Source organism: Dipodomys spectabilis, unplaced genomic scaffold, assembly GCF_019054845.1.
Source record: "Dipodomys spectabilis isolate Male_0828 unplaced genomic scaffold, ASM1905484v1 ptg000051l, whole genome shotgun sequence".
Lineage (NCBI taxonomy): Eukaryota > Metazoa > Chordata > Mammalia > Rodentia > Heteromyidae > Dipodomys > Dipodomys spectabilis.
Window position 1 is genome coordinate 7,642,293 of NW_024870728.1, and position 576,716 is coordinate 8,219,008.

The 576,716-nt window shown below is 39.4% G+C and overlaps 3 protein-coding genes and 2 long non-coding RNA genes across 6 annotated transcripts; 4 read left to right on the forward strand and 1 right to left on the reverse strand.

The window, feature by feature from the left end:
* The first annotated feature begins 9,561 nt into the window (after positions 1–9,561).
* Positions 9,562–54,755, forward strand: Wdfy1 (WD repeat and FYVE domain containing 1). Its single transcript, XM_042679287.1, has 12 exons — positions 9,562–9,746; positions 27,100–27,167; positions 32,043–32,116; positions 32,644–32,698; positions 36,240–36,390; positions 38,305–38,417; positions 40,203–40,329; positions 42,366–42,471; positions 49,028–49,129; positions 51,407–51,537; positions 52,687–52,795; positions 53,437–54,755. The coding sequence occupies exons 1-12, from the start codon at positions 9,610–9,612 to the stop codon at positions 53,494–53,496; spliced, it is 1,233 nt and encodes a 410-aa protein (XP_042535221.1). The 5' UTR covers positions 9,562–9,609; the 3' UTR covers positions 53,497–54,755.
* Positions 54,756–81,447: 26,692 nt separating this feature from the next.
* Positions 81,448–84,407, forward strand: LOC122107575. Its single transcript, XR_006147368.1, has 4 exons — positions 81,448–81,664; positions 82,318–82,704; positions 83,824–84,004; positions 84,354–84,407. It is a non-coding gene; the product is annotated as an uncharacterized LOC122107575 (long non-coding RNA).
* A 3,707-nt stretch (positions 84,408–88,114) lies between these two features.
* On the forward strand, positions 88,115–139,904 carry Ap1s3 (adaptor related protein complex 1 subunit sigma 3). Of its 2 annotated transcripts, none has more exons than XM_042679257.1 (5): positions 88,115–88,215; positions 121,532–121,710; positions 124,069–124,177; positions 134,426–134,563; positions 139,460–139,904. In XM_042679257.1, the coding sequence occupies exons 1-5, from the start codon at positions 88,213–88,215 to the stop codon at positions 139,493–139,495; spliced, it is 465 nt and encodes a 154-aa protein (XP_042535191.1). In that variant the 5' UTR covers positions 88,115–88,212; the 3' UTR covers positions 139,496–139,904. The 2 variants fall into 2 exon arrangements, with proteins under 2 accessions (XP_042535191.1, XP_042535192.1); XM_042679258.1 differs by lacking the exon at positions 88,115–88,215 and adding an exon at positions 104,303–104,308.
* On the reverse strand, positions 104,547–442,065 carry LOC122107494. Its single transcript, XR_006147358.1, has 3 exons — positions 442,050–442,065; positions 420,206–420,209; positions 104,547–104,617 (listed from the first exon to the last, which is right to left on the reverse strand). It is a non-coding gene; the product is annotated as an uncharacterized LOC122107494 (long non-coding RNA).
* On the forward strand, positions 255,699–257,905 carry Scg2 (secretogranin II). Its single transcript, XM_042679256.1, has one exon. The coding sequence runs from the start codon at positions 255,699–255,701 to the stop codon at positions 257,550–257,552; it is 1,854 nt and encodes a 617-aa protein (XP_042535190.1). The 3' UTR covers positions 257,553–257,905.
* Positions 442,066–576,716: the final 134,651 nt, after the last annotated feature.

The window sequence follows — 576,716 nt, forward strand, 5'->3', positions numbered from 1 at the left end:
TGATTGGCACTGTTTTATAATTATGCATACCTTTTCCCGTTGCCCCCAGTTCTTCCTCTATTTAAACCTAAGGCAACCGACTGTACAAAGATGGGCTGAAATACACACTTTCCCTCTTCCTGAAGCTTGTCATGGTGAGTTAATTAAATCTGCTTCCTCTGACCACAAACATTACTTGTCTTTTTGGTATATTGAGCAAGTAATCATAAGATGTTATCTCTGGGACTCAAATGTTTCGGCCTTGAACCTTAAATTCTCATAAGACTGCTTATCAACCAAGCATGATTTAATTTTTTTAGAAGATGCAATGTCAAGTCACAAAGGGAGGCTTGTTCAGCTTCCCAGTGCTGAGTGTCTGCTGACTATCTAGGCCCTGACAGGGGTACCTGTGTCTGCTCCCTATTGAGAGGCAGTGATACCCCTGCTGCCACTCAGCTTGAACCCCTACATAACTGATGGTTCTTACTTTCACAAACACCTTTTGTCTAGTTATGAAATCTTTTGTTCAGTTCATTTCCCTAGAAGATAGCTAGCTGGTAACTCTCCTTACCACTTCCTCTGGTTACCGGTCATCAACCATGCCTTGTATCTGTCTCTCCCTGCCCAAGACAGAGTTCACCTACATTCATTTTCCTGAAACACAAACAAAAGCACCTTGCTACTGAGCTAAATAATCTTCAACTCCAGAACTGTGTAGCTCAGTTTGAGTTTCTTAGCTCAACTCTTCAAGATAGAAAGTATAAATGGCCTCATCTTAACCCATGAAGGAGTTTCCACTGAGGAAGAGAGAGAATAATGCTGTTTAGAATCTATCATAAAATGAGCCAATGGATTACTCACCTTTGTATTATACTATTTGTAAAGTCTCAGAAGTTCACAGAACATTTGCTGGAAAACTGATTTCTTTTTTTGCCAGTAAGTTCTAGGGTTTGAACTCAGCTCCTGGACATTGTCCCTGAGCTTCTTTTGCTCAAGGCTAGCACTGTACCATTTGGGCCATCGTGCTACTTCTGGCTTTTTCTGCTTATGTGGTACTAAGGAATCAAATCCAGGGCTTCAAGCATGCTAGGCAAGCACTCTACCACTGAGTCACATTCCTAACCCTAGGTTATTTATTTTTATTTATTTTTTTTGTTCATTGAACTCAGGACCTGTGTGCTATCCCTGAGCCTCTTTGTGCTCAAGGCTACCACTCTACTACTTGAACCACAGCATCACTTCCTGTTTTTGAGTGGTTAGTTGGAAATAAGAGTCTCACAGAGACATTTCTGCCAGGCTGGCTTTGAACTGCAATCAGATCTCAGCCTCCTGAGTAGGTAGGATTACAGGCATGAGCCACTGGTGCACAGCTCAGAAAACTGGATTTTTAAAAGGCACAGCGAATGTTTATTTCTGCAATATTCCATTTATTGGGAGAAATCAAAACTTGCTAAAGATCAATTATATTAACTTAAAATCAGGTACTTCTGTAGTGATAGTATTTCTCATTACTACAATGAGAGTGAATACTATGTGCAAATAAAAAATATAGGGTTCTCTAATGTACCTCACAGAGATCAGAAATTAACCTATTAGCTTTATTACCATTATAGAAAATGAGGAAATATTTATTCTGGCTCATAGTTTGAGAAGTTTCAATCCATGGTCAGATCCTTTGGTTTTAGGCCTGTGAAGCTGATGATGCTTACATCATGTCCAGGAGGATAGCAGAACATGGCTGACATATGAAAAGACAGTGAATGGCCTAGGAGCCCACAATCCCTTTAGAGGACATGATCCCAATGACGTCCCTAAAGACCATCCATTCATCTCATAAGGGATCTGCCCTCTCCTAATAGTGCCACAGGCTAGGAACTAAAGCTTAATATGTGGACATACTAGATATAATAAACTTGCTTTCAAAAGTTCTTTCAGTAGGATGAAAGTAAAACACTACATGGTTCCAGGACCCTCTTGGCTCAAAAAACTTTAAGGGCGGACAAAGGCCAATGTGATTGTTTTCTCCTGGAGTACCCTATTTTCCTTCAACCTACCATTAGCCCTAATTTGATCAGAGTTAACAAATATCAACAATCTTTCTGGGTTTTAGAGAGTCAAGGTCAGATGAAGGGTAGACAGGGTCACATTTAAGAAGAAGAGGAGAAGAGTGGGTGAGAGTTTACTTTAGCCCTTTGTTATTTTGACCCCAGGGATATCAATTGCATAGTCCCTAAGCAATCGTGTGGGCAGTTGGCACACATTCATTAGGAACACAAAGAATGACAAAGCTAGTGGGGTCAATAAGGGATTCTGCCTGGACCATCAGTGGCAAAACCTTTTTATGCCATTTGAGTATCTATAAAATAATTGACAGGCCATGCAAAATTATGAAATACAGCTAGTCAGACCACAAGCAAGTGAGAAGCGTGCAAAAGCGTACATGTCTGTGATGTCATGAACCAAATGAGTTTGGGAGTGTTCCCTAGCACGTGGACAATCGAGTGATTCAGACCCATTTGATGTTCCTGACAACTATTTCATGTTATCTAAGAAGCAGATGTAGAATAGTGGTCACTGACTCAACTCATAAGGAAAATTATGGTAGAAATAAGTCATATAAAACTGGCTAAAGTTAAAACTGTTAATTTAAAAACTAAGCTAATTGTTATTGAGGGAGTTTTAAGACTCCTATATTCAAGTTACATCTGTAGAGTCTAGCCTTAGGATATTTAATGAGGTAGATATAATAGCCAAGAAAGAGAACTTATGACAATAAAAAAAATTAGCAAAAATCCTTGGTAAGTCTAGACAATGAATAAAATCTTGTTATAGGTGAGAACAAGACTAATGAAAATGTATTATATAAGCAATGTAAAAATGAAAATACAGTTAGAAATAGGTTTTATCTGTGCTATGTAGAATATTGGTCAAGACGTTAAATTGGTGCGATGAGCTTCATTCCATAAAACAATTCCTCAAAAAAATATGTATGAAGCTGGGCACCGGTGTCTCATGTCTGTAATCCTAACTACTCAGGACTGAGATCTGCGGATTCCAGTTCAACAGCAGCCCAGGCAGCAAAGTCCATGAGACTCTTATCTCTAATAAATGACTAGAAAACCAGAAGTGGTGCTGTGGCTCAAGTGCTAGAGTGCTAGCCTTGAGCTAAAGAGCTGAGGTACAGCACCCAGGCCCAGAGTTCAAGTTCAAAACAAAACAAAACAAATACATATCAATGTGAATATAATTCTGATATAAATAACAACTTTCCCTTCTGATATAAATAAGCAAATTTCCCTTGTGTAGTAGAGAGAAATATGGTTCCCTCCTCCTGGGATTTACATCTTTTCTAGTCCCCATCTAATTTGGTTTTACATTTGGTTTATGTCAACAGTGGACTACAGCAGATGCTATCTTACTTCTGAGGTTCAGTAATCAAGTTCATTATCGTGTCCATTTTGGTCTTGTATTTCTTGGAGCATATTCCCATAGGAAAGTCAGCTGCTGTGTTTTGATGATGCAGAAGAAAGCATGTGGAAAGGCTCAGATGGTGAGTATCTCAGGCCATCTGCCATCAACCACGTGAGAGAACCATGAGGAAAGTGAATTCTCCAGCCCGTCCTGGCCAACACCTTACCTACAACCTCATCAGAGACCTTGAGGCAGCATAACCAGCTATTCTACTCCTAAATTCCTGCCCTTTGGGAACTATGTGAGTTAAGAAGTATTGGTTGCTTCAAGCTGAGTTGGAAGTCATTTGTCACATAGCCACAAATAATATATCTGCATGGTGTTAAACCAAGGGTGTCATACACAAATATAGTGGGTATTCCTGAGACTTAGTGAAAGGTTTCTGAGTATTGGGTCTAGATGGATGCAGCATATGGAAGAGATAGAGATGCAAAGCCACTTAGGTCACAACTATTGTGACATTGTAGGAATGAAATGAAAAGCTTCCCCTGCTCTCTGAAGGTGTACTGGAATGAGCTCAAAATAGATATATCAGCCTGGGCTCTGCTGGCTCATGCCTGTAAGCTGAGATCTAAGAATCATGGTTCCAAGCCAGCCTGGGCAGGTAAGTCTTTGAAACTCCTATCTCCAGTTAACCAACAAGAACCAGAAATGGAGCTGTGGCTCAGGTCATAGAGTGTTAAGCTAAAAGAAGTGTTGAACTAAAAGAAGCTTAGGGACAGTGCTCAGACCAGTGCATACACACACACACACACACACACACACACACACACACACACACACAGAAATTATAATGATACTTATCATTATTACAACAAAACTATAAAATACTCCCTTAAAGAATCAAGTATAAGACACAGGTATTTAGAGTAAAGAACAAAAATGGTGGCAGCTGTTTAGAAATCAGATGCCCACCCTACATCATTACTATTGTCACTCTAGAGATAAAATATCATTAAAGACTAACAAGCTTACCAATAAGTTCTCTGCTAATTAACAGCTGAGCTTTCTGATTCTAAAGACCATGCTCTTTGCCCTGGTACGAGTTAAAATCAGAGAGCTGGCAGTTAATAGGAGAGCATTGTTAATAGATTCTGCCTTAACTCAAAGGGACAGCTCAGAAATCCATTCTCTTTGTGTATCTAGAGGCTGTGAATTCCAAAAGACTTTGTTAATGATCTTCTACTACAACAACTTTGCCTATCAAGTTTGCCCTACAATTCCATGGAGAGTTCCAGTTTCCTTATTGAACAAATATTATGTAACACAATTGGTCACTATCTCTCCCTAGAACACTTTCTTCCTTGGGCTTTAGAACAATACACAGTCTATCTATTTTTCTCCTAATGCTTGGAGCCTCTTCCTCCATCTCCTTTCTGGTTCTACTTTTCTTTTCAGACCTCTAAATATTGATGTGTCTAAGGGCTCTCGTTTGGAACCTCTTTTTTTTAAATTGATATGCTTTCTCCCTCCTGGACTTTTCATGCCTGTAAGAACTACATATAAACTTTAAAAACATTTTTGTATTAAACACTAATGTTATGAAATATGATATAAAGGAGAACAAAGTTTAGAACTTAATCTGTGTATGGAAATTGTCCTCAAGATAATGTTACAGCCAAGATGTTTTAGATGAACTTTGAAAGAAATCACACAGAAGTACCAGCAGTTTCAGTGATCTGAATCAGCTTTTTTTTTTAACCTCTTCTTGGACAATTCAGTACAATGCCACAAAGTAAGTAGCTTGGACCTTGTACATATTGACCCATTCTGGTTGATATTTCTGTGCTTGTAAAATGACTTGGAAAAAGGCTTCTTAAAGATTCAAACTGAGAAACATTAAAAATGTTGAGTTCAGCCAGGCATTAGTGACTCACACCTGTGATCCTAATTATTCAGGACACTGAGATTCAGAGGATTCAATTCAAAACTAGCCTAGACTGAATAGTTTGACTATCTTCATTTTCAAGTAACCAGCAAAAAGTAAGGCTGGAGGCATGGCTCAAGTAATACAGGGCCAGCTGAGGAAGCAAGCTGAGCAAGCACGAGGCTCTGGTTGAAAAACCCTAGGACTGGTTAAAAACAAAACTAAAAGAATATTTTGAACAAGTAACAATTTATGAATCAGAAGTGGTATGGGGCTCCCCATTGAAGAAGTGTAAAGGGCAAGCATATATGGGATAAATGCAGAATGCTTACCAAGAAAATATTTGATTGGTTATTATTGAAACATGGCCTGATTTGATCTATCCACGTGGAAGTTTCTATTTCTATAATTAAGATTTTAAGCGGGGCAATAGTGGTTTACCCGGGTAATCCTAACTATTCAGAAGGCTGAGATCTGAGTATTGCAGTTTGAAGCCAGGTCGGGCAAGAAGGTTCTTATCTCCAACCAACCACCAAAAAGCTGGAACTGGAGGTATGGTTCAAGTGGTAGAGCACCAGCCTTGAGTTAAAAAGCTAGGGGAGAGTGTGTGGCCCTGAGTTCAAGCTCCAGGAACAGCACATATACACACACCTGTATACCAAAAGAAATATTTTTTGTTCAGTTACCTCACTAGTCATTATATTGCACAAGTCTTACATGAGCATGACTCAGTCATTTTGTCAATATATGGTACACAGTGGGAACACAATATACATTTGTTGGCTAGATAAAGAAATCTATATTTGTTATTAAAGCTCAGCATGAGAAAGTTTTAGAGCAGTGTTGCCCAATACATAGAACAAGTGAATCATATCTGTGGTTTAAACTTATTAGTCATATCAAAATAAGAAGAAGCAGTCCAGATCATGTTACTTCTTTTTAGGGCTTTTCCTGGGGCTTGAATTCAGGGTCAGGGGGACTGTCCCTGAGCTTTTTTGCTCAAGACTAACACTCTAACACTTGAACCACACCTCCACTTGGGGGAGGGGGTGTAGTTTATTGAAGAATCTCATGGACTTTCCTTCCTGGGATGGCTTTGAACTGCTATCCTCAGATCCCAGCCTCCTAAGTATTAGGCTTACTAAGGGAGCCACAAGTGCCTGGCTAACTTTTATTTATTTTTTTCCCAGGTATCTGCTTTTTATTTATTTATTTATTTTTTATTTTTTTTATTGTAAAGATACTATACAGAGGGTTACAGTTACATGAGTGAGGTAATGAGTACACTTCCTCTTGAACATTGTTACCCCTCCATTGTTTTCCCCCTACCATCCCCCTCCCTCCCTCCCTTCCCCGAGGTTCTTTTTTTTTTTTTTGATTGTGATTAAGTGATTACATAATTTCCGGAAATTCACAATATTGTGGAATAATGATGCTCATTTAAAGTCACAAGTTCATTCTAACTTTCCTGGAGCAAATTGTCTATCACAGTCTGTAATATATAACGGTGTTCACATGTTATATACCATATATGTGATCAGCAGCATGGGGATATTTAGTAGTGGTTCAACCAGATGAGCGGGAGTTCTTTGTTTCTAAAGTCCTGTTAGTTTTGTCATATCACCTAACATTTTGGATTTAGCATCCACTTATCAGGGAGACCATGTACCGTTTGTCTCTTCGTTCTTGGCTTACCTCGCTCAACATGATTCCTTCTAGCTCCATCCATTTCCCTGCAAATGCCATTATTTTGTCATTTCTAATGGCTGCATAATATTCCATTGTGTATAGATACCACAATTTTTGGATCCATTCATCTGTGGTGGGGCATCTAGGTTGTTTCCATATCCTAGCTATTGCGAACAGTGCTGCAATAAACATGGAGGTGCACATGTCCTTGTATATTGGTTCCTGTTGTTCAGGGTAGATGCCTAGAAGTGGTATGGATGGGTCGTAAGGGAGGTCAATCTTTAGCTTTCTAAGGACCCTCCAGACTGCTTTCCAAAGTGGTTGTATAAGTGTACATTCCCACCAGCAGTGTAATAGGGTTCCTCTTTCTCCACATCCCCTCCAGCATTTGTCGTTGGCTGATTTGTGGATGTGGGACATTCTGACTGGGGTAAGGTGGTATCTCAGGGTTGTCTTTATTTGCATTTCCTTCACCACCAGGGATGATGAACATTTCCTGGCTAACTTTTAAACGGTCTTACTTAACTCAGTGTATTCAGATTTGAGGATCATGGTTTGAAGCCAGCACAGGCAGAAAAGTCCTTGAGCTCTTACCTCCAAAATTGGAAGTAGAGATATGGTCAAGTAAGTGATACAATCCCAGCCTTGACCAGAAAAAGCCAAGCGAGATCTCAAGGCCCCACGTTCAAGCCTCTGTGCTAGCATATTCACACGTAAAATCTAGTAGGTATTTTGTGCTTGTGTCATATCTGATTTGGACAGTCAAATTTCTAGGGCTCAGTTGTCATATAGATCGTATACAACCTAGTTCTAGTGCATTTCAGGTATCATAGAGGAGGTGGAGAAGGTGGGTTGAATGGGGAGCTGTCTGGAGTCATTGGCTTCCTAGATCCCAATCATGGTTTTTTAACTTACTGGCTGTCCTGCTTCACCTAATACCACCAGGAGCACACCTGCATGTAGATGGACAAATGAGGTTGGTAGCTTCTTGGAAGGAAAAGGTATATCATGGGGAACCAGGGCACCATAGTAACAGGAAGTCAGAAAGAACTTAGTATGGGATTTGGGTTTATGTTAGGTGTTCGAGGATGGTTGAAAGAACGAACATTGGATGTTAACCTGTTAACCAGAGGTGGGGTAATGATAAGACTAGTAGGTGTCTTAGCAAATCCTGTTTGCATGGGACAAGATGAGATAGAGGGTCTCATAAATAGGAATCACCCACCTCAGCCAGGTAGGAGGATGTTTGCACAGCATTCATGTATAAGATGTTTAGACAGGTTTAGACATGATGAGAATGGTCTGGTGTGATGCTATGCACATGAAGCCATCAGCAAGCACCACCAAAGCCACTTAAGGCACCAGGCCAGCTCTCCATTTCTTGAGGGTTAACAGTATGGAGATATGTATGTAACAACATAATGATTAGTTAGCTCTGTGTGGTTGCTTATACCTATAAGGCAAACTACGTAGGAAGCAGATATTAGGGGGAATCACCATTAAAGGCCATCCTGGACATGAAGGTCACATGACCTCACCTCAATAAGAACTAGGTAAGGTGGCACCTGTCATCCCAGAAGAACTAGGTAAGGTGGCACCTGTCATCCCAGCTTCACAGGAAGCATAAACAGCAGGATTATAGTCTAGACAGGCCTGGCCGTGAGTATTGGAAAAATAAAATGAAAAAGTCTTGGGGCATGGCTCAAGCACCTGCCGAGCAAGCATGAAATCCTGAGTTCAAATACTAGTGCCTTCAAAAAAAAAGAAATGACAAAGATATTTCCTGCAATAATCACCACTCCAAAGTCATCTACCACGCGCGCCCCATCCTCTGCCCCTGCCAGTTTCATATTCCTGAAATTGGGGGAATGGATGCAGTGTTGTGTTATTTAAGAAAACTCTGGTTAGAGGGCCTGTAAGCACCAGCCCAGAAAACCACGTGGACACACGGACACACAGGAAGATAGAACAAAGAAAGAAAGGTTTACTGCCAGCCAAGGAGCTGAGGAGGCCAGTTCTTACAGGGAGAAGCAACGCTTGTCTTTGAGGAGTCTCCTTATAATCTAGAGGGAGGCTGGAAGTCTGGTGCCCGAGTAGTGGACAGGCAGCCTGCTTATCTCTGCCACATGGCTGCAGCTGGCCAGGTGGAAGGTCACTTTGGAGTGGTCCTGCTATTACCTTTTCTGGTTGTAACGGACCCAGTGCCCTGCCATCCCAAGGTGAAGGGGAAGGAGGCTGATTAGATACTACCTGCACCAAAAGGGCCTAATGTTGCCTCTCTAGGAGAGGTGCCTGCCAGGTCATGGGAAAGGAGTATGTTAAGCTACGGGGACAGTTCTTTGTCCTCTCCAGCCGCTCAATCCACAATTTTCCTTTTCAACCTTCATTACTGTCCTCACTCTGGGGGCCACAGAAGCTCCTCTGCGCGGCTTCTACAGGTTATACGGCCCGGCGGCGGCAGCGCTCCCGAGTTTACGGCGGCGCGCCGCCCACGCTCCCTGGTTGCCCCGGGCAACCTGCGCGCGCCCGCCCGCGCGCCCGCCGTGCCGTGCCGTGCCGTCAGCTGATGGGCCGCCGGCGGGGAAGGCTGCGGCCGCGCGAACATGGCGGCCGAGATCCACTCCAGGCCGCAGAGCAGCCGCCCGGTGCTGCTGAGCAAGATCGAGGGCCACCAGGACGCCGTCACGGCCGCGCTGCTCATCCCCAAGGAGGACGGCGTGATCACGGCCAGCGAGGACCGGTAGGGCCGGTGGGCGCGGGGCCCGCGCGCGGCGGCCGCGGGGCGTCTGGAGTCCGCGGCCTCGGCCTCCCGGAGCCGGGCCCCTAGGACGCGGGGTCTCCTCAGCACTCGGGGTCCCCTGTGGACGCGGGGTCTCCTCAGCACTCGGGGTCCCTCAGCACTCGGGGTCCCTCAGCACTCGGGGTCTCCTCAGGACTCGGGGTCCCCTCCGCACTCGGGGTCCCCTTCGCACTCGGGGTCTCCTCAGCACTCGGGGTCCCCTCAGCACTCGGGGTCTCCTCAGGACTCGGGGTCCCCTCAGCACTCGGGGTCCCCTCAGCACTCGGGGTCTCCGGGTCTCCTCAGCACTCGGGGTCTCCTCAGCACTCGGGGTCCCCTCAGCACTCGGGGCCTCCTCAGGACTCGGGGTCCCCTCAGGACTCGGGGTCCCCTCAGGACTCGGGGTCCCCTCAGGACTCGGGGTCCTCTCAGCACTCGGGGTCTCCTCAGCACTCGGGGTCCCCTCAGCACTCGGGGTCTCCTCAGGACTCGGGGTCCCCTCAGGACTCGGGGTCCCCTCAGCACTCGGGGTCTCCTCAGCACTCGGGGTCCCCTCAGCACTCGGGGTCCCCTCAGCACTCGGGGTCTCCTCAGGACTCGGGGTCCCCTCAGCACTCGGGGTCCCCTCAGCACTCGGGGTCTCCTCAGCACTCGGGGTCCCCTCCTCACTCGGGGTCTCCTCAGGACTCGGGGTCCCCTCAGCACTCGGGGTCTCCTCAGGACTCGGGGTCCCCTCCTCACTCGGGGTCTCCTCAGGACTCGGGGTCCCCCCAGGAGCGCCCCCCAGGCACAGGGCCCTCAGAATGTGGGGTCCCCCAGAGCGCATGGTCCCCTCAGCACTCGGGGTCCCCCCGGACACCCATGCTCCGCGTCGCCCCTCTGCCCCCCCATGACTTCCCGCCCCTCCCGCGGCTCCTCGGGGCTCCACCCCGCAGCTTGGCGTTCCTCTGCCGCGCTGGGACCCTGGCTCCGGAGCCCGGCCACGCTCGGCCAGCTCGGTGCTCGGCCAGCTCGGGGCTCGGCCAGCTCGGTGCTCGGCCAGCTCGGGGCTCGGGCCTCGCGCCCTGGCCGGGTAACTCCCAACGCCCCACTCCAGCCCGGACCCTGGCCACCTCCGCGCCCCTCTACTCCTCCCTTTCCAGATCCCATCCCACCGCACCCCCTCTCTCCCTTTGCGGGGTTCGCAGCCCTCAGGCGTTTGGCGACCCCCTGGTCGGTCTCCGGTCATTCCCCCCCCCCCCTCCCGGGAGTCCCTAGGACTGGTGCCTGGTCACGGTGGGTTCTGGCGTTCCCCTTTCCTTCTCCTTGGCTCTGGTGTGTAGACCTCTGTTCTACAGCAGCCAGGTGTCAAACATCAGTTACTTTGCTCACAGCTGGGACGCCCTGAGCTGGTCTCTTCCCCTCCTTTCCTGACTCTTGTGCCTCTCTCCTCTTCTCCCTTTCCTCCCATCTTCTATTAAAATGTCGGTAGGTTTTGGGGCTTGAATTCAGGGCCTGCGAACTTTCCCTTAGCTGGAGTTTACGACTTTGGAGCCAAACCTCCACCATCAGTGTGTTGCTGGTTAATTGGAGATTAGAGTCCTATGGATTTTTCTACCCTGGCTGGCTTTGAACTGTGATCCTCATATTTCAGCCTTGTGAGTAGGTAAGATTACAGGCTTGAGCACCTTTTCCTTTCCTTTCCTTTCCTTTTCTTTCCGTTTCTTCTTTTAGAAAAGCCAGGGGCATGTACTTTAAAATGAGCCGTTTTTTTTCCTTTTGTGGTTCTGTACTTTGAACACAGGGCCTTGAACTTGCTAGGCAGATACTTGTACCTCTTAGCCACATCTCCAGCTAAAAAGACATTTTACCATCATTAAGAAAATTTAACCATCATTTATCCACAAAGAACAAACCAAGACATGTCATACAATGTAGATACAAACTATCTTGTACAGAGACATCCTGCCTTGGACCTGGGAAACATGAATTTGGTCCAGTTTGTTCAGTTTCCTAGAGGAAACTCAAGTCTATGAAGTGAAATGGGTTCCTCTGAGTCACAGACACTTAAGGAAGTAAAAAATGCAATCAGATCCCTCCTACAATGGTCTTCAGGGCAATATAACGCATTGGAGCAATATAACTTGTTTTGATGGAAACTTCCCTTTAAAACTCTGAAGCTGTAAAACTCAAGTGGTTTTCTGGTAGGAATACCAAGGAAATGACTAATGTTTATTGACTGAAACTATGTTTCCTTGATATAGTGAGTGGTCTTGAATAGTGAGACCCCAAAGGAGGAAGGTTTTGTGGAGAGAATGCCAGGCTCTGTTGGTTGTCTCAGAATTGAATGGAGTCCAGCCTTTTGTCATTATGCTTGTTTTAAAAAAGCAACATGAGGACCTGTCCTGAGTGGGAAGAGAAAACCTGATGGATGTATTTTGGTTTTGAGTGAGTTCAACTAGGTAGTAGGTTATTATGAGCAAGCAGTGCCTATCTCTGCAGTTGACATGTAGCTGACTTCAGAGTAGGTGACTGGTAGGGCCTGGGCATGAGAAGGTGGAAGGAGTGGGGGAAGAGAAGGGTGGATGACACATATGGACATGGGAAGTCAACAAAGGCAAAGAGCAGAATAATGTTATTTGCCTGACAGGGACCTAGACACAGATAACACTATAAAAACAGCAGTCTTGATTCAGTAAAAAATATTTTATTCATGACTCATGTTTGTTGGGTAAATTGCTGAATATTTGAGATTACTGAGCAGGAGGAGTGCTGATAAATGTTTTATGGGAAGTGATTACTAAGCTGCTCTGGGACTGAAATGTTCTGGGGAGCTTGGATCAGCTCATCTTTACACTGGCACATCATTGTACTGCAGGGCCCTGGTACATGACCCTGAGCTGATTGATTGGCAATCTTGTTTCTAATTTCTATTTCTGGGAACTTTCATAGAGGGAGGGAGGACTTTCAGTGGATGTTACATTTTAGATGACATAATGGGCAAACTTAGCTGTGTCAGCCTACAGCTTGAACTCAGGGCCTGTGAACATTCCCTGAGTGTTTTTGCTCAAGGTTAGTGCTCTACCACTTGGGCCACATCTCTACTTAAGGGTGGTGATTAATTGGTTAATTGGACATGAGAGGCTCACAGACTTTCCTGCGCAGGTTGTCTTCTACCTGAGGTGCTTTTTCTATTCAAGGCCGGTGCTCTACCACTTGAGCAACACCTCTACTCTTGTCTTTTTGATGGTTAATTAGAGATACCAACTTGCCTAGACTGGCTTAAAACTTCTATCCTCAGATCTCAACCTCCTGAGTAGCTAGGATTACAGGTGTGAGCCACCAGCACCTGGCGATGGTTTCGCTGCTGTTGTTGGCCATGTTTTTTTCTAAATTGTCATAATATGTGCCATAATTGTCATTCGCTCATTTATTTGTTCAATCGTATATTCAGAAATAGAGTATTTATTGAGAGCCAGGTCCTGGGAAAGCCACATAGGATTTCTGGTTCCTTGATTTTTATGGTCCCTGTATTGAGAAAGTAGAACACAGCTTAATTCTTCATCCAAGAATTTGCTGGACGCTTACAAAGTGTTGAGGCAGAAAGATAGCTGTTGCCCAAATCACTCTTCCAAGAGCTGGTCAGTCTGGTGAAGACTTAGCCCTGTGTACTCAAGTCCGAACATACTGGCCAAACACAGAGGAAGAGGAGGCTCCCTAGGCTGGGACCAGAGTTCAAATCTAGCCTCTATCAGGAGATCCTCAGAGTGGAACTGGTGGAGAGATGAGTGTCTTTTGTAAGGAGAGATGAAAATGTGTCTTCTGGGAAGAAAGGACAGGACAGAAGATGAATTTTAATAATAAAAACCCCAAACCACAGCTTTTCTTCCTCAGAGCAAGAGTGACAATAGCAGAAAAGAAGACTTAAGAGCTAGAAAGGCCAGCATCTGGTTTTGAAAGGGTCTTTTTTGTGTGACTCTCTTAGGAATCTGGACTTCATTTTGTAGGCAATAAAGAACCATCTAGGAGTTTAACACAGCCAGATGACATGATTGGAATTTGTACTTTAGAAATCACAAGAGCTAGCACTTTGAAGTCCAGTGCTCTGCCAGTACAGAATTGGACATTGTGTGCGTTACTGTACCAGTGCTCATACTCCTCTGTGAAGTTCCCAGCAGATGTGTTTGTTGTTTCTGCCGGCCAGAGATAGCACTTTGAGAATTACAGTTCTCTGGGAAAGGGAGCTTTCCCTAAGGATGTACTTTGATATGTAGACTTATTGGGGGAAAGTACTGTTTACATTTTTTCCTTTCTTCCACCTTTAACTGTGTATTTGCCTTGAGTCATTCACACCCACCCACAGTGCTAGTCAGCTTTCGGCCATGAGACAAAATTCCAAGACAGTGACTTAAACTACATGTTGCCATGTAGTTGTGGAGGGTTCAGTCCATGGTCTCTTGGCCTTTGGGTCTGTGGTGAGGCAGCACCTGGGGGATATGGAGCATGTGGAGGAGATTGCTCATGTTGAGCAATTTTCTCAACTAGGCCCCACCTCTAAAAATGGTACCCATCAACTGGAGAACAAGACTTGAACTTCTGAGCTTTCAGACAACATTCAAGATCTAAACAATGACACTGCCTTATTTCCCATTATACCCAAACTACCAAAGGCAGAGATAAATAACAACCCTCCACAGAATGTGAAACCCTTGGTAGATCAAGGCTTAATCATACCAAGGAAATTAGTGGTTGGGGCAGTGAATTTAGAGGTCTAGATAGGAACTTTCATGAGTTAATGTGTTGTGAACAGCTACCAGAGTGATATAACTGCTTGTACAAATACATTCTTTTTTGGTGAAGTAATAAATAACTTAAGGCGCTATATTTAAACTTCAGTCTTCTACTAAAATGAAACTAGTATTTTCTTTTTAACTGTAGTTAAAGTTGCCTAAAGTTTGGTACTATGCATTTTAGTTTTGGAATTTGAGTACAGTATAAGAATGATAAATTCAGTGTTTTTTTTTTTTTTTAAATCATTGTTAAATCAATAGCAATATCTTTCTAGTCAGGAAATTAAAAAAACACCATCCAAATACCTTGAGTAATAAGCTTAAGAACTGAAACTAAAGAACACCCTCCAAATACAGGGCAAACTGAAAATGCAACTCTGCTTTCCGGACAGAAGTGAGATGTATGAGAAAGGAGGAACAAATTCCCTAGGGAAATGTCAACTGTTTGGATTTCATGTCTGGAGATGTGCAAACTTTTTCAGTCAGCTAGTTGAATGACATTTTAAAGATAAGAGTCTGTATTATAAGTTAAGACTATAGACCTGCTGTCTTTATTTTTGAAAATCAAGAGTTTGAAAGTGAGTCTGCTCCCTAGGAGATGTAGGCCAAAATGCCTTGCTGTAGGAGTCTCGATTTTCTTTGGTTCAAGCCTTTTACAGACAGGTCTCATATGTTCTCAAATGTTTATGATGTACATAGGCTAATAAAGAAAATAGAATACTTGCATGACACTTTTTTGTTCTACCAGATATTTTAATACATTTGTTTTTTTTAGACATTTCTAAGCATATTAACATGCTTTTGGGAAAATTTGCATGCTTCTTACTAATTGGTCATTGAAACAATCCTAAGTAAACAACTCGATTTTTAAATGTTATGCTTAAGAGGAAATCTGGCTTAGCAGGAAATTGTTAGTTTATACAGAAAATAAGGGAGCTAAGTGCTGTGTTTTAGTTGCCAGGCAGGGCCTAAATGTAGATTCTTTTGTTTGTATTAGAAAATGAACTGAAGAGGTGGGAAGGCAGGAAGCCTGGCTGGAAATGCATTTATTCCTCTGGTATTATAGTAATTCTTCATTGTTAGAATCTTTTTATAGCTTAGTTAAAAATACAAAATCCAGGGCCAGGTGGCCTTGAGTTTGAATCCCAGCCATATGACCTTGAGCAAGCCTGCTTAACCTCTTCACATCAGACTTCTCTGCAAAATGAGGATAATGATAGTGCCCACCTCATACGGCTTTCTGCAGAGTTGATGAGTTAATAAAATGGATTTAAGCACATACAACAATGGCAGATACCTCAAAAGCACAATAAAACCTTATAGGCTAAACTTGAACTCAAAATGCATGTATTCAAGCCATGCACTGGTGACTAATGCCTATAATTCTAGCTGCTCAGGAGGCTGAGTTCACAGGATCATGTTTGAAGCCAGCCCAGACAGGAATGTCCATATGACTCCTATCGCCAGTTAACCACCAGAAAGCTGGAAGTAGAGTTTTGGTTTAAGTCCTAGAGTGCTAATCTGGGGCAAAAAAGCTCAGGGGACAGCACATAGACCCTGAGTTCAAGCCCCACGACTACTACACAGAAAAATAAAGTACCATAGAACAGTGTCCAGCATAAAGTGTTAGCTGTTATTATTTCTCAGACATTTTGTTGTTACTATAAAGGTAATGTCCAGACAGGTTACGGTCACATAAGTCAAGTACAGAGTACATTTCTTTTTGGACAGTGTCATTTCTTCCCTTGCTGTCGCTCCTTCCCTGGCTGTCTCTCAAATGGTTATTCTCATTGTGTTTTTGTAATTACCTTGATGGCTGTCATTCAATGCTAAAAATATTTCTGCTTATTCTGTATGTATGTATTTCTTGTCTGAAAAAGAATGTCATGTATTTGAGTCAAGCCTTTATTTCCTTATTTGTTCACTTACAGATCATGTCAGTTATGCTAATTTCCCTTATTTCTCTTTTCCTGATGTGTTAGAGATTCCTCAAGACTGGACTCATTAATTCACTGAAAGACTTACATCCTCAGAGCTGTGAGTTATTATAGTTTAAGAGCACAAAATTCACCTGGGGTGAAGATGTGAGGAAATGGGGCACAAGCCTGTAAGAGACCTCTCTGTGCAGAGTCACACAGGTTGTGTTGACTTCCTCCAGCATCAAGTCATGACAGCATGTGTGAAATGTTGTTTATCAGGGAAGTGCCTCAGAGACCCATGATGCCAAGTTTTTGTCGGGCCTGATCATATAACGACCCTTTTCCTAGCATTGTACCAAATGTTCAGACTTCTGGAAATAAAGCCAGTGTTCAACATAACCCATATATTTTGTACAAACATTAGACATGGTGACCACTCTTTCAATTAGGGAATGAGAACCATCTAAAAATCCAGGGTACTTCACACCTGCCAACCTTGCAAGCAGGCCTTCTTAAGGTCAGCAGTGTTGAATCTGATGCATTCACTGTGTCCCACATACCTGCCTATATGTAACCTAGCCCTGTCTCATCATCTTTGAACTGTCTCTCTTAAAAAAAACATATATGTATATTTATTTTAATATATATGTTTATATATATATTTAAAATAAATACAAAGGAAGTGCCATATAACAAAGCAGTTAATAAATATACTGCATCTTGGTTAGTGTCAACCCGTCAGCAATTCTCATCCCTTTTCCACCTACCCTTCCCTTTTGTTAGTTTTGTGGTACGTTCAATGAATTTTTTTGGGGGGGGGCGTCTGGTCGTGGGGCCTGAACTCTGGGCCTGGGTGCTGTCCCTCAGCTCTTCAGCTCAAGGCTAGCGCTCTACCACTTGAGCCACAGCACTACTTCCGGCTTTTTTCTTTTTTCTTATATGGTGCTGAGGAATTGAACCCAGGGCCTCTGGCTTGCAAGGCAAGCACTCTACCACTGAGCCACCTTCCCAGCCCCCGTTCAATGAATTTTTGACTGCATTCTCCTGCCTTTCCTCCCTTCATTCCTTGGCCTCATCCCCCCCTTGAATGTACCCATTTCCTGGTGTTGATTTTGTTGGCCTTTGACCTAGTCTTTTCTGTTTGGTCACTATAGCAGCCTTTATGTGGCTTCACTGAGTCAAGCGTGTCCTACTTCTTATGTCCTGCGAAGTGGATTCTTCCAACATGGCTTTTATGATGTCTTCTCTCTGCTCATGACCTTTCATTAACTGTATGGAGCATCCCCCATAACTCATTCTTACCTAGCTTCATTTCCACTTGGTTCTTTTGTGTCCAGGAAGGGGAATTATGTGCTCTGTCTCATTAACATCTGGTACATTTCCCCACATGGATGCCTTGGTGCAGTGTCTCTCTTCCTCTCTCCCAGATTCTACCCCTGCTGTGCGCTCTAGCCCCCCCTTCAGGTTCCACATCTCTCACTTAGTGATCCTCCTTCATCTTTAGTCTTTCTGAGCTTCCTTCAGCTTCCAACAAGGTATTAGTCATTAGTCACTGTTGCTTTGGAGTTAGTCATTTTCCCCTGTGACCTGTGTCTGTACAGACATGGTCATTCATCTAGTACTTTCTCTACTCCCAGTACTTGGTTGGTTGATAGAGACTCAGCCCTTGCTGTCCAGTAGCTCTTTCCCCTCTGTGGTAGCTTTACCAGCTATTTCCTTTGTAAGAAGCACAGTGTAATGGATAATGTGGGTTTCTGGACTTGAGGTATTCAACATATTCTTATATATTTCTGAGAGCTGTCAGGATATCACCAACACATACATACTCATTTAATGATATTTTTGCTACTTCAATATGAAGTGGTCTTTTGAACTAGTTGCCTTTCTTCACCTACCACACGCTGTGTGCTGTGCAAATCCTGTACTCAGAACAGCTTGCTTGATGATCAAAGTGAGCCCAGAGCAGATGCCCAGAGAAACTGCCTTGTGAAAAAGAAAGTGGTTTGACTGCATTGGAAATGCCTCTGAGCCTCGAGTGGGTGCTCTGACTTTGTTTTTCCTCCTCAGCCTTGTGGTAATGTTGACAGGCACACTTTTAAGGAAGGTAACATTTTTATAGTTAGGATTTCAGATAGGCAAAGAGGTCCCTGAGTGCTTTGGGGCTCTTTGCAGAGTGGGTGATTGAAGGCTTCCTGGGAGGTCAGGTGACCCATCCTCAGTCTCCTCATAAGGAACTAGAGAAAGTACCTACCTCACTCGTCAACTTCTTCTCTCACCTCCTGCCCCTAGGAGACCTCCATTGTCTGTGGAGCCATACACAGCATGCGAAAACAGTATTTCATCAACATTTTCCCACCTCTAGCTTTTCATAATGTATGTGTGTGTGTTGACAGTACTGGGCTTGAACTCAGGGCCTGGGCACTGTCCCTGAGCTTTTTCACTCAAGGCTGGAGCTCTATAACTTGAGACACACTTCTTCTTCTGGCTTTTGGTGGTTAATTGGAGAGAAGAGTTTCACAGACTTTCCTAACTTTCGACCATGGTCCTAGGATCTTAGCTTTCTGAATAGCTAGGATTACAGACATGAGCCACCAAGTACCCAGCTATCAAGTCTTCATAACATGTAAATGACTAAATCAACTTGACTTATTTATCACTGACCCATTTCAGTATATAATCGTTTCTCCCAATTCCCACTATATGGAGCAAAATTCTTATAAAAATTTCTAATTTAGCATGCTTGCCCCCTCCCCAATCCAAAGGTCCCCTTACATCTTATTACAGTTTTGAGGTGTTCTTTCATGTATACCTGCATAACAATATATTGTAAAGCATTTTACTTCAAAATATTTAAAATAATTATGGGCCAGATGTGGGAGCTCATGCCTGTAATCTCAACTTCATGAGAAACATACCTCCTACCTATGTTTGAGGCTGGTTTGTGTGAGAAATGTGAGCTATCTGAAAACAAAAGCAGGAAGGGCTGGAGGCTAGGCAAGTGCAAGACCTCGAGTCCCACTACTGGTACTACCAATAAAAAGAATTTTCTTTAAAGGAGACTGATCAAACCTTGACATTTCATTTATCTGGAAAGTATATAGATAAGCTGCATCACAGATTTATGGAAAAATGAGGTGATTGACACATAGTGCTTATTATGTGGGTCACTATATCACGTTATGTGGAGATAGAAGGTATAGGGGTGTGATGCCCTCACCTCTCTCTAGAAGGGCAGAGGATATTGATGGAACCCTCCATTGGAGAGAGAGCAGCATTGTGAAATTTGGAAGGCAATTACTATAATGACACATTTCCTTTTCAAGTGCCTTTTGGAAAAACATCAGACTATTGTTCTAAAACAGCTTGAAAATGGAACTTGGAAAAGAAAGATGTGTTTGTAAGGGTGTGGATTTATGCAAAGTTTTCAGACTAACACAGAGTATCAAAGAAGATCCAGTCAGTAGAAAAATGGGTAGAATAGAACTGGGAATGTAGCTCAGTGGTAAAGTATTTGCCCAGCATGCATATATCATCACAAAAAGAAAAAACATGAATAGAATAAGTGACAGGAAAAACAGGGGAAAAGTTTAGGTATGTGGGAGTAAAGTTGTCAAAATATTAAAGGAAACATTCAGCTGCTTTATTTTCAGGGAAAGAGCAGCTTAGATATTCATCTGGCAGAAGACTTTGGAGCTTATGTAAAAATACAGCTATTTGATATAGATGCTCTTATAATTAGATGGTTTATTAATATTGTAGAGTTTAGTAATTTGTATTTAGCAAAACGTCACTAAGCTGTAGTCGTGTGCTGCTTTCAATTTATTAATACTACTCTATTTCTAATTGACTAAACAGTACTTTTTTTTAGCCTGGATTTTCTTGATTTTTTTAAATGAGTAGTGCAACTTCTGGCCCCCCCCCCTCTTTTTTTTTTTGGGTCCGGTTGTGGGGCCTGAACTCTGGGCCTAGGCACTGTCCCTCAGCTCTTCAGCTCAAGGCTAGCACTCTACCACTTGAGCCACAGCGCCAATTCTGGCTTTTTTTTTCCTGCTTATGTGGTGCTGAGGAATCGAACCCAGGGCCTCGAGCATGCAAGGCAAGCGCTCTACCACTGAGCCACCTTCCTAGCCCCTGCCCATTTTTTTTTATAAACCTTGTTAACCAATTAGAAATACTCTGATCATAAGATAAGCATTATCATATAATTTTTAGCAATTAGGCAACTTAGATACATAGGTTCTTGTTAGTGCTAGTGTGTGGTTAAACTTTAAATTGATTTGGGGTTTGTGTGTGTGTGCGTGTGTGGGTGCGCGCGCATGTGTGCATGCACGTGCACGTGCCAGTACTGGATACTGAACGTCAGAGCCTTGTGCTTTTGCTCTTTGGCTGATGCCTCTAGTCCAGCATTGTGTTGGTTAATTGGAGAAGGAGTTACATTGACTTTTCTGCCTGGACTAACCTTCAACTTTGATTCTCTAGGTCTTAGCTTCCTGATTGGTTAGGATCACAGACTTGAGACACTGGTCCCCAGCTAAATTGGTTTGCTTTAATCTTGGAAATGGAAAATTTCAACAGTCTAAGGAAGGAAAAGGGTCTAGTTTGAAGAGGGTGGAAGAGCATTCTAGTTGTAATGCTGATTGTCAAAATGAAGTGTCTGATTTGGACCATAATCCCATACAAGGATAATCTCTGTCAATCTGGATATGATAGATATATAAAACTCGAGATCATGTCAATCTTGCCAATTCTCTCACTTACTAATTGGGTCTTAGTCTGGATCCACATTGTCCTCCAAAGGAAATAAAAGTAGACTCATGCTACCTGCAGGTATATGGTTCCCAGGAGGCCACCACTGGAAAATCTGTGAATGCTTAGGATGCGTGGAGTTCAATGCTTGCAAGTGATGCAGTTTACCTATATTGTACTGCACATACAGTGCCTCTGTGCATCCATAATGCTTACCTGCAGGTGCTCTACTACTTGAGCCACACTTGCAGCTTTTTTTTGGGGGGGGGGGGGTCCTGTCATGGGCCTGGGCGCTGTCCCTCGGCTCTTCAGCTCAAGGCTAGCGCTCTACTGCTTGAGCCACAGTGCCACTTACAGCTTTTTTCTTTTTGCTTATGTGGTGCTGAGGAATTGAACCCAGGGCCTCATGCATGCAAGGCAAGCGCTCTACCACTAAGCCACCTTCCCAGCCCCACACACTTACAGCTTTTTATGCCTTATTTTTCATGTAGAGTTTTATATGGGGAGGTGAGAAAGCCATGGTGTGCAATCCTTCTACCTGCACCTCTTGTGTAACTGTAACCATGGAAGCCTGTGTATTGGTTGAGATGGAAGACTCCTTAGGTGAACCTCAAACTAAGATCCTCCTAATTTCTGCTTCCAAATAGCTGGAGTTACATGTGTTGCCCTTTGGTTTTTAAAATTTTTACTTACTTGACCATGCTTGGTCAAAATCTCATGCAATATATCTGTAGGCTTAACTGCAATACTGTATTTTCAAAATTCTGGAGTATAGGCAGATTTTGTTATATCCTTGGGCTAGTTTAAATATCAGTCGGAAGGTGTATGAAGTTTGACTCTGAAGTTAAGTGATTTCGTAGAAGAGATGACCTTTCAATTAACAGTATTCTGATACTGAATGTTGTACTGCCAAAGAGGAGGGCATATATCACTAAATTCTTTAAGAGGCCCTCACTTTTATGACCCAGACTTTTGGGATTGAAGAGTTTTAGAATGTGTCAGCATTTTCTTTTTCCTTTGACTTAAAACACCTACGAGGTAGGTAGCTTTCAGGTTTAACCCTTGGGTGATCCTGGTACAAACGAAGCCAGTGAGCTTGAGGGCACTGCATGGAGGGAGTCTTAATCTTTTAGGACTTTGGACCCTGTTCCTGTAGATTGGGAAGTGCAGGAGAATCCTTGAGCAGATCTAATGCTTACATGGAGCTGGCCTTTCACTTGCAACATCTCTTTTGGCTTCCTCCCCTGTCTGGAAATATGCCCATAAGCATTCTGGTTGAAGTGGCATAGACTGTGGTTAAGATCCTTGTAGTAGATAGATCATGTTTAGAAGCTTACAGTGGATTCTTTCACATGAAGTAGTGGTGGTAAAATAGCATCTGTCCTGCTGTCTGTCTAGAGAAGCAGCTGGAGAGGAGCTCTTGGTAGAATTTTAAAGGAGACTTGAGATGATGTTTGGTGTGTGTGTGTGTGGGGGGAGGTTGTAAGGATGACAGGTCAATGGGATGCAGAAGTCACAGGGATCAAATTTGCCAGTGAATCGTGGATCTAATATAACCCCTGGTTGATCCTGAGGCACAGGAGCAGGGTGCTGGGTGTGACTCCATGGGAGATGAGCTGCAGGATAAACTGCAGGTGGGTTGGTGTGGGGCAAGTGGCTAGAAGATAACTCAAGAGCAGGAAGCCCAGGATGTGAGGGCTCACTTGTGGTGGTAATGCTGCAGATAACTGTATGCTATTTAGGAATTATTGTTTCTTAAAAAAACCAAGCAGCAGCTAATCCAGGCACTGGTGGCTCCCACCTGTAATCCTAGCTACTCAGGAGGCTGAGATCTGAGGATCATGGTTCAAAGCTAGCTCTGGCAAGGAAAGTCCATGAGACTGTTATTTCCAGTAAACCATTAGAAAACTGGAAGTGGTGCTGTGGCTGAAATGGTAGAGCACTTGCCTTGAGCTGAAGAGCTAAGGAGACAGCGCCCAGGCCCAGAGTTTAAGCCCCACAACCAACAGAAACAACAACAGCAACAAAAGCAGAAACACCACTATTACACTCAAAGAAATGAGCAATGATTTTCAGTATGACAGATGTTTGTATTACTGGTAGTTTCATATTAAGATCTATTACATACAATAATATTAGTTATATAATATATTGTATATATAGTATAGAATATTACATAGTATAATAAAACTACATGTATCAATATATGTATATATGTATATATATTACCACTTGTTTGAATCAAGGTATAAATAAACCTGCACATTGTGAGGAAGTGTTGCTTAACCTATTGAATCATAGGCTTGTTCTCCATCTCTCTTTTTAATTTCTGTCCAAATTATCTGTAGAAGAAAATAATATGTCATTTGATTGTAGAGCATCTGCAGTTACTCTAGTTGTGGTGTTAACAGGTTCCCTGTCCTCTGGTCACATGACATGGCCCCTAAGGCGGTTAGCTAACTTGTATAGAATAGCATGCAGACACTGTGGTACCCTGGATCACTGAGGTCACCTTCAGTAGCCTGTTCAGGTCTTGCGTGTAGTTGGACAGGTCAGAGGTGTCAACTCTGTAAGCACCAGCCCAGAAAACCACATGGACACAGTCATGCAGAACAAAGAAAGAAAGGTTTATTGCCAGCAGGGACTGACAAGACTAGTTCTCACAGGGAGAGGAAGTGCCTGTCTTTGTCTGAGGTGACTACATATAGTCTAGAGGGCCTAGGAGGTAGGAACCTAGATGTGGGCCCAGGACTTCATCATGGTAGGCCAGGATTTATAGCAGCTGCCCAATTAGTAGATAAGAGGCCTGCAGCTGGGCAGTCTGAAGGTCACTTTAAGAGGTCCTATTACCTTTATGGTTGTAACTCACCCAATGGAGGGGGAAAGGGGAAAGGAGAAGGAAAGCGATTATTTATTGTCTGCAGTAAATAGGCCTAGTGTTGGTCACTCTGGGAATAATGCCTGCTGGGAAGGAAAGGAACATGGGAAAGATGCCTATTAGTCTAAAAAACTCAGAGCCTCTCTGTTCCCCTTTAGGTTCCCTCTGGCTCTTTGTCTGTCCTACTCTCCCCAGAATAAGCTTCTATTCTGATTTTCATCCCTACAGACATGTTTTACTTGTCTTGAACTAAGAATAAAAATCCCCAAAGATGGAACATGTATATCATCACTTAGTGTTGATGGATTTTAGTTCACAACTGTAATCATTTTGTGTGTGTGTGTGTGTGTGTGTGTGTGTATGTGTATGTGTGTACACCAGTGCTGGGGCTCAAACTTGGGGTCTAGGCACAGTCCCTTAGTTTTTTCACTCAAAGTGCTCTACTACTTGAGCCACAGCTCTACTTTAGATGTTAATTGGAAATAATAAGATTCTCACAGACTTTCCTGCTTAGGCTGGCTTCAATCCTCAGTCCTCAGATTTCAGTCTCCTGAGTAACCAGCTTCTGGCTTTAACCATCACTACCTACTGTGGCCAAAGCTGAGTTTCTATTAGAAATAAAGACATGCTTGTGCAGTGTTGACTTGGGGAAGAATAAGACAGAGGCAGAGGCTGAGGCAGAGCAGGGGAGCAGTATCAGAATTGGAATGTCCTGGGTAGACAGAGGAGGAAGCATGGGCTACGGGATGTGGACTGCATAGTGCCTGGCTGTGCCATCTTTGTTCTCTTCTTTTGCAATGAAGCCACATGTTAAACGCTGGCTGTTTCTTGGTTTGTCATTTTCCTGCACATGTACAGGATTTCCTCATGGTACTGTGGGAGTGCTGGTAAAGAGGGGCCAGAGACGCAGTGTGGGGTGATTTCCTCCCAGGACTGCAGGCTGAGGACTGTGGGGAGAGGAGCTATGTTGCAGGACATGTCTCTCTTCTTTTCTGATGCTTAATGGACTCTTTATGAGTGTTTTCTTTTTGTGTATACTGCTCAGTTGGCTGAGTTCACACATTTTACCAAGGAAAAGTAGTTGATTGGTTCCAATTTTCTTTGTGTATCATTAGATTATAAACATTTTTATATATTAAAATTATTTGAAGGTAGACATTGGTGGTTCACACCTGTAATTCTGGCTACTCAAGAGACTGAGATTTTTTGTTGTTGTTGTTGGAAACCAGGACTCCAACCAGGACTTGACACTTTTGCTCGTTGGCTAGTGCTTTAATACCTAAGCCATACCTCAAAACCCAGGGAAGCTGAGATCTGAGGATCACAGTTCAAAGCTAGTCCATGCAGCAAAGTCTGTGAGACTCTTACCTCCAATTAAATAGCAAAAAACTCACAGTAGAGGTATGGCCTAAGTGGTAGAGCACCAGCCTTGAGTAAAAAAGCTCAAGTAAGAGCTTTGAACCCTGAATTCAAGCCCCAGTACTGGCACCCCTCTCCCTCAATTATTTGACTTCTAGGTGTCACTGGATGCAGATGAGGGTTAGTGAAGTTCCCTTTAGATATGAGGACTCTTCACTTAGGGTCCTTGACTTCTACTGCAGAATAAGAATTTCTGGACAAGGCACTGGTGATAAGAAAACTTGGCAGAGCTTTATTTGATTAAGCAAGCAAGCAAGCAAACAAAAAGGCAGAGACACACTAACAAGAATGTGGGTGTTATAAAGGAGAGAGAGACAGCTTTTTCACTTCAGGGGTATTTCTATGGTAAAGACAGGGGGTCTGGCTTCAAAGTTGCGCAAAGGTAGGTGTTATGTCTTTGCTTTAATCACACCTGGTATTATCCACAAATGGATCCTTACCCTTGAGATATGGGGCACCCTTTTATCTGCGTTTGGGGCAGGAGGTTGCTTAAGTTTGGGGGAAGTCATTGTTTCAGGAAGGTATACATCCTGTCAGACAAGTATTAATTCTTTTTTTTTTTTTGGGGGGGGGGGTCTGATCGTGGGGCCTGAACTCTGGGCCTGGGCGCTGTCCCTCAGCTCTTCAGCTCAAGGCTAGTGCTCTACCACTTGAGCCACAGCGCCACTTCCGGCTTTTTTCTTTTTGCTTATGTGGCGCTGAAGAATCGAACCCAGGGCCTCGAGCATGCAAGGCAAGTGCTCTACCACTGAGCCACCTTCCCAGCCCCAAGTATTAATTCTTGGGATGAGGGGATGCAGTCTCTTTGAAGCAAAGATTGCACTTCTGTGTTTCTAACATACCTTATTCCTGAGTTGCCTTCACCGGGTCTCAGTTTCCTTAAATTATCCAGTTTCATTTTCTCCTTAAATGACTTTGGTCCTTTAAACTTCAGGGAATATATTTGCTGTGAGCTTATCTTACCTCATTTTCTCTTTGTCTGTCTGCTTCATTTTCCCCTAAAATGACTTTATTCCCTTAATCTTTTTTTTTCCCCCATCCCCCCGTAGCCTATTCCCTTAATCTTAAGGGAAGTATATGAAGAGATATCTCCTGTATTTGCTGTAGGCTGATCATACTTCATTTTCCCCTAGTCTGTCTGGCTTCAAGGGTACTACATAGGGCTGGGAAGGTGGCTCAGTGGTAGAGTGCTTGCCTTGCATGCATGAGGCCCTGGGTTCATGTCCTCAGCATCACATAAGCAGAAGAAGCCGGATTGCTGTGGCTCAAGTGGTAGAGTGCTAGCCTTGAACAGAAGAGCTCAGGGACAGCCTCCAGGCCCAGAGTTCAGGCCCACAACCGACAATTAAAAAAAAAAAAAAAAAGGTACTACATAGCTTACCATTGCATGAGATATAACTATGTATAATCTGTGTAGATACTGTACTTATTCAATATGCTATAAATATGTATTTATCAATTTTGCTCAATTGATTAACTTTATGAAATCAATTAGGAAAATGTACTGAAAATGTTTTTAAAAGTGAAAAATGGAAGTTTTCCTGGAACACAAATTACTAAGTACTTTTTCCTTTTCTCCACAGTACCATCCGAGTATGGCTGAAGAGAGACAGTGGCCAGTACTGGCCCAGTATTTATCACACAATGGCCTGTAAGTTGTGCATCTTGCCACACTGTTGCTGAAGCCTTTTAAAAAACTAGCTAAAAATGGCTACTGGGTTTCACATTGAGTTGTTGCTTAATACCTCTGGCAGGCTACGCTAAACCATGGGAAAACTCCTTTTCTTTTGTAAAGGATTTTGGGTCTAACAGCTTAACTGAAGCAGACTTAAGTGAAGCAGAACTAGAGTGGGGGAGGAGGAGGAAAATGAGCCTGTTCCCCAGGTTGCTCTTTGTCTTCCCCTGACATTAGTGGTAACTTTGTCTGAGAAGATAATAACACATCAGCATTTAAAAAGCTCTCTGTACTCTCTCATAACGAGGTTCAGTCTTTGAAGATATTGTCACCACTCTGATTCAGGGTCTACTTTCTTTATTTTTATTTGTATTAAAATTTTTTTTGTACCGGTCCTGGGGTTTGCACTCAGAGCCTTGGGCACTGTCCCAGAACATTTTTGTGTAAGGCTAATTAATTCTCTACTTCTTGAATCACAGCTCTACTTCCATCTTTGTGTGTGTGCATGCGCGTGCAGTGTGTGTGTGTGTGTGTGTGTGTGGTGTGTGCGCGCGCGCATGCTTAATTGAATATAAACATCTCACAGACTTTCTTGCCTGGGTTGGCTTCAAACTGTAGTCTTCAGATGTCAGCCTCCTAAGTGGCTAGGATTACAGGTATGAGCCACCAGCCCCAGGCTTCATGGTCTACTTTCTAAGTGGAGAATTTTTTTTTTTTTAACTGTTGGCTGTGTTCTAAAAGCAAATTCAGAGGGTACAGCTTCTGTATGAAAATAGCCAGAACATCTTGACCTAAACTTCCATTTAGTAAATCCAATTGGCATTGCATTGCCATCCTTCTCTCATTTCTTCAGCCCTGAAGAGAGAATGCCCAGATGTCACCCAAGGCCAGAGAGAGTGAGAGGTGAAAGAGAATGAGAGAAAGAGAGAAAGAGAGAGAGAGAGAGAGAAAGAGAGAGAGTCTAATTCTGCTAAAATAAATAGCCACACAGAAGACATAGGTCCCATGGTTTCCCTTATTTGCAATATCTAGTATTTGTCTGAGTCAAGCAGAAAAGGTCAGATAAGGTGATGTCAGGGAAATGAACCCTAAGATATGTATTCAAATGTTTTTTTTTCTTTCATGCGATTGTTTCTAACACATTTATAAGATTATTTCTTTGTTGCTTTGTATGTCCCTCCCCCACAGTATAACCCCTGCTTTCACTGTATTTGATATCGGTATAATTTGTGGAGGGGAAGGGGAAAAACAAAACGTTTAAATAGGGATACAGGTGGACCCATTGCAACAATGAGATATACAAGTCCTTATGTTGAAAACTGAACTTCACAAGTTTGGTGGGGGGGGGGGGGCGGGCCGGGGGAGCGGGGAGGATTGGGTGGGAGAGGGGGGAGGGGAGGGAGGATGGGAAGGGATGGGAGGAGGCCACAATGCTTGATAAGAAATGTACTCATTATCTTGCCCATGTAATTGTAACCCCTCTGTACAGTATTTTCACAATTAAAAAAAAAAAAAGAAGGCAGTTCTAGCTGCATTAAGACTGAGTCCTTAGTGAGGAGTTTTCCTCAGTTAAGGGTTTTTGTTTTCAGACGACCCCCTAGGAGAAGTGAAAACAATTTGGTGTATGCTGGGTAGTTTGTTACTAAATTCCCCAGAGGACAATTGTCCAGATACTGCTGACATCCTGCATAGCTTACCAATAGCTTTCAAGAACTGGTTAACATCTCTGCCCTTAAAAAAATTCAAAGAACATGAAATAGGCTTGGAATTGTATATAACAAGTATCAGAGGTGTGATAAAACCTTGCAATATATAGCCTTGCAATATATAGGAATGAGGAGCACCTTGGAAGATTACCAACCATAATTTATTGTGCCAAGCAGAAGTGCCTTCACATTACCTACATCTGCGCATAGTGACGTCTGACCCTGTTTCTGAAATATGCAGTGACTGCTGTCTTAGTAAGGTGCTTATGGAGTCTGACTGATGACATGACAGGGCAGAGGGTAGTCTGGGCCTCTGAGCCCACCTCATAGCCACAACCACAAAGTAGGCTTCTGTTGGACTGCTGACTCCTTATTTCCTACTGGCCCTGTGATGGATCTTGCTAGAAGTAGCATCAGCTAGAAGAACTGCCCATTTATGTGCAGAAATGTTACCTTACTTAATGGAAATCATTTGCAGAATCTGCGGTAGCTGAAGAAATATGGTAACTGTTAGTTTTTGCATTACTGTGTATCTCATATCCTTTTTTGTAATATGACATAATTTTATAAAAATCATTGCCATACCTTTATAAGGTAGATTTTTTTTTTGTAGACAAGAAAATTTCAGTCAGGAGCATGAAGTTGATTGCTTGTGTCTGGAATTCCAAGTCATGCCCATTTATGACTCAAAAACTGTGTTGTCCCACTAGAGACAGAAAGGGGTCCACACATTTTTGTCCAGTGAGCTAGACAGTAAATATTTAGACTTGATGGAGCAAACAGTCTGTGACAACTACTCAGCTCTGCCACTGTACCACAAAAGTGATCATAAATTGTTGGAGAATAAAAGGGCCCTGGCTGGATTCCAATTATAAAAACAAAACACTTTATATTAACCAGACAATCAATAGACTGAATTTGGCTTTGGTCCATGTTTCAAGCATATAATTTTGGCCTTTTTAAAAGTCCACTGATTTGAAAAATCTGTGTTTTTGTTTTCTTGTTTGTAAAACTTATTTAGCTTCCCCCTTTTAAAATGTAAGTTGCTTATCTTAGGAGAAATCTCTACTTCTAAGGAAAAAAGCCAGGACACAATTTTGTAAACAAAACTAACGGGAAGCTTTTTACTTTTTATAAACATACAACTTGGAGGTGAGGGTGGGAGGGTGGTAGTTGTGGAGGTGGGAAGGAAGGGATGGTAGGGGGAAAACAAAGGAGGAGGCAGCAATGCTCAATAGGAAATGTACTGATTACCTTGCTCATGTAACTGTAACCCCTCTGTACAGCATTTTTACAATTAAAAAAACATACAAAAAATTCTCTGGCCTCTCTTTGAGCATGTTGAAGTTCTAATACAGAAGAAGGGTTTTGCCTATTTATGTAGTTTGTTAACCAGGTATGAGAAGACTTGAAAGGCTTAGAACAGATGCATCAAGATTAATTACCAACCGAAGAACAAGCAAAAATAATGGCAACGAATATCTGAAATTATCAAAGCATGATGTGATTTGTCAATTAAACTTTTATGCCTGCTAACCAAAGAACAAAGTTTTCATTGTATGAAGATATATATTTTTGTGATTATAATTCTTAAAAATGATTTTTAAAATAATCTCAAACCTGGGTTTGAGAGTAGAGAGATAAAGGTGTACAGGTCTTTTGCCAGTCCTATTTGATATTCAGTTTCATTGCTGGCCTTGACTTAATGTGGTTCTTGGCTGCCTCTGAAACAGCTTTGCTCTGCAGTTGTGGTTTTGTCTTTGGGTACCACCTAGTGTTACATAGTTTACTTGCTTCCCTTGTAAAAAGAGAATTTTAAGCTATTTTCAAGTGCTGACTTCATATAGATTTTTTTCCTGTAATTTTTTTTATGAGTTTGTTTCAAAGCTAAGTCAAATTCATTTGTTTTGTTTCACTTTTGTTACTGGCTTGTCTTACCTTCTTGTGGTTCTTCTATTGTTGATTAAAATTATTTAGGTCAGAATAAATTCAAGTTTTACTAATTTTTTTTTGTTGTTATTGGTGGTGCCAGGACTTGAACTCAGGGCTTCACACTTGCTTTCCTTTCTTACTCATGGTGGGTACTCTACCACTTGAGCAATGTTTTCAGTTTATCATTTTTCTGGTTGGTTGGAGATGGAATCTCACATTTCTGCCTGGGCTGCCTTTGAACCTCTGTCCCCCAGAGCCCAGCCTCCTGAGTAGCTAGGATTATAGGCATGAGCCCCTGGTGCCACAAAATGTTGTATTTTGTAAATCCATTTTATTCTGATTTTTAGCAGGAGACAATTTAGAAGTTCTCCTTTCCGAGAAAAAAAAACTGATTCTGGCTCTTGACTTGTAGAAAAAGGGTAGATGGGTCCTGGGAAGCATGAACACACAGGAAGAGGGAGGTGGCATCCCAGGGCACCCCTTGTGTGAGCAACGACCCTGCCGTGTGTCGCCACTCTGCTTACTGCAGACAGTGTGTTGTGTTTGTCATTGCATAATGAGTGTTTTCTGTTTTTTAAAAAATTAACTTGCAAGTAGTTGTACAAAGAGGTTTCAATTCAAAATGTCAGTTTTTTAGTACAATTCATCCTGATTATCGTCACCACCACTTCCATCATTCTTATACATCTTTCCCAACCTTACCCATCACCTCTAACTACTTGGTTCTAAAGCGCATTTTTTGGCCACTGGGGAAGAGCGTAGCCTGAGGCGGCAGGGTGACTTCCCCAGCTTGCTCACACCCAGCATGCATGGAAATTGTAATACTGGGAACCCCTCTGTCTACAGATTCCAGCTAATCTTTGACCTCTGGGGAAGAATGGCAGGGGCCAGATGACCTAATGGACATTTGGAGTCAGATCACACATAAGCTGTGGTCTATAAACTTCCTTGCTGTCCATAGGAATTTCAACCATATGAGACCTCGTGCCAACTCACTTCCTGAAAATTATAAAAATAGTTGAGCAGGCTTACAGAATTTTAATCTGAAGCAACAGAGAGAACTTGGTTTACCTTTGAATTTCATAATCATTTTTCTTAACACTTTTGTCCCCTTTTCTTTGTATCCTAAATTATATAGCTCTTTGATGATATACTTTAGAGAGTGACTTAAGATGCTTAGCTGTGTTCTGATGTGCTCTTTGTCTTCTGGCAGCTCCTTGTTCTGCTATGGCTTACCATCATGATAGCAGGAGGATATTTGTTGGCCAGGATAATGGAGCTGTAATGGTAGGTACTGTTCATGATCTCTATATCAACAGCTTTGTGTTGGGCAGTTTATAATAAAGTTATTGCGATAAATGCCTGATTGTTTGACAAGAGAAGTGTTTCAGTATAAATTAAACACTCCTGGTGACCACCAATCCCAGTACTTAAAAAAAAAAAGACAAGTTAATGTTTTTAGCCTTGGTCAATAGAATTCTTAGCTTCTTTATAGTTTTGTTTTGTCTTAAAGCTTTTTAAAATTAAAGCATGTACTTTTTTCCTGGTTACAAAGCATAGTGTCTTTAGAACATTTAACAAGAAAGCAAAATCAACAAAACTTGCAATTGAGGAGGGAGAAGCTCACAAATGCGGTGCCAGTCACAGGAGTGTCTTTGATCCACTCTGTGGTGGCCCAAGGACTTGGTGCGATGAAAGAAAAAATAGCTCATTTTGAGCCCTGGATCTTGTGACAAGCGTTTTTGGACTTCACTCATTTTGAAAGTTGTTCTAAAAATCATAACTGTTTTCTTACTACATATGCTTACTTTTAGGAGTTTCATGTTTCTGAAGATTTTAATAAAATGAACTTTATCAAGACCTACCCAGGTAATTATGACACACACAACACTCTTACACATGCCAACATATATACACACACACAAGGAAAACCTAGAACATCTCTCATGATTTGAATTGAGTTTTCATGATAACACTTTAGTTTCCTTACCCCAGAGACTAAAATTAGAGTTACCATTTTTTCCTGCTCATTAACACTTAATGGGTATGTGTTTGAGAATTAATTAAACCATTCTTCTATCCTGAACATGTGTACTTCTTCCATGTATTTTGATAACACATGCACTACTATATTAATCATGTATGTGTGCTGGCATATATGTACATGTGTTTTTATATACATGTATCTTTGTGTGAGTATAATGTAAAATGATGTGTGTAAATGTGTGTGTATGTATGCTTAACTATTCTTGAACTCCGTTCTATAATTCTGATTACTTATTTTTTTTTAAGACAAATGCCTCCCAGTAGAATAATTGGACCAACATTAAAAGAGTTTTAATTCTCTTGATCTGTTTTGCAAATTTCTTCCCCAAAATAGTGTAAATTATCACTCTCTGAAGAATAGGGCTGAATGTACCTGCTCTTTACATTTTTTGGCTACTTTTAGGTTTTTTTTTTTGCCAGTTTGATAAGCTAAGTTCTTCATTTAAGCATTACATTGGCTATTTGTTGCCTTTCAGCCTTCTCAGCCTGTGCCCTAATTTCCAAAGAGTTGTCATTTCCTAATTGAATTTCCTTTGCTTTGCAACATCTGTTGCATATGCATTTATTTACCCCTCTTTTTTTCTCTGCCTTTTAAATTGAACAAAAACTAGGTCTGATTGAAAACGGCAGAGGCTTAGCCTCAGACTTTGTGTTTCAGGCCTGTGATTAAAGGTGAAATTAGAGTCTAGATATTTAAATGTATGCTTGTCTTAGCAAATTGTAGTCTAACAATGACTCAATATTGTTTCACCTGTTTGGAATTTCAGTAGGATAAGAGTTACAAATAAAGACTGTATATTTAAGCTTGGTATTTTGGTTGTAGAAACTGCTTTGTGATAGTGAGTGGCAACCTTGCATTTTTGAATATTGTGCCACACTGCAGAGTTACACAACACAGATTACACTGGATTCTCAGCTGTCACCAGCAGGCTTACCTATAACAAGATCAAGTCTCTTAAGTCTTTTATGAAATTCATACTGTGGAATTTGGAGAGTTCTTATGAGCTTAATCAGTGTTTTTGCCAAGAAACAAATTCTTTTTTTTTTTTGGGTCTGGTTGTGGGGCCTGAACTCTGGGCCTGGGCGCTGTCCCTCAGCTCTTCAGCTCAAGGCTAGTGCTCTACCACTTGAGCCACAGCGCCACTTCGGCTTTTTTCTTTTTGCTTATGTGGTGCTGAGGAATCGAACCCAGGGCCTCAGACATGCAAGGCAAGTGCTCTACCACTGAGCCACCTTCCCAGCCCCCCAAGAAGCAAATTCTTTAATAAGGTATTTCATCTGTCATTAAGTTTTTTTTTTTTATCCAATTCTTCCTTACATGTCTTATATTATTAGATCTATAGATTGGTTGTTAGAATGTTTTATGAGCTGAAGGGCAGTGTGATTTTTTTGTAGTGGTTTCTTGACCAAAGAACATTTTAAAAATCATATTGAAGACTAATAGAAGCATTGCCAAATGTTTTTATTTTGTTGACTAAGACTTCAAAAAAGAAAATGTAGGAAAATATGCATTACTAAATTTCCCCGTAATTTCATGAAAGAAATAACATTGATAGAATAACAGTGTAAGCAGCCAAAGGATTTAATCTCAGGGCAGTGTTTCCTGAGAACTGTAATTGAGTGTTCCCTCTAGGATCTTTACCGCCAACAGGTGTAGACTTGTCACTGTTTATCTTGACTTTGACAGTTCAAATTTAGTGGGAAAGTGATTGGGGTCAGACAAACCCAAACTAGTCCATTACGTATAGGACTTTAGGCAAAGACTTGATAATCCTCTCTGGAAATGGGCATAATAATGGTGGTGGACATTAGAAACATTATTACAGTAGAAAAACCCATGGAGGTCCACATAAGCCACTAAGTCATTAGCTGGGACTTGGTGTTAGGAAAGTGGAAGAGAAAGGAAGGAACAGGCCAGACTCCATCACAATAGGCTGGGACTGTTTATTGCCAGCAAGGGACACAGACCTTCCCTCAGACATGGAAGTTTGTGTAAAGAGATGGGCTCAAGAATGGGGTTTTATCAGGGAGGCAGAGGTTAGTGAAAAAGCCACTAGGTCAAGGGAGGTGGAAGGCTTTTTGGTTGGGCCCATGATGAAATATTTACAGCCAGGCTTAGATGGCATTAGGTAGTCTGCACTTACTGCCTGTCTGGTGTCTATATGCACCTAGGAAAAAAGGATGGGTGTTAATCCTTCACTTGGTATTTGAGCATAAGATCACTAGCTATGGGAATACCCTTTACCTTTGAGGGGCCTTTGGGGGTATTGTTTAGCATGACCTCTTAGCTGTGAATAGACTTGACTTGCCACACAGGTATTTGGAGGAGGGTCCCTTAGTTCTTCCAAAGCAAATTGTACACCTGAGCACAAAGTCAGCATCTTCTCTGTGTAGTCTCAGACTTCATGCATTTATTAAACATCTGTTACATGCAAAGCCTTCTACCAGATGAAGTAGAAGTCAAGCCCTTGCCCTGGTGTGGCTCATAATAACCCGGAAATACTTCACAAGTTAGAATAACTTTTTCTTCAGCTGACTTTCTCTTCAGCTGGTACTTTGGATTAGCAAAACATCACAAATACTTTGTATAAATAACAAAATGTTACATATAAGCTGGTAACTAACTGTGCCTAAAATCCTAACTACTCAGAAGGATGAGTAAGAGGATCGTGGTTTAAAACTAGCCCAGGCAGACAAATCCAAGAGACTCTTATCTCCAATTACCTAGCAAAAAGCTGGAGGTGGAGGCATGGCTCAAGTGATGAGTACCAGGCTTGATTGTAAAAGTTAAGCAAGAGTGTGAGACCCTGAGTTCAAGCCTAAATACCGGCAGGTGGGGATACATACAAACAAAAAATATTCAAGAAATCAAGTAAAGCCCCGTTTTAAATTTTAAATAGTTCAGTTATTCTTCTTTACCATGGTAATGTTTTCTAAAGGATCAAAACACTGAAGTAATACAATAAAAATTGCTGTGTTAAAACTGCTGCTTTCCACATGAAACTAAACAGTAAAGTGTTTCCAGCAAAGTAAAAATGTGCTCTTGAGCACAGCAACAAAATAAATCTGTTTTCTGTTATTCAGCTCCCTCCTGAGCATTGCTTTTTAATAATCATGTGGCTTTTGATGGCCTTTCCTGTGGGACCACAGTGGGCAGGCCTTGGGAAGAGACTGCCCTAGTGCATTGGGGGTGGGTCAGATTGTCTGAAATCTGCTGGGGGAGTGGGGAAACAGCATTTCCCTGAGGTGCTGTTGAGACTCGCACAGGTAGAGAAGTTGGGCCTTAGTCCTTACCCCTTTGAGAAGTGTTTCTGAAAATCACTGTTGTTCCTGAAGGGCACAGCCTCTCTTCTGTCTTCTGCAGCTCATCAGAACCGGGTGTCTGCTATCATCTTCAGCTTGGCTGCAGAGTGGGTGATCAGCACCGGCCATGACAAGTGCGTCAGCTGGATGTGCACGCGGAGCGGGAACATGCTGGGGCGGCATTTCTTCAGCTCCTGGGCTTCGTGTCTACAGTATCCTGCAACATACCCTCATTTCCACAGTATTTAGTTTGAGATGATCTCTTGTTGAAATTCAAAAAGCAAAGGATTGCTACATAATTCCATTTAAAATCGAAGAATTTCTATATTCACCTTCAGTGTAAGATAGCTGTATTAAAAATAATAATTGAAGGTCAGTCAGTAGCTCATGCCTTAATCTTAGCTACTCAGGAGGCTGAGATATAAAAATTGCAGTTCAAAGCCGTGAGACTCATACCTCCAGTTAACCACCAAAAAGCCAAAAGTAGCTCTGTGGTAGAGCCTAGCTTTGAGCAGAAAAGTTCAGAGATGGTGCATAGGCCTGAGTTCAAGCCCCAGGGCAGATAAACAAAAAATTATAATAATTAGGAAAGCCTGGGAGGTGGAGGTAAAAAAATAGTTCATGGAAGGGATGGGTGGGATTTAAATAGGAGAACGATGGATGGGGTGACATTGATCACATTGCATTGTACTCATAAATTGATATGTTGCACTACTTGAAGATAATAAACATTAAGAAAATAATGTAGTTCTGAGGCCAGCCTATATGTAAAACTAAACCAAACATCTATGCCAAAGGACTGCTTGTGGCTCAGTGGTAGAGTTTTGCCTAGAAAGCTGGAGGCATGTGCTAACCCACATCTGCAATCCTAGTATTCAGGAAACAGGAGGATCACCAACTTGAGGCCAGCCTGGGACTATATAACCAGATTCTTGTCTCAAAAAAGAAAAATATGCTATACAGTTTAGATTCACAGGAGGAGAAATACTCACATGTTGTGTTTTAGATGAGCATTTCTGTCCTTCATGTGGTCTTTCACTAGTGATCTCTAGGACATGGCACAGAATCACAGCAGTGGCCTTGCTTGGTGCTCCTCTGCCCTGTGATTTGTAGCAATGGCTGTTATCTGACTGAACACAGAGGTTGCCCTACTGTGTTCATCTGTAAGCAGGAAGTAATGAGTTGCTACCAACAGTATAGATAGATAGGTAGATGGATGGACATACATACAGACAGACAGATTAGATAGATAGATAGATAGATAGATAGATAGATAGATAGATAGATAGATAGATAGAGAGATAGAGAGATAGATCGGTAGATAGGTAGATAGGTAGATAGATAGATGAGTCCTGGGGCTTGAACCTGAGGCTTGGGCTCTGTTCTTGAGCTGCTTTGTGCTCAAGGCTAGCACTCTACCACTTGAGTCACAGTGTCATTTTTGGCCTTTTCTGAGTAGTTCATTGAGATAAGAATCTCGACAACTTTCCTGCCCAAAGCTGGCTTTCAACCGTGGTCCTCAGATCTCAGCCTCCTGAGTAATTAGGATTACAGGTGTAAGCCACTGGCTCAGTTAATGTATTTTAAATTGAAATTTACAATGACTCCTACAAAGAATTGCCTTTTGGAATGTTAAATAAATTAAATCATTGTCTTATTTAAAACTGAATCATCCAGGCCAACAGAAAGATGGACTCATCCTATATCTGCTGTCGGTTTAGCATTGTTCTCAGAGATGTCTGATGAAAAGCTGTTTGACCCAGTGTTTCCTTGCTAATCTCAATATTTAGCAATTTATTACGTTTTATTGTAACTTGATTATATCTACCTGTCTTTCTAGCAGCTCTTGTTTTTCCATTGCCATTTTGAAGATATTATTACTTGATATATTAATGAGTTCTGAATGAAGGAATGTGAACTTTCCCTGTAATTTTGGCTGGTTTAGTTTTTTCTTTCTGTATTTTGTGTGGTTTTTATCTGAATATTTTTTTCATGCTATGGTGTTAGGTTTGTGTTTATTCTCTTTCAGATGCACTATTTTCTCTATTACAATATTGGTAATGGAGGTATCTGTTTTTGTGAGGAGTTTGAGATGGAATTTGTGTATAGCCTTAACTGTTTCTCAGATTTGATTTTGATACTCAGTATGCTTTTGTTGGAGATTATTCTGGACAGATCACACTCCTGAAGCTTGAACAGAACACGTGTTCTGTTATCACAACCCTCAAAGGACATGAAGGTAGGCACTGTGGTCACCCACCAGTTTCTCATCTAACATAAGCCACTGCATTAGGTGAGAGCCATAGTTCTCAGCTCCTCACGATCCGTCCGTTTTCAGTTTGACTTTAGTTTGGTGGGATAGAAGAAACTAAGTAAAAGTAAGCAGGGTGTTGGCTTCAAATTCATGTTGACAAAAAGTCCTTAAATTGATTGAATGAATAATGTTTTCTGTATTATCTTCCTAAATTAATTTACTATTTTTATTAGAACATCCAAGTTTCTTGTAATGATAAGACTTCTATTGATACTATTATTATTGCTGTGTTTCAAATTGGTCAGTATCTAGAGCCTTTAGCAAGCCTGTTAAGTGATTACAATTAGAAGATATATGTGGCTGGTTCAGGCTTATACTTAGGAAACTTATTCTAAGTAGGGACTTGGGGTAATGAATTAGCATGTAAACTTCCCTTATCTCTACAGTGCAGTGAGTTAGCAATGTTGTGTGAAAGGATTGTGGCTGGATTGGATAACTTGCGTGCACATGTGTGCAATAAATCGTTTTCATAGTACACTAAGACATTTGCAAGTCAGTTTTTTTTTAAATTTTTGAGATCACAAGATCACATTATTAAACGAGGCACAAATTAGAAGCTTTGGGCTTTAGACTGAAGAAGCAAAGACCTGTAGCTACTATTTTAAGTGTAACAAATGTATCTTGTCTATTTTAGCTAATCTCTGTAAGTAAAATAGGCTGCATCAGATCAGGGGCTTTTAGGGGAAGATGAAGAAGAACAGAAGTAGAATAGATTTTGTGAGGAAGCAGAGGCTGGAGAAAAAAAAAAACAACACTTTTTTTTTTTTTTTAGCAGTTTTCCCATGACCTCCAGACCCTTATGTGTTCTCCGGGCTCTGGGACAGATTAGTTGTGTTCATATTGGATGACTGTGGATGCTGCCAACCTCTAGTTGAAGGAGGATGGAAGCATAGGATTAAACAATGTAATATTCATGCAAAATTGGCCCCAGAAGCTTGATTTGAAGGGTTCTTCATTCTCTTCCCTTTGATATTTTGGGAAAGTTTTTAAGAAACTAGTTCTATCATTTATTAATATTCTGTATACCTACAGAATTACTATTAGCTGATATATCAATTCAGCTTTATTAACTTTGTTAATAATGCTTTCCTAGTTAAATGGTAGTCAATGAACAGTGAAGAGATTCATTGAAAGAGAAAACTACAGATATCCTTAGAGTGTCAAATTTGATATGCTAACCAATGAAGTAGGAAATGTAAGGTTTAGGTTTTTTGTTTTGTTTTTAATCAAAGTTTATTAACAGCAGACATTATGTTCTGAGTTAATTCATTTAATTTTCAAAAAACATAGCATTGTGTTTGGAATAGCCTAGGTTGACATCTCACTGACTACTGTAAGCTATACTGAATTTTTTGATGACGTATTTGTTGGGATTTTTTTTTAATCTCCAAAAGTTTTTTCCCCCAAAAAATACTGTTTCCTGGGATAATTTATTGGTAATTTATTTACTTGATAATTTATTGGTACAGAACAAGGAAAAACTTCTTTAAAAAATCTTTGTATTTAAAGCTGATGCTCCATCGAAAATCCGGGTGGATAATGGGTATGCCATGTCCTGTCTCTTGACCCATGAGGTCATGGTTGAAGGACCCTTTGTGTGACAAAAATAGCCTTACTCAATGGCTCAGCTGATCCTAGCTCAGTCTGTTACTGTCAGTGTGCACATCCTGATGCAGTTCTACATTTCTCTTTCCCCTTTGCCCCACACAGGGAGCATTGCCTGCCTCTGGTGGGACCCCATTCAGCGGTTACTCTTCTCAGGAGCATCAGACAACAGCATCATCATGTGGGACATTGGAGGCAGGAAAGGCCGGACACTCTTGCTTCAGGGCCACCAGTATGTGACCATTCATGGAGGGACAGGGAAAGAATCTGAGGATGCAAGGAGCCAAAGGAAGCATTAGAGCTCTGTACCAACCCTAATTTTATTTATTTTTATTTTTGAGATTGAGTCTTGGCATTCAGTGTAGGCTGGCCTTGAACTTGAAATCTGTCTGCGACCTGAGCCGTTGAGTGCTAAAAGTAAAGGTGTTTAGCACCATATTCAGTACACCCTGTCTTAAGACAGTAATTTGATAAGCCCAAGTCTACTTTTACCTGCCTTTGTCAGGCTTAAATATCTGGTTTAAAAAAAAAAGTTCATGGGGCTGGGAAGGTGGCTCAGTGGTAGAGCGCTTGCCTTGCATGCCTGAGGCCCTGGGTTCGATTCCTTAACACCACATAAGCAAAAAGAAAAAAAAGCCGGAAGTGGCGCTGTGGCTCAAGTGGTAGAGCGCTAGCCTTGAGCTGAAGAGCTGAGGGACAGTGCCCAGGCCCAGAGTTCAGGCCCCACGACCGGACCCAAAAAAAAATAAAAAAAAAAGTTCAGGATTTCTTAGTCTAAAGGGCACTTGCTACTTTCCTTCCCTAAGGAGTTATCACCCTGTTAAAATATCTGCTGAAGGGGCTGGGAAGGTGGTTCAGTGGTAGAGCACTTGCCTTGCATGCATGAGGCCCTGGGTTCGATTCCCCAGCACCACATAAGCAAAAAGAAAAAAAAAAAGCCAGAAGTGGCGCTGTGGCTCAAGTGGTAGAGCGCTAGCCTTGAGCTGAAGAGCTGAGGGACAGCGCCCAGACCTAGAGTTCAGGCCCCACGACCGGACCCCCAAAAAAAAAAAAAAATCTGGGCTGGGAAGGTGGCTCAGTGGTAGAGCGCTTGCCTTGCATGCCTGAGGCCCTGGGTTCGATTCCTCAGCACCACATAAGCAAAAAGAAAAAAAAAAAAGCCGGAAGTGGCGCTGTGGCTCAAGTGGTAGAGCGCTAGACTTGAGCTGAAGAGCTGAGGGACAGCGCCCAGGCCCGAGTTCAGGCCCCACGACCGGACCCAAAAAAAAAAAAAAAAAAAATCTGCTGAAGGCAGGTGCTGCTGAGAGTTGCCAGTGAAGACTTTGACCTTGGCAGGTTGCATGCATTTCATTAGGAGGTAATATATTCAGCTGGGCATCAGTGGCTCATGCCTGTAGTCCTACCTACTTAGAAGGCTGAGGTCTGAGGATCCAGGCTCAGTGTCAGCTTGGGCAGGAAAGTCTGTGGGAATCTTATTTCCATTTAACTAGCAAAAAGCCACAAGTGGAGCTGTAGTTAAAGTAATAGACTTATGCCATGAGCAGAAAAGTAAGGGACAGTGCTCAATCCCTGAGTTCAAGCCCCAGAACCAGCATAGAACGAACAAACAAACAAAAAAAAAGAAGAAGAGAGGCATACCTTCACTCAGCATTCATCCTCCCCTAAGTTCTGACAATATAATAGTTGAGGTCTTGTCTTCTAGTAAGTGAAAAGTGTTCCCTTCTTCCTGCAGTCAGTCAGCTGTAGTCACAGTCAAGTTTGAAATTTAGCCAAGGAAATATTAGGTACAAAGTTGACAGGTCAGGAGATCATTTCCCTGGCTTGTGGTGGACAAGTGTGATAAGTCTGCAGGAAGAGAGCAGATTTCTTTTACTTGTGTTTGTGTATGTACATGTGTGTGTGGAGTGTGTGTGTGTGTGTGTGTGTGTGTGTGTGTGTGTGTGACAGAGAGAGAGAGAGAGAGAGAGAGTGAGCGCATGATATCCATGCTGTCTGATTACTTGTTCCTGAAACGGTGTTCCAGGAAGCAAGTTAAACTGTGTCAGGAGCTTCCTTGACCTTTTCCAACTGGCCATTCTAAATGATAGACTTGAAAGTAGTTTACAAAAACTATGACTCTGTAAGTTCTAGGATGCCAAGTATAGTTTATTATACAGTTCTCATTGACATGCCAAATGGTGATAAAATGCTCCTTGAATGTGGAGCTGAACTGATGCGCCTGACCATCATTTATCCATCAAGACATGTGACTCTGTGTGACGTTGACAGTGACAGGGTGCAGTCGCTGTGCTACCTGCAGCTCACGAGGCAGCTGGTGTCCTGTTCGTCGGATGGTGGAATTGCTGTGTGGAACATGGACGTTAGCCGAGAAGAGGTGAGAGGCTCTGGTCACTAGTGAGCCCCCCACACCCTGCCCCTTCACACTTCTGCCCATTAAGTGCAAGGCTGGCAGTGCTGCCATGGGGGTGACACTGTTCTGTCTCTGGCTTCTGGTCGCACAGGGTCCTGGGTGGCATTCTGCATTGCATTCTCCATGCATGTGAGAATGTCCACCAGTGACAAGCGGTGTGTGTTCAGATGGCTCAGAAGCTGGCACATGGAGACAGTCTCCTGCACTTGCAGGGATCTGGGCTATGGCAGACTCCCCATCCACTCAAAGCATTGGCTGGCCCCACAGCAGTCTTCTTGGAAGCCCCAGAAAGCACGTCTCAATGACATGCTAGATACTTGTCATTTTCCTGAGAAAGTGGATCCCTCCATCTCTGCTTTTTCAAGTGAGCTCTGCTCCCTTAAGTCCATGTCAACAAAACATTCTTTTATTTTGGGGGGGGGGGTGGTCTGGTTGTGGGGCCTGAACTCTGGGCCTGGGCACTGTCCTCAGCTCTTCAGCTCAAGGCTAGCGCTCTACCACTTGAGCCACAATGCCACTTCTGGCTTTTTTCTGCTTATGTGGTGCTGAGGAATGGAACCCAGGGCCTCAGGCATGCAAGGCAAGTGCTCTACCGCTGAGCTAACTTCCCAGCCCCTAAGGAAGCATTCTGCTACTTGAACCATTCTTCCAGATCTTTCTATTTTCTTTTTCAAGCAAGACTTGTAGGGTTTTGTTTTGTGTTATTCATGATTGGTGGGGCTACTGCTACAATCTTGGTACTTATGCTTCCTATGTAGTTGGGATGAGATAACAGGTAAGCACCACCATGCCTAGCTTTTTTTTGGGTCCGGTCGTGGGGCCTGAACTCTGGGCCTGGGCGCTGTCCTCAGCTCTTCAGCTCAAGGCTAGCACTCTACCACTTGAGCCACAGCACCACTTCCAGCTTTTTTTTTTTCTGCTTATGTGGTGTTGAGGAATCAAACCCTCAAGCATGCAAGGCAAGCGCTCTACCACTGAGCCACCTTCCCAGCCCCAACAGAACATTTCTTTTCAAAGTCAGCAGTAGATCTAGAATGCAGGGCCTCAAGTTCTTGGCTTTTGTACTCAAGGCTGGTACTCTACCACTTGACCCATGTCTCCACTAATGGCATTTTGTTGGTTAGTTGGAGATAAGAGTCTCACAAGACTTTCCTGCCCTGGTTGGCTTTGAGCCATGGTCCTCAGATCTTAGCTTCCTGCCTAGCTAGAATTATAGACATGAGCCACTGGCACTTGGCTAGCAACACAATTTTTAATGTAGCTGGGCCTCTAGTGGGACCTTGTTCAATAGATGTTTTACTTTCTTCTGAGCATCTGTTCACTCTTCCATAAAGAAAAACCATTGGATGAGATGTCTGCTAAGATATCAACTGTTTTTGACTGTCTACAACCTCTTGGTCTTCTCTATTTTACTTATTTACTTTTTGTTTACTTTTGTGGTACTGGGGATTGTACTCAAGGCTTTGTACTTGTTATAGAAGCATTCTACCACATGAGCCACAGCCCCTGCCCTGTATGATTTTCAGCTTCTCAGATTGAGTCTCATGCTTTTGCCTAGGCTACACTCCTTGGACCACACTCCTACCTCTGCCTCCCAAGAACTGAGACAACAGGCCTGCACCATTGTACAAGCTTGTTTTTCAGATAGGGTCTTAGTAACTTTTGACTATAGTTAATGATCATCCTGTTTCTACTTCCTAAGTAACTGGGATTACAGGAATGCTCTACCACACCCATCTTTTTCTATTTTGAGTAATGCTGCAGTGAATATACTTGACCTTGTCATTGTGTGATTATTTAGTTATTCCCTACAGGCAAATTTCTAAAGATAGACCTTCTGGTATAAGGATATATACATTCTTAAAGCTTTTTATAGCTGTCATCAGGTTTCCAGCAGGATTTCCATTTTCATCCTCGTCAGCACTTGGACTATCTTGTCTTTCTCAGCAACATTTATAGCCTGAGATGTCAATAACAAGAGGATTGATTCCCAGAGAAGATTTTGGAGGATGTCAATAATGTATTAAAACCAGAAGCATTTATGGAGCCACCTACATGGTGGCCACTGGAAATGTAGGTGGCAGTGCATGATAAATGGTGCATTGACACTACATTACTATTTATCATCTGTTACATGGCATCCCTCGATGGGTGCAGCGTGGCTTCCTCTGCATCAGTGTGGAGTACGGAGCCCTTCGCAGTGGACACCACATGGTAACCCAGAATGCTGCCAACCCTTGCACAGGGTCAGCTCTATTTTGTCTCTGATCATTTTTGAGTCAGATTCTCACTAAATAAACCTTGGTTGTTAGCATGCACCATAAGAAATAATGAAAGGATACAATGTTCAATGTTTTGAACAATAGTGGCATTACTCATTTCCAGATGTTATGGCTATCCTTTATGCTCTCTCTGTACAGAGATTCTTGCTTACCACCAGCTTCAATGTAGTGAAAGAAATAGACTACCCTATACATAACAAGATTCACTCAGTATTGTTAAGATATGCTGATTGCTGGTTTTTCTAGTACCTTTGTGAGACAAGTCAGATAGGAAATTCTGATTATATGTCTGCTGATTAACTTCTCTTTTTGGATATTCTAAAAAGTCTTGGGAAAGCTTAAAGTAACATCAGCTTAGTATTGTAGAATTGCAATACTTTGCTTGTGAAGATCTATTTGAGCTATGCTTTATAGCTCTCATCTAGAACAGCTAATTGATTGTTCTGTTCATAGGTTGGTCTGTCAGTTTTCAGTCTTCAGAAAGAGAAAGAGGAGGGCAAGATCCCTGGAGGCTTAGGGAAGGAGATTGCTGGAGCTCTGTTATAGATTTAACCACATGGGTGTCAGTACAAGTTATTATCCTTGGTAAATTCTTTTTAGAAAGTACTCAGAAAGTAGGAGCAGGAGCCTTTCTTTAAGTTACATAATTATAGACTGTGTTGGTACATGTATGGAAAGAAAACACAGTCCTATCTTTCAAAGTGCTTCCTGTGTGGGCAGTTGATTTCCTTTTTAGAACAGATAAGGAAGCAGACAGTATCCAAAAAAAAAAAAGAAAAAGAAAAAGGAAAAAAAAGAGACATGATCCAGTAGGTTTGGTTTCCAGTTGAGTATAGTATAGAAGTAGCAGCTTTTGATCTATAAATTCTGACCCTGAGTTTTTGTTTTTGTTTGTTTTTTTCTTGCTGGTACCGGGTCTTGAACTCAGGGCCTGAACACTCTCCCTAGCTTTTTCATTCAAGGCTAGTGCTCAGCCACTTTGAGCCACAGCACCATTTGCAGCATTTTAGTGGCTAATTGGAGGTAAGAGTCTTATATTTTTTATCTGCTTAGGCTCCCTTCAAACCATATCCTCAGATTTTAGGCTCCTGAATAGCTAGGATCTGAGTCTGGGTTTATGTGATTTATAGGACTCCCAGAACTATGGCAGAGGGGAAGAGCCCAGGCTCTCCAGCTCCACACACTTGCCTGGAATAGCCTTCCAAGTCACCAGTGAGCGATGGCTGGAGAGTTTCCAGACCACTGGGGATGCCATTGTCCTCCTCACTGTCAGAATGCACGAAGGCCTGCTCTCTCACCAGATTACAGTTATAGAGGATTCTTCTTCCGGAAGTAGGCAGAAAATACACATAAGCAAGTAACAAGAGCTTAGAGTATGAGACCTTTTTTAAAAAAAAAAGAAGTTTTAACTAGCAGATTACAGAATGAATACTATTTTATATATAGCAATTAGAGTGGATTATTCTTGTTCTGTGTTCTTTGCTGAGGATCAAGATGTGAAAAAGAGCTGGTCATCTTTTTTTTTTTCCTCTTTTTCCTTCTCTCCTTTTCCTTCCTTTCCTGCTGAGTTTGGAAGTGGTTAATTCCTCTTCTGTTTCAGTTGAGAGCCATACTTCTGATTTTTCGGTGATTAAAGTTTGCTTTTGAAGATACTTGTTTTGTAAGGTAATTCTTAAATGACAGTGTATGGCCAGGCAAAGTAGAAAATTGAGCAAATTAACTGTATTTGAAAGAAAATTTGTTTTAGAGCCTTGCTTTATTATAGCTAGCATTTTGGGTACAATAAGCATGGGAAATACAGAGTGGGCAATTTTTTGTTGGTTATTCCCATTAAAGCCACCATGGTGTCCCTATTAGACTCCCTGGTCCCCACAGAAGATAGTTTAACAAGAACCTTTTCTGCTGATTTTCACTGGACCTGACTGGTTTGCAGGACTACATTCAAGCCTGTCCCAGACATAAGATGAAAAAATCTGTGTCCCTCCCCTGCAACCAGATGTTTGTGCTGTTCCCAGCACAACCTGCTGTGCTTCCTCAAGGGATGTGGTTGCCAGGCAGTGTTCCAAATCATGCTAGCCTTCATCACCAGCTCTGTTTAGTTGCTTAGGGAGACAGGAGTAGCTCTATACCAGGGTGAGCATCTTCCTCCGTGGTTGCCCATTCTCTATCACTCTTCCTTTCTCCCTGCTCATTTCCAACAGTGTTTCCCCCCCCCCCCGCCCCCCCTGCCCCCCCCCGCCCCCCCTGCCCCCCCCGTTTCAGCCTGTTTCAGTCTACTTGGGAGTGCCTTGCTTTTCCCACTCCTAAAAGACATTTCTAATGGATGTCTTATGCCAGGGATTTCCAGTGACATAACCAAAATGAAAACTATGATAGCCCCAAATTTTGATACAATAGGAGACAAGATAAAGAACCATTCCTCCTTTTAAGCCCTCACTCCTGTGAAATTTGTAGAAAGCCTATCTTCACTAATTCTTCTAAATGTCAGTTTGCTGATTCTGGAGTTTGAACTCGGCCTTGCCCTTTCTCTTTTGCTTTTTTACTCAAAATGGTGTTCTACTCAGCACTTGAGCCACACTGCCACTTTTGAGTTTTACTGGTTAATTGGGGATAAAAGTCTCATGGACTGTTCTTCTTGGGCTGGTTTTGAACTGTGATTCTCAGATCTCAGCCTCCTGAGTAGATAAGATTACAAATGTGAGCTAAGATTCAACTTTTTAAAAATGTTTTTTATTGTGAAAATACTGTACAAAAGGGTTACAGTTACATGAGCAAGGTAATGAGTTCATTTCTTATCAAGCATTGTTGCCTTCTCCTTCGTTTTTCCCCTACCATCCCTTCCCTCCCACCTTCACAACACAACTACACTTTCTTCCCCCCCCCCCCCCCCGCTTAAATTGTAAAGTTCGTTTTTCAACTTTTTAAAATGAAGAAAAAATTACTTCCTATACCATGGTCTATGGATTAATTTATGGGAACTGTTATTTACTATTTGATTATACTCATTTAACAATTGTTAGTAATTAGTTAGACCATCTTTTTAAAGTTTTAGTATTATAATCAAGTACAATTGATAATTTTCTGGTTTAGAGAAATATTTTCTAAGTTCCTGATAAAGTCTTGGAACTTTAAATCCTGTTTCACCAAAAATGCACAGAACATCAGCCACAGTGGCTAAAGCTAGTACTCCTAGCTTCTTGGGAAGTAGAGATGGGGGATGATGATTCACAGCCCTTCTGGACATTAAGAAGAAAAAGGTCATGAGACTCCATCTTGGTCAATGGCTGGGCATGGTAGTGTATGCCTGTCTTCCTCAGCAACATGCAGAAAAACAAGATGGGAAATTACAGCCCATACTGGCCTAGGCTTAAAGTGAGATCTTACTTCAAAAAAGACCAGTAAGATGGGCTGGGAAGGTGGCTCAGTGGTAGAATGCTTGCCTTGCATGCCTGAGGCCCTAGGTTTGATTTCTCAGCACCACATGAACAAAAAGAAAAAAAGCCAGAAGTGGCGCTGTGGCTCAAGTGGTAGAGTGCTAGTCTTAAGCTGAAGAGCTGAGGGACAGCGCCTAGGCCCAGAGTTCAGGCCCCACGACCAGACCAAAAAAAAAAAAAGACGAGTAGGAGAAAAGAGTCTGGAGGTGTTGCTCAAATAGTAGCAATAAATATTCATTTCTTAGTGTGGGGAAAGAAATATAAAGCTTATGGCTCAGTCGAGGCTGTAGAATTGTGGTGCCAATCAGGAGGAAGGGAGACTGCTCCTCAGAGACCTGAGATTTGGGGGTAGGGAAGTAGTGAAGGGAAGGGCCAGCTAGCCTAGCCTGATGCTCATTCCAGAGGCCTAGCATATAGTTACATCTTGTTGGCTTTCTCTTCTCAGTTACCTGTGACCCTAAAGCCTTTCTCAGGAAGTGGTAGTTTATCAGATTCTGCAAGAAACAAAATTGTTTTACTCAACTGGATGTAGATCACAAATGATTTAGCTTTAAATAGAAATATATAGACAGCCTTTAATAGTTTACAATAAAAAGTAACTAATTGCTCACTTTTACCTGTAGATTACAGATTGAACAACACTGTAAACAGTACATTTGTAGTCACTCTTGGAAATTCAGATAGGATGTTGATTATGGTAGCCAGCTAAAAATTAATAAGAAGCATGAACCCTAGCATGTTCTAGACGCTCCCGTGTTTAAATGTGCAGACGTGTTGATGTTGTCTTCGACTCTGCTCCCACAGGCTCCTCAGTGGCTAGAGAGTGATTCCTGTCAGAAGTGTGAGCAGCCCTTTTTCTGGAACCTAAAGCAGATGTGGGACACGAAGACATTGGGTTTGAGGCAGGTGAGTAGCCATGGTGAATGGTCTCTCTGTGGATCGTGTTTGCAGTATTTGTATCATTAAGCTGTTATTCCTTTTAGAATCCTATGTTCTGGCAAATGCTGTTAATTGTTATTCTCTAAAACAATTTTTCTTTGTTGATACTGGGGTTTGAACTCTGGGCCTCACATTTGCTGGGTAAGCACTCTGCCTCACTAGCCCTTATATATAACAATTTGCTGGGGCCAGTGATATATTACCATATGTTACCATTCCATTGCCTGTCCTGCACTGGAAAAACAGGGATATATAAAAGCCCCTGATAATCCAATTTTAAATTAGTGAAAGATCTTTCAACTTTGGACTGTTACTTACTGAAGTCAGTATTTCATCCAGTCAGATAAAATTAGGCTAAATAGGGCATGTAAATGTATGCCTTATGCTGTCACAAATAGGTAAGGGACGGCAGTTGAGTTTTCTTTCATTGGGTTACTCTCTGAACCGATGAATTTTTTTCCATGTAAGTATATCTGGAGCATTCTTATTATAAATATTTTGAATAGAACATTTTTTAACTCATTTATTTTTGTGTTCGTACTAGGGCTTAAACTCGGCCTCAGGCTCTCCCTCACTTTATTTTGCTTTAGGGCTGATTCTCTGCCACTGAGCCATGCCTCTGTTAGAGGCTTTTGGCTGGTTAATTGGAGATAAGAATCCTATGGATTTGTCTGCTCAGGCTAGCTTCAAACCTTTATCCTCAGATTTCTGCCTCCTTGAAATAACTAGGGTTATAGGCATTAGAGATCAGCACCTGTTGTATGTTTTTTTTTAATTTTTAAATTAAATGTGTTCCAATATGCCTGTTGCACAAGGTCTTCATGTAATACTAAAGTTCTCCCACAAAATATATTTCTACCGCAGCTTGAAGGTAGCCACTAACTCAGGGTGACATGAATGTATGCAGGTAAGTAAAAGGAGTGGTGTTATTCCTTTAATACTGGTTGTATTCCTATGAAGGATTAACCTGAAGTCTACGTGTTAATAAGCACTCTTTATAATTTCCCTCCCACAGCTGCTCTCTACAAAGTCTGCTGTGAGACTGGCAGCTTGTAATGGCCTAATGCTCTGAAATGGCCCCTAAATTCTGTCATTAGCCAAGTTCTCACAATGCATGTCCAGTTTGTAAGTTGTGCATTGTAACTAATGAGTGAGGTATTCTTCATTACTTGTAATGGAAATACAAAAGAATAAGTTTTATTCTTATGCCTTAACAAGTAATAGAAGGGAGAGAAGAGGTATTGGTTGCTAGGCATTTAGTGATGATGCATCTAAATCAGTAATAATAGATTGCTTGGAATGTTCTTGAGACTTAATCACAATCTGAGAAGTTGAAATAGCAAATATATGATTATATATACTCATTTCCTAATGAGTGTGTCACATTAAAACTTGGAAGTTAGAGATAAGAATACATTTTCCTTCTAACAATCTTCAGTGATTAGATTCCTGAATGAACCTTTAAAATTTTTATTTTTTGTTATTAGAAAGGTAATATACAAAAGGGTTACAGTTATATGTCAGGTAATGCATACATTTCTTTTTGAATAATGTTACCTTTGACCTCACTCTCTCCCAGTTTTTCCCTCCTATTCCCACCCACAAGTTGTGTCGTTCATTTTCAACATAATGTCTAATTAGGGAACTTGCGCTCTGGCTCAAGTGGTAGAGTGCTTGCCTTGAGCTGAAGAGCTGAGGGAGAGCGCCCAGGCCTAGAGTTCAAGCCCTGTGACTACCACCACCACCAACAACAAAAAAGCAAACGTAATATCTAGTTAGTACCACTGCTGTATTTGTTCATCCTTTGTCCCTCCATTTCTGTGTTTCTTCTTACCCTCCTCAAAACAGATAAATGAACAAACAAGACAAAAGAAAAAACAAAAACAACCACAAAGAAAAGACCTGGTTTTCATTTCCTGAAGTTCATTTTGATAAATATTATTTTATATGATCAAAGACACATAGGCATTATACCTTTGTCTTCCTTCCCTAAGAGTGTCTTCCTTTGGCTGAACTTTTAATGTTTGCTGCCTGGAGCAACATTTGACCCAACAAAGAGATCCTGAATATGTTGAAATTGTCAGGCTTTTGAGTATCAGTTGATACACTGGGTGGTGATTAGAACTCAAGGCCATCCTTCCCTGTTCCCATTTCCCAACTTGAAAGGGAAGCCTGGTGTACTGAGGAAAGGTTGTCTTGTGCACTAGGGCAAGGCTGACTCCATTTTCTCTGTCTCTTGGGAAGCATCACTGCAGGAAATGTGGGCAAGCCGTCTGTGGCAAGTGCAGCAGCAAGCGTTCCAGTTACCCGGTCATGGGCTTTGAGTTCCAGGTCCGAGTTTGTGATTCCTGTTACAACTCGATCAAAGAGGAAGAGTGAGTATGCATAGATCTTTCTCTCCCTGCCTACTTCTCCTTCTGATGAATGTCTGAACACAGACAGCCTGAGAAATGATGCAAAAGTCTATCTACTATCCCTCTGTCTCTTCAGAGCTTTCCAAGACATTTCTAATGACAAATTTCTGTCCTAGCTTTTTGACTTTGTGTTGCTACTCGTTATTTCAAGCTATCCCATGGGCTGAGACAGATGTCTTCTTGAACACTTGTAAGGCCTCCTTGACCACTCCAGCAGCTGCCTAGATATTCCTGAGCGCTGAGGCCCACAAGGCTCTAGGCAGGGACCAGTTATGTATGGATAGCCAGGTGTTGGTGGCTCATACCTGCAATCCTAATTACATGGAGGCTGAGACTGGGAGCATTGTGGTACCAGGCCTGCCCAGGCAAACACATCTGAGAGACTCTATCTCCACGAGGGAAAGCTATATGCAGTAATGTGTGCCTGTGATCCCAGTGATGATGAGAAGCCTAAAATAGGTAGATCGCAGCTCAGGTATACATGTGGATAGAAAATGGAGTTGGTCCTATTCTAAAAAATAACCAGTGAAAAACAGGGCTGGAGCCATGGCTTAACAGTTTTGTACCAGCCCAGTCTGAGTTCAAACCCCTAGCCCTACAAAAGTCATTAAAAGTTACTTTGAATGTTTTATAAAGCTCCCCCCACCCCGCCTGAAGTATTGGTATTGAATCCAGAGCCTGATGCATACAGTATCACTGAGATATACTCAGTCCTTATCAAATCTTTTATAAACCTGTGGTTTATTTTGCTGAGCTTGAACTTGCATGACTTTTTTTTTTTTTTTTGGTCTACCACTTGAGCCATTCCTTCAGTCTTGTGCTTTTTGCTGGCTCACGGAAGATGGAGTTCCATGGACTTTCCTGCTCAAGCCAGCTTCGAACTGTTATACATACTGAAGGTCTTAGCTTTCTGGTAGTTAAGATTACAGATGTGAGCAACCAGTAACAGACACTGTCATTCTTTAAGTATAAAGTTGTTTTTCAAAACCACAGCCACATTTAAGAATCTGATTTTATCACTGTTAACTGTATTTGTACAACTTACATTACTTTCAAAAAAATTCCTTAACTCCAGGCACAAACAGGTAAGTTTCTCCTTTCTCTTGTTAGTCGGACTTCTCTAGCAACTTTTCATGAAGGAAAGCATAACATTTCCCACATGTCCATGGACATTGCCAGGGGACTGATGGTGACCTGTGGCACAGACCGCATCGTCAAGGTAAGCTTGCCTAATGGTTAGTGTCTTGAGTTTAGATACCTCCATTGTCAGCCTGTGGTTTCTGACTGGCAAGATTGCCTTCATTTCTTATCAGCAACCTATTGCCAATGGGTCTTCGTGGTGTCTCCCTTTGTCCTGGTAGTCTAGCCCAGAGAGCTTGTAAGGGCATGCTGTCACTTTCTGTGTATGCTAAGCTTGCCCAGGCTTCTCTTCCCAGATGGCTGAGGCTTTGCTGGCTGTGTATTTTCCTTCCCAGTTAGTGCCACCTGGGTCCTGGACAGAAGGCAGCTTCCCTGAAAGAAATAACTGCTCCGTTTTTTTATGTCATCTCTAGGTTACTGACAGAAATTGAAAAAAGAAGTTAGATGCTGTGTACACCACTCAAGTTAGGAAACTATTAAATAGTTCATATTCCCCATGGGCTTTTGAATTAAACACTCAGATTTACAGTAATGCATTATTATGATCTTTTTGTAGGAAGAGAGAGAAGTGTACATTTAGTTTATGCTTTGTTGAACTGCTTTGTTTATCCCTGTGTATGTAGTCAGGTTTTGTTTTCACGGTTAGCAGAAGTTGGGCGGAGTCTTGGTGTTTGACCCCACAATGAGAAGGCACTCTCCACATATCTCATCTTCTTGTAGATCTGGGACATGACGCCTGTGGTGGGCTGCAGTCTGGCAGCGGGGTTTGCGCCACACTGATCCAGGTGCTGGGTGATGGCGACACCTCAGGAACAGCTGCCTCCGCCAGATGAAACCCTTCCCATGTAGCTCGACAGCCGCTGTCACAGGAAAGGATAGTGGCTACCGAGAAACAAATCGGCATTTTTTAAAAGGAATAAAATGTAAAGGTGTGTGTGGGGCATCTGTGGAACTCACCTGCGGGGACTAATGTGGAAATGATCTGTGTAGGAACCCCTTCCTGAGAAAGGGGGAAAGCTTGCTCGTGAACAGTGAGCTCGGGCATGAGGAAAGAGGAGCGTGTACTGAGTGAGTTTTAGAAGGGAAACAATTGGAAGGGAAGTGGATGCTTAGAACTTTACAAAAACAGTCCCAAGTCCAAACCCACATCTGTCAGAGTGCTGGCCTCCCCTGGGCCCAGGCTTTCTGTTGTCAGAGCAGGAGCTAGGGAGGAGGGCTATCCTCTCTTTGTCAAGGGGGGGCGGGCACCACTTGTATGTGATTGTCTACTCTTAGTTGTTGATAAACTTCTTAAAAGGCATTTGTTCTCTTCAGAGAGTGCCATCACCTGGTCTCAGCCTTGGATTTGCTTTAGTCATTTCTGTTGCAGCCAGTGTGTGTCATGTAACCAGGAAAGTCCCCTACTCTTTCCCCCCACATGTGTTCTGAGGACAAAGCTTCCTTATGGTGCTGTTAACATGAGTCATGTGGTCACCAGACATTTTCTTACTGTAGCTAGTAACAAGTAATAGAAAACCCAGTGACCAGGCAATGGTGATGGGATAGAGTCAGTTCCATAGAATGGGAGCTATCTGTTCCTACTAAAGACACCTTTTATGTAGTCCCAACATGACCCCCTGCGATGTGGTGGAAGTTTATTGTGTCCCTCAGAAAAATGCTCCAAAGCTTTGTTGGCTTTTAATCATAACTAATGTAATTTATTTTTCATAGGAGAATATGGATGGCTCAGAACTGTAATCGTTAATCAGGTCCTATCAGTAATTCCTTACTTACAAATCACTTCCATCATAGCTAGTGAAAGTTGTTTCAAACATATTCTTAAAGTGCTTGGCAACAAAGTTTAGGTTAAGGAGGAGATGGAGGAGAACGAGTCTGCCTTTAATAATACAGATGGCTACGTGTGTGTGTTTTGATAGTAACACATGTATCCATTCTTGTAGAGCTATGAAAGCAAGGAGAGAAGGTCCTACTTTTCTTTTTTGGTGCCAGTACTCGGGCTTGAACTCAGCTCAAGGCTCTTGCTCTATCACTTGAGGCACAGGTCTACATTCTGGCTTTTTGATAATTTATTAAGTGTCTCACAGACTTTCCTGCCCAGGTTAGCTTTGAAAGGATCCTCAGATCTCAGCCTCCTGAATAGCTAGGATTAGAGGCTTGAACTACTGGCACCTGACAGGCCTACTTTTTTAAAGGACAGATATAAACATAGATTAGCAACAGTATTTTTGTGAATCTTACTAATAGATATTGAGTTTTTCTTTTTTTTTTCAAAGACTATTGCATCATTGTACAAGAATCATTGCAAGACAATGCGATAATTGAAAAACTAAGGGACTAGATCTGCTTTATTAATACAGCTTACAGGGATGAAAAGGTTTAAGACAGGAAATCAAACAGGGCTTAATGGCCATGGCCATGTAATACACATAAAACACAATAAAGCACACCATATTTTGTAATGCTCTACATAAAAGTACGCTTGTCTTTGGAAATAAGGCTGAGTGAAGGATTTGGTTGCTCCTTATAATTTTATGTTACATCACTTGGAAAAGCTGTTTGCTTTAAAAATCTCTTCCATGACTGTACAATGTGTGTCAGTAACATAGTTTGGAAGTAAAACTGAGCGATGATTACTCGAAAACTACAGTGTTAGATACTGGATATTTTGTAGAGCTGCTCTTCTGGGCTTCCATTAAGTCCTGAGAGGAAACCAGGAGATGATTGAGTCCTTGCCCTGTGGAAGAGCACTGAGCTGTGGTTTTGTTTTTCTTTATCTTCTGTTAAATGTGACTTTTCCATGTCTGTGTTAAACTGAAAGGAGTAGAAAAGCTGTTGAGAATGCTTCATAGCCAACAAGCTTTTGTTTTGTTTTAAAAACTGTTGATATTGAAAAAAGAAATCAGATTTTCTTAGAAAATGGAAAGTTGTTTTAGATCTTCTAGAGGGAATATAAGTCAAGGAGAACATTTATATTTAAGGAAGAATTGGAGTGGGGTTCATTAGGGAAGGGTATGTTTTCCTCCTTATCCGAGTCTAATGAGTTACTATTTATTTGTCAGCTGATCTTGTCTCTATCGTGTATTACATAGCATAATGGGGTAATATTTTTTATAGAGGTGGGCAAAACTTATTTTCGCAATTTTACAACTAGGCACACAAGGAAAGGTACCAATAGGTTTATGGTTACTGCCTTACATTGACCGTGTTTCTCTTAAACGGGTCATTTAAGATAGTTCTCGAGTAACATGTCACTGTCTTTTCATTCCTGAGTTCTCAAGTTCATTTGTACAAATAGATAGGGATTGGGAAGTATAGGAAGTCAGAGAAGACCCTTCTATTAGAGCTAGTTCATGTAATAAGGAAATGTTAGTTCTTCATTATCAACATGCTTTTAAGTTAGCCTTTGCTAGTCCAAATGATAGAATTAACACTTGAGCATTAGATAGAAATCACTACTGAAATCATTATTCATTACATTATAAACCTCCCTATATTATATCCTATTTCCATTGCTACTTAGAGGAAACAAACAAAAAGCTTTGTTTTATCCCCAGCAATTCGATTTATTAGCATCTGTATTTTTTAACTGTTGAAAATAATCCAAATATGTTAATAAATGCACACAGCAACTCCAACCCAAGAAAATATTTTCTAAAATCAATTTACAGTCAAATACTTTTTACTTGCATTACTAAATCTGGTGTTCTACTAAAAAGTAAGAAACCAGTTCCTATTAATGGTAAACCATCTGCTCATTATAAATGTGAGAGATTTAACAAATAAGTAATACATGCTGTATTTATCCAAGTGTCTATTGCTTAGTTGTTAATTGTGGGCAGGTTATTGAGTGTCTTGTCTATTTTCTGCAGTTTACAATACTTCTTTGAGTATGTTGAAGTTTAATTGTGCAGCAAATTTATATTAGAGTACAGTTTAAAGGTTTTCTCTACAGCCTTTTTTGACTGGGGAAGCAAAAAGTGGTGTCAATTAGTAAACTTTGTTCCTGTACTAGCTATGTTTCTAGAAGATATGGTGCCCTGTATATTCCCAGAGAGCCTAGAAAACCATTGTTCATTGCTCCTCTTTGTGAGTTCTGTTTTTGTGGGTTTTTTTTTGAGAATACACATAAATAAAATATTCCTTGCTTGTTACTGTGCTGCCTAATTTAGCTTTTGTTATGTTTGATATGAATATAGGTGAATAACAGTGTCATTCTTCTATACGCTTCTGCAAGTGTTTTTCTCCCAGGTCTATTTTACAGATGAGAAAACTAAGAAAATTCTGGCTGTCATCCAGTCTCACTTGAAAGCCCATGCATACTCCACATGCCCCATCTACTGTGGCATGGCATGAAGCTACATGTGCAGGAGGTAGGTAGTGTGACCTTTGTCACAGTCTTGCAAGGAAGTCTTGATTTCCCAGCCAAGGCTTAGGATATGTAGCTCTCCATGTACCAAGCTCAGGATCTGTAGGCTATCCATGCACCATGCTGCACAGAGAGATCACAATCCAAGCTCTGCTGCTCCACTAGGGCAGTTCAGGAGAGCTGAGTCCTCAACTAAGGCAATGAGAGATTGACTTCGCCAGTCAGGTTACTGTGTACTTCTCAAAAATAAGTAGGGCTTTTTCTTTTTTCTTTCAGCATTGAAGGACTTTTTTTTTTTTACTTGTTTTTTATTGTGAGAATACTGTACAGAGGGGTTACAGTTACATGAGCAAGGTAATGAGTACATTTCTTATCCAGCATTGTTGGCTCCTCCTTTGTGTTTCCCCTACATTCCCTTTCCTCCCACCTCCTCAGCTACAGCCCCCTCAACACCCCCCATCTCCCCAACCCCCCACCTAAATTGTAAAGCTTGTTTTTTGACATAGCGTCTTGTACATCTCATTGTTGCAATGGGTCAATCTGTATCCCTATTTAAACAATTTGTTTTTTCCCTTCCCCTCCCCAAATTATACCAACATCAAATACAGTGAAAACAGGGTTTATACCGTAGGGGTATAAAACAACAAAAAAATCACATGATACTTTATAAATACGTTAGAAACAATAGCAAGGAAGAAAAAACCACTTGTGTCCCTATATTGGGGTTCATTGAGAACAAATAAGAAGATACATAAAGCAAAATTTTGTAAGGAGGTTTTGTTGGTTTTTCTTTTACTGGGATTTTGAACCCAGGAGCTTAACCAGAATGGAACTTTACCACTTGAGTCATGCCTCCAGTCCTTTTTTGCTCCTGATTTTTCAGATAAGGTTTCCAGTTTTTTTCCTGGGCTCACCTTGGACCAAGATCCTCGCACCTCCACCTCCACCTCCATAGTTGCTGGGATTATAGGTGTGAACTACCATACCTAGCCCTGAAATAAGAGACTTTCCCTTTTCTTTTTTCCTTTTCTTGACAGTCTTGGAGCTTGAACTCAGGTCCTGGGTGCTGTCCCTGAGTTTCTTTGTTCAAAACTAATATAGTGGCACGTGAACCACAGCTCCACAGCTTCTGGCTTCTTTGATAGTTAATTGGAGATAGGAGTCTCATGGACTTCCCTGCCCAGGCTGGCTTTGAACTACAATCCTCAGATCTCAGCCTCCCAGTTGTTATGATTACAGGCATGAACCACAAGCACCTAGCTTCACTGGCTATTTTTATGATGGGGTCTCCTTACCCATGCTGGAGTCACAGTTACACTTTCATGCTTCCCATTGTTCAAGGTATCACAGGTATATAACATTGCACCAAGCTTTCTCTATGGACCCAGGGTCTTCCAGATATTTTCACCTGGCTAGTCTGATAGTGACCAGTCTCTTGTTACATGTGCATACCATTACCTAGATGTGGTTGAGATGGGGGTCTCACACACTTTCCTTCCTGATTTGACCCCAGACCAAGACTCTGCTATTCTTAGCCTCTCAAGTAGCTAGGATTACAGGTGTGTGAGTCACCAGCACTGGCTAGGGAATATTATTCTTATTGGCAATACTTGGGTTTTAATTCAGTGCCTTGCACTTGCTCAGCTTGCTTGTTTTGTTGATGCTGTACCATTTGAGCCATGCCTCGAGCACTATTTTTTGCTTATTATTTTGGAGATAATCTCTTGTAGACTTTTCTGTCCAGACTGACTTTGAACCACAGTCCTCCAGGTCTCAACCTCCCCAGTAACTGGGATTACAGGTGTTAGGCACCTACCCCTAGTGAAAGTATTTTTTTTTTTTTTGAGCAATTGCAAGTTGGCTTAAATACTTTTTATTGACTTACCACATGTTTTTCTGTATGTTTGTGTTTTGATTCTGGAGATGCACGGTATTTTGGAGCATTTTTTCCCATCTCACCTAAAATCCTGAAGGATTTCCTTTCAGTAAGAGTCTGTCTTGTTTGTATTCAATGCCCATCACACAAAATCTACTGTATCCTTGAAATCTTGAACCCTCTGCTTTTTCTACATCTTTTCTGTTCATTGGTTTAACAGATAGCAAAACAAGGTAACTTCCCACTGTTTGAAAACGCTACATTGGACTGAAAGTGTAGAAATCTCTGCTGTGTTCTTTTTTTTTCTTTTTGAATTAAGTGATTTTATTAAAAAAGCAAACCAGTTGTCTAGTTACATTTCTCTCCCCTCCAAAACCCAAATGAATTCGATAGTAACTGAATCTCTAGGCAATGTATTTAAAGTTGAGAAGATTAAAAATTAGTTGAAATAGAGTCCTCAGGTCCAATTAAGTTGTTCTTTTCCAGTTGTTGGAGTTAGAGAAATTAGCAACTTTAGTAAGTGGGGACATCTGGTTGAGTTAGCCCAGGTGATAGGAAATGAAATATCTGATAATGAAAAGAGGAAGAATGAGAGAAGAGGGCACATAGACAACACATTTTGGTCCTTTCTGGATTTACTTGTGCGAAAACAATATTTTTTTGAAGGTGCTGGGTTTTGCACATGTGAGCAAGTGCTCCACCACTGGGCTATCCTTCAATCCCTAGAAAACAATTCTGCTGGTTGCATGGCTTAGCAGTAAAGCCACCTATCTGGCAAGCGTGAACCCCCAAGTTCAAACTCCAGTACTCCAAAAATAAGTTAAAAAACAGAATAAAAAGTAATTCTTTATTCTGGAAACTTGGAGATTGTTCATGTACCTTCGTATTTATTGCATCTTATAGTCAGGTAGGGCATCTGATGTCTTTTGCTATAGGAGCCCTGTTTAACTTCAAATGTGTGCTGAAGGCAAGTTTGAGGATATAAACCTCAACATAAACTTGCCTCTGCCTTCAAAATATATTCCAGAAACAATCACTTCTTACCATTCAGTGCTGCTACCACAGTCCAGTCCACCATCATCTCAATTACCTGGTAGCCTACCTAGTCTCTTCCTGTCCCCTTATCTATCAGTGTGTTCTCAATGCACCTGTTAGAACATGACTCTGGTTCTCTACACAGAGCTCTCACCTCTGCCATTACAGTTGCAGAACAAGTTCAGGTTCTAAAACCCCTCATCACCTCTCCAGTGTCTACATAGTCTCTTTCATACTCTTCTGGCCACATCAAAATCCTCTTTCCGTCCTCTAACTTGTATTAACATGGATGTGCATATATGACGTCCACAGTGTCAGGCAGAGAGAAGGCATGTAAATAATGATGATTCTCTATATTTTTGAGTCTCTGAAAAAAGAAATTATGTGAATTTTCTTGGAAAGGAATTTTCCTGAAATTAAGCAGTCTGTTTCACCACAACCATCATTCCTCCTCTGTTCATTTTACTTTCCCAGTGCTGACAGCAGCAGTAGAGATAAACCTAAGGAAGAGCATAACTACATGAGGATTGTAATGGGTCTTCTTGAGCTCTTGTTTTAAGGGTCTGATCATCCTTAGAGTATAAGAACTCTACTTTGAACAAGGTACAGTGGCCTACATCTGTAATCTTAGCAACTTGGTAGGCTGTCATTGGTTTAATTCCAGCCTGGAAAAAAAAGGTTGCAAAACCCTATCTTCCACAGAAAAAGCTGAGCTTAGTGGTTTATAGCTTCATTTCATTTACAATGGCCAGCATAAACAGGAGTATGGTAGTTCAGACTTGCCCCCAGCAAAATCAGAATAACAAATGATCAGTTAAATTAATCTTGAATTGAAGTCATGTTTTAAGTTTTATATACTTTTAGTTTAGATTTTTCCCCCTAGGTAAATATTGTTTGATTTTTACAGATTAAATCAGTAAAACATATATTTTCCTTATATTGTGTGAAACATATTGCTTAATTGATAAAAACCACTTGTATATGAATAAAGCCCAAATATATCAGTAAAAAGAAAATTATGAATAAGTAGGTAGATACCAGAGCAAAGAGGGTTTTGGGGTATGTGGCTCAAGTTGGTAGACTGCCTAAGCACAGAGCTCAAGTATAAACCCTAGTAGCATCAATGAAACATGCAGACAAACACAACCAAATCAAAAAGAAAAAAAAAACATTCTTGTCGTTTCATTCTTGTTTTAAAGTGTTTTACATTTTTGGAGATTTCTCATACAGAATGGTGGAATCTGTGTTTCCTCCTCTTGATTCTTGGCCAGCCCTTAGTGAACCTAGAGACTCCCTAACAGGTATAAGTGACTGCAGTGAATGAGACTGCACAGGTGTCCTGTAGTTTATATCTGGTTTTCTGTTGGAGCCAGTTGTTTGAGACCACTAGGTGTCAAGCTAAGCTGAGTTCTCAACAGAGCACCACCACCCCGCCTTGTGACTATACCATCATGGGCCCCGCCCAGTCTTATGACTGCACAATCTATGACATCGTCCAGCTTGGGAGTGTACCATCAGTGACACTGCCTAGCCTGGTGGGTGTACCATCTCAGATATCCAGCCTTGCAGTATATCATCATGGACACTGGCCAGACTTGAGTGGTACCATTGAGGACACCGACCAGCCTTGTGAGTATATCATCATGGACGCTGACCAGCCTTGTGAGTGTACCATCTTGGAGACTGAGCAGTATTGTGAGTGTACCATCGACACCCTCCAACCTTGTGAGTCTGCCATTGTGTACTCCAGTAATTCTTGTGAGTCTGCGTCTCTGTACTCCAGCCGCTCTTGTGAATCTAACATTTTGTATACCAGTCGCTCTTGTGAGTCTGCTATTGTGGATACCACCCAGCCGTATGGCTGTACCATCTGCAGTATCACCCAGCCTTGTGCGTGTACCATTGTGGACCAGCCTTGTGAGTGTACCCTTGTGAAAACCACAAAGTCTTGTGAGTACGCTGCTAGGGATACCTCCCAGCCTCGTGAGTATACCATTGTGAAATCCAGCAAGTCTTCTGAGTCTACTATTGATGATATCTCCCAGCCTTGTGAGTGCCCCTTCTGTTTTACTAGCCAACCTTGTAAGTGTAGTTCTAAGTATTCTTCCCAGACTCGTGAATGTACCATCTTGACACCTATCAAGCCTCCTGAGTGTACCATTGGGGATACCTCCCAGCCTTGTGAGTGTCCTGTCTGTTTGACCACCCAGCCTTGTAAGTGCACCTCTAAGTATGCCTCTGAGACTCGTGAGTGTACCATCGTGAAACCCATCACGGTTTCTAAAGATACCTCCCAGCCTTGTGAGTGTCCCGTCTGTTTGACCACCCAGCCTTGTAAGTGCACCTCTAAGTATGCCTCTGAGACTCGTGAGTATACCATGGTGACACCCATCTCGCTTTCAACGTGTGCCACTAAGGATGCCTCCCAGCCTTGTGAGTGTCCCGTCTGTTTGACCACCCAGCCTTGTAAGTGCACCTCTAAGTATGCCTCTGAGACTAGTGAGTATACCATGGTGACACCCATCCCGCTTTCTACGTGTGCCACTAAGGATGCCTCCCAGCCTTGTGAGTGTCCTGTCTGTTTGACCACCCAGCCTTGTAAGTGCACCTCTAAGTATGCCTCTGAGACTAGTGAGTATACCATGGTGACACCCATCCCGCTTTCAACGTGTGCCACTAAGGATGCCTCCCAGCCTTGTGAGTGTCCCGTCTGTTTGACCACCCAGCCTTGTAAGTGCACCTCTAAGTATGCCTCTGAGACTAGTGAGTATACCATGGTGACACCCATCCCGCTTTCAACGTGTGCCACTAAGGATGCCTCCCAGCCTTGTGAGTGTCCTGTCTGTTTGACCACCCAGCCTTGTAAGTGCACCTCTAAGTATGCCTCTGAGACTAGTGAATATACCATTGTGACACCCATCACGCTTTCTGAGTGTACTAAAGAAACCTCCCAGCTTTGTGAGTGTCCTGTCTGTTTGACCACACTGCCTTGTAAGTGCACCTCTAAGTATGCCTCAGAGACTCGTGAGTATACCATGGTGACACCCATCACACTTTCTACATGTGCCACTAAGGATGCCTCCCAGCCTTGTGAGTGTCCCGTCTGTTTGACCACCCAGCCTTGTAAGTGCACCTCTAAGTATACCACTGAGACTAGTGAATATACCATCGTGACACCCATCTCATTTTCTACACGTACCACTAAAGAAACCACCCAGTCTTGTGAGTGTCCTGTCTGTTTCACCACCTTGCCTTGTAAATGTACTTCTAAGTATACCTCTGAGACTCGTGAGTTTACCATCGTGAAACCCATTGCATTTTCTGAGTGTACCACCGAAGATATCGCCCAGCTTCGTGAGTGTCCCTACTGTTTCACATCCCAGCCTTGTGAGTGTAGCATCATGAAACTTATCAAGCCTTGTGAGTATAGCCTTAAGGATCACTGCCAGTCTTGTGAATGTACCGTCATGAGACCCATTAAGCCTTGTGCGTGTACCATTAAGGATCCCTCCCAGCCTTGTAAGTGTTCTGTCGTGAAACTCACCAAGCCTTGTGAATGTACTATTAAGGATCCTTCTCAGACTTGTAAGTGTGGCGTCACGAAACCCTGTGAGTGCAGCACTAAGGATCCCTCCCAGCCTTGTAAGTGTACCTTCTGTAACATCGTGAAACTCATCAAGGATTCTGAGTGTGCCACTAAGGATTCCTCCCAACCTTCTAAGTGCACCGTCTGTGACACCATTCAGCCTTGCGTGTGTACCACTACGGATCCCTCCCAGCCTTGTAAGTGCACCATCTGTGGTGCCATTCAGCCTTGTAAGTGTGTCATTAAGGATCCCTGCCAGCCTTGTAAGTGCACTATCTGTGACACCGTTCAGCCTTGTAAGTGTGTCATTAAGGATCCCTGCCAACCTTGTAAGTGCACCATCTGTGACACCGTTCAGCCTTGTAAGTGTGTCATTAAGGATCCCTGCCAACCTTGTAAGTGCACCATCTGTGACACCATTCAGCCTTGTAAGTGTGTCATTAAGGATCCCTGCCAGCCTTGTAAGTGCACCATCTGTGACACCGTTCAGCCTTGTAAGTGTGTCATTAAGGATCCCTGCCAGCCTTGTAAGTGCACCATCTGTGACACCGTTCAGCCTTGTAAGTGTGTCATTAAGGATCCCTGCCAACCTTGTAAGTGCACCATCTGTGACACCGTTCAGCCTTGTAAGTGTGTCATTAAGGATCCCTGCCAACCTTGTAAGTGCACCGTCTGTGACACCGTTCAGCCTTGTAAATGTGTCATTAAGGATCCCTGCCAGCCTTGTAAGTGCACCATCTGTGACACCGTTCAGCCTTGTAAGTGTGTCATTAAGGATCCCTGCCAGCCTTGTAAGTGCACCATCTGTGAGTCTTGTAAGTGTACCATTAAGGATCCCTCTCACCCTTGTAAGTGTAACATTGTAAATATCACTAAGACTTGTAAGTGTACCACTAAGGATCCCTCCAAGCCTTGTAAGTGTACCATTGTGAAATCAACGAAGCTTTGTGATTGTACCACTGAGGATACCTCTGAGCTGCGTGAGTGTATCATCTGTGACACTACCCAGCCTTGTGAGTGTACTGTCATGAACATCACCCAGCCTTGTCCCTGATAGTACATCATGGTACAGCCCAGTTGAGCTCTAGGTGGTTGCAGATCCATCCAGCAACTAACTTTATGGACTATATATCCCAACCATGGAATACTCAGGCGAGCTCTTCTCACATTCTGCATCCAAGAAGTTGTGCGCAAAATAAAGTGATTGCTTTAAGTCACAAAGTTTTGGAGTGATTTGTTAGGTATAGCAAAATGGTCTTGGACACTCTACCACCTGTCTCTGAATCCCTTCTCTAGGGATCAAAATACAGAACTGTTTACAGGCAAAGGAAGCAATGTAGACATGGAACTACAGGGCAGAGTAGCAGCAGCTTGAGAAACATGGTGGTTTCCCCTAAGGGCATGGAAGGGTCTATATAGCTAATCAGAGCCTCATTAATGTCTCCTTCAGACTTCTTCCTTGTTGCTGTCCACCTAGTCCATAACCCTACTGCTCACAGTGATAAAGATCCGAGATTCTTGGTGTCTCAAATAATTGAATGAAGACTCCCACACACCAAAGTCAAGTGGCAAAGCAAGTTTAACAGAGAAGATAAGAGAAGATAAACACGAATTGGAGCTAGGTAGCTCAAGAGTAAGCACATGAAAATGTTTACTTCTGTAGGGCTCAGGGAGAATGAGAGGGGTTTATTGCAATGATGACTGATCTTAGGGAAAGGAGGGGTCATGACTACCAAGATTTTTGGAAGGAAGCTGCGTGTACAAGGTAGTCATAGTTTTAAGTATATGTGTGACATGGAGCCCAAGTGCATGAAGCTTTGTGGGAATTGTACAAAGGTCATTCTGAGGACACATTCAATTTTTTATATTGGTCAAATTAAAAGTACTTAAAATTTTTTCTTGTTTTTGCTGATCTTGGGGCGTGAACTCATGGCCTGGCCCTAGCCCTCAGCTTTTTGTGCTCAAGGCACGTGCTCTACCACTTGAGCCACAGCATCACTTCCAATTTTTAAAATTTTTTTGGTCATTATGCAAGGCAAATTGTGCATCATGATTAGAAAATTTAGAGATGTTCTGAGGTTTTTTTTTTTTTGCTGGTCCTGGGCTTTAATTCAAGGGCACTAACACTGAGCTTTTGTTCAAGGCTTACACTCTACCATTTGAGCTACAGCTCTCCTCCCAACTTTGTTTTTTATTGATTTAGTGGAAATGAGAGTCTCACAGACTTTCCTGCTGGTGCTGGCTTCAAACTCCAGTCCTCAGATGTCAGCCTCCTAAGTAGCTAGGATTACAGATGTGAGGCACTGGTGCCCAGCTTCTGAGTGTAAACTTTCAGTTGTCCAAGTAGAGGCACTAAAATGACTTATTTATGTGTATCCTCTCCATGTTATATGCTTTTCTTGATGTAACATGGTTCATTTACTGTTGAAAAAAGTTAGCAAATCAATAAAAGCAAAGATCCCTTATCTCCTGAAGTTTACATTCTTGAAGAAGACACAGAAGGGATAAACCTAATAGGTATTTCATACAGAATGGTAGAAAGTAACACATGCTGTTGAGAAAGAGTGCAGGTGATGGAGAGATAAAAAATTTAGAATGGGAACTGAGGGAGACAGCTAAGGTGAAATCAAGGAAGAAGGTTCCAGGCAGAGAAAATAGCTGGAACAAAAGGGGTCCCTGCCCTCAGAGGGCTTGATATGTATGGGAAGGATCAAGGGCATCACAGTGGCTGCAGTGCCCTGAGAAATGGGGAGCATTTTAGCAGAGATGTTGAAGTTCAGTGGGGAAAGGACCCCTGGTGAGCCATGATAAGGATGGCTTTTACTAAGAAGGGCTGCCTTCAGGCCTCCGTACAGGAGTAACAGGTTTCGACTCTCCTGTCAGTACATCCCAATCTGTCAAGGTAAGTGTGTGAACAGCCGCTGAAGAAGCTGAGATGTATCCCAGATTAGTCAAGGGCAAGGGTGGCTGAGGGCATGAAAGGGGGGAGGCATAGGCTGGGTGTATTTGGGTGGGAGAGTCAGCAAAAATTCTGCATGACCTGGATGCAAGATGGGGCAAAATAAGACACTCAGCAACTATAAAGTCGGAGCTGTCACCGAGGTCAGAATTATGATGATCAGTGGCTGACTTCAATGAAGAATAGATGTGAAGCCTTCATCTATATATCTGTGCTAGAAAAAGAATTAAACTTGCTCAGAATTAACCAAATTCCTAGCTTGATTTTCCTATGCATGGTTATTCAAGAATATACTCCCTTATAAAGCCAAGGCATCTGCAAAGTTAAACTTGTACAACCTAAATGGAGAGCCAGGGTTTGATTCTCAGCCCTGGTTAGTCCCTATGTCTGTTTATCTTTTCCACAACTTTTTAAACTGGAAGAATATAAGCTGGCATTATCTGCTTTCTCTACATAATGTCACTGTTTCGTAAGACAAAAATATTAAGGAAAGAATGCCATGGCCTTCTGATTGTTTTTTCCCTTCTGGTACATTGATGATGGTTCACACCTAATAATCCTAGCTACTTAGGAGACTGAGATCTGAGGATCGCAGTTCAAAGCCAGCCCAGGCAGAAAAGTCTTTGACACTCTTATCTCTGACTAGCCAGCAAAAAGGCCAGTATGGCTCAAGTGGTAGAGCTCCACCCTAAACTAAAAAAGCTGAAAGAGTGAGGCCCTGAGTTCAAGCTCTAGTACCAAAGCTTGTGCACACATACACACACACGGGACTAGAAGTATAGAAGCCTCTCCCCTCATAGCTTAACATACTCTTTCCCTAGGCAACACTAGGCCTTTGTATTGTAGTAAAGGCAGCAAATGATTAGCCACCCCCACCCCTTTTCCCTGAGAGATCACCCCTGTGGTATAGCTATGACATATAAGGCAGAGAGATTTCCCCTAAATCCTGTAGGTTATAAAAGGTCACCTGAGACAATAGCTGGAACTTCTCACTTCCTCTCACCAGGTAAGAAGGGATCTTGCCCAATAAACCTTTATGTCCACATGGTTTTCTGGCAGAGTCTAATTTACTCTTAACAAGTAGGGCTCATCCTGTATTGTAACTTCCTGACTATACTTATCTATTTATCCATATGAAGTTTTTCTGTTTTTTGAGCTGCTTCAACAATGTCTTAGTATTTTGGTATCTTTATATTGTTGAACAATTTTATATAACAATTTATTTCCCTTTGTTCAATTATACTTTATGAGGTTTTGGAATTTTCAGGAATGCACTGCTCTCAATTTTTTACATTTCATATGAAATTTCCCCCAAAATTCTCATGTTGTTATTGTCATCTTTGTTGGTAAATGGTTTTGCCTTTTGCTAGGATAGCTTCTGTGTGATTGTGTACATGAAGGTTGTTGATTTGTGTGTGTGCTAGTATTAGGGTCTGAACTCTAGGCCTTGGTTTCTCACTTAGCTTTTTTTTCCCCCAAGGATGGTGCTCTACCACTTGCCACAGCTTTTTCTGTGTACTTGAAAATAAGAGTTTCTCAAATTTACCTGGGCTGACTTCAAACAGGATCTTCAGAAAAGTATATATACAAGATGCAGGGCATTGGAATCAAATACAGTGAAAATGGGGGTTATACCATGGGGGAAGAACATACAAAACAAACAAGCAAAAATCACATAGTACATTATAAGTATGTTAAAAAAATAGCAAAGAAGAAAAAAAATCACTTGTGTCCCTGTCTTGGGGTTCATTTCACTTAACAACATCTTATAGATGAATAAGACACTATGTTGAAAATGAACTTTACAATTTGGCGAGTGGGGGGGAGGGAGGGCAGAGCTGGGAGGTGGGGAGGGAATGTGATAGTAGGGGAAAAACAAAGTAACAATGCTCGATAGGAAATATACTCAGTACCTGACTCATGTAACTGTAACCCCTCTGTACACTATTTTTACAATAAAAAACATTTTAAAAAACTGGGATCTTCAGATCTCAGTCTTCTGAGTAACAAGGATTACAGGCATGGGACATCAATGCCCAGCTCTGCTTTTTGTTTTATGATAATTATGCCTGCTTCTGAATGGAATTCTTTATTGAGTTTTAGGTACTTTTAAATAATCCTATTTATCCAAAATGAAACATGAATCCTATTTATCCTAAATGAGACATGTCTTTATCTCCACATCCCTGGAATGGTTGTCATGAATCATTCATTGTAAGATTTTTTTTTTCCTGCCATATTTCAAAACTTGCAAATGTGAAGAAATGAAAAGGAAATGTGTGTTTTAGCTAGATGTGGTAGTACACACCTGTAATTCTAGCACTCCAAAGTTGAGGTAGAAAGATCTAGGGTCTAAGGCCAGCCTTGGGAGCTATATAATTAGACTTTTGTTGTTGGTGGTTGTGGGGCATGAACTCTGGGCCGAACTCTGGGCCTAGGCACTGTCCCCTCAACATTTTAGCTCAAGGCTAGTGCTCTACCACTTGAGCCACAGTGCCACTTCCGGCTTTTTTCTGCTTATGTGGTGCTGAGGAATTGAACCCAGGACCTTATGCATGCAAGGCAAACACTCTACCACTGAGCCACCTTCCCAGCCCTAGACTGTCTTTTTAAAAGGAAATTTATATTTCAACTTAGTGTCCTTTCAAATTGTTAGGACAATGAAACAAAATTGCCAATTTTAATTTGATATAATTTTAATTTCCAATAATATTTTACCGGTAATAATGAGGGGTAAAATGACCCAAGGGTGTTAAATACCTGTACAGAAATAATCACCATGAAATCTCCACATTATACAATTACTATGTATTAAGAAAATGCAAGAAGAGGAAAATTATGTCATAGCTAGGAATGTGAGACATATTTTAAGCATGGATTGCTTTAATGTCCTTTTTTGAAAAAAAAGACATTGTTTACTAATAAGCAGATTTTATTTGTATGAATTTGAACCATTCAAAACCTTTGTATGATAAGAGGGTAAGAGGGAGCTTTATATATTTTTCATATTTTCAAATGGCAATAGACAAAAAGTCTTTTTTAAGCCTAATGTCTGTAATGTATTAATAAAATAATAGTATACAATTAAGTACCTAATTGTGTTGAAAATGCAATTGCACTTTTAGGTCAATTCTCATGTTTGAAAAGTGGTTTTTGTGTTTCTACAATCATTGCAATTACAACTCCTGCATCCTAATGAATGTATTAGAAGGTCCTAATTAAAGTGTGCAGTGCTAAATTTCTTTACAGTAAGGCCCAGCTGAACCCAGTGTGGAGTTACAGAACAAAAAGCACCATTAACCCTTTGCCTTCTTCTATCTGCCTCCAGCCTCTGATAATTAACAGCTGAAAAGAACATAAATGATAATGTGTGAGTGCTCAGTAAGTTTCAAGCCTACATCCAGTTTCCTTTTTTTTTTTCTAGTACCAAAGGCTTCATTAGAATTAATCCCATGAAAATGAACATGTCTTATTGTATTCTTCTTAGGCAGATCTTGTGAAGTAGAGGAAAACTGGTGATTTCATCAAAGACATGACAGTGAAGAGAAAGTATCAAAGAGGGTAAATACTTATTTCTATTGTTCCTTCATTTAGTCTTTCAGATATTCCTCTTTGCAGTTCTGGGTAATGGGTTACAGCAGTGAAGATGCAGGCAGTTCACTTCCTTCTTGGATATCACACCACAGTGTGAAGGAATGGAGCAGAGGAATGATCAACTGAACCTTTCGTGTCAAGTGAGGACCAATAATTTAAGATATGGAGGTATGTCTAAAATGGGAGCGCACACTAGCCTTGGGCCCAGTGACAATGTAAAACCCTGAATTCAAGTCCCAGTACCAGTGTGTGTGTGTGTGTGTGTGTGTGTGTGTGTGTGTGTGTATGTGAACACACACAGGCACTCATGTGCAATCTATTGGGAGATCTTTTAATAAAAATTGGGAGATCTTTTAATAAAAATTGGGAGATCTTTTGAACAACATATGGAGTCAATGTAAAAGCTAGTTAATTTGGTTGGTGAAAAGCATAGAGTCAGGAGCTCTGGCATTCTTCAAGATGATCCAATCAGAGTGGTAGAACTTGCCCACTGCTGAGTTTAGGGTTGCCCTACAGGTCTAAAGAAGTAAAAAGTTTGAAAAGGAAGTAGTCATGTTGATGAGAATGAGACCATCCCGCTGTGATCTCATGGGTGGCTGTTGAGGGTGGGATTGTCTGTTTTCTGGATCTTTCCTTTTTTCTGTCTCTCCTCTCCCTTTCTCTCCCTTTTTCTTTCTTTTTTTCTTTTTGGAACAACTTTTCTTTAAACTCTTAAGAAAGAATTCATGGAAAGAGTGTTTTGTGGGTCAGGATTATTTCTCATGCATGTTATCAAATATCCAACTAACAGCAACTGAAATAGAGATCCCCTTCCTGCCCACTCCCCATGACCTAAAGCTTCCCTGAGAGGCCTTTGCACTTTTCCCAGATACTGGTACAACCAAGGAACCAGCTTCTTTTTGTCCTTGCTCCTCACCCACTGCAATGTATTAGATTTTTGCCCTCATTTGCGCTTGATTGCAGGAAGCCAAGCACTGTATTTGATATGATACTGTAATGTTTTAACATGGGAGAAAAGGTCCAGGTACAAAAAGCTCTTGCTTCTGCATTTCCTAGCTAAGGGAGAAAAGATGCCTATCTGGAATTGCCAGAATAGCATTTTACTCAGAGCACTTTGATCAGAATTGCTCATATGTCTGTCCTCAGCCACCACTGGACAGGACAAGCTTCCTTTCCTGAAATCCAAGGGTTTTCTTTCACCTACCTAAGCACAACCTGGGATCCTGTTAGAAGGAAGAAAGGAGTAGAATGACTTCTCAGGGGTGCAAAAGATAGTTCCAGTCATAACTTGAACAAAAGAAAAGGCCTGATTCTGGCCTAATGTCTGAATAGTTCTTTGGTTGAGAATATCTTTCTGTGTGTGTGTGTGTGTGTGTGTGTGTGTGTGTGTGTGTGTGTGTGTGTGTGTGTGTGTGCGTGCGCACGCGCGCGCGCGCGCGCGCGCGTGTGCGTGCGTGCATGCATGTGTGCGTGCTAGGCATGGGGCTTGAACTTAGGGCTTAGGCACTATCCTGGAGCTTTATTGCTCAAGGCTAGCATTCCACTTCCAGCACTGATAGTTAATTGGAGATAAAAATCTCATGGACTTTCCTGGGATTCTCAGATCTCAGCCTCTTGAGTAGCTAGGATTACAGGGGTGATCCACTGGTGCATATACTTTTTAACATGGAATTTTTTTTTAATTCTAGATTTTTATATCACAAGAAGAAAAGTTATCCTTCCTTCTCTTCTACCTCTTTCTCTGACACCTCCTTTTTTAAAAAAGATTACCCTCCCCCCATATAATCTTATAAGCCTATAATCCTTTAAACCTATAAACATAGCTACTCTTGAGGCTGAGATCTGAGGATCATGGTTTGAAACCAGCTCAGCCAGGAAAATGCATACAACTCTTATCTCCAAGAAACATGACAGTTGAATTATGACAAAGTGGTAGAGCACTAGCCTTGAGCACAAAACCTCAGGGATAGCACCAAGGCCCTGAGTTCAAGCCCCATTGGGGGAAAATATTTTAGCATTGTCTCTTTTTCTTCAATATTCTAAAGCTTTCAAATTAGTTAATTTTTCCCCTCCTTGGGGTTCCTGTGACATGACAATGTGGCTTTTCAATTCTGGGATGTTTTTCTGGATTATTGCCCTCATAATTCCTCCAAGAATTTTCTGTGTTGTTGTTGTTGTTGTTTGTTTTTGCTGCTGTTGGTGTTGGTGTTTGTTGTTTGTGCAGGACTTCTATGAGATTAGAATGTCTTGGCTGGTTCCTCTTGTGTTCTTGTCCTCCCCGTTTTTCTTCTTTGGCACTGTTTTTACTTTCTGGATAATTTCCTCAATTTTACTTTACAACTTTTCTATTCGCTTTTTTTTCTATTGGCTTTCTTTTTGGCTTTGAGATGTATAGTTTTCAAGAGCTCTATGTTCCCTGAATTTCCAAAATGCTTCCTATTTCTCTGAGTAAAAATGCAGTATCTTCTGCTGTCTTCTTGCAGAGTTGTGTGTGCATGGTTATTAGAGATCATATTCAGGACTATGCACTTGCTAGGCAAGCAGCTCTACCACTGAGCAACTTCTCAGCCCTAAATATGACCTATTTCCATTCCCACCCCTACTCCATTTCTTCTCCTTATATTGCTGGGGCCTCAGAATACTAGACCAGAGTTCTGGCAGTGAGTTATGCCTCAGTCCTTTTCTGTAAACTGTGATGCCAATTTCTGACTGCTTTACCTCTCTAATCTCCCTACACAGTTTATTCTGGGTGTTTTCCACCTGTCATTCATGGCAGAGTCTTTCCTTGAATGACTGGGGATCACTGGCTGGCTACTTATTCTTACAGTCATTAAGAAACTCATGGTCTCCATGAGAATACTTGCTGGCTAGTTCTTTGGGAAACTCCCAGTGGTCAGCCTCTGCCTTTCTCTGAACATTGCCAGTTGATTTCTGGTGATAAAAGACCAAGCTTTCTGGTACTGAGTTAGGCAAGTATGGATGGATAGGTGATGCTCACATTTTATAACATAGAGTCCCAATTTTCAGGGTCCTGAGACAGAAAAAGGGGTTGGTAGGGGCTGACTGCTTCACATCCAATCCCTAGCCAGCCCTATTGTAGCTCTTGTTCTGGGATTGGTGGCTGATAATAGTTTAGAAAGAGGCCTCTGTCTGTTCCTTGGGTCCTGAGTTCTTGATGTTGTAGCAGAAAAGAATTTGAGGACACAGAAAGTTTATTAGTAAGGCAATGTGAAGAAAAGATAAAAAGATAGTACATGGTATGGACATATCTGATGGAACAGAGTGCATTAACATCATGAGTATGTATGGTGAAACATCCTAGGAAAAGGTTTTTCTTTCCATCTGACACCTGCTACATTTAAGTATTCTTTGCTGTTACTCTGTTACCAACTGGGCTCAGAGACTGGCCTGTTTATCAAACTCTGTCCATTGATGTCTAGGCCTCCCTTAAAAGACAGGATGAATTTTGCCAGATACTCTCTACAAGACAGGTGTCCATCCTTGACATAAATAAAACTTCAACACATTTTGTGTTTAGAGGACTCATTTTCCTGAATGTTCATATTTCCTGGAAAAAATATTTTTCTTTAAGTTATCCTTGCTTGGTTTCCAGGTCGCACTAATTTTTTTTCACTAATACTACAGTTTATGGGGGGGAATGAGTGCAAGGCTTAATTGATCATGTTTCGGTGTTTGTAATAAAGCTACTCACAAATACCATGTTTGTCTCTGAATTTCTGGCTGCTGGTTCCAATGCCTCATTTCTTCTGATGTCCCCTGCCTCAGTCTCCTTTGTACCCCCCTCCTTCAAAAAGAACTGTGCCTTGGTCTCCAGGGTCAGCCAGGGATTTTGGGTACAGACCTAACCAATCTGACTTCTCTCTAGGACCAGCTTAACTGCAGCCTTCTCTGGTCTGTAGCTGGATCTCTTACAGCCTCCTAAGTTTGCTGCCATCATCAGCTCTATTTCCTTCGCATAGCTTTGGGTTTAGGCCTTATTTTTTTTTTCTGTCCAGTGTTTGAAAGTTTAGGAACCACGAGGAAGTGAAGGAGAATTTACAACTACTTCAGCATATTCAGCTGAGAAACTTCATTCTTTTTTTTTTTTTTTTCTCTGTGACTTTTTTATTTGATCGGTCATGGGGCTTGAGCTCTGGGCCTGGGCGCCAGGCTCTCTGTCACTTTTGTGCTTTAAGAATTTCATGAGAGCTGGGTGCCAGTAGCTCACGCCTGTAATCCTAGCTACTCAGGAGGCTGAGATCTGAGGATCACAGTTGAAAGCCAGCTGGGGCAGGAAAGTCCATAAAACTCTTTTTTTAAAAAAAAAATTTTTTAATTTAATTTTTTTTTGTGAACATACTGAACAGAGGGGTTACAATTACATGGGCAGGATAATGCATACATTTCTTATCAAGCATTGCAGCCTCCTCCTTTGTTTACCCTTCACATCCCTTCCCTACCTCCCCCCTACCCCCCCACCCAATCCCCCCCACCCCCCCCACCCCCACACCAGCGTTATAAAGCTCGTTTTCGACATGACCTTGTACTTCTCATTGTTGCAACAGGTCCACCTGTAAGAAACTTCATTCTTTACACACACACTCACACATACTGTATGTGCACTAATTTATTGAAGATGTACAGGTAGGAGACTGAATAGGAAGTTGTGCACACAACACTGCAAACTATATTTTTTGGAAATGCAAAGGTAAACAAGACTTCATCTTTTTTCTTAATTGTGATGGTAAAGGTAATGTGTAGAGTGGTTACAGTTACATAAGTCAGGTAATGAGTATATTTCTTTTTGAACGCCTCTTTTTGTAAATTTTAAGTTGTAATTTTCCCACACTGGTTTTATCTAAATATAATCTTTTATTAAAAAAAAGTAAACCTCACTAAGAATATTCCTTTCCAATTTTTGTTTAGTACAATAAACTTGAAAATGTCTGCTTTTCACAGAATAGCCTATTGCATCTGAGGGAGAAGGCAAGAGGAGGAAAAAGGCCCAGAATCTATATCTTATTACATTTTGATTTTGAACCCAATGCTTGCATCTCAGCATGTGATGAGTCAGGAGTTAGACTATTTACTTTGGGTAATGTCTTCATGTTCTGATATGGTTTTTTTTTTGGGTCCGGTCGTGGGGCCTGAACTCTGGGCCTGGGCACTGTCCCTCAGCTCTTCAGCTCAAGGCTAGTGCTCTACCACTTGAGCCACAGCGCCACTTCCGGCTTTTTTCTTTTTGCTTATGTGGTGCTGAGGAATCGAACCCAGGGCCTTGAGCATGCAAGGCAAGCGCTCTACCACTGAGCCACCTTCCCAGCCTGTCTTCATGTTCTATATTTTATATTTTTACTTTTTCTTTACAGTGTCTTTTTTGATTGTAGGAGTTCCTTTAAAAGTCTGAATCAGAGTTGAATTACTCTCCCTCTTCAAAGTAGATTTGCTGTCAGCTGGTGATTTTAGATTTTTGTCCCTTTGAGTCCAAGCCTATCAAAGTGCAAATTAACAAATTTGCACAAAAAAATCACTGTCGCCATATGGTTTTAGTTTGTGTTCGTGTGAGGCTATGTCTGTCTGTATAGACATGAGTTATGTATCTTTGCTACCACGCTATGCCTGCCATACAATTTTCTGAATTGCTGCTTCTCTTGTGGGAGACCCAGTGATCACCTGAGCCCAGAAAGGGCCATAATAGAGAAGGAAGAAGAAGAGGAAGAGGGCGAGAAGACTTCCTGTTGAGCATTATTATTCTTTCAATCCCAGTGCTAAGTTTTTTACCTGGATTATTTTAATTCCTTTTAGACTGCCCTGAAGCTGGGTGTCAGTGACTCACAACTATAATCCTACCTAGCTGCTCAGGAGATAAAGATCTATGGATTAAGATTCCTATGAGCCTGGTAGACAAATCTCAGACTGTTTGCTTCCATTAAAGAGCAAAAAGCTGGAAATGATAGCATGGCTCAAGTGGTCGAGAGCAGCCTTGAAACAGAAAGTTTCACTTGAGGTAGCAATTATGTTTATTCCCATTTTATAAATAAATGGTCCTCAAATTCTACTTTGTCTCCCTCCAAAATATATCCTCTTGCTCATTCAAAAGTACTCTATGCAAATAATGCCAGAAAGCTTGGACTAGATGCCAGGCTGGCTTTAAATTCCAGTGCTCCTTCTCACTGGCCATGTACACATCTGCACTGTGTGCAAACACTGTAGGCATTGGTTGTTCTTGTTACCTCACTGTGTGTACAGTAGTATCATGTGTGAAACAGGTAAGGCATGAAAAGTAGTTAGACTAGAATCTATAGTAGAGAATCCATAGGGGTTGCTTTCCTCTCCCTTCCTTCACTTGGAAATAATGGAAATGAGTTGGCACTTGAGGCTGCTTTGGGGAGGGAAGAGTGAAGGGCAGTGTGTGGGGAGGGGACTGTGGGAGGAGAGTCTAGGGAGCTGTAGGTGGAGATGTGTGGCCTGGCCCCATCCTGACTTCCAGTTCATGGAGTAGGAAGAACACAGGGTTCTTTCCCATACTGACTCATACCAATGAGGCATCTCTGACTCAGCCCCTTGGGCATTTGTTACCTGATTTCTGAGAGTAGACAAGTGATCTGTGAGCGAGAAAGCCTCAAAAGGCAAGAGTTGGAGCTCCAGGGCTGAGAACCTTGAGGGCTCAGAAAAGGGGAGATCGTGAGAGGAGCTGGAGTCCTGGGACACTGCTCAGTAGGGTGTTGACATGCGTCATTCAGCATGTGCCACTTGAACACACAAGTGAGGTGCTGAGTTTGGGGGGTGCAGGGTGATTTGCTGGGTTGGAACCACAGTAGCAGCCATGTGCCCTCTGGCCATTCACCTGTGTCCTCCCATTGGGGTGTCTGTCATGTGGGGAGGATAATCACCTTCTGAGAGCATTGCTGCCAAGACTGGATGGGTTACCCAGGGTCTTGCAGTCTCATTCAGCTTCTTCCTTCAAGCCTGGCCCTCTGCCAATTGAGCCACTGCTCCACTAATGGCTTTTTGGTGGTTAACTGGACATAAGAGTCTCCTGGACTTTTCTGCTTGGGCTGGCTATCAACCATGTTCCTCAGATCTCATCTCCTGAGTAGCTAGGATTACAGGTGTGAGCCACCGGTGGCACTAGACTTACATGGTGTTTGCAGCAGTCAGTGCCTTCCACACAGCACTCCGTTCGTTTCAGCTGCTTTTATGTACCAGACCGGGCCATCAGGTCGGCTATGTAAACCCAAGTGTCACTCTGTGGTGTTCTGAAGCTCAACCCCAAAGAATTAGGACAAGGCTCAGCCTGTCAAAGCTCATATTGAGGTGAGCCCAGACCTTCTTATCCTGTCTTGTGGGGCACAATTTGTGTCTTCCTTCTGGGGTTCCTGATAGCCTTTTTTTTAGTCCTTTCTTTTGGTGACAAGGACTACAGAGCAATAGGAAAGGTCCAGTCTGAGTCAGGTGTGTGACTTGCCATGGGCTGGACAGGCTGAGTGGTGAAGTCAGCTGGGAATTGAGAAAATTACAAATTTTGAGTTGCAGCCAAAGGACCCAAGAGAACACTTCATTGAGCTCCTCCTCCCCCAACCTCTTCCATTTGAGAATACTGACAGTTGGAAGGGTCAGTGACCTGACTACCAAGTCAGAACTTCTGAAGTAAACACTCCTTTGGACAGCCCTGGGTCTAAAATGTGCTGATGTTACAGATGATAGCACTGAAGCCCAGTGTGCTGACTTCCTGTGCATTAGTTATACTTGGAAAAGATGTCAACTAAATATAGTCATTCAGTAAATGAACAAATAAAATGCCTTCTTAAGAATGGTGCTAGTTCATGTAGAATATGTTCCCACATTAAAATGTTAACTTTTTTCAGATGTGGGGTGGGGGATAAAGAGATGAGGAGTTGGGGAGGGGAGAGGACCGAAGAGTGGAATGCTTACTAATAGCTGTTACTCAAAATGAACACAAGAGGTCACTGCTGTACCTTGACTGACCTTAAAAGCCACAAACACTCAATTCTATGGACACTATTCGAATCTAGACTATAAAGGCCAAGAAAGTAAAAAAAAAAAAAATTCTTTACTGCTCTGGGAGCCTCATTTTACCAAATATCCAACTGTGAGATACCAGAGTCCCATTTTTCTTGAAAGTATAGGTTTGATGCAAGAACATCAATTATCCACATTATTGATCAAAGATGACAAAGAACAATGAAAATAGGGCAAACGCCTAATAACCGTGTCCAAGAAAATGTTTTCCTGAGTTGCATAGAAAAAGGCTCACGGAAGTGAATTTCCAGCTGCCAAGGGCTGGGATGGGTGACCTCGTTTGAAAAATGAGAAGTAGGGTAGTATAGCTGGGCATCAGTGGTTCACACCTGCAGTAATTCTAGTTACTTTAGAGGCTGAGGGCAAGAGGATTGTGATTCAAGGTCAGCCTGGCTAGGCAGTAAAGTTGGACACAGTGGCACACAGCTTTGTAAGAGGGTGCTATTTGGAGAATTACAGTTCTAGATCAGAAAGGTCCCAATACTGTCTCAATAGAAGATGGATATGGTGACATGCCTGTCATGTTAGCTATGATGCAGGACTAAATACAGTTTCCTGTCCAGGAGCTTGTCCAAGTAGGAGGCCAAGACCCTATATCAAACAAAGCAAAACAAAACAATGCAGACGTTGATCTGATTGTATACATATGTAGAAATGTTACAATAAACGTCCCCTTGTACAACTAATGTATGCTAATTAAAAATAGCAAAAAAATACACATCTGACAAGTCGTTATGTCGAAAATGAACTTTACAACTTTGGTGGGGGGGGGGGTAGGGGGAGGAAGGGAAGGGATGGGAAGGGGAAACAAAGGAGGAGGCTACAATGCTTGATAAGAAATGTACTCATTATCTTGCCCATGTAATAGTAACCCCTCTGTACAGTATTTTCACAATAAAAATAAATAAATAAATAAAAAGAAAAAAATACACATCTGGAAGTTGGCTCAGTGGTAAAGCACAAACTTAGCAAATATAATACCGTGAGTTCAAAGCCACAGTGCCACAAAAGAAGCCAAGGTAGGTGAGTGTGGAACCAGGATTTTGTCCATGGATTGTTTTTGCAGTGCTTAGAATTGAAGACAGGGCCTTGCATATGCTAGATAAGTGCTCTCCCTCTGAGCTACATCCCTGCACTGTTTATTTTTTTTCCTTGTGAGGACTAATGACTATTAGTTGCCATTTGCCATTAGCACAGAGAGCTAAAGAAAAAGAATCTTTTGCTAATAAAATCCTAGCTCTTTATCAGTGGCTATAGGCCTACTTTGGGCTAGATCTTCTATCACCTACTCCCTGCTTATTTTAGCATAGTCCCTTGGCTTCTCCCCCCGCCCCCCACCCTTCATGTAGCTGATTTTTTTCAGGCTTCAGGTCCTTTCTCAAAGAGTCCCTTTCTGAATTCCCTAGCTAAGCACACCACCCACTATCCCCTGTCACTGTACCCAAGTTTTATCCTCCACATACGCTATCACAATTTCCAACTGCATGTTGTTCTCCAGTTAGTTCTGAACACTTCGTGGCCCCATGCATGGAAACAGTCTTGGCCAAGTAGGGAGATTTCAATTAGGCTTGCTGAGTTGGGCATGCCAAGGAAATAACTAATACTTGACAGACATGGTACTTGTGAATAGAAGAAGCAGATCTAGGAATCACAAATCATAATGATTATTAATAAATAATGCTAGTTCTCTTCTTGTTTATGTTTAAAAGTGTAGTATATTAACATAAATTCAGTATAATTATTGGTATGAAAAAAATAATGCATGCCCTTTGCCACGACTAAGACATTCTGTTCCCTGCAGCCAGTAGGGCTTCAGGAAACTGACCGTAAAGCAGATCTCTGAGGAGTTGGGACAAACTGAACTGCAAAAGAACTCATTTTTGGAGCCTGCTGAGCGTGGTTGTCACTGGCAGAGAAGAGAATGGGAGTTATAGCTCCTCCCCTATCCCCAGGATGGACGCTGCCCTAGTGAGATCTTCCTGTCTGCCTGAGACAGTGGTGCACACACTTTCCAATTGGTCAGATCTGCTCATTCATTTTTTAAAATTACAGGGAGCATGCTAAATAATTTCAGGTATGAGTGTCATTAATTCTTACAATGAAACTGCAAATCAGGTACTACCACCATGTCATTTACAGACAGGAAAACCCAGGCACTAAGAGGTTAGGTTGTAGGCGAATCTGAGCTCTCCACCGAGGCCTTGGGGCACATGTGAACTAAACTGTGCTGGAGCAGGTTCCCTCTAGGATAATGTGTGATGCCAAGCCCAAGCACGCTGGCTCTCAGGGCTCTTCCACAGTCTCAGGGGAACTTTCCCCCCAGGAAGTTTGAGTGGTCCTCTGGCCTGTGTCCATACCTCAAGGTGGAAAAGCATGTGTTAGGTTCAAAATTTTGCCCACAGATGTGAAAGATGTGCTGTATTTCAGGGTTAAATGTCCCCTTGAAATCTATGTGTTAAATGTTCCATCTCCAAGTTGGTGTTATTGGGAGATGGTGAAACTTTTAGGAGACAGGACCTAGTGTAAGCTCCTTATGTCATTGGGCTGCCCCCCCTCCCCGCTCCTTTGTCTTCCTGATCAAGAGGTGAGCAGTTTGCTCTGGGGTACACTGCTACCTCAGTAGAGGTGCAGAACAATGAGACCCACAACTACGGACAGTGAGCCACAAGCAACCTTTTCTCTTTAGAAGTTAATTGCCTCTGGTATTTTGTTAGAGTGACAGGAGTCTGACTAGTACAGTTTGGCTAGAAAAAGTACAGCCAAGTGAACTGGGAATGAAAAGCACAAGAAGGAAGGAAAGCTCAAAGTCTTGATGTGCACATGGTGGAAGCTGCAGAATAACAACAGGAAAGATGACTGGCTCTGACACCAGGAGAACCAGAATCCGAATCTCAGCACTGTCTCCATCTTCCTAGTGAGAGGATTTTGAAATTTTTATTTTTCTAAATAGTTGTACAAAGGGGCTTTAATTCAACATGTCATTTTACAAGTACAATGCATCTTGATCAACGCTGCCTCTTCCATCATCCCTTCCCCACACCCCATCCCTTCAAACTACCTGCTTCCATTTTGGCAAATGCACATTGAGCATTATGACTATATTCACTTACCAGATAATTTTTTAAGTTTAGTTTTTGAGGAAACATGTCACCATGCAGACCAGGCTGGTTTTGAACTCACTATCCTCCTGCTTCTACCTCCTAAGTACTGGGATTACAGGCAGGAACAACCATGCTAGGCTTTATATAACCTTTCCATGTTGTTTAACCATTCTGAGTCTCAATTTTATCAACTATAGGAGTGGAATAATCATGTACACAGAACTTGTGGAAAAATCTCAATGTCTTCCAAAATGCAGGAGAGAAATTAACATGATTTATGGACACAGATAAGGAAGGATCTACAGAGAAAAACCTACATTGCTAAGTGAGTTCCTGGCAGCTATTCAATTCATCCAGTGATTAAAACATGGCATCAAAAGAGCAGAAGGTTTGTAAACTTTGCCTAAGCAGAACTTGAACTTATGATTCTCCTGCCTCCATTTCCTGGCTTGGTGGGATTATAGGTGTATGCCATCTCACATATACTCCTATCTTAATATTGTCTTCACATGCTACGCTATCTTTAAGTAGTTGTACAAAGGAGCTTCAAGTCAATGTATCGATTTCTGAGTACTCCCATCTCTCCTAACCCCACACATCCTCTCAAGTTGCCTGGTACCATTTTTGCATGTGTACATTGAATATTATGATTGTGTTCACCCACACTGTCTGTCTCTCTTGTGTCTTGGGAGACTTGTCAAAGTCATCCACAGCTCACAGGTGTGTGTCACTGCACCAGTTCCACAGCCACAAGAACTTTCCTGAGAGGGACAAGAGTTTAGGCATTCTGAATCCTGAAGTTGGATGGCTATGGGGAGGGAGCAAATGGTAGCAAAAGTCAGACCAGGGCTGCCTGCAGCAGGTAAGGATTCCAACTCTTTGAATCTGAGACCCGGAGTGGGGAGGCCAGATCACCACTGCCACCTGTAGAACCACATCAAGGACCAACATCTGAACATGCACCTGTGTGCTTTTCAACTGGGCTGAAGTTGCCAGCCCACCTCTAACGTGCACCTGCATGCCATTTCTTTTCTCTTTCAGATGTGGCTGTGAGAAGCTTGGGAATGCATTGTTGAAGTAGCACATACTCCTCCAGACTAAGAGATGAGAAGCCCAGAAGCTGTAGTCCCAGGCTTGCTTCTCTTTGATTTATTAGTCTTTAACCTGATTCTGGGTCCCCTGAGGATGAAGCCCTATTCTAAAGGAAAAAGGAGACCTGTTTGCTTCCTGATGGGTCTTGTGTGATGAAGCCAAGTAAGTCCTGTCTATTTTCAGATTCCAGAGATGCCTGGTAAGAATTCAATAGGCATCTGAAGAGCTTTGAATGAGCACACAGATGAAAGATCCCCCCTGGCCTTTGGCCACACACCCTGTTTACTTTCCAGAGACAATGGGGGGTTTGAAGTGTGCTAAAGTAACATCTGTGTGGTCTTAATCAGTATTGAGAGAGGTCAACTGGATTAAGCTAACATTAAGACTCTGATTAGGAGGGGAAGGGATGGGGGGCGGGTATTTGTCTTACCCTGTAGTCATGGCACATGCTCACTGTGTCTTACAAATTCCTCAGGAGCCAGGAAGAGATGGTAGACCAAAGAATTCTCCATGGTATGTGTATGGAGCATATAGACCTGTGGGTTTGTTGTTGTTTATTTGCTTTTTTTTTTTTTTTTAGCAAATATTTGGTCTCTAGAGATAATGGACAGAATTAAATTATGTATGAACCAACAAGTTTAGCATTCCATGCCTTTTCCTAACAAAGAGATCCATCCAGTGGGCCTACTGCAGGGAACATGCTAGGTGATGCAGCTTGTAGCATCTGACTGGCTGGCTTCTCCTCACCCTCAAGGGTCTATCTTGCTCTCACCATGGCTCTTGAGTCTGGAGCTTTGCATTCCTCCATTTTTGTGCTGGTAATGGGGTTTGAACTCAGTGCCTTGAGCTCTTTTCTCTTTTCTGCTCTAGGTTGGAGCTCTACCAATTGAGCCACACCTCCAGTTCTAACTTTTTGTTGGTTAATCAGAGATGAACCTCTCAGGCTCTTGTCCCTGGCCTAGCTTTGAACCACAATCCTTAGATATCTGCCTCTTGATTACCTAGGATGACAGGCTTGAGCCAACAGCAAAAGAGCCACCTCTTCCTCTAAATCCTGGCTGGTTTGCAGTGACTGGTGACTGAAATGAACCTGTGTGTGCATACGTGTGCATGTGCACTTCCACACACAGGTGAAAAGTCACACACATACACACTGAATCTCTGGGACAGATTGCCCATTACTTCTGTAAGCTCAAAGCACCACACAGTTGAGCACTTTATTGTTTGAACAATTACTTCTAGTCTAGATGTCTTGATATAGGGCAGACAGCCAAATACCTTCTCCAGTTAATCTCCTTTAATCCAGCTGTGCACTGGCCCCTTGCCCAATTCTTCCATCCTCCAATCTTGAAACTCTTCAGTGGCTTCTCCTCCTCTATACTGACTGGCAAAAAGCTCCTTTAAAGATTGGTTTATACCACACCAGTGGCTTTGAAAAACTCATTGTTTGTTTAGGTCCAAGACTGGAACTCAAATTTAGTACCTGACACTTTGGCTCATTGGTTAGTGCTCTACCAACTGAGCCATGCCTTCAACCCCTATGCCCACTGTTCTAAGAGTAGGATAGACAGAAATCCTAAAACCAAGCCAAGTATGACAATGGATAGAAGCTTGGCTCACATGGGACTGAGCAAAGGTAAGAGGATAGGAACAGGAAGGAGAGGAAGTGCCAGAGAATGGTGTTTCCTGGGATTGGGGGTGAGGGAGAGAAGTTCTGTTAAGTGAGGGTTGTAGTGCAGTGAAGACTCATGGCAGGCCCGCTGCGTGGGCAGTAAAAGCTTAGTGCTGATCTTGGAAGGGCAGTTTGGTGAAGTGGTAGTGGCAGACGTTTCCTGGAGTGTGTTTAAGGATTGCAGATGAGGGAGGATACAGATGAGTCAGGTGACTGAGGCATCACTCTATATGGAGAGCAAAGAGAGAGGAAAGATGAGGCCAAGCAAGTTTGTGTTTGGTTTCAAGCACTGGGGATGGTACTGACTGTCTAGGCAAGGATAAAATGGCTGAGTGAGAGCAGCCATTGCCAAACATGACGTTTGTGTGGGAGGGTGTGGCCTGTAACCAGCAAAGGACCCGCCCAGATGACCCTACATCATCCTTACGAGGTAGGGGAAAGTGGAAAGCCTGGGACCATAGGTAGTATAGCAGTGGGAAAATTCTTTCTCTTTCTCTCTCTGTCTCTCTCTGTCTCTGTCTTTCTGTCTCTGTCTCTCTGTCTCTGCTCTGTCTCTGTCTCTGTCTCTCTCCCTCTCCCTCTCCCCCTCCTCTTTGTTCTCTTTCCTTTTGGTGGCATTAGGGTTTGAACTCAGGACCATGCACCTGCTAGGCAGGTGCTATACCACTGGAACCAAGCCCCTCGTGGAAGAAAGCCCTCTTTTGACTGCTTGTGTTTTCTCAGGGAAGACAGAAGGGAAGGTACAGAACCAGACCATTGAAAGGGGGGCACCTTTGAGGGGAGTGCTGCAGTGAGGTTTCTAGGGAGCCACAGACCATTTAGATTAGTGTGAGAATTCGTTCAGACAGCAGTCTTGTCAATTTTGCTCAGTTAAAATCAAGTGGGAATTGCTTGTTCTGGGGTGTGAATTCAGGGCTTCACACTTGCTCAGATGGGAGTCTGTCACTGGAACAATGTCTCCAGCCCTGCATTTTGCTGGCCATTCTGCAGGTGTAGTCCAGGAGACTTTTCAGCAAGGCTGGCTTTGAACTGTGATCTTCCTGATTTCAGTCTCAGGTGTAGCAAGTGTGAGACACCTGTACCTAGCCAAGGTGAAGCCTTGAATGATGAATTCTCCCAAGGGGCCAATATTTTCTTCATGTGGTATACAGGATAAAGGCCTGAAACATATTTGATATTTAGGCCTGAAAACATTATAATTTTATAATTCCTTATGTGGGCTAAATGCATCTTCACCAGCCCCTTTATAAGGCACTAAGCATGAAGACCCTCCACATCTTAGAATTCTTGCAAGGGGACTTGCTTGTGATTCTAGAAGGCACATTCAGATCATAAACAGGATTACATTTTTATTTAAAAAATGAAATCCCCTCCTCATAAAGAATGCACATCTGAAAGAAAATATAGCAAACAAAGCATTGGCTTTTTTTTTGTCGGTTGTGGGGCTTGAACTCTGGGCCTGAGGGCTGTCCCTCAGCTCTTCAGCTCAAGGCTAGTGCTCTACCACTTGAGCCACAACGCCACTTCCCTGTCCTTTTCTCTTTATCTTTACATATTATTTATTTTTTGTGGTGGTGGTGGTGTTGGGGTTTGAACTGAGAGCCCAGTGGCTTGCTTGCTTAGCACCAGGTCCATTTTTTTTTTTTTTTTTTGAGAAAAGGTCTCTATGTATGTACTGGGTGCCCTGGCCCTCAGTTCTCTTGTTGTGCTTCAGTGCAGCTGGAATAACAGGTGTGTACCACTGTGTCTGGCTAATAGTTGACAAGGAATCTTACAAACTTTTTGTCTAGGTTGGCCTACAACAGTGATCTCTCTCTCTGATCTCCACCTCCCAAGTAGCTAGGATTACAGGAGTGAGTTACCTTACCCAGCTCCAGTGGTTTGTTCATTCTTCCCTCCCTCCCTCCCTTCTTCCCTCCCTCCCTCTCTTCCTCCCTCCCTCTTGACCTCAGGGCCTAAGTGCTGGAAGTTGATCCACAGCTCCACTTCTGGCTTGTTTTTGCTGGTTTATTGTAGATAAGAGTCTCATGGACTTTCTTGCCCAAGCTGACTTCAAACTGGTATCCTCAGATCTCAGTAACTAGGATTAGAGGTCTGAGCCACCACTTTATGAGTACAATGCATCTGGATCAATATCACCCCTTTAAGAATGAAGTTCCAACACAGCACAGTAAGGGAACTTTCTCCTTTTTTAATGTGTGACTTAACAGGCATGTCAAGAGCATCGGCATTTCTTTAGCTTTAAAATTCCCCATAATCCTAGCTACTCAGGCTAGACCTGAGGATTGAGGTTTGAAGTCAGCCTGGGCAGAAGTCTGAAGTCTCCAGTTAGCCAGCAAAACGTATAGGATGTAACACCACTCAGAGGGAAACGCCAAGGGAGAATAGGAGGCCCTGAGTTAAAGTACACACACACACACACACACACACACACACACACACCCTCTCTCTCTCTCTCTCTCTCTCTCTCTCTCTCACAGCAAAGGCTCTGGGTGCTTTTTCCAGGCTCACCATAGGAGGCCCTGAGTTAAAGTACACACACACACACACACACACACACACACACACACACACACACACACACACACACACACACACACACACACACACACACACACACACACACACACACACACACACACACACACACACACACACACACACCCTCTCTCTCTCTCTCTCTCTCTCTCTCACAGCAAAGGCTCTGGGTGCTTTTTCCAGGCTCACCAAGGTGAATGCACAGAACTGGGTCCTGACATTAAGTTAGCTATAGAAGAAAAAGAAAGGTAAGGGTGTGTGTGTGCCCAAGGCTGGGGAGCCTGGGCCAGGGTGGGGAATGCCAGGATTTAGAAAGCAGCTTTCCCAGGGAGGGTCCCTTTTCTTCCAGACAAAACCAATCCACACCTCTTGAGGTTTCCCAGCATCAAGTTATCTTCCTCCCCTGTCCAGGAAGAGGCTACACCACCATGCTGAAAAGGATCACCTGGCTATAGGGGACCTGGAAGCCTCGGGTTCTGGGGAAACTGAGGCTGTGGAACCCCAGGGCTTTTGGGGTGGGTTGTAGCAGGCTTTTGGTGTCTGTCCATTACAACTCTCCCCAGAGGTGCAGCCTTCCCTAGCCTCCCATTATCAAATCTTTGTTAGCCCCCTCTACCAGCTTAGTATTAAAATTTTGTGCCCCCCCCACGGTGGGATCCCTGGGGGGTTAATAGTAAATACTTGTGGCCCTAATCTGGCCTGCTGTCTGTGGCCTCCGTTTACTTTGCTGCACTCTGAGGTGGCTCGCAGGACAGAATAAAGTTCACAATAAATCCTGGCCAGGATGTTCTCCTTTTTGGAGATGGGGGAAGTGGCGGGGAGGGGGGGTGGTCAGTCAAAGGCCAAAAGGGTCATATGACCTTTTGGGGGTATTTGATAAAACCTATTCATTCCTTTTCTACGAAAGAACACAAATCAGTACCCTGCTTACAACTCAAGGGGGTGGAGAGTCCTAATACGCCCCAGATAAAAACCTAGCCTTAAAACTCAGGAAGAGCCAGGCACCTGCGGCGCCTTCCTGTAATCCCAGCTACTCAGGAGGCTGAGATCCGGAGGATCCCGTTAGAAGCCAGCCCGAGGAGGAAGAAGTCAGCGAGACCCCATCTCCAAGGAACCAGCGCACCCTGTACGGCGACCTTTAGAAAGAAGGGACGAGGAGAAGGATCTGCGATCCTGGACAGACGTGGAGCCGGGAAGGGGAGGCCCAGCTTCCGACCTCAGCGCTGCGGACCGGCCGCCGCCTCCAGACCAGGTTCAGGACCAGACAGTGGCGCCAGGCTCAGCGGGACCTTGGCCGGGCTGCCACGTGCAGGCTGCGGAACCCGCGCCCGTCCGCCCGGAGTTCCGGGCCCGGGAGAGGCGGGTCAGTCACACCTGTGCCACCGGCACCGGGCGGGGCAGGGGTCCGGGGACGGGGGGGACGGGGGAAGGTGAGGAAGATGAGGGATCAGGGGAGGGAGGAGAGGAAGAGAAGGATGGGGGGGGGAGGCGGGAGGGGGAGGAGTCTGTAACTTTCAGTTCAAGGGCATTGTGGGAAGCAGCCATGGTCTGAGGCGCCCGCCTCACCTGTCAGCCGCGCGGGCCGGGGCGCTGGCGGATCTCCGGGCGCAGGTGGCGGCGGGGTCCGGGTCACCATGGTGAGTCCCGGCGGGCGGCGCGGCGGCGGCGGCGGCGACCCAGGGACACCTGCGGCGCCAGGGGCCTGGCGCGCGGCCGGAAGGGGTGCGGGGTGGGGGTGGCGCCCCGGGGCCCTGCAGCTCGCGACCCCGCAGGCTCCAGGGGTGGCCGCCCCCCCCCCCAACCATACACACACCAGCGCGGCAGCCGCGTTCGTCCTGTTCGGCTTGCCGGGCGCCCCGTCGGCGCCAGGCACGGTGCCAAGCGCCGGGCACGGCGCGGGGGACCTGTGGAGCCCTGCGCCCACGGAGCTTCCCGGCTCGGGCGGGAAGGAGACGCGGTTGACAAGTAAAGAAGGATAGGGGACCCCCCCCCCCCCCCCGCGTGGCGATCGCTGAGACGCGGCGGGTCCCGGGGGCGCTCTGCGGGCGGGAAGAGCGGGGAGGCGGCGGGGCCGGGGGCGCTCTGCGGGGCGGGAAGAGCGGGGAGGCGGCGGGGCCGGGGCGCTCTGCGGGCGGGAAGAGCGGGGAGGCGGCGGGGCCGGGGCGCTCTGCGGGGCGGGAAGACGGGGAGGCGGCGGGTCCGGGGGCGCTCTGCGGGCGGGAAGAGCGGGGAGGCTGCGGGGCCAGGAGCGCTCTGCGGGCGGGAAGAGCAGGGAGGCGGCGGGTCCCGGGGGCGCTCTGCGGGGCGGGAAGAGCGGGGAGGCGGCGGGGCCGGGGGCGCTCTGCGGGCGGGAAGAGCGGGGAGGCTGCGGGTCCGGGGGCGCTCTGCGGGCGGGAAGAGCGGGGAGGCGGCGGGGCCGGGGGCGCTCTGCGGGCGGGAAGAGCGGGGAGGCTGCGGGTCCGGGGGCGCTCTGCGGGCGGGAAGAGCAGGGAGGCGGCGGGGCCGGGGGCGCTCTGCGGGGCGGGAAGAGCAGGGAGGCGGCGGGTCCCGGGGGCGCTCTGCGGGCGGGAAGACGGGGAGGCGGCGGGTCCGGGGGCGCTCTGCGGGCGGGGAGGCTGCGGGTCCGGGGGCGCTCTGCGGGCGGGAAGATGGAGAGGCGGCGGGGCCGGGGCGCTCTGCGGGCGGGAAGAGCGGGGAGGCGGCGGGGCCGGAGGAGCCAGGTTTTTCTGAACCCGTGAGGAGTTTTGGTTTTGGTTCCAGCTGAACAAACTTGGAGGTGGGGGGATAGGGGGTGTCTGAGCGACTGTGCGGGCTTGGTGCGGGAGGTGGGAGGCGCCCCGGAGCCGCGCCCGTCCCGCGCCGCCCCACGTGCGCTCACTTCGCAAATCCGTGGGGGGAAGCGGTGGGCGGGCGCTCCGTGGGCCAAGAAAACGGATGGACGCGGCCGCTGCCCGGGACGGTCCACGGGTGGAGCTCCTAGGCGAGGCCCCACGGCCCGCGGCAGGCCCACTTTGCTTGTGCGCGGAGGGTCCCCTGTCCATGCAGCCCCGTGCGCAAGGGACGCGGTAAATAATGGAGCAGCTCGGTTGGCCTGCTCAAGTTTCCAAGGAAGGAGCGCGCCGACGCCGCGCGCAGGTGATGCTATTCCCAGGCCGCCAGCTCATTTGCCTAATGGAGGGTGGAGTAGCGGCCCGCGTTCGTTGGCGGTGCCGCTCTGCCCGCTCCCGGAGGCTCCGGGAGGAAGGGACGCCCTGTCGTCTGACCCCAGCCACCTGAGGAGAGTCTTCGCTGCTGTTCCCGCTGTTTCCACCAGGCTGCTCCTCAAGGATATGTTGTAGCCCATTTTAAGGCCGGCCGTCCGGCAGGCCAGCCCCGTACCCTCGGCGTCTCATCCCTTCGTGGCACAGCCAGACACGGTGGTCACGACTGCACTTGCCCTGCCCGGAGCCGCTCCAACAGCCCCTCCTGCTGAGATGACTCCTTGGCCCCCTTTCTCTGCACTTGCTCCTAACCTGTAAGGCAAGTGTTCTTAAAGTGCAGCCCTGGTACCCCTAGGGGTCCTCCAGGATCTCTTTGGGGAGATTTGCAAGGTCAAAACAGCACTAAGATGGAACTTGCCCTTGTAATTCTCATTCTCCTAAGACTGCAGTGAAGTTTCCCTGAGTCCCTGTGATGGGAAACTGAATAGCAGACCAAAGGCAGACCAAAGGGGAGTCCAGTTCTGCCTTCTGTCAGGCCAAACGTTAAGGAGAATTGCAAAATCAACACAAGGCCATTTTTCACTGACTTCTTTGCCTTTGGGAAACAGTGTTAATAGTGAAAATGCTGATGCATAGATGGAATAGGTATAATATTATCACTTATTTTTTATTTCATTTTTAAAGCTGTCTTTAATCGGCACGAAGGGGTTTCAATTCAACAAGTAAGTGTATGAATGCAATGTATTTTGATCAGTGACACCCTCTCCATGCATCTCACCCATGTATCCCAACCACACCCAAGATAATTTGAGGACAAGTTACCTGGGTCCAGTGGAATCCTCCCCTGTGTATGCCATACTTTATAGTCAGTTGGTCTGTGTACAGATGCATATGGCCCAGGTACTCTATTTTTAAATGAATTAGTAATGCTGCTGTCAATGGTATTAATGGATATAACCCATGTAAGCAAAAAGAACTTTGGCATTCTTAGTATGTAGGAGGGTCAAAATATTTCAAACTCATGGTCATGGGGATATGCCACAGACTCGGGTTGAGTGTACCTAAAAGTGCTTTGGTGGAGCCCTGCCCCTTGTAGGTTTAGCATTGTACCATTACCTCTGACTGTAGTCCCAAGCAGGAAAGCCTTTGCATCCTTAGTAGCTCTAGCACTCAGCCCTCTTGGTTGGACAGCCAGTTTGTGAGTTTTTTCCTTCCTTCCTGGTTCTTGTCTCTTGCTGACTCATTTGCTAGGGAACTAGAAAATGCTTATCTCATGTCACCTGGTACTCTACCCAGAAAGGGACTTTCGCTTCCTTGGTGCCCTGGTGTCCTACTGCATGTTGGGCCCAGTGTCCTGTTTGTTAACTGGATTGTTCTGTTTGAGTTAACTATGTATATGTTTTATCTTGCCTTTTTGTTTAGAAATCTCTGCCTTTGAAACAATGCTAGGCCTATTGTTCTGGAGGAATCCCACAGGTTTTTACTCTGATCTGTAAGGACTTACTGTTGAATGATTGACAGTGCCAATGGATGAAGGACTCCTTTATTTATTTTTCCTTTAAGAAGAAGACTGATAGGGTTGTAACATTTGTGAAGATCGATAGGGTGGTAACAGAAAGGCTCTGGTGCTACCTTTAATAACAGTGTAAGTGGACTTTTGATTTATGATGCTCCTTCTGTTTCTGAAAAGCTAATGTGGCTTTTCCTCATTGTGAACAAAACAGAGGAATCTCCCATTGAGAGAAACTCAAACATGACCCCTTGGCAAAGCCAAATAAGCATTCTTTGTGTTGTAAATCCAGTTCTCATAATCTTTGTCATTATTATAAAGCAATATGGAATTATGGTAAAGTTCAAGGATTTGTATGTCTATGATTTGTAAATCTGAAGAGGGGAGATGGGAGGATGGGAGTGGAGTGGGGGAGGAATTTGTCAACTGAATTGTGAAGCCGTTTCCAGATTTATATTCGTTTGGAAAAAAAAAATGAGTGCACCTTTTTCTTAGATCAGATTTAAAAAGCAGTTTTGCAGCCCAGCCTAGTGGCTCAGGCCTCTAATCTTAGCTATATGGAAGGCAGAGATTGAGAAGATTTGTATAGTTCTAGGCTAGCCCTAGCATAGAGCAAGCAAGACCTTATCTCAAAAATCACCAGCACAAAAAAGGCGAAAGGTATGATTCAGGTGGTAGAGAGCCTGCCTAACAAATGCAAACCCCTGAGTTCAGAACTCAGTACTACCCCCTCCCCCCCAAAACCCCAAAACAAATTGAACTCCCCTCTCCCTCCCTCTCCCCCAAACCCAACTCTAATAAGGAATTTCCCCTGTTGATACAAGGGAGCTGCAGAAGAGCCAAGGCAAAGAATGGAAACTATAAACTTGTAGATCCCACCATGCTCCATCCTCCACTATAGCAGCCGTATTATTAGAGAATAAATAAGACTGTAGTTATTTTTGACAGTTTAAATTCCAGTGTGAGGGTGAAGAGTCTGTTAGGCAATGAGTGTGTTCTTTGTCTGGAACTTGGCCTGGGCAGCGGTAATAGTGGGGCTCAGGTGTGCCAAGAGCTCACTTCTGCCAAGCCCTCCCCACCACCACAGAGGATTGGTACTTCTGAGCCACACTTCTTCTCTACTGCTTCTTTCCCCATACTGTGAAAAGCTCACAGTTTTCCTATGGTGTTATATTAATACGCATTGGGATGGAAGCCCTTAGTGTGGTATTGTACTATGTTGTCAGTGTCCTTTGAGATTCCATTAATTATTTCACTATGCCTTAAGATGTAATAAGTAAAAGTAATCTCTCATTCTCTTTTTCTCCTTCCGTTACTCCCTCCTCCTCTCCCTTTTACTTACACATATGCATTCTCTCTTTCTCCTACTCTCTTTCTCTCTTTCTCTCTCTCTCTCTCTCATACACATACAAATACAGAACATTCATGTAAGAGCCTGTGGGAATGAACATTCCTTTTTTATGTGTTGGTTAATCGTTTGTTCAATTTTGTCTTTTTTGTTGCTACGTCCAGACCCTCCCTCAGGAGACTTGAGACCCTCACTGTGATTTCTTTCTCCCCTTGGACTTGCTGCCTCTCCTTGCTCTCCCATCTGGCACCTCTAATTCTCCTGATACTCTTCCTGATAGGACTGTCCATTTCCCCTGAAGCCTTGGATCCCCTTACTCAGAAGATGGCCTTTGAACACTGAGATGCTCCCAGATCCTGTGCCTGAAACAAATGCACATTAATTACACAGTTCTCCAGTACCACACTGCCTGGAGAAATCTGCTAGTATCAGGGTAAAGTAAGAGCTTGAGTAGTGCACAGTTTGAAATGGGATGCCCTTGACCTCTAGGAGGAAGCTGGCCTTGGAAAAATACTGCCAGTCTCAGATCTGTAAGCTTCTGACAGGTAGAGCTGAGTTTGGAACTCACTCTCCTCTCAAAGTGAGAGTGACTTTCTAAGATGGCCTGGGGGTGGGGTGTGGGGGCTGGAAATATGATGATCACACTTTAGTCTCTCAGTGCCACAAGGCATGAACCTAAGAAAGTACATCTAGTCAAGAATTAAGGCATCAGGGATTCCAAGATAATGACCTTGCAGATGGCCTCTACCCAGATTACTACACTGTCACCTGGAAGTTCAACAGACTCTTTAAAGGGTAGGACCCAAGAGCAGGAGCTGCAAACTAGGGTGCCCGAATTCTTTGTGTGCTCACTGTTTTAGAGGAGAGAAGTCAACAGGTACACACAGGGTCAGCTCACAGCTTGCTTTAGATCTGCAAGAAAATACACATTTTTTTTTTGGTATTAAAATGCAAGCGTGCAAAATGGATGCATATTTTAAAGACAATGCCCTTAGACAGCTTGTTTCTCACTGGCTGCTTACGGCTAGCACTCCGGATTTCACGAGGTTACCTGCCCTGGAGCATCTGGACAGAAAAATGTGAGAGACAGAACTCTATCACACAGGATGGTCAGTTTTCTCTGGAAAAGGCCAGTTGGGAATAATTTTAGGCTTTTCAGCAGTCCCTATGGTGTTCTGTCACTGACTTCACTCTTACGGAATAAAGTGGATGGACAGGGCTGCACTTCTGGTTTTACTTTCTGTTTTTGCACGAACACTTTGGTGTGTGTGTATGTGTATGTGGTACTATGCTTTGGATTCAGGGCCTTATGCTTGTTAGACAAGCTCCTTGTCCTTGAACCACATCCCTATTTATTATTTTTGTGGGAGGGACTTGAATTTTTGCCTGGGGCCAGTCCAGGACTATTATCCTCCAGCTTTTGCCTCCCAGATAGCTAGCACTGCAGATGGGAACCATATCACCTAGCATATTTTTTCTTTTATTATCCTTTTTAAATGATTTTTTAAATTAGCAGGGTTTCATCGCAACATTACCATACATACATATACCGCATCCCATCAACCTCATCCCTCGATCACTCTTATCTGTCCGCCATCTCCACTTCTTAAAACAACGTCAGCAGATGTCATGGTTATATTTTCATAAGTATATCTAAAGTGTTTTGTTCCTATTCACCCTCATTCACCCTTCCCATTCACTCTCCCCACTACCCAGAAGTGACTGTCTTACTCTCCTGTCATTCATGCTTTTCTATATATTGATTGTAATACTGTACTATAGTAACTGGTATGTGCATATATTATATTTTAATCAGAATATTCCCCTTTATCACTCTCTTTCTCTGTTTCCTAACCTTCTATTGCGGGTACTTCCTGTACCAACAACAGGTTGAAGGACCAGATTTGATCTTCATGTTGTAGTTCCTTGACCCATATTTGAAGGTGGCTTTTACTAATTGATTCATCTGCATCTTAGACAAATAAGTTTGTGATGGGCCAGAGTGTCGACACAGTTTATGGCGCCCAGTGCAAAATGAAAGCATAAGGTCTCTTGATTAAAAAATACTGAGAATTTCTAGATAACGGGAGTGGAGCTTTAAGCCAACTGCCAGGCCCTCCTGAATGCTGGCCCTGTGCAGTGATGTTGCGCCCACAAAAAGGCCCTGGAGTGAGGCCTTGGAGATTGCCCCAAACAAGCCAGGAGTCACTGCACTCAGATAGATCATGCTTTCAATAGGATGACCTCTAAGCTCTGTGAATCCCATGGATCAATCTCACAGACAGGATTTACTATGAATACTTGTCAGAGTATTATGTGGCTTTTACTCAGTGGGAATAATGTCTTAGGCTTGGATTGTGTGTGAGGTCAAAATGAAACACCACACACATGCACACACACTCACATGTGTATACACACAGCACACATGAACACACATCTCTACACATGTATGTCACATATATGCACACACATGAACGTCTGTGCACATACACAATTTCTGTCATCTACCTACTTACCTACACTGAGCTTTTGCCCAGATTCTTGGGACTCCTGAATGAACTTGCCTCAGTATGAGAACTGAGAACTGGAGAATGAAAAGAGAGAGAATGATGTGATCCATTTTTTTCAGTGACACAGAAAAGAGATTTTTGGGTAATGAAATAAAATCAACCTCTTATCATTGCATTGGATTGAATCAGTACAATAGGGAGAGGCTTGTCAGATCCTCTAGGGTGGGCTTTTGTGTGTCCAGTAGACACTGAATGTTCCTGTAAGATTAAGAAGTCATGTTTATAAGTGCACCACAGGAGTGGTGGTGCACTCCTGTAATCCCGCCACTGAGACTAAGGCTGGGGATTTTTATATATGCATTCAGGGAGACCCTGTATCAAGAACAATAACAACAGCAAAAAGAGTTACATAGCTGATGGTCAGGAAGGACCTGTCAAGCCTGGGAATAGACACAGATCATCACTGACCTGTGTGACCTCAGGTTTCTGTGTCTCTTGTGCATTGCCAACTCTTTTCCCTTCCTCTGTCCCCTAAAAATCTCCATTGTACAGGTGAAGTTATGAGAGACTTGAAGAGGATTAGTAGTTCTTTTAAGAAAGTGTCAGATTGCGTTGTCACAGAGGTGCTGTTAGAAGAGGCATTTCTGCTGTGTTCATATCACATGTGTTATGTGTTCTCTATGGAAGTGTCACTTAGGGCTGCTTGAATGGCCCTTACCCCCTACCCCTGGCTCCTGTGTCTAAGCCCAGAGTTCAAGCTCCTGTGTCCATTTCAAAAAGAAGGTGTGAATGCTCAGGTGGAGAGGTGACAGGTAGGCAGCTGTGGGCTGCTGGGGGAGGGGGGGAGTTACCCCCTGCCCCCCTCTCTGCCAGTCGCCAGTGGCCAGTCCTTGCTCACCTCTGCCTAACTTACCTGAGCATTGCATGAGATCATTCAGTAGCACAGGGCTGGCACCCAGAACTCATTCCATAAGTGTTAACTACAGTTGTTATTTTTGTTGTTGAGGACAAAAGATTTTTGTTTTTATTAATCACCTTGGCTATTTTCAACCTCAGGCTTACTGTTATCCCTTGAAACAAAAGAATCAAGCTTGTAATAGTTGAAAAACAAGTACTTGCTAGAGTTGTTTTTCATCTGATTCAAGGATAGCATCCAACCTCTTAGCCACAGTTGCACTTCCAGCTTTCTGATGGTTAATTGGAGCTTAATCGTCTTTTGGATTTGTCTGCCTGGGCTAGCTTTGAATCATGATCCTCAGATTTCAACCTCCTAAGTAGCTGTGAGCCACTGGCGCCCAGCTCCAGGGAGATTTTGAATGACTGCTTAGTTGGCTGAAGTAGAAAGAACAAGAAAGTTCTTAATAACCATTTAAGTGGCCATTACCATACAGAGTGTTGAGTTTAGCATCTTAAACACAGTGTCTTGAACAAAGTTCAAAAACTTAGAAAGATCAAATAAGCATCATCACTAAGTCATTAATGTTTTATTTGACTTCAAGGCATACTGAAAATTGCCTGGAAATTCTACTTTCTATCACCAGCATCATTTTTCTTATCTCTCAGATAATTTGTACTTCCAACAAAAGTCTTGTGTGCTTTCAGTGAAAACAAAAAGAGCATGGTTCACTACAGGAAAAAAAGGAAGAGAAACAAAAGGTGACCCTGATAAGTTCCAGGTAACTTAGTCTGTCTTGGGGAAATGATATAAAAGGAGTAGCCTCTCATCTATTGCATGTTGGGGTGTTTTTCACTTGTCCTTTTATTCAATACTGGGACTTGAAGTCAGGGTCTTGTGCTTGCTTGGCTAGTGCTCTACTACTTAAGCCACACTTCCAGTTCAGCATTTTGCTGATTATTAGGGAATGTAGTCTGACGGATTTTCTGCCTAAACTAGCCTGGAATGCCGGTCCTTTAGATCTCAGCCTCTGAATAGCTAGGATTATAGATATGTGCCACTGGCATCTGGTTGACATTGTCTTGTCTATTTTGTTCTGGTATTGGCACTTGAACGAGCCTGTGTGCTGCTCTTAAGCTTTTTTGCGCAAGGCTGGCATGCTACAACTTCTGGCATTTTGGTGGCTAATTGGAGAGATAAGTCTCACAAACTTCCCTGCTCAGGTTTGCTTCAAATCAGGATCCTCAGATCTCTCAGGCTCCTGAGTAGCTTTGATTACAGGGGGAGCCCAGCTTTCCATTCTTTAGTTGTCAGGAAAGAAAACCATCATGTAGGATCTGAATCTCTCTTGATTATGAGAAGCTCTTCAGGAAATGGTTACTATTTACTGCAAAGCTAGCCTTGGACAGGAATGGCAAATTAAACTGATGTGTGTGGTTTAGCTTATATCATTACTGACGTTCAGGGGAGAAAGATGGGAGGGATGCAGGGTAGAGATTTTGGAGTTCATCCAAAATCAAACCTGGCAGGTCGAGGTGGCCCTGCCTCCAGCTTTCCCAAAAGAACGTGTGTATGAGGATGAGGTATGCATGTGAGGGGGGGCAGTAGGTGAGCAGGATATAAAGAAAAAGGTTTTTTTTTGTTTTTGTTTTTGTTTTTGTTTTTTTTTTTTGCCAGTTCTGGGGCAAACTGAACTCGGATCTGGGCACTGTCCCTGAGCTTCATTTGCTCAAGGCTAGCACTCTACCACTTGAGTCACAGTGCCACTTCCTGCTTTTTCTGGTAGGGCTTCGTGAATACTAAGCAAGTACTCTACCACTAAGCCACATTCCCAGTCTGAAAAAAAAAGTAATTATTAAGAAAATGTAAATTCTGGAGGAGAGCTGGGTGAAAGTTGACCACATTGAACTGTTTCTCTATGGATTTTCTCATCTTCCTCTGCTTCCTCCACTAACCCTGCTTCCCCAGACAACCCCTTGGGAAATTATTTATACAGAACTTTCAAGAATAAAATTTGTCACAAGTGGGTTTTCCACTTAACAAACAAGAGCAACTTCTTTAAAAATTGAGAGTATTTAAAAAAAGAAGTCTGTGGGACTGGATCAAAAGTAGCTTTAGGTTTGTTCAGAGTCAGGAGGGGACTGACTTCACTCAGTGGCATGGTTTGGGTAGAACATCTCTGCAGGCAAGGTTCAATGTGATTGAAGTTTCAAGTGTACTTTGCTGTCTTTGAATCTGTGAGTACTTTGTCTCTGGGTGAATCAGATTAATGTTCATGTGTCCAAAAAACATCTGCTCTCTGACCCTTTGTATCTGTGCTTAGTACTCTTCTTCTGCCACTTTATTATATGTCTGTCTATTATCTAATTTGTTATGTATAGTTAGTAGTAGGGTTTGAACTCAGGACTTTCACACTTGCAACCTACATTTGTATGCATTTATTTTTCCATAAATAAAACATTTCCATAATAAGAAGTGTATTCACTGAACTAAGAATAAAAGCATAGCCTTATTTTGCTGTGGAGTTAACACATTTCACTTCTTAGGAAATGAGAGCATGTCACCTTAGTTTTTCCTTAGAGCTCACATTTACCATCTGTGAGCATGTTCTTTTTAAGTTAGTTACTTCCACAGTGCTCAGGAATCTGAAGATGGTTCACAAGTTTAGGAGGGAAATGGGGTCAGACCCTAAAGATTTATTACTTAGGTCTGCCTGGAATTAATTAACTCAGTCCCTCTGTTTTCCTTGGAGTTCATCCAAGTATCAACCCTGGGTGGCTTCTCCCAGAATAACACTCCTGGACTCTTCCTCCAAAACATATATTATGGGCCTATCAAGCCCAAGAGTAAATTTACTAGGTGAGGAGAATGGATGGTTGTATCCTTAAGCTCTATAGCAAAAATTACTCAAAGGGTATTTATTTTCTGAGTCAGTTGTATTGTTCTGTGAACTCAATGAACTGTATTGATGAAATGAGTTAAAAGTTTTAAGTCAAACCCAGGTGGGTGGCTCATGCCTATGATCTTAGCTATTCAAGAGGCTGAGATCTGAGAATCAAGGTTCAAAGCCAGCTGGGCAGACAAATCCATGAGACTCTTTATCTTCAGTTAGCTAGCAAAAAGCAGAAGTGGAGCTGTGCAAGTGACAGAGTTCCAGTCTTAGGTGAAAAAAAGAAGCAAGAGGGAAAGGCCCTAAGTTCAAGCTCCAGTACCAGCACTCATACAAAAAAATACAAATTGAAGTCAAATAACCCATGATAGTCATTTTAAAATGGATTTTTTTTGTTCTTATGGTCAGCCTGAAATCTCTTGTCCAGGCTTAAAATACTTCTGATGCTGATCTTACTTTAACAAGTGTGTGTGTGTGCGTGCGTGTGTGTGTGTGTGTGTGTGTGTGTGTGTGTGTGTGTGTGTGTGTGTGTGTGTGTGTGTGTGTGTGTGTGTGTTGGTTCTGGGTCTTGAACGAACTCAGAGTCTGGGTGCTGTCCCTTGCTCAAGGTTAGTGCTCTACTTAAGCCACAGCTCCAATTCTGGCTTTTTTTTGGTGTGTTTAATTGGAGATAAGAGTCTCTCAGACTGCCCTGCCCAGGCTGCCTTTGAGTCAGGATCCTCTGATCTCAGTTCCTGAGCAGTAAAGATTACAAGCATGAGCCACAGGTGTGAGCCACAGGTGTGAGCCACAGGCGTTCAACTCTATAAATGCCTTCTTTTGATTGAAGTACAAATAAGAGGTTCAAAACGGGAGTGTTTTGCAAATGAGACACTGAGAATTCTTGTGATGGTGACAATTTCATTTGTAAAGTTCACTAGAGTTTTTAGAAGACCAGTCTCAGGTACATGAGCATGATGATTCCGGCCTATAGGGCTTATGATGGTTTGAATATTATCCTTCAAGTACATGTGCTTTCAGAATTGCGTGATATCTGAAGAAGAGGAGGGCTGCCAAGGCTTGGTGTCATGGGCCTCTGATCTGGAGAGGATAAAACAGAACAGCCACTTCCCATTCATGACAGACAAAGCAAAGAGCAGAAAGTGTGACACCCCACATTGTATACCTCTGCTGCCTCCTTGTTCAGTGACTTCTTTCTCTAAGAGTTCTAGAAGGAGGTCAGGTCCTCTACAGCTTGAACATCTCAGGCTGCTTCTATTTCTTGAAGCCTCTGGTATATAAAAAAGAGAAATGAAGTGTTCAAATAGTGCTATAAATATTATGGTGCATTATAAAGCTTTATGCCAAAGACATTGAGGCATGTGTCATACATCCAAAATAGTGGACTTTCATTTCACCTTTTATAAATGTTGTAAGGCATCATAAAAATGTGAGGACCCATTGCGCATGCTGGGAGCTTGGCTTGGTTGTGGACATGTGCTGATAGACTCATGGAGAACATTGCAGTCTTGGCATTGTTGGCTTTTCTCTGACAAATTGAATAATGCCACAGTTGGAAGCCTGCCACCTTTTGTGGACTTAGTGGATGGAGGGACCACCTCTTCTTCTTACTCTTTTTACTCAACAGGGCTCTGAATTCTGAATGTGCTTGTTCAAATTTGTGTTGCATACATTGGCCCTCACAAGGCTCATATTTGGAAAATGGCTCACAGAAGAAAAATGGAGGATATACCCAGCTGTATCTTTCAGATGGGGTCATAGTTGGTATAGATTCAGAGTTGGGGATCCCCTAGAGCCTGCCTGGCCCCCAAGTCCAGGTCTGCCATCTAGCTGCATGACCTTGAGCTCATCCATTATGTGACCTACCTGATACTCAGCTAACTCATTTCTTTTCAGTGTTGGGAATGGAACTCAGGGTCTTTGCATGTTGGACAAGAGCTCTACCACTGAGCAACATTTCCAGCCCAGATCCCTCATCTTAAAAGATGGAAAATAATTGTTATCCTCCTTATATATTTGTTGTGACGATTAACTAAAATTGCACATCACAAAGCCTGACCTATTATAGTAAGTGATTTTCTAAATACTGTACAATAGTAACCCATTGTTGTTTGTTGTATTATACATTTCTTCTACCATATCTTGACTTTTTTCTTTTCAGTAAAAGACAAATGTGTGTCTTATATGTTCATAATTAAATACAAATAATTGCCTGAACATTTTAGAACATTCCAAGGAAAGCAAGGGAACTTCTGACTCCAATACCCATTCAGTGAAGACCTATCGACTTGTTCTTTAGTTGTGAAGACAATTAAAATGCATGCATGGCCTGCATACTTTAGCTCTAGGCACAAGTTTCTGAAGACAGACTTGGGAAGCATAGTTCTCAGTGAAGTGTAGTGATTGGTATTATGAGGGCAAGCTCCATGGAAACCCCTGAACTCCTCTAAACTCTCTTCAACAAGAACTGTTCAGATTGTATATTTCACTCTTTAAAATTATCTTTTATTTCAGTCTAGAATTCCATGCTTAACAAACATCAACCAGTCTTGAAAACTGCTTCTGGAAGTACAATGGGTAGGAAATAGATCAGGCACTTGCTCCCACTTTACCAAGGTTCACAGGCCCACACACCTAAGTAGGGGAAGATTTTGGTTTCATAAATGTGATATTCAAGTTAGTCTGTAATACTTGGTTTCTGAGAAGTGTGTAAAGGTGATTTTTGACTGTTGGTTCAAGAGACCCTTTTTGTCCCATCCCATTCTTTTTATAAAAGAATATAGAGTGGGGGGAGGTGGGTGAGCAAGGGTGCTGTGGTGAGTCTCATGGAGATGCACTGGATGCATCCCTATATATGGAACCCCTTGTACAACTAAGTGAAGTGATTCAAAATATGTCTGCAAGAGAGAGGAAGAGAGAAAACATGGCTGTTGTTGCCTTGTGGAGAGAGAGAAGTCTGGCATTAGGTGGTGAAGAGCTGGAGGGGACCCTGCGTAGCCTCTCAGATTCAGTTCCCCAGACACATTGTGACATCAGCTTATGTGATCACAGAGATGCTACTTGGCAAAGCCTGAGCTTTTAAGCACTTTCTATGCCACAATTCCATATCACTAAGGCTATTATTTTACTGGAGCAGTGGTAATAGGCAAAGAATAAGTAGGCCTCAAAACACTTAAAAGGTATTTAAAATTATCCAGTTCTTGTGGTACATACCTGTAATCTCAGCTACTTAGGAATCAAGAGACAGAAGGATCACTGCTTCAGGGCCAGTTGGGAAAACAGAGAGACCTTGTCTCAAAACAAAATATTAAAGGGTGCATAGAGTATGAGTAAAGAAGATGAGATAGACTAGAGTTCATTGGAAATGTGTAGAAATAGGATAATCCCCTCTGTAAACTAGTAAGACCAGCAACAACAACAACAAAACAACATCCAAAGGGCTGGGAAGGTAGGTCACATAAAGGCCTTGGGTTTAATTCCCAGTAATTCCTACACTGATTTAGGAAGAATTTTTGTTCATTTTGATTAAGGGAATGCTAACAAACCCTGGATGGTTTCTTGATTGTACCCCGAAATTAGCAAAGCCATAATCCTGGGATGAATTGCCAGGCTGTCCTAGCTGTCCAACAGCCACCTAGTACACTTCTTTTTTTTCTGCGTTGGAAAGATAACTATGTTCTGTACTGTGTTCTGTCTTTTCTTTGTTAGGTCCAAGACTGTGACTTGAATTTGGTATCTGATGCTTTCTCTCATTGGCTAGTGCTCTAACCAACTGAGCCATGTGCCTCTCCCCTTCCTCCCCATAACCCCTAGCAGTAATACCAAATTATTACAGAAATTCTGGAAAACACAGATATGTAAAGATGACAATATGCACCACTTGAAATTATGTCTTGAGAGAACCCTGCAGGGATGGTTCTATTGAATATTCTCAAATACTTTCTTGAATTTTCTATTTTCTTTAATATTTTCTTAGAGGCAATAAAAACAAACATCAAGATATTGGAGCCTCATAAAGAATCTTTACCATCTGAACTACACACACACACACACACACACACACACACACACACACACAAACACACACACACGTATAATAATCTCACATATATACACTGTTGAAAGCTTAAAGGCAACTTCTGGCATTAAGAAAAGTAAAAGAAAGGAAATCTTGTTTATTTTATATATATTGTTAGGTAGATTATGTATATTGTTTGTAGAAAATAAATGAAGCCATAACTTTCCCATTTTGTATTTACTGGCAGATTATGGGATATGTTACTGGTACTTAGAACTTTGAATACTGGAAGCATGTGGTCATCTGCTCATCCAGAACCGGTCTAGTTTCTTTTTAACCTGCGGACAAGCCTGCTGAACAACTATGCAGTTTCTCCAAAGTTTGATGCAAGTCTCTCCTTCCTTCTCCTCCTCTCCTTTCTCTTATCCCTTATTCTATCCACTTCCCCCTTCCCTTCTGCTCCCTTCCCTTCTCTCCTCCTATCCTTTCTTTTCCTAACCCTTCTCCTCTCCTCCCCCCTCTCTACTCTTTCTCTCCTTTCTTTTTGGAGACAGAGTCTTTTGAGGTAGCCCAGACTGGCTTCAACTTGCAGTTCTCTAGGCTTGGCCTCCTAAGTGCCAGGATTACAGTTGAATGTGCACCTCCAAGTACTGTTATCTTTCAGGTATTAAACTGAAAGTCATGTACTTGCTTATGGGCTTCCTCATCCTTAAACAAGGAAATCAAGGAGAGAAGCTAAAACTGAACTCACTCTTAATAAGAAGAGTAGTTCACTGGCAGCCATTGTACCTACTTGTCCTCCTTTCCTGTCCTCACACCCCATTTCTGTTGGAGACAGCACCCTACTACCCATATAGAATCTGTTTAGTTATCATATCATCTCAAAGGAAGTACTGGCTTTTCCTTTCTAACTAGACCCTTGGTAGAGATAACCAAGTAAATTTTCTCAAGTTCAAGTTCCTCTTTGTTCCTTTGTATGAGAAAAGATAAGGGGCCACTTTGATCTAGTTAGATGACTTCATTGTTTTTCTGTGAGCAAAAGTTGCCTGTTCAACGAACCTGGCCTAGAGTTTTCCCTACCCATCTTATTGCCACACAGTACATGTAATAGTGGTGACCTAGTGCCATTATTGTCTTCAGTTGAGTTTTTGGTTCTGTTATATGGCAAGGAAACAGAAGGCACATTTTTAGAGGACAAATTGGGAGTCTTTATTGGAAAGCCGGAGAATGCAGGTAGCCTCTTGTCACACAGACCTACTTTCAGAAAATGGAGCCATGAGAGCAGGAGAGGAAAGAAAGAGCAAAACAATACCAACAAACCAGATCAACTTCAATGGAGAGCTGAAGTGGGACACCATGGTAACTGAAGAGCCAGGAGCCAGGACAGGAAGCATGGCGTATGGGTGCTGAGCTGGCCCAGGCCTAAATAGAGTCAAGTCAAGGGGAAGGTCCCAGGGAGCTTGAGAGTTTGAAACCCAAGACTGGCAGGTCCAGTAACCTATTATCTTGTCCCAGCCCCTGCCTCTAGGAATTCAGGCAGCCCATCATCTGGGCGGTAGGACTTCCTTGCCTCTACCATGAAGACAAGATGTCACCAGTCAAACTCAATACCCTATCATCCACCATGTGGCTAAGATGGCGCTGGTTAGATTCAGCATCCCTATTTCACTTCTATCTTAATCTCTTATAAGTCTAGAACTTTAGGGCTTTTCTGCTTATTTTTATGTTTGGCAAGGAAACCTTTGGTACTGGATGGGGTAAAGTTTGAGAACTATCTTTCTTTGGGGAGGGGAAGGAGAAGCAGGAAACTATGGGACAAAGGATGAGCTAATTCAGCAGTGATAATCACTAGACACGGTGTTGGAAATGAATTATACCTTGCAAGGCAGTGGGGCAGAGGGAAAAAGCTGGAAGAAAATGAGGGAGGTGGTGACTCTATTCAAAAAGCAATGTACTCATTCATTACCTGACTTATTGTAACACCTCTACATCACCTGTATATCACCTTTACAATAAAAATTTTAAAAAAGAAAACTACCAAGTTAAAAAAAAAGCTATCTTCATGTTATAAAGATGGCTCAGTATCATAATGACTTTAAAAGTTGGTGAGTTCTGTTTAACTGTTGCCAATGGATGTGTTTTTACTTTCTCCTTAGGGAGGCAACCAACAATGCACAACTATTTAGCCCAGCTCTAGAACCATCTAACTGAGATTGAGCTGGAGTTAGCTGCTCAGATGTTTGGGTTCCAGTTTCTTTAGTATTGATCAGAATCACATATGATCATGTCTTTCTGTTTTCTTTGGCAAATTGATATATTACATTACTTGACTGAAAACTTTCTAACAAGCCTTGTATAATACAGATTAATTCTACTTGTATATTATTAGATTTAATTTTATAATATTTAATTTGCTAATATTTTGTTGAGGAATTTTGCTTCTGTGTTTATGAGAATTCTTCAGATTTTTTGTCTTTTCTAATGCAAATCCTTTCATTCTGTGAGTCTAGGTAATACATGATTGTTTCATTTGTAATTACTGTGTTAGACACTGAATAAATATTTGCAAAGTTGAATGGAATCAACTAGCTGTCCTAAGTGTAGATAATTTAAAATATTCAGTAGATTGACTTGCAATGATAATTGGAATGACATTTAAAAAAACAACACAATGAAATCTTTAATTTTTTAAAAAGATTTGGGCTTGAACTCAGGACTCCAGTGCCGTCACTGAGCTTTTTTTTTTTTTTTTTGGTCGGTCGTGGGGCTTGAACTCTGGGCCTGAGCACTGTCCCTGTGCTCTTCAGCTCAAGGCGAGTGCTCTACCACCTGAGTCACAGCACCACTTCCTCACTGAGCTTTTTTGCTTCAGGATAGTGCTCTACGTATTGACCCACAACTCTGCTTCCAGACTTTTGTTGGTTAATTGGACTTTCCTGTCCTGACTGGCTTCAAACCACAGTCATCTTGAGTAATTGGGATTAGAGACATAAGCCATCAGGGTCCAGCTGAAGACAGTTTTTAAGACTGAAAAGAAATATGTACACTTCAAGGCCAGTTGTAGGTTGTTCTAACAAAGGGCCATGAACCAGGTGATAATAACAAGGCTGTTCTCAGCTCTCTAGGTAGAAGCCCAAGATCAAGGTGTCCTAAGTTGTAAAAGTTGGCTGGCAACTTTGGTGCACTTTGCCCCCTGTTCCACCCCAATTTCTGCCTTCATTTTATATGGCATTGTGGGGTGTGTGTCTGGTTTTGAATTTTCTATTTTTAAAAGCACACCAGTCATTGGATTAGCTCAGTTGATCTCATTGTAACTGATTTTTCTGTAGTGACTCTGTTTCCAAAGGTCAAAATTTGATATTCTGGGGTTTAGGACTTTAACACATGAATATATGTGGTGAGAAAGCTGGTATGCCTGCCTGCCTGCCTTCCTTCCTTCCTTCCTTCCCTCCCTCCCTCCCTCCCTCCCACCCTCCCTTCCTCCCTTCCTCCCTCCCTTCCTCCTTTCCTTCCTTCCTTCCTTCCTTCCTTCCTTCCTTCCTTCCTTCCTTCCTTCCTTCCTTCCTTGTCTTTTTTTTCCAGGAAATGTTATTATGTAATATGGACATAAGGATAATACTTTTGTCTTTTGTCAAGGAATTTTCCTGACAAAAGGGGTTTTAAAGTTTTACATATGGCTACTAGCTAATTCTGAACAGTCAGACTTTTAAGTTGCAGATTGCTCCGAGGTGGCATGTGTTCTTTGGGCCATTCATTCTATTTTTTGTGTCCTCTTACTATTTCTCTTTATTTGATTTCAGCTGAGCTCTGAAAGTTACTTATTTCACCTGCTTCTCAGAGAATTCCTGATGCTACAAGTAGATAGTTCTGCCACCAGATGGTGTACCAGGACTGGGAGAAAACTTGAAATACATCAGCCAATGTGGTAATCTCTCCACATTTTATTTCATGATACAGGTTGTTTTTAATAAGACAAAGATGAAATTCTGAGGTTCTGTAGATTTAATTAAATGTATAGATTTTCTTTTCCTTTACATGATAACTTCTTGAGGAAGTAAAAGAACCATATAAAATCAGTGAAAAAACACTGAGAGAACTTGATCTCAGACTAGATTTGATGGTAATCTTGGTTTGAGATGAGGAGGAAAGGTTTCGAGACCAGAAGACTCTTCCTCAAACAAAAGTAGCCAAAAGAAATCTTTACTAGTAATAAAGTGATAGACTGTTGGGGCAGAAAGAATATTTAGCCATCAGTTAACTCAGCAGCCATATTAATGGCCAACATTAAAACATTTCCAGTGTTTCCCATAACCAGTCAGATTCCAGAGTTCCTGAAGGCTTGGCAAAAGCGACTGTGTCCCCACCTCACTCCTGCTCCTTTGGCAACACTGTGGCTGACTTTCCACTGTTGCCTTCACTGGGATTTGCAATTTTGAGTTGACTATTTTATCTTCCATCCCTTATTTTATTACACTGAACCTTTACTCACATTTAATAAGGAACCTGCCCTGCCCAGCCCATGGAAGGTATTTGGACACATGACCCGCTCTTCTAGTTCATGGAACTTGATCTGAGGTCTGGGCAGGGGGGCTGACATGATACTTTGTTCAATCCCTCACCTGTCTGCCTCCCACTATTCCAGCTGTTTTGTAGGAAAGGGCACTTGGTTTGCCATAAAAGAGTGAGGCGATTCCAGTAAAAAGTTAGCAGGGAAGGTGACTAAACCCTAAAAGAAAACCACAATCCACCAAACCAGCTTCTGTTAATGAATAGAAAACATCTTGGAAGTACATCCAAACAGAGGGAGAAATTCTAAATGGACTCTACCTTACAGAGACTATGGAGAGAATGAATAAACGCATGATTAGAAGACTAGTAGTTAACAGGCAGAAGAAAGAAAGGAAACAAAATGACTCATCTGCAGGTCTGAGCAGTTTCTGGGGTAAACATTATTTAAGCATTGGACAGGTGGTTAAGGAGACTGAGTGAGAAGACAAGGTAGCAAGTCAGCTAGCAATTGAATAGTTTGTTAATAAACAAAGAACAGCGGGATACTTTGCTGAATACCCAAGAAAAGGTGGAAATCTGTTTTTGAAAAGAAAAACAAAAGAGGGGTAAGTAATGCCATCATTCCAAAAGGGACAGAGAAGGCTCTTCCTTTCCTCAATGAAAACAAAAGGGAGGGAAGAAGGGGCCGATTTGCTAGTGATACCTAACTGCTTACTGTGTACCCAACTCAGCAATAAGAGAGTCACATTACTGATTATATAGATGAAGAGGCAGAGGACTAGAAAGATGAGATAACATCCACATTTACTTAGCCCATTTCCTCCAACAGAAGTAGAATTCATTGGCCAGTTCTCAAGCTATGATTCTCAAAGCTTCCCACTGACCAACCCAGTTACTCCAAGGCCCTGCTGCCCTTGGCCAAAAGTGTGGCTTGGCCTGTTAGTAAGTGCCTAGGATGCCCCAAGCCAAATAGATTGGTCCTTCGATAAGTTCACAGCACATTCTGGGCCAGATCTAGATGAACTGATTGACAAATATACTGCATGTCTTGGAACAAACTAGAAAAAAGTGGTTTTGTTATATCATTTTGCCCAATGGCATATAAAATATTAATATTGATATTAATTTGTTCCATGTAACAAATTTGTTTCAAAAATTCCTCAGAACAGGTAGACTGTCAGCAGACATCCTAAGAGCATGCATAAATGGCACCTGAAATCTTCAGTCTGCTCAGCCTGATTTCACCCAGAGTATGCTGGGTAAAATGTCTAGTAATGTAAGGCTTATACACATGATGTATCTTGGGAGAAGGCAACATGGCTTGTGAAGAGGGAACTGTATGTGGCTGGAGCTTTTAGAGGAGATGAGTGTAGCATGTTGGTGGAGTAGATGACCCTCCTTCCACTTGCAAGCATCGCTGTGTTGGAGATGCAGAGTGAAAGACAATACGTGAGAGGTAGCAGGCCTGTGGTTCTCAGTGGGTCCTTGTTGCCTGCAGATAGAAACTGTGTACTCCTGGAGGCATGACTGCTCAGACCAGTCCTGCAAAACAGCTTCATGACTGGTTAGAAAAATAATTTGAAGAGAATTGTTATCCCTTTGAGTTTGCAGATACCATTAAGCTCTTCAAGCCAGAGAATTGTTAAACTAGTCAGGAGAACATGCCAGGAGGACTGGTGAAGACACATGCCTCTGGACATGGACCATTTTCTATTTTGTCATTTTGAGTTTCATTCTCTCTTCTTTCCTCCTCCTCTTCTCTTCTTCTTCTCTTCCCCTTCTTCCTCCACCACCTCCTTCCCCGCCCCCCCCCCCCCCATATCTCTTTCTCTCTCTCTCTTCTCTCTAAGATTACCAGAGATGGATCCCAGGATCTCACACATGGTAGACAAGCATTCTGCTACTTAAGCCACACCCCTACTTGTGTTTGTATTTTGTTTTTGAGATAGTTTTACCAATTTTTACCCAGGTTGCCCACAAACTCAAGATCCTCCGGCTTCTGTCTTTTGAGTAAGTAGAATTACAGGTGCAAACATTGTAATTTTCAAGCTTCAGCTTTTATTAGTGTACTAAATCAACCACATTTCTCCTTTCCAGTGACCAGTTGGAGCCTCCTGCTTTTAGCTCCCCTCCAAATGTTTTGGTTTTGGGGGCTTAATACAGTTTAGAAAAGTCTGCTCTTGTCACTTAGTGGCATTATTTTTGGGGAGGGTGAGGGAAGAGATAAAAGATACATTCAGTATATCTGCCTTGAAATTTCTTTTGATTTTTTTTTCTACCACAATTATAAGTGGAGGTCCAAATGTTAAATTTGTATGTTTCATAGTATACTAATAACCATTTGTTAGATGAATAAATGAATAGGTCTGTCTGAAATATGATGACCTGGCATGGTTGTGAGCTTTGAGATTATCTGTGGTGAATCTTGAAATGATGGAAGAGTACTGAGCAAGGGGAGGCTTTTCAGGCTAACTTCATGACTGAAGCAGCTATTTTCCTCCATTTTATGCATGTTATTGATCAGCATTAAGTAAAAGAAATTTGAGTTAATTCCTGCTTCAAAGACTATACTTCTCTGTGCTTTGTAAGGAGAGACTTAGCTATTTGGTCTCTTATTGACCTTCTTGAAGGTCAGTCTTCTGACTGTTTAAAATGCAGTGGTTTTACCCATCCTGTGTCCCACCCAAGTAATTCCTTTCTATACTTAGAAAAAATATATATACAAGTTTTCTTCCTGGTACCCACATTCTTTGAGAGTTAAAGATTAACACTGCATAAAAGTTTGCCTTTTGGTTAGCATTTCCTTACTGAGTAGCCTTCTGTTTATACATTGGTTTTGCTTTTGCATCTCTGTGCAAATGACCTCATGCTGGGTTTTGCCCTTGCATCTTTCTCCTATTCTTTCTTCCTTTAACCACAGCCCCTACTAGAAATTCATTTTATACTACCACCTTGGGCAAGAAGTATCTGAAGACAATATTTACTGTTAGTGGGAATAATTGCCCTGAAGTGTGACATTCTGTTCTGCTCTTTCTATATATATGTTGATTGATTGGGACTGTGTTTTACAACCCATAGGATTGCAGCCTGTTGTTGGAAGCACAGTGCTCTCGTTAATATGGGAAATTTTTAAAGTAAGTTCATATTCCTACTTCCTTTATTTCTTTGGCAAAATCAAATAACATTGCCTCGAAATTAGAAACAATTGGTGGAGGTTTCTCATGCTAAAGAGGTTGGGATGACAATTCCTGTATCTTCCTTACTAGCTCTCTTTGTCCTTGTGTATACCCTGCTGGCATCTTATTTGTATGGCTAGAAGACATTTTGTTTTTGTCTGGTTACGCATTCTATATTTTTTATTTGTGTGTGTGTGTGTGTGTGTGTGTGGAGAGAGAGAGAGAGAGAGAGAGAGAGAGAGAGAGAGAGAGAGAGAGAGAGAGATTTTGCTTTATCATTCTTTTTGTCCTTTGAATAGTTGTGTCCAAAGGGGTTATAATTCAGCCATTATGAGTATAAGACATCCTGATAAACTCATCCCTTCCATCATGCTCCCCCTTCTCACCTTACTCCTCCTCCCTCCCCCCCACCACCCCAGCCCTTCAAGTTAACTGGATCCTTAGTGGTTGCACCAGTTAAACCTTCCCATCAACCCTTTAATAGGTGTTCTTTCCTTCCCCACATGCCTGGCAATCTGTATTTTTAAAGCAGCTTTAGTTTCACAACAAAATAGAGCAAAAGGTGTAGAGACAGCCCATATAGCCATATACTCATATACCCTTTCCCCTCCACACATAGCTTCCCTTATCATCAGTGTCCTGTACTGGAGAGTGAATCCATTATAACCAAAGAGCCTTCAGTCATTAATTTTTGTTACCCAAAGCCCACAGTTTACATTAACATTCATTTTTTTTGGATTGGACATTGTGTTTGTATTGGACATTGTATCAGTTTGGACAAATATATTTGGTATGCATCTCCCATTATGGGGGTGTCACAGATGATTTGTGTTAACAATCCTTAGTACTCTCTGCCTATTCACCCTCCCTCCTCACCCCTCCTCCCCACAGTCTTTATTATTTTCCCCATACTTCAGATTCTCAATCCTGTGGCATCTCTTTCAGGTAAAGTTTAATATGTTGAAAGGAAGAAACTTGGCATTTACTTAGTATTGTGCTTTCAGATAGAATGCTGACTGATTTTTTTTTTTATTAAACCCGGTTAAAGTCCTTTCCATTACACAGTTTTCTAATCTGCAGGATTATGTGTATGAATTTTGGGAAATCTAGTGATGAACAAAGAAGAAAATATCATTTATAATTCAACTATTCCAAGAAAACCCCTTAAAATTTTAGTACATCTCTTTTTAAAAATTATCTTTTAGTTGTACAAAAGGGTTTCGATTCAGCATTTCTGGTTTGAATACAGTTGCATCTTCTCATTCACTTTATAAGTAGTTGTACACAGGAGTTGCCACTTAACAAAGCAGCTTTTGAATACAATGCATCTTTTTCAGTGTCATCCCAATCCCTCCCATACGCAGTCCTTCCCTCACCGTCTTTTGGTAGGATATGCATTGGATTCTTGTCTGCATCTTCTTCCTCCTCTCTTCTTCATTCATCTACCCCTTCCTCTTGACCCCCTGGATCTTGATCGGTGTCCCCTCATTATTCTCTTCCATCTGTTCCAAATGTACCCATCTCCTCCAGTTCCTTGGTTCCATGTTTACATACATACATTGAATATTATGACTGTTTTCACCCATTTTTCCTCTCTCCATTTGTCTGCCCCACTCCTAAAACCTGTTTCAGCTTTCTAGTATTCATTTTGTTCAAATGTAATGTAGTTGTTCAGAGGAGTTACACTGTTGGTCTCCTCCACCCAAGCGTACCTTACTTCAGTCAATTTGTTCGTATATGTATCTATCCATATAGATACATATAGATATGTTCTCATATATGTTTATAATTTAATCTGACTTCCCCATCGGAGAGAAAACACATGCCCTTTGTCTCTCTGAGTCTGACGTGCATCATTTAACATCATTCTGCCAAAGGCCATCTTATTTCCTTGAAATGACATAATAGATTTCTTCCTGATGGCTGAGTAAAATTCCACTGTATATATCTACATACCACATTTCCTTGATCCATCCATCTGTTGCAGGGCACTCTGCAATGGTGAATAGTGAATGGGTGAATGGATGAATAGTGTGCAGCAATGATCATGAGTGTGAAAGTGTCTTTATTGTATCTTGATTTTTAATCTTTTTGATAAAGGCCCAAAAGTGCTGTGGCTGGATCATAAGGTATTTTTATTTTTTAGTGTTTTGAAGAATCTCCATATTGCCTTTCATTGTGTTTATATTCCCACCAATGGTATAACAGGATTCTTCATATAATTCCTTTGAAAATATAACATGGCTTTGCTACAGCATTACACACAGACACATAATTTTATGATTATAACAGTATATCACTGTTATTTCACTGAAGTCATTTAGCAAATATCACTTAAAAAACCTTATTTGGAAATTCTATCACTTTGCACAAATATATTTAACATATATTCTCCATTATAGTATCATGGATTATTTTCATTACTCAACAATCCCTTGTGTTTTGTGTGTGTGTGTGTGTGTGTGTGTGTGTGTGTGTGTGTGTGTGTGTGTGTGTGTGTGTGTGTGTGTGTGTAATTGAGAGCTGCCATGAACATCTAATACCTGAACATTTATCTGCTTTTTTTTAAAAAAATTCAGACAGGGTTCCACTATATAGCACAGGATTTTGGACTCAAGATCTTCCTACCTCAGCTGTCTGAGTACTGAGATTATAGGCATGCTCATGACAGTTAGCTTTATTCATCTGTATCTTAAAGATAGATTAAAAAATGGACTTACAGCCAGGCTCTGATGGCTTACACTTGTAATTCTAGCTATGCAGGAGGCTGAGATCTGAAGATCACGGTTTAAAACCAGCCTGGACAGGAAGGTCTATGAGACTCTTTATTTCCAATAAACTACCTTAAAAAAAAAAGCCAAAGGGCTGAGAAGGTGGCTCAGTGGTAGAGTGCTTGCCTTGCATGCCTGAGGCCCTGGGTTCGATTCCTCAGCACCACATAAGCAAAAAGAAAAAAGCCGGAAGTGGTGCTATGGCTCAAGGGGTAGAGCACTAGCCTTGAGCTGAAGAGCTGAGGGACAGCTCCCAGGCCCAGAGTTCAGGCCCCACAACCGGACCCCCCCCCCAAAAAAAAAAGCCAGAAGTAGAGTTGTGGCTCAAGTGGTAGGGTGCTAGTCTTGAACTGAAGAAGCTCAAGTACCGTGTGTTGGCCCTGAGTTCAAGCCCCAAGAGCAGCACACACACAATGAAAGGCAGGGTCCTTTGGAGTTTATCACCAAGTCACTTTTCCAGAAGGTTGCAGTTTGAGAGAAGGCCTTTGTGTTTGAAAGAAGAGAGAGAGACTCAGAATTATTTAACATCTTCATTTAGGGAGGGAGCTGCAGATTATGGGACGTGAATGGGCAGCATAGGAATGAAGAAGTGGGCAGCTGAGAAAGGCAAGCCCGGGCCTAAGAAGGTGTGTTACCTCAGCACGGGGATGATGTAGGTTGGGGACAGACGTACTGATGTCTGTACTGAGGAAATCCCAAGTGACTGTTATCCCCTCCTCCTTGTTCGGGAGTGAGGATGGAAGTAGGGACTGAGGGCCACGGTTGTGACTTGGAGTAACTGACTTGAGGTTCTTGAAGGTGCTGTACATTCAATGTTGGATTGCCTGGAACGTTTCTGAGCAGCTCTGGAGGTGCAGCTCTGCTGTGCCGTCATCCAGGTTGAGAAGTGTCTTTAGGATTTTCCTCCAGAGGGTCTGACATCTGCATTTGGAAGGAAGATGAGAATGGATGAGCTGATCTGGGCTAGGAGTGTGCAGAAGTTGCTGCAGACATTGGCAAGGATGGGAAAGAGCAGTGCTGAGTGACATAGCATGCTACCCTGGCCGCCACAGGAGGGCGCTGGTCAGACTGATCCACTTAGAGGACAGAAATGTGTTTGGTGTATTATTTCTTAAAGATTTCTTTTTCTTTTTTTTTTTTTGTTAGCATACATTAGTTGCATAAGGGACTCTTTGTGATGTGAATCTCCTTTACTTTCTTCTCTCCTTTTCAAAACAATTTTGACTGATTAAAAAAAATTTACACGTGAGGGCTGGGATGTAGCTCAGTGGCAAAGCGCTTGCCTAGCAAGTGCAACGTCCTGGGTTCGATCCCCAGTACCAAAAAAGAAAAGACAAAAAAAAAAAATTTACACGTGAATATAATGGACCTAGACCATATGCATCCTCATTTCACTTCTGCTGAAGCCTCTCTTGAATGCACCCTGTTTGACTCTTTAGTATCCTTCCTTCCTCCCTCTCTGCCTGCCTGCCTCCCCTCCCTGCCTGCCTGCCTGCCTCCCTGCCTCCCTCCCTGCCTGCCTTCCCTGCCTGCCTTCCCTGCCTGCCTGCCTCCCCTCCCTGCCTGCCTCCCCTTCCTGCCTGCCTCCCCTCCCTCCCTCCCTCCCTCCCTCCCTCCCTCTCTTCCTTCCTTCCTTCCTTCCTTCCTTCCTTCCTTCCTTCCTTCCTTCCTTCCTTGGACGCAGGACCTGGGTGCTGTCCCTGAGCTTTTTTAGCTCAAGGCTAGCACTCTACCAAACAAGTCACAGTTCTATCAATTGGCGATAGAGTCTCAAGAACTTTCCTGTCTGGGCGGGCTTTGAACTTTGATCCTCAGATCTCAGCTTCCTGAGTAGTTAGGGTTATAGGCATGAACCACTTGTGTCCAGCCAATCATTCACTTTTTTTTTTTGTTAGTGAATGGGGTATGAACTCTGGGCCTGTGCACTGTCCCTCCACTCTTCAGCTCAAGGCTAGCACTCTACCATGGAACCACAGTGCTACTTCCAGTTTTCTGGTACCTTATTGGAGATAAGAGTCTCATGAACTTTCCTGCCTGGGCTGGCTTTGAACCGTGATTCTCAGATCTCAGCCTCTTGAATAGCTAGGATTACATGGCATGAGCCACTGCCGGCTGGCTCTATCGTTCACTTTAAAGTAGACACTTTAATTTGATTGTAATAAGGAGTTTTGCTATGATATTCTGCATGTGCTTTAGAATTTTAATCAGAATGAATTCCTTATTGCTTTCTTTTCCCCAGTCCCTTGCCCATTGTTTAACATTGTTTAATGATTTTTAGTAAGATCTTCCCTTTCTTCCTTCCTTCCTTCCTTCCTTCCTTCCTACCTTTCTTCCTCTCTCTCCCTCTCTCCCTCTCTCTTTCTCTCTCATGTGCATGTGTGTGTGCACGCTTTCTTACTTTCTTCTTCTTTTATTTTTGTTTTTGTGCTGGTTCTGGGGCTTGAACTCAGAACCTGGACAATGTCCCTGATTTTTTTTGCTCAAGGTTAGCACTCTAGCATTTGACCCACAGCTCGACTTCTGGCTCTTATGGCGATTAATTGGAGATAAGAGTCTCATAGACTTTCTTGGCTGGCTTTAAACCATGATTCTTAGATCTCAACCTCCTGATTATCTAGGATTACAGGTATGAGCCACTGGCACCTAGCTCAGTAAGATGTCTTATGCCAGTTTCATACTTAGATATCATATATTTCAATATTATTCACTCTTCTTAATTCTCTTTCCCTCTCCCTTCATCCCCCAAACAACCCCATATTTACAGTCAACTTGTATATATTTACACACACACACACACACACACACACACACACACACACACACACACACACACACACACATACATTCAGTTTCTGAGCTTGGTTTATTTTGCTCAATGTGATAAGTTCCAGCTCCATTCACTTTCCTGAAAATGATATAATATTTTTTAAGGCTGAGTAATATTCCATGGTATATGTGTACCACATTGTCTTTATTCATTCATCAGTTATTGGGCACTGCTCGGCCACTGAGAACAAAGCTATAGTAAGCATGGGTTTGCAGGTTTCATTTTTGTGTATTGATTTAGACTCTAATAAATGCCCAAGAATGTATACTAGGGTGTTTTGGTTTTTTTTTTGAGGAACTTCCATGCTGATTTCCATAGTGTTCTTAGTAGTTTACATTCCCTGCCAGCAGTGTAGGAGGGCTTTCCCCTTTCTGGCCCACATGTTGTCATTTGTTTTCTAGATGATTGCCATTCTCACTGGGATGAGATGAAATCTCGGTGTGGTTTTGATTTTCATTTCCTTTATGATCAAGGATATTGAACATTTCCTTATATATCTGCTAGTCATTTGTATTTCTTCTTGTGAGAACTGCCTAATTAAAATCACTTGCCCATGGATTAGGAAGGTGGCTTAGTGGCAGAGTGCTTTGCCTAGCATGCATGAAGCCCTGGGTTCGATTCCTCACCACCACATAAACAGAAAAAGCCAGAAGTGGCACTGAGACTCAAGTGGTAGAGTGCTAGCCTTGAGCAAAAGAGGCTCAGGGACAGTGCCCAGGCCCTGAGTTCAAGTCCCAGGACTGGCAAAAAAAAAAAGAAAAAAGAAAAAAAAATAAAATCACTTGCCTATTTATTAATTAGGCTTTTTTTTTTTTTTTGGTCATGGGGGCTGAACTCTGGGCCTGGGCGCTGTCCCTCAGCTCTTCAGCTCCATGCTAGTGCCCTACCACTTGAGCCACAGCAATACTTCTGGATTTTTTCTGCTTATGTGGTGCTGAGGAACCAAACTCAGGACCTCATGCATGCGAGGCAAGCACTGTACCACTGAGCCAACATCCCAGCCCTAATTAGGCTATTTTTGTTTGCTGTTTGATTTCCTTGCGCTCTTTGAAATTTCTGGATATGAATCCTTCATCTGTTGAATAGCTAGTGAAGATTTGCTCCCATATTGCGTCTTTGTTCTAGTAATTGTTCTTTTGCTGTAGAGAAGGCTTTTGATTTAGTGAAGACCCATTTTTATTCTCTATGTTGTATATTCATGGCTCAGATCCCCAAAACAAGCCTGCCTTGTCACAATGGTGCTTGTGATGTTACCAGTGGTGGGGATAGAGAGAGACTCTTGGATGCTTCTCTTCCTGAAAGCTGGGAGGAGGTCCATATCATGGATCCTGGTGAGGAGCGGGTGGATTTGCAAACATTGAGGACCGTAGTTGCTATTCAGAGGCATTACTATACATATTGACATAAAGGAACGTGAAACACTGGTTCAGAGCAACAGACTAGACAAGTTAGTATTGGTCTGCCCAGTGCTTCCCTCAGAAGGCACCTGGTGCCTACTGGATATGCTTCAGAAGTCCATATTAAGACGGAAGTGGCACTGTGGCTCAAGCAGTAGAGCGCTAGCCTTGAGCTGAAGAGCTGAGGGACAGCACCCAGGCCCAGAGTTCAGGCCCCACGACTGACCAAAAAAAAAAAAAATGGGCAGAAGTCCATATTAAGAAAACCCTGTTTCGGGCTGGGAAGGTGGCTCAGTGGTAGATCGCTTGCCTTGCATGCATGAGGCCCTGGGTTCGATTCCACAGCACCACATAAGCAAAAAGAAAAAACGCCGGAAGTGGCGCTGTGGCTCAAGTGGTAGAGCCCTAGCCTTGAACTGAAGAGCTGAGGGACAGCTCCCAGGCCCAGAGTTCACGCCCCACGACCGGACCCAAAAAAAAAAAGAAAACCCTGTTTCAAGTTCTAGGTCAAAGTAAGAATTTGGGTCTCTCTGAAATGTGATCAGGGATTGCCCTAGTAGACCCTCTGAGAATAAGGAATTCATCTGGCATCTTTGGATTAAGGGATCATCCAGCCTGAGGTAGACCATGCTCATGGCAGCTGGTAGAGCTCTTTCCTCCTGAGGTGAAGATCAGAAGTCTTGGTGAACTCTAGAGCTGACCTGAGCGAAGCATTTGAGCTGAATATAATCCCTAACCCCACTCAATGTATCATGCTGGTTTTTATGGGAGAATGTTACCAGACTTCCTGTTGTTCCTTTCACCCCAGCATCATTATTATTACTATTATTTAATTTTATTATAATGTATGTACAGAGGGGTTGCAGTTACAAAAGTTAGGTAATGAGAACATTCCTTTATGAACAGTGTCATCTCTTCCCTCATTTTCTCCCAGTTTTTTTTGTTACCTCCTAGCCCTGCTCCCCAGTAAGTTGCAGAGGTTGTTTTCAACATAGTGACTAGTGACTGTTACTGCTGAATTAGTTCACCCTTTGTCCCACCATTTCTGTTTCCCCTTAACCTCCCCAAATCAGATAAATTTACTTACAAGACAAAAGGGAAAAACAAAACAAAAAAATCTCACAAAACGTAAAGTGAAAAACCTGTTTCCATTTCTTTGAGTTCATTTCGATAAATTGAAATGAGCTGTCCTTTCTTTGTTCATTTCGATTGATCACAGTGAACACCCCAGCAGTATTATTGAAGAGAGTGTGTTTTATGACACCTACTTGTTGAAGTTACTACTGCAAATATTGGAAAACCTTCCACTTGACTTTTTTTTCCTACTCTTAACAAATGCTAATCAAAGATGGCATTTGATTAACCTCTTAAAATGTATTAGTCAAATATGCTCTGAATGACTAAACAGATAAATTAAATAAAATTAATTTCAGGACGTGATGATACATGCACAAGCTACACTGCTAAGTCTGGTGACAGGTCCCAAGCTCACTTCTCCCTCAGAGCAGAACTTGAAAGGCTATATCTTCCAGAAAATGCATTTGTTAGATTAATTTAGTTTCTTTTGCACCCAGAGCACATTAATATATTTCACATGGGTGCTATGGATGTGTATACTGTGTCTCGATCAATCATCCTCTCTTATTGCTAGGATGAGATGTTGCTCTCTTCATTGTTCTCTTCATTGTGGTATTGTCCACATTCACATTGGCAGACCTCCTGTTCTTGACCTGCTTTGCTGTATAGAAGAACTAGGGAGGAAATGGCTATTGAACAGCAGATTCTCAGTGGAATTCTGAGCATCAATGGTAATTTTAGTAACATGTAGCCTATGGAAAATCCCAGAGCATTCTCAACAGTGATAATTATGAGGTCTGAGAAAAAGGAAAAAGTATATACCTTGGATTATTTCTTCCAGGACAAAGGGAGCTTAAACCTTTAAAATCCATCATTATGTATGTGAAGAGTTAATCTTATTCCAAGGGTAGTGAGGATGTTCTGTTTGTTCTATGGTGGAGAAAGTGGTTTAAATGGTAACAGAAGAGCTTTAGATCAAATGGGAAGAAAACTGTGTATATCTATCTATATCTATCTATCTATGTGTAAAACACACACACACACACACACACACACACACACACACACACACACACACACGAATTAATAGGAAAGGAAAGTCAACACCTACCAATTGTGTGCCTTTCATTTCTCTGGTAAAAATCTGACCATTCACTAGACCTTGGGTTAAAGAGTATCATCTGTTGGTAGTAATAAACTGTAGGGGCTTATTCTCAAGGTCCTGATTTTTAAAATCTCATTCAATTCTATACTTTGAGAATGATAATCATTTTTGTGGTATCTCTTCTTGAAATAAGTACCCATCTCAATATGATTCTAGGAAGTTAGCAACTGTGTTACATTATGTAATTATTCATACCTCTACCAATAGGGAAGTGGTGTTTAATAAAATGCAGTGACCTAAGCAGATGTTTGAAATTCCAGACTGAGGGTGATTTTTCTAAAGGCAGCTGAATGAGTAGAACTTTTAAACTTGGCTTCTTTCTCATCTTCTGTCATATCTTGGTCTTCAGATTATTGCTATAACATGTTTCTTTCTAAAACCTAAGATTAGTTATCAAGGATACCTCAAATTCTATAAGTTGGGGAAACTTCTGAATGAACGTCCAGGTTCTGTTTTGTTATAGTAAGTTATGAGGGCCTGTGCAATGTTAAACCTCTTCAATAACAAGTTGAATAGTTAGTTAAAAACTTTCAGAAAATAATGCAGTTAATCTTGTTTTATAATACATATTGTTCTCCCTTCAACATAACTGAAAGAATGTATTTATTTTTAAAATCAAATCCAAGCTGAGTATGGTGGCATATGTCTGAAATCCTATCATTTGAGGAGAGGCAGAAAGATTGTGAATTCAAAGACATCTTTTGCAATATAGCTAGTTCCAAGCTGGCATGCACTTTATAGACAGACCTTGTCTCTAAAATAAACAAAACCTCACAATAAAAGCTGGGTAAGATAAATTGAGATTTTAAGCTTGCCCTTCTAATGCTATGTGTTGAGAAAATTTAATATTTCATAAAATAAAGATTGAGCCATTTAACAGTGTCTGAAAATAAGAACACTATATTCCAAGATTTTGAAGCAAATGTCCAGATTTAAACTTTCTCCTCACTTAAAACTTTCAAAAATTTTAAAGATGTGAACCTGCATTTTTGAATACACATTTCAAAACTTACTTTAAAATAAAATCAGGTTGCTTCCTAGCATCGTCAACAACTATTGAAGTTGTTAAAAATCGACCAGATGTCAAGGCAGTTGTAATTTGAGATGATCGATTGATTCTAAAGCTCTCAGCCAAGCAAACCACAAAATGGAGAAGAGCTAACAAAGATATGGTAGTCTCCTCTCCCTTTTTGGCTCTTTCTCTCTTGGCTTAATTTCTATTTTCTTTTTTTTTTCCCTTTATTTCTGTATCATCATTTTGTTTGTTTAGTTGGGATATGCAGCTTGGATATGATTTTTAAAGTAAATCAATTTTTCTTAACATTGTCTTTTCTTGTTTGTGAAGGAAGATTATTTTCTTTATGGATTACCATGACTGCCTTGTTACAGTTTTCTCCTTTTGATGGTTTTCAACTCTTGAAAGAAATTAAGTCATCTTTCCCTATAATAAGAGTATGCTAAGGTGGTGATACATACACTTACTTGTTTTCTCTGATGAAGTAAATGTACTTCATCTGTTGAGATGATTCTCATGTTGGTAAATATTTTCTCATCTGATCAGACTTGCATTCTTTGTAAACACTGCCACAGAACCTCCATGTCTATAGAGAATAACTTGATTGATCAAGTTCTGGCTTTCCCTGTCCTTTCTTTGTTCTAGATACATTTCATCTTGCTGTTCAGTCGACAAGGGAAATTACGGCTGCAGAAATGGTACACCACTCTCCCTGACAAAGAGAGGAAAAAAATCACCCGGGAAATTGTTCAGCTTGTTCTGTCTCGAGGTCATCGGACAAGCAGTTTCATTGACTGGAAGGAGCTGAAACTTGTTTATAAAAGGTGTGAGTACCTTTATGAGAACTGACTTTCTCAATATCGCGTTCGTTTGTATTCATCTTGAACATTTTAGACTGCAATACAACCATTTTCTGAAATCCATCCTTTCCTGAAATCCTTAAAAGCCAGGGCTTAAAATTTGTACTAACAGACTAACAAGCAAAGAACCCTCATTGATTGAAATGGTTTTCACGTGTTAGGGTGGATTCTACGTACTTAAACTATATATTAATAATGTATGTATTATTACCATTATATTCAAGACATGTCTCATGAGCACATGTATTCCTGGCTTATCAGTTATATTTGCAGACAGTCAAACTAGGACCTAGAGTTTAAGTAACTAGTATCCAGGTATAGTAATTGAAGTGGTGGTAATTAGCAGAGCCAGGGCTTACGTCCAGATCTGTCTGGCTTTAAAACCTATCATTACTCCTTTTCTTTGTATGTGTATACCAATTCTAGGGTTTGAACTCAGGGCCTAACACTCTCACTTAGTTTTCTCTTTGCATATGGCTGGTGTATTACCAATTGAGTCACAATTTTACTTAAGGCCTTTTGTGTATGTGTCCCAGTCCTGTGGCTTGAACTCAGGGCCTGGGCACTGACTGAACTTTTTTGCTCTATCACTTGAGCCACAGCTTCACTTCTGGTTTTTTTCAGTGGTTAATTGTAGATGAAAGTTTTACAGACTTTTTACTTTGAACCATGATCCTCAGATCATGGATTATAAGCATGAGCCATTGGTGCCTGGCCACTTCTGGCCTTTTCCTGGTTAATTGGAGATAAGCGTCTCATGGATTTTCCTGCCAGGGCTGGATTTGAACCATCATCCATAGATCTCAGCCTCCTGAATAGCTAGGACTACAGGCTTGTCTAGTCTTTTTTTTTTTAAATCACATCTGCTTAAAATGACATGAACATATTAGAAAGAAATCTTTATTAATGAGAAAACAGGCCCAAGATGTAAATGAAGACCCAGGACATTGATGCCCTGGGCAGAGTCTGAATGTAGCTGCACCTGATACCATACCACAGCTTTCAGGAACAAAGCACACATTGGAAATGCCTGGCAGAGAGTGTTTATAAGAGCTGATGGGTTGAATGGCAACTTCTTTGTATGACTACTTAAAGATAATAAAAAATAAGTAAATAAAAAGAAGAATGAAGAAAGAGCTTGGTAGGGGAGGGATGGATGAGAATGTTGAAAGGGGTGACATTGATAAAGATGTATTCTATTCATAACCTGCTTTATGAAATGGAAACTCCCTTGATGACTACTTAAAGATTATATAAAATGTGTATGTATATACAAAAATGTATGGGGCTGGGAAGGTGGTTCAGCGGTACAGTGCTTGCCTTGCATGCATGAGACCCTGGGTTCGATTCTCAGCACCACATAAGCAGAAAAAACTGGAAGTGGCACTGTGGTTCAAGTGGTAGAGCACTAGCCTTGAACTGAAGAGCCGAGGGATAACACCCAGACCCAGAGTTCAGGCTCCGCTCCATGACTGACAAAAATAAATAAATAAATAATATATACATATATATGTAAATAGGTTCAGGACTAAGATAAAATAACATGGAAATTTTTTTTTAAAGCTGATGGAGAGGAGAGGGTCTCTGAAGATTTTTACTTAATAAAATAAATTACTAGCAGGAGGTGGACAAAGCTTCTTCTGCTGGTGCATTCTCATAGCTTGATAAGAGACTGGGAAACAGACACAGAATGACAGAAACACTTCATGAAGTAAGAGAGTAAGGGCAGGGCCCCTGGGAGGACTGGGCAAGAGTTTAGTATTGTTTTTGTGTGTGTATGCCAATACTGGGGCTTGAACTCAGGACCTGGGCACTGTCCTTTGGCTTTTTTTTTCCCCCTCAGGACTGACACTCTACCACTTGAGTCACTGCTCTGCTTCTGGTTTTCTGGTGGATAGACTTTCCTGCCCTGGCTGGCCTTGAACTATGTCTCAGCTCTCAGCCTCATGAGTAGCTAGGATTTCAGATGTGAACCACTGAGACCTGGTACGGATTTGGATTTTACAAAGGCAATTTCCAAGCTGGAGAGGGGCATGAACAGACACTGTGGTTGCCCCGGACCAAGGACACTGTTCCCAAATCCTACCCCTTCAAGGTAGAATTTTGTGGAGAGCCATATAATGATGAGAAATGTAAATCTCCCACAATATTTTACATATTCCCTCTAGTATTTTGGGTGATGCGTGGATGCTTTCATTCTTGGATGGAGAACATCTCTGTCAGTAAGGAAGTAACTCTACTTAATATTCTTTGGGAAAATCCATCTTTATTTAGGTTGTCAGTGTCTCATCCTGTTTTTCCTTTATTTTTTTTCTTTTCAAGGTATGCTAGCTTATATTTTTGCTGTGCAGTAGAGAATCAAGATAATGAGCTCTTGACACTAGAGATTGTACATCGTTATGTGGAGTTGCTGGACAAGTACTTTGGAAATGTAAGTGTGGTTCTGGGCAGTTAGTATTGGCCATAGTCTCTCTTCCAGCTCTTGCTTCCTTTTGTTTCTCTTGCATTTTTTCTCTCTCTCTCAAGTCTAAAATGTGACTTGCATTTGTACCCAAAATTGTTTTAACTCACTTTGGGTCATAATCCATGGTTTATCTCCCTACCTATAGTTCGGAGACTTATTGTTAGACCATAGATGCGTTGGAGTACTTGTTACAGATAACCAGAGTTGGAGTGTCAAGAATTCCTTGATGTCTTCTTTATTCCTCATTAGCTTTATCCTCTCTCTCTGTTTCTTGTTTTGACCCTTATGCCTTCTCTGCAGGTATTCTGTATAGCAAACAAAGCAAACAAACAAAAGCACCAAAGCCTTTTGCTTCCTATTGTTACTCCATTACCTTCTGTCATTTACTCCTAAGTAACAGTATCTTACTGACTCCATCTTGAAGAACTTGTCCACTTTGCCAGATTAGAAAGCTCCACTGAACCCTCTCTGCTAGTCAGCACCAATAAGTGACAATTCTTAAATCTTCGTGTTTCGTCCTGTCTCCTTCACTGAATCCTGCTCATCACAATACTACTTCTTCTTTTTTTCTTTTTCTTCTTCTTTTTCTTCTTCTTCTTCTTCTCCTCCTCCTCCTCCTCCTCCTCCTCCTCCTCCTCCTCCTCCTCCCCCCCTTCCCCTCCTCCCCCTCTCCCTCCTCCCCCTCCCCCTCCCCCTCCTCCTCCTCCTCCTCCTCCTCCTCCTCCTTCTTCTTCTTCTTCTTTCCTTTCCTCCTCTTGAACTCTGCTGCTTCTTGATCTGGAGGCCTTACTTGTGCTGCTGGGTTCTGGTCTGCTGAATGCTGTCTTTTCTTCCCATCCTCAAAGTGTCTGCAATCCCTGTTTTCTGGGAATTCACTACCCCATTGCTGTTCCTTTCCTTGGTGATGGTTTTCACTGAGCTTCTCACTGCCAAGAACCAAACTCATCTTTTTAGAACTGTTGTGTCTTGTAGCAGGAATTCATTACATTCTAGGGTCCTTTAATGCTGGAAGATCTTTGTTTGTTTTTGTGTGTGTGTGTATGTGTGTTGGTTTTTTTCATTATGTCAATTGTCTTATAATACTCTGCTATGTAACAATATGGCTCTACATACAAAGAAAGAACTCACATGACAATTTATATTCCAGTATGTACCTAGTGAGAGCATAATAAATAAATACATACATACATAAATAAAATAAAAAAAATAAATAAAAAAGCAATCGATGATATTACAAGAATGCTCATCCACCAGCAGAATGGAAGGCTTTACTTTGCCCTCATCAGAAGTTAAAGGTTGAAGTAAAAAACTCCAGGCATCTAAACTGTGCCGTCACAATGAGATTGCGTGTATGTGAAGAGTATGCATTCGCTTCCTGGCACACACTGATTGCAGAGCATATCTGAGAAGCTAAGGGGTTTGCCAGTTAGATCCCTTGTTTAGATGGAATGCAGGGCATGTACTCAGAAGCAAAACACATGGTTCTGGCTTCAACCAGTTAGGGCTTACCTTTACCTACCTGCCATGCAAGAGGATCTCTACCCTTTGCTAGAATCCGCCTCTGCTTGTTCAAATTAGACTAAAGCTCATCCTCCTCATTCCATCTCTTTCACTAGTTTAGTTTTCTTGGAATTTGATTTTTGCTTTTCTTTGAGACTTTTTACATTTGATCCTTTCTGCTCAATTCTTCTCTTCTTGGTTTTGTGGCTACCATATTTCCTACAAAGCACAGGTCTAACATGTGACTTTTCTTTGCAGTCACTTTTCATCTTCTGTCATGAGTAAAATTTACACCTCAAAATCATTGGTTCCAGAATGTTGAAAGGGGTGACACTGATGAAGATAAATTGTATTCATAAACTGTGTCATTGAATGGCACTTCCTTGCTATTACTATCCAAAGATAATAAAAGTATTTTTCAACCATCATTGGTCCTAGATTGTTCCTTCAACCCCTGTATTCCTACCTTTGTATACCTAACATAGCCTCTGCTTCAGAGTGTGCAACAGCACATTACCTGGGACAAGAGTTTTCTGACTACAAAGTTGCTGATCTCTGCAATGATGACTTGTGGCTTATTTCTATAAACCAGCTCAGGGCCTGATTTCAGCAAATGCTGCTGATGCATTTAATCCCATTCATGACTTCACAAAATATACCAGTGGAAATATTTTCTTTTGGTAGACATTCTCTGCTCCATTACCTTGTTCACTGAAGACTTTTTATTCTTATCACCTGATTTTAGAAGACTTTGATTAGAGTAGATTCCTCCTGTGTTCTCTGTAATGGAATATACAGTATTTGCAGTATTGATCAGGAATTTTTTAAAAATCAGATTTGTTTTCAACAGCCTTTATAATGAGGAGCACTAAAAGAATTTTCTCTCTTTCCATCTTTTCTCCTTATAAATGATGTTGCAAGGTCTAAACTGCTGCTTCAGGAATTTTGAGTGTTAGTAAATAGAAATAAGACAGTAATGTCATCTTGTCTTTCTCTTCCTGCCTCCCTAAGATAATAAGTCGAATGTTTCCAAATGTGAGTTCATTTAACTTCATGCTGTCTTTTATTCCAAGGAATGGTGACATTTTGGTGCCTCTTTCTTTTGAAATGAACTGCAGACCTGGGCTTCTGAAGGGCCTGGAGGAGACTCCTGATGCCCAAACTTACTCATAACCTGCCTTCTCTTCTTCGTTTCTCAACTATGGTTTGCCTTTTTCTGTTTTCCTAGAGTAGACCAGTTATGGCCATACGAATTGAGAGTGAATTTTGATCTCCTTATGTTGAGCCAGAATTCAGCCAAGATATCCCAGAGTACCTTATTTCTTGAGAATCTGGATGACCTGCGCTAATGATCAGTCCCGAGAAAGTATGAAGAGACTCAGAATAAATCCCAGTACCTATAGCATTAATTTTCCATCCTATTCTGGTCTACCTTTTGAAGCTCTGTCGTGAATCAAAATTTAATTCACTAAAAAATTCAATGAATCTTTCATTAAGCTAAGAGCAGCTAAGAGCACTTCAAGGCTAGATGCCCAGTAGGTGTTCAATCCTTATTAATTAACAGTGAAGAGCAAAGGCTTCCAGGACTGATTCTTATTGACATTGTCTCAGCAATATTACCTCTCTTTGGTTTTCGTTTCTTCTTGTGCTAATACCAAAGGCTTTGAGTTCTGTCCTGATAATAACCAAGTAAAAACTTTGTGCTGAGCTTCTCTTAGAACATGGGAAAATATCATCTTCCAAAGATAGATAAGTCAAAATGCCTGGCAACTAATTTATGTATTTTTCCACACTTTTCAATTCCCAGGAGATTTATAAGGATTAACTAGTTAATCTCTCAATATTCAGTGAGTAGCATCAACCTCAGTTTATAGAGGCTGAGAAGAAAAGTCTCTGAGTCTCTCAGAAGGTAATGGTCTATCTGAGGGTTTAGACATAGGTTATATTTGCCATTACAGACTGTAGATATTTTTTATTACTATTTTGTTTTTTTGTTTTTTAACTGATGCACTGAGAATGTATGGATGTTGGTATCTTCAGGAGCTTTAGAACTTGACATAGGGGAGGTTTCTCTTCTAAGAGTGGTTCTGAGGATCCCGCTGAATTTTGATGTCTACTTGCTCACTATTCAAACATAAGACTCCCATTTTACAAATGTGAAAAATGATACTTCAAAATGAGAATAGAGGTGTTGGCTTTTCCAACCACATGGTACTGCAGTAAGGGTCACAGAGGGTAGAGAGAATAGTTGAATTTATAAATGACTTATAAATAGCAAAACTTACAAGCCATATTTTGCACTACACTGATTCACTTTATACATAGCTTTCTTATATTTATGTAGTTTCATGTTAATCTGAATAATTTCCTGTCTATAACTTTGAAACTGTATTTACTTTAGAACAGAATTTGACAAGGATTCTTAAGATTCTAGAGGCTTTGGCTGATGAAATGTCAGAAGTAATCTTACTGTACTCTACTACAAGAGAATACCTCAATATCCAGTATATTAAAACATAAGACTAGGAAGTTGAAAACAAACAAGCAGAACCTGTTGGAATTTAGGTCCATGGGGAAAAGTAAGTAGAAAGTTTCCTGTGTTCGTTTACATAGTTTATGGAGAAGGAAACCACACATATGTGATACAATTCTCAAGCATCAAGGTCATATGTATAATGTACTAGTACTGAACCTTAAGATGGAATTTTTACATATCTGAGTAACTAAGTACAACCTTAAATGTTGCCAAGGTTTTGGAACATTATTCTTCATAGTTTCAGATGAAGTCAGACTCAAAGAATAACCAGAGTATTTTTTTGGAGTCACTGTATATGAAATAGTTGCTAATTTATAGCATTCTCTATAATGCTAATGCACTGGGGATAATTTCTCTTAATGTTCTAGAGTCTAGTACAACAAGTTTGAATGAGTATTTTATGTCTGTCTGATGATACGTTCCACTTTACCTTATTCTCATCCCTTGGAACTAGGTATGGGCAATTGATGGCCTCATAGCTACCAGAAGATTCTACAGGCCTGGGGACAGTTGCTGCTCTGAGTGGGGCACAAGAAGTTCCTAGAGAACTTGTGTTAGTGTTTGCCGGTCAGGTGCACTTGGCAGGATTGTAATTGCTAGTCTATCCTAATAGGCTGCTGTCTGCCTTGGATTCCTGGTCTACACCTGCCTTGAACTCTGAGAGTCCTCAGCTGTCGCTGCTGTAATTCCTGACCTCTGCTTTTCCTGACATCTGGTAACTGCTTTCTTCTCTTATCTTTTCTGTCTATGGATGTCTAATCTACTGTGATTTCTTTTTTCTTAGTTATATTACTTAAAATTGTAAAACATTTTTCAAATCCTTCTAGACCTAGAATTTTTTTTATAAACAGGGAGGCAATATGTGTATTATTCCACAATTGTGTGTTCCATTTCTAATCACTTAGAAATTCCTGTAAGTAGTTGTACAAATTACCTTCACATTCTACTTCATTCTGTCTAATGTCTAATTTCCACAGAGTCCCCATGCCATTGGAGAGGTCTACATACTTTTTTTAAATTGGAGAGGTATACATACTTTTTTTAAAGACTGTTTTGTGGATAAACTTTTGAGTTCTTTCCAATTATCATATAAATGATACTACCACAATCTTTGTTTATATATACATGTATATGTATATATTATTGTGCACTGATTTGAGTATAGCATGGGATTAGATTCCTTGTGGAATTGTCAGGTCAAAGAATTTGTACATTTAATTAATTTATTTATGCCAGTCTTGGGGCTTGAACTTAGGGCCTGGGCACTGTTCCAGAGCTTCTTTTGCTCAAGGCTAGTGCTCTACCACTTAAGGCACAGCACCACTTCCAGCTTTTTCTGTTTATGTGGTACTGAGGAATTAAACATAGGGCTTCATGCATGTTAGGCAGGTATTCTACCACTAAGCCAATTTCCCAGACCGAATTTGTACATATTAAATCGACGGCTCCTGAACTGGGCTCAGGTGGTTCATGCTAGTAATATAGCTGTAGGAGGATTAAGGTTCAAGGCTAGTCCAGCAAGAAGTTCTTGAGACCCTCATCTCCATCAATAGCTAGGTGAATGGTATATGCTTGTTATCCCAGTTATGGAAGGAAATGCAAGCAGGAAGATCAAGGGACAGTTCAGCCTGGACAAAGGATGATACCCTATTTCAAAGGTAACAAGGCAAAACAAGCTAGAGGCATGGCTTAAATGTTGCGCAACATTGCCTAGCAAGCATTAAAGCCTTGAAGTTCAAACTCCAGTTTGAATTTGAATAAAAAGTAGATACTAAAACAAGGCTGCTAAAACAGTCCGTGAAATATTTCCAACACATTCATAACAATGTTTTTTAAGGCAGAATTTGACTCTTCTACCATCACTATTTTGCTCTAATTTGATATGTTTGGCACAGAACATTCCAGTCACTGTTGGAGGAGTACCAGGCGAGACAAAGTTCGTGTGCACTTGGAGGGTCCCCAGCTGCAGTGGAGTGGGAGAACTTGACTTTAGGTCTTTGATTTGGATACTGTATTGTGCATGATTATCCGTTTAATTACTGTGAACTAACTGAGCCCTTGCTATATATTGCTCTTGTCATGCCACACAAAAGAAAACTGAAAGTAAACACCTGCACACAGGCACACAGACTCACACACATACCTACAAGCTGTTACTGCCCCATTATCATTACCACCTTTTATTTTTTCCCCATAGCATTTATTACATTATCTAATTATCTTGTTTATTTAGACATTGTCCATCCTTTCCTAAAGAAATGCAGAGACTCTGTCTCTCTGTTTTCACTGCTATAAATCCATCATTGAACACATTGTTTGTAACCCAGAAAGGCTTAAAATATAGTTGACATCTGATGTGAAAAAAATGGATGCTTATATTTCCTAGTTAAGAAGGATCTTCTTTCTTTAAATCTTCTCCATCCCCTAAGCTTTCCACTGTGTATCACTCTGGCCCTAGACAGTCCCTCCCATTTTTGTCTGAGACTGGGACTTGAACCTCAGTATCACCTGAGCCACACCTGACCCACTGACTTTCCAGTGATGGCTGCTGCTACCAGTCATTGTCATACATACCTCTCGGCATTCTCTTCTTTGTTTTTATTTAGAGTATGCTTTACTTATTTATATGCATCTGTAAAATTTATAAATCCTACTAACTGTATGAATACCTTTGTCTGTACCATTTCCAGCCATACTTTCCAGATGAGGATTAATTTGTGTTTTTATAATTATGAGTGAGGCTATATATTATTAGATGTATGTGGGTCCTTTTCTTGTTTTGACTTGTCCATGAATTGTTTCTTGGTAGCCTATATTATTATTATTATTATTTTGTGATGTTTAACTTTGGGATTTGTGAGACTTCTTTCTCTATTAGGGACATTATCTCACTCTCACTGTGAATATCACACACTGTTTCTTGCCATAAACGTTATGTCTTAATATTCTTTGATATTTGATTGGACAATTATGTTCCACTGTCATTCAAACTCTTGAATGAAAGGTTAAAGAAAAGTTCATTAACTGAGGATTTGATTGCCTCAAATCATTTTTTCACTGATGGTAGTTTTTAGGAAGTCTGGTTATTTAGCAAATATCCTGTGAACAGATACTAAAAAATTACAATTTGCCATGTATGTATGTGTGTACATGTTTATTTATGCATATTCACTATATAGAGAGATATTGAGAGAGACAGAAATAGAGTCTTTTAAGGGAGAAAGAGAAATCTATCCATTCATCCACCATCTTCTTCAATCTTTCTATTGTTCATCTTCTATTTGTCTATCTCTATATCATACATCCATATATCTGTGTTCCATCTATCTTTTAATCTACCTGTCATCCATCTATCTATCTGCTTCTTGATAATTTACTGTTGTTAGAATTCTAGCAAATGAAGAGGCTATAACCTTTGTGGATGAGTTAGCTGTTTTTCTGAGCTGGTCATTTATCACTGTGAGATTGTATACATTTGTTCATATACTTCTACATTCATTTGAATCTGTCAACATAAATCATGTTCTATGCCTACAGTTTGAAAGTGAATCCTAAATATATAGAGCAACTTGCTAAACTATTAGCACTCATTTTGCATACAGTTATAACACTCAGAAGAATCAGAGTTATTTATCCCCATCATAATGAAGACACAGAAATCCCATGGTTGTTGACTTGTTCACTTTCTCTATAATCTTTGTATCCCCCTATTGTGCCCCACAGTGTGCCAGATAGGAGGGATATGAAGGTAATAAAGAAATGTCTTTGCTTTGGCCTGGATCTCAGAGGAGTGCTTAGTGATTGACATCTAGCTAGGCATGTACCAGTACAGGCAAGATGTGAATGAGGAATCATTTTTGTGGAATCAGAATGGGAAGAGGATTTGAAAATCTGGTGTCCTTGGCCTTTGAATTTGGTCTTGAAACAGGAGCCTGATTTCACTATCAGGAGAATAAAGAAAAGGGCATTTGGGGGAACATTCCAGGAATTGCTGGAATGTGTCCGGGCAAAGGCCTGAAAGCACACTGCAAGTTGACAAGAGCAACTGTAATGAAGAGTGGATGCTGGCACAGGAAGGGAGAGACAGGGTCTGGGCTAGGTGGTTCTTGTATGCCATGCTGAGAATTAAAACTTCCTTCTGAACATTAGATCTCCTCTAGGGGAGGAAAACAATAGCATTTTAGCACAGTGTGAATGATAGATGGCTTTGAACAGCCATAGACTCCATGTGGAAGGTGATTGCAAGAGTCCAAAGAAGTGTTGCAGGCCTGAGCAGCTTTGAGGTGGACAGCAATGGGCAAGGTTAGAGGTTTACTCAGTGAGGAGTTGGTGACTAAACAGAGTGCAAGGCCAGGAAGTGAAAGGAACGAAAGAAGAGGGAAAATAAGAACTCTACTCTCATATGAATGAAACAGAAAGAGGCTGCAGCTGCTAAGCAAAATAGGGACTAAAGAAAAAGGGGGTGCTTTTCCAGTATTTAACGAGAAGGTGGAGACTCTGGCCAGAATGTAGCAACACGCAGCAGAGGTACTTACGTCTATTGGTCTGATGGCTATGTTTTAGACACTCCATAAACACTGGTTAAAACAAATGCGAGGTGTGAGGGAAGGGTTAGGTAAAGGATCCAAGAAGCCTTCTGAGAAACAGTTGTCAGAGATGCTGGAGGAGGAGAAAGACAGGGGGACCAGCAGTGGGTGGCATTGGCAAGATCAAGGGAGCAAAGGGAGAAGAGACTTCCAGGAAACTAAGGAGCAGCAGGTGCTGCTGAGCCCTGGCTGTAGAGAACTGGAAACTTTCAGTGAGAACACTGGAAGAGAGCAGGCAAATGTAGATGGAAAGGCAATGCCAGGTGTCAGTGAGTTGCAGCATAGGAATGGAGGAAGTGAGCAAGGGAAGTGACTGCTTCACTGCTTTCTGGTGGACTCAGTGGAAAAGGAGTTCTACTTGAATTGGAGGAATGAATGCCCTTCTTACCGTATTCACACACCAAGATCTGTGTCTCTGTTGATTGGTCACAGTGGATTTCTATGTGAAGTCCCCCCATACCCAGGGACACACACACACACACACACACACCCAGAAAACACACATACACACACACCCCGAAAACACACATACACACACACCCAGAAAACACACACATACACACACACACACACACACAAGCATCAAAGTGTCAGCAACAGAAGGGAATCTGCTGACCCATTCTACTAGCTCAGAAGCCCAGGGTCTAGGCCTACACAGAGTATTCTAAGTAGTCTTTCAGAAGACTGTAATACACTCTAATGTTGGAAAGCTACTGATATATGGCATAATAAAGTAAGCTTCTGAGCGTTCTACAGCCAAGAGGTGAGATTTCTAGCCCAGGAGGAGGAGGAGGTGGGAGGAGTTACCTTCTTCTGAATGGAGGCTCAGCTTTCACTGGACACAGGGGCTGAGTGGCCACATTCCTCTACCCAGTCTCCAATTGCCTATCCCTGTGTAAAACATTTTTACTTTTTTTTTTAGGTCTCCTCCTTCATTTTTATTTATATATTTTTGTAAGCATATTATTATATTTAATTACAATTATAAATATATTAAGATATTTATATTTTATTTTTTATATTTTAGAGGTGATATACAGCGGGTTACCTTTACATACATATCCAGAAATAACTACACTTCTTTTGCGTAGTGACATCTATTCCCTCACTCTCTCCCATTCCTTCTCTCCCAGCTCCACCCACAAGCTGCATAATTTACTTTCACCAGTGTCTGGTGCAGCCAGTGCACTCCTCTGCTGCACTTTTCCACCCTTTTCCCTCTGATTCTGTACCCTCCTCCCACCCTCTCATCGATGTGGATGTGAATCCTCCTTATATACGGTAAAGAATACAGAGTCAACAAGAAAAGAAACAAGAAGAGTCCTTTGTTTCATATCTTTGGGGTTTGTTTCAGCATGTATATTATTTTATATACACAGGAGGAAGTGCTTGGGTATTGCACCATTGTGCTTCTCTCCTAAGACTATAAGGGCATTTACTTTTATGAAAGGCCTCAGATTCATTGGCCTTACTTTTCAGTCATTAAAATGCCATTTTGTCTCTTGGCTGCTGTTGGAGAAGCTGGGGACCATGGTGATTGCTGCTGCTGATTCTATTGCAAATTTATCCGAACATTTGTTTCTGTCCCGCCAGGTCTGCGAGCTGGATATCATCTTTAATTTTGAAAAGGCGTATTTTATCCTTGATGAGTTTATAATAGGTGGAGAAATTCAGGAAACATCCAAGAAAACAGCTGTCAAAGCCATTGAAGAATGTGACATGTTACAGGAGGTTAGTACTTTGGGGAAGAAGAAGAAAATGATGATGATATTTTTAATGTGAGTCAATACTGGGTACTAACCTGTGTATTTTCTTCTAATACATGACAACTGTATTAGCTAAGTTACTTAATTCTACTGCTCTAACACGTAGGTAGTATTGCTTTCCCACTTTTCAAATGAGTAAACTGAGACATAAAGAGGTTCAATAGCCTTCCCAGTTTCAGTAAGTATGAAATCAAGATTGGAACCCAGGCATTTATATTCCTGGGCCTTTGCTTGTCCTGTTTGGCTGAATTTTTGATGTGAGGCTAATGCATCTTCTTTGAAAAAATAATTTTATGAGACGTTAAAAAAGGGATTTTATTAAAATATCTGTGTGGCTCTGTGAAGAATAGCAACATGTAGTTATTTCATTGCCAGGAATATTATAGAAGGTGGCATTTCTCATTTTAATTAAAATTTTTTATACCTCCTGGAAAGGCCTTATGTGTGCTGCTGGTGGCATAAGGAAATGGGAGACTCTGTGGCTTGCTTGCCCAGTGTAAATGGGCGCTGAACACCCATTTGGTATAGCTCTGCATTGCGATTCATATAAAATCTCCTGGGGCTTTTCATTTTCTCTTCCTTTTTTGGTAGTACTGAGATTTGAACTCATACCTTGTGCTTGCTAGGCAGGCACTCCTCCACTTGAATGATGCCCTTCCCCCCCTCACTTTTTTTTTTTTTTTGCTTTTTAAAAAAAACTAGAATCTCATATTTTCACCTACGGCAGGCCTCAAAGCATGATCTTCCTACATATGCCCCTTTTCTCAAGTAGCTGGATACCAAGTGCAAACAACCACATAGGGCTTGTTTAGTTGAGATGAGGTCTGTACCCACACTGGCCTCCAATCAAGATCCTCTGATCTCTGCCTCCATAATACCTGGAATTGTACCATGTCAAACCTGGGACTTTTCTTGTAGCCCCTTTAGCCCTCCAAGAACATAATGAGGAAGAACACTTCACTGCCCATTGCCCACCAGTTGACATGATTGTGTTTGGGGCCCGGATTCTGTTCCAGTTCTGCCACCAGTGTGTGTCCCACATCAGTGAGTCTTTCATGTCCCTGTTTTCATAACAGCTGGTCAGAGGGGGGATTCTGAGCATTGTCATGAGCCTCTTTAAGATTGGTAAAGAAGCCATTCTTCCCACTATTAGAAATACATTTCCCAGCAGATGTGTTGGCATTGGTCAGAGCTGACAGAGAGGGAACAGTCATGGGGGGTGGATATGAAGAAGGACAGCAGCGTCAGTGGGCACTGTGAGGGCTCCAGTGTGGGTTAAGGGGCCAAAGCAATCACTGCTGGTGTTCTCACCGCTAAGATTGCATTAAACACCTTGATGTTTACTCGCTTCTTCCCCAAGATACTAGAGAAATCAGTGATCTGGAAATTCCATAGAACAGCATTTCTTAAAATGCTGGAGGGGGGAGTAGGAGATGGAGGTTATTTACAGTGTTGTCTTCAGGGTTCTTCAGGTGGAATCTCCTTTCAGAAGAAATGGACTTTTCACAGAGTCTTTGGTGCTTTTGTAATTAAAGCTTCCTAAAATAGACCTGACCTGGGTTATTTTGAAATCACCCCTCACCCATTAGAAACAGGTTTAACGAGCTTTCAGTGAATCAGATATTTCTAGTTCTGTTTAAATTGGGGAAGCAGGTGTTTCAAGACCCAGTGTTTTCACAATTAAGCATCAATTGGTGTTTTGTTTCCCTGGTGATGGAGTGGACATTCTTGGTAGGTAGGTAGGTCACAGGAACCTTGCCCTTAGCCCTGTGTCCTCTGTGATTAGGCAGTAAATGCCATGTCTGCCCTCAAGTTGCTCTTGTTACCAACACCTGCCAAATAAAGCAGGTTTTCCTTGTGACCTTTTGGGCTCTGGTACTCAATTTGGGGGAACATATCGAACAACTGAATTTGCCTCTCTGCTTCAGAAAGTTTAGGATGCGTAGGAGAAAACAATGTAATTGCATAAAGGAAGAAAGAATGGCTTCTTGGTTCCCTGTCCTTCGGACCGTGGAGTTACTGTAGGCATGGGAAGGCATCAGGGACTTACCTTCACTTCTAGAACAACTGTAAATCTTTAAGTGGCCCCTGGGATTTTTGCCTAGTCTCTGTTAGGGTGGGTGATTGTCTTCACAGTTTTAGTAAGAAGCCACACAGTCTCAAATTGCCAAATGCTCAATACTTAAGGCTTATTCTGAGATTATAAGGGCTAGAAATTGGTAACCAGTGAATAAGTAGTTTAATTTGGGGGTTGATTTATTGTAATGACAATGTGGGTAACAGAAAGTTTTAGAAGGAAAAGAAAAAGAGACGGAGGCAGGTACCAGTTTATCCTATAATCCTAGCTATTCCCAAGACTGAGATCTGAAAATTGTGTTTCTAAGTCAGCTTGGGCAGTAAAGACTATGAAACTATCTCTAATTAACCCACCAGTAAGTGAGGAGTTGAGCTGTGGCTGAAGTGGTAGAGAGTGCTAGCCTTCAGCCAGATGTGTACAGAGACTCTTGTGTGTGTGTGTGTGTGTGTGTGTGTGTGTGTGAGAGAGAGAGAGAGAGAGACAGACAGACAGACAGACACACACACACACAGAGGCACAGGCAGAGACAGGAACAGAAACAGAAAGTGTCGAGGCTGCAATTCCTATGGTTGCCACTGGGGACAGCAGCGGGTTAAGAAGGGAATCTCAGATGGTAGGTCAAGGTCAAAAAACAGGATACCAAAGCCAGGCACTGGTGGCTCACGCCTGTAGTCCTGGCTACTCAGGAGGCTGAGATCTGAGGATCTTAGTTCAAAGCCAGCCTGGGCAAGAAAGTCTGAGAGACTCCTATCTCCAGTTAACCAGAAAACTGGAAGTGGTGGTGTGGCACAAGTGGTCGAACTCTGGCCTTGAGCTGAAGAGTTGAGGGACAGTGCCCAGGTCCAGAGTTCAAGCCCCACAACTGACCAAAAAAAAGAAAAGAAAAAAAGAAAAAAGAAAGAAAAATAAGATACTACCCATGTAAGTGTGGATGCATGAGCACCTGCTTGCTGTACCCCAGCACGGCACCCTTCAAAGCAGAAAACCCAATCACAATGCAGTAGAAAGTCACAGCATGTTCCAGACAGAATGTACAAGAAACACAGAACGCTAGCTAAAAAGATGCAGAAACGGGTGGGGATACTAACTGCAGTGTGCTTTTTGGGAAGGCAAAGGTAGAGGCATCTTTTAAGGTTTTAAGTCTAGTATGGACAGTTCAGGTGGAAGGCTCAAGAAAATACCAACTCTTACATGTCTGTTCCGTGTGCTCTGAGTGACAGCTGGCTCAGTCAGGGCATGATCACCCCATCTGAGCACAGATGTGCTCTGAGTATTGATGATAACCAGACACCAAGAACAGAGAAGCCAGTGAAGTGCCTACCCTATGGTTTTTGATTGGCAAAAGCTCCTTTAAGTCTGCAAAAGAAGCCTGGTGATGTATTCATGGAACCGTTTATTCTAGTCAGGTTTGCAAAATCAAGATATTTTAATCGCAAAGACTTATGTAGCTGTACAGTAAATATAAGATAGAGAGGAGTGTCAAGCAGTTTCTTAGTGAAAGTAACATAAAATTGTGGAGTTTTTTCTGATCATCTGTCATCTTTTTAATATTAGCAATGTGCTGTAACTTTTCTAATTCTCAATACAAATTTTTACCTAATTTGTAACTGTATTCCTTTAAAAATGAACTCCAGGATCTACAAAATCAGCTCATGCTTTGTCCAGGATGATGCCCCCTATCCAAGTTAAAAGACATGGGTGACATCTTTCAGAGAAAGTCAGGGAGGGCCAACAGGCCAGTACTCATTTTAGGAGATCTAAGCTTTAGAAGAGCATGTGGGTGACTGAGTACAACTATTTCCAGCAGAGAAGCACTGGGATTCAGAAGAGAACAGGTGAACACAGGAGTGGAAAAAGCCTATTTTCTAACCCTGGTATCCCTGACAATCTTGCTTGGCCAGTGGCCTGATCTCTTCGGCTCGTGCTTGTAGTGTCTTTCCCAGCAAGTTGAAAGGAGTTGCATGGACTGAGGTGTAAACTTTAAAAAAAAATACCCTCAAGCATTGGTTGCTAAGTGAGGCTAACAGGAAAGAGGCAGGGGATTCCCTAAGGGTAACTCGCTGCCCTTAGAGCTCACGTGTTGATTCAACCTGGCACCGTGGTACTACACAGATGCCTGTGTTTGTAATAGGAGGCTGTGTAAGAGAAAGTCTATCCATCTTGTATGGTACAGGCTTTGTGACATCATGGTATAACTTCAGCTGTAATTAAAGCTTTTCAAACATTTAAAAAGTGCTGGGGAAAACTAATTACGGCCTTGGGCCAGGGCTTGTTAGCAAATTTGTTCACTAATGAGGAGTAAGATGGAGAAAGGTAATTTGTGTACTTTGGAGGAAGGCCTCTTCAAAACATATGGCAAGAATTCTTCAGAATCCTGGTATGTTTATGTTTCTTGAGTTGGCAGAAAGTATGATAAAGATACTCCACCCATGTTATACAAATCATTTCAGGCTTTCGTAGTATAAGTGCCTGGATGTGGTCCCTATGATCCATTTATCTTAAATCAACAATGATGTTCTTGTCAGCTGGTGAGCTAGCATTCCTTTGTCTCATTTTGTGAGCAGGCTTAACTTCTCAGTTGAAATATAAGTAGCTTCAGCCAAATGGTTGTATATGCATAGGATCCTCAAACATTGAATTACCTTTCTTGATAGAATGCAGTGTCACATGTGTCTCTGAAAAGCTTGTTTTCCATAGCAAAAAAAATAGAAAAAGAATTTGCAGTCCTCTAGAGGAGATAGTTTAATAAAGGGAAAATGGTTCTCATTCATTGTTCTCTTTCAGACAATGGAAGAATACATGAACAAACCTACATTTTAACTGTGCATCTACTTGAAGACTCCAAATGCTGCAAGTTGTGAATTTTTAAAAACTCAATGTTTTGTATCCAGTCCAGACAGAGCTTCTGGAATCATGCCGCAAATAACTTAAAGGGATTCTTGGTTAACTAGCAAAGATTCATGTTGTTTAGCATAATACTTTTGAAATGTCTGTGTCTATAGTATACTGTATATGAGTCCTTAATCTGCCTCTGTGTTGGAAATCACTGCTGTATAACTCAGCAGATTGAATAGTTTGTAATGTTTTAACTCCATGAGATTATTTGTAAGCTCATCAAAAGAAATAACTGCAATATATATTTTTGGGATTTGATTTTCTAAGGGATGAAAGTTAAACTATATTGTAATATCTCATGCTTATGAATATAAAGTAAACCTAATGTCATTAGTGCCTTTCCTAAGTGTTTGGTTTGTACAACCTGGATGCTAATTCAAAATAATATTGACAGTTAAGAGTTCCTGTATATTGCTGGACTTAAAAAAATATACAGAGAGAGACCAGATACAATGTATTTGGTATGGATGTCCTAAATTCATTTTTGTGTTTGGGACTGGAATTACAGAGAATAACCAAGGATCATAGAGGAGCTATTCAGTAGGTTTTGATGTCTTAAAAGCTGCTATCTAAGCTGGAGTTGTAATTTTTCTATTTTTAAAAAAAGACCTTTGATTATAAAGGACATAGCATTATATTTTCTCTTTCTTTCTTTCTTTCTTTTTTTTTTTTTTGGGTCCGGTCGTGGGGCCTGAACTCTGGGCCTGGGCACTGTCCCTCAGCTCTTCAGTCAAGGCTAGCACTCTACCACTTGAGTCACAGCGCCACTTCCGGCTTTTTTCTTTTTGCTTATGTGGTTCTGAGGAATCGAACCCAGGGCCTCATGCATGCAAGGCAAGCGCTCTACCACTGAGCCACCTTCCCAGTCCTAGCATTATATTTTCTATAAGCTATTTATTCAGGTTTTAAGACCTCAGAAATAATAATGTCTATGACATGTCTTACAGTTCAGTGATAGGGATTCATAACAATGGCAATAAATATTATTGCTACTACTATTTTAAAAACACCTCTTACATTCCAAGCAGTCTTAGTTGCTTGAGAAAGCTTCGCATGCTTTCGAATGCTAAACCTAGTATATTTGAGGTCAGTGTTTCTTGGGCTCACTTTGGGCATTGATTACTATGGCAGCGTAGATAGGAGGTGCATTTCTCCTTTCTCTTCCTCCTTCCCCTCCCCAAAGAAGTTATTTGCTGCTAGATGTTATTATTGTGAATCTGTCACCTTGATACTCCTGCAGATTCTGCCTAACCAGGCACTAAATGGGATCAGATACTATGAGGAAGCAGTCGTGGTCGCTGTCCTGGTGTCTCATCATGTCTTACTTGTGCTCCTTGAACGTGAATTTTGAGGTATGGTGTCACTCAAAGTAGCCTGGGCAGGAACCTTCTAGTGCTTCCCAGGACAAGAGCATACATGCTTACTTGTGGGGGCTATGGGAGAACCTGTATGGCAGATCCTCAGAGGATACAGTGGAAAATGATAGCTTTGATCCATCTCAGAAGAATGTAGAAGGAAAATGACCAATTGCTCATCAAAAGCATTTATTTGAAGGAAATAATTCAGATAGTATATGACATAATCAGTAGGCTTTTAGTTTCTAATAATTCCTCAGATTAATGAACTAGAGGTATAATTATGGCCTCAGAAATTTAATTAACCTTGTTTTTATTTTTTTATTTAACGTTCGTGTGTGTGTATGTGTATATGACTCTGAGGTTTAAACTCAAGGCCTCATACCTGCTAGGCAGGTGTTCTACCACTGAGCCACACCTCCAGTTCCTTCAACTTAAAAAATCTGGTAGAACTTGTTATTTTGCATAATAATTCATGTTATGTAAGTGTAAATTCATCAACATTTTTGTGATTCTGTTTTTGGATGAAGGTATCTCTCAAACCTCATCAGATGCTTTACAAATATTCTGGATAATTCCATATTTGGCACTTTCTTGTGATGCACAGGGGTTCTCATATTTGCTGAGAATCGCACACAGAAGACGATCATATTTATGTGGCACATTGGAGTAAATTTGAGGGATTTGGGGGGACATCTTATATGGGCCTAGGTGAAAATAATCATCATGCTTTCTTTATATTATATAATTATAAGAAAATTGCCAAGAGAAAAGAGATAATATTCAATTTGTGTAAAATTTTCAAATAAAATATTTTTAAAAAATTTCATGTCCCTTTAGCCGTAGTTTTTTGTTTGTTTTTGGTGGTAGGATTTGAATTCAGAAACTCAATTCACTTTAGCCATGCTAGAATTTTGCTGGTTTCTTTTTTGTTTGTTTGTTTTTGGAAATGGAGTCTGGCTAACTTTTCTTCCTAGGCTAGCTTTGATCCTTGATCCAACAGATCTTAGCTTCCTGAGAAGCTAGGACTATATACCTGAGCCAGCAATGCCTAGCTTAGATTGGGTTCATTTGTTTTTTTTTGTTTTGTCAGAAGGTCTCACTTTGGCCTTAGACCCTCATGATCTTGGACTGTGATCCTCTTAACTCTGTGTCTGGGGTTACAGTTGTGAGCTATCATGCCTAATTTGTGTTTTGAGTTGCTCTAACAGTGATCTTCCCAAGCTCCACCTCCCAAGTAGCTGAAATTACCATTATTCCTGGCCTCTAATAATTCTTTGGAATCATATTATTATAATACCTATAAAACATCATTAATGAACTGTGTTTGCATTCACTTTACTAATGTGACTAATCCATAAATTATATTGGTAAATGCTAATATATTTTTCCACATGTTCCCTGCAATTTTTGGTGAAGTTCACTCAGATGCTCTGGAAAACAAGGAAACTGAGCCAAAGGCTTTTTCTGAACAATTTATAAAGTAAAGGCCAGTTTTTTACCCTTAAGAAAAAAACCTCTTAACAGAAAGTTCAGTCTATTGACAATGTACTTGAATATTAAGCAGCAGTGATCAATTTTGTCATGTGAAGCTAAAACCAGAAAGGTCTAAAACTTGTAGGGATTTCTTTATTAAATTCACCTTTTGATAGTTCTATCAAAAGTGATGTGGAAATCCAACTTGAAGATGAACCTTCATGAAGGAACTCACACATCACCTGAATCTCAAGATCTTTGTGCATCTGGGCTATTAGTACATAAGGGATCTCTTTTCATTAATTCAGTTCAAAATGTTCTTTTACTCTTGATTTCTAGTTTATAGACTAATTCATGTTCTGAACATTTCTCTATAATGTTCAACATCTAGTCTCTGAACACGAACAAGTAAGTGATAGCACATTTGTTGGGATGTTTTCTGTCATTAGCTTCTCTTAGTTTGTTTAGTTAGAATAACAGTAGACTAGAACTTGAGTAGTTTCAGGCTGTCTCAGCTGCCACTGAAAAGACCTGTGAACTCGTTCTTGCTGCGAGTAGATTGTGCAAGTCATATGGAATCAGGGAAGCGAGCTACACCAAATCACTCATTATACAGAAGAGAAAAGAAAATCAGCACACCAACGCACGCTTTGATCGGGTCCCAGTGCTAATTGTTTGTCTAATTAAACCTTGTCTTGATCAAAGGTGCTACCCTATGAAAGTATTTGATGAGCTTGTTTTCCTGGAATGAAATACAAGCTAATAACATTCAAAACATGTGTTTCACCCTTTTAAATGATACAAGTGAAATATATTGAGTGTAATTTAAATGAACAATTTCATTGCAGAAGAAGAGAAAAAAAAATCAAACTACTGGAATCCAGTTCAAAGTTGAGTTGCCAGATTTTTGTTGCTGGATTTTGCAGGTGGGCATTTCCCCTGTGTTTCATAGGGGAGGAAGGAACAGGAAGACATGATTTGGTGGGGGTGTTGAATAATCTGGAGAAACAGGGTTCTGTGAATACTTCAATCATTTAGTTAAGGCTTCTCATTTCCACTTTGTATCTGAATATAAAAGAACACCTTCATGTTTGGGTCTGAGCTGAGGAACCAGCATTGAATGAAAACAAACATTGCTTGAAAAATGGAGCCAGAGACCGGATGTTTGTTCAACAATCGCTTCTTGTTTCCTCCTGGGTACACAGCCAGACTTTATTTCCCAGCCTTCTTTGAAGTGTTGGGATAGCACCTTTGATCAAAACATTGTTGAACTATGACCAGAAGAATACAGGTCAAAGTAACATATGCCCCATCACGGGTGTGTGTCTTCAGTCTTTTATCTTTCCCTGTTTAAAGGAAGAGACAGAAGGATCTGGGGAAGTTGGAGCCAGGAGATAGAAGGCGGCTAAAAGAAACCTGTCAGGGAAAACAACCAACGAGCATCAGCCATACTGAACTATTACGTGATGAAAGTTTCAACTTCTCTTGTGTGAAGCCACTGTACTACTGGGTTGTGGGCTGTGGCGCTGAGCCTACCATTAGCAATGTTTGAGACAAGATCAGCAGGGCTGTGAAATCAAGGTTATTGGCAGAAGATGGAAAACTGGAGCATCCTTTAAAGTAAAATGAAACAATTATCTGTCTTGGCTAATAAATGTCATAGAAGAGGAGGTTACAAATTCAAGGTCTCTCTTTTGCTCGATAAACTGATCTACACTCCTACCCCTTGATCCACAACCCTAATCCTTGTGCTTTTTTTTTTTTTATCAAGACTTGGACTTTTGCCTGGGTTGGCCTCAGACCACAGTCCTCCTGAGAAGCGGGAATCACACATATATCATACACCCATCTCTGAGTCTTGCATTAATCGGACTACCTCTGAGGTTTTAAGTCACATATTCTTCCTTCATACTTCATTATATTCTCCTGGTTGGTGCTCGCTTAATTCCTTTTATCTGTAATGCCAATTGCTCCATCTTTTATACTCAGATTCTGTCTTTATTTTGCCTTTTCTTCCCTCCCTTCCTCCCTCCCTCCCTCTCTCTTTCTTTCTTTCTTTTCTTCTCCTTCCTTCCTTGCTTTCTCTCTCTCTTCCTCATACTGGGGCTTGACGGACTTGGATGCTGCTCCGTTGTTGTTTTTGTTTTTTGGTCGGTCGTGGGGCTTGAACTCTGGGCTTGGGCACTGTCCTTGTGCTCTTCAGCTCAAGGCAAGTGCTCTACTGCTTGAGCCACAGAGCCACTTATGGGTTTTGAGTGGTTTATTGGAGATAAGAGTCTCAAGGACTTTCCTGCCCAGGCTGGCTTTGAACCTCGATCCTCAGATCTCAGCCTCCTGAGTAGCTAAGATTACAGGCATATGAGCTACCAGCGCTCAGCTTTGTCCCTTAGTTTTTTTACATCAAGGCTAGTGCCCTACCATTTGAGCCACAGCTCTACTTCTCACTTTTTGGTGGTTAGAGATAAGAATCTCACAGACTTTCCTGCTTTGAACCTTGATCCTCACCTCTCAGCTTCCTAAGTAGGGTTATAGGTGTGAGTCACCAGCACCTGGCTTGATTGCTGGTGCTCTACACTTGAGCCACACTGCTACTTTCAGCTTTTTCTTGGTTAATTGGGGATAAAGAGTCCCTTGAATTTGCTTGGGCTGTGTCTCCTACAGTACTTGTCACTATAATGTTACATGATAGATATTTAAGTATAGGCCTCATTACCAAGCTCCATTCTTGCTGAGTGCTGAGTGACTGAATCTTATTGACTCTGTCAATTTCTGTGGACATAACATTCCATCTTCCTCAGCCTTTACTAGTGACTGCTCAGGGAGCTTTCCGGCCTTCAGTTTTGGCCTGGGACTGCATTGCTGGTCCTCCTGGCCCTGAGGCCAGTTTCTTCAAGTAGGAAGTTATGAGATACTCTGTTTCCTCCAAAATGTAGAAAGCCATTGTTGAACTACCCAGTTTCTAATCATGGGCTCACAGCTAAGACTTTCTTTGAGTCTCAGAATTTGGACTTGAAGTTAGACTTTGAACTGTTGAGATATTGGGGATCCTTGGAGAAGGATTTGGATACATTTTGCCTTATGAGATGGTAGTGACCTTTTGGTGGGGGACACAGAGGTGGAAGATTATGGTTCAGGAATAAAATATACTCTGCAGGCTCATGTTTTAAATGCTTGGCCCCAGCTATCTGAGGGATCTTTGGGAGGTGGTGCTTACTTAGAGTATTTAGTTGATGGGAGTAATTACGAAAATTTCACTGGGTCCTCAGTTCTCTTCTACTTTCTGTCTGCCCTGAAGTGAAATGTGCCTCTACTATGTACTCCCACCACCATTAAGTTCTGTCCAAACCCAGGGACCAGGCAACCACCGAGCAAACTACATGAAACCATGAACCAAACTCCAAAGTAAAGCATTCCTACTTTTAAGTTATTTCTGTCCACAACAGAAACGAGACCAGCATTTACTTGCAATATTTAGATATTGGCCTGAAACGTTTATATGTAAAAATAAACAAAATTTTGATTTTTATGAAAGGGGATACGAATATCCAATGAATATGAAATAATGCTCCAAATACTTAATATCCTTACTCAAAGAAATACTGTTTCAAAAAAGCACTTCTATTAGGTGGCCTGATCCTAGGACTGTTGACAAAGAATTCTTGAGACTGAAATTCACAGGTTCTGAAAGTTTAAATGTAAAGCCACGTGGCCATTAGTTAAATATCCATTTGTAATACGATTCAGAAATTGGGCTGGGAAGGTGGCTCAGTGGTAGAGCGCTTGCCTTGCATGCCTGAGGCCCTGGGTTCGATTCCTCAGCACCACATAAGCAAAAAAAAAAGAAAAGAAAAAAGCCGGAAGTGGTGCTGTGGCTCAAGTGGTAGAGCGCTAGCCTTGAGCTGAAGAGCTGAGGGACAGCGCCCAGGCCCAGAGTCCAGGCCCCACGACTGGACCCAAAAAAAAAAAAAATTAATTTTACTTGTACCGCAGAAAAGTAAACCCATACATACAAACATTTGAACACAATGGTTTATACTTTTTTTTTCCTCTGTAAATAATCCCAAACTCAGCACAGCTGTTATTTGTATCTGCAGGTAAGTAATAAAGTAAATTGTGGGAAAATGACATTTCTCATTAGTGAAACAAATGGTTTACATACTTACTACATAGACTATTCTTATTGTGCTGAGCAAAGTCAGGTACATGAAGAGCATATACAGTATAATTCCATTTATATGAAACTTGATAGCAGGGAAATCAATTGAAGCCTACAGGTGAGGTTAGTTTCTGAAGAAGATGTGGATCTCTGGATCTAGACATTGTTATGCAGGTGTGCTTATTTTGGGATTGTATTGTGTTTTAATTTTTGTTGTTTTTCTTTTATAGATGCTATAATTGACTAAAAAACATTTACTTGTCTAAAAATAGTGACATACTTTTCAAATAGGTTTCTATTTTAAGCATAAGCTGTTTAAATTGATACATTTTAATCGAATAAACTAGTAAAATCCCTTCATTACATTGACCTATAGGTCAAATAGAATACATTTGTTATTATTTTTTGTTTCACAAAATGTAACAGGACAAAGAAAAATCTACCAGAAAATAGCCCCACAAATAATGTGTTACATGTGGGGTTTTAGAAGAATTCTAAATCACCACTTATATTACATGCTGTTGCTTGCCTTTGATAACTTATGAAGGAAATAAGACACATTTTGAAATAGAGAAAACTACGAAGTTAGAAATTCATTATTAGAATGTCTCCCATTCTGTAGTCTGACTTCCCAAAGTCTAAATAAGTTGTAATGACAATAAATTTAACTTGATTCACATTGATAACAGTAGAATTTGCACTGTTCACATATTTAGCTTAAGCTGTCATTGATGACTAGAATTATAACAGCACATTTTGTATGTTAGTACATGCAAATATAAAGCATACCATTTTTTGTTTATTACTGACCATTTAATCTCTTGAATAATCTCTATAAACTTGAAATAAAATTAAGCATGTAGCTTAAAAAATAAATAAAATTATGATGTATCTCTCGCTTTATAGAAACTCCAAGATGGTTTGTGAAGGAAATAGCTTTTTAAGAAGCTTCTTAAGTATTGATGTGGTGCATGCATTGACACAACTACTAGGAGCTATTAGATGGGAATCTGGAAACCTCTGAAATAAGTGCATAACAATGTTTGCTGAATGAAAGTTGAATGCTAACAGACTAAACATGTGATTGCCTAGCTGCGGTCATTTTTGGAATAAAATGATCACAGTTATACAACTAACAGCACTCATGGGGGTAGCGTAAGAAATGAATTTTGTTTCTTGTGAAAGAAAGAAGCGAGTTGGGACCAAAAGCTAAGTAACCATGTTTCCAGGCCAGCCAATTAGACAGAGCCATTCTGGTTTGCTGATGGGGTTGTACAGAGAGAATTTCCCTCTATAGAATAATCTGATCCATGTGCATCCAAAGATGGACACTTTTTGTGTTTGGGATTGTGTCACATTAATTATGACTTTTAATAAAGGATGAATACAGGGGAAGCTCTTTGATGATTTTCTTTTCTTGACTTGAGTAGAAAGCAGTGGTATACTAAATCCTCTCTGTCTCTCCTATCTTGTTTGTCCTTGGCTGTTAAAATGAGTTGATTTTCTCTTGGGTCTGCTATGAGAGCACTGTGTATATGCAAGTACTTCAAAGACAAAACCTAGGAAGGCATGTTTTGCACAGATAGGGAATTGTGCATTCTAAGGAAACCTGCCAGTAGCTGAAGGTGGTTGTTGCCATGGGAATGATCAATTACCAATTTCCTTCTATGCTAGACCTAGTTAAGGTATTACTTATTAGGGACAGGAAGCAGTTTCTTTCATCCCTCTTTTTATTTTTTCTTAATTTAGAATAGATGAGCAAATGAAGAAGGCCAGACAATAGTAAGAGATAATGATATGTCCTGTCAATAAATGCAAATCTGCTCCATTTATTTAGTTTTCTCATTTTGTGTTCTTGCTTCTAGAGGGAAAGGCAGTTAAAGCTCAAATTTGAGTAAAAAGTTCTGAAAGCCACCTTAAGGATTTTTTTATTGATTTCTCTCAACTATTTTGCTAATTACATTTTAATGACAGAGGCAAATTAATTATAGGCAGTTAAAGATTTAGGTCAGTGATAAAAGGTCTGTGTGATTACCAAGTGTTTCCTTTAAAAATGGATAATATGGACAGATTCCTCAGCTGCTTCCTTAAAAATCACAATGCAAAGGCAAACGTTTAGAAAAATAAAACTTAAAAATAAAACTGATTGGGAAAAGCCCACTGATCTCTTGCTTGCTTAATTGTCCTTAGAGAAAGCAGAACATTTAAATTAGCACTCCATTACAATCAGTATGCAGTAGGAGGCTGATAACACAGTCCGAAGGTGAGCCGCAGACAGGATCCACCCAGGCGCCGTTCACTAGCCATCATTGTATGGGTGGAGAAATAACCTCTTACATGACTTTATACTTCAAAAGCATTTGTCTATCCTGGCCATTGGATGACTCCTAGTTTCTTAAGTTGTTAAAAAATGACTGCAAAGACAATCTTTGTTCTTGAAGACATTCCTTATTTTGCATTTTTTTTTTCCTCTTAGGTAAGAGTAAAGAGTAGGAAAAGCTGTTGTTTTGGAGCTAGATAGTAGAAATGTTAGGCTTTGTACAGAAAACATGTTCACGCCCGCTTGTAACCCCAGCATTTAAGAGTTAGAAGCAAGAAGAAGGATCGGCAGTTTGACACCAACTTGGGCTACATAAGTCTTGTCTCAGAAAAATCATATATATGACATAAATATTATGTATTTATATACTGTATATTTAGATATATGATTTTATATACATATTTGATTTATAGTTCTTTCTGTAACCTAGTACTATAAGGCATTTTCAGAGATTTCTTGGCATCATGTGGCTTTTTTGTTACTTCTATAAGTTTGGCCTCTTAGAGCCTGGCCAGCAATATAACCAGGGCCACATTATGTTCTGTTGAAAAACATCAGATTGTAAACTCAATCAATGCCTACTGTTTCAGTCTTTCTGATTTGAGAGAAATTTCTGTATCTAGGTCTCAGGGGGCAGTGATTTCTCCAAGTAAAACCATGGCTGAGATTCAAGTCAGATTTACCTGCTCTAAATTCTACAATGGTCCTTGGTGTTTGTGAGAAAATTCCACGCTTCTTAGTGTGCAGCTAGCTATTTTCCTGACCTCTCCAGCCTCCCTGAGCCCAGCAAGCCACATGCAGCCCCACCTTCAATATATAATTTGCTTTCTTCTGCATTTTCTCTTGCCTGAAAGCTTGTGTGTCACTGCCTTGGAGAGGCCCGAGATGGATCACGGAGGTGACAAAGTGGCTCATCTCCCCTCAGTTACTTTCTCTCCCATCACCCACATTTACTTCCTTCATTACATTTGTATTGTTTGAAATCCTATTAATTCGTTTTGTTCTTAGCAGTTTATTTACCTATGTGTGGATGCAATTGTGTATTCATGGTCTCTCCCTCCTGCCTCTTTTCACCAGATTATATCTACTAGAGAGGGCAGAGGAGGGCGCTTCCTTTTTTGTTCTTCTGACATAGTCCTTAAGTATCTGTTGCTACTTGTTGGTGAATCATCTACCTCCCTTCTGTCAGCAGCCCAGAAGTTAAGCATGGGCTTTCTGTATCCACAGTTTATACACTGCCTATTATGATGTGATGTAGGAACAGCCTTTTTGGGGGTGGGGTCGGGGTGGGGTGGTAGGGCTTGAACTCAGGGCCTGGGCTCACTCCCTGAGCTTTTTTGCTCAAGGCTAGTATTCTTCTACTTTCAGCCACAGTGCCACTTCCAGTTTTCTGGTGGTTTATTGGAGATAAGAGTCTCACAGACTTGCTTGCCTGGGCTGGCTTTCAACGATGATCCTCAGATCTCAGCTTCCTGAGTAGCTAGGATTACAGCAGTGCCCAGCAGGAGCAAACATTTAATGCATGAATGAATAAGTTAATGAATCCACAATAGTTCCAAGTTAATATGTATATTGAGTTGATTTGAGTCTGTTATTTGGCTCCTTCTCAAAAACCAATAAACAGGATGGGGAAAGGAGAACTGGGAGAGAGCAAGAAAGAGTGACATTGTCCAAAAAGAAATGTATTCATCACCTGACATATAACTATAAACCCTCTGTAGTAACAATTAAAAAATAAAAATTAAATGAAATAAACAATCAGAATAAACCTCCACAAAGTCGTAAAATGTATGCTTACACAGTATGGAGAAGGCAGGCTTGGTTCTATTTGTTGTAGCTGCCTCCTTTTACTCCCCTCCTCTTCTTTGTCCCCTTCTTCATAGTCTTAATACACAAGTAAAACTCTAGGAATCATCTAGAGGCAAAATACATCAGTCCCTGCAACTTGTATCAACCTCTTTCTACCACATTGAACTCATACACAGTGTGTTGGGACAAGGGGTTTTTGAAATAACTTCTAAGAGTTCAGCTCATGATTCCAGTGGATGTGTCTATTCATGCCAGATACCTCATGCACAAAGAGATAGGAATTAATTAGAATCACAGATTCAGAGTATTGATACAGGCTAAGGGGTCAGGTGGGTTCTATGTTCAGGTGATCCACATGTAAGGTGCAGGGAAGAGGAGGTGATGGCTTTGATCAAAGTACATTATACGTCTGCATGTATGGGAATATCACAGTGAAACTTACTGACAATACACAGTGATGAAAAAAGGAAAAAAACTAGGGAAGCTGAAAAAGATTGTTCACTAATTGTTTTCTTTATATATTTGTCAAGTGGACATCCCTTCTTTACTATTACCTCACTTGAGTACGGAAGAAACTGGGGGCGAAGTTACCTCTGTACAATACTCATTGAGTTGTCATAGGGCAGGTGGCTTGGGATGAAAGGGCTCACTTTTAAGTCCAAAGGTGGTCCTCAGGAAACAACCACAAGAGCTTTATTTTGCCCATGTGTGTGTTGGGCAGTGTGACAGGACCAGGAGGACAAAAAGACACTGGCCTGCAGATAAGGCTGAGCAGAGTGGGGCTCCCTGGCCACTTGGTGCAACTCTTTGTTTTTGTTTTAAAGGCTGAAATGCCAGAACAGAAAGCCCAAGTGAACACCGGCCTCACTTTGGAAAGATCTAGAATTCTTCTTTCACACCTCCCTCTAGGAATGCCCCATTTTAGCCATTTAATAATTATTGACTGAACTCCTCCTCTCTGACATCTGCTGTTAGAGACCTTACTCACGTATTTAATAAGAGTCACACCAATTTCACAGCTAGGAAAGTGGAGGCACAGAAAGTGGTTGACTTGAGCAAGGTCTCACAGAAAATTATTTCCAAATGTTCTGATTTCAAATTAGAGTTTGGCATTCTGGCATTTAGAGATCTTAGGAAGGCACATCCGGTGGATATGGTGGGTGATTGACATAGGACCAAAGGTAATGTGTATTTGTGGTACCAACTGCTGTGTAATTTGTAGACTGAATTTGAAGGTGATTCCAAATATTAGTTTCAGAAGAACAAATAGGAAAAATATTTCAGTATATTTGGCATATAAACAGTCAGGCTTGCATTCTACCCTTTGAGCTCTGTCCCTCAGGTTTTTGTTTTTGTTTTCTTTTAACTGAGTCAGCCTCAGAATATGGTCCTCCTACTGTAACTTCCTGAATAGTCACACACTACTACACAGTCTTATTTTTAGGAGTGGGGGCTGTAAAAATATAATTTCTGAAAATAGGATTTTCCATTCAACAAAACAGTTTATGAATACAATGTATCTGGAGCAATGTCACCCCTTACAACTTTCTCCCACAAGCCTCTCAATTCCTCCCTTCCTTCCAGGCTTACTTTTTGAGATAGAACTTCACTAGGGTTGTTTTGTTTCCCTCTGGCATGGCCTTGAATTGAATTGAGACCCTGCTATGTCTTCCTGACACTTCATATACTTCTTGATTATAAGCAACAACATCAATATATAAGAAAGGAACTGGGAGAGTGAGAGCAAGAGAGAGAAGAGAGAGGGAGAAGAGAAGAGAAAAGAGAATAGAGGAAGGAGGAAGTGGAAAAGGAAGGAGAGAAGAGGAGAACAACAAAATGATGGATTTTGTGGCATGGAACAATAGAAAATGAGACCAAATCATACATTGTGATCAAGAGGAGCAAAGCTGTTTTATTGGGAAAAGAAGGGAATCAAAGAAGTGATCAGGCTTCACTGCTTAACAGAGAGCGGCAGGCTTTTATTTGACTTGTTCAGCATGGCATACACGCTGCTATCATGGGGGGGTCATGGGTGTGCTTGGAAAATATGTTTTCTTTTTTTAATTTTAATTTTTTGTGAACATAGGGTTCATTTTCCTAACATCACATTATCTGACCTTTTCTGCTTGCTCATACATATACTAGATATTACAAATAAGGGAAACCATGGGACCTATGTTTCTTTGGGCCTGGCTCACTTCACTTAATATAATTTTTTCCAAGTCTTTCCATTTCCTAACAAATGGAGCAATGTCATTCTTTCTGATGGAGGCATAGAATTCCATTGTGTATATATACCACATTTCTTGATCCATTCATCTACTGAGGGACATCTGGGTTGGTTCCATATCTTAGCTATGGTAAATAATGCTACAATAAACATAGTTGTGCTGGTAGCTTTAGTGTGGTCTTGTTTGTAAACATTTGGGTAAATGCCTAAAAGTGGGATTGCTGGTTCATAGGGGAGCTCTATGTGAAGTCTTGAGGAACCTCCATAGTGCTTTCCAAAGTGGTTGAACAAGTTTACACTCCCACCAACAGTGAAGTAAGGTTCCCTTCTGTCCACATCCCCTCCAGCATCTGTTGTTGTTAGAGTTCTTGATTATAGCCATTCTAACTGGGGTGAGGTGGTATCTCAATGTTGTTTTGATTTGCATTTCTTTTATGGCTAGGGAGGTTGAGCATTTCTTCATGTGTCTATTGGCCATCCTTCTTTCTTCTTCAGAGAAGTTTCTCTTTAAGTCTTTAGCCCACTTATTTATTGGGCAGTTGTTTCTTTGAGGATTTGTTGTAAGGGGATTTAATTTTTTGAGTTCCAAGTATATTTTAGATATGAGACCCTTGTCCGTTGTATGGCTAGTAAAGATCTTCTCCCAATCTGTGGGCTTTATATTGATCTTGCTAGCTATGTCCTTTGCCATGCAGAAGCTCTGCAACTTCATGCAATCCCATTTGTCCAACCTTTCTTTGATTTGTTGTGTTTCTTTGTCTCTATTAAGAAAATTTCAGCCTGAGCCAAGGAGACCTAGGGTTTCTCCTATTCCATCCTGTAATGTTTTCAGAGTGTCTGCTTTGACTCCGAAGTCTTTGATCCATTTGGAGTTGATTCTGGTGCAGGGTGATATATAAGGATCTAGCTTTAGTTTTCTACAAGTAGTTAACCAATTTTGCCAGCACCATTTACTGAAGAGGCTGTCTTTCTTCCATTCTATTATTTTAGCTCCCTTATCGAAGATTAGTTGGCTATAGGTCTGTAGGTTCATTTCTGGGTTTTCAATTCTATTCCATTGGTCCTGAGATCTGTTCTTATGCCAGTACCAAGCTGTTTTGATTACGATGGCTTTATAGTAGAGTTTGAAATCTGGTATTGATGGAAAATATGTTTTCTTGAGTGCAAGCATTCTGGCTTTGTACTTGATTGGGCTCAAAGGCAGTGACTTACTCTCATCTACTCAGTTTTTCCTAGTCTCTGAAGTCTTGCATAAGTATTTTGACTTGAGTTTGGCATGGGTCTACTATATATAGTATATATGTAATATTTTGTATATAATACATAATAATATGATATATAATATCTATAGATTTATATAATATATATCATGGCTGAATGATTTATAGCTTGAACTGCCATGAAGCTACAAAAGCAGAATAGGAGGAATAGTATGTATTTGCTACCACAGGCAATAGGACAAGTTAACCCTGCCTTGAACAAAAGAAGTAATCAACATACCTAAAGGAGGAATCAAGTAGTCTGACTCAAGGGTTGAGACATCAAAGGAGACAGACAGTGTGAGGAGAGAAATGCCAAACCTTTTTATCTTATTTTAGTCACCCATCAGTTATATATAGGTTCCAGTAAAGAGTCAGTATTTTTAGCAAAACAGCCCTTAGGTTTCTGTGAAGTAGCCTAGGCAACTGTTACCATAACCCACATGACAGAGGTGCTGTTGCAGCTAGTAGGAAGCTATTAGTGCAAGGCTCAGTTGTGCAGCCTCTAAAATGAATGATTTTTTTAAAAAGTTAACTAAGAACCGATGAAGCTAATGGGCTTTTGTAGTTTTTTTCTTCAGTACCAGTTCATGCTTGTATTTGTTTGTCATTTGTGTGGCCATCACTTTTAGCTTGATCTAGTCATAAAGGGATCGAAACCTGCAAATATTTTGCCATGATGGCCCAATCTGATGTTTTGTGGTAAACCAGTTGAGAAAGAACATGGTGAATATCTTTAATGGGTGCAGGGGCCAGTATTTGTCTTTCATTATCCCCTCTTACCCTCCTTATGTTCTTATTGGATATCACATCACACTGACTAGAGTCTGGGCAAAGGTCAGGCCCAGGCAGCTCCAGAGCACTCAGCAGCAGGACCCCAGAGGAATGTTCTATATAGAAACTGCTACCTGTGCAGAGCGACACCACTGAAGCACCAGAAAAGTAGCGCCACCCTTGTGGTAGACCACACGATGTGATAGGATGAGATCGTTCGTGGCATCCTTTGTCCCAAAGGCTGCTGAGCTTCCGCATGACTGGCTCTGGTGTGATCTCAGAATCGAGGCCTGGCTGTATGGCAGGGAGAAGGTAGACAGAGGCAACACTCCAGCGTTTGCAGAGAGGCAGGTACCCAGAATCATCCTGCTGCCAAGGTGAAGTCCCGTGCCCCATGTGGCAGAACTGCCACGGCCGGAAGTAGAATGTTTCAGGAAAGGAGACATGGAATTTAGGCATAAAAAGAGAGAATCCAGAGAAATGCCCCCAGACTGCCTGGCAGGATGGAATGCGCATGTGTGGGGGGTGGGCCCAGGTTTGTACTTGCAAATGTAGTCAGGATAGTCAACCCATTCCAGAACGACTTTTGAAAATAGGGAGAAAAATGCCCCTAAAGGAGATGAAGATGTTTTAGGTTCATTTGTTTTGTTAATGTATCTATTTTGCAATCATTTAAAGTATTTTTTACTGTGAGTTAGCCGAACTGTCTACTCATAGATGATTTAAATTTGTCCCTGGAGAGGGAATGACGCAGAAAATAAGCATGAATGGCGTTACTGTGGACTTACATCCCTCCTAGAGTCTCAGTAGCCCGAACGTTAGTTATATCTGATTCCTCTGTTACTTTATTTATGATTTGAACTTGAACTTACTGAGATAAATATAGTGTCAAGAGCCCCAGGCAATTTATAGAAATCATGACCAAAAGTTTGTCTCCGGCTTCTCTTGAGCTCTCATTTCAGCTTGCCTTTCTTTCTTTGATCTAGCTTGATCTGGATGAACCAGGAGCAGTAACATTTTACTAAAAGCATCTTTACTTAAAGTTAAAAATTACTCCACCAGTGCAGAGCAGATTAAGGGTCAATTTTACTTGTACTTTTCTCTATATTTTTTTCTTCTTTTCTTCTTCTTTTCCTTCTCATAATCATCCTCCTCTATATTTTTTCTTTTTCTTTTTCCTTCTCCCCTTCCTTCCCTCCCTCCCTCTGTTCCTTCCTTCCTTCCTCTCTTTTTCTCTTTCTTTTGTTCTTTCTTTCTCTCTCACTCTTTCCTTCTTTCTTTCCTTCCTTCCTTTCTCTTTCTCTCTCTCTCTTCCTTCCTTCCTTTCTCTTTCTCTCTTTCTTTCTGTCTCTTTCCTTCTTTCTTTCTTTTTCTTTCCTTCTTTCTTTTTCTTTCTCTCTCTCTTTCCTTCCTTCCTTCTTTCTCTCTCTTTCTTCCTTCCTTCCTTTCTTTCTTTCTTTCTTTCCTTCTTCTGTCTCCCCCCCTCTCCCCCTGAAGCCTCGTTGATAGATGATAACAGCATCAATACAATACAGTAATTAGTTTACCTAACAAATGAGATGTCTTATCTTTAGTCAGAACTGGAGTCGACCCCAGTTCCAATGGACAAAATAGTAAAAATCAACATTGAGTTGCTTTTGAGGAGTCAGAAGCTTTTGTGTAGTTTTGGGAAAAGACCCAAGTTCATGGCATTAAGATACAATCTAAGTGGTGGTTCTCTAGGTAGAAGGATCCAAAAGAATTTCAGAAATGAATAAATAAATAAATAACCAATGAAGTTATAAATGATTCATGATTCATGCCTATATACACTTGCCATTTTGATGCATGTCTGTGAATGTGTATAACTAAAGCAATTGAAATTAAAATTCTGTGCTCATTAAGGGGAGGGTGGATGACAGAATCTCTTGTCAAGCGTAGGGCTTGACACACCAAAGGTGCTCTATAAATGCTGTAGTGTTTGTAGTTTGTCATATTGTCATCATCATCAATGATACTATTTTTTGAGTTCTTACTCTGGGTTAAATACAGGCTTCACTTCTCTTTATGCATATAATTTTTTACAATCTTATTCAGCAGATGTTCTTCCTATTTCCATTTTACATGTGGAGAAACTGAGTCAGAGAACTCAGCTCACACAACTGTAAAGCAATAAAATAGCCTTTTCACCAGAAGCATCATTTCTTACCACTGTCATTTTTAGCTGAGTTGGAAATACATAAGAAGGGGGACTCTTAAGGTGTAACAGGGACTTTTGTTTGAAAGAACTGTAAGTTAAAACCACTTTAAGACAAAAAAGTAAAGAAAAGTGCATTAAGGAGTTTGAAAAATGAAAAAAAAAATAAGAAAATGAACCCAAATGCTATCCCATTGTAATAAGCTTTGGATTGTTTTGATAATCCTAGCTTCAAGCCAACTCCAGAAAAATATATTTAGTGCCTTCTCAAGAGTCTTTTCTAAAAGAGTGACACTTTCTTCCTGTGTGAAGTATTCCCATGTCACTTTATTTTGTATTCAATATTAATGATTGTACTACGTTTAACCATGTGTATCTACTTTTACTTCCTGGCCATTTCCAGAGGGGGAAAAATCATTCCTTGAGGGCAGCCTTTATATGTCCCATTATCTTTTGTTGTTGCTGTTGTTATTGGTCATGGGGCCTGAACTCTGGGCCTGGGCGCTATCCTTCAGCTCTTCAGCTCAAAGCTAGCACTCTATCACTTGAGCCACAGCACCACTTCTGGTTTCCTGAGTGGTTTATTGGAGGTAAGAGTCTCACAGACTTTTCATGCCCAGGCTGGCTTTGAATCCCAATCCTCAGATCTCAGCCTCCTGAGTAGTAGGATGACAGGCGTGAGCCACTGGCACCTGGCATGTCCCATTATTTTTTCATCTTTTTTTATTATCAGTGCCTCAATATAGCAGGTTCCCAGAAAATATAATTATTGATAGATTTAAATACCAATACACCTGCACCTCAAAAACCTATAAGATGTGGGGATCGTGCAATTGTCATACTCATATTCATCTTTTCTATGTAGCTTGAGCAGAGGAAAATAGATTGTAGAAAATGCCCCTGGATTCCTAAAAGTGTGATCTGAGGGTGCCCCCAATGGTAGATCTGTCCAGCATCTGTCCTGGTGTTATATCTTTACTGAGAAAAATCTTGCAGCCCTGGGCAATGCACATACAGTAACTGATCTCATGAATGTAGTTGTTTCTATGCCAGTCTGCAACGACTGCCAGAGGCAGTTTCCTTTTACTCGACAGTCACGCGTGTACCTCCTAAGTATAGGTTCAGGACTGTGTCAACTCTCCTACTTTCTGCTACAATGTATCTGTAGAGATTTTGATTAGTTTGACACTGCAAAGAATAGCACACTTGTCCCCAGTTTGGTGATGCTGTGCTGGTTGTGCTTGGATGAGCAGGGGATACTAAGTCCTTCAGATGCCCAGACAAAGGTACATGAGAATGGGAGGGTGGAGAGATTTCCATGTGGTGACAGTAACTGTATCCATCAGGATCCCCTCAGGAATACAGCTATCAGTGATAGTAGCAAAGGGAACATAAACACAATGGAGGATTGAAAAGGTGTCATAGAGGCTGTAACTCCAGAAAGCAGCTTGACTATGAAGGAAGAAGTAGTTATTGAACTTCCCAGGTGATGGGTAAAAACCATGTGGTTATAATCTGTCAAATGGCATGTGTTTCTTCCTATACCTATCTCCAAAGAAACTTCAAGTCCACAAAGATCATCTTACATTGCACTTCTACTCTGTTATTAAGGTATGTCCATTTCTGATGGTCTTATTAGGATATCACACAATCACAAGTCATGACACATCTGTAGTTCCTGAAGTTGCCATAACAGAAGTCCAACTCAACCTGAAAAACAGTTTTACGGAGAGATCCATTAGTGCAAGGCACTGAGGTGCTTCCTCCCAGGATAGGAGTGGAAGCTGAAATTAAGTAAGCTTGTGCCCTCAAGAACCACAGAGTAGACTGGAAGCGTTTGCATTCATCAGATTTTTTAACTGTTGTAGTGAAATACCCGAGAGAATATCTGCAAAGGATGGGCTCATAGTCTCAGAGGTATCAGTCTTTAATCCAGCTGCCTTAGTTGCTTCTGGACCATGCTGAGGTACAACAGCATGATGGGGAGGATGGGGAGGAGCAAAGTTACAGCTCTCCAAGGATGCGCCACCTCCTAAAGTCTCCAAAACCTTCCCAAATACCATCACCCCCTAGGGATTACATTCTCAACGATGAGCCTATGGGGGTGGAGGTTATTTAAACTCTGAACCACAATATTTGGCACACACAATTAATGTAACAAGAAATAGGTCAAACACCACTACCTCTAGAAGAAAAATAAGAAACAAAGGATGCCCAAATGAGTGACAAAGTCTCTTACATAATAAAAACCCAAACACCTAAGCAATAGTAGGTTCTGCCGTAGCCAGGTATGACTTGAATTAAGACTTTTAGAGAAGTAGCTGGTCTCTTCCTGGCCGTCAACAATTTGGAGATGACATGTTAATTAGATATCCAGTGTCTTTAGGAAGCAGAGAGAGACTTAGAATGGATTTGATAGTTCTTCTCAGGAGGGCAAACAAGGGGAACTCTCAGATAGGATCCTCAAAGCAAATTCCTAAGGAGTTGAATTATGGAGAAGTTACCTTTCCAAGGACAAATTTGCTTGGCTATTGACACAAACTTTGAGCTTTGTTGGATTTTTCTGGTGGATTCCTTGCCAGTCTTGGTCCATATTGAAAGTAACTATCAAGGCAAACACTGAGATGACCCTGGGCCTAACTTGATAAAGTCCTTGAAAATCTTGTAAGAGAAACTGTAAATGGTCACCATTGAGGTGTTGTGCACATATTGTTATGGAATGCACGTTTGTGTGCACTCCCCTCCTCTCCTCCAAATGCATATGTCCAAACCTCAACTCCCAGTGTGGTATTTGGAGATAAGGACTGGGAAGGTGATTGGGCCTACATGAGGACATGAGTTTAGCAATGATAGACTAGGAGTTCCTATTAGCGAAAGAGATTTTAGGCAGTAGAGCTCTCCACCTCTGTCTGATTCTCTCTCTCCCTCTCTGTTTCTCAGGCAGGCATATGGAAGAAGATTGCATCTGTCAATGATGCAGATGTTCACCAGGTCTGGTAGCACCTTGACCTTTGGATTTCCCAAACTCCACGTGAACCCAATTGTAAGCCACTCAGTATATGTCAGTATATGTTATTTTGTTATAGTAGCCCAAATGGACTAATACACATATCACCCTACATAAGGGGCTTTATGTCTTGGATATTTTCCAAGGTAAAAGAATTCACAACAAAGATATGGTATTGCTTGACAGGAAACACGACTTCTGTTTCTACTTTTCCAGTTAACTTGACAGTGAAATTGGAGTGTTTCACAGCTTAAACTTCCTGCGAGTTTTAATCATCTTTGCCAGGCGTGGGAAGAGGAAGCAGTTAAGACCCACACAGGTCTCAGGAGGGCATTTGGGTCATTCTGCCAGGCCATTAGCATTCTGTTGTTCCTCCTCTGAAAGAAAGGAAAGGGGCTTTGACGTCAGGTGGAGATGAGTCATTTCTCAGCTCAGGGCCTCTGGCTGAGACTTGCAGGCTGTCTTTTGTAGACATTATTCGGTTAGTCATTCATGTACACACACACACACTCTCACACACACACACATTGGAAAAGCAGAAGGGAAATGCTTGGATGAGCAAGTGATTAAATTTCTATTTTCATGGGCTGAGAACCTGCTGGCTTACTCACAAAAGCAGCCATGTCCAGTACCAAGTACCCTAAAGGCACCTAGTAAATACTTGTGGATTGATTGACAAAAGGATCTGCTGTGCCCTTGTAAGGCTCTTAGTGTTGAAACTGAAATTTTTGATAGGATTGTGTGGCTGCAGATACAGCTTTGTGCCTATTTACTCCTCTCTGCAGTGCGATGTCACCTCGGATTTGAAATGATTTACGTAAGGAGGTTAGTAACATGGCTTATCCTACTGTCATGAACATTCTGAATGGAAGATGAATCAGGCCCTTTCTGGAGTTCTATCTGTAGGCACCCATATGGGATTTGACAGAAGGAAAGCTGAGCTGTGATCTAAGAATTATTGCCTGTTTTGCTCTGGGAAAGACCTCAGTCATTCATTCCATTCCTTGAGAATCTATTAAGGAGAAGAATAAAAAGATCTCCTTACTTACCTGAAATACTTAGGACTAGGCAAAGGTAAAGAGTATTCTACAATATTCTTCCAACCCACGAGGTAATACCATTATTGCATTGCTTCTCATTAACAGTGCTGTCTATATCCATGGACTAAAGTGCTCTCCTCTTTTCTACAAAGACTGTGGTTCTTTATCTTGTCTACATTTCTGCCTCTAGCCTTGAGCTGAAACTGCGCACACACATATTTGTGTTTTGCAGCATAAATGTATAGCCTGATTGGTATTTCTGTCTTCGTGAGACTCATGAGATCCCCACACACTTGTTCTCCCTTAGGAACAACCGCCATTTGCAGATGATTAAGCCAAAAGAGTCTGAGAGTCATCCTTGATTCCTTGCTTTGCCCATTCCATTAAACTCATTATGAAGTCTCTTCACTGTGTGCCCACTGCCGACAGTCTATTGTATGCCGTGGGTATTCCTCACTCATTTCTCAGCAGAAACTATGACCTGTCTTCCTTCACTCCTAACTCCCTTTATTTGTTGTCTCCAAGCACAACTTCAGGTGGAATTATCATAATGTTAATCAGACTGTTTACCTTAATGCTAAGCCTATGTCTCCTAGACCCTATTGTTTTTTGAGATGACATTCTTTTTTCTTCTGTTTGTGACAGTCCTGAGGCTTGAACTTGGGACCTTGGGGCCTGGACACAGCCCCTGAGCTCCTTTGCTTAGGGCTAGAACTCTTGGACTTGAGCTATAGCTCCATTTTCAACTTGGTTGGTAGTTTAGTGGAGAAAAGAGTCTCACAGAGCTTCTTTCCCAGGCTGGCTTTGAACTGTAATCCTTAGATCTCAGCCTCCTGAGTAGCTAGGACTACAGATGTGAGCCACTGGCACCTGGCTGAGAAGACATTCTTAGATTTTTATTATTATAACGATGATGTACAGAGGGGTTATAGTTATCTGGTCAGGTAATGAGTGCATTTCTTTTTGGACAGTGTTACCCTTTCCCCCTCCCTCTGCCAGTTTTTCTCTCCTCTCCCCACTCATGAACTGTATAGTTCATTGTCAACAGAGTGTCCAGTGAATACCAGTGCTGCATTTGTTCATCCTTTGGCCTTCCATTTCTGTGCCTCCTCGTATACCCCCAAAGTCATAAACAAACAGAATAAAAAGAAAAGGAAACAAAACAGCAAAAAAGGAAACTATCTCTCGTTTCTACTTCCTGGAGTTTATTTCGATAAATCTTATTATGGATGCTCAGCTGCTCAAGACATTGCTCCTTGTTGTTCCTCTTGAGAAGACATTCTTGATGTTCACCTTTGTAGCAGACTCTGACATATCTGACCAGTCTAGTTCCTCATTTGAGGTCTTTCTATTTTGCTAAAACAGATGCCCCTCTGGTCCTAGAGGAAGATCCATCCATCTTTGCACTTGCGATTTTCTGTAGGGGTAATCTTCTCCCTACCTCCCCATGGAATGTCCCTTTTCTATCTATAGATATGGACTCTAAGGCTCCTCCTGTGAGAAGCCATTTCTGAATACCTTTTGTATACAACAGTCCTCCTGCTACCCAGCCTCCTCCCTGCACCTCCTATCACTAATTCCCTTGTAAAATCAATCACGCACTAAAATGATTTAACGTGTTTATTTACTCGTTTATTATATTTCCACTGTGCCTCTACCTTTTTCCAAGGAGGCTGTGAGCTCTCTATGAGTTAAGGGCCTTGTGTGTCTCCAAAGAAGCAGCATGGTGGAGTCAGCCCTTATATAACTAGACCTGGACCCAAAGCCCAGTTTTGCCACTTTCTAGATGCATTACCCTCAGAAAATCACTTAACCTCTCTATGTGTTCCATCTAATCCTTGGGAAAATATCATTCTCCATGGGACTTCCCTGGCATAAAGACAGGGGACTCTGCCAGCATTAGCTGTCACCACCTAGGACCAGCTTGACTATACATTGATGCTAGTCTAGGTGAGCAAACATCCATTGTCAAAGAAGATCTTTTGTTAATTTTTTATTTTGGTGCTACTGGGGCTTGAACTGAGGTCCTCGTGTTGGCTAAGCAGGTGCTTGACCTCTTGAGCCATATCTTCAGCAGAAGGTCATTTAGAATGCACATGGATGAAGCTCCTGGCTAGGTGCTGATGGACAGAAGCTCACTGGACAGAAATGAAGATGTGGAGAGAGATGAGAGACCATGGAAATTAAAAACAATCATTGTAGAAGTCAGGTTTATTTATTACTCAGTGTCTGCTAATTACCATGGCCCATGTTTTTTATCTTTTCCTTTCAAAATTACATTTCATGTGAAGTCATATCAAGAAACACTTCTTATGGTTCATCCTTATTTCAACTTCTTACCAGGAAAGCCATATGAGATCTATTCTCTGCTTGAATCCTCCTTACCTTCAATTCCCAGGCCTCCTAAGTAGCTGCTTTCCTTCACCTCTCAACTGAAAAACCATTTCCTTGGAGGAGGTCACCTGACCCTCACAGAATGTGCGAGATCTTCTTGTCTTATGCGACTGTCAGTCATGCTCACTATCCTACCTTTCAGGCATGTATCACCACTCAAATTAATTAACTTGATAATTTAACTAATCTGCCTTCCTGATTAGATGAAAAGCCTGATAGACACAGGCTGTCTTGTTCTTCCTGTTGTTTTCAGAGTCCAGCCAGACCCCTTCCTAGTGGTTGGCAGGCAGGGAATACCGGAGTAAGTGAATGTCAGTATTTCAAGAGGAAAAAATTCTCACAACACCTATTTGTGATTCATTTTTGGAGGTAGAAAATTGTGAAGCCAGTTTCCTTTGCATTGAAATTTGTGTGTATCACTACTCACATGTTTTCACTTCCTTCCTAACTGAATTTAATGATGCTAGAAAAAAAAATTGTGTTAAGTTCTCAAAGAAGAGAGATCTCAAACACAAATAAACTGAAGAGTGCTGATGAGTAGAAGGTAAAACCACAGCCCTTCCTAGCATCTTTGAATTTGTACTGCATTACCAGAATTATGGGAAGGGGAAACTAGGGAGGAGGCAACAATGCTTAGTAAGAAATACACTCATTACCGGGCTGGGAAGGTGGCTCAGTGGTAGAGCGCTTGCCTTGCATGCCTGAGGCCCTGGGTTCGATTCCTCAGCACCACATAAGCAAAAAGAAAAAAGCCGGAAGTGGCGCTGTGGATCAAGTGGTAGAGCGCTAGCCTTCAGCTGAAGAGCTGAGGGACAGCGCCCAGGCCCAGAGTTCAGGCCCCACGACTGGACCAAAAAAAAAAAAAAAAGAAATACACTCATTACCTTGCTCATGTAATTGTAACCCCTCTGTATGGTATTTTCTTTTTTTTTTAAAGCATTTATTTATTTATTTATTATTATTATTATTAATTTTTTTGGGTCTGGTCGTGGGGCCTGAACTCTGGGCCTGGGCACTGTCCCTCAGCTCTTTAGCTCAAGGCGAGCGCTCTACCACTTGAGCCACAGTGCCACTTCCGGCTTTTTTCTTTTTGCTTATGTGGTGCTGAGGAATTGAACCCAGGGCCTCATGCATGCAAGGCAAGCACTCTACCACTAAACCACCTTCCTAGCCCCCTGTATGGTATTTTCACAATAAAAAAAAACTTATTCAAAAAAAAGAAGCTGAAAAAAATTACAAACAGTATTTTCTTCTTTGAATTTGAGCATGTGATACATGTACAGAGTTATCTATATAGACATGATAATCCTGCTAGAAGAAAAGCTTGAGTCTCTTCAGAAGTGTAAATTACAGGAAAGAGAATTTCTGTTGATGCTATATAATCTATGAATAAAAAAACCCCAGGACTGATCTAACTGGCATTATATCTTGAGTCTAGCTCAACAGCAAAATAAAGGGGGAGGGGAAACAGGAAAAAAAGAGGGAATTAAAAATGAAAGAAACATTGAGGATCAGTATTTTAATGACCACTTAATAAGATCAGCACTTTATTATTTTCATTAAAATAAGGCTGAATTGAATTCATCATGAGCCATACCAACAGTTCCATACTTTATTTATGTTTTTCACTGTGGCTTACTAGTAGATTAGTTGGACGCCTGATGGAATTTAGAAAGAAAATTTACCCAGATGATAATACCTTTAGAGATAAACAGATAGTGTACACTATCTGATATATACTACAGGGATAGTACAAAAATGACCAAGAGAAGCTCTAGTTTCACCCACTCCACTCATGGTTTATGAAAAGGGGCCATGCTTCAGGTTTGAATTCAAAGACACATCTAAGGTATTTATTAAGTCTGATTGTGGAGAGCTATTTCAAGCATAATATAATGCTAAATTTCTTGTCTGGAACTTGACATTTTCCTAAGCCTTTGAAAAATTAATATTTCAAGCATGGATATGATTTTTCAGAAGGGTATATGAAAGGTGTATTTACCATTTGGGATTAGATGTCAGAACAATAAACTGACATTACATTATTGATGAAGTTACTGGATGATCTCTTAATATGATTGGAGCCTGAAAGAAAAGTTTCTATGAGAAAGCTGTTCTGAACCACATCTCAACCTAAAAAGTTATGGCTTATATGAAGGGAAAAAGAAGAAGAGAGTAACAGTGAATAAGAACTACAGAAGAACTACAATGAGAATAAGGAACTACAGAATAGGAAAACACTCAGTATAACTTCTTTATTAAAACAATGTTTTTACGGTTTCCTCTTTTGTTTTTAATTTCCTTAAAAATCACCCAACAATTCAGAAATTTCATTTCTTCTATATAAATTTCTCTCTTTGAACTCTATAAAATTGGAGTCTATGCTGATAAACAGTACGTCCCTAGAACAGTTTCCAGTACATCTTGTATGTAAGTCATATCTGTTTAGGAGAATATAGAGTAGAGTCATCTATTTGATTAAGAGTTAAGTCTGTGAATATCCCTCTAATAATTTAAATATGTTTTATAGGTTTTGAAAGCTACTTAGTTCATTATCAATGATATTTCTCAAATTCTGTTATTTCAGTTCATAATTCTTTTTTCTAACCTAATCGCTGTTAGATAGAAGTGCTTCTCAATTCATTTGAATCAGCCTATGTGCCTAACAACAGATGAATAGATTCCAAACAACATGATATATATACACAATGAAGATTCATTCAGCCATAAAGAAAAATTAGTCAGGTCATTTGCAGGAACATGGATGGAACTGGAGATTATTGTATTAAGTATAATTCATCTGACTCAAAAAGAGAAGTCTTGCATTTTGTTTTTCATATATTGGAACTTAAAAATCCTGGACACCACATTTTAATCTCTCTGTGTTTTGGTTGAATTATTTTTTTCTTTTCATTCTTTTGCTCTGACTCCAGGACTCTGAATGATTCTCTATAGCTCATTGGCTGATGTGCTGTCATGAGCCAGGCTACCAACACCTGTGTTATTTGTTGTCTAAATGTTATTCATCTACCTCATCCTTTATTTTAGTTATATATATATATATATGTGTGTATATACACAAAACTAAATATATTAAGTGTTACTCTTCATTCTTTTTCCATTGATTTCGTAATCATTTCTTGGTTGAAGTTCAGCCTCCAGTAGAAGCTCAGAAAGACTGCACATATGTGACAGACCCTGACTTCTCCCATACTTAAAATCAATTAGATAAATTTTTTTGCCCTACTATTTCCAAAGTTTTACGTATAACTTGGCTTTGAGGATAACTCATTTGTAAATGTTTCCTTTTTCCCAAGTGCCCCAATTTCCTCAGCAATTTAGTATAACATTTAAAAATACATCTGATTACATTCTTGGCATCCGATGACAAATTTTTCCAGCCTGACCTCTCACTAGATACCATCATGAATATACAGGCAGAAAGGTCTCTGGTATAGGACTGCTGAAACTAGATTTTGGTTCTATTGTTTCTAATTGTAAGTTACTAACTGTGCTTTGTCTCTCATTTGCAAAATGGAGCTTTTATTTTTAATATATATTATCAAGCCAAACACACACATATATGTATTTGCTTTCTTTTTTTGTGGGGGGGGGGGTCCGGTCGTGGGGCCTGAACTCTGGGCCTGGCACTGTCCCTCAGCTCTTCAGCTCAAGGCTAGCGCTCTACCACTTGAGCCACAGCGCCACTTCCGGCTTTTTTCTTTTTGCTTATGTGGTGCTGAGGAATGGAACCCAGGGCCTCATGCATGCAGGACAAGCGCTCTCCACTGAGCCACCCTCCCAGCCCTGTATTTGCTTTCTTATTTTTAATCTTCAGATATTGTACAAGAGAGGTTTCACTTTAGCAGGTCAGCTTCTGTGTACGATGCATCTTTGTTAGTCCTTCTATTATTCTTCTCTCCTCATCTATCCTATTCTCATCTGTCTCATCAAGTTACCTAGCCCCATCTTTACATAAGTAATATGACTGAATGTTCCTAACCTTCCCCTTCTGACTTGTCAGTCCCCCTCATTTTAGCCTCCACCCCAGTCAAGAAAAGTTCCAGCTTCCCGATACTCATTTTAAAAACTGCCTGTTAATTGTTCAAAGGGGTTATATCATGAAGCCTCACTCCTTCCTTATCTATATTATATATAACGTTGTATATTATATAATACATAATTTAGGAGTGAGATATATATGTGTATGCATGCATGCATGCACACACACACATGTATCATGTTTTCTGGATTCATTCATTGGTTGGAGAGTGCCGGGACTATTTCCATAACTTGGCTATTATGACTAGTGCTGCAATGAACATGGGTGTGAAGTTACCTTTATTATATCCTGATTTGAAAATTATATTTTTTAATAGATGCCAAAAAATGGTATCACTGATGATTTGGTAGTTCTGTTTTAGTTTTTGTAGGAATCTCCATATTGACTTCTATACATCCCCAAAACTGTTAGTGTTTCTTTCTCCCGACATCCTTGACAGTATTTTCTGTTGCTTACGTTCTTAATGATGGAACCTCTGCCTCTAATTTTATTCTGTTATCATCTGACAGGGTAAAGTAGGTTATTTCATTGTGAATAGAGTGTGTGGTTTTTCCCAGCCCTTTATCAGTCATGGGCTTGAACTCATGGGCCTGGGCACTGTCTCTGAGCTCTGTTGCTCAAGGTTAGTACTCTACCATTTTGAGCCATAGCACTACTTCCAGTTTTCTGGTGGTTAATTAGAGATAAGAATCCCATTGCAACAATGAGATGTACAAGTCGTTATGTTGAAAACGAACTTCACAACTTTGGTGCAGGAGGGGTGGGCGGGGAGGATTGGGTGGGAGGGTGGGGGGCGGATGGGAAGGGGTGGGAAGGGGAAACAAAGGAGGAAGCTACAATGCTTGATAAGAAATGTACTCATTATCTTGCCCATGTAATTGTAACCCCTCTGTGCAGTATTTTCACAATAAAAAAAAAGAGTCTCACAGACTATCCTGCTGGGGCTGGCTTTGAATCTAGATCCTCAGATCTCAGTCTTCTCAGTAGCTAGGATTATAGGCATGAGTTACCAGTGCCCAGAGTATGTGTGTTTTTTAAGCTTGATGGTGTTTATTTAACAAAATTTAACTTCAGCACTTGGTGCATAGATTTTGAGAATTGTTCTCTCTCCTTGATGGAGAGTTTTTTGTTAGTATGAAGTGACCTTGTTCTATTTTGTCAGATATGAGTATAGCTATTCCTGCCATGTTTCAGATTCCATTTGCCTGGAAGACTTTTCTAACCTTCTATCCTAAGCAAGTGTTTGTTTTGTCCTATGGATGTGTTTCCTGTAATCAACAGAGACTTGCTTTTGATTTGACTCACTATTCTATATCTTGTGATTGGAGACCTGAGTTAATTGATATTTTATGTCAAACTGAGCACACATTATACTGTTTTTCTTTCTGATATGCCTGTGCTTATTTGCTCATCTGTGGAATATGTTTCCTTCATTTTTTTCATGTTCATGTTGATCTTCTGTGTGTAGGATGTCTGACTATCTTCTGGTTGGTGGTTTAGTAGTGATAAATTTTCTTTGCTTTCTAAAATCATGGAATGGTTTTGTTTGCCATTCAGTTATGAAGGAAAGTTTTATTAGGTGGAATATTTGGTGTCAACAATTGTTAACTTTCAATTTTGAAATATACCATTCTAAGCTCTTCTTGCTTTTAACTTTTCTGCTGAATAATCTGGTGTTATTCTGATGAATAAATGACCTTTTTTCCTTCTCATAGTTGTTAGGGTTCTTTCCTTATTCTTTGACCTTATTGTCTTGACTATAATGTATTTTATAGAGGTTCTTTTCTAGTCTGGTCTCTTGGTGTTAGAAAAGCTTCTTGTACCTAGATGAGCTTCTACTTTTCATAATTTTTGAAGTGCTCAAGCAGAAAATTCTGTTAAATATAATCTCTATCTCTTTATCTATTTTCTCATCTCCTTCCTCCATTTTCAGGTATAAATTTTGTTTATTGGGTCTTGTAGTTCTTGCAAAAGCCTTTCATTACTTGTTTGATTATTTTCTTGCATTTTCTCCTACCTTTTATATCATATCGATGCTGTCTCCAAGCCTAGGATTTCTGTTTCCTCTGTCACCCTCTTTGGTTTGGAGGCTTTCATTTTGATTTTCATCTTTCATCTTTCGGTTTCATTGGTTTTCAGGACTTCAGTCTCTACTGAGATCCATAAGGAGATACTTATGTCATCAACCTCCTGATGTTTTGCATGTCAAGATAAAATGAAATGAGGTAATCTACTACATAATTTGTCTTACACCAAGTAAGCATTCTATAAAGTAGGTATTTTTCATGGTGAGCTTTGCTTGTTTTATACTAATCTCCCAATGGATGCTGGACACCCCAAACCTGAAGTATAATAACTTATTACTATGTTAAACTTCAGCTTGGAGGTAAGCACACACAGAGAATATTGACTGTAATAGGAGAAGGCAGTGGACTGAGAATGGATGTGTGGGGTTGAGAATGCATTAGAACCTAGAAAGAAAGCAAACACTGAGGGAAAAACTTAATCACTGGGCGCCAGTGGCTCACGCCTATAATCCTAGCTACTCAGGAGGCTGAGATCTGAGAATCATGGTTCAAAGCCAGCCTGGGCAGAAAAGTCCTTGAGACTCTTATCTCTGATAAAGCAGTAAACCAGAAGTGGCGCTGTGGCTCAAGTGGTAGAGCGCTCGCCTTGAGCTGAAGAGCTGAGGGATAGCACCCAAGCCTTGAGTTCAAGCCCTTGACCAACTAAAAAAGCAAAAACACAAAAAAGCAAAAAACAAAAAACTTAATATACTGGTGGTGAGCATATCAATTCAGCCAGATGAGATTTTTGAGTCAATATAGGAATTGTATAGATTAGAATTTTTAAAAATGAACATTCTTTTAATCTATCTTTAGAAGAAACACTACTAGAAGTAGAAGATCTACTTTAAGGACTAAATCACATCATTCTCTGCCATTGTTTTATATCATAAACCAAATTAAAGATGATTATTATTTTATTTATTTATTTATTTTTAATTGTGAAAATACCATATAGAGGGGTTACAATTACATGGGCAAGGTAATGAGTACATTTCTTATCAAGCATTGTTGCCTCCTCCTTTGTTTCCCCTTTCCATCCCTTCCCATCTCCCCTGCCCTCCAAAGATTATTTTTTTAGTATGTGTATTTTATGTTTCAATTAAGAAAAAAATACCTCAGGTAATTTCACACATCCTACTGAATTTTCTTTATCTGCATATTATTTACAAAATGAGATTATTGAAGAGAGGAATCTCCAAACATATATGGATATTTAAGTTGGCTTGTAGCTCAATGCATAGCTTTTGTCTACTATGGGTGAGGTTCCTAGTACAGAAAAAAAAAAAGATCTCTTTCTAACTTTGATACTCTAAGACATTTAAAATCATTCTGTTTTCCTAAGGAGATTTCTATCGTAGAGTAGGAATAGTGATACTGTAATATTCTTCTTAATGAGCTTTCCTCATAGAAAGGTCACATAGAGTTTAATGGCATTAGTTTGGCTGACACATTCAACTTTAAAAGGGATTTCTGTGCTTGTGCCAGCCAACCTGGATTTTTGAAAGGAAGGAGAGCTCAGATGCTGCCGATATCACACAGCAGAAGCGTGGCTTGATGTTGCTGGCTGAAGTTACTAACTTGGTTGCTATAACCCTTCTTTGGTTTTAGGCAATAAATCCTGCTTGATCTCCAGGTTACACCAAATCCCTGAATTTGGGACCCTCTTTCTAATCTGTAATAAAGGGCAATCAGATTTGGGGTTGGAGGTTCCCTTGGCCTTTTATAGATTTAAAGATGAATTTGTACAAAGAAGGCTGATTGAAAAAGACAGAAAAACCTTCCTATTGCAGCCACGGTATTGGCAATCTCAGTTTCCCTGCTGCTTTCTGATCCTTCCCTTTCTGAACCTCTGGTCTGAAAGGCAATAGCTTTCTGTTGGTTACATTGACAAACCTATCAGCAAATGCTCTTGCATTTCCCCCCAATGATGGCAGGACATTTCTTTTTAAACTCTAGCAGCTTTTACATGTTTTCATCTTACACGTCTTTCTATGGGTAGAAATGGCCTTGGGGACTGAAGACAGGGAAATTATAAATAATTATGGCCAATCCACTAGAAGCTAAACTGAATGAAACTCAGAATCTCTTTTCTCTCTTTTTTTAAAATCAGAAGGTATTATCAATTGGCTAGGCACATTCCGTTTTTATCTTTTCTCCATCCATTTTTAAAAAAAAATCCTTTCACTGAGGGTGAAAGAGAACATATCAAAATAAAGAAGGTATTGATTGACCCATGAGACAAATTTCTGTGACTGCCTTGTTTTTCTGAACTTTGAACTGAATTGATTTGAAATGGCCTTTCCCTGGAGTAGAAGCATGGTGGTGGTGTTCGATTACTTAATGGCTTTGGTACTTGGATGTGAAAGCCGGTACTCCAAATGCGTCAGACACAAGCTCTGGTCTCAAACAGACTTCTGTTTGGTCCCCACTTCTTATTCTATATGCACATGTGCTTCTTGATCTACAAGGGGCTTATCTATATCTGATTTTCCCCCTCCTCAAAGTGGAATAACACCTACCTGATAGTACCTCATAGACGTGCACAGTACCTTATCATAACTCATAATTAGTGTCTCATAAACATTACCTCTTAGAGGTATAGAAGAAATAATTTAACTGTTCATTATCTCTCTCTCTCTCTCTCTCTCTCACACACACACACACACACACACACACACTTTTGTATTTCTTATCCTGAACTTTTAATATCTTGACTCCAAATAGCCTGAATCTGTAGCCTGAATTATTTTGGAAGAAGAAGAAAGGGAAAGAAAGGTATAACAGCAAAGAAAAAGCAATCTGACCACGGTAAGTCTTTTGAAGAGGAATGAGAGTAGAGCCAGGTAAAATTTAGTTTTGGAATGTGGAAGACAAAAAGTTGCAATGCTACCCAGCATATAGTTAGGAGGGAAAGTGTTTTGAGACAAAAGATGCAGCATCTAATAGCTCATATGTAGACCAAATCATAGGGTCATATAGTGGATATCTAATTGAATCCAGTTGATCACATATAGAATATCCAGCACAAATCTCTAGTAGGCAAAGCCAAGTATTGGGAAACACACTTTTTGTTAATGTCATGAAATTATTAAAAGAATCTAAATATAATATGACATTGATATTTTATTTTGTTTATTTTTCATCTTAATTTTAATACTACGTACATGTAACCTGAATTTTAATATTTTTGCTTTTCTTTTTGGAGAATACTTAAAATTTGGAGAGTGGGGATAATTGTCTTCTTTCCTAAGGTGTTTACTCTTATTTAAATATGGGTTGATCTTCATTTTAATGTAAATGTCAGCAGAATTAACAAACAGATTCTATTTCTTGGAATTAGGAGTTAACGATGTGATGACAGAGTCATCACTTTCTGATTTATGGATTCATAACCCAAAAATCACTCAAAATGGAAGTCTCATTAGGAAAATTTGAAAGGGATGTACTGAGAATAATCCTATTAGGCTAGAAGCCTGCTAAATTTATCAACTCTGGACATATTTTTCTACAAAGGGGAGAAATAAAGAGAGATAGAATGAGTGACAAGCAAATACTGATAGAAAATATATGCTTTGCTTCAGAGAATAATAATCACATTATATCCAACTGTCAGCTAGTTTCATGCCATGAAAAATTTGATGACCTTTTAAGATCTAAGTCTGATAACATTTATATGACAAATGACAAATTCAGTTCATCTACAGGACCAATTTGATGTTTTGAACACTTATATAAGTTCCTTAGAAAATTAAGAAGAAAAACTCTTTATTATATTTACCTATTTTGATGTTTTGTATTATTCCCTGAAATGTTTTTCCAATCTGGGTTTATTTCCCTTCAAACTCAACAACTTCTTTTTACCAGTTCTGATAGCACAGGCCTGAAGGTGATCGAATCTAGTTTTCTCTAAACAAATATTTTTGACCGTGATTTTTGAAGGCTATTTTTGCTGGAATTAAAAGGGTTGCATTGATGTAAACATTATTGCATTACTTTAGACATAAATTACCTAAAACGTTTGTACTGACCTAAGAATTATTGCAGTTCTTTTTATTACCCCTGATCCCTGTGATTACTGATGAGAAGTCAGTCATCATTTGATTCTAATGCTTTTGTGTGCAGCGAATTGTTTTTCTTTGCTCCTGAGATTTAGATTTTAAACTTTGGTTTATACCAGATGGACTCTGATGCCTTGAGGTATAGTCCTCTTTGTTTTTAATCTAGATTGTTGTTTGCTATAAATTTGTGACATTCATCAAATCTGAAAACATTTCATCCAATATTTCCTCAAAAGATTTTGTGTGTGATATATTTTTTTCCTAATACTCTGGTCTCCAATTGCAATTTGATAGAACTTTTGATAATGTCCCACAGGCCTCTGAGGCTCTTACTTTCTGAGGCCTCTTCTTTCTTACTTCTCCTTAGAGTGCATACTCTCCATTGATCTTTTTTCAAGCTGACCTCTGTCATGTTCACTCTGTGCTAAGCCCCATCTAATAACATTAGTAGTTTGCATACAGAGGGTGATGGCTTCATTTATTGAATGGGCTCACATTTATTGAATGTACAAGGATCAGGTACTCCTAATGTTAGTAAATTAATATCACATGGGTAATGTATTAGTCTGGGTTATCTAGAGGCATAGGACCAATAGTTTGTATATGCAATTGTAAAAAAATAATGTTAGAGTGGCTTATACAGTTGGATAATAGGATAGCTGCACAATGGTTGTCTACCTGCTGGTAAGCTGAAGAAACCAAGAGTCAGTCATTCAGTTCAAGAATCTGAAGCCTCAGGGCAAGAGGAAGCAATAATGCAGCCTCTGTCAGAGGCTAAAGACCTGAGGGCTCTCTGGAGAGTGGCTGGTGAGTCCCTTTCCAAAGTTAAAAGAAGTTGGAATCTGCTGTTCACAAGCTCTGGCAGTAGCAAAAAATATATGCTTACATGGGAAAAGACCTTTTCTTACTGTGTGAGAATACAAATACTTTGCAGTGTTTTGGAAGTTGAGCCCATACTGGTAAAATTTAAGATGTGCATACTCTTTAGGGAGTAATTTTACTTCTAGGAAACTTCCCTTTATAAATCCATACTTGAAATGTGAAAACAATCACTACTTGAATAGTAGCTTTCCCTTATTGCTCACCTTCTTACAGACTCTGTGCCAGATACTTGGCATTGTTGTGCCAATCCTGAGAGTTTCTGAAAGAAAGGAAGAGGATAACTTACATAAATCAAAGTAGAAGATTGGTGATAATGGTTGAGGGGTGTGTGGCTCAAGTGGTGAAGTGCCTGGTTTACAAGCAGGAGACTCTGATTTCAAACCTTAGTATCACACAAAAGCCCACCTCCCTCCAAACAAACACAGAGAGAATGATGATGATGATGATGATGATGATGATGGTGTGGGAGGGTGGTGTGTGTGTGTGTGTGTGTGTGTGTGTGTGTGTGTGTGTATGTGTGTATGTGTATGTACTTTATTTCTTAAATTTCTCTCATGTTTCTTGGATTGCATGCATTACTGCTTCAGTAAGAAAACAAACATTAGGGAACATTCAATTCTTCATCAGTTCGATTAGTGCTTTGACTACAGTAGAACATAGGCAAGGAAAATACACATCTGAACTTTTAAGTTACTTTTTCATGAGGATGGGGAGATAGGATGTTTTGGAATGAATGGAGACATTTTGTACAGATTGCTAAAGCATCCGATGTGGAAAGCAGTTGCTATGGCAATTGGGAGGAGGAATCCTCCATATCCTAGTTCCTACGACTGGCAGCCTTTGGTTGTCACTGCCCTGAATCTCTCCATTTCCACACCCAGTGTTGCCCGTAGGGCTCGATAGCGCAGCTGTAGCCATTGGTTCATGTTCCAGCAGTGAAGCTGTCCATTTCCTCTGGTACCCATTTAAATCTCTGTGGTTCCTGTCCAATTATGAGCACCACCTGGAGTAACTGCTGACTAGAGAGAGATGACAGGAAAACGTGGTGCTTTTAACGACAAAGCTTTCTGTCCCATTTCTAGAAATGTACTTCTCGGTAAGTGGGACTTGCCTTTATATCTCTAAATGGTAGTCGAGCACACTACTGAGGCTCCATGGGCAGTGCCACTTGCTAGGGGGAGTGACTGGAAGTCTACTGAACCTGTGTTTTAGCCATAGTCTTCTTAATAGAGAGATAATAATAGCAACTTCATTCTGTGGTTGTCATGAAGATTAAATGAGGTAATGTATGTACAGTGTCCAGAATAATGTTTATTACATAAAACAGGCTCTCTGTAAGTTCTAGCTAGGAAATGTGGCTATGGTTCTTCAATATTTCTACTTTGGGGGGGTTGCATCATCATGGAGTTGAACACTTGTACATGGATGATGTGGTCAATTCCATTATGGGCAATTCTAGTGGATAATTTGAAAGACAAAGCCATACAGGGAACATTCTGTCAGCTTGACTTTGAGGGGCAACTGAGAATCAAACAACGTTTCTTCTCTTAAAGGACCAGATTTTGTTGTTGTGCCTGTCCTGCGGCTCGAACTCAAGGCCTATGCACTGTCCTTGAGCTTTTGTGCTCAAGGCTAGCACTTGAGTCACAGCTCCGCTTCCTGCTTTTTGGTGGTTAATTGGAGATAAGAGTCTCATGGACCTTCCAGTGAGGGCTGGCTTCAAATCCTGATTCTCAGATCTCAGCTTCCTGAGTAGCTAGGATTACAGGTGTCAGCCATCAGCACCCAGGAATGACCAGTTTCCCTATAACATTATGTAGCCAAACTTCCACTAAGTACTTGCTGCTTTTCAATAAATCTAAAATTTCACTTTATCACTTAAAAACATTAACTTATTTACTTTTTAGGAGACATATTTTTACAAAATGAGAGGACCACATGGAAGAGGAAACTGTGAGCATTTGCCCTCTAAGATGAAAAGTTATATATTTTCTTGGATAAAATTAGCTGAACACTTACTTGATGCTGAGGCTGTATATTTGATGCTGTTGCCTGCATTGCTGATTACCACGATCATTTTCTTGAATTTTTAATTTCTCTTCTTTTTAATACATATGGGTTCATTTGCCCTTCAGGGAGAGTATAACTAATTTCGTTGTGTTTGTGTTTACTGAAATTTTTAATAAGTTCCATGGATACTAAAGATGTTTATAGAACAGCCCCAGAACATCTAAATCTCATAGCATTTGAGAGTGAATTTCACTATAGAATTGGATTTCAAGTCATCAGATCCATGTATTTTAGGAAGTACATTTCATGTTTGAAAATAAAAATCCTACCAGTAGACATGTGTTCACTAACTTTACTTCTCAGCTTCAAATATATTGGATATCAGATTGGCTGAGTATGATGTCAAACCCTACAGCTAACTACCCCATCTTATGACTCATTTCCTTTAGTCACTGAGTCATGTCTTTCTTCTTTGTTTAATCAGAGCTATGAAAAAGGTCTCAGGATCAGCTTTAGAGTACCTTATGTTCTTTCTCACTAGGAAGGAAGGATCTAGTCATAGTTCCATTGTCTTTTAAATATCCTTCGGCTTGATGGGTAGCAATGTGAGAACTGCCTATGTGGTGCAGTTCCATCTTTCCTTTCTTTTCTTTTTCCCTTCTTATAACCATGGATTCAGTTTGCAAATAAACATAATAATCTGCTGCATTGTCAGGTGCCTCGCCAGGGCAGCTGGGAGGAAAAGTTACTCAGACAGACTTTGCAATGGGATGCCGTGGCTTGATTGACCATAGAGAGACTCAAGTCTAAGAAGTAGACAGTTAAGTGAGGTTACCCAGTCCCAAAGAAATTTAGGTTCTATGGTTTCCCTTATTTGCAATAATTTGTATATGTGTAGGATAATCTTATCAAATGAGCTGAAAAGCTCAAAAACGATGTACAAATGACCATATAAGATGATGCTAAGTGAAATGAACCCCAAGATAAGGACACAAGAGGTCTGTCTTTATTGTTATTATTTTAAATGTACCATATGATTTTATTTTTTGTTGTTGTTTCCTTTGTACGTTCTTTTCCTTTGGTATACCCCCTGTTGTCACTGTACTCGATTTTGATACCCTGCATCATGTATATAAATATATCTGATCTGGGGAGGGAAAGGGGAATAGCAAAATGCTGAAAAAAGAGATGACCCATTGCAACAAGGATACCTGCAGGACGGTATATTGGAAATGAACTTTACAACTTCGGGCAGCGAGGGGGGTGAGGTAGGAGTGTGGGAGGTGGGGTAGGGAAGGGATAGGGGAATAATACAAGGAAGGGAAGGGGTAACAATGATTGACAAGTAATGTCCTCAGTGCCTTACTCATGTAACTGTAACCCCTCTGCACAATAAAATAACAATAACAATCAAATAATAAAATAAAATAAATAAAACAAAGCAGTAGACAATAAAATTAAATAAATAACAATTAAAAAAGAAGTAGACAGGGCTGGGAAGGTGGCTCAGTGGTAGAGCGCTTGCCTTGCATGCATGAGGCCCTGGGTTCAATTCCTCAGCACCACATAAGCAGAAAAAGCCAGAAATGGCGCTATGACTTGAGTGCTAGAGCCCTAGCCTTGAGCTAAAGAGCTGAGGGACAGTGCCCAGGCCCAGAGGTCAGGCCCCATGAATGGCCAAAACAAACAAACAAACAAACAACAAAAAAAGAAGTAGACAATCAGGTTGAAATCAGGTTGACATGAGGACCTTATCTTCATACATCTGGACAAACTTTCTCCAAGTCAGGTTCCATCTCTTTTTTTTTGTGCCAGTCCTGGGGCTTGAACTCAGGGCCTGGGCACTGTCCCTGAGCTTCTTTTGCTCAAGGCTAGCACTCTACCACTTGAGCCACAGTGCCACTTCTGTTTTTTTTTCTGTTTATGTGGTACTGAGGAATTGAACCCAGGGCTTCATGCATGCAAGGCAAGCACTCTACCACTGAGCCACCTTCCCAGCCCAGGCTCCATCTTTTTTATATAAGTTTTTTTATTGCAAAAAATACTGTACAGCCTCTTCAGTAAATGGTGCTTGCAAAATTGGTTATTGTAGAAAACTAAAGATAGATCCTTATATTTCATCCTGCACCAGAATCAACTCTAAATGGATCAAAGAAGACACCCTGAAAACCTTACAGGATGGAATAGGAGAAACCCTAGGTCTCCTTTTCACAGGCCGACATTTTCTTAATAGAGACCAAGAAACACAACAAATCAAAGAAAAGTTGGACAAATGGGATTACATGAAATTGCAGAGTTTCTGCATGGCAAAGGACATAGCTAGCAAGATCAATAGAAAGCCCACGGATTGGGAGAAGATCTTCACTAGCCATACAACGGACAAGGGTCTCATATCTAAAATATACCTGGAACTCAAAAAATTGAATCCCCCAACAACAAATCCTCAAAGAAACAATGGCCCAATAAATAAGTGGGCTAAAGATTTAGAGAAACTTCTCTGAAGAGGAAAGGATGGCCAATAGACACATGAAGAAATGCTTAATCTCCCTAGCCATAAAAGAAATACAAATCAAAACAACATTGAGATACCACCTCACCCAAGTTAGAATGGCTATAATCAAGATCTCTAATAACAACAGATGCTGGAGGGGATGTGGCCAGAAGGGAACCCTACTGCATTGTTGGTGGGAGTGTAAACTTGTTCAACCACTTTGGAAAGTAGTATGTAGGCTCTTCAAAAGATTCCCCATAGAGCTCCCACATGACCCAGCAATCCCACTTTTGGGCATTTACCCAAATGTTTACAAACAAGACCACACTAAAGCTACCAGCACAACTATGTTTATTGCAGCATTATTTACTATAGCTAAGATATGGAACTAACCCAGATGCCCCTCAGTAGATGAATGGATCAAGAAAATGTGGTATATATACACAATGGAATTCTATGCCTCCATCAGAAAGAATGACATTGCCCCATTTGTTAGGAAATGGAAAAACTTGGAAAAATTATATTATGTGAAGTAAGCCAGGCCCAAAGAAACATAGGTCCCATGGTTTCCCTTATTTGCAATATCTAGTATATGTCTGAGACAAGCAGAAGAGGTCAGACAAGTTGATGTTAGGTGAAATGAACCCCAAGATAAGGACTCAAATTGTTTTTCTTTCTTGCTATTGTTTTGAACATATTTATAAGATATTTCATTGTTGCTTTGTATGTTCCTCCCCCACAGTATAACCCCTGTTTTCACTATATTTGATGTTGGTATAATTCACGGAGGGGAAGGAACAAACAAACCGTTTAAATATGGATACAGGTGGACCCATCGCAACAATGAGATGTACAAGACGTTATGTTGAAAAACGAACTTTACAACTTTGGGGGTGGGTGGGAGGGTGGGGGTGTGGGGAGGAGATAGGAAGGCAGGCATGGTAAGGGGAAACGAAGGAGGAGGCAACAATGTTTGATAAGAAATGTACTCATTACCTTACTCATGTAATTGTAACCCCTCTGTACAGTATTTTCACAATAAAAAAACTTAAAAAAATACTGTACAGAGGGGTTACAGTTCCATGAGCAAGGTAATGAGTACATTTCCTATCAAGCATTGTTGCCTCTCCTTTGTTTTTCCCCTACCATCCCTTCCCTCCCACCTCCACAACTACACTCCCCTCTCCCCAACCTAAATTTTAAAGTTCGTTTTCAACATAGTGTATTGTACATCTCATTGTTACAATGGGTCAACCTGTATCCCTATTTAAGCATTTTGTTTTTTCCCTTCCCCTCCTCAAATTAGAGAAGTGTATACACAAGATGCAGGGCACCAACATCAAACACCATGAAAACAGGGGTTATACCGTGGGGGAGGAACATACAAAGAAACAAAAAAAAACCACTTGGTACATTATAAATATGTTAGAAACAATAGCAAGAAAGAAAAAACCACTTGTGTCCCTATTTTGGGGTTCATTTAGCTTAACATCATCTTATGTGGTCATATGTACACAGCTTTTGACCTTTTCTGCTTGTCCCAGGCTTTTGCCCTTTTTCTGCTTGTTCCAGACATATACTAGTTATTGCAAATAAGGTAAACCATAGCCCCCTCTTTTTAATTGAAGAGAAAGTAACAGATGGAAAAATGACTTAAAGGAAAGCACTTAAAGGCCCCTGACAGCCATATCTTAGAACTGCCCTTGCTGCAGGCCCCACGGACTCATCACCTTTCCTCTTCCCCTGAACAAATGAACCGGCAGTCTCAGAAGAGAGCCTGAGACCAAGGCATATCTAACAGGATGCCCCTAACGAGCGCAGAGGATGCTGAGGCCTTGGAACTCCCCAGTCAAAATGACGTTGCTAATCTACCCTGCTTCCATCTCACCTCTGATGTCACGCCTTCTGCCTAATATTTCAAGAGCCCTAGTTATAAGGGGGAAGTGTGCACCATTTCCCTCAGCCATGCTGAAGAGACTTGGTTGCCCTTCCCAGGATTCACATCCAAATAAAGCCTGTTTGTCTGTTGAGTTCTCTTTCTGGCCTTTCTTTATCTCGATAGCTTCATCACTCAGTTTCCTTACAGTAACCCCAGAGGAAGTCTGTTTGAATGACTAGGGAAAAGTAAATATAGTGTGCCTGAATTTTATCCATCTGGGAACCTTAAAAGAAGAAAATGCTAAATTGGGATTTCTTTTTTTTTTTTTTTTTTGTCAGTTGTGGGCCTGAACTCTGGGCCTGGGCACTGTCCCTCAGCTCTTCAGCTCAAGACTAGTGCTCTACCACTTGAACCACAGCTCCACTTCTGGCCTTTTCTGCTTATATGGTGCTGAGGAATGGAACCTAGGGCCTCATGCATGCAAGGCAAGCACTCTACCACTGAGCCACCTTCCCAGCCCTAAATTGGGATTTCTTTTCTGGCAAGCACAAGTGTCTGTGTGCTTGTTGGTGATAAATAGAAAATGCCCTTTATAGAGTGACTGCGAGTCAGGGAAATGGTAAGAATTCGGGTTCAAGATAGCTTCCATCTTGTCTCGCTCAAAGAGTCTTCAAGAGTCTTAAAGAGCACATTCCCATAGTATCTCCTCCTGTGCAGCAGGAGGAGAATTATTAAGTATTCTTAAACTATTCTTAAATATTCTTTACTCAATATTTAGTCATGAATGATAATCAGAGACTTAAGCAGGGGACTATGAAGATAAGCACACTGCTAATGTGGCCCTACCCATGAATAGGTAGGCCATGATGAAAACATGTTAGAACAATTAGGTCAACCAGAGAGAAGGTGGAGCTCAAGCCTGGAATGTAACTACTGGGGAGCTGCAGTTGGAATTCCTCAAGGGCAGCCTTGGAAGATGAGTGGATGCAGCGATATGCACTTGGTAGAGACGCCATGGGGAAATCACTGTGGCTGGATGCAGTGGCCTGTGGCTGCCATCCCAGCATCATGGAGAGGAATAAGTGGAAGTACTGCAGCCAGGCTGGCCCGGGATAAAATAAGACCCTATGTCAAAAATAAAAAGAGGCTACTTCAGATGCTATTGTGCCTGCTTAACAAGCTTGAGACGCTGAGGCCAAGCCTCAGTACTGTCTTGAAAAAAAAAAGGTGTCATGGGTAGCCATGTTAGGATGGTTCTATCCTCAGTGTGAAGTACACAGATCTTCTGCTTTTCACTCTAGACCAGGCTCATGAATTTCTCTCCCTGAATTGTGAATCCAATTGTGCCTTATAGGGCAATGTGGGTACAAAACATCCCCTACTAGAAATGTGAAGACACTGCGAATTGATTCTGTGCAGGCAGAGAAGCAGTCCTGGCTGCTACTGCCGGAGGCTTCTACATCCAAGGGAATTTCTTTCCAAGTCTCCTCCTCTTCTTGTTCCTCCTCCTCCTCCTCCTCTTCCTCCTCCTCTTTTTTCCTCCTTCTCCATCTCTTCCTCCTCCTCCTCCTCTTTCTTCCTCCTGCTCCTTCCATTGTTGTTTATAAACTTTTCCTTTATACTGTTATTGAAGGATGATTTCCCAAACTAATGAAAGTAAAATCACAATTCTCATACAAACAGAAAACAATCTTGTGCTAACTATTGCATTTAACTCATTTAAAAAATTGTCACTATCAATGAAGAAATCAGTAAGATGTTTCAATCAGTGTAAAGAATTCACCAAAGAATATGTACTTGAAGTTCAAGAATATTGAAACAAATACACAGAAGAAAGTCTGGCTTCTATCATTGTGGTAAAGAAGTCAATTGAGTGTTGTAGATATTTTCTTTCTCTTTGTAAAATGTTTTGGGTTTCTTTTACCTGTGATGGGTAAAGCCAATTTTCCATTACCTCCTAAGTGCTCCTAATATTGCTTAGAATGTCATTATTTTATTTTAAACCCCACATGTCAGATTCCAATGTTCTTTAGACCAAGTCATAAAATGAAAGTCAAACACATTACCTGTTTCTTAATGAAAAGACTGGTATGAGATCTCCCTGTAGTTCATACATTTCAAAAGAAAGAAATGAAAAGGACAGCCACGTGGGCTGCATCAAAGCAATGCGTCTCTCATTCTCCGGGTAATTAGAAGGCCTCAGTCTCATTTGTGCTGACACGTTCAGTGAAATAAGATAGTTTCTATGGAGAATCATTTCACTTAAATGGATGAGCTAATAACTTGGTACTAATGATGAATATTCTTCAGCTATGGGAATTATACTTTTCACTTAGTAATTTTCTTTGGAAGCATGCTACATTCTTAAAAGTACCCCATGTCTCAAAATGCTGGTGAGGTTTGCAGATATGACGGATGTTTGTTTGTTCATTCAAACAAACAAGAAATCACCAGAGCTACATGAGATGCATGGATAGGCTTTGACAGCCGCCCTACCCAACAACACACCAGACTGTTGGCTAGACAGATAAGCCATTAGGAAGAAAGGGAAGAGAACACCTTGGGTGAAGATGTGGTGATAAAGGCAGGCTCTGGCTATGACCAGAGTCCTTCTGTGTTACTGGAGGAAGTCAGAGTATCTGGGAAGGTGTGTGGAAGACTATGAAGAGTCTTCACTTTGTTCTTAGCTATGATCTTGTTTCAGACTGGGGCATGTTGAGAAGTTGTTGCAGGTTTTTGGGGGTAGGGTAGGATACTATCTAAATTATTTTTATCTTTGAGTTGTTAGCAGTACATACCTGTAACCCCAGAACTCAGGAGACTGAGGCAGGAGAATTAAGTTTGGGACCACATGGGCCAGCTTGAGTTGTATAACAAGACCCTGGCTCAAAACAAGTGGGTAAATGAAACAAAACAAAAAATTATGGACACAAAACACTTTTTGAGAAAATATCCCAGGTGCTATTTATGCAGTGAGTGTGAAGAAACTGGCAAACCCATGTTAGTGTAGAGATTATATAACCTTATCTTTGCCCAATTTTAAATCTGAACACTGTTCCTGAAATCTCACTGCGCTACTCTGTGGAAAGGTGTGTGTGTGTGTGTGTGTGTGTGTGTGTGTGTGTGTGTGTGTGTGTGTGTGTGTGTTGTACCTGAGCTTGAACCCAGGCATTGTCCCCAAACTTTTAAAATCAAGGCTAGTGTTGTACCCCTTGAGCTACAGCTCCACTTGCCGTGTTTTTGATGTTTACTTGGAGATAGGAATCTCACGGACTTTCCTGCCTAGGCTGGCTTCAAACTGTGATGTTCAGATCTCCGTTTCCTGAGTAGCTAGGATTACAGTCATGAACCATTGGTTCCTGGCCTGAACTATTTTCTTTTTAAGAGGTTCACTGTCACTTGTACTTGAAACAAATCACACTTTTCAGACTCCTATATTCCTGAATATGGTGACTGTTGCACAGAATTGAATATCACAGGAATGTAACCATTTGAAAGACTAAAGGACACATATTTTATTTGTGGTATCCCTCATTGTTCACTGCTTGCCTGATCTATAAATCAAGGCAATAGGACATAGACGCATTAGACAGTGCTTGTCAGAGAACAGCATCAATGATTTACTACAAGGAATTGATTCACACAAGTTTGGAGGCTGTGAGGGGATATAGTCTGTGCAGGCTGATACCTAGTGATACAGTTGCCAAAGGCCAAAATCCAAGGCTGGGAATCTCAAAGGTACAAGATCAGTGTTCCAGCTCTAGCAGACAGAGGGAGCAAAGGAAGTAAATTCCCGCTTTTTCTGACTTTTTGTTCTAGTAACACCTTAATAGATTGGATAATGCCACACTACAACTGCCTAAGTAGATTTATTACTGATGAAAAGGTAGTCACTCTAGAAATACCATCACAAACACACAGAGAAATCATGTTTAATCTGGGCATCTCTTAGCCCAGTTGACACATAGGGTTAACCATCATACTTCCTGAGATTAAATGAGATTATCCCCCATCATGCTCAAGAAATGTTAGGTATTATTATTACTGGGAATATGAATGCAGATGAAAATCAAATCCCTATTTCGTTGACTTCAGAGTCTCTGCTCTTTCTTTGGTGCCTCTCCCTAACAATTATGAGCATCGTGCTATTGTTCTGATTTTTTAAAACCATTACTTTTCTCTCCTGTTGCATGTTATGGCATCAACTTTCCATGCAAATTTTTCATCCATGACAGATATTGACAAGACTCACGGGAAACGCAGGGCCTCAGAGAGGACCAGTGGGGATCAGTTGTGTGGTAAACAAGTAGAGGACAGTGTCTCTTATCATCTGACTATTGATGAATCTGAGCAGAACAAAATGCTCTCTAGAGAGATTGGACTCCCAGAGAAGCAGCAACAAGCTTGTGTACAGTCAGGAGACCTCACATCAATGCAGACAGCACATCTCGTTGAAAGTCGTTTTCTCTTATGGCATCTCAAGAGCTTATCCTTATGAGTACTAGTAACAAATGGTGCCAAGAAAGTATAAATAACGGGGCAGCTGGCTAAATATGAAACTCAACATCTGGCAAGAGGTGTGCTTCTGCTGGCAGCTCTATGGTTGCTGCTGCAAGTGCTATTTATGGTAGGAGGTGTTGGCATCCTGGCAGATGGTCAATTGCTTAGATTTTTATACCCATTACGATCTTCATAGAGGAAACTATGTGCAGTAATTACTTTATTTAAACAGAAAACACTATCATCAGGCTATGCAGTAGTTACAAATATTCTTTGTTATTAGAGGCAAGTACAACAGTGTTTCATTTTTCACTCTCATTTGATATAAATGGAAGAAAGGACTGAATACAATTTATAGCTCTTCTCATTTTAATGTCTATTTTTCATTGTGTATTTATGGTGAACTCTTAAGACTAGAACTATGCATATAACATATCTCCTTCAATCTAACATTATAAGCTAGATAGTATTATCTTTTTTGCCTGATAGGGAAATTTCAGTGGGTAACTAGAAGACTGGCTAGGTTTTGGATTCAGATTTTCTGATGTTAAATCTGTGTCAGCTTGCGCTCTTTATTTTATTTTTAAATGTATATTCACTACGGTTGTCTCGCTAATATTTATTCCAAGGGGGAAAGGATGGTACCGAGGTCATTCCCCCACCAAAGAGACTGGCTGATCAAGGCACAAGGGATTCAGAGTGTTACTCCTTCTGACCAGCCCAGTGAGTGACAGGGTTGACACAGAATCTTGGAAATGGTCCCACACCAGAAGCATGTTGTATAGCTTGTAGAAAAGCAGACTCCAGGGCCCCTCCAAGTAAGCCTGAGGGCCTTCCCATTGTTCCCGGGAAAGATACACACTTTGGGAATCACAGAGCCACATCTCCAACTCCTTTCTAGGCTATTGCCTCAGGCCGGGCCATGCTGTCACTTGAACGCCACGTGGGGGCGTGGGGGCGAGTCAACCTGAAACCCTGCAACTTTGCTAATGCTGAAAATGCCTGCACTTGGAGATGGAATTTAAAAGCATTGTGGAATCGCTAATTAAACGTCTAACTGTAGCATTAGCTATATGAGAATAAACTGTCACTGTCTGTGGATATTCAAGTCTACATTTCTGGAAAAGCAATTAGCCTAATTAGTGTAGTGATGAGTAGTGTTAACCTTTAAATATCATTAAAGAATTGCAAAGTGCCAGTGAACTTCTGTCCCCGCCCCCCCAGTTCAATTTGTCATTTGATATTGAGATGGAAGTGTTCTTTTCATAAGTCAAAACCACTGCTCACCTGGGTTGCATGGGAGTGGCTAAATAGAGTCACACTAGCATTTGAAGGCAGAAGTATCTGCTAGATTGTTTAGATGTTTCCTGTTTCAACATGGCTGTTTCAGAAAGGTGTCAGGACTGCTTAGAAGATCATAGACTTTGAAATTTTTTAGTGAGATGTCATTGGATGAGTATAGATTAGTATACCAAAAGTTGATTTGATTCTGTTACTTTTATTTCATAAATAAGTGCTTCCAAATTGTCTTTTCCTTAGCTTTTACCTGGGCATCTTATAAACAAGTAGATTTCCTGTTCCACTCTGGAAATCCATATTTAACCTATATGAATTCTACTTCCTGGGTCATTTCTTGTGCACACTAGTTCTGAAGCCCTCCATCTATTTCTAAGATAATGACTCCCAAACAGTTGCCAAAAAGAAATAAGAGATCATTCTTGTAGGTCTTGGCATGTTTTCCTGTAAGCGTTGTTTTCACAAGTTCTGTTGAGCCTTAAGCTGACTTTCCATCAAACCAAAGATGATAACTTTAAATTATTTGATATTCCTAAAAATCTACAATTGTGTTTCCAATGGCAGTAACCCATTGTAATGCAACATGTATGACCCAGAGATGCCCCTGAATTTAAAGAGCTTTCATATTCCTGTGCAAAGTGAACCAAATGGATTAATGATGCAAAACTTTGGGTGTCTATAATGAATAGAGTAAAACTTCAGACAGGTGGACCTGCCCTGCCCAGTAGGTTTTAACTGACTTTTCCTTTTATTCTGAGACATGTTAGAGAAATCTCTGGTTTCTGTTTTGACTTATTATTTACTTATTTGATATTTTTCCATCTGAGAGATGTGACAAATGTAATCCCTCATGGGACAAATCAGAAGCAGGTCACACTATAATTTCCCTAAACCTTTGCAGGATATCAGAGGAAGCTCTTCAATCACTGACTTACTAGTTCAGAAACTCAAGAAGTCACTTCTTAAGATCTGGTTTAATGTACATGTTTTAATTTTCCCCCTAGAGTATACAATACCAAAATATTTTAATGATTGTAGGGCTGGGCATCAGTTGCTCACATCTATAGTAATCATAGCTACTCAGGAGGATGATACCTTAAGAATTACTATTAAGCCGGGTGCCAGTGGCTCATGCCTGTAATCCTAGTTACTCAGGAGACTGAGATCTGAGGATCATGGTTCAAAGTAAGGTGGGGCAAGGAAAGTTTGTGAGATTCTTATTTCCAATTAACCACTAGAAAACTGGAAGTGATGCTGTGGCTTAAGTGGTAGAGCTCTTGCCTTGAGCTGAACTGCTGAGGGACAGTGCCCAGGCCCAAGTTCAAGCCCCACAACCAACAACAAAAAAAATCACTGTTGAAAGCCAACTTATGCAGAAAAGTCTATTAGACTCCATCTCTGAAACAACCAGCAAAGAGCTGGATTGGATGCTTTACTCAAGTGGCATAGCATCAATTGAGTAAGCAAGCCAAGGAAGCTCAAAGCCTTGGGTTAAACCCTGGTAGTTGCAAAAGAAAAGACCATAGAGCATAGAACTGATATATATATATTGTTTAATATATATTAACTAATCTGGTATAAAATACTGTCAATATACAACACATAAAATAATATGATTTATAATATGGTATTATCCTGTCCTCATATTAGAAATGTGCTTTAGGTTCCAGGCTTTCTTGAAAGCCAGTTACTTAACACTTGAAAAAAATACCATATTTTGATATTATATTATGGTATTATATATATATACATCATATGAATAATGTCTACTTTATTATAGTATGTATTTTATATAATATTAAAATGCATAATGAAATGCATATTTATTGTATATTTTATACACAGAATTATGCTATATGCACAATACACAAGTAATTATGTATATTTATATGGAATTATATAATTGCATGACATTCTAGCATTTTTTGTTTTTTATTTTTTTAATTGTCAAGGTTATGTACAGAGGGGTTTCATTTACATAAGTAAGGTAATGAGTATATTTTTTGTCAACCTTTTTACTCCTACCCTCAGTTTTCTCCTACTTTCCCTTCCCCTAGCCTACCTCAAGTTGTACAAAAAGTTTCCAACATATTGTCTTGTATATATTGCTGTTGCAATTATATAATTGCACGACATTCTAGTATTGTTTCTGACTTCATAGAAAAGTAGCTAATCCTGTGATAAGCTCACATGGTTATAGGTTCTGATTTTTTCTTTTATGTTTATACTTGATAGCAGCATTTATATGTGGCTTTTCATTTCTACTTTGTGGTAGCATAGCTATTAAGTATAAATGAAATACGCATTGCTTTTCTCATTGAGACAGACAACAAACAGATATTACAGAGTTATAATGAAAAAAGTCCCATGATTATTAAGGAAACTGTTTCTCCCTATAGTGGGAAGGGACAGATATCTAGCTCTCTGGACTATGGGAACCCCCCATATCTGGAATGTTCTAGCCACGTTTGTGTGTAGGCATGTAAAAGCCCCATATGGGGTCTGGAAGCATAGCTCAGGAGGTAGCGTGCAAGCCAATGAGCAAAAGTATCAGATACTGAGTTCGAATCCCAGTCTCAAAAAAAAAAAGCCCCATAAGGATAAACAATGGAGAATATGTATTAACACTAAAATACTATACATAAAAACAAGAATGCCAAGCTATAATCCCAGCATTGGGGCGCTAAGAAGAATCATATTTGAAGCCAACCTAGGCCACAGAGCCTGATGTGATGTGAAAAAATAACCAAACCAAACCAAGGCAACAATATCACCTATTAAATGAGTATTACACATTTAATAGTGTCTGACCTACTTTGTGTCACGAATCGCCACTGCAGCAAGTGGTCACTGAGGAAATGGCTTGAGGACATGAAATAACCTGCCCGGAGTCATCAGGCATAGCAGAACTTTGTCTGCCATGTCTACTTCTCCTTTAAGCTTTAATATTAGCTTCCATGACTGTAATGAAGTAAAAGTATGCAATTTGTCTATTTTATATAAAAATGGCATATGACATCAGAGGAAAAACTCACTCAAAACCTTATCCTTTAAGGAGAAGTACTATTAATATTTTTATGTATATCTTTTTTATTTTTTATTGTGAAGACACTGTACCGTGGGGTTACAGTTACATGAGTAAGGTAATGAGTACATTTCCTATCGAGCATTGTTACCCCTCTTTTGGTTTTCCCTACCACCCCTTCCCTCCCCACCTCCCCAATTCCTCCCCCTCCCCAGGTTGTAAAGTTTGTTTTCAACATAATGTCTTGTACATCTCATTGCTACAATGGGTCCACCTGTATCCTTGTTTCAACATTTTGTTATTTCCCAAATTAGAAAAATGTATATACAATAAACAAATCATTTAAATAGGGATACAGGTGGACCCATTGCAACAATGAGATGTACAAGTCGTTAACACACTTTACAACTTTGGTGGGGGGGAGGGGGAGAGGGGAGGATTAGGTGGGGGGGCGTGGGGAGGATGGGAAGGGGAAACAAAGGAGGAGGCTACAATGCTTGATAAGAAATGTACTCATTATCTTGCCCATGTAATTGTAACCCCTCTGTACAGTATTTTCACACACACAAAAAAAGATTCAAGGCACTGGAATCAAATATAATGATAACAGGGGTTATACCATGGGAGAAGAACATACAAAAGAAACAAAAAAATCACATAGTATTTGTACAATATAACCTACAGATACTACATGTTATAGTGAATTATAAAGCATAAATTGTCCTTAAAGGTATAAAATAAATATATTATTTACAATGACATATTTATAAACATATATTAATTATAGCATAAATATGTATCAACATTTTAAATTAAAATATATTACAAAATTGGTATCTGATTCTTATATAATTTAGGACTTACATTTTTGGCTCATGATATAATATGTGGATATATTTATACAATAATAAATATACATTGGTATATCTTTACTCTAAGAATTCCAGTATAGAAGTAGAACAGTTTAACTCTTTTTCATTGTGTTTTGTCATGGGGCTTGAACTAAGAGCCTGGACATTGTCCCTGATTTCTTTTACTCAAGCTAGTGCTCAGCCACTTTGAGCCACAGCTACAATTCCAGTTTTCTAGTGGTTAATTGGAGAGAAGAGTCTCAAGCACTTTCCTGCCCAGGTTGGCTTTGAGCTGTGATCCTCAGATCTCAGCCTCCTGAGTAGCTACAATTACAGGTGTGAATCACCAGCACCCAGCCCCTTTTCCATTACTTAACATGTAGGTTCTCTCTGGTAATTTTACTTCAGAAAAATTACCTTGACATATTTATTGCACATTTGCCTATGTTACTGTCCCTGTTTTTTTTTTATTATGAGATTGCAGAATTAGAATTTTAAGATACAAATGCATGCATTTTTTAAAAGAATGTCCTACATGTTACATTGGTTTGCTGTTACATTGGTTTGCTGACAACTATACCTGAGTAAACTTCTCAATAGCCCATGCAAAATCTGTCTCCAAGTACCCATCTAGGGAATATTGCGTTTTATAATATTGGTTCATCTGGTAAACAAAAAATGTCTCATGTTAATTTAGACTAAGAGGTAAAAACTTTGTATATTTATCCTTTATGTTTTTCCTTTTATGAACTTCATAGTTATAAGTTTTGATCATTTTATCCAGTTATTTTCCTTATTGATTTATAAATGGGCTTCGTATTTCAAAGACATGAATGCTACATTTAACTGCACCGTTTGTTCCTCCACCATTTAACATCATTCTTTTTAAATGTGGAATTTTGACTTTCTAAAGCCATGTTTTTTCCAGTGGTGAATGCTAATATGTTTTATAACAGCTTTATAAGACATAACGTACATACCATTTCAGTGATTTTTGATAGTGGTATCCATTACCACTAGCTAGCTCAAAAGCATTTCAGCACTTAAAAATGAAGCTCCATTGCTTTGTAATCACTTCCCAATTCCTCTTCCTTATGTCATCATGAGTCTATTTTCATATTCTATTTCTTAACATTTTAAACAAATGCAATCATATGGTGTTTGAATCTTGTTTCTGACTTTTTTCACATAGCATAATGTTTTCGATGTTCATCTCTCTGATAGCCTATATAAGTACTGAATTCCTTTTTGTTATCAAATAATATTCAATTATATAAATGTGCCCTATTTTCTTATTCCTCCATCAGTGGATGGATATGTGAGTAGTTTTTATTTTATGTCTATTGTCACCTCCCTAGAGTTTGTAAATCTCACTATCTTGCCTCTCCGTTGGTATTTGTCATGGAAAGTTCTTTCCTCTATGGTGCTAACATTACTTACTGGAAATGAATTTGGTCATCACATTAAATCATTACTGAACACAACTTATTACATGATCATTGAGATTTTCACATTTTTTGAGATTACTAACAGTTTGTATTCAGGCCAGATATTTGACCTCTAGTAGTAGTTAACATATATGAAGTATGTGTTACCTTAAGCTCTTTTACATGGCCTATCTCACACACATGCATGCATGCATGCATACACATACTATTATAAGTACATTTTATAATAGAAATATCTAGTATATAGCAATGAAACAATTAAAAAATTTTCAGGATTTATAAAACTTAATGAAGTTTCCAAAGAGTCTTTGTACCTACCAATACTTGCCATATTAATATCTATGTATCACTTGTAGGTTTAATACCTATGTAACACTTCCTTCAAAAGAGTAATAAGCCCACTGTTTGTCAATATAACATTTTCAATTGAAATATAGCTATATTTGCCTCTAAGTGTGGCATTTTTTTGCAAAATATTTCATGACTTGCTTTATCCATGACTGAAGAGTCTTCCTATTTTATTCTACATTTAATCTGTGGCAATATATCACATCATGTAATCTCTGAAAGACTCCCAATCTGGCACTTACAAAAGGATAAGAGTACAAAGGGAAAATAGTATCTTAATATTGTTGTGTAAGGAATTTTGTCCTTATAGAACATCTGAATGGTGCCTAGACTTCTCTGATGAATTGCTACTTCACAGGACAGTAGGTTGGATACTTGGGTTTGAGTTCCAGTCTCAGCATTGACTGCTTGTGAGATGCCTAGAAAATTACTTTGATTTTTACTTCTATTTTCCTTAACTTTAAAGTGAGACTTGTAACAAAGAGGATTAAACCTATTAAGATATCCAGTATAAAATAAAGCCTGGAAAAATAGGAACACTTTATTTACAATAACTAGCATCACGATTGTGGCTATTACCCACTTACATTGAAAAATAAAGGTTTAGTGAGTGAATTCCCCTGCTAAGATTTACCTATTTCCATACGTTTCTAACTATAAAACTGTGGGTAAGTGTTTTGAACCTTTGGGGACCTTAGAGTCCTCATTTGGAATATGGGAATAATAGAAGTAGTTACCAAAAGTAGTTACCAAGGGTTGAATGAGACAGCACAGGTCAAATACTTAGCATAATCACTGTCTTCTACAAACCACTCACAAAAGCTCATCTGTTTATTGTTATTGTAATTATTAATGGCATCAAGCATATGTGTGTGTGTGTGTGTGTGTGTGTGTGTGTGTGTGTGTATGTGTTATGTATGTGTGTGCACAGGCTTGTCCAGAGACATTCGGTGTCATGAATTTTATGACTAAATGTTTGTGATGTCCCAAAATTCCTGGTAGAAATCAAACCCCACATTTCATGGTATTTTCAGGCAGGCTGTTTGGGAGGTGATGAGGTCATGAAACTGGAGGCTTTATGAAGATGAGTGTTCTTATGAGAGGACCTTTGGGAAGCCTCCTTGTTCTTTTTCCCAGTGAAGATGTGATATTGGCAATCTGGAGACTGGAACAAGGCTCTCACTAGAGCTCCTCCACGCTGACACTTGATCCAGGATGTCTGGCCTCCACAACTGTGAAAAATAAATGTCAGCTGTGGACAACCACTCAGCACACAGCACTTTGCTATAGCAGCCCACCTTGACTAAGATGCTCAGAACATTATGCCTGTGCTCTGAGAACAACCAAATGGGACACAATGTGGCCCAAATAGAGTGCTTAGCTTAAGTTGATATCTGTCCAGCCAGTTGTTGGTGCTGATTTAAACTCAACAGACAACTTTACCTTTGATTAATATTCACAGACAGGGACCCGTGGTGGCTGGTTAAATAGCAATCCCTAACAAATATAATTTAAATATTGAGGGCTCTTTATAGAAATGTGTTCTTGTTTTGCTTATTAGGAAGCTCTGAACTGTTGCTTATTGACAATTAAATCTGCAAAATCCCATTCTGACATGAATAAATGGTTGGTTGGTCTTTAGAAGTGACAGCTTTTGGATTAATTAGAAATTAAAGCATCATTCCATGTCACATGGAAAAGTAGGAGTGCTCTATCCAAACATTCTCCTCTGATAATTAAAATAGGATGCTTAATAATCTTACTTGATTGGGTTTGCTTTGTTTACTTTATCATAGATAGTACTTCAGGCAATTGTATTTAGTCCAAATCATAATTACTTAGAACTTTTAATGTTTATGTAATAGACTTTTAATAAAAAAAAGGAAAATCAACCACAACACTTTTTGTGGATAAAGCAAATTCTCTTTAAAGATAACAAGATTTATAATTATTGACACTTCAAATTGAGTAAAATATTAACACCTCAAGTTTTTTTATTTTTAATTTTTATTGTGAAAATATTGTGGGGTTACAATTACATGGGCAAGGTAATGAGTATTACGTTTCTTATCAAGCAAGCATTGTTGCTTCCTCCTTTGTTTCCCCTTCCCATCCTCCCCACCCCCCACCAAAGTTGTAAACTTCATTTTTTAATATTACGACTTGTACATCTCATTGTTGCAATGGTCCACCTGTATCCCTATTTAAATGGTTTGTTTTTAGCCCTTCCCCTCCACAAATTATACCAACATCAAATACAGTGAAAGTGGGGGTTATACCGTGAGGGAGGGATATTCAAAGCAATAAAGAAATCATTTTATAAATAGGTTAGAAACAATCGTAAGAAAGAAAAAATTTGAATACTTATCTTGGGGTTCATTTCACCTAACATCAACTTATCTGACCTCTTCTGCTTGACTCAGACATATACTAGTTATTGCAAATAAGGGAAACCATGGGACCTGTGTTTCTTTGGGGCTGACTTACTTCACTTAATATAATTTTTTCCAAGTCTTTCCATTTCCTAACAAATGGGGCAATGTCATTCTTTCTGATGGAGGCATAGAATTCCATTGTGTATGTATACCATATTTTCTTGATCTATTCATCTACTGAGGAGCATCTGGGTTGGTTCCATATCTTAGCTATGGTGAATAATGCTGCAATAAACATAGTTGTGCTGGTAGCTTTAGTGTGGTCTTGTTTGTGATCATTCGGGTAAATGCCCAAAAGTAGGATTGCTGGTTCATAGGGGAGCTCTATGTGGAGTCTTGAGGAACCTCCATACTGCTTTCCAAAGTGGTTGAACAAGTTTACACTCCCATCAACAATGCAATAGGGTTCCCTTCTGTCCACATCCCCTCCAGTATCTGTTGTTATTAGACTTCTTGATTATAGCCATTCTAACTGGGGTGAGGTGGTATCTCAATGTTGTTTTGATTTGCATTTCTTTTATGGCTATAGAGGTTGAGCATTTCTTCATGTGTCTATTAGCCAACCTTCTTTCCTCTTCAGAGAAGTTTCTCAACACTTCAAGTTTACAGATTAAATAAAAGTATGTTTTTAGTTTTTTTTAGAATGGCAATATCACAGTTTGAATGTAGGGCATTCCAATTGCTGGGCTTACTTGCTCAATTGGTACTCTACCACTTGAGTGACACCTCTAGTTTAGGTTTTGGTTGGTTTATTTTAGGGATGGAGTCTTTTGGACTTTGCTGCCTGGACTGGATTTGAACTCCAGTCCTATGGTTTTCAGCCTCCTAACTAGTTAGGATTATATGCATGAGCCACTAGTGCTGGCTAGAGATTTTTATTAATATCCATTGGTTATACAAGGGTGGTTTTCATCTTGGTACATCCATATCTGCATACAAATTCATCTTTCCTGCCACTGTCTCTTAGTTCCTCCTTCTTAAAATAACTTCTAGAGGTTTCATTGTTACATTTTCATACATGCATATAAAGTACTTTAACCATATTCCCCTTCATTTACCCTCTCCATTGGCCTGCCCCCTTCTGAGGAAATCTTTCTCCAGTGGACCCTAGTTTACTCCTGTCCTTTATTTTTCTGTTAATGGCACAAAGGAACTTTACCATGATATGTCACATGTGCGTGTATTACATTATAGTCTGATTAACCTCCTCTAGGGCTCTCTTTCCTCGATCCCCTGATGTGTGCACAGCAGCTGTCAGTGAGACCCCTTATGTCATAGATGGATTTGATATTCCTTTTACTGGTGATTTTCACATTGTGTGAACATCATTAGTGCACTCACACAAACCCTTGTGTCCTATCCTCCTCTACGGCTCTATGGCATAGTCTAAGGTTCCCAAGCTACACATTTCTACACTATTTTGACAATTGCAACATGATAGCGTTTGTGCATAGAGCATACCAAATTACAGGAAAGGTAGAATGAAAATGCTAGATGAGAAATTTTTTTCAGCTCTATTGTTACTTTATAGGACCATCATTAACTGTCTATGTAGACCATTCATTCATAGATATGTATGTAAATATTCATAGATATGTCTGTAAATATTTTAAGATGTTTCAATTGGCCATAGGCTCATATGCCTCTTTATCTGCTTTTTTTCAAAGTCAACAGCAATGGGAAGAAGAGGCAAGTTTGCTGCTACAAACATCATTTCATGACTGCCAAGCTATGTGCTTCATGAGTAGACTTTGTTGGAGAATCCGTATATTTCTTAAAGTTGATGAGTTAAATTATATATTGATAAAAACAAAGAATCAGGCCTTAAATTTTTTCCAAAATTTGTTCATGCATTCCTCCAAAACTGGATGCAAATGAGTGATGATAGTATCTACACACCAGATTAATTCCTGAATGCTAGAAAGAAACAAGCCCACATTCATGTTCATTCTCAATTTACTTGTCCAACTTTTCATTTGTGGTTCTACTTAATTTTTTTTAACATACAGGTCTTTTGTTGGACATTGGGAATATTGAATTAATTTGACATGCAAGATTGTTTTTTTTCTCCCCTTTGCCTTGATCAAAGATAGAGCAGCAATTAAAAGCTGTTTCAAACCCTTGGAAACAAATTAGGAGTATTTTAGCAATTAGCATCACAAGATCTCTTGCTTTTGAGACCCCCTGCAGCAAAGAGTTAATGCTCTAACTACTTAAAATTCAGTGATGGTTAGTTAATAAGGCAGTTTTAAGGTTCTTTCTCATTTTACAACCTCATCAGATTTTCCTTAAGGAGGTTTTTGTCCCTTCAGTAATTTCAACTGAATTTTGTTAAAACTGAATTTCTAACTTTATTGTAAATTTCAAATAAATATTTTAACATTAACTCACTATTGCTAGCATGTCATGAGCTACTTGTGGATACTGTCACTTTTCTGATTTCAGTTATGAGAAGCAGAAACTCCAAATCGTGCCTCCTTATTTCGTTTTTGTTATTTTTAAAATTATACTTTTAAGTTAATTTTTAAAGTTATTTTTATGGTCTTTAGAGAGTTGTACAAAGGGGTTACCACTCAGCAAATCACTTTGAGTACTAGGTATCTTGATCAATGTCACCTCTTTGGTCATTCTCCCTTATCTCTCCCCTCAATTTACCTAGTTACATTTTCATACATATACATTGCATATTATGTCTATATTCTCCACTTGTCCTTTCTCCCCAATTACCTAGTCTGTTCCTATACCAAGGAATAGAGAGAGTCTAATTCATTTATCATATGACTAATTAATTTATCATTTTTGGTACAAATTGCCATTATAATCCACAAATAGCTCTTGGGCTTATAACACCATGTGAGAAACAAAATGATGTAGACCACATAGTACTGTGGATATAAACATTAGCCAGTAGAGGCCCACAGTCTCCTAGCACACAGACAGACAGACAGACAGACACAAAACAACTTGCCCAAGACAAGACAGCTTGATCAGGAGAATGGAAACAGAGGAAACAAAGACTTACGTGTCTCCCCTTAGACTTTGATTGGAGCATCAGAGAATGTTTGCTGAGGAGATACAATCTGAACTGAGAAAGTGCATAAAGTCATCCGGCAAAAGAAGTCATTTATGCGGAGTTTCTTCTCTAATGCTGAGGCACTGGTAAGAGCTAAAGAATTCCAATGGAACAGCTCTCACCATTCCTTATCTTTGTTTTGTTAGCTCCCTATCCCCTTTATCACTTCCATTTCTTTTCCCATCCAATTTCTTCTCTACCTTCGTCATTCCTGTCCTATTTCTTCGTCCCTTCCTTCCTTCCTCCCTCCTTGTCTCCTTCCTTTCCTTTATCTCTCCTTCCGTTTCTTCCCTTCCTCCCTTTCACTTTCCCTCCCTTCATTTCTTCCTTTTTGTTTTTTTCCTCCCATGTAAACTTTTGCAGATAAGCTATTCTTGATGTTTTTGTACTTTGGACAGGAAAGGCCTGGGGGTACTTTCTTTCAGTAGCCTCCAGAAGTAGCATCACCCTTGAAATGATCTACTAAACAATTGGAAGTTTCCACCTAACAAATGAAAGCTGTCTGATATACTTTAAAATGCACAAGCATTTTGTCTTAACACCTGTAGCACCTGGAAAATACTGTATGCAGTTGGCCTCAAATGTATTTGGCTGAGTGATAGGATGTTGAATTATGCAAGTCTTTCATTCAAAAACTAGACAAATAAGAAAAAGGCAAACAAACCCAAAGAAACCAGAAAACTAAGCAATTAAATCTTGATTCAGTATTCAATGCCTTTCTGATATCCCAGTCTCAGTATCCAGTCTCATTTCCAATATGTCATATTCCCTGCTTCACCCTACTTGCATTTCTGTTCCCATGATCCAGTTTGACCTAGAAGTTCCCTGTTCCATGAATGTATTCTTTGTTCCCCAACCATTGCCTTTCTTACTTCTTGGAATTCTCTTTACTCCAGATCTACACATCAAGTATCATCCATTTCTCAAGGCTTGGCTCAAATAGCATTTGTTCTGTATTCCAGTGCTTTAGGATAATCCTTTTGACCATTTCATCCTCTATTATGCTTTTGTAGTCTGGAACTGACATGTTCTCCACAGGCCCACGTGTTTGATGCTAGCCTATTGGAACTATTGGAAGGTGGAAGAAACTTCAGATGGTGGGATCGAGTGTGAGCAAGTTAGGCTATTGGATATGTGCCATTGAAGGGGATATTAAGATATCACTCTCCATTTCCTCTCTTTTCACTTCTTGGCTGCTGGGAGGCAAGCAGAATCCTCTACTACATGGTCTTGGTATGAGTACTGTGCTCCACAGACGCAGAGCAACAGGGCCAAGCTATATTAAATCAAGCCAACTTCTGAAAACACATGCCAAAATAAACTTTCCCTTTTCATAAATTGATTTTCCTGCCTATTTTGTCAAAGTGTCAAATGTGAACACACATGCCTTCTATGTACATGAGACTTTCTTCCCATTCGGTTGTAAATTACACATCTCTGTACCTCTGTTTCAGACAGACTGGCCCAGAAATAGGATGCCAGAGTTTCCCAGATAGATGGAAAGTCTCCCACGATTCTACCTTCCAAATCTCCACATTGCATTTAGATCTTAGGGGACTTTTGGAGACAGTAGCTTTAATTAGAATAAGGCATCATGTTGTTTTAGATTCCCTTGGAGGAATGTCATAGTAATTCATTGGTATATTGCTTGGGATGAACTCATCTAATTAGCAATTCTCTCCATGAGAAACATTCATCTATAAGCCAGGCCTTTATGGGATTGTAGACATAGGGGTTCTCAGGATCCATTGATTATCAAAGACACCTGGGATATTTTAAAATGTAACTTCCTGTAGGTTCTGATTTGGTAGTTCTGTGAACAATAACAGGAAGCCATGTTTGCCAAAAAAAAATATAGGACCTGAGGAAAGCATGTGCATAGGAACAGTTATGAGAAATGAATGCAAAAGATGGAAAGGACGAAGAAAAAAATCAGTAGAAAGTAAAGAAAAAGATACTCATAGTACAAATGCTTTGAACTGCCCTGCCTAGTAATAGAGACTAGATATGTCATGGTGAACATGGATTTTTATTCTCATTGGTGTTCCCTGGTGAGGAAGACAGATGACCAAGCTCTTGAAAAATTGTTCATGATACAACATGGGAGGACCACTGAACCTAGTGTGTGTCTGTGCCTAGGGTGGGAGTGTGGGCTGACCCCACTGAGAGTAGAGTGAGATAGGAAGGGAGGAGAATGAGTATTGACCAAGTAAACACTCTACATTAATAAAAGTTGGAAGTGTGTGGGAAGGCAAAGGAGAAGGGGAATGTGGAAGCTGCTCACAAGGGTATCCTATGATCAACATTTTGACAGCAAAACAGAGACTGGAGTGAAATCCACAACAGTCATCCAACGGGAGAGAGAACACCGAGGGTTAGAGTGGTGGAAGGTGAAGGGAGGGTTGGGGAGTGAGTCGTGAGGTGGATTAGAGCAGTTGGAACCAGGCAGTGAGGAGGATTCTGAGATGCATCCCATCACGCTGGCTTGGACAATCCCACGGCTGGGGTTTCCATCCTCAAAGACAGAGCACGGGTGTAGGAGGCACCCGAGTACAGCAGGGCGATAGCCATTTTAGGTAATAATTTCTTCATTTGGAGTCACCCATGGTATGGAAAATTGAGTTAGTTAAGACTCAATTGCATAGACGTTTCAATCTCAAAAGAGATTTGAACCTGACAGTCTTAAAAGTCATCAGTATAAGCCAGACACCTGGAGGCTCACATCTGTAATCCTAGCTGTTCAAGAAGCTGATATGCAAGGATCATGGTTCCAAGCCAGCCTGGGCAGGAAAGTCCATGAGATGCTTATTTCCAATTAACCACCAAAAGCCAGAAGTAGAGCTGTGGCTCAAGAGATAGAGTGCTAGCCTTGAGCAAATAAAGCTCGGAGACAGTGCCCAGGCCCTGAGTTCAAGCCCCAGGACTGGCACACACACACACACACACACACACACACACACACACACACACACACACAAAGTCATCAGTACAACAAAATTGATCAAAAATGAACATTTGGGAGCTTTCTACACATAGACATTGCTTTAAATGGCTTATTTTCATCATCTCCTTTCTTACATCAGTCCTGTGAGATGAATAAAATGAAATATGAGATGAAATGCAAAAATGGAGGCTTAGAGAAGTAAAATAACTCATCTAAGCTTGTGGTTCGTGGAAAAATTTTGGATTGCACTTACATAAATTTACTCCACAGTTTACTCACCTTCCTGTTGACTACATCTTCACTGCAGGCAAGAGAGTAGGAGGTATCTCTATGGAAGTTTGCCTATAGTGTGATGTTTCCTCCACAAGATCTGATATCCAACCAATGGGTGAGGCTGAAGTTGCAGGAAGTCAGGGTGTGTGGAGAGAAATATGAGGCAAAGTGTGTCATGGAGGAAGAAGTAAACAGTCAGGTGCCTAATCTTCTAAGATACTGACTTAGTCCATTTAGGCTGCTGTAGGAAATACCTTAAACTAGGCCACTATAGAAATGTCTCTCACAATTCTGGGGGGCTGGGTAGTTCAAAACTAAAGTACTGGTTCAGAGTTTGGCAAGGGCCTGCTCTTTGTAGATGATCCTTTTTGAGGGGAGTGGGTGGTACTGAGGTTTAAGCTCTGGCCACTCTACTACTTTAGCTATAATTCCAACCCATTTTTCTTTAGTTATTTTTTCAGACAGGATTTCACACATTTTTCTTGGTGTGACTTCTGTAAGATCTGTCTACTTATGTTCCTGCATAGCTGGGATTACAAATACATCCTATCACCACTGGCTTGTTGGTTGAGATAATGGTCTTGCTAAGTTTTTTTCCCCCAGGTTGGCTTTGGCCTAGAATTAGAATTCTCTTGATCTTCTTGAATACAGGGCCTGAAGTCCACAGTCCTTCTGCCTCGGCCACCACCAGTGCTACGATTGCATGCCTGGCTTCTGGATGGCCACCTTCTTGGGTCCTTATAAGGCAGATGGGACAATTTGTCTTCCTCAAGCCTTAATTTATTTAAAAACAAAGGAACTAATTTCATTCATAAGGATGGAGTCCTCGTAACTTCCAAAAGTCCAAGGGCCCTTCCTTCTAATTCTATCACATTGGGGTTTAAATTTCACATATGGATCTTTTGGGGGACACAATCATTCAGAACACAGCAGAGATCAGGTGAGCGCTTGCCTGCAGAGCATCAAAGGCTAAGCACTGGGGTCATGGTTCACAGTAAGAGTGCTTAAAGGCTAAGCATTGGGGTCATGGTTCACAGTAAGAGTGCTTCGGAAGGATAATGAAGTGTATACCAGACCTTTTGAGGTCTGAGGAAGAGCAGATGGGAAGTGGAGCTCCCCATTTGAAAGTGTGAACAGAAAGGGCATGGGAGTTGGTGGGGGTGTGGGAGGAAGGAGAGAATTTTAATTTATTTAATTTTAACTAATTAATTAATTTTGTCGGTCGTGGGGCCTGAACTGTGGGCCTGGGTGCTGTCCCTCAGCTCTTCAGCTCAAGGCTAGCGCTCTACCACTGGAGCCATAGCGCCACTTCAGGCTTCTTTTCTGCTTATGTGGTGCTGAGGAATTGAACCCAGGGCGTCATGAATGCAAGACAAACACTCTGAGTCACCTTTCCAGCCCTTGAATTTATTTTAAATCTATCAGCTAAGAGTGCTGATAGACTGACATATGGTTAAGATTTTGTGGGCAGTGAAAGAGAGATTGAAAATTGAGTAGAGAGGGGATCGCAGTGGCAAAAGGGTCCTTCTAAGATTCCTATACTTAGGATAAGGAACAATCTTTCCACTGACAATGGAAGGAAGAAGATACAGCTAGGAGAAGATTGTATACACTTATCAATATGATTTATAAAATGGATGGAGCCCTCGTCTGATCTTACCAATTTCCTCTGGGAGGTGAGACAATCTTTAGATCGTGAGGGGACATGTGTCAGAATGAAGCAATGCGGAAGGTTACAATCTCCCTCTGGGGAATGGAGTAGAAGACATCAGTAGATGAACTGTCAGAAAGTATTAAGGCCTAAGATATCACATTGTCATCAGGGAGCATACAGAACCCAGGCTACACTACTTTGCCAGCTCAATGTCAGGCGATAAGAAAGGTGGATGATTGGGTGGAGTGAGAATCCAAACTGCATTGATTGCTCACATCACCTTCACCATTTTTCTCCCTTCGTCTTCCTAACAGAACTCTGATTTGTTGTAGTAATTTCTCTCCTCTTATGAGGTATATTCTTTAGGAAAGGCTGGCCCATCCAAAGACAGGAGGCTGGTCTGGATCCGTTTGAGCCAACTTCCTACCAGTGACTGTGCACAAACATCAGCATGAGATGCAATTCTAGGCTATCAGGTGGATTTCATGCACAGGAACATATTTTCTATAAGAAGACACAGAAACAGTCACTTTTCTACTTCAGAAGTCTGTTCTGTTTGCAAGTAATGCTGACAAGCTTGTTTTAGGCCACGATAGGACACAAGGAAGCAGACATGAAAGATAGAACTTGGATCTTGAAAATATAATTGAACAGTGTCGCCCTTGTTACACAAGCCTGTTATTATGACATTCTGAGTAGGCTTTTAAAAACAATTTTATTTTATTTTGTTGTAAAGGTGTTCTACAGAGATACATTTTGAGTAGTTTTTAAAAAAAAATCTAAAGCTCAAGGTATTCCACCCAATACAGCTGAGGAGCACATCAGAAAAAAATAGTACAAAAGGCACCGAAGATGTTGCCTATATCCTCAATTTGATGATGATATGCAGAAAGCTAGCTAGCTAGGCCTGGAAGTGACAAAGTCACACAGCTAATATCTTTGAACTGACAGAGTGGAGAAGTTGGAGGAACTAAACAGATGCTCTGAGATAGTCCTAACATTATCTTTTTTTTGGTCCGGTTGTGGGGCCTGAACTCTGGGCCTGGGCGCTGTCCCTCAGCTCTTCAGCTCAAGGCTAGCGCTCTACCACTTGAGCCACAGCACCATTTCCAGCATTTTTCTTTTTGCTTATGTGGTGCTGAGGAATTGAACCCAGGGCCTCATGCATTCAAGGCAAGTGCTCTACCATTGAGCCAAATCCCAGCCCCTAACATCATCATTTTTGAGGAATGATTTTTCTACTTCAGTAATTTAGAATATCCCTACAAGGTAATTAATATAGGATCTTATTAGCAGTGTGGAAGAGCCAAGAGTACCCAATCACCTTCCATCTATTTTGAAATTAAGGAAGAAAAAAATAATGTATTTAAGAGAACATGGTAGAGAGATTTGCTTTTAGTAGGAGAATGCAGATTGCATTTTTCCCACGCTGGTTCCATTGTATTTGGAGAAGCAGAAGCAGGTAATCAGCAAAACACACACAGTCACTCTTATTCACTTCTTATATGTGGAATTTATTTTTAATAGAAAAATTTATTCTACGACACCCAGAGTCTGCCTAATTGCTTTTACCTTTCCTATTTCTTCCATTATACCATTGAAAAAAACAGGTTATTCTTCAGAAATAGTGCTCAATATTTTGTTCATACTTTATGTGAAATGGAGAATCTTGAGCTCAGAGGAAAGCTGGGTGTCATTTCTGGTGAAGGCCTTATCATTGTTCAATGCTATACAGCAAGCCTTTCCAGCTTTGTATCCTGGATGTCTTCTTCCATCTACAATTCTGATACATTATTTCTGTTTCTAGAATTTTCTGAATTGTAAAATGGCTAAATTACTAAAGTACTCACCACACTTTTTCAAATAGTCTCGGAGTCTTCTCTGATTAGTGTCATGAGGACATTGCGGTCTCAATCTTGTGCTTTTTAAAAAATTTGGTGCTCATTCAGGTTTTTTTCTGAATATTTTTATTATCCTTAATAGTTGTACAAAGGAGTTACCATTTAACAAGGCAGTTTATGAATACAGTGCATCTTGATCAATGTCACCCTTTTAATGTTTTCACCTACCCCTCTCACTCATCCTTTCCCTCACTTTTCTTAATTTTTAGATTATGTACTGAATCTTTTTTGCCATTTAACAAGACAATATATGTATGCAACATAAATTGATCTGTGTCATCACTTCCACATCTTCATCTCCACTTCGACCTATCTCTTCCCTTATATTTCTCAATTTTGTGGTATATACAATGCATTCTTACCTGAATTGCCCTTTCATTCTTCTACCTCTGTTCCTTTGTGCTTCCTTCCCCTCTTCCTTATTTTGTTAGGCCTTGACTTAGTCTTCCTGAAGAATTATATTATTTGAGCTTCCCTATCGAATAGAGCACAAACAAAGCTGTACTAAAGCCACCAGCACAACTATGTTCATTGCAAAATTATCTACCAAAGCCAAGATATGGAATCAGCCTAGATGCCCCTCAATGGAGAAATGTGGTATATACACACAATGGAATTCTACTTATCATTCAGAAAGAATGATACTGTACTATTCATAAGGAAATGGAAAGACTTGGAAAAATTATAGTACGCTAAGTAAACCAGATCCAGAAAAACACAGATTGCATTTCCCCCCTCATGCCTACATGTTTATAAGTAAACATTCTGGTTGGTATGCAAGCAGTTACCCATGAATTAACTATAAAGTATAATAGACTCCTTTCACTTCCTAATTATTTTGGTTTTTGTTCCTAGGAGATCCATACTCTTATTGTCCAAAACCGTCTACCATAGCAGCCTGCTCAATGCCTTTGCCTGTTCCTTTGCCCTTCAGCAGCTCAGTGATCTAGAAAAAAAGAGTCCAGAAAATACTTATGCTTCACTTCTTAGTGATTCCTCTTAGGACTAGGAGAACATAGCAAGAACATGCCTGGAGCTAGAAGTACCTGGGTTCAAAAGAACAGACTCACCAAGGATTGTAAACAAAGCAGGAGGATGAATGTTTGGGTTTAAGGGAGCTTGTAGTTTGTTCTTTCTCTCTCTGTCTTTGTCTCCATCTCTCTCATTCTCTTTGATCCTTCAAGGTATAACAATCAACACAGCTTAATTTGTTCAGTAAACTCCAGTTCCATCCAGGAACAGACTTTAACTTAAAAGATTCAAATAATTTTGTGTGTGTGTGTGTGTGTGTGTGTGTGTGTGTGTGTGTGTGTGTGTGTGTGTGTGTGTATGTGTGTGCATGTATATTTATGATTTAGAAAGTTCATCACTCAGGCTTGGCAAGGCTGTACTGAAGTAATGGGTAATCCCATAAATGATAAACCTATTTCTCAACCAATGGTCAATGGGGAGGAGGGCTCTGTTTATCAAAGTCACTCAAGAAGGCTGAATGAAACTCTAAGTCATTATTTTGTGCTTCTATGATCATGTAGATGGAGGAAAGGGATGGGGGCCAAACCATGGCTTGGTTCTTTCATTTACCAAGGAGTCTCTTAGCCTTGCCATAACTTCCAAGAAGATAGGGAAGTGTAATTCTATATGTGTCTAGAAGGAAGAGAGCCAAAAATATTACTTTTCAGAAGCAATTCACACTAACCAAAGAAGTTTTGGAAAGTAAAGAAAGAGGTAAAAACTAATTGTCTTGAGGTCCTTGGGCTGCCTTAGCAAAATATATAACTATAACTATAACTATATATATATATATAAAACTATAGATAAGGTGGCTTAAATAATATAAATTTATTTTCACAAATTTCTGGAGATTGCCAAGTTCAAGATTCACTTTCTAGCCTCCAGATGACCCCTATGTTCCTGTAGCCCCCTGTGGACTTTTCTGGATGCAAGTGCTTGGAGAAAGAAGTAAGCCCTCTGATGTGTTCTTACTAAGACCCTAATCCTATTAGATTGGGGCCCCTCCTTATGACTTCATTTAAACTTAAGTACCTCCTAAAGGTTCCATCTGTAAATACAGTCATATTATTAGGGGTTAGACCTTCCACATCTAAATTTTGAAGGACACATTCACTCCATTCCATAGAATTTTTCTGCAGTCATGATCATGATTTTAGTAGTCCAGAGGACTGAATACATGCAGCAGATAATTGAAAATATGGTTCAATTTTCATATTTTTATCTGAGCTTGAAAGGAAGAGATTCCTAAGAGAATATAAGGGAATCCACAGACAAAGAAGGATATCAAGGAGAAACTAATTTCTCAGGGACTACATTATCCCTGGATGGAGGCTCTAGGGACAGAGGCTTGGGATTTCAGGCCCATTGGAGGAGCAAAAGGCAAGCTCCAGGGTCTGGGAGGGAGGGGGAGCAATGACATGACCCAACTTTGAAAAGGGGACAGGAAATCTTTGCCTGGCAGATTGGAGAAGTGACAAGGAAATGAGATGTTCACCTGAGGGGGAAACAGTTTCCTGTGACAAATTGAAACTCTAATTCTGTACTCTGGGCTGCTCTGTGGTTTTGGTATCACCCTCCATAGAGCGTAGGAATCCGAGAGATTAATATGAAAACTGGTCTAACTCCTGAGAGCATCCTTGAGTCCTCAGTGGAATGAGGTATAAATCACTCTTTAAGGAACCTGACATAATTACAATAGGAAATCATTTGACAGCTCATCATCCAAAGACAAATTTGCCTAATAATTTAGTAAAATTACCCCCTGGAGATGTTTTAAAAAATCTATCTATCTATCTATCTATCTATCTATCTATCTATCTATCTATCTATCTATCTATCTATCTATCTATCTATCTATCTATCTGTCTACATCCATCTATTTATCATCTATCCATTAATCTATGTAATCATTATTCTCCTAATATATTTTGTTCTAGAAATCAAAATTTTTCTGCAAAGGAAATATGGCTTCCTTTTGCTGCAGAAGGGAAAAGAAACAATCTGAGTCAAAGGAGGAATTCAGAAAAAGAAGAGCTGAGAAAATATGGCTCAGTAAGAGCTCAACTCTTGCTTTTGTCCCCAAGTACATTGTAAGACATGTAAACCATTTCCATTTGATTGGTTTATGCAGATATTTCTCTCAGAAAACAGGCTTCACTCAATGCCCTCCACATCAGTGTCTCCTGACTTCCTCCTTCATGTCTAATTAGATTCAAAGATGGATTAGTCTCTAGAGCATCTGAAGAAGAGAGGTTTTTTTTTTTCCCCAGAAGGATTATGCACCTATGTGTTGTTTGAAAGAACTCGGTGTCAACACTTTTTTCTGTGCAGGTAGCATAATGAGACAAGATGTGTAGTAAAGATGACAGTTTGCTATTAAGAAGCTTCAGGTTGGTTCAGAATTCTCAGTAGTTACTTTCGTGCCTGGTATTCCTTAGTAACAATGCACAGTCTTCCTTTGGGCAGTGTGGATAGCTTTCCACTTCTGATGATGGCTAACTCAATATTTTTGCCTTGTTTTGACTGAGGCCAGCCACTCCCCGCCCCTACTGGTTGTGTCTAACCAATCCAAAGCCAAATATGGATGGAAATGTAAGATCTACTTTTCATTAAATTTTTTATTATCTTTAAGTAGTTGTACAAAGAAGTTCCCATTCTACAAATATATGAATACAACGTGTCTGATAACATTGTCACCCATTGCTCCTAACCCACCCCTTTGCTCACTTTTCTTGTCTTCTTTTTTTAAAAAAAATTGTGATTAGGTGATTACATAAATTTGTCATATTTCACAGTATTGTGGAATAGTGATACTTAGTTAAAGTCACAAACACATTTTAACCTTCACAAGGCAAATTGTCATTATCATTGGCTATAAAGTTTTTGAATTCTTTGAGCTTTGACAATACAATTATTTCTTCCTCCTCAGGTGATGATTACATTTCTTTCCTTTTGCTTAGTGTAGGCTGTTCCCTCTTTCCCTCTCATTCTTCCCTTCCCATTGCTGTCTTTGGGTTGCTTAGTTCATTTTCATCTATGTCCAGTGCAGCTGATGGGCTCCTCTGTTGTATGTTTTCCCATTTCCCACTGATTCTGTGTCCTCCTCCTAGCTTCCCTCCATTGTGTGCATGCGTGCCTGCTCAATGCATATGCACGCACGCACGCGTGTGCACACACACACACACACACACACACACACACACACACACCATATATGTGGTCAAGAACATGGAGTCATTTAGCAATGATAAGACAAAATGAGTAGCAGTCCTTTGTTTCTGGAGTCCTATTTACCTCATCATTTCTCCTTGCATTTTGGCTTTAGTATGCACATATCAGGGAGACCATGTGCCATTTGTCTCTCTGCTCTTGGCTTACATTGCTCAAAATGATTTGTTCTAGTTCCATCCGTTTCCCTGAAACTGCCATTATTTTGTCCTTTCTAATCATTTTTCTTAGTGTAGCAGTACTGGGGGTTGAATTCAGTGCCCGATGCTCACTAGACAGTCGCTCAGCCGCTTGAACCACAGCCTTAATTCTTTATTTATTTTGTCTAGTTCCAGGTTTTGAACTCAGGGCCTTGGCTAGCTCAACTTGCTTGCTTCACTGGTGCTCTGCCACTTGATCTCTACCTCAAGTGATTTGCTGGATACTTTGAAGACAGAATCTTATGGACTTTTTTTCCTCTATACTGGCTTCAAACTGTGATCCTCTAGGTCTCACCCTCTTGAATACCTAGGATTACAGACACGAGCCACTGGTACTTGGTCCCTTCTTTGCATTAGTTCCTATGCAGGTCTTACATTCTTGCCTAGTTGGCTTCTGATCATGATCCTCCTACTGATCTCTCCCACGTAGCTGGGAGCACAGGCTTATGCTACCATGTCCAATCCAGTTTGTTGTTGAGATGGGGTCTCACTAACCTTTTGCTTGAAACAGCCTCACACTGTGATTCTCTGAATCTCCACCTCCTGAATAAGGATCTACTTCTTTCAATGATAAAAATAGTATAAAGAATTTCATATAACCTCATTGGCTTTCAAATAGAATTCCAAGCTTATAGGAAGGATTCTGTTCTTCTTACTCAATTGCAAAAGGAGAAATTAGGAAAGAAAATGCTGATTGCCGATGGGCCCCATAAGTCTGCTCTCTCATTGTGGTAGACAATTCCAGTGATCACCAGTGTTCCTCCATTTCCACCTTTGCAGGATACATGGAAGACTGCATTTCTCAATCCAATTTGAAGTTGGGCAAAACTATAAGACTTGCCAATAGGGTGTAACAGGGCTAAAATCTACCATTCCAGGACTGCAGAGAGATCCAAGATGGCAAAAGATTAAATGCAAATGGATTGCTAGGTTGCTGGTAGCTTATGGCTGTAATCCTCAGGTAGTCAAGAGGCTGAAACCCGAGGAACCCAGTTGTAAAGCCAGCCTGCACAGGAAAGTCTGTGAGACTCTTATCTCCAATAATCAGCCAAAAGCTAGAAGTTGAGATGTGGCTCAAGTGCTGGAGCACCAGCCTAGAGTCAAAAAGAGCCAAGTGGGGATGCAAGTCCCCAATATCAGTACAAAAGCAACATCAGTTTAAAAAAAAACACAACAAAACGGAGTCCTGGAACTGAAGAGTTTCTAAGGCAAAGGCCATGGTTATCTCGGTCCAATTAATACCTAGCTCAGTCTAGATTTTCCCATTATATTTGTTATTCCTCCCAATAGACAAGAGAAAGGAAAAGGTTGACGAGGAAAAGCATGAAGTATTACAATTTTGTGTCCTTTGAGGAAGAAAGTAGAAATCCTGCAGGATGCAGTTGGTGCTATCCTGCTTCAATCCCAGACACAGAAGCTCTTTCTTTCTTTTTCTTTCTTTCTTTCTTTTTCTTTCTTTCTTTCTTTCTTTCTTTCTTTCTTTCTTTCTTTCTTTCTTTCTTTCTTTCTTTCTTTCTTTCTTTCTTTCTTTCTTTCTTTCTTTCTTTCTTTCTTCCTTCCTTCCTTCCTTCCTTCCTTCCTTCCTTCCTTCCTTCCTTCCTTCCTTCCTTTCTTTCTTTCTTTCTTTCTTTCTTTCTTTCTTTCTTTCTTTCTTTCTGTCTCTCTTTCTCTCGTTGGTCATGGGTTTGAACTCTGGGCCTGGGCACTGTCCCTCAGCTCTTCAGCTCAAGGCTACCTCTCTACCACTTGAGCCACAGCGCCACTTCCAGTTTTCTGAGTGGTTTATTAGAGATAAGAGTTTCACGGCCATTCCTGCCCAGGCTGTCTTTGAAAGCTGATCCTTAGATCTCAGCCACTTGAGTAGCTAGGATTACAGGCGTGAGCCACCGGTGCCCAGCCGGACACAAGTTTGTGTTGCCCCATGAGGAAAGCTAACCTCAGACATGTTTGTGTCACCCAACAAAGTGAATTATCATCAGACACCAAAGTTCATTCACCCCATTAGGTGATGGGTGTAGGTGAAGAGGACTCTAAACAGGGCCTCTGAGATAAAGGAAAGGGAGCTTCTGTTATGGCTTCAAGGTCATCAGCAGCAGCAGCAGAAGCAACAATTTGCTTTACTAACATGTAAGTTCACTTGGAGACAGCATTAGCCACCATCTTGGCATTTTTTTTTTTGTTTTAATTTCTCCTAAGCATGCTACTGCTTTTACCTTTTCAGCTACCCTCTTGGAGAAGTCATTCATAGATTGTTCACATTTATTATAAATGCACAAATGACTATAAGTGGTCCCAGGGAACAATGCTGTGGTGAATACAAAGGTGGTCCTCCCAGCTTCGCCCTGTAGGGCTAACATATCGATTCTCAAGCTCTTGTGCCACTGAGAGTAGTCTTAGTTGTAGGCTTCTCTGACAAGCCTGGTAGATGGTTGTTAGCTAATGACTAGATGAATCAGGGAGACAAAGTCCTGGCCTCCTTGTTTACAACTGGGACAACTCTGAAAAGTTCTGATTCCCCCTAGGATAGGGTGAGGCCTCAGGTACCATCAGGTTGTATGCCAGTTTCTCCCTCTATCCACATGCTGCCTTCTTCATTTCTGTATGTGTTTACTTCATGAGATTGCTTCCCAACACATGATTCGGACACATTTTCCTATTCCAAAATGCAGTCCCTAGAACAACCTAAGGCACTTTCCTGTTTGAAAAGTAGAATTGCCAGGGATTTCCCACTGGGATCTCAGGAGATAGATGGTGAGTGTTAGAATATCCCTTGTTGCATTGAACTAAGTAGTTTTTCATGTGATTCTCACTCCCTGGAATGGGAATGAGCTCAAAGAGTTGATACAAAATATTGAAGCTCATTGCTTAAGTGCAAGCTGCTACTTTGTTTTTAACCACTAAGCCACAGTTGGATAAAGTAACAAGAAATCTACATAGATCTAGAAATACAACCAGAGTTCTAGAATACCAACCTCTCTGGGGGTGTTCAGCTTCATCTTAGTGTGTCTTGACAGCTATAGGAGTGGGTGTACAGGGCAGCTAGAGCTGGAGTCTGTTGGGTATCCTGTTCACATTTATTTTGAGGAAACTGATTGAGCTCTTTACACTGTTAGTGCACTAGCCGTTCTTCTTTTCTGTTCTCTGGACTCTGCCTATAATGCAATGTGTGTGTGTGTGTGTGTGTGGTGTATATGTGTTAGTAGTACACATTTATCTAAAGTGATTTGTAAAGCATTGCCAGTACCAAAGAACTCACTTCTACTAGAATTGATGCTATTTTCTTTTCTCCCATGGGAAAATGTTTCTAGAACAAAGTGTGTTGGCTTCAAGATCTTCTCAAGATAGCTCTGGTAGAAGTGATTTCCTGTTTCCAAAATACAAACTTTAATTTTAGAGAATGTTGAGATTTCCAGGTCATGGACAATTCTATTCATTCAACCTTAATCTCTCACCCAACCTTTTCCAAGTACACGTCGATAAAATCACCGGTCCTTATTTCTGCTTTGGTTTGAATATCATGTAATGATGTAAATTAAAACTTTCTTTAATAATTCAGAGACTCATCTCAAAGTCATTTCTTTTTCACGGAGCAGTGCTACAAATGGAGGAAAGTATAGAAAATGCAGAGAAAGTATGCTAACTATTTCATATTCTCTGAAATTCATGGTAAAGAAATATGTAATATGTTTTTCACTGTTATTTTTTTTCTTAAAAGTCACATTTGAGAAAATAAAATACAAGTCCTACTTTAAGGATCTAATTATTTGTAGTCTAGTAAATTAATGTTTTTCTGACCGTGGTAAAAGCGTTTTATCTATTCCAAACATGTTGGAGGGGAGGGCAATGAAAGGAGGGAGGAAGAGTGAACAAATGCAGCCATTCTATTCAATGTACATTATGTAAAAATTGAACTGTGAAATACAAGAGTAAGTATGAGAGGGAGGAAAATGAGGTAGAATGATGGAAAGGGTGACATTGTTCAAGATGTATTGTACTTACAACCTGACTTATGGAATGGTAACCTCTTTGTAATTAAAAAAGTCAGAGCTATTACCTTGATAAAGGATTCTATTTCTGTATCTCAAAACATCCTGCTATCGATGCTAAATATGTTCAAACGGCTAATTAGTTAGGAAAATCAAACACAACTTGCATGTCTTTGGATCTCTTGGGATCTAAAAGTGAAAATGAAATTCGAAAATGGAGCTGATGGAAGAATCTTTTAACTTCTTTTGGATTCTATTTTTTTAAACATACAGACAATATTGGGTAAGCTTTGCTGCCACTTTTGGTGGGCTCTGTTTCTTGCCAATTATGGTGCTTGCTTATTTTTCTTTTTCAGTTATTGGTTATTATCAATTTCCCTGGACTCATCCTGGGCTGTCAGCACAGAAAGCATTAAGTTTCCCCTAGGTATGTTCCTGCTGGTTTACATTCAGGAAGTTTTCCTTTGCAATTGCCTGTGGAGCTTTTACAAAGGAAGAACAGAGCTATGAAAATGGCTGATGTCACCACCATCACAGAGAAGCCTTGACTCCATTCATATTTAATAACTTCAATTTGTTTTTCCATTTCTTAATATAAAAAAAAAACAAAATGAGACCCACAAGTTTTGTTAATTACACACTTACCTGAAAGAGAAAATCTTGGTAAAAAGAAGACTGATAAAATATTTTTTTAGGCTGTAACTTGTATAACTTTTTGAAAATCACAATTGAAATTAAGAAAACTCTTGTTGAGTTCTATGCCAGATCATGTGGATTATCTCCGTTGACTTATATGTAGTCATTCTGTAGAAGATACTTAACTTACTGTTTGACTGAGAAACATAAGTCTTTACTTGGGTGCATGAATTAATTAGGCACTGGATAAAGGGTAGACATCTCAGCCTTCTCCATGTTGTATTTATATCCATTGTTTGAGCCATACTCTCTTGAAGTCACTTGGCAGCCATCTTCAGAGGAACAGACAGGAGACCTGACCATCTCCCCAGGCATCAATGACTTACTCTAACAAGGTCCCTGAACAATCAATAGCCTGCCACAGCAATAGATGAAGACTATCAGACCCCTGCTGACACTACCTCGCCTCACCTCAAGACAGTTAAAATGTACTGAAGTGCTGTCTTCCCAGGGCATGTCCATGCCATGTAATGTACCTTCCTCTGTCCTTCACTCTGTGTGTGTGTGTGTGTGTGTGTGTGTGTGTGTGTGTGTTGGTCCTGGGCTTGATGCTGCCCCTAAGCTTTGTTGCTCAATTCTAGTGACCTGCCACTTGACTCACAGCTCTACTTCTGGTGTTTTAGTTGTTGATTGGAGGTAAGAGTCACATAGATTTTCTTGCCCAGGCTGGCTTTGAACCCTGATGCTTGGATCTCAACCTTCTAAGTAGCTAGGATTACAGATGTGAGCCACTGGTGCCCAGCCTCACTATGGCTATTTACTCTGCAGATAGGGGCTAGTGGTCAGATCTGGCATGTAGAAGAACTCCTGGAGTTTGATCCTGTATTCTACAGCTCCATATTTCAGTCTTACCTTCGTTTTATTTTAAGGGACATCTTCTGAGATCATTCAGGCCTCTTCAGCAGTATTTGCATAGGTCCCACCTTCAACCAGAGCATAGGAATTGGAAACTGCTGGCCCCTAGGAGAATTGTCTGAACTATGCTTTTTACATGCATGACACGCAAAGACTTTGAATATCCTTGCATAAGAAAACCATGGTGACTATGGCTCTGGAGACTACTTTATCTGTGAAAACTAGGGTCATTTGAACTTGATATGCCTCTTTTTGAGCCTGAGATAAGCTATTTGTGGTACATGTTTGAATGTGGAATCTCTGGAACAGTTAAAGATTTTGTTTAGAGTGTATGTGGTATGTGACAAATGAGGTTAAAGGGAAACGAGGGTCATAGGGATTAGGCAAGTTCAAAGCAGAACAGTTTAGTAACTTAGGTTTCTCAACTCTGCCCTCTTTGCAATTTGCATTCCCAGAAGCACAAGCACAGACATTACCAAACAAATTCCAATGTCCTGATGAAGGATCTCCCAAGCCATTCATTCAGGGTTCAGTGCGTTGTACTGGTCAAGAGTGCAGATGCTTGGGAAGACAGCCTGGTTAAAACGATATTATCCTGTCCTGTGGTTTGTGTGTAAGCTTCCTGATAGGACAAAAGAAAAATAACAGCAACATCTGTCTTTGATGCTTCAAGGAGAGACTGAGTTAGCAGATGTCAAACATTTATTATGGTTTCTAGCCCTTGGGAAGTAATGCCAACATTTTGACTATTATTATCCACCTGCTTATTTATAGAGGGTAAAAAGAACTTTTTCTATGTTCCAGCTACTGTGGTAGGTCCTAGACATGCAGCTGTGGAAAACACCTTGAGAAACCAACCTGGTGGCCGAGGGTTCTCTGAGCGCAGGTTAACTTCTGGTACTCTGGGGTTAATGGGGCATCACAGGGCTGGATATTAATGTACAATTAAGCGGGTTTGTCTCAGCTATTCTATTGCATATTGAGATTGAGCTGTATTCAATTGTAATTTTATACCATTTTGGCCTGGTCCAGGACCAGTTGTGTGTTTTCAGTGTAGCCTATCTGAGACATATAGTCCAGGACCTCGTCCAGGACCTTTATTGTATATTGGAGAAAACTGAGGACTCACAGCTTTCCCGTGCCCAGGATTACATAGCTGGTCTCAGAGGAAGGGATGAGAAGAAAACTTACAGCACTGGCTTGGGAGCATTTCCCATTGAACTTGCCTTTTCTGTGATGACTATAATAAGGTCATACATCATCTATATCCTTGTCCATAAAAGGAAAATGTAGTTTCCTAGACATTATATTGGAAATGAAAATGTGGGGAAGGTATATCACTAATGACCTCCTTGGACTTTAAAAAAAATTGTTCTATCCATGCCAGAAGTGAGCCATCCTGAGCTATCTGTTGCTACTTGTTGGAAAATAAACATTTCTAGGAAAGAGAATCTGCTCATGTTCCATTCAGCTAGGGACAAAGACTGGCCTTGGTCTTCCAGACTCCTGGAACAGGAGTCTGAGATCTTCCTGTTGGGCCTTATTTGTTTAAAAAACTATGGTAAAGAAGACAATAAAAACATAGGTCCCATGGTTTCCCTTATTTGCAATAACTAGTATATGTCTGGGACAAGCAGAAAAGCTCAGATAAGATACAGACACAAGTGGTTTTGTTCTTCCTTGCTAATGTTTCTAATGGATTTATAAGGTACCATGTGATTTATTTGTTGCTTTGTATGTCCCTCCCCCATGGTATAACCCCTGTTTTCACTGTATTTGATGTTGGTATAATTTGGGGAGGGAAAGGGAAAAAACAAAATGTTTAAATAGGGATACAGATTGGCCCATTGCAACAAAGAGATGTGTAAGACTCTATGTCGAAAAACAAACTTTACAATTTAGGTGGGGTGGGAGGGTGGGGGAGTAGGGAGTGTAGTTGAGGAGGTGGGAGGGTAGGGATGGTAGGGGAAAAACAAAGGAGGCAACAATGCTTGATAAGAAATGTACTCATTACCTTGCTCATGTAACTGTAACCCCTCTGTACAGTATTCTCACAATAAAAACTTATTTTAAAAAAAGAACACAATAAAATTAGTGAAAATATGTTTTTATAATGGGATGTACTTTATTGTGTTTGGTATGAACATTGAAAGTGGTTTTGAGAGAGTCATCTGAAACTCAGTGTGCATATTGACTTGATAAGCTTGTTAATTCCAGAGATACAGGTTATTTCACACATGCACACATGTAATTATATGTGCCCAGTAAGTACATTTATATAGAGAGCATAACATAACATTACATCACAAAATAACTACATGACATAATGTAATATATGAAATATACAGCAGTAAAGCAGGGGTACACACTCAAAATGTTTATACACATTTCTTCTTCACTGGCAGATTCCTGAACTTAACATGTTTTTAAATACAAAGTGTAATGATGTAAGTATAGAAACCTGTCCATTAGTGGGCAGACTCACTTGTAAATGAATTTCTGGGCTCTGCTCTGCCTCCAGAGGAATTTGACCAATATGCTGTGACTTGAGATATGGAAGATACATAAAAACTTTTCCAAGTGCTTACTATAGTAGGCCACAGTTAGGACCTGCAGACTCCAAATTGAAACAAGTCCTGAGGGTTCAGCGAGAAAGTACACTTAGAAATACACAGATTCTTCCCTGAAAGACCTTTTCTAATGAAGCAGCAAGTCATGGAAACAAGGGAGTGGCATTATAGATCCTGGCAGACTGGCTAGGTGTGAGTCTTGCTCTACTACTGAATGCCTGTGACATCTTGGGCAATTGTTTGATTTCTCTGAACCTCAGTTTAGCCCTCTATAAAATAGGGATAATAATAGGAACTATGCAGGGGATTTTTACAAACCACATTAGTAAAATGCACAATAGATTCCATCTAGTTTCAGTTTTAAATTACAAATATATAGAGTCATAAATAAGACCTAGAACTGCTGATGTATTTTCTCCCTACGTGGACACTATTTGGCCCAGAATAGAACATAAAGAAATATAACTACAGTTCTATGAAACTGAATCCACATTCAGACCACCTGGGCTGTCGAGAACACCGAACGTGGGTTGATTCTGTGAGGAACAAAGAAAGATTCAAGAGCAACATCTGCTCAAACCACTGAATTCTTCAACTCAAGGGATTTTTTTGGTAAGACTTAGTCATTAACAAGACAGTGAATGTGAGCTCTGTTGAGATTACTTGCCATTTTCTCTGGGCCAATCTTGGTGGCCTGATTTAGTTGAAAGTAATCCAGGCAATGCTCAAGAACAATTTGACAAGAACATTTTAAGTAAGTTTTAAAAGTATTTTTCCTTAAGACTCTTTAGTGTGACTTAGAGAATAAATAGATGCTTTCATTATCCAATAGATTTTTCACTGCATTTTGACATTTCAGTTCATTTTGTGATCCAATATTTATAATTAGACTCACATATTTTCTCTTTACCAGCGATATTTTACTTTGTTGATAGAAAAGACTATTTTTGTTTTAGTTGTTGAAAGAGATCAAAGCATTGATGACTGTGAAAAGCAAACTGAAGCTATTTTATTAACAATGTTGTCTCATTATAGTCAAGGTAAATAAAATCCAATAGCTACAATAGTATTAAAGAGCGTCTAGTAAGATCCTTCTTATTTGTGTAGCTTAGTGATTTGAACTCCTTTTTAAATAGAGAGTAATTACATTTTCATATCAGATTTTGAATCCGTATTTATATTTAAATCATAATCAGTTATAAGCTGAGATCTGTCAAGTAAAATAGAAGTAAATAATGTCTCTACCATTGGATAATTTCAAATGTGCGTTTGATTACTCTTTTAAACCAATTGTCTGGCCTGATGTTTGCTTGGTTACTTGGATTGGCTTTTTCAGCCCTCATTTCTCCATCCTTCTATCTAGATAAAGATGAAAAGCTAAAAACGATGTGACTTTGCTGACTCCTCTCAGCGAGAGTCCTGAGTGTGCATATGACTCAGTCACCTGAGGAACTTCCATGAGGTCTGAAAGACAACAGAAAGTATTGCGTATTTTTAAAATGTCAGTGTACACGATTGATTAGGCTGTAATGGAAATGATTCTTTTTGTAGCAGTAATGGAACTTGAACTCCAGATCTGATTCTCTCCTGCAGCATTTTTGCTCCTATCACTCTGCCTCTTGAACCATACCTCCCCTTCTGGGTTTTTGCTGGTCAGTTGAGGATCAGTCGTGCATGTTTGTCTACACAGGCTCTATTTGAACCACAGTCCTCAGATTTCAGCCTCCTGAGTAGCTAGGATTACAGGCATAAACCATGGCAACAGGACTGGAATTGAACTTTAGCAGTGGCTAGGTTTGTATTCCACTCTAGTCATTGGCTTTATGGCTTGAAGTGATTTTGAAATGGACAGTTTTGGTGAGAACACAGAGGCATGCTCTTCTTGCCCTTTAAAACAATTCTGTAAGTATTTAATCATTCTTTTCTACCTAGGCTAATTTCTATCTTTTCCAACAAATAACAAACATTCAGCTATATTTCTAATAAATTTCCATTTCATAGAATTCCATGATTCCAATTCATAGATCTATAAAATGTTTACCTTGCCCATGCAAAGTGCCATAAGAATGAATAAAATGTCTGTTTAAAGAAATCAATAAATGGGGCTGGGAAGGTGGCTCAGTGGTAGAGTGCTTGCCTTGCATGCATGAGGCCCTAGGTTCAATTCCTCAGCACCACATAAGCAAAAAGAAAAAAGCCAGAAGTGACACTCTGGCTCAAATGGTAGAGCACTAGCCTTGAGCTGAAAAGCTGAGGGATAGTGCCCAGCCCCAGAGTTCAGGCCCTATGACCGGACCAAAAAAAAAAACAATCAATAAATTTACCCTTTAATCAGTCTGGAACTGATAGCACTTGTACTGTTTCTCTTTAGTTTCATTTACTTTATAAGTACTGATTAAATGCCTTGTCAAATGTTGTTCTACAAGTTAGGAAAGCAATGGTAAAATGCATAATAATGGTTGGCTTCATCAAGCTTATAATTTCATAGCAAGACCCAGTGAGCAAACATTATAATTGTGATAATAAAAATAGCTTTTATTGATGACAAGTACCCCCAGGAGATTCTGACACAGGTGCTTTACGTAACAGAGATCAAGAAACACCAAACCTTGGACTTAATCACTATGTTCCATCTAATTCCCAATTTGCTGGTAAGAGCACATATGTATTCAAAGGGCACTAAATAGCTTCTCTCCATGAGATATGCAGTTGAAAGGAGTATATGACTGACTAGGATCTTTGAAGTTAAAGAATTTTTTTGAAAAACAATCCATATGTATGTTTAAAACACTCTCTACATAGTCCATTAGGTGCAATTTTGTTGTTGCCATTATTTTTTAAGCAAAAATTTTCTTTTTTCTTTTTCCTTTTTGCAGAATTGCATCAACTTTTAAGTTTTGCAGGATTAAAAATTTCTGAGTTTTGGGGCTGGGAAGGTGGCTCAGTGGTAGAGCGCTTGCCTTGCATGCATGAAGCCCTGGGTTCTATTTCTCAGCATCACATAAGCAAAAAGAAAAAAGCCGGAAGTGGCGCTGTGGCTCAGTGGTAGAGCGCTAGCCTTGAGCTGAAGAGCTGAGGGACAGCGCCCAGGCCCAGAGTTCAGGCCCCACGACCAGACCCCCCCCCAAAAAAAAAATCAAAATAATAAAATTTCTGAGTTTTTAAATTATCTTTAAGTAGTTGGACAACAGAGTTGCCATTTAGCAAAGCAGTTTATGAATACAATGCATCCTTCAATGTTCTCATATCTCTTTGGATATTCTTGCCCATCACCCACAACTCACCACTTTTTAAAATTTTGTATGATATACATAGAATTCTTGACTGCATTCTCCCCTCTTCTCCTCTTCATTTGTTTACCCGCCCCCATCCTTGACCCGACCAGCTCCCTTTCATGTACCCAGTTCCTAGTCTTCATTTGATTGAACTTTGGCTTTGCCTTTCTAAGGGATTATACTGTTTGACTTCTCCTTTGAATCTACCATATTTCATTTAATACAATCATATATATATTTGCAGCTTCCACATATGAGGGAAAACACACATCCTTCGTTCCTCTGGGCCTAATACTATGTTACTTCTCGTAACATAATTTTTTCATTTCTTGTCATTTCTTTACAAACGTTATAGTATTATTATTTTAATGGATGGCTAAAATTCCATTATGTGTGTGTATATGTATATGTATGTATATATATGTGTGTATATATATATATATATGTTTCTTGATCCATTTTTCCACTGAGGGGCATGTGGGCTGACTCTATGCTTTGGTTATGATGAATACGGCTGTGATAAACATGGTTGTGTGGTAGCTTTACTGTATCTTGGTTTGTAATCTTTTGGATAAATGCCCAAGAATGGAATTGCTGGATCATTGGGTAATTCTGTATTTAGTTTTTTGAGGAGCCTCCATACTACTTTCCAGAGTAGTTAAACAAGTTTAAATTCCCACCAATAGTATGTGAGGGTTCCTTTTTGGCCATATCTGTTATAATTTGTTTTCTTGATAATGATCATTTTAACTTGGATGAGGTAGGATCTCAGTGTTGTTTTGATTTGCATTTCCTTTATGAACAGAGATGTTGAGTAGTTTTTCATGTGTCTGTTGGCGATTTTTGCATCTTTAAGTCTCTCTTTAGCTCATCTGCCCATTTATTAATTGCATTGGTGAAGGTTTAATCTTTATATTCTCTGTATATTCTGGATATTAGGCCATTATCTGATTTATAGCTGGCAAAATGTACTCTTCCTTCTGTAGGCTGTCTTTTTAGCTTGCTGGCTACGTCCTTTGCCCCACAAAAACATTTCATTTTGATACAATCTCATTTTTCTAGTCTTTGATTTGTTGTGCTTCTCAATCTTTACTGAGAAAGTTCCTCCCTGAGGAGATGGGGAAAAAACAAGTCATTTAAGGATACAGGTGGACCCGATGCAACTATGAGAAGTACAAGTTGTCATGTCAAAAACGAACTTTACAACTTTGGTGCAGGAGGAGGGGGGGGATTTGAGATTTGGGTGAGGGGGCCAGGGGAGGCTGGGAAGGGATGTGAAGGGTAAACAAAGGAGGAGGCTGCAATGCTTGATAAGAAATGTACTCATTATCTTGCCCATGTAATTGTAACCCCTCTGTACAGTATGTTCACAAAAAATAAAAATTAAAATAAAAAAAATAAAAAAAAGAAAGTTCCTCCCTGTGCCAAGGAATCCTAATGTTTCTTCTACTCCTTCCTTTAATAGTTTCATATACTCTTGGATTGGCAGAATTAATATTGTGAAAATGGCAATACTGTCCAAAGCAATTTACAAAGTCAATGAAATACCCATCATAATCCCAACATCATTTTTTTTTGCCAGTCCTAGGGGTTGACCTCAGGGCCTGGGCACTGTCCCTGAGCTTCTTTTGCTCAAGGTTATGTGTCTATCACTTGAGCCACAGTGCCACTTCTGGCTTTTTCTGTTTATGTGGTACTGAGGAATTGAACCCAGGGCTTTATGCATGCTAAGCAAACACTCTACCATTAAGCCACATTCCCAGCTCCAGCATCATTCTTCAAGGAGATAGAGAAAACAATACAACAATTCATGGCAAAATGCCATGAATTGCAAAAGCAATTAGCAGAAAATGTAGTGCTGGATGTATGACAATACCAAACTTCAAATTCTACTATAGAGCTATAGTAATGAAAACAGCTTGATATTAGCCTCAAAATAGGCCTGAGGAAAAATAGAACAGAATTGAATACCTTGAAATAAACCCACAGTCCTATATCCATCTAATATTTGATAAGGGAGTTAGAAATATAGGCTGGAATCAAGACAGCATCTTCAACAAATGATGCTGGGAACACTGGATATCCACATGCAGAAAACTGAAACTGTATCCTTATCCATCACCTTGTACCAGCATCAATTAAAAATAAATCAAATAGATCATTTTTCTTGCTTGTTAAACATGCCTCATGTTTTAAAATTCACACTTGCTAACAGCAAATAACATTTAAGCTGACCAAAGTAGAATTTATAGTTGATTCTCATATTACATAGTAGTGAAGTTCAATGTGTAGCTTATATTTTAAATTAAAATATATAGACAAAGTATCTGACTTTTTTGTTTATAATTTATTGCCTAGTGCACACTTTTAGTGGGTATACTATGGTATAGAAACAAACTTGATCCTCTAAATAATAACTTTTTTTTCTGTGTAAAATAGCCTTATCTAGGTAATCTTAATTTCTTGCTGCCCAGCACCACTGTCTCACATTTATTCAAATAAAAAATTAATATTAAGAGCAACACTTCTCAGCTTTGAGACTGAAAAGGGGAGAAAACAAAATTTCTGCCCTCATGGAGCTTGAATTCTATTTGGAAAGTACAAATTATATATTTAAAATTTTAAGGTCCACCTTCATATGATACTATAAGAAATTCACAACAATATAACTCTATTTCTCCTGATATTTGATTTTATGGACATTAATAAATCCATACATTATTAATATTTTTCTTTAAATAATAAATTTGTATTGACATATACAAAAGATGAACATATTTAATGTATTCAACTTGATAAATTTGAATATATTTGATGAAATCATTATTATAATCAATGTCATAGCATATCCACTACCTCCAAAAGTTTCTTCATGTCATATTTTTGTTTTTAATCACTATTCTTTTTAATGCAGGAATATTTAAGATCTCTTAGCCTTTGCTATTTTTTCAAAAGCTACCAAATTTTGTCCACTGTTTCAGTATGAGCAGTTTTTGGACAAGTGTTTAAAAAATATTGTAGAAAAATGGAAGTAGATAACTTGAAGAGAGAGGCAGGTTTGGGAGAGATGGGGGAGAAAGATGGAAAGAATGATATTGATCAAAATGAGTTGAATTGATAAAGTAACATGAAACCCCTTTGCACAATTACTTAAGGATAGTAAAACATTATAGAAAATAGACATAACATAAAATTTACCATCTTACGATTTTAAGCGTGCAAGTTAGTGGTGTCAAGTACATTCATATTGTGCAACCTTCGCCACTTCTTTTTTCTAGGACTTTTTAAATTATTCTATGTAGAGACTTCATATCCATTGGGCAATAGCTCCATGTGTTCCACTCTCCCCAGCTTCTGGTAACTGCTGTTTTTCTTTCCATCTTGATGAATTTGCCAACCCTACATAGTTCACGTAAATGGAATAATACTGTATCTGTCCTCTTGACTCTGTTTTGTCTCATGTATTTCAAGGTTCAAAACTTGTACGTGTGGGGGTAGGTCTGAATCAACACTTTCCTTCTAAGGAACTTTTCTGCTTTCAAAAGCTGCCATCAGCATCAACACTGAATTGTTGTGCTTTTGAAATAAAAAAGAATCATCCACCAGACCATGCTGCTTGTGACATTATCCTGGAAGCATTCACAGGCATGCTTACTCACGTTGACAAAGTGCTGCCATTTTCCATGGATGAAACAAATGATCTTCCAGTAAATCTGTATGGGCAATATAAATAACCTGGTCTGGCAGGAAACAGTAGTTATACTATCCCGGTCATTTCCTAGAGGACAGAGTTTGACAAAAATAAGCAACCACACAGTATTGAACATGGCAGTAGTTCAAGCTCAGTCTTAGCAAAGAGCTCTGTTCAGTTTCTACTTGGCAGGAGAGAAAGTTAGGTCTCTAGGCTTAGTGTATTCATATGCCATGACAAGGGCTGTCTTACCACCCAGCTAGAGACATGAGACCATCCAGAGCTGGGAAAGCAGAATGGTTAGAGGTTCCAAAGTTAGACTGCTTGTGTTCCAAGTTGTGACTCTGCCACTTAGTCACTGACTTCTCCCAGCCTCAATTGTCCATTGTACACAGGGAATGACTTAATATTTATTGCCATGGTTGGTTGTAAAGATTGGTTCTGGATATCAAATAAAAGAGCTTACATAGTATTTTGCACCAGTTAAATGGTTAAAAATCATAGGTAATAATTGAAATGCTTACTCAGTAGTAGCCTGAGTAGAAACCAATCTGAATTGTCACTGCCTGGAGGTCTCTGTTGTGTCAATATAACTGGACGCTGGACAGGCAGGCCCATGGTTCTTAGTAATAAAATAGGGAGGCAAACAGATTTGGGAGACTTCAGACAGCTGTTATTACCCAATCGGCATGGAAGCATCTCAGTATTTTAATAACTTGTGTGACCATACCTCTGGGCATCAGGCCTACCTTTTACTCTAACAATCATTCTGGCAGAGGAACAGTCTTCTGGAGGCATGAATTTGCTTATCACATCAAATAACTACTTCATGGTGATGACTCACACATTTACATTGCCAGCCCCCTTTGAGGCTACTGCTAAGCATCTCTACCTGGATATGTGTGACAGGCATATCAGGCTGAACATTCTTAAGGCAGAATTCCTGACCTCCTCTACAGAGGCCCTGCTCCTTAGTGTGTCTTTCAATTAACGGAGCATGTATAGTTTGGATGTGGCTGTCTTCACATAGAAGGGGCTTAACAAGTGAATAATGGATGTGCAGTGCTGCACCATGAATACAGATCAGCAGCTGAGGTATGAATTTACAGGCTGCATTGCAGAGTGAATTAAGGACAGTGGAATCAGGCAGCATGAAACTCTGTCATTTGCTGGTAGTAGCCTTGAGCGGGTCATCAAACTTACATGGACGAATTGTCTCCCTCCCTGATGAAGATAATCATACTGCAGCACCACTGAATACATTCAAGATAGTACTCTATACATGAAGGGACTGCCACACAGTAGGCACACACAACTGGTGCTCTCACACATGTTTTATGTTCATTGTCACTCATGCGGATAGAAGACCTGGCACTTCCAGGATGGACCACCTGGCCAGCAAGTGAGAACTCTTGGTTTTCCTTCCTCACCACCTCTGCTGTTGACTTCCTCGGGTTGTACTTGATCCTCCTATTTGCTCAGTGCATCCTTCCTCCTATGAATCCCCTCACAACTGTTTCCAGTGGCTTAATTTTCCCACCTTTGAAGCGGATCAGATATTGTCTTCCACTTATAAAGCTGAAATCTTTGGCACATTGGTTACAGATGCAATGGTTTTATCTCCCTAAAATTCATAAACTAAATTCCCAATTTTTGGCATGATGAAGTGTAGAGACAGGGACTTTGGGGGTTAATCAGAGCTCGATGAGACCATGAGGGTATGGGCTCTCAGCACGCGATTAGAATCTTATATGGAGAGACCCCAAAAGGCTTGTAACAAGGAAGAGGTCATGTGATCACACACACAAAAAATGGCTACTGCCAATCAGCTAAGAAAAGAGACTTCAGAATGAAGTTATGATGCTGGCACCTTGAGATTTCCATCCTCAGATCTGTAAGGAATTTCTGCTGTGCAAGTCTTACAGTCTCTGGCATTTTGCTTGGCAGCTGGAGCTGACTAGAATGGTATTCCTGAATATTCTTCCAGTGCATGCTTCTAGAAAACTCACCACTCCTGGGATTATCTAATCTACAAGGCTATATGTTGCTTGACTTCCTACTTGCTAATCATTAAGCAATTTCACAACTGTGTAAAGATAGAAATTAGCTTCTGGCAAACTAATAGCAAAGAATTTTACATTTATTGAGGATGAAGCAAAGAATTCTTATTCACAAGATAGGTCGCCCTGAAGGCTGCAATTTATTTCTTAGTATATTTTCCAGGTTAATAACCATTAACAAATGTCACTCAGCCTACTGTGTGCCTGTCTGACTCAATTTCCCTTTGAACAAGTTTTATCTTACTGCACCCCTTATCAATTAACGAGGTAAGTGGAATATGTGACATGTGATCATTTTGTTTTTAAGTAAGAATTGTATTTTTAATTTTTTGAAAAATATATTTTAACGAGAACTGTAATGAGTTAGTAGTATTTAGGGAACAGTACATTGCTGGGTGAAATCATCGACCTCCTTGATTAGCTTTACAAGACAGAGCCACTCAAGATCTTTCCTCAATAGTCTTCTCCACCCTTGTAGGTTACATATTCATGTCCTTCATGGACCTTTGTAGCCCATCCGTACATGCTCTTCTGAAGAGCATAAGAATGAAAAAAAATAGCTCACTAAAGCACATTTTCCAATAGTTAATGGTATGGTTCAATTGTTTTTTGATTGTTGAAAAATAACTTTTCACCAACCCCAGGGCAAGTGAGTTGCTGTAGGCTGAGGGTACCAGAATAGGCATGCTCTTTGCTGCCATCCTGCTAAAATGTTTAAAACAGATAAAGTGTCGCCAGATTAATTTGTGGCTGCTACATTTCTGACCTCTCTAGTTCCATCAATTAATGGAAACAAATCAAATGTCAGTCACCCTTCCAATACCTTATTTTACTCTAGTCAAGACAAGGGAGGCATGTCAGGAAAAACTGCAGTGATAGGTTGTGCCCGGTAACATGGTAAATTATGATGATTGTAGTTCCCCCTGCTCTCATTCTTGTTTCAACACTAAATTGAATTTATAGGTTCTTTCCTATGTGTCAGAAAAGAAGCAAATTTGTAAAATTAAGGTAGAATGGCTCATCCCAGGTCTAGGCTATTAAAAGCCTCTGGAATCGAACTATTGACAGAGGATAATTTGTTAACCTGGTATAAGCAATCTTCTTGTCTCTGCACAAAGGTAACAGCAGTGACTCTGGGTGGGGAATAATAAATTCCCTTGTTTCACTTCCAGGCTTTTAGGCTCCTATGCTTAGACATTGTTACTTATGGCTGGAAGCATTGCCAGAGTGCTGTTCACTCACTGTTAGCTAAGAGTGACAGGAGCAATGGACACAGGCCTCCTCAAATATTGTTTCTGGTACACTTTTGGACTTTATTTATGTTTTATGGAGGTTACATTCTAGAAGAGGACAAGAAGAGAAAACAAATAATTAAAAGCATGAACAACAGGAATCCAAAGGGCTAGTAAACGTGACCCGCACTCACATGCTCAGCACTTCTATTTTTCTGTTATCATTTCTCCTTCTCTTTATCTGCACAGATACTCTGATTCTTCCATGTTTGCCGTGTGCCTACTACCTGCTCAGTACTAGCTCTAATTATCTATACACTGATGTTTGGTGTATGAGAGAGACAAAGTCCATTGATACCCGAGGATGGCTATGTTAGGGGAGATTCTAAACAACTGAGAGGGAATGGAGAGATGTAGAGCAAAGTGTACAAACTTCCAGTTATACAGGATGAGTAAGTCCAGTGATCTATACAGGGAACTATGCTTAATAATATTGCACATCGAAAATTTGCTAAAAGGGTAGATTTGAAGTGCTCCTAATATAGTCTTTGGAGGATTATGGGTAGGTGAAATTGCTTATCAGTAGTAAGCACCATTATGCATATCAGCACATCAAGCTGTACTCTTGAAGTTTGTGGAAAATAACAAACCTTAAACAGTTGGAAGACAAAATAAATGTGGTAGATCAGTGCCAATTAAAGAACAGAACTCCATCATGTCCATGAGTTCTTTGTAACTGAGAAACAGAGGGACCACATGGTGGTACAGAGTAGAGATTCATGAAGAGCTAGGGTATGAGCAAAGTAGAGAAAAATGGGGAGAGGATGGTTACTGGCTATCAGCTAGGGGTGGAATAGCATTTTACTTAACAGATGCTTTTGGAATGCTTGTTATGTGCCAGGAGCTGGTCTTCGTCCTTTAGAAACACTAACTCGCTTAATCTCATGGTGACTGAGCTCTAAGTGCTGCATCATCCTGTCCCCTGTTACAGAGGGAGTATAGACAGCTAGGCAGCCTTTGGAGGTCACACAGGCGTGAAGGGACATGCCAGGATTTGTACCTGGGTCTGTACTTAGAGAGGAAGACACCACTGGTACATTGCTAACGACTTACCCAGCTGCCTCCTTGGCACCAACTGAGGCAGCACTTTTGGAAAGGGCCCCAAGCTCCAGGAATCAGCTGAACTGTGGATGTGTTGAGACGAGGGTACAGCCCAGTGATGCACCACACACCCATGGAGACTGGAGCTTGATCAGAGAGCTGCACCTGGAGTAACAGACTCTTTCCTAAAGAGCCATTCTTAATTTTTCCTCAAATAGGACACTTATTCTATTGAGTGCACAGTGCTTAGGTATGAAGGGAATTTTTCACTGTTTTTGTGTCAGGTACCTAACTGGCAGACAAACCAAAGGGAGGAAGCATGCAAAGATACTTTGGGTTGTGAAATTCACCAAAAGTGACACAGTTTCCTCACTGTACCTGTAGGTGTCAGGCCATCAACAGGAAGGCAGAAAGAAAGAAAGGAAAGAAAGAAAGAAAGAAAGAAAGAAAGAAAGAAAGAAAGAAAGAAAGAAAGAAAGAAGGAAGGAAGGAAGGAAGGAAGGAAGGAAGGAAGGAAGGAAGGAAGGAAGGAAGGAAGGAAGGAAGGAAAAAATGAAGGAAGGAAGGAAGGAAGAAAGGCTCTTTGAGTTGCAGCAAAGCTTCTATTTGTTTTGGAGTATTCCTATTTTGTATTGATCATAGAGCCAGAAGTTGTAGAAAGAAGTGGTTTCAGGTTTCAGAGCATTATTTCCTCCCTGAACTCACAGCAAATCACATCGTTAGAGAGATGAACTGTTACCATCGTCGTTATTCTGATTAACAATTCAGAGCCTGATTTTGAATTATTTATGGTGTTTAAATAACTTATCAATGTGAACAAAAGTAATGTGAAATTGTGGCAATTAGAAAGGCTTATTTAAAGCTAGTAGACAAATAGCCTTAATTAAGTAACATTGCCTGCCTGAAGAGAGGTATTGCTGGGAACCAAACAGGAACTGGAGAAGTCGAAGTCCAAGAGGGAAAAGAAAAATCAAATCTCTGTGTGGGAGGGTGTTTGTATATGTCCTCTTACTTTTAGATTGTTCGAGAAATCATTAAGCAGAGCCCTTAGAGGTCTCTCTTTAGAGACAGTCTGGATAATTAGTTTAAAAACAAAAAGAAATGTTAGAATACAATGCATTCATCTTTCAGTTTCTTGCTTGACGTCTGACTGCAATGAGGACTGCTGATACATAAGTAATCAAAAGTCGAAGGAAAAAAGAATATTTAGAGGCTGGAAAACTGAAATGTGGAAAGGAATCTCAGCCAGCTCTAGAGTATGTCCTCTGAGCCACTTGAGAAGCCCTGAAGGTCCAGGTGTAGTTTGTATGCGGTGCCCAGATTTCCTCTTGGAGCTAAATCTGTTTTTGAGTTCTCAAAGGGGAGGAAGAGGGTATAGATGGAAGAATACTGCATTAATAAACATGTGATATCAAGCGTGGGTCCGAGGCTCCAAAGCCAAATACTTCCTAATTCTTGCCTGTTAAGGAATTCATGCTGGAAAGTTAGAGGTCAGATGCAGAGTAACGGGTGGAGGGGTAGAGGCATCACAGGGTATCTCGAAGGGAATAGGAGGGACAAGGCTCTTTAGGGCCAAAATCAATAGGGGCCCACATCTGAAGGCACTCAAAAAGTCACCAGTGTTAGGGGCCTATAGGAGCAAATACATGAGTCAATGCTCTTAGGTTCAAGCAATGCATATCCATGCTGGTGAACTTAAGTGGCAATTAATGGAACACCATTCCTTCAAAACTTGGAGGAGTTTGGAGTTAGGCATGGGAAGTGGGAAAAATAAAGGGAGTTGGGCAAAGCAAGATCTCCTCACCATATTAGATGACATGGCTAACCAGCACCGAAAGACTCTCAGATTGACACTGGCTATGATGCACTGAATTGGTTTCCATTCTTTCTTAGTGCATTTTAACACTTACCAACATACAAAGGGCTGGGTAGGATCAATTGATTGGCTAGGCCTTAGTCGTATGCCTAAAGCTCATGTGGTAGGCAAAATGGACACATGCTCTATCCTGTTTGCTTTGCAAAGGGCTCCTGATCTTCCTATAGGTAGAAGCTATTTTGGGAAAGTCCTCAAACATGAGGGATGTTCAGCTCCTGGTATCCTATATCCCCACCAGTACTCATCTAGCAAAACGACTTTTCCTCCAACCATAAATTTATGGGAAAGAATAAATCTCATAGATGAATAGTTAAGCAAATGAAGACTGGGAATGAATCAAACACTTTAAAATGGGAGAATGACAGGAACTACTAGATACCTTTCAGTAACAACTATCAATGTTAATGATGTCAGTTTTCCAATCAACATATACAGGGTGAGCTGAATGTAGAGGTTCACATCTGTGATCTTAGCTATTTGGGAAGTAAAGCTAAGGAGGAACATTGCTTGAACCCAGGCTCCCTCCCCACCAAAAGTCTGTGAAAACCCATCTCAAGCATCAAAGCAGGATGTGGACTTCCATTCCAGCTATGTAGGAAGCATACATAGGAAAACTGCAATCCACGCTGGTCCAGGCATAAATGTGAGATCCCACTGGAAAAAGCAACAGAATCAAACTGTGTTGGGAATGTGACTCAATTAGTACAACATCTGCTAAGCAAGCGTGAGGCCTTGAGTAAAATCCCTAGCATACACCCACCCCACACACCTACACACACACACACCTACACACACACACACACACACACACAGACTGGGGGATCTGATTTTAAAGTAAGACTTACCCACAATCATTTTTGTTTTGCCTACAGAAAACATACCACATTGGTAGAGACCATCACAGGTTTAAAGTTACAGGATGACAAATAGAGTGACGACAAAGAAATAGGAAGAAATAAATGAAGCCTGAAGACACTCAAGAATAACTATATTTATATAAGATGATTAAATATAAAAACTAAATTAGATGAGATGAAATATGTTAATAAAGGAATTACCTATCAAAATAATATTACAATTGAAAAGATACATATGAAAAATATTGGCTGGAAGTGGCACTGTAGCTCAAGTGGTAGAGTGCTAGCTTTCAGCTGAGAGCTGAGGGCAGTGCTCAGGCCCAGAGTTCAAGCACCATGACCAACAAAAAGAAAGAAAAAGAAAAATACTGGTGTAATCAGTTCCATAAATATAACCTGACACAACAGCACAGATAGACTCCCAACAAAATAATGGTGCTTGACTTTAATATTCTACTCTCATCCATAGATAGATCATCAAGCCGGAAAACAACAAAATCAGACCTAAATTGTACTATATAGTAAATAGATTTAACCATTTCTATTATAGTCTAACCTATAGCCACAAAATTTATGTGTTTCTCAAGTTCAAAATATTTTAGATCATATCTTAGAGCATTAATACTAGCCTTACTAAAAATAAGGAAATTGGAATAACTCTTTGTATATTATCAGATGACAAAGGAACAAAACTATAAACAAAAGTCAGAGAAACTCTAAGAGATACACAGACAGAAAATGAACAATATACTTTTTTTTCTTTCTTTTTTTTATTGTAAAGATACTATACAGAGGGTTACAGTTACATGAGTAAGGTAATGAGTATACTTCCAACAATATACTTTTGAGTATAAAAGAATGGAAATCAGAAAATTAAAAAGAATTTTAAAAAGAATAAAAAATTAAAAATTTAAAAAGAAAATTAAAAAGAATGGAAATCAGAAAATTGTTGGGATCAAAGGGAAATGAAAACACGACTCACCGGACCCTCTAGGAGGCAGTAAAGTTAACACTAAGAGGAGAGTTAATTGATAGGAGTGTCTATATCACACAACATAGAGATTTCAAATAACTAGTCCAATAATACCTCTCAAGCTCCTAAAAATAAAAATTAAGCCAAACTCTAAATCACTAGATAGAAAGAAATAATGGCGATCAAGTCAGAAATTAAAGAAATGGATGCTAAAAGAATGATAACAAAGAATCAATGAAACAGAGTACATTCTTTGAAAAGATAAATAAGATGAATAAACCCTTAGCCAAAATAACAAAAAATAAGACCCAAATTAATAACATAGAGATTAAATAGGAGCATATCACAACAAATATCAATAAAATTTATATGAGCTCCAGGGGGCTCGTATAATGTTTTAAAATCTGTAGTCCAATAATCTGGAAAGTTTAGGGAAACAAAAGAATAAATTTTGAGACATATATGACATAGCAAAATTGAGCCAAGATTATATAAATTGCTAAACAAATCTCCAAAGGTATCTGCAATGAAACTGAAAAGTTAATAGAGTTTCCTAAAGAAAAACCCAGGACTGGACAGATTCACTGCTGAATTTGATTATACCATTAAAGAAGAACTGACAGTTTTGCCAAACTGTCCCATAAAATAGAAGGGGAAGGAATATTACCAACCAATTGTATAAAGCTAGGATTATCCTGATATCAAAGCCAGAGAAGGACACAACAACAACAACAAAAAGAAAAATATACCAATTTGATATATCAATTTCCTTGATGAACATGGACACCCCACGTTCTCAATAACAGATCACCAGGTTGAATAAAATCATATGACATGGTCAACTTGGTTTCATTGTAGGAATTTGCATACAGTTCAACATATGTGAACCACTAAATATAACACAACACAGAAAGTAAACTTTAACACCCAAATAAAGCATTTTTGTTCAATAAAAACACTGTAGACAAGAGTTATAGACATTTATAGTGAATAAAATAATGGCAATATCTAGAATTAAGAACTGATTAACATCTAGATCCTACAAGACAGATACTAGAATAATAATAGGGAAAGGATATAAATAGACAAATTAACCTAAGGAGGAAGTCTAAAGGACCATCAGCATATGGAAAGATTATTCAAATTCAAACAGTAAGATATTACACATATAAGTGGCAAAAGTAAGAGATTGGAAATGCCAACAGTTGGCAATGGTGGCGATTGCATATAGAGGAGCTCTCAAGAGCCTAGGCAGAGGATTTTAGCAGTTAGAAACATGAGAATGTACACAACCTCGAGGAGATACACCAAGATCTGCTGCAATGCTGCAGATAGGAAAGGCTGGAAGCGGCTGTGGTACTGTAGTCAGTAAAGAGAAGGGGCATTCACAAAAGTATGGACTTCTGACTTAAGACCATCCATTAATCGAAAGCAGTATAAAAGCTAGGCATCCCTGCTTCAGTCTTTATCTGTGTAATTGGCTCTAACTCATTCTTTCCTATTGCTACTTTGCAGCCATCTTAGAATCCAGGAAGCACAGGACTGATGGATAAACATCGCTTGACAGAAGACAAAGCTACCTCCTGCCACTCAGCCACAGCCAGGCAGCCACGACTCATATTCCAACAAGCCCCAGTTCTGAGACAATGAGTTACCAAACCACCTGTGGCCACCATGCACCTCCAGCAGTAAACAATGGAATACACATGTGCTGGGGCTGTTAAATAACTACGCACACCTGCCACCTTGCCCATGACTCTGCCTCTTCTAGTTGAACCTAAAGCAAATGTCAGAAGGGGAAAGATGGGTTGAGATCCTATCTTGTCTCTTCTTTTGGGTCAATGAAATCCCTTTCTCTGACCTTTACCATCAGTTGTCTCTTTTCTCGGTGTATTAGACTTGATACATGAAACACTGGCGTTTGAGCCTCAATTCTAATACTCTTGTGGCAACCCCAAGGCCAGTTGGAAATAACCTGGATGGACTATGGAAATAGAGCAATGAGTAAATACATGCAATACAAGGAAGGATACTTTTATAAATGAGATATGTCAGAAACATTGATAGGTATGTGCCTATTCACCATATCAGAGTTTATTTAACAAGAGTAAGTTCACAAGCTACCTCAACTGAGTTGGTGTTCATTGGATATGTATTACTAAGTTTACTTGCAACATGGGCTCTTTATTCCAATGTTCAATACTAATAGTAACTCACAGATCACATATCCATAACAGCATAGAGCTTACAGCACAGGTAAGGAAATTTCAAAGAGGTGGCTGAAGGGCCCAAAGAGGCCTTGCCTAAGGCCAGAACAGAGGGCTAATTAAGATGTTAGAAGTCACTGAAAGTAGTTGGATAAGATACTAGGACCAAGCTAGTTAAAGAGCTGTTGATGCCAAGTTGGCATCCTAAGTCTGAGCCTCTCTATTCTGGAATGTTGGTTCAAGGTGGAGAGCTGATTTGAGGCATAGAGTTCAGGGGTGGAGGTGATTTTCAGGCTTCCAGAATCCAGCCAATCATGCCTAGCAGGTGATGGAGCTGAGCGAAAGAAGGCTCAGGGATAGAATCAGGAGTTTGGAACCCTCACCTAAACTCCAAACAGTTGGGGGACAGGTAATTGTGTGCCCTGTATCCCAGACCAGTCCTTTCTTTTATATAATTTGGGTGAAGGGGTGGCATCAGTCCTGGATGTGCTATGGTTTGATAAGCCTGGATCTGATGTGGTTCTTCTGATACAGGTTTGCTAGGTCTGTGGGTTTTTTTTTTTTTTTTTTTTGGGTCCAGTCCTGGGGCCTGAACTCTGGGCCTGGGCACTGTCCCTCAGCTCTTCAGCTCAAGGCTAGCGCTCTACCACTTGAGCCACAGCGCCACTTCCGGCTTTTTTCTTTTTGTTTATGTGGTGCTGAGGAATTGAACTCAGGGCCTCATGCATGCAAACCAAGCTCTCTACCACTGAGCCACCTTCCCAGCCCCAAGCCCTGGGTTTTTGAATTAAACTATTTATCAGTTTGTCCAGATGATGGTTGTTTACTTGCATAAGCAGGGTGGAGATGAGTCCTTCTGTTTTGGTACTTATCCTCAAAGTAGAATGGCTTAGGTGAAAACGAGGCCTTTACCAAATAGAGTGGGTTCAAGGTTAGGCACAGACTTTAAGCTACTGTTTTACATAGGATGGAGTAATCCAGAGCGGGCCCAACTTGTTCTCATTTAACAAAATACACCGTATGTAAATTGAAGATACATGCCCATAGGACAACAAAGCCCATTTTGTACTACAAAGAATGCAAACACACACACACACACACACACACACACTCCTTAGTATGCTTACCTACATGAACCTGGTTAGTGTTGGGAATGAGAAGAGACATGGGCTATGAAGACATATTTTTTTAAAGCATGCCTTCTGGGAGAGGAAAGCTACTTAATTGGATCTGGAGAGAAGAATATTTGATGTGTTGCTCTCAGGCTGTCAATTAGAAAACACCAGGCGAGGTGTTTGGGATGCGTCACCTCCCAGGGCTGAGTCTCAGAGGCTAGAAATAGAATCTGGAGTTGGAGAGCCTGCCTCCCACAGATGGGGTCAGGGGTCTGGATGCTGGGTTTCTAATTGGACTTGCTGTGTCAGAGAGCAGAGCGAGCTGTCTGCACGAGGCGCAGGATGTATGCTTAGCCTCTGTGACGCATTTTAAAGAGAAAGAGAGGAACAATGACCCTCAAGCGTCTTGAGATTAAGCCCTAGGGGCTGGTTATCAGGGCTGCTATTTTATAGATACAGCTATGTCAGCCACCCCAGAACGTGTTTCTAAACACCCTGGTGCCTTGATGGATGTATTTTCAGAAATACTGTGTAAATCCTGAGGGCATACTCGGCGCACAGATGCCTTCTCTCAGACAAATATGAAAAGGGAAGCTCTGGCCACTTGTGACTTTCTTCTTGGCAAGATGGAGACCCCAGTGTTGGCTGCATCTTCATGACTTGGGCTTCGTATTAGCATCTCCAGGTGGCCCTGTGCTGGTGGATCCACAGATAAAGGAAAGGATCTGCTGAGGTTCATTCAGGGTGGGGTGGGCTAAGAAGCCAACTCACTCACAGACAGTCAGTGATGCCTTTCACCAGCACATCTGCCCTCGCTGGTCTTGGGCTGGTCTGGCCAGGATCATGGCCAATGGTCTGCCTCAGAGGTATCTTGGATACTTGCCCGTATGGCAAGTCTGTATCTAAACAGTTGTCATCCTGTTCTGCCACAATGGGCTCCTGTCTCATTCTTCCTGTGTCATACTGCCTGAACTCCCCACCAAACCAGCCATACGTGCTCCTTCATAGAGCATCTCCCAAGGGTAGACACTGATACACAAAGGTCCACATATAGACTTGAAACCTTCTCTCCAAGCTAGCCAGGGAGGCATTGGATATAATTAATAGGAAAGAAAATGTCCCCAGTGAATGATGATGATGATGATATGATGATGATGATGATGATGATGATTGATGATGATGATGATGTGAGGTAGGGTAACATATGCAGACAAAGACTTAAGATGAAGAAAGAACTTTAATATAATTGGTCCTCTATGCCTGTGGGCTCCTCATGTATAGACTCTTCATCTGTGGATTCAACCACAGACTGGAAATATTAGGAAAAGCATTGTATCTGTATTAAACACATAGACCTTCTCCCCGCCCTTGTCACTACTCCTTAAATAATAAATCGTAGGAGCTAAGAACCTAGCTTTAAATTTTCTTTGATGTTATAAATAATCCAGATAGGAGAGGATGTATATAGGTTCTATATAAATGCTATGCTTTTTTTTTTTAAACAAGGGACTTCAGCATTCTCAGATTTTAGAGTTTCCTTCAGGGAGGTCCTGGAGCCAACCTCTACCGCTGTCAAGAGGCTAGACTCATAGATCCCTAGAAATTCACAACACAGCATGCCATGCTGGGCTGTGTGGGGAAAAAACCCCAGGGCCTGTCGGGAGGAGGGAACAGGAGCAGGCAGAGCAAGGCTAGCCCTTTTACTGAGGTCCTCAGGGAAAAGATCGATGGAGGCAGGGTAGGTACACTGGCAAGCTGAGACCTGGACAGTCTGAATGATTGTTGCAGGTCTCTAGTACTGGTGCTGGGGTGGTTGAGGACAAAAAGAAGACTGACTTGGTTTACAATAATTTGATGATGAAGAGATGGAGGTGTGGAATCTGGGGGTTTTAGTACCTCAAAAGTGTTGTCACAGGGGAGCTAGCTTTGGGGGCTTCAGGCTCTCTAGGACCAAGCCCCCAAATTCTAGAGCAGCACGAAAAATATAGAAAACCAGAAAAGTTAGTTAACTCAGTGAGAAACTGGATTCTTCGGAAGTCTATGAGAAAGGAATTTGAGTTCATTTGGGCTGTCAGGTGGGGCGTTCTTTAGGACTGATGAGTCAGGTAAAAACGGGTGGTAAGTAGGAGCTAATTAGAAGGGGCAAGGATCAGTACAGCACACACAAACTGAAGCTGAAACTTCCCCTGACTGGCATCCCCCAGCTCCGTTCTTCTCTTAGCCTGTGTGGCTACAGTCCTAGCGAAGGAAAAGAGAATCTCATGAAGTTGATTTTATTCAAACTTGCAGAAAGTAGAATGATTTGCTGAAACGTGGCTGTTCTACCAGGATAGGCCCTTTCCCCCCAGAGACCAGCCAGCTAAGAAACAAGAGATTGCTATGTACACACCAAACGAGGCTGGCTATATTTTTTTCCCAGTTAAAAATGCACAAATAACAAAGTCTGCAAGGTTTTAAAGCAATTAGATGCCAAACCTAATCTGGAGCAATTAGGTGCAAGGCGAATAGCTCCGTGTGTCCAATTGTGAAATCGGGAGCACACCAGTCCCCTGGCGAGGGCAAGCTTCATTTCTTATCCTTAGAGTTTTGCGTTCAAAATGCAGGAAGAATCTGATCTTCTCCATCTGCTTCACTGCCTTCCCAACCTGAGTTATTTTATTTAACTCTTTTTGAGGGGCCTCCACATTACTTCAGTTTAAGCTTTACAAGGGGGAAAAATGAGGGAGCAAGCTGCAGGGAGGTGAGCAGCCTACCGAGGCTGGGAGGATACAAGGATCCCCCCGGGCAGCTCAAGCTGCCCCCAACCAGGGCAGATTCCCTTCCTAAGGCTGAAGGGATGGAAGGGATGTGGCAGGTCCAGCAACCTCTCAGTGTGCTCGTGTTAGGGACTCTGGTAAAACTGGGAGTCCAGGAGCCTTTTTTTTTTTTTGTAGCAACTTAAACAGCAATGCCGGAACAGATCACAAGCCAAATGGCAGAAGAAAAATTCTCTTCCCCTGAAATGTAGCAGGGAGCTACACTGACAGGATCAGGGCGGGGGCTTGAAGCTGATGCTCCCAGGCCCTAGCTCCATCTGGAAGTTTCTCATGTGTTAAGCTGCTTGAAAAGTCTGCAGTTGGATTTCTTAAAAGCTCGGGCTTGAGGCATTAAATGTTCTCATTAAAATGTAAATGAATTCTCCATACAGATGCCCCAGTTGTTTTTCCTTCTCTTATATTTTTCCCTTACTCTCTTTAGAAACATTGACAATAATGAAGCCCCAGACTTCTTGGGTAGGCATTGGAGGCTGGCTGGATGTGATCGGCAATGTGGGCAATGTGGGATACGGTTAGGAGAGCAAACTATTAACCTTCCTCTTAGCTCTTTCTGAGGTCAGTGACCAGATTTAGGGTCTGGTATAGTAGTGCCCTGTGCTGTATAACCCCAGCTACATGGACAGTAGGGGTAAGAGCATTGTGATTAGAGTCCAGCCTGGGCAAAAAGGAGATAATCTACTTGAAAAACTAAGGCCCAAAAGATAGCACTGTGGTTCAAGTGGTAGAGTGTTTACAATTGTAAGTCATGAGTCTGAATCCCAGCAATGCCAAAATAAACAGGTAAATGCCTAAGGTTGAGAGAGGTTCTAGATCCTAGTTCTTATAATATTGGAGTAATGAGGCAGCGATTCACTTATAACAATAACACTCCCTCCCTGTTATTAGCTCTTGTCACCATAGCAAACCCCCAGTTTTGCTTTCCCCAATGGGTCTCTTTCATCCCCACGTCGAATCTGGCTCAACTCTTTCCTTCTAGAGCAATTTCTGATCTCATCTTTCTCCTTCAGAGTCATCTCCAAATGTCACCACATTCATGAAGAACCTCCTGAATTTTTTGGAGACGGAATTATTCCCTTTTCCTCCTAGCCCCTCCCTTGTGCCTCTCTTGAGAACTGTTTTATCTTAGCTCTCAGGGACTCGTGCCTAGGCCTCCGTCACAGTCATATACGCTCTCTGCCCCAGGCCAAGGTCGTGTGCTCTAAGGGAACAGGGCCCATGGTGTTCTCCTCCCTAAGTAACTCAATCAGTTCACCAAACACTTATTGAACAGGAAAATAAAGACATGAATGAGTGCGTGGCAGAAAGTTACGTAAAGGGCAGGTTCTTTCATTATTACAGATCGTTTCTAGTGGAGATTATACAGTCCAGGGATTTTGGATTCTTTCTCTCCACCAAATAAAGGCTTATGAGGCAGGAAAAGTGGGATCAGAGGCAAAGATTATTTCAAAGTATGACTCCAAGGAAAACTGAAGAAAGGCCTCTTAGATACTGGTGGGTTGTTAGAAACGCTCAGCCTGGACTCTTGACTGTGGGGAGGGGCTGCCTTGTGTCATATGAGGTTGCATCCACTGTGATCCAGGCAAAGAATAGAGAAGGAAAAGAAGGAGGAAGAGGAGCAGCAGGAGCAGCAGCAGCAGCAGCAGGAGGAAGAGGAGGAGGAATGAGAGAAAGAGGAGGAGGGGGAGGGGGAGGGGGAAGGGGAGGGGGAGGGGGAGGGGGAGGAGGAGGAGGGGGAGGAGGAGGAGGGGGAGGGGGAGGAGGAGGAGGAGGAGGGGAGGGGGAGGGGGAGGAGGAGGAGGGGGAGGGGGAGGAGGAGGAGGGGGAGGGGGAGGGGGAGGGGGGAGGGGGAGGAGGAGGAGGAGGAGGGGGAGGAGGAGGAGGAGGAGGAGGAGGAGGAGGAGGGACTTCTCCATGCAAGAGATCAAGAAAAACTGGTAACCCTTCAGGAAAGTTCCAGGTTGAGTCGCTGTCCCCCTTACTGCCACGGAAGGAGCACCTGCCTTCTGAATTGGCCTGCTCCAAGGTCTCCAGGGTTCATTTGCTTGTTTTTTGGGGGGGGGATGGGGGAGGGTCTGGGGTAGTGAGGATTACAGCCATGTGTTACCATGACAGACTCTAGTTTTCTAATTTTGAACTAAGTGATTGCTCCAGAACTCTGGAATCATCATGAATCTGCATGTTTAGATTCTTATCCACACTCTCCTTCCTGTCCAATTCAGCAGCAGTTAGGATTGACTCCGGATGATTGTCTCAGTGCCAGTGCAGCCTAGTGCTGCACTACTACCGCAATATGCCTCCATCTTTTTCAGATCTGAGGTCTGGGGCCAACAGAGCTAGGCCTAGTGTTCATCTCAGGCCATGGGGAGACTCTGCTCTACACCCTAACTACTCTCTGACTGCCAAGGAATGAAGGCCATTCTATTTCTTTCCCTGCCTTCAGCAGGAACTAGTTGCTGTAGAAAAAAATCATATATCATATGTGCTAGGTCCTTTACATTTATCATAGGATCAACTGTTCAACACCCTTATAAAGGTAGTAACTACTAAATGGTGTTGCCAGGAATCAAAGCCAGGTACTCTGACTATAGGGGATGACTTGTCTCTTCATGTTTCTTTCTTGGTTTCTTGGTTTTCTCTGAACAAGATGATGATAGTATTTGTCTGAACCACATAAAATTATCTATGAGCAACCATTTTTATCTGAACATGCTAAGTTAAAATAATTAACATGTTTTATTACCAGTAAGTTACTTGCAAAGAAATAATCATCATAACACAATAATAAAACTTACCATCATTAGCTGTTATAACAAACTGTTCATTTTCTAGTATTTCCTTTCCTCATCTAAGAGTTCATGAATTGCTCAAATGTCATTTTGTAGCTACTGGGTAGGACACTTTGGTAACAGAATACTTTTACTTCTGGCAACATTTTGGTTGTTTTCTTGTTCTTAGACAGACACCCCTATTTTTTGTTTGGAGACACAGCTAGCCCGGGGACATACGATGTCTGCTGGGTGAGCACAGGGGATGGATGGAGGCGCTGGACCAAAGAAGAAGTTTCAGAACAGCCATGGGTCTGTGGGTCCCATTTAGGGGACATACCAGCCTGCTCTCTGGCCAATTCAAGTTTTATGTAAAGGCTTTGGCTTGCTGAGATGGGACATTCTCTATCTATCTATCTATGTATCTATGTATCTATGTATCTATCTATCTATGTAAAAATACTGTACAGAGGGGTTACAGTTACATGAGTAAGGTAATGAGTACATTTCCTATCAAACATTGTTACCTTCTCTTTTGTTTTTCCCCTACCATCCCTTCCCTCCCCACCTCCCCAACCCCTTCCCCCACCACACCAAATTGTAAAGTTCGTTTTCAACAAAGTGTCTTGTACATCTCATTGTTTCAATGGGTCAACCTGTATCCCTATTTCAGAATTTTGCTATTTCCCTTCTCCTCCCCAAATTAGAAAAGTGTATATACAAGATGCAGGGCACCAGAATCAAATACAGTGAAAACAGGAGTTATACCATGGGGGAAGAACATACAAAAGTAACAAAAAAATCACATAGTACATTATAAATACATTAAAATCAACAGCAAGAAAGATAAAACCACTTGTGTCCAATTAAATCCCCCAATAACAAATCCTCAAAGAAACAACTGCCCGATTAATATGTGGGCTAAAGACTTAAAGAGAGACTTCTTTAAAGAGGAAATAAGAATGGCCAATAGACACATGAAGAAATGCTCAACTTCTCTTCCCATAAAAGAAATGCAAATCAAGACAACATTAGATTCTACCTCACCCTGGTTAGAATGGCTATAAATGAAGAACTCTAATAACAACAGATGCTGGAGGGGATGTGGTCAAAAGGGGACACCACTGCACTGTTGGTGGGAGTGTAAACTTGTTCAACCACTTTGGAAAGCAATATGGAGGTTCCTCAGAAGACTCCACATAGAGCTCTCCTATGACCCAGCAATCCCACTTTTGGGCATTTATCCAAACGATCACAAACAAGGCTAGACTAAAGCTACCAGCAAAACTGTGCTTATTGCAACATTATTTACCATAGCTAAGATATGGAATCAACCCAGATGCCCTCAGTAGATGAATGAATCAAGAAAATGTGATATATATATATACTTATATACACATATATGTGCATATAAATATATACATACAATAGAATTCTATGCCTCCATCAGGAAGAATGACATAGCAGCATTTGTTAGGAAATGGAAAGATTTGGATGGGACATTTTTATTCTGTCAGCTTCTGTCCAATTTAGACCTGCAGGTTTAAAGGTTGCTTGTTCTCTGAAATATTCAGCCCCCCCCCCCCCCCCCCGAAACCACCACCTCTCCCTGTCTGCACATTTATCCCAGCCCACTGCCTTCACTGTGGTCCTGATGATTTTCCCACTAGACTCTATGTGCACCGGCTTTCAATCTCCTCACTTCATATCCTTCATGCCTAATGCGGTGCCTGGCATAAGCAGTTATCAATAAACGTGTGTCTGTAATGATAGTGCTATAGTTATTGAGGGCTTATTGTTCTGGTTGAATTCACACAAAAATCCTGCGAGGCACCTACTATTACAATTCTTATTTTATCGAAAAGGAAGCAGAGGTTCACGGAGAATAAACAAGTAGCTTATACCTCCTTGGCTGGAGAGAGGCAGAATTAAACAGAGGCAGTCTGGCACCAGAGCTCACCCATTAGCTGCCTCTCTCCTAATAGATGGATGATTTCTGGCTTTAGGAGAAGATGAAGATTAATGAAGGCAGAAATTAACTACTGCAGGAGAAACACAGAAATTTATCTCGCCGGCATGTGGTTGCTACTTGTTAAAAGACCCAATTCCTACATTGAGACTCAATTCCTTGGTGCAAATGAGACAGAAACAAGCCCTTTGGACCTCAGAGTAGAGGTCAGGAAATGGCTACCCCCAAAAGGAATCCATACAGCGTCCTTCCCCTGGGATGAGCAGCAGAAGTGGTTGGAGCCTTCAGGATGGCTGTCCTATGCAGGCTTGGGTGCGAGGTCCACCCTGACTCCACCTCTGTGCGGGCGTGGCCGGCCTCTTCAGCATCCTGTCCTATCAGGAGAGTCACACAAGCGTCATGACATTTAAGCCTTGTTCCTGAGTCTCAATAGGGCATTGCCAGGGGATGCGTGTAATGAATGGTGGCACAAACTGCTTCCACCTTGCGGGGCTGTGTGGAGACAGTGCTGATTAATGCTGTGACTCCTGGCCCTGGGATGAGGGCTCTCTTCCATTCATTCAGAGAACGCTACCTCCTTCTCCCAGAGCACCATGACTCATCTCACTGCTTAGAGCCACGTGTGCTTTGACTTCAATCCATCCTTCTGACGCTCAAGTCAAGGCAGCTTGTGCCAGAAACAGCCTCCCCAGGACGCCGCCACCCCTGCGTCTTGAGAGGGGAGCTCGCCTCTGGCTGTTACGCATTTCCTTTCTCCTCTTCCTCCTTCTAATGGAGCAGAGCTGGCTGGCGATGACTCGCCTTGCCAGTCCGGAAATAAATTCTAATCACATCAGGAGGAAGGAAATTATTTTTTAGCTTGGTTACGAGTTTAACATTCAGGTACCGCCAAGTCCTGTTTCAGTGAATTCTCGGGGACTGAGAGTTGAATAATAATCAGGCCGTGCAATCTGCCTAGTACCTTGAACTTTCCAGAGATTTCCTACAAATATTATCTAATTGAGTCCCTGCAGCCATTCTCTGAGGATCTCAGCCTAGGTAATATCACCCTCATTTGGCGAGTGAAGAAACTGAGAAGACTCAGCCTGAGGCCGCGCAACCAGAGAGGAACACTCTGCCTTGTAGAATAGGTCTTTCTGTTTATTCACTTTGTCTGACGCAAGTTGTGCTGCGGTTCTAAAACATTTTTATAAAATCGACTGTTTTGGTCATTGAATTATATATAGCACCTTGCGAGGTAGAAAGAAGAGAAGAGAGAGGAGTATCAGTCAAGATCCTGGATTTCCAAACTGGGGGGTAAGCCCCTTTCTCAAAGCGTGAAGTGCAGGGTAACACAGTACGCTCGGGTTACAGAGAATTCTGCCACATACAAATGAGAAGCAATTCAGACCCCAAATTCAATAAAGTAGACAAATTCTGCTGGGCACTGGTGCCTCATGATTGCAATCCCAGCTACTGAGGAGGCTGATAGCTGAAGATGGAGGTTTGAAGCCCGCCCTGGCAGGAACATCTATGAGACTCTTATATACAATTAATCACCAAAAAAATCGCAAGCGGCACTGTAGCTCAAGTGAGAGAGTGCCTGCCTTGGTCCCATGACTGACAAAAATAAACAAATAAAAATGAATGCTCAATTGTTACATTTATTAATAAACTTTACCTCATACATACCCTTCTTACATGTCAATCAACACATTAAATGTATAAAATACATTTTTGGCATATAAAACGTAGGTTGCAGAATGGGAGCAATCTATATGTAAAATGAACCCCCTCAGACCCGATGTTACTCTTCTTAATATGAACATTTTGATTATAATTGACACCTGAATTTGGTCCTTTCCTCGCAAACTTTGTATAAGAAAGCTTATTGGACAAGATTTTTTTTTTTCTAATTTCAGCAACAACACAGATAAAATGACCTATAGGAACACAGATATATTATCCATATTCACTTTTACATTCAAATCAATAAAATTATTTGCCTGATAAAAATAATAAAGTGTCTAAAGATAGTGTAATAGCACCTGGAGGTATTGAATTACTATGTACTGGAGGTATAGTTGGCTTTTATATCCACAAATTCTGAATTGGTGGATCCAACCAACAGCAGATTCAATTATTTAAAAAATGCTTCTGTATTGACTAAGTTCATATTTTTGTGGTTTTTGGGGGTCAATGTTATTCACCTTACAGCTATTTGCATGGGTTTTGTATTGCATTAGGCATTACCAGCAATCTAGAGATGATTTGACATGTACAGGAAAATACACATAGTTGTATGCTGTGGACACATAATTTGACTTAAGGCATGTGATCATCTGTATATTTTTGTATCCATAGGAGACCTGGGACAAATCATCAAATGAGTAGACAGACAACCTCATTTCAATGTATTCAAAAGACTTTTTTGTTAGGAATTTGATAGGGAAGAGGCAAGCAATGGACTGGATTAGAGTGGGAGACGTTATGTATCTTTGCAATGATAACAATCTATGAGCTAATTTGTACTGGGATAAACTCATCTGTGGTTATGCAAGAATTCAAAAAAATGCTGATAAACTGAGAAAGAGGTGCTTCTGTGCAACTACCAATAGCATTTCCACATAAGAAAAAAAATAACAAGCTGGTAAGAAAGTCTTTAGGAAAGCTATTGGAAAAGGTCAAATGTATTTACATTTAACTCTGGTTTTATGGTACATGAGCAATTGTAGGTGGGGTTCTGAGAATTTTCACTAGATCAAGTTTCCAGACTGCCTGCTATTACTGAAGAATCATCAGTCACACATAGGCCTCAGTCACAGAGCATATGGTTCTGCAAGGTCAATTACATCATTGGAGTGCGCACTCGTTCCTGCTCAGGTGGTAATGACTGAGTAATGGCTTTTCCTTTACCACAGAGGCCCTGAAGATCTTATGCCAAAAATTCAGAATTAAAAAAGAAATAATAAATGTATGTGATGAGCTATTGTAGCTGGGTTTGGAGAGAAAGCTTTGGGTTCAGGAGCCTTTTCTTCTCCTCAATCTCCAACTCCTACTCTGTATGCAAATGTGCTACGTCCACAAGTGCTATATTCACCCCACCAAGGGAGCAAATGTTCAAAAATCTGCACAGAAGCTGAATGAACTGTGAAAAGTCATCTGGGGAGTCCATGGGAATCCTGGATGGAAGATGCTAGACTTAACCCTGACATTGTTATACTTCAACCTTGAAGGCTCTTCTGAGCCTCTGGGTTTCTAATTCATGGAGATTGTAGGTGGGTGATTTTGATAATGAAAGACAGATTTATTGAAATATTTGCATCTAAGTGTTGAGAACATTGGTTCACAAAACAATTATGCCAGGAGTATTTGAAATAGTGAGACATTCACTGTTGTTTTAAGCAAAGTAATTAACTTCCAGTGCACCAACTCCCCTCCTGAAATCCATTGAGAAGCAGACGCCCAAGCATCCATGGTATTAGATTATGGAAAGGGTTCTTGCTTCTCCTCCAAGCACCAGATGGTTCCAGAATCTGAAGTCAATGGAGAGGAATGCCTGGATTTATTTGGTTTCACAGCTCTCATTGAGGGTTTGTGAGAAAGCTTTTATTTTAACACATGGGAGGCAAATGCAAAATAATTTCACAACAAACTCATTTCAGAAAGAAAAGGGGTCAAGGGTCAGATGGAGCCTTGAATGTTACCTAGTTTATCTAGTAGCCCTAATATGGTGGCCCTTTGCTAAACAAAAATCATAAAAGAATAAACAATTATGAAATTTAAAAAAGATTTTTTTGTTCTATTTCCCTCCCTCCCTCCCTCCCTCCCTCTTTCCTTCCTTCCTTCCTTCCTTCCTTCCTTCCTTTTTTCCTTCCTTCCTTCCTTCCTTCTTTCCTTCCTTCCTTCCTTCCTTCCTTCTTTCCTTCCTTCCTTCCTTCCTTTTGGTGTGTATGTTAGTCCTAGGGCTTTGTTTTACTCAAAGATAGCACTATATCACTTGAGCTGCAGCTCTATTTCTAGTTTTTTGGTGATTAGTTGCAGGTATAAGTCTTGTGGACTCTTCTGCCTGGGCTAGCCTTGAGCTGCAATCCTCAGATCTCAGCCTCCTGAGTAGTTAGGATTATAGGCATGAAGGACTGGTACTGGCTATGTTAAATTTTAATGCAATACCAAGAAAATGTTTTGCAAAATAAGGAAAAATTTTGAAAAATATAGGATGTTTCTATTGTGGAAGAAAATTTTCCTTACAAAAATTCAACATCCAAGTTACTAGCAATGCCTGCAGCTCAAATGATAAAAGACAATTCCAAAAAATTCATTTGCATAAGGACATTCTGAGAAGATTAAAAACTTACAGGAGGTAATGTGTGAAGCTTTAAGCAGGGAGAAGGCAGAAACTTTAATTCAAGCCTTCATATTTTGGAGCAGGCACCAGGCTAGGATGATGATGCACTGATAAATGGACAGATTCTGCCAGGTGCTTATGGCTTATACCTATAATCCTAGCTACTCAAGAGGCTGAAATCTGGAGGGTCACAGTTTGAAGCCAGCCTGGATAAAAAAAGTCTCTAAGATATCATTGGAATGACCAGCAGAAAGCTGGACTCAAATCGTAACTCAAGTGGTAGAACTCAAAGCAAGCAAGCAAGCAAGCAAACTGAGCAAACATGAGGTCTTGACTGACTGGTGTGTATATACAGAGAGAGAGAGAGAGAGAGAGAGAGAGAGAGAGAGAGAGAGAGAGAGAGAGGCCATAAACCCTCTAGAGATTCTATCTCCTAAAGCATGCTAGATTTTATCTGAGAAGCTGAAGTTACATTGTTAGATGAAGCATACCCTGTTCCTGAATTTTATGTCCTCCAAACTGAAATTTGAAAATCCTTGCCTTTGCAAAAGAGATGAAAAAAATGCCTTATTGGTCCTTCAAAATTATGTTTTTAAATTTATCTTACATCAGGGACATTTATTTATGAAAAAAGTATATTGAAACAAAAGGAAGTTGTCTAGGTAAACTTTGGAGACAAAGCATTAGCAGGTGGGAGGGCATGATGACTGTAAAGAGGAAAAAGGAAAAGGAAAAACAACAGAGAAGGGAGAGAGAGGTGAGGAAAGCGAGGGGAAGGAGCTGGGCTTTAAAGGGTCAGGGGAGGCCTGGAGCCTGTCTTTCAGAACCCATCTTCAGGCAAATCCTGGGGCCTTCAGTTTGTGGAAGCTACATGAGCACTCGCCCAGAGATATTCGTCTTCCAAGGGACAGAGACTCATCAGGGAAGAAATAGACGAGAGATCTGGACTTCTGGGTGTTCATTGCTTTCATATAAATTGGAACAAAATGAGCTGTGTAATGGAGTGGAGTGGAAGAGAGATAGGTTTTTTTTTTGTTTTTTTTTTTTTTTTTTTTTTTGTTTTTGGGTCCGGTAGTGGGCCTGAACGCTGTCCCTTAGCTCTTCAGCTCAAGGCTAGTGCTCTACCACCTGAGCCACAGCGCCACTTCTGGCTTTTTTCTTTTTGCTTATGTGGTGCTGGGGAATCGAACCCAGGGCCTCAAGCATGCAAGGCAAGCGCTCTACCACTGAGCCACCTTCCCAGCCCCGAGAGATAGGTTTTGAATTAAAATATGACTAAGGTAGAGGCTTGCTTGTAAAAATGATTGCAAAAGCAAAGGCTGGGTCTACATGCAATAACAAAGAACAAAATGACCAACATTTAAGAAAATCTGATCATAAAAACACATTAGTCCGTGCTAATTACTTAGAGTTAAATTGTGAATGATTAGTTTGAACTTCACAGCACCATGGTGAGAAGGAAAACTAATTTAGTAAAATCCATTATCATACCCAGTACATAATTATTCTGAAAATGTGCATGATACAGTGATTTGTTTCTCAGAAGCAATGATAGCTGGAAATGTAGACCTCACAGAAATGTTAAATTTTCTAAAGACTGCTATACCTGATCTTATCTCAGACCCAGTGATTTAAAAAATGCATCATTTTTTATGCTTTGTACATGTTCTATGATATTTCATTTTAATAAAAAGTCTGGTTTCTCTATATGCATTTCATTTTATTTAATTACTTCCCTAAATAGATTCCTATTAGGAAATTGCTCCCTTTAGAATCAATAGCTACTGGTAAAACTTTAATGATCTTTTTTAGATATGTTAAACATAACACATGGAAACATAACACAACTATAAAAATAACCGGAGTGGTGACTAGAATGATTCAAATTCAATAGCCAATGTTAGTTCATGTTTTCTATTTGCTGGCATGCCATATGAGTAGCAACCAGGAAGAATAATTGCGATATCCAGGAGGATTGTTAGATCAGTAATGATCTGATCTGTGCCATATTAATTTCTGCATTTATGTCACCTAGTAGTATCCTGAATCATAGTACTTATTATGCACAGACAGTAAAGCCCTGAGTTCCAATCCCAACTTTGCCATTTATGAGAGAGAAATAATGGCTGGCTTATTTCCCCACCCCCTTGAACTTCAGTTTCTTTCATATGTAAATGATGATAAAAATAGCTATCAGTTATAGTTGTTACATTCCCAAATGGATTATCACAGAACTTAATAAACGATAAAGATTTGTTCTAGTATCATAAGGTGCACAGAAATTTAATTGCTCATGTATGGCTCATTGTTTTATCTCCCCTTGGGTCCTGATGGAACTGCTCATCCCAGTAGCTGCCTACTCCCTTGAGGATTTCTGAGGCCTGTGTTGAGCCAATTCAATCGTTTAAGAATTATCTTAGGTTTAAGAATTATCTGAGGTTATGTTGATACTGGTCATTTCAACTGGTCACACAAACATTGTTTAAAAAACTAGGTCAAAGCTAGCAGACCTGTGTTAAGATTAAAAATAAAATCTTCCATGTGTAAAGAGTTGATGCTCTGATAAATAGGACACATTGACTCAAGTTTCTTTGACCCAGCACTCCACCATGCTCTAAAAATCCCATTTTGATGCATAAACATATTGGATAAATTGGCCATGTAACTCCAGCCTAAGTGTATATGAGTTCTATGTCATCGTCTCTCCGTTGCTGAGGAAAAGCAAATATCTTCACCAGGAGACCAAATAGGGAGAGTTGAAGACTACTTTCTCCAAGATTTAATTTTCATCAGATTTTAAGCTAGTTCTTTTTTCCCTTGAGAAATTGGAGAGAATTTTAATTTTACCTGCATGGTTAGAATCATTTTTTTTTAAGTCTCAACAACAGAAATAAATCTCAGCTTATATTCCTTCATCTGCAAGTTTCTTTCCCCTCTGAATTTTCAGGTTGATCAACTGGTCATCACAGAGTTCCCCAATGGTGCTTTCTTAGTGTATTATAATAAAAATCACCTATTTTCATCTCCTAAGATATAATTGGTCTTCCTAAAGGACAAAAACTCTAGTCATTTGCGCTGTCCTTCACCTCTTCAGCTCAAGGCAAGCACTCTATCACTTGAGCTACAGTGCCATTTCTGGTTTTCTGGTGGTTAATTGGAGATAAGAGTCTCACTGACTTTCCTGCCTAGGCTGGCTTTGAACCACAGTCCTCAGATCTCAGCCTTCTGAGTAGCTAGGATTACAAGTGTGGGCTACTAGTGCCCAGCTATTTTTTTTTTTTTTTTGGTCACTAGCAATTAGCAATATATTTGGCACCTGGTAGGTATCACAAGTTACAAGGTGGATAAAATCAGGACTGATAGTTTTACTTAATAGAGACATCAAGGATCTCTTTCATAGTAAGATTCTTTTCTATTCTTAGAGTATATTTCAACATATATAGGTTTTTGGAGGACACATTTCTTTAATAAAATATAGTTAAAAATTTAGATATACATAAATTATTAAAATATATAATCAAGTTACATGGCCAAGCACAGCCATGGTTATGAATTATAAATCTAAGAGGTTGAGAGTTAACTGCTATATTACTCCCTAGATTGGCCCTGTTCATAGACCCTGAACTAATTCCATTCAATTTATCTGCTTTAACAGAGGTATGCTACTGTGTCTTCTTAATGGCAAGAGAATTCCAGTTACATATGTGTGGCATATGTGCAGCATACATGGTTTTAGTGAAAGATATTTTTCTTTTAATAAATCGATACAGTATTTCCATTTGTCCTCAATTTCTTAGCCTCTCTTTCTGAGACCAGATACTGTACAAGGTACCAATAGCTGTGCATAGAATTAATTACTAGAGAAAATTTCTGAATATTAAAATTCATAGTAAAGCAATCAATTCATATAAAATAGGCTGCTACCTTGAAAAAATCCAAGTACACATGATTTTTAGAATACTGCCTGTAATCACGGAACATGGTCTTTTGTGTTCATAATGTATCTTGCATCCATCTCATTGTTACCAGGATATGATAGCACAATTTCTTTGCACTGAAGGCAATGAAGTAAAAGAAATTATTAGCTGAAAAAAACTTTCTTATAACGATAACAACAATAAGATCGGAAGCAACAAGAACCGTCCTCCCCCCCCAGAGTCCCCCACCCCACCCTGCCACAAACCAAAGTATTAGAACACAGATGACATTATCTTGCAATTACTCAAGTTTGTCTGGCAGATTTCATTCTTTTGTAAGAGAGCATTTTATTTGAAGCCTCAAAGAGGAAAAAAAAAGCCAACTGCAGTTTTTGCCACAAAAAGACAGGTGGCGTAAGCATGCAACACTTACAAAAAAAAAAGTGATTATTTTTCTCTGGGCTTCTTTGAAAAAACTCGCCTGTGCTGGGGTTTGTGGCTGAGCTGGTGACGTCAGTGTGGCAGTGCAGACTCAGGCGGCGGCTCCCTATAAGCTCAGGAGCTGTCCGGTGCTGAACTGGTCCAGCAGCTCATCCACTGGACTCGGAGGGACATGCTGTGTGCCTTCTCTGCCATCTAAGAGGTAGGATTGCTCTTCTCTTCGATTTACTGGACAGTTCTAGATTGTGTGTTCTGCCCTCAGTTCCTAGCTGAAAGAAAAAAAAAAAAACATAGGACAAGCTTATGCGGGTAGGATAACTAAATAGCAACCTGATGCTCTTCCAATGCAAGGATATTATCTATGTATGTGTATATGAATGAGTCTGTGATTTACACTAATTGGTAAGAGAGGTGGGAACAGGATGTTATTTATACAATCTATGTAGGGCAAGTGAAAAAGTTAAGGATTTCAGTGTCGGTGCAAATCTTAATGTAAAGTTAACCAAACCTGCTGTTTTGTTTCTTCCCTTGATGTATGTTTCTCTTCTGAAAAGTCAGATAAACAATCAGGGATATAAATTGTATGCTTAATATTCTTAACCGAATGCTTCCAGTGACTCAAAGGCTATTAATCACATTAGTCACAGGGGTAGCCAATTTAGGAACTAGTTATTTTTTTCTTTGGTTTACTTCATAAGATTCTTCCAATTACCTTCTTGATTTAACACTGAAGTGCTCTAAATTAACTACCTGTAAAATTGTTTTTAGAAGTGGTATGTTTTGAAAAGGTTTCTGTTCTTATGTCCTAATTTTAATCCTAGGAAAGTAGCTTAGAATGATGATTCTGAACACAGGCTTTTTCTTATTTTCTGGGTGAAATATTAAATATTAGCTTGGGGCATAGTTGGATGTGATTTTGACTTACAGAGAAATGGTAATTTTGAATACATGGTGAAAACATTCAGAACTGCATAAATTAGTGTTAATGGAGATCGTGCAATGCTTTGCTAAAGATTTGAATTGGAGCAAGTTTTTGTTTTTGTTTTGTTTTGTATCCTAACTAGATAGCTGTTCAAATGAAATACATCTATATGTGTTTTGATGTTTCAGTGTCAATGTTCCTGTCTGTTCTCAGTAGAAAGGTTTTAATAATGGCTTAAAAGGTTTTCATAATGGCTTTCAAGGGAGAAAATGGAGCTTCTATTATTTAGATTTCAGAAAATTAAATTTTAAATCAAATCCTATATGAGTTATAAGAGTGATGGAGACCACATTTTGCTACTTAGAAAAAAGAGCTGCAACCAGAAAAGAACTCTGTTGAATCTTAAAGGCAATAGCTATGTTATCCAAATTCAACTTGAATAAACGAATAGAGGGTAGCATTTGTTAGGCTGGGGTCTAGAAGGGTGAAATGAGCACTCCACTTCAATTCTATGGCTAGATTTAAAGAGAAACGCAAAACCCATGTGGTAAGAATATTTCTAGAGTGCTTCAACAGAGCTGTTTGTAATGATGTTCCTTGAGAATGTTTTCTTTCCAGATGATTATTGAGAAGCTAATAAAAAATGATGCCAGGTACCACAACAGTAATAGAACTTTGTATTTTTCTGGGGTTGGATTTTTTAAAAAAATTGTCCCCCCCTCATTTTTCTTTTTTATGTATGGACTGGGCTAGATATCTTTATTTTTTTCTAGATGACTGAAGAACTTGAAAAGGCTAATACTGCTACTGATGCTTAATATATTGATATTATTGGTCATGTATATATATAATTTGAATTTTTGGTAACTTTAGCTGTGTTGTCAACTTTTTGAAAAAGCATTCCATTTTATCATGCTAGATTGGCATTGTATAGAAATTAAGATCCATATTGGTCTAGAAACATTGAGCTTATTTTTTCCATTGCACAGGGGTAAATGCACTGTATTAAATATGTAAGGTCTTACCTATGTGTATTTGATTATAGAAACTTAGAGTTTTCTCTAAATAATGTGAAAAAAGAATATTTCCAGAGGATGATTTCAGAGAAAATAAGTTCAATAAGGTTTTCAACACTATTGTGTCAAATGCCAATGTTGAAAATTCATTACCCAAACTAAATTATCCTTAAAAAATATAAAGAAAAATGCATAATGTGCTTTCACTTAAATCTATGAATACAATCACTTATAAACATTTACTAATGATAAAGATTTTGAAAATATTCTCAAAAAGCCTTAGTAATTTACTTGATGGGAATCATTTGAATAAAAATATCTATCTATGCTTAAAGAAGCTTCCATAACTGTATACAATTTTAAGCCCCGAAAACAATGACATTACTTACCAGCCAGATCTAATAAGCAAGGATATCTTCTACAACTGATGGCTAATCTTATTCAAAAATTTACCCACATAACTTAAAGCTCATGTATCACATGATGATCCAGCAAAGACACAAACAAGCCTGCAGACTTATTTTACATGCATTTTATTGATAAGTTTATAAGTTATGAGTATTTAAAAAGCCTTTTCCAATGTTTGCAATGCCAAATATAAAACATCTAAAAAGAATTCCTCTTGCTTATTCATATGTGAGATTTTTAACGCTCTGGAGAAAAAAAAATGAATGAAGATTTTTTTTAGTTGGAATATTTGGACATGTTGTCTGTGTTTATCTAAACTGGGAGTTACACAGTGGTTATTTTAAGCTTTCTAACAGTATGAGTCATTTAAGATTTCACAGGTCCTTACAAAAATAGACACAGGCATAAGACAAATGGAATCTGAGCACTCTCAAGTTTAGAAATAGACTAGTTAAGTAAACTTATGTTGGTTCCAAAGCATCTGTTTATTTACTATACACTCTTGAATAATGATAAAAAGTATAACCATTATTTCATTTAAGATAATTATAATAAAAGCACAAGAAGGAACAAGGAACAAAAAGTTTTAAACCAGTTTATTATTTCAGCATGCTTACAGAGAAAGGAATTTCATTGATTTAGCCTAGTAGCTGAGGTCCAGGAAGGCATAAGTTCTGCAGTTTATTAATTGGTAACTGGATTTAATGTGAGAGTGAGAACAAACTATTTCTGAAAAACAAGTGTGACTAGGTTTCATGGTGAAGGCGGTCAGTATAATGGGCTAAAGTGCAAGGTTACATAATTATATTTATTAACATTGTCATCAATGGGTTTCTACAACGAAATTAGATAAGTCTGCAATCTTTATTGCTATTTGTACTACAAATCTTTTTTTAATTTAATTTTTGTCTTTAAGTAGTTGTACAAAAGTATTCCCATTCCACAAAATAGTCTATGGATACCATGAACTCCGTAATCGTAGGTCATAATTATGCATATGCAGCTAACATATTTAAAAACCTTATTTAGCCAATGATTTTAAATAATTATGCTATATGAATAGAAAAAAGTATTTTTTTACTAAAAAGGAACAGCATATGCTAAAAGGAAACTTCAAGTTTTTTAAGTGAGAAATAAAATTTGAGAGATCTGATGTCAGTGGGGTTTTTTTTTGGTGACAGATGAACCAAGCGAATGCTACAGAAGCTTGAAGGAAATGGGCAAAGGATTTGCTAAAGATTCCTATGATTAGCTCGTGAGGATCATAAAGGAACTAAGCCTTAACCTGAGTGAAATTATCTCTGCCACTGTTTCTTTCTTTCTTTCTAGTCTTTCCATTTCTTTTGCTACAGTGGCTTCTAGTGTGTCTCACTTGTGCTAACTCATGTTTTCTATGCTTTAAGGAAATCTTGAGAAACATGCTAGACGCTAAGACACCCCGGCTGGGAGCCTGTCTCTCTCTGATCCATTTAATTGTCCTCATCTCTGGAGCTCACGCCGCCTCATTTCAACGCAGCCAGCTGCTTCGGAAAGAGCCAGACCTCCGATCGGAAAATGGCCCCAAGTTACCGAATCCTGAAATGATCAGGGCTCTGGAGTACATAGAGAAGCTCCGACAGCAAGCCCACAAAGAGGAGAGCAGCCCCGACGACGGCCCCTACCCAGGGGGCGCCTCTGGTCCTTTCCAGCCCAAGGAGAACGGCGGCGGCGAGGACAGCCGTCTGCCAGAGAGCTCGAGGGACTCGCTGAGTGAGGAGGAGTGGATGCGGATCCTGCTGGAGGCCCTGAGACAGGCTGACGACCCTCCCCAGCCGGCTCCCAAGGACAGCAAGGCCTACGCCTGGAGCGTGCCGAAGAGCTTCCCCGCGGACCTGATGGAGGACTACGAGCCGCAGCCGCAGTGGCCCGAGAGGAAGCTCCAGCGCCTGCGGCTCCCGGGGCTGTACGAAGAGCTGTCCCGGGACAACCCCTTCAAACGCACCAACGAGATCGTGGAGGAGCAGTACACCCCGCAGAGCCTGGCCACGCTGGAGTCTGTCTTCCAAGAGCTGGGCAAACTGACCGGGCCCAACAACCAGAAACGAGAGCGCGTGGAGGACGATCCGAAGCTGCTGTACACGGGCGACGAAGATGACCTCTACAAGGCCGGCAACCTGGCCTACGAAGACGTGGTGGGCGGGGAAGACTGGAACCCCATCGAGGAGAAAATCGAGGGCCAAGCCCAGGAGGAGGCGAGGGACAGCAAAGAGAACACCGACCAAAGAGAACCGATCAACGAAGAAACCAAGCGCGCAGCGCAGCCCGGGCTCCAGGAGGAGGAGCAGCTGTCCGGGGACGCCTCCAAGGTGCTGGCCTACCTGAAAAGGTTAGTGAGCCCCGCGGCCAGTGGCAGGCCCCAGACCGGCCCGACGGGGGACAGGCCAGCCAGGCTTCTGCAGAAGCCCCTCGACTCCCAGTCTATTTATCAGCTGATCGAACTCTCGAGGAATCTGCAGATGCCCCCCGAAGACTTGATCGAGATGCTGAAGACCGGAGAGAAGCCCGTGGGCTTGGGGGAGCTGGACCAGGAGTTGGACCTTCCCGTGGACCTCGAAGACGTCTCGGACGCTGACCTAGACCATCCGGACCCATTCCCAAGTAAGATGCTTTCCAAGGCTGGGTACCCCAAAACCCCCGGGCGCGCCGTGGCCGAGGCCTTACCCGATGGGCTCAGTGTGGAGGATGTTTTAAATCTGCTGGAGATGGAGAACGCTGCCAATTCCAAGCCACCGTATTTCCCCAATCAATACAGCCGCGATAAAGGTTTGGCGAGGCTCCCTTACGGTCCTGGAAAACCTCGAACCAACCAGCTTTCCAAAGCTGCCTGGATGCCCGAGGTTGAAAACCAACAAGAACTCTATGAGAATCTGAACGACAAGGACCAAGAGTTGGGAGAGTACTTGGCCAGGATGTTAGTGAAATACCCCGAGATCATGAATTCCAACCCGGTGAAGCGAGGGCCCATTCCTGACTCTTCCGAAGATGACCTTCTGGAAGAAGAGCAGTTGGAGCAGGCCATCAAAGAACACCTGAGCCAAGGCAGCTCCCAGGAGACTGATAAAGTGGCCCCGGTGAGCAAGAGGTTTCCTATGGGCCCGCCGAAGAATGATGACTCCCCGAACAAACAGTACTTGGATGAAGATCTGCTCATGAAAGTGCTGGAGTACCTCAACCAAGAAAAGGCTGAGAAGGGAAGAGAGCATGTTACTCAGAGAGCCATGGAAAATATGTGAGCAGCTCTCTTGAATGGCCCCATGTCCCCTCTTCCCACCCCAGGTGAACCCTCGCTTTCTCCTTAGTGTGTTGACTTCTCTCCTGTGAACACTGTACTACCCTTTAAATGATGTGCAGGCAGATGGCTCCAGGTAATTGGAGAATCTGCTTCATTTACTCTGCGCTGTTCTCTTGTATGTGGATTTGTGTAAATGTTACGACTCCCGGATTTAAAAAAAAAATTCTGTTCTTTATTCAAGAAAGATATCTATGATAGTGTTTAATAGTGTATCTAATGGCCGTGGCATTGCTCTCGTTCATACATGATGAAGAGTGTCCTATAATTCTCTTGGAAGTTTTTAATATTTATTGAACTATTTTGTTACTGTCTGTAGTGTTTTGTGGAGTACTGGAGCAAAAAAAAATCAATAAAGCATTATAAATATGTAGTTTTATTTATAAGGCCTTTTCTATTGTGTGTTTTATTGTTGGTTAATAAATGTTATTTCTGGAGACCTTTGGACTCTTCATTCTGGAAAACAAGAGACAATGTCTGTGCACCAAGCAATGTGGAGACCGAAGAGCAATCTGTCACTGTGCCCAGGCCATGCAGGTAAGCAGTAACAAGCTTAATATGTGATCAAGTCCTCTGCCTAGAAATGCAAACTTTCCACAGCCTACAGCAGCTTTCCATGTGATTTTCCACACACTATTTATGCAATAAGCAATTTGGCATAATATTTATATCTTTTATCTTGCGTGATATAAGTAAAAGACATTAAATCTCCCATATTCACAAACAGTAGAAAGGAAAGAAAGAAGAATGAAGGAGGGAGGGAGGAAGGAAGGAAGAGAGGAAGCAGGAGGAGGGAAGGAGGGAGGGAGAGAGGGAAAATTGCAATGGGCATGGTGATCAGAAATGTTCACAGTTTTGGAAGCAACCTGCCTCTTCCCAGGTGACCTTGCTCCTCAGAGGACAAAGCTGCGCATTAGAGAAGTCAATGGGCACAGTCTTAGTGAGAACACCTAGTCCACATTCCTTGGTGGACTAGGCCCTTGTGCATAATTATTACCATGGATATCTTTGAAGTATAATGGTACCAGCATCTAACCTATCAACAGGGAATCAGCAATGACAATCACCCCAAGAAAACATATACAACAACAAAATAATCAGGGTTATACACAGGAAATAAACAATGACCTGTGTTAGGTACTTGTGGTGTGTCACGCACTATACTAAACCCTTTCCTCCTTTAGTTCATAAAGTGATACACACTGCTATCAGCTTATTTTCAGTCCCTCACGTTATATCTGGGAAAACAAAATGATGATCTCAAAGAAAGTCAGAGTAATGAGTGGCCAAAATGAGTTTCCATTCCATGCTCTGTGGACTGTGCCTGCTCAGACTATGGTTAGGATGGAGAAGGTAGGATGTTCAGGGGATCAAGTTTTGGTGTGGGTTACTTCCAAAGGCTGGCACATATGCATTTCTCTCCTTTCTCCCTCCCTCTCTCTCTCTCTCTGTGAATGTTTGTGTGTGTGTGTGTGTGTGTGTGTGTGTGTGTGTGTTTGTGTGTTCAAGTATCTCTGAACTATCAAAGGACAGTGAGAGGGTCTGGATACCTAGGAAAAAAACACAAAATGCAAGTTTCCCTACATATTCCCAGACTGTTTTTTTTTTTAAAAAAATTCAATTATACCCTTTCTTGGATTCTGGAATCCTCAGGTGGAAGGAAACTTAGAGATGACTGTGTCTACAAAGTTTCTGACATGTGGTTTTTATTCTCCAACACTTAGAAGCTAGGAAGTTGCTATCTTACACAGAGGTGCTTTGATCAGCTAGTTGTAAACACCATTGCCCTCAGATCAGTGGTTCTTTAGATAGCCGAGTGTGTCTTTAACCCAGAGCTAAGCATGGTTCTTACATATGTTTCCTTTCGCATGGGTCTGATACTTTGTTAGACATGGTGTCGGATGCCTGGGACCAGTGGGATCAAATCAGGGCTATTCCGAGTGGAGAGATGCAGCACATTCACGTGACTTAAAGTCTAAGGGATATATTTCTATTTCATGTTTGCATATGCAAGAGGTCATAGCCACACATAACACCTGACCATTGAACACTCTCTCCAACTTCATTTAGTGTACAGTAAGTCTCTCCTTGGATCCTGAGACAACCATGGAACAATTTCCCTGCTAGCCCTATGCAGAAATAAGAACATGGTACATGAATATCTGCCCTACAGAGTCTTGCCTTTGCTATAATCTTTGAGGTTAGGTAATGAGAACAAACTACTGGACAGAAACTGCTAATGAGGCTCCAGGACAGGATTAATATACAGACCTGTGGGCCACAAACCTCACACATCCTGCTGTACCATGCTGCTTTGTTCTTAAGATCTCAGTCAAGCTTGAATTCCATGGTTCCCTAGTAGAGACATTTCAGGAATGAGGATTGGCAGTCAGGAGATATTTGAATTTTAATTGGGATATATATTCCTTTTTTGAATCTTCCCCTTCCCTCCCCCAGACACCAGTCAACAAGTATCTTTGCCTTTTGGCAGTCCTACCATATCCCCAGCTATTGACTCATTGTCACTTATTTCTGATCCAGACTTTTTTTTTAAATACATACACCAGCATGTTGCTCTTTAGCATAAGAAATGAAGCTCTGCCTTGTGGATGACAAATAAATTGGAACTAGGGCAACCTTGTTCCTTTCTCTGCCAGAAGCCTCTTCCATCAGAAATCAGAGGTAGCTTTAGTAGGGCCTTGTTTGTGGTCATTTGGGTAAATGCCTAGAAGTGGGATTGCTGGGTCAGAGGAGAGCTCTATGTTAGTTTTTGAGGAACCTCCATACTGCTTTCCAGAGTGGTTGAACAAGCTTACACTCCACCAACAGTGTAGGAGCATTCCCTTTGGGCCAGCTGCACCCTTGACAGCATCTGTTATTATCAGATTTCTTGATAATGTATATTCTACCTGGGGCGAGGTGGAATCTCAATGTTGTTTTGATTTACATTTCTTTTATGGCCAGAGATGTTGAACATTTCTTCATATGTCTATTGGCCATTTATTTTTATTTTTTGGACGGTTGTGGGGCTTGAACTCTGGGCCTTGGCAATGTCCTTGAGCTCTTGTTCAAGGCTAGCACTCTATCACTTGAGCCACAGTGCCACTTCTGGTTTTCTGGTAGTTTATTGGAAATAAGAATCTCATAGACTTTCCTGCCCAGGCTGGCTTTGAATGGTGATCCTCAGATCTCAGCCTCCTGAGTAGCTAGGATTATAGGCATGAACCACTGGCACCCAGTTGTTACCATTCTTATTTCCTGCATTATTTACCATGGCTAAGATATGGAACCAACCCAGATGCTCCTCAATAGGTGAATGGATCAAGAAAATGTGGTATATATACACAATAGAATTTTATGCTTCCATCAGAAAGAATGACATCATCCCATTTGTAAGGAAATGGAAAGATTTGGAAAAAATCATATTAAGTGAGGTAAGCCAGACCCAGAAACATAGGTTACATGGTTTCTATCATTTGTAATAATTAGTATATTCTAAGATAGTCCCAGTAGAGGATCACAATAGTTCAATAGCTATGTACATATGACCATATAAAATGATGTCACTCACCATGAATTCCAAGATATGGAAGCAAGAAGTTTTTCTTTGCTGTTGTTGTTTTTAATGTAGTGTGTGAAGTTATTTCTTTTTTCTTTTTCTTTTTTCCTTTGGTTTATCCCCTGTATTTGATTTTAGTACCCTGTGTCTTGTATATATGCTTATTTGATCTGGGGAAGGGAAGGAGAATAACAGAATGGTGAGACAAAGAACAAAGGGTGAACCAATGTGATAGACACTATATCGGAAGACACTATATTGGAAATGAACTTTACAACTTGGTGGGGTTTGTGGGGGACGGATAGTGAGAGAAAAATGAGGGAGTAACAATGTTTGACAAAAATGGGCTCATCACCTTACTTATGCAACTGTAACCCCTCTGTACATCACCTTGACAATAAAATTAAATTAAAACAACAACAAAAAGAAATCCGAGGTGGCTGAAGCCCTCCAGGCAGATGCCCTCTGCAGGTTACCATGGAGAGAGAGGACCGGGAAATTATTTGCATTCTCAAACATCCCCACCGTTTGCAGGAGTCCAGGCCTCCATCCGTGGTGGTCAGATGGTGGCCTTGAACTTTGTATGCTCACAAGACTTGCCTTACCAGACCTGCCCGTTCTTCAGCCCACCTAGCTGTCTTGAGGACTATTAGGACTAATCTGGCTGTGCCCTTTGTAACAAGACTTTCAGGCCATCCCTTATTCCCCATACTCAGATAGCCCTTAACTCTCTAAGTCACTTTTCTGGATACCAACTCTTGCTTTAAATAGTCTACACCCTTTTTCTCTATACTTTTTGATAGAGAAAAGTCAGCCATAAGCCAAATGCCTGACACCACCATGTTTTGAAATGTTCTCCTTCATGTCTTCCTCTAAGGGATGCTTTCTCCTGAAATCCCTTTTCTCTCTTGGTCCTTCCTCTCTCCTTCCCTCCCTACCCCCCTCCTTACTTCTTCCCTCCCTCCCTCCCTTCCTCCCTTCCTTCCTTCCTTCATTCCTTTGCTCACTCCTTCCTTCCTTCCTTCCTTCCTTCCTTCCTTCCTTCCTTCCTTCCTTCCTTCCTTCCTTCCTTTCTTCCTTCCTTCTTTCTTTCCTTCCTTCTTTCCTTCCATCTATCATCCTTCCTTCCTCTCTCCCTCCTTCCCTTCCTCCCTACTGGCCCCTCCCCTTTTCCTTCCTTCACTCTCCTTTCTTTTTGGAGATACTAAGAACTGAGCTCAGGGTCCTGCACTGGCTAAGCAGGTACTCTTATCACTTGAGCCATGCCCCCAGCACTTTTTGCTCTTGTTATTTTCTCTCGTAAGTTCTCAGATTTGTGCCCCAAATGGACCATAATCCTCCTATATACGACAGGTATGTGCCACCATGCCTGGGCTTTATTGGTTGAGATGGGGCTGAGGTTGAACTGTGATTCTCCTGATCTTTACTTTCTGAGTAGCTAAGATTATAGGTGTGACCCACCACTTCTGGTCTCTTCCTTGTTTCCTGCACCTGCTCTTTGTATTTTTTTATTATCTCTTCCTCAACAATAACCAAGTAGGAATCTTATCCCAGTAGCTATTGCAGCTTGCCATTGTGGTCATCTACTGCCTCAGGTTATTTTGTTTGTTGATGATAGACAGCAGCTCTGGCTCACTGCCACAGTGTCTAGTTCTGCTTCTATATACGCATTTGGTAATTTCAGTATCTATAAAGATGATCTTTACTGGTATCAAGGGTCCATCCTCCTCTCTCTACTGTATGGCTATGACCTTGAGCTTTTCTTCACTAATAACTGCAACCTATCCTGAACCCCCAATTCTAATCATTTGCTCTAAGGTTCAGGTCCAATATTCCTAACCTTCTTTCCAATCATCCTCCCTCACCGAGTGTAACCCATTTACCATCTTTATACTCTCTCTCATGATCTTTTATCCTTACCACTCACCTTGTCAAGAAGAGTACATCTCATAGTCATTAAAACCACTTCCTTGTAAACAGGCTTAGTGCTCTTCTGCCCCTTGTGTCTCATTAGAATTTCTTTGCTAAAGAATAACTTTAGTGGAGTCCAATTCTCCACCCACTTTCCCCTCTCCTACACCTGAGCATGATTTTATTCTAAAGTCATGTTCATGGCCCTCAGGTAGCCCTTAGTGCTGTCCCGTGATTCTTATAAATCTCACGTTCACTTGGCCTTTCACTCCTTAGACAATGAAATTATTCTTTTCTCTCTGTTTGAGAATCTTCCATTCTGTCTCCAAAATCCATACTCTCAGATAAAGATTTGGCTTTCTGTTTCAGTGAAAAAAAAAAAAAAAGTAAAAGCAACCTCAGCAGAAGATCTACAGTGTCCCGTTTTTCACTTGGCTCCACCTACCTGCATCTGAATGATTTGTTCTCTGCTTTCCTTGCTTTTTCTTGTTTTCCATGACTGCTCTGTGTTTTTGTCTTTACTGACTTTTCCATTTGGATCCATTGGTATCTTATCCTCTTCTTTACTCGAGAGCCTTATTTCAGCAATGTCTCCCTTGATTGCATCTACATTCCCTCCTATTTACTCATTCCTGTCAGCATACAAACAGGCGACTGGCCTCTACCAACCAACCAACCAAGCAGACCAAATCTCTCTCCTGGCCCTCTTCCCCGTACCTACTTCTCTGCATCTCTTCTTCCTTTAACGGAAACATCCCTTCAAAGCATTGTATGTACTCGTTCAAATTCTCAGCTCCTTTTTAGTCAGGTTTTTGCTCCTCTGTGCCACAGAAATGGCTTCTGTCAAGACAGTAATTTCCAAAATGCTAAATGCGACCTCAGTCCCAAGTAGCTTACCCTATATTTTAATCAATATTCTTTGACAATAGTATTTCATACCTTTAAGCACCTTCTTTGTTTGGTGTCCAGGCCACTAAACATGCTTGTTCTCCTTAACTCACTGGCTACATTCTCTCTCAGTCTCCTTCGTGATTCTTTATCTCATTAGACTCCAAACATTGGAGTCCATTGATTTGATGATTCCCACACAAGCCCAATGACTTTTTTTTTTTTTTTTTTTACAACCAACTACTATTGGCTAATAACTTTCCTATTTCTAGGTCTAGCTCATAATATTTCCAGGAACTTCAAATTCATAAATTTAACTGTATTTGGATGACCAATAGGTAGCTCAAGTATGACATGATCATGGAAAAATTCTTGGCTTTCTCCATTGACAAAATTCCAACTCCTCTTACATACTTCTGTCTTGGCCATTCAATTCAAAACTGATGTTTTGTCATAATCATATGTGATTATCATCACTAAATTTGACCTTTGTCTCATAATCCACTCATGAAATGGCTGCAAATCTTATTGTCTAACCTCAGAACATATCCATATTTTCTCATCACTGTCACTTTTATTAACATGGTATTTACTGATCTCTTCTCATGTGAGAATATCCTGGTCTTGATTTTACTTTGGGGTCTATTTGTATTATAGCTTTAGTAGTTCCACAGCAAGCAAACTCTGTCTTGGGTTCTTATCTCTCAAACTCAAAGAATGGAATTTATGGCTAATGAAGAGTGTGAAAGTATAGAATTTATTCAAAAGAGAAAAGAACAGAGCTCTTAGGCAAGAGTGATCCCAATAGAGGGTTGCCTGTAAAGTGGCTGAAACTATGGGTTTATTACCTGAATTGCTTTCCGTGTTGCTTAACTTTTATGATAATTAGGTGTTTGGAATGTGACTTGCTCATTGGTTGGTCCCTTGACTTTCTGATTGGTTGTAGCCGTTCAGCTGTTTGGTTTGAAATTATAGTTTCCATGCCCATGCTTTGCCATGTCTCAGTTCTGGGCTCTCATCCACCATCCTTCTCAGCTACCCCAGTTTCCAAATGGAGCTTGAAGAAGTCACTACAGACCCACCTCAAGATTGTCTTTGCGTTTTTGCTTTCCTCTAGTTCCTCCTGTATGCTATTTCTTCTAATACCTACAAAGGCTTTCACTTGTAACTATTTCAAGTCCTTTTTCAATTATTGGTTTCTTTGTTCCATTCTTCCTTAATCTTCAGCTCCAAAGGACTGCTCTATTCCCTTTGATTTCTTCCTGTTATTTATTTTTTTCTGATTAACAATCATTGCATCTAACATTCTCAATTTATAGTGTAATCTTATTTATTGTCTTCTCTTTTAACACTAGAATGTAATTGTTCCTGAGGGTAGTTAGTGTTTGTTCTATTCATTTTGTTTGTTTGTTTGGGATTTGAACTCAGGTTCTCTTACTTTCTATGTGGGCATGCTACTACCTGAGCCATGTTTCCATTTCTGTTTTAATTATTATGGTAGCTTTCATTACCTAGACCAGTAATTGAGATGTAGATAGTGCAGAGAAAATAGTTGTTGAGTAAGTGACTGGGGGAATGGGGAAATGAGAGATGGAATAAAGACGAGAAAATAGAAGAAATGAGCAGAGAGTCAATGTGAATTGGCCACAGTGCAAAGCAGTAAATCTTTACTAACAGAACAATGAAGACCTGGTGTGTATACAAGTTTATGTTATAAATTATTTTATAATATCAATTACATCGATGATTTTTTATCACATCCAAACAGACTTGATAAGACTTAACGTATACACAAAATGAAATCAATGGGAGAAATAAAATTCTCAATCTAGATTATATGGAGCTTATATAATTGCCTCTGTAACTTTTTACAAGTGCTTGTGAAAACTAGGCCCAGCTCTAGTTTTGGTTTAGTTTGGGCATTAACAGAAGGGGCCATTCTAGGATTTGGCAACACTCTTAGGTGCTATAGATTTCTAGCTTAACAAAATTATAGTTATTTTGGCTTTTAAAAAATCAACATAGGTAAGAATTATAGTTATTTTGCTCCATAGAAGAAAACAAATTACTGTTGTAATCGTACCATGGAGCTTAGTCTCATGTGGGTAAAAGTTGTACCATCCAGAATCCATAGCCACAACAGCTAATGCTACTTATTCTGAGGTTATTATTTGTGACAGGTGGAAGGCTAGGAATCTTTGTGGGCTTTGATCAGGGAACTTCTGATGGGTGAAAAGAATTAAGCAGTGAGAAGCCATGGGTGTTTTCCTGTCTTTTCATCTAGAATAAAGATGATAAATTGTCTCCACATGTTCAAATAGTATTACCTTAGATGTTGACTTTAACAACCATTGGTAGTTTTTTGTTTGCTTGTTTGTTTCTTCTTGGAGGACTAAAGCCACTTACACGTGCATGGTTGCTTCCTATTTGCCTGAATTTACTCTACTTTCAACTCTCAGGACATTTGTACACAAAAATGTATTGTGGATACCTGGATGTTTGCTATTTTACTCATGAGATTATTATCATGCAGGTGACTCCTATGTCAGGGGGCAATGGGGAGTGGGCAGACTGGGTAAGGAGCAAGTCAGTGTCTAAGGCAAAGATGTGGTACCCACGCTGGCATTTCTGGTTGCTCCAACACAGACTTGCATCAGGGTGCTATTTATATTTAGTCATCAGTGCTCACTGCAAACTCCTTTGTTCCCTTTCCTCAGCATTCACAGTAGGTTTCTCTTACCTCCATTGCAATATATATTTTTCCTCAAACTTGCCATTAGCTGTGGCTAACCACATAGCTGTGTGCTTGTGCCATTTATTAAATTATAAGCACTTTGAGGTCAAGGTCTGGATCTGATGCCCTCTCAATATCCTCTTCAATGTTCACCATGATGCCCCTTCCATGTGCACTGCTCAGAACGTGTGTCGAGTGAAGTGAGCAGATGCTATTAAACAGACCTTCCTCTCTGCTGTATTGTGCCTTACAGAGCCTTGCATGTTCCTTCTGTAAGCTCAGCTCAATTCAACACAGAAGAATGAAGACTTTACAACACACTCCACATAAGCACTGGCGGGGCTCTTGACCTTGGCATTTCAGAACAAGGAAAATTGTAGAATGATGCCACGTCTTAAAGCATATCTAGTTTAATCCCTGGCGTCATTTGAGTTTGTACTCTATCCGAAGTTCCATTGCTGCTATCCCTAGTTAACAGGTCAATTTTAAATCCCAAGATCTAGAAACACCCAACACCTGGCTTTTGTAAACACTTTTCTTTCCTGTCACCTGACTAGACAAGTTCAGGCTACTGCCATAAAAATGTAGCCTTTCCAATGGAGACTGGCATGTAGAAGGAGTCATTCATCAAAGCTCAAAGAGCTTTAATTCCAGAAAGTTCTCTTGACTTGAAACTTTTCTCTTGACTGAAACTTTTACTTGAACAACAAATTCTGACTTAAGTAGGCATTTAGTCTAGAGTCTGAAGGTAGAGAAATTTTCTTACCTTGCCAGGCTGTGGTAAGAATGTAATGACAAGGTTTATTAACTGTTTGAGAGTTCCTCGGTCAAAGTACTTGCTTAATAAGGTAAAATTTCCCAATCAACCACCGTGCATTACTAACCATTCATAATGTGTAAATTCTTGCATTAAACTTTATGTTAGGAGAGGGATGTAAAGGGTATGTATAATGTGTTTCCATACAAACAGACCACAGTGTGAAAGCACTTTTGCTCCATTTACAAACAGGATTATCTTGAATGCTGCAGCTATTTTGAGAAAATGGTTTTGTGCTGAAGCGGCAAGTTCTGATTCCATCTGTCATGGGGTCCAATTTAACTGAGGCCAGTTCTCAGGAAATGGAATGTTGGGAAGTCTGTGGGTGGCAGGAACCAACAATTCATATTTATTTTCAGTTTAAAATCCTATTCCATGCTAAAATTAGCCTAGGTGGGCTGAGGAAACTGAGATCAAGTTTTTCAATTTAATATGATTTTTCTTTCTATACACTGCTGAATCTCATCATGCTGTTTTAGGAAATAAATTTGTGCTGGGTGCCAGTGCCTCATGCCTATAAGCTTAGCTACTCAGGAGACTGAGATCTGAGGATCATGACTCAAAGCCATGGAGAAAAAATCCAGGAGACCCTTATCTCCAGTCAACTACCTCAAAAACTGGAAGTGAAGGATTGGCTCAAGTGACAGCATCAGCCATGAGTGAAAAAGCTAAGGGACAATGACAGACCCTGAGTTGGAAACCTATCACCAGCAACAAAACCAATATTGTGTTGCAGTATTGAAGTATTTAGTTTTTTTATTAGTTTTCTATTTCTTAAAGATGATACAGTGGGAAAGGAATCTCTGTAAGATTCTGTGGCTTAGTGGTAGAGTGCTTGCCTCGCATGCATGAAGCTCTGGGTTCGATTCCTCAGTCCCACATACACAGGAAAAGCTAGAACTGGAGCAGTGGCTCAGTGTCTTGAGCAAAAGAAGCTCAGGGACAGTGCCAAGGCCCGGAGTTCAAGCCTCACAACTGGCAAAAAAATAAAATAAAATAAAAAAGATTTAACATGGATATTTAATAAGTATGATTTTTTTGTTTTAAATGCAACATAGATTTTTAAAGGAAACAACATATTGTTCCCTTTTGGCATTTCCATTCATAGGCATAGCACATTGAACTGACTAAAAAGTAAATAAAACATATACTCCTCCACCTCTTTAGTGATAATCCCATAATGCAGTTCCTTCTGAACCAACAGGTTGCTATGGTAGCAGGATAGTCAGGGTTACAGTGTTGAACTGGTTGGCAATGTAAAATCAGCACCCTGCAGAAGATGCTTCAGCATTTATGAGACTGGAAGCAGTTTATACTTTAACCCAAAGGTTTCCTGCATGTTTAAGAAAATAAAAATCAGCAGCTGGCAGTGCTAGCCTGAGCCCCTTTAGTGGGTTAGCAGTCTTCACAGGTTGCTGGGTGAAGTAAGCTGTGATCTGTGCTTTTTATTTATTGTGTTTAAGATTTAGTCCTGATAAGACTCATGTTTTATAAAGGGAAGGTATGTGAGAACAAATGTGAATGAGAAGTTCTAATTATATGTTCAATATTTCTATTCACTTCTAGGTAATACTTAACTAAAGGTTTAATTTTTTAAAATGTGTGCAACTCAGATACAATGAAATTCTATTATTAGATGCAGAAGTCTTGAAGCACAAAATTCAGTATAAAATTTTCAACATTGAATATGGTCCTTACATGAAAAATGCCTTCCTAACCTAAGATGATGGATACATACATGTCACATGTATGTGATTCATGATATTTATGTGAGTAGATTATATTATGCTCATATTAATAAATGGCATTTAAAAAGACATACATTGTGTTCTGCATGTATTAATCTTATATGAATGCATATGCATATGTAAGTATATATATACAATAACTGAATCTACATACTTGTCTTAAAATTAATAATTGTTAACATCATTTAATGAATTCTGTTTTCTCTTTAGGGACAGTTATTATTTTTCTTTTATGTAGATGAAGCCTTAACTTATTCGGCAGCTGTACTTGTAGTCAACACATTAAAAGAAAAATAGCTATAAAAGACTAATAAGCAATAGATCAGAGTGATTTTGTACTTGTAGAGTTTATGGCTATTGGCTGTGAATTGGAAAACTCGTGAGATTGGAGGACCTTAGGACTAGAGATCTGTAGGTTCTAGTCTATTTCGACACCGATTTTATCTCCATGGAAGGAATTCAAGGAAGGGAAATGGATGTTCTACCATGCATTTTATGCCTTGATGATTTGATGTAGTCCACTTTTTCTACTTGAATACTTTTCCATTCTAGTCCTGCTGCCAAGTATTTCTCATCCTTTAAGATCCGATTTGAAAACCTTATGCAAGTATTGCTTTCCCTTGCTTCCTGTGTTACACATCCTGCCTCCATCATCCTTGCAGATTTAACTTTTTCCTTCTTTGTAGTAACTGTTCCAGCAGTACTTACCTAATTCTATGCCGATTAAATGTTGATAGGAAACTCCATGCTATGAAGTGTGACACTTCTTTTGAACAGAGGACATTAATGGAGAACTTGGTGATTTCTTTTTGTTGTTGTTTTCATGTGCTTAGCATCTAATGTATCTTTCTTGGTTAATACCACCATAGCTTGAATTAGGGGCCTTCTTTTTCTGAGTCCACGGATTTGTGCTGGCAACCTTGGCACCTTCCACCTGCAGCAGCGGAGCCACGTGGAGTGCCCAGTTCAAGCAGTCATGACACTTCACATTCTTGTCCATAGTTCAGAGATGGAAATTGGGTCCATGCTGTGTTAATCAGTATTCTTCTCTAAGAATGTATATATGGCTACTCTGAGAGAGAACTTCCTGGTCCTCTGAGTATTTTGTGTGCTTGAAATGACCATGGCCTTACTAGATGACCAAGGGCAAGGCTCTTAATGGGCATGGCAGACACTTAGATGAAATACCTGGGAGAAACTGAGGTGAGGCTAAGTCAAAGAGAAGCTATGAGCATGCACTGACAAAAATAAGGGAAAATGGACCATGAGGATATCAGACATTTCCATGAGAAAAGCAAACCAGTATTCTTTATTCCCATCAGGAATATTGTCTTTGAATATTTATGGGAGAGTAATACCCTTAAAAGGAAAAGGGAAACAGCAAGATTGGGCAGGGATATTATGAAAATGGAATATAGACACAAAAGTCATTAGCAGCCTGAGAAAAGTAGGTAGAAGTGGTCAAGGACTCCTACCACCTCACTCAGGCATCAACATATGGTTTCCACAAGTGGAAGAGTAGAGATAGGTTATTATTATATAGGCTATTATGTTATTGCAAAGGTTATTATTATTCTTGCCTAGAGCCACAAAAGAAGATTGTGACCTCAAACTCTAAAGCTAAGGCCAACCTGGAAGGAATTAACAGCTAGAGGCCCTCAGACAATCTTTTAGAGCTGGACTAGACTTGCTTCTTGAATGATAGACTAAGAGATGCATCTGTATTCTGTAATGCCCAAAGACCAGAGTGATATGATTACATCACACCATGAGACTCCAGCTCCTTTCTAAGCTTTTTAGGACAAAGAAACTTTCCCTTTACCTCCAACCCCATAAATCAAACACTATTTAAAACAAATGTAGAGGAGATTTGAGTCCGAGGGACTTAACATATATATGTAATATATATGTATATTATATATAGATACTTATATATATATATATATACATATATATATATATATATATACATACATATTTAACAGATGGAAAGTGTTTCCCAAAGAGACTGTTTATGTTGTAGTATTAGACATCAGACTCATATTGTTTTTCTGTTGAACCGGTGCTGAGGGCTCAGGAGAAAGAAAGGATTGGGCAAATAAAAGATTTTATATCTTCAAGCCAGGTGGCATCAGTACCTCGCACGTGTAACCTTAGTTACTGAGGAGGTTGAGATTCGAGGGTGGTAGTTCAAAGCCAGCCTGAGCAAGAAAGTCCATGAGACTCTTATCTCCAATTAAGTACCAGAAAACCAGAAGTGGTGCTATGGCTCAAAGTGGTAGAGCACTAGCCTTGAGCACAAAAGCTTAGGACCAGCACCCAGGCTCTGAGTTAAAGCCCCACAACTGACCAAAGGAAGAAGAAGAAAAGAGATTTTATATTTTCTATCCATGTATGAGTAGTAGTTGAATTTTGATCATGTCCTGATTATCATTATTACTGTTAGATAAAAATGCACTACCAGCAAATGGCTGCAGAGAACATTTTAACTGTTTTGTGCAAAACTCATCCAGGAAATGGTTAGTTTTTTTTTTCAATAAAAAATATGCATTTTATAACCTTTTTTTCTTTTTTGGTCATGGGAGGCATTGTGGAAAAGTGAGAAAAATGCTCCTTTTTGGTTTTCTCTGATAATATGTTCCTGTATCTTTGTATATACAACTGTACATCAAGAGTAGATGCATGAAAGAAACTCAAGCCCTTGCAGTGAAAGCATGGTGGAGGGTAACCTCCACCTGAGAATTTCAAAGTCTGCGAGTTATTGATTGTACAGTATAGATCGTCTCTTCTGTATTCTTCCTTCATCCCAGGACCCATAAACACTCAGACAACCTGTCTGACTTCTCAGTAGGTAATGGATCAAAACACTCAAAGCCCAGTGAGTCATGTGACTATGACAGGTTACAAGAGGAATGACTTCCATGTTGGAGTTCAAGTCAAGAGAAAAGGAGTTTAACTTTCCACTGAGTTCTTTCCTTTGCGATCCTTCCTACTATTTCCAAATGCATTCATGCGTCCATTCATCTTCATTTTGCCATTAAAATCATTCATGGTTTGTTGCTTACTTACTAAATGATTAGTCTGGAAAAGGTAAGTAAAACATAGTTTACTGTGAGTTGCTTACAGTCTAGTTAGGGGTAGCCACCTTATGAAAGTCCTTCCTTGGAAATATCTACAACATAAATCCATGTTTAAGCTATTAGGCTGGCATAAACAGTGAGATATTTAGGGAGGGTTGTTATTTAGAGCAGTTTTCATTTTCCTGCTTTATACTAGCAGAGACCTGAAGAGGAAAACCAGAACAAACACAGCAAGTCAAATCAAAATAAAGAACAAAACTAAGGCAGAACTGGGTCAGAGGTAAAACTGCAGAATTGTCTGACTGATATCATAGCACAAGCCCTATTCAAAATGTCCAGGGAATCCATGGTGGTTCCTCCCTCAGTCCTTCCCTCAACACAATTGCACTTATGATAATGCTACCTCATTGAAGAAATTGGGGCTATTTAATAACAAATGTAGAATTGCAGTCTGAAAACAACAGGGTGTTGTGTCAGCCTGGAGGCTGATGTTTTCGGTAGTACCTTATGGAAAGAAGGGGAGGGTATAGGGGAAGGAGGCCTAGTTGCTCACATGGGCTTTTCCTGTGCTCTGGCCTGGTGCTGCTGATGCTTTACTGTACACAGGGATCACCTAGGGATCTTGCTAACATGCAAATTCTGGCTCTGTGAGTCTCGGGTTGGGCTGAGATGGTGGATGAGGCTGCTGAGGATGGATGAAGTTTGAAGAGCAAGGCTGTGAGGCAGTTTCTGGGTGAAGCAGAGGTGAACTCCTGCAACTCTTGCTGCTTCTGACTCATGGAAGGGCAATTGAGACATAAGTAGATTTTCTGTAACATCACTGAATTTCTTATTTTCTGGCATTTTCCTCTCCAATGTCCACCCAAATCACAATGGATCATCTTTCTGACCAGTATCTTTCCATATCATCGTTCTCATCTCTTTTGGTTGGTAAAGAATCAGAGAAGTGGGTTCCAGGTCTTGGTCACAGTGAACTGTGTATGTTGGATAATTTGGCATTGCTTTGGGCTCGGTTCCCATGCCTGAACAATGATATATAAGTCAGTCCTACTTCAGTACTGTTACTCATGTACTGGGGAAACTCTGTCTTTGAGACCACCAGGGTTTGTGTGTACAATGACCCCTCTCTGAGAGGGTGCCAGGGGAATTACCCATAGTTCTCAGGATGGAAGGAAAGGATGGGATCCTGAATAATGGACTGCCCTAAGTAGCAAATAAGGGATGAACAGGATCACACGGCTTTCCATAGTCCCCCAAAGTCAGTACAGAGGCTGCCTCTTCCTCTAAAAGGCACAACAGATGATTTTAGATAGAAATGAAAGCACAGGGAACACATCATGTATCTGTATATGAACAGCATAAAGAAACCCACAAAAGTGTTTCAAAAAGAAGGAGGAAGGAGACAACAGAGGGAGTTAACAAGAGGAATACAGATGGGTGAATTTGGTTACAGTACATCCTAGCCCCGTTGTAACTATCATGATGAAGCCCCTCTATGACATTAATTTACCATACGCAAAAAGCTAATTTGAAAAAAGAGCAGAAGGAACACATCCCAGTTTATTGAGGAAGAGCGTCATGGAGCCTTCTTTCCTTTCAGAGGGATGAGGAGGCCCTAAGTGGGAAGGCGAAGATCCTGGAGACATCTTTGTGCCGGTGGAGTGACATCTTAGCCCTGTGAATAATCACTTCTGTTCACTGTAAGAGGAACGAACAGGTGACTCATGAAACCTTCATTGGATTGTAGGAAGCACAGCACTTTCTTCTATGAAGTTAATAGAGCCGATTAATCCTGTCACACACTCTTCAAGTGAAATGTGTCCTCTTGCTGCAGTTTGCTCTTCCTGCTTTTGATGAACAACTTTCTTGGGTGACGAAGAACAAATAATTGTCTTAGAAATGAGAAAAGTGTGAGAACAAATTGGTTTATCGAATATGAGGAGACTTCAACTTAAATGGCAAATAAATACAGATACTTGTAAAAAAATTGACTTTCTGCATGTGTGTGTGTGTGTGTGTGTGTGTGTTACCTCCATATACCTGGGATAACCAAAGGACAATGATTGCACTATATATGTGTCTTTGAGTATAGTATATCTCCATATCTAATATGGACTGAAATGTACTGAGGGCTTGATACTAGTGGACCTTGATACTGAGGGCTTCTGATTTATGTCACAATGTGCTCAGATTCAGAGAGAAGACAGCTGTATCTGCTAGGAGGCGGAGAGAGCCTAAGTCTGAAAGGCTAGAGTGAATCTCTTCCTCATGGATTTTTGCTGTTGTTGGCAGTGGTCGTGGGGCTTGAACTCAGGGCCTGGATATTGTCCCTGAGTTTTATTGCTCAAGGCTAGGACTCTACCATGTTGAAACACAGCTCCCCTTCGGTTTTTTTAGGTGGTTAATTGGAGATAAGAATATCATGACCTTTCTTGTGTGGGCTGGGTTTGAACCACAGTCCTTAGATCTCAGCCTCCTAAGTAGCTAGGATTTTATGGCATTGTGTGTCTGGTTCTGTTTCCAGCTCCTAGAACCAGAGGTTTTTTGTTTTGCTAATGAATCAAGATTTATAGATAGGCCATGAAAACAAAGTAGGGAGCAATCCATGCTTACCAAGAGCAATACAGGGTTAAAACTATTATCCTGGCATCCTGTTTAACTTTTTTTGATTTTTCCATTTTAAATGAAAGAATTATAATTTACATTTAAATGGTTTGGGAAGAGTTTTGTAGACATCTATTGTATACTTCTGAATTGTGTCATAATCACATAGTTTTGAAATTCTCTGTGCAGAAAACACATGGTTACATTTGAGAGGCATTAGTAGTAACATTTCTCTTTCTCCAGTCCTTTTAAGAATCATAGGTAACCTAATTTTTCTTTCTAAAATAGCACAGAGGATGAATACAGTGTGCAGATATTTCTTATTATATGCTGACTTGGATATCTTTGGATGTATGCCCAGGAATGGTAAAGCAAGATCATAAGGTGGATCTATTTTTAGTGTTTTCAAGGTTCCTCCATATGGATTTCCATAGTAGCTGCATTAATTTACCTTCCTGCCAACAGTGTAGTGAGCCTCCTCCTCCTTCATTGTTTGCCAACATTTGTTGTTGTTTTCCTAATGATTGCCATTCTGACTGGGGTGAGATAGAAGGATATTCAATAGTTCTTCATGTATTTATCGACCATTTGTACTTATCTTGGGAATTGCCTGTTCAATTTATTTGCCCACTTGTTGATTGGATTCCTTACTTTGGATGTGCTGTTTAATTTTTTGAGTTCTTTACATACTCTTGATATTAATCCCTTGTCCGCTAAATAATTAGCAAGGTGTTCTTTATTGTGAAGTCTGTCTCTTCATTCTGGTGATTGCTTCCTTTGATGGACAGATCTTTCTTAAATTGATGAAAGCCTATTTTAGAGCAGTGGCTTCTGCTCATCAAATAACCTCATTTACAGAGAAATATACACTTTTTGGATAAGGGTTTAAAGAATTTATCAAAAACTCTTCAGAGAGACCAGAGGAAGTTTCTGATATTCAGGTCTGAGTAGTTACACAATTATAATAACTGTTCTTCTTCCACTAGAAGACCAGGCACACTTGCTATTTATTTCTGAAAAATAAAAGAAAGCTATTTGGGAAATATCATTTCAGAGTACTAAAGTGTCATCTGAAAATGAGTGGCCATCAAATTTGACTCCATCTTCCAGTACACACTTTCACATAGCTAGGGTCTCAGTCTGTTCAGCAGGAACTTTCTTGGCTTACACTGGAACCCGGAGGGGTGCAGCTCACTTCAGGGCATTTGAGGTAGAGCAATTCATCACATCATTCTTCTGGCTTTCCTATCTCTGAGCAAGAGAAACAATTTATTTTCTCTCTGTAGAAATTCAGTTCCCTAGTACAAAATGATTTTTGGCTTATCACTAAACTGAATTAAAATGACATAGGTAACAAAGTGATGTATTTGGCTCTGTAGCAAACTGCTAAGAAGAGAGAGACTAAATTTCTTTGGACTTGGATATTGGAAAGAGGGAGAAAACACTCGCATGACTCAGCTGTACCTGAGCTGTCTTCTTTTCTACTTCTCAGCTGCTTTATCTTGAAATAGGAAAATTGTCTTCACTCTTCCACAGGCTTCTTGGAGGGACAGTGATAATATATGTAATAATTTGCTGAAAGAATTACTCAATTACATTTTATCATCTATCATTATTGATATGATAGAAATCCAAATTTGAAATTATATATATATATATATATATACACACACACACACACACATATATGTATATATATAACGTTAGGCTCCAATTTATTGAAGCTTGGGTTTTAAAATTTCTTTGTAATTTACTCTATTTAGTTTTAGTAGCTTATGGTACAGCTATCTGCCTACCACATTATCCTAGATTCAAGAGATGTTTATTTTCAATATAAGCCTAAGGTCTCAGGGAATAGAAAAATAAAGGCAATTGGGATACCTGTGTTCTGAACTAGAATGAACCCTACTTGCAAAACTCTATGGATATTAATGTTAATGTCCTCTTCTTTGTAGGTTAGCTGTTTATTATTCTATTCCTCTGCCTCAAAGTTTGAAAATTTGATTCAAGTGCCTTAACAGATGAGTTTGCTTGGATCACTGCCTTCTTTCTGGCATCATTTGAGTTCTTTCGTCGTGACGACGGTGATTTCCAGAATGTCAATAGAGTTTAATAATCTTTGATTGCGCTAATATTTCCTGAGGATTTCAGAAATTCAAGGACAGGCCAGAAATAGTGTTTGAGCAGCAAACATTGTAAGAGGTTTACAGAAGAGTCCTGCTAAGGGAGAAGAGCAAAATGGTACTGTCTTTCAACCCTTTGAAATGATGAAGGAAATGAATAATCACGCAATTTGTCAGGCCACACAAGACCAGAGGCCTAGGTACTCTTCCTTCCCTTCTACCTGACCACAGAGCAGATGTGAGGGAAGAAAATCGATTGGAAACTATAATTAAGACACTGTATATTTACTATAATGCATATGGAGACATAAAAAATAATTTTAGAAAGCTACACTAAATCGGTTGTTAGGCTAAATGAGTCATGTGGATCAATGCTCAGAGTGTCTGCTTGGTTAATAATTTCTAAGGTAAACCTCTAAGTTGGTCTCAACTGGTTCAACTTTCTTGGTCAAAGACTAATGTCTTCATTGATGCGATCTGCTTTTAATAGCAATATGTCTTCCTGAGCAAGAGTTACTTTATGTACTTAGCCACTCAGCCAGCATTTATCAAGTACTGGCAGTGTATCTACTACTGCACTTTGATGCAAAGCTTGGTGGTGATTTCTATGTGAAGGTACATAGAACTCTTTGCAAATAGTTTGTATAGTGGCACAATATTGCTTTATTAACACCACACACTGAAACTGTAAAAAAAATGTACAAAGAACTTTTTGTTGTTAGGACAATCTTTTGCTTGCTTGTTTATTTTTGAGACAGAATTTGCACTATTTAGCCCAGGCTGACCTCACTATTCTCTAACATCAGCTGTACAAATGCTGAATTATAGGTATGTACCTCAGGCATTCCTTAGAAGGTATGACAGCATTCCTGAATGAACCCCCTATGTCCTGGTATGAGAGATTAAGTATTTAAAATCAGCCAGGTGGCTCACATATGAAATCCTAGCTACTCAGGAGGCTGAGATCTAGGGATCACAGTTCAACATCATTCAGGGCAGAAAAGTCCATGAGACTCATCTCCAATTAATTACCAAAAAGCCAGAAGTGGCTCTGTGGCCCAAGTGATAGAGCACTGCCTTGATCAAAAAAGTTTAGGACAGTCCCCTCATGGCTCCTGCCTATAATCTTAGCTACTCAGGAGGCTGAGATCTGAAGATCATAGTTCAAAACCAGGCCAGGAAGCAAAGTCTATGAGACGCCTTTTTTTTTTTATTGTGATAATACTGTACAGAGGGGTTACAATTACATGGGCAAGGTAATGAGTACATTTCTTATCAAACATTGTTGCCTCCTTCTTTGTTTCCCCTTCCCGTCCCTTCCCAACACCCCCCCCACCACAGTTGTAAAGTTTGTTTTTCGACATAAAGACTTGTACATCTCATTGTTGCAATGGGTCCACCTGTATTGCTATTTAAATGATTTGTTTTTTCCCTTCCCCTCCACAAATTATACCAACATCAAATACAGTGAAAGCAGAGACTCTTAACCATCAAAAAAACCCCATAAAACTTAAATAGTAGAGTATTATTCTTGAGTTAAAAAGCTCAGGTATAGTGCCCAGGCCCTGAAATCAAGCCCTAAGATCATCATCATCATCATCATCATCACCATCATAACACACACACACACACACAATTAAAATCATTCCTTTAAGGATTGTAATTTTTTAATTAGCATGTGCTTGTAATTTGAGAGAGTATCATTATGCTATTTCCATACAACAAGCTTTAACAATTTTTGCTCTTTCATCATAGGAATTTGATTAGCAGAGATCATTAAAAACCAGTCATCTAGGCTCATTCATTCATTCATTCATTCATATACTCCTTCATTCAGGAAGTAGAGAATAGTTATAGAGGCCTTCCAGAACAACAGCCTTGTTGGTTCCCAGGGACCTTGCTGTGAGTCAGGCGCTGCCGTGCCTTGAGGGGTCCCAGGGGAATGCACATCTGCCAGGCTGTGACACAATGGGACCACAGTGGTGGCCCCGGTAGGTGCATGGACCCCAGACCACAGGGTTTCAGAGTGAGCCTCTTAAGATAGTGTGTATGTCAGCTTGCGAGTGGTATAATCCAGGTAATGGGGACGAAGGAATTGCATGTGCAAACCTCCTGAGAGAGAACAGTCATATTCAGACTTCTTAAGAAGTTCAGCAAAGGCAGTTGTGGGCAGAGGACAGAAATGAAGGTGGAAAGTAAGATGGGTGATACATCCTTTGAGTCAGGCTGAAGGATTTGATGTGTGGAGAATTATACTCTGAAAAAGGGTACTGCCCAACTCTTCGTGTCTAGCACTGCCTAGGCATTATGGGACATTCTCATAGTCAAGAGTAGATGAACCATTCAGTAGCCATGGAATCTTTTGGCTGGCTGTGGATAATAGAAGAAATAAACTATTCATGAGGAACTTTTGGAATTAAGCAAGTGGTTTGAACCACTAAGAGTTGCCTTGTAGTTGAACGTTGCAAGTGCGGAGTCCAGATGCCTCACTGCAGAGAGTTGTACCCTAATTTTCATGGGGGTTCCTGGTACTCATTTAGCATTCCTACTCTTTAAGCCAGTCTGAGAAGAGAAGAGCCATCAAGTTCTGCCCTGTTCTAGTTCTAATGGTTGCTTCCCTCAAAAACCAAACTAGTCTCAGCCTTGTAGATTACGTGAAGTTATAAGACATCTGCTCAGTTTGTATAAAGATCTCATTTCTTCCCTCTCTCCTTCCCTCCCTCCCTCCCTCCCTCCCTCCCTCCCTCCCTCTCTCCCTCCCTCCCTCCCTTCCTTCCTTCCTTCCTTCTTTTTTGCAGAGGGATGCACAGATTAGTTAGTGGCCAAAGGATTGAATCTGGGGGGAGAAGGTGGAGGGGTATGCTGATCCCCTATTGTGAAGGCAGATGCCAAGCCGCTCCTTGGCACCTCGTGTTTCCCTTTTCCCTGTATTCCATACATTTCTGTGCTATTTTTAAGCCTTGGCTTCAGCAGAAGCTATTTTCTGATCAAATTATTCTTCCTTCCTCAATGAGTGTCTACTTCATACAACGGAATGCAAGGAAAGCAATTCATCAAAGCTGTAGTGAGCACTGGAGAGCCCAGCCATGGTTCTGTGGGACGTGGTACTTCCTGCAAGGATCATCCTGTGTGGGCAGTGTGTGCTTGTTCATCCTGAAATTATTCATGCTGTTCCGTGAAAACCACCAAATTGCTCTCTTTTGCAATTCCTCTGAAAAAAATTGTTCCATTACAGAACACTGCCATAAGCACTGACTCAACTGTATCATATTGTTTCTTTATCCATTTATCTGTGTCTAATATCTACCTATCATCTATCTAAGTAACATCTATCTATCTATCTATCTATCTATCTATCTATCTATCTATCTATCTATCTATCTATCTATCTATCATCTGTCTATCTATCTATCAATCATCTCTCTATCTATCTATCTATCATCTGTCTGTCTATCTATCTATCTATCTATCATCTCTCTGTATATCTATCTATCTATCTATCTATCTATCTATCTATCTATCTATCTATCTATCTATCTATCTATCTATCTATCTATCTATCATCTATCATTTATCTTGTGCTGTGGATAAAACCCAGTGCTTTACTACTGAGCTACATCCTCAATACTTGTTTTTTTGAAAACAAGGAATCACAATGTAGCCCAGGCTGGTCCTAACTTGTGATCTTCCTACTTTACCTTCTGAGTGCTGGGATCATAAAAACGCGCCACCATACCTGATGAATAGTTTATTCAGCTTGAGGAGGACCTGAGGCCTGAGTGCGATTTTTGTCCTATTGTCAGTCTGAGTATTGACTCATTGTTTTAGCTACCATTTCTCAAATATAACATTTTTGTTATCACCTTAAGGAATATCAGTATCTCATCTGGCTAGATCTAAAGTGTTTAGAATTATTAAACTTAACTCTAATGACATAATGAATTCATAAAGATACCACCCCAGGAAAAACCATTATGGAGAAGTTGCCAGTAAGTCTTATCTTCTCAACATTTCAAGGTGGATATTTATATATTGTAGAAAAAGCCCACTTTCCATAAATGAATCTTCTGAATTTTAAAATACAGATGAGTACATATTTGGTAGAGGTGTTGGGAGCTTAGGTTCATTCCCTTTCCTTTTCATATTTTGCTCTAGTAAATTGTGCTCACGAAGAATTGAAAGCCCCTTATCAATGTCCAGGCAAGATGCTTTTCACCACCTAAGTGCAGGGCCTCACACAGCAGTGGCTGCATTAAAGATGGTGGAATGGCATCTTCTTGCAATTTCCTTCTTCCTACAAAAGTTGAAGATAGCCAGATAAATGGGGCAGAGATGGCTTCATTTACTCCCATGTTAGTGGGCAGTGAAATTGGAAAGGGAGAGAGAGAGAGAGAGAGAGAGAGAGAGAGAGAGAGAGAGAGACAGAGAGAGACAGAGAGAGACAGAGAGAGACAGAGAGAGACAGAGAGAGACAGAGAGAGACAGAGAGAGAGACAGAGAGACAGAGAGAGAGACAGAGAGACAGAGAGACAGAGAGAGACAGAGAGAGACAGAGAGAGAGACAGAGAGAGAGAATATGAGAATATGAGAATATGAGAATATGAGAATGTGAGCTGAATTGGCACACAGGTAGAATGGCACAGAACCTACAAAACTGGTTCCTTTGTTCTGGCTATTCTCTGAACTAAGATGAATCACTGCTCCCATGAATGGATGAGCAGTGATTATAATTGATAAACACACATGATGGGCATGTCTATTGCAACACTCCACCTGGAGGGAGACAAGAGGAAACTCTGTTATGTCAAATGAGGAGTCCAGCCCTCCAGAAAAGATCGATTCAACCCTTCCAGAATCTGTAGGTTTGGCTGGTGTGGCAGAACAAATGAATAATCCCATCCCCTCTTGCCCGGATTAGATTCTTCTTAACCAAAATCATCCAAGCTACAAACACATGACAAATGTCTTACCACAGGAGAGTTAGCAAACTCAATTCTGAATTCTGTTGGAATGGAACTGAATTCCTCATTCTTCTCATGTGGTATCACTATATCACCCAGGATGTCTCAAAAGATGACTCTAGAATTCTTCAATTTGGTCTTGTTTTGACTTGAGAAGGGTGTGTAGGTAAACCTTCTCGAATTAAAGAATTAGTAATAATTTAAGGAAATATTATCAAGTCTTACACCAAGTCTATGGTAGCATGCAATGGAGAAAAATGTGATAATCTTTCATGTAGCTAAACTAAAATACACTGAATACTGGATACTAAATAAACTAAATACTGGATTTAACTAAAGGCAATGAGGGAGCTACCTGGAATCATGGCCGACATGAACGCTTTTTGTCCTATCAAGCCTTCCTGTATCTGGATCTGAAGTTCTACCAGCAATGAGAACAGCATCAGCCACTTACTGGGTGCTTACTTTATGTGTGTACATGTACTGCTATGACAAATGACAAACTCATTACTGTATAAGACTGGGATGTACTTACTACTACGCAAGCCTTGGATATAATTATTTTTATTCCCTTTGTATGTAAGATAACGGAAACACAAGCAAGATAACACTTACTATGGTCACAAAATTAGTAAGAACAAACATTTACATCTGTAAAACCAACCTATTGTTCATTCTCTTATTACTTGCCTTACTAGAAATGGAAATTTCCCTGGGGCTGGGAACTCATTGCCTGAGCTTCACACTGAGGAGCACTGGCTAACCTAAGATTCTTCACAAAAATAAAAGCATGAATGTCCCTGGGACCTTCAGAATTTATTTTGTAGCATCATCTGGCCTATTTTGATTTTTATGAACCACAAATTACCTAGAAAGGAGTTTTAAAATTTCTAAATATTAAAAAAATAGAATTTTAAAAGAAGTAGTTAAAACTTTACTGCTTGGTGATATAAATGCTTTTTTTTTTTTTTTTTTGGTGATTTGTTTTGTGACCCAATAGGTGATCAATTTCCATCCCTGGGAGTTTGGAGCAGGGTTCTATGTAAATTCATTAGATCAAGCTTGTCCACTGTTCTATGCCCATTGCTTGTCATGAAGAACAACATGCACATTCATGCGGATTATTTTGGAAGCCATGCTAATTAGTTCTCCTTGTCTGTCAGCCATTGGAACTTTGGAATTTACTTCTTATGCATGAAGATGAAGAAGTATGATACTGTGGTAGGATCATCACCTGAAAACAATACATATGAATTGTCCTGAGCTCAACAGTTATTTTTATGGTCTTGGTTGAGACTTGGTGTACTCTAAGCCTGATTATTCACATCTTCCTCAGTCCTGCGCAGAGCTCAGCTTTTCTATGGAATCATAATGCTGAATGTGACATATCTTCCTAGGGAGATACTTTGAGTGGAGGTTTGGGACAATAAGGATTGTAAAAGCCCTTAAAAAATCTTCACAGATGTAAGGGAATAATATCCTATGACAAAATAAAAGACAGTCAAGGAACCTCATTATTTATTCCTTTTTGTGTGGTGAGATCTTTTCTTCTTCTTCTAGTACTGATGGTGTTATGACAGGTCTCTTCTACCCTGCCATTCCTTCCTACTGCCAATGAACTGGTTTCCATCGAGAAAAACTCTGCATCTGTGGTCCTAAAGTTATTGTGTCTCGATGACCAGGACATTCCATTGACATTTGCAGAGTGCCAATGGAAGGTATGAGGGCCTCTCTACCACTTTGAAACCCCTGGCCTTCAAATGGCTAAAGTGGCCTTGTTTTCAGTGCAATCATTCGGCCATGCGTCATTGACGTTTTATGACGTGCCATTTCAATTAATGGAACCACTGACATTCTTGCATTGGCAATTTGGGATCAACTATAAATCAAACAGCCCTCATGGGCAATCTAAGTGAGACAGACTCCTGGGGGAATGTGGTTCTCTGGTGGCTGTTGTATAACATTTAGCAAGTAAATAAGAATGGGAGGAATTAACATAAATGCAACCAGGACTTACTGTTTGTGGATGGGGAGCTTTGCAGAGGCGCTGTGCAGGAGGTGAATGGGGGAGAGGAGAGAGACGGGAGCAGAGAGATCAGATATTGGATAGCGGCCCCTTTCTTCACTGATGTCTTCCCTGAGGAAATGGATTTTTATAGAAGCCCTATCCTGGCATCATGTAGGCTTGAGATGAAGAATAAATAATAAAATGTATAACAAAGCACCATAGCAGTAGGTTCTTAACGTAACTGATAATTTCCAAATTAAAAATTTAAAAATGATTCAGCTCTTCCAGATTTACACTTTTAGGTATAAGTGTGTTATTCATTTTTCTAGGCTAATGGACACTGACCTGCAAATTTTATTTTACTTTTTCTGATCCTGGGGCTTGAACTTGGCCTAGGCACTGCACATGGGCTTCTCTTTGCTCAAGGCTAGCACTCTACCACTTGAGCCACAGTGCTACTTCTGGCTTTTTCTGTTGATTAATTGGAGATAAGAGTCTCATGGACTTCCCTGCCTGGGCTGGCTTTGAACCACAATCCTCAGATCTCAGTCTACTGGGTAGCTAGGATTATAGGCGTGAGCCACCAACACCTGGCTGAGATCTGCAAACATTTTGAAGCTTTAGTGGAATTTGATTAAATTGCTGGGCTGGATGGAGTCGACTCTAAATGAGTATTCTGAGTTAACGTTACAGTTGAAATATAAGGTTGTGCACACTGAAGTAATGACTTCTAAAATAACATGTAACAAGCTCTTAAAAATAAAACAATTCAAAGTACAAAGGAGGGCTGGGGCATGGCTCAAGTTGGAGAGTGCCTATCTAGAAAGCATAAGTTCCTTGACTGAATTCCCGTACTGCCCAATCCTCCAAAACCAAACAAGGAAGTTCCTCCTGACCCATTATACTGATTCCTTCCTCCATGAGAAAATACTTGTAACAGTGAGAATATGTCATGAGAGATTGTTCACTGTCTCACGAGTGCCCTAGCCATGCGCTCGGCATGCATCTACACATATTTACATGGTTCAAAAAATACAAATTGTGCTATTTTATGCATATTATTCTAAAAACGTTCTTTTTTATTCCACCATTTAATTCTCAGAATATAGTATTCCTCATTAATATCTATCATTTTCCCATCATTTCATTCTTAGAATATAGTATTCTTCATTAATATCACCTTCTGAGCCAAGAGAGCTGCTGGGGCTCCAGCTCTCTTATTCTTGTCCCAGACAACCATAAGGAAGAATAAGATGGAGATTGTAAACACAAGCTTATGTTTTGACTGGGTCAGTTTCTTTGTGGAAAGAGTTTCAGAAGCCACACTCCCTGCACCCAGTCTTAGCTCTTTGGGGGAGTGCAGGGGGGGGGCTCTAGGATTCCCACAGTGAGGTGTGGCTCAGACTCACTGCAGAAAGGAGGCAGGGTTTGCAAGTAGCCTGGCAGAGGCATGCTGGGAGCTCACTGCTCCCCCTCTCTCTAGCTCTGCCTTCAGTGATGGTGGATGGGTGGCTTGGAAGCCCTTACCCCCAGGGTGGGAAGTAGATGTCACTGGTTAGGGCTCCTCGGGTGCAGAGATGGCAATGAAACCTCTACGAGGCAGCTCTGGATGGGCGTGGAGAAGGCAGGTGAAGTCCAAAGAGAGGTATCAGAACGGACACGAAGAACACCTGCCCCGTGCGGGTCCCCAGAAGGATGTGAAATGGAAACTTGCCTAATCCAGGCCAAAGGAGACTTGTCCATTCTCTGAGATGGAACCTTGACCTCTGCTCCTTCTGAGACAGAGGGCGGTCCTCACCCAGAGGAGGAAGACTTATCTGGACACACACTCAGAGGACAGGTCAGGCCAGCTCCGAAGCACGGCCCCTTCCAATCGTTCCCCTGGATTTCTTCTTTAAAGTTCCCCAAGCTCTGGTTGCCAGGCAAGGGCTGAGTGAAGACTGCTTTCCAGAGGGGCCCTGAATACAAAGTTAAAAAAAAAGATTATTTATTCTTTGAAGCCAGACTAAATACTGCTCTGTTGAGAGTTTTATTTTGACCTTTTGAAAAGGACTACCCATCAGCAAGGAAGAGCTTTCTTTTTCTTTCCATCACAAAAGCAATCTGGTAAATAGGACTTGGAGAAGAGAAAGATCAGTAGAAGGCATTTTACTTGTGGAAGCAAGCAAAACAAAACCCCAGAGCAGTCAGAAGCTTTTCCTTTTTGCAGGAATTTTGGAAGCTGGTTGCTCTAGGGTGTGTGTGTGTAGGGAGGTGGTGGATTCATATGTCCTTCATATGTGTAGATATTGCATGGTTCACCTGAAACGGCCCACGAATCTCATCTTCATGAACAATCATGTAAGATCGAAAAGAGATGATCAGATGCCCTTCAGTAGATGAATGGAACAAGAAAATGTCACACACACACACACACACACACACACACACACACACACACACACACACACGCACGCATACACACACCCCTAATAGAATTTCACTCATCCATTAGGAAGAATGGTATTACCTCATTTGCAAAGAAATAGTTTTTAGACCTGAATAAAAATATGTTAAGAAAGTCAGGCCCAGAGAGATAAGGAACACGTGTTTTCTCATCTATGTGGAAGTTAGATCTAATTTGCAAGTATATATGTAAACGTATGCAGGGTCATATGCACATATACACAAACGCATTAACTGAAGGATTGTATACGTAGGGGAGAATTCCAATGGTATAATTCCTTTAAACAACTGACTTACAATCTTAACAAAAATAAATGTCAGGAAGCTGTTGCTTGTGGTATCAGAGGGATGTTAAAGAGATGCGTGTAGATAAATGAGAGAAAGAGAGTGGATAGAATGCTGTCAGATTATTCAATGTATATCTTTTGAAACCAGAAAAACTGAGGGGATGGGTAGGGTTGGAGGGAGGAGGGAGAGTGATGGGTGATATTAACCAAGATACAGTGTACTCATAACCTGACATGGTGAATTGTAACCCTGTGTACAACTACTTAAAGATAATAAAAATATAATAATTGTAATTTAAAAAATGTTCTGAGCAGAAACTCTTCTCTATAGACTCAAGGGAACATAGTACAATTAATTCCCTCATGCCTCTCCATAGTAGAGGAATTAATAATAGAGACATTTTCAGAAATAAGCTTCCCAAATTCTCCATTTCCAGAACTCTGGCTTCTTTCTCTTCTTTATCATGGGTGAAAAGTTGAAACATTGGCTAATATTGATCCTTTAGTTATCAACTTTACCATCATAATATTTTAATTGAATATTGCCATGCCTCAGTTTACACTGACACCCAAGCACTATTGTAGCTCCTTGCTACATACCATCTTAGGAATTTGATTTGCATTTATCTGGTATGAGTTGATTGAATATTTTTTCAGTCTTGATCAACCTTGTGTGCTTTCCATGTGCGAGTATGTATATAGGAAATATCTTTTCCTGTCTGCTGTCAAATTTCATATTCTTTGACATTTACTTGTTGATTTATAAAAACTTTGTATATTAAAGAATAAACTCATTTTTATCCAAGAGGCAGAGGAACTATATTTCACTCATGTGGGCCTAGGATATAATAGATATTATATGTATTAATAAGTAAATAAAATATGTATGTATATTATAAATAAATGAACAAATTAGTGTGAATTGCAAATCATATCCTAAAGTAACATTTTTACATCTACTATCTCCATTATTGTCATAATGAAACCAGACAAATAGGACTACTGGAAATATGAAAACAGAAGCTATACCTACCTTGGTCAAAAGTCTGGTAAATGATTCATCATGAAATAAAGATAAGCTTTGTGAACATTTATGTTAATAATGATTCACAGTACACAGAAGACAAACATGATCTATTTACCTTTAGTATCAATAAAGAAAATCCAACTGGTCTCCAAACATACTGATTTCTGACCATCTGACACAGTTGGAGGCAGCACAGAGATGGGCAGGAGCTGTCTTCCTGTCATTGAGCAAATAGCTCAAGGAATAGCCAGTGTGAGTTGAAGATGTATGCTGTGCCAAGCACAGAATGCTTTACATAAACACTAAAGCCACTCTCCTTTGAAACTTCCCTTAAATAGAAATACACTGATTCCTCTTCTTGTTCTCCATTCATAGTTCAGGCTCTGAAAGAGGTAGAGTAGGTGAGTTGAAACTCCAAAGGAGGCAATGACAAGTTATTATGCCTTCCAAACAAAAGAAAGAAGGAAGCCCACTGGAAGACAACCATTTGATTTTATGAATCCAAGTTCCGAGGTTGGTTAGAGTGAAGGCCATGCTCCATGGGATACGCTACATTGGAGACAAGGGCTTTGGTCCCTTTCTCTCATGGAAACTGACAGGAGATGCTTTAGGCTAGTTTCAGTGTTGAAGAGAGCAGAGTGTGACCTAATCCACTAGTTCTTGAGGCACACCTAGCTCCAGAAAGTGGGGCCTACAGAAGACCTAGAAGCTTCTAGGAGAATTGGGGCTGCTCAAAGTTCTCTAGTAGAGAAGAACATTATTCATAGCCCAGGGTCATCACAGAACATCACACTGAAGCAGGGCCAGGTGAGCAAGACACGTTTCAGCTGAAGGAAAGAGCAAGCTCAGGAGCACCTCACTGCTGTTGGGGGGGGGGGGGCGGGGGGGGGGGGGGGTCAGTGGTAGAATGAGCGCCCCCTGGCGAGGGCTCTATCACTTGGCGTTTGTGTGGCCCTCCCCCTCCTTGAATGGAGTACAGCTTCTGGAAGAGGGACAGGAAGGAAAATTTTGGCACTCGGAGTGTTTTCACCAAACACACTGTCCCCCCAAAGAGCCTCTGAGACTGGAAGGAGCTGGAAGCATGGAAATGTCAGAGCTGAGTGTGTTGTTGTTTGTAGCTGCGGCTTTTCCCCTGTCACTCACGGTGGGCGGAGGTGGCTTTTGTAGGGACAGGATTTGATCACTTACAGAAATAAAAGCCGTTACAACAACAGTCAGGCCAAAACACATTTGCTTCAAATTTGGTATTTAAATTCCTCTCAAATATGGGTAGAGGGCTGATCTGGTAGGCACAAGGACCTGGATTCTATCCCCACCACCAACATAACTAACTTGAAGCCATTTTCCTATGGCTGCTCAACAAGCCAAGTGGTAAAACCTGATTTCAAACACAGTTTATTGGAGTCCTAACCTGACCATATTTAATGAATGCAGGTGAAGCATTTCTGCAGTGTGGAATCCCCTTTGTGGGTAGGAGGTGCGTTTTAGGGTTGAATAATGAGAGCAGAGAACTAGGAAAGGGTCAGCATCACTTTGAACTTGGGTTCTGGGCTGAAGCAGACACTCAGTCTGCAAAAAGGAAAGGAAGAGAAATATCAGAAATGACCAAGGCCTGGCTCGACATGGATGGTCCAGCGTCTGGTGGAGAGATGCTGGCTAGGTTAATGGTGCTCATTTTCTGGTGAGTCAGCCTGTAATTGCCAGCATGTTTGCCTGGGCTGCCTTAGAGGCCTGGAGTGTGAGTCAGATGATGGAAACGTGATTATTATTGGCTTTGATTCCTGAAATCTTAGAACCTGAAAAAATAGCTTTTTGAACTTGGTCTGTGATGGGAATCATTGTGGGGAAAAAATGAATAAGACAGAAGGAACAACTTATGACTAAAATCTCCACTGCATTATGAAGGTAAGTGAATTGAACAGCTAATTACAACGTAACTGGCTTACTGTGTCTTTATGAAAGGGAATGCAGTCAGCTTAACCTAATTGTGAATCTCTGGAAGCCAGGGAGAACTACAAAGTTTAGAGTTTACAGCCCAGATGTGTGCATCCTACTTGCTGAAATCTTCTTTATGTGGCATGAATTTTTCATTGTTTTCCATCTAATTTTTGAATATATAAAAATATGCACATAAGCAAAATTGGTTAACTACTTGTAGAAAACTAAAACTAGATCCTTATATATCACCTTGCACCAGAATCAACTCCAAATGGATCAAAGACCTCGGAGTCAAAGCAGACACTCTGAAAACATTACAGGATGGAATAGGAGAAACCGTAGGTCTCCTTGGCTCCAGCCGAAATTTTCTGAATAGAGACCCGGAAACACAACAAATCAAAGAAAGGTTGGACAAATGGGATTGCATGAAGTTGCAGAGCTTCTGCATGGCAAAGGACACAGCTAGCAAGATCAATAGAAAGCCCACGGATTGGGAAAAGATCTTTACTAGCCATACAACGGACAAGGGTCTCATATCTAAAATATACTTGGAATTCAAAAAATTAAATCTCCCAACAACAAATCCTCAAAGAAACAACCGCCCAATAAATAAGTGAGCTAAAGACTTAAAAAGAAACTTCTCTGAAGAGGAAAGAAGGATGGCCAATAGACACATGAAGAAATGCTCAACCTCTCTAGCCATAAAAGAAATGCAAATCAAAACAACATTGAGATACCACCTCACCCCAGTTAGAATGGCTATAATCAAGAACTCTAACAACAACAGACGCTGGAGGGGATGTGGACAGAAGGGAACCTTACTGCATTGTTGGTGGGAGTGTAAACTTGTTCAACCACTTTGGAAAGCAGTATGGAGGTTCCTGAAAAGACTTCACATAGAGCTCCCCTATGACCCAGCAATCCCACTTTTGGGCATTTACCCAAATGTTTACAAACAAGACCACACTAAAGCTACCAGCACAACTATGTTTATTGCAGCCTTATTTACCATAGCTAAGATATGGAACCAACCCAGATGCCCCTCAGTAGATGAATGGATCAAGAAAATGTGGTATATATACACAATGGAATTCTATGCCTCCATCAGAAAGAATGACATTGCCCCATTTGTTAGGAAATGGAAAGGCTTGGAAAAAATTATATTAAGTGAAGTAAGCCAGGCCCAAAGAAACATAGGTACCATGGTTTCCCTTATTTGCAATATCTAGTATATGTATGAGTCAAGCAGAAAAGGTCAGATAATGTGATGTTAGGAAAATGAACCCTTAGATATGTATTTAAATGTTTTTTTTCTTTCATGCATGTGTTTCTAATGCATTTATAAGATTATTTCTTTGTTGCTTTGTATGTCCCTCCCCCACAGTATAACCTCTGCTTTCACTATATTTGATGTTGGTATAATTTGTGGAGGAGATGGGGAAAAACAAGTCGTTTAAGGATACAGGTAGACCTGTTGCAACAATGAGAAGTACAAGTTGTCATGTCGAAAATGAACTTTACAACTTTGGTGCGGGGGGGGGGGGGGGCGGGGAGGATAGGTGGGGGGGCAGGGGGAGGCTGGGAAGGGATGGGAAGGGTAAACAAAGGAGGAGGCTGCAATGCTTGATAAGAAATGTACTCATTATCTTGCCCATGTAATTGTAACCCCTCTGTACAGTATGTTCACAAAAAATAAAAATAAAAAAAAATGCACATAATTCCAAACACATATGAAAAGGTATACACAGAATCTATTTTGATCTCCCTCTTGCTACCCTCTTCCCATTCATACAGTAAGTAACCATTTTAGTTTCTTTAATCAGTTTTTTTAAAAATCATGTGCAAAAGTCACATATTATGCAATAGGTACTATGTTTTTTCTCTCATAACTTTTATAATATATATTGTCATTTACTCCATACCCAATTAAGCTCTTCCTCACTATGGTTTAGGCTTTAGTAAGGAGTTATTTTAGCATAACAGAATAAACTTGGGAAGAAATATTTTCTGCTCCCATGCCAAATGTTTTATAGCAGCTACAAAATACTTCATGGTGTAGTAGTACCTCAGTGTATTCAAGAGGCCAACAGTTGTCTAGTAGTTGAAGTACATGTGAGTTCACATTTCTGTCACTATAACAAAAGGCATGAGATACTAACTTATAAAGAGTAAAAAGGTTATCTTAGCTCAGAATTTTGCAGATCTTAGTCCATTAGTGCTTTGACGCTGTCATGGTGGAAATAACGTGGTAGAGCAAATCCATTCACCTTGTGGGCAGGAAGAAAAAGGGAGTGAGGAGGAAGCAGGGTCTCCTCGTTCTCTTCAAGGACACACAACAATGACCCCAAGGATCCTTGCGAGGCCCTAGTTCTCATAAGTTCCATCCCATCCAAGAGCACTGCCCACGGGAACCACACTTTGAATGTGGAGGTCTCTGGGAAATGTAAGGGCTGAACTAGAGCAGAGTGTTTTCAAACTTTTGCAACTGTACATGATGCTTCAGTGAATATCCATGAATACATGCATAGTCTCCTTCTGTGGAGGCATATTTTCAGATGGTTCCTACAATCAGAACTGGTAGGTCAGAAGATAAGATGTCTGTCCGTGTATGTCTGCCCGTCACCCAGCTGAAGGTTTTACCATGGTGCATGTTCACAGGACTGTATGGCCATTAAGAATATCACCTCACAACCTTGCCAACCAAGTTCTCTGAAGGTTTTAGTCTTTGTCAATCTGCTAGATAAGATACATTAGCTTAGTGTTGGTTGTGTGTTTATTTTATTGCAGGTGAAACTGAGCTTTTTTTTCTGCTTAAGCATTAGTTGCCATGTTTTCTTTTTCCTGACCTATGTGTTCATGTCATTTTTTTTAGTTGCAATGCAACTTTCCCCATTCATATTTAATTAAATTTAATTTTGATTAGAACACAAAAACACAAATATATGTATTGATAGAATAACAAATGGCAGAGGTATATGCTGTGTAAAGTCTTAGTTAGGTTAAATATGTCTAACTCTTTAGACATTTATCCTTTCTTCATGGTGAAAACTTCCAAAATCCTTTTGAATTTTAAATGCAGATTTGTTGAAATGTAATTACACTTACACAAGTGTATCTATTTAATGTGCAAAGTAGACAAATTTGGAACGACGTGAACACCTGAGATGGTATTGCCAGGTGTTGGTAGCAGACATAGCTAACATCTTCCAAAGTTTCCTACATCCTCTCCAGTATTTAAAAAAAATTATCTGTGGTAATACAGCATTTAACAAGCAAACTACTACACATTTTGGAGTGCACAATATGTATTGTTAACTAGAGGCATCATGTCATAGAGTAGCTCTTCAGAACTTTCTCATGTTGCTTAACAGACACTATATCCGCTGGGCAATGTCTTTCCATTTCCACTCCACGGGCAGTTGTCATTCCACTGTCCTGTCTGCTTCTGAGTTTGATGAAGCAGACTTCATGTAAGTTGCACTGTGCACTGTCCCTTCTTAATGTGATACCTTCCAGGTTGAACCACACTGTTGAAAATGACAGTTCCTTATTTTTCATGAAGGGTGAAAAATACTTTGTTGTGCATACATACCATATATGTGTGTGTGTATGCATATATATATATATATATATACATATGCATATGTATATATATAGTTAGTCGTGGGGCTTGGATGCTGTCCCTCAGCTCTTCAGCTCAAGGTTAGCGCTCTACCACTTGAGCCACAGTGCCACTTCTGGCTTTTTCTGTTTATGTGGTGCTGAGGAATCAAACCCAGGGCCTCATGCATGCAAGGCAAGCACTCTACCACTACCACTGAGCCACCTTCCCAGCCCACTATATTTCTTTATTCATCCGTTGATAGACCAGTGGGTTAAGTCCATATCTTAGCTGTTGTGAATAAGGTGAATAGAGCTGTTAAGAATGTGGAAATACAGATATTTCTTTTAGATAGAAACTGATTTTCTGGTGGATATATAACCAGGAATGAGATAGCTGGGTTATATGACAATTCTATTTTTGACTTTTTTTTAAGGAATAGGAACACTTGTACATTGCTGGCGAGAATACAAAATGTTGCTGCAGCTGTGGAGTGTGGAGATTTCCATCTCATCAACTTTTACATCAGGCTCTGGGTGTTTTTCTCTTTCTCATTTTAAAAACATTTATCATTTGAGTCTTTGGTTTTTATCTATTTTTTAATGTGATGAGATATAATTTAAGTGTCTTTCATTGAATTTATCAATATTTTTGGACTGCTTATTTCACTTAATCAAAATAGAACTATCCTGTTTTAGTGGTTTTACAACTGTTCTGTTTTAATACCTCAGTGCACCATAAATCTGTGCACTGTATATCCAGCAGAACGTTTTCTCTCTCATGATTCTCTGACAGTGCTTCCCCAGATATTCTTGCATAATAAAATGCCTGCAAACTTTGGATTCAACTAATTTAGGTATAGAAAAAGTAAACTTCTTAGTTTTAAGTAAAGATTTCATTTTATGTATATATATATATATATGTCATTGGAGAGAAGTGACATATTTTAATATCAAGTCATTTTATTTTATTCAACAACAGGACTTCTTCCCATTTTTTGCAATCTGAGGTTGCCTTTTGGGGATAACATTTTAAAGCTTTTCTCATTTTGAGTTTTCAATTTTCTTGTCAATTTGTGGAACTGTGAACAAAGTCTATTCTTTCATTTTAGTTTCTAGCTGGTTACGTATTGTGTGTATACATGAAGGGTGTTAATTTGTAGATGCTAGTTTTATATCTTCTAGCTCCTGGCATTCTTTACTCTTAGGGTTCTCTTGTGTTTTTTTTTCCAGGACATCATTTCATCATCTGAAAACATAAGAGATAGTGTTACATTTTCTCCCAACTCCTATGCCCTTGGTTGACTAGAGAGAGTTTATTTTTACTGAAATGGCTTTCCAGGATAGGGGATATGTGCTTAGCCTGCCTTATCCCCTCCTCTGCCTAGCACTGCTCACAGACTGTGCCATTCATATCCAATGCTTGACAAGCTGCTGGTGACTTGGAATTCATGTCCCCATCAAAGGTAATGGCATTGACATAACCTAGACTTCTTGACTTGGACATTACCTAGACAGCTGTTGGACTCTGTGCCTTCCCATGGAGAGTTAAGGAGGTCAGGGTGGGGAGGACATAATAAATTCAACGAAGCATGGTGACACTGGGAGTTTGTAATCTCCAGTTAAGCAGAGAAATATTCTAATATTGAAGCCAAAGGGACTAAATGTCAATGTGGAACCCAAAAGAACAAAAACAAGATCCTAAATGAGAAACAATCAAGAATAAGACTCACACAAGATTGGATCAAGACAGGAGCAATTGAGAGATGTGTAGGACAATTTATTTATTCCTGGGTAGGTGTTTGTGGTTTAAATTTATGAGTCCCTGGATGTTTAACCAGCTGATGTTTAACCATCTTACAAGGCTGGCTAACAGTCTCAAAATAAAAAATAGTTAATATATTTTTATCAGTGTGGAGTTATAAATAGATTCTAGATTTTTTTCTGGATCATTTGCTGAGAAAAATCGAAAACAAAATAGATACTGTCTTGATCTGCACTGTCAACCACTCTGCAATGAATGAAATATTTTACACTCTGTGTTGTTTAGAAAAGTGGTCTCATTAGCACCCGAAATTAAGTAAGTAAAACTGAGGAAGTAAATGATTAGCTATATCTAAAATACTTCCTTTTTATTAATTATTGTATTTTAATTGTGTGTAATAATACTATATATATTGTTATAGAGCAATGTGTAATTATCAAGCTGCAATAATAGCTGCAGTGCAATAATCTCTTTTTAATTTCATTTAAATTTAAATGAAAATGAAAATAGTGTCTTCTGTATTGGGCAGTGTATCTCTAGAACTTTATACTCTGCAGTAACAAAGAGAACACAGATGCATGGCTAGGAATACCTATGAATCTGGGTGAGTACACCTGTGGCTTCAGTTTTATGCCAGCCACTGAAGCACATATAATTGCACAGATATTACATACTTATTAGACTTATTATCAAGTGTAATAGACTTATTATCAAATGTAATGGTTTGGTATAAAAATTGACAAAAGATGTATTAATTCATGTTCGATGAAATTCTCCTGTAGTTAATGTTCTATGACATGTCCCTGTGAATGATGATAATAACGTTCCTTAGGCAAGGAAAAAATGTCAAACTATTAAATTACTCATCCAAAGTAATGGCATTTATTAGTTTCAAATGTGTCATTGAACCATGGTTTTTGATTCCAGATATAGTCTTCATTCCATTATACAAGTATGCTTTCTAGCTTTACTAGTGAATCACTAGAAGTACATGAATCTTATAACATTAAATCCACACCAATAATATGAGCATGAACAGTTACAGATAATTTGTTCACTATTGCAAAAAGCTAGAATTAACCCAATTATCATCCAACTACTTAATGGAAAAACAAAGGGTTGGCGATATCACAATGGAATACTATGCAGCTATAGAAAATAGCTGCTGAGAAATAGATTAGGTAAGTAACAAACATAGAAAAATATAAAAAATGGACAAAAGAAATATGGAAGCAGTTACAAGAACTTCACGACTCCAGAAAGACCTAATTTGCAAATCATGAGGGTACTATAAAGGGAAGGGTTATTAAGTAAAAGCATAGAAAAACATATTCAAGAAATAATAACAGATTTCCCAAATATTGACAAGGAGTATCCAATTTAGGTACAAGACACATTTAAAAGGCCCAATAGACTAGAACAGATTAAAATCTCTCCATAACATACAGAAGATATGGAAAGAAAGATATGGAAAGAAAACAAAGCTGCAAGAGAAAAAAAATTAAGCCAGACACTGGTGGTGCACACCTGTAATCCTAGCTACTCAGGAGGCTGAGAATGATGGTTCAAACCAGCCTGGACAGGAAAGACTGTGAGACTCTTTTCTCCGATTAAGCACCTAAAAGCCAGAAGTGGCACTGTGGCTCAAAGTAGTAGAGTGTTAATCTTGAGCAAAAATGTGTAGGGACATTGCCCAGGCCCTAGTTCAAGCTCCCAAACCAACCAAAAATTAAAAAAAAAAGTTTAAGTAACCTACTAAAGAATATATATCAGAATAACAACAGATTTCTCAACAGAAACTTTAACACTTTAACACAAGTGGTTTTTTCTTTCTTGCTATTGTTTCTAATGTATTTATAAGGTACCATGTGATTTTTTTTGTTCCTTTGTATGTTCCTCCCCCACAGTATAACTCCTGTTTTCACTGTATTTGATGATGGTATAATCTGGGGAGGAGAAGGGAAAAAACAAAATGTTTAACTAGGAATTCAGGTTGACCCATTGTAACAATCAGATGTACAAGACACTATGTTGAAAAATGAACTTTACAATTTAGGTGGGGTTGGGGAGGAGTGTAGTTGTGGAGGTGGGAGGGAAGGGATGACATGGGAAATCAAAGGAGGAGGCAACAATGTTGGACAAGAAAAGTACTCATTACCTTGCTCATGTAACTGTAACCCCTTTGTACAGTATTTTCACAATAAAAAACTTATTTTAAAAAAGAAAAGGAAGATTAATGTAAACTTGAAAAAATAGAGAAAATAATCCCAACAGATTAATAGAAAAGTATAGGAAGAAGAGTAAAGAATATAACTCTAAAATTTAAAAAATGACTGGAACTACTACATATTTCTCAATTTCAACAGTCACTATCAGCTACCTAAATTCTCCACCGGAAAGATAGAATGGTCAATGGTACCAAAAGACATGATCTAACCATATGCTGTCTACAAGAAACACATCTTTTTGACAAACATTGGCTTAGAGCAAAAGCTTGAAAAAAATCTACCAAGTAAATAGATCCTGAAATCAGACAGAAGTAGATACACTCACATCAGATAAATTAGATTTCAAACCACATTTGGTCAAGATAAAGTTATTTCATATTAATAGATGGCTGTTTACATAAAGACCACATATTTATGAACAAAATGTCAATGCATACAACTTTGTAAAACACTGTTGGACTTGAAAAATGCATGGATTCCAATCCAATAATAGTAGTATACTTCAATACCCCATTCTAAACAATGAATAGGTCATCCAAGGAATAATATCAACAAGGAAATCTCAAATTTAAATGAAACTGTAGATTAATTTGCCTTAACAGACATCTACAGAATATTTACTCCAGCAGCTTCTTACTAGCTGATGAGCCACTCTACAAATCAAAGAGTATCCTAGGAGACATAAGTAAGACTCAATGAAGAAAATTGAAATAAGTCCCTGTATTCTGCCATACTATAATGGAACAAAACTAGAAATCAACAGCACAAGAAATTACTATAAAAGAAAATACTTAAACTTACAGAGGTTGAATAATATACTATTGGATTATTACTGGGCCACAGAAGAAAGAGACAAAATCAGAAAGTTCCTAGAATCCAGTAAAAATGAAAACACAACATTCCAGAATTTCAGCAAAGGCAGTTCTGAGAGGCAAATTTATTGCTAAGAGTGCACACATCAATAAAACAAAGAGATCTCAAATTAATATCCTGATGCACTTCAAGCACCATGAAAAACAAGAACTAGCTAAACCTTAGAAGAACAGACAAAAATGAAACACTGAAGATTAAAATGTGAATCAATGAAATAGGAAAATATATGAACATATATTTTCATACATATATATGAAAAATTGATATGAAAACTATGTGAAAAATCAACGAAATAAAAAGATGTTTCTTTGAAAAGATAAATCATATTCATTAAACTCTTAGTCAGTCTAAGAGGGAAATGATTCAAATAAATGTGGCTACCACAACAAACATGCAGAAATCAAAAGATTATAAGGAAAATCTAGTTGACATAGATGCATCTCTATATGACCTCAATCTACCAAAACTTAGCTAAAAGAACTGAAACCTTCTACATATAAGAAGCAATGAGGTAATAAAGAATCTCACAATGAAGAAGTGCTCAGGTCCAGATAGACTCACAGATGAATTCAACAAGACCTTTCAAGAGGAACTAACACCAATATTTCTCAAACTTTTCAGTGAACTAAAAAGAGGAGTATTACTGAACTTATTTTAGGAAGTCAATATTCCAAATCCAGACAGATAAACAACCAGAATAAAAGACTTTAGATCAATATTTTCAATGAATATAAATGCAAAAATCTTCAATAAAATGCTCACTAATAAAATTAGATAACAAAACAAAAGATTGCACAGTCATTATCAAGTGGATTTCATTTCAGGTATGCAAGGCTAGTTCAATATACAACCTTCCATAAATTATGTAAGCCTGGGGGCAGGGAGGGTAGTTGTGGGATGGAAGGGATGGTAGGGGAAAAACAAAGGAGAGGCAACAATGCTTGATAGGAAATGTACTCATTACCTTGCTCATGTAACTGGAACCCCTCTGTACAGTTTTACAATAAAAAGCGTATTTAAAATTATGTAAGCCTGAAAGCTTCCATGCAGTGAAAGGTAAACAGTTTCTAAACCAAAAATCCTACAGAATGGGAGAAGATTTTTGCCAGCTCTACATCTGACAAGGGATTCATAACCAACACCACACAGGGAATTTAGAAAGTAAACCCCTCAAGAATCCATAATTCAATTAATAAATAGGCAAAGGAGCTACAAAGACCCTTTCCAGACATACAAATAGCTAATAAATACATGAAGAAATCCAAAGAACACTGAGATTTCATCTCACTCCAGTCAGAATGGCCATCATAAAGAATACGAATAACAAGAAATGCTGGTAACTATGCAGGGGCATATACTGTTAATGGGAACATGAAGACAACAATTAAAAGTAGAACTACTGTATAATCCAGGGATACCACTCGGCATTTATCTGACAGAATATATATCGGGATATAACAAGTCAGTGTTGTACTACTGTCCAATAGCTTAGTTATTGAGATTGTCTACCTGCCCTTCAATTAAGAAATGGATCCAAGAAATGGATTAAGAATAGATCAATGAATAGATCAAGGAAGTGTGGTATATCTATATAACAGATTATTTATGAGCATATGGTGGTATATGTGTGTTTACATAAGCCATGACATTTTATTCATCCACTAGGAAGAATGAAATAGGTCATTTTCAGGGAAATGAAAATCTGGAAAAATCATATTTAATGAAGTAAGTCCAATTCAGAGAAAAAAAGGCAAATATTTTCTCTCATATATGGATGTTAAACCTACAACATAAACATGTATGTAACACATAAAGGATCACATGCTTATATAAATGATCAAACTGACTAAAATATGGTAAATGATACCACATATACACCAATTGAGAAATTAATAGTTTAACAAAATGAATATCAGGAAGCTAAACATTTTGTGACTGGGTGGGGGGAGAGGTGGAGACTAATGGAAAGGTGTGAATGGATGGAAAGAGAATCGGTGAGTGAGTACAGACTGAATGCACATACATGGAAAGAAACAAAATTCAATGAGATATGTAATACATGTTAAACATTGTAAACTGCAGTACAACTATTAGAAGATCACAATTAACAATAGAAAATACCAAAGGATATAACCAAGTACATTTGAACTTCACTGTACTAGAAGAAAGAACTCAGAATCAAAACTTCAAATATGATATTGAATCCATTTATCTGATATTTTTAAAAATTCCAAGCTATAAGAAAGTAGAACACATCATTGCACCCGAGGCTGAGGTCAGGAATGACGATAAAGTAGCAATGAGGAAATTTGGAAGACAATGAAAATCTTCTATAAATTTACTGCAGGATTACATGCATTGGTTAAATTCAGAAATATTGGCTAAATGAAGTTAATTTTATTGTATATAAAATATATTCCACTAAACCACAATTGCATTATCTATCATCTATCTATCTATCTATCTATCTATCTATCTATCTATCTATCTATCTATCTATCTATCTATCTATCTATCTATCTATCTACCTACCTATCATCTGTCTGTCTGTCTGTCTATCATCTATCTATGTATTTAGATATGTTTGGAACCCTTTCCTAAACTGCTGATAAAAGAGGACAAAGCCCTGATCAGACATGGTCAGGTCTTGAGCAACTAACATGGAGGCATTTGGTCAACAATCTAAACAGTAGTGACTAAGATGTAACCACAATTCCAAGAAATCAGATCAGATGGATTGTGAGCCCAGTGAGGAGACTTGGAAGGCAGTGATGGCTCTTAGTGTGGTCTCCCTAAGGGAGAATAGGACTGGTTGTAGATCTTGCTTACCATAGCTCTACTCCGAAAACACAAGAACAGGGTCTGACCCCAGAGATTCTCTCAGCCTCTTTGTTACGGCCTCCCCAGCCTCTAGCTGAATGTGTGAGAATGGTTGTTGTTGATTTCAGTAACCCACTTCCCCGTGTACATCAAAATGTAGCACTGTACACTGTAAATATGTACAAATGATTGAAATTGTTGAAAGGAAGAGTAGGCTGTTATGCCAGAAGCTGTCAGGGCTGAGCAAGCAGAGCCCTACCAGCTTTCATAATTGTAATTCTGCAGAAATTCCAGCATCTGTGATCACAGGCTGAGGTGAGCGTCTTTAGGCTGATCTCTCCAGTCTGGCTTTCTGTGCTGACAATCAAGCATGATGGGCAAGCTGGAATGATCTCTGATTCCGTTGTGCTCTTGTGTTGGTGACTGGCCCTCTACTCTCCAGTGCTTCTCCTGCAGCTGTCATTCCTCTCAGGACTCTGGGTGCTTTGCAGAACTGCTTTCTGTACCCCAAATGTGTGCTCATCTTCCTGCTAATGCTCATCGTTGCTAAGACAGTTTCGATGGCAAGGGCCCACCAGCTAAGCGAGGATTACCAACAGGAACTATTTCAAACAGATGATCTTGGCACAGGAGCAGCTGCTTTTTACCAGGCAGAAGGGAAAACTCAGCAGAGATAAGAAGAGCAATTTCAACCACATTTAGAGTGTTTATTGTTGGGGTACAATAATTGGCTTTTGAGTAAGACTGTCTGAATGCCATCCATAATGTGTCTGATGCATGGAGTATTATTCTAATGCACTGAAAATAGAACAGAAGCTATTTTACGGAAGTAGAAGGTTAGCAAATGTTACAGTGAAAAGATAACTTTAGGAGCAGCTGGAGTTCTCCTAGTGATTACTTACAAAGTGAGACTCCTATCTAAGATGGACATCCAAGGATCAAACTGTTTTCACTGGGAAGAAATGTGGACTTGATGGTTTATCATAGGACCAAAGGAGAGTTTCCTTCTGCCTGGAACAGAAACCTTACATCTTTCCACCAAAGGCATCAACAAGACAGGTGAGCACCCATCCGCTCTCTAGCCCAGCACACGTGGCCATCTCTCTCTGTGAGACATAGTATTCACCTTCCAGTTCCATACACTCCACTTCCTGATTCCAGAAGCTGTGTAGAGCATGGCCAGACACATTTCCTTATCCACAAAGTTAATCTTAACACTTGAAAGCCTTGAAGTTTTCGTAGTTAACTACTCAGATGTTATTATGTCCCAAATGGTGGTTTGTTCCATACTACGCCAGCGTTCATCTTCTCTCCATATTGTTTTTTTTCTTTTCAGTATTGCGATGAGTTGATCTCTCGTGTTTGATAATTCGTATTGGAATGTTCTTCTAGAAATTTCTGGGTCATTTTGCTATCTTTTATTTTCTTCATTCCAGAGAACTTTGCTTTTATTCCAGCAGTAGAGAGACTGAGTAAGTTCAGAGTTCTTCAACTTCTCTCCTTTATTGCTCTCAAAACACCAAATATTTGTGGTTATTTATTAGGTGCAAAATGCCAGGGTAGGGGTAACAGCAGATGAGGGCTTCTTATTGGTTTAGCATTTTTTAAATTATCTCTCAGGAGTTGTAGAAAGAGGATTTCATTCAACATGTTAATATATGAGTACAACACATCTTGATCCATGTCAGCCTTTCCATTATATGCCCCCCTCTCGGCCCCTCCCCCTTCCCCTCCTGCAATCCTCTCTAACACCCATCCATCCCTTCAAGTAACCCCTTCCATCTTCACATGTGTATATTGAATAGCATGACTGTATTCACCTACCTTTTCTCTCTGCCCCCTCCCCTTGAGTGTCACTCCTATCAGGAAATAAAAACCCAACATTTTTTGGTTTCCTGATACTCATTTTGTTAAATTGTCAGTCAATTGTTGAAAGTAGTTCCATCATTGGAATCCACCCTTGTATACACCATATTTTAATCAGTTTAATGGTGTATATACACATATGGTCCTATCTATATTTTTGATTTAACTTCCATATCTGAGAGAAAACACATACCCTTCGTTTCTGTGAGCTTGACTTACATTAAATGTTCATTTTACTTAGCATAATTTTTTTTTAAATTTTATTTTATTTTATTTGAGAACATACTGTACAGAGGGGTTACAGTTACATGGGCAGGATAATGCATACATTTCTTACCAAGCATTGCAGCCTCCTCCTTTGTTTACCCTTCACTACTTAGCATAATTTTTCCAGGTCTATGAAGGCTTATTGTAAACTTCTGGAGAGTGAATTTAGGAAATACTGCAAGTATTTCCCTTGCTTTATAATTCTTCCAGCATTACCTAACTCTCCAGGTTTGCTGCAGCTTTCTAGAATCTCACATTAGGGCACAAAACGCTGCACAGCAGTGTGTGCACAAGTGAATGGCAAACTGTGTCTTGAGCAGTTTCTAGGGAAGTTTGGAATCACCATTTATCTCAGCCATGCTTCTTTCTAGTCCCAGGGCTGACTACATGCAACTACAGTATTCACACCGTAAAACACACTACAGTTACTTAGAACAAATACAAATGTCTCTTTAGTGACATGAAATAGGTACATGATACTATTCTGTAGAACAAAAACAAGTGAATGGTAAGATTTTCCAAGGTGACATCATTTGTGAGATAAATATATGCATGGTTCTACGTACATCTCTATGCTTCTGTGTATGAGCTTGTGTTTACTAGCAAAAGTATGCAAGGTTGTAGCTACAGCACTAGTCATAACCATCAATGAAACATAGCACCCGGGAAGATTAGGTTTTCCTTCACTTGCTTTTTCTCTAAGGAATTTCTGTAACAAACTTGTGTTTCTGTATGATGGAGACATGAACAGAAGCGTGAATTAAACATACAGAGGCACACAGGGCTATAAGAGATGGGGTTCCATGTCACAGTGACATGGATACACACACACACACACACACACACACACACACACACACACGGTCTTTGTTTCTCTGCTTTGTGGTAGCCAGTAACAGTTGCTCTAGTTTTCTGTAGTACTTTCTGAGTTTCCCCAGGTTTTTGAAAGGTTCCCTAAGCTAGGAGCACTCCACAGTGCAGCTTTAGTGTTTGGAGCACGGTATATTTCCCCCCAAGCTGATATTCTTGCCTGTATTTGTTCTTTTCAGTGAACCATGCTCTCTGAATGTCACCTTGCTTCCAGTCAGGGTGGTCTGTGTTCTGACTGTCCAGGGGCTTCCCGGAACAGCCAGCAGATTGATGACTTGCTGAAAGCCCCCTCATTATCTCTCACTGTAAATTCCTTTCACGTGTAATCTCTTGTGCCCTGTGTTCAGGGGCTTCTTTGTGTCCGTGCTGCGAAATAAATTCTTAGATAATGTGTGAGCTAATTTTCCTTCTTCTTTCCCTACCCCCATTATCCATACAATGTGACCTCAGAGCTAATTGTTTATTTAATTAGCAAAACTCACTTTAAATAGCCTTGGTTGGTGAAGAATAAAGAAGAGATATTAACAAGTTTAAACAAAGAAAAATAAGAGAAAGAGAAAGAGAGAGAGAGAGAGAGAGAGAGAGAGAGAGAGAGAGAGAGAGAGAGAGAGATTTTCTAATGCCCATAAAGACTTCTCTTGAAAAATTAGTACTGGAAAGAAACCACACATTTTAGTCTTATCTGCCTTAATTATTCTTTACTTTAAAATTGCTTCTTTAATTTTACTCAAAAGATGCTACTAAGACTTTTGTAGGAATATATACATATACATATACATATGTATATATATTCAGGCAATAATCCTTTTATCTAAAGTAGTTACTATTTAACTTGAATTAAGCTATATTATTCTCTACTTACATGTTAAAAAATCCCAAGTTCATGAGAGTTTGAGATATTGCCTATGAACTCTTTTCTGCTTTACAGTGATAGTCAACTCATTGTGAGCTTGCAATATTTTAGAAGAGCCCCGGGCTTCTCTGTTGTTGGTTTGGTCTCTCCATTTGCTCCTTTATGTCTACTAAGATAGTACAGTGAAGAGTAAGGGCATCTTGCTGGGACATGGTGATTGGGATGGAAGTTCTCATCATCAAAGCAAATGAGCTGAAACCTTGGGCCAGCAGGATGGAGATGTTTCCAGACACTCCCATTCCCTTGCTGAGAGTGTTTGGAGGAGGATAAGAGAGGTCTCTGGCCACCTGGGGTCATTATTCATGGTGCACAAACCAGAAAAACTCAAATGTCTGGCCACACATTGGTTCACAGGACTTGGAGAGTGCTGCTCAATGCTCATTAAAAATAGCTGGCTCTAGACGACGCTAGCGAAATGAATGCCAAGACAAGGAAACAAGAGGTTTTCCTTTGTTATTGTTGTTTTTAATGTATGATGTGATTTCTTTTTTCTTTTGTGTTTTTTTTCCTCTATGCTTTATTCCCCCGTTGTCACTATATTTGATTTTGGTACCCTGGGTATTGTATATATGTTTGTCTGAATTCGGGAAGGGAAGGGGAATAACAAAATGGTGAGAAAAAGCACAAAAGGTGAACCAATGCAACAGCGATACTCACAAGACAATATGTTGGAAATGAACAAGAAAACTTGGGGGGGGGAGAAAATGGGAGAAAAATGAGGGCATGCATAACAAGTTCAATAAGAAATGTACTCACTATCTTACGCATGCAACTGTAACCCTTCTGTATATCACCTTGATAAGAAAATTAAATAGAAAATTTAAAAAATAGCTGGTTCTGAGAAAGAAAGGTATTATCTCTTTCAGTATCAGAACTCAGAATCCCAGAGAGGGTAAGTACGTCCAGCTACATTTCTCCTCTCTATGAAAGCAGCCTGGCTCTGATGGGATGCTCACTATCACACCACATGAGCTAGTGACGTTGCTCAAATCCCTGAGCAGCCATGTCCTAGTCAATAACCCTCTCTTCCTTAAAGATGTTTAACTGTATTTACTTTGGAGTGTGTTTCTCATCTCTGTGGCCAGGAAGTCTCAACTAGCATAAAAGTTCACAAACTAAAAAGATATCCGGGACATGAAGCTATGGGAAATGGTGATTGTCATGCTCAAGAGGCAGCGGGAAGTTGCTTCAGTGGGGGATGGCTGCAAGAGACCCTGATCTGTCCAGATTCTCATGTTCTGGGTGTTTGTTCCCTCTTCCTAGCCATCTATTCCAAGTTGCCTTACAGTTCTGACTCAACTCATGGTTATGGAATATGATAAAGAGACATGCATGGATGCACTTCCTCTCAACACACGCCTCTTCATGATGACAGTGGCAGCATCCATGACAGAAACTGGGTCAGGTTCCCTGAGTGATATTTACCTGAGAATATGCCTGCATTCCCTTTTCAAAGCGGACGTGCCAGGACTTGCCTTCCCCAGTGCAAGTTGAAAGAAGTGGGCGCCATCTTCCTGACTGGCGCTGGAGAAGCTCGTGAAAGAAGATGCAAGACTCCAAAGAAACATCTTTTGCCTTCCAACAAAGCAAGGAGGTGCTGCACATTCCAACAAGATCACAGGGGACCCAGAAAATGCCATCATCAGGGGTGCTGATAAATTCACTTCTCAGTTCAGCTGTGTAGGTGCACTCACTTCTTACACAGTTGGAGGAAGCTACTGGCTTGTCTCGACCTTCTCTGAATGGGGTTCTGCGAGAGATGGATAGTTCTTTGTTTTTTAAAAATTAATTATCTTTAAGTTGTACAAGGGATTAGTTATACGAAGGATTTTCAATGTAACATTTATGAGTACCATGCATCTTGGTCAACATCATCCCTGATGGACAGTTCTTAAGCCAGGTTCTCTAATGTGAAATTCTTTTTTAGTTACAAGATGATGGGAGCTCTATGACTAATTCAGGAAGAATCATTGTCTTAGGGATGAGTCATCTTCTGTTAAGGACCATTTTGGACACTGTACTGGGCTTGATAGTTATTTTTTCAAGTTCTAGATCATCTTCCTTTGACTCATAAACATTAAACTATAGATCTTTGAGCCTGACCAAAATTGAGTGGTGTTAAAACTATCACAACCCAACTTTTTGTATATGTACATTGATAATTGAGAGCAACCATTTTGTACCTGGGGTTGGCACTCATGATTGATGGCAGATAGTTCAAGAGATACTTTGTCTCAATAACCATTTATTCTGTTCATGGACAAAGAAAGGTCCCTAGATCTATACATCTTTTTGTCTTAAAAGTACAGGAAGCATAAAAACAGTGAGAACCGGCTCCACATGCTTGCAAAGGGATAGGTAATGGTTATTTTTATTTCAGAGAGGAGAAAGGGCCTTGACTAGTTTGCAAGCTCAGTCATTGCTGGGAGCCAGCCGGTATAGTTCTTAAAATACACCTGGGATTGTGGCAGCTTGAGACTCTTATAGGTAGCAAGGCTGCAACTATTCCATTGTCTTGACCTTCACACCTTGGATTTATGTAGGGAGTTTGTGACGTAAAATTAGTTCAAATAAACACAAATCCTTTCATTTTTTTCATATCAGGCCATGTGGAAGATAAACACATAGAACCAGAAAACCAGCAAGTTCTCTAATATAATACAACTCTTTATCCTTTTATCATTGAGCAGATTCACAGGATTTGAGTTTTGGAGGTATTTTTCTGTCCATCAAACAAACAAAGCCTGCTTGTTCCACCAAGATAGTATCTACATAATTATTTTCAGCATCTCCAAAGGACAGGCACAAGGCCCAGAAACAACTTCCTTTTGCACAAAGCAGGGCCCAAAGTCTGATAATAAAAATGACAACTGAATACCTATCAATAGAGCTTCTTCCCCTGAGTTTGCCTGATAATTATTTTTTCTCCCTGAATAACTGAAGGAGTGGCAGCTGTAGCAGCAAATACGTTCCAAAACCCTATTAATATTGGTGACTCATCAGCTGAATTCTTTCTCGGTGTCTGAAAAATGTTAGGAAATTAAAAAGGCTCCATGCGTCTCCAGGAATTAGGTACCCAGTCAGAACTGAAACCACTGCTAAGTATTCTTGGTCTTGTTTCCAAACAGATTGTCACCTGGGATATAACCTGGTTTGTACTCATCCAGAAAGGGAAAGAGAGACTATCAATCTCACTGAGTGAGCCACTGGGTCCACCTTCCAGCAGCTGTGGGATAGTGGACTGGAGGTTCTGCATCTGATAGTTTTATGGAATGCATAAGGCAAGTAGACATGTCCTGGGTACAGGGTCTGGTTTTCATAAGAGGAGAAGGGTGGTAGGTAAGGATTGACACTACCGCAGATCCCTTGTTTGACTAGATGACCATTAGTAGAGATGGCTATTTGAAATAGCTAGATAATTGTGTGTGTGTGTGTGTGTGTGTGTGTGTGTGTGTGTGTGTGTGTATTGGTTCTAAGGTTTAAACTCAACTCTTGGTTTTTTCACTCTAGGTTGGTACTCTGCCCCTTGAACTAAATCTCAACTTGTGGCTTGTTGGTGGTTAATTGGAGATAAGAGTCTCACAGACATTTCTGCCCAGGGTGTCTTTGAACTTGATCCTCAGATCTCAGCCTCCTGGGCAGCTAGGATTATAAGCATGAGTCATTAGTCCCTGAACTGTGCCCTCATTACCTTCTCTTCAAAGCATTTGAAATTGCATTAAAAATTATATTTCTTTTATCTTTAAGTAGTTGGACAAAAAGGTTACCACTCAATAAATCAATTTATAGGCAGAGTGCATCTTGATGGATCTCACCCCCTGACAATTGCAGTTTGATTGTTAGTCTTCCTCTGAAAATTTAATTCTAGTATCTGACTTCCCAATCACTTGAGACAGATCCTATTATCTTATTAAAATTCAACTAATTCACTCAGCCTGCCACATGGGAGCCTACTGCTGTGTGTACATAGGGTGAGCAAAAAATATATATGCAGAAAGTGAAATTTCAAAACCTTACTATGAAACTGAAATGACAAACATATCTAGAAATGATCATGTTGTTCAAATAGTTGTCAGGTTCTTAGCTAATGAGAATCTTGGTGAGAAGTGATTTAATAAACTTTTTAAAAAAAAATTGTAGTTGCAACTGTACATGTGGGTGAATTACATAGAGAGTCTCTGTTTGGAAGAGGAAAAGAGGTGCATCTGAGCATCCGTGCCGGAGCAGATGGTGTGGAAATCAAACAGGGCTTGAGGAAGATGGTAGAGTGTGAACCATGCTTTGAAGAAGAGCTGGGTGGACACAGGTTGGAGTGGTGAGGGATGTCATCCTGTCTGCAAGGGTGAAGCTCTCTTAGCAATCAGGAGGAGTGAGTTAGGGTTCCAGAAAACAATCAGGACAAGAAGTTTGGGATCAAATAGCAAAATAGATTCACCCTTCCATATGCAATTGGGATGAGTATTTATGGAAAGCTTTAGAAGCTAAAGGAGTGGTTTCAGTTTTATTTCGTGGTCAGTGACAAGTCAATGAGTTTCTCATCAAGGATGGGAGGGCTCTGTTATCTCTTTATATTGAGTCTGTATGTGTTGAGCTCTTTCTATGTACATTAATTTTGGGCAGTAAAAATGAAGTCCTTGTTATCCTGTATTTTGAGAGGGAATAAAGAAACCAGATGATAAGTTGGAAGTATAAGCAATGCACCAGAGTAAAGAGCTATGCTATTTAGAAAGTATTGAAGTCAGGGGACCCTTTCAGAGTTGCTGTCATTTGATGGAAGATCTGAAGCAAATGAATGAATCATATTCTTTTCAGGGAAAATCATTCCAGTCAGTGCCTTTTCTTCATTGCAGCAAACGCAAAGGTCCTGAGGCAGGAATTTGTGTAGGAGGAAGAACAAGGCAAGAGCAAAGACTGAGATCAGAGGCCAGACTCCTTTTCACTCATTTGATAGGCTTTGGCTTTTCCTCTTCATAAAATGGAAGTCATTGGAGGACTTTGAATACAGTCAATATGTTGATAAGTGTTTCTAAAGATTGTGGTTGCAGCTCGGCGTCTGTAGCTCACGTCTGTAATCCCAGCTACTCAGGAGGCTGAGAACTGAGGATCGAGGTTCAAAGCCAGCCCTGGCAGGAAAGTCCGTGAGACTCTTATCTCCAATAAACCACTAGAAAACCAGAAGTGATGCTGTGGCTCAAGTGGTAGAGCGCTCGCTCACCTTGAGCTGAAGAGCGCAGGGACAGCGCCCAGGCCCAGAGTTCAAGCCCCACAACCGACCAAAAAAAAAACCCGAAAAACAAAAACAAAACATTGCTTGTCTCCTGAGAATAGATTTTGAGGGCATCAGGACAGATCAGTAAATGAAACTGGAAGAGTATTGGAGGGATACCAGGGAGAGGTGATTGGGGGCGCAGCCTGGGTGGTATAAATGAGGATGGTACCTGGTGGTCAGATCTGGATACACTTGAAAGATAGAGCTAATAGGATTTGGTGGTAGGGTACATTAAGTGAGATTAAAAATAATGCACCTCACATAAAAACTAATGAGGTGTAATTGACATGACTGAATTGGAAAAACACATAGGAAATAGGTTTGGGGCAAGTGTGAGGAGTTTGGGCTGGGTAGGTTCAAGAGGTTTATTATCCATCTAAGGGAAGCCATTGAGCGGAGATGAGAGTAGTTCAGTCAGTTCTGGGGAGAAGCAGGGGTGTGTATGTGGTTTTGATTTATCAATGTACAGACAGCATTTCAAACAAGAGAAGAGAGTGCCATGTTCACTTACAGGTGCAGAGATCATATAGAAGTTTCCAGAATGGACATAACAGTACTTCAAGGTACAAAGGTCAAAGAAATTAGGAATATTTATCCCCAGTTTCTAACAAGGAAAAGTAGTGTTTGAAAGAAGAACCATGAAAGAATAAGGATCTCAAAAATCCCTTAAGGAAAGTATAATTAGTATTATCATGCCTCTTTATAAGGGAACCGAGATTCATAATTGATAAGCAACATTGCTCATGCTCTTTGTTATTAAATGGCAGTTTCCCTCATTTGCAGAGGATTTATCCCCAAACACAAGAAGATGTGAGAAACTGTGATATCCAACCTTCTGCATAATGAACTGTGTTATTCCACATACCTACATATATATTACATTCATACATGAATGTGTAACTAATAAACCAGGCAGGTCAGCTGTTAACAACACTAACCAGTAATTAAAAGAACGATTAGAACAATATTGTATAATAAAAGTTTTATTTATGAATTTATTTTTTTTGCCAGTCCTGGGCCTTGAACCTAGGGCCTGGGCACTGTCCCAAACTGCTTTTGCTCAAGACTAGAACTCTACCACTTGAGCCACAGCACCATTTCCAGCTTATTCTGTTTATGTGGTACTGAGGAATTGAACCTGGGGTTTCATGCATGCTAGGCAAGCACTCTACAACTAAGCCACATTCCCAGCTCAATAAAAGTTTTTTTTTTAAGTTATGGATGATTTATTTCTGGAATTTTCTATCCAATGGTTTTAAAACACAATTGATCACAAGCAACTGAAACCATAGGACATAAAGTTGGGGATAAGTGGGAACTTCTGGTTGGGCATCCACAGGCTCAGGATTACCTCCATGGAATAGAAACAGAAGCATTTTGTTTTGGAAGCAGGTTTTGAGCTTCCTAGCCAATAGCTAGTGTAATTCATGAATCTGCTCCAGGGTTGCTGGGCATGAAGAAACCTAGTAGCCTTAGTGCTGCCTCCTGAGGAAGAAGCCATTTGGAGGCCCAGAGCTAGAATTTTAATAGTAGAGTGCATTGCAGTATTTGTCAGACATATAACTATTTCTCTAGGTAAATAAAAAATGCTACAACCAGGCACCAGTGGCTCACACCTGTAATCCTAACTACTCAGGAGGCTGAGATTTGAGGATCACGGTTCAAAGCCAGCCCAGGTGGGAAAGTCCATGAGGCCCTTATGTCCAATTAACCAGCAGAAAACTGGAAGTGGTGCTGTGGCTCAACTTGTAGAGCACTCGCCTTGAGTTGAAGAGCTCAGGGACAGTGCCCAGGTCCAGAGTTCAAGACCCACAACTAACCAAAAAAAAAAAAAAAGCTACAACAGGAAATTATTTATTTATTCCATTTGGGACAATGAAGTTACTGTGCTGCTATATTTCACCCTGCTTTTTTCATATAGGATAGTTTTTGTAACAAGTTTTGCTCATACAGCTATTTTCAGGCCTGTCTTTACATTGTTGGGCTCACCAAGTACCTCTGGCAAGTCACTAATCTTCTCTGGGCTCAGCAGAGGGATCCGATGAATGAGATGACTTTCAAGACTTTCTGGCACCCATATCTGCCTGGTTTTGGCAAATTTACTTCTGAGTTGAATTCCAGCCGTGTACAACAGCTATGACACCTCCTGAATGCTAGGTCTGTCAGAGTTCATGTGACTAAAATATAAACACCAAAGATGGCAGTTTTTCAGATTAAAATTTTAAACACTCCAAGTCCTGATGATGATGGATGACTTTTTTCTTCTAAATTTTTTTTTCTGGCTTTGACTTTACAGGCCTAAGAAAATCACAGAGAAAATCCTCTACATTTCCACACAGAACTTTATCTTTGTCTCTTTTGAGAACTTGATTGCTTAAAAGATATTCAGGCATAAGAATGTGGCCCAATCAACACTCTCCTCCTGTCTGCCAAATGTAGCACTTAGAGAGGGGCTTCAACAACATAAATTGATTTGCTTGCAGTTCTGCAGGCCAGGACTCTTAGATTAAGGTGTTGGCAAGGTGGGTTTCTTTGAGGCTTCTTGTGCTGTGCCCCTGTTTGGTTTTCTTTGTTTATGTCTATGTTGGAATATCTTTTTTATATATAAGGACATCAGTTGTGTTGAGCTAGGGCCCATCTTAATGATGTCATTTTAACGGAAGCCACAGCTTTAAAGTCTCTAGCACCAAATGCAATTAATTACACTCTGGGTTGGGATTGCAACTTTGTTGGGGACACAATGCAACAAGACAAAGGAGTCCAAGTCTTGAATTCCTGCTTCTGTCCACCTCAGAGCTGATTGCTGGTTGCTCAGCCTCTAATATAATGTGGGTGTGCTTGATTTTTTTCATCACTGAAATAACAGGGATAATTAATTATAATTATAACTTATAATTATAATTATAAAAACCATTTAGATCAATGTGCCGGTTCAAGATTAGGTGAGCCCAATGCTTTGGGTCTCTAGTGAGGGTGCCACATGGCAATTGTGTAGGCTCACAGTATAGAAAACTGATTACCTCTTGGTCATGTAGAGGAAGAGGAAAGGGACCAAGGCTTGGAAATCTCTGACACATTCAATGACCTAAGGCTCCTCCCCTAGGTTCCCCCCCCACTCCTAGAGATTGTACCACCTCCCAACAGTAGCACCTGGGGGTTAAAATTTTAACACATAGGAAACACCAAATCATAGACATGTGTGATTCATGCAGGAGTTAGAAATAAAAGCAAGTTTGATTCCTGTATGTAGGTTAGTACTGAACCTATCTGACTTTTAGATTTCAGTAGAACCTGTGGCTGTAACCTAGACAGATGGTTGTTTTTAATGAGACAAATTGTGCTCGGCCTTGGAGCAAGGTTTTGCCCTGAATGGAATTCTGCTGCTTTGAAACACAGTATTTTACTTGCTTCTTTGAAAGTATACCGCCATATCAATTACCTGATGTTTACAGGTGAATGGAGAAAGACACAGATCTTTTTCTCACTTCTAGAAAGCCATAATCCACTCAACATGGTATTTGGTTTCTGAAAATCATTTCAAAATAAGGTGGAATATGTTCTTGAACTTTTTGTTTCCCTGAAAACTCCCATTCAAGCTCTCCCATCTAAAATAAGACATTTTGGAGCCTCTTAAAGAATATCGAAGCCCCAGGAACTGCGGCTTCCATATGATGAATTAAAGGTGTCGTTTGAATAGCATTTGGGATACCACAACGAATACTGTAGATTCATATTTGAAACAGTCCCATTCTTAGAGTTAGAAGACTGAGCGCAGACCCAGGCAAATTATTTTAATCACTTTTTCATCTTAGTTTTTTCTTCTAAAATTTTTAATTAGCCTACATTGATGACAATAGTTTTCCATGTGATATTTCCATGGATCGATTATCTGTCCATTTATCTATCTCCATCTTTGTCATCTTTAGCACTTCAACACTCTCTCCTCCGGATGATAACCACAGATGCTCTCCATTTTCATTCTTGTTCCACTGTCATCAGCATCAGCATCAGTTTAGGTCTAGATTCCACAATGAGTGAAAATATGTGATAGTTGTTTGTTTTTTCTCATTCAGCACAATGATCTCCAGGGGTGTCCATTTTTCATCAAACAACATAATTTTATCCTTTCTTTATGGATGAATAACACTCCATTTTATTTATAAATATAAGTGTACATATATATGTGTGAGTGTATAGATACATGCATATGCATATATATAAATATGCAAATGTGTATACATCTATGTATGTATTCATTTTCTTCATTCATTGGTGGTTTTCTTCATTCATTGGCAGATTCATTGGGCCACTGTGAACAATGCTATAATAAGCATGGGTGATGGGTGGGTCGTTATTTCTCTATGTATCGATTTGAACATCTTTGGATATATGCCCAAGTGTTATGGTAGTGCAATAGAATATGTTTGAGTTTTTTGAGGAACATGCATACTGATTTCCAAAATGGTTGCATTAGTTTACATTCTCACCAATGGTAAATAAGGAAGAGATCCTTCTCTATCCACTCCACATTCTAGCTAGGATTTATTAGAGTTTGTTTTCTTGATGATTGCCATTCTGACTGGGGGGATATAAATTCTTAGTATAGTTTTTAATGTTAATTTCTCTTATGGCTAAAGATGTTGAACATTTCTTCATGTATGTATTAGCCATTTATACTTCTCTTATAAACTGTCTGCTCAATTGATTTGCCCATTATTACGTGTTTTTTTACTGTTTAGATTTTTGTTAACTCTAGATTTTTATTAACTCTTTAATACTCAGGATATTAATCCTTTGTCTTGAATAACTGGTAGACATTTTCTCCCATCTCTGGGATGCCTGTGGACTCTAGAAATTTTTTCTTTTGGTGTGCAGAAACATTTACATTTGATGGAATACCATTTAATAATTCTTGCTCTAGGCAATAATTTCCTCTTTTCTCACGTTTTCCTGTAGAAGATTCAAAGTTTTAGAACTTAAGTTATAATCTTTTACTCATTTGGAGTTGATTTTGTATGAGGTGAAAGATAAGGATCTAGTTTCAGTTTCCCACATGTAAATAATCAGCTTTTCCAGGAACAAGTATTCATGATGCTTTCTTTTCTCCAATCTATATTCTGGCTCCTTTGTCAAAAATCAGATTTCTTTTCCTGTGGATTTACTCATGAGTCTTACTCTATTCTATGTGTTTGTGCACACGTGCATATATGTGTGTGAGTACCATGTTTTTTGTTACTATGGCTCTATAGCATAATTTGAAATCTGATTGTGATACCTCCAGCATTGCTCATTTAACTCAGAACTGTTATATCTATTCTTAATATTTTACCCTTCAATATATATTTTAGAATTGATTTTTCTATTTCTGTGATGAATGGCATTGGGCTTTAATGAGTATTGCATTGAATCTGTTGATTTTTTTGATAAGATAGCCATTTTGTGATATTAATTCTGCCAATCCAGGAATATGAGAGGCCATTACATCTTCTCGTGTCTTTTTAAATTACTTTCTTCAAGGTTTTATAGTTTTCATTTTACAAGGGCACAGTACAAAAGAGAATTACAGATCAATCTCTTCCATGAATATAAATGTAAATATTCTCAATAAAATAGTTGCAAACAAAATTCAAGAACATATTAAAAAGATCATACATCATTATCAAGCTGTTTTCATTCCAGGGACACAAAAATTGTTCAGCATTACAGATCAATAAGTGTAATACAGCGCATAAACAGAATCAAAGACAATAATCACATGACTATTTCATATGCAGTAACAGCTCTTGGCAAAATTTAAAAGCAAACAAAAATTTCTGAAGTGACTACTAACAGAAGAAACTTACCTCAACACAGTAAAACTGTATATCACAAGTCTATAGTTAACATCACATTAAATGAGGAAAGCCTGAAATTCTTCTGAATTCAGAAATAAGACAAGGGTGTCTAATTTTTTTTACTTGCCTTCAGCATAGTCCATACTTTCTAAGCCAGAAAATGAAGACAAGAGAATGAAATAAGAGAGATTCAAGGAAAGAAAGAAAAATTTAAACTATTATTCTTTGTAGATGATATGATCTTACACTTAGAACACCAGAAAGATATCCTTCTAATGCTCCTAGACCTGATCCACATTTCCTGAAGCATAGGAGGATACAGTATCATCATACAAACATCAGTAGCTTTTCTATGTACCAATCAACAGGTTGAGAATGAAATTAGGAAAGCAGTTCATTCCTAGTAGTATCGAAATAAAATAAAACACGTAGGGAAAAATTTAAAGAAGTAAAAGATCTCAATTCTTTAAAGTCTAAAATTAAGGCAATGTATTTTCCCTATTCCTATCTCTTGAATGGTATGAACAGCAAAATGATGGAGTAAGCTAGTTTTAATAACAGGTCTCATCTAGACCTGTGCATGGATTTATGGTCAGCTCTTGCAAGTCTACGGTATCCACACATGGTTCACTCAGATCTATTTCGGGTGTGATGTTATTTTTTAACAGGCTGGTTTTCTCAAAGGAGTAAAAGAGAGCCAAGAACCAAGGTCTGTGAAGGCATTGGTTCAGAACTGGGGCCAGAGGCTCTTTCCTGCATTTTATTGGCCAGCTCAGATTCTATGGCTGCATTGTATTCCAAAGATCAGCTCCACCCCAGCTCTGCTCTTACCTCTTCCTTGTTAGGGTCACTTCTGCTTCTGATTGTGTCTGATGTGACTTCTACTTAACACTGTTCAAACCCAAACATGGCGCCTCCCTTTTTGTGATGTTTCCTCCTCTTCCTTCTTTCTTCTCTTTCCCTTATTTCCACAGGCATCTCCTTCCTTTCACACTCCTTCCACAGAACTAGAATGGAGGACGGGAGTGGATATTCCACCTCTTGATTGGAGGTGCTTCAATATCACTTGGCCATAGACAGAGCAAGAAGCTGCCAGCATGCATACCATCTCCCATAGGGAATCATTTGTAAAAAATCAGCTCACTTTTCCAAATGATTTATAGCCACTATCTTGCTTATAATTTCCATGGGCATAATAAAAAAAATGTTTTCCCATGATTTCATTTGTTTCTTGTCTTTGGAAGCTTAGGAATCCAAACAGAAAAAAGCTTCTTACTCAATAAAGTTGCTATTTGGTGTGCACCAAATAGTAAAAATATATACTAATAAGCCATATAAAATAACCCAAATAATTTAAAAAATGTATTGTGTCTTTAAGAACTGTGAAGTTTAGGGTGACCCGAGGGAAAATTTTAAAGTTCTATTAAGAACCACACAGTGCACAGTTCACAGTTGAGGGCATACAGTAAAAGTGTTCACTTTATTCCTTCCCTTCTTGGGAAAGTCATTACTGTTTCCATTCCATTGTTTTCAAAGTAATTAGAAATGGTCAATTTCATGTTCCTTCTATGGTAAACACACTGAGTGGAAAATTCCAAGTTTAGCCATTTCTTCTGCTTGATAATATGATTTGTATTGTAAGTCATTTAGAGTAATTGAACTGCTTGGGCTATTCAACTGGAGAATCACAGAATATCTATTTATCAAATATGATTTAAATCCTAACTTTTCTCTAAAAGCTCATAGTCATTTATAAGGAAATAAATAAATAGGAAGTCTGTTAAAATAGTTATAGAATGATGAAAAAGGAAGGAAAGCAAAAATGATGATTTAAAAAAACACCCTGAGAGAATGGCATTAATGTAATTTAAAATTAAATTAGGTTTTACACTTACTAATTGGAAAGAAACAATCAACCTTTCAAGTCAGAAAAGCTCAATTTTATCTCTAGACTACAGTGATCTAATTCAAGAGTTAATACAATGGTGCCACTAGTAATTCCTTATTGATAACTGCTAAATTTGTTGAATTATTTTCTTCTTTTGGGCAGGGGTAGGGCTTGAATTCAGGGCTTGGGTGTTCCCTGAATGTTTTTGCTCAAGGCTACTGCTCTACCACTTTGAGCCACAGTGCCACTTCCAGTTTTCTGGTGGTTAATTTGATATAAGTCTTGTGGACTTTCCTGTTCCAGCTGGCTTCGAACTATGATCCTCCGATCTCAGCCACTTGAATGGCTAAGATTACAGATGTGAGTCACCAGTGCTTAGCTTGAATTATTTTCATTAAAAATACAGGTAGTGTGGGTTCACTTTCACTTGATACCTTTCTTGAATTGGAAACAAAGTTAAGTACATTACTGTTACTTACCTAAGTCTAGATAGAGGTAAAATGTAAGCATACACACACACACACACACACACACACACACACACACACACACACACAGTTAGTGAGCTGCAAAGATGGAAAATAGCCATTCACCTTGGTGAGTAACTAATGTACTTACTGTTTGACATTAATTTGAGATCTTGGGAGAATGTCATGAACTTCCAAATGACATAGCAGTGTAGGCATTTACATCAGGGAATGCTGTAATTGGTAATCACAGTATTTGGACAATTACTTATGGCATTTTAGAAGAGTTTGCTCTTCATGAATGGAGCCTCAAAAATTCAAGGATGTTTAGTTTCATTTCAGTAATGAGGAATTGGAAACCAGAGAGATCAAGTACCTTGCAAAATGTCTTCAGTTTCAGGAATGATACTATTCTCATTAAATAACTTAGGATTCTTAACTTGTAGACTGCTCTGAAGGAACTCAGTTTACCTTAACAGAGGTCTGTCCTTCAGCTGAGATTCTTCTTGATTAGATCATAACAACATTGGCTTGGGAGTACCATCAGACTGAAAGCTCAGAGCTGGCCAGGGCCAAGATCCCATGTGGCCCAGCCCATCTCAGTACCTTGTAAATTGAACCATTTGTATCAGTGTCCCAGGAAAGGACTGGGACTAGTTGGGAAGAATCAAATGATGAGTCTTACCAGAGTATTCAAGTCTAAGAGCTGGCTGATAATAAGAGGGACACTTTTCATGTATGCCATTTGCCTAGAAGAGACTAGAGCACAAAGTATTATAGTTCCTCTGTCTTGGTTTTTTCCTAGTTATTCACTATATGAAATAAAAAAAATCATCTAAGGCAACAGAAGCAGATGGTGTTCATGTGTAAGAGAACCAGCTCAGAGTTATGCACAGCTGTATTCCTTTCTCGGCTGCCACAAGTGGAATTTGATTATGGATGTGATTCATTCTAAAATGACACATCGTTAGCACTATGGTGTAACACCAAGCTTTTGGTGATGATGAAACTATTCTTTCTCCTAAAAATAATACTGCCTTCTACTTTCTCAGGAAATTAATTCAATGACAAAATAGAGTGTGGTACTCTTAATCAGCACCAAGACTAAAAAAAGAACTTGAAAAAACAATGGAAACAATAGAAATGTTTGCAACATTTGTAATCCATGACAGCAGTACTTCATTATTGTGTGAGACTATAAAGATATTTCACTTTTTCTTCTTTAAAATTGGCTTACATTTATCATGAAGAATAATTGTGAGGATTAAATAAGGTTATGTAAGTGAATTTCTCACAACACTCATTAATAACTTAAATTTGAAAAAAAAATTACCTGAAGGCTGTGGGAACCTCACTGAATTTTTTCTATTTATCTTTTGTAAGACTCTCAAGATATCAATTGAAATAGAGGTATTCAAAAATATTTACATGGTACTATGATTTAGAAATTAAGGTTCCTCTAAAATTAAATACAGAACTACCCCATCATTTAGCAATTCCATTCCTGGGCATTTATCCAAAAGATTGTAAACCAAGATACAGTAAAGCCATCAGCACAACCATGCTCATTGCATCCCTATTCATCATACTCAAAGTATGGAATCATCACAGATGCCCCTAAATGGATGAATGGATCAAGAAAATGTGGAATTTGACTCTTCAATTGGAAAGAATGGTATTGTACCATTTGTAAAGAAATGGAAAGAACTGGACAAAATTATGTTAAGGAAAGTAAGCCAGACTCACAGAGAGAAAAGATGCATGTTTCCCCTTATATGTGGAAGTTAGATAAACTTATAGCTTACAAGTAAATGCAAGTGTACACAAATATATTAACTGAAATAGGTGGATTTGAGGTATAAATACTTAGATAGGCAAAGGCAAAGTTCAACAAAATAATCACTAGGAAGTAGGTACTTAAAAGGGGTAAAGTCAATGGGAAAGGAGTAAACAAGGAGGATAAAAAGAGGAGAATTCAGTCAAGACTAATCTATGTACTACAAAACTAAGAAGATTTGTGAGGGAAATGGTGAGTAGTGGAGGAATGGGTGAGAATGTTGAAAGGGATGGCATTGATCAAGGTGCATTGTATTCATTAACTGCTTTGTTAAGTGGCAATTCCTTGGTATAACTACTTAAAGATAACTTTAAAAAGGAAAAAATACTTTGAGTATCAATATATGTCTCACTTTTTGATACCTTCTATGGAGCCATCTAAAAAGCTTTTTTTTGGGCGGGGGGGAGTCCTAAACTCTGAGCCTGGGTGCTGTCCCTCAGCTCTTCAGCTCAAGGTTAGCACTCTACCACTTCCACTTCTGGCTTTTTATTTTTGCTTATGTGGTGCTGAGGAATCGAACCCAGGGTCTCATGCATGCAAGGCAAGCGCTTTACCACTGAGCCACCTTCACAGCCCCTTAAAAAAGCTTTTTGAAACAGGATGTCACTATGTAGTCTATGTTGGCCTAGAACTTGTTTTGTAGCCCCGGCTGGGTCAAATTTGCAATTTTCCTGCCTCTTCTTCCTTAGTGTTGAGATAACAGGTGTGTACCACTAAGCCCAGCTCATGTTGACTTTTGGGGTTCCCAATTAGTGGTAGGAAATATAATCTCGAGAGAGATTATATATATATATATATATATATATATATATATATATATATATATATATATATATATATACACACACACACACACACACACACAGATTTGACAATCTCTCTGTATCTCTCCCCAACCCCTTTTTTCCTCCTTTCTTTGTATGTCTCAAAAGCTCTAAATCTTTTGTTGTTGAAAAGTGACATCTAGTCTATAATGGCTTCTTTTTTTTTTTTTTTTTTGAAAAGATAATTTAAATTGCCTTTTTATTTTTTATTTTATTTTATTTTTTTTAAATTTTATTTTATTTTATTTGAGAACATACTGTACAGAGGGGTTACAATTACATGGGAAGATAATGCATACATTTCTTACCAAGCATTGCAGCCTCCTCCTTTGTTTACCCTTCACCTCCCTTCCCAGCCTCCCCCCTCCCCCCCACCCAATCATACCCCCCCTCCCCCCCTCCGACATTGTAAAGCTGGTTTTGACATGACATTTTGTACTTCTCATTGTTGCAACAGGTCCACCTGAATCCTTAAACGACTTGTTTGTCCCCATCTCCTCCACATGTTATACTGACATCAAATATAGTGAAAGCAGGGGTTACACTGTGGGGGAGGGACATACAAAGCAACCAAGAAATAATCTTATAAATGCGTTAGAAACACATGCATGAAAGAAACAAAAACATTAAAATACATATTTGAGGGTTCGTTTTCCTAACATCACCTTCTCTGACTTTTTCCGCTTGACTCATACCTATACTAGATATTGCAAATAAGGGAAACCATGGGACCTATGTTTCTTTGGGCCTGGCTTACTTCACTTAATATAATTTTTTCCAAGCCTTTCCATTTCCTAACAAATGGGGCAATGTCATTCTTTCTGATGGAGTATAATGGCTTCTTAGACACATACACTATTTTCAAACTCAGTTAACTAAAGCTACATTCATTAAAAATTATTAAATTGTTGGGCTTAGAAATTAAAGAGTGAGTAAGAGCTTATGATCTAAGAATAAACAATGCCTCAGACTCATGACTCTTTTTTACCAAGGGATTTCATTATGATGTTTTCACTATTCATCTTAAGTACTTTGGGCAAATTCAACCTCTTTTGTATTACTCTTTCTTAACCCTCATTTTTCCTCTCCACTCATTTGTGAGTTTTTTGCTGGGTTTCGTTCTCCTCTGTTTATGTATATAATATATAAGACAATAATATATTGCATATTTGTATAATATATACACACATATGTGTATATATTCGTATCTATAATAACTTCTATAATATTTACTCCCCAACACATTCTCCTTTTCCTCTCCCCTCACCAGCTGGCCCCCATTCCCCTAAACACAGTGTAAACACAGTCCTTTTTTAAAATCAAGGACTCATGACCTTTCTCAGGGTTGTGATTTATATAGAGGTGAATGGCTAGTATTTTTAAACATAATCCTCCACTCCAAGATTTTGTTGCCCAGCTTTTCCACCCTTAGATGCTGCTCTTCTCTTGTGCTGGAGGGTGGAGTTTGACCAGGGAATTAACAAAGGCAACAAAAGCACCTGACATCTTGTTCTAGCCAGGCTGACTCACTGCCCTATAAGGGATAAATGTCAAGTAACAAGAACGCTGGTGAAATCTTACGGGAAAAGTCAGCAGAAATGAGGAAGCCAAGAGTCTTTGATGTATAACCCAGGCCTTGCACTCACGCTCACTGAGGCCCCAGTTCTGCAATTGAGTAACACTGAGAGAAGGCTCCTTTATGAAAATAATTTTTCACCACACATTAGTCTATCAGCATAAGCTATGCTTCTTGGCAGCAAAGCCTGGAGAGGAGACATTTATGTATACAGAAGAATGCACTCAGACTGCTGTCTTATGACAGACACCAAAATGGTAGGGGTTCTCATATCCTAAGACATTTGGGGTTCAGTAGAATTTGCACCAGAGGACAGCACTTCACAGTTATCACATAAGGTTAAATGGATGTGTTGGTCACATGTACATCTCCAAAGCTTTTCTCTCCTTGAGCAGATAGTATCATGACTTAGAGTGTATCTAAGTATTTTAGTCTTACCATTGTCATCATTTTCTGTTAACATTTTTGGACTGTCTGGGCTATTGTACTTTCTGAGCAATCCCAGATTAGATAAGGTCTCTATGATGTGGAAAATTCAGAACAAAAAATGGAAGATACTTAGTGATAAGGCATACCCAGCCTTAAAAGAGACTTCCTCCCCCTGATTTGAGATTTGTGTTTGTTCTGCTTTTCAATCCATTGAAAATGTGGGGTCAACCCAATGAGATGAGGGACCATAGTCTATTTTTGAGGATAAAACCCTCCTGTTGGATCTTGAAAGATTGGTCTTTATTTTCATCGCGTGGACATTTCTTTTCATTTGAAGACACAAAGGACTCAAGGTGCATCAGGGTGAGAACCAAGATTTGAAATCTAATTTCTAATTTGCATTTTAATTCCAGTATTCTAGTTCCTCAGCTCTACGGAAGGGACAGTACTCACATCCCATGCACATGTGACATTTGTCCATTTTTTCAACAAAATTGATGGTATCTGTGGAAATTGGAGATAGCATGGTTATCAAGTCCCTCATCTGTAACAGGCAGCTAGTTTCAAAAAGTACCATGGGATCTGAAATATCAAATAGCATAAGTGAAGAGCACTGTAAATTATAAAATACTATTCAAAAGTGAATTGGTCTTATAAACACCTCAAGTTCTTATTTCAGTTTAACTTCAAATACCATCCACAGAAGATTCTTTGTCTGAGTTTAAGGTACAAATGAGGAATTAGTCAGCAGAAATAAATGAAGCAGAAAATACACCATTTCTACAACAGGATGACATGTTTGGACAGTGCCGTTAGCACAAAACAATACCAGGGTTTATTTTGATAGACGATGCCTTTCCCAGGCAACAAATTGAAGTGTTTTGATGGGAATGTGGATTTTACTCTTGGTTCTCACACTGATTTTCCTGAGTCTTTATGCAAGTCACTTGCTTCTCTGTGATTATACCTCTCAGTATATTGAGGGTAAATGACTGCTTCTCCATGGGTAGAAATTCTTCCCCACTGACCTCTGTAGTATAAAATCTGACTGCAGATCAACACAAAACTGTCTTCAGAAATAAAAATGAGATGAGAGAGGCAGAAATAACCTTAAATACTAAGTGATCATTTAAAAATTATGCATTTAGAAATGAATCTACCCAAAAATATATTTAGAATAACTGCCTTCACCTGTACACCATGAAACTCAAACCATACTGGGATATATTATTTCTCCCTTTTGTTTTATTGTATATGCCAGTGCTAGGGTTTGAACTTGAGTAGCATCCCTTAACTTTTGCAATCAAGACTTGTATTTTACCACTTGATACACACGTCCACTTCTGGCTTTTTGGTTGTTGATTGGGGATAAGAGTCTCACAGACTTTTCTGCCTAGGCTGTGTTTGAACCATTATCCTTAGATTTCAGCCTCCTGAGTAGCAGCTAGGATTACATGTGTGACCTGCCAGTGCCTGTTTCCTCTATCTCTAAGATCATAAAACTCGGAATGTTTTTTAAGTTGTTGCTTGAGAGTATTTATTAAGAAAGTAAAACATAATTTGGTTCTGCTGCTTTACTGCTAATCCAGTCCTTAGAACAGATCATGGAAAGTATCTGTACAGTTCAATCATTTTGCAAACTTATCTTTCTCTGACACACTTGTTTTGGGGACATTTTCTTTTCAATATGGAATTTACTAACTCTGATAGGTACGTTTTTTCCCTGTTTCCAAAGACATTATCAATGTTTCCCTGCACAAGGGTCCTGGTCATTCATTATAGCCACAGAGGCACCATGATTGCTTTCTGAAATGTCAACAGAGATAAAGAAGCCAAAAGACCAAGGGATGTATAGTTTCCTTGACTCTAGTGCTCACCCTATACCTGGCGTCTATTCCTTAGTTCATCAAAATTACAAATATATCATGTGTGAAAACATGATATGTCAGGGCAGCAATTCAAATAATAAAGCACCATTATGAAGACTTGATAATTTAAGGGTGAATCAAATTTGACCTGCAACAGTATGTCCTTAGAAAAATGAAGCACTTGGTCAAATCAATTGACATTAGCACTGATTGGTATCTGCTAAGAGAACAGAAGACAGAAGTGACAAAGACAGTGATTACATTGTACAGGTTGGGGCTTAACTTCTTTACCTAAATGAACTCTCTTGGCTAAGCTGTACCTTCTTAAAATCACAGCATGAAATAAAGACAAGAGATGAGTCACAGTCGTGCGTGGTACTGAACAAACTGGCTTTTGACTCATGATTCATGAGGACCTTAGCTTTGGGGGTTGTAAAGTTTTTCTTCTTGTTCTAAAGTCAAGGAGAAAGAAATTTTTTTTAATTTAATTTAATTTTATTTTTGTGAACATACTGTACAGAGGGGTTACAATTACATGGGCAGGATAATGTATATATTTCTTATCAAGCATTGCAGCCTCCTCCTTTGTTTACCCTTCACATCCCTTCCCAATCCTTCCCCCCCCCCAACGTTGTAAAGCTCGTTTTCAACATGACAACTTGTACTTCTCATTGTTGCAACAGGTCCACCTGTATCCTTAAACGACTTGTTTTTCCCCATCTCCTCCACAAGTTATACTGACATCAAATATAGTGAAAGCAGGGGTTATACTGTGGGGGAGGGACATACAAAGCAACATAGAGATAATCTTATAAATGCATTAGAAACAAATGCATGAAAGAAAAAAAACATTAAAATACATATCTTAGGGTTCATTTTCCTAACATCACATTATCTGACCTTTTCCGCTTGACTCAGACATATACTAGATATTGCAAATAAGGGAAACCATGGCACCTATGTTTCTTTGGGCCTGGCTTACTTCACTTAATATAATTTTTTCCAAGTTTTTCCATTTCCTAACAAATGGGGCAATGTCATTCTTTCTGATGGAGGCATAGAATTCCATTGTGTATATATACCACATTTTCTTGATCCATTCATCTACTGAGGGACATCTGGGTTGGTTCCATATCTTAGCTATGGTAAATAATGCTGCAATAAACATAGTTGTGCTGGTAGCTTTAGTGTGGTCTTGTTTGTAAACATTTGGGTAAATGCCCAAAAGTGGGATTGCTGGGTCATAGGGGAGCTCTATGTGAAGTTAGGAGAAAGAAATTTTGATTTTAAACTGTGATCCTATGGAGTAATAACAAGAATATTGTTGATCCTTTATATTCTGAATTATATCAATGGAGTAAATTTCATATTAAGTATGAAGATAAAATTGGTTGCTCTACCCCTGAGCTAGAAATTATAAGTTCAGAAAGATTTACTTATTTGATTTTTAAATTAACTGCTTTTGCTAAAATGCCTAAGATATAAGCACTATATGCAAATATTTAGGCCAAGAGACAACAGTAGTAATGCAAAGGAAAAAACCAGGGCAACTGAAAACAGAGTTTAGCTAATGGAATCTCATTAGTACATTGAAGCCATCAGGGTTTAAAATGATGGGTCTAAAGCAGAAATTAGGCCACTTGATTCTTATTTTGGTAAAGTTTATAAATTTAAATGTCCTTTGTCAGAGAAACATTTTGGGGGCAAAAGTCTGGCTAGTTCTTTGTGTTACAAATAAATTTATAAAAATGGCTGCCAGAGTGTCACAACCAATCCCAACTGTAGAGAAGACACACAGAAAACTCTGAAGTAGCCGGGATTAAAATTATTGGAGGCTTTGAAAATATTCCAACCAATACTTTGTGGACAGACAGAATACTTTTCATTCTTCTGCTAATTAGCCAACTTACAATAGTGTTTCTGGGTTTTTTTCCTTATTATTTTTTTTTTTAGAGAGGTCCGACCTCTTGTTCTGTATCTTTGGAAAAACTTCTGCATATATTCTTCAAAGAACTGAGAGACTCTGAGCATTCCCCTTTGTTTCTTGTTTTAACAGTGTGAACATCAACTGGATGCTTTGGTTCATGACTTTGGAACTTCTAGAAGAATGAGCTGGATAGAATTCTTCATGGTGACAACCATGGAAAAGTAGCCATATAGAATTTTCTGAGACAATAATAGATTTCTGGATCATAGCCTCAGATGTGCCCTTAAAATGGACTTCTCTTGCTTTCTTTATTTTTTTTAGATACAAAATTCATTTGAGTATCTTCCCTCTTGCTTGAGTAAAGCATTCAGTCCTTTTCTTTATCTCTACGCTGCTCCATTGTGGAAATGAAACACAGCCAATTTTCAGGGCACAGTCTCTGCAGGGCGCTGTGAGTGTGCAGGCAGAGTAAAGTAATTGTTTTTTGGAAGTTCATGGAGCTTTTAAGAATGAAAGCATTTCAAAAGGAGATTCATAATATTAGTATTCATATGCCTTTGATGCCCATAATCATTCTCAACAAAAATGAATTGCACTTGGAAAATTTAAGACTTGCTGAAATTCTACATAGCCTAGTCTCTCCAGGTTTGAGATAAAAATTTGCCTTTATACATGAAGAAGAGTATATGCACACAGCATATGTATTCTGAAGGTATATGTTTTATGCTGTGTATAGGCATATACACATACATATATTATGTTATGTGTATACTATATATACATATGGCATATATATCTATACCACCTATATATAGTATATACTAGACTACACACTATATAGTACATACGGTTACTGTATACTATATACTATACTGAACATACATATATCTAAAACTATAACTGTATAGAAATACACTGTAGTCCTCTGTGTGTGTGTGTGTGTGTGTGTGTGTGTGTGTGTGTGTGTGTGTGTGCATGCACCAGTACTAGGGCTTGAACTCGGAGCTGTGTGCTTTTGCTTGGCTTTTTCATTCAAGGCTAGCACAAGCCCACTTGAGCCATGCCTCCCGTTCTGACTTTTTGCAAGTCAATTGTAGACAAGTCTCTTTGATTTGTCTGCAACAATTGGCTTCAAACCTCTCAGGTTTCTGATAGTTAAGAATACAGGCATGAGCCACTGATGCCTGCATATTTCTTCTATTATCTTATGAAAAACAGTGAAGTTACTTGATACATGTCCACAGTGTATAATTACCAAATCAAGCTAGTTAACATTTCCATTTCTCAAAATATCAAAACACATTTTATTAAGATGTAATAGTATACATATTTATAGTTACAGTGTGATATTTCAATAGATATATGTGGTATATACTGACCAAGCCAGAGTAATTAATGTTTCCATCTCTTTGCTGTTTCTTTATGTTTGGATTCTTCAAGCTCCTCTCTTTGTAGTTCCTCATAAGATGCCTATAATCTAAGCTACTCAGTAGTCTATGATCAGAAGATTGCAGTTCTATCCCAGGCAGGAAAGTCAGGGAGACTCATATCTTCAATTAACCAGCAAAAGTCAAAGCAAAAAAACCAAAAACCAAAAAACAGAAATAGAGCTGTAGCTCAAGTGGTAGAGTGCTAGGTGTAAGCAAAAAGGCCCAGAAGCAATGTCTAAGCCCTGAGTTCTAATGTGGCATACACATACACATATTTATATGCAGTATATGTGTGTATATATACTTACATATATATGCATGCATATATAGAGTATATGTATACAACATATGTATACTGTAGGTATATATGTATATACTATATATAGACATACAAATACATATATATTATATTATGTATATACTTTATATATGTATGGCATATGTATATCTATACTATATACATGGTATATAGTATATAAAACTATATGCTATATACTGTTACTATATACTGTATACTATATACTATACTGAATATATACATATATATATGTTACTGTATGCCCCTCAAAACTGTTCATAGACTACCATAACTTATTCTTTCTCTCTAACTGGAGTGTTTTTGGTTTTTTTTTGGTGTGGGGCCTGAGCTCTGGGCCTGGGCACCATTCCTCAGCTCTTCAGCTCAAGGCTAGAGCTCTACCACTTGAGCCACAGTGCCACTTCCAGCTTTTTCTGCTTATGTGGTGCTGAGGAATCGAACCCAGGGCCTCATGCATGCAACGCAAGCACTCCAGCACTGAGCCACCTTCCCAGCCCTCTAACTGAGGTTTTAATGTCCATCATCCAACTTCTTTATTAATCTTTGCTCCAAACTCTCATTTCAGCCTTTACATAAAATATTTAGCAGAGCAGAATGAGTTTGTAGCATCCTTCCAGAATTGGAAGAGACGATAAATCATGTAGTCCCAACCACTTTTTGACGCTATTATCTCCTTTAGGAAGGAGACTGAGCACAAGGGTTGTTGAAAAGTTTTCATCATTGAGTGCTCACTACCTCATAAGGCAGCCTTTTGTGTTACTGGATAGTTGTATTTTTTTACTTATTTCTTTATTTATTGTATGTTTTTATTGTAAAAATACTGTACAGAGGGGTTACAGTTACATGAGCAAGGTAATTAGAACATTTCCTATGGAGCATTGTTGCCTCCTCCTTTGGTTTCCCCCTACCATCCCTTCCCTCCCACCTCCACAACTACTCCTCCTTCCCCCTCCCCCGCCAAAGTTTTAAAGTTCGTTTTTAACATAGTGTCTTGTACATCTCATTGTTACAATGGGTCAACCTGTATCCCTGTTTAAGCATTTTGTTTTTTCCCTTCCCTTCCCCAAATTAGAGAAGTGTATATAAGATGCAGGATACTGACATCAAATACAGTGAAAACAGGGTTATACATGGGGGAAGAACATACAAAGGAACAAAAAAAAATCACATGGCGTATTATAAATACCTTAGAAACAATAGCAAGAAAGAAAAAAATTGTGTCCCTATCTTGGAGTTCATTTCATTTAACATCATCTTATCTGGTCATATGTACATAGCTTTTGGCCTTTTCTACTTGTCCCAGACATATACTAGTTATTGCAGATAAGGGAAACCATGGGACCTATGTTTCTTTGGGCCTGGCTTACTTCACTTGATATAATATTTTCCAAGTCTTTCCATTTCCTAACAAATGGGGTGATGTCATTCTTTATGATGGAGGCATAGAATTCCATTGTGTATATATACACATTTTCTTGATCCATTCATCTACTGAGGGGCATCTGGGTTGGTTTCATATCTTAGCTATGGTAAATAATGCTGCGATAAACATAGTTGTGCTGGTAGCCTTAGTATGAATAGTTGTATTTAATACCATCTTTTTCTTGAGTTTGAGCCTAAATATTTGTTCCTCTGACTTGTTTACATCCTAGTAATGAGAATAACACCTGCCATGTATATAGCATTCTTCAGCTTAAAAAGATAAACTCTCACTTGACTAGTCATCAAGTGAATGTTAGCGGTCCAAGGCCCTCCTGTGAATCAGGGTTCTAGTTAGTCACAGTGTACAAAAATCTCGGTCACATGAGCCTGTTTTAGCTGCCCATTTTGTCAATTCGTCAGGGAAACCTCTGAACCCTGGAGATAGCTCCATGCTTCATATACCCAGGTCCTTGCTCTGAAATGTTTCAGCCTTCCTAGATGGCATTCTTTGCATGATCTGTGCACAATCATCTTCTCTCAAAGTCCTTTTGTAGGACTTGTGTCCTGTTTGCCACTCTTTGGTTGCAATGGTATCAACTGTGGTTCCCTGAAGACCATAGCAAACTTACCATCTCCTAGAAGCTAGACTTCTGGTAACACTGTGTAGGCCTTCCTTCAAGCCATCTATGATAAATCATTTCCTAATTGAACAGTGATGACCTTTTATCCAAACCAGCCATTAAAATTTCTTATATTCAATGTTAATATTGATATTTAGGAAGAGAGAAATAGGAGCAAAGAATAGGGAGCAAAGGCATGTTGCAGTAGAGATTTTTCTGCTGTTTTAGATGGTACAAGACCAATTAAAGTAGAGCAGGCATTGGACTATATTCCTTTCGTGTCTTGAGGAGAAAATTTTTCTTTCTGTTCTAAGGACTCAAGCACTTTGAAGTATATCAATACATTTATACTAGGTCTAAACATAAAATAAATGTTTATTATTAGAATCAAAATCAGTAAGTTAAAATGATTATAATAGCCTTTAATTACAACAAATCAAATATTTCTCATTCTCAAAACATAGTTGACTTGGTACATATTTCCTAAGTGTTCAACATGACAGATACACATATGTTTCTTTGTAAGGAATGCCATACACGTCTTATTATTTTGAAAGAAGGATATATTAAAATATTGCCTCCTCCATGAATTAGTTCCTAAAATCTAACTGAAACAAACTTCACAACTCCCTCTTTCAAAATATTTTTTTCATAAAAAAGAAGTATTTTGAGTCACATAGGAAGTGAAGGTGGGAAATGAGAATTGAGTTGTTTTTCAGCATCCTATTTTGATGGTCATGACTTGGCTTGTGTTTGGTAAGAAAACATGCAATAGAAGTTAGAATGTTTTCTCCTGGATCCTAAATTGAAGAGCGTGTAAAGTATAAAGCTTTAATACCATATTTTTTTCTCCCTAAAATTAGAGCCATTGGGGTTTCTCTTTATATACTATTAGATTAATAAGAATCAATGAAATCTGATGAACAGAATTACCTGTTGGGCAAAATTTACTGTTAGAAAACTCAACAAAGCAAAATCCTTTGCATCATGCAGTTAGACATGGAGATTTCTCTGTTTTACGGAACTTTTTTTTTGACCCAACTAACACTTCAAGATAGCATTTCCATGGTACTACTTACACTTTTTTTTTTAATTTTTAGAGAAAACATTAACAAAGGTGAAATTACTTAAAACTTCTCTGTGATCTTCAACTATCTAATAAAAATCTGATGATTTTTGTTTATCATTTTCATGGACTTAATCTTCATGGCTTGGTTACTGTACAATATTTGGGACATTGGTCATATTTTCTTAGCATATAAGATAATGATATAAGCTGCATTTTCATAGCATATTAGACAGTGATATAAGCTATGAAATGAACACTAGGTGAAATGAACAAAAGTTAACCATATCTCTGTCACTTACTATATAAGCTTGAAAATTACACTTTGATTCTCTGCTTTATCATTTCTTCACTTAGAAAATGTGTATAGACTGTAATCCCTGTCTAATACACAGGGATGTTATTAGAACTCAAATGAAATAATACAATTGAAAAACCTGAAAATCATAAAGCACAAACTGGTGCTATGTGATTAATGATTATAAACTGGTTACCTTCCTTTCATGAGTTCATTTCTCAGAAGTTTGGGTCAAAGAAGACATTATTACATAGAAAATATATTACATAAAAGAAATACTAATATTTATTCAGGTGGTAGAGCAATTTGAAGGCAATTTGAATGTATAATCCCGTGGAATATATACATTCAGCATATGTATGTAATATCAAATAACAAACAAAAGTGTCTGGATCCTTAATACTGATTTCTCCATTTATGTCATAGACCCTGATGATTAGTTATTGATGAGTTATTATGTGGTAGGTTTACTTTTAGATGAAAAGCAAGAGTTGACAAAAGTTTAAAGAAAGGCAGAAAACCTTAAATGAAGAATATATGGATTCTCTTCTGCTACATTCTCTTCTGTCTCTTCCTACTACTACAGGATTAACTCACATTTCATCAGACTTATGAATGATGACCATTGGAAGCTTACAGATATGCATGTAATCCATAATGTGGCTATTATTCTAGCGATTACCTATCATGTAGATATACATGTAAATGTAGATGTAGATACAGATAAAACTGGAACTTAAGGGGTGACATTGTCAAAAAAGACATTACTTGATTTATGAAACTGGCACCCTTCTGTACATCACCTATATAATAACAATAAAAAAGAAAAATATTGGAGTGTTAAAACAATCTCGCATTTATCTAGATGTTTTCTGAGTCTATATTTCTAGCACCTACGTACTGCCAAGAGGCCTCCACACGTGACTGTCAATAGATAAACAAGTGTGAGAAGGAATAAAGTGCAATTCCAGCCTGAAACAGGACTTCAGTGGATGAAGGGGAAAGGGGTAAAGGATTCTGATGTTTACATAAAAACATTTACTATCTTCTTTGTGTTCATTAAATGCAGGAAGAGAGTACTTAAATAAACAAATAAAGGATCTCTTGGTAGTGACAATGTGCTTTGCAACCATCAGTTGCTGTGTGAAAAGAAAAAAAGAACTGAAAGGAGAGCCTATATATACATAAGTAAAAGTAGGGGTGAATAATGTAGCTTGAATTCAAGGATATAATCAGAATGTGCTTCAGATTATATTGTGTGTATGGGGAGGGGTACTGGGGCTTGAACTCAAGGACTGGGGGCTGTCCTTTAGCTTTTATTTTTTCTCAAGGCTGGAGCTATACCACTGAGCCACACCTCCACTTCTGCCTTTTTGGTGGTTAGCTGGAGATGAGTCTCACAGGCTTTTCTGCTCAGGCTGGCTTCACAGTCCTCCACAATCCTCAGCCTCCTGTGTAGCTAGGATTACAGGCATGAGTCACTGATGCCTGGCTCTAGATTATTTTCTTACAAGAAAATGTGTGGGTGGGGCCTCCCACTCTTTACTGGGGTCATGAGAGGAATGGATTTCAACTTTGATCATAGAAACCTGGCCAGGTAATTGTTCCCATGAATTCTTTTGGTTCTGTAGTAGACAAATACTCAAGATCTTTGAGTCTCCATGTATTGAGGTCTAATTAATAAAGGTGGACAATAGCAGCGCTGGTCATTGAGAAGGCCAGTGTGTTTTACATTAGAGAAGACTGTTTCTTTTTTTTTTTTTTTTTAGTATTCATGAAGGTAAACTCAAATCGTATTTATTGATGCTTTTAGGATTAAAGAAAAGCAGCTTATAAATCCTTCCTTTACACAATAATGAGAAACAGAGACCTAAAGCCCTACGAGTATTTCTATTGCCCTTGTGAAAAGAAAGAGTATTAATATTCCAGGAAAGACTTGGTTAATGTAAAAAATAATCCTACTGCCTTTTTTCCTTATGACCTTACCTTATCTTAACTATATAGTATATATTGTATGTTATAATGAATAATTAAAATTACATTGATACGTAATATTAATAATTCATTACTGCCTGAAATCTATTGGTCCTTTGTTAAAGTAACTTACTGATATAAAATTGTCGAGCATAAAAATATGCCCTATACTCAAGGCAATTGGATCATCCAGCCTGTGTGTGTTCTACTGATACACACTGCTCAATTACTAAATCACAAAAATGAAAAAAATTGCTTTCCTTGCCAGTGTTTGTTTCCATGCCTGGTACATGAATATTTCATCAGGTTTTCCTTTCTCCTCAGGACCATATCCATCATGGTGTAAAGTATCTTAGACTCACAAACAGGTCACTAAGCTCAGTGTCAGGGGACTGAATTTGGATCCAAATACAGCCCATTAGCTCCACTTCCATGGATTTTGTTTTTCTTATCTGCAAACAGGAAAATGAGTCTTGGAGAATTCCATCCCATTGCACCACACTTATATACCATCTTACATAAGGGCTCAGAGTCCTGAGCCTGGAGGAGTTCAGCTGTCCTCCTATCTATTGTCCTCAAAGGCTGAAGCATATATAGATATGTCTTAATTTCCTAAAATAATCAGCAGTGCATGTGTTATTCATGAATTTCTCTCATTATAAAAGACACTAAGGAGGCATTTGCATCCCTGCGTGAGATTGCCAATCTCAAGGACAAGGTCAAATCTGCCCCCTAATCCTCCAGCACTTATTAGGCAATACTGAAAGATGGAAGGACAACAAAGGTGATAACTTAGTCATGGCAAATATCCTCATGGGAACTGTGCAGGGGAAAGTGGTATAGTGTTCTGGCACAATGGCTTAATGGTAGATCTAGGATGTGGTGTGTCACTCAGCCTCCTTCCCCCTATTTAGGGCCAATCAGAAGGACAGCCGGTTCTTGTGATTTTTCATTACATGGGAATTCAATGAAATTAAAAGCAGAAGATTTAGGAATGTGCACATGACATAACAAGAAGCTAAAAAATTAAGGATTCAGTCATTGAGATTCTTTTTAAGCCCTTGCTTTATCAGAATACCCACACCCTTTGCCTTGGGGCTCTGTACTCATCTGTGCTACTAGAAGCTCATTTCCCACGTAATGATTTTACATGGGATTTTGTGACATACTTTAATTCAATGAGTGTGCAAGTGACAGCACTAGTGACAGACTGAGTCCTGCAGTCTGTGATTTCTCATAAGGTCATAATTGCATTGCTTCTGGTCCAAGGAGAATGAAGAATCCTTTGGTGCCAATGTGAATGCATCCCAGGACTTCCAGTCAAACCAGGTGAGCTGATGCTAGAAGGAGCAAAGTTCTAGCCAAACTCATAAGCAAAGAAACCACATGCAGATGCCTTAAAGTTTGGTCTACTTTGTTATCCAGTCCATAAGAGGCCATCACTCACCAGAAATTTACAAAGTGCTACTTAATATAAGAAGAGAATGGACATCAATAAATTAGGTCACCTCCTTTCTCTTCCTTCTTTCTTCCTGTCTTCTTAAGCTCTTCCCTCTGTCTTCCTTTCTGCCTTCCTCTCTTCTTTCCTTCTATCAATAAATATTTATTGGAAGTCCTCTGTGTGTCCCAAATGGTGCTTTTGTTAGGTAGTAAGGCTGATCCAAACCCAGCCCTTAGGAAACTTGACCGCTTTGATAAATGCCAGAGTTGGCACTCACCAAATATCAACCTTGGCAGAAGTGTATTCCTGAAGATAACCAAATCTGGAGTGACCAGGTGCATTCCCTAGAGGACAGGAGAGTTTAAGATTAAGAGAAAGTTGAGTAATGTATGTGGGATGAGGGGAGGGATAGGCACGGAGAGGAGGTGGGTTGAGAAATTTACTATGGAATGCAAAAACATGCACAAAGATCCTGAGACAGGGAATGTTGGGTTTTAAAAACAACACAAAGCACCATTCATGATTATCATGATAACAACTACAAAAATAGGATGCAGTGTAAAGAAGGAGATTAAGAGAAAGTAAAGTAAGGCATGGCCAAAAAAAAAAAAAAAAAAGGAGCTAAAGGCTAAATCACTATCACAGAGGACCTAGGACTCACTGTAAATTCAAGCCCAATGTGTCACAATCTTGTCTCTTTTCTTTGAGCTCAGTTGGACTTGAGAGTAAAGAATTGATTGGAGGGAGAAAGGAGGGGACTAACTTAGTGATATGAATGAAATGGCCTTAACTTGTCTAAGGGAAGGTAGCAGAAGTGGCAAGCAGTGAGTGAACTTCAGGGATATGCAGATGTGTAAAGTGACTGCAATAGGGAGGTTATCAGGGAGAATTCAGTAAAAGAGGCTCTGGCTTGTCCAAGTAACTGGATATGGTGCCTTTTCCTGTTTTTTTTTTTTAAATTTAATAGGGAATTTAATACATAGAATATGAGACTAAAAAAAATAAACTAGTGGCGTGATTTGAAGGGTATGAGTTATGGATTGGAGAAAAGAGATAAAGGAGATGATAGGAAACAATAGTGAAGACAAATAGAAAGAGGAGGAGGGAAAGATAATATTTTTTCTCATCATAAATGGTAGTATTTGACTTCATATATTATGTACAGGGATTATTTTTGGTTGTTGAATGTCCATTTACAAAGGCAATGTCAGGAGCAATTATTTGGTCTGTGGTAGGCACACAGTCTTTAGTTGGAGTATTGTTGATGGTGTATAAGTTGGTGGCACTATCTTGATCTGAAAACCTCGGATTTACAAGCTATGCTGTAGTGCAGGAAATCCCTCTATATCAGATGACCAAGTGTCACTTTGATGAGCAAGAGTCTCGAGAAATAGAGGACCTGGAGCCCTCCTGGTCACCCTGCAGCTCACACCTCCTCCTGTCAGGCCTGTGTCTCACATCTCCTCCTGTCAGGCCTGTCTACTTTCCCCTCCTTCCCACCAGTACACATGAGAATTTAGTACAACTGCTCCTCATTGTGCCACCTCCCACTTCTCCATTCACCATTCTCCTGTGGCTGCTATGACACACATAAAACTTTTTTGGCTTCTTGTCTCCTTGCTGTCTCTGCATTAAGCAAGTCAATCCTTATTGGTGTTTGGAGCTTTTTATTTCTTCCTTTATAGGGAGCAGATGGTAAAAGACAAAATTAACCAGTGTCAGGGAACAACTGGGCTCTGAGTATCTCACAGTAAGCTGAGGCCCACGTGGTTTTTGTGTTCACTAAAGCTTGTTCTCCTCCTACCACTTCTGAGGTTCAGCTCCTGCTGAAGATCTTGTGCTGTGTGCCTTGAAAATCCATGTCAAAGCAACTCCATTTGCAATACCCTAAAAAAAAATCCTTAGGAATTAGCTTAACCAAGGATGTGAAGGATCTCATTAAAAACAATTCAATAATGATGCTCATAAGACACTATGTTTGACACTTTACAAGACATTTGGGGGAGGGGCATCAGGGGAGAAAATAAGGAAAAGAGTGACACTGTTCAAAAAGAAATGTAATCATTACCATACTTATGTAACTATAACCCCTCTGTAAATCATCTTTATAATAAAAAAACTTTAAAAATTTGGAAGAGGAAATTGAAGAGAACATAAGGAAATTGAAAGAACTTACTTGTTCCTGGACTGGCAGAATTAACATTGTGAAAATGGCACGACTGCCCAAAGTAATTTACAAATCCAATGCAATGCCAACCAAAGTTTCAACATCATTCTCAAAGAGATAAATGAAACAATCAAAAAATTTATATAGAACCATAAAAAAACCTGAATCGCAAAAGTAATCCTTATGAGAAAAAGTAGTCATGAAAGTATAACAATACCAAACTTCAAACTCTACTACAGAACTATGGTCATGAAAACAGCTTGATTTTGACACAAAAACAGGCCCAAGGACCAATGGAACAAAACAAAAGACTTAGAAATAAAGCCACAGACTTATAGCCACCTAATATTTGATAAGGGAGCCAGAAACATAAGCCAAAAGAGAGACACTATCTTCAAGAAATGGTACTTGGAAAAATGGATATCAACATACAGAAAACTGAAACCAGATCCTTATTTATCACCATATACCAGCATCAATTCAGAATGGATCAAAGACTTCAATGTAAGATCTGAAACCATGAAACAAATTGCAGGAAGGAGTGGGAGAAACATTAGGGCTCCTCAGCACTAGTAGAAACTTTCTGGGTAAAGATCTAGAAGCCTCAATTTCAGAGAAGAAATGGATAGAAGGAAAGGAGGAGAGAGATAAAGAACAAGAAAAATGAAAAAATAAAAATTTAAATTAAAAAAATGAAACACTTAAAAATTATATAAGTACAAAGAAATAATGCTACTATTAAAGGAGTTAAACCTAAGAGGTTATGAGCTGAGTAATAAATTTCTGAATTAAGTATGCACACAATGAAGAATAAGGTCTAAGAATTGATGGCAGGTATTTATCTGGGGCTGAGCAGAACAGCAATTAAGTCATGCAAAAAAAAATACCAAAAGGGAAAAGAGTAAAAAGAGTTAAAACACACACACACACACACACACACACACACACACACACACACACAATGGAATACTATGCCTCCACCAGAAAGAATGACATCATCCCATTTATTAGGAAATGGAAAGACTTGGAAAAAATTATATTAAGTGAAGTAATCCAGGCCCAAAGACACATAGGTCTCATTGTTTCCCTTAATTTGCAACAACTAGTATAAGTCTAGGACAAGCAGAAAAGGTTAAAAAAACTATGTACATATAACCATATAAGACGATGTTAAGTGAAATGAGCTCCAAGATAGGGACATAAGCAGTTCAATCTTTGTCGCTGTTCTTCTTAATGTACTTATAATATATTATGTGATTTTTTTTTGTTTCTTTGGTATGTTCCTCCCCCATGGTATAACTCGTTTTCACTGTACTTGATTCTGGTGCTGTATATACACTTCTCTAATTTGGGGAGGAGAAGGGAAAAAACAAAATGCTTAAATAGGGATACAGGTTGACCCATTGTAACAATGAGATGTACAAGACACTATGTTGAAAACAAACTTTACAACTTCAAGAGTGGGGGTAGTTGAGGAGGTGGGGAGGGAAGGGATGATGGGGAAAAACTAAGGAGGAGGCAACAAAGCTCATTAGGATATGTATTCATTACCTTACTCATGTAACTGTAACCCCTCTGTACAGTATTTTTACAATAAAAACAAAAAACAAAAACAAAAGCAAAAGGTCTAGAAGCACAACAAAACAAACAAGGACTTAATATATGGGATTACACCAAACATAAAAGTTGCTGCATGACAAATAGCCAGTAAGACAAAAAAGCCTGCCTACTGAATGAGAGATTTTTGCCAGCTATCCACCAGACAAGGAGCTAATATCCAGAATACATAGGGTTAAAAATTAAACCCTCAAAAGAAATAACAACCCAGTTAATAAGTGGGCTAAGACTTCTCAGAAGATGAAGTAGAAATGGCCAAGAGTACATGAAGAAATCTCACCATCTCTGTCCATAAAAGAAATGCAAATCAAAACAACACTGAGATTTCACCTACTCCAGTTAGAACTGGTGTTGGGGATATGGGCAAAAAGGAACCATATTACACGATTGATGTGAATGTAAGCTTATTCAACCAACCTGGAAAGCAGTATGGAGGTTCTTCAAAAAACTCAATATAGAACACCCTATGATCCCCCAATTCCATTCTTGGGCATTTATCCAAAAGAGTACAAACCAAGATATAGTATAGCCAGCAGCACAACCATGTTCATTGCAGCACTATTCAACAGAGCCAAGACAAGGAATCAATGCAGATGCCCCTCCATGAATGGATGGTTCACAAAATGTGGAATATCTACACAATAGACTTGTACTCATCCATTAGAAAGAATAATACCACTTGTAAAGAAATGGAAAGACCTGGAGAATATATTTTAAGTAAAGTAATTCAGGCTCAAAGAGACAAAGGTTGCATGGTTTTCCTCATAGGTGGAAGCTAGAATTTGCTTACAACCTTATAAGAAAATATGTTGAGTGGTATGCAAGTGATTAGGAAATATGGTCGATTTATGGGAGAACTCATATTGAATAATTCTTAAAGTCAAAGCCCAACAAAATAAGCTCCTGGAAATGAGTACTTACCTGAGGTGGGGTGGTGTCAAAAGGGGAAAGGTAAACAAATGAAGTAGAGAAAAGGGGGAAATGCAGTCAAGAATTCAATGTATAGACTACAAAACTAAAGGAAGTAAGGGAAGTGGTAATTTGGCAGGAGTGTACTAGAATGTTGAAGGAGTGACACCGATGAAGATTCATTGTATTCATAAGTTATTTTGTTAAATGGTAGCTCCTTTGTACATGACTTAGAGGTAATGGAAAAAAGTTCAGTGAAGGGGCTGGGAAGATGGCTCAGTGGTAGAGCGCTTGCCTTGCATGCCTGAGGCCCTGGGTTCGATTCCTCAGCACCACATAAGCAAAAAAGAAAAAAGCCGGAAGTGGCGGTGTGGCTCAAGTTGTAGAGTGCTAGCCTTGAACTGAAGAGCTGAGGGACAGCGCCCAGGCCCAGAGTTCAGGCCCCATGACTGGACCCAAAAAAAAAAAAAAAAAAAATTCAGTGAAAATGTTAATAAAAAGAAAAAGAAAATCCATGAGCAGATCCTTGTATTCTTAGTTTTATCATGAATGAAATACACTCAGCATTCAACAACATGTTAAGTTATTCTCCTGGCTCTAAGGATTCCATCTCAGGGTCCTTCCTGTCCCAATTACCCTGCTTCTGATATCCATGTCCTGCAGTGCCTTGCTTCCTTCAGACATCTCCTGAAATGCCACCTTGCCCACTTCTTTCAAAATCACAACCTTCACCAACTACTCTCCATTTCAATTACTGATTTGATTCATTTATTGATTGCCTACCTTTCCCTTACAGGAGGAAATTCGAAACAATGGAAAATGTCTTTTCTGTTCCTAGCACCTACAGCCAGTAGCTAGCACACTGCAAGAGCACAAGAAGTTGCTTTATAATAAATGAAACAACAATATAGATCCTAAGTGTAGGCAATCCTTCGTGTTTTGTAAAATGTGATTTGCATTTTACATTGCAAATCCATTCTATCTAAACAGATCTTAAGATTTTTTGAAATTATAACTATTAATTGGCACATAGTAATTTGTCTATGCTCTTCATAAATTCAAAGTATTAATACTTTTGTATTGGGTCCAAATATCAGGTGCTACAAGAAGAAGTTGACCAATACCCATTTTCTAATACATTAGTAAGTGTCCAGTAAATATTTACTGGGTGCGAACTGTGACCTGCAGAGTTTTTCATCTTAACAACATGGTCCTAAGTCATCCTCCAAATTCAAGTAAATTTGTTATGTGACAAATCTTGGAAGCTGAGGAGGAAGAAGGCATAAGGCACAAGAGGAGAAAATGGAAGCTAAGTGGCCAGTGCAAGATTATACTCAATCATTTTGATCACTACCCTTAAAATGGAGTGATCAATCAGGTTTGTATTTTATGAAAGATCTCTCTGGGCATATGTGCTCATCATCCCAGATATGACAGGAAATATAAATAGGCAGATGGTAATCTGGACTGTCCCAGGCCAAAAAATGACGCCCTGTCTCAGAGCTAAAAGGATTGAAAGTATGTCACTCAAGCCGTTGAGTACTTGCCATGCAGGTTCAAACCCTAGAAGGACCAAAATAAAACCTCTTACAGACAAATGTTCATATTTATATTATCTAATAGTATAAAAACATAAATGAATGATGGATAGGCATTAAGTGGTATAGCCATACAATGGAATACTAATCAGCCATTAGGAGTACAGGGAATACAGGGCTACGACATGCTATAAGTGAAAATGAACCTTGAAAACATACTAAATGAAAGAAGCAAGTCACAACCTACCATGTATTGTCTGGCTGCATCGAGGTCAGATATCTAGATAGGAAAAACCATAGAGATGTAAGGTAGAATAGTGGTTTCCAGGCACTGGAGGGAGGGAACGAACACAGGGAAGGATTGAGTGCTAATAAGCACAGCATTTCTTTTTTAAAGTAATGGAACACTATGGAAATAGAGTGGTAATTGTTTCCAAACGCTTATTAATGCACTAAAATCTGTGGGATTATGTGCTTTATAAAAGTGATCTGAAGGCTAGATGAGATGGCTCATTCGCAATCCTGCTTCTTGGGAAATGAAGAACTGGGAGATCGCAGTTTGAGGGCAGCCTAGAAAAAAGTTACAGAGATGCATCAATAAGCTGGGCATAATGGTCATGCTTGTAATCTCAGCAGTGCAGGAGGCATAGCATTGAACTTCTAAACTGTCATGTTGAACTAAAACTCCTTTGCACAACCACTTAAAGATAATTTTCAAAATGAAAAAATAATTTGGAAGAGAGAGAGAAATAATAGGAAGAATAGTCTTCTCTTTAAAACTATAATCAGAGAGATCATATTTGATTAGAGTGGCAAGTATAAGATGGATAAACAAGAAATATAAAAACAGAGTAACAAAAAGTCATTTGGAATGGATAGGTTAGAACCGGCACAACTTCATCACAGAGAATTACTTTGGCACATGAAATTCAATTTCTATTTTATCACGTTCCGCTGCATACATGGCATAGTGAAATATCTAAGGGAAGTTAAAGTAAAAGCTGATCCTGAAATAAGTACTCACCTCTTATAAAAGTTAGTGCCAATCCCAACTTCAGAACAAAGGGTCCCAGCTGCTTAGTGTCCTCACTAGCTGCTGCTGACCGGGCGCGTCGCAGCCCACAACCACCCACTGCTGGGTGGAAGGGGTTTAACCTCAGCGTGTCTCCAGGTCCTTGCTCTGTGCTCTGCAGCCATGCCCCGGACTTCTCCATATCACCATGTTATTGTTGAGCCACCAGTGCCACATGTGCTGGTGATGATACTCCCATTGTTATGCAGGAAAAGCCTCCCTCTCTAGGCAAGGAAAGCCATTCACACACCAAAAGCCAAAGGCGACATTTTGCTCTCTCAATGTCTAGTTTAAAATTAGCATTACCTCTGGCCTATCAATACCACAAGTTCATTAATAATACTAGTAGCATATTAAGAAAGATGACTAGTAATTTTTTTGGTCAGTCCTGGGGCCTGAACTCTGGGCCTGGGCACTGTCCCTCAGCTCTTCAGCTCAAGGCTAATGCTCTATCACTTGAGCTAGAGAGCCACTTCTGGCTTTTCCTGCTTTATGTGGTGCTGAGGAATTGAACCCAGCGCCTCATGTATGCAAGGCAAGCGCTCTACCACTGGGCCACCTTCCCAGCCCATGACTAGTCATTTTAATATCACCGATTAATAACACTAACATTGTTGCTAATAAATTCTTGGATAACTATTATGTACCAGCTAATCTTTAAAAAATTATCTAAACTGAGCCATACAACTGATAAGGAGGGTCTAGATCTACCCATGTGTAAATTATACTCACCATTGCATAGAGTTCATTCTCTAGTGGGAAACCCCCGCATTAAAAACAAATACCTCATTTCCCCCCAAAGTTTTTTTTCTAGAACATTCTCATGACAGGTTTCACATTCTGGTAGAGCCCCAGAATGCTCTGCACCTTCCAGAAACACAGCATGGATTCCACAGGCCATCTATAATGCTGCCTTTAAACACTCACTGTCGTTCCTAAACCAGTTTAAACACAAAATTAGACCCTGAGATGGATTCCATCCATCTTCTGAAATATCATTCAAACCACCCTGTTGGCAACTGGAGCCTTGCGCCTCTTGTACCCAGTCTGAAAGCAGCTGATAGATCCGAGTTCTCATGTTATTCAGGGATTAGCTTGTTCAGAAGTATTGAACCCCAACATTGTGACTTTGGAGCTATGAATTACAAAGAAGCTAACTTCAAGCAAGACCCGATTAACACTGAATAATTCAGAATTAATCAAAGTGTATTTTAAGCTGGCTGGTGAAGCTAACACAGACAGACGATGAGCTGTAAGATTACTCAGAGAAAAAGAAAATTAGCAGAGGAATTCTGAAGTTAAAACAGATTTAGGATGAGCATTTTAATTGTAGCAACACCTCACAGTACCCTCATTTTCCTTGTCTCCCACAGACGTATGCCCTCCGCAAATCCTTATACTTTCAATTTCCTCTATGGTAAATTTATTTTAAGCTTCACGATCATGTAGTTGCTTCTCATTTCCTGACATCCCCCAGGGAGGAGGAGGGTATATATCAGCACAGCTCTACTCAGCATGGGAGACAGGAGGGTTGAGAAGCTGTGGCCAGGAACAGGGGGTGGTACAGAGAAATGTAGCCTTGAAAAATGCCTGGAAGCTGGGGGGAAAAAACCCAAATACAAAAACAGAAGGAGCAATTCCATACTGTCTGTCTCAGAAAGGTATTGCTTTACAAACAACTATCACTCCAGCAAGGAAGAGTGAAGAAAACAACCGAGTTACCTCCTTTAAAAAAAAGATAGTGAGGAAGACTAATAGATATAATCTACAAAGATTCTTCCTCTTTCTACAATCTTCTCAACCTCCCTTAATCTCATCCTATTTTTTCTTTATTATTAATATCTATTGCTGACCTCAGAGCTTGATTTCAGGGTCTTTTTTGCTTGCTCAGTTCTACTACTTGGGCCAACTTCCAGTCTGGCATTTTGCTGGTTATTTGGAGACAGAGTCTCTCAAGACTCTTCTGCTCCAGCTGGTTTGGAACTGAGGCTGTCAGATCTCTACTTCTGGAGGAACTAGGATTTATACGCAGGAGGCACTGGTGCCTGGCTCCTAGCTTGTATTTTTCAGTAATCCCCAGCTTGACTTTTCCTCTGTCTTCTGATTGTCAGGACTCTGTCTTTATAGAGCCTACAACTTCCCTGAGTCCAATAAAACTTTTGTGTCCACTTAACACTGCAAGCATACGAAAAGTTCAAGGCAGGGCCCTCGGTTCACATGATTGCTTGAATCCAGGGCTTCAATTTTCATTCTGAAGATAGGGTGAGAACTCCAGCAAGAAGAAAAGTAGAGCTGAGCCTGTGTATAGAAATTGAGGCCTTTCAGAAATTTTCTGACAATCTCTAGGAACCTCACCTGGTCATAAGGTGAAGCAGGATTGAAATTAGAAGCTCAAGAGAGTCTTTTCACCCCCTGCCTTGCTGCCTGTTCAAATACTCAGAAATCCATTAAAAATATGTCAGCTACATTAGAGCGAGGTCATAAAGGCTGGATTAGATGGACCAAGAACTTTCTAAGTTTTTATGCAGGTTTAATCATGCCTCAAAGCAAATGCCGTATATTGTTAGAAAACAGCTAGTCACCTGTTAGATCTACAAATCTGAGCAAATTACTTCTCTTGAGTCTGACTTTTTAACTTTAAAATGAAAAACGATAAAATGCATCCCTAGTAAACTTTCCAGCCCTTATGTTTAATGATTTTAACTTACCTGAGTTGTTTGCATTTCACATTTTCATATAATCTCTAACAGACTTCCTCAGTTCATTTCCTTCTGTATATAATTTTGCTTTGGAGAGATAAAGAGAATGTAACTTACATTTATTATGTTAGATAGAGGATCCAGAGACAAAGATCAGATTAATATCATCTGTAATAACTTTAAGAAATGTTGTTGATTGCTTTTGCTATCTTTGTAGATTGCCTCTGGCTTTTAGCATTTCAAATGTAATTTAGTTTTAAATTATATGACATTTTTCTCAATCTTTACGAATTATATTTGTTTGGCTATGTGGCTTAGTAAAAGACATTAGAAGTCACCTTAAAGGGGTCCTCTTACATGTCAGATTCCGAAGGCTTTTTTTTGGGGGGGGGTGTCCGGTCGTGGAGTCTGAACTCTGGGCCTGGGCGCTGTCCCTCAGCTCTTCAGCTCAAGGCTAGTATTCTACCACTTGAACCACAGCACCACTTCCAGCTTTTTTCTTTTAGCTTATGTGGTGCTGAGGAATCGAACCCAGGGCCTCATGCATGCAAGGCAAGCGCTCTACCACTGAGCCACCTTCCCAGCCCCCAAAGGCTCTTGATACTTGGAGCTGGGAGACTGATAGGAGTGGTCACTAAAATGCTGACATTCTAAAACTCAATCTTAGTTACACTTAATACAATGCTATAAATCAAAAGAGGAGAGTTTCGATGGTACCCACTGCATAAGGATTCTTGCACTAGTTGAGTGTACTACATTACTGGATGAGTGAGCAAATTTATTGAAAATGGACTCCTGTCTCCCCTTTCCCATATACAAATATAACTTATGTAATGTTGCCCAAGTGAAGCAACAGAAATGATATAAAAATTATTTACCATCTATAGTTTCAAAGAATTGTTCATTTTCCAATCAATGCCAGGAAATTGAGGATCTCTTAGGTTCTCTGGTCACATGGATTGAATCAGCATATGCCATATACACATACTGTTAGGGTGTGTCCAATAATCCCATCTAAAATCTTCCTTCACGTTAGATGATAGAATGCATTCTGTGTCAGGAACAGTAAAGCAAGTTCTAAGGCCACAGAGCCCTAGCTAGTTTGTAAAATGATTTTCTCTGGTTGTGATTGGCGTGTCTTCAATGCTGTCCATAACATAGGAATGAATCGACTGAGATACGTTGGAAAAATGACCTCACGTTCTCCTATTGACATTATTCATGAACTTTGCAATATAGTTTTATAGCACTTTCCATTGAGTGATGGAGTCTGTTTCTTTAGCTTGTGAATCTGGAGTTATCATGAGAGAGTCTGGGCCGCAAAATATCATAGAAGCAACATTGCTTTCGCCCAAAGTACTTTGCATATCACAATTGCTTTGGGAACCCCACATGCATCATTTGAACAAATTTGGATTTCCATCTGAAAATATAGGAATTCATATGGAGAATCAAGCTCAAATAGTCCAGCCAAGACCCAAGAGAACTGACCTGAATCAGCTGAGAATATCCCACATTAGTCCATACCCCAAAGTTGACCAGCTGAGGTGTACTCATGTATAAAAGCAGAACTAACCTATGGCTGTGGCTTCATGCTAGTGAATTTGGGAAAATTTTTATTTTTAAGCAGCAAGATATAACTGACATACCTCCAAAGATCCCACGCTAAAATAATCTTCTGTAGTTAGTTTTACCTAAAACTTTTCACTTTACAAACTCACATTTCACATTCTTTGACAACTCCAACTCTCCAAATGGCTTAATTAGAACAAGCCAGCAAAGTAACATAGGTTCCTAATGAATGTGAATGACATCCCAGAGACAAGGTGTATTTAAAAATGGAACTCAAATTAATCTTAATTGCTGGAATTTGGAAATGAAACAAAGACTATTCCTAGTGCTTAGATCCTCTACATCCTTCCAGGGTGAGCAGTGACACTGGGGAATGGAAGATTCTGGCTTCTTTGCTACCTTAGTGTAAAAGATTTATTTTTAGCTTCCTATCACCTCTCTTTATTCCTTTTGCAGTGGAAGCCTCCACTCATTATATTAGCTCTCCATGAAATGTCTCAATCTCTTTATTGCAAAAGATGTGAATTAACTTTGCTCAGATGAGCAAAGCTACTTCATATTGTTCCAGCTTCATTGAGATATCGCTATGTATTTAAAGTGTACAATATTTTTGTTTAATAAACATACACCTTATGAAGTGATTACCACAACTAAGTTAATTAACCCACTCATCACCAGGCAATTGCAGTCATTTCTGACTGCAAATGTTTCCCAATATTTGGCACATAATCCTATTTTTACAAAGCAAAGGCATTTATATGATCTTTATATTCTCTTCCTAATTTCATGCATCCCTTAATAAACACAGCGTGGGTGACCTAGATAGTTTCTGGAACCATTCTCCATCCTAAATTAGCTGTTGGTGATACCTTTAATTGATTACAGAACAAGAATGCTTCTCTGTGAAACCCTGAAGGACTATTGGGATGATTTGCAAAGCACTTTGCAAGAATAGAAAAACATAATGATATATTTCATCCCATCTTATTCTTCGTACTATTTTTTTTTATCAGAGATTAAGTAGCAGGCAGATAATAAGCTCACCCTTAAATGATAGAACTCCATCATATATTTTAGACACTGAATCAGTCATTCTGTAATGGCCAATGGATAATTTAAATGCAGTTTTCTTCAGAAAGAAAACTTCTCAGCCTACACAAAAGCAAAAAATGAACCCTAATAGATTTCCTGTGAACAAATTCACCTTTTGATGTAGACTCATGAAACAATTAAATTCAGAGAATTAATTGCTTCTTGTAGTCCATAAAATATTTACAATTAGTGGGAGGGAAGAAATAGTAGGGGAAAACCAAGGGAGGAGGCAACAATGCTTGATAAGAAATGTACTCATTGCCTTGCTCATGTAACTGTAACCCCTCTGTGCAGCATTTCCACAATAAAAAAACTTATTAAAAAAAAGAAATAGGGAAGAAAAACTCTCAAGTACCACCTGCAGATACTTGAGTACACCCTGAAAGAAACAACTGCATTCCTGGTTTAACAATGGATGCAAGAACTGTCAACAATAGAGTCGGTGGCAGAGTCCCGTCCAACCCATAAGGTTTCAAAACTCCAATGAGATAAAACTGTCCCTAAAAGATCTCTTAGATGAACAGTTTGTAGGAAACAACCATCTCTACATCTGATGCAGTAGAGATAGCAGTTTTGGGTTATAAAGCCTAGACCATCCTGAAAATCTCTCCATAGGACAGACCTTTTTTTTTTTTTCTACTATCTACATAGTTTATGTCCTATCAATTATAACATAGGTGAAGTGGTCTTTTCTTTTTTTAATTTAATGTAATTTTATTGTAAAGATGCTGTACAGAGGGGTTACAGTTGCATGAGGAAGGCAATGAGTACATTACTTGTTGATCATTATTACCCTTTCCCTTTTTGTTGTCCCACTATCCCTTCCCTCTAGGACAGAAGTTTTGAAGACAAGCTGGTCTTGGAAACCGCAACTCACTCAAAATAACTAATAAAGAAAGAATGAGAAAAATAAAAAAAAATCTGCAATTAGATTTGGGATTTTTTTTGGCCATTTTTTTTCTTTCTCCTATGAGAGATCAAGCTGGCCTTGAACTTGTAATCTACCTGTCCTCACCTCTTCAGTGTTGGAATTACATGTGCATATTTCCACAAGCAGCTTAAATATTTGAGCATTAATAATATTCTTGAACCCATTTTGGAAAGCCAAGAGCCAGGCCATTTTGTAGGCTCTTGGTGATGACATCATGAATCAATGACAGAGACCCAGGGGACAGAAATGTGTCACTGTCTCCCCTCCAGATCCTGTTGCTAGGGGAATCTGCTAGCAGTGTTTGAATAACACGTGTTACCCACCTCAGAAATTATAGAAACTAAAGAAGACCTTGGCAAATACGTATCCTGGTTAGCAAGTTTGAGACAGTGAACACCATCTGAGACTAAAATGATGCTCTTAGTGATTGATAGCAGCAGTTACAGAGCTGGCAGCATCACACAGTTGCTGCAAAAATACTTCCACCTGTCTCTCCACCATCCCAGCCCAACCTGTAAGACCAGCACTGAAATAATACTGGGTTCATTCATTTAAATCAAGATATTTAAATTCATTTTGTTGTTCCCTCATTTAGGATGATCAGTGAAATTGCAGTTGCCCTCTCTGTCTTTATTTTTGAGACAGGTGTCTCTAGGTATCCCAGAATGGCTTTGGACTCTTCACTCATCTACATCACCTGCCCCAGAGCTGGGATTACAAGTATATGCCTTCACCCCTGGCAATGGCACTTTCCATTCCAATGGATATCTCCAACCTCATGTGTTTCATTTGACCTTGCAAGCTTCAGTGACCATCAGGGTTAAGAGTGAGGTCTCTGGAGTCAGATTCCCCTACCCTTCTGCCACTTTGTAGCTACACAAGTTTGGGAGTCAAAAGTAAGTGCCATGTCTGTTTCTTCATCTGTAAATAGAAGAGTAGTAGCATAAGTGCCATGTCTGTTCCTTCATCTGTAAATGGAAGAGTAGTAACATAAGATTCTTAGGGCTTGGTCCAGGATTGGTGCCTGGAAGGTGTTTGGAGCAATATTGAGTATATAGAAAATGCCCAATGGTTCTTCTTGTCACACTGTTGATTAGGAACAGAGTGGGAGTGATCATGATGTTTGGGGGCGCTGTCATTACATTGTAATGAGATACTATATGCCAAGTGTCCTCCTTCCATAACAAAGAAACAAAAAAGGTGGACAAGTGTGACAAGAGTGGCTGACACCAGCTGCCACGTGATCTGACCTTGCCATGTGCCAGTCACTGCTCCCACCAATGCACTGGGATCCATGCTTGTCATGCCATTCTTTCCACTGAGGAAATAATGGAAGCATAGCGCAGTCATCTGACCAAGGTTAGGGGAAATCTGGACATACTAGTTAGGATCATGTGAGCTGCTTAACCCCATAGAGATAATTCCAGAGCTCTTTGTGCTTTAGCACAATAGAATATTAGTTCTCAGATAAAAGCAAAATGGTAATCTTACTTGGTGGGACCTCCTCCTCAAAGCTGGGATCCAAACTTTAGGTCAGTGTGGTAGTTTCACAATGTGTTCCATTTGGTCTCCAAGATCATCTATCTTTCAGTGGATGAATGGATCAAGAAAATGTGACACACAGACACACATGCAGTAGAATTCTACTCATCCATCAGAAAGAATGATCTGTACCATTTCTTTTTTGTTTTTTTTTTAACATCTTTTTTTTTTTAATTTTAATTTAATTTTTTTTTGTGAACATACTGTACAGAGGGGTTACAATTACATGGGCAGGTTAATGCGTACATTTCTTATCAAGCATTGCAGCCTCCTGCTTTGTTTACCCTTCATATCCCTTCCCTACCTCTCCCTCCCCCCCCACCAACGTTGTAAAGCTCGTTTTGGACATGACAACTTGTACTTCTCATTGTTGCATCAGGTCCACCTGTATCCTTAAACGACTTGTTTTTCCCCATCTCCTCCACAAGTTATACTGACATCAAATATAGTGAAAGCAGGGGTTATACTGTGGGGGAGGGACATACAAAGCAACATAGAGATAATCTTATAAATGCATTATAAACAAATACATGAAAGAAAAAAGCATTGAAATACATATCTAAGGGTTCGTTTTCCTAACATCACATTATCTGACCTTTTCCGCTTGACTCATACCTATACTAGATATTGCAAATAAGGGAAACCATGGGACCTATGTTTCTTTGGGCCTGGCTTACTTCACTTAACATAATTTTTTCCAAGTTTTTCCATTTCCTAACAAATGGGGCAGTGTCATTCTTTCTGATGGAGGCATAGAATTCCATTGTGTATATATACCACATTTTCTTGATCCATTCATCTACTGAGGGACATCTGGGTTGGTTCCATATCTTAGCTATGGTAAATAAGGCTGCAATAAACATAGTTGTGCTGGTAGCTTTAGTGTGGTCTTGTTTGTAAACATTTGGGTAAATGCCCAAAAGTGGGATTGCTGGGTCAGAGGGGAGCTCTATGTGAAGTCTTTTGAGGAACCTCCATACTGCTTTCCAAAGTGGTTGAACAAGTTTACACTCCCACCAACAATGAAGTAAGGTTCCCTTCTGTCCACATCCCCTCCAGCATCTGTTGTTATTAGAGTTCTTGATTTTTGCCATTCTAACTGGGGTGAGGTGGTATCTCAATGTTGTTTTGATTTGCATTTCTTTTATGGCTAGGGAGGTTGAACATTTCTTCATGTGTCTATTGGCCATCCTTCTTTCTTCTTCAGAGAAGTTTCTCTTCAAGTCTGTAGCCCACTTATTTATTGGGCAGTTGTTTCTTTGAGGATTTGTTGTTGGGGGATTTAATTTTTTGAGTTCCAAGTATATTTTAGATATGAGACCCTTGTCCGTTGTATGTCTAGTGAAGATCTTCTCCCAATCTGTGGGCTTTCTATTGATCTTGCTAGCTATGTCCTTTGCCATGCAGAAGCTCTGCAACTTCATGCAATCCCATTTGTCCAACCTTTCTTTGATTTGTTGTGTTTCTGGGTCTCTATTAAGAAAATTTCAGCTGGAGCCAAGGAGACCTAGGGTTTCTCCTATTCCATCCTGTAATGTTTTCAGAGTGTCTGCTTTGACTTCGAGGTCTTTGATCCATTTGGAGTTGATTCTGGTGCAGGGTGAAATATAAGGATCTAGCTTTAGTTTTCTACATGTAGTTAACCAATTTTGCCAGCACCATTTCTATTGTTTTAGCTCCCTTATTGAAGATTAGATGGCTATAGGTCTGTGGGTTCATTTCTGGGTTTTCAATTCTATTCCATTGGTCCTGAGGTCTGTTCTTATGCCAATACCAAGCTGTTTTGATTACTATGGCTTTATAGTAGAGTTTGAAATTTGGTATTGATATTCCTTCAGCCGTGTTCTTTCCGTTGAGGAGCGTTTTTGCTATTCAGGGTCTTTTATTGTTCCATATGAATTTTTGGATTGCCTCTTCTATTTCCTTGAAGAATGAGGTTGGAATTTTGATAGGTATTGCATTGAATTTGTAGATAGCCTTGGGAAGTATTGCCATTTTCACGATGTTAATCTTTCCAATCCAGGAGATCTGTACCATTTGTAAGGAATAGACAAGACATGGAAAAATATTACAGTAAACAAAGTAAGTCAGACCCAAAGAAACATAGGTTACATAGTTTATCTCATTTGTGGTAAGTAGAATGTGCCTATAAATCTACCAGTTAACACATTGGATAGTAAAATAATACACTTGGACATGATAAATTACACAGGTCTCTAAACATTCACACACTGAGAAGAAAGGAGGAAATTCATAAGAGTGGGTCATAAAGGCTGGATAAGATCATATAATATAATTCTTCAAAATAAACTCCAAGAAATGGAAACAAGAGAGCATTTTTATTTTTTATTGTCTTTTCCTTTTGTCTTGTTTGTTAGCTTATGTGTCTTTGGGAGGGGAAGGAGGACACAGAAATGGTGGGATGAAGGGTGGATAAATGCAACAGTGGTACTCACCAGACACTGTGTGGAATATGAACTATACAACTTGCGGTGGGATGGGAGGGAAACACTGGGAGAGAGCGAGGGAAGGGATGAAACAGGTCAAAAAGAAATGTACACATTACCTGACATTTAACTATAATCTCTCTGTACATCACCTTTACAATAACAATAAGATATATATTTTTTAAAGGGTGGAAAGAATTGTAGAAGTCTTATAGGAAAGGCCAAATGGATAGCATTCCATTCCTCTGAAATGGAGTGTGGCCACAAACAACAAAGAAGAATAGTTGTATGCCAAAAAAAAAAAAAAAGGCACAGGCCAGCTGGTCTCGAACTCACGTTCCTCCTGCCTCATTCTCCTGATTGATTACTGACATGGGCCTGAACTAATTTACCAATGTGTTACTCACTAGACACTGTTGGAAATGAACTATACAACTGTGGGTGAGGGGGTTGGGAGGGAAAAAAAACTGGGAGAAAATGAGGGCAGAGGTGACACTGTTCAAAAAGAAATGCACTCAGTACCTGATTTATGTAACTGTAACCCCTCTGTGCATCACCTTTACAGAATAATTTTTTTTAAAAAACAACAAACAAGCATAGGGACTGTGATAGGCTAGCTTACCTGGATGAACGAGAGAAACCTCAAACCAGGTGGGTCTGACTCTGAGCAATGGGGAAACATGCTTTCTTTCTGCATTTGTGCCTCCCCTGTACTTTTCTCCAAAAAACATCTTCGAAGCTCTACCAAATCACAATCTAGAAATCCTTATTCCTTCTCTCTCCCTGCTACCCAGTGAGTCTCCACAGAGCAAACTCTCCATAATGTAATATAATCATAATACACTTAGAATTGAGTTAGAATTTGAATATAATTTGAATTAAAACATTCTTCAAAACTGCTATCATAAATGAACTCTTTTTAATGATCGGATTCATAAATATTCTATTTGTTTGGCTGCTAATACTCCTTAGTACTAGATCAGTATGTGCCATTTGCCAAAATTTACCCATTGCATCTGTCATCTGTTGGATGCATCTACTCTTCAGGTTATGTCTTCTGAATTGTAATCTGACTGAATCAACTTTATGGAAAATTCCACTTTTTAAGGATTTTCTTTTTTACTAAAAACAAGGGAACAAACTATGAGGACTTGGTTTTTAATTGTGTTGAGTTGTTTATGAGTTTAGCCAAGCACAATGGAGTTGGTTCACAATTAGATTGTCCTTTCCCTGAAATGGCTCCTTTAAACTATATTTGGTCCTGTTACATTAGCTTGTCTCAACATACAGAAATATTCTAAAAAATAGATGGAACACATACCAGAAATTACTTAAGAATCCCAGCTAGGTGCCAGTGACTCACACACCTAGCTACTCAGGAAGCTGAGATCTGAGGCTTGCAGTTCGAAAAGTCCATGAGACTTTTGTCTCCAATAAACTACTCAGAAAAAGCCAGAAGTGGCATTGTGGCTCAAGTAGTAGAGAGTTAGCCTTGAGTACAAAGAGGCTCAGGGACAGTGCCCAGGCCTTGAGTTTAAGCCCCAGGACCAGCAAAAAATAAAATAAAATAAAATAACAATAATATAGCATCCAATTGAGTCTCATGTTAAGTTTCCCTAGGTGAATCATACTTATGCAGACACTTTTGGGATTTAAATTTTAAGACATCCTCTTTCTCTAGCTCTATATTGCCTTGCGAGGTGGATATTTTGTGTGCTATAGAAGGTCTCTTGGTCACCATTTACCCTGAAAGAAAAGTTTGTGAATATTGAGATTCTCTTGTTTTCTGGGGCGTGACATTTTGGAAAAGGTTGCTCCATGTCATGATTTAATATGACATTATTCTGGGGAAGAATGACTCAAAGCTCCATGGAAAGAGGAAATGAAAGGAAATTGAAGATGAGATGATGTTCAGAGTTAAACTTGGTCACTTTGGTTGGCAGATATTTTACAAAATGAAATCCAGACTACACAGCATTGGGTTTTAGTAAGGTAACAGATGAACTCACATGAGGTCAGGTAGAGAGTCTCTCATCCTCATTTGGCCACTGCTACTACAATTTGTTCACCCTCCTTTGGCAAAAAGAGAGATCAGACCAACACCTGCTATGCTGGAGACTAGCAATCTCCTTACTTCAGGAGGAGTGGAGGCCAATAGAGACTTTCCCACATGTAGAACATTTGTCCCTAGAACCACTGAGAAATCGTCATGGAAGGAAGTGCTCCGAAATAATTTTCAGATGTGAGATGTTTTCATTATCAGTGGTTGCTTGCTCACAAATGAAGTAGGTGGAGATCTTCTGGAAGGTTGACTGTATCATACTTGTCACTGTTCTGGAGATTCTGACACCCCCTTCCAAGGTGGGCTCTCTACCTATTATTTCCATATATTTATACTGACCCACTGTTATTCATGGTCCCTCAGGAAAATTGAAAGGCTCTCATTCTCATCGATAAGTCAGAACTTTTCTCTGTTTCCCATAAGACTAACAAAAGTCTTGAGAACCTTTGGTTGGAGGCAGTGTTTTTTCTCTTCTTTACTAGGTCTCATTCTTTGTAGAAACCAGGGGACTGGAAATATATATACATATGTATATATATATATATATATATATATATATATATATATATATGTTCATTGTCCTTGATTCATCTTTCTCACTTCCTTACCTGGGTGCTCAGAAAACACATGATTTTAGAACTGACTGTAAGTTTCCATGATCCAAACTCAATGGAAGTCCAGTGGAGTGTGCTATTAATTGGGTGCACAAGTATCTTTAGCAATTTCAGGAAGGAGAATCTGAAGCTGAAGATACAGGAGGCGAAGAGGGACACACCGAATGCACTATTCATTATGGTGTTAACCATAATCTTCAGTGTATAACCAACTAACTGACTCCCATATGAAAACAGTGAAAAGCTTCAGAATTATATAAGAAACTAACATTTCATTATTAAAAATACAAAACATTAACATAATCTCACACTCATATTTCATAATGCTTCCTTGTCATTGTGAAGAAAGAGAGCAATTTTTGTTACTATGAAAATTGAGCCACATTCAGATTCTCTTTACTGCTATTGTTTTGTAGAACTCAGGAAATCCAAGCAAGAGCTTAAAATGCAAAAGACTGAGTACCTTAGTAACCTGTTAAGATTTATTGATGAAGTTTACTATACATATTATTATGTATAGCTGCATAATACTGAGTAGCTTTGTCATTTCATTAAGATTTATTGATCATTTTATTAGATCATTAGTATTAGGTACAAGTAAATAATACTAGAAATGAAGATACCTAAACAATGTTTTGAAAAAGAGATTGTATGGGAGAAAATGGAAATACTTGGTAATGTCTCATCATTAATGACTTCCTAATGTAGATGTAGAAATCTATTCAAATGCCTTTTTCAGGGCTAGGTATTTATGGCGTGGTACTGGGAATATGACACTGGCAGCCCTTACCCTTCATTGAAAATTGCCCTTCTCCTCAGGGTATTGTCACACCAAAGTTAACCTGTATCATATTCCCATTAGAATGTTAAGACATACATTTATTTCTCACTTTCTGGGATTTCTGAATTCAAGGACCAGCCTTGGGTTTGGGTGCAGACCTACTTCTATCATTACTAATCAGTTTTCCATTGCGATTTCAACATACCTGAGGTCAGCTAACTTTCTAAGGAGAAGAAGCTTGTTTAGCTCATAGTTCTAGAGAGCCCATGACATGGTACTGGCATCGACTAGGCCCTAGTGAGGACCTCATGGTGCTCAGTGTCATCAGGGCAAGACTGTATGCAGGAGGAAGTGAACATAGCTCCAGAGAATCATGGGAGGGACTCAGAGATGGGGCTAGCTGTTACAATATCTCCCTCTCAGGAGAGTTTAGGAATATGTTGAGAGCTAGGGGTCCCTTCTAGGGTCTGGTTACTCAGTCACCTAAGATGTTCCAGCTAGCCTGCACAGCCCCCATCTCCACACACAGGGCATATGTTTCCAACATGCCAACATTTGGGGGATCACTCAAATAACTTCCAACCCACAGCTTCCAGATTTCCGAGTGCCAACGTTTTGCTCTGTCCTCGACACAGTGGAAGGAAATGAACCAGCTTTCAGATTCAATTTTCTAAAAATAAAGGCACTAATTGTATTCGTGACGACTCTGCCTTCTAGATCTTATTCCTTCCCAAAGCTTCACCTCCCCCCTGCTGTCATAGCCGTGTGTGTGTGTGTGTGTGTGTATGTGTGTGTGTGTGTATGTGTGTGTGTGTGTGTGTGTGTGTTAACATCTAGAAGTGAATTGTGAAGGGACATCAGCATTCAGACCATTGCAAGCCCTCTGGAGTGGGCATTTACACATTTGTGCAATGTTTGGGCTCTGAGTACTCTGAAGGAGCTTTTCAGTTCCACAGAACCCTGTGGTATTGTCTGAGGAACCCAATGCAACCGCATTGCACATCGGTTTTGTCCCTGCTGAATCTTTCTTCCCCACTTACACACACTGGTGTCCCTTAGGTAAGGTGCCCAGGAAACTCTCTGCAGGCAAAGCCGGCCTCCGGGAACTCAGTCTAAGACACGAACCTTTACATTCCAAAGTAATATTCCCAATATATTTTGAAAGATTGAGATCACAACAAATACATGATTTTGGGTCCTGTTTTTAAGTTTTTTTGAGCATTTTTATTTTGTTGATCCATTTTAAAGTATGTTGTTTACTAATTTGAACACATTTGGGGAACATATCAAATTATTTAACCAATCTAATTCTTCAGCAATAATAGCACAACAGCTTTATGTGTAAATCTCTGAGCATTTCAGATCATTTCCCCAGAAGAAGAATTACTGGGTTCAAGAATATAAACTGTGTCAATAATCTCAACATATGTTGCTAAATTGGTCTCCATAAATAGTGTAGACATTATGTTTAATGGATATTTATTATTGCCAGTATCATTTAGAATTGCACTTGTTCTAACTGACTATTCTCTTACTAGAGTTGAGTATTTGTTATTATACCAAATTCAACTCCAGGCAGTAATCTCTTACACCAACATACTGCTGCTGGATTGGAGTCTAAAATGAGTCCTATCATCAAAGAAGACTCCTCTCTATCTTAGAAGAAAACTCACTGCAGCTACTTGTCAGTACTTTGATTTAGTCAGAAAACATTCCATCAGCACAAGTTAAGCTATTCTCTTTATGTTCAATCAAAGTTATGGCAATTTTGATGATGAATTTCTTAATTTTATTAATCTTTATAGAAGATATATGTATAATGCCTATATCTCTACTAGCACCTAGTATGAATCTCTCTGTCTGTCTAGCTAGCTAGCTAGTTAGCTATCTATCTTCTATCTATCTATCTATCTATATATCTATCTATCTATCTACCTATCTATCTATCTATCTGTTTGTCTGTCTGTCTATCTATTTCAAGTGTAGACTAAAATTACTTGGTAAAATAATTATTGTCAATGTCCATTCAGCATCTTAATTACACCCTTTTCTCATGTTGTGGTTCAGAAAAGCAGTGTAAATCACAAAAGTTTCTAAAAGTAATCAACTGGTCTTCCCAATTATAGATTCTCAATACAGGCTTTTACAGAGCAAGTGTAAAGCAATTTGATGAACAAGTATCTGATGATAATGTGTTTTGCCTTTTAACTTAGGCCCTGTTGGTGTTTGAAGAATTAAAAACAAAAGTCATAGAGAATATAATTTTCTCATTTATTCATTTAACACACACACACACACACACACACACACATACACACACACACACACACACACACACACACACACACACACACACACACACATATATTATATATGTAGTCCTAAAGCTCTGACCTTGGACTTACATACTAATAGAAATTAATAGATCGATACAGTTGAGTAAATAATTATATGTATCATATTTACAATATAATTATATTGTAAACTATTTTGAGTAGCATGAGTCTACTGGTTCATACTGGAACAAAATTAATGAGTTAGCTATACTGTGGTGGCTGTATTCCTCAGGCATGTTGGAACTGTATTTTAAACAGTTGAGACCAGACTCCCCCATAAACATTTGCAGATAAGGGGAAAAATTAAAAAATCTGCTCTATTTTAAATAAGATCAAATTGCAAATTTCTACTCTAAATCAAATCTCCTGTTTCTACATATTTACTGAATTCCTTGTGTAAAATGCAGATTGGCTACGCTTTTAGTACAAAATAATTAACTTAAAGTTAAGATTTCAGAAGGTAAGTAGAGCTGTTTTCTCAGCCAGTTCTCCAAAGCTGTACAAACCCGTGAAACGCTCATTTGTGAAAGCCAGCGCTGGGTCTAGGGTATTTTTATTTACAAGTACTGTGACTATGTAGCAGTGAATTTAAATTACAGAGGGAGGATTTCCTACTCCCTGCAGCCGCGAGGAGTAAACTGTTGAGATAAATTTAAGATGGGTACGATATTATGAACAAGAGAAAAGTGAAGGAACGCAGAGATAGGAATTATAATCATTTCCCTACAGTACCCTGAATCTGTAAGCACGAAGATTAAATACCTCTATTCTACATCTACACCTCTCAAAGCTCTCCTCTTGATTCCCATGCAAATTTCCACACAGGAGAGAAATGAGTTGACTTCAATAATCAAAACAAATCAAAGAACCGGTGAGAGTGAAGTGGAAAGCAGAGCATCTCCACCCCAGGGATGTAAATGGAAGTGATCACAAAACCAATACACTGTTGTACTTAGTTAATCTGGGCCAATTAGCTACAGTCTTTTGAGAGCAGCTACCTGCAATTTTTGTATGAAAAGTCTTAATCCAGATGATGTATGAGGTACAAAGGTAAACCCAACATTGTCTGATAAATGCCAATATTATTTTTTCATACTGGTATAATTTCCAAAAAATATTTAAGGCAAGAATGGGATTTAACTCTGGAATATAAATTGCTTTGCTGTGAAGACAAGTCATGCAGGTATAATCTTGTCCAGATCCTAATGCAAACCATTGAATTATGGTGATGAGGTCATGCATCCAGCCATAGAATAGTAGAATCATGGTTGGGATTATTTCTTAAAGTTTGATAATGAAGAACTAACTGCCTACTCACATGATATAGTCATGATAATGTTCAAACACATGATAAATGTTACAATAGTTTTCATTTGATTATGCTCTTAAATAATTGAGTAATTATTTAATAATTAAAAACTTGATTTTAATAAAACTTGAATAATTTTATTTGTACTTAAACCCATGAACAAAATTATATTTGGTACAAACAAGCAAGTTATAATAGCTAAATCGCTAGTACTTGCGTTCCAAATTTGGTTCAAGTTTACTATCAAATGCTCTGAACCTAATAGTCTCTAAACTTAGGGGTTTATTGATCCAGATATTTTGTACTCATAAACTGCTCTGTTAAATGGCTACTCCTTTGTATAACTACTTACAGATAATAAAAATGTTTTTTAAAATTCCCAAATTATGTCATTTGCAAAAAAAAAAAAACCCTCATGTCAGTTCAGTGTTCTAAAGTTTTTCAGGTAGGATAGAACCAAAAAAAATATTTTAGGGGGAAAATCTTTGTTTTATCTTAATCTAGCCAAATTTTAGCATTTGCTACCAGTTGCCTAGGAGGAAAGGAAAAGTATGTAAGACAAAGTAAAATGGAAGCATAACATCCATCTTTAAGGAAAAAGAAAGATTTGAGTGATTATACAAAGTGATATTCAGATTACTAGATGCAACATTCACTGGAGGTTGACATTTCAAAAAAGATCTAGGAAGTATTCTTCTGCAATGGATTCATTTTCACTCTGATTCCTAGCTAAGTCTGCTGTTTAATTTCTCTCTCAAATTTCCCCAAATTGTGTATTACATACATTTGTATGCAGCCATTGTTAGCTATAACAAGTGTCTGACAAAATCTATGTATTCCAGGAAACCAGAAATGAGACTGGAGAAATTCAAATGTGAAGCTATTTCTTTGAAGCTCTCACTTGTCAGTTAAAAATGGTCTAGAATGGACCTAGAAAGTTGAATAATTAAGGAGTTGGAATTTGGATAGAACAGGAACTGTAATGGGCAGAATAATGGTCTCCAAAGGATGTTCACATCCTAATTAATGGGACATGATGATGGGAAATTGAGATGGCAGATAAAATTAGTGTTGGTAATCAACTAACTTTGGGAGAATTATCTTAACTCTTCAGGTGGACCTGGTGACTCAAAAACACGAGAGGGAGCTAGAAGAGATGGTCAAAGAAAGAGATGTAAAGACAGAGTGTGAAACATGGGAAGACTCAGCTCCTGTTACTGACTTAGAAAATGGAAGAAAGGTACCATGAACCATGGGTGAAGGGACCTCTCACAGCTAGAAATGGCAAGAAAAGGGACTGTCTAAAATAGATGTAACACAGCCTCACTGATGCATTGGTCACAGTTTAGTGAGACCTAAGTTGGATTGATGATCATTGCTGCTATCACATAGTAATTGCATATTATTAAACAGATTACAAGTAGAAGTCTTTATGTATTTTTATTGTAAAGGTCATGTACAGAGGGGTCACAGTTACATATGCCAGGAAATTTCTTTTTGAACAGTGCTACCTCTTCCCTCATTTTCTCCCAAGATTTTTTTTTCCCTCCTGACCGCTCTCCCAAGAAGTATGAATATTATTTACTCTGTTCATGGGAGGCTAGGAGGAAAAGACAAACATGATAAGGGAAACTAAAAGAAAGAAGATCTTCGTGATTGATATAGCACAGGAATATCAGCAGAATGGTATCTTAAAGTTACATGAAAATTAGAACATGTAAATCATGAAACTGGATATTTAGCAGAGGAGATTTCCAAAGTATGCATTGAAGGGATGAACTCACATCTTATTGCTGTCTGTGGGGTTGTTCAAGAAGAAAAAAGCCAATACAGAAAAGAACCGTTGAACATAGAGTAATAAAGACTGAAGATTTGGGACATTCCCAGCCTACCTATATTGTGATCGCATAAGCGATGATTTAAGGCCTGGCATTGATGGCTCACAGCTGTATTCCTAGATACTTAGGAGACTAGGATCTGAGGATCAGACAAAAAAAGCCTATGAGACCCTTATCTCCAATTAATTATCAAAAACAGGAAGCAGAACTGGGGCTGAAATGCTAACGCAGTGGCCATGAGTGACAAAGCCAAGGGAAGGTGCTCAGGCTCCAAATCCAAATCCTAGTACTGGCATAAAAATAAATTAATACAAATTGATTAATTAATTATAAAAAAGATTATTTGCAGAGATTAATGGTATGACTCATAGATCACACAGGATAACCACTGGGATTGTCTGGAAAGTCAGCAGAGGCAGCTTTTGTCTGATATAGTAATATGCATATGTTTTTCTCCACAATTTCTATCAGTAGAAACCGTACCAGCTTGGCTTTAGAAATCCAGAGAAAATATGAAGTGAAAGTGGATAGTAGAGAGAGAATGAAGAGACAATTCAGTGGACTAAGCAATAAATAAATCCAAAACATTGGCATAGATGCTAGTTTATGGGTAGAATTTACCTGAGAAAATTATGATTTCATTCCCTGAAAGATTTAGGGGTCAGAAGAAATTCATCAATATTGACTTCAGACTTTCTCACACAAATGTGAGGCATGGGGTGGGGTTCAATAATAGAAAAGTGAGTTTACAAGTGCCTGGGTGCCATTAGATGATAGCAATTAGGTAGCAGTCCCTTAAACAAAATATATAGGAAAGCTTTTAGTTCAATCTTTATCCCTAACATCTTCTGTTAGACCAGACCATGCCAGGATGGGACATATCCATAGTGAATCCAGTATATGACAGTCTGATGGGACAAGAATATTTGTAAATCAGTTAATGATGTGATGACATTATATTGAAGTGAAACACTTCACTTCTTGGTTTAAAAGTTGTCTTCTCAAATAGTCCTACTAATCTGTATTTCCCCTGTCTTTTTCCTGAATTCTTAATATGAAAATGGCAAACATTTGTAGAGGACTTTCATTGTATGTGTCATGCCCAGTACCACCTGGAAGAATTATTTTATACATTTTTCATAAGGTACATTTGCTATTCTTATTCTTCACTAGCTCCTCCAGTAAGTGGAAAAGTAGGCATTTAAATTCAGCTCTCTATGAGTCTGGAAAGAGACCTAGCTATCACATTATCATTTGTCTTTACGTATCTGGAAATTAACTTCTTATACTCAAAAACTGGACAAAATTGGAGAATGGTGTGGTATTCTTCAGCGTAGGCTTTTCGAGATAGTAAATGAGCAGCTTCTTTATAATCATTTTGCCTGAGAATATAGGGAGACAAAACAGTTATGTAGAAAATGCTTACGGAAGCAAAGCTGAATTACATAGAAAATGCTTTTCTAGTTAAGATGAGTTGCCCATGAACCCCTGGAAAGGAATAGTTACATTACATACTATGACTAAATACCAGGCAAAATAAATACAATACAATATGGTGTCCACATGTTATCTAACCTCTGGCTCACAAAAGAACCTATTTTACAAGAGGTAGGAGCTGAGAAATAGGAAGCAAGTTGCCAGCTATTGTATGTAATACAAGGCTTTGGGACCCATATTGAAACCATTGTGATTTACAGTCCTAGGAGTTCCTCACCTTTTATAGTATAAAAAGTAATGAATTAATTTTAGGTTTTATTTAAATTAATGTTGGGTGAGTTGTAGAAGAGAAAGATGCAGTTATACAGTATGAGAGAGTATGAATTATTTTGTGCCTGAAAGACCCTTTTGCAGCTCAAAGTATATTCCAGATGGTTCCTAACTGGGTGGACACCAAATACTATTCCAATGTTGAATAGGTTTTCCTCACTTCATTTGTCTGAACCACCTAGACAGGACAGGTACTTTTTCCTTGATACATTTTCAGCAGGATGGCGTTGCTGTTTTCCTGATCTGCTATCTCACACTGCAGCTGGCGCCTGGATGTACTGGATCTATGTACGTGGGCCCCTGAGTCATAATATGTGGGTACTTAGCAACCAGATCAGATAAGCACAGGATGTTCCATCTTTAATAGCATGATTTACAGTGGAATATGGCCTCCGCTATCATTTGTCAACATTCCAGACTGCAAACTGATCGAAGAACTGTTTAGATTGGGAAACAAGCAGGAGAATCACTTATAATCAAAAGTCTGCCCTGACAAATATTATGGTTTGAAATTTGCCATAACGTTTTAGCATATTCTTTCTCCTCTGGCATCCTGAAGTGATGTTTAGCTGCATAATAACAAATTTCAAAAGTAGACTCAATATTTCCCTGCTCTCATTGTCTCCATCCTGGTGCAAGAAGCAAGACATGAGTCACTAACTAAGAAAACACTACTAGTCACCAACTGATTTCCTGACATTTGAACAAATGGAGGAGACTATCAACAGTACAGTTTGAACAAAGCCATTTTGGATCATTTTACAGTCATAGTCTTCATAAAATATCCTTGTAAAACCTCAAAGGCAAATGGTATACCACCACATTTTCAGCCTTGAGAATCAGAATGACTATTTAGTTTAAGTGCCAATGTGTGGAGAATCACCGGAAAGTGTCAGTGTTTAAAATGAAAAATATTGGTGTATTGAAAGGGTTATATGTCATATCCAACAGGCTGATTGAGCAACTTCTTATGAAGGGTAATCGCAATGACACCATCAGAGAGATTCTGTCATAAATTTCTTTCTCAATTCTAACTACAAATTGTGCATTGCTCACATTTTTTATTTCACTGTATTAAGGTATAAAAGGTATGTGTTAAAATGAAAGTAGCTGGTAGTTATAGTATATGATTTCATGTAACCATAAATGCTTGGGGGAGAGCAGATTTTTTGAGGAATCTGACCCAAGAGTGGTAAGAGTCAGGAGAGCTGTCTTATCAGAAAGGGGGTTTGGAGCACAATGAACATGGAAGGAACCATTAAACCGAGATCAGTGGGCAGCTGGAAGCAGGTAAGAGTCTGTGTCAGAATGGGTAATGAAGAGAAAAGAGGCCACGGAAAGTCAGTTTGGGAGGGGACTTGAGGCAATCTAGCAACTTCAAATTTTTGTCAAGTTCATTTTGAATATATAAAATATGATTGTTAAGTTGGCAGTACTTTCAAGAAATTAAATTTAGATTTTTACCTTTCAAAGTTTTGATTGTAATAATATAGTTCTAAATACAGAAAATTCACATCATTTCTTCCTCCTTCCCCCCCCCCCCCCCCCCCCCCCCCCCCCCCCCGCTTCACAACAGAGTTTTACTCTATCACTCAGGTTAGTATTGAACTCCTAGGCTCAAATGATTCTCCAGCCTTGGCCTTTGAAACAAGCATATGCCTGGTTATATGTACACCTAGCATGTTGAAAACAACCAATTATAGGTTAATCATTAATGACACCATATCTATCTACTCAACCACATCCTACACACATTTTGAAAATGATCATTCAAAGAATATATACCAAGAACGATTGTATGCTGAAGAAGCAAAATATAAACTAGATACATGGATTGCTTATTATTACAAAAATTCATTAACATATTGAGAAAAATCAACCTGTTGTAAGTGAACACATTTGGTGATAAAGGTTGTAGGTGACTTGCCTTTCTACCCCAGTGGTTATTTCTTTCAGCAATCTACATTTTCTAAATGCTGTTTAATAAATCAATATTATTTTTGTAATGGGAATCATTTGTTAGGTAAAAGCCTCATGGTGATTTTGAGCTGGGTTAAGTCCCAAAGCTAACTAGGTATTTATCTGAACATCTTAGATTTAATCAGAGACCACAGCCCTAGAGGGAAGAGGAATTGCTTAGATCAGTGATATGAGGTTAAGTTTTCTCCTCTAGCTATCTCTAAGTAAGAACTAAAGAGGTACTACTGGCCTATGAAAAGAGAACATTGGGCTATTTCCTCAGATCAATTAGTTGCCTTCTTTCAGATGAAAACTGCAAATTGAGCTGAGTTGTGGTGGGAATTATTATAGCTTCTGAATAATTATTCAAAAGTTTGCTTAAAAGTTAGTCAGAAAGGCCCTTCTCTGAAGGTAATGCGGGGACAGTGGAATCATCTGTCATCTTGAAGTGCAATCTTAGCTGGTCCTGATAGTAAGCAGATGAGCAGTTATTGCTTCCATAATTGGATTTTGTTAGGGTAGGAGACAGAAATAGAGATAGATCTATTTCCTTCACTTAGAATGTGACATTTTAAAAGATATCCCTGCCAGAGGAGAATTTGGTGAAGGCTGCTCTTTTATAGTGGAAATCTTAAAGAAAAACATGTTGACTGATGAGTCATATGAAGGCATCAGCCTATTTAAATGAGTACAAGTTGCTATTTGAATGCCAAAAAGAGACAACGAGTCAACCTGCTACGTAAGAGGAAAAGTATCTACATTTTTCCATTGGATTTCTCTCTTCAATACCCAGGGATATATTGAATTATCTTTAAAATGAGAGACTGGATAGAGGGCTTGATACACTTTGGAATCAGAACAAGCTGCATTCATTGCCCAATCAAGACCTTGGACAATATATTTCAACTCTTTTAGCTTTATGTATATTTAGATAAAATTGTAAACATTTCATATACACATTAAATTCATATTTCAAATAAATTTTTATAAAAATAACTATGGTTATCACAGAATGCCAAATCATGTTATGTCCTAATATAATAGTTACACCATATTGATAGTAGTGATTATTATTGTAATAACCAGGCACTGTGCCAAATGTATCTATCTGTCTATGTACTAATGTATCTATTTGTCTATCTGTCTGTCTATCTATCTATCATCTCAATTCTTACACTACCTCTTAGGGTCTGCACCACTAAAGAGTTAATAAAAGCACTTATAGTTCAAAGCTGGCACATTCTCCAGCATATGCAAAGGAACACAATGACTTTGATTCAGTCCCTCGCAGGTAAGAGTCACAATGCTGGACCATGACTTACTACATATTATAGTGAATGAGTGGAGTGCATGCCTTTTCTGTCTTCTATTCATCTGAATAAACTTGAGTATTTTAAGTCTGAATAATTTTGGTTCATTGATAGTAGATTCTAAGACAAAAATTCAAGCACAAGTTTATTTAGGGGAGTGGAAAAGGACAAAAAGAAATATAGGGTGAGAAAAAGGTGAGAAAGTCGATAAAGGGTAACTCAAGCCCACTGGGGTCCTTGTATGAAGCTGTGTAGAAAATTTCTCAGGTTTTCTTTGTAGGAGGCCATAGGGCTACAAATGTTCTCACTGCTGGAGGGTGACCCTGGGGACAATGATTTCCCCTGCTTCTGGGCCCTCAGCTCTCTTTGAGCAACATTGCACGGCCAGAAAGGGATCAGGCTGGCTGGTCGATAGCAAAGAAGGAGGGCACTGACATTTTCTGCATCATTACATAAAACTTAATATAATAGTGAAATGTCAGGTTTATTCCAGATCAAAAAAGGATCCCTCTATTTCACTGCGTATGTATTTCCTTCATCTGAGAAGGGTAATTGTTGAAAGCAATTTTCTGAAGTTGTTTTCAGCAAGAGCTTCAAGTGTAGACCTATGGCACTGGTCTCCCAGGAGACAACACAAAGTGTAGGCCCAGGCTGGGGAGCAAAGAAATAGGGAAAAGGATATTGGAAGGAGACCAGTGGGGCCGGGAGATTGAAAATGGAGAAGAGAGAGTTGGCATTCAAATTCATTCAATGCTTCTACAACAAAATAATAAAAGGATAAAGGAAAAGAAGGGAAGGAGCAGAAGGAGCAGGAAGCAACAAAGAAAGAAGGAGTAGGAAGAGGGGAGAAAGAAGAGGAAGAGGTAGAGGAGGAGGAAGAGGAGGAGGAGGTAGAGAAGGAGGAGGATGAGGAGGAAGAGGTGGAGGAGGAGGAGGAAGAAGAGGTGGAGGAGGAGGAGGAGGAGGAAGAAGAGGTGGAGGAGGAGGAGCAGGAAGAGGAAGAAGAGGAGGAGGAGGAGGAGGAGGAGGAGGAGGAGGAGGAAGAGGAGGAGGAGGAGGAGGAAAGAAGACAAGGTCCTTCATAAACTTATGCATAATCAGATCATTTTAACTCCCTCAAATCAATATCCTAACACAGTTAAGAGGTGAGAACATCAGGGCTTCAGGCTGAAGAATGTAAGGGGCATTTACAATACCATTGCATATTTGGAAGGAAATTCAGCAGAAATATTCGGTTTGGAATATTTGGACCAAGGAGGGTGCCAAGTGAAAGCTGCTCTAGCGAATACTCTAGCAGTAACAGGAGGCAGAGAGCAAGGGCAGAGGAAGGCCTCTCAGAAGCGACATGCCAGAACTCTGGCAACAAAGTTAAGTAAGCCAGCCTGTGACACCAGAGCCCACAGATGCAAACATGAATCATTGTTTACTAATATATTTCCCTTTTTGCACATAATGGTAGGGCTCAAATTTTTCAAAAATATTTTTCATACACGAGGAGTTGACAGCACTCATTATTGATTTTTTCCATACTTAATATACTTGCACAAGTTTTAAAGCCTTGGAATACTGATATATAGCACCTTCTGTCATCCACAGGTGTGGGCTGAGATTGGTAAGGGATATTTGAACGGGTTATATATTTTACTTTATTTCTTATTTTTAAATAGGGTCTTGCTATATAGCCCAGGCTGGCTTTAAACTCTGGACTCTCCTGCCTCAGCCTTTTATAGGCTAGGATTACAGGTGTGCATCATCATTCCTGGCTTGTAAGGTATGTTTGAGAGAGACATCCCTCCCTATCTTTAGTGAGTCATATGTGGTATGTGTGCATGTGTGTGTGTATGTGTGTGTGTGTGTGTGTGTGTGTGTGTGTGTGGCATCTGAGATTTCTTCCTTTACCAATCTCTTATTGAAAATCTCTCTCCTCTCCAAAGGTTGTTCCAAGGATACTTGCCTTTGTTCATCCAAGCCCACTTTCCTCAATCAGAAAGATCAAAATGGGAAGCCTTTATAATCTTTGTAAAAGAGTCACGTTAGCACCCGTTTTTATAAGTTGCATCACCTAGTGGATGTTGGGAGTGAATTGTAGTTACTGGTTAAAGTATCAGAATGATCAGACAGTTCCAGCACGAGAGGAATAGAAAACAGTCTGGCTACAATGCTTGATAAGAAATGTACTCATTATCTTGCCCATGTAATTGTAACCCCTCTGTACAGTATTTTCACAATTAAAAAAATAAATAAATAAAACAGTTTGGCTACAACTTGAATTCCATTGCTATCACTCATATCCTAGAATCTCTCCCCCGCCCCGTCTGTCCCCCCCCCTCCTCTTCCTCTCTTTCTCCTCCTCCCTGGCACTATGAACAGAAATAGCAGAGGAATTCCCTTGAACACTATTAGCAAGAGCCATAATCAAGGTTGATGGTATTAAGACTAAGACAAATTTGATAAACTCCATCTTATGGTAATTATTTTGCCCAACTCAACTTGGGACTGATATTTATTTAGGTTGAACTTGTATTATTTGATACTATCGTCTTGGTTGCCCTAAATATGGATTTGGATAAAATAACATTACTACATTTTTTGACTTAACATTTGTTTAAATATATTGAATTTAAGAAAACAAAAAAAACGAGTGGAGTCAACGCCTTTCCCTAGAAAATGTCCAACATGTTGAAATGTCTTGTTAGTGGCTGGAATAGAGCTGTTCTATTATTGAAATAATAGAGCACATGTAAAGTGGGATAGAGTAAATAGAGAAAACTTGAACCCAACTGGATGAACTTGAAGATTCTATTGTAGATAAGGAAGCAGGCTCAAATTATTAGTGGCTTAGTGGTCTGAAATGGGGTTTCTGGGAGCCACCAGGGCCTCCTGTAAGAGGTGGGTGGGAATCTGTGAGTGCTGGGCAGGGCATATGGTTGACTTCCTACAAGGTGGTCCTGATGCTTGGGGAATCAGAGGCTGAGTAGCAAGGGTGGAAGGAGAGAGCTGGGCTGGTTTATGTGTCCATACCATGTGACTTTGTGCACGCTCATGTATTGAAGATAAAAAGCTCCAATAATACTGTGTTCTGAAGAATCATTGCCAAAGATGTCAGAAGCAGAGAGCACACTGTTGTTGGTATCTGCACAGTCTGGGACTGACTTGGAGTTCTATCCCTATTACATGTGTGGCCCTGGATGAGTCAGTTAACCTTCTTGACATTATGATTCCTCAGTTGCCCAACGTGTAGAGCAATGTCTGCCTTCCATATCCCGGGATAGTCTTTAAATCATTCAATAGTGGTGGGGACCTTATTTGAGATTTATACTTCTTAGGCCCTGTGGTGTATCCTACAGGTGGCCTGACCCACTTATTCTTGACACAAACCAACAAACACTGAGGGTGGGCAGGGCCCGTGGAGAAGGTCGCTGAACACAGAAGATAAGCATGGAGCACGGGAACTCACTCGCTGTTATCGGCCAGTGAGAGCTTGTTCAGGCTCTTGTTATGGCTAGGCTCTAGCTCTCCACACTCAGGTAAGTCTAGCCACCATCGCTTCATGCCCTTTGTTGTCAAATGTGGCTGTCTTCCTACCACGGAGCGGGAAAGGGGGAGGTAAGTAACAATGCCAGGTGTATTCATTTTCCATGATGCAGAAAAATACAGCCTAGTCATACTGGCTGAAAATAACACTGTTGTATCAGTGCACATCTCTAGGCCAGAATTCTCTAGCTGAGAACTCAGTGCATTGGCTGCAGTGTCTTCCTTCTTGGAGGCCCAATACTTCTGCTAAGCTCATTCAAGTAATTTTGAGGGAAGCTCAAAAAATGTGCAGCTGTTAGATCAGTGAGCAGCCCTCGTCCACATTGTAGTGTAAGCTGTCAGGCAGGGGCTGCTGGACAAACAGAGACCATTCACTCCACCTACATGGCGTCTTTCCATGAGCTGTTCCATACTTCAAACCTCTGCATAGAAACTTCCACCCTTTCAGGCAAGTGCGCTATCATTTGAGCTATACCTCCAGCTCTAGAGACTACACTTTTAAAGACTCATCTGATTAGGACTGGACCAAAAGAAGAGAAACATCCCTTCTTTAAAGTGAAGTGTGTCAAAGAACGTATTGTTTCAATTTTTAGATGATATAGAAATACTCTGAGAATGCACTCTGATTACAAGTGTAATAAACTGCTAAGGTCAACTGTTGCAAGATAATAATACCATGACTCCCATAAATCATCTACATTAATCATGTTATGAATCAGTTAAAAATAAATACTTCAAGAGATACGCAGGGAGGAAGATATAATAGAAAAAGTGTTCTGGCTGCAAAACAAAATCATAACCAAGCACAAAATACCCACTAACACCTGGGCAAGGCGGGATACTCTGCTTTATTTATGGCTCCATCCCAAAGACTGAAGACTGCTGTTTACATAGTCTGCCGAGAGCCACGGGGAATGCAGATATTGATAGCATTCATCTTACTCTACAGGGGAAGGGAGTAAACAATGCAGAGGTTGCTACAAACCTATTACAGAGGAAACATCCAAAACGGAGCTGGTGATGGGCACTCAATGACAGATGAACTGGGAGCTGTGTTTTGTTTTCTTTGTGTTGCCAGTGGTTGAACCTAGGCCCTTATGTGTGCTAATCACCTGCTCTACTCCTTGAGCTACCTCCTCCGTTTTCTGGGGATTTTTATTTTGTTTTTCAGGAAAGATCTCACTAACTTTGCCTAAGTTGGTGTTGAACTCATGCTCTTCCTGCCCCTGCTTCCTGAACAGCTGGGATTACAGGCATGCTCCATCCACCACACCCAGATAGACCAAATGTACTGATCATTAAGGAGCGGTTTACAGAGAGCCAGTGTCTCCACACAGCTTCACTGTCAGTAACAGCTTGCTTCTAACAGTAGGTGCCTCATCTCTGTGTTTAAAAGGCTGCTAGGGGAGAAATTCTGATTCTAATATCAGTGAAGAGACTCGCTACAAAGTAAGTTTCAAATACATTTTTGAACAAAAAAATCAGCAGTTGAAAAATCTCTAAAAAATACTTATCTGAAGGTACTGGAAAAATAAGCAAGGCAGACAAAAAAAAAAAAAACTAGGGAGAAGATAAGCATTAAGAAAAGACAAATGCATAGAGTATGTTCAGTAGAAACATTACCTAAGATTCATCCATAAAGTTGGGCAAAGCATCATCATAGATGTCTCAGCTATCAGAAAATCTAAAAGCTGAAAGTCAAGTTCTGAAAAGTAGGAACTAAAGGGGGAAATTCACATATTTCAACTTGCCTCAGTATTTTTCTATCCTAAAAGCTACATGTGTGCAGCGAGCAGACAAGAAACAGGAAAATGCAATAACTGGATGGCTTTAAAAGATATGCAGGGGACTGGGAAGGTGGCTCAGTGGTAGAGTGCTTGCCTTGTATGCATGAGGCCCTGGGTTCGATTCTTCAGCACCTCATAAGCAGAAAAAGCTGGAAGTGGCACTGTGGATCAAGTGGTAGAGCGCCAGCCTTGAGCTGAAGAGCTGAGGGACAGAGCCCAGGCCCAGAGTTCAGGCTCCACAACCGGAAAAACAAAAGAAAAGATATACAGGGATTTTAGCAGCTGGAGTTTTGAGTTCAAATGCTAACAGGATAGAGGACTATAGGAAAAAGGTTAAGTTACCAAAATGAAATTGAAGATGAAGTTAAAAAGAGCTACAGTAAGTGTAAAATTAAGTTTCCATGAATCTAAGCTGATCAGCTAGTAATTTCAACTCCTGCTAGAGAAAAATCTAGTACTTTTCAGATATAGCTAATTAGACTTCTTACACAATATTATCTATAATGACAAGCATATTAAAATTATTTCTTAAAATGTATAAAGAAGACAGAAAATGAGTAAGACGAAAGGATATCCAATAGGAAAAGGCCTTGAGATAAAGTTGCTGTTGGAATTAACAGCAAGAAATATGGCTTTAAAGTAGCTGTAATTAATGCATTTAAAAATTGAAAGAAAAAGAATCGTAGTGAGCAAAATTGTCCTCTTGAGAGAAATGGAAACCATTGAAAATGGAAATTATAGAATTGAAAAGGATGATGTCTGATATGAAGAATTCATTGGACAGACAAATCTTTCTATGGGGAGGTTGCAAAGCAAAAATGTCACTTAAAGACCAATCACATAAATTATCTGATTAAAAATAACTAAATTTGTTTTCAATGAACAGAATCAGTTGCTATATGGGATAAAATCAAGAAGTCTGGTTTTTGTGTGATTGAAATTCTGATAGTACAAGAGAGAATAAAATAATAAAGAAATTACCATTGCAATGGTCAAATGTTTTCTTAATTTCATGAAAAATTTAATATGACAAGTTGCAGAATATTACAAAACCACAAATACAGTCAACACAATGAGAAAACCATAGTCAAATTTTTTTTTGTCAATTGATAGATAAAAATCTTGAAAACATTAATAGGAGATGGAACACTATTAATAAGAGAACAAAGATGAGAATATGTTAATATCTCACCGTAAACTATGTTAACCAATAGTCAATCATAGGACATTTTCAGGTCAACAGAACCTGATAAAATCGATTTCCAACATGTAAATTTATGTTTTATATAAAGTGTTTTAAAATATGTGTGCTGAATATAAATGATATTAAATGGAAACCATTCAGATAGATAAAAATAAATGAAGAGCATAAATCATACATATATGGGAAAATCAAAGAATATTTTTCTCTTTTTTCCAAAAAGGAAAGTGAACATTTACTGCAAAATTTATAACATTGCATTTGAAGTTTATAACAAAGGTTGATATAAAAATATATGACAAGACAGCATAAATTATGGAAAAGTAACTGAAAATAATTATTCTGCTTCAAGGGTTTTTTTTTTTATTGTAAAGATACTATACAGAGGGTTACATTTGCATGAGTAAGGTAATGAGTACACTTCCTCTTGAACATTGTTACCCCCTCTATTGTTTTCCCCCTACCATCCCCTCCCTCCCTCCCTTCCCCGAGGTTCTTTTTTTTTTTTTTGATTGTGATTAAGTGATTACATAATTTCTGGAAATTCACAGTATTGTGGAATAATGATGCTCATTTAAAGTCACAAGTTCATTCTAACTTTCCTGGAGCAAATTGTCTATCACAGTCTGTAATATATAACGGTGTTCACATGTTATATACCATATATGTGGTCAGCAGCATGGGGATATTTAGTAGTGGTTCAACCAGATGAGTGGGAATTCTTTGTTTCTTAAGTCCTGTTAGTTTTGTCATATCACCTAACATTTTGGATTTAGCATCCACTTATCAGGGAGACCATGTACCGTTTGTCTCTTCGTTCTTGGCTAACCTCGCTCAACATGATTCCTTCAAGGGTTTTTTAAAATTTTTTTTCCAGAGGGGTTACAATTACATGGACAAGATAATGAGTAGATTTCTTATCAAGCATTGTAGCTTCCTCCTTTGTTTCCCCTTCCCATCCTCTACCCTGCCACCAAATTCTCCTCCTCCCCGCCCACCAAAGTTGTAAAGTTCGTTTTCGTCATAAGGACTAGTACATCTCATTGTTGCAATGGGTCCACCTGTATCCCTATTTAAATGATTTGTTTATTCCCTTCCCCTCCACAAATTATACAACATCAAATACAGTGAAAGCAGGGGTTATATCGTGGGGGAGGGACATACAAAGCAACAAAGAAATAATCTTATGAATGTGTTAGAAACAATCGCATGAAAGAAAAATGAGGTGCTAAATACTAATTCTAAGTAGAATGTTAGAAGTTAATAATACTTACTTTACTCCGTGGAGCAATCACTAAAAAACAAAACTATGATCAAAAAGCCATCAAAATTAAAATGCTTTTATCACATAATAAACAGCTAACTCTGAGAAGGTATTACAAATAAGAGATGGACAAAAGTAGATTGGATTAATGCTAAATGAAAAGCTATATATTAGATTTAAATTCAACCAAATCGAAGTTCAAACAACCCACTAATTTTGCTAAAGAAGTAGAGATTGTGAGACAAAATAAAAAAGCAAGACCCAACATATTCTCTCTGTAGTGAATCCTTATACATTTATGTTGCTTTGACATAACCTTTGAATGTAAATTGGACCTTCTTATACTGAAACTCCAGGTCAGCTATCCTGCATCCAGTGTTCAGTGTGTCTTCTCCAACATCCTCAGTGTGGTCATTCTAAATATCTGCCTTAGCACTGCTTCCTGGTGAACACTTCCATTATAGAATGATTAACCTACTTGAGTTGTCTCTGTCCCAAGTTACTCACATTTGCATGTATTGCACAAAATACACCTAGTTGCCCATTGAGTGTGACTCAGTGGAACTCATGCCCGCTTGCTTCAATCCCAGTGATTGGAACTCCCTGAGGAATCCTGTTTGAGTGACAACCTCACATAGCAATGAAGGATTCGGCCTGGGGGTTAAGGATTTCGCTCAGTGGTAGGGTGCTTGTCTATCAATTGTAAGGCCCTGAAGTTGGTCTTCAGTATGAGGAGAGAGGAAGGACTCAACTCACTGGTCTTTCATTCTCCCTTTTCTTCCACATCTGCTAACTGAGTCTATGTTCCCAAGATGGCTCCTCCCTTTCTGTTGGCCCTGCAAAGCAGGCTGCCCTGTCTGGGATCTGTAAATAATAAATGTTTTGTGTTGTTGTTTTATATGTTTTGTTCAGTTGATTCCTATGTTTCACTGACTGATACACTTTCCTAAATAGTGACTATCAGAGTAGAAGTACAGTGGACACTGATCAGGCCACAGCCATAAAGATGGCTGCCAGTAGATGTACGTTTCCTGTAGGATTCAAAACTTTGGTATTGGGCTGCCATGAAACAGAGGTATCTTGTGAGAAGTAAGTTGGTAAATCAACATCCACAAGAAACTATCCAGGTCCTGTATTTGATTTAATAGCTAATACTTTTAGTCCTGTATATTTTAGTTCTCAAAATCAAATTAGAAAAACCCTATAACACTGTCTCTGAAGACTTATTCTTTAAATACAATGACACACATAAGTTAAACTTAGATGGGTGAAAACTGATATTCCATACAAAAGGAAGTCATTAACAACTGAAATCCTCGTGGGCACTGTTGGCTCATGCTTATAATCCTAGCTACTCAAGAGGCTGGGATCTGAGGATGGAGATTCAAAGCCATAAGACTCTTACCTTCAATTAACCAATAACATAGCCAGAAGTGGTAGAATGCCAACTGTGAGTAAAAAAGCCAAGTAAGAGTGAAAATCCTTGAGTTCATGCCCAGTGTTGCAAACACACCTCCTCTACACATGAAAAAACTGAAATTGTTATATTTATATCAAACAAAATAGACTTTTAAGCAAGAAATATTATCAGACAAGTCCTATCTCCATGCTAAAAGGCTAACTTGTTGGTCAGACAATAATCCTAAATGTGCATGTAAGAGAGCACCAAAGACCAAAAGGATAATGAGAAACCTAAAGAAGAAGTGAGCCTAGAGCACTTGAAGAGTCGTCACAGCTGGAAATGTGTAAATAGCAAAACAGGCAGAAACCAGTGATGACACAGTAAGAACTTTTGTGTCAGGACTTCAATGGAGACATGGGAACTGAACTTGCCATCTGCCTCACATACCTAGAGAAATGGGCAAACGACATCAAATGACTGCTTTTAGAATTTTGACCACAGGCAACACAGGACTGTGATCTCTGAGAGAAGGAATTAGACGTAGTGAACCTCATAATCGTGTGGCGTTCTGCCTGGATACGCTTTCTGAATAGTGCAAGGTCAGCTAACAGAAAACGGTTCCACGGGTCTCACTCTGTAGAGAAGACACAAGTTTTTGTATTTCAAGGAGCTAACATCGTTGAAAATTGTGGAACTGATTCCCCCCTAAAATGAAACTGTGCAGAAAAGGAGCTTTAGAAACCTGTAAAAGGTTATCTTTGAGTCTATTGCTGAATCCTAAACCAGACAGTCAAAGAATAAAATACTCTAAGAAAAGGCAAAGAATGACTCCAGAGATCCAGCTTATCGACCCCTAAAACTCACCCTTACCTGGGAGATGTTTGAGTTCCGACTGTCTAGAATATTCTCACTGATGACTGTTGGCAGAGAGTGGAGAAAATTCCAGAAGAATCATCTGTGTGTTCCTGAAGGAAAGGCTATTCCAGAATTCACTCTAGCTAAGCTATAAAATGGCTTGAAGCAAATAGGACTACAGACATGAGACCTAATTGCTTCCCAGAACAAAGTTTAGTTGTCTTTAAAGGACAATGAGCAAAATCTGGACAGTAAACAATGTAAACTCATAATACACAGCAACATATAAAGGATGCCAAAAAAAATCTAGAAATACTAGGAACCAGGTCATTATGACCAATAGGACAAAAACTTCAAAAAAAATAGACCAGTAGTTATAAGGTCAGACTTTAAAAAAAAGTAATAGACTTCTAAGACAAAGATTTTAAAATGATTGTTGTAAATAAGCTCAAGAAGTTATAGAAAATAAGATTACAAATAACCAAATGGAAATTCTACAGATGAAAAAAAATAGTACCTAAATGTAAAGTGAAACCTATTTAGAGCATTTGACTAAATTCAAAAATTATGATTTAAAAAATCAAAACAAAAATCTTTGTGTAAGTTGGAAATAAAAGATAACTTCCTAACCTTACTAGGTTTTAATAAAAATCTTGCAGCTAATATACTTACTGGTAAAGAATCACTTTCTTCATTAAGGGTGTTAGTTCTCTCCACTTCTAATAAACACTGAACTGGACTTTCTACAATGTGATATAATGCAGAAAAAGATGAAGACAGCACATGTATTCAAAAAGAAAATTTGAAACAAAATTTGAAAATTTGAACAAAAAAACCTGGCTACATTTGTAGAAGTTTGTAAGAAATCTATAAAAACAAAACAGAGCCAGGCGCTAGTGGCTCACGCCTATAATCCTAGCTACTCAGGAGGCTGAGATCTGAGGATCATGGTTCAAAGCCGGCCCAAGCAGGAAAGTTTATGAAACTCTTATCTCCAATAGGCCACCAGAAAACTGGAAGTGGTGCTGTAGCTCAAGAGGTAGAGAGCTATCCTTGAGCTGAAGAGCTGAGGAACAGTGCTCAGGCCCAGAGTTCAAGTCCCACGACCACCAAAAAAAAAAAAACAAAACCAAAAACAAAAAACCCTATCTATTCTGGAACTCAAAGTGAATTTAAGAATCTTGTAAACTACACGGTCAATTATGTTTTTATGTCAGTAGCAATTCAAAAATGTAAAAATGGTTTATAATTACATCAAATAGGCAAAATATCGATAAATATCTTTTAAAAAGATATACATGGTACTTAGAGACATTTTAAAAAATGGATGAAGAACATAAGTAATGACATTGAATAAATGGAGAAATACATTATGATTTTGCTTGGGAGATTCAATATTAAAATGTCCTAAACTGATCTATAAAGTCAGCATTTCCTGGTTCATTGGAACAGCTCATAAACCACATCCTGTCTGAAAGACCCTTCCTGGAGTATCCCAGAACAAGGATCCCCGACAGCCATTGCTCACTCTGCCTTCTCTTAGCAGGAAGTTGCCTGGAGCAGTAATGCTCTGTTCCCTAATGGCTGTTACGGTTTCCATCCATGAGTGGGAATGAGACAGAAAAGGGAATGGTTAGGTAGATAGGGATGAGTGGCAGACATAACACAAAGCAGATAGCACTTTTTGTTTCCATAACGCCTCAGCCTCCTGCTCAAATGCTTCTTTTTTCCCATAGTGCTGTGAGTTCCCACTCAAACATTTCTTCTTCCCATTGTCCCTTGGGATTATACCATGCTATCAAGCAATCCGGACAAGGCCCAGGGGAGGCAACATAGGAGGAGCCCTGTGCTATAGTAACTGTTCTCCAGGAGGATTCCATTGGACCTCTGTTTGGGGACCGTCTCCTCAAGGAGAGTCCCACCACTTTCCTTTCGCTTTCAAATACCTTTACTCTGTTTACCTTAAAAAAAAAAACCTGACGAGAGAATTGTTCTTAGATGTCAACACATCGACTCTAAAAATTATAAATGGAAATATAAAGAACTTAAAAAGGCAAAATAAGTTTCCAAAAGAATGACGTTAAGAGATTCAGACTGTGAGATCACAAGACTTACAGTGAAAGTACAGTAACCAAAACAATGTGACACTGACATAAGTAAAAAGAATACCAATGAGACATCACAGAGAATTTTGTGTGTTGATATTTAGCAGTGTGATCAAGGAAATTCACGTAAGAAAGCAGTTTAAACAAAGAATGGAATAAGTGGACTAATGAAAAAACAAAACCCCTACCTCACACCACTTTAAAATACTTTAATGTGGAAAAAAAATAGTCTTACTTAGAAATGCTAAACTAGAAAGCTTCAAGAAGAAAATATAAGAATAGTTTTCTGACTTGGAGTAGGTAAAGAAAAACAATAGCTCAGTTAGAGTTTCTGAAAGCTTTCACAACAGAAAAGAGGATTTACTTGAATAGATAAAAGGAGTGTCATATATTTTAGCAATAGAACAATACTCACTAACGAAACAAATTACTGATATACATATATAAGTACAGACATATGTATACATATATATGTATAATATATAGCAAGTATAAGTACAGACATATACATATATACATATACACATATATATGTATAATATATAGCAAGTATATGTAATACCAAATCTAACAAAAATATGGAGGAATAGCAAAAATCTTATGCTATGTGTAACAAACCAAGCTACAGAATTTATATTCCATGATTGGATTTCATATAGAGTTATAGAAAAATACAGCTGGATCTATAGGGAGTAAAAGTAAGGAGGACAAGAGTAAAAGGAGATAGATTTTGAGGGGTTCCTGGGTTACCTCTGTGGGTGATAGTGATGGAAATGTTCTGTAGTTGTACATGGTTCTCCATTTGTCAAAAACTCACAACAGTACATTTTAAATGTACAGTTTGTTGCATATAAATTATACCTCAGTGGAGTTGATTTACCCTAACCATAGGCTAGACAATGTCTATGATGAATATACTTCACAAAGAAATCACCTACAAAATATACATCATTATTCTTAGATCACCAGCAATTTATAAGAAAGTAAAGTTTCAAATAATTTACAAAAGACAACATATTAATATTTACTAGATACATTAACAAGCACCCAGAAGCATTAATCATTAATGAAATTTAACTAAAGCTCCCACAATGATGGCTATTATTAAACTATGCCTGGTGATACCAAGTGTTGGTGAGAATTTAGAGCAAGGGGAACTCTCAAACATTTGTAATAGAAGTGTAAAATCAATAAGAATTTCACAGAGTTTCTTGAAAGTTCCTTACGAAATTTAGTAGACACGTAACTCAAAGACCCAGAAATTCTTTATGTGTGTATTTTTCCTAAGGAAAGAAAACTACACACAAAGACTTGTATATGAATGCCTATATATACCTGCAAGCCACCACCAACCAACCATAACATAAGAGCAAGCAGATATTTTGTAAAGTACAGTCGTATTCAGATTAAAAGAAGAAATTGCTGCTAAAACATGAAGGAAGATATCCCATACTTATTTCAGTTGTACGAAGTTTAAAAACACACAAAAGTTATATATTGTAATTTGCTAACTGCAATACGAGGCAGCATCATGGGATACCATGACTTAGAAAATAAGAAAACATTAGAGACAGGTGCAGAGAAGGAAATTCAGCATGGACCAGGGGTCCAAAGGCTCACGGGCACTTGGGCCCCGAGCTCCCATAAACAAGCATATTTATTGGAGTTCACACAGGGAAGATTACCACGGAAAAGGCTACATGCCAAAAATAAAGCATCTGTCCTTATATTACAATCAGAGCCAAAACAGAGCTTGTGAGAGACACTGGTTCCTTTATTCTTCTGAGATAGGAGACTGCAATCCAGGCAAAGTCCAGATATGTACTTTATTTAGTCTTCAAAGATAAGCCTTCAGCTCTTGGTCTAGCCTCCAGGGTCTAGCCCTCAGCCCTTCCAACACTCAGGAAGGGGGTGGCATTCCAGTATCTTAACCCTTTCCAGAGCTGTCTGTTTTAACCCTTCCATGGCCAGCTCTCAGCATTGTGAGTACTGTCAACCTCTCAAGCCTTTTCCAGGTTTTGCAGATCAGCTTCTGAATTCCCTACAGTAGCAGAAAAAGCAGGAATGATAGCAGGGGTGGGATAGGATCGTGGTAGTATAAGAAAGATCATGACGGGCTTTCCAAGATGATGGTAATATTTTATTTTTGATGGTGCTGCAGTTTAAACTCGTGCCTTAACACTAACTCAGTTTGCTTGCTGCCACTTGAGCCATGCCTCTCATCTTATTTTTTTTTCTGGTTATTTTGGAAATGGAGTCTCAAGGACTTTCCCACCCAGGCTAACTTTAAACTTTGTTCCTCCAGGTGTCAGCCTCCTGAGTAGCAAGGATTACAAGTATGAGCCAGTAGAGGTGATTTTTTTTAAAATCTTAATTGAGGAGGATTATGTAGGCATCTAAAAGCTATCAAAAATCATCCAATTATCCAAAAAAAAATTGTATGATTAGGATTGGTACATCTTTCTGTGTAAGCTTTACATAATATATAAAACATACATTTTCCAACTCCCCCACTCACAAGTTACTCTGTGGCTATGAGTGTGAGCACACAGGTGTGAATAATATCCATGCACACCTGCACGTGGATCTGGAAGGATACATGAGAAAGTATGTGCATGATGATCTCTTGCTGGTAGCATTCTGGATATTTTTTTGTGTTCTTATTTTGTCGGAATGTTTTCTCTCACAAGCCAGCGTTGCATTGCTTTTAAATGGCAACAACAAATTCAAATGAAATGAACAGTAACAGAGATTATTTGAGAGTTTTCTTATTGGATTGGGTTTTGGTTGAGTAAACCCTGCTATTGGATATGCAGCCTTTACATACTTTTGACTATTACGGGAATGGATGAAAGTAACAATATGATTAAAAAATGCATACATGATAAAAGCGTAATTTTCATATAAACACACAAATGTCTGGAAGTATTCATTTTATTGCTGCTACTGTTTGTTCATTTGCTTGCTTACTTATTTGAGCCAGGCTTGGAACTTACTATGTGTAGCTCAAGCTGGCCTAAAAATTCTGACCTTCCTGCTTTAGCCTCCTGAGTATTGGGATGACAGATATTTGCCACCACAGCTGGCCCAGAGTATTTATCTTAAAGCAAAGTCATATTTGACAAAAACAGCACAACAACACTAATTGCTTTATTGTCTCTATCATGTTTTAACCTATGGCTTATAGCCTAACCGTGTTTCTTCCGAATGGAATGTGGGCAGATTAAAGAATTAGGTCTGGCTCATGTGTTTCATGATTGATGGAGTCTAGAACTTTCTCTTGAATGGTCGTTCCAACTTGTTGCATAGTAAATATGTGTGCCTGAAAGTCAGTGTTCAGTTTAAACACAGCGATCGTGAGTTCAAATCCTCTCCTCCAATATAAGAGCTTTAGGATGTGCCTCATTGCTCCAAGAAAACATTATTTAGAAATGCTAGAAAGATAATATTCTGAAATACATTTTAAATTCTCTTCTCGTTTAGCTCAGCTTCAGTGTGACCTTTCCCTCTCACCCCACGCCTCCTTAGGCATCTAATTCCCTCAAGGATTAGGATTTTTCCAGCAGGCATGTAAAGAAAAGGAGGAAATGGTCAGCTGTCCCATACAAACTAGAATTCTCAGGCCTTCATCTATGACACTGTTTCTTAGGAGGCAGCTTTCACAGGAAGAGAAAACCATTTTCAAATTCTTTGAACAACCATTGACATATCATGAGCCAAGCCTGTTTAAATCACACCAAGTTTCTTCTGGAAAGGGTCAGACAAGACTGATTCTACCTTCAGACTGCCCTGTGAGGTCTGGTGATCCCAGGGAAATGGATGGTGACACGTGATAGGCTATGCTCTGGTCCGCAATTGAAAGGAAATGCATGGCCACCTTGTCTCTGGCAGTGCAGAAAGCCAAGGGAGACAATGGGACCAGAACCTGCCTTTCCTATGTGACAATCAAAATCTGGTGTCTTAAAAGAAAAACAAAAAACAGCTCCATGTACTGATCTCATGCTTCTGCAGATTCATGAACTGGGTTTACCCCAGGGAGGTAGTTTAGTCTCAGCTGGTCTTGATCTTGTTCTTATAAGCGGCCCTCAGATGACCCAGTAGCTGGCTGTTCTAAGGTAGCCTCATCTGATCCTGCTTGTTTCTCTTTTCTAATGTCTTCCTTCTCCAGCCAGCTGTCCTGGACTGGTGCAGGTGATGATGGCAGTATCTCAAAATAGACAAAAAGGCCTTTGACACCTAGAGAGGCAGAAAGACATAAAATATCATTACGGGTGTGTTTTATTGGTCAATGAAATCACGGCTAGCTAAATTCAAAAGATAAAGGAAGAGAGTGTTGTTTGAGGGGAACAGCTTGAAAGTCCTCTTGCAAAGGAAATAATTGTGCAATTTTTGTAAACACATTTTCCACGAAGATCATGATCTCCCTCCATCCTTTGTGCCCTGTCTGTTTAGTGTTAGAAGGTGATATTAAATGGAATGAGAGAAAAGTGGAAACTCAGGGCCTGTTCTGACTCATGTCTGAGTCTTTAGGAAGAAACTCACCACTGAAATAAGTAAAAATGGCACAGTCTGCGGAAGCACCGGGAAGTTCTGAGTCTCATCTTTTGGCTTAGTCCTGATGCCGTGGTTTCTTGGAGTCTTAGCCTCCCTGATGGGCTGTGCTGTGGTGACGGCTGATGGCGCTGGTCAGTAACCTTCCAAGTATTTGTTCCAGCAACAAAAAGGGGTCTATGTCAAAAATTCTGGAAAGAATTCCACTCAGTAATTGGGAGCATCCCAAGCAGATCTCAGGAGGACGGCATCACACCACACCATTGTGTGGCATTGTTAGTGAGGGAAGCCAGGACTCCTGAGGACAAGCCAGGACTCCTCGGGCTGCAGTCCTCCACAGCCAGCTCCAGCTGCGCCAAGCAGTGACTAATAGAATCCAGGAGATTCCACTGCTAAGGAACTAGTGAGCATCAGTGACATAGTCAAAGACTTTCCTCTCTTTCCCCAGGACACAGGAAGATTTCTTTTTCTATCTTCAGCAAGATGGGAAGGAAGATTGATATTTATCAGAAAGACATTATTAAAACCAGTATTTCAACTGTGTCTCAGAGGAAGCTATAATGGAAGACTATATATTAGGGGAAAACATTAAAACCTACATGTTTGCCAGCTTATGCCTGTAATCTTAGATACTCAGGAGGCTGAGATCTGAGGATCACAGTTCAAAGCCAGCCTGGGCCAGAAAGTCCATGAGACTCTGATCTCCAATGAGCCACCAGCAAATTGGAAAGTGGTGCGGTGGCTCAAAGAAGTAGAGCACTAGGCTTGAGCAAAGAAGCTCAGGGACAGCGCCCAGGCCCTAACTTTAAGCCTAGTGACCACCCAGAAATGAAACAAAACAACAACAACAAGACCCTACATTTTCATTGTGGAGCTACTTCATGAAGCAGCTTGAACTGGATGAGATACAAATGTATTGATATTTATCCTCATACCCTGGCCTAAGCAGCCATAAATGAATCAGCGTATCAGGTAAAAACTATGTTTCTTATAATTTTAAATTAATAAAAAGCCTAACAAATGACTTCATTGTCTTAGAGGTGATGAAGTTTTCATGAGATACATGTCTATTGCCATAAAATATTAAAATTAAGAATTCTGTTCAGGGGCTGGGAAGGTGGCTCAGTGGTAGAGTGCTTGCCTTGCATGCATGAGGCCCTGGGTTCGATTCCTCAGCACCACATAAGCAGAAAAAGCCAGAAGTAGCACTGTGGCTCAAGTGGTAGAGTGCTAGCCTTGAGCTGAAGAGCTGAGGGACAGCGCCTAGGCCCAGAGCTCACGCCCCATGACTGGCAAAAAAAAAAAAGAATTCTGTTCATCAACAGACATTTACTAAAATAGAATACAGAGAAAAATCTGTCAGCTAGGAGAAGAATACGTATACAGTGAGTACTCACTGTATGAATAAGATTTATATAGAATCATATCTAAAAAACCTGAGTTCCTATAAATCAATAAGAGCACAGCTTCTTAATAGAAAAATGTATAAAATCATAAACGGATACTTCACAAAGAGACTATTCAAATGGCCAGTAAATATGTACCAAGTTACTTAGCTTTGCTAGTAATCAGAGATGTGATTAAGATCATCCAGTAGAATAGCTAGAATGAAATAGAGATCATCACCTATAAATGAAGATGAGGAGAACTAGGACTAAGTTATGCTTTTTGTAACACACATGCCCAAACAGAATAGAGCCCAAACATCCCACTCCTAAGTACACACCCACCAGAAAAATAAACACACATTCATTCACATATTACAGCATTCACTTTCATACTAATTTTTAGATTTGTTCTTGTTATGTAGCTCACGTTGGTCCCAAATTTGCAATCTTCTCACATCCGCTTCCTAAATGCTGAGATTACAATCATGCACTATCATCTCCAGTAGTGTTAGTGCTAATTTTGATTCCTTTAAACTTGAAATTATTATACCCATAAACAATAGAATAAATGAATTGTAGTTCATTCACACACAAAAAAACACTTTATGATGACAAGAAGTGATCTATCAATACAGGCAAGAATGAGTTTCACAAACAAAATATTGAATGGAAATAAGACCTCAAATAACATGACTCCACTTGTGTAGAGTCTAAAGACACAGGTGAAAACGAACTATGATATTTCAACTCAGAATGTTGATAAGTCTTGGAAGAGGCAGCATTGAGACCAGACGCACATTAGGGAATATTAGTATAATATAATATATAATATATATAATAATAGAATAGTATAATATTCTGATTCTGATCTAGGGGTCGATGTTCAGTTTGTGAAAATTCAACCATCTCTATGCTTTTGTGAAAATTTTGACTTCAGCAAAAAATTTTCAAGACAGATCCAGGTCATTTGAAATCATTATCTCATCTCCCTGATCCTTCCCCAGCCCAGCACCAATTAACCTGAGCTTAGAAGATCTTGAGTAGGGATAAGAGGTAGCTGAAATATTTTAAGGCTTCTGTGCCTCTCTTTCTAGGCCTAACTCCTGTAGAGTTAGGGAGATCTTAGATGAGAAGGAAGAAAAGGGAAGGAGCACCATTTTCCTCTCCTTTCTTGACTATGTGATTGTACTTTTGTTGATGATACTGTTCTGGTCCAATTCACCTTTCATTACCCTTGATGACACAGGCAAAGGGCTGGACCATATGAATATATGTGTGAGTCAATTTGGAGGCACTGAGCCTGTGAGGTCTCCCTGCAGAAGGAATCCTCTGGTACAGAAGGTCTAACTTTGTCCATGTGATGACCATCCCAACTTCTAGCTCAGAGTCATGCCCACAGACTCTTCCCTCTTCTTCCAGAGTTTCTGACTTGCAGAAAAATACCCCGTCTGCAAAAAGATACCTCTTCTGCAGATCAGCCTAAAATCATCAGATCAGACTACTAAAACATTAAAAATCTCTCCTGAGTTGTAGAGTACAGGCTGTTCTCTCTCTCCAGCTGGCCATTTGTCTCTAATTGTCTCTACTAGTAGTCTACGCTAATTACCACTGCTCCTATTGGGTTAGACAATGGGTCACAATAGTCGGTGCTTGTGTTTGAATTAGAAATGATACCTCTCCCAGGCACCCCAAATATTTATGAATGGCTTTCTTGGAGACTTTCTGTGGGAGGAAGAATAATACTTCCCCCACCTCCAAAGAGCTCCAGGTTCTAATATCCACAGTCTATAGTTCATCTCGTGGCAAGGGGAGAATTAAGAATTCGAATCAGATCTTGAATAAAGAAGGCTATCCTAGATATCACGTAGATGTTAAGTGAAGTAAGTCATACGCAGAGAAACAAGAGATGTATGTTTTCCCTTATATGTGGAAACCAGATTTAGCTTACAAACTTATAAGTAAATATGTTTGGTGGTATTTAAGTGTATACAAATGTATTAACTGAAATACAATAGAGAGAAGTGAACCCTCAAGTAGTGTAATTCCTTAGAAAGCCAAAATCAAGGTTCAGCGAAAGGAGTGGGAGTCAAGGGAAGAGGAGAAGAGGGTGTGTATGTGTGATACAGACAAGAAGCCAATGTATATCCTACAGATTAAGAAATGTGAGGGCAGGGGTAGGTAAGGAAGGGATGGGTGAGAATATTGACAAGGATGACACCAATCAAGATGCACTGTATTCATAAACTGCCTTCTTCAAGGGTAATTCCTTTGTGTAACTACTTAAAGATAATAAAAAGTAATAATAAACAGGCCCAACCTAATCACAAGGATCCTTAAATGTGAAGAGAGAGGCAAGAAAGCTCTGTGTCAAGAGCAACAAAATTTAAGAACAACTCGACTGGCTGTTGCTGACTTTGAAAATGCAGAAAAAGACCATGAGAGAAGGAACCCAGACATCCCTAAGACAGATTTGTTTTCTGGTGCCTGCAGGAAACACCACCATGCTCCTAATTTTTGCTCAAAGCTCCCACTCTACCACTTGACCCAGAGTTCTAGCTCTGGCTTCGTCTGGTGGTTAATTAGAGAAAAAAAAGTCTCAAGGACTTTTGTGCCCCTGGCTTTGAATCCTGATCCTCAGATCTCAGCCTCCTGAGTAGCTAGGATGGCAGCCACTGGTGTTCAGCAACTTGTATACTTTTAAGCACCAGTTTCATGATTGATTGTTACAGCAGCTATAAGTAACTCATACACTTAGGGAGGATAAATATCCTCTTCACCACACTGGTCACTTCCCTTAGTGAAGGCAAGGTCAAAGCCCTGGATTCCAGGATCATATCTTTCTTCCATTATTTTTTATCTCCACCTCTACCCTTAAACATGGTAGGTTACTGAGATGATGGCTGTGGGTCTATTTGACTACATCTTGTAGGCCCTGGCGAAGATGGTTGGTCCTCAAGAGAAGTTACTTAATTCAGTGTCTGGGATGCAAATTGGGGAGCATGTGTGCTTGGTCAATCTAGGTCTGTGTTTTCAGCTCTATGCTGTGTCCTGGGCTCTATTCGGAAGCCTTGCCCCTCCCTTCGCTGTGTCTCTGTGGTTCTGCCGGGGGCATGAAATCAACCGAGTTCTTACTGCCACTCTCTCTACCTCCAGTCAACCCATTGTTTCCAGTGCTCATTTTCTGCTGAATAGGTTATGACTCATTCTGCTGCTCTCCAGCTTTCAAAATTCTGTCAACAATCTGCTCTCCTTTGATGTCTTTCCCTGCTCTCTTGTCTTGGGATAAAGACATAAAATTGTGAAACCTTTTATGTGTTGGTGTGAGGGAAAGGGGTTCTGGGATGAGATAAGCAGGTGGCATCCCTCAGACTTATTCATCTGCTAATCTTCCTTTGCTCTCTAATAGTCTTCAATTGTACAGCCTGCAGGGAACAGTGCACATAGAATTCTACTTTTCTAGATCAAAACAAGCTATTCCTCCTATCTTTGAGTGCCTTCAAAAAGCTCCCCCAATCTAATGCTTGGGCAAGTCCACTGAGCCTTGAGCTACTGGTTGCGATTTACTTAGAGCAGCAAGTGTGGCCTCCGTGGGGGGTCAGGTGGAAGCACTTGGTTGTCTTGGTAACAAGGGCCATAAATGGAGAAACTGATCGTGAAATACTGTCTCATCCTTGGCCCTAGACATTTCTAGTACTCAAGGATTTTACAGCTAATCCAGGGTCGCTGAGGTTTTTTTGTTTTGTTTTGTTTTTAATTATGAGGATGGGCTTCTTCCTGAGGAATCACACCTTTTCCTCTAACAGTTGAAAGGACTAAAATAAAATTCTTACCTATGTCATTTAGTTTTCTAAATGAAAACTAAAATAAAATCTCCCAAAGTCGATTTTAGTTTACTTCCAGAAGTCATTTACTTTGTCACCAAAAGACGGGTTTTTTTCCCCAATTTTAGGAGTTGTAAGTTGCTTGGTGAATGCGAAGAATTCCTAGGATCTTTTTCTCTGCTTGTTTACATTTAACACTGATGGCTGTTCTCACCCACCTGGGGTTGAAGCGTGTTCTCCACTCCAGGTGAAGACTTTACTTCCACACTGTCACGTGATGTCGCTGTTATCAACCAGCCAGTGTTTTTTCTCTCTAAAGGTCCTTCTTCTGTAGTTTGACTCAAAGAACACAGAAAACGATGTTTTTTTAATTAGAAAAAAAATAGTAAATGTGAACCAGACACATAAAAAGAGAATCTGGAGATCCAAGAGAGGGATAGGTAGATAGATGGATAGATGAGAGATAGATAGATAGATAGATAGATAGATAGATAGATAGATAGATAGATAGATAGATAGCAAATGTAATTCTACCAGTAGATTTGTTTTGCTGTTGTTTTTCTTTAGAGAGAAACCGAGAAAATAAGAAATTGGAGAACAAATTTATGGTTGATTACTTTCTCCATTGCTTTCCAACACACTCAGGATAACACAAACTTAAACACTCTATCATTTATCCCAAGCAAAAATTGTATTGTAAAGCGAGAATTAGAAGAAAAGTCACTATTATATCCAGGCCAAGCAGATATATGAGTTTCCTCTAGTGGTGAATTTAGCAACAACAACAACAACAATAATAACAATGAACTTGCAATAATTGTTGAACTCAAAGACCAGACTAAACGTAAATTGTCTGCAAGTAGAACCTTCAATATTACTATTTGCATTCTTCTATTTTAAATTTATTATCCTTAAGTAGCTGTACAAATGGGTTGCAATTCAACCCGTCAGTTTGTGAGTACAGTGCATCTTGATCAATGTCACTTTCCCAGGCTCTGGACCAGGTTGATCTATAAAGAACATTTATCTATTTACTTTGCTAGGGTCAGCTGGAACTTGCAGTAAGGTGACTTATGAGATCAATGACTTTTGTTTCACTATTTAGCCTCTGTATCTCGCTCTCCTGTCTCTGTCTCTGTCTCTCTGTCTCTCTGTCTCCCTCTCAATCTGGGAAATAATTTACCCATTCACTGAGAGTCTCTCAGGAGGCAGCTAGGGAGCCCTGAGGATGAGGTTGCCCTGCAGGAGACTAGAACTTGGCTCCATCATCACCAAGGCACCTGTGAAGGGAGTCCAAAGGCTCTGTGCGCATGGACAGGGAGGCAGCGCTCCCCTCCCCCCACCTCACCTTCCTTATCTGCAGCCAACGAATGCATTCAATTGTATACATCATATACTTTCATTGAGGAAAGTTCTGGAATGGAGTAGAAATATGAGTAGCCAATTGGCCTTGTGTATTTTCTCTTTCTGATTTAATATAAAGTGAATTTTTAGACAAAAGTGCAAAAGATTCGAGTTTGGTACATATTTTATATTTATATAAAGCATAAAATTAAAACATCCAATACAGGCTACTTTTAAAGTATCATATTGAAAGGGTAGGTATTGATCAAGATATTATTGTATTCATAAACTGTTTTATTGAATGACAGCTCCTTTCTACAACTACTTAAAGATAACTAAGAAAAGAAAGTCGTTGTCTATGGTAAATACTCCCTTCAAAACAAACTTCTTTTTAACTTTTCCAAAGTTAGTCATTCCTTTGAATGAAGACTCTAAATATACAATTACATATGAATCAATCCTTTCACAATCCCTTGGATTAAATTATACAATTTAAACTATAAAGGTAGCTATTAAGATATTTTTCTCTTTTCTTATTTGTTTTTGTTTTTTCCCCGTTCTGGGGCTTGAACTTTGGGCCCTGGCAATGAGCTCTTTTTGCTCAAGACTAGCACTCTACCACTTGAGCCACAGCACGATTTCAGCTTTTTCTGTGGTTAATTGGACAAACTTTCCTGCCTGGGCTGGCTTTGCAGCATGATCCTCAGATCTCAGCCTCCTGAGTAGCTAGGATTATAGGCAGGACCTACCAGTACCCAGCTTAAAATAAGTCTTCTAGGATATCACAGAAAACAAAGGAAAAAAATTTAAAGCCCCCATATTTTTCTGAAAAAAAATCTCATTTAGTAATATATATATATATATATATATATATATATATATATATATATATATTGCTTCGCAGGGTAATTTTCCATGTATACACAGTAAACAATACAAGATCCTTTTTTTTCTTTTTGGATTCTGATAGCAAAAACATTCTGGAAGCTGGGTGCCAGTGGCTTACACCTGTAATCCCAGCTACTCAGAAGGCTAAGATCTGAGGATTATGGTTTAAAGCCAACTGGGGCAGAAAAGTCCCCAAGAAACTCTTATCTCCAATTAACCACTCAAAAACTAGAAGTGGCCCTGTGGCTCAAAGTGGTAGAGTGCTAGTTTTGAGCAAAAGAGCTCAGGGACAGCATCCAGGCCCTGAGTTCAAGCCCCACGACTGACAACAACAAAAACATTCCATTCTGGACTACCTTGATTTTCTTTTCTTTTTCAAAATGTTATTCTTTAAGCTATAATTTGATTCTACCAAGGTAGGCCAATGAAAGAAACAAACAGTTCTGTGTTTGGTATCATTATGAATCAAAGACAAGCTCAACTCCATCAAAGTAAGATAGACGTAAATGGAATCAGATTCTGTCAGAACTACAGAAAGAAAAAAAATTGGTTTTGGTGAGAATCAAAATGTGGTGTGTCCTTTATTTCCCCTCTTGTCAAAGCTAAGGGAAGATTGCGAGGTATGTAATTTCAAATTCTGTAGATCATCCTATCTATATCAGAAATGCCAGCAATCAGGGCTTGGAGCTGAGTTCAGTAGTTCCAATGGCTAACAGGGAATTAAAATTCACTCAGCAAGCTTCTTAAAATCACAAGATCCTTAGGATGACCTTGGCAATGCAAAGGCATTAGGACTGGGATGGGCCCAGGCGTCTCTGGTTCTGACAAATAATCTTCAATGACTCTGAACTGCCATCCCTCTCCTCCATCATTCTAACCTCATCTAACTCATCTAATCTGTGTCCCAAACAGGAACCACTATGTTATATTGTCACCTTGTCAGAGAACATTCCCTTCAGTATTCCAAGGGAGGAGCTTACCCAGTCAACCTAACTCCCCAGTCCTCGGTATCAGTGATGAAAGACTTGGTATGGTGCAGTTACAAACAACACCCAATTCCAAACGCTAAATGACTTCCATGTTTCCAGCAAAGCCACCTTCCATGTGGCAACAGGCACTCTTGTATTTATTGTCCCATCAGATCTCATGTCACATGTGCTTTCCTGAAAGATAGCTCCCTCAAAAGGAGAAAGATTTGGAAAGTCAAACATGAGCAAGACAACACTATACTGGTGGTCACATGACCATTCTACACACTCACCATTGGCCAGAAGTAGTCAAACGGCCATGAATGTCTTTAAGAGAAAGAGAAATATAACCTACAGATGTTCAGAAGTGCAGGAGAACCAGACATGTACAAGTAACCTTTAATCTATGGTGTTTTATTTTACTTGCAACACTCAGATCTTTCTAATAATTTCATTTAGCTAGAATGAAGACTCTAAATTTATAATTCCTTATAAACCATTCCTTCTGCAGCCCCCAGTGTTAAATTATATAATTTAACCTATAAATGTCATTACTAAAATAATATTTTTCTAGGATATCACAGAAACCCAAAGCAAAAGCAAATTTTGCTTCCCAGTAGGCTGTGAAATTCTAAGATCAGAATATTAAGTTTTGTGTATCATCAATGGTTGTTACTATGCCCAGATTACAGTGAGTATTCAAAGAAGCTGTCCAGCCAGTGAATGAGGATAAGGGCTCTCTAAAAGGCTTCAGGCAGTGGTCATTTAAATTAGGTTAATTAGGTTAGGGGAGGTGACCCATCACTCAAAGCACTGCAGACATAGTCACTGTTTTCCACTCAGAAAATTAGATGATTAAACATGGATTGAACACTTGGATTTTCCAAGGCTCACAAAGCTGACTGCATCCACACAATTATACCTCAGGTTTACAGGATCTGCCCACCTGTCCACACAATTACAAACCACTGGAACCTAGCCATATAGTGATAAACCAGCCCTGATGATTTGTTTCTTTGAAACAAAGGAAAGCTTGGTATTTGTTTTTTTCCAAGACGATTCACACTAGGATGCTTCTTAATAGCAATCTCCCCAGGAGTACTTGAAATATGACTCAATTTACACACAAGCTCATAGAAATACATCTAGGAATTGCTTTTAGTTCTACAGAGGTTCTGCAAGGGAGTGAGGAAATGCAGGGGTTGACTTTCTGGAGCCATTTTGATTCTTCACGGTATTTTACCTCATTTCCAAACTCCCTCTAGTGTCCAAAAAATGCACACTACAGCCATCCATTTGCAAAGGATAAATGGAGGATTTTGAGTATGTGGTGCTTTTCTTTTCTTTTTCTTTTTCCTTTTTTTTTTTTTTTTTTTTTTAGAGGAAAGGTGGAATCTTAATTGCAAACCATGTTAAAATGATATTTTTAGTTTTTTCCCCAACATAAAAGTATATGAAAGGAAGTAACAGAAATGGCATTTAGTCACTGTGGAGATCACTTTTCATAATAAGTAAAAACCAGTGTACAGGACTCCAAGCTGAATGGAAAGATCCAAAGCAAACTAAAAGCCTTATCTTTTCACACTTCCAGGCTTATTCTTCTTAGGAGCTGATAGAGAGTGGAGGATCACAGCTCAAAGTCATCCTAGGCATGAAAGTCCTTAAGAATCTTACCTTCAATTAACCAGTAAACAACTAGAAGTGGAGTTTCAAGTAGCACCTATATGTAATGTTTGCTCCTAAGTATCAGTAGGAGCCTACTGAATATAACTATTGATAAATACATTCGAATTTAGTTCACAGAGACTAGTTCCACAGTTGGAACTTGGTAGAGGTACACACCCACATATTTGTGCTCACATACAACAATTTAAAACTGGCAGACAATATGATCCAACATAACTTACCAGCTATTGGGGAAGCTCGCATTATTGGCTACATTTTTGACATTCATCCATAGATATGTTTACCATAAACAGATCTGACAACTGTAGGAATCTGCAGCTGGTTAGAGCTAGCACCACAGACAGTATGCCTTAAATAGCAATTGTTGATTTTTTCTCTTTTGGTGGAGGTTGGAAATTCTAGATCAAGGTATTTCTCCCCAGGTTTGTAGCCACCTTCTCAGTGTCCCCACATAGACTTTGTACATGGGATTCTATCCTAAGTGCTTCTCTCTGCCCTCTTCTTAGTCAGAAACAAGGCAGATTGGGTTAGGAACCACTCAGATGACCATAGGTAACTTTAATTATCTCCTTAAGTATCTCTACTCTAAGCCTAGTAACATTCTAAGGTACTATGGGTTAGGACTTCAACCTGTCTCTGAATGGACACACTGCCAATTTACCTCAAAGTCCATAAAACCAATCCACCTCAAAGAAAAAGTCTTTTTTTTTTTTCAAAAAGGAATTTGCCTATACCAGATATTGGTGTGAACCTAAGGTCAATGAGCCAGAGCGAGGAAGTATGAAGCTAGGACAGGAATTGTTCATCTCTGTTCCAGTGTATGGTAAGGTATAATACAGAGCAATAGGTATACTGTATAGATCTAAGTTCCTTGATTTAGTAACTGTGATCCTAAGGCATGGACCAAACAAGCCGCTTTTTAATCTTAGTTTCCTCAGCTCTAAAGTAGAAATAAAAGCTGGATGCTATTGCTCATACCTATAATCCTAGTTACTAAATGGGAATTGATGAATAGGAGGATTGTGGTTCAAAGACAGTTCATGCAAAACAATTCATAGTACCTCTCTCAGACATTAAGAAGCTAGGTATGGTGGTGGTGTACGCCTGTCATCCCAGCTACACAGGCAGTGAATAGGAGGATTACAGTCTAGGCTGGCCAAGAAATAATGTGAGAGTTTATTTGAAAAATAACCAAAGCATAAAGATCTGGGGCATGGCTCAAGTGACAGAGTACCTGCCTAACAAATGTAAGGTCCTGAGTTCAAACTCCAGTACCATGAAAAAAATAATAAAAATAATGTCCCTCCTTATGAATTATTCAGGATTATTTTTCTATCTCTATATGAAAGGCTTGTCTGGCATTTATTATAGAGTTTTGGTCTTTGGTGATTTTGTTAAGAATAAATTAACCATCTAATGTAAATCCTACGAAATTAAGAAGCGTGAGGGAAGGGGCGGTGAAGGAGGGAATGTTGAAAGGGGTGACATTGATCCAGATATATTGTATTCATACACTGCTTTGTTAAACAGCAACTCCTTGTACATCTACTTAAAGATTTTAAAAGAGAGTAAGTTTACTTGTAGTAATTAGGCACCTGAAAAAATGTGTGCCAAAAAAGAAAAAAGAAATGATGAGCAGAGATGGATACAGAAGACCAAGGCGATATGATGTTAAGATAATTTTTGTTTAGTGTTTCCAAAGTGAAAGCGTGAAGCCGCAGTGGTTGTGCCTGACTTGGGACATTTTGACTTGGTCATTTTGATATGACATTATGACAGCAAGGACATTTTGATATAATCATGTTACAGTGACTACATAAAGCAGTCCCTTCAATGCAAGAGCCCAGTTTATTGACAAAGAAAATGTGCACAGAAGACATGTCTGACAGTTCTTCATTTTGAATTGTCTTACTCCTTGACCTTTCCTGCTTCCAGGCCCATCACTTGCACACACTTGCTGTGAGTTTTTGTTCTTCACAATGTCACCAATAGCAAATGTTTTGCTGTGGTAATAAAAATTGTAGGAAGTATTAATGATTGGTCAGTACGCTTTCCACCAGGTTTTCTCACGAGCATTGCTAATGGATAGGCTTACATTCCCTATCATCTTTGCAAACAAGCATTTTAAAGAAGTAACAGGAAAGTAAGAGGCAGCTGAGTACAAGTACAATAAGGGCCATGAACTAAAGGTTAATTCTGAACTAACCATAAGTCAAAACCAAGGACAACGTTGATATCTTCCACAGCAAATTGTCAATTACAAATTGGTACTAGGAAAACCATTAAATTACTATTCTGCCTCCAAAGAAAATATAATAAAATCCAATTTCATAAAGACTCACTAGGAATTAGGCAAGAGATGGATGGACAGATTCGTTTTTATAATCGATCTGTAGGAAAGCTATTGGGTTATTCCTGTGAAGTTTTACAACAGAACACATACTAACTATGTGGATTATATACATTCTGAAGGTAAATTCAGAAATAGCTTTATTTCAAGAATACTTCTGGCGTATCTGCAGACCCTTGCCTTCTGCTTTCAAATTCATCCATCGCATAAACAGTTATCATTTGTTTGTGCTGGGTACATTCAAATTTTTCTTTACTAGTTATTTTGAAATATACAATTGATTGTCGTTTGCTTTAGTTATCCTAGGGTGCCACAGGAGATGGAAATTATTTCTCCAATCTCACTACCCCTTTACCATTAACTATTCTCTTTGTTGCTGCTGCCTTCCTTCCTAGTCTTTAGTTACCATTATTCTGTTCTAGGCTTCAACAAGATCTACTTTTTTAGGTTTTGTCTTCTGTGCCTGACTTATTTGATTTAATACAATGTCCTCCAGTTCTATCCATATTTCCACAAATGCCTAGATTTGATCCTTCCCTCCTGCCACCCTCCCCCCACCCCATTAAAGAGAACAAATCTGAAAAGCATTGACTAGGAAATCTGCACACCTCTAGGTAATGACAGCCTTTCTACTGACTTTCCTTGCATGTGTTTAATTGAATGGAGATTTCAAAACGTTAAGAAAGGAAGCGGGTCCAATGTTATTGGATTGTTCCCTTAAAAACATAGTGGTCCCAGGGCCAATTTTATGACTCTGATCAGTCATAATGAGTCTAAAAATCCAAAACACATCACAGTGCGTTTGTTTAAACTTCGGGAGAGCCAGGAAAGCAAAAATAGAAATGGGAAGATTCGCTGTGTGCTGTCATGACATAACTTGGCTTCCAGACTCTCAAAGGGCCAGTCAATCCTGTCTTACAGAAGCTCCAAGGCCGCAGAGGCCTTGTTTGGTAGCTTAAAACCATAGGTAGCCTCTGGAGGACCCCTTCTGATCCTTGAAAGGCCTTGGCTCACGTTGTTCCAGACTTAACTCTGAGGACTAAAGGTCCCTTCCAAATGTGTTTTTAGCTTTTTCAAGAGCACAGTCACAGGCCTGCCACAGGACCTGACGACTGGTGGGTGCGCTGTCTCTTGCTGTGGCTGTGGCTATAATTCATCCACTCTGCACCAGCACTGCCTGCAGGGGGCGCCGTGTTTACCGTTCTTCCTCTGAGCTACCAAATGTCCCACCTCCCTTTGCTCATTCATCACATCTCGGCTAAAAGAAGGTGCAGATTTTAACAAAAATTGTCTGGAGGCCTGGAAGAGGAATAGGAGAAAGGCACTGGGTCTTCAAACCTCACTCCCCCAAAAGATAAAAGGAAGTCCAACAAAAATATTCTTTACAACAAAATAATACTGGAAAAAAAGAATCCAATATTACAGAAGCCCTGTCCTCTAATCTGAAGTAAATACATTTAGAAATCAAAAGACATGGAAGGAAAACCCATCTGTTCCTATTTTAGACAAAGCCAGAAAACACTATGAAAATTATGCAATATTTTTCTCCAAATTAGCTATCAGTACTTATCAAAACATGCAGGGTGTAGCTAAAGCATTTCCTATAATTAGCCCAAGAAACACTGAGCATTCTGAATTTATCAGGTGGTGGAAAAACTTCCCTCATTAGGGAAAAGCAATTGTCAGCATTTTTATTGGCTATATTTTACGAAACCTCTGGAACCAGCAATCTCTCCTTTATGCAAACTGTTTCTGAAATCTGCTCAGGTTGCACTTAGTTTCCTCCTCTTACTCTCGGAGCCTTTCTGTTACCTCTTGTTTTTTTTTTTCACAGAAGTCATAATGTACTTACTTTATCTGGTTTTTACTGGAGAAGTATTTGTTGAAAAATTGTAATTGTCTGAAATCATTTCAATTTAGATAACGTATATCATCGTCTGTCTTTGCTTATCATGTTCCTTTCCTCCTTTCTTCATGAAATAGCTTCTTCGTGCGTTCCACACTTTGGCTTTAATGATTGTTTCTTGTGTTTGGATGGGAGTGTTCTTCCAGACTCAGCTAATTCCCGGAAAGGAGAGTTTGGGGTGCAACCGAATGCAGGCAGCTTTGGCTTTTCTGCATCAGTCTGTAGTCACTAAACATTTCCCATCAACGTTCTCCACTGGAAGCTGAATGCTGGCCTGGGCAGGTGTTCTTGGCTCAGGTTCACAGCTCAGGTGTGACTGGGTGTGGCCCACAAGACATGCCCACCACTTCATTCTAATCGCGTCTCCTTTCTGCAAACGTATCCTGCTCCGTCTTCATCTTTCAGGCCCTCTTAGATCTCAGACAGGGTTTGGGGGAAGGTCTCTCATGAGCCCCCATGCCGTGACGGACGTTCCTCCAAATCCAGAGTGGGCAGGTAACACACACGTCTTTATTTTGGTCCATTGTTTAGTGCGTTCACCTACCCATCTTTTATTTGAGTAGTGGTGGTCACCTTTCCTTTTCTTTTGGCCAAAACTTTTTGGAGAAAACTGAACATGTGCAGAGGCGCTCTTGTCTGCCGTGTTTTTGAGACAAGCTAGATGCTCAAAGTGTTCTAGGCGCCATTTGAAGCTCTTGAAGAGGTGCATCTTGATAGCACCTCTCGGTGAACGATGGCCTTAAACCGAGCATGCGTAGGAAAGAACCCACCTCTGAGGCGCTTTCCTATGTGACGATGCATGGACTCCCTGAGGGAAATCGCCATGCATCCTTTGTTCCTTTGGAAATAAATCCTGTTCTCTCTTTTCCCGGATGAAGGCAGCAGGTAACTTCTCCACTCAGTTCTTGCTTGTGTTGGTTTCATAGCAAGATATGAATCCATTATGAATGGTTATAGTTTGGGGTTGTGGATATTTAATTCTATAGAAAGTGAAGAAATCCTTAACTTTTGGGCTCAGTGAAGAGAGGTAAAAAGAGCAATCTTTCTACCATTGCCTAAAACTGGGAGACTTCAGATTTGTTTTAGTAAATAAAGACCACATGGCATTTTTTTTTCTACTTCATATGCCTACACCTAAATAATTTATCACAGAGAGTCAGTACCAGAAAATTCAGCTTTGGCGTGATTAAAGAGAATGGAAGAAATAATCCAAATTAGAACTAACTGTACAAGTTGAAAAAAAAAGTGTTTTTCAAAGGCTGGTCAAAACATTTTTTATGTCTGGGTCAAAACAGCCTCATTGCAGAGTCCTTGACATTAAAGCAGTGATCAAAACACAGAACCAGCAAAACGCCACGTGGCGGCTGCGCAGATGGGAGGGAATGGATATTATTCTGTCGTGGTCGCAAACACCTCATGCCCCAGAAGTTGGCTACTAATTTCAAGCTGGGGGTCAAAAGGGTTACTTGGTTACAAAGGTCATCTTTCCTACTCTCACATCAGCTTTACACAGGTGTTTGAAAAGAGAACTAGTCAGATTTTGTTTCACCAGGTGTCTAATGAAAATGCTCATGTCTTAAAAAATTATGGATAGCAAGCCGGGCGCTGGTGGTTCACGCCTGTAATCCTAGCTACTCAGGAGGCTGAGATCTGAGGATCGCGGTTCAAAGCCAGCCCGGGTAGGAGAGACCATGAGACTCCTATCTCCAATAAACCACCAGAAAACCGGAAGTGGCGCGGTAGCTCAAGTGGTAGAGCTCTCGCCTTGAGCTGAAGAGCTGAGGGACAGCGCCCAAGCCCAGAGTTCAAGCCCCACGACTGATAAAAAAAAAAAAAAATTATGGATAGCCATCAAAGATATTCAGAATCATATTTCTACGGTATATTGTACTACTCATGGGAAAGTTGGAGGTATTTTTTATTTTTTATTTTTTTTTGTTTTCAGACTTGTAAGAGACAGAATTGAAGTTAACTTGTGTAGCTGCGGTCAGGTATACATGCTGAAATCAGGATCCCCTTTGGTAGATGGGCTATCTTTAGATATGAACGACCTGTGTAGTTTATATTCAATGCAACATGCCACCTGAATCAAAATAATTCCCTTACTGGATTTCTTCCTGTGTCTATATGCTGGATATTCTTTCAACTAAAGTATTCTTTGAATTGATTAAAATGCAGAATGCACAGTTAAAGATTTTGATCTTCCAGTAAGACAATTCTCAGATTGTCTTGATTTTGTTCCATAGTGATTGCTTTGCCCTAGGAAGACACTCAACTGCTTTGACCCTTAATTTCATTGGTATAGGGTGGTAGTAGTAACAGTTACTTTGTAGGGCTGCTAAGAGGAATGAGTTAACATAATTACAGCATCTAGTAAGAAAGCAAAGTGCCCAGGAAATGGTTTGCTTCAGAATCTAAAACACCTGGGGTATCAGGCAGGCTTCACACAAGTTCACTATCCTAGGCAGCTAGAGCCTTAGAGAACTGAGATAAGATGGGTTTTAAAGAAAGAAGAGGGGGGAAAAATTGTCCAAAGTTATGCTGGGTTAATAAGGCCTGTGGCACCCAAAGCAAAGGGCAATTGAAGCAGGAATAAACCTTGGCCAGGAATGAATTAGAAGGTCTATGTATGTGTTTTAGACAAATCACTGAGGCTAAAGAGCAAGGAAATAGGGGCTGGGAAGGTGGCTCAGTGGTACAGTGCTTGCCTTGGCAGGCATGAGGCCCTGGGCTCGATTTTTCAGCACCACAAGCCAGTAGTGGTGCTGTGGCTGAAGTGGTAGAGAGCTAGCCTTGAGCTGAAGAGCTGAGGGACAGCGCCCAGGCCCAGAGTTCAAGCCGCATGACTGACAAAAAAAAAAAGCAAGAAAATAGAGTCATGGCTTAAGCATGGGTCATGAGAACTCAAGTCCTGTACAAGGGACAAGAATGCTTAAGGTGTTAGGCTGGGATGTAGGTTTGACCAGGGGACAAACTAGTAGTCACAAAGTGCTGCCTTGAGGACTTATGTCTCTTGTCAGAACCATCCAGAAATTGTGACACTTCTATTTTTTTATGTTCTTCTAGGCTCCAACCAGGGTTAGAGGTAGGATATTTGGGGAAATCATTTTGAATTAAGGTCATCTCATATGAATGACTCATGAATCAATAGGATGAACTGACCAAAGAAGGATTTATTTCAGGTAAACTACCATTCCCCAAATCCTGAACAATGTACTGGTAACTAGGAACTAGCATCTAGTCATACCTGAAAATAGCCAGATTATCACATTCCTGATACTGCTTGAATGCAAGTGCTGATTTATAAAATGTACCAATAGGTATTGGTATCTGTTTACGTTGTTGTGTCTATAAAATAAAACATATAGACACATGTCATAGTTCTTTCAGAATACACATTTTGTCAGGCAACTCAGGGTATTCTCAGCTTGTAACAGTCACTTTAGACAAATCACTTCTTCCATGACTATTTCTGCGAGTTTTTTTTTTTAATCATGAGGTTCCTCTACATTCAATTCTTGCTTCTTGACGGCTAAACTTGATAGATGGTTATATGTGCTCATTATGGTTAGCCATGAAAATGTGTAAACACGATCACTTGCATACAGAGTGGAGAGCATCGCCTTGATGTTGCTATAGCAACAAGCAAGGACACAGCTGAAGCGAAAGTCCATGTAAGGTAGCACAGATCGGTGAGGTAACTATTTCACAATGATTGCGCTGGATTTGCAGCCAGCAGATGCCTGAAGGTTCTTTAAGAAAAAGCATTCTGAAGGAACACCAAAACAAAAATGACACATTTCAAATGTTCATTTGCCTCCTGCAATTGTTCCCCAGGAAAGATGGGAAAGGATTTAAAACATCACATGTTCATCAAATGTGGCAAAGATATAATAGACTGAGTAAGTCTTTTTGCTTTTGCCTAGATTATTTTTTAAACTCAAGGAGCAAAAAGTGGTATATCATAAAGTTTGAAAAGAAGCTTTCAGAAGAATCACCTTTTTCTATAATTAATTTCCTCTGATAAAACTTTCTCTTTCCTTCGAAAAGCTCATATGAATATTGATAAGAGTTCCAGGCATATTTAATGTAACTAAGATGATGACACTACTCAGGTACTTAGCAAATATTATTTCCTTTCCTTAGAGCATTTGGTTTTCTTATTTTATAGTTTGCATTTTTCATCATGGGAACAAGAAAGTGCCAATTAAATGTAAAATAAATTTGTCTTTTGGTTAGAAGTAGTTATCAATTATTGATTGTAGTTTTTTGAAAAAACTACCTCTGATATGAAGAGAATAGAAGAATTCTTTATTTTATATACTTATTGTACGATTGGCTGACTTTTGTAGAACTTGCATATAAATAGAAGTGACACATTTTTCATCTAGTCTGAATTGTATTTACAAACTCTCTCCTGGGACTTGAAGTTAATGACAAAGTCCATCTTCAAGTCATGCACAGACATAAGCACACACACACACACACACACACACTAATATAGATATGACATGACCTGAATAGCTAATTCTTTTTGAAGAATGCTTTCTATTTTAAAGTTTAGAAATATTGTGTCTGGTGTGGTGATGCACACATATGCAGGTGTAGGTAAGAGGATCAAAGTACAAGGCCAGCTCTGGGAGAAAGCAGAAGACTCTAGAAAAAAAAATCAAATAAGGCTAGGGATATGGCTACCAGTAGAACAAGCATGAGGCCTTGATTTCAAAACCCTAATACTGTCAAAAATGAATAAATAAACCCCCCAAAGACTTAGAAATATTGGTTTTTATTTTTCTGTCAGAAGGATTTATATAAATTGGAAGCATCTCTAACTGAGGCTAAATGAATATGTTGCAAAACTCCATAAATGTCATAGTGTATTTCAATAAACAACCTTTAGCCCTCTTCATGGGAGATATTTAGAAAAAGAACACTTTACAAAATATAAATGGAAGTTTCATTGCAATAGAAGTTTTATTCATTTTATTTATTGAGAGCATCTTTTATTTTTATTAGAATTGAAAGCATCTTATGAAAAGTGGTTTCTGTCTGCACTGAGAAAATTCGGGCACGGTTTCATCAGTCCAGGTTTATTTAATCTCCTGAGCTCAGCCATGGTCAGGAAGGATCAAAATTGGGCATAGCAGCATTTCACTCTGTGTCCTGCCTCTAATCATGTCAGTTATCTAAACCCATGAGCCAGGACAAGGAAATAAAACAGAAGTGTGTGTGTGTGGGGGGGGAGATGGGAAGGAAATGGGAGGACAGGGATGGGAAGGGGAAACAAAGGAGGAGGCAGCAATGCTTGATAAGAAATGTACTCATGACCTTGCTCATGTAATTGTAACCCCTCTGTAAGGTATTTTCATAATAAAATTAATAAAAATATTTAAAAAAGAAAACAGGAATATCAAAATCCTTTTAGACAGTGGGGGAGCATATTCATTCTTTTATATGGAAAAACTGATGGAGATGATTTATTGGTCATCAATTTGAGTAAAAAAAATCTAACAAGCTTTGACTTGGGTACCATAAAATTTTCCGTGATTAAATGCAGCTATTTAATTTAGTGTGCTATTAGTAAAAACAACAAAATGTGATGATGATGCTTTCCTTACCCTAATCTATTTGAAGTTGGGAAACAACCTGGGAGCATGGGTAACTTGTTCATGGTCATGCAATCAAATATGTACAGAATACAAACCCCATGTACAACACTTTCTGTGTTCTTGGATAGCATTAATGACATGATAGACACACAAAAAATTACTCATTATCCTTTTACAGCTTATACTTTAAGACAAGCAGAAGTGTAGAGATAATGAAAAAGTAATGTTGGTAAATACTAGTTCTATATAAAAAGGAAAGTATGGGCTGGGAAGGTGGCTCAGTGGTAGAGTGCTTGCCTTGCATGCATGAGGCCATGGGTTCAATTCCTCAGCACCACATAAGCACATCAGCACCACATAAGCAGAAAAAGCCAGAAGTGGTGCTGTGGCTCAAGCAGTAGAGCGCTAGCCTTGAGCTGAAGAGCTGAGGGACAGCGCCCAGGCCCAGAGTTCAGGGCCACGACTGACAAAAAATAAAATAAAAAGGAAAGTATAGCAAGATAAGCAGAAGGTGTCAGCTAGCATGAGTTGGACTGTGGTTTGGCATGACATATTTAGAACTTGTCAGTCCAGTTTATTGCTCTGACAAAATACCTGAGCAGAACAACCTTGAGGAGGAAAATTTTCCTTTGGCTCACAGTTTCTATGATCATTGTTGGGAGGGGGTGGCAAAGCAGGGGAGGGGGTGGCGAATCAGGGGGGAGGGGGTGGCGAAGCAGAGCAGTGCACCTCTTGGCAGCCAGGAAACAGAGACAGAAAATGCCCGCCTGTGCTAGGAAACTTCCTTTGTTGTCTTCTTTTTATTTTCTCCCTGGCCTATAGGTTGTTGGCATCTACTTTTAGGGCAGGTCTTCCTTCATTAGTTAAATCTTTTCTGGCAATACTCTCACAACTACACACAGACATGCGTTTATTTATTTCCTAGATGCTTCCAAGTCCAGTCAAGTTGACAGTTGGGATGAACTATTACATAGAATAATGACTAAAGTCACAGGAATTTATGATGTTGGTCAAACAAAGTTTCAGAAATTTATTCAAACTGTCAACCCTGCTGTTTCGATTATACATTTCCTCTCCAATGGAAGGAAAAGGCACTATAGAGCCTGGAACTCTAGAATGTAGTTTGAATATTCTAGAAAGCAAAAAAGCTTTGGTTGACATAGATTGTGAGCAGGGTGGAGGGATGGTAGAGGTCAGGCCAGGAATGAGGCTGATGGAGTTTTGGGGCAGTTAAAAGATCTCTGGCTTTTTACTCTGAATGAAATAAGAGGTTGTGCATTTCAGAGGAGGGCATGATGTAACTCACAAATCTAGGTCATTCTGGGTTGCTGTCTAAGGATAGGCTGCAGGAAATCAAGGGTACAGCAGGAAAGCTGGTTAGGGCATATGACAGTGGTCCAGAAAAAGGTGACATCAGCTTGAATCAGAAAGCATTTAAAGTCAGTGTATAAATGTCCCTATGCCATCTGCATGCACAGATGTATTTATAACTATAATGTATTTAAGTATTATTTGTCTTCTGACATTGTCTTACCTTCTCCAACTTCCCTATGGTCTCTTCCCTAAATGGTCTCACAATTAAAATGATTTTATAACTATCTATCTATCGATCTGTCTATCTATCCATCTGTCTGTCTGTCTATCTGTCTGTCTGTCTGTCTGTCTGTATCTTTTCAGACTAGATCCATGCAGTCTTTGTCATGAACTTGTCTTACTTCATTTAACAGGATGATCTCTACCTCCATTCCTTTTTTAGTCTAATGTCCTAATTTCCTTTTTCATTATGGCTGAATAGTTTTACATTTCTTGATCCATTTATTAGTCATAGGGCATCTAGGCTGCTCCCATAATGTTGCAATTGTGAACAGTACTGAACTAAATATGAACGTATGAACATCTCTAGGGTATACTAACTTAACATTCCTTTGGATATAGGCCCAAGACTAGTACTGCTGTATTATACAGTAGTTCTATTTTTTTTGAGGATCCTTATCCTGGTTTCCATATTTTCTCTAAATGAGAATAAGGGAAAGAAGAGCAATAGAGGGGTTACTGTGACTAAAATATAAGATATGTATGAATGAAATACCATGGTGAACCTATGTTTACAATTAATATACATTAAAGAAAATGAATGACAGAGGTATATAGCAAGTTCTGCAGCGAAGTGGGTAACACTGATGAGCAGAGAGGGCAGAAGGGAGGGTGAAGGAGGGTACATCCATGGAAGCAGATATATAAATTTATGGAAATAGTGACGCAGCGTTCTGAAATTGTTTTAGGAAGGGTAGAGAGGGAGTGAGGAAGGCTGATAGAAGGAGTGAATTTAGTCATAGCACACTGGGCACATATACAGAAATATCACAACGAGACCCTCTTATGCAAGCAATATATGCTAATAATAAATTATTTAAAAAGCATCTGTGTGTGGCTCTATTTTTGAAGGTGAATTGAATAGGAACTTCTGGGAGACTGCACATGAGAAAATATTAAAAGATAAACCTGGGCACATTAAAATTTAACAAGTGCATTTGAACAATAGCAATTCATGAATGGGTCAGCAGCAGACCACACACCGTCCAGAGTTCCAGAGGGGAGGACAAGAGGGAAATTATAAGGTAGAGGATTTATTAGTCAGCAACAGAATGAGCATTTAAACTTTGCAGACTTTAGTTTTCAGCAATTCATAACTATCTATTACCCCATTATTAAGTGATTCAAATAGAAGTTAAATACCATCTCCTCCATCCTACCAATGTTTTCTAAGGAAGAAAATAGGAACCTATCAGAAGAAAGTAGGACATGAGCAAGAATTATATTCCTACTGAAACCCTACTGTCAGTGATTAAATGATCTTGCAGCATGAACTGTGTGTTTGCTTAAACTAGCTGTTGTGCAACAGTAAAGAACTTAGGATCAGTCAACCTGCTTCCTGGAATTCAAATTCTGATTTACAGTTTTTAATCTGAAGCAAACATGTAAACAGCCACCTGCTATTCTGTCCAACCCTGTGGACATGGGAGGATGTCACTGAACTGTCTCACAAAAACCCAGCACTGATCAATCCTGAGAAATACTAAAGGAGCCTATTGTGAAGAACCTTTGAGCATTGTCCAGCATTGTCCTGTGGAAGAATTTCTGTTCTTAAGGTAGGAACCTAATTTCCTCCGTGTGTGTGTGTGTGTGTGTGTGTGTGTGTGTGTGTATTCGGAGGGGATGTGTTCACTCTCTTCACAGATGACATAGTGAAAATGTATACATATAACAAGGAAGAAATATCTTTTTATAAGTTGGAAGAAAGAAAACTGATTATTTCAGCTGCTTTCCTCACCTTGATTTCTAGGCCAGAGTCCAGCGAAAGTTTCTAAGATTTCAGTGAAGAGACACCCAGAAGCATCATGCCAAAGAGAAAGAAAACACAGCTCACTGCCTGAAGAAATTCTCCAGTCTCTGTCTAATTTAAGATGGGTCAATTTCTCCAAAACAGAGAAGAAAGAAAAGGTTCTACAACTCCTGCTTGGACCAGGATGTGTGAGGATGATATAAATCATTGTTTGGAGAGGTGGTCAGTTTCCTAGAAGATGGCCTGGTGAAGCTACGTTCTGCACATTAAAAAGCTTGAATCTGACGCTGGCACAGAAGTAGAAGTTTCCACCTCTGTGTGCATATGGTTAGAGGCTCTAAGTACATAAGAGAAATGCAGCCTGGAATTCAGAGAGCCTGTCTCCACGTGTTCAGCTGGCTTAGTGACTTGTGCCCTACAAACTTGTGGGCAAAAGCCCACAAACGTACCTAATACTCAGCTTCCTTTAATCATTAGGGTCAGGGAAACATAAAATTGATGTGACTTTTACAGTAATGAAAGAATAGGACACATCATATGCATCATCATTCTATTGTATTTCACAGTAATGAAAGAATAGGACACATCACATACATCGTCATTCTATTGTTACGTTGCAAAATGCATTCCTCCTCTATGTTAAGCCCCTCAAAAATTGTTGAATTTTTAAAAATTCTTTTTCTCACTATTTCTGTTCCTTATTGCACCCTTTTCAAATCTCTAGTCATATCGGAGGACAGTCCATTTTCATCTGTCCATACTTGTTGTTCATTACCTACATAATATTTCTTGCAATTTCCTCAAAGTAATTGCCTACAGAGATGTTTATTTATACTTTGTTTTAACAATTTATTAAATAGCACCTGATGGTAGCTTTCACATATGTGTCTGACCCTTACAGGTATTATCAGTCACTTCAGAGCTGCAATCAAATATTTTTATCTCAAGGCTTAATAAAACATGTTTGTTCTTTAATTTAAGGTCTATAAAAGCAAAGGAAAGAAATAAAAGCCGTATAGGTTAGATAACAAAAAGTAATCTGTTACTATTTACAGATGACCTGATTTTCTTAGTACAAAGAACCTACAGAACTAGTTGGTGAGTTCAGTCAGATTGTAAGGTACAAGGTCACCAGAAAAATAAATCATCATTCTATAGGCAAGCAATCAACAATGGGAAACTAAAATTCAAAACACAAGGAAATGTATATGTATTCTTATTTCGCTAAAAATCTAGCAATCACAAGACCCTGGTTTCAATCTCTAGAACTGAAAAACTGCTCTAAAAATATCACAACATGCATAGAATTTGATGCTAAAAATCTTCCAAACCCCAAGAAATTAAAGACCTAAATAAAAGCGAGTTATGCTGTGCTCTGGGAATGGAAGACTCAGTGTAATAATGCATCAATTACTTCCAAATTAATCTGTAGGGGCAATTCAGTTCCTATTGAATTTCCAACAAAACTCTTTGTAGATTTGGGCAAGATGATTCTAAAATTTGAATGTAATGAGAAAAGACAGAAACAAATTCAGTTAAGAAGAATACAATTGGAGGAATTATACTTCTCGTTTTGAAGGTTTATATAAGTACAATAATCAAGTTACTATGGTACTGGCAAAAGGTGGAATATTTGAATCTTTAGAATACAAAGGAAGAACAACAGACGAAAATCAAACAGAACAAACAGGAGAATCCAGAATATACCAGCCTAAGTGCCAGCAATTGATATTTGACCAAAGAACAAAAGCAATTCAGGTGGTGCTGAGGCTTTATTTTTAAAGAGAAACTTTGGACTACTACAGATTAATTCCTATCAAGTATCTACCATCCATCAATACTGTGCTGGGGGAAAAGTCTTCAAAAATTTAGCCTTCACTGAGCTTGACATCAGCTGGTGTTTGAGGTTGCTGCTTTACACTCTCACCCTTCAAATAACAACAAAAAGAAAGCACTTTTCGCTCTCAGGTTTCCAGGACATTAAACAGACTCTGAACTCAATGACTCAGGTTTAATATGGCTTTCACAATCAAGAAATTCCTGAAAAAACAGCTCATGTCACTGTGGTACATCAGACTTCTTCGTGTAAAACAATACAAATGTGGAAACAAGACTTCTGGTATCATCTTGATCAGCTCTTACAGTAATGCTAGAACAAATCGACCTTCAACATTTCTCCTGATTTTCTCCTTTGTTGACCCAGAAAGAACATTGTCTGCTAGAAAATGCTTCTTGTAGCCTGGATATCAGCCATGGAGATATTTTCCCAAAGCCTTCTATATCGTTGGCTTTTTCTCCCCTTAGCATGTAGAGGAATTACTGATTTACAAACCTTTCCACTAAATGTTACAATAGAATGAACTCCTCTCCTGGACGGTTGGAAGCTAGCTTGAGCATAGAAGTTTGCAAGCCTCCATCTCAACCAATGGCTGCACCTTGCAATGTGTATCTGTTATTCCAGCTATGGGGGAAGAATAAATGGCTGGACACAGTGTGAGTGCCTGTCATGCCCAGCTATGTGAGCAAGCAAAAGTAGAAGGATTACAGTCCAGTCTGACAATTGCATCAAGTAAGACCTCACCTTGAACATACGCAGGAATAAAAGGTGCTGAGAATGTGGCTCAAAGGATAAAGTATCTATCTAACACCAAGGCCCAGAGTTCAAACCTCAATATCATCATAAAAATTAAATTATAAAAGTGTAAACTAAGGCTAAGCATTGGTGGCTCATGCCTATAATCCTAACGATTCAGATAACTGAGACCAGAAAAGACAGTCCATAAGAATCTTATCTCCAATTATCCACCAAAAAAAAATCCAAAAGTTGGAGCTGAGGCTCAAGTTGTAGAGCATTAGCCTTGAGCACAAAAGCTCAGGACAGTGCCCAGACCCTGATTTTAATCCCTAGGACAAGAATACATACACACAAAAAAATCAAACTAAAATGATTAAAAATATAACTATATCAATATCATTTTATTAATGATATACAACACATCCATATGCCACTATACTGACATCATTCATTGTAAAACATAAAACTAACCTATGTAACATAAACATTCTATAAGACGCTGTTGTTAACATCCAGGGTATCTCTATCAGACTATGGTGGCATCTCTATGCTTCAGGTGTCAAATTACTCTTTGATTATTTGTGTATCAAGTTATTATTTGATTATTTGTGAGTGGAAATATATCTCATGATTGCTTCATATTTTGCTTAGTCATGTTCAACATTTCACTAAAAAACTATAGATGCAAATTTAAATAATGAAATAACATTTCACCTATGAAATTAACTATTTTATTAAAAAAAATGTATCATCCCAGTTTTTTGACTTCACATAATTACTCTCGTAACTGTTGTAGAGGACAACCTGTAAATGTACATCAAGAAGCTTAAAGATGGTCGGCACCTTCATGCTGATAATTTATCTTAAAGTCAACAGAGAAGTACATAAATGTCTGTCATTGTCCTTCGCAAACTATATACCTGATAGTACAGCTATACCTTCTGTCTTACCTATCTTCCTCCCATTACTAGTGAGAGAATTATGTAGTAAGTATTGCAGCCAGAAGCTTGAGTTACCTTTCTTAATCTCTTCATGGCTTGAATGAATGATGGAGCAAATTCTCTTATTATAAACAATTTATTACATGTGATTGACTACCAGTGCCATCAACACCCACCTCTCCCCAGCAGAAGCTTTGGATAGAAAGTTCCCTTGATGTGTTCAAACGAGAATTGTTAGCCTAAATATTTTTTTAAATCTCAGATAGTCAGATACATAGTTCCTGAAACTATAATAAAGATAAAATGTACATTGTAAAACTTGAGTGAGTATATTCTCATGGGAGAGAAACATGTTTGGGAATATTAGGAAATTTCACTAAATAAAGGCAATTATTGGAGGAAGTGATATATATATGGTATAATTTTTTTAAAAAATTAATTTTAACTAAATTGTTTAAGAAAGTCTACAAGCCTAATGATCTAATCTAGTTTACTTAGTCATAATAAGTAGTAATAATAACTTTAAGTACTTAACAATTAAAATTAAGTACTAATATCTTTACTGTTACCTCCTGGGGATCTAAGTTTCAATCCTAATGTAAAATTTGTTCTTTGACTCGGTTTCATGGTAAAGGCCTGTGATTCAAGCAATGGGGAAGTTGAGGCAAGAATGTGAGTTCAAGGCCAGCCCCCTACACATTGAGACAGTGCCTGAAAAAATAAGCAGAAAAAAATTCCAAAACCAGGGCTGGGAAGGTGGCTCAGTGGTAGAACGCTTGCCTTGCATGCCTGAGGCCCTGGGTTCGATTCCTCAGCACCACATAAGCAAAAAGAAAAAACCTGGAAGTGGCACTGTGGCTCAAGTGGTAGAGTGCTAGCCTTGAGCTGAAGAGCTGAGGGACAGCGCCCAGGCCCAGAGTTCAGGCCCCACGACTGGACCCCCCCCCAAAAAAATTCCAAAACCAAACAAAAAAAAATCATGAAAGAATGAAGGTGTGGCAGGTATAAGGATCTGTGTTCAATTTTAGGTACACACACAAAAAATCTTTTTTTAATACCTTAGGTCTTTCAATGGATACGAGTTTCATAACCATCCAAAATCAATCTAAAGGATTTTTAATGATTTGGGGAGAGTTTCTGAATGTTAGATTTAACATCACATTTTAAAAATGTTTATTTTAAAGGTGGTGTGCAGAGGAGTTACAGTCACATAAGTCAGGTAATGAGTACATTTCTTTCTGAACAGTGTTACCTCCTCCCTCACTTTCTCCCAGTTCTCCCCCTCTTACCCCTCCACAAGTTGTATAGCTCATTTCCAACATAGTGACTAGTGAGTATCACTACTGAATTGGTTCACCCTTTGTCCCATCGTTTCTGTGCTTCATATTATTTTCTCCAACAATCTTGAATGTCAGTCTTTAAAGTTATATTAGTTGTTTTCTGTTGTAGACAGAGAATATATATATATATATATATATATAGAGAGAGAGAGAGAGAGAGAGAGAGAATGTTTTTCACCTAGACCCCAGACACAACTTGACTAAAGTCATGATTTAAAACACTAAATTGAAACTGTCTGGAATTATATGTTCCCCAAAGCAACATTACACTAAACTTTAATGAGTATGTCAAACCCATAAAGGAAAATAAACAGTGTTGTACAAAGACCTCAGTACAGTGTTTGATTGACTCAGAAACAAATGAAGTGTACTGTTTAGTCAATGATGTGAATTATGGGCTACATTTGATCCATATTTATTTTCTCTAAACAAAAATATAATTGAAGACTTGGCAAAGCGAAAGCAAAAGGACAATCATTTTCCTAGCTTAAAACCAACAAGAAACTAGTATGTGTATTTGAATGAGGCTGGTTGACAAATGGGGAGTTGAAGTAAACATAATGACTTAGCATGCATTTTCAGCAACCGTGCACATAACCAACATCATGGATGTATACTGACTGTGCACATGGGAAAATTAAAGATTAAAAGTGAGCTGATGTACCTCACCATGACCTCCAGGGTATCATAATGGAAAGACTTCCTATATGGAAAACAGACACTGGTAAATGAGACAAATGGAACTCCAAACATACAGGATTGCTTGTAGAAGACTTAGTATGGCACAATTGCAGTCCTGCAGCTCCCATTGGCAGAGGCAGTACCAAGTGGTCATACTTACATTCAAAGTCTCAACAGTATGTATCTGCCCAGCCCCTTTCCTTGTCCTCTTGCTGAACTTAACAAATATCCCTGATTTCATAGAATGACACATGTTAATTCTTCTGTCTGATAGGTCCTCAGGTGAATTCCATCTTCTCCCAGAATGCCTCCTGCCAACATCCTACTTATCTCTTGGGCTTCCCTGGAAGACCAATTTACACATAAATTCCCTCCAATTACTCCAAGGAGAAACGACTGCAGCATACTTGAGCAATGCATATGATTCTTTCCCCTTATCCTGCTCCTTTTACCTCATCCTTCTGTACGTTGAACTGTTACTTCTAATTTCCTTCTTTTTCTAATACTACATTTTTACTATCTTAAATAATTGTGAAAAGCAGTTGGCATTTGACAAAGCAGTTTCTTAAAAGAATGAGTCTTGGCTGATGTTAGCCCTTTCAACATTTTCCTCCATCCCTCCTAGCCCAACCTTTCCTTCAGTTTTCTTAGTTTTGTAGGATATGTATTGAATGTTACAACTGCCATTCCTCCCTTTGTCAAATCTCCACATTGATATAGAAAAGGATTCTATGCCCTACCCAGAGGGGAACATGAACAAAGCATGAGAGCTGATGACATGATAAAAAATAAAGTTTTCTTATTTTTAAATTACTTAAGGATAAAGAATTTAACTTCCTTTTTACTAAAATCTGTTTTTAACTAAAAGTTTAAAAATATATAGGTTGTATTTACATTATTAATTTCTAGGAATGGTTAGTGCATATTGTTTTTGAGATTTTTTTTCAGGTTTTGGTAGTATATGTCAGTATATGTCATAAAATGTATGCATATATAAAATATAACATCCATTTATATAAATACTAAAGAAAAACAAGGAGAAGGGGAGATGAAATGTCAGAAGAATGCTGTAACACTGAAGTGTTAATTAGAGATGCCTGGCAAATGCCTGGTTATGGAAATAATTAGTGGTGTGATAATAAAAATGAACCTAGACTAAGGAAATGTATGGAGATTTTTAGACATGACTATGTCATTCAGTTTGGGTGAGTATCAGTTTCTCTAGTTTGGAATGAGTGGATACAGTGAGGGAGAAATCAGATCTATTCAATAAACGTTAGTATACAAATAGTACTTAATACCAAGGCTAGCTAGCATGATAGTGCCTATAACAGAAAGTAATTTCTTGGCAATATAAAACACCATATCAAAGTCTACATGGCATGCCAAGTACCTGTAACATCCAGAATACAATGAGATATTAGAGACACAAAGAATCATTGGAGAGCTTATAAATAAATAGTGCTTTAAAAACAGACTTCAGATGAGAGTTGCTGGAACAAACAGTTAAAATTCTTGAACCATTACTGTAATTATATTTAATGACTTAAAGGGAAAAGGTAGCTTTAGTAAGAAAAAATTTGAATCTGTATACAGAAATAGATACTAATAAAAAGCACCAAATGAAATTTTAGAAAAAGAAAGTTAAATATTGGAAATGAAAAATTCAATTGATAGGCTTTATAGAAATGTAGAGAGAACAAAACAAAAGGTCAATTGATTTTTCTGACAAATCCATGGAAAATTTTGAGCAGATATTAAACAAATTGAAGTTAAAAATATAGATACTTCAGTGACCTGGGGAGAAATATCAAATAACTTCATATATCAGAAGAGAAGATAGAATAGTACAGCAAGAACCTCTGAGAAGCAACATTTAGTATTCCCAAATGGCACTAATATCAAAGTAGAGATCCAGGAAGCTAAATGGATAAGGGAAAGTTAAGCATCAGCAATCTACTACAAAAACACAGCATCAAGGGGCTGGGAAGGTGGCTCAGTGGTAAAGCGCTTGCCTTGGATGCATGAGGCCCCGGGTTTGATTCCTCAGCACCACATAAGCAAAACGAAAAACAAAGTTGGAAGTGGCGCTGTGACTCAAGTGGTAGAGCATTAGCCTTGAGCTGAAGAGCTGAGGGACAGTGCCCAGGCCCAGACCGGACCCACCCCCCCCCCAAAAAAAAATACAACATCAAACTGCAGAAAAACAGCATATGGAAACAAAAACATCTAAAATCAGCCAGGAAAAACATTACATGTTGCTTACTGAATAGAGTTCTTGATGTAAAGACAACTCCTCATCAGTAATAACATCAGAGAAAACTTGAATGCCAAGCTTAAACACTGGGAGCAAGAAATATCCAGGAAATCAAGAAATATTGTTCATATATAAAAGGGATAATATTTAAAAGGGTACTATTTAGTTCTCAGACTTTAAAGAGCCAATGTAATTTGTCACAAACATACCTGTAGTACAAGAAACAGCTAGGAAAATTCTTTAGAATATAAAGTATGATGAAATGTGAAAAAAAATTATTGAAAATAACGAAGAATATAAGCAAAAGCAAAAGAAGGGATGATATTCAAGATAACTGATGTGTAAAGAGTGAATTTTGAAGAAGAAATATCAGTTCTAAATATAGTTTGTTAAGCAAATAATGCAAATATAGTCCCCACAGTGACCATCAAAAAACATGAAACGTTTTGTCTGTACCCTTTGTCTTGTGCATAAGCTTACCTGATCTGGGGAAAGAAAGGGCATCACAGAAATGGTGAGACAAAGGGTGAACCATCAACAGTGATACTCGCTAGACACTGTGTTGAAAATGAATTTTTCAGCTTGGGTGGGGAAGGGAGAGGGAAAAGTGGGAGAAAATGAGGGATGGTGACACTGTTTAAAAAGAAATGGACTGGAGCTGGGAAGGTGGCTCAGTGGTAGAGCACTTGCCTTGCATGCATGAGGCCATGGGTTCGATTCCTCAGCACCACATAAGCAAAAAGAAAAAGCCGGAAGTGGCGCTGTGGCTCAAGTGGTAGACACTGGCCCTGAGCTGAAGAGCTGAGGGACAGCGTCCAGGCCCAGAGTTCAAGCCCCACAACTGACAAAAAAAAAGAGAGAAGAAATGTACTTATTACCTGACATGTAACTGTAACCCCTCTGTACATCATCCTTACAATAAAATTTAAATAAAAAACAAAATTTCAAAGCAGAATTAAACATTGATTTACATTAAGTATAAATAGACTACACATGCCACGTAGGGTAAAAAAAAAATTTAGACCCAGGCTTCTGTAACTATACAAGAGTCTCTTTAAATTCAATGACACCGAAGGTTGAAGGCATATGAGTGAACAAGATAGTTCAGGTAAACAGTAAACTAGAAATCACCCAGATATGGATATAGCAATATCAAATTGAACTTCAAGAAAAGTGGTGTTATTGCTAGTACAATTTATAAATGCAGCAATTTTAAATGAGATAGATGTAAAACAAAGAAAATTGACAGAAATGATGAATTACATAAGGCAAATTTCTCAACAAAGCTGAAGAGGTATTTAGTGAGAGATAAAAATATGTAATATCTTGATTCAACCAATATGATCGAATTAAAATTTATATGGCATTATACACATAACTTTAGAAACACATGTTTCTAAATGTATATGGAATCTTTATAATAGGTGATGGATAATAACATAAATTTCTATGCATAAAAAGTGAAAGTTTCTCTTGCTACAGTGTAATTATATAGTGAGATTAAATTATTATTAAATTAAATCATCTAGTGAAATTAAAAAAGGACTTACAGAATCTTCAACTACTTGGAAATTAACAATTTAAAATAACTAAAGATTAGTAAAATTCTCAATAGAAATTGAAAGACTTTTATAAAACAAAATACAAAGTATTTCAAAATTTGTGAGGTATTTTTAAGACTGTGTTTAGATGAAAATGTACATAGCTTTAATAGAATACACTAGAAAAAAACTGCTTAAGCAAAATAGCTTAAGTTTTTACCTCAAGAAGCTAAAAGGAGCAAATCAAACCCTAAGTGGACTGAAAAAGGAAGTAACAAATAGAATAATAATAATTAACTAAAGAAAACCAAACAGAAAAATTGATCCGAGACAAGTATGGAGTCTTTGAAAAAGCCAATAAAATCAATGAAACTTTTAAAAACTCTCAGAAAACTAAGTGAAAGAACCTTCTTAGTCTGTTAAAGTTCATCTTGTAAAGACCTACACCTAACATTCCAGTTAGTCATGGAATATAGAACATATTCTTATTAAAATTGTGAAAGGACAAAGATATTTGCTCATTTGATAAACATATATTATACCAAAAGCCATTATCAAGTTCATACAAACACTCAATATTGCTAAATCTTTATTTTCTAAAGTGATATGTAGATACAGCCAAATTCAAATTCATATCTTGATTCACTTCGTTGAAATATGGAAATATATAGAAAACAATTTAAAAAATTAAGTCAAAGACAATGGCTCAGTGCTATGTGCATATGATCATATAAAATGATGTTTGGCCAGGCACCAGTGGCTCACGCCTGTAACCCTAGCTATTCAGGAGGCTGAGATCTGAGGATCGGGGTTCAAAGTCAGCCCAGGCAAGAAAGTTTGTGAAATTCTTATCTCCAATAAACCATGAGAAAAAGTGGAAATGGCACTGTAGCTCAAGTGGTAGAGTGCTAGCCTTGAGCTGAAGAGCTGAGGGACAGTGCCCAGGTCTACAGTTCAAGCCCCACGACCAACAACAACAACAACAAAAGATGTTTGTTGAAATGGAAACAAGAGTTTTGTTATTTTGCTATTTTGTTAATTTGATATTTTGCTTTTTGTTTTGGTTTTTGTTTGTTTTCTCCTTTGTCACTGTTTCTGATTTCTGTATCTTCCATCTGGTGGGTAAGTTGGTGTTTTGGAGTGGGTAAGAGGGAGCATGGAAATGTTGGGGAAAAGGGTAAACAAATACTGCAGTGATACTTTGTTGAAAATGAACTAGACATCTTGTGGGGAAGGAGAGCTGGGAGAGAAAAACTGGAAGAAAACAAGGGGAAGAGGTGATATTGTTCAAAATGAAATGTACTCATTACCTGAGTTATGTAACTGTAACCCCTATGTACAACACCTTTACAAAAGAAAGAAGAAAGGAAGGAAGGAAGAAGGAAGAAAAGGAACAAAGGAAGGAAGGAAGGAAGGAAGGAAAGAAAGAAGGAAGGAAGGAAGGGTATGTGATTTCAAGACTTACTATCAAAGCTTCAAGTACAGTGTTCATATGAGCATTTACAATTAAATCAACAGAACAAAATTCACCAACATGATGAATTTGTTTTAACAAAAAAGAAACTGTCAATTTTGTTAATTTTTCAAAGAACCAACTCTTTGTTTTGTTGATTCTAGTAATCCCAATTTTGGGCATTTACCTGAATAATCACAAACAAGAGCATACTAAAGCTACCAGCACAACTATGTTTATTGCAGCATATTTACCATAGCTAAGATCTGGAACCAACCCAGATGCCCCTCAGTAGATGAATGGATCAAGAAAATGTGGTATATATACACAATGGAATTCTATGCCTCCATCAGAAAGAATGACATTGCCCCATTTGTTGTTGTTGGGTTTTTTTTGGGAAAGGTCCAGTCGTGGGCCTGAACTCTGGGCCTGGGTGCTGTCCCTCAGCAATTCAGCTCAAGGCTAACGCTCTACCACTTGAGCCACAGCGCCACTTCTGGCTTTTTTTCTTTTTGCTTTTATGGTGCTGAGGAATCGAACCCAGGGCCTCAGGCATGCAAGGCAAGCGCTCTACTACTGAGCCACCTTCCCAGCCCCAACATTGCCCCATTTGGTAGGAAATGGAAAGACTTGGAAAAAGTTATATTAAGTGAATTAAGCCAGGCCCAAAGAAACATAGGTCCCATGGTTTCCCTTGTTTGCAATAACTAGTATATGTCTGAGACAAGCAGAAACAGTCAGATAAGTTGATTTAGGCAAAATGAATCCCAAGATAAGGACTCAAATGGTTTTTCTTTCTTGCTATTGTTTCTAACATATTTACAAGACTACTTCTTTGTTGCTTTGTATGTCCCTCCCCCACAGTATAACCCTTGTTTTCACTGTATTTGATGTTGGTATAATTTGTGGAGGGGAAGGGAAAAAACAAATTGTTTAAATAGGTGGACCCATTGCAACAACGAGATGTACAAGACGTTATGTCGAAATATAAACTTTACAAATTTGGCATGGGAGGGGGAGGGGCGGGGGAGCTAGATGGGAAGGGATGGGAAGGGGAAACAAAGGAGGAGGCAACAATGCTTGATACCAAATGTACTCGTTACCTTGCTCATGCAATTGTAACCCCTCTGTAAGGTATTTTCACAATAAAAATTAGAAAAAAGAAGAATCTGAAAAGGAACCTTCAAAAACAACACTTAAGAAAACGGCAGAAAACTCCTGAAGTCTTGGAAAAAGCAGACATAGACAATAAATGCTGTAAGAAAAAAGTATTCTCTCTTGATAACATATGACTAGAGTAATTCCTTTTCCACACTCTGCTGCAGAGAATCAGCACACTCACCAAAGTAGCTCCAGCCTCATTCCTTTCCTTACACAATGCTTCAGTTAAGTCTTAGCATGTTCAGCTATCTTCTCACTGGGGTGGGAGGACCAGGTTGGCTGCTTTAGTCTTGCCGCTAACAGTGGCATTCTTGCTGTGCCTGGGAGGCAGCGGTTCTGGATAAGCAGAGTGTTGGGTTGGGGGAAAACCTCAGAATAACAACCCTTTGATATCTGAAATCTCACAGATCATACTGGCAATACTTGTTCAGAGTTACATTAAGATTCGTCATACTTCTGGCAAATGCACAGTCCTATTAAATCAGTCTTTGTCCCATGCTTTTAGAGTGGGTAGTTCATATACACTTGTGAATGAATAAATGGATACATAAATGAATACAATAGGCAACTTGACTAGTTTTTTTGATAAATTTTACTGGGATTAAGTGATTGCATAAATTTCACAGTATTGTGAGATGGTGATATTCAGTTAAAGTAACAACCACATTTTATCCTGCACAAGGCAAATTGTCATTATCATGGTCTATAATGTTGGTATATTCTATGAGCTTTGACAATACAACTATTTCTTCTAAAAAGAAAAAGAAAAAAGTATGGGATTTTATTATAAGTAAAATCATTTGCTTAATAACAAGCTATTAGAAGATGAAAATGAAAACACAAATCAGCAGAAAATACGTTTAATGTCTAGATCTTACAAAGTCCTTGAATATGGAGTTAATTGAGAACACTTAGCACTGAATAGCCTGTTTCATAAACAAGCTCTTCACAAAATAAATTGCATAAGTGGTTAATAAGTACATAAAAAGATGTTCAATATCATTAGTTGTTAGAGGAGTGCATTATTATAACCACAGCAAGCACATCACCAAGTCAGGACAGCTAATTTAACATCAGCAAACATCCCATGGTGAAGAGGTGAAAAGTTTATCAGTGTTGTCAGGGGTATGAACAATAAAGCCATTTATGCAGAACCTTAGTATATTGTTATAAAAGTTAGCATTTGCTATCTTTTGGCTTAATACTTCTACCTGTTAGGCATTTATCTAGAGAAATAGAATTGTGTCCAAAGAAGACGTATACATACCTGTTAACCAAATAGCTGTATATTATAGCCTGAAAATGGAAACAACTCAAATGTCAATCAAGAGATGAATAAAGAAACAAACAGTGGTTTAGTTATATAATGGAATACATCAATTTAAAAAAATTTAAATTTAAAAAAAAAATCTATATTGTTTATCAACCTAGACCAATTTCAGTTTGTGGAACTAAAGAAGCCACAAAGTAAAGAGCATATGCTGTACAATTCCATTCTGATGAGGTATTAGAACAGGAAAATTTAGTATATAGTGATGGTACTACACAGACATTGTATTGGACTATATAGTGGATCTTGGAGGGAAGTGGGTGTAGCAATTACAAATGGCAATGGGAAGACTTCTGTCACATAAACAGTCCGTGCTGCCTGCACTGCTGGCTACTGGGGGCATCCATGTTCTAAATCTCATCAAACCTTATGCTTAAAGAATGGAGAATTTGGGGCTGGGAAGGTGGCTCAGTGGTAGAGTGCTTGCCTTGCATGCATGAGGCCCTGAGTTCGATTTCCCAGCCCCACATAAGCAAAAAGAAAAAAAAGCCGGAAGTGGCGCTGTGGCTCAAGTGGTACAGCATTAGCCTTGAGCTGAAGAGCTGAGGGACAGTGCCCAGGCCCTGAGTTCAGGCCCCATGACCAGACCCCCCCCCCCCCCAAAAAAAAAAAGAATGGAGAATTTACAGCAGGATTTAGATTATATAAGCTATACTGCAATTTAGCTTATAAGTGCTGTGTTTTTGTTCCCTCTGCTCACATTAAGGTTGTTTCTTAACTATACCTCGCTGCTTCCCCTGTAGCAGCGAGGAACGCTTGGTCTCATGTTAAAAAAAAAAACAAGAATGGAGAATTTATTATATATAAATCATGGTACTCTCGATGTTATTTATTTTTTAAAAAACAATAAGCAAGTGGCTTATAATGTTAGACAATTATAAATTGAGTGAATGACTTTTGCTAAGTGCTTGAGAGACACAAAGTAGAAAGAAATAATCTTCTCTGTTCTGTGTGTCTAGTCTTTCCAGTGACAAACATTTTAAGCAAGAAATGATGTCACAGATTCTATGTTATATTTTCACAATATAGAGAATCACACATACGACTAGAAGGGGGTAAGTCAAGAAACTTACCAGAGAAATTTTAATCTAAATTGGTAACTTTTTTCCTTTTTCTTGAACTCAGGGCTCGGGCACTGGCCCTAAGCTCTTCTGCTCAAGGCTAGTGCTCTACCACTTTAAAGTGTAGTCTCACTTTGATTTTTGGTGGTTAATTGAAGCTAAGAGTCTCATGGACTTTCCTGCCTGGGCTGGCTTTAAACCATGTTCCTCAGATCTCAGCCTCTTGAGTAGTTAGGATTACAGGCATGAGCCTGGTTTTACATTTTTTAAAACTCTGTGTTCATAAACAGGTCAGAGTTCAGTATGCAGTGTGGCTGATCAATATCAGTGAATGAATGATGAACAGTTTATGGAGCTAGTGCTAACTTTGGGTCTGGTACAGCAAGGTGATAGTAGTAAGGCTGCATCTCAAGAGTGTGGTAGGGCACAAGCCTTAATCAATTTGGCTATACCCTTCACTGTTCTTGTCTATAACAACATACAAACAAGAGCAAAGAGATCTATTCCTTTTGGTGGTCTGTCTTGGCCTATTTAATCTGGTTTCCAGATTAAATTATACAGCACATTTGTCCTTGTTCCCAGCTTATTCTGAATAACAACCTCTCAGAATGAGGACAGACCTCAGAGACTAATTCAACTGCCCCATCTTCAGAATGAAAAAAAAAAAGCCATGGTCCCAAAGAGTGCCTTGCTTAAAACAGCACTGAATGTCAATGGGAAATTCAATTCTATTAAACTCCCAGTTTTGCATTTTTTACTAGCCTAAAATTCTCTATAATTCTGAAAAAGTTTAGTACCACTTAGAGAGGGGTGAAAGGAAGGAAGGAACAAGAAAAGGAGGGAAGGCAGGAAGGAAGAAAGGATGGAAGGCAGGACAGAAGGACAGAAGGCAGGATGGAAGGAAGGATGGAAGGAAGGACAGCAGGGAGGGAGAGAGGAAGGAAGGAAGGAAGAAAGAAAGAAAGAAAGAAAGAAAGAAAGAAAGAAAGAAAGAAAGAAAGAAAGAAAGAAAGAAAGAAAAAGAAAGAAAGAAAGAAAGAAAGAAAGAAAGAAAGAAAGGGAGGGAAAGAGGGAAACACGAAGGGAAAGAGAAATGAAGCAAGAGTACAATCCTCAGCTTGACAAATCTTATCACAAAGACAGAGAGAATCAAAGGCCCAGAGAATAGAAATTCAGTGGCTACAGAGTCTAGTTTTCAAATGTTTTAGTTGCTTCCAGTTGCTTTTCTTTCAGGGCAGTCCAAATCCTTTCCAAGTCTGTGTGCCAGTGCTAATTAATTGTTAACTTTAGCCTTCTAACATTTTTACCATTAAAAATCTGCAGGGCTAGGAGCCAAAAATGGAATGTTGAAATATTTAAAAATCCGTAGGCCTCAGGCACCAGCTGATCGGCTCAGGAGGAGGAAAGACAATTCCCCTGGCACTGAATGGTGGAAGGAAGGTGGCTGGGTTTTCTGCACAGGCCTTTGAAACCTTCTAACTTGTTTCCATTTCAAAGCCTGTACGTGAGAGACCGAAAGCCCAGTAGTCAGTGCCATTTTGAATCATCCAGTTCCTTCTCCTCTATGCAGAGGATGACTTGAGAATGATTTAATCACAGCTAAATGAGGCCAGGCTTCATTAGGAAGAGTAAGCGAAAACCTGGGGTTGACACAGATTTAATGTCCCTTTTTGCACAGAGCTAAATTGCAACTGAATCCAGGAAAGCATACTAAATGGACCCAAATGTGCTCCAACAGTGGATATTACTTAAATGACAGTGGATTGAGCTTGATTAATTAATTGGGAAATTATCTTCATTTGTCTTCTTGTTGGTTGGTGAACTATAGATCAGAGGAAATTGGGGCAGAGGGAAAAAATCAGCAAAATGGTTTAGCAAAGACAGTTTGATGTCTTTTGTTCTGATAGATTCACATGTTTTGAAAATTGTGCTGTGGACTTAGGGGAGATATTTCAGTAATATTAAAATGTTGACTGGGGTGAATCATTGTTCTCTGTGTGTCATTAAATGTCAGTGGGTGGAAATATACAATGTATTCTTATGAGAGACAAAGGCTTACAAAAGATAACTTACTGTGATCCACTTTTTTTTTTTGTAAGTGTGTCAGTACTGGGTTCTATCCTTAGCTTTTTATTTCCACTTCTGTTTTTTGCTGGTTAATTGGAGATAAGAGTCTCAGAGCTTTTTTTGCCTGGGCTGGTTTCAAACCAAGATCTTTAGACCTAAGCCTCCTAAGTAGCTAGGATTAGAGGTATGAGTCACTAACACTCAGCAACAGAAAGGGGAAATAAGGTATTGCATTGATTTCAAAGCAGAAAGTGTTCCAAAGTGTTTTAATGCAAATTGGAATTTCACCATTGCTAGCACCCCTTCCATCATGTTCCGGCTATGTTTATAACTATTTTATTTTTATTTTTCATATATATATATATGAAAAATAAAAATAAAATATAGTTTGGGGATTCTCATAGAGCAAACTTACCCAATAACTAAAAGACACAAGAAGTTCTAGGATACATTATGTTACATTACATTATCTTTAAAGCCTTGTAAATTAAATGTCAGTCTCCCAGCAAGAGGTTGCTAGCTCTTTACTAGCCCTATAATTTAATCTATACTTTCATCATATGAAGCAAGCTAAAAACTGTTTCAGGTTCTTTAGAAATATAATTCATTAATTTCCATCAAAACCCTGAGTTAAAAACTGCTATTAATCTCAAATGACAGAATAGATTAAGCCTTGTGATGGATCATGCACTTGCTCAAGTACACAGCTAGGAAGGGTTAGAATTGAGATTCAGATCCAGCCTGATTCAGACTCAGCTCTACTATCCATACTTAGAACAGTGTATTTTCAGAGTCATTTTTGACAGATTAGGGGATTAGGTTGGAAATCAATTCCTTGCATTGGCAAGATTTGAATCCAGAATATCAAGGTTTTCTACTTCTCTGTAGAATCTCTAATATAGAACTGAATGATTAAATATTTGAATTTAACCAGTCTTTTGTAAAAACAGGATAATATCACCTATGTTATAATATTACTAAGAAGGTCAAATAACTGTGCATGCATGAAAATGCCTGGAGTTTCATTTATCAAATTGTTATATGTGTGTTGTTTACCCTACTGGATGTTGGGAATACCCAGGATGAATAAGATGTCGTCCCTTGGGCTGGGTTTCAAGTGTGACTCTCAGTCCAGTTTAACTATATCACCAGCATGCTGGCTAGAAATGCAGACTCTCAGGCACTACCCTAGACCACCTGAATAAATAAATCTGCCTTTTAATACTATTCCTAGAAATACATGTGCATGTGAGCATCTGGAAAGTATCTCAGCATTACCCATGATTCACCATGCTCTTCTTCTGCAGAACCTGGATGGAAAAGGACTTCCCATTTGGAGTCTTCATGTCAAGTATGTCTTCCTCCCCTTGGAGGATAAGTGTGTCATACCATGTGTCCTGGTCTTAGGTTAGGGGAAAAAAGTGATCAGTGTATATGATTTTATGTCTTCACATTTTCCTATCTTTCTCTGATACAAAAAAGTGCCTTTTTCTGAACTAATAATTCCATCATCTGCTCCATCTGTCTTGCTCTGGCTGTTCACATTCCTGAGGGGTTGTTCTGGGGGCAGACAGCAGGATTTGGTGCCAGATCTCACAGTGTGGTTACATAAAGCAGCCTACTTTGGAGTCTTGCATTTCCTCCCAGAGTTGCTTAAAGAGGAGGGGCATGGGAGAACCAGAATGAGATATCCACAGTCTTAAGAGTTAAAGGTTAGCCTAAACATTGACATACATATTAATAACATTTTAAAAAGAAAACCTATCCTAACTAGTTAAGGAAAAAGCCTTAGAAATAGATATGAATGTGAGAAGAAATGGAGGACTTCATCCTTCAGATGGAGAACTTCTTCCAGCAAGCAAAGGGTAAAACAAAATCCATACACACACAAAGAAGTTTTCTTTCTGGTAGACCTTGGTGTGGATCTGAGTATAATGAAAAGCATATGATATTTTTTAAAGGTAGTTTACAAGATTGGCCTATGAATAAGATTGCATTTAGGGTAATTTATCAAATAACAGAGTCCCTGAAAGCTACTTTGGGCAATAAATTGATACAAATGGCAGCTCCACAGTCAAATGCACAAAGTCCTATGATTTAGAAATCTATTTCTCCCTTCCTGTACCTTTAAAATATGTGCCTATCTATGTTTTAGTTGTTCACTTTGAATCCTTACACTACAAGCAAACTTGCCAATTAAAAAGCATGAGTCTAGAGAGGAAGCACAAGTTACCTACAAGGGAAAACCTGCCAGAATAATAACAATTCTCACAGAAACCTTAAACATTGAGTTTTGGAGTCCAGAGACCTTGATTCACTCAGAGCTTTGCTTCACCTGGCAAATAGCTTCTCTGTGTGTTCATGTCCTCATCTCTTCAATATGACTGTAAAACTCCTCCAGTTCTAAGTGTCTCAGATGAAAAGATTTGGGTCATTGTCAGTGCAGGTCTTGGAGACAGAAATGTTGTTGTTAACTGAGGTCCCTGACTATCTGGTTTCTGCCCAACATTGGACACACAGAGCCTCCTCTAATCTTTCTTTGCTCTCCACTTGGTAAGAGATTGCAACCCCTGCAGCAGGTAGGAAATGGGAGAATCAGATGAAACAAGACCTTTAGGGAAAGAAGAGTCATATTAGGGGAGAATGAGAGGAAAGAAGGAGAAAAGATGAAGGAATGAAGAGTTGGACATTTCAGGGAACTTATCACTGCACTGGACTCACAATGGAAGGAATGAAGGAAAGAAGGAAAGAAGGAAGGAGGAAGGAGACAAGGAAGGAAGGAAAGAGGGAAGGAAGGAAAGAGGGAACGAAGGAAGGAAGTAGGGAGGGGAAGGAAGGAAGGAAGGAAGGAAGGGAGGGAGGGAGGGAGGGAGGGAGGGAGGGAGGCAGGAAGGAAGGAAGGAAGGAAGGAAGGAAGGGAAGGAGGGAGGGAGGGGAAGGAAAGGAGGAAAGGCAGGAGAATATCACTGAGTAAGGTGAGCAACCACACAGATGTTCTGTCCTCATCATTATCTATGCTGCAGGTACATACTTGAAAATCCCAGAAGACAAGGGTTGTTAGAAGATATGAATAATGGACAATGATCTTGGTCTATACAGAACCAATTGGCTTCTCAGGTCTGATGTTCTATTTAGTGATTGTTTTGGATGCACATGCAGCCATCCCTCATCCTTCCCCAGGGAACTTGCTATTTTTATTTGGTATCTGAATAGTCCTTGCTGCTACAAAAGCCAGAATTATTTTTTTTTCTGGTCCTAGGGCTTGAACTTTGGGCCTGAGCACTGTCCCTGAGTTTCTTTTGTTCAAGGATAGTGCTCTACCACTTGAGCCACAGAGCTACTTTCAGCTGTTTTGAGTAGTTTATTGGAGTTGACAGTGTCCTGCCGGGGCTGGCTTTCAACCATGATCCTCAGATATCTCTGCCTCCGGACTAGTTAGGATTACTAGCATGAGCCACTTACACCTGGCAGAGTTCACAGTTTTGAAGTACTTGTTTCATGTGGTTTGACACAAGAATGGGCGCTGAGAAGCTCAACTGATTTCAGGGAGACTCCATACTGCTGACAGTGCTTCCTGCTGCCCTTTCTCAGTGTAGAAATTCAGCCCCAAACAAGATCTGCAAGCATCTATCGAAGAAGCAGACAGCAAAGGAACCAAAAACAGATTGGAAAGTCAAGCTCTGAGTTCCCATCATGCTTTGACATAAAGTTATTGTTGAATCTTGAGAAAATCAAACCCTGTACGCATTACGTTTCTGTACAAAGAAGGAAAAATGTCAGTAGTTATTTCCTCAAGGGCGTTCCAACTTTCCATTAATCTTCTGAGAAACACACATTGTTTTTGCTTCTGAGATTTTTCTCTTCCCTGATTTCTCCCATCAATTAAGGAGAAATACATTTGTGTCACTTTGGAAAAAGTGTGAATATTGCTTTACCTTGATGCCTCATTTTTAATCCAATTTGAAGCAAGTCAAATATATTTCAATAATAAAAGGAGAGACCTTCCCACAGGAGGACTGGGGGACAAAAAACCAAACCTTGACATTGTCCTTAGTCTTCAAGACACACAATCAAGATTGATGCAAGGGTTAAATTGCAAAACTTCCAAGAGATAAAATTGATATATTTCTTTTATATTTCACTATAAATAGGATCTACCCAATAGATTTCTCAATTGGCAAAACCATTCTGTATATACACAGACATTTATAAAATATTTAAACAGTTTGTGTTCTTGAAATCATTGTTTGCATAAGTTTACTGAGAAAATTCTTTCATTTCTAGAATGAAAGTAATAAAACACCAGGCAGTCCTTTGGTCAACGTGAATTTACAATTCCTCAGGATTCTCACTGAATGCTATGTGTGAAGTGGACAGAGATAGTACACTCACATACTGATGTGTTGAATTGAAACACTTTTGCACAAGTACTTAAAGAGAGGAAGGCCGTTTTTAAAAAGGAAATATGTTTTTATTCTCAGAACCCTCATTTTACATTGTAAGGCATTGCTTTCAGTTCCATAAGCAGTAAGTAGTAAGGTTGAAATTTGAACTCATTTTTCATCATGCTCTCTTTCTTAGTGTAAGATTTACATTTCTCTTAGTGAGCAAAATTGATATTTCCATTGATAGTGGGGCTGGGATTACCACAGCTGCATTTGATCATTGACATCTAAGTGGGAGTGTGGTGGGAGATCGCATCGCTCAAGGATATAAATGAAGAATGGTTCAATGATGCAAAGGAGATTTCAGCAAAAAACGCTACCAGTGGCTCTCGTCTCCTTGCTTAATGCTCCTTTTCTCTCCACACCTGCTAATAATGGGAGAGACCTGATTGCAGTTCCCAAGTGCAATGCCTTTTGGGAAATACCTCTGATGTTTTCCTTATCTGTCAGGAATTCCAGCAAACAGGAGAGTTGATTGGAGTCATGAACCATCTAGGTCATCTTATTGGGAGGGATTTATTTTAAAAGGTGGGGTTTATTCTAGGGATCTTTAGCTGGTGGGAAGCAATCCTCTTCAGTCCACATTCAGTAATACAGCTCATTCCCAGGGCAGCCTTCACTGTCTTTGCTTTGTCATCTTAACCAACCATTTGCCTTCAGATTTCTCCATCTCTATCCCTATCCTCCAAACTCAACATCACACTCTGCATAGACGCTGAAGAGTTCTATGGAGGCTTCCTCTCTTATTTGGCATAAGGTAAAAAGGATTCATGTTCCTCTCTTGGGTGGGATTGTACAGTTAACAAAAGTCCTCTCAAGTCTTCACTGCAAGCCACTGTCACTTCTTTCCTTAAAAGTTTTGCATTTCTAAACCTTTCCAAATGGGGCAATGCCATTCTTTCTGATGGAGGCATAGAATTCCATTGTGTATATATACCACATTTTCTTGATCCATTCATCTACTGAGGGGCATCTGGGTTGGTTCCATATCTTAGTTATAGTAAATAGTGCTGCAATAAACATAGTTGTGCTAGTAGCTTTAGTGTGGTCTTGTTTGTAAACATTTGGGTAAATACCCAAAAGTGGGATTGCTGGGTCATAGGGGAGCTCTATGTGGAGTAAATTATATTAAGTGAAGTAAGCCAAGCCCAAAGAAACATAGGTCCTATGGTTTCCCTTATTTGCAATATCTAGTATATGTCTGAGTCAAGCAGAAAAGGTCAGATAAGGTGATGTTAGGGAAATGAACCCTAAGATATGTATTCAAAAGTTTTTTTCTTCTTTCATGCGATTGTTTCTAATGCATTTATAAGATTATTTCTTTGTTGCTTTGTATGTCCCTCCCCCACAGTATAACCTGTGCTTTCACTGTATTTGATGTTGGTATAATTTGTAGAGGGAAAGGGGGAAAACAAGTCGTTTAAATTGGGATACAGGTGGACCCATTGCAACAATGAGAAGTACAAGTCATTATGTTGAAAACGAGGATGAGAAGGGATGGGAAGGGGAAACAAAGGAGGAGGCTACAATGGTTGATAAGAAATGTAATTGTTATCTTGCCCATATAAGTGTAACCCCTCTGTACGGTATTTTCAAAATAAAATAAATTTTAAAAAAAGGTTTTGCATTTCTACCAGGCACTGGTGGCTCACACCTGTAATCCTAGCTACTCAGGAGGCTGAGATCTGAGGATCATGGTTCAAAGCAAGCCCGAGCAGGAAAGTTCCTGAGACTCTTATCTCTAATTAACTACCAGAAAACCAGAAGTGGTGCTGTGACTCATGGTAGAGCCCTAGCTTTGAGCTGAAGAGCTGAGGGACAGTGCCCAGGCCCAGAGTTCAAGCCCCATGACCAACAAATAAAGTAATTAACTAATTAATTAATTAATTTAAAAATTGCATTTCTGCTTTCTCATTCACAAACTAGGAATGTATCTTTGAACTTTTAGAATTATTGTGAGTCTTACATGTGACCATCTTAAATAATGTGACCATCTTAAAAACCATAATGCAAGGCCAAGTATGGAGGCTCAAACACATAATCCTTGCTTTTTTTTTTTTTTTTTTTTGCCCGTTGTAGGGCCTGAACTCTGGGCCTGGGTGCTGTCCTTGAGCTCTTCAGCTCAAGGCTAGCGCTCTACCACTTGAGCCACAGCACCACTTCCAGCTTTTTTTTCCTGCTTATGTGGTGCTAAGGAATCGAACCCAGGGCCTCATGCATGCAAGGCAAGCGCTCTACCACTGAGCCACCTTCCCAGCACCCTAGCTATATTGAAGGTGGAGTTGGAGTGGATGGATCACTGAGGCCGGCCTGTGCAAAGAACTTCTTCAGCCTCTATCTCACCAGAGGCTGAATGAAATTTACATACACATTACCCCAGCTAGGAGTAAATGCACAATGGCACATGCCTGTTGTCCCCAGCAGTGTGAGGAAACACAAATATACAGATTGCTGTCAGTCCTGCCTGAACATAGAAACTCTATCTTGAAATAATCAATGCAAAAAAAAGGTTGACAGGGTCTGCTTAACAAGCACAAAGCCTGAGTTCAAGCTCCAAAATTGCAAACAAAAATTATAACATGTAGGAGATATTTCAGTTACTACGGTATTACTGATCGTTGTATGTCCACACAGCAATTTAGCTGCTTTTCAGTGACTAACTCACTATTTTCTATGAAATTTTTCTTCATCCTTTTCCTGAATATCTTCATCATCTTCTGCAGAATTCAACCCCATCTGCAGTGCAGTCATGCACCTGTGGCTGCAGGATTAGAACATGAATATATACAAATGCTCTACCTCTTTCAAATCCCTGCATAAAGCTCTGATTTCAGGGTCTTCTAACCATGCCAACAGGATTAGCATTTGTACTTGGCACAATCAAATTCAGCCTGGGACTAATAATCATATTTCTTTTTTTCTACAACGTTGTACTTTCATGTGCTTTCTCTAAGAAGGCCCAGCAAAGCAAGGAGAAAACCAAGAGTTATAAAAGGCATTTGCATTTTGTTGTTAAGGGAAATATAAATATATGTTCATAGTTATAACTTTATAGCTGTAGAAAGGTAAGAATTCAGTTGTATGGAGTCTTAAAATGTAGATTATATGTCCTTAGTCTTGAATAACTTGTATAAAGTAGCTTCTATTTATTTTTTGTTGACCATCAGTGCTTGGATGTGAAGGAGTGCCATTCCCAAGAGGTGCAAGATTTGTTCAGCCTTGGTCAAGGTTAAGAGCAGAAGTCTCTATAAACAAACTACCTAACTTGAATCTTTCGTCACAACCTGCGTGACCTCAGACAAATTCCTTGACTTCGCTACTTCTCTGTTCCTGAGCCTCCTAATGTACATAATGAGGCAAATGAAAGCCTGTGACCACTACACTGAATTAATGCATATACAACAACATTTGAAATGCTCACTACATAATAACTGTTCACTAAATATGGGTTATGACTACATGAACATTAAGCACTTGCTGTATACTCAGTGTTGGTTTTTTATAGAATACAATACTGAAAGATAAAACAATAAATTCAACTGTTCTGCTGCTTACAGAGGTGGGAAGTAGACATTAGGCCTTTGATATATATACAATGTTTAACGATATGTGCTAACCAAACAACAACAACAAAACAGATAAACCAAGATGCAAAGGGGAGATACTCAGGGCAGAGAGCATGAGGACATGTTCCATGAGGATGTGGTGAAGTAGCTAAGATGAAAAGAATGTCTAGAGAGGTAGACAGATGAAGCAGCAAGTGCAGAAATTCACTTATAAGAATACGCAAATGTAATGATCCACCTGACCCCAAATGGACTAAGTGATGTCAGAAAAGATATTGAGAAGCCAGTGATTGGCCAGATACTGAGATAAAAGGCCTTAGGACTGGATTGATTAAGATGTACAAAAGATGTAAGAAAACATAGCCAAGGCTCTAGAATATAACCGAGTTGAATGGTGACCATTTATAAGAAAGCAGTGATATCTCGGAATTTTATTTTATGATTTGCTTTAAAAAGTGTGTATGTTTTGCCCCATAAATGGATTATATTCACACCAGAGAGGTGAAGATGATGAACTTTATATGAACTGCCTTACTATGGACTACATTTGTTCTTGTGTCACCTAGGAATACTACAACTCAGAGTGTAAGACTTGGTAAACAGTGACTTCATTAGACAAGGGGTATTGATTCATATTACAAGTCTTGGGAAAACTAGTCTAGATCAGCTCTCATTGCACAAGAAAGAACATCATCCAGATATCAACTTCTTTTTAATTTCCTTTGGTTATATCTTTTTAATGTACTGTTTATACTCAAGGCACGAGTATGGCTCATACGCCTTCCTATCTTCCCAGATAGGAAGAAAGGAGTAAGTCCATCTTAATTGAAAAAGTAAGCCCTTCTCAGGATACCTCTTTCCAAGGATATTTCCTCCCAAGGATGCTTCCATGCATATCCCATAGAAAGGTGAAAGAAGGCTGAAGAGGAACTTTAAAAGGACACTGTGTGTGGGCCAATCAAGTTTCTAACAGGGTTCTTTTTATATTACTGGCATACCTAGACTGTATAAAGGAGTTTTGTGATATTTACATAGATCCTGCGATGTTCTTTTTTTACATTTTTGAGATACTATTAGTAACTAATAATAATTTTACTACTAATAAAAACTAACAATAGTTTTACCTATTTGGAAACTGGAGATTAGAGATGCTAAGTACGTTACTTGAACTCAACTAGCAAAATTGTCATAGAAGCTGGGTTTGAACCTTGGCCTGGTAAACATGAAGGCCAATACATTTCCAATCCCTTGACACTAAAAAACAAATTGTTTAAATAGGAATACAAGTGGACCCATTGCAACAATGAGACGTACAAGACAGTTATGTCAAAAAATGAACTTTACAACTTTGGCGCGGGGGGGGGGGGCAGGGGGGGTTGGAGGGGGCAGAGATGGGAAGGGATGGGAAGGGGAAACAAAGGAGGAAGCAACAATGCTTGAAAAGAAATGTACTCATTACCTTGCTCATGTAATTGTAACCCCTCTGTACGGTATTTTCACAATAAATAAGTTAAAGAGAAACCAAAGTTATAGTAATCATAGCAAATGGTGACTATTGGAAGGTATAATCATGAGCACAGATGAATAGCTCCATAGCTTAATTTCACACATTCATACTTCAGTCAAATACATTATGACATCACCAAAATACTGTCCACGTGGAGGTTAACACAATAACCATGGTTTCTCTGTTGCCATTTATTCCATAGTAAAATCTTAAGCCAGAGTGTAGGATACTGCTAGCAAATCAAGATAATGCTAAAAGCTTAAAAAATGGCTGCTGTGTTTCTGATTCATGGTAACTCTTGGATGAACATAAATTATCTTCCTGCTTAAAATACTAATGAAATTTGGGAAAAATGGGAGAATTTCCAGAAAAAGTAAAAATAATAACCAAGAAGAAAAGTACATAATTATTCCAAATGTTTTGTGCTTTTCAAGACATGCTTTTCTTTTCAGCTATGGGGGAACTTGGGCTTGCACTTAGATACGATGTGTGAAGCTCAAAAGGTGAAAAACACTTTGTTCATTTAATGTCTGATTTGAATGTATATGTTGACAGCTAAAATTGTCATCTCTGAGGTTTGAAACAGAATATTCTGCCCACTTCCCTCAGCTATCGAGGGCTGCTATCCTTAGTGGAAGATAAAGCTGTTTTATTACCTGGAACTGTCTAATTTGCTTTGCTCTTATTTTGTAAATGAAAGCACTGTCAAATAAAAGATAAGATAGAAGGGGAAAATCCAGCCAGTCACCATCCAAAATCAGTTTGGTTCCGTAAGGATTGGTTCTCTCTTTTTGTACCTATAGACATTTAGAGCCCAATCTATATAGACTTCCCAGGTCTTTACTCTGTGAAGACAAAGCATTTGTATAGGAAAATGGAGATTTCGCCCATGGTGTTAAAGATGCCAATAGAAAAAAATATTGTCATAGAAAACATACTTTCAAAAAGAATTCTGCAATTTTTTTCCAATCCACTGTGACTTAGGGAGTCAAAAGTCCAGATGGCAAGAAGGGAGATACTTTGGGGTCTGCATCCCAATTTTGCAACTCTAGGCTGATTACTTTTTGCAGACATGACAATGGACGTGACTCATCAATAGAAGTGCTGATTGTACTGAGGCCAACTGGTTGAGCATCTGCCTAAAAATGCTGAGAACTGAACTAAAGTGTAGATGCATTCAGGCCATTTTGTATAAGCCAGCTGAACAGAGTTCACCGAGTTTTCAGTGGCGAGAGCGAGCAGTGAATATAGATAGATAAGAGTGGATGTGGTTATAATGCAGAAAAGGTGGGAACGTTTCACTCGACTACTTTCTTTTGTGGTATTGGATATGAACTCATAGATTTGTGCTTGCCAGGTACACTCTCTACCAGCTGAGCCACACTCTTGGCTCCTCTGGAGTATTATTGAAGTTCCTTTATAACTCAGCCTGTTGAACCTTCTTTATTGTCTATCATAAAACAGCTCTTGCTATTGCATAAGTTGTTTTCAAGTTATTTGCATAGCTAATCTGTGCATGAATATAGACATAGCAAGATGGAAACGGGTAGAAATGGTTATATTGTGGGGAAGGACCACAGTATAATGGATATGGAGTCAATTTCTCTTTGGTTTCAAGTCTATCCTCATAGCAAGTCATTAGGTAAATCATGTACTGTGTTTCTGTCTCTTTTGCTTTTCATAAATAATGTATATAAATTGGTAAAATGATAGTGTCTAATTTTATACTCATCATATGTAATAGGTATGTAAGATAAAATTAAGCAATATTATTCTCTCTGCTCTATATCTCTTGCATGTAAAAGTCTTCTATCAACCATTACTAAATCCTTTCCTTGTCTGTCCATCTGTTTACCCTAGATTGTTGATTCATTCCTGACTGCTCTATCTAAACCTCAGAAATGGAAGTCCATTTTTCATCACTCATCAACTCATCAGCCATATGCATTTAGCCTATGACAACTAATTTCATACAAATCCAGAGAGCCCAGTGCTAGATAAGGAAGTTGGGGAAATAATACACCATCTCCCTTCCCTCTAGCCCATTGTGGTTGCAAAGAGAATTTGGTGAAGGGAGAGAGCTCAGTAGATAGTTTCTAGCTCTGCTTCAACTTTAGAGATCCTCTACACCCAAGGCCATGCTTAGGGAGGAGGGCCTGCAGATTGTACAGTGCAGAACTCTGAAAGTTAGGATTTGCTCCAGAGCTTTCCTTCATCTTGACACTGTCAGACCTGATCACTGGCTCCATTGTCCACTCAGTTTTGTTTACTCCTTCTCTTCTTCCCAACTAAACAGATTTTAATTAATTGATTGATTGATTGATTGATTTTTGTCAATCACGGAGCTTGAACTCAGGCCCTGGGTGCTGTCCCTGAGCAATTTTGCTCAAAACTACTCTAGCATTTGGAGTCACAACTCCACTTCTGGTTTCCTGGTCATTAATTGGAGATAAGAGTCAGGGATTTTCAAGCCCAGGCTGGCTTCAAACTGTGATCCTCAGATGTCTCCTGAGTAGCTAGGATTATAGGTATGAATGAGCCTCTTGTGCCTGACTTTTCCATGTGGATGCCCAATGAATGTTAACCACCACAACCCTGTCTAAATGTCACCTTTCCATCAAACCCAACTGCAACTAAGCTGAAATCTTTTTTTTTTTTACTTTATGTTATGCTTTAATGTTCTGTCTCTCCTTTGAAATCTCTGGATACTGATATTAGATCATATTTTTATCCATTGGGGCAGAACACAATTTTTGATGAGCACTTAAATTTTTCTTATTTTATTGTGTTCTACAATTGCTTTATTTGTTGGGTTTTTTTTTTATTGTGAAAATACCGTATAGAGGGGTTACAATTACATGGGCAAGATAATAAGTACATTTCTTATCAAGCATTGTTGCCTCCTCCTTTGTTTCCCTTTCCCATCCCTTCCCATCATGTGATCAAAACCACACTCAAATATTTTTCATAATTCTCAAAACAAGTATATTTAATTAAAATCCATAATTTAAAAAATCAGTAAATTGCATAACTGTTTCTTATATGGTAATTGTGGTAGTAGATTTATAATAGATTAATTCCAATTTTTTCAGGGTAGGTATCCAAAAAGATTAAGCATATGAAAGAAGACAACCGGCACTCAGTATTTGCATACTAGGCATTTGTGAAACAAACGAATATTCATGCCCTGGCTGCATCTTTTAATTAATAATTAGCCACACAGATTTTGTCATCACCAAAACTGGCATATGATATTTCAGAAAATGTCTCCAAGCGCTGTTCACTGTGAAAGAAAGCATGTATGTTTTTTAGTTACTGCACACATAATTTGTAATGATCGTTTTCCAGCTTTCATTCCAGAACATTACCTCTAACTAAGAATTGGATGATTATTTTTCCAGTTTACGGTAGTGAACGTAGACATGATTGTGTTAAGATGAAAGAATTTGGCACTTTGTTAAGCAACACAAGCTAAAGTGCCTTTCCATAAATATGCTTTAAAAACTTTAACCAGAAATAAAGTTTCTAAGCCATGGAGTTTTCCATTTTATTTTTTTTTAAGTTATCATGAAAGTATAAGATTCTTGAAGTTCCAGGCTTTGGCATGTAGAACTCCACAGCCTTTTAGATCTTGGACTATGTCCTACAGTATCAGTTCATCTCCACAATTCTTTGCTGTGATAGGGTGCCACAGACTCAGGTAACTATAATGGCCCTGCTTGTTAATGATAATTATAAAGAAACAACACTGCACCTTTATGGGAGGTTTCACAAGTTACATTTTCTCAAATATCTTCTTGTGTGGTCCTTTTTTTTTTTGTCTGTTGCAATTCATAAAGCTCTGTGCTTGCCTCCACACAACATTTACGCAAAGAAGAGCCATGGGACTCTTCCTGGTCACCGCTATCGTGCTTTCTGGTGTGGCCTTTTAGTAAAAGCACAATGTATTTCTTCTTTATTGTCTGACATAATTTAAAGGATGTTCTGAGGGACAGGATCTCTACATTTGAAGACAAGGGCAATGATTTACATACATATTTACTTGCCTTGTCTGAGCTCGAGCTACATTTTCACCTTCTTCCTTTACTCAACTCCCTGCTTTTTATACAGAATCCTCTACTAAGACTTTCCTATTTGCAGATTCATAGTGTTATATCCCAGAGTTGTCCTACTATGTTCAGAACCAATTCTCCCCGCCCACACTGCAGACATTTAATGTAATTAATACTATAATGGTGCACAGTATTAGCAGAGCAAAGAGCCAACTGGCTGTCAAAACATTTTCCTTTTGCCATTCTCATTCTAATAATTGATGTTCCTAAGAAATGAAATTAATGAGCTACTGAAATTCTATAGGAGTTTGGTTCCAAACTTCTCTGCTGTGAAAGGTTTTCTGTGAAGTATCTTAACATTACTTTACACATAATAAAAATATTTGCACTATGTTTTTTAAACCATTATCTTTCTGTTTCATGAGTTGTTTTCTTCCTTTTAAAATATCATCTTTACCTTGAAAGGCACATATTATGCGTATTTATATTTTGTGTCAATACCTTCAAGGTAACGTAATACAAGGAACTACTTGTTATTATAGAACAGGTCAGAGACTCTGGATGACTAATCATTTGGAGCAAAATAAAGCATGATTCATATTCAAGCTCAAAAGCTTTTACTTTACCAAATCAGTAAGATTTTGTGGATGCTAACCATGTGCTAGTGACCTGTGTTCGTGAAAACCTATATCTCCTATTACTCCCTATAAAAACTGTATCATACCTTCATGCTGCAATTTAACATAGTAGGTATTTACTCAACATTATCTGAAGCATCTTAGATTTCTCAGAGGAAGACCTCCAAAAGGCAGGTTTGCTTGTGCAAATGCTGTATTAACAAAATGTCCCTCAGGTACAGATGCAAAGGTAGGGGAAGAAACAGGAAACAGGATGAGAAGCCAAACAATGCTCAACTTTAATAACCTTGTCACAGGGGCCTATTGAACGCAAATTGCACCAAATTTGTCCAACTTCAATGTGATAGATCTGGATTTTCATAATCTGGTTCAGTCAGTCATGGCCATGCTACCCTGGGGAGATAAACTCTCAACACTTCCACTTTTCTATTAGTGTAACGAAGCTCCTATAGGCCCCAAGTGTTCTGAAGGAGTTCACAGGTGCATACCTTTAAGAGAAAAGCAGAGAGGAGCTGGAGGATACATGCATAGACCTTCCAAAGGATTTAAGAGGATCTGTGTGGAGCACTATCACTCTTTACTGCAATTGTAGGTGAATGAGCCAGGAATAAACACTGCCTAGCCAATTTTCTACCATGCACATTGGGTCTCTTTCCACTTTCTACCATCACAAGTAATATGGATGAAGTGTGTACTGCGTATATGTATCATTATCACTTGTGTGAAAGCAGCTAAGGAGTTAACTTTTAGAAGCGGAGTTGCTGGTGGAGTTCCTGGTGGGGCTTCTGTATGTCATTTACTATGTCTGTCTTAGTTTTTGAGACAAGGTTTATCTTCGTACTTACACTTGTCTCAAGCTCACAGTTTCCAGCATCAGCTTTGCAGGTGCTGGAATTACAATCAGACACCACTACCTCTGGCTTGTTTTTCAAAATATCAAGAGTTTTTTATGAGTGGTGGCTCTAACTGGTACTCAAGAACATCGGGCTGACATAATGAAAGAAAGAACTGAACTTTAGCAAACAAAGTTGTCAGAATTTAAAGGTGACGATTTGGGCTGTTATTATTCAGTAAATATAGCTAATGTTTACTGCAAACATAGCCAATGTATCTACATTCCTTGATGTCACTTTACCTATTATTACATAAACTGCAGAGGTTAATTGAGGTATCATGAAGTAGTAAACTATGATTTTTTAAATGACTGCATTCAAAACAGCTTGTTTCCATAGAAGTGGTTTTGGTATTATTATAATGAAAACAAAAATTACAATATAAAGCACATCATATTTTAATATATTAAGCATTTAATCTCTATCCAGTTCTTATTATATCTGTCTTTTTCTTGTTATACTATTTTGATGTTTTTATATAAATATTATTTCCAAATCACTTAAATAAAGAGATTATGAATAAATAGAGAAAAATAGAAACGTAAAAGTTTCACTCTGAGAAGGTGGTATAATCAATATTTTGGTGAATTAGGCTGTTCCTAATTATGAAGACTAAAAGGAATGATTTAAAGCATGGAAAAACAGAGATTTTCATTGTAGATTCCAGAATAAGACTGAATTATATGTTGTCTATATGAAACTCACATTAAATATAGACATTTGTGTTAAAAATAAAGCAATGGAGAAAGTTTGCAAGCTAACACTAATAAAAAACATCCACATGGATTATAGAAATGTTAGTAGAAGCAAAATTCAGAATTAGAGAGAATACTAAGTTATAGAATCTCTCAATTGGAAATAAGGAATAAATAAAGGACAAAGGCTAGTAGAAGCACATGGTAATGGATTAGGGGTGGAAGTGGTTTTATGAATGCATAGTATACCTGCAGAAAATTACTAATATTCTTGCTTCCTCAGCTGTAAAAGCAAAGGAGCACACTGCACACAGCAAATATCAATGAGAGTTAATAAAAGGGAGATGTGGTGTATATCAGAGACTCAACATAGCCTAAGATTTTATGAGTACTTAACAAGTCTGATCAAGACAAGAGAGGGAGAGGTAAATAACCAGTATCAGAAGGAAAGGGGTAGATATCACATTAGAAATATAAACAAGAAATGACACTCAACAACTTTGTATCAGCGATGTTAAAAATAAAGTGAAGTAAGAAAACACCTAGAGAAACACAAGCTGTGGAAATTGATACAGAAACAAAGAGAAAATCTAACTTGTCCCATGTCTACTAAAGAAATTGAGTCTGTAATTAAAACCTTCTCCAAACAAAACACCAGGCACAGATGGTTGCCTTGATAACTGATAACATTTAGGGGAAAAAATAACTCAAACTCATCCAGTATACAAACAAAACAAAGAAAAATATTTTTCAACTAATTTTATGAGGGCAGCATAACCTTGACTCCAAAATTTAACAAGCTTTACCAGGAAGAAAAAATAAAGATGAGTATCTTAAGTGAATGTAAATGTAAAAATTCTCAACAAAATGGCATCCATAAAGTCCAGTGGTTCATAAAAGTACTACAAATTGGATTAATGCGGTGTAAACAGAGCTGGTTCAATATTTTAAAATAGTCTATTTGTTTAATTGCATTAAAATAAAAAAGGGAGAGAAAATATATAATCATTTTAATACATGACAACAGCATTTGAAAAATTCAGGACTGTTAAAATTTGATTTTTAGATTTCATAAACAATATATAAGTCAATAAAAAGTCTAGAGTAGAAATTGAGTACAAAAAATCATTCATATGTAATGCTAAAATGTTGAGCAGCTTTCCCCATGAAAATTAAAAATATTATGACTATTATTAATTCTTTTGATCATTCTTCTGGAGTTTCCACCAGTATAAAAAAAAAGAAAAAGAAAAAGATAGTTTTTTTACAATGGTCTCAGACAGCAAAGTCTTAGTTGTAACTTATGCTGGATGAGGCCAGTGTACCAAATGCTTTGTTGAGTGGTAAACAAATCATGGTATATCAACACAACGGAAAAATCTCCAGCAACAAAGCAAACTGATTTTGCTGGTTTGGGAGGCTGTGTCCCAGCGGATAAAGTTTTGGTCCTAGGGTGGAGCTATAGGGAGGTAGTGGAAATTGTTGGTGAGATGGGCCTGTTGGCAAGTTAATGAGTCCCAGGGAGCATGTTCTGGAGGGGAATTAAAGGACCCTAATTTCTGTGTACTTGACTTCTGGGGTTCAGGATAAATTGAGTTTTTCTCCACTCTGTTTTCCCTGCCATTGTCGTCAGCATCCCCATCAGAGGCCCAAAGCAATGGTGTCATGTGATCATGGGCTGAAATCTAAGCCAATCCACCAATGAAGTGTTTTTTGTTGTTGTTTTGTTGTTTGGTTGGTGTTTTTTTGGTTGTGGGGCTTGAACTTTGGGCCTGGGTGCTGTCCCTGAGCTCTTCAGCTCAAGGCTAGCACTCTACCACTTGGGCCATTGCGCCACTTTGGGTTTTTTGGTGGTTTATTGGAGGTAAGACTATCACAGACTTTCCTGCCAGGTCTTGCTTTGAACCACGATCCTCAGATCTCTTGAGTAGCTAGGATTACAGGTGTGAGCCACCAGCGCCAGGCTAGTATTATTCTTTTATGAGTTAGATATATCAGGTATTGCTGGAAAACTAAGAGAAGAGTCAACAACAGAGTTGAGTAAAATAAGCTAGACCAAGGAATAGGTAGTAGATGATTCTATTTGCATAAAATTTTTTGAACTTGAAGATATGATATGTGGTATGATATGATATGATATATGATGTGGTTGCCGGTCTTGAAACAGGGTGATCCTGGGCTGCTGGTCCTGGTGTTGGAATGTGTATAATTGCTAAAGACAAAAGACAATTTTCATGTTGAAGAAAATATTCTATTTCAAGTACCTTTTGAAAATATTTCGTCAAGTGTCTTAGAAGAAAATGAGTAATCTGCAAATATCATAAAAGTATAAAACAATCATCAGGAACAAATATAATATTTATAAAATTATATAATCATATATTACCATTAATCATAAATTATATATCATACATTATAATAGTACATATTATAGAAGCAGTATAATAATTATATGTAATAATATGATAATTGTTTATAGTAATTATATTATATATCAATGTATTATAATGTATTTATATTTTACATTATGATATATGATAAATAGAATAAATGTAACATATAATAATAAATATGGCATATTTATATGCTATTTTATATTAATGTTATTTATATTATAATACATCAATATTATGTATGTTATATATTATACATATATATGCTTATTAATAGTATATATGATTACACATATATGCAACATTATATATTTCTGTATTATATCACATTCATGACTTAGAAATTTGAACATTTTCAAGATGGCCTGTTCTACACAATAAATTTGCATTCAGTGTTATCCTATCTTAAATCTGTCCAGGGAATTTTTATGTTAACTGAAAATCCAATTTCAAAATTTACATGAAAATGAAACCAAAGACTTCTGAATGAGGAGTTACAGATCTAATACCAGCAAGCTCATTGGAAAGTACCTTACTTAAAGCAGTGTAGTAATTACTTGAGTAGTTAAGGAAGAATAGTAGATACACAAGACAAACACATCCATCAACAGAACAAACTGTCCATTAACAGCCACATAAATGTGGGAACTTGACAGATGTGGCAGAAAATAAAAGACATATTCTATAAGTGGTTTTGGAGTGATTGAATGCATATACTGAAAGAAAAATAGAATCCATATGCAAACTAAGGTCACTTTAATGACTTAGATACTGGTGATTTTCAACCTTTCCTTTTCTAATTTCACACATACCTTTCTATGAGTGAAAATCCTGTATTTTCTAGCTCTCCTTAAGAGATCTTACATACTGGTCTCCTTCCTCAGCTCTGCTTTTTTGTGTGTCCTTTCTTGCAAACTATAGTTAACTTGGAGCTTCTCTTCTTCCACTTATCTACTATTCCTAGACTAGATTTTCTGCTAATAATGTTTTTATTCCAAAACAGGTGCATTATATTATTTCTGTACAGTTTTCATCACAAAGTAAGTCCAAAGCTAAGGTTATCTGTGATCTGTTTCTACAACTTAATCTTTTCACATACTCTAGAGTCCAGCATCTGCAACGCTCAACCTCTGGTCCAATCGATAATACCTCCTGGTTTCTGCACGAACAGCTTCCTCTGCCTGGAATGCCCCTGCCTCCATTCTTGGCCTAGGAAACTCACACATAGGAAACTCACACATAGTAAAAGACCTTCCTTGAAGGCCGTCTTTGGCTCTCCTTTCTGGACAAAGGGTCAGATTTACTCTTTGTACATTTTCAGAACCTGTGCAAGTTGTGTACACATTACTCTGTGCACATTACAGATACCAAGTTAGTTCTTATTTGATAAGTACATATATAATTCTAGCCACACGTACATGAGACCCAAGTGATGGGCAGAAAACTTTGAAGAAACACAAAATATATTGAGTTAGACATCCTATCAGGCATTCTGAGCTGAGTTCTTTTAAATAAGAAAGGCTCTGGATTGTGCTATCTCTCAGCAGAAAATGATGTCTAGCCTGACTGATAGGCTCCTTGCTTCTAGATTCATGTGTATGACAATGATGAAAAGAAGATGGCTGTCCTAAAAGGCAAGATAATAGCAGCCTCCAAGATAGAGTTTTCTGGCACTCTGAAAGTGCAGTGGTTTGCAATTACACCTGCACATAAGAATATCTAGGGAGGCTCTGTAATGTATGTATTATACTATATAAATATATATATGTATATATATCAATGGCTTTGGCCTTTCCCAGATCAATCTCTTAAGAGTGAGACAGCACCTAGACTTTGATACCTTGGAAACCCCCCAGGTGTGTCAATGCAGTCATTGTTGAGACTTCTTTATGCTGTTGAAAATGAGAGTATGGATTTGACAGCTTCCTATATGATCACCAGGTGAGATACTTTAGTAAGGTAGTTTAAACTTATTGCATGTCTTAAGTTAATTTCTGCTAAAAGCTGTTTGGAATAATGTTAAAAAACAATATTTTAAAATGCATATGTAGGTGGCTCAATGGTAGAGTGCTTGCCTTGCAAGTATGAGGCCCTGGATTCGATTCCTCAGCACCACATAAGCAGAAAAAATTGGAAGTGGCGCTGTGGCTCAAGTGGTAGAGTGCTAGCCTTGAGCTGAAGAGCTGAAGGACAGCGCCCAGGCCCAGAGTTAGGCCCACGACTGACAAAAAAAAAAATGCATATGTCTTTATATTTTTTTTTTAAAAAAAGGACAGTCTTACAGGATTTGCAAAATTGGGAGGGTGTCATTGAACTTGAAATATTCAGTTGTGCATCTGCTCAAGATATTGTTGAAAATGCCGAAATAAGGATACAGGTTGACCCATTGTAACAATGAGATGTACAAGGTACTATGCTGAAAATGAACTTTACAACTTGGGCGGGGGAGGAGTTGGGGAGGTGGGGAGGGAAGGGATGGTAGGGGAAAAACAAAGGAGGAGGTAACAATGCTCCATAGGAAATGTACTCATTACCTTACTCATGCAACTGTAACCCCTCTGTACAGTATTTTACAATAAAACATTTAAAAAGATATTGTTGACTAATTTGATGCATGTATGAAGCTTGAATATCTTCAATGCTGGGCGCTGGAGCCCCTGGGCATATGTGAGCGGGTATGACTTTAAAGGAATAGTTTCCCAATCTGTACTATGTTGAAAACCACTTCGGGGAACTCATTGTTAGAAATTTGTAATTATTTGGTGTGAGATGAATCATCATATAAGAAGGACTTGGGGTGGGGGAGGGGATTGTTCTATGGCAAGGCCAGGGTTTGAACTCAGGGTTTTGCTCTGTTGCAACTTGCATGCTAGGCTATGCTCCACCACTTGAGCCATGTATCCAAACTGGATTTTTGCTGGTTACTTATTTATTTATTTTGGAGATGGAATCTTACAGACTTTCCAGCCTAGGCTAAGCTTTGGACTATGATCCTACAGGTCCCAGCTTCCTGAGTAGCTAGAATTACAGATGTGAGCTACCATCACACACACACACACACACACACACACACACACACACACACACACACACACACACACACACACACACACACACACACACCTGGACACACTGATATGTCTTAAATGTTCCCAGATAATTCCAGTAATGAAGGTGGTCATCCATTGTTCTCCTGTCTCTCCCTGTCCAGGATCACTTGTGCTTCTGGAATAAGGTAACAAATTTTTACTGATAAGGTTTTATGGTACTTGCTTCCTATCTGTGCTGTGTTTCAAAGTGAGGTTTTCATTCTTTAGTTTCATCAAGACATTCCTTACTGAAAGAAAGTCTTTCTCTTCCAGGGCGGGGATGTGGGGGAGAAACCAATAAAATTAATAGCATTCAGTCGTCTGAATTTCTTCAATATCTTTTTTGTTATTCACATTTATTTTCCTTTAATTTTTTCTTTATCAATCCTCTTATTTTTATCTTGTTTTAAATCTCCCAAGTTCATTAACATAAAACTCTTTGATTTTATTATTTATTTGATTCATGGCACTGTCAATGTTTATTATGCCTTATTTTAAATTCTTTTACAACTTTCTGGCTCCTTACAATCCAGTTTCTTTTGCTTTTTTTTTTTAAATTGTGAAAATACCCTACAGAGGGGTTACAATTACATGGGCAAGATAATGAGTACATTTCTTATCAAGTATTGGTGCCTCCTCCTTTGTTTCCCCTTCCCATCCCTTCCCATCTCAGCCCCCCCTCAGCCAAACAGAAATGGTCAGATAAGTTGATGTTAGGTGAAATGAACCCAAAGATAAGGATTCAAATGCTTTTTTCTTTCTTTCTTGCGATTGTTTCTAACATATTTATAAGATGATTTCTTTGTTGTTTTGTATGTCCCTCCTCTACGGTATAACCCCTGTTTTCACTGTATTTGATGTTGGTATAATTTATGGAGGGGAAGGGAAAAAAAATAATTGTTTAAGTAGGGATACAGGTTGACCCATTGCAGCAATGAGATGTACAAGACGCTATGTCGAAAAACAAATTCAAAACTTTTAAGCTGTCGGTGTTTGTCTTGGGCCTCTTTTCATTTTTGTCATCTCTAGCATTAGTTTTCTCTCTTCCTTTTCATTTTAGTTGTATGTTATTCTCAAAAGATTTAAAATGTCAAAACTTACTTTTGCATTACTTTCAAAAAGTGGAATGAGTTAAGGTCTTAGCTTACTGAATATTTACAAAAACACTTATTTTCTTTTACAGCTAAGATTTTGATTGTATTATATTCTTTCAAAATTATATGCTCTGTTTAAATTTTAGTGCATCATTTGGTTTTATAATAATAAGCAATAAGTATAGTGATAGAAAAACAAACAAACAAACAGTACTCACATTCAGGCTATACCTAGAAAAGACAGGAAACATCTTCTTCGTTGCCGGCCTTCCTCGTCCATCTGTACATTTCTTCAAATAGTTCTTTGTAATGTGTTTTTCCTAGGAACTCTGGGCTCTTTGGTCCCTCTGGTGACTCCAGGCACTGCTTGATGGAAGAACAAAGCGCTGAAACCATATTTTCCTTGCCATCTTATTTTAACCTATCAAGTTGAAGAATCTATGATCTTAACATGTAAAACTATTTAAGCTTTGCTCACTAACAGTAGGGGAGACAGCAGCTGGATTACATGCCAATACAAATCCTGACCAATGTCTTTTTTTTCCTGGTAGTGCTTTTTGCTGATTCCCTACTGGTATATTTCCCTGCTAGAAAACAAGTACTGGGATCTAAAATTGTCATCTTTATCACAGTTCTCCTTTAGGTGTTATCCATTGTGTATGGATTTGGAAGAAAGGTTTTCTGGTATATGGCTCTTCTCATAGCCATCCCCCAATTTTTTTTTTTAATTTTATTTTATTTGTGAGCATACTGTACAGAGGGGTTACAATTACATGGGAAGATAATGCATACATTTCTTACCAAGCATTGCAGCCTCCTCCTTTGTTTACCCTTCACCTCCCTTCCCAGCCTCCCCCCTCCCCCCCACCCAGTCCTTCCCCCCCCTTCCCCCCCACCGACATTGTAAAGCTCCTTTTTGACATGACAATTTGTACTTCTCATTGTTGCAACAGGTCCACCTGAATCCTTAAATGACTTGTTTTTCCCCATCTCCTCCATAAGTTATGCTGACATCAAATATATTGAAAGCGGGGGTTATACTGTGGAGGAGGGACATACAAAGCAACAAAGAAATAAAGTTATAAATGCGTTAGAAACACATGCATGAAAGAAAAAAAAACATTAAAATACCTATCTAAGGATTCATTTTCCTAACATCACATTATCTGACTTTTTCCGCTTGACTCATACATATACTAGATATTGCAAATAAGGGAAACCATGGGACCTGTGTTTCTTTGTGCCATCCCCAAATATTAACTGGCCCAGAATGTTGGCCAGAGGTTGCTGCCAGCAAGGCCTGGTTTAAGTAGCTCTAACTGCACTTCTGAAGAGTGACTACTGTCAGTATTTCACACTTTTCCTCAGTGGATACTCTGGTCTGTAGTGGGTGTCTTTAGTCCAGACAAAAGGAGATGAACATCTCCGAATTTGAACTTGGGGCTTTTTGCCTCCCTTGAAAACATTTTGATTTTTTTATAGACACAAACTTTTAGCTAAATATTTATTATAATGGTGATATTGAGACAAAGTGACTTAACTCTCCCTAAGGCTATTCAGGGAGAAGTGAACCACTAGTAAATACTGTTAAGAATCTTTATCAATTCAACAAAACTCTCAACAGACTCTCAGAAAAGTTACTCTCAGAACAGTTTTTTTGAGTTCAGCTCCCCAGAGGATGCTTTCCATCTATAATATCAATCATGCTTGTGCCTGGAGACTTAGGGGTAGGCTACGGGAGCATACTTTCTCTGGCTGCTGTCCTTCATGTGATAAGAAAAATGCTGACGATGTTCAAGATTCTTCAGGATTTGGATCTTTATATCACGTGTTGTGGAACTCACATTATTAATAATGCATGGCTTTAGTTCAGGAGTTATATTATGGCTGAGAATATTCAGCCTCGGAATCAAAAATAATTGTTAAAGTACCTGAAATCTTTCAGTTAAGTTCCACATGAACCACGAGGAGAGCAAAGCACATGATTATTAGCAACAATTTTACTTTCTCCTTCTTCCCATTCCTACCACACACAATATTTGATTGAATCAATTCTGTGTTATGGTTGCCACACACCTCCTTGATTGATACCTGTTCTCCATGAATTCATTTCCTCCTACTCCTTGTCTCTTTCCTTTTGTTGTGTGGTGAGACTAGCTTTCCTTTTAGGGATTTTTTTGGGGGCATTGGGCTGGTAATTATTACTCTTTTTTGGCATGCTGAAGCAGGAAGAGTGGGGGAAGATTATGAACACTTGAAAATGAGTCATTTTTACTTTGTCACAGCTGTTTTGATCTCTTCGGAATTTAAGGAGAGTACATTTGTTCTTCTGGCATGTGAGTGTGAGTCTACCACTCCCTCCGGTTGGCATTTTTGTCTCCCCTATAGTTCACAAAACCATTCTTCCTCACTCCCTTATGGGTATCTGATGTCCTTCGAGGAGTCCTCCTTCTCCTATTTTGTTCTCCAAGGGCATCTTGGGAGAATGCTCTTCACCTGACTATGAAACAGAGAGTTCTGAGCTTCCTGGTTCCAGGACTTGGTTCCTTCTCCATTCTGAGGTGCTCATGAGACACTAACTAGAAGAAAATAGCTCAAACTGGACACTGGTGGCTCATGCCTGTAATGTTAGCTATTCAGGAGGCTGAGATCTGAGGATCACAATTTGAAGCCTGCCAAAATCAGCCAATAAGACCCTTATCTCCAATGAACTTTGGAAAGGTTAGAAGTGAGTGGAGCTGTGACTCAAGTGGTAGATTCAAGTAGAGAGCAATAGAATTCAGGAACAGTGCCCAGCCTCTAGGTTCAAGCCCTAGGACTGGCACAAAAAGAAAAGCAGCTAATGCTATGCTGCAGATATATAGGTGTGACATTGCACAAGATAGCCTTAAGTGTTATATTTCTTGTCTTGTACAAAACCCTCTCCCCAACAATGCAGTTGGTTGAATTTGAAACGTGGGATGGGTTTTCCCATCTGAGGAGAATTACTGATAAGGGCATTTCAAGTGGATTATCTGGCTGGATTATCCCAAGCACTGAGGCAATTCTATATGTATTGTTATTACTCTCATTTTCAGATAAGAACTTGGAGACTTCCAGAGATTGCACAAGTTACTCAAGGTTATCAGCTGGAGGTTTTGGAGAAGAAATTATATCCTAAGGGTTCTAATTCATAGCACATATTCTTATCAACAACCTACAGGCTTGTATAAGGTGGTAATTTTGATTCTTGACAGTCCAGAAAGTTGCCTCTAGGCTCCTAAACTGAAATCTGTTCTTTTCAACTCTCATTTTCTCCCTAAAGTAGGTACCATTTTTCTTAATGGTACCTTCTACGCTTTTAGGTATCTAGTGACATTTCAATGCCCTTTTATTCTTCAGATGAGACTTAATTTCAGTGCTTCTAACATAAGCTCTGAGACAGAAGTTTAAAGGCCTCAGACTTGGGAGCCAAAGGGTCTATTAGCTCTTTATTCTATACTGAAAGCAAAAGTATATGCTGGTTACACAATAAAGACTTTTTAGCACTGGGATTCCTTTTTTTTTTTTTTTTTTAAAAGAAAAGCTTTTTGCTTATCTGAGAACAAACAGGATACAATATTGCTCCTGATTTTTATAAGAGATGAGTAAAGACTTTGTCCTCATCTGGATAATTTCTCTAATGGTAAAATGATTTTTTTTCAATAGCTTCCTTTCCTAACTTTAACCAACATAAGTGGCAGTGATGAAACCAAATTACAACTCCGTTAGTTTCCTTTGTCTAGGCAAATTCCTCTCTGGTGTCTTTGTGCCAAATTTTTGAAAGCAAGTTGGCCCAAGATAGGTGCAAAAATTACTCAGAGGAACCTTAAAATACTGGAGCTTTCATTAATTGAAATTAGAACATAGTATTCTGTGTGACTGAATGTAGAGCTGTATCTAATAACAATAATTTGTTGATTACATCTTTTTTCCATACACAGAAAAACTATAAGAACCATTAAATATATAGTGAAGGACAAGAAGGTTTGATGCTTATGACTAGAAATGTGAATGAAGTCTCCCAGGAAAAGGCTCATGTGATGAAAACATCTGCAGAACTCTGAAGCCTAGGATCTGGCAGGTGTTTCGAGAGCTGACTGACAGCAAGTACACAATGTAGATCTGATGATTCGTGCATCACTCCTCCAGCAATGAGCTTCTCAAAGTCTGGTCCAATGAACACCCACCTTCGTGGAACATGGACTCTTACACCCAGCCCCCCTTCTTCTCAGTCTGTGGGAATGAGACTTGTGAAATTCTTAGGAAGCTCCTTAGAGTATTCTTTTGCATACTAAATCTCAAGAAACCTGTTTTAGAACAGAGTAGTATCAGTTTAATAGAAAATGCTGAAGCATTTAATGGCGTTTAATGGACAGTCACCAGGGAAGGAAACACAGAAGAAATTGTGCTTATTTCTCAATATCTGCCTAACATCACAGCCCATGGATAGAATAGATATTTTGGCTTAAGTAAAAAGTGATTATTTATTGCAGACCTTAAACTTTGCTTTAATAGTTGGCAGCTGCCAATATTGATGGTGAGAAGTAGATGAGGGGAATGATATTAAGATCAGGGTGTTGTCTTTTTTGTTCAATACATAAATTTCCTAAGATTTTAAAACTTGGTATAGTAATATTACTTCTCTCCCATTTTATTTACAGGATTCATAAACAAAAAGATTCTTATGTATATCATACATGGGAAAATGTGGATGATGACAGTTGACAGAGTTATAAAATAAGGCATGGGCTTTGGCTCAGTATAAGAGTATTAGCCTTGAACCAAAAAAAAGCTTAGGGACAGTGCTTGGGCCCTGAATTCAAGACCCAGGACTGGCACATACACACAAAAAACAAGTATAGAATAGTCAACATAGAGCCTTGGTCAGGTGAAAAACTCCTACAAAAAAATTCCAAAGAACTGTCCATAAGAAATTAGACTCAACCCTACTGCATTGTTGGTGGGAATGTAAACTTGTTCAACCACTTTGTAAAGCAGTATGCAGGTTCCTCAAAAGACTCCACATAGATCTCCCCTATAACCCAGCAATCCCACTTTTGGGCATTTACCCAAATGATCACAAACAAGGGTATGCTAAAGCTACTGGCACAACTATGTTTATTGCAGCATTATTTACCATAGCTAAGATGTGGAACCAACCCAGATGCCCCTCAGTAGATGAATGAATCAAGAAAATGTGATATATATATATATATATATATATATATATATATATATATATATGAATTCTATGACTCCATCAGAAAGAATGACATCACCCTATTTGTTAGGAAATGGAAAGACTTGGAAAAAATTACATTAAGTGAAGTAAGCCAGGCCCAAAGAAACATAGGTCCGATGGTTTCCTTTATTTGCAATAACTAGAATATGTCTAGGATAAGCAGAAAAGGTCAAAAGATATATATATATATAACTATATAAGATGATATTAAGTGAAATGAACCCCAAGATGGGGACATAGGTTGCTTTTTCTTTCTTGCTATTGTTTTTAATGTACTTATAATATACTATGTAATTTTTTTGTTTCTTTTGTATGTTCCTCCCCCATGGTATAACCCCTATTTTCACTGTATTTGATGTCAGTGCCCTGCATCTTGTATATACACTTTTCTAATTTGGGGAGGGGAAGGGAAAAAACAAAATGCTTAAACAGGGATACAGGTTGACTTATTGTAACAATGAGATGTACAAGACACTATGTTGAAAAATGAACTTCACAATTTAGATAGGGTTGCAGGGGGAGTGTAGTTGTGGAGATGGGAGGGAAGGGAAGTTAGGGGAAAAACAAAGGAGGAGGTAACAATAATGCTCAATAGGAAATGTACTCATTACCTTACTCATGTAACTGTAACCCCTTTGTACATTAATTTTACAATAACTAAGATATTTTTTTAAAAAGATAAGGAAGAAATTAGACTCATGTACGAACAAGAATTGTGCACAATGAGTCTTGGCTATCAGAACTAGTACTGAGACACATTCTGAGATGTGATTTGGGAAAGTGGAACTTGACATCCTTGAAGTTTTTTGTTTTTGTTTTTGTTTTTTTTGGGTCCGGTCGTGGGGCCTGAACTCTGGGCCTGGACGCTGTCCCTCAGCTCTTCAGCTCAAGGCTAGCGCTCTACCACTTGAGCCACAGCGCCACTTCCAGCTTTTTTTTTTGCTTATGTGGTGCTGAGGAATTGAACCCAGGGCCTCAGGCATGCAAGGCAAGCGCTCTACCACTGAGCCACCTTCCCAGCCCTCCATGAAGTTTTTTTTTTTCTTTTCTTCCAATATTTCTTTTTTTTTTTTTTTTTTAATTTTATTTTATTTTATTTGAGAACATACTGTACAGAGGGGTTACAATTACATGGGCAGGATAATCCATGAAGTTTTTTTAGGATAGAGCAGAATTCCCAAATGTTCTCATGTCATCACATCCTTAATATCTCAATAATTCTTTAATGGCACCCATGTCAGATACAATCTTTAAGATTTCCAGCCATTAAGTAATTTGAGACCCAATGACTCAGTAATTCCAGAAAACTTACTTTAATATGATTTTGACAAGTTTTCTAAGTTTTTCTTAAAATTGGGAAATTTTCTTGTGTCCTTATATATTCTCTGAGACAATCCCCATTCCCATTACTGAGAATGGTCTACAAACAGCAATAAATGCCTACAACACTTCCTTCCTACTCTCTTTTTAGTTATACACAGAACAGTTATAATCAAGTCGGTATATGCTAACACATACTTGTTTGATGACGTTACATAGACATTTTCTTTTGCATCCAATTCAGAAACAAGGTCCATCACCACACTGAATGGTATAATGTATGTGAAGATGTTCCTTCTCTCCTCCTGACTTGAAATGCTTTTATTATAGTTACATTTCTTTCCATTCAGCAAACAGCATATTCCGTAGTATTTTACTCTCTTTTCTCTATTTCCTTACCCTTGGTAAACAAAAGCTCTATCCACATTCAGAGTCAGAACCCATGTAAGTCATCCGTACTTTCTGGGGCATTTTTAAGCTGGTGGTGCAGTGTTGTTGTTTCTCCTTCCTTGAAGATATTTTGCATTCTTAGTTGTATTCCTCAGTTCATCCCAGGTAGGCTGATAGAAAAGCTTCTCATTGTTATGTCTTCCTGTAGCCAGTGTTATCTCTTGTCCACGTACTATTGTAGCTCTGCAATTATTTTTCTAAAAACATTTGTCTGACTCTTTCCCTCTCTTGCTCAAAACCCTTCAGTGGCTTTTCACCACCCATACGTTGCTTGAGTCTAAAGCTTAAATGTTTGCTATGTCTTCTCTTGGCCTTCATATCTAGCAGTTCTTTGCACTATCCTTCCTTCTCTCATCCCACTTTATCGTTTCTGCCAATTATATTGAATCACTAATGATAGTCTTCAGAGCACAAGTAAGGACAAGATGGAGCCCCATTCCCCACATGCTTTCCATTTACCTACTTTCTTTTTTTTTTAATAAATAGGCTGGGATGTGGCTTAGGTAGTAGACTACCTGCTTGGTAAACATGAGATCCTGAATTCAAACTCCAGAATTACAATAAATAAATAAATTATAAAAATATAATAGATATGGCACAAATATTTCTGTAAGGCACTGCATTCACGACAAAAGAAACAATAGCATTCTAATTTATCATTCACACATCCCAAGTAGTATAGCAGGAGATAGACAGTAGCAACTATGACAATGTACTAGGTACAATGATGCCTCTAGTTTATGAATTAATCAGTAAAAATCCTTGTCCTGAGAATTAGGAACAGTCTTGGCCTTTGATCTACAGAGATCCCACTGAGGTGCTATAATCAGATCTCATCTCTATCTTATCTCTCAAGCTAGCCAAGATGGTAAAATGGTCATTTTCAATTCAGTAAGCATCCTTGCGCCTTTGTAATTTGCTAGGCACTCTGCTAAGTACTGGCAACAATGAATAGCTCTTAGAAACACACATGCTATTCAAAGCACATCTTACCTTGGTGGCTAGCAGGGACAGTCGGCACAAAGACTACAAAGTCCATGAGGAATGCTAAAGTTAATTCGAAAATGTTCAAAAGTATTTTATCACTTGTGAACAAAACTTCTAAACTTTTTCTTCAGAAACCTCGATTGGTTTATACGTTTTGAAATGAATGGTTGGTGAGGGAATATCCATTTGGATTTCTATTTTTGTCAGCCAAACTCAAATGCAATTATCAACAGTTGTAGCCTCCTTCGTTTAACACACCCTTGGGAGAATTTTCTCTTTAAACCACAAATGTCATGTATATTCCAGATACCAGAGTACCTAAGAAGAAATATTTTGAAATATAGCCTTACAGAACTGAAACTGGAAAGTTAACAACAGAAGTCATAAATCTCTGCCCTGACTCCCAATGTTCATTCTCTGGTGTAAACATTGATTGTTGCAACAAAAATTCAAAGCATTCATCTTCTAGGATTGGATTTAGAAAATCAGTGTAATTTCCCAAGTAGGTAAGAAGGGCTTTGTGTATTTTCTTCCTGTCTTCAGCATATATGGTGATCAAGGGTTTTCTGAAACTCCCCATTGTTAAGAGCAAGTGTAATTTTGGTTTTTTTTGTTTTGCTTTGCCTTGTTCTTCCATTTAAAGTGAGATCTTGGAGAGAATGAAGTCACAGATCCCTGCCTTAAGATACATAAAAAGTAGTGTGACAGTGTCATATCAAAAAGAGCAGATTTTCAGCAAGGTGGAATAGAGAAGGAAATAAAGGGCACATCTCTATTATTTCTTATGTCATGAGTGAGAGCTGTTGCTGAAGGACATATTACTATGTGTGTTAAAATTCTTATTTATTACAATAAGGTTTCTTTGAGGCATTAACTAGATGATCTTATATGCTCATAAATAATCAAGATAGAGGGGAAAATATTGATTCTAGCTTCATACCATGGAGTATAGGAAACATCAGCAACAATATCAAGTATCAGATCTCTAAAATATTCATTGTGCACAAACTCAGGAAGAAGCTGTGATAACCATAGCAACACTGAAGCAGATAAACAATAAATCCTGAAAAATAACGCTACAGCAGCTGATTGCAGTGAAAGGAATATGACCATTTTTCTAAGTTACTCTCTTAGCATGGGTTTCTGGTGCTAACTCTTTGAATATGGTGATTAATTTTAGAAGTAACTAGATAGAGGATTTATTATGTATTTTTTCCACAAAGACACTGCAATCTGTGTCACTTGAGGAAGAGACCTATACATTATCTATGTAAATATTATTTTATTAGTTAAACAAAGAGCATGTAGTTTGGAATTACAATACTTGCTAACATTCAGTTCAATAAGCTCATCATCTCTACATTCTAGTTCTCTTTGCATGGCAGGGATTGCAAAGACACAAGTCTGATCGTGCAGGTTCCCACCAGCAGATTTAGGGGTGGGGGTGGATGGAGAAATGCTCATGCAGTGAATAATCCTTTATTTCACCCTTGGAATAAAGAATGCATCTAAGAGATCATTAAACAGAAAGATGTCTCTCTCACGCTCTGCTTTGGTAAGTTCAGACTGACCCACAAACTATCTTAATGTAGTTACAAGAAAATAAGCAAAAGGACACATTCCAAGAGGTAGATAAGAAGAAAAGAAGTACTAATGTAAACAATTTAGGTAACACATGCAGGATACCAGTCATCACTGACTAAGTATATACAGGGACTCCCTCCTGTCTTCTGACAGGATTACTACAGAAGGTCAGACACTCTCAACATTATGTCTTTTCTTAGATATAGGATAAACAACCACACAATCATGGTTTCCCTCTGGTGTCATCCACATTTCAAGCACACTGTCAAATCTTTTGAATCCAGTCACAGTCCCCACAGGGCTGTAGGGCTTCCACACAATGGAACATTGGAATGATGGAGAAAAGTTCAGCTCCGTTTATGTGAAGTGAGCTGAAGTCTTCAATTCTAAAGAACACTTTGCTCATTGTTCAGGCTTTTGAAAGCTTTTAGGAATGTTTAGGTAGCTGAAGTCCTAACTCTTGAAACTCCCCTGAGTTCACAAATTCACCTGAGGCCTTTTGTGTCTAAACACCCAAGTGTGCTGTGCATTTCATGCAAGGGAGTACTGATAATTCTAGCTCACTGAGGACCAGCGTAGGCCTATAAAAAAACGGAACAAAAACACTGGGCTCATAGAAATAAAAGGATTCAGAGACTATTTGAAACCATTCCTATCCATATCTTTACCGCTCTGAGTTTAGCCTGCATTTCTCTCTCATTTCCTTCCCCCTAAAAAAGTATCCTTTCGGAAGAGTAAAATGACCCATGTCAGTAGTTTTTCAGGTTGAAAACGATTTCATAGATTAATACATGGCAAGCACATGTCCAAAGATGGAATACCTAACTTCTTTTCTCACTTTTATTTTTGTCGTAACTCTGACTCTCAGGTATTTGTCCTGAGTAATGATATTAGCTTTGGAAGGGAAGATGTCTGAGAGCAGTATCATTGGTACCATGTCGTCATTGGTACCTTGCTGCAAAAGAGGACTTCACAAACCTATTCAGAATAACAGCTCTTCTTTTATAGAGTGACTTTGAAGTCCCCAAAATAAATACTGATGCTTATTATGTAACATGAGTCATGATATAATGGGCAAGGGAAGCTCTTGGATTGGAAGCAGAGTATAAATAAGGTTGTTAATGAAGAGGAGTACTTATCTAAATGAAAGTTCTAAGGTTTTGCTCTTCCTTGTCTTCATTTGTGGTGCTAGAGGATCCCATAACCATGAGAGAACAGAGATAGGAATAATGGCCAATCCGCGATGGGCAAGAGCTTTCAATCATACCCCAATGAATATTATTCCCTGTTGTGTAAATTCTGTATAATTCATTTTCTGCATAATATATCTTCTAATTCTGAATCATGAACTTTAACAATGTGGAATATAGGATATGATTTAAGATGATCACCAATAGGATGACACATTCTTTAAAAATGCCCCATTTGAAGATGTACGTGTGTGTGTGTGTGTGTGTGTGTGTGTGTGTGTGTGTGTGTGTGTGTGTGTGTGTGTGTGTGTGCCAGTCCTGGGGCTTAAACTCAGGGCCTGAGCACTGACCCTAAGATTTTTTTGCTCATGGCTAGCACTCTACCACTAGATCATAGCTTCTCTTTCAGTTTTTTTTTAGGTTAATTGGAGGTAAGAGTCTCACAACTAAACACCAGGAGCAAGACTCAGAAAGGGTTGGGTGGGGCCAAGGATAAAGGGGTAGATGAATGAAGAGAAGATGGGGGAAATATGGACAAGAATCCAATTTATATCCTACAAAATTAAGAAGAGTGAGGTAAGGGGTGGGTAGGGAATGGATGGGTGACATGATCAAGATATATGGTATTTATAAACTTCTTTGTTAAAGGGTAACTCCTTTCTACAGCTACTTAAAGACAATAACAAAAAGTATGACATTTTTAAAAAGAGTCATAGACTTTCCAATCCTGTGGCTTCAAACCACAGTTTCGCCTTGTGAGTAGCTAGGATTACTGCCATGCGCCATTGGTGTCCAGCTAATTTTTAGTTTTAATATACATCAGCTGAAATTTTTGAGATGTTAATTTTTTTTTGTTGGTTGTGGGGCTTGAACTCTGGGCTTGGGCATTGTCCCTCCTCTCTTCAGCTCAAGGGAAGCACTCTACCACTTCAAGTTTTCTGGTGGTTAATTGGAGATAAGTCTCACGGACTTTCCTGCCGGGGCTGGCTTTGAATCATAATCTTCAGATCTCAGTTCCTGAGTAGCTAGATGACAAGCCTGAGCTACCAGCGCCTGGCTGAGATATTAAATTTTGATGTGAACCTACATGTATGTAGGATATTGTCATCCTTGGAAAAATCTTTTCTATTGTTTCCCAAACATGTTCTACCTTTATTATAGGGAACGAAAGGATTTCTTTTTTTTTTTTTTTTGGGTCCAGTCGTGGGCCCTGAACTCTGGGCCTGGGCACTATCCCTCAGCTCTTCAGCTCAAGGCTAGCGCTCTACCACTTGAGCCACAGCGCCACTTCCAGCTTTTTTCTTTTTGCTTATGTGGTGCTGAGGAATCAAACCCAGGGCCTCATGCATGCAAGGCAAGCGCTCTACCACTGAACCACCTTCCCAGCCCCTGAAAGGATTTCTACATGAACATTAAGCACTCAAACAAAAGGCTGAAGTTATATAAAGATAGATAGGAATCCTGTTGGTATCCGTGCAATTATAAAGGTTAAATCATAGAGTAACATCTTCATCAGCTCCCTTCAGAAATAGAGCATTGGGACCAATGAAATATCAATGAGAATACACTATTAATAAACCAAAGTTGGAAAATACAGGGTTTCAGAAAAAAATGAGGGAAATACTACTTTCTCTCTAAAGAGAGAAAGGGTTTGATACGTGTTAAATCCTTCAAGTAATTTCTCAATTACACAACAGTGTAGAAATTATTTCTCCCATTTAGAAATGAGTCAATATTTATAGAGGTTGAAAGGTTTGTCCAAACTAATTATTAAGAAGATCAAGTTGTGAATATTAATTTAATGTCAAAGTCACTTGTTGTGTGACATGCATCGCTGCAAATTCTGTTGTACATTCTAGAGATCCCAAGGCCATGCGAGTGGCAATTAGCATTTAGCAGTGATTTCCTTCTAGAATTCCAAGTCTCTTTCTTCCAGTGCTATTGTTAGTGTTATATTTGGACATTTCTCATAGATGACCTTATAAGGCACTGCAATACAGTTATTGATTGTTCTGTTATTTATTTCATAGTCATAAAATTGCATTGGGGGGCAAAAATCCCTTTCTGGTTAGGGCCCCTCTCTCTATTTTATCAGGAAGAACACCAAATTAACTCAGTTTTGATCCTGAAGGAGGCCCAGAGCTTCAGAGTCAACTAAGTCTAAAGCTGCCATCCTACAGGGTCCCCAGAAGATACCTCCTGCTAATGTACCCAATGAGGCCAGAAAATGTTATCATTCACTTAGCACTATTTTCCGATTTTTGAGAAAATTCATAAGTAATTTTACACTTTCACAAGAACATTATGGAACTGCTAAAACTCAAAAGAAGAACAAAATTAAAACCAGGCATAATCCTATCACCTAGAGATAATCGCTAAGAATTAGTTGATGAATGCTTTATCTAGTCTTTTTATTAGATACACATTTTTCTATGAAATTAAAATCTATTTCAAATATTATTCAGTATTATTCTACAGCATGAATTTTAGTGGCCACTAAACATTCCATCATTTAGAAAGCATACATAATTTGTTTAACCAAGCCACCTACTGTAAGACATTTAGATAGTTTGGTAGGGTATCATTGTAACTCCGTGACCTTTCTCACCAATCTTTTCCAGGTATGAGAAGGGAAGCATCATATTTGAGACTAGAAAGACAATAGCCCAAATATAAAAATTCATGGAGAAATATGATGAATGGACTCTCTCCATAATCCAACCCAAGAAGAGCAAGACAGTCTTTTGGATCAGAGAAGTTAGATTCTGCTGAGCATTGAGAGAATTAAATGGTCTTCTCCCTTTCTCTTCCCACAACAGCCTGCCTTTAATCTAAAGTGAGAAAGGCAGCAGAATGGAGAAAAGTTCAGGTATATGTTAATCAAGGAGTCTGCATCTCTTAGGTTAGAACTCAGAAATGGCCTCTGGGCTAAAGTTTCCTGAGCCAGAATGCAAGGTTATTGGCAACAGAAAGGCTTAAAATGGGTGCCTTCCCTGTGGCCTCAGAAAAAAGATGAAAGATCATAGGATGGAAAGCTGGTATGTCTTCTGGACCTTCTCCTAAGAGTAAGGAGATACAGGAAGGCAAAGAAGAAAGGATATAGAGACTTGGGAGACAACTGAGTCACACTGGAGTAATGGGATTTGCTCAAGGACTTGATGACACAATATGGGCCTCACTGGCTGCCAGAATGCGTGCACCATGTGAAGACCAAGAGTCCAAGCTTTGTTTCCTGGACAGAGGAGGGTGCTAACCTATTTTCTATCTCTGTAGAGTTACATATTCTAGGCATTTCATGTCCCAGAAACGAGCAAAATGTGGTCTTGTGTGACTGGCTTCTTTTCAGTACTATTGTGACTTCAAGGTTTATCCAAAGGTATAGAATCAATCTTCTGGATTGAATTGTGTCCCCTCGAAAATCCATATGCTGTTGTCCAAATCCCAGTACCTCAGAACGTGGCTGCATTTGGAGTTAGGAGCTTTAGGGAGGTAATTTAGTCAGTAGGTAAGTCTTGGGCAAGTCTTAATCCAGCATGACTGTGTCTTTATAAGAAGAAAAGTTTAGGATGAAGACATTCACAGAGGGAGGACTATGTGAAGACTCAAGGAGAAGATAGCCACTCGCAAGTAGAGAGAGGACTCAGAAATCCAACCCTCTAGCACCTTGACTTCAGCCTTCCTGTCTCTAGAACTGTGAAGAAATACATTTCTGTCATCTAAACCACCAAATTGCTATGACATCCCTAGTCAACTAATATTCATGTACTAACATTAGAGCATTCCAGTCTTTCTTTAGCAATGAGTAACTATCTCATGGTTATGCCATCTTTTATTTCTCCACTCGTCAGTGTATGGGTATTTAGGGTGTCTCCATTGTTAGCTATTATGAATAACAGTAATATTTGTATATAAATTTTATGTGCACCACGCATCCATTTTCTTTGGATGTATGTGTAAGAGTGAACACTAAGTCATGGGGTAACTCTATGTTTTACAATTTGAACAATCAACTACATTTCAGAAAGTCTATTCCATTTTGCCACCACTAATGTTCTAATTCATCTCTACAGAATACCTAAAGAATATCAGGGTATCGTTTTTATTTATATTTTATAGAATATATGAAGATTGGCATGAATTTGTTAGGAATTGCCAGGTTCAAGTTACTAGTTCTTACTGCATCCTCTTCCCCAGGGATCTTATTCATTCATCAACAGTTCTGATATACAGTCTGCACAGATTAAAATTCACAATTGGAATACAGAGCAAAGAGAAGGTATGTCATTACCTTCAATTAAAGTGCTCAAGCCAGGCACAGTGGCTCCAGCTGGTTATCCTAGCTGCTTAGGAGACAGAAATCAAGGAACCAAATTTGACAAAAAGAAGTTTGCTAGATTCCATTTCAACTAGTAGCTGCGCATGATGGTACATGCCTGTTATTCCAGAGATGAGGGAAACATGGCGGCCTCAAGTAGTGCCAGCAATAAGGGGAAGCACAGTAGGAGGATCAGAGCTCAGACTGACGTGGGCTGAAAGTAACTAAGGCAAAAAGGGCCTGGAGATGTGGCTTACGTAGGAGACAACAACAACAAAGCAAATAATTCAATGCTTTGACCAAGGCCCATGGCATTTGGGCTTCTGAAATATAACTAGTAACTCATTAAGCAACTTGTAGCATAATCTTCATCCAATGTCAGCTAGAAGAGGGCATTGTCTTTATGTAAGCATATGAGCTGAACAGTCAGACAGACCCAAGTGAAAATTCTAGCGTTGTTCCTTATTATGTGCCTCAGAGGCTTTAATTAAAAGAAGATAGTTTCATATGTTCTCCTCAAAGGTGCTAAATAAATGGTAATTATGATTATCTTTGTGTTAACGCTGGTTTAACATGTCCTGTATACGTGGCTCATACCATGGACAGAATTAAGCGTTAGGCCTGGGTGTCCCTTAGAAATGATACTTTAATCTCAAAACTCATTTTATAAAAGTGAAAGGAAATTTATAGATGCTCTCTCATTAAATAAAAAAGCACATAGAATCAGACTCCAAGTCCCTGGTCTCTAAAATTAAAATAATGAAAGATAAGGGGCCTCTTATCTGAACTAGAAAGAACATTAGAAAAACTGGGTATCCAATTTCATGAAGAAATTATGCTCTTATCTTGTTCTAAATAGCAGCAGTGATTAGGACCACAAAGTAGCTGTTCATTAGGCAGAGAAGAGGCTCCCGGTCTGACCTGTCACTAAGAGTTTGATTATCAACAATGAGTCGGGATATAACTGTCCATGCAGCTGCTTGCATTTGAGCTATTTTATCTCTAGCCTAAGGGACATACTGTTGTGGCAGAGCCTAAGGAACTTTGCAACCCTTTTAGAATCGCTTAGAGACCACAGTAAAATGTTCTAGCACCGAGGCATCATTTTGGGGTCAAAAAAGACTTCCCAGTGAAATTTTCTCATTTAATAGATGAGAAAAAAAGTTAAAAAGAAAGTTACCCGAAGGTCACACGATCCAAAATATCTCTACCAATCCCCCTATCTTTAGATGATTTCCTTTCATCTTCATTAAAATGCAGGCATGCTTAGAAAGGCAGGGTACGTGCAATTTGCATAATTGAAGGATAAGTTTTCAACAGAACCATCAGGAGAGAGAACAGGCTCTCTAGACTGAGCCACAACACTAAAATGGAGAAAACATGGAAAGAGGAACAAAGTCTAAAGGAGCATAGAGACAGGATGAAGGAGAAGCCAGCCCTCTTTGTATTTACCCTGGAACTGACTCAGTAATCAGTATAGATTTTGTAAGGATCCTTAAGTGATATTTTTGTATGAAATTTGGAAGTCTGCCTGATTTTACACTTCTCCTAACAATGGCTAAAGAAAATGTAGAAGGGAAGCTTTGCCTTTTCTAAAACCAAATAAAATACCATAGGCACTGAGTGTTGGCAGTGAACTGAGAATGCCTGAGCTCAGACTCCACTTATTCTGCATTATGGTGCTTTTTAAAACACGTCTGAAAGTCGTTTGGTACATCTCCTATCAAGAAGCAAATTTGATGCCCTTGTCCCTGTTTATCATGGCTGCCCTTAGTGACTACAGAGTGGCTCTGTAAAAATAGACTTAGTGGCAGTGGCTTGTGTGTAATGTGTCAGGCCAGGTCAGAAAATGCCATAGTCAGTCCCCTTGGATACTGTGAGGGAAATCGGACACAATATAAAACAGTCCCTGAGGGGTTGGGGATTTTGCTCAGTGGAAGGACCCTGAGTTCAGTCTTCCACTCTGGCAAAACAAACAATAAATGAAACTGGAGACTAAGTACTGAGAGATCAAGTGCAGGTACTCTAGCCCATAACTAGCCTCAACTGTCACTCACGTACACCATCATGGCTGCTCAACCTAGAGCAGCTTTCAGACAACTGCAGCCAGCTTGGGCCTCTAACATCGCGAGAGAAGTCCCAGAGTGAAAACTATAAAGATGCATCCTTTTGGAATTGATGGCCCCGCATTTAATAGAACTGACCCACCAGAAATCCTGGCTTTGCAATAGAGTCCACTGGAGAGGATCAGGTTTGTACCTGGTGTTTGGAGACCACCTGGGACCTGAGGCTCCCTGCTGTGGCCTAACTTCATTACAGGATAGTAAGAAGCTGTAAAGAGATCAAAAATGTGAACTACAGGTTTTATTTAGGTGCCATCATAAAGATAAAAAATTGTGAATCGAATCTTTGGAAATATCTTTATTACGTCTGGGGGGTAATTTGCTACCTAAAAATAATAACTAAAATGGAGTATTTCTTTGAGTGTCTTTAAGACATCAGAGGTAGCCACTAACTTAAAGTATTTGCTCACATCTTTATTTTCTTCTCTCTTTAATGCTCTATTCTATCTGTCTATTCTGTCTATCTGTCTATCTATCTATCTATCTATCTATCTATCTATCTATCTATCTATCTATCTATCTATCTATTTTTGCTGGTCCTGGGGTTTGACATCTAGGCTTGGGTGCTCTTCCCGAGCCTCTTTTTGCTCAAGGCTAGCACTTTACCTCTTGAGCCACAGCACCACTTCCAGCTTTTTCCTGAATAGTTTACTGTAGGTATGAGTTTCATGAACATTCTTTCCCAGGCTGCTTTCGAACCACAATCTTCAGATCTTAGCCTCCTGAGTAGCTAGGATTACAGGCATGAGCCACCAGTGCCCAGCTAACTCTCTCTCTCTCTCTCTCTCCCTCTCCCTCTCCCTCTCCCTCTCCCTCTCCCTCTCCCTCTCTCTCTCTCTCTCTCTCTCTCTCTCTCTCTCTCTCTCTCTCTCTCTCTCGTAGGTTGTGGAGCTTGAACCCTGGGCTTAGGTGCTGACCCTGCGCTCTTTAGCTCAAGGCGAGCACTCTACTGCTTGAGCCATAGTGCCACTTCCAGTTTTCTAGTGGTTTTTTGGAGATAAGAGTCTCATGGACTTTCCTGCCCAGGCTGGCTTTGAACCACGATCCTCAGATCTCAGCCTCCTGAGTAGCTAGGATTACAGGCATGAGCCACTCGCACCCGGCTTAATTCTTTCTCTCTCTCTCTCTCTCTCTCTCTGCATGAGAATAAACAAAGTCTTTTCATTTGAACCACAATTTTCTTGGTTACCTAAAGATCCTAAGTCAAGATCCTCACATGTCAAGCATTGTATTTGAAGCCTGAAAAAGCTTAAGCTCATGGCCATTTAAGTGGACTTCTAGTTCAACTATTTCCAACAATTAAAATTAACCTAAAATATCACTACTAGACTCAGATTCTAGCTTTGGAGAACCAGAAGAAACACACTTGTCTGTACATTCAAAATTGAGCATATGCAGCTATCATAGCTTAATTGTGCCTTTGCATCTGAGTAGACATGGTTTTAAAAGATGCATTATTTTTACAGGTTGTAGTGCATTTTCAAATGAAATATGACAACAGTACAACACATTTCAATTCTCTACAGGTTTTGGATTTACAATAAGTAAGTAGGGAAGTGAAAAATCACTAAAAGAGTAACCAAATTTACTTTAAAGTATAATCAATTTTCAAAAGAAAGCAATCCCAGAAAACACTTCCAGAATCCCATGATGTCTTCATGTTACCCCACTGCAAATGCAGATACCAAATGAGGCTGAAGTGCTAGCTCTAAACCACCACATTTCTAGTAAAAAGCTGTGTAGTAGTTTTGACAATAACATAAATATCCTGTATCTGCACTGTCCAATTCAGTAGCCACTAGTCACTGCTGACTCCTAAGCTCTTGAGATGCATCCAGTGTAGGCGATTAATAATAAATATTAAAATTTAGCTGGATGCCGGTGGCTCACTCCTATAATCCAGCTATTCAGGAGATCTCAGCATTGTGGTTGAAAGCCAGCCTGGGCATAAAAGTTCTTGAGACTCTTATCTTCACTAAGCCACAACAAAAAGCTAGAGGTGGAGCTATAACTCAAGTGGTAGAGCATTAGCCTTGAACAGCAAGTTAAGGGACAGCTCCCAGGCTCAGAGTTTAAGCAGGACTGGTAAATAAAGTAATTAAATAAATTTAAATAGTTAAGTGTGGTAAATGGCTACTGTATGTTTGCACAAATCTAGGACATTCTTGGTAATTAAGTCTGTGATTTATCTAGCACCTACAGTGTGTGACTGGCAACTACCTTGTACAACAGATTATCCACATCTGTAAATTTAATCCATATGGCATAGATCTGTGTCTATAAATGCAAAGAACAGGCATAATGTGGTATGCAAAATAATGATACCTGAAATGTATTATGTGATATTATATTGTACAGTAACGGAGGACTGAAAATGGAATTCTGTGTACTGATATGAAATCCCAATTCTGTATTAAAAGAAAATTTAAAAAATCATTTATTCAGACGTAAATATGATTGTCCATGGCTGGGGCCATGACATGTTCCATCATGGAAGAGGTTACACAAACTACAATAGACACAAAACAAAGTCATCAAAAAAACCTACATTATTTGAGACAGTAGATAGGCAGACTACAGCAAATCAAGGAAATCTTTTTAAAAATAGATTAGAGGTGTTACGGCATCCTTAAGATTAGGTTTGATGGAAGCTAGAGGTCTTCTAAGCTTAGTGACACATTCTGAAACTAGTACCTTATAGTCATGAGGATGAAAGGTCAGATATAGAGAGTGAAGGTAATTGGCTACTAAAGGGACTAAGATAACCCAAGATAATTTGGGCTGTTGCAACATTCCATTTCTCCACAACCATGACATTCCACTTGTCTGAGAACTTTAAATAGATTCAACTTCTTCATAAACTTCAGTTCCCAGTTGCTAACCTTGAATTAATTAGGTATGGCCAATGCTCTCACAAGAGTCTGTAAATGTTGAAGAGGGAGAGAGGCAGGACAGGCTGGTCAAAAACCAGATATGAAATAGTTACAGGCTCAGGAAAATGCTACATTGTGGACGTGGAAGCTGGAAGATGGGAGCAATGTGCCCAATCATGAAAGCAAACTCCACAAGCTAGAAAAAAAAAATAAACAAAAGGCACAGAAAATAGATCCTTCCCTAGACCATGGAGAAGAGCCACAGATCAGGCCAAAATAGAATTTATCAGTTGTATCCTTCTAAACCAATGTTTGGACATTAGTTCGAAATAGTAATAGAAAATGAGGTACGTAGTAAATTCCCTTCAAGAACTGGAATAGCTTTCTCTGTTCCTCTGAGATTTTTTTACATCAATACCACCTAGCAGTGAACATGGCTCAGCAGTACAAGTACCTGAGCCCCTGAGTTCAAACCCCAGTACCACCCAGACAAAAACAAAAAGTGAACCTATTCTATTTTTTAAAAAAATATTTTGTCTGTCATCTCAAAGATAAAGTCATTTTGGAATTTGGATTTCAAAGATTATCTCTTCTTATTGTGCTTTACTAAAATGTACTAGTGCCCTATTAATATCCTTATCCAGGTCCTAAATCAATAAAGCCTGGAAAAGAAAGAGTTGGCATGAGGAGACAGCACTGAGGTGCAACACTGTAGACTCTCCTTTGATTGATGTCATTTACTACACGGGTTGGGATGAGTTCCTGTGGAAGGAGGAGCATCTAGTTCCCTGGGATGCAGGATTTGGATGCTAACACTGGAATGGTCCCCAGTGAACAGGGATTGTTGGCCACTAAAACCTTCAGTATGTGTCCCTAAGTGTTTGGCATCAGAGACACAGTGGAGAATGACATACAGATCTGGCTCCCAAGCATATCACAACCTAGAAGTAGGCTTCTTCAAAATACATTTGGATTCCCCTCTGTATTCTACTTTGCCCCAACAGCCAAGAACATTTTTTTTTAGTCTCTGGAGTTTATGGTAGAGCAAAAAGTGGATAGGCTTATTTTATTCTTCCAAAGTATACTTCTTAACCTCTTAGGTATCCTCCTCAGCTCCTGATTCCGGAAACACAAAAGGAGTGAGTTTAAAATAAAGGGAAAAAATTCTCACAGAATTACAAAAATGAGAAAATTGTCCAGGGAAGATGTGTGTTCACTCTGTCTGTATCTGTGTCTGTGTCTGTGTCTTATTCCCTCTCTTTCTTTCTCTGTCTCCCTTCTCATCCCATGGATTGAACCCAAAGCCTTACACATTTACACATGCTGGGCAAATAAATGCTCTTACCAATGCATTACAATCCAGCTCTCTCTCTGTCTCTCTGTCTCTCTATCTCTCTCTCTCTCTCAACTCAGCCACCTTAGCTGGAGTTGGTCTGATCCATACCCTTGACTCAGGAAAGAAAATTTTGAGAGAGAGAGCGAGAGCGAGAGCGAGAGAGAGAGAGAGAGAGAGAGAGAGAGAGAGAACCAGACAAGGGACAAATTTGCAGACCAGCCCAGTTAGCTCTCTTCTTGAAGGGTCTTCTATTTTCTCCAAGATCAATGACTTACATTTATAGCTCCTTATTTTGTCACTTCTAATTTTTGCGAAAGCCTGAGAGATGTAGTTTCTAAGCTGGGCACATTGCTACCATTACCACTGCCACCACTACCTCTTAAAGATTTATATAATCAAGGGAGAGGTGGGAATTAGGTATATAGGATAAACCACATCTCCTCCTCCCAAACTTGGACCCTGCCTACCTTCTAGTTGTACTTGTTCCTTTCCACAAAATCACTATGTGTCAAACATCTTCTTGAAATCAGGATTATGTAAAGCTGCAGAGATACTAACTTACTAGTGTAATTATATCCCTGTCATACAGATTATAGACAATTCTAACTAAACTAACAAAGCTTTCATGGCTTTATGAATAACTATAATAGTAATATGAAGTGGATGACTGTCACTTAACATTCCCAGTCTGGAATAATGACAAAGTAATTTAATTATTTTTCACTTACATTTTTTGTTTGTTTATTTTTCTACATTTACGGCTGTAAGCGTCTTTAAGGAAAACAACAGCTACAGACCTAAATAAGAAGTATAATTAAGCATGTAAATATTTTAAATTACACACTGAAGGGGAAATAAAATAATTTTATTAGCCTATTATAACTAATGTTTATTGTTTCATTAAACGTATAGATGATTCCAGATGCAGCATGTGTTTGTAGCTAAAGTAGCACCATTCCATTTGAAAGCACTCTGTAAAGGAGGCATATGTGGGCAGTTATTGGGTTATAAAACACCAAGTGGATTCGCTCAAAGCTGCCATCCCAGGGCTTCATTCCTATCTACACTTAACTAGCCATTTTCAAGTACAGCTTCTTGCACTAAAAGGGTACTTGCTTTGCAGACCCAGTATTCTACTATATCTGTCACATTTTGTTTGGATAACAAAATACAGTTTCTGGACCTCTTGTTTCTTCAGGAAAACAGATGTCATATAAATTCAACATTGAATTCAAGTAGAGTATCCAGGTAGAGACTGACACTACTATTATGAATAATTACTATGGCTTTCATTATGTCCCAGGCACCACTCAAGGTATGTAAGCCCATCAACATCTCTAAAGCTTGTGGCAAAAACCTAAGTGGACAAGTCTCTGAAGTCTAAGATGTCTCTTCAGAACACTTTTCTGTATTATTCAAAGATTCTGTTAAAGAGCTTGTTCCAGGCTAGTGGATCAATAGAATAGAACAAAAGATCAAGAAATGAACGCACAGACCTATAGCCATCTACTATTTGAAAGCCAAAAACACAGGATGGAAGAAAGACAACAAATAGTGTTGGCAGAATTGGCTATACATATGGAGAAAACTGAAGCTAGATCCTGGTATATCACCCTGTACCAGAATCAGTTCTAAATGGATTAAAAACCTCAATATAAAGACAGATACCATGAAAATAATGGAACAGATAGGGGAAACACTAGGGCTACTATACATGGGCCAAAATGCAGAATCACAACAAATCAAAACAAAATAAATGGGATTTCATCAAACTGAAGAGTTTCTGCATGGCAAAGGACATAGCCAGCAACATAAGCAGAAAGCCCACAGAATGGGAGAAGAGTTTTTACTGGCTATGCATCAGACAAGGGCCCAGTGTCTAGAATATACTTAGAGCTCAAAAAATTAAACTCAGAAAACAAACCCTCAAAGAAACAACCCAATTAATAATTGGGCTAACTTAAAGAGAGACTTCTTTGAAGAAGAAATAAGAATTGCCAATAGACACCTGAAGTTCAACATCTTTGGCCATAAAAGAAATGCAAATCAAAGCAACATTGAGATTACACCTCACCCCAGTTAGAATGGCCATTATCAAGAAAACTAACAATAACGTTTGTTGGTTGGGATGTGGCCAAAAAAGAACACTACTATACTGCTGGTGGGAATGTCAACTTGTTCAACTCTTCTGAAAAGTAGTTTGGAGATTCCTCAAAAGACTACACATAGAGCTTCCCTATGACCCAGCAATCCCACTTCTGGGCATTTATCTAATGGATTACAAATAAAGCCACACTAAAGCTACCAGCACAATTATGTTCATTGCAGCATTGTTTACCACAGCCATGTTATGGAATCAATCTAGATTCTGCCCCTCAGTGGATAAATGCATCAAGAAAATGTGGTATATAATTCTATGCTTTCATCAGAAAGAATACTGTACCATTCATAAAGAAATTATAAGACTTGGAAACTAATATATTAAGTCAAGTAAGCCAGACCCAAATATATATAGGTTGCATGATTTCCTTCATTTGTTATAACTAGAAATGTGCCTTTAAATCTACAAGTAAACACACTGAATGGTAAAAGACAAAAAATACACTTGGATATGATCAATTATAAGGGACTCTAGACATTCACACAGTGAGAGCAATGGAAGATATTCTTAAGAGATGAACTCCAAGAAATGGAAAGTGAAGGGGTGTTTTTGTTATTTTGCTCTTTGTTCTCTTTTGTCGCTGTTTTTGTTTTGTATACCTTTTGTCTTATATGTGTTTATCTGTTTAGGAAGGGTAAGGGGCAGCACAAACATTTTGGGACCAAGGGTGAACAAGTACAGGAGTGGATCTCACCGGACACTATGTTGAAAATGAACTATACAACTTTGTGGGGAAGAGTTGTTAGGAAGGAAAAACTGAGAGAAAATGAGGGAAGAGGTGACACTATTCAAAAAGAAATGTGCTCATTACCTGACTTATGTAACTGTAACCTCTCTGTATATCACCTTTACAATAACAATAAAAAATAATAATGTTAAAAATGTCCATTCCACCAGATCATTTGCTGTTTCTCTTATGGACATAAAGAAGCCCTGACAATCCAAATAAGAATCTAGACTTGATTTGTTACTTACCAGCTTAAATTTATCCCTTTACTTCTAGGTTCCTGTGGGTCTTCTCTTTATAATGAGTATTGTGCAATCTAGGAAACATGAGCAATAGTATGTACACTATAGATTTGTTGTTGAGCTCAAATAAGATTATACATTTTAAAGATTAGGAGCTTAGTAGTTAATAAAGATTACTTTAGTCATATACTCATCATTGAGGAGGGGAAAAGATATAGAAAGATGTAGAAGGCCAATGTGGACAGAGTTCATAATAACGGTTCAATTAGTAAAGAAAACAACAACAACATAGTTAATTTTTTTAGATTGAGTTGTTCTCTTAACCTATTTGGGCTGCTAAAACAGAATTGCATTCTCTGGATGTCTAGTAAACAAGATAAATTTATTTCTTACAGCCTGTGGCTGAGAAATCTAAGACTCATTATTTCATGAGACAGCTAGCTTCTTGCCGTGTCCCACAGGAGAAGAGAGGGGGACGCAGAGAGGAGCAGACAGGAAGCTCTATGGGTATCTTTTGTAAACTCACTAACCTCATCTGTGACAGGTCCACCCACCTGACCTAGTTGCCTCCCAAAGGTTCTGCCATCTACATCATCTCCTTTGGGAGGGGTGGAGTTACGTTTTCAATGTAGGAATTTGGAGGAAACATTCAGACGATAGCATTTTGTGAATCATGTTTATGTTATAAACCACGTTTCAATAAATAGTATTTAAGGAGATAGGTTTTACTGGGATAGTGTCTAATGGAAAGAACCTCACTTTGAAGAAACAAGATTTGAACTGCAACATGAAGTGCATAGAGCAGTGTTATTACCAGATATGCATCACTAGATCAGGGCCTTACAGAGGAGATTGAAGTAGGAGCAGAATTGTAAATGCAAAGCAAAGGTAATGTATTCTCTTCAGAAAAACTATGCGATATGTACACATGGAATTTCACTCATCCAGAAGAAAGAATGATATTGTGCCATTTGTAAGAAATGGAAAGACCTGGAAAAAATTGTATTAAGTGAAGTAAGTCAGACCCAGAGGGACAAAGCTTGTGTAATTTTCCTCCTCTGTGGTATCAAGAATGTGCCTATAAATCTATAGGTAATAGGTAGTATGCAAGTGGTAACAAATGTATTAACCGAAATATGGTAGACTGGGGAGGATTCAAATAGTGCAATTCCTTGGAAAGACAAAGTCAAAGCACCAAATACTTACAGGGGGGAGAAGAGGTTTGGAGCCAAGGGGAAAGAGGTAGATGAATGAAAACAGGAGAAAATGTAGTCACAACTTCATTGGATATACTACAAAATTAAGAAAAGTAAGGGAAGGGGTGGGTCAGGGGTGGGAATGTCAAAAGACCTGACACTAACCAAGGTGCATGTATTCATAACAGCTTTATAAAATGGAAACCCCTTTCTACAATTATTTAAAGATAACAAAAAATTACACGAGGTGCTGGTGTCCCATGTCTGTAATCTTAGCTGCTCAGGCAGCTGAGATCCTAGGATCATGGTTTGAAGCCATCGGGGGCTAGAGACTTATCTCTAATTAACCACCGGAAAACTGGAAGTGGAGCTGTGGCTCAAGAGGTAGAGTGCTAAACTTTGAGTGAAAAAGCTTAGAGATAGCATCCCGGCCTGAGTTCAAGCCCCAAAACAGAAAAGAAAATTAAAAAAAAAAATTTAAATAGTGTGTAGCCTAAAGCAGTGTTTCTCTGAGAGTCCTAAGATCCCGAGCTTTAATCAAGTTGTGTGGACTTAGAGGTGGTCATCCCTAGAAAACCAGATTGTGTGTCACTAGGTCCTAGAAACTGAGTTATGCAGCACTGACTCCTCCCACACACCAGGCAAGGATGTTTGTGGCCTTGTAAGGACTGACTGTTATTCCTGCAGACGCAGGGCTTGTGGGCCCACAAGATACTGTTGTATGTCATAAGTCATTCTGTGGAGTCATTCTGACTTCACAGTCTAGCAGTTTTAAAGTTCTCCTTAACAGAAGAAAAAGTAATGAAGTATGAATTTAATCAGCAAAATCTCTTAGGGTTCTCTGATACCGCTTGAGAGCAGAGGAACTTGATATTGAAGATGCCAGAGAAAATAGATCTTATCCTGAGAGTAACTGGATAAATTATTTACTGAACCGTATCATAGCTCTGCATACCATAACAGCAGTAAGATATTCTTTACTCCCTTTGTCAGTGAGAGCCATCTAACAAAGTTATGGACTGTATTTCCTTGGTGACAAAGTCCAGGAAGAAAAATTAGAGAGCAGAGAGGAGAAAATAAAATGCATTTACAGAAATCTGGACTGAAATAAAACAAAATATGTCAAAGCTCTTCTCAGTGATTCATCCAGGAAGTTATTAAAATCATGATCACAATACGAGATATGAAAACAAAGAATATTTTATATGTGCCCTAATAGCACATTTTTACTTCCTACTCTGATTTTGTGATGGATGATAGGTTGGCAGAAATTGTTCCATGACATTTCCCCTCCTCTGATTCAGTCTCCTGTCCCTGTCTCTCTCATTATAGCCTCTTGTTTTGAGGTTTTATATTAAAACACAAGATGCAGAATTCCAGAAATCTTTATAAAGGGACTGAAATATATTTTACAATGTTCAGCACGCTTCATTAAAAGTATCACATTTTTGCTGTTTTTCTTTTTCTTCTTCTTCTATTTCTTCTTCTCCTATTTCTTCTCCTTCTATTTCTTCTTCTCCTATTTCTTCTTCTTCTTTTCTTCTTCTCCTTCTTTGTCTTCGTCTTTCATCTTCATCTTTCATCTTTGTCTTCATCTTCTTTCTCCTCTTCCACCTTCTTCCTCCTCCTCCTCTTCTTCCTCTTCCTTCATCTCCCTCTAGGAGATAGTGCTAGTCTAGGGCTTGAACTCACAGCCTGAGTGTTGGAGAATTTTTGCTCAATGCTAATGCTCTACTACTTGAGCCACAGTGCCATTTATGTTTTTAGTTTGGTTTAGTTTAGTTTTTGTAGTTAACTGCAAATAAAAGTCTCATGGACTTTTCTGTCCAGGCTGGCTTCAAACCACAATCCTCCTATCTCAGCCTTCTGATTAGCTAGGATTATAAGCATGAACTACTGGCATCTGGCTTCATTTTAATATATCCATCAAAAGTCAGTTCCATTTATGAAAGAAAAAATGTTGGGGGAGTTGTTGGAAATACATATATAATCCAAACACTCATTTTAATATAGAAGCACATATTTTGAATCAGAAGACCATGGGTCTTAATAGGTTTTAATGATGCATAACAATTGTATGTATTTTGGTGTTCAATGTAAGGATTCAATATGTCTATGATATACTATTATGTTCCAATTATAACAATTAGCATGTCCATCTTTAAACTCATGTCATTTCTCAGTGCTAGGATGCCTCAAACTCCTCTCTTCTAGTTCTTCATAAAATACATCAGTTATGAACACGCCATCTTACTATATGGTAGAATATTTGAACTTGCTCTCCCTGTGTAGCTTACTTAATGTTGCCCATTGTCCAGTTTTGATCTCTCCCCCCCTCCTCCCTTACCACCTCTACTGACCACTATTCTACTCTCTTTAAATGTAATCAGCTTTAGAAGCTTCCATGTATAAGTGAAAATGGATATTTGTTTTTGTTTGCCTAGATTATGTGACTCAATCAAATGTCCTCAATTCCATCTTACTTGTTATAAGTACTTCTTTCTTTCATAGTGGAATAATATTCTATTGTCTAGACACAACATGTTTTACTTTTTCCGCTCACCCTTAGGTGGACTCCTGGATTGATTCCATGTTTTAGCTTTTGTGACAATAAGTGCAACAATGCAGGTCCTTGAGACATTCCATTACACTCCCCTTTTAAGCCCAATCAGTGACCTAGTTGTGCCAGCTGATTGATTACTCTATGTTTAAACAAGAATGGATTTTGATTTAAAATATTGGTAAGGATATGAAGAAAGGGAAGCTTCCCTCCCTCAAAGGGTTTGAACTCGAGACTTTGTACTTGTTCTACCTTGAGCCACATCCCTAGGACAAGAAAAGGAAACTCTTATACACTATTGGTTATAAATTGGAACAGCCATTATAAAAAATAGTATAAAGCTTCCCCCAAAATGCTAAAAGTAGAATTTCTATATAATTTACCAATTCCCTGGTTGGGTATATAAAAAGAGATACAATCATTATACCCAAAAGATATTAATAACACTCCATGTTTATTACAGCTCTGGTCACATCAGCTTTGATATAAATTCAATCTAAATGCTCTTCAGTGGATGAAGAAAATTTCTGTGTGTGCATAATAAAATATTACTCAGCATCAAAAATAATTCTGTCATTTACAGCAACATGCATGGAGCTAGAAGTTCTTATGCTAAGTAAAGTAAGCCTCACAGAGAGACAAATACAATGTGTTCTCACTCATTTGTGAACATTAACAGGTAAACCTTGCAGTAGAACAGAATGGACCAGTGGGCATGCAAGACCAGGAAAGACAGGAGAGGGAGGACAGAAAATGTCCAATGAGGAATACAAATATACAAAGTGGTGGGCTTCCTGCTTGTCCTTCTTTAGCACAGTAGAGTAACTGTTGGCTGGCACTAGCCATGATATTTCAAAATGACAAGAAGAGTTCAAAATTTTCAGCACAAAATGATTATTATTTGAAGAGATGACAACACTGATTGCACATCATATTGATGTGCTTATCACAATGTACCTCCATAAAGATGTATATATATATATGATGTCTCAATAAAAAAAACTAAAAACAGATAAAAATAGCGTTTTGGCTAGAAGAATGTATTTTGAAGGAAGATGTCTTTATTAAGATTTAATCACTCAATTCTAATAAATGTTGACAAATAGATTTTTGACAGGATGATTGTAATGTGTGACTTGATAAGTAATAGTCAACATTTTAAAACTTATATTAAGTGAAGTAAGCCAGGCCCAAAGAAACATAGGACCCATGGTTTTCCTTATTTGCAATAACTAGTATATGTCTGGGACAAGTAGAAAAGGTCAAAAGCTATGTACATATGACCAGATAAGGTGAAGTTAAGCGCAATGAACCCTGAGAGGGACACAAGTGGTTTTTTTCTTTCTTGCTATTGTTTCTAACATATTTATAAGGTACCATGTGATTTTTTTTGTTGCTTTGTATGTCCCTCCCCCATGGTATAACCCCTGTTGTCACTGTATTTGATGTTGGTATAATTTGGGGAGGGGAAGGGAAAAAACAAAATGTTTAAGTAGGGATACAGGTTGATCCATTGCAACAATGAGAGATGCACAAGACACTATGTTGAAAAGTGAACTTTACGATTTAGGCTGGGGAGGTGGAGGAGTGTAGTTGAGAAGGTGGGAGGGAAGGGATGGTAGGGGAAAAACAAAGGAGGAGGCAACAATACTTGATACGAAATGTACTCATTACCTTGCTCATGTAACTGTAACCCCTCTGTACAGTATTTTCACAATAAAAAACTTATTTAAAAAAAGATGAAAAGTTTATGCCCTCTAGTCATAAACAAGATTTGGGGAAAATCATTGTGGTATATTTAACAGAGTACTGAATTTTTGCCTTGTTAGGTAGAGCTAGGAACACAACACATCTCCAAAATATGACTATTGCTCTCTTGGCACATGTTGCAAAAAAACTCATATTATCTTTAGAAAACTTTCTCCTGCCCCAGAAATTTGTTTTTCTCTAGCCAATGAATAACTAGATCTGAGGCTGATCAGGTTTTCAGTCCTGCCCATGATTCATAAAATGCATTGGGGCCTCTTGCATTGAGAAATCTGCTTCTGGAAATGGCAGACTATGCAATCCAGGCTTATTAGCTTGCTGAGAACAGCTAGCAAATTCAAACAACAATCAACTTGAAGACATAAAGTGCTTCTGCAGCAGTGAACTATGGAAACAAACACCCAGAGCAGGAACCCAGTACATTTACCCAGGCAGGGAGCAACATTCATTCAAAGGCCTCCATCTGGGCCCGGCAAGACTGCAATGGTGAGAGGAGCTTCAGACAGAATCACAGCGCTGGTGGGCCAAGATCAGGATTCAGACATCACTGAGCTATGAAAGCCTGGGAGAAAAACCTACATTTGTGATGAGACTCATAGGAGGCCAGGAGGCAGGAGAAAGGAAGAACCCTAAACAGAACAGCTCACAAAGAGAGAAACCTCACAGGATGATTTCAGTTTCTGCTGGCAGGAGAAGCCAGTGCCTGCCAGCTCCTTCCAGATACAAACTCAAACCTGTAATCTTAGCTACTCAGGAGGCTGAGATCTGAGGTTGGTAGTTCAAAGCCATCCAGGACAGGAAAGTGTGAAAGTCTTATCTCCAATTAACCACCAGAAAACTGAAACTGGTGCTGTGGCTCAAAGTGGTAGAAGTGCCAGCCTTAAGCCAAAAAGCTCAGAGATCTGCATGCAAGCCCCATGATGGACCAAAACATAATCAGTTCCTCAGTTACACCAGTCACACTGCTGAGTACTCAATAGGCCCAAGTGACTAGCATGAACTGTATTGGGGAATACTAACTAGAGAGCACTTCCATTAACCCAGAAAGTCTGGGAAGATGGCAACATTTTTAGATCATCTACATTATTAGAATATACCTGATAAAGAAATGACAGATTAGTTGTCAAGCAATGTTTTTGAGTCTGCTCAGGAAAAAGGCTTTGCCATTGAGAAGAGTCTTAGTTGGGGCCTTTCCTTCATCTTGTACAGTTATAAAGCCTTGCCTTGATTTAACACACACACTGGAAAAGTTTTAAGGGAGCTTCCTTGGAGGATACACATGGGTGTGCACACACACACATATATACATACACATGTGTATGTATATATGTACACATATACATGCATACATACATGTGTCTATATGCATATACATATATATGTATATATGTATGCACCATGTTCTGCCCTTGAGCTTTAGATGAGAGACTTCTGCCCTGAGAGGCAGGAGAAGTGGAGCCTCGAAGCTTCTCTGACAGCACCTATCCTGATACCTGGATACAGGTTCTTCCTTTCTGTATCTCATATTTCCATCTATAAAGTTACATTTGATTCTCATTAAAATAAAACTCAACCCTGAATTTTAAAGAAAACCAACACCATAATCTCTAGAGTGAAAGTCAGTCTGAATTCTTTGTCATGTGTGATTCCTCCTGAAAATGCCAAGCATCTTCCAATGGGAACTGAAGTATCCTAATTCCTCAGGTCTGTAATGCCCTCAGAATTCAGAGACTGGGAGTGAGCCTTCCAGATTTCGAGTTTGGTTTATTAATTGGGTCTGGCTAGAATTTCCTGGAAAAGAATGTGCAATACAAATGAGAAGGCATTGATCTAGATCCTGATGGCCAAATATTACATAAATTATCTAATGCTTGATAAGAAATGTGCTCATTATCTTGCCCATGTAATTGTAACCCCTCTGTACAGTATTTTCACAATAAAAAAATTATCTAGTTTCTGTAGACCCCAGTTTTATCATTAGTAAAAGGGGAATAATAATATAAGTATCGTTCATTAAGGGTGCCAAATTAAGAAGCAATGAAACTTACAAGTAAATATGTTCAGTAGTATGAAAGCATATACAAATGTAATAGCTGAAATATGGCAGATTCAAGAAAGAACACTTTGCCTTAGAAAGGCAAAGTCAACATTCAACCAAATAAATACTAGGAAGCAAGTACTCAAAAGGGATGGAGTGGAGTCAAGGGAAAAGGGGAGGGGATTGGTGAGGAGAAAAGGAGGAGAATGCAGCGAAGAATTCAATGTATATCCTACAATATTAAGAAGAGTGAGAGAAAGGGTTTCGTTCGAAGGGAAGAGATGGGTGAGAAGTTGAAAGAACTGGCCGTCATCAAAGCATGAACTGCTTTGTTAAATAGCAACTCCTTTGTACAACTACTTCAAAATAGTATAAATTAATAAATAAAGGGAAAGGTGTGGATAATAAATGAAAATGATAAGAAGTATGTTAATAGCTGGGCATGGCACTAGACGTGTGTTGTGCGAGCAGTTGGGAGAATAAAGCTGGAGGATAAGTCTGAGGCCATTTCTGAGCTGCATACTGAGAAACTACTTAAATAAGAAATACCTTTCATCAACTATAGTTGTTTTTTTAACTTGATGATGGTTAAGATAATATTTATTCTAATAATTTAAACTCAGTTCCAAGTGACATTCTTTATTAGAAAGTGTTCATCAGTAAGTTATGAAAACATATGAGTTTGTTTACTGTTCACCAGATAGAGAGTAGAGTATTTTTCTGTTCATCTTTTAAGGCATGTTGTTAATGAAAGTTTGTCACCTTCCAAAAATTCCTCGAATAACAAGTATTGCAGTTATCTATTACAAAATAAAACCCTTAGAGGATTTAATGTCTCAAGATGTTAATTAACTATTATTTTTCACAGTCCTACAAGGTGTCTCCACTGGGAAGTTCATACTTCACATTTTTTTATGATGTGTAGTCATATGCTTATAAAGTCACTTGAAAGATTAAGTATGTTGTTTTCTTTAAGCTAAAGTGGTATTTAAAAAAGAAAAAGGAAAAATATACATAAATTACTATAACAGGAAAAAGAAACTCAGAAAAGAATGGGGCTCAATTTATTTTGTGTATGTCCTGGAGCTTGAACTCAGGGCCTGGACACCGTCCCTGAACTTTCGTATTTTCTACTCAAAGCTGCCATTCTATCACTTGAGCCACTCCTCATTTCTGAATTTTTGCTGGTTTATTGGAGATAAGAGTCTCGTGGATTTTCCTGCCTGGGCTGGTTTCAAACTGTGATCCTCAGATTATTATAAGCGTGAGCCATCAGCACCTAGCCTGGTCTCAATGTTTAATACAAGAACATGTCTGCCTTCCAAGCCAACGTTGAGGAGGTTATGGATAAAAATCTATTAAAAGGATCCATCACAGGAAATGGGGAATCTTGCTAGATTAACCAAATAATATTCTTATAGAATATGATGATCAGATATCAATGCAGAATTTGATTAGATGTGAAGAATAATCAGATGTGAAGAGTGAGGGGAAATCTGATCTCATGTAGCAGGATTCTTGCTAAAACTACATAATGTAGATCTGGCAAGGATGGACCCAGGATAGTGGCCTAGTCAAGAGGAAGGCTTGGAAGAGCTTAAGGTTTGAGAAAGAAGCCTTGCCAATATCTAGGAGGGGTCACTTGAAGGAAAATCAGTTGGTTGAATTAGAGCATAGTAGGCCTTTAAGCCAACAAATGGGACATCTTTGTGTAGCTTCAGCATTCCATGGCATGGCAGATGGCTCTGTCCCAAGATCAAGCATTCCATGAGATGCAGGGAGAACCTGAAGATTCTCTTCTGACATGACCTCAGAAGTCTTCAAACATAACCTTCAATGCATGTCACTGGCCAACAAGTCACCTGAACTCAAGACCAGCCTGGAGTCAAGAGGAAGAACATTACATTCTACCACTGAATATGAGAAGCATCTTTCTTGCTGTAGCTGGGACAATGACCATATGCCATCATGTCTGGCTTTTTTTCTGTTGAGAGGACATCTCATAAACTTTTTCCTTCATACTGGCCTAGAAAAAGATCCTCTCTATCAGACTCCTGTGGATCTGGGATGACAGGTATGTACCCCTGTGACGGGCTATTGGTTAAGGTGGCATCTGATAGCCTAGTGCTGGCCTCAAACTGTCATCTTCCTTGTCGCTGTCTACCACATATCTAGGACTACAGGTGAGCAAATACTACCTGGCTTAATTCTTTTTTATCTTTGACCTTAATTATTGTCTTGTGTACCTCTTGTTGGGTCAAGAATTGTATAAATAACTACTATCATGCTCACACAAGCCTATAAAGTAATTGCTAGTGTTGTCCTGGTTTTTCTGATGAGGTCAATGAAACTCAGAGAGGCGAGGTCGCATACATAATCAGCAAGTACAGAGTTAGCATGTTTAATTCAGCACCCTCTTTTTGACTCTCAACCACCAATAATGTGCCTTTCTCCTGCAAAGAGAACTTAGACTCCAGCACTTGTCCAACAGTTGGCACTATCCATTCAATCCCTGGCATAAACAGGCTGTTAATTCCCATAGGTGTTTGAGTCTGCCAGGTTGCGCTTATCCTTTCTCTGAAGAAAGGGATTTTTATATCTGGATTCATCCACTGCAACAGTTTCCAAATCACTTCTCTGTTTCTAAACTCTCCTTACTCTATTTTAAACCGTGGACTTGTACAAAAAAAAAAAGAAAAAAAACTAAGAATAACACGAGTCCAATAGTGACCACATTGCCAAGTAAACCATGATACCAATGCTTTTCTTACAGAGATACATAATCCATGCAAGATTTCTGCCCTCGACTGAACCATTCTAACCTCTGTTCTCCTCCACCCCCTCATCGAACAATGCATGGGAAGATGTCTATTTATGATTCCCTCAGACCCCTTCCACTTTGGGAAGTCCCCAACTTTCCTCAGAAAAAAACAGTTTTGGACTCTTGTCCAGCTTTCTTATTCCTGGATGCCCAAGACCACTGTACTTTCCCAGTTCCCTTTACCAATAAATAGAACCAGAGGGAGGTTCTGCACAGTTGAATGGACGTGGGACTGTTGCACATCACTTTGGAGTTGATGTTGTAAGTCTCCGTATGCCACCTGTGTGCTCTGTCTTAGGCATCCTGGAAGTCATAAGTCTAGAATCGGCACAGCCACTAGATAGCTGTGTCTTCCCCCCTCCAAATAACCTGTGCAATATAACTGGCTCTTTGTTGATCCTGATGGGGCTGACTGTAATAAGAAATAACCTATTGCCTTTAAAACTCTATGTTGATTATTTCTTACTGTGGGATGATTTCCTTCAAGACACACAAAAAAACTAAATCCTCCTAAGTATAATTTATCTCTCTTTTAAACAGACATTTGTTTAGTTGTCTTACATAGGCTTTGTCCTTTGTGTGATGGTTATTTGCTTGCTTTCTATGCCTTCATATTTAGAGGATACTATTGGTCAAGAGACTGATTCTTAATCACAATAGTGTAAAAGTTATTAACCATCTATCATTGATGCAGTACCCATTGTATAAATAATAAATTCACAGTTGGCACTTAGTTTATACTTCTCATACTGGAAACAATGTAACATTTAGGAGAAAGAGAAAGAGGGTACATAATTTATTCAGACAAAGTTGTCATTATTTAAACTTTTTAAGGTTGTATTCATAAATTGACAGGTTGAATTAAAACCCCCTTGTGCAACTAAAGATAACACAAAATAAATGTAAGAACAAGCACAAAAATTTAAAAGATCATATTTCTTTCTATAATTCTTTTCCAGCCAAAAGCCTTATGAACAAGAATCATAGTTTGACATATACAATATTTCTCATTGTAGATTTTACCTACTGGCAAACTCAAATAACTGAAATTTCAAAATCTTTGTTTTACTGTCTGAAGTTAACTTATAACTCTCCTATGGTTATCCCCTCTGGTGCCTAGTATACAACTAGACAGAATTCGACACCAAATGAGAGATAATAGTGCACCTAAGTCTTTCCAGTTTGATTGAGATCCCTTTGTGAGTGAACATATATGTGATGGTCTGTGAAATGACCTCACAGACTGGCTGCATTCATCTCTGCCTTATTTTCAGACTGAGGTGGGTTGGATGTGATCCAGGGCAGACTCTAATAGAATTTGTGATATGCCAGCTCAATGATCGAATGCAATCGTTATAAACATCCATCTATTTTTGGATTGTCCAGAATTAATTTATAAGAAATCAAGCAGCCAACAAATATTTAGCAAGCACTTGCTATATTAAATCTTTCCAGGAACATCGATGCCAGGTGATTAAAAAGAATGACTGAATTTCTGGACCTTGAAGAACAGTGATATAAAACACTGAAATCATCTGATAAACAATTTTTGAAAAGGGGAGAAAATCTTGCTGGGAGATAAAAACTCAGTGACCACAGAAGTTAATCTGCTCATATAGCTAGTCAGAATGTTTAAGAATCTAGTTTAAGACAAGGACATTAAGGCATCAATTCTAAAATTTGTCTCCAAAGTAGTTTCTTAAAATAATATAAAATGCACTTCCTAGAGAACCAGAGGACAGGTGTGTTTCCTCATCTTGTTTTTTAACTTATTTAAAATTATACATAATATTCAGCATATACACATATTGGTAATTTAACAACAAAATGTATAATCAGAAAAATACACTGCTTCAATGTCTTATTGTATTAATCATTCTGAAAGCATTGATTTGTCATGTTAAGAATATTTGAAGAACTCTAATTTATCCATATTTCCATTCTTTGACACTTTTCTAGAGGGATGTGATATTATTGTTCACATATTTTATAGTGATCCATTCAGACTTTCTGTGTGTGGACCCAACTTTGAGAAGATGATTGTAGTTTTTAAAAAATGATTTCTGGATGATGCTATAGTTGAAGCATCCCAATAAATATCCACTCCTCCAGAATTTTAAGTTTAACCCAAATTGCTTTGTTGGGGCATCAAGCCTCTTCATATAATGCTCTTCACTTTGTACATTTTAATCTCAAAATCACCTAACTCTTGGTATTAAATTACTCATAAGTTGTTTTCCCTAACACTGCCTAGGCTTTCTTCCTCTGTCTCAGTGGAATACCACATTCCTTCCTCATCTTTATATTTTATTATTTTTATACTCATGATTTTAATGACAAGTATACCTACAATTATATTAATTATAATTACAATTATAACATTATAACAATTATTGTAATTAATTGTAATGAATTACGTTTTTGAGACAAGGTCTGTTTATATAATCCAGGCTGGTCTCAAACACCCAGGCCTCTTGCCTCAGCCCCCAGGGGACACAGAGTACAGATAAATGCCACCAGCTTCAGCAAAGCAAGGATGCTGGACTAGAAGAGCCAGTGAGTTCTTTCAAGCTGACATGTTCCTTGATATTTTTCATTAAAGCCACAATGTCTGATACTCAAGCTATAATTTTTGAAAACATCTGTATTTGAAAAGACTGCAAAGAACAAAAACTACATATAGTGATTTGGTTGTCACTCATAAGTCGTGTCATCGTGAATAAGTCCCCTAACGTTGTGTTAGGCACCTCAGCTGATCCCACCATTTGGCTGTTGTAAACAGAGATGCAATACATGTGAGTACGCAAGTGTGTCTCTTATATAGTGATTTACACTCCTGCAGAGTTATGCCCAATAGTGGTATGGTGAGGTCATGAGGTAGAGCTAATTTTAGTTTTTGGTTTTTTTTTAAATGAACTCCATACTGAATTCTGTAGTGGATGTAGTAGTTTAAATTCCCACCAACAGTACATCAGGTTCCTTTTATTCTCATTCTCACCAAAACCCCTTGTTTTATTTTTCTATGACTACCATCATGACTGAGGTGAGGAAAATGGAATCTTAATGTAGTTTTGATTTGCATTTCGATATGGCTAAGGATGCTGAACATTTCTTCATCTATCTAGACATTTGTATGTTTTCTTCTGAGAATTATCTCTTTGATTCTTTTGCCTATTTATTTTACAAAATACCATGGTGAAAAGCTCTTGGTGCAATTAATATACACTAAAAAATGGAATGATGGGAAAGTAAAGCAAGTTTTGGAAGAACTATAGGAAGGAAGAGGGAATGTGAATGCAGAAGTTGAATGAGGGGGTGGTTATCAATATGCTTTATATGCATATCAAAATAGAAAAATGAAACCTGGGGAAATTGTTCTAAGAGAGTAGGGAAGATGAGGAGTGATGGAGATTAATTTTATGCATGTGTGGAAGTGTCACAATGAGATTGTCCTTCTATGAGTGATCTATGAAAATAAAAATCTTAATTAAAATAATTCAAAACTTCAATGTGTACAACTAAAGTATGGGCATCCTGAATAGACTGACATAAACCCCATTACGAGTGTAAGACTCTCATCAAATTTATTTATGCTTAAGTATGGAGGTTCCTCAAAAGACTTCACATAGAACTCCCCTATGACCCAGCAATCCCACTTTTGGACATTTACCCTAATGTTTACAAAAAAGACCACACTAAAGCTACCAGCACACCTATGTTTATTGCAGCATTATTTACCATAGCTAAGATATGAAACCAACCCAGATGCCCCTCAGTAGATGAATGGATCAAGAAAATGTGGTATATATACACAATGGAATTCTATGCCTCCATCAGAAAGAATGACATTGCCCCATTTGTTAGGAAATGGAAAGGCCTGGAAAAAATTATATTAAGTGAAGTAAGCCAGGCCCAAAGAAACATAGGTCCCATGGTTTCCCTTATTTGCAATATCTAGTATAGGTATGAGTCAAGCGGTAAAGGTCAGATAATGTGATGTTAGGAAAACGAACCCTTAAATATGTATTTTAATGTTTTTGTTTCTTTCATGCATGGGTTTCTAACGCATTTATAAGATTATTTCTTTGTAGCTTTGTATGTCCCTCCCCCACATTGTAACATGTGTCAGTATAACATGTGGAGGAGATGGGGACAAACAAGTCGTTTAAGGATTCAGGTGGACCTGTTGCAACAATGAGAAGTACAAAATGTCATGTCAAAACCAGCTTTACAATGTCGGTGTGTGGGGGGGAGGGGGGGTATGATTGGGTGGGGGGGGAGGGGGGAGGCCGGGAAGGGAGTGAAGGGTAAACAAAGGAGGAGGCTGCAATGCTTGGTAAGAAATGTATGCATTATCCTGCCCATGTAATTGTAACCCCTCTGTACAGTATGTTCTCAAATAAAATTTAAAAAAAATTTATTTATGCTTAACCAAAAATGCCTGACTTCCTATAAGATGGTTCCAAGTAAATACATTTATATTCTCAACCATTTGGTGACTTAATCTCATATTTTAAGCACTTTGCTTAAAAGTATAATGCTAGACCAAGTTGATACCAACACAGGAGTTCTTATTTGCCTCTGTAGATAAAAGTTGTGAAATGGCTATAAAGTTCTTTAAGCTTCAATGATTTTAAAGAGAATATGGTTGTAGATAGACCATATACTTTAAGAACATGATATGTGAAAATAGCTTGTAGATGTACAAGAATAGACGTTTCATGCTTGGTGGCAAATCATTAAAATATACCTTTCGTTGCCAAATGCCATCTATTGAATTTCAAAGGACCATAAAATGTCGCATTCTGCTGTTCTTCTACCATGTTTACTCATCTTTCCTTTCCAGACAACCGAAGTCATAATGTGCATTCCAGGCATTCATTGCTCTCTTCTTTCAGTTCCTCTAGACCATGTAAGGCCATTTTAGGCATTTGCTTTCCATGAGGAATTATTGTGCTGCTTATAGACCCAGGGATTATCTACTGGATTTAGAATTAACCTTCACAATACTACTTTAAAGAATAAATTATCTACCTTTGTCAGTGCAAAATACTTGCTAGTAAAATAAAAAATGGGAAAATATAGTAATAAAGATCACCAGCCAGGGGCTGGGAAGGTGGCTCAGTGGTAGAGTGCTTGCCTTGCATGCATGAGGCCCTGCGTTCGACTCCTCAGCACCACATAAGCAAAAAGAAAAAAGTCAGAAGTGGCGCTGTGGCTCAAGTGGTAGAGCACTAGCCTTGAGCTGAAGAGCTGAGGGACAGTGCCCAGGCCCAGAGTTCAGGCCCCACAACTGGACCACCCCCCAAAAAAAAGATCACCAGACAGTTAAATACTATTTATACTTTTGTGTCCTTCCAGTGCTGTATATGTGAGTTCATAATACTTAAAAGTTAGATCATAAATAAAACAAGCTTTATATTCTTAATGGCTGAATAGAATTATATAGAACTATATATTCAATTTCAAACTATTTCCATGTATATTCTCTTTCTTGATCAAAGAAACGCCTTCACCAGCAGACAATTCTTGGCAGTATAAAACTAGAAAAAAAATTGAGCATTACCCCTAAAACATGAGATGAAAATACATGAAAATGAATAAAACAACACATTAAAATTCTCTGATGCTCCTCAGTGAGTTTTGCAGTCTCTGACTAAACATGAAATGCTCTTCTTCTGAAAAAAATTTTATACCAATGCTTTGGCCAATTTTTACTGTAGAAAGAAAACTCAAAGTAAAACATTTGAATCAAAAGGGTCTGTAATTTCCTTAGGCATCTGCTAATGGATGAAAAACTGATATTTCTTTTTTATTTTTAATTTACTTTTATTATCCTTAAATAGCTGTACAACAGGGATACAATTCAATATATTAATTATGAGTATAATGCATCTTGGTCAATGTCACCTTAAACTGATATTTCAAATACAGACTTACTTAGACTAAGAATAATGGATATTTCTATCATGTCACATCAAGCTAAGCTAACTATGAATGCCTATAAAAAAAAACAAAGAATAAAAATTACTTTTAATCCTGACAATCAGAAAAAATACACAAACACACTAGCAAGAAATAGCCCAACAAGACCTACACAATATAATGAGTAGCATGTGATTATTTTTCAAGAGATGTGTACTGAAGCCATGAGTGGCATTAATAACAAATGGCCATGCTACTTACACAGAGCACAAATAAAACTATTGAATGTGTTATATACTTCATTATGGGCTCTCCCTCTTTCTGGAGAGAGTAATTGCTTTCCTTACCTGGCTTTAAGGATATTGGAGGTGATTGGGTAGAGTTAGAGGCAAAGATTGGAAAACGCATTTTGATGAAGTTTTGCTTTGTTTTGCACACCGTACCCTTGTTTCCCTTTGCTGCCCACATAAACAGGATCTTTGGCAAAGATGGACATTGGCCTTCAAGGCTCTTGGCTTCCATTTGTTTGTGTTGTGGAAGCCCCAGTCATGACATAGGACAAATGTTCTCAACTTACATGGGAGCTTTGAAGTACACATTGAAATCTGAACAGTTCAGAACTTCCAATCAATGTGTAATTCGGCCCCCTTGGGAATGGTACAAGTACAAATTTCAGCCGAGATAAAAATCACTGAATAAAATTCAGACAGGCACTGGTGGCTCACATCTGTAATCCTATCTACTCAGGAGGCTGAGATCTGAGGATTGTGGTTCAAAGCCAGCTCAGGCAGGAAAGTTCATGAGACTCTTATCTCCCCAAGAAAGCCAGGAAACAGGTATGACTCAAGTGGTAGAGTGCTAGCTTTCCATGAAAGAGCTAAAGGACAACACCAAGAACCCAGTTCTAACCCTAGTAGCATCCCACACATCAAAAACAAAACCTCACTAAGATTAGTTAGAAAATTGAGAACTTTGGATCTGTTTGATATATCCCTAAAACTCTACTTTAGATTCATTGCTTACAATATGGGGAAAATAATCCCAGACTTTTTATTAGCTTACCTTTTGGATGAATTTTGAAAGAAAATATAGTGCTTTGTGGAATACTAAATGTCTCAGAAATGTGTTTATAACTGTTTGGATGAAGAACTTCCGTTATAATTTCTGAATTGGGATCTCTTTACTTCTCTGATTGTCTACTACTAACATCTGTTGTAAAGTCTGCTACTCATTCAAATTGGACTGGAAATGAAATGAGCAAGAGCCTTGACTGGATGTCTTCTGTCAGCATCAGCTTTGCACAGTCTTTCTGCATACCTAGGAAAGCTGGCCTATGGGCCGTGTCAGTGGCATTCCTTTTCTCCTGGATCTCTGATTTTCTAGTACTGGCAGAAGAGTGAGGAAAGCGAGGTGATTTGCGGGTATCCGTCCCATGTGTTCCTGAGGCCTGGTTGCTGTGGTCCTGTGTTCTTTCTCTAAGGCAGGCCCTGTCTAAGGGAATCCCTACAAGGCTCTTTTGATGCCAGTCATTGATCTTCCTTTTACCCAGTGGGCCCAGCCCTGAAACACTACAGCATCCCTTGTTTCCTAAACATTATCCATGCATTTGGAAACAGTCCCTATATTAGCAAACTGATATCTCCCAATTCTCTATGTGAAAGTACCATCTCTGTTCTTCCCCAAACCCAACAGACACAGTTCTCATTGCCAAGTATAGTGATATCTCTACCTCTTTTTCTTCCCATCATCTGCCACGATCACTTCCTACAACATGAATTTCCATTGTTTTTCAGATAGTTCTAGTTTTGATTTCCAAAACATGGAACTTTGTGCTTATTTCGTACTGGAAGAGATCGTGCTTTTCCTTCTCCTGATGCAGAATTGTACAAGAGAAGAGCTATAAATATCCCAACATAAAGTATTATAGGTAATAATGATTTAAGGGATCCTTCATAAAATCATTACTGCTAGTAATTCTTTATTCATCACTAGTACAATCACACGTATAAACACACACACACACACACACACACATACACACACACTTCAATGGAAGTAACAGGCCCCAACAGTGACTCAATTAAGTTGTAATTTTGATTGATAAATAATACATATATAGAGAGAAACATCCAAAAGAAAACAAGATTTGTTTTGTTTCTATAATAGACCAAGAATCATGTTATATACACTATACAAGATCTCTCAAGCACCATGTTTTCTTATGATCTCTAATTTTATCATAACCTTACCTTCTAAGGCAAGGATTTTAATTTCCACTGTGTGTGTGTGTGTGTGTGTGTGTGTGTGTGTGTGTGTGTGTGTGTGTGTCCTAGTGCTGGCTTAAACTCTAGGCCTTTTAACAACTCTTGCAAAGCTTTTTCATTCAAGACTGGCACTCTACCACTCGAGCCATGTCTCCATTTCTGTTTTTTGTTGGTTAATTCATCAGTCTTTTGGATTTGTTTTCCATGCGCTGGCTTCAAACCTCAGACCACAGTCTCTTGAATAGCTAGGATTTCAGGTATGAGCCACCAATTCCTGGCTTAATCTCCACTTTCAAGAAATATAAGCAACCTAAAGCCCCGTAGCTGGTGAAGTAGAGCTCGACCCAGGTCCCAAAGCCTGTGTTCTTTGCTTTGCATCCTGGGATCCCCAAAGGTGCGACCGTTATTTCCAGAGATTTCAGTAAATGAAGTGGTAGGCCCACCCACATCACAAGATAGTCCCATCTGACCTAGTACATAGTTAAGACAAAATAAAATGTTTGTTTTGTTTGCTAAGTACAGTAAGAGCAAAAGCACAGTTAATAGTCAAAGCTGGATTCTGCCTGTGTGTATTTTGTGTGACATTGGATGAGCAACTATCTTGCCTAAAGCTTAGTTTTATGTGAAAAATTGGGCCCTGTAGTGCACTACAGGAATACCCCAAGGCTGGGTGACCTTAATCTGTGGCTACTTCTAGAGCGGGAGAAAAGGCAATGTCTCATAAATCTGAAAATGACTTTCAATAAATCCAATGCTAGTTTATTTAATATTACACATGAAGGCCAATGGGTATAAGCAAAAATAAATTAATTATAACCATCTTAAATGTATCCAGTGTAAAATAAATCTCATATTAATTTTGTATATAATCTACTTTTCAATACATTAGATTTTTCTTTAAGTAAGATATATTACATGATCCCTTTTTCTCTTTATGTTGTCATTTCCATTTTACTTTTCATGAAGAATTCGATTCCACATAAATCTGTTTTTATGCTTAGAAATCTCTTATTAATGGTTATGCTATTCTTCTCTATAACAAAAATGTACATAAAATGAAATTTCTCAGTGGCTACAAGGTTTTTTGTGTTAATTCCATTCTTTGAGATAAAATTTTATTGCAGTTACTAAAAATACTAACTGGCCAAACAAACTAATTTTATTAATTTTTCTAATGAACAATTTATATGTATATATTAAAAACATAAAATGCTGGCACATTTCATGTTTATTACACTTTTGTTATCTATTCATACATTGTACATTTTATTGTGAAATTAATTCCTATAAAATAATATATAGCATATATCTACTATATATTACTATATATGACATATATATTATATATATCATTTGCTAATGATATATATAAGCCTTTCCACCATGTTAGTTCATGTATCTGTAGATATAAAATAAATTAGTTATAGAATAAATTAGTTATAGAATAAATTCTAGTTTAGGATCAATATTACCTTTCATTTTTAAAATACAATTCCTCAGACAGATTATTCTCAAAAATATTTAGGCGAGTTCCGGGAAGATGGCGGAGGAGAAGCTGGAATCTGAACAAGCTCTTGCATAGAAAACAGTTTCAGAGTTCCAGTGAACAGTCCCAAGCCAGAGAATCACACCAAGTGTGCCATCACAGGACAGAGAGTTAGTCAAGAGAGGGGAAGCCAAGCAGACACATCTGAGCAGCTGCCGCTGCGGCGGCAGGGTCCCAGCGGCGACCACCGCCGCGGAGGCATACCTGAGACGCAGTCCGGGACGAAGGAGCCAGACGCAGCGGACGAGCGGATTCTACTCAACACCAGCAAGAACCGACAAGGAGCGGACAACTTCATCCTGCACTTTGCAGACCAGAGACGACCCGGGATCCAAGACTCCCGTGAGTAGAAGCCCCACTTCCTCACTCCTCTGGGAGCAGAGGAGGGAAGGCCACCCCTCCCCCCCCCAGCACCGGTGATCTCCATCTTGGATACCGACAAAGCTCGGAGGAGCGGCTAGCTCCAGCTCAGGCCTTGGAATAAAACGAGTCATTTAGCAGGTCACAAGAACTTAACGGCGAAGTGACCTCACAGACTCAGTTCCATCCAGGGAAAAGTCACCCAGCTCAGGCGCCAGCCATTGGAGTGGCTCTCCTCACGGGGTAAACAGAGCCAGAGGCTGCCCCGCCCTCTAGCAGCCACCACAATCAATTGAAAAACAGAAACCCTGAGAATGGCTCCAGGCCGGGTGCTGTGAGTTTTTTTTCACAAAATAGCCCCAGGGAAAAGCTACTGTTCCTTGAAAGGCCTCAACTCTACCCAGAACCTAGCCTCATCACTGCATCCCCCTCTTTTGTGATTCTCAAAGCAGATCACCCTCCCAGTAAACTAACCTGGGAGGGGGATCTCAAAAACTTGGGTAAAGCAGAGCATTTTTCTGCTTGTTCCAACAAACTGACTTAAGAAACCAATCAAGCCACAGGACCTCAAGCTGACCAGAGACTCCAACCAGACTCTGGTTACAGACAAAAGGGAGATACAGGACTCTTCCCACCCCTCCCAAAAAAAAAAAAAAAAAAAAAATCAAAGAACTTTTTTTTTTCTTCTTCTTCTTTTCTTTTTTTTTCTTTTCCTTGTTTTGTTTTGTTTTTCATTTTTTGTTACCTTATATATATATAAAATTTTTTTTGCTTTTCTAAAACTTTTATTAATCTTTAATTTTTGCCTCTTCTGAAAAAATAATTGTTTTCCATTAACTTTTTTTTTTTTCTCCTCTTATAATTTTTATTTTAGGAATACGTGAATGTGTGTTTTCTTTTCTTTTCTTGTCTTCTTTCTCTTTTTCTTTCATTCTTAATTATCTTTTTGTTTTTTTTTCTAGCTCTACTGAACTTCTGATCTTTTCTTCTCATTTTCCTATCCTTTCCATCTTTTCCTCTTTGTTCATCTTTATGTGACTTAACTCTTGTCCTGCACATCCTCAGATAAACCTGTAGTTAACCAGTAGACCCTATCCCCCATTGTGTACACACTTAATCCACAAACTTATTACTCAATTCAAAACCTCTGAGACTTAAATTCATTAATAGCAGTACTACCTCTTTATACCTATATAATATTTTAAGCATTTTTTTAAAGTTTTTCTCATCTCCTCTATGTCCCTCCCTTTCTCTCAACATATTCATATTCCTCTATAAATAGATGGTCTTTTAATCTCTAAAATAACATTAATTTTTACGTTTCTATTTTATTTTCTAGTCTCTTTTCATTCCCCTTTCCCTTTCTTCTTTTTCTCTCTCTCTCTACTTACATCCTACCCAACCTATTTCCTGCATTGTGATTAGGACATAGTTAACTCTCCCTGTGCCTCCCCACACCAATCTATTCCTATTTTTTACCCACATCTCTCCCTAACCCTAATAATTTCTGGTCTTCCAAATTCTTCTCTGTGGTTCGAAGTCCTTTAACATATAGTTGTTTGATGTCGAATAGATGTATCTGTTGAACTAGATTGTATCTGTAGACTATTGACTGTACAAATGCAAACTTTGATTGATGGGTGCCTTAAGATAGTGTTCTAGCACAAAACTGGTGCTATCTTCATCTCAAATGGGCAGAGTAAGCCGGAAAAACACAAAAAAAATGGCAAATTCGGGTATCTCAATTCCCAATCCTGATAATCAGGGGTTAGAACAGATAATGAATAATCCAGAGGAGAGTTCCCAAACAGCTCTACAAACACTGCTGGCAAACATGATAAATGAAAAGTTTGACAACGTACAAAGGACTCTGTATGAGCGTGATAGGGAGAGAGAGGAGGCATCCCAGAAGTTTATACAAGAATATCATAAGCGTGAGGAAGCTACTCAAAAACTGATACAGGATTTGTGTGAACAACTTGAGAATACTCAAAGAGAAAGGGAGGAATGGCGTGAGCAGGCTGAGAACACTCAAAGAGATCTGCAGGAATCCCACGAACGGGAGGAAGCTAATCAAAGAGTAATACAGGAATTGAGAGACCAGGTAGAGAACACACAAAGATCACTAAAGGCATTCATGGAATCCATTAACAAAGAGCTGAAGGAAGTCAGGGAGACCACAAAGGGAATGCTGAATGGAACCCAACAGAAGGAATGGGAGCCCAAAGAAACCATAACCAATCAACTAAGTGATTTGAGGACAAACACTGAACACCAAATTAAGGAAGTAAAGAAATTCATACAAGACCTAAAACAGAGCTTCAACAAAGAACTTGAAGCCATCAAAGCTGACCAACTAGAAGGAAAAGAGATAAAAAACAAAGTAGAGAGTCTTGACAGCAGGTTAGACCATGCAGAAGATCGAATCTCAGGGATTGAAGACAGCCTAGATATTATAGAGAAAGAACATACAACCATCCAAGACAAGTCCAAGAAATATGATAGATCTATCCAACACCTGGAAGACACCATCAGAAGGCCTAATCTAAGGATAATGGGTGTAGAGGAGCACCTAGAAACAGAAGTTAATGGTCTAGGAAATCTGTTTAACAGGATCCTAGCAGAGAACTTCCCAAACATGCAAAAAGATAGGCCTGTCCAGATACAAGAAGCCTTTAGAACCCCAAATAGACCAGACCAGAATAGGACATCCCACCGTCACATTATAATCCACACAGGATCAACTCAGAACAAGGAAAAGATCCTTAAAGCTGTCAGAGAGAAAAGGGTAATCACTTATAAAGGGAAACCAATTAGAATCACCTCAGATTTCTCAGCAGAGACAATCAAAGCAAGAAGAGCCTGGAATGATGTATGCCATGCCCTAAAAACAAACAAATATCAACCAAGAATACTGTACCCAGCTAAACTCTCCTTCATAACTGAAGGCCAAATAAAAACCTTCCATAGCAAAGAAAAATTGAAACAATACATCTCCACCAAACCAGCCCTACAAAAGATCCTTAAAGATGTCCTACACATAGAAAACCAACAAGACCGCAATAAAGGCCAAGAAACTGCACCCAAACTGAGAATCCAAGAACCATAGGAAGAACCCAGTTTTCGCAGCCCCCAAGAAGGTAGATAACATGGCAGGAACTCCCAAATACCTCTCAGTCCTATCTCTTAATGTTAACGGACTGAACTCTCCAATTAAGCGACATAGACTGTCTAGTTGGATTAAAAAACAAGACCCTTCTATCTGCTGCCTACAGGAGTCACATCTTGCCCGTAAAAACAAACACATTTTCAATGTTAAAGGCTGGAACAAAATCTACCAAGCAAACGGACCGCATAAACAGGCGGGAGTTGCAATCCTAATATCAGATAAAATAGACTTCAAATTAAAATTCGTGAAAAGAGATAAAGAAGGTCGCTACATACTAATTAAAGGATCTCTCCTTCAGGAGGATATTACAATTCTAAATATCTATTCGCCAAACAATGGAGCACCCAAATTTATCAAAGAAACACTACTCTCCCTCAAATCCCATATAGATCCAAAGACATTAATTGTTGGGGATTTTAACACACCACTCTCCCCACTAGATAGATCAACTCGGCAAAAACTCAACAGAGAAACCGCAGATCTAAATAGCTGCATAGATCAACTAGACTTAACAGACATTTACCGAACATTTCACCCAGCAGCATCAGAATACACGTTTTTCTCAGCAGCACATGGAACGTTTTCTAAAATAGACCACATTTTAGGCCACAAAGCAAACTTGTCTAAATTCAGAAACATTGAAGTTATACCTTGCATTCTCTCTGACCACAAGGGAATAAAGTTAGAACTCAACACCAAAAGCCACCAAAGAAAGTCCGGTATCACATGGAGGCTGAACAACACACTGCTGAATCATGAGTGGGTCATCGAAAGGAAATTCAAATGTTCATGCTATTCAACAAAAATGAACACACAAAATACCAGCTCCTCTGGGACACAGCAAAGGCAGTACTCAGAGGCAAGTTTATAGCTCTGAGCTCCTACATCAACAAATTGGAGAGATCTGAAACCAACAATTTAATGACACATCTAAACCTCCTTGAAAAAGAGCAGCAAGATAAACCCCAATCCAGTAGACGGAAAGAAATAATCAAAATTAAATCAGAATTAAATGAATTAGAATCCAAAAAAACTATAGAAAGAATCAACAAAACAAAGAGTTGGTTCTTCGAAAAACTTAACAAAATTGACAGACCCTTAGCAAATCTTATCAGAAAAAGAAGAGAACACACCCAAATCAATAAACTCAGAGATGAGAATGGAAACATCACCACGGAAACAAGCAAGATTCAGAACATTATAAGGGAATACTTCTCAAAACTTTATGCTAATAAGTTTGAGAACTTGACAGAAATGGACCTCTTCCTAGCAAATATTGACATGCCAAAACTAAACCAAGATGAGGCAAACTATCTTAACAGGCCCATATCAAGCATTGAAAGAGAAACAGCAATAAGAGACCTCCCAGCTAAGAAAAGTCCAGGACCAGATGGTTTCACAGCGGAATTTTACAAGGCCTTCAAAGCAGAGCTCACACCAATTCTCCTCCAACTCTTCAATGAAATTGAAAGAGAAAGCTCACTACCGAACACATTCTATGAAGCCATCATAACACTCATCCCAAAACCAGGCAGGGACTCATCAAAGAAAGAGAACTATAGACCCATTTCTTTGATGAACATTGATGCAAAACTTCTCAACAAAATTTTGGCCAACCGACTTCAACAATTCATCCAAAAAATCATACACCACGATCAAACAGGATTCATTTCAGGGATGCAAAGCTGGTTCAATATACGCAAATCAATTAATATTATTCATCACATCAACAGGAGCAAGAATAAGAACCACATGGTTATCTCAATAGACGCAGAAAAAGCATTCGACAAGATCCAACACCCCTTTATGATGAAGGTTTTGGAAAAATTAGGAATCCATGGAACATTCCTCAATACAATAAAGGCTGTATATGACAAACCTACAGCCAGCATTATACTCAATGGTGAAAAACTAAAGCCATTTCCTCTTAACTCAGGGACAAGACAAGGATGCCCACTCTCTCCACTTCTCTTCAATCTAGTATTAGAATGCCTAGCTACAGCAATAAGACAAGATGCAGACATAAAGGGGATCCAAATAGGGAAAGAAGAAATAAAACTCTCCCTCTTTGCAGATGACATGATCTTGTATTTAAAGAATCCCATAGACTCCACTCCCAAATTACTCAAGCTGATTCAAAACTTTGGCAAAGTAGCAGGTTATAAAATTAACCCCCAAAAATCAATGGCTTTTCTGTATGCCAACAATGAGAAAAGTGTGGCTGAAGTTAGGAAAGCAACTCCATTTGTAATAGCCCCACAAAAAATAAAATACCTAGGAATTAACTAAAGAAGTGAAGGACCTCTATGATGAAAACTTTAAAATCTTGAAAAAGGAAATCAACACAGAACTTAAAAAATGGCAAAACCTCCCATGCTCCTGGATTGGAAAGATTAACATCGTGAAAATGGCAATACTTCCCAAGGCTATCTATAAATTCAACGCAATACCTATCAAAATTCCACCCTCATTCTTCAAGGAAATAGAAGAGGCAATCTAAAAATTCATATGGAACAATAAAAGACCCCGAATAGCAAAAACGCTCCTCAATGGAAAGAACACGGCTGGAGGAATATCAATACCAAATTTCAAACTCTACTATAAAGCCATAGTAATCAAAACAGCTTGGTATTGGCATAAGAACAGACCTCAGGACCAATGGAATAGAATTGAAAACCCAGAAATGAACCTACAGACCTATAGCCATCTAATCTTCGATAAGGGAGCTAAAACAATAGAATGGAAGACAGACAGCCTCTTCAGTAAATGGTGCTGGCAAAACTGGTTAACTACATGTAGAAAACTAAAGCTAGATCCTTATATATCACCCTGCACCAGAATCAACTCCAAATGGATCAAAGACCTTGAACTCAAAGCAGACACTCTGAAAACATTACAGGATGGAATAGGAGAAACCCTGGGTCTCCTTGGCTCAGGCCGAAATTTTCTGAATAGAGACCCGGAAACACAACAAATCAAAGAAAGGCTGGACAAATGGGATTGTATAAGGTTGCAGAGCTTCTGCAGGGCAAATGACATAGCTAGCAAGATCAATAGAAAGCCCACGGACTGGGAGAAGATCTTTACTAGCCATACAATGGACAAGGGTCTCATATCTAAAATATACTTGGAACTCAAAAAATTAAACCACCCAACAACAAATCCTCAAAGAAACAACTGCCCAATAAGTAAGTGGGCGAAAGACTTAAAGAGAAGCTTCTCTGAAGAAGAAAGAAGGATGGCCAATAGACACATGAAGAAATGTTCAACATCCCTAGCCATAAAAGAAATGCAAATCAAAACAACATTGAGATATCACCTCACTCCAGTTAGAACAGCAAAAATCAAGAACTCTAACAACAACAGATGCTGGAGGAGATGTGGACAGAAAGGAACCTTACTTCATTGTTGGTGGGAATGTAAACTTGTTCAACCACTTTGGAAAGCAGTATGGAGTTTCCTCAAAAGACTCCACATAGAGCTCCCCAATGACCCAGCAATTCCACTTTTGGGCATTTACCCAAATGATCACAAACAAGGCCACACTAAAGCTACCAGCACAACAATGTTTATTGCAGCATTATTTACCATAGCTAAGACATGGAACCAACCCAGATGCCCCTCAGTAGATGAATGGATCAAGAAGATGTGGTATATATACACAATGGAATTCTATGCCTCCATCAGAAAGAATGACATTTCCCCATTTGTTAGGAAATGGAAAGGCTTGGAAAAAATTATATTAAGTGAAGTAAGCCAGGCCCAAAGAAACATAGGTCCCATGGTTTCCCTTATTTGCAATATCTAGTATAGGTATGAGTCAAGCGGAAAAAGTCAGATAATGTGATGTTAGGAAAACGAAACCTCAAATATGTATTTTAATGTTTTTGTCTCTTTCATGCATGTATTTCTAACGCATTTATAAGATTATTTCTTTGTTGCTTTGTATGTCCCTCCCCCACAGTGTAACCCCCGCTTTCACTATATTTGATGTCAGTATAACATGTGGAGGAGATGGGGACAAACAAGTCATTTAAGGATTCAGGTGGACCTGTTGCAACAATGAGAAGTACAAAATGTCATGTCAAAACCAGCTTTACAATGTCGGTGGTGGGGGGGGGGGGGTGGGAGGGTATGATTGGGTGGGAGGGAGGGGGGAGGCTGGGAAGGGAGGTGAAGGGTAAACAAAGGAGGAGGCTGCAATGCTTGGTAAGAAATGTATGCATTATCCTGCCCATGTAATTGTAACCCCTCTGTACAGTATGTTCTCAAATAAAATAAAATTAAATTAAAAAAAAATATTTAATGGGAATGAATATTTTAGAGCAATATCATCCAGCTCTTTAAATCTCATAATGATTCCACACTTATATCACACAAGTATTTAATCATTCAAATTATCGTTGCATCCAATTAATTGACAAAGTAAGTCTTCCTTTAAAAAACGTGGAACAGGGGCTGGGAAAGTGGATCAGTGGTAGAATGCTTGCCTGGCATGCACGAGGCCTTGGGTTCGATTCCTTAGTGCCACATAAACAAAATAAGCAGGAAGTAGTTCTGTGACTCAAATAGCTGTGTGCTAGCCTTGAGCCCAGGCCCAGAGTTCAAGCCCCATGACAAAAAAAAAAAAAAAGTGGAACAAATAGAATGAAGTGTTACCCATGTCTAGAGTCATTGCTCAATTTACCACAAAAGCGTTACTGAGATTTGTAGAACTATTAAGTATACTCATGAATAGAATGAAATGTGAGTATTGATTTGTAAGACAGGCAACTGAGCAATCCAATCAGAAGTCCAGGTGTTGACTGTAGTGCTAGGTAGGGTCCTAAGGCTGCCTTGTGGCACAAGGTATTAACTTGATTTCCTATAGGTCCCAGTCCCAGCATTATGGCTGGGACTGAGGTAGGTCAACTCTAGTTTTTAGGGCAATACATAGTTAGCAACCTATATGTCAATATTTTTAAAAAGGAATTAGTTCTAGGTATTCTGTCTCTGAGAGTTGGGAAAAAAACAAATAAGCATGGAAATGTTTCAATTCACCTTTGCCAATATAAGAGCTTTGATCAACACTTCTGTCTTCCTGTATACCTTAAATAGATTTTCATCATAACTTTGGGGCTGCTGGTTTCATTCATTCAGGTTCTAGGCAGCTTTTACTAGATAAACTAACTGAAGAAGCCAGCTTTCATGATCAGCAAAATCAGACTATCTTTCTCTTTGTGGGCTCAATCGCTGTGTTGAGATTCATTCCCATGGCAACCATCTTACTTCTTAACACTCAACACTGATGGATAAAACATGGCGTCAGCCAGGATGCATAAGGAGCACTGACCTCCAGTGATCTCACCTGTAGCTTTGTATTTTCTTTGTTCTCAGAGGACCCTCTTCCTGAAGGACAAATTCTACAACAGTAGTTAGGGGACACAAAGGGAGAGGTTGTTAAAGGAAAATTGACAGCACCGTGGCCTTCTCCTTCAGTGTTGCATCAATTCTGAACATGAATTAAGGTACCCATTATTGAACTATATGCTTTGCTCTGTAAAAAATCATTCTCAAGATAAAGACAAATACAAGGGTAGACACCAATATTTACATTTTTTTCATTTGTTTTTGTTCCAGACAACTGTCTAAAAGGACCAGGCACTGTAGAAAATGCTCCCTGTGTGGCAGATCTCCTTTGGGAAGACTTGTGTACTTCTTGTACATGTGAAAAGGGCCAAGTTTGAAGGCATAGGTAAGATGGTCTCTCAGATGTTTCCTGTCTTAGGCCATATTTTAAACACAATCTTGATCCTGTTGATAAACACAAACTACCTTACCTGATTTTGCAGGTCACCTGCAACTAGTTGACTAAACTCTAAATTCTGGATGGAAAGTAACCCATCTCCTGATACCAAAAGAGGTAAGACAATACTCTGTACCTTTGCTTAGGACTGCTACGTTTGTGTACATTTAGACCTTGCATCAATTATGTGACAAGGAGATGACTTAGAAATCCCATCAGAAGACTGCTCAATAATCAAAAATTAAAACAGAGAGATTTGGCTGTTCTTGAGAAAGATCAGAATTTAGTCCCCGTGCTTCTGTGGACTTCATCTAACAACAGGAACATCCTCAAAGATCCATAATTTTACATAAGTATGTCTTAGACTTGTACATGTCCTTGAAAAAATAAATATATGTTTTGAGTAGGTATACCCGTAATGTTCATATAATTTGTTATCTTTCTTAAGAAGCTTGTTAAATGGTGAAGCCACAATGGAAAGTAATTTAAAGTTCACTCATTAAATTAAGGACAAAAAGCAAGTAAACTCTGACTCTTAATTTGTTTTCTATCAAAAGTTTGATTTGCATGTCCCTCTGTCCCATCAACAGCCTTTCCATAAAACACACATTGGCCACACGACCAAAGTGCTTACAGACTAGGAGTCCTTTAAGATGAGGCTAGTCTAAAACTGGTAGTGTTGAGATGGCCCCACAAATGGCAAACAAAGACAAGAGGGAATTTTACGGAGGAATGAACAAATCCCATAAAATGCCCTTAGTAAAATCCTAGAGTCCTCTCAGATGTCAGACAATCTGTCACTGCAAAATCATAACACATGTGGCTCACATGATAAGGGCTAGGTTTTCATCTGGCCTTTTACTATTTTGGGAGATTTTGGAAACTTCAAAGCCTCGCTGGAGGAAGTAGATGACTGGGAGTTGAGACTTTGAGGGGATATTTTCCTGAACTCCTTTTATCTCCTCTCTCCTTGCTTCCCGACGACAATCTGCTGAAGAAGTGCCTTGGTCACATGCTCCTGCAGCCCAAATGCTTGGAGCCAAGCAACTGTGGGCTGAACATTGAAAGTCAGCCCAAACAAATCCTTTCTCCCTTCAAGTTGTTTGTGTTAGGTATTTTTGTCAGTGATTAAAAAAATAGCAGCTTTCCACTAGCTTTGCTGAAGATAATACCTCTGCTTTGTTGGATATTGTAACAGTGGCTGAAGTTACACTGAAGAATCTTGAAGGCCATTTTTTTTCTGGAAACATTGACAGGTCACTTATGCATTGACGAGTGACTGCAATGAAGTAGAAGGGTTGGTCTCTGCCTTCATATTGTATCTGTCCACTTTGCTGTCTTAACTCTGGGGTAAGATTCTACTCAGCTCTACATAGAGATAGTTATGTTATCATTGTTATTTTTCTTGGCAGTTGTGGGGCTTGAACTTGGGGCCTGGACACTGTCCCTGAGCTCTTCTACTCAAGGCTAGTGTACTGCCACCTTGAGCCATGGTATCATTTCTGTTTTTTTGGTGGTTAATTGGAGATGAGTCTCACTGCCTTTCCTACCCAGGCTGACTTTGAACCATGATCCCTATTCTTGTAAGGTGAATCATCCCAGAAGGCACATTTTGGAATATGGAATATTAGAGTCTTTATTATACAGTTAGCAGGCTGCAGGCAACCAGTTGTTACAAAGGCCTACAGCACGCAAATACACATAACACAGCTAGGAAACAGGTTACAGAGGAAAGAAAGAACAAAAACAATACCAACAATCCAATTCTGCTCCAATGGAGACATGAATGGGAACGCCATGGTGCCTGGAGATGAGCCAGGAGCTAGGCACAGGACAAGATCATAGAGACACACATGACATGGCATCAGGGTGACTGAGCTGGTCTGGACCTAAATAGGGGCAGTGCAGGGAGCAGGTCCACGGAAATTCCCAGTCCCAGGCACTGGACTGACAGATTCAGTAACCTATCAGCCAAGTGCCCACTCCTGCCTCCAGGGATCCGTATACGCCCATCACCTGGGAGGCCGGTGATGGACAGGGGATTTTCTTCCCCAGCATGAAGACAAGATGCCAGACCCTAACATTCACCATGTGGCCAATATGGCGCCAGCCAGACCAGACCTCCTTACTTTTCTATCTCAGCCTCCTGAATAGTAAGGATTACAGACCTGACCCACCAGTGTCCTGCATACTGTCCATTTTTAAGTGTTTTGTCAAGGCTACAAGGCAGAGTTAATTTAACTCGGTTAATGGGCTGATGGAGCTGCTTTGTGATCCTTGGGGTTTTTTGTTGTTGGTTATGGGGTTTGAACTCTGGGCCTAGGCGCTATCCCAGAACTCTTCAGCTCAAGGTGAATGCTCTACCACTTGAGCCACAGTACCATTTCCGGTTTTCTGGTGGTTAATTGGAGATAAGAGTCTCATGGACTTTTCTGACCGGGCTGGCTTTGAACTGTGATCCTCCAATCTCAGCCTCCTGAGTAGCTAGGATTACAGGCAAGCCACTGCTGCCTGGCTGCTTTGTGCTTCTTTAACACTACCCTTGTTCTTTCTCAGCAACTGAAGCACCTTTCATCTCTTAGCTTCTTTGTGAGGCAGACCCATCCATGAGATGGGACATGTATTCAGGGTGATGAGGTCATCTTCAAGAGTAACCCAGCAGTTCCTAGGTTAAGCTGGCCACCCATTAGTGTCCAGATGACAAAGTCAGAATGCTTACATGTAAGAGGGAAAACATCTTTTGAAATCATGAACATGGGACAATGAAAAATTACCAAACTTCAGCCCATTCCAGGAAAGTCAATAAAAGCCTGGTGCTTCCTTTGTTGAGCAAGCAGCCCCATGACCTTTTTGATCAGTGCTGGCTTCCTTCTGCTCATAAGTTAACAAAAACTTGGCCTGCTTTGTTCATATTTGGCTGAGTCTCATTTTTATTGTTTCCATGACATAAGATCACATCATCTAGCATCAAAAATACCATATGGGCCAACAAATCCATTCTTGAATATTTACCCAAAAGAACTGAGAAAGAAATATTCAAACACCACCTTCTATACAAATGTCCATACCTGCATTTTTCATAACAATCTAAAGGTGGAAACTATTCAAATTTCTATCACTTCATAAATGGTTAGGCATTGATTAATAGAACCCTGGTCAGTCATGGGATGAAATGAAGAACTGATACATTATGCTAAGTGAAAGCCACACAGAGAGACCACATACTATGCGACTTCATTTATAGGAAGTACCCAGGAGAAGCAGATTCATAGAGACAGAACTCTGATCAGCAGTTAACTGGGTTTCTGGTGAGTGGATATGAACCTTATCCTGAAGGAGAAAGATTGACCAAGTATTGTCCTATTAAAAGCTTTCTTGTCAGCCAGAGGAGAGTCCCCAAGAAGTAGGATCTAAGCAGATCTTACTGTCCTGCAGACTAGAGTTCATGTGGAGCACCGGAACACAGGGAAGCTGTAGGAGGTAAGAAAGATTTCCAGAGTTTCTTATTTTGTCATGGATCTCATTTAATTTTACTTTCTGTCCAAATTAAACCTTACTATATATTTCTTATGCTTTAATACATGTAGCACACTAAAAAAAAGATTATGTCCTGTCCAGCTAGAGTAGATCTTGAGGCCAAAGGGAAAAAAATCATTAGTAGCAACTCCCTCTACTTAAAATTGTATTATCATTGATTTTTGTCCACACTTATCCACATTAAATATTAGTTATCACAACCCATGAGTACTTTGGAGCCTCCTCTAAATGTTGGGCCTGTAGTGAGTACTACTCCTTGCTCCCTTCCCTTTAACTCTGCTCTAGGAGACACATGGCCATGTCAACATGATGATAACTGAATCTTCTTACAGAATGACTCGACTTGTTCTCTTCTTGCAATGGACATAAAAGTCCCTCTTTACTACAGAGAGCTTTTAGAACAACCAAAAGAACCAACAGAGGCAGAAATATTTGGGGCTATGTAAATATGGGTGATAGGGAGGTAAGGTAGGAATTGTGCCAAGTGAATCAGACTTAGAATAAATGATCTTTTTGACTCCCCTAAGTTTACTGTCCATGAACAGCAAAATTAGTAGTACCCCCATTGGACCACAGGCAACAGAGAAGAAGGTGGAGATACTATGCTGGGAAGAGCCTGTGCCATTGTTAAGAATGATGTATTTTGTTTTCAGTGCACTGACCTTTCTAGGACATGCAGGATATATATTGTTAGGGGAAATGAATCATCCTTCTCCATCCCCAGGAAGAGCTTCAGAATCAGTCTTCACTAATAATGTGCAGCAAACCACAACAGGAAATGGGGAGGAATTGAGCAGAGTCCTGGCAAAGGAAATAAAGACAGTATACAAATGAGCAGGAAATCCTGCCCGGAGCGCACTACGTGGACTACTTTTCAGAGGCCTCGTAGTCACACAATCTTTCCTGGAAAATGCATACCTAAGGACAAATAGAGGGTGAAGCAAAAGCTTACTGCTAAAACCTGACTGCCTCTCACTGAACAATGCTTTGATTGAAGCATGAGATTTTTTTTTTCCCAGAACTGGTGAAATTCCAGTGAGGAGCTTTCTAAAAGGAAAGAGGATCCTGCTTGGCCTTTGGATACTAAAGAATTTTAGTACATATCTAGGTAGAGAAAAAGAACACTTATTACTAAAACCAAGCAAAGATAGTAGCAACCTAGACAAATGTGTAAACACATCTGATAAGAAATGCAATGAGGGGCTGGGAAGATGGCTCAGTGGTAGAGTGCTTGCCTTGCATACATGAGGCCCTGGGTTCGATTCCTCAGCACTACATAAGCAAAAAGAAAAAAGCCAGTGTGGCTCAAGTGATAGAGCGCTAGCCTTGAGCTGAAGAGCTGAGGGTCAGTGCCCAGGCCCAGAGTTCAGGCCCTGCGACCGGACCCAAAAAAAAAAAAAAAAATGTAATGAATGCTCTACCATCAAAGGTATGTATTGGTGAAAAGGTGATTAGCTCAAATTTATCTGTTAGGATGAGTGTTCCCTTTTGTGATTGGCTCAAATTTATCTGTTAGGATGACTGTTCCCTTTTGTTCTGAATACCGGCCATAGTAACTGCTGTTTCAGTTTTATCTATTGAGCAAAGAGCGATCAAGGTTAGTCCAATTATTACATTCAGATTATTTAGACAGATGTCTGAACATCTCTTTAAACAAAGGATAGGTTCTGTTAGAAACTCCCCTCAGAATAGGCACCCTGCCTTGCCATAAATATTTTCCTTTGTACACACTTTTTGTGCCCACAAGAATCATTTTTCCAAGAGTTTTTGTGATGGTGGTTATTTATTTTAGAGTTAGTGTCTTTAAGATATCTTTGCGCAGCTTCCAGAGTGTGCTAATTTTATTTGAGTAAGCAGACAAGGTCAAAGGAAGAGAGCTGCTCTTTCTACCCCCTTCCCCTTTTTTGCTAAATATTGTAGCTTCTAGAAGGAGTGTAAGGCCTAAAGCAAAGCAAATAGTGCCTGTATGCCTTTAATCAAGCTCTTCATTAATACAGGGTTTATCTCTGAATTCCTGACAGCTTCCTATGCCTCATTTGCCCTGATCAAGCCTGCTTTGGGATGAAGCAATTAAGCTGTAGATTATCTCTAGTATTCCTCTCTGGAATTTTCCTAAGGCATCAAAATTTGAATTTGCACAAGTAGGTTTGCAATAAACAACCACAGTGTGATCCAGACATCTTCAGTGCCAAAGGCATCACTGTCATTACGAACCCCGCCTCCATCCAATGAACCAAAACATAAAAACCCCTACTTCTTTGCCCACAAATCAAATTCACAAAAGCACTTCCTTGTATAAGTTACCTTCTGCTACATAACAAAGGACTCAAACAATTTAAACAATTCATGGTTCCTGTACTGTAGCTCACCATTTCCCTGGGTCAGAAATCTGGGCACACAGTAGCCAAGTTCTTTGATTCAGGAACTGTAAGCAAAGGATCATCAATATCTCAGAGCTCTCCTCAGGAACCGTCCACTTGCAGGCTTGCAGGTGGTAACCCTCCCTGCAAAGTCATAAGAGGTACCCTCAGAGTTTTGCTCTACAGGCCTTTCCAATATGACAGCTTGCTTTACAAAGCATAGAACCCAAGGGAGTGTTTCAGCTAGCATGACTGTGCTGAAAATCTATAGCAAGCTAATCATAACAGTGGCATTCTTTTGGTTTGGCTGACTCCTATTGGTAGCAGGTAGGGATTAGGCCCCACTCACATTCAAGAGAAGGGAGCGACAGGAAGGTGTGAATATCAAGATGAAGCCTCACCTACAGGTCCTCACTCAAGGGGATGAATAAGAGCAGAGCCTCTTGTGACCCAGAGATCTCACTAGGGCAACTCTTGGTAAAAACATAACATTAATAACTGCCAAAAATAACCTGTTGCAACAATGAGAAGTACAAAATGTCATGTCAAAACCAGCTTTACAATGTCGGTGTGGGGGGGAGAGGGGGGTATGATTGGGTGGGGGGGAAGGGGGAGGCTGGGAAGGGAGGTGAAGGGTAAACAAAGGAGGAGGCTGCAATGCTTGGTAAGAAATGTATGCATTATCCTGCCCATGTAATTGTAACCCCTCTGTACAGTATGTTCTCAAATAAAATAAAATAAAATTTTAAAAAAAAACTGCCAAAAATAATCCACTAGAAAGCAACAGCAACACCAAAAAACTCCCCTGATGAAATTGCTAATTCCTATCTCTCCACAGAAAGACGACTCCTTGCATTTAATTATAAACATATTGTTCTAATGTAAATGCTTCCATAAAGAAGTCATAGCAATGTCCTATATGCAAACACCTGCATGATCCTACCACTGTACATAAAGCAAGACTCGGGAATTTCAGAGAACGAGCCCTGCTTACAAAATAGGGATAACCACAGTGGTTTGCTGTGGACACAATAATCCCCTTCCAATAGGTGTAACCACTAACTCCCAGGATTTGGTAAGGTGGTGCTTCACCTGAAACTGCTACAACTTTTAATCTGAAAAGGGACTTCTCCGAAGTAGTTAAGGTTAAGAAATTTGAGATAGATTATCTTGGATTATGTATGTGGTCCATGGGTTTACTAATAACACAAAAGGAAAGCTGGAGAGGAAGGCAAAGAACTGTAGTAAAGCAGAGGCAGAAAAGACTCAAATGATGAGGGAGACAAAGGGCCAATCACAAAGGACTTGAGTGGCCTCTGGCCCCTAAGACCAGTGCTCAACAGCAAGCAATAGAGACCTTAGCCCTACAACCACTAGAAACTCACTTCTGCCAAAGCCTGGATGAACAAGGAAATGGACTTTCCTCTGAAGCTCCAGATAGAAACCCGGTCCTGCACATTTTCATCTTAAGCCACACTCAGAATTCTGACCTACAAAACTGACAATCAATTTTGACATTAAATTTGTGTTGTTTTAAACCATTAAATGTGTGGTAATTTGTCCAGCCAACAATAGAAAAATGAATATACTTACTCTTAGGATCAGGGTGAGCATTAGATCCATTAATGAAGTTCTGGGGTGTGTCTGGCACATAGTAAGTGTGATGCACTTAGTCCTGTGCACTTGTTTGCTTCTACTGTGACCTTGCAACCAGAGAGCTTTTAGAGCAGGGGACAAAACACAACCCAGTGGACAATGACTTAAAAATGTCTACATTTCTTGTTATTTCAAAAAACTTCCTTCTTAATTGTCCTATATTGTCTTGTAATAAGCTGAAAGTTCCTGATGCCAGAACCCCAAAGGTAGGTGACTAATGATGGATATTTTTAACACTCATTGCTAAGCCAAATAAAATACCCACTGACCTTTTTAAGACTCGACAGTCCACTTTTTCATTCTCATAAAGCAATTTCCTTCTGGATGTAGTTGAAGACATTTAACACTTTAATAAGATTTGGACCAGTTGTCAGACCTCTAAACACATCTATCATTCATAACATGTATCTATCGTACTGTGGCCACCAGCTCCGATGCCCATTTCTTCTTTTTATTTACCACTTCCTGCCCAGTCCTGTTACCAAAAATACTCCATCAGCATTGCTCATTAAATACTAGCTCAACAAGTGCATGTTAGTTGGGATGGAACCACAAGAAGAAATCTCGGGATCATTTTACCCTATTTTTTCTTTCTAATCAGTTTCTAATCCCTTCTTTCTAATCAATTCTTGAGAACAAGGTACTCCCTAATAATAAGTGAAGCACATACATGAGTATAACCAGCATCGGAGGACAAGCCCTTGTAAGAAAGGAGTCTCAAGTGTGGGGTGTGAACTGCGGAACAAATAAGACAATTTCAGGGTGATCAAGTACAAAGTACTAAGCATTGGAGCAGGGAAGCGGGCTTCCATCTTCTTTACCACTTTAGAAGCAAATACTAGAGGATTCTTGAAGTTGTTCTCAAGTGGTTCATCTCCTTTTACAACCTCTAGCGAACAAGCATCAGGCTTGTTCTAGGATGGCCTAGTTTGGAGCTACAATTTAATTACCTTGTTTGTCTTCAGTTGTTTTAATTTCCATGGGTACCTTCTATTTGTGACAAGTGAAATGCATTGCAGTTTTCAACAGTGGTATAATGTTTTCTTTAAAATGACTTACACTTTTTAAAAAGTGAGTCTTGAATTTAAGTTAACCAAAAATAAATACTACCCCCAGAGGGCCCAGTTATAACAAATTACAGGAATAACTAGAGTTTGGGAAAGATCGTAATGCAATAGACTGTGGAAACAGAGAGGTACTCTTGCCAAGTGGATTGCTTGGGTTCTGGAAGGCCATAATAGGACTGGAATTGTGAATATGGCAACAAGAGAGCAAACCACCTATAAACTTTCATCATCTCCAGGGCTGGGGATGTGGCTTAGTGATAGAGTGCTTGCCTTACATGCATGAAACCCTGGGTTTGATTCCTCAGAACCATATATACAGAAAAAGCCAAAAGTGGAGCTGTGGCTCAAGTGGTAGAGTGCTAGCCTTGAGCAAAAGAGGCTCAGGGACAGTGCCCAGGCCCTGAGTTCAAGCCCCAGGACTGGAAAAACAAACAAACAAAAACTTCTCATCATCTCAGCCTTGGGTTCTCCACTTCTTAATGCTAAGAAGGGAGTCCCTGCTGGGAGAAAAGAGAGGCAAACTAGTTGGTGTTCTAGAAAAGTTTTATCCCACAGATTTGGGTTGATTGGGAGAAGACTTGGAAACCAAAGAAGTATTTCATGCCAAGCTATTATACCTGACATTGTCACTTTCTGATTGTTGACAAAAGTTTGGTTTTAGGCATTATCTCTCCACTGTGTTTACCTTGGATAAAGCATCACAAGGGGCCATCAGTATCTGATCATGAATCGAAAAACTCCTGGAGTGACAATTGGAGCCCAAACCACACAAGCTTTGATAGAAAAGAAGCTTAGGAGATCATCAGTGTGTGTGAAAATCAGATTGAAGTGGGCTCTGTTTGAGTGCCTGGTGAGGAAGAGGCTGAAGTGATATACAAAATATTTTTATAACACTAACTTCTAGCATTTGGACACGGAAAAGGACTGCAAACCAACCAGTATGGACATGAAAACCACTGCTCTAAACCCCGGGCTGCTACAGTGATGCATTGTGGCTGAACACCAGCACTCAGAGGAGAAGCCAGCATGGAAGAAAGCACTGCACAAGCATACTCTAGGACCTCCAGTAAGGTTCACTCAGTCAGAACAAAGAGTGCTTGCCTTGCATGCATGAGGCCCTGGGTTCGATTCTCAGCACCACATAAGCAGAAAAAGCCAGAAGTGGTGCTGTGGCTCACGTGGTAGAGCGCTAACCTTGAGCTGAAGAGCTGAGGGACAGTGCCCAGGCCCAGAGTTCAGGCCCCACAACTGGAAAGAAAAAAAAAAGAAAAGAACATTTCCTACTCATATTTCTGGTAAGGCAGTAAATGCTCCAGAATTATCTTATATATACTTCAAAGGTTACACTGTTTACCCATTATGACAACAACAAAAGAAACCAAAAGTAATGAAAAGAAAAGGAAGAAAAAAGAGGAAAAAAAAAAAAAAAAAAGAAGGAAAAAACAAAATTTCAGGCTAAAATATGCATAGAAGATAGTTTTGGCATTACTGTTTGGGAAAATGATGTAGATGTCATCTACTTATCAAATAATGTCATGTTTATTAAAACTACAGTTAAAGGCTTATCAGATGTACAATAAATACATTACTCAGGCCCACTTACCTAAATATTAATTTTCCTTTAACACCCTATGTACAGTGCATGTTAACAATTTAAAAATACCAATGTGATATCATGATATCACTGTGGAAAATGGACAAAAATCCACAGGTCCTTGAATCCATCTCAATACTCAGCTCCTCTGTGGTCTATTCAGTGACAGGTCATTCTCTCTTGGTATAAGGGACAAGTAAGAACATGGCTTTCTCAGACAATTCCTCTGACTGAAGTTCTAGTCTCTCCATATACTGACTTCAAGATGAAACACACCCACATAAACACACACACACACACACACACACACACACACACACACACACACACACACAGAGCAAGTAGTTGACCTTTAGGTTGTCATTTGAGGCTGGTCATATAAAAAAATGATAACTACCACAAGTACTAAAAATAACCAGTTACAGAGGAATTGGACCTGAAATTGCCATGAAAATATCCTGTTTCATCTAGTGCTGATTCAAAGTGCATCGTCTTTTGGGGGGGTGGGGGTGGGAATGCTGCTACAGAAAATATTTTGCTCATCTGCTTCCCATGAACTAGGAATTGAAGACAATTGAATTGGACCCCGAAGTTGCAGTGAAGATGGAGGAAACATTTGGCCACAGTGTGTACAGTCGGCATCGATGATTTCTGCATTCTGGCATCTGTTACCCAGTTTCCTTGGAGACTATCCTACTATTCTCTAATCTAAAAATTGATCAATTTTATATCCTTTATTTTAGAGATGGACATAGGACTTGGCTTGTTTGTGTAAATATTTCATTCAATTGGCTCCGGTGTGTGTTTTAGACTTGTGCTTATGAGCAAAATGAAAGATGTATGAGTACTACTCCGTGTCGTATGGTAGAACATTATGGGTCTTCAAGGTGAATGTTGCTGAGGGCATGGAGTATCAGCCTGGCATCACTAGCAAATACCTCACCACTGAAGAAGAGCCCAACTATGAGTGGAAATGGAAAAGCTCTTGGACTAGTCACTTGGACTAAAGCTTTGGATGCAAGCTAGCTTTAGTAGACTTCTAACTTGACTGACCCTTCCCAGAGTATTTCTATCCTCTTAGTCTAGGTGGACAACACTTTGGTCCTTTGCTAAAGATATATTTTTCTTTCAAAATTTGACAGATGGTGAATGCTTCTAATTGTTCTGAAATTTTTTCTTAGGCAATGAACAGTTGTGCTTGTGAGCAAGATCCAGTACTTTGAAGTGCTAGGGGGGAAAAATGCAGGTATTTATTATGAAATAATAAATACTACAAATACTACAAATTATTATTTCATAATAAATACTACAAATGTGTCAATCATGAGAGCAGCCATTCCAAAGAGAAGAAGCTTCACTCTTCCCCTAGAAACAGCAAGCCTATTTCAGCCTCCCAGTCTTTGAAGCAGCTTAAATAGATTTAGGTATAGATTCGAACCTTTGGTTCACACAGCGAGAGAGAAAAAGAGAGACAGACAGAGAGACAAAGAGTGAGAGAGAGACAAAAAGGAGGGAGAGAGACAGAAAGAGACAGACAGAGAGACAGATAGAGACAGAGAGACAGAGACAGAGAGAGACAGAGAGAGCCACAAAGAGACAGAGACTAGGAATTGAATTCAGGACCTCACTACATGTTAGGAAAACAATCTACCATTTGAAACATATCCAAGTCCTTTTTGCTCCTTGTTTTTTCAGATTACGTCTCATGCTAACTTTGCCCAAGCTGGCCTTGAACTACAATCCTCCTGTCTCTGCCTTCTAAGCAGCTGAGATTAAAGAACATGCCACCACACTAGCCATTGCATTCTCTTGAATAGCATAAAAGAACATCACCACTGTTCCTTAAGGTAGTTGATTTGGGGAAAAATCCTAAAGAAGATGAAAGAAAATAACCTCTGTTTTCATTGTATTTGATGTTGGTATAATTTGGGGAGGGGAAGTGAAAAAAACAATATGTTTACATAGGGATACAGATTGACCCATTGCAACAATGAGATGTACAAGACGCTATGTTGAAAAACGAACTTTACAATTTAGGCCTTGTGTGTGGAGGGGGGGTGGAGGGTGAGGGGGTGGGGGTGTAGTTGAGGAGGTGGGAGGGAAGGGATGGTAGGAAAAAACAAAGGAAGAGGCAACAATGCTGGATAAGAAATGTACTCATTACCTTGTTCATGTAACTGTAACCCCTCTGTACAGTATTTTCACAATAAAAACACATTTTAAAATTTTTTCAGACTTAAAAAAAAGAGATGTGAAAAAATATATTGTTCTAGAGTTAGAAATTGTTCTAGAGTTAGAAATTCTGGAAATTCTAGAGTTAGAAAAAAGAGATGTGAAAAAAATATATTGTTCTAGAGTTAGAAATTATGGAAATGTTAGAAAACATTTCCATAAACTGTTTTCAAAAAGAAAATTTCTCCAGCATCTGTTGTTATTAGAGTTCTTGATTATAGCCATTCTAACTGGGGTGAGGTGGAATCTCAATGTTGTTTTGATTTACATTTCTTTTATGGCTAGAGAGGTTGAGCATTTCTTCATGTGTCTATTGGCCATCCTTCTTTCCTCTTCAGAGAAGTTTCTCTGTAAGTCTTTAGCCCACGTATTTATTGGGCAGTTGTTTCTTTTAGGATTTATTGTTGGGGGATTTAATTTTTTGAGTTCCAAGTATATTTTAGATATGAGACCCTTGTCCATTGTATGGCTAGTAAAGATCTTCTCTCAATCCGTGGGCTTTCTATTGATCTTGCTAGCTATGTCCTTTGCCATGCAGAAGGTCTGCAATGCAATTCTCATTTGCCCAACCTTTCTTTGATTTGTTGTGTTTCTGGGTCTCTATTAAGAAAATTTCAGCCTGTGCCAAGGAGACCTAGGGTTTTTCCTATTCCATCCTGTAATGTTTGACTCTGAGGTCTTTGATTCATTTGGAGTTGATTTTGGTGCAGGGTGATATATAAGAATCTAGCTTTACCCTCTTTGCAGATGACATGATCTTGTATTTAAAGAATCCCATAGACTCCACTCCCAAATTACTCAAGCTGATTCAAAACTTTGGCAAAGTAGCAGGTTATAAAATTAACCCCCAAAAATCAATGGCTTTTCTGTATGCCAACAATGAGAAAAGTATGGCTGAAATTAGGAAAGCAACTCCATTTGTAATAGCCCCACAAAAAATAAAATACCTAGGAATTAACTTAACCAAAGAAGTGAAGGACCTCTATGATGAAAACTTTAAAATCTTGAAAAAGGAAATCAACACAAAACTAAAAAAATGGCAAAGCCTCCCATGCTCCTGGCTTGGAAAGATTAACATCGTGAAAATGGCAATACTTCCCAAGGCTATCTACAAATTCAACGCAATACCTATCAAAATTCCACCCTCATTCTTCAAGGAAATAGAAGAGGCAATCCAAAAATTCATATGGAACAATAAAAGACCCCAAATAGCAAAAATGCTCCTCAACGGAAAGAACACTGCTGGAGGAATATCAATACCAAATTTGAAACTCTAATATAAAGCCATAGTAATCAAAACAGCTTGGTATTGGCATAAGAACAGACCTCAGGACCAATGGAATAGAATTGAAAACCCAGAAATGAACCTACAGACCTATAGCCATCTAATCTTCGATAAGGGAGCTAAAACAATACAATGGAAGAAAGACAGCCTCTTCAGTAAATGGTGCTGGCAAAATTGGTTAACTCCATGTAGAAAACTAAAGCTAGATCTTATATATCACCCTGCACCAGAATCAACTCCAAATGGATCAAAGACCTTGAACTCAAAGCAGACACTCTGAAAACATTACAGGATGGAATAGGAGAAATCCTAGGTCTCCTTGGCTCAGGCCGAAATTTTCTGAATAGAGACCCGGAAACACAACAAATCAAAGAAAGGCTGGACAAATGGGATTGCATAAAGTTGCAGAGCTTCTGCAGGGCAAATGACATAGCTAGCAAGATCAATAGAAAGCCCACGGACTGGGAGAAGATCTTTACTAGCCATACAACGGACAAGGGTCTCATATCTAAAATATACTTGGAACTCAAAAAATTAAACCCCCCAACAACAAATCCTCAAAGAAACAACTGCCCAATAAATAAGTGGGCGAAAGACTTAAAGAGAAACTTCTCTGAAGAAGAAAGAAGGATGGCCAATAGACACATGAAGAAATGTTCAACATCCTTAGCCATAAAAGAAATGTAAATCAAAACAACATTGAGATATCACCTCACCCCAGTTAGAACGGCAAAAATCAAGAACTCTAACAACAACAGATGCTGGAGGGGATGTGGACAAAAATGAACCTTACTTCATTGTTGGTGGGAATGTAAACTTGTTCAACCACTTTGGAAAGCAGTATGGAGGTTCCTCAAAAGACTTCACATAGAACTCCCCTATGACCCAGCAATCCCACTTTTGGGCATTTACCCAAATGTTTACAAACAAGACCACACTAAAGCTACCAGCACAACAATGTTTATTGCAGCATTATTTACCATAGATAAGATCTGGAACCAACCCAGATGCCCCTCAGTAGATGAATGGATCAAGAAAATGTGGTATATATACACAATGGAATTCTATGCCTCCATCAGAAAGAATGACATTGCCCCATTTGTTAGGAAATGGAAAAACTTGGAAAAAATTATATTAAGTGAAGTAAGCCAGGCCCAAAGAAATATAGGTCCCATGGTTTCCCTTATTTGCAATATCTAGTATATGTATGAGTCAAGCGGAAAAAGTCAGATAATGTGATGTCAGGAAAATGAACCCTTAGATATGTATTTTAATGTTTTTTTTCTTTCATGCATGTGTTTCTAACGCATTTATAAGATTATCTCTTTGTTGTTTTGTATGTCCCTCCCCCACAGTATAACCCCTGCTTTCACTATATTTGATGTCAGTATAACTTGTGGAGGAGATGGGGAAAAACCAGTTGTTTAAGGATACAGGTGGACCTGTTGCAACAATGAGAAGTACAAGTTGTCATGTCCAAAACAAGCTTTACAACGTCGGTGCAGGGGGAGGGGGGGAGGGGGGAAGGGGAGGAAGGAGAAGGATTGGGATTGGGGGGGAGGGGGGAGGCTGGGAAGGGATGTGAAGGGTAAACCAACGGAGGAGGCTGCAATGCTTGGTAAGAAATGTACGCATTATCCTGCCCATGTAATTGTAACCCCTTTATACAGTATGTTCACAAATAAAATTAAATTAAATTAAAAAAAAAAAAAGAATCTAGCTTTAGTTTTCTACAAGTGATTAACCAATTTTGCCAGCATTCTTTATTGAAGAGGCTGTCTTTCTTCCATTCTATTTTTTAGCTCCTTTATTGAAAATTAAGTGGCTATAAGTCTGTGGGTTCATTTCTGGGTTTTCAATTCTGTTCCACTGGTCCTGAAGGGAACCTTACTGCATTGCTGGTGAGAGTGTAAACTTGTTCAACCACTTTGGAAAGCAGTATGGAGGTTCCTCAAAAGACTTCACATAGAGCTCCCCTATGACACAGCAATCCCACTTTTGGGCATTTACCCAAATGTTTACAAACAAGACCATAAAAGCTACCAGCACAACTATGTTTATTGCAGCATTATTTACCATAGCTAAGATATGGAACCAACCCAGATGCCTCTCAGTAGATGAATGGATCAAGAAAATGTGGTATATATACACAATGGAATTCTATGCCTCCATCAGGAAGAATGACATTTCCCCATTTGTTTGGAAATGGAAAGACTTGGAAAAAATTATATTAAGTGAAGTAAGCCAGGCCCAAAGAAACACAGGTCCCATGATTTCCCTTATTTGTAACCTAGTATATGTCTGAGACAAGCAGAAAAACTCAGATAAGATGACGTTAAGCGAAATGAACCCCAAGATAAGGACACAAGTGGTTTTCTTTCTTTCTTGTGATTGTTTCTAACGTAATTATAAGGTACCATGTGATTTTTTGTTGCTTTGTATGTCCCTCCCACCCAGGTATAACCCCTGTTTTCACTGTATTTGATGTTAGTATAATTTGTGGAGGGGAAGGGAAAAAACAAATTGTTTAAATAGAGGTACAAGTGGACCCATTGCAACAATGAGATGTACAAGTCGTTATGTTGAAAAACGAACTTTACAACTTTGGTGGGGGGGTGGAATTAGGTAGGGGGCAGGGGGGTGAGGTATGGGAAGGGGCAACAAAGGAGGAGGCAACAATGCTTGATAAGAAATATACTCATTATCTTGCCCATGTAATTGTAACCCCGCTGCACGATATTTTCACAATAAAAAAAAAGAAAAAGAAAAAACCCAAATTGCTTAAATAGGGATACAGGTTGACCTATTTTAACAATGAGATGTACAAGACACTATGTCAAAAAATGAACTACACAATTTTGGCTGCGGGGGGAGTGTAGTTGTGGAGATGAGAGGGAAGGGATGGTAGTGGAAAAACAAAGGAGGAGGCAACAATGCTTGATACGAAATGTACTCATTACCTTGCTCATGTAATTGTAACCCCTCTGTACATTATTTTCACAATAAAAAACTTATTTAAAAAATTTTGTTTCCTATCTAATGGGGCGATGTCATTCTTTATGAAGGGTAATTAAAAAAACAAGGATACAGGTTGAACCATTTTAACAATGAGATGTACAAGACACCATATTGAAAACTAACTTTGGGGGGGGGGGAGGAGTCGGGGTGGTCAAGAGGGAAGGGATGGTAGGAGAAAACAAAGGAGGAGGTAACAATGCTCAATAGGAAATATACTCATTACTTTACTCATGTAACTGTAACCCCTCTGTACAGTATTTTAACAATAAAAACATAAAAGAAAGAAAATTTCTGGCAGAAGGATGAATGCATAACCATAAGAAATTGGACTATCCATCTTGACAGTCTGCAGGGCCATTAATTACAAACTTTATCTTCCCACATTATCAAATCTCTACTTACAGAAAAATTAAAGGGCTTCTGACTGCTTTCTCTACCTTGTTTTGTTTAGTTACCTAGACATAGATTACAGGTGGAACCACAGGACCACTGGAGAAGCAGGAAAGCAATCAAGTGTGAACTCTGGAGATAAACAAATGGCTTGGGCAAGGCCAGACACCAGTGTGGTCTTAGGCCAATTCCTGCATTTTTCTTTTCTTTGTTTTTAAATTTTTATTTATTGTAAAGATGCTGTACAGAGGGGTAAGTTACATGAGTAAGGTAATGAGTATATTTTTTGTCAAGCATTATTACCCCCTCTTCTGTTTGTCTCTTACATCCCTTCCCTCCCCCACATCCCCCACTTTCCCCTGCTCCAAAGTTGTAAAGTTCTCCAAATTAGATTAATGTATATACAAGATGCAAGGTACCAAAATCAAATACAGTGACAACAGGGGATTTTTATACCATAGGGGGAAGAACATACAAAAGAAACAAAAGAAAGTGACATAGTACAACAACAAAGAAAATCCTCCTGTGTCCATCGTGAGGTTCATTTCACTTAGCATCATCTTATATGGGCATAGGTACATATGGCGGCATTTTTCAATACCATAGTTTCATTTATTTAAAAAAAAAGATCAAACACCACAGTCAGTTGCAAAAATGACAGGGGAATTAAAATAATAAATGCTTTCTATAAAGCATGAGGTACAGGAGCTCAGGGCTTAGCATTATTGTGTTTATTACCAATGTTTAGGATTCCTGAGAATGGCAACTGCCATCTAAGGGCTGTTTTGGGGCTTTAGATCAAAGTCACACAAATGAGTTAAGATGCAGGTCTAGAACTCAGATCCTAGATTGAAATATCTATACCTCCAACCTTCAAAATATCAAGCGACAATTATATTTGTACTACAACTTTAAACAAAAGTAGACTAAAATTTCAACTGTTCCTTAAAAAGTAAACACATAAAACACCTAAAGGAAATAAAGATATGAGTCATAGCTTAAACTGGTTAAATTACAAGGCCATTGTCTCAATCCATTTGTCTACTAAAATGAAGTACATTAGACTGTAATTTATAAAGAACGGAAATAAAATGATCATAGCTTTAACTCTGGATGGTTCAAGATCAATGTGCCATAAGTGTAGAAACTTGGCAAAAGCCATTTTACTTGTACAGATGCCTATTGTTGTGTCCTACAGGACAGAAAAAATCAAAAATGTTTTCAAGCCTCTTTTATTAGGTACTAATTACCTTTTAAAGGCTTTGTCTCCTTTTAAGATTACCTCTCTATTAGCCATATTAGCTTCCAATACATCATTTGGAGAGAGACAACATTTATACCATAACACCAAATGAAAGGTCCAATTTTTAAATCTGCAATTAATATAATTTAAAAATTCCATTTATGCTTCACAGAAATAATCAAGCATAAATTTCTCAAAATATTTGGAGAAGCACTCTTTAGACTGATTGTTAAAAAAAAAGCTCTTTTGCTGAAATTATGAAGACAAATTTCCCTAGAACAAAAAAAATATAATAATAGAAAGGGTAACAAGGCAGAGAGAAGACAGGAATTTTAATTGGGCCAAGTTTTTACAATAATGCTGTGCATGTGATTTGTTTCTTAACACCCTAGGAATTGTCCAGCAAGGCCTGTCTTTCCTCTTATTCTCACATTTCACTTTTTTTCTGTTCTTTCCTACTTTTGCTTTCAAGTCCTCACATTACAGCCTGCAAATGAGATGTCCTATTTTCTTTTGGCCCAATTGGGTGATAACCATTCAGGCTAATCCACAGCCCTAGGTTAATTGTGTAGCAGAGAACTAATATCCCAGTGCACCATCCTCTAGAGACATCTCTACATGGTACAAAAGTCTTATGGATCGTGTTAACCCAAAGAAGGAGGATAATGAGAGAAAATCTAGATGGATATGGAGGTGAAGGAGGAGAAACAGTAGCTGATGGTGAAGGACTTTAACTGTACAAATCCTCTTTAATTGGATGAGATAGAATGCTGCTTACTCTAGTATCTCATGCAGCCTGTTCAGAAGCCGTGCAAGATAGTTCATTTGTGATTCATCCTTGTATCCACACACCAAATTTGAGTGGAACCTTGGCCTACCTCTCTATAGAAATATATTCTGGAACCTGATTATTCTTAGGAAAAATTATACCAAGCTCAGCTGATTGGCTCTGAATAGGAAGAGTAGTTTTTATTCTTTCCCAAAGATGAATATTTCCCTTTAAATCTCTCAGATGTTTTTAAATGCTCCAAGGGAGTCTTTAGTGTTCCTCAGATACCATCATTAGGATTCAGATATATGAAGAAAGCAGCCAGCCAGAGACCCCATGTATGCACATCTACAATCCATCAGACCCACAGAAAACTGGTAAGATTTATATAAAAAGTGGTAGTTTCATTTCCCTCCTTTTAGTATATTTGTAAATGAAGAAAATAAAATTCTTGCTTTTGACCAATGTGTCTAGTGTCCCAATCAAACAATACAACTTAGAATATACTTCGAGTAGAAGTTAGTACTTTTAAAATAAATTTCTTTAGTGATTCACATTAAAGCTACCAGCACAACCATGTTCATTGCAGTATTATTTGCCATAGCTAATATACATAATCAATCCAAATGTCCCTCAGTAGATAAATGGATGAAGAAAATGTGGTTTATATACACAACGGAATTCTATGCTTCCATCAGAAAGAATGACATCACCCCCTTCATATGGAAATGGAAAGACTTTGAAAAAATTATATTAAGCGAGGCAAGCCGGACCCAAAGAAACATGGGGTGCATTATTCCCCTCGTTTGTAATCACTAGAATATGTCTAGGATATTCTTAGCAGAGTATCTCAATAGATCAATAACTAAGTGCATTTGGCTATATAAAATGATCCTTATTGAAATGAACTCCAAGAAATGGAAACAAGACAGTTCTTTTTTTCTAAGTGTACTGTCTGCAGTTACTTTTTTCTTTCTTTGTATACAAGTCTATCTGACTTGGGGAAGGAGAGGGGAATCACAGAAATGGTTGGACAAAGCGAACCAATCAACAGTACAACAAAATTAAAATTTTTTCTTTACTGAATAGATTTCTTAATATGAGATATAATTTCTCCTTTTCACACCACTGGTATTTTTTTTCTTTTTTTAATTTTTATTTTTTTATTGTGAAAATACTGTACAGATGGGTTACAATTACATGGGCAAGATAGTGAGTACATTTCTTATCAAGCATTGTAGCCTCCTCCTTTGTTTACCCTTCCCATCCCTTCCCATACTCCTACCCCCCCCACCTAACCCTCCCCCCCCCCCCAAGTTGTAAAGTTCATTTTCGACATGACAACTTGTACTTCTCATTGTTGCAACAGGTCCACCTGTATCCTTATTTAAACGACTTGTTTTTCCCATTCCCCTCCACAAATTATACCAACATCAAATACAGTGAAAGCAGGGGTTATACTGTGGGGGAGGGACATACAAAGCAACAAAGAAATAATCTTATAATTGCGCTAGAAACAAATGCATGAAAGAAAAAAACATTTTAAATACATATCTTAGGGTTCATTTTCCTAACATCATCTTATCTGACCTTTTCTGCTTGACTCATACATATACTAGATATTGCAAATAAGGGAAATCGTGGGACCTATGTTTCTTTGGGCCTGGCTTACTTCACTTAATATAATTTTTTTCCAAGTCTTTCCATTTCCTACCACTGGTATTTTGTAAAAGGATCAAAAGCATTATATTTTATTTTTATTTAATTTTATTGTCAAGGTGATGTACAGAGTCATTAGAGCTACACACATAAGGTAAGGAGTATATTTCTTGTCAAACATTGTTACCCCTCCCTCATTTTTCTCCCACTTACCCTCCCCCTATTTCCCTCCCCCAAGTTGTAAAATTCATTTCCAACATACTGTTTCATTTGTTCACCGCTTGTCCTTTGTCTCACCGTTTTGTTTTTCACAAAACAAAACAAAGTATCTGTTCCACACAGGTAAGGACAATACTACAAAATGAATATCAGGAAGCTACAACTTATAATGTTGAGGTTTGAAATCAAGGTGAGGGGAAGGGTGGGAAAATGCAGTCATTCAAAGTATATATGTGAAAATGGAACTCAGTAAATTGAGAGGCTAAGTAGGGCTGGGAGAGATGGGGTGGAACAATGAATAGAGGTGACATTGATCAAGATGCTTTGTACCCACAAACTTATATGTTGAATTGAAACTGCTCTGTACAACTACTGTAATGATAATTCTGAAAGTATGTTTTTTAAATTTCCAATAAATTTAAAAACTAGTTTCTATATTCAAGGAAAGATGATATACAGCAAGACTCAAATGCTGAAGCATATCTTACATGTTAACTCACCATGAGACATTTGATGTGCATCTGTTGTCAAAGGAAAGCCTTTAGGATGTTGGATCAGAGAAACTATTTAACTCTCCAATTTAACCAGTAGGCATAATAGCTTTGGGACTTTCTCTGCTTTGCAAAACACAATCACAATAAAGAATTAATTGGATTTTTGTGAAATATGCAAGAAACATCCATTCAAGTTAGCATTTTTTCTTTTTTGGCCAAGACTTGCAGTCATGAACAGACAATTATCTTTGTTGGAGATAGTTGAAACATGAGTTCATGTAAGGGAAATGTAATGTCTAGAGAAAGATTTTCTCGCCACTCACTACTAATGGGAAAACTTTTGTTTGTCATGAGATATTTTTTCATTGCCTAGTAGGATCTCAAATATTTTGGAGTAGTTAAATCCATTCTGTATCCTAATAATGACTAAAACAGAATAAGAATGCTTATTTCAAGGATCTAGGCCTTTATGTAAAGGTGGTTTAACAGTTTCACCAGATGGTTTTGAGGACATGCCCTCACTGATCAAGACATTGGATTTGCTGTGCACTAGTGGCTCACGTCTGTAATTCTAGCTACTCAGGAGGCTGGGATCTGAGGATTATGGCTTGACGTCAGCTGGGCAGAAAGTCTGTAAGACTCTTATCTCCTATTAACCACCAAAAAGTCAGAAGAGAGCTGGGCACTGGCTCATATCTATAATCCTAGCTACTCAGGAGGCTGAGATCTGAGGATTGAAGTTCAAAGCTATCCCAGGCAGGAAAGGCTGTGAGACTGTTATCTCTAATAAACCACCAGGAAACCAGAAGTGGCACTGTAGCTCAAGTGGTAGAATGCTCACCTTAAGCTGAAGAACTCAGGGATAGCGCCCAGGCCCTGAGTTCAAGCCCCACGATGATGACCACCACCACCAATAACAAAAGTCAGAGGAGAGCTGTGGCAAGTATGGTAGAGCGTCAGCCTTGAGTGATAAAGCTAAGGGCCAGAATCTAGGACCTGAGTTCAAGCCTCACTACTAGCACAAGTAGTGGTGGTTTATGCCTGTAATCCCAACATTTAGGGGATTGAAATAAAAGAAGATCATGAGTTTGAAAACAGCATAGCAAAACCCCTCTAAAAGATAAAATTTTAAGACATAAAAACTTCTTTAAGCACAATTGTTCTAAATTACAATTATAAGAAAGATGAATTACAATTTTTAGATTTCCACTCAAGTTCCCAAATGTCTGGATGTAGAATGAAGATGCATTGAACAGAAGCTATTCCAGGGGATCTTAGACTTGGTTTAGGTAAGCTCCAGGCCTTCACACTTGGATTAATTGGGGTTCCCACATGGCATGGGTATGCTCCAAAGATAACTTGGCAGGTCTGGCTCAGTGTGAGCCCATGGGCCCACTCATGAAAAAGTCCTACAGAAATAGTCATGTTTGTTGATGAATGAATGATGTGAAAGTACTAAAATAAGAGCCCCATAGGCTCACAAATCTGATGTCCTGTTAAATCTTCTCTAATAAGCCACCCCAAAAACTATATTTTCTTCCAAGCCCACATAATCAAAATGTGTCTTCACTATTAAAAACAAAGTCTTAGAAAAATGATGCCATTTCCAGTTCCTAGGAAAAGAAGCCTTGTACTTTCAAATGTCCTCTATGTGGGTTCAAGATAGAATCATAATCCACAAATACATCCACAGGAATAGCCGAATCTAAGAGGATGAAATCTGACAGAGATGTATTTAAGCTCTCCTCTGTGCTTGTGAATGGGAAGAGAATAACTTAAAGGAGGGGGGGAGGAGGAGGAGGAGGGGGGAGGAGGAGGGAGGAGGAGGGGGAGGAGGAGGAGGAGGAGGGGGGAGGAGGAGGGAGGAGGAGGGGGAGGAGGGGGGAGGAGGAGGAGGAGGAGGAGGAGGGGGGAGGAGGAGGGGGAGGAGGAGGAGGAGGGAGGAGGAGGGGGAGGAGGAGGGGGAGGAGGAGGAGGAGGAGGAAAAAAGGAAGAAGAAAAAGGAAGAGGAAGAAGAGGAGGAAGAGGGAAAGGAAAAAGAAGCAGCTGCAAAACTGAGTTAATATACATTTAGGGTATGATTTAGTCCCTGAAATATTTAGTTTTCAGTTGTAATAATAAATGGAATATTTATAAACAAAAGGAGATAAAAATAGCATATACTGGTTAGACTGTATCTCAGAGTGCTGATCTGAAGATGGAAAATGACTGCTCAGGAAAGATGCAGAGACTTCAAAAGGGACCATGCCCATGGGTATTTTTAGGGAGTCTGCCTCCAGATAATCACATTCATATATTTATTAATTGTGAGCCTGATCTATCTGTGCAGGAGACCAGGGCCAAGGTTCTCTACTTCTCTGCCCCATTATTAGTTTTTCATCTCATATAAGAAAGACATAGCTCTCATTCCTTCCCTAGTTCTGCAGTGGCATTTTGCCCAAAAGTTTACAACATTTCATAGAAACAAAAAGAAAATGAGCAATTAGGAAAGTCAATCAAGGCTAAGTTATGTAAATACCCACCCCATTTAACTCATTAAAAAGTACTTAAGATAATTTTTTGCCTTTTTTGTTCCATAAGCATTTATCAGAAGTTGTAACCTGCTTATACTTTCAACTGTATACTATCATTATTGTAATGTACACTCATGAAATTTTAACATATACATCCTTATCATCACAAGAAGTTAACAAATTCAATGGGTTTCATCATTATAGAGAAGATAATAACATTAACATTGTACAAATTGAAGTATGAAATTATATTCATTAGCATCAAATTCTATCGAGTGGGGGGAATTAAAAAACATCATGGCTTTGGAGAAATATATCACTTTAAAAGGAATGAAGGCAAATGAAAAGGTGTTCAAGGAAGAATCCCAACATTGCAAAAGCCTTGGAAAATTCTTACAAAAGAACAACCTAGGAATATTCATGGAGAAGAAGAACAGGATTCTCAAGCACATAACTATCATCTTTGAGGAGCTGTGTTTGTAAACCCCAGGGTAGGTGAAGGATGAAGTGGTACAAACATGGATATTTCAACTTCTATTTGACTTTTCCTAAGGTTAGAGGTCATGTGGATTACTAGTATATATACGAAGCCCTGATGCAATGCCAGGTAGTGGCTATATGAAGTATGTGTAAAGTTGTGTGTGAACTAGTATGAACAACAGTTTCCCACCGTTTAGTCTGTCCAGAGATTAAATGGATTGACAAAGGAGTTTTCTTCAAAAGAGAATTCAATGTTAACTTTGGAGTGGGTTAATGCAATAGAATGTTGGCAGCTAGAATAGAGCTTGAAGGTCACCTTGAGTTTTCCTATTCTGATGACAGGATGGAGTTTGTCCCATACAGGGAAAATATCTTAGGAATCACAGTTCCTCCTAGAAAAAAATAATATTTTACATGGCTTATATTTATAAGGTAATTTTTCTCTATCCAAAATTATTTAAAAAATAGTTTTGTTTAAGTAAAAGTTACTCTAATGTACTTAGGCAATGTTGGGTTTGAGAGGGACAGCATTAATTTAATTGGGACAACTTCAATAACCAGAATCAATTAGACCCATGATCAGAGTCAGGTGGCTGTGTCAACTTCTTTCTAATTGTGTCTGTGACTCACTAATTCAATAATTATGGCCAATATACTCAATTTTCCACCAGGATTATCTTAACAGGATCCAATTAAAGAAAGCTTCTGGATGTGTCTTGACATAAGCAGCAGAAATTAAATAGCAAGAGCATTGTCAATGCCATTTGGTTCCAAAGATCTTAGACATTCTCCTTTCATTTTATACTAAGCAATTCTCCCAAGATTCCTTAGTAAGAAAGTATGTTTTCTCCAGCAAACAACAAAGTGAGACAACTATTCTGGAAACATCATTCAAGCTGACAGGAATCCACATAACTCTGATAACGCTTTGAAACGTCCATTTCAAAGTTTGAAGTTCAATTTCAAATTTCAAGTTCAATTCAAACACCATTCTTTCCATCCATCTGCTTTCTCTTCATCTATTTAAAATTGGAGTCTTGGAACCTTGGACCCCTGAAACCAGCCTGCAGATCTTGCATGCTGGTAAACAGATGTTTATTTGGGTGATAAACCTGTCATACAGCAGCTCATGCTTTTCCCCCAGTAAAGGAATCAGCAGGGAAATTAATTTTATTTACTGCTACGACAAAGTGGTAAAGTTAGGTTCTCCACCAAACCCAAGAGGAAAGGCAATTATATCTTCAGTGAACTCTTCAATAGAGGGCTTCAGTCACCCAATAAAATGCTTGTATAGCTACAGATGAGTCGGCACTGGAATCTCTCAGTCATCTTTCTACAGGCCCCATTTTGAAATTCAGTATTTTTGTTTACTCACCAGAAAACATTCATCCTAATTTTCTTCATTCTAATCGTTTGGATACCAATACTTTTTTCAGTAATGGAAGAGTATATGGTGCTTACTCCACTGTAAGTTTAAAAAAAGTAAGGGGATTCTAGCAATTTGGGCCCATGTCTTAGTACTAATGCCAACTAACTGTATTTCTCTGACTTTTCGAGATGTCAGTTCTGTCCAAGGAAACCTCAACCATCATATGCCATCCACACTGAACTATTACCTCGGTGATACCTAAAGTAGTTTAAATAATACAAAGTTAGAGAGAAAGAACAGCCCAAAACCTTTTCCTTCTTTCTCTTTTAAGCAAATCTTGCTGGTTAAAATTTTATGTTTAAATGATTTATTCATGCCAAGAATCTATAAATTGATCAATAGTTCCTTCTAGTACAGAACAGATAATAGAACCCTTTTGTCTTATTATTTTTCAAACCATTGATCATCCTTCCTCCCAAGTCATCCTTTGTCCTAGTCATCTTCTTTCCCATCTGTCACCCCATAGTACTTCTTTTGAATATTTGTTCCAGACAAGTGCAAAATAGGACAAGGACCATGAACCCTGAGGTCCAGTTGTCAGGTCCCCATGAGAAAAATAAATGATCATTGTCTCTGTAACATAAATAACTAAGTGTTCTCTTGTCAAACTGAGTACTACTGAACAACACAATATATAATAAAATAATCATTTCTATTTTAGTGACTACTTTGAGAATATCTCCAAATACTGTTTTTGTAAGTAATGTGTCCTGAGTAAAATGATATTATATGACCAATGAAATCTAAAAAAAAAAAACATAATTATGAGTCTCACAAAAACAGATCACTGTAGAAGATACTATAGCCACATTATTATTCAACTACCCCGTTAATGTTTATGATTGTCTTTTGAGAAAAAGAGCTGCATGTGTGTTATCAGACCATACTATATAGTTGACTGAATTTTCCTCTTTCTCTACAGAGAAATATGTATCAATGGTAGTCAATCATTTCCATTCAGCAACACATTCATCAATAACATAAGTCTGTGAGTTTTAAATCAGCATTTTGAGCTTTCTGAACATGAGCTATTTGTCATATTCTCACTCCTAAGCACATGCATAAAACATTTGCACAGAACAAAGCTTTTCAAAAGTGTGTCCCCACTCAGTAAAGCTATCTACACCATTTGATATTATTTGATTATAGATTGAAGTACTCTCACATTTCACACAAATAATTGGACTGTTGGTATACAAGTACCAAGCACATTCTGAGTGAAAGGAAATGCAATCACGTATTTACAACAAGTAAAAGAGTACTAGTGTGCTTGGGTGTGTATCTATTTAAGGCAGAATGATATAGAAGGTAAATCAAAAGGAAGAAATTTCTTTTTTGGCGGGGTGAGGGGGTCTGGTCGTGGGACCTGAACTCTGGGCCTGGGTACTGTCCCTCCGCTCTTCAGCTCAAGGCTAGCCGTTCTACCACTTGAGCCACAGCACCACTTCCAGCTTTTTTCTTTTTGCTTATGTGGTGCCGAGGAATCGAACCCAGGGCCTCAGGCATGCAAGGCAAGCGCTCTACCATTGAGCCACCTTCCCAGCCCAGGAAGAAATTTCTTAAATAGAAAAGGTATCTATATAAACTTAGTTCCAGCTGTCTGGGATTGTAAACCTATAAAATGAAATAGAAGAAAATGACATGCACTTTATATATATGTATATATATACATATATAAATTTACAAATATCTTTAAGTTAACTGCTAATAACTTAAGGTAAAAAGAGCGGGATTAATACATTAACAATATCATTTGCCATCAAGCACCAACACACACACACACACACACGCGCACACACACACACACACACACACACACACACACACACACACACACACACACACACCCCTCTGTGGTGTTAGCTCTCAGTCTTCACAATACAGGACTGTGGTAAGTTGCAGGGGCATTGAAATATCCACTCACATGGAGATCAAGTATCAAGAAGATGATTCCTCAGCATCCTGGAGTGACAGAAATAGTAACAGAGCAGAGAAATGTTTCCCATCATGTTAGGACCCCTCAGTTATCTCCAAACCCACTATTTCATTCATTTGTAAGTTTAAGGAAAATATTTTTGCTTCAGTTGTGGACACTCAGGGATATATGTCACCATCCCTGTCTCAAAGTTCATTGACAAGTTTTATTGAAAAACAAAGAAAATATATGAGAACAGGGTCAAATCAAGAAAAAGTGGATGTGTATTTACATAGATGTATACACACATACAAACACACACACAGAGCTAGGAAAAAGATCCAAGAGATTTTTGCCAAATTTGTCATCAGCATGACATGTTTTGTGTTGATAGAACAGAATAACAGACGGTGGGAAGTTTATATTAAATCAGCTTTATTTATTATAGTATATCTGTCACTTAGAAGACCCTCATAAAAATTTCACAGGATACCTTTAGCTCTATTTGGAATAATGTCACTGATTAAAATCTAGGAAGTTCCTTCACTGAAAAATCTACTACTGCCTAGAAAAGAGCAAGAAATTATTTGCACAGACAAAGCCATTGCAACTAACCTTGTCTAGCTATTTATATACACTTTTAGGATCATGTTTTCATTCTCACATTCACCTACCAATTTCCTACTCATGTTTGTATAGTGAAGATCAAATATTTAACTTGATATATTAATATTTTTATTATTAAAAATGCGTAGAGCTGGGTGCTGGTGGCTTATACCTGCAATCTTAGCTATTTAGGAGGTTGAGATCTGAGAATCACAGTTCAAAGCCAGCTTGGGCAGGAAAGTCTGTGAGACTCTTTTTATAAGTTTTTTTATTTTAATATATTTTTTGTTGTAAAGATACCATGCAGAGGGATTATAGTTACATGAGTAAGGTAATGAGTTCATTTCTTATCGAGCATTGTTACTTCCTTTGTTTTTCCTCTACCATCCCTTCCCTCGTCTGTGAGACTCTTATCTCCAATTAAGCACCAGAATGCTGGAAGTGGCTCTGTGTAGAGCACTAGACTTTTGCAAAATAGCTTAGAGACACCTCCCAGGCCCTGAGTTCAAGCCCCATGACTGACAAAGAAAAAATAGTGTGGATAGGTTTGCGACACAGAAAAAAAAGATCAAAGTAAAATTTCCAGTCCTACTATATAAACAACCACTATGAACAACTTATGGGTTTAGACATTACATTTCTCTGCCACCTTAAAAGGCAATCATGGTTTATGCAACAAGCTGAGTTGGGACTTCATTCATGAAATTCAATTTTGGACTTTAATTTTGCTTAATAATTTATAGTTATAAGACAATGTCTTCATAAAGTAGCTACAACAAATAAATCTAATCTGCATGTACAAGCATGATATACCCAAGTCTACTTCTTACTGGGAGAGAGAGAAAGAATTTATTTTTTAATGTTCAACATGACGCTGCTTATATAAAATTTGCAAACAGGATATTACTCAGAACCACTCCATTATTTGTGAATCTGTTGTAGGTTTCAGAAAGGACACAGGCACAAGAGGGATAGCTTCAAGAGGGTGATTGCCTCTGAGAATAGACAGAAACAGGTGGTTGGAACGTTGATTGCATTAATTTCCTTCTTTAGGAAGTGTCTCTGTGGGTGGTAGCAATAGTTATTACTATCTTGATTATGGTGATTCATTACTATCTTGATTATGGTGATGCTTTCATGAGTGTACATGTACGTCAAAAGAAAACAAATTATACACATTGATTGTTGGACACGTGTACACATCAACCATGACTCAATAAATCTGTGAGAAAAGTAAGAAGATATGGTATAAAGAAAGCCTAACAAAGAACACTACCTTGGCTATAAACCAGGGCATGTGGTTATCTATGACAACTTTGTGAGAACTACTCTGCCTGTCTTCAATTATTTCACAGGTAAATAGGAAAGAGATCTTATTTTGTCTCTAATGCAGAAATAAATATAAAATGAGATGAGCCTCTTTTTCATCTTTTTTTAATCTAAGAGAGCTGCTGCTTTATAAAATATTGACTTTGTGCCAGGTAGGTGATAGCAGACCGAAGGCTGTTTCTTGGCAAAACACGGTCACCTTCAGAAGGGCCTCCAGCAGTGGTGTGCTTCCCTGTCAATTGAGAAGATATTTTTCTGAGGTTCCTTTTCCTCCACAAAGACACTCTGCCCTCTTAGTAATGAGATTACTTTTTAAGAAATCCAAAGGATCATTTTCAACATAGTGTCTTCTGCATTTTGTTATTCCTCTTTACCTCCCCAAATTAGATCAATGTATATACAAGATGCAAGGTACCAAAATCAAATACAGTGACAACAGGGATATACCACGGGAGGAAGAACATACAAAATAAACAAAGAAAAAAATGACATAGTATATTAAAAACAAACTTACAACTTTGGGGAGGGATCGGGGGAAGGTAGGGGAGGGAAGGGATAGTGGGAGAAAAACAAAGGAGGGGTAACAATGCCCAATAAGAAATGTATTCATTACCTTACTGATGTAACTGTAACCTCTCTGTACAGCAATTTATAAGAAAATAAAATTTAAAAAAATCAAAAAGGATCATCTAATAAACTAGGAGCAAACTAACTACAATAGAAGTTTTCCTTTCTTTGACTTATAAAATCTCATACATCATGTGCACCAGTATAAAGAAATGAAATGGGTCTTGGTAAACTCAAAGTCCTATTTTTGTCGTCAAACTTATCAGTAGTTATAGTGACCAACCACAAAAATATTCAGGAGGCTGAGGATGTAGCTTAGCAACAGCTCTTGCCTACTAGGTGAGAGCCCTTGAATTCAACTCCAATCATTGAAAAAAAATTGATTCTGGGCATGAAATAAAAAGAACTGGAAAATATCAGGAATATCTTATTGAGAATGTACTTTCTGAGGCTTATTCAGACTGAAGACTCATGCTTATTCCATATCATTAACAGAGAAAGCTCTGTTTTATGTGCTTTTTTTGTATTAACTCACTTATTTAATCAGCATAACAACCTTAGTTATTAGCATTCTTATCTTATAGATTAAGAAGTAGAAATTCAGAGAGGCTGAGGCATGTTATACTAATAATGGGGAAAGCTGGTAACAGGGCCAAGGCAGTCTGCCTATGAGGTTACTTTAAAATTAATTTTATTTCATTGAATTATTTTCCAAATATGTTATATATGTAAGTAATAATTGTTTATCTAGATTGAATATTTAACTTGGAAATTTCCATAGAAATTCAACAAGACTTATCAAAGACCACATCCTAAGACTTATCAAAGACCAAATCCTAAGACTTATCAAAGACCACATCCTCCATCTGAACTCTGTGGCTCAATGTCCCACCCAGTGCTCGTTGTGTATCGTCATGACAACCTCTCCACAGCTCCCTGCTTCCCATCTACGGAATGGGACAGTATGAGTGCATTTTACCAGAGGTTGTCTGAGGATTAAGCAATTCGTGCAGGTGAAATCATATGAAAGATGCCCAGGACACAATCACGATATGCTCACAGCTATTTATTGTTATGCAAATGGATTATTCATTTGCTAAAAATATAGCTATTGAAGTTGCTCCACTCTACTTCTACTCTTACCTCTGAAAAAAGAATAGAAATAGCTCCTGTTCTTCAAGGTTAAATTCTAACTTCTAAATTCTAACATCTCCCTTCTGATACTTTCATTTGCTGTTTTAATGCCCTCTTCTTTACTACCACTTTTCTAGCAAAAAAAAGAAAAAATGCTTTAGCCAAGTTTATTGTTTTTTTTTCTAAAACTCAATTCATGTTTCTACTTTGATTCACTCAACTTTTCTGAAACATCCTCCATAAACATGCAAGACCACCAAGGTCTCTTGGTCACTTTATCTCTTATCTATAATACCTACTGGCTCTGGCACCTGAATTATTTTTACTAACAATTACAATGCACACACACACACACACACACACACACACAGAGAGAAGAGAAAAACTAAGATGTTATGTCATTTTTCCAAGTAGAATATTACCTCCTAAAGAAAAAGATCTATGTCTTCTCACATTGGGTGTTTCCCTGTTAGTTGCAGAACTCAACACTTGGTGGTGAAGTTGGTAGTCAATTTGGTAAATGATGGCTAAGAAAAGCAGCAGTGGTTTCTTCTAAACAAATTTTGGGTTCCATTTGGAATCACTCCTTATCTAATAATTCCCCATTTCTTATCTTAAGCTTTAGTTTCGAATCAGCTACCTGTACTGACCTGGATGAAGGAAGCCAAGTTACTTCTAGACTCTCAGAAGATTGTATGAAAAGAAAGCTTATCAGCAGAAAAGGTCCTGTGATTCCTTGTTCTTACAAATAGAGTTGATTTTGGGTTGAAAATGAACAGCACACACTAAACACCTTGACAAAGCTCTGAATTCTTTCACCAAGTAAATATAACATCTGCCAAATACATCAGTATTTTCTGACCAGTTTTTCAACAGGAGCATTTCCCAGGAGCTTTTCTAATCTATATCTTCTTATCTCCTGTGGTCTTATGCATTAATTATGAGGGATCTAGAAGAAAATTGGCCATGCAATAACAGGAATGGCTCCTCTATGGGCTCTGGGAGAGAAAGACTTCCTACATTAGGCAAACTAGAAATTAAAAAAGTTCACACCCATCCACTGTAGACATGTTACAAGGAAGAAACAATAAGACAATCTTCTGTCAGCTCTCAGGAAAGTAATAACCACTGAATGTCTATCATGTGCCAAGTAATACCTTGTGTCTGAAATCTCAAAATTATCTTCAAAATGAGTCATGTCTTCTTAATTCCCACTTTATGAAAGAAAAACAAACTGAGAATCAGAGAATTTAATCATCCCTTCAAGGTCCCACTGTTAGAAATTGATACTCAGGAAACAATAACAATGCTTGGTTTATATGCCCTTTCTCTTTCTATAACTGTTGTTTTCTTCCCAAACAAGAAAAAGTAATTGTTTCCATTTGACTTAATTATATTCCTGAAAGCACAAGCTAACTTTGGAGATTGATTTTATACTTAGTATGTTCCACACATCACTCATTATATTAGCGAGAGAGCAGTCAACAGCCTGAATGCCATAGGTCCTTGAAGAGACCCTACTGTGGGAAGGAACAGTTCTGCCCCAGCCCGGTTGCTTCCCCACTGGGTCTACCTCCAGCTATGAACCCAGGATCATCTTGGCTTCATCTCAGCTGTTCACAGCCAATGAGCAAGCATGGTAGAGATTCCAATGCTGGCCCCTGTCTGCCTAATGTGAAATCCCACCTCTACTGAGCAGCAGCATTTGCTCAGAGACCACAGCATGACCAATACTTCCTCAGAGCTGTGCTGCCATCTGGAGCTCTTCCCACCCACTCCTTCCTTTTCCCCTTCCCAGGACTTTACCATGGCTCTCCTCTTTGCATGCCACATTGGCATTGTAAACCTCCACTAATTCCTTTGACATCACAGAGGTTGCTTTTCCAAAGTCCTTAAGCCAGCGTAGTACTCTATTCCCTGTCTTTCATTCTCTTGGCATTCTTTCTTCCCTCTCATCCACAAATGAGTGCCAAGTCTTTCTACCCAAATCCATAGACTGTATTCTTCTCTAATCTCCATCCCACTTTGCTGGTTCAGAGTTGTCTAGTTCAGAGCCATTGCCATCAGCTTCTGCTTGCTCTACTTCTGACCAGTTTTCCCAGTCATGAGTTTGAGATGAAAGACTGAGCCTGATGCACTAGTATTAAAGTGCACCTCTTCTTTGGTAGTGCCAGCCCAAGCCTGCCTGGCTTCTTGGTTCTTTCTTAAAGTCTGGCCTCAATCACTCTCTCAGCTCGCAAGCTCCAGTCAGATTGGGTAACTGATCATCTTTTGCTTCCTGCTTCTGGATTCAGAATATGGGTTTTTCCCACAGCCTAAAAGTTCACCTCTCTCCTCATATATCATTGAATTTTACACAGTCCTTATTAGAGATAATAAAGTGATCCTGCTGTAACCTGTTCACTTCATGTATCTTTTTCTTTTAAGTGTGCATGGCAAGGCTCTCAGATAGGTTTTTCTGATTCCTGTCATTGGATTTGATGATCCTTTGATGACTGTATACCTGGGAAACAAGCAGAGATGTTCAAGAGCAATTATGGAAGGGGAGACAGTGGTCAACATGTACTCTGATCTTAAATTGATACATTGAATTAAAATTTCTTTGTATAACTACTTAAAGATCATTCAAAAAAGATGTACAAAAATGTTTACACAATTTTTTTTTTGGTCGTGGGTCTTGAACTCTGGGCCGGGGCACTGTCCCTGAGCTCTTCAGCTCAAGGCGAGCACTCTATCACTCCCAGTTTTCTGGTAGTTAATTGGAGATAAGAGTCTCACAGACCTTCATGTCCCTGCTGACTTTGAACCATGATCCTCAGATCTCAGGCTCCTGAGTAGCTAGGATTACAGGCATGAGCCACCAGCAGCCAGGACTTACACATATTTTTAACATTTTTCTTCATCATAGTGTTAGTTACAGTACCAACAATGCAAATAATATAAAGATTCACTCAGAGGAAACTAGTCAAATAGATGAACAAACAACTTGTAAAGTGGAAATATATGCCGTCACACAGTATGAAATTGGATAATATCTTTCAAAATGTTTATGTTGTATTAAGTTAAAATGTACAATTAAATTTTCATCAATTTGTGTCAGTTTAAACAAAAACTCAATTTTTAAAAACATAGAGTCCAATTTTAAAATGTACAAGTAGCCATATAACATATGGTTAGCCATATAACATATATAACATATGTAATAGTCAAAAGGATTTATGTCCTCCGAAGAAAAGACAGCATGTGAGTATCTCTAGCTTTCAGCTTTTATTTTTTCTTCATATTCCAAATTTTCTTCCATAAGCATGATGAGTTTATAATTAGAAATAGATAGCCAACTATTATAGAAAACTAAAGCTAGATCCTTATATATCACCCTGCACCAGAATCAACTCCAAATGGATCAAAGACCTTGGAGTCAAAGCAGACACCCTGAAAACATTACAGGATGGAATAGGAGAAACTCTAGGTCTCCTTGGCACAGGTTGAAATTTTCTTAATAGAGACCCAGAAACACAACAAATCAAAGAAAGGTTGCACAAATGGGATTGCATGAAATTGCAGAGCTTCTGCATGGCAAAGGACATAGCTAGCAAGATCAATAGAAACCCCACGGATTGGGAGAAGATCTTCACTAGCCATACAATGGACAAGGGTCTCATATCTAAAATATACTTGGAACTCAAAAAATTAAATCCCCCAACAACAAATCCTCAAAGAAACAACTGCCCAATAAATAAGTGGGCTAAAGACTTACAGAGAAACTTCTCTGAAGAAGAAAGAAGGATGGCCAATAGACACATGAAGAAATGCTCAACCTCCCTAGCCATAAAAAAAATGCAAATCAAAACAACATTGAGATACCACCTCACCCCAGTTAGAATGGCAAAAATCAAGAACTCTAACAACAGATGCTGGAGGGGATGTGGACAGAAGGGAACCTTACTTCATTGTTGGTGGGAGTGTAAACTTGTTCAACCACTTTGGAAAGCAGTATGGAGGTTCCTGAAAAGACTTCACATAGAGCTCCCCTCTGACCCAGCAATCCCACTTTTGGGCATTTACCCAAATGTTTACAAACAAGACCACTAAAGCTATCAGCACAACTATGTTTATTGCAGCATTATTTACCATAGCTAAGATATGGAACCAACCCAGATACCCCTCAGTAGATGAATGGATCAAGAAAATGTGGTATATATACACAATGGAATTCTATGCCTCCATCAGAAAGAATGACATTTCCCCATTTGTTAGGGAATGGAAAGGCTTGGAAAAAAATTACATTAAGTAAAGTAAGCCAGGCCCAAAGAAACGTAAGTCCCATGGTTTCCCTTATTTGCAATATCTAGTATATGTCTGAGTCAAGCAGAAAATGTCAGATAATGTGATGTTAGGGAAATGAACCCTTAGATATGTGTTTAAATGTTTTTTTTTCTTTCATGCATTTGTTTCTAATGCATTTATAAGATGATTTCTTTGTTGCTTTGTATGTCCCTCCCCCACAGTATAACCCCTGCTTTCACTATATTTGATGAGGGTATAATTTGTGGAGGAGATGGGAAAAACAAGTCGTTTAAGGATACAGGTGGACCCGTTGCAACAATGAGAAGTACAAGTTGTCATGTCGAAAATGAACTTTACAACTTTGGTGCGGGGGGTGGGGGGGGAGAATTAGGAGGGGAGGCTGGGAAGGGATGTGAAGGGTAAACAAAGGAGGAGGCTGCAATGCTTGATAAGAAATGTACTCATTGTCTTGCCCATGTAATTGTAACCCCTCTGTACAGTATGTTCACAAAAAATTAAAATTAAAATTAAAAAAAAGAAATAGATAGCCAAGCTACATATTATTTTCAAAACTCCTTAAAGAAACTCACTTCATAACAATAACATGCCATTAGCATTGTCTTTTATAAAATCTTTTAGCAAAATCCTTTTTACATAAAGAAGTGTCTCCTCAACTAGAGAAAGCAGAAGATATCCAAGAGCTAAGACTAAACAGTATACTATAACTGCATCTGAAGGATTGAGAACGAGAGTAGAAGATGTCTAATAATACCTGAAGATCATCAATTTTTTTCTTAATTTGGAAACAAGTTCTCGAATTTATACTTTAGTTTACTTACAGCACTTGCCATTGGCTGGCATATTCTAAATTTACTTTACAAATACATACTTATTGAGGGTTATTGTTCTTTTCTTATTGGTGCCAGTCCTGGGGCTTGAATTCAGGGCCTGGGCTCTGACCTTGAGCTTTCTTACTGAAGGCTAGTACTCTACCACTTGATTCACAGCTCCACTTCCATCTTTGTTGTTGTTTATGTGGGGGGGGAGGAGGGTTGTTAACTGGAGGGAAGAGTTCCATAGACTTTCCTGCCTGGGTTGGTTTGGAACTGTGATCCTCATATTTCAGCCTCCCAAGTAGCTGGGACTACAGGAGTGAAACATCAGCACCAGACTTTTTTATATGATCAACTTAATAGCTTCTCTTTAAGAGAAAAATAGCAATAAAAATATTTATAATTGGTACAAGAATCACCTTGAAAGTTGTTTTCATTTTTGCTGGGGTTTATTTTTTTTCTTCCTTGGAGCAAACAAATGCAACTATTTGGACTTCGTTTTCTTACTTCACATGATTGACAGGAGCACTTTTTTTTCCTAAGTAATAAAACAGAATCAATAAAGTAAACCTCCTCCCAGCACAGTAATCTTTCTAAGACTCTGAGCCCTTTTTTTCCCCATGATTTTATCCAAGTTAATCCCAACAACTAGCCAAGATGTACTTCACCGATTCTCCAAAATAAATGTGTGGTTTTAAAAGAACTAGAAATTATCCAGCCCAGTGGTTCTTAATCTTTGTCAGAATTTATTTCTGAGCTGTTTGATTTCTTTGCACCACTCTCTGTTCTCGTTCCTTTATTCACAAAATGGACAAGTGTGTAATTTCTTGAAAACATTTGTTTTTCAGATTCCTCTTGTGTTAGAATAGATTTAGCTCATATCTAGGCGCATAGCTCACCATCGGCCTCGAGCCCTCATTGCTATCCCAGGCCCAGTGTCTGGCAGAGCTGACTTTGTAAGAGCCCCGCTGAAATCAATCAAAGCCAAGTGAGACTTCTAAATAATCCTGAGAGGCACAAGGGCACTCATCACAAGGGGTCTCCCTTTCACAAACTTCCCCACTCATGAACATGTATGTTTTGGTAATAGCTATTAAATCAACATAGCACAAAAGCACATACACTCCCCCATTTCTTTCCTCTGAACAATGGAAAGATTAGACTCCTGAAGATATCCAATTTAACTGTTCCTTCCTTCTACAATTTCTACAACAATGCTTGAGCATTATGGATTGGGCCTCTTAAGAATAGTGTGTTCTGGCCTATGATGTTCAATGTTAGGTGTATAACAGTGAACAAAACAAAAATTCTCAATATCATATATGTAAGTGTGTGTGAAATTGGTTTTAGGGATTTATTGCTACATAGCATAGCACTGCATGCCAGTTTAGCATGTCAACTACTTTGCTGACAATTATGTGGGTCCAGCATTTGGGCAGGGCTCTGTAAGGATAGTTTTCTATTATCTGGGGCCTCCATTGGATGGCCTGAGAATTCAGAAGCTACTTGATTGAGGTATTGGCCTGGGTGGTATAAAATTGGTGCCCAGGGCTCTAAGATGTCTTTACTCATAGCTCAGTGCCTAAATCTGGAACTGCTAAATACCATTTCCAGCATGTTTTATTTGGTAAACAAGCACAGACCAGGTAAGCTTGAGAGGTGAAGGAATTATTGGCAGTCCTCTTTGGAGATGGCTTGCACCAACACCATAAAGGCTTGGAATTTCTCTTATGAGGGGCTAACATTTATCTGCTCTATCATTGTTGATATGCTAAGTAAAATACAAAATAATTCAAAACATTCTCTAGCAATATAAAACTTCGGTGAATTTGGGAAATGATGTTTTCTATTGGTTGACATTTCTTCTTATGTGGTAGTTAACTGAGTTTAGGTCAGTTCATATGTCCATGAATCATTCGCTGATCAGCTTTCTTTCACTCACAACCATTCAGATAGCATTCAACAAAAGCTGCCTGTGCTAGTCAGACTTTCCATGTCTGTGATTAAGTATTTGATAGGGGAAAATTATTTCTTTTGGGTCATTGTTTCACCTCATCATGGTAGGCATAACAAGAAGCTTGGTGGCCAGAAAGCTGAGAGAGAGCAAGAACACCTACACTAGTGGGCTTCCTTTTCCCCCTTCTGTTCTACACATACACATACACACACACACACACACACACACACACACACAGAGCCTATGATATGATACTGCCACATGCAGGACAGATCTTCTATCTACTCAGAGGTGGTATTTACTAACGGTCTAGGTGCTTCTCAGTCCAATCAAGGTAACCATCAACTGTCATTTATATGCCACACACCATCTTAAAGTCTAGAAAAGCAAGAGTTAAACAACCCAGATTTCCCCAAATAAATCTCGCCAGATTTCCATTAGCGGAGAAGCAAAACAATAATTAATGTGCATGTATGTATGTATGTATGCACGTGTATGCTAATTATATATGCTAATTATAGGCATGTACTGTACATAATAAGTGTACATGTATATACACATATGTGCCATATGTATGTAATAAAATACTATGCCAATAGCTAGCAAGATCAATAGAAAGCCCACGGATTGGGAGAAGATCTTTACTAGCCATACAACAGACAAGGGTCTCATATCTAAAATATACTTGGAACTCAAAAAATTAAACCCCCCAACAACAAATCCTTAAAGAAACAACTGCACAATAAATAAGTGGGCGAAAGATTTAAAGAGAAACTTCTCTGAAGAAGAAAGAAGGATGGCCAATAGACACATGAAAAAATGTTCAACATCCCTAGCCATAAAAGAAATGTAAATCAAAACAACATTGAGATATCACCTCACTCCAGTTAGAATGGCAAAAATCAAGAACTCTAACAACAACAGATGCTGGAGGGGATGTGGACAAAAATGAACCTTACTTCATTGTTGGTGGGAATGTAAACTTGTTCAACCACTTTGGAAAGCAGTATGGAGGTTCCTCAAAAGACTTCACATAGAACTCCCCTATGACCCAGCAATCCTACTTTTGGGCATTTACCCTAATGTTTACAAACAAGACCACACTAAAGCTACCAGCACAACTATGTTTATTGCAGCATTATTTACCATAGCTAAGATATGGAACCAACCCAGATGCCCCTCAGTAGATGAATGGATCAAGAAAATGTGGTATATATACACAATGGAATTCTATGCCTCCATCAGAAAGAATGACATTGTCCCATTTGTTAGGAAATGGAAAGGCTTGGAAAAAATTATATTAAGTGAAGTAAGCCAGGCCCAAAGAAACATAGGTCCCATGGTTTCCCTTATTTGCAATATCTAGTATATGTATGAGTCAAGCGGAAAAGGTCAGATAATGTGATGTTAGGAAAATGAACCCTTAAATATGTATTTTAATGTTTTTTTCTTTCATGCATGTGTTTCTAACGCATTTATAAGATTATTTCTTTGTTGCTTTGTATGTCCCTCCCCCACAGTGTAACCCCCGCTTTCACTATATTTGATGTCAGTATAACTTGTGGAAGAGATGGGGACAAACAAGTCGTTTAAGGATTCAGGTGGACCTGTTGCAACAATGAGAAGTACAAAATGTCATGTCAAAAACGAGCTTTACAATGTCGGAGTGGGGGGGGGGGGGAAGGATTGGGTGGGGGGAGGGGGGAGGCTGGGAAGGGAGGTGAAGGGTAAACAAACGAGGAGGCTGCAATGCTTGGTAAGAAATGTATGCATTATCCTGCCCATGTAATTGTAACCCCTCTGTACAGTATGTTCTCAAATAAAATAAAATTAAATTAAAAAAAATAAAATAAAATACTATGTCAATTAATAATAAGTGTCATGAAAAGGATATATGGTATGAGAGAGAGAAAGATTAACTGTATTTTTGAGACAAGAGCTCAAAGAAAGTCTCTTGTAAAAGCAGCAGCATTTGAGCAGAAGTCATAAAAGAAGAGAATGGGCCCTGCATACCTGTGAAACAAATGGAATGACAAATAGAATGACTATAACTCAGGAGTCTGCAACTCAGGATAGAAAGGGTGGGGAGGAGAGGGGCGGGGCCAAAAGGGAGTCAAGGAGCCAGATCTAGTAGGCCTCACAGGACTTGGGACATTACCTTACAATAGGGAGTCGCTGAAGGTCTAGAGGGATGCATACCATTTCGAAAGGGCCAATTTTTCTCCCTGTGGACAAGACTGAAATAAAGAAGGAAGCAGAAGATCTATTTGGAGGGCACTGCAGTTAGGCAAGGGCATGAAGGGGCATCCTGGGCCTAAGGACCTTAGCACCATGGGAAACAAGACATACTAGATTCAGAATCTGCTGTACAGATAAATCTAATGGTATTGATTAGTGCAATGCACATGATGTATGTAAAGAAATTCTGTATTTCAGTCTCACAAACAGAATACACACTGGTAAAATTCATTGAGATAGGTATGATCTTTAACTTCAGCTTTATTGAAAAAATATCCATCTAATGAACTACCTTGGGTTATGGTCTTCTGAAACATGAGTTAGGGGGGAAAAAGTCCGTCTTTGCTCTTTATTTGAAGTTCTTCTGAGTGCCTTGGGGCATCAATTTAAACATTTATCTCCACTGTTCTAGAATGCAATATCTTGTGAATTATCCTGAGCCTTTCCTGACAATACACCAGACATCAAAAGTGGTTTTAAAGAAAAAGTTAAAGAAGAAAATAACACGTTATATAACAAACATGTGTAGTGGTCATTTCTCCCATGAAATGTACAGTACAGGAAGAGATTATGTGAGGTTCTATGGGAGCCCAGTGCCTTATTCTTTTTGTTTATTGCCATGGTTTGGATAGAGTGTTTCCCAAGGTTTCCTGTATTGGAAATTTACTCCTAATGGTGATAAGAGGTAGTGGAACCTTTAAAAGACAGGGCCTAATGGAGACCCTAGACCCTTGGGTATGTGCCCTCTGAAAAGGTTAACCCAGTTCTCCCAAGTCCCCAGTCTCCCTTTTTCTCCCTCTCACCAGAAATCTTGCAATGACATCATTTGTGTAAAGTAGTATATCAGAGGCTCCTTTCGCAGGACTGGTTGGACTTCCACACTTTAAAAATGTGAGCAGCAGGGTGCTGGTGGCTCACGCCTGTAACCCTAGCCACTCAGGAGGCTGAGATCTGAGGATCACAGTTCAAAATCAGCCCAGGCAGGAAAGGCCGTGAGATTCTTATCTCCAATAACCACCAGAAAACCAGAAATGGCGCTCTGGCTCAAGTGGTAGAGTGCTAGCCTTGAGCTGAGAGACAGAGTTCAAGCCCCACAACCCACAAAAAAATAAAATGAAAATTAAAATTCGCTAAATAAAGTTCTTTTCCTGGATAAGCAATCCAGCTTTAGGTATTTCATTATACCAGCAGCAGAAAAACATAGGACTAATATATCTGGATTATCACTGAATAATTATCACTTTTATTATCACTGGCTAAATTACCAGCATGCAAAATAAATTTTAATCTATGATCACAGTTTAAAAGCAAAGAGAACTCTAACTACACATCACCACCAGCACATTAATCCTTCTGAAAATTCCTATCAGCTACCTCATTTTTTTTTTGGTTTTGTGAGACTGGCATTCTTTCACTAAGCACTAAGTGCTAAAAATGCAAGGTGATATTACCTAGAAAGAGACATAAATAATCAGGGGAGAAAAGACCAAGAAAGTAGCTATTGCAGACATCAGATTACCTCAATGCCAATCACAAAGCAACTGCCTATTTCCTGCTACCCTTGAGAAAGAAAAATGGAGGGAAAAAATTGACTGGCACTCCTATTAGGCCTTCATTGTGGTAATAACACATGATCCCTTCCTCCTAGGCGCCTTTGGCTGCTGAGAAATACCCTGGTGAATCTCAGTGTGGCTCTCAGTGTAGTCATTTTCTCAGTGGTAACAGCATTGCTTGCTTTTGTCTGCAGTGCCCTCTTCCCTGCTGAGTTGCTAGATATTTTCTGGATCTGCTTGTCTGCCCTGTACTCTCTTGTTGAAAAAAGTGTTCCCATCATAATTTTTACCACCTGATATTCAAAGCAGAGACAGGCTGACTGGGGAACATGATACAGTATTTTAACAACTCAGCCAAACTGACTACCTTGACTAATCAATCCCCTCCTTCAGCTCTCAGTGGAAAATTACCCAGGATAATTACACAGAGTTAATTGTGAAATACATATTCTATATAGCCAGTCATGGTTTTTTAAATTGAACCAAGCTAAATGAGACCACTGAAGAAATGGAGGACAATTTAAATATAGATTTGCTTTATCCTGAGATCTAACAATGCAGAAAAACACACATTTGTTATCATTTGCTTTTCCAAAAGTTGTGCTTGCCAACTTTCACAAATATCATCTCGTAACATTTTTTGTTTTTATTTTTTTGGTCAGTTGTGGAGCTTGAACTCTGGGCCTGGGCGCTGTCCTTGAGTTCTTCAGCTCAAGGCGAGCGCTCTACCACTTGAGCCACAGCGCCACTTCCTCTCGTAACATTCTTGAAATATATTTGCAACCAACTTGTACCTATAGCTGAACTAAGCATTAGATAAATAGGCATACATTGTAAGATAGATTTTTGTTTCTGCTTTAACAAAGGATCACAAATTAAGTAGCTTAAAACTTCTAAAACTATTATCTTCCAGATCTGGAAATGAACACAGGTTGTTATTGGACTAAAATCAAGGGATCTGCAGGACTGTTTCTTGCAGGATACTCCAGGGGGTTATGTTATGCACATCTCTTTCCCAGCTTCTGGAATCTGGCCATACTCTTGCTCTCTTTCCTTACGCCAACCTGCTTCTGCCATTTCCAAGGCAAAAGTTATTGGCTCTACAGCTATCATATCCTTCCTAGTCACATTGACTTTAACTAAAAAAGGCATTGCCATGATAGGAATAAAGAATTTAATCCTAATTTCGTGTCAAGAAAATCAACTTGTTATTCAAAAAAATAATGGAGTTAGGATTAATTAGGGCTGTAAGATCAGTGGTCAGGTGCCTGCCTGTTCTGTGCAGAACTCTGGGTTCAAGTTTACAATGAGGCAGAAATTAATATATCTCACAGGCAATTAAAAATAAGAAATTGAAATGGGAGGGTTATTGAGCTGAGAACCTAGGCAAGCCATGCCCAGATTCTTGGCTCACAAGAATCATTTGTAAACTGCTGTGTGTAGTGATTTGCTACACAGTCACAGATAATAATGAAGTCAGGAAGCCTCAGAGCTTTTTCCCTATCTTTATCTGCAAGGCCTACCTCACTTAAATCACAGTAAGTACTGATGGAAAAAGGGGAGGACATGTTGCACACTAAATTGCACAGTACTCTGGTCTACAGTCCATATGGCACATGGAAACAATTCTATGCTGATTTGTGGCATCACACGTTTGGAGATGGAGCCTGAGCTATACCGGGATAGTTTGGGAGAAGTACAGGTAGATGAAAGAGATAGGAAACCTTCTGAAGCTAGGTAGGAGAACAAACAAGGATTCTGGCTCCAGAAAAGGATGGCTTTAGTGTGAGAATCAGTGAGAACTAACCATCTTCAGAGATCCACAGGCTGAGAGAGCCTGGACTTGTCTGTCATTCAGAAAATTGAGATGCAAATGGTCAAGTCTAAAGGGTGAAGGTCATCTTCATGCAACCGCGGTGGACAAGACAGTAAAAGGGCATCCCTGGGGACATGCAGCATGGGTATCTTGTCTCCTTAGAATGCAAGTCAGGAGCATGCATCCCTCGGGAGATCCTGCCCTTCCTGCATCCTCTTCACCCTCTATACCTTCAGCACCTGTCACCTGCTCTTTCTTTATTGTGTTGCTGACAGACAGATCTCCTTACTGTTCCACACCAGACAGGCCCCATCTTAGGGTTTCCTAAGTGCATAAAGCATTCTTGCCCCAGATATCTAACTGTTGCGACTTTCTGCAATATTTGTTCCTTGTCTTGTCCTCAAAGAATCTTCTCCATACTACCCCAGTCAGTATTGCAAAGCATTTGGTGTCTTGCATTTCCTGCAAGTGCACTGTGAAACAAGGAAGTCTCCATAGAGGAAATGAATGATTCTGTGGTGCTGGCTTCTCCGGGTGCTGGCTGGGAAGAAGAGGGACCCCAGCCAGTGGAGAGATGGTCTTTCTGGAGCACTTCTTTCCTTAATCCCTCCACCCCCCAGAGTCCACAGAAAGATTCTTTCAGCTGATACATATCTCTCTAAGACTCTTATGAGCTTAAAGTGGCCCATGAAAGAATGGGCGAGAGTGAGATTTTTATCAGGCACTTTGAGGTCCAGGAAGCATTATTATGAAAAAAAATATGTATAATTCACTCCTATAAGATAATGAGGGAAGACTTGCCATGCGATTTGACTTTTGTCCCTAATTTTTGTGTTTCCTATCTGTTTATTATAGAGTTGATCTACGGGGGGTTATAGTTCTGTGGGTCAGGTAATGAGCACCATCCTTCTTGAACCATGTCTTGCTCTCTCTTCTGGTTTTTCCCTCCTGTAAGATATCCATTTCATGTCCCACACAGCATCTAGTGAGTATCACTGTTATATTTGTTCACCCCGTTTCACCTTTTATGTGCCCTCTCTTGCTCTCTAAATATGAACAAAGTAACAAACAAGACACAGGAACAGAAAACAAAAACAACAATGGCAACTAAAACATGTCTTGTTTCCTTTTCTTAGAGTTCATTTCATAGAATGTTATTAGTTCTCTTCTATGTGTTGTTTCTACACAGCACCCTACTTCTCTTTGACTTTTCTCTAATTTTTAATTCATTGCAACTGAGGAATACAAGTGTGTATGGGGGTGGGGGGGTGGGCGTGGGTATATAATACTAATTTTGGGGGATTTTGTCAGTCATGGGCCTGAACTCTGGGCCTGGGCATTGTCCCTCAGTTCTTCAGCTCAAAGCTAGTGCTCTACCCCCTGAGCCATACTGCTAATTCTGGCTTTTTCTGCTTATGTGGTGCTTAGAAATCAAACCCAGGAATCAAACCCCTGCAAGGCAAGCATTCTTCCACGGAGCCACCTTCCCAGCCCACTAGTTGCTCTTTAAAATTCTTCACGTTTTTTTTTTTTATCATCTCCTACATGTCCCCCACTTCTCTCACCCAGCTTCAATGAAGGTGTCAGCCAACATGAGATCTCATCTGAAGATTCAACTGGGGTGAGGTTCCAAGCTCACTGAAGTGGAGTTGGGAGAATTGGAGTCTTCATAGCTGCTAGGACTGCAGGCTTCAGTTCTGCACTGGCTCACAGCTGGAGGCCATCCTAAGTTCCTTTCTAGATCCTCACAAAATAGCTCACTCTAGATCAGCTGCTCCTATCAAAGCCTTCACGGAGTTTGGTAATGTCAGCCAGAAATTAGTCAGAGAAAATACGACATCAGTGTGGAGTAACCACCCATCATCTCTACCACGAGCTATGGGATAGAAGCAGATGACAGGATCAGCTCACACTCGTGGTCAAGAAATGACACAAGACTTTGAGCGCCAGAGGTTCCTGGGTCCCTTCCTAGCCATATGGACTAGACTGAAGCAGAATGGCGGACATGCTGACAAGACACTTAGAAAAGCTGACGTCGCAAATGTGCCAAGGTACATGAAGAAGTCAATGGCCCCACGGTATTTTCCCAAAGAAGGATGTGAGCTAGATAAAGTATGAAACAAAGTTGTATTTTTTTCTTTCTGAGCAAAAGACAATTGCAAACTAAATGGAGAAGGAGTTACGTAGTTTTCAAAATTGCATCTTATCTTACTTCCCTTCCTTTCTGTCTATGAGTCACTCATTTAAGCCATTTAAATCTATGGAAACAAATAAATGGAGAACATTGTATTTCACATCAATTGAGCTCACTCTAGAAATGTACTGAGCAAGTCATCTCCTTATGGAAACAATGACTTCAAAAAGAAAGGGAAATAGTCATCCCTTCCAACATTCTCATCTGTAAAAATAGTATCTTGATTCTAACAAAGCAGAAAAAGATGGTTAAAAATTTTTGACATACTGTCTTGTGTATATTGCTGTACATCATCTTGACAATAAAAAAGAAGAAAATTATTGATATAGCTTTGGATATGGATATATATATGTGAATTGTTATACAGTTGCAGAAAAATATTAATAAATACATACCTATATTTAGCATCCTAGTAATTGAATACTAGTATTTTTGTTTTTCTTCAGTCTTATCTGTAAGTACTTAACCCCAAAAGAAGTAAGTAACAACTCTTTTAATTCAACTAATTAAATGAAGTCCTTGGATTGGCTGAGTTGATATAAACCCATATAAACCATAAAATATTACTCAGTAATTAGAACGTAAAAATAATTTGTCAGTTTTTAAGAATAGAGACTAAGTATTATTAGGAAAAAGTGTGTGTAATTCTTTCCTATAAAGATGATGAGGGAAGCATTACATGTGATTTGATTTTTGGCTCTATTTCTTATATTTTCTATTTTTTAAGTATTGGTTCTATATGTATCGGTGGTATTAGCTCTCTTCTGTGTGCTGTTTTGACATAGCCCTCCTAATTTCCTCCATCTTTTCTCTGATTTTCAATTCATTGCAGCCTGGAATATGAGAAGTTCTCTAAGGAGAAAAACCCTCCATCTCAGTTTATGGAGTTGGAAGCTAATATCCTACACAATTAAACCAATTTGAGTCTGAAGGTAATTCCATTACTCTATAGAAGAAAACTCAGAGGAGCAAGGTATGTTATAGCTCTGGTCAGTGCTCAGAACACTCTTCCTTTATTTATGGATTTAAAGCTCTATTTCAGTTAGCTGAATCTGACAGCAATACACCAGCAAAAGACCATGTTCATGACACTGAGTGCAATATGGAAGTGGGAGACTACCATGTTCTTTTCAGCAATGACATGAGTTTTGGAGAAATAACTTTCCCCTCTCTTGTAAGCCTTCACATTTCAAGCTGTGTACCTAATCTGGAAGGCAAGCAGCCTGTGAATGGCATCCAGTACAACGGAGGGACTTCAGATTTTGATTCTCATTATAGATAATAGTAAAGACTGCAAAGTAATTTTACCCCAATTGTTCCTAATTTTAGTGGAACTATAATATGTGAGGATAATAACTTGCCATTATTTTGTAAGGAACAACTCGGAGACTTTCTCACTTTGCTAATCACTGAGAGCAATTTTCAAATTTTATGTATAGACACTTTAAAATGTTCACGGTATCCAATTTTGCCTTTAGGTAAAAGAAATTAACTTGCAATAGATCAATATCCTTGCAAAAGAAAGAATCTCTAGGAAATTCAGATATAAACACTAAAAAAAAGTCTTATTAAAAGCACCAGACAGCTGATAAATCAATAATAAATAAATAAAGAGTCTAAGATGCTAAGAAGGGAGAATGTCCAGTGGTTAGCTGCTTTTCCTCTGGCTGCATTTGCTAACTCTGGATTCAGGCAAGAGGCTGAGAATTTGGGTTTGCTGTGGGCAGAAGATAGAGAAACTCAGCCCAACACAGCAGTTGTCAGTCACATAGGTATGAGTGACAGAATTGAGAGGCCTCAGAAAGATGATTTACCTGTTGGGACATTTAGCTGGACTCTTAAGGCTTTATATGATGGGAGATGCTAAAATGTTTAGCCAAATCCAAGAAATGCACATGAATTGTTCATGTCTTACAGAGCTAGAAAGATCAAAACTGTGGTTCAGAATGGACAAAGAGAACTCACTGAATATACCATAGTCACTGTGCAAACCCCTCCCAGGAAGAACAAACCACATATAAAGTAGACCTATCAAAATGGAAATCTAATCCTGACTCAACTCAAAACTAGAATATGTCACAGTGACCATTCTCTTATGATCTCCATAGCAGGCAAAGGTAAATCTTCTTTAGAATAATGTACCAGAAAATGGAGCCTCCATAATAAAACAAAATATTTGTATTTCAATAAAAAAAACTATTAGGCATACTAAAAAGCGAAATTATAGCAAATAAAACCATAAAAAATGTACAAACAGAGCCCCAGATAACTATATTACTAGAGTCTCAAACACCTTAAAATAAATATGAATACACTTATTCTGAAAACTTATGACTAGACAGAAAACACACACAAAATTATGAATAATTTACTAGTAATCAGAATCCATTAATAATGTAGAGATTCCAGAACTAAAAATATACATGATGTGAAATTAAAACTTCAAAATATGTGTTTCCAAACATTAATATAGTTGAATAAAGCATTGATAATAACTAGAGGATGTATTGAAAGAAAATATTTAGAATATGTGTGGTTATAGCCAAAAGTCTAACATACATGCAATCAGAGAAATAAAGAGTGAAAGATGGTACCTATTAGAATAAATGGTGGACATGGTTATCTCAATAGATGCAGAAAAAGCATTCGACAAGATCCAACATCCCTTTATGATGAAGGTTTTGGAAAAATTAGGAATCCATGGAACATTTCTCAATACAATAAAGGCTGTATATGACAAACCTACAGCCAGCATTATACTTAATGGTGAAAAACTAAAGCCATTTCCTCTTAACTCAGGAACAAGACAAGGATGTCCACTCTCTCCACTTCTCTTCAATCTAGTATTAGAATGCCTAGCTATAGCAATAAGACAAGATGCAAACATAAAGGGGATTCAAACAGGGAAAGAAGAAATAAAACTCTCCCTCTTTGCAGATGACATGATCTTGTATATAAAGAATCCCATAGACTCCACTCCCAAATTATTCAAGCTGATTCAAAACTTTGGCAAAGTAGCAGGGTATAAAATTAACCCCCCAAAATCAATGGCTTTTCTGTATGCCAACAATGAGAAAAGTGTGGCTGAAATTAGGAAAGCAACTCCATTTGTAATAGCCCCTCAAAAAATAAAATACCTAGGAATTAACCAAAGAAGTGAAAGACCTCTATGATGAAAACTTTAAAATCTTGAAAAAGGAAATCAAAGTAAAACTTAGAAAATGGCAAAACCTCCCATGCTCCCGGATTGGAAAGATTAACATCGTGAAAATGGCAGTACTTCCCAAGGCTATCTACAAATTCAATGCGATACCTATAAAATTCCAATCTCATTCTTCAAGGAAATAGAAGAGGCAATCTAAAAATTCATATGGAACAATAAAAGACCCTGAATAGCAAAAACGCTCCTCAACGGAAAGAACACTGCTGGAGGAATATCAATACCAGATTTCAAACTCTACTATAAAGCCATAGTAATCAAAACAGCTTGGTACTGGCATAAGAACAGACCTCAGGACCAATGGAATAGAATTGAAAACCCAGAAATAAACCTACAGACCTACAGCCAACTAATCTTGGATAAGGGAGCTAAAACAATAGAATGGAAGAAAGACAGCCTCTTCAGTAAATGGTGCTGGCAAAATTGGTTAACTACTTGTAGAAAACTAAAGCTAGATCCTTATATATCACCCTGCACCAGAATCAACTCCAAATGGATCAAAGACCTCGGAGTCAAAGCAGACACCCTGAAAACATTACAGGATGGAATAGGAGAAACCCTAGGTCTCCTTGGCTCAGGCCGAAATTTTCTTAATAGAGACCCAGAAACACAACAAATCAAAGAAAGGTTGGACAAATGGGATTGCATGAAGTTGCAGAGCTTCTGCATGGCAAAGGACATAGCTAGCAAGAGCAATAAAAAGCCCACGGATTGGGAGAAGATCTTTACTAGCCATACAATGGACAAGGGTCTCATATCTAAAATATACTTGGAACTCAAAAAATTAAATCCCCCAACAACAAATCCTCAAAGAAACAACTGCACAATAAGTAAGTGGGCTAAAGATTTAAAGAGAAACTTCTCTGAAGAGGAAAGAAGGATGGACAATAGACACATGAAGAAATGCTCAACCTCCCTAGCCATAAAAGAAATGCAAATCAAAGCAACATTGAGATACCACTTCACCCCAGTTAGAATGGCTATAATCAAGAACTCTAACAACAGATGCTGGAGGGGATGTGGACAGAAGGGAACCTTACTTCATTGTTGGTGGGAGTGTAAACTTGTTCAACCACTTTGGAAAGCAGTATGGAGGTTCCTGAAAAGACTTCACATAGAGCTCCCCTCTGACCCAGCAATCCCACTTTTGGGCATTTACCCAAATGTTTATAAACAAGACCACACTAAAGCTACTAGCACAACTATGTTTATTGCAGCATTATTTACCATAACTAAGATCTGGAACCAACCCAGATGCCCCTCAGTAGATGAATGGATCAAGAAAATGTGGTATATATGCCTCCATCAGAAAGAATGACATTGCCCCATTTGGTAGGAAATGGAAAGGCTTGGAAAAAATTACATTAAGTGAAGTAAGCCAAGCCCAAAGAAACATAGGTCCCATGGTTTCCCTTATTTGCAATATCTAGTATATGTATGAATCAAGCAGAAAAGGTCAGATAATGTGATGTTAGGAAAATGAACCCTTAGATATGTATTTAAATGTTTTTTTTCTTTCATGCATTTGTTTCTAACGCATTTATAAGATTATTTCTTTGTTGCTTTGTATGTCCCTCCCCCACTGTATAACCCCTGCTTTCACTATATTTGATGTGGGTATAATTTGTGGAGGAGATGGGGAAAAACAAGTCGTTTAAGGATACAGGTGGACCCGTTGCAACAATGAGAAGTACAAGTTGTCATGTCGAAAATGAACTTTACAACTTTGGTGGGGGGAGGGGGATAGGGGGCGGGGAGAGAGGGGGGAGAATTGGGTGGGGGGGCGGGGGAGGCTGGGAAGGGATGTGAAGGGTAAACAAAGGAGGAGGCTGCAAAGCTTGATACGAAATGTACTCATTATCTTGCCCATGTAATTGTAACCCCTCTGTACAGTATGTTCACAAAAAATTTAAAAAAAGAAATGTACTCATGATCCTGCCCATGTACTTGTAACCCCTCTGTACAGTATTTTCACAATAAAAAAAAATAAGTTTGATAGGTCAAAAAAAAAAAAAAAAAGAAGAAGTGGTGGCCAAGAATTGTCCAAAACTGATTTAAAACATCAATCAGTAATTCAGAGTAAGTAGCTCTGAAAACTCCATCTGGGTAAATATCATATATAACATCTTACTGAATCATAATGAGCTCAACACCCAGCAGAAGAAGAAAAAAACTAAATTTGCCAAGAAAAAAATAATTACCTTCAAAGGAGTGATGATTAATTTGACAATAAGACTATCACTAAATAATACAGAGGCCCTAAAACAATTAAATGACAATGAAAAAAACTACCAATCTGGATTTCTATACTCAATGAAACCTTTCTTACAAAAATGGAGACACCAAAGCAGTGAATGGGAAAAAATAGATTAAAAAGGACTTAACATTAAAATTTTGGTGCACAAAAGACTGTCAAGTGAATGAAAAGTGCAGCCTGATAAGACATTAGTGTGCAGACTACACAAAAAATTCCTACAAAACAACAGCAAAATGATTTCTTTATACAGCAGGGGAAACCTTCAGGCGGTATTTTTCCAAAGGAGAAATACATGAAAGAAAAAAAACATTTGAGTACATATCTTAGGGTTCATTTTCCTAACATCACCTTATCTGACCTTTTCTGCTTGACTCAGACATGTACTAGATATTGCAAATAAGGGAAACCATGGGACCTATGTTTCTTTGGGCCTGACTTACTTCACTTAATATAATTTTTTCCAAGCCTTTCCATTTCCTACCAAATGGGGCAATGTCATTCTTTCTGATGGAGGCATAGAATTCCATTGTGTATATATACCACATTTTCTTGATCCATTCATCTACTGAGGGGCATCTGGGTTGGTTCCATATCTTAGCTATAGTAAATAATGCTGCACATTTATAAGATTATTTCTTTGTTGCTTTGTATGTCCCTCCCCCACAGTATACCCCCTGCTTTCACTGTATTTGATGTCGGTATAATTTGTGGAGGGGAAGGGGAAAAGCAAATCGTTTAAATAGGGATACAGGTAGACCCATTGCAACAATGAGAAGTACAAGTAGTTATGTCGAAAACGAACTTTACAACTTTGGTGAGGGGGGGAGAAGAGGGGGAGGATTGGGTAGGGGGGGATGGGAAGGGGAAACAAAGGAGGAGGCTACAATGGTTGATAAGAAATGTACTCATTATCTTGCCCATGTAATTGTAACCCCTCTGTACAGTATTTTCACAATTAAAAAAAAAAGGAGACATACACACATGTGCGCACACACACACACACACACACACACACACTCCTCAATTTCACTTTTCTGTAGGAAACATGCCAATAACAGCTATTACAAGTATCAGGATAGCGGTTATCCTCAAAAAACTAAAAGAAGTGCTTCAAGATATGCAGACATTGAAACCTGGTATACACCCAGCTGATACACTGATTGAGTTGAAAAGCTTGCTACATTTTCACCTCAGTCGTGATTCTTCCGATCTCTCCTTCCTAAGTAGCTAGAATTACAGGCATCTGTATGTGGTTGGACACCATGAATACACATCATTTTATGTTTCAGTTGTATAACTATTTGCAGGTAACAACGTATTAGATCCTCATTAGAGTGATCAAACAAGAAAAAAAAATAGATCTTGCCCTCCCCCATATCAAACTATGAGCAAAATGATAAGTAGAGTTTATATGCAAATCCCAAATTTTATAAAACATAAGAAAGTATTGTGGGGCTGGGAAGGTGTCTCAGTGGTAGAGCCCTTGCCTTGCATGCATGAGGCCCTGGGTTCGATTCCTCAGTACCACATAAGCAGAAAAAGCTGGAAGTGGTGCTGTGGCTCAAGTGGTAGAGCGGCTAGCCTTGAGCTGAAGAGCTGAGGGACAGCGCCCAGGCCCAGAGTTCAGGCCCCATTACAGACAAAAAAAAAAAAAAGGTAAGATAAGAAAAGAAAAGAAAATTATTGTGAATTTTCAATAGCCAAAATTTCTTAATTAGAGCCTGTAAATATCTAACTATGGAAGAAATAGTTGGTAAATCAGACTATAATTTAAAAATAAACATAAAAACCAAGAACTCCTGAGGCTGAGCATGGTAGTGATGTAATCCTGGTTATACAGGAGGCATAAATAGAAGAGTAGTGGTCAGAAGCCAGTCCTAGAAGAACATCTCAAGACCTTATGTAAAACAACTAAAGCGTAATGGGCTAGGTGTGTGTCTTGACTGATACAGTACCTGCTTAGCAAGCAGGAGGCCCTGAGCTCAAACCCCAGTCCCCCCATCCCCCCAAAAAGGGAAGAAATTCTGTTAGCCAAAAGTTATCATTAAAGAAAAGTTAAAAACATGCTACAGATTAAAAAATTATTTATAATATGCAAACATGAGGAGTGATTTTGTGGAGTGACAAAGAACTAAAAATTAATGAGAAAAAAAGACAACCAATGTACAATGAGTAAAAGTTTGAATAATTACTATTGGATGAAAAGAAATCATAGACCAGCATGCACTAAGTTCAAAATTGAGAAAAAAATAAATTGAAAGGCAAAAAACCAGGGTAGTGCCCAACACCATTATCTCTTTCCAACTCTGTATTTCATGTCATTGTTTCAGTAGTTTCCAACTTCCCCTGGTAGGAGCCCTTACACCACACAAATTAGCAAACACCCAAAATCACACTGTACAGCGTGAGCAAAGCTGTAGCCAAATCAAATTTTTATGCAATGATGATGTAAATACAATTGAATAGTCATTTTAGAAAAGTATTTGAAACTATCTCCCAAACATGAATATAGATCATTCCTGTCTTAAGTTCTGGCCAACAGAAATGCATATGTGTGCTCACAGAAAGACAAGAACAAGAGTATTCATAACAGCACTGTAACACTATAATATCCGTAACTGTAACACTACACCAACCCTAGCAGCCAAACTTGAAAAGAATCCAAATGTCAAAAAATGATTTTTTTTTTTTTTGGCCAGGTGCCAGTGGCTCACACCTGTAATCCTAACTACTCAGGAGGCTAAAATCTGAGGATTATGGTTTGAAGCCAGCCCAGGATGGAAAGTCTGAGGGACTCATCTCTAATTAACCACCTAAAAACTGGAAGTAGAGCTGTGGCTTGAAGTGGTAGAATTCAAACCTTGATCAAAGAAAAAAAAAACTTAGGGACAAGTGTTCAGGCCCTGAGTTCAAACTCCATGACCAATTGAAAACAAGAGAGATTTTTTAACACCAATGCATTCTAGCAATAGAATATTAGACAGATAATGATAAAAGAATGAACTTCTATACATAAATGCAGATGAATCTATTACATATAAAAAGCCAAACCCAGAAGTTTACAAACACTATGACTCATTTAAGTAAAGCAGACTAACCTGTGGTTTTCAAAGTCATGAAAGTACCAAGCGCCAGTGGCTCACACCTGTAATTCTAGTTATGTAGACTGAGATCTGAGGATCCAGGCTTGAAGCCAGCTCAGACAGGAAAGTCCAATTAACCAGCCAAAAACAAAAGGTGAAACTGTATCTCAAGTAGTAGAGTGCTAGCCTTGAGCAAAAATGCTAAGAGACATTACCTAGGCCCTGAGTTCAAGTCTCAGTACTGGTGCGCACACACACACACCAGGAAAATGGCTACCCTAGACATTGAGAAACTTACTAGATGGGGTGGATGAAAGGTCTTGGAGTATTGTCATGTTAAAAAAAATTTTATCTCGATGTTGGTTATACAGAAAAGTTTTCTTAGGGAAAAAGTTCATATACTTTTAACTTATTTGTGTACTTTGCCATCAATTCCATTAAAAGTCTGACTCTAAAAAGGAAGAAACCGGATAACAAGAATAAATAATCTTCCTGTCCCCTTATTTAGATCCACAAAGAGAATCTACGTGCAAGTCAAAATGAGGTTGATGTATGAGGAGTGTTGATTGAGAGGTAGAAGACGGCAGTCTCTACAGGCTGGAAATCACCTTTCTTGACTTGGAGATTCCATAGATGAATATACATTTGTAAATTGTTGTTGCACTGTAAAGTTAAGATTGTGTACCCCGCTGTTCTATGATATAAATTCAATAAAAAGAATGTGTGTTGCTGTGGGGACTAAACCTAACCAACTTCATAAATCTTATTGAAAAGGCATTGCCTCCTCCTAGCGCAGTTCTCAGTCTCAAGAGGCGAGCTCTGGTTCATTTCTCTGCCAGCTCATGGGGCCTCAAAGACAATATGAATTCAAGGCAGAAGATAAATGGATTCTGAGAGCAGGTAAATGTAGCCAGAGAGAGTTTATTGACTGTCCCTGCAATAGACAACATAGAGTCTAGATAAATATGAGAGTGATACTTAAAATTTATAGAGTAGCAATAACATCATAAAGAGCCCTCTTAGGATTAACAATCTACTTGAAGAAACACAAGGTGCTGCAATGTTCACCATAGTTACAAAATGACCTAGGAGCAAATTAATACAGTGCTGTGAAACTTTCTCTGTGGTACAACCAACTCTAACATATAACCTTCAACGATAGGAGAATTATGTCTCTTCACTCTGCTTTCCTTTCTAGTGACAATAATACCTTACAAAAAGGCATAATTGTTCTTATGACCTATAAAGGTATGTATATATATACATGTATATGTATATATATATTATGTATATATATATATATATATATATAAATTGTAAATGCTGTGTTACAGCTATCATCAAACCTGCAAAGCAAAGCTGTAAATCATTAAGTCAGGAAGAAGCTGGGTTTTATTGTCTGAAGAAGGCTAAGAGAGCGAGCCAACTCATTATCTCCAAATGGAGACATGGGATCATCAGACCCAGATGGAAGCAAGGGAGTGCATGGATGCAGTGATGTCTAACCTGGCCACCTACCTGGCTGTCTGCCACAGCGCTGGTGAATTCTTGTTGTCCACAATTCTCATCCTATTAAGCACGTATCCCTGATATTTTTTAGTTGTAGTGGAATAAACTCAGATGGATTTGGCAAAACTTTGAACTTGTTTCCTCTACTAGGGTCTCACCTCTCTGTGTGGGAGAGACAGGTACAATAGCAAAGTTGCTCACTTGAGCATGTAGCTAAAGCCAAAAGCTGCCTACCCCATCGCCAGCCTTACCACTTAAGGACACTGCCCACGAAACAAGGCTGCCTCAGACCGTATGGACTGCAGACCATAATGGAGAAGAAGTATTGGATGCTGTTGCCTCTACTAGGAATTGGCTGTGGCCATTGGTTCCTTCTCAGCCTGCGCTGTGCAGGGAATCATTCAGCTGCCTATAGGTATCAGAGGTGACACAGGAAGTTTGAGTTTAAGTGAACACTGCAATATAGGAACTAGCGTTGTGTGGTCCTGCCGCAGTATGGTGAGTGTTCTGATGCGCCTCTAAAGTAGTTCGGCTAGTTTTCTTTGTTTTGTTTTGGGAATGATTTCATTACCTTTAAGTAGTTGTTCAAGGGAGCTGTCATTCACCAAAGCAGTTTATGAATACAGTGCATTTTGATCCGTCACCCCTTTCAACATTCTCACCCATGCCTCCCAACCCACCCCTGCCCTCACTTTGCTTCATTCTTAATTTATGTATTTTTTTTTTGCCTTTAACAAAGCAGTTTATATACACAATGCCTCTTGATCTGTGTCAGACTTTCAACATCTTCACCTCCTTTTGACCTACCCCTTCCCTTATAGGTCTCAATTCAGGGGTACATATGATGAATTCTTGCCTGCATTCTACTCCTTTCTCCCATTCAGTCTTCTACCCCTCTCACCTTGGCCTCATTCTGCCCTCTTGCAAGTACCCATTTCCTGGTACTCATTATGTTGGGCTTTGACTTAGTCTTTCTAAAGAGTTACTCTCCATAGAGTCTCTTCTACTTCAGAGAATTCAGATGTAACCATTTGGTTACCAGCCAGTGTGTTTACTTACAGATTTGTAAGTTCATTCTATCTACCACAAATGAAGGAAACCACAAAACCTGTGTTTCTTTGGGGCTGGCTTACCTCACTTAATATAATTATTCCAAGCCTTTCAATTTCCTTACACATGGTACAATATCATTCTTTCTGATGGATGAGTGTAACCTAGTTCAATCACAGTAGGGAGGGTCCTCAAAAATGAAGCTCTATGACCCAACAATTCAACTCCTGGACATTTCTCCAATAGAACACAAACAAAGCTACCAGCACAACGATAGTCATGGTAGGAATAGTGTCCCACCATAGCCAAGATATGGAATCAGCCCAGATGCCCTTCAATGGACAAATGGATCAAGAAAATGTAGTAAATACACACAATGGCTAGTTTGTTTTATGGTTTAAATAAAGAACTATGGAGTAGGGATGTAGTTCCATGGTTTAGCCCTTGCTTAGTATGTACTTGGGTCACATCCTAAGTATTCCAAAGAAATCAACAATGGTTTAATGTGTTGGCATTCTTTGAAACTTTGCATTACTTGAACAATTACATGCTTAATAAATTAAGCTTGATTTTCACTTCTTCAAAAATGTTCGTAATGTAGCAGAGATTAAAATGGAAAGGATAAAGAAGAAAAGACAACAGACAAAAAGAGAAGAGCTCATAATGAATATGTAACACACACAACGTGTTTTTCCTGTTGGATCACCCACCTCAGGGGCCATAAGGATAACAGGCCACAGAACAAACACCAAACTCAGCTCTACTAAGAACATGTCAGCATCTACTCTCCCAGTATTGATTGAAGAAGACTCCATTCCAAAATGATTGTTAAACAAACACTTTTGCAGAAGCTGAAATGCTATTCTGTGAAAGCATGCCTTTTGATTTAAGTTCAATCATAATGCTATCTAAGTTAATTTCACTGATTTCTCAATACCAGATTTTCCATTCCATGTAAAAAAATAGTGGAGTGATGGCTGCTTTATGGTGCTTTTATTAACAGAAGAACTTGCAAATAATAAAATGAAGGTAGTGTAATTTCACTGTCATTAGATGCTCTGAATGGAAAATTAATGAAGTTAATTTCAATAATGTTCGATTTTTTTAATCTAAGTCACAGAATCAAAGTGAGAGTCTTGAAAGATGATTCAGTGGCAGAAGAAACACTAATGAGATTGTGAATTTCAATTTCATTTAAAAATTCAACATTTTATATATAATCTTGTTTACAATGCTTAATATAAATGTAATATTGGTGGAGCATAATGTCATGGTAAAATGACTTTCTTATTAAATTAAGAGATCTATAGAATAGAAAGTACTTGAGATGAATTGTGTGGTGCATGCAAATCTTAATTGCATACAAATGAGCTACAATGTTCTATCCATAAGAACAGAGGCTACCTTCTGTACATCATCTTTACAATACAATTTAAATTAAAAAAGCTCAGGGACATTGACTAGGCCTTGAGTTCAAGCCCCAGTGCTGACACAGACACAGAAAAAATTTTTGCTCTTCTTATTCTATGGTCTGTCAGTCACAAATTTCCCTGGATGACTATCGTAAAGCATAAAAAGTTATATGGACCTATAAAAAAAGAAGAGGCTACAAATGTTACAATCCATAAATAATTTCCTATATGTACAGTAAAAGTAACTGAACTTCCAATACTTTGTAACAAAAATAAGCTAGATGTTAAGATATATTTGTCTTTGCAAATCAATAATAATGTGGAGTTTTAAGTGTTTGAACCTCAGAAATATTTCTTTTTGTATTGAACTCACAAGCAAAACTAAACCTAAAGAAAAGCAAAGTGGTCAAGGAAACAAAAAAGCAATGGGAGTAGTAGTTAGAAAATTACACTGGGCATTATTTTACTGTGTCTTGAAGGCAAAAGAAATTGAAATCAGCCAGTCACCGGTGAGAGATACACATAGGCTGGTCTTATTCCAACGCGTTTTTATACTATATTCTCTCATTACAAGCTCTGTCCTTACCTTTCACTGAGATCCTAGGAATATTCACTAACCATCATAAATAAATAAACTCTTATGAAAATGAAGTCCATAAAATTTCCATATGAGAAGCAGCTCAACATCAAACCAGAATCTGTCCTTAAGAACTTCTGGTTTTTAAGTGAAAACATTCTCATTCACAATGAACAAAAACAAGGTGGTATTTTGAATAGCAAAAGCTATCCTTAGTAGAAAGAATAGTACTGGAGGACTATCAATACCAAACTTCAAACTCTATTACAAAACTAGAGTAATTAAAACAGCTTGGTACTGGCATAAGAACAGACCGAAGACCAATGGAATAGTACTGAACCCAAAAATAAACCCACAGACCTATGGCCACCTAATCTTTGATAAGGGAGCCAAAAAAAATATGGTGGGAGAAAGACAGTCTCTTCAGTAGATGTACTGGCAAAATTGGTTAAACACCTGTAGAAAACTAAAGTTAGATCCTTATATATCATCCTGTACCAGAATCAATTCCAAATGGCTCAAAGGCCTCAAGGTAAAAGCAGATACCCTGAAAACATTACAGGAAGGAATAGGAGAAACTCTAGGTTTCCTTGGTACAGGCCAAAATTTTCTTAATAAAGACACAGAAACACAACAAATCAAAGAAATGTTGGACAAATGGGATTGCATGAAACTGCAGAGCTTCTGCATGGCAAAGGAAATAGCTAGCAAGATCAGTAGAAAGCCCACAGATTGGGAGAAGATCTTCACTAGCCATACAAGAGACAAGGACCTCATATCTAAAATATACTTAGAACTGAAAAAGCCAAGTCCTCCAAAAACAAATCCACAAAGAAACAACTGCCCAATTAATAGAGAGACTTCTCTGAAGAGGAAATAAGAATGGCCAATAGACACATGAAGAAATGCTCAACTTCTCTAGCCATAAAAGAAATGCAAATCAGGACAACATTGAGATTCCACCTCACCCCAGTTAGAATAGGTATAATCAAGAAATCTAATAACAACAGATGCTGGAGGGGATGTGGCCAAAGGGAACACTACTGCACTGTTGGTGGGAGTGTAAACTTATTCAACCACTCTGGAAAACAGTATGGATGTTCCTCAAAAGACTCTACATAGAGCTCCCCTATGACCCAGCAATCCCACTTCTAGGCATTTATCCCAATGACCACAAACAAGGCCATACTAAAGCTACCAGCACAACTATGTTTATCGCAGAATTATTCACCAAACTAAGATACGGAACCAACCCAGATGTCCTTCAGTAGATGAATGGGTCAAGAAAATGTGGAATATATACATATATATATATATATATATATATATATATATACGTATATATATATATGTGTGTGTGTGTGTGTCATGGAATTCTATGCCTCCACCAGAAAGAATGACACTGCCTATTTGTTAGGAAATGGAAGGACTTGGAAAAAAATTATATTAAGTGAAGTAAGCCAGACCCAAAGAAACATAGGTCCCATTGTCTCCCTTATTTGTAATTAGTATACATCTAGGATAATCTTAGCAGATGAGCAGAATAGCTCAACAGCTATGTACATATGACCATATAAGATGATGCGAAGTGAAATGAACTCCAAGACATGGACACAAGAGTTTTTTCTTTGTTGTTGTTCTCAAGTACTACACAATTTCTTTTTTCTTTTGTGTTCCCCACCCCCACCCCCGCCACCATGGTTTATCCTTTGTTGTGTCTGTATTCGATTTTGGTACCCTGGGTATTGTATGTACATTTATCTGAACTAGGGAAGGGAAGGGGAACAGCAGAATGGTGAGACAAAGGACAAAGGGGCCAATGCAACAGTGAGACTCACAAGGGAAAAGAAAGAAAATACGGTGCTTCTTTGTATTACATTAGAGACAATTTGTCTGGCACAGAGTTATAATGTGCCTAATTTGAGGGAATCATTAAAGCTAGAATTCCAGTAAAGAGTGAAGAGGGGGTTTTTTTTGTTTTTTTTTTAATTTTTTTAATTTTAATTTTTTTTATTGTGAAAATACTGTACAGAGGGGTTACAATTACATGGGCAAGATAGTGAGTACATTTCTTATCAAGCATTGTAGCCTCCTCCTTTGTTTACCCTTCCCATCCCTTCCCATCCTCCCTCCCCCACCAATCCTCCCCCCCAAGTTGTAAAGTTCGGTTTTCGACATAACGACTTGTACTTCTCATCGTTGCAACAGGTCCAACTGTATCCTTATTTAAACGACTTGTTTTTCCCCTTCCCCTCCACAAATTATACCGACATCAAATACAGTGAAAGCAGGGGTTATACTGTGGGGGAGGGACATACAAAGCAACAAAGAAATAATCTTATAATTGAGTTAGAAACAAATGTATGAAAAAAAACATTTAAAATACATATCTTAGGGTTCATTTTCCTAACATCCCCTTATCTGACCTTTTCTGCTTGACTCATACATATACTAGATATTGCAAATACGGGAAATCATGGGACCTGTGTTTCTTTGGGCTTGGCTTACTTCACTTAATATAACTTAACTGAGGAGGTGAAAGATCTCTACAATGAAAACTACACTGAGGAAGGAAACTAAGACACTAGAAGTTACAAAGAACTCCCCTACTCATGGATTGGCAGAATCAATATTGTGCAAACAACTCTATTACCTGAAGTAATCTACAGATTCACTGTAACTCCTGTCAATATCTCAATGCCATTATTCACACAAATAGAACACTCAGCCCTAAAATGTATATGGAATTGCAAAAGATCCTGAATAACCAAAGCAATCTGTAGAAAAAAAAAGGAATACGGGAAGTAGCATAATACCGTGCACAGAACCGTGGTATCAAAACCAGCACAAAATCAGACATAAAGACCACTGAAACATAGAATAAGTCCCAGAAATTAATCCATCTGAGATTTGATGAAGGAGCCTATGATAGAGAAAAGAAAGCCTCATGTACAAACAGTGCTGGGACAACTGGAGATAGACCCCCAAGCAGAAGGCTGAAATTCGATCTCTAGCCCTTGACCTACATTAATACGAATTCAAAGTGGACCAAGCCTCTTAACCTAAGATTTGAAACCTGTAAGTTACTGCAGAAAAGATTAAGGAAAACACTGGAACAGACAGTCACTTCCTAAATAGAACTCCAAGAGCTCAGCCAACCATAATAAGGATTGACAAATGGAATTGTATCAAACTAAAAATCTTGCACAAAGAAAGCAAACACTGAAAGCAAACTCTTCAGTCTTGAAGAGGCATTCTACTACAGAATTAGAGAAAATCTTTGTATATATGTTTGTATGTATGTAACCGGAATGTATAGGGAACTCAAAAACCTAAATTCACAAAGCAACAATAACCTAATTGACAAATGGGCAAATGAATTAAACACACAATGTTGGAAAGAAGTATAGACATGCAATAAACACATGAAGAAATGCTCAACTTTCCTATCCATAAAGGAAATGCAAATCAAAATTTAAGATTTTATCCACAACAATGAGATGTACAAATCGTTATGTAGAAAAACAAACTTTACAACTTTGGCCCGGGCGGGGGTAGGGGAGTGGGGGGTGGGAGAGGAGAAGGGATGGGAAGGGGAAACAAAGGAGGAGGCAACAACGCTTGATAAATGTACTCATTACCTTGCCCGTGTAATTGTAACCCCTCTGTACAGTATTTTCACAATTTAGAAAAGATTTTATCCAGTGAAATTAAAATATGCATCATCAAGAAAACAAACAACGAGTAGTAGTGGGATTCAGGCGAAAAGAAACTCTTGCACACTATTGGTTAAAAAAAATAATTCAGCTACTGTGGAAGTCAGTAGGGAGTTTTCTGGGAAAGCTAGAAATAGAACTACCATATACTCCAGAAATAACTCTGGAGCATTCGTCCAAAGGAAAGTAGTCAGATTATAGTAGAAATACCTCTACATTCATGTTCATTATGGTACTATTTATGATAGCAAAGCTGGGGAAGCAGCAAATGACAAATGGATAAAGAAAATGTGGTGTATATACAATGAAATATTATTCAGTCATAAAGAAGATAGAAACTTTATTATTTGTGAGGAAATGGATGGATCTGGAGATCACTGTACTAAGCAAAGTAAGCCAGGTTCAGAAGGATAAAGGTCACATGTTTTCTCTCACATGTGAGATGCCTGGTCTAAAGGATATATAAACTTATACAGGATCTTATAAAGATGATAGATAGATAGATAGATAGATAGATAGATAGATAGATAGATAGATAGATAGATAGATAGATAGATAGATAGATAGATAGATAGATAGATAGATAGATAGATAGATAGATAGATGTAATGCATGCAACTGTGAGAATGCTTTGGGGAATTAGCAGGGGAGAAGAATAGAGAACATAGAGAGTGAACAATACCAACGTACATGACATTTGTGAATGAAGGTGACAAACGTTATTCACTGAAAGCTGCTGAAAATAGGGGACAAGAGACTGGGTAAAACGACAGTGAGGGGTCAACTTGGTTAAAGCACCATGGTGAACCCCCTTTGAACAGCGAACATGCATTTCAATAGAAAGGAATGCTAGCAGTTCAATCACGTCCTGTCTTCGGTGTGGGTTCTAGTGAGAGGGGGAGGGCAAATAAGAGGGTGAAAGAAGATGACTCTGATCAAAATACTTTATGTACATGGATATAAAAGGAAGAATGAGCTAGTTTGGGAAGAAGAAAATGAAGCATAATGACAGGGGGTATGATCAAAGTGCATTGCTGAATACCTAGACATGTCAAAATGAAATGTGCAAATAATTGATGCTAATAAAAATTGCTATTAAAATGACGATCCACTGAAAGTGTTAAAATAAATTTAAAGCAAAACCTAAAAGTAAATGAATGTCTCCTAAGGAAGAAAAATCTTTATTCCTGTTTACGTATACCAGTACTGGGCTTGAACTCAGGGCCTTACAATCTCATTTGGCTTTTTCACTCACTGCTGGCGCGCTACCAATTGAACCACATCCCCAGTTCCTAGGAAGAGAATCTTTATGTCCTTGCCCTAGGTAGCTAGCTACATTTCATCACCTCTACTCTGTTGCTTGGTGTTTCCTCTCACCCTTCATGTGCCACTCTGCCCCCTCCTGGTGAAGGCATGCAACTACAACAAGAAATAGAAAATTTAAAACATTAAGAAACCAACAAAACCAATCAAAATAAGTAAATGCAGCCTATGTCACATTGGTAAATGTAAGTTTAAAGTTTAAATTGTGTTTATACATGAGAAAACATAATTAAAAATATCTGACTAAGCTGAATAAAACCTGAATAAAACCTGAGCGCCATTGGTTCTTGCTGAAAATCCTACTCAGGAGGTTGAGACCTGAGCACCATGGTTCAAAGCCGGAGCAGGCAGAAAAGTTTATGAGACTCTTTATTTCCAACTAGCCACCAAAGAAAGAAAGCCAGAAGAGGAACCGTGGCTCAAGTGAGTGCCAACCTTAGGCAAAGAAGCCAAGCAAAAGTTTGAATTCAAGCAGAACAACAAACATCACAATCTGATCTTAACGCTCAGCAAGGTAAGTTTCCATCTACTAAGGATTGGAGCCAGACAGTGGCTTCATTCAGCTTTCAAAAGAATCCACTACAGGTAAGAAGACTACAGGGGAGCCCAGGGCAGAACACAGTGGTGGTAATGGTGAAAGGTCATTGGATGCCCTTACTTGGGAAGGTAAAGCCAGAAAGGGGATTAGCTAAGGTATTGGATTTTAGGTATACAACAAAACACTTGTAAATGTCTTCAACATTTGGGAGTGGACTTATCATTTGTTCAAATTTGGAAGATTATGAAATAACAGATTTCAGAAGAGGTGATATATTACTTTCTGAATTGATGTAACAGATGACCACAAACCAGATACCTAAAGAGCGTTAACGTTTATTTTTCTGCAGTTTTGGAAGTGAAAGGTCTGAAATCACAGCACTCAGAAGGCAACCTGACTCCAAGGGAGAGCCCATTCCTACCCTTGACAGCCTCTGGAGGGCCTGGTGCTCCTTGGTTCACAACAGCATTATTCTATTCCATATTTTGATCTTCACATGCTCTTTGTCCACCCTTACCCAAGATGGTTCCAGATAAGATCACATTCTGAGCTGCAGATGGACATTGCTTTGGCTGAGAAATCCTTAGTTATTCTGACTTGTTTTCTTTTATAAGTAATCAATCTCTTCTCTCTGGCAGCTTTAAAGGTCCTCTCCTTGTTTTCTACTGAACCAATTTGGATCACAATGTGGCACTGGGAGGCTCTTTTCTGGTCTGGTATTTCAAGTGTCCTAAAGGCCTCTTTTACCTGCATGGGCCTCTCTTTTTGAACATTTGGGGAATTTTCTGCTATAATTCTAGTAAATACATTTCCTATACCCTAGTTGTCTGTTCTTCTCCTTCTTCAATTCTTATCCTCCACAAATTAGGTCTCCTGATTGAATCCTGAAGTTCTTGTAAAGTCTTTCCTGTTGCTTGGATATTTTTTTTGGGGGGGGCTATGGTTACCTCCTCTCTCTTTATTATATCTACTCTATCTTCAGGCCCTGAGACTCTATTGTCCATATCATCTATTCTGCTGGAGTGGGTTTCTGCTTTATTTTTTATTTCTCTGCCTTCTGTTTATTTTCTTTATTGATCTTGTATAGCTCTTGTATTTACTTCTTGTGCTTCATTGATTTATCTGTGCCTTCTTTTATCTCTTTTAATTGTGTAACCATTTTTCCACTGAATTCATTTGCCATCTTTTGGAATGATTCGCTTTTTACTTGTGTTCTCCATGAATTCTTCTAGTCCTTAGTTAGTCTGGTTGTGTTCATGTAATGTCTTACATAGGTTTTCTATCTTTTCATTGATCATTTTAATCAATTGCTTTGGGATATACCATTCAGGCCCTGTGGGGGGAAAGGAGGAGTTCTATTTAGATACCAAATAATCTGTTAAATATTCTGGAGAGAAAGATCTGAAATGGAAATAAAAATTTGCAGTGCAGTAATATAAATTTTATGTCTATTGCATTTTGCCAAAATTTCTAAGAAATGTATATATCAGTATGAATAGAAATCTAGTTTAAAGTATATAAAACATGTATTTATCAATGTGAATATAAATCCAATCTATGTTTCTAACTCCTCAGTTTAAAAATGTTTTTGTAGAAATGGATGCCAGGAAAATGGAAAGCAAAATTTTTTAAAAAATAAGATAAATTATGCTTAGAAGTATAATGCATGCTGTACTTGAGGACAATAGTTTATGAATTAGGATCTTTATATCTCCTGCTTGGAGCCATTAAATAAGGAAAAAGTCTCTGTGAAATCAGCAATGCATACTCTCGGGACAAGATGGAATAAATATCCCATTGTCATTTTCAAGATTTATATTGCTCACATTTTTTTCTCCTGTCACTGATCACTTGAAAGATCAACTAAGAGAGACACTCCAATCTCAGCACAAGAGGCTCAGAAACTGTCTCTTCTAGGTATGTATATCTAGGGAGTTGAAGAGCAAAACCTTTCCTTTGCATAGAAAATAATCAGAGTAAAGCAGAAAAATACTTATTCATATGAGAAGCAGAAATAATCTTATCAGCTTGAAGCACAACCTCTTGGATTTTGCAAAAGATGACATCTTTATATTTTACAGTAAAACTTTAAAATACATATACTCTATGCTATTATATAAGGCTTAAAACAACTCCACTCGACTAACACAGAAATAATCAGCAAACTCTTTAAACTGGTCTTGTCAAGTATGCTCATTCATCAGAGTCTGCTGTTCACGTTACCATGGAAATCATCCTTCGGTTTACATTTTCAAAGTCTCTGAATGGTGTAGAGACAACACAGGAGCTGGTGCTTTCTTTAGCAACATTATCAGTCCTTTAGTGTCTGTATCATCTCAAGGGTAACATTGTGAACTTCAGTTATCATCTTCATTAAACAGATTAACAGTGACTTAGAGGTGAGACAGAGGATACCAAACCAAAGTTTTCTGCATATTGCCCCAGATATGATCTATATCATGATCTCACAAGAAATCCTTGCTCTGAAAAAGAGATCTAAAAAGAGAGCTGTTTCCATGTTTTGTTAGCGTAATCCTACTTATAACCCACCAATACTGTTGGGGTCAACAAGCAAACAGGATATTTTTTTTTTTTGCTTTTTCTTTCTTTTTTTATTGTGAAAATACTGTACAAAAGGGTTACAATTACATGGGCAAGATAATGAGTACATTTCTTATCAAGCATTGTAGCCTCCTCCTTTGTTTCCCCCTCCCATCTGTAAACAGGATATTAAGGCACCAGCAATAATGCTTACACTGTAGGCTAAGCATCTGCCTCATGTCGGGCAGGAAAAAGGTGCCAACAATCTTTGTGTTGTACACTTAGAAGAACTTGGTTCTGGGCTTTGCAGAGGGAGTGGAAATTCAGAAAATAAGAGAGCTAGATTTTCTAATCTGATCTATTGAACATAGGGAACATTCAGAGAGGAAGAGAGACTACAAAACAGAAAAAACCTAGGCTTCCTACTGGGGCTTTTACAGAAAGAGCCCTTGCCACCCTAAAGGCACTTCAAATATTTACTACATTAGATCTTTTTCTTTATAGTAGAGACTAGATCACCAAGGAAAAGTCACATAACTAAGGAGTTCTTGCATCTAGAGAAAAACTAGAATGGCTAAAATTGCCTCTCATGACTTAGAGCTATTGAAGAAAAAGAAAATCACTTAAATAACAGCATAATAATGCTTAAAACAGATCAAGACAATTTTAAAAAGAGATTTCTGAAACTGTATGAACAGAAGAACTTGATGGAAAGTTTTTATCTGTAAACAAATGAGAGGTAACTGTTATGAAGACTTAAGTTCTCACCTCAAAAAGTAAATAGAGGGACATCAGAGGCAGAAGTTATCAAGGAAAACACAGGACACAGAATGAGAAATCCAAGGGACAGTCTGGCAAAAAGAAAGAGACATGGAAAATTCAACAATTAAACTATTCATAGAAGTAAGCTCTTTCTTCAGAAGAGTAATAAATCTAAATGTTTTCTGAGGGGGAATAAAACATATCTTTAGTAAGCATTGTATCAACAATAGCAAAGTAACTACCACCAATCAAACTCTACCATACTCCTCATGGGTAATGTTTAAAACTGAGAGACAATCAGATACCTTGTATAGTCACTAATAAAGTGACTATGAAATCAATACCCCATCTATCTGACTGTTGGTGGTGATAAAAGAGACCAAGAACTCAGAGAAGGTAGCAGACAAATACTTGACTTAAGGAACATTCTCGAAAATATCTTTCATTGCTCTAGCAAATAAATCATACCAGAGCTAAAGACAGAAAAGATGAGAGGAAGGAAAATGGTATTTATCTAGCAGAAGAGACATAAGAGAGGAGGAAAGAAGGAAGGAAGGAGAGAACAAGGGAGAGTAAAAGAAAAAAGAAAGAGGGAGGGGAAAACAAGGGAGGAGACAGCAATGCTCAATAGGAAATGTACTCATTACCTTGCTCATATAAGTGTAACCCCTCTGTACAGCATTTTTACAATAAAAAAATACAAAAAAAGAAAGAGGGAGGAGAAGAAAACAGAATTTTCTTACTTGGAAACTACTATAAGGGGGAATAAAATAAAATTTTCAATGTATATCCTACAAAATTAAGGAAAATGAGGGAAGCGATGGGTAAGAATATTGAAAGAGGTGATGATCAAGATGTACTGTATTCATAAACCGCTTTGTCAAATAGCAACTCCTTTGTGCAACTACTTAAAGATAATAAAAATATTTTTTTCTTTTTTTATTGTGAAAATACTGTACAGAGGGGTTAAATAAAAATATTTTTAACTACTATAAGATAATCCTGCCAGGTGCCAGTGGATCATGCCTGTAATCTTAGAACTCAGGAGGCTGAGATCTGAGGATCATGATTTAAAGACAACCTGAGCAGGAAAAGTCCATGAGACTCTTATCTCCAATAAGCTACTCAGAAAACCAGAGGTGGCACTGTGGCTCTAGTGATAAGAGTACTCGTCTTGAGTTGAATAGCTGAGGGACAGCGCCCAAGCCCAGAGTTCAAATCCCACAACCGACAAAAAAAAAGATAATCCTAACTACTCAGGATCCTGGTTCAAAACCAGCCTAGGCAGGAAGTCCATAAGACTCTTTTTTTTTTTGGGTCCGGTCGTGGGGCCTGAACTCTGGGCCTGGACGCTGTCCCTCAGCTCTTCAGTTCAAGGCTAGTGCTCTACCACTTGAGCCACAGTGCCACTTTCGGCTTTTTTCTTTTTTCTTACGTGGTGCTGAGGAATCGAACCCAGGGCCTTGAGCATGCAAGGCAAGCGCTCTACCACTGAGCCACCTTCCCAGCCCTATAAGACTCTTATCTTCAACTAACCACTAAAAATCTGGAACTGGAACTGAAGCCCAAGTGGTAAAGCACCAGCCTTGAGCACAATAGCTGAGGGACGGTGCCCGGGCCTGAGTTCAAGCCCTAATACCATAACAAAAATCATTAATTAATGAATTAACTAGTGTGTTGAGTTGTTTTTATTTTTAAAGAAAAAGCTCTTGCTAATAAATGAAAGGCAAGTGTAATGGAGGGAAATAAAGAGCAACAGAGAGGGTTAATCTAGTAAAAGTATAATATACACTTGCATAGAAATGTCATAGTAAAACCTCCTTTTATGATTAATATGCAATAGTATAATAATAAAATTCTGCCAGCCAGATGCTCACAGAGGAAGGCGGTGACAACCTTGGCAGGAAGGCGGCTGTATGCAACCTCTTATGCCTGACGTGATGCTTTCTGCACCAGATGTGGCTTCCTCACTGCTCTTACTGTCTTCCATGAAAACACATGTGCACCTGAGTCCCAGCCCCAGATCCATGCTAACTCTACGACCCCAGCCACTTCCTATACCTGTGCCTTATACAACAATTACTTCCTAGAATTGTACTTAAACATTAAGTGAATTGAACCATCATGTACTTAAAACAGTGCTTGATGGAAGAAACTGTCAATAGTTGTTTATTATTATTATTATTATTAGCCCATCTTGGGGCTTGAACTCAGAGCCTGGGTACTGTCTCTGAGCCTCTACCACTTGAGCCACACATCACCTCTGGCTTTTTCTGGGTAGTTTATTGGAGATAAGAGTCTCATAGACTTTTCTCCCAGGACTGGTTTAGAACCAGGATCTTCAGATTTCAGCCTCCTGAGTACCTAGGAGTATAGGCGGAGCCACAGGCACCCGGTTCCCCCACAGAGATTTAACAGCATCCCTGACCTTTCCCCTACTGATGCCAATAATTGCTCCACACAACTTAGGGCAATCAAAAAGTCTCCAAATTGGGCTGGGAAGGTGGCTCAGTGGTAGAGCGCTTGCCTTTCATGCATGAGGCCCTGGGTTCGATTCCTCAGCACCACATAAGCAAAAAGAAAAAAACCGGAAGTGGTGCTGTGGCTCAAGTGGTAGAGTGCTAGCCTTGAGCTGAAGAGCTGAGGGACAGCGCCCAGGCCCAGAGTTCAGGCCCCACGACTGGACCCAAAAAAAAAAAAGTCTCCAAATTTTGCCAAGTGTTTGCCACTTTCCCTCCATACCCCACTAACCATCGCTGTTCTAGCTCTAGCCAGCTGGTCACTCTGGGAACACTCCATTTCTTTAAAATAAGAATGATGATGCTGTATCAAACAGATCTGAGAACTGAGAACCACGCACAGAGCAGGAATCCCAATTTCTGTGTGCTAAGGCCGCTATCAACCTAAGGATGATACGATTTCTCATTTTCAAGCTACAAGTATGGATTTAGTGTGTGCAATTGATGGGCAGTCAGTGCTGCTATAAAGGTAGAATGAAGTATGTCCAAAAAGAATTATCACACTACAGATAGCTGGGAACAAAGTGTCCTTAACAAGGAGTTTGGGGTATTCAAGCAGCTATGGAGGCAAAAGACCAGATTCAGAGACTTAAATATTCTGACTTTAAGGTCATAAATTAGTAGTACTGAAAACTTAATCATGGAATGGTAATCCTTGACCTATTGGTCTTGCTGTGTATATATTTCTTAATGTGGAAAAAGAGGGTATGCACAAAATAGTTTCAGCTTCCCATGATGCCCCATTGTCCCATGATGCCTCATTGCTGGCCCTGCAGCACAGAATTCCTGCCCCAGGGGGTTGCTCAGCATGTTCCCTGGAGGCCTCACCTCCCTGTGCCAATGAGATCAGCTTCCTCCCCACAAAGATCAGGGCCAGATCTCCGAGAGTGATAGGCCCTCCGTCTCTACACAGTGCATTTTTTTTCAAAGCACAGTATTATTTATCCATCCACAGAGAGCTTTTCACATAAACAAATGTCTCCAACTTATGATCACTGGACTCGGAATTTTCAGGTTCATGGTGGTGCAAATGGGAGACTAGAATTGCATTTTGAAGTTCCATCCCCTCCCCTAGTCCCAGCTACCCTATGTTCACTAAGAGGACTATCCACAGTTAATTCTGTTTTTTGTTTGTTTATTTTTGGTTTTGTTTTCTGCACGTGCCAGTACTAGGGCTTGACTTCGGGGCATTAAGCTCCTAGTTGGCTTTTTCATTTACTCAAGGCTGATGCTTGAATCACACCTGCACTGTTAGCTTTTGTTGGGTAATTAGAGATGAAAATCTCATAGATTTGTCTTCCCAGGCTGGCTTTAAACTTCAGTCCTCATATTTCAGCCTCCTGGGTAGCTTGGATTAGACGTATGAGCCACTGGCACTAGCCATCACCATCTCAAAAATACACAAATATTCAACCACAGACATGAAATCATCAACCCAGAATTACAAAGTAGGGTTTATATTGAATGATTTGCTCAACTCTAGGCTGATGTAGGTTTTCTGGGTACACTATGGTTGGCTAGGCTGAGCTCTGATGTTTTCTAGGTGAGGTGGTAAATGCAGTTTGGAGTTAGGATATTTACAGTACTTGGAAATTCAGTTTCTGGGTTGTTTCAGAGTGTAACCTCATCGTAAGCTGAGAAATCAGAGTAACTTTTGTCCAGAGTAGAACTGGAAATAACTTTGAAAATCGAAGATGTTGGGGCTGGGAAGGTGGCTCAGTGGTAGAGCGCTTGCCTTGCATGCATGAGGCCCTGGGCTTGATTTCTCAGCACCACACAAGCAAAAAGACAAAAGCCGGAAGTGGCGCTGTGGCTCAAGTGGTAGAGCGCTAGCCTTGAGCTGAAGAGCTGAGGGACAGCACCCAGGCCCAGAGTTCAGACCCCACGACCGTACCCCCCCCCCAAAAAAAGAAAAGAAAATTGAAGATGTAGATTTACCAATACTTTTCATTTTGGGGGGAGTATTGGGGAGTGAGCTTGGAAGAAAAGTGTTCTACCCCTTAAGTGATACCCCCAGTCCTTTTGCTTTTAGTCTGTTTTTCAAATATGGCTTCATATCTTTTCTTAGATCCAGTCTCAAGCTGTGATCCTCCTATCTCTACCAGGTAGGTTAGCTGAGATCACAGGTATACACCACCCCACCCAGATGCCCCTGTGATTCTTTTAAAAATTTTTATTTATGTTTATATTTATTTATATTTATGTATATTATATACCTTTTTTTTTGGTCAGTCATGGGGCCTGAACTCTGGGCCTGGGCACTGTCCCTCAGCTCTTCAACTCAGGACTAGCACTCTACCACTTGAGCCACAGCGCCACTTCCAGCTTTTTCTGCTTAGGTGGTGCGAGGATTCGAACCCAAGGCCTCATGCATGCAAGGCAAGCACTCTACCACTGAGCCACCTTCCCAGACCCACTGAGATTCTTATGTATTGAAAGACCCCAGACTCACTGGGATGCTTTCTTCAACGGGAGGGCACCCCAAGAACCAAGACTCCAAACCAGCAGATGCAACAAGCAAGAGGATTTTATTAGGCGTTTGCGCAAACGGGCTCCCCTTCCAAGGCAGACTGGAAGCCCCGAGCAGTGGTTACAGGCACTTTTAAAGACAAAAACCACAGGATTAGCATAAGACCCCAGGCTCCCCAGGATTGGCTCAGGTTAAAAATTATCATATACTCCAGCAATCATTTTGTTGTGTGGGAAGTCTTGTAACACTAGTGGTAAACTGGTTGGCTCTCTAGGGGGAGGCTTCCCTGGGGGGGGGGAGTCCACATAGTTACAGGCTCGTGATTGGTTGACATTTGACTTAGTTTGCTGGGCTCGCCAGATGGTCCTTGTCTTGAGCCCCTTGCTGAGAGTTTCTAAACAGGAATTTAGAAGAACATACTCTCTTGTTCTTTATGTTTGCAGACCTTGTCCCTGGGCCGGCCTGCATCTGGACTTTGTAACTTTTTACTTATTTCTGGGAGGGGAAGAGTCAGTGTTAGCGCAAGCAGGTTTACAGAAGCAGAATTAGCAGTTAGCATATTGTAAAATGAACATAGCCCCAATTTCAATCTTTCATTCCCTCCTCTTGTCTTTGGACTAATTTTAATCTTAAAATTTAGGGTGTCTCTATATTATCTTGTGGGGTGTCAGTTGTTCTCAATGCTTGGTATTTGGATCTCAGAACTAATAGAGGACTGAGCTGATCTTTTTCTTTTACAAGTCTGTTGAGTATACAAGGTCGGATTGTAACAAAAGTAACAGTTGACCAGGGCCCCTTACATTTTTTCCCACCAGTCCTGACTCCGTGTATCACAGTTAACTTAATTTTATATCAGCTGTACTTGTAAGCTCCAATTTTAAGACATACTCATACCATCTGCGACATACTTAAACTTTCTGAGGTTTGTCTTAAAGACAATCCTTACTTTTCAAATCCTTTCTTATCCAGAGGGGATACCAATTTTTCCCCAATTCCTTTCCCAAGGCTTTCTTTACTAACCCCCTCTCCTTTTCAGTTTATTACTTCCATTGATAACATACTCAGGTTATTACCATACCAGAGCCAAACTAGGCTATGACCAGTGGATTTCCAGTCACTATGCACTGAATTGCCTAAGGCAAGCAAGCCAGTGATATCCTTGTCCCCAATATCCACTATGGGAAGAGAGGGTTTCTGGATATTACCCAAAAGAATGTCCCACAAGATCTTGGATTTAGCAGCAGTCAAACAGGAAGCAGACTCAGGTGATGGAATCAGGCAGGAGTTTCTCCAGGTGGCTGTCAGGCCGTCGTTGAACTTTACCCATTAGGGTATGCAGCAGCAGCAGCAGCAGCAGCAGCAGCAGGGTCTCTCAGTGGCTCCAAGGGACTGTCACACCTCATGCTGGGCTGTAAATTCCTACACAGACTGGTTTAAGATACATTGCATAGGCTTGGCAGGCTTTGATCCTGCTGGTTTTTAAGATCTTTAAACAATAGCCCAGGACAATTTACCAAAATCATAACTTTTTTACTAGCCAGATATTTTTGTAAATAGACACAGAAGGCTCAGTCTTGTAACCATCTTGTAACCATCTCTGACAGATGCAGTCTCCACACCTTGCACACCTATAACAGTTAACACTATTTTTATGTCTTTTTTAAAAAAAATTATTTTATCTATTTTGCCTCATTTCTCCAAAACTGACTCTGGACCCTTGATCTTAAAATGGGGGTAGAAGGGCGAAAGTCCATCTTCTGTAACTTTTTCAAGCTGACTTCAGGGGCGTTGATTCTACCTAGCCAGGAACCTATAACCTTAGCCTATTTTACAACGAGGCCATCAGGGTTAGATGTCATTAAGAACAATATTTTGACAACTGTACAGACCTTTTCTCCGGCTACAGCAGTATAGCTTGTTTAGCACTCTGGTTTGCAAAAACATCCTTTTGGATGACTTAGGAACGTGATCTCTAGTGACCCTAACAATGCCTAAGTTTCCTTTGCAGGCCTTTAGACAGATATCAATGGACTCTCTGGTTTACAAACTTTTCCTGAGCAGATGAATTTCATGTAGCTGATGTCAGCTCAATAGTTACTGCCAATTAAAGCTTTTGGCACATTAAGGGGTTGAGATTTAAACTATCCCCCACATTTCATAACATTAGCTTTTTACTATCACAGAGGACTGGCAAGTGGCAAGTTCCTGTCCCTTACAAGGTAGTCATGAACATTAGGCATGCTTACAAACTCTTCCCATGACCTCCCGGCTCTGACCAGTTTTGAAGGGCCACGCACAAATGACTCTAGGATCTGACATTTCTGCCATCCAAGCAGTGGCTTACTGCCTCTGGATGCTCCTCCATTGCTCTTGTCCCAGGAGTGTCTTCTCCACTTTGGGATAAATGCCTCATTGGCATTTCCCTTTAGCTGGTCACTGGACTTGAACTCGGGCCTGAGCACTGTCCCTCAGCTCTCCAGCTCAAGGCTAGCACTCTGCCACTTTGAGTCCCAAAGCAACTCTGCTTGCTCTTTCAGCACTCTGCTGGCTGAGTAGAGGTGACAGTCTCACAGGAACCTTTTTCTGCCCGGGCTGGCTTTGAACCAGTTTGCAGATCAATGAGTCTTATAAAAGGCCATCTTACTCCAATTAAAAGCAACAAGGTGGTCAACATAGAGGTAGCTTTTAAGCATGCTCTTACCTAAAACTTATTGAGAGTCAAAGTTACATCTGACAAACTTTTAAGAATCCTCTGTGGTTTGCTCTGGATTTTGCTGGAAACTTAAAAAACAACCTATAAGAGCAAACTGGAATAGAAATAATTTTGATAATCCTAATTTTAATGTTAACACATCCAAGGGGAAGTTTTAGCAATACTAATCAGATCATCACATCACTCATTTTAACCATCATGTTTTCAGTCTGTATCTGCAGGGAAAAGAGAGAGAACAAAGATGGGCCACTCAGCCCCTTCTATGGAATGGGCACGCACCCAATCCGACTCTTTAGGGTTAGATGAACTGCGTTTGTGCCAGCTTACCCTCTTTCACCATGCGTGGGCTCCTCCCAGGGCCTGTCCCACCATGCATGACCAGCTGAACTGCACTTCTGCTCGTTCACCCCTCACCCCTAAAGATAGGTCTTCTGTTGGCTTTTAGTTTTCCCTTTTCTTATCTCTTGGTTCTCGAATGAAATACACAGTTTTAGACAGACAGAACAGGTAACATCTTTGACAGTGTTAAACTAACCTTTACATTTAAATTTTAACTCACCCAATTGTTACAGCATGCTGACAATTCTTATCACAGACATACACAGAACACACGGATCTTAAAGCACGCAAAAATCAAAATCAGTCGTACGTACACCTTTTAAAGTTTTTAAACAAAAATTTAAGACGGTATTTCTTTTAAACTAGGTACCTTTGTTGGGCTTTATTTTCCCAGAGCTTGTTTGTCTAGCAAGGCAACTCACTAATTAGTCTTTTGAATCCCTTCTGTTGGAGGAGGTCTGGGGGAGGGGGTCACTTTAAACTAAACTGGCCAGATTGTTTATCCAATTTAGACAAGAGCACTTTACAAATTGTTACAT

What these genes read in the sequence shown, in the direction of transcription:
- Wdfy1 (XM_042679287.1), top strand. Translation starts at nt 9,610, where the DNA reads ATGGCGGCCGAGATCCACTCCAGGCCGCAGAGCAGCCGCCCGGTGCTG. An exon ending in ATCACGGCCAGCGAGGACCG is followed by an intron (nt 9,747 to 27,099) that starts GTAGGGCCGGTG and finishes TTTTCTCCACAG; the next exon opens with TACCATCCGAGTATGGCTGA. An exon ending in TGGACGTTAGCCGAGAAGAG is followed by an intron (nt 42,472 to 49,027) that starts GTGAGAGGCTCT and finishes CTGCTCCCACAG; the next exon opens with GCTCCTCAGTGGCTAGAGAG.
- Ap1s3 (XM_042679257.1), top strand. An exon ending in CTGAAACTTGTTTATAAAAG is followed by an intron (nt 121,711 to 124,068) that starts GTGTGAGTACCT and finishes TTTCTTTTCAAG; the next exon opens with GTATGCTAGCTTATATTTTT. An exon ending in TGGACAAGTACTTTGGAAAT is followed by an intron (nt 124,178 to 134,425) that starts GTAAGTGTGGTT and finishes CTGTCCCGCCAG; the next exon opens with GTCTGCGAGCTGGATATCAT.
- Scg2 (XM_042679256.1), top strand. Translation starts at nt 255,699, where the DNA reads ATGCTAGACGCTAAGACACCCCGGCTGGGAGCCTGTCTCTCTCTGATC.